The sequence below is a fragment of the Peromyscus eremicus genome, chromosome 5, assembly GCF_949786415.1.
Source record: "Peromyscus eremicus chromosome 5, PerEre_H2_v1, whole genome shotgun sequence".
Lineage (NCBI taxonomy): Eukaryota > Metazoa > Chordata > Mammalia > Rodentia > Cricetidae > Peromyscus > Peromyscus eremicus.
In genome coordinates, this window is record NC_081420.1 from 126730923 (window position 1) to 127256633 (window position 525711).

Sequence of the window (525711 nt, forward strand, 5' to 3'; positions counted from 1 at the left end):
CAATGAACTATTATTTGTCCCAAAACAACACAATCATGTTTGGAGAAAAAGGGAGAGAACTGGAGATCGTGATATTAGGCAAAGAAAGCCAGACTCAAGAAAATAACTAAATACATTTTCTCTTGCTTACAAAACCTAGGGTAAACATTTTCAGTGGAAAGGGAGCTGCCTGGGAGGAAGAAAATCAGAAGGAGGAGGAGAGGGTAACCAGGGCAGATACGATCAAAGCACATCATATAGCTACATCATACACGCTGAAGAAAATGAAACTCAAGACTTCATACAATATACGCTAACAAAAAAGAAAAAAAATCTATGAACTTGAATGCATTTTATGTCAAATACTGAGTCAACACTTATACTAATGGTTAATAAACTACAAAACATTAAAAAAACATAAAATATAGTCTGTCCCAGAACTTAAAAACTCATTCCTTTAATGATTTTGTCTACAGAAATTCCTAAAAACAGTAATCATTGACACACTTGTAAATCATGAAAACATGATGCTTTTTATCAAAACATAGGGAAGAAATTTCAACTGAGGTCAAGGATATTATATTCTCACCAAACATATTTTTCAGTTCTTTGTGCTCCATGTCACATAGCTTCATGTATTTTTTTTTTTTTTAAAGAAACAAGGGCAGCTGGACTCAGAGTTTCAGCCCAATGCTCTGAAACTCCTCAAGTCTCCATGCTAGGGAAGGACCTGGTATCTAGGTGCTCTACTATAAAGCATCCTCCTTCTTAAGAGAGAGCACACTTGCCTCCATCTTTCACTTTTTCTTTTTAAAAAGACCTGAAGCGGCACCCTTTACCTGGCGGCGCCCAGCCACGGCCTTCCTTCCTTTACCGGCTTTCCAGGACACTGGGTGAGTTTTCGCCCTGGCATTTTTGCCCCTTTTGTGTGGCGGCTTCTTTTCTTTGTGCACCTTCATGTGCTGCCTCAGGTGAGAGCTCTGGCTGAAACACTTGTCACACTCCTCGCACTGGTAGGGCTTCTCTCCCGTGTGGGTTCTCTGGTGCTGAACGAGGTGGGAACTCTGGCTGAAGCACCTGCCACACTCATCACAGCAGTAGGGCTTCTCTCCAGTGTGAATCCTCTGGTGCTGAATGAGATTTGAGCTCTGTTTGAACCTTTCTCCACACTCATCACACTTATAGGGCTTTTCCCCAGTATGGATCCGCCGATGCTGAATGAGGTTGGAACTCTGAAAGAAACTTTTCCCACAATCAGCACATTTGTGGGATTTCTTCCCTGTGTGGATCTTCTGGTGCTGAAAAAGAGTGGAGCTCTGACTGAAACTCTTAGAACATCTAGTGCATTTGTAAGGCTTCTCATCCACGTTTCTTCTCCGTCTACTCAAGCCTGAGTCGAATCGAATGGTCATCCCCCATTTCTGCGGTTGGCGGGATGTCTTACGCTTGTTCTCATAGGCTTTGCCTTGGCTTGAGCTTCGAGAAATACCCCCTTTGGGCTTTCCTAACCTCATGGTGAATAGCCAAATGTATTGTCAAGAGATGCTGCTGTCTTCCCGAACTAAGCTCTCATATCCTAGAGGAACACAACTCAAAATTTTCGCGCAGGCCGCCACGGTGCTCGCCTCGCGCCTCGCCCGCCGGAAGTCTCTTTCTTCTTTTTTTAGAATAAAGCAAGTATATTTTGGAGTCTAGGATGGCTCCAAGGTCTAGGACGGCTGCTCTTGCAGAGGACTCAGATTTGGTTCCCAGCCCCCACTTGATGGCTCACAACTGTTTGTAACTCTAATTTCAGGATCTGATGCCCTCTTCTGACCTCCATGGGCACCAGGAATGTACGTGGTTCACATATATACCTGCAGGCAAAACACATAGATACATAAAATAATTGATCTAAAAAATGAAATAGAAGATAGTGTAGTGTTGGTAGTATGAATGACAGATAATAATGAATATTTTATACATTCATATAATAATATTCGTGTATTCTTGCTGGACCGAGCAAAAGGAGGCTGAAGTAGAACATCCTTCTGTTCCGACTTGTGTTTGGTGACAGGTGAGAAGACAGTACCTGGTGTGTTCAAACACAGGCTCCCCTTAGATCATGAAGGTAGAGCACGGATGAGCCACCATTCCTAGTTGTGTGTCATGTCCGTGGGTTCTGAGATCACACATGTGCCTGCCAATGTGGCTCAAGTCTTGGGATTTAAAAACAAATTCCCCAGAGAAGCTGCTGCCATGGAACTTCCAGGAAACTTTCTGTGTCTCTCAAAATAGACCTGAAAATCCCCACCCCAACGCTTGAAAACTCCTAACGGGAGATGGTAAGCTAGCCAGGCGGTTGGTCAGAGGGTAAACATGCCCCTTACCGCTGCTGTTAGCCTGGGAGCAGCCAGGAAAAAAACCGAAGCTGTGGGTGGGGGGTAGGGGTGGTGTGGGAGGGGGTGCCCTGATTATCTGTACAAATCAGTGACCTAACTTTACAGCTAGTAAAAACTGTAAATAATTTCAAATTAGATGTCTCCCACATTAAACGTAGCAAAACTAAAAAACAAAACAAAACAAAAAAACCAAGTAAATAATAGTGCTAACACAAAATCACATGGCAGAGAGCGTGAAATCAAGAGAAGGCCGCAGGTTCACTGGTACTGCCACGGCTGGAAAACGTCTTCACTTGGTTCGCTAGCACACCACCATTATTGCTTGTGTTTATGAACCATTACCACGCAACCACACCACATGAAGCCTTTCTCTTCACAAACGGAAAATTCCTCTCTAGTCAGCCTTGAAGCATTCTGCATTTCTTTGCCAACCTTGTAGCCGAGTATCTTGTTCCAGTTTATTTTGGTGCAGGTAACTGGAAACGGTTGGACAAGGCATAGACAACACAGAAGCCGTTGAATAAAAATCTTTAACACAGACTCAGAGCACTGTCGTGGATTCTCTTCGAGACTTCAAACCTGTTTGCATCGTCAGTCCGTCAGGCTTGGTGGCAAGCCTAACCTTTACCCACTGTGCCATCTCGCTGGCCCATGTACCAGACTGTTTGGAATCGCCAACTGGAAAGAAACACAAGGAGACGAGTCCGGCTCACCCTGCCGCTGCTTCCCCTGCTGCGACAGCTTCTGGTCCAACAAAAGCTTCTTAATTCAGGCTGAGTTGGAAATGAGGCATGGACCAGTCTGGGAAGCAGCCTCAAGGCCAGTGGCACTGGGGCAGCCTAGGAGGCATCCTCTGTGCTGTGCCACAAACTTGATTGTGAAGGCGTCCTGTTCGCTACCCTGTTGCTTAACGGAGCTTTCCAGCAGTGCTGCTTGCCACCAGCACCGGTTCGAGCCCACCCTGGAGGCCATGCCCCTCCGGGATCCGCATGCGCAGTTCCTGGATTGCGGGCTCCCAAGTGTGTTTCCTACAGAGGCAGGTACCCTGAGTCCTCCTGACAACCCAGGGAGCAGCTGGGACAGCAGATCAGAGCGCTCATAGAAGGCCATTAGGATCTAAGGAGGGACCTGCAGGCTCTGGTGGCCCAGAGCGCTGTCCGGTCTTCTGACAGTGTCAGGAATAGGGACTGGGGGCTGAAATACCAAAAGAAGCCACTTTGCAGAGAACGACCACAAGTTTCACCTGGGTTTCACCTAATGAACAGTCTGGGTGAGAAAAGCAGGTGAGAGAGCCAGGCACTATCTATGGTTTTTAGCGGCGCTCTTACCCTTCGAGGAAAAGTCACCAAACACGACAGACTCCACCAACAAGAGTTTTATTCAGACAAGGAGAAAGGGACAGATGTGATCAGGCCTGCTCAAAGGACACGTGTGGGAGAAGGGGGGGAGGTGGGACTGATGGGATTGGAAGCCTCATTTCCCATTAAGTAACCCTGAAAGTACAATTAAGTCTGGTGGGGTGGGTAAGGCTGTCCTCCCTACCCTGAGTAAGTGGCTCTGGTGTCCAGAGGAAGGAAACAGATCGCTTCTGTGCTGCGTTCTGGGTTCCCTGCGAGCGAGCGAGCGAGCCTGTGGCCAAGCCTAGGTCTGCTGGAGGTCTTAGTTTGATGCTCCCCTGCCCCTCGCGGTGCCTGGGTGCAGTCAGCTGACCGGTTGTCTCTCTAGGTGGCACTTTCAGCAAAGCTCAGTTGATGGCCTGGCAGGGCACGCACTAGCCCACGTGGCCTTTCCCCCCCACACACTTAAAACAGGGACCCAGCGGCTTTTGGGAGCCAGCGTGTGCCAGCACTTGGCAATTTTGTTCTCGGGCTTTTTTTCTCTCTCCCCTGGTGTACCTTAAATGCCACAGATGAAACTTCCACCTGTGGGGTCAGGAGCCTTGCTCTCCAGATGCTTACGTTTTAGCCCTAATGTTAGGGAGCTCTGGGAGACAAGAGATGGATTTTATTCCGTGTCTTGAATTTTTTTTTTTTAAATGTCTGCTGGCTTGAGGACAGCTTTAGGAAGACCCACCAGAAGGCAGGGTGTGAACTGATCTCTGGCTAAAGAGCTGTCCTGACTACTGTGATCCCCATGTGGGTCCTGAACTTGTTTGCATGCATCCTAGCCTGCTACAGACCCATCAATGCTTCTCAGGGCAGCTTAAGAATGAGTGGGAGGAGTTAAGGTGAGTTAAGGTGAGAGCCAGGGTTGGGCAGAAGCAGCCTGCCCAATACTGGAGAGTAGAGAGCAAGCACAGCACAGAGCAGAGAACAGATAAGATAAGGTTCTTTGGAGTCAGAGATTCCTTAGGTTTAGGAATGCACGAGGTCAGGAGAGAGAGAGAGAGTCAGAAAGGGAGAGGGACTTCAGAGCTTAGATAAAAGCTTGGGGATAAGGTAACTCTTTTCATTTGCCTGTTCACTGGCAGAAGTTAGATAATTCCCATAAAATATCAGGATCTAAGGAACCACTTGGTGGCCATTTTTTGTTATTTTCTAAGGCATATTTGGGCCATCTCTTAGTACAGAGACAGACAAGCTTAGGAATCTTTAAGCAAGGCATTAAGCTGAGAGGTTTTAAAGCTTCCGGAAGGCATCCTAGGGGAGAGGTAGGACTGATGGGATTGGAAGCCTCATTTCCCATTAAGTAACCCTGAAAGTACAATTAAGTCTGGTGGGGTGGGAGTCACAGCACCAATAAAATGAATGATAAACAGCACTGGTTACAGATGGAAAGGTCACAAGGCACGGCCAAGACTGCCTAGTAGTAGAGAGCTTTATTAGGAGGAAGAGGGGTGTGTGGGGATACAAGAGAACCAGGCCTGGGAAGGAGCAGAGAGAAAAATGGTGGGGGGAGGGGAGAGAGAGCCCAGCAGAGAGAGAGGGTGGGGTCTGCGTCCAGATTTTTAAGGGCTCCCGGTGAAGTGGGCTTACGGAGCCATGCGCACGTAGTTGCCAGTGTACACCGATGATGCAAGACACAAGACCCTTTGCTTAACTCCTGAACTGCCCATATGCCGTCATGTAGCTGGAGTGAGGGCAGAATTCTAACAGCTATGTGAAGGTCCGTCCCAGGACTGGAGAGGGCTCTGCACTGCATGGCCCATGGCTTGTTTTAGGTTCTGAGCTCACTAGCCCACTTGTACTCTTGGGAGTGCTTCAGCTTTTTAGATGAACTCTAATTTTTTAAATGAGTTTTTAACTATCCATATGCAGCAAATATGTTTTTTAAGATTTATTTATTTATTATGCATACAGTGTTCTGTCTGCATGTGTGCCTACAGGCCAGAAGAGGGCACCAGATCTCATTATAGATGGTTGTGAGGCACGATGTGGTTGCTGGGAATTGAACTCAGGACCTTTGGAAGAGCAGCTAGTGCTTTTTTTTTTTTGGTTTTTCGAGACAGGGTTTCTCTGTGTAGCTTTGTGCCTTTCCTGGAACTCGCTTGGGAGACCAGGCTGGCCTCGAACTCACAGAGATCCGCCTGGCTCTGCCTCCCGAGTGCTGGGATTAAAGGCGTGCGCCACCACCGCCCGGCCAGCTAGTGCTCTTAACTGCTGAGCCATCTCTCCAGTCCCTCTATTTCTGTTTTTAACCATGTGTCCCTGATGTGGTCTTTTGTCTTGGGACACAAGAGCCTGAAATTGGTGTCCTCAAGTCAGATCTGCAGCCTGACACTAAGCAGGTTTTTTTTTCTACTTCTTTTCTTTTTATTATCTCTTTTTTTTTTGGGGGGGGTACCAGAAAAAAGCCTAAGCATGCTTTCCCTGACATTCTGGGCTTTCTCACTGTTTCTCCATCCTTTGTACCTAACCTAAAAGGCAAGGCTGTTGCTGCACTGAGGCTTATTCTTTTTCTTTTCTTTTTTTTTTTAGGTAGGGTTTCTCTGTGTAGCATTGGCTGTCCTGGAACTCACTCTGTAGACCAGGCTGGTCTCGAATTTGCAGAGATCTGCCTGCCTCTGCCTCCTGAGTGCTGGGATTAAAGGTGTGCACTACTACCTCCTGGCTGGAAGCTTAATTATAAATGCCCGCCTTAGCTTGGCTTGTTTCTTGCCAGCTTCTCTTAACTTTAAATTATCCCATTTACCTTTTGCCTCTGGGCTTTTTCCTTTTCTTACTTCTGTAATCTTACTTTCACTCTTACTCCCTGGCTAGCTGTCTGGCTGGGTGGCCCCTAGCATCCTCCTCTCCTTGTTCTCTTGCTCTTTCTTATTTTCCTTCCAGATTTTTTCTTCTACTTACTCTCTCTGCCTACCAGCCTCATCTATCCTTTCTCCTGCCTCTCTATTGGCCTTTCAGCTCTTTATTAGACCAATCAGGTATTTTAGACAGGCAAAGTAACACAGCTTCACAGAGTTAAACAAATGCAACATAAAAGAATGCAACACATCCTTGCATCATTAAACAAATGTTCCACAGCATAAACAAATGTAACACATCTTAAACTAATATTCCACAGCATAGAGCTTTTTCTCCATCTCCCTCTTGCTGGTTATTTTCCTCCAACTTTACTAAAATTGCCTCCTTCCAAGTCCATTTCAAAATTATTTTATTAATCAAACAAAGAACCCAAAAAGAAGACCTCAGTTTCCCAGGCAATGGGGCCGAGCTGTGAGCAGTGGGGCCCGGGAAGGGGGGACATAGTTCCACATTGTCACTTGTACCAGACTGGGGTGTTCTTATAGAGCTCTCTACCCAGGTAAAACCAGGATTCTTGACTCATCTGCCACAAATTTCAGGATGGGTCAACATGAAGCTGCTGGAGTGTATTAGGAAGATATTTAACCTTTGTTTAAGCTAATAAAGAGGGACTCAGAAAAAGATAGTATGCACCCAAGTATGGGCCAGGGCTTTTCAAGAGAGTCGTATTTGAGTGGCAGTAGCTGTATATATCATTTCAGTGGCCCTCAAGTTACACTGCAAAGGCTTGCTAGAAACTCTTTTTCTCCTATTTCCTTCTGATTTTTCAATAAGTTAGATTATAGACTGCTTCTGGAAGTGCTTTGGATAACTTTATAACCCGATGAGATAAAGCCATGGGCCACAAAGGCTACTACTACTACACAAGAGGGTGAAGACATGCCTGTTACTGTAAATTATGAGATTTCTAGAAAACTGGGGTTTACAGCTGGGAAAGGAGAATGGCCAAATACCATTAGACCTTAAGCATGACTTACAGTTGTTTCAACATCCTTTTTAAGATTTTATTTTTAGTTTTATTTACATGTGTTAATATTCTGCCTTGCCCCCTTGAAATCCTGCCCCTTGGGGCCGCCCCGCATCCTGATGTAAAAGCCTCTTCTTAAGGAAAAACTCTGCTCCTTTCTCTCTCTCTCTCTCTCTCTCTCTCTCTCTCTCTCTCTCTCTCTCTCTCTCTCTCTCTCTCTCCCCCTCTCCCTCTCCCTCTCCCTCTCCCTCCCTCTCCCTCTCCCTCTCCCTCTCCCTCCCTCTCCCTCTCCCTCCCTCCCCCTACCATGAGGTGTATATACCCCTCAACCTCCCTCTCTTTCCCTCTTTTTTCTCTTCTCTCTCTTTTTCCTATCTTCTCTCCACCTCTCTATTATAATAAACCATTTCTGCTCAGATGTAGCGTCTGGGTTGTGAATGTCCACCCGGCGCCCCACCACCATGCCCACCTGGAGTGGGTTGCCCACCAGCCTGCTGCTGCATCTGCCCAGCATGCCAACATGTTTCCCTGTACTCTTGGGATACCCTCGAGATCCCTGTGTAATATATCATAGCATTGGTGTCATCATCATAACAATATGTATGTGTTTTGCTTGCATGTGTGTTTGTGAAATGCATTTGTGCCTGATGCCTGTGGGAGTCAGGAGAGGGCACCGGATCCCCCTAACTGAAGTTAGAGTGTTGTTAGCCTCCGTGTAGGTGCTGGGAATCTGGATCTGGAACCAGGTCTTCCATAAGAGCAGCAGGAACTCATAACTACCGAGCCACCTCTCCGGCACCTTAATATTATTCCTTGAAATATTTCTTTTTTTTAACATAATTTTATATTGAATCTTTGGTAATTTCACATCATGAACCTCACTCAGTCACACTCATTTTCCAGTTCTTCCATGTCTGCCCTCCACCCTTGTAACCTCTGCCCCAAAATAAAATAAATAAAAATAAGAAAAGAGCTGGGCGGTGGTGGCGCACGCCTTTAATCCCAGCACTCGGGAGGCAGAGGCAGACAGATCTCTGTGAGTTCGAGGCCAGCCTGGACTACCAAGTGAGTCCCAGGAAAGGCGCAAAGCTACACAGAGAAACCCTGTCTCGAAAAACCAAAAAAAAAAAAAAAAAAAGAAAAGAAAAGAAAAAAACCCAACCAACCAACCAAGCAACCAAACTCTCCCCTGCACCCCCCCCCAAAAAAAAAAAAAACCCTCACTGACACCTCTGGGCAACAACTCCTCCATCAGTCACAGCCTTTTGTGCATGGACAACTCCTCCCTCTTGCCTGCCTCTCCACCATGTTTGTTTGTAGGAGCAGTGGGAGCTGTGGAGTGTCACACAGTCTATCTTTTTGCCCAAACAACTTTACTTTCAAGTGTTCATTGCAATGAATCATTAGTCTAGTTCAAGGCCTCTGGCTTCTGCTACACCATCGATACTGGATCGTCATTGAGGTTCTCAGATCCTGCTGTTGCCCCGGAGATCCTGTGGCTATGGATCCCAGGACCGGCCCTTTCATCACTTCCTAGACGGTGAAGATGTTGGGGTGGGCCAACTCAAAGCCCTGGATCTGGGGTGGGTGGGAGCCGAGTTGGTCATCCATGCTATCAGGGCCAGCTCTCCTTCACCCATGTCACTGCTGGTGCCACCATGTGGCTGGTGAGGGGCAGAGACAGCTCAGTGCAGCCCTCTGACATCAACATGGCTTCAGGCTGAAGTACAGACAATGGACAACCACACAGCCTTTCGTGGTAACACAGGCCACGGACATCGACAGAGACCCTGATGTGGTAGGGCCATGGACCCAGACATGGCCCTCGGCAGCTGCACAGACCCAGACATCACCATGGCCTCAGGAGGTAGCACAGGCCACTCACGTCAGGCTGTTCCTCACTGCCGTCGTATCTCCAGTTCCACCTCTCTTCATAGTGCACAAACCACTCTGCTTCACTCTCTCATCTCTCCACCACAGATTTGCTCACTTCTAAGTGCCCTCCTTGAAATATTTCTATAATAAGAGCATTGTCTTTATGTAGACAACTTTCACAGCAAACAATAATCGTGCTAGAATTCTCTTTGAATCTTTTAAACTTTATTATTACTACATGTGTGTGTCTGTGTATATATGTGTATGTGGTGTGCTTGTTTCTGCTTTCAATAAAATTTGATGAGTCCCAAGACCTCCTTCCTTTTATTCTTGAAATCAGTCAAGAAAAAGAACCTATTCCTGATACCCTAGCTGACCTCACACCTCCTTATGGGTCTCCGGGACAGGGAAGATCTCAAGCCCCACTCAGGCTGTCATTGATTCTCAGGCAGCAGAGGAAAAGGAGGGCATTCTGAGGAAGTACCACATACTGCATCACTAGGTCCTGGAAACCTCACACAGGAAGGCTGGGCTCAGGTGGGGTGTGGGCACTCTGATGTAGGGTACCAACTATGCAACAACCTGGACCCTCAGCATGTTTTATGTACAGCCTGGGGGAGGGGTAGCTGGTCCCTGCAGGAGGTGTCTGCAGGTGAGCACCCTCAGACTGTAAACATCAAGGAGGAGGAAGCTGCAGTTGCTGGCTTTTGAACACATTGCCAATGTTCACACTTTGTCTACACGGACACTTAGACTAGAGGAAGGCTTTGCCAATCCTCTAAGCCTCACTCTGGGGTAAAGTTCTGCAGTCCCTACGGGTCTGGGGCATTGGGTTCTTGACATGGCAATACCCACTTAACAATACACACTCACTCAGGACATTATTGGCTTTTGTCTTGGGGTTTCTATTGCTGCAATCAAACACCGTGATCAAAAAGCAAGTTGGGGAGGAAAGGATTTATTTGGCTTACACTTCCATATTGCTGTTCATTAGTGAAGGAAATCAGGACAGGAAGTCAAACAGGGCAGGATCCTGGAGGCAGGAGCTGATGCAGAGGACATGGAGGATGCTGCTTACTGGCTTGCTTCCCATGACTTGCTCAGTGTGCTTTCTTATAGAACCCAGGACCACCAGTCCAGGATGGCACCACCATGGGCTGGGCCCTCCCCACCGATCACTATTTGAGAAAATGCCTTACAGATGGATCTCATGGAGGCATTTCCTCAGCTGAGGCTCCTTTCTCTCTAGCTTCTGTCAAGTTGACACAAAACCAGCTGTACAGCGCTTTACACATTTCACTCAAAGCTGCTTCTGCTCCCCATGGGGAAGGAATGCAATACTGAGGGTGTGGGGAAGTGAGGCAGAGGGGCATATCTAGTTAGGTGTACCCATTATACTGGCAGGGGATGTGCCATAGCCCTCTGATGCTACTACGTCTGGCGTCTTGAGGCCTGTAAGCTTCCTTGAGGAAGTGAGAATGGGCCCAGCTCCCGGAATCTGGACACCTGGGGAGTAGACTCCTAGATAGGCTCTCATGGAGGGGTCTTCTCCCTGTGGCAGCAGGGAGTCCAGGATCAGCTGTGAGGTTAGACAGGGAGGGCTGCTGATGGGCAGCAGCTGGTCTAGGATTCTGATAACTAGCAGGTGTTACATTATTAAAACAGCTGTAGACAGAAGTCGGAAAGATAGGCTTGGGCTGACCTGAGGTGGGACCATGTTTATCCATGGCAAGGGGATATTTTTGTCACCCACGTGTGTGGATGGCTAAGATGCCTACAGAAAAAGACGGGATTTGGCCCTTTATAAGGGCAGAACCACTCCGTGGTCCCTCCCTTCCAGAACTGCTTGGTCTGGCAGTAAGGGAAGATGGGAAGTGTAGTCTTTTAGCAGGAAACTATTATTCCTAAATGTAAGAGGTTATAAAAGTGCAGGGCAGGGGCATTATAGCTGTTTTTTTGCTGAGGAGGTCTTTTTCAGAGGGGTTAGTTCTGGGTCCATTAAGGAGGGGGTCCTCTGGTCATGTGTGTGTGTGGGGGGGAGAGTCTAAACCTTATTAGCCGCAATGGATCATGTGATTACTGTCCTGTGTTTCTGAAGAGAATTGGAAAATAATTATTAGACAACCATAAGCAGAGGGTTTGGTTTACAGCGTAAAACAGAGATTTTTCTGGGAAGGTTGAGGGATAGGGAGGAATGGAGGCAGGAAAGTGGAGTGGGCCCGTGGGAGGAAGTGGGCATAAAGCTTATTCAAGGCGACAGTGACTGGTCCCACTGCCAGGACTGTTGTACAGATGAGCCAGCAGACGTGGCAGGGAGGACAGGGCATCAAAGCGGGGGACAGGAGAGAAGAGCGGACTGACGGAAAGGACTGTGTCTGGCCTGGGGTGAAAGGGAGGAAGCCCCTTTAGCCGGTTTCTCCACAGCATCCAAAAGGTCTGTTGCAGGTGCATCAGGAACGAATGGAGCTGATGCAGGGTAAATGCTGTCGGGAGAGCTTACGTGGGACATTTTGTCTGGGTCTAGGGTGAAGTTCACGAAGTAAAACATTTAAAAGACAGGGTGAAAAATAGGCATGAGGATAATAAGGAGGACAGAGTGATCCAGGGGAGGAGCCAGAGAGGGAGGGAATCCGAAGTCCATACACAGGAGGCGGCTTGTGGTTGAATTTTTCCGGTCTGTCTGTAGACCCCATTTCAGATAGGATTTGTTGGCCTGGAAGCAGCATGTTCATGGAGGGGAGCAAAAATAACATTCCAGCAGTCCAACCTGATCCTATAACCTTGGAGTCCTGCAGCAGTCACGGAGTCCATTGGTCCCGAAGGGCGTTAAGCTGATCTGAGCCAGTGAGACCGAGAGGGTAATTGAGGCAAGGAGGCCTCAGTCCAGCTGTTTCATTTGAGTCCAAAAGCAATCAGTGTTCAGAGTGGGAAGAACAGGGATGAGTTCTGTGGTCCATGACCCATTAGTCCCCTTTAGAGGTCACCCGAATTGCTTTTAGGGGTTTGGGGACATCAGTCTCGGTAACAGCTTCAGGGTTGATGGAAGGGCGATGAGGAGAGCAGCAGTTTGAGTGCCCCAGAAGAGGCTCTAAAACCTGACAGTTGGCAAAGATCCAGGACACAAGCCAGGAGGTGATAACTGTACAACTCTGTCTCAATTATGACAGAGTTACATGGGGGAAACTTTTTGGCTTTTTTTTTGTGGTTTTTGATTGTTTGTTTATTTTTTGAGATAGGGTTTCTCTGTGTGATTCTAGCTGTCCTGGAACTCACTCTGTAGACCAGGCTGGCCTCGAACTGAGAAATCCACCTGCCTCTGCCTCCCAAGTGCTGGGACTAAAGATGTGCACCACCACCATGCAGCAACATATGGTGAACTTTGTATATTTATTTTAAATATTAGCGATACCAGTTATTATGTAATAAACAAACCAGAATTTCCTTAGTAAAACACAATTTTTTGTGTTTTATTTGATACGGTAAAATTTTAAAATTGGGACTATTACTTTAAATGACTATATTTAGTATTTGAAAACATGACAATGCATATTTTTGTTAAAATCAAATTGTTATAGCTAAGTTCCAAGATTATACACTAAATATATTTTATATTGTCAGGCTACATAAGAAGACAATTTAATTCTAAGTTGTATTACCAAAAAAGAAGTGGTTTTTAACTTTCAATTCAAAAATATGTCCAGAGACAATGATACCTTGCTTTCTCCTCAATGGGCACTTCTTTAGAACACTCCAGAACTACCTTAGTCAGTGACTACCATGCCAAGAGTAAATGCTTTCTTTAACCAAGTTTTTTTTTTAAAATTAACCCTACTAATGGAAGCTTTTAAAATTTCTCTACAACATTTTCATTCCATACATTCACCCAACAGATGAAAAATGACAGCTGTCATGTCAAATCTATGATAAATAATTCCTCATGTTACATGGACTGAAATAGCAAAAAAGGCTAAAGCCAACTGTACTGCCTGGTTTTGTGTGTCGACTAGACACAAGCTGGAGTCATCAGAGAGGGAGGAGCCTCAGCTGAGAAAATGTCTTCAAGAAATCCAGCTGTAGGGCATTTTCTCAATTAGTGATCAATGGGGGAGGACCCAGCCCATTGTGGGTGGTGCCATCCCTGAGCTTGTGGTTCTGGGTTCTATAAGAAAGCAGGCTGAGCAAGCCATGGGGAACAACCCAATAAGCAGTTCCCCTCCACAACCTCTGCATCAGCTCCTGCCTCCAGGATCCTGCCCTGTTTGAGTTCCTGTCCTGATTTCCTTCACTAATGAACAGCAATATGGAAGTGTAACCCAAATAAACCCTTTCCTCCCCAACTTGCTTTTTGATCACGGTGTTTGGTTGCAGCAACAGAAACCCTACCTAAGACACCAACTCTTTATGCCTTCTGAAAATGGACAAATCTCTAGGTCACCATGTATTGACAACAGTAAACATATTTTTAAACATCATTCTATTTAAAAATACATTGGTTGTTTAGAGGCATTATTTGTAAAGCAAGATAACCACATTAAATGAGCTTCAACAAATATTGGCCTTTGGAATTTCTTAGAAAACATCCACAGGCATCACTGCCAAGGCCTGTGTACTCTCTGTCTGGGTAGAGACTAGATTACAGTCTCAAAGCCTCAGGTTCTGAGGATCTCTGCAACAGGAGGCGGAAGGCACTTAGGTACAACACAATTCAGTAGCCAGTGCTGGCTCACACTTCGGGCGTCTGACCCCAGCCGTTTATTTTAGTCCTATTTAAGCACCGCACAATCTGGTGAAAACAACTTTTGCGATGATTATCTCAGTCCCTTGTGCACAACAAAGCATACTTAAATCTCTTTGAGGAACAAAGTAAACTAAATACAGATGGGATGTGACTAGATGGAAACTCTAAAGTACACGTGACGCCTTCCATAAAGATAGTTCTATAGACTGACTGAGAAAAAGGAATTTATGAGAAGGGTCTCGGGGAGGATTTGGTGCTGAAAAGTCTCCTGCCCCATAGATTTTGCAAAGCTCACCAGGCTAGCAAGTGTGTCCATTCCAGCCTTCTCGGCAGAAAACAGGTTTTTAATTCTTTCTCTTGAAGGAACAACCCTGTGTGCTTAATATTCCAGGTTCCTCTAGTGCAGTGATTCTCTTGCGACCCCTTGGAGGGGGGTGTTAAATGACCCTTTCACAGGGGTCATCCAAGACCATCGGAAAACACAGATATTTACATTATGATTCACAACAGGAGCAAAATTACAGTTATGAAGGAACAACAAAGATAATTTTATGGTTGGGGTCACCACAGTATGAAGATCTGTATTAAAGGGTCGCAGCATTAGGAAGGTTGAAAACCACTGCCCAAATGCGTGTCTATGAGCACAAAGACCTTTGTGTCCCCTATAACAGGTTAGCCCAGGTTGGTGGGAAACTCCTTCATCTGAGTCATCTCCTCCTGAAGAGCCTGAGGGCTTGGGACATCACTTAATAGAATCATTTGTTGACTATACAGACACAAAACCTAATGTCAAAGACACCATTTGGATATTCTGAATAACTTTCCAAAGCTGTGAGATTGATGGCAGTATCTGGTGGCATCCTCCTATAATCAGGCAATATGGGTGACTAGGGTATAGACCCTGAATTTAGTTTTTGCTAGGAGGAGGCATTAAATGCCACGGTGAAGTGTTAGCATTTATTGGGGTGGGAGGTAGACCTTGGTGGGTTGGGCCCAAGGTGTGCTGCAAAGAGAGCGAACCATGTAACAGATCTCACATAAAAGGTTTATTTGCTGGGGGTGGGGGATGGGGGCAGCAAAAGGCTATCTCAGGGTGAGGACATGAGAGAGATTGAGACAGACAGACAGAGAGCCCAGGAGACAGAGATTGAGAGAAAGCGATCTGGGGTGGCAGGGCCCTTTTAAAGGGTTGGCATTCATAGTGACGCAGCTGCTGAGTGATTCCTGAGGGCGTGCTGTTGGAGTGCCTGGTTTCTGGCATCCCTCCCTTTTGTTATTGTGAAAGGTGAGGAAATGGGGTGATGGTGAGGCAGGAATGTGGGTGCCACGCTCTTTAGACGGCTTCCTGTTGTCTGGGTGTGTCAACATCTTTGGGGATGTTGGCCAAGACCTGGAAGAGCAGGTGCTTCACTTGCTGTCCAGGCTCTGTGGGACCATCTGGGGCTAGGGAAGTGCAGGCAGCATTGGAGCAGTCTGTGAGGCTGGACCACCTGGGACTAGCCACTTTGGAGCTGTTCTGGATGCAGATTTTGAGGGAACACCTGGACCTGGCAGGATCCTGGGACAGATGTGTATATATATGGGGCAGAACATAAAGTTAAGGAATTTAGGGAGAAATTTCCTCAGGTGTACATTTGAAACTTTTAGGCCCATGGTCCTGGTAGTTGATAGAGGGGAGTCCTAGGACCAGAGAAAGGGGAAGAGATCCTACCCTCAGGAATAAGCAGTAGGTGGGGAAACTTAGGTTGCTGATTGACAGGAGTACTTATTTGGAGTCCATTTGACTCACAAGAGGTATATTCAAGCCGATTCCCTGAAGCTTACAGAATTAGTTTATGGTTTTTTTTTTGAGATGGGTTTTTCTTTGTAACAGCCCTGGCTGTTCTGGAACTTGCTTTGTAGACCAAGCTGGCTTTGAAGCCACAGAGATCTTCCTGCCTCTGCCTCCTGAGTGCTGGTATTAAAGGCATGCACTACCACTGTCCCTCTACCAGAAAAATTTTAAGTTTACAAAAAGAGATTTGTTTAGATATGTTAGCATTCCCACTGTAATCTGGGTTATAGAAAAGACTCACCCCTTTGTGTCACAGTGGAAGCTTGGGAAGCTTGGGTTAAAAGCATGGACACTCGTTATGAGCAGCTCAAAGAGGACAGAAATCTCCCACAGAGCAGAAGGGCAAAAGCCCGCTTGATCTTGATTTTCAGTATGAATACAGGCCATGAAACTGAGGCCTCTTCCCTCTGTCCAGAAGACTGGATGTATATAGATTAGACAGACATTTTTAGCGCAATGAGAAGCACTTTTAAGTCTATACTTAGAAGACAACCAAAGGAATTTGAAATCTTAGGCCTGTGACTATGATAACAGTAGTCAAGGCTTACCAGAGCTAGATTAGTAGCTTATCAGAACTCCATTGATTCATGTTAAAACTCTGAACTTTTGGAGTCTTAATATAGAAATAGCATAGTGAGGGAAAGAAACATATTTCATTTTTATATACTTTAAGTCACTTATCACCACTTATGCTTTCATATCCTTACACCTTACAGACATTTTATACTTTTTCTATCCAATCATTCACCATGAGACACAGGAGGTTGAGGGCAGTCATTGTAAAAATCAAGTTTCTTTCAATAAAGGAATAGTAAAAAGTTACTTTGAAATCTGTTTTGTGAGTTTATTCTGTTCTGAGTCTGGAAGCAAGGTAAACTGTGTCTAGACCTAGTAATAGCTCTAGGAGAGAGAGGCCTGTGGCCTGAATTTTACACACAAAGAGAACCGAGGAGGCATCTGAAGCCTTGGTTGCTGCTGTTAAACTGACAAAGCTATCACCAGCCTAGTGGTCAACACTATCAGAGATCTGAGGATAAATTTCACTGAAGCAAACAGGAAGCACAGACCAAGTAGCTTTCCAATCTATTAAAAATGGCAGAGACTTACTGGCTACCTGGACAATTACATTAGGTTCCTCCATGGTCACTGGGGACAGAAGTCCCAGGGCAGCATCAGTCTTGGCTGCCAGAGCCAGAAGGTCCAACAAACTTTCCCGTGGAGTGGGGAGTTGGGATGGGGTGGGGTGGGATTGGCCTACGTTGTCTAGACAAAGTGGGGCAATCAATTCCTGGTGTCCTGCTTGTCCATAGTTTGGACAGTTTCCTGGCAGTGGGTGGTATGAAGGGCAGTTTTTCAACCAGTGGCCAGCTTTGCCACATTTATACCAAGTTCCAGATGAAGTTTCTTCTGTGCCCATCATCTTCTTTGGAGGAGATTAGGTGTGCTTCCAGGAGCTGGCATGTCTCTCTATCACAAAAAGCTTTTTTAAAATTAAACATTTTAAATGCCATATTTAATTTAAATGCCAGGTCTCTGAAGAGTACCTAATTTAGTTACTTGCTTTAGGCTTAACTTTGAAAACATATACAGGAGGCTAAATAAGGCTTGTTCCTGTAATTAATACACAGTACTTAGCATGACTACAAGTATAGTTCTGAACATATTGAAGAATTTGATCATTTATAAGATGACTGACTATTTATTAACTTGCATGTCTGAATCATCTTTAACAGTTTACAGTAAGTTAGTAGCTTTTATAAGACTAGGATTTTACATTCCATCCCTGTTAGGTTTAGCCTTCAAACTAATGATTTTTGAATTGAAAGTCTTCTAGTGTCAAAATAAGCTACTTGGTCTGTACTTCCTGTTAATGCCAGTGAAACACACACACACACACACACACACACACACACACTCACACACACACACCCCTGCAGATTTTAATTGTAAGCCTTTTGTTACAAGTTTAAAGCCCAATTTTGTTACAGATTATATAGATTTTAAATCATACCTGATGAGCAACTTTTACAAATCCTAAGAGTTTACAGCATAATCTTAAGATTTTTTTTTTGAGAGCAGAGTGAAAAGAAATCATAGAGATTAAAGATTTTTTTGTTTGTTTTTCTTTTTTTCTTTTCTTTTTTTTTTTTTTTTTGGTTTTTTCGAGACAGGGTTTCTCTGTGTAGCTTTGCGCCTTTCCTGGATCTCACTCTGTAGACCAGGCTGGCCTCGAACTCACAGAGATGCGCCTGCCTCTGCCTCCTGAGTGCTGGGATTAAAGGCGTGCGCCACCACCACCCGGCAGATTAAAGATTTTTAAGAGTGGGAAGTAGAACCTTAGAAGTGAGAGACCTTTGGAAGTGTTGAGCACAGCAAGTTTAGATATAAGAGACTTGGGGATCATTTGTTTGTGGCAGCAGCAATTGTTAATGATTTGTGAAAATTTGGAAATCAAGTTTGCTCCCACCCCTTCCTTTCCCATTGATTTGTACTGAGGCCAAGCTGTTGTACTAAAATCTGAGTCTGTGGAGAAGAGAGAGGGAGTCGTAGCTCGGAATACTGTGTGGGTGTGCATGGGAAATAAGACATGCCTGCAGACTTCTGGCATGTCTTATTTCCCATGCATCCTTGTCCTGTAAGGAGACTAGCATGCAACTTACTAATATGCTCCATGCAAGGGAACAACTTGAGTCTGTAGACTTCCTGCCATGTAAGTTTATTGTAAACTTAACCCATTTTATTCAAGCATTCGTTTTTTTTCCATAACCAATTTTTATATACCTGATTTTGAATATTTGCTCTACATTAAACAAACCAAGTGTACATTAAACTTGGTTTGCTTAACATGTTCCGGGTTTAACTTTGACAACATACACAGAAAACTGTAGGAGGCACAGGAATCATGCTGTGTGACTTTACCATCTTGCTTAAGGTAACCACATGGTTTCTTCTTGCTTATCATTGTATCTCATTTTTTAGACTAAGGTGGCAACACCAGGCTTCCAAATGGTTTGTTTTAAAACTGGTCATATAAAAACTGTGATATTTTTGCTATGTTTGTTAAGCTTCAGCTATTTGGTGAAACTGAGTCATATAAAAAACTAGTATTTTATAAAGTTACACTATAAAGAGCCAGTTGGTGTGTGTCTGCGGATGGAAGCAGACAACCTGGAATGCTTTTGCCTCTTAGCTGCTGAAGATACAAGCAGAACTTCCCAGGCCAGGAGAGCCAGAAACACATGTAACCACAAGCATAAGGCTCTCTGAGTTAGGGAAGATGCAAGTTTGGAGCCTAGCAGAAATGGCTGTGGGCATTCCAGCTCTGGTGTAGTTGTAAGCCAGAGCCTTGAGAAAGATTAAAGTGAACTGTGGACTTTATGGGGGATGGGGCCTCGGATCAGACTACCATTCCATTTTAGTCAGTTTAGATATCAGAAATCAAAAGTTCCAAATTGGGGCCAGCAGTGGCTATTTGTCCAATGTATATTGAGGACAGATTTGGACCCAGAGCTGAACAAATGAACTGGATATGAGGTCTCCCAAATGGAGCTTTTTACACTAGCCTGAAGCCAGGCCAAGGGTGCGTACTTTGGGATGGTGCCCAAAATCAAGGTAAAAACAATGATCAATATCCAACTGCTTAGACCGCCCTCTAAGTCTTGACTTTGACCAAATGCACCTGGAAAGGGGATGTCTCCAACTTCTACAATTCCAGCATCAAGAAACCACAGAGCCAGTGGAAGGTTCTCGGAGCTTTTGGCTGATCATCTGGTAGGCCAGGGGAGCATTCCTGGAATTAGAATGCTAAAACTTTCTCACAGCCAGTGGAAGGTCTCTGGTGCCTTCAACCAAGTGGGTCTTAAGACCGACAGAAGAAAGCTCCAGTGAGCCTCTGGACCTAACTATGGCACCTTTGAGCTGTGTCCATCGAATTGTCTTGTCCCAGGGTTTTGTTATGCTTTGTGTGAGTGTTCTGGTTGACTGTAGCGTGGCTTCCTCCTTAGAGTCAGGCTACATCAGGGCAAGAGAGTAAAGTGAGAAGGGGCAGAGACAGGGATCAAAAAGAAAAGGCTGCCTGAGAACAGTCCTGCCTGGCCCTCTCGGCCTGGACCTGGAGAGTGTATGAGAGCCAGGGAAGTTTATCTGTAGGTGGGCTTGAGCCACTAGTGGGCTCAGATTTCCCATCCTGGGATTCCAGCACCACTATGGTAGATTATTAATACATGTGAGGTCATTACGAGCAGACCTATAGGCAGGACCATGTTTATTGGTGGGAACACGGCAAGGGGTCATCTCAGCTCTCACGCATGTGGATCGATGGGCCATATGTCCCATGCCAATAAGAGAAAACCTAACCGCAGGTTTCTCTGTTGTTGGTAGACTGCAGCGTGAGACGGGGCTCTGTAGTGACTGCTTTGGGAAGACAGCCTGAAGAGCTTGTGCCACTAACAGCAGCGGTTGATGGGGAACAGCAGCGGCCTCTGGCTCCTGCATCCCGGTCTGCACGGGGCCAGAAGGGAAGTGGGACCGACTTAGGGCTAAAGCTTGTGCCCCAACAAGACACAGTCCACTGTACACCCTGGGTAAGCCAATCAAAGAGCCAAATGAATAATGAAAAGCAGAAAAAGGAGATTAAAAAATGTGGCCACCCTAGGAGAAGGGACAAAGAGATCCGTGACCACTCCCCACCCCAAGTCCATCTTTGGGGTTCTGACACCGAGTTAGACATAAGTAGGCAATGTAGTCAAGGTGTGGCCCCACCCATCCTTGTCGCCACAAGGCGGTCTGACGAGGTGTTGGTACCGTGTGAACTATTTCAGGAGACAAGCTTCTCTCTGCTGACACCAGTCTTCCTCTTTCCCTTTTCCACGCATGAGGGAAGGTCTAACTCCCTGGGGTGCCTCATTTCACAGTCCAGTGGCAAAAGGAGAGACACAGTGTCTACATCTCTATCCTTGCCAGGCCAGTTATAGGGCGGCCTAGATTTTCAGTTCTTATCTCCAGTTTCTAGTTCATGAGTTTTTTAAATGCAAATAAGATCCTCTGTTTTACTTGGGTATGAAAACAACAATTCCCTTATGAAGACAGTGAATATGCTGGGGTTTCACAGAGTCAAATTACCAGGAGCAAGGAAAATACCAGAAATAGAGAGTGGATGACATGTGTGTTCCTGCATACGTCAATGTGCATTTAAAGAAAGGGTGTCTGGTTCTGTCAGCATTGCAAGATGTGTTTGAAAGCCACCACATTTTTCCATCATTAAAGTCAACCTGAATTTCCAAGGAAGAGGACGAATGAATTGGACCTGCTAGGCCCAGCAGCCCTTGCTTCCTATTTAACCCAGTAATTCCTCCCTGTCGTTAAAATGAAGGTCAAGAGAATCAGATGACACCTTGACTTTAGAGACAGGAGTCTCTCTAGGGGCCCTGGAGACTATGGAGAGACCATGCGTCACTACAGTGTGCCTGGGCCAGTCTTGGGTCCTTCGGTAGCCCATGTGCATTCACAGCCTTCCTTCAGGCTTCCTGGGTAGAATCAACCAGTCCCTCCCTCCCTCCCTCCCTCCCTCCCTGCCTCCCTCCCTCCCTCCCTCCCTCCCCCCTTTCCTCCCCTCCCCCCACCCTCTCTTCTTTGAGACAGGGTCCCATGTACCCTTGAACTGCTTTTAGTTTAGGATAGCCTTGACCTTCTGATTATCCTGCCTCCACTCTCGAGTGCTAAGATCCCAGGCATGTGCTGCTATACCTGCCTCTTCCTGCTTCCTTGTGCTTACAAAGAATGTGCACACACGACCTTCCCTCACAGGCTTATAAAGAATGTGCACACACGACCCTCCCTCACAGGCTTACAAAGAATGTGCACACACGACCCTCCCTCACAGGCTTACAAAGAATGTGCACACACGACCCTCCCTCACAGGCTTACAAAGAATGTGCACACACGACCCTCCCTCACAGGCTTACAAAGAATGTGCACACACGACCCTCCCTCACAGGCTTACAAAGAATGTGCACACACGACCCTCCCTCACAGGCTTATAAAGAATGTGCACACACGACCCTCCCTCACAGGCTTATAAAGAATGTGCACACACGACCCTCCCTCACAGGCTTATAAAGAATGTGCACACACGACCCTCCCTCACAGGCTTACAAAGAATGTGCACACACGACCCTCCCTCACAGGCTTATAAAGAATGTGCACACAGGACCCTCCCTCACAGGCTTATAAAGAATGTGCACACACGACCCTCCCTCACAGGCTTACAAAGAATGTGCACACACGACCCTCCCTCACAGGCTTACAAAGAATGTGCACACACGACCCTCCCTCACAGGCTTACAAAGAATGTGCACACACGACCCTCCCTCACAGGCTTACAAAGAATGTGCACACACGACCCTCCCTCACAGGCTTATAAAGAATGTGCACACACGACCCTCCCTCACAGGCTTATAAAGAATGTGCACACACGACCCTCCCTCACAGGCTTATAAAGAATGTGCACACACGACCCTCCCTCACAGGCTTATAAAGAATGTGCACACACGACCCTCCCTCACAGGCTTACAAAGAATGTGCACACACGACCCTCCCTCACAGGCTTACAAAGAATGTGCACACACGACCCTCCCTCACAGGCTTACAAAGAATGTGCACACACGACCCTCCCTCACAGGCTTATAAAGAATGTGCACACACGACCCTCCCTCACAGGCTTATAAAGAATGTGCACACAGGACCCTCCCTCACAGGCTTATAAAGAATGTGCACACACGACCCTCCCTCACAGGCTTACAAAGAATGTGCACACACGACCCTCCCTCACAGGCTTACAAAGAATGTGCACACACGACCCTCCCTCACAGGCTTATAAAGAATGTGCACACAGGACCCTCCCTCACAGGCTTATAAAGAATGTGCACACACGACCCTCCCTCACAGGCTTATAAAGAATGTGCACACACGACCCTCCCTCACAGGCTTATAAAGAATGTGCACACACGACCCTCCCTCACAGGCTTATAAAGAATGTGCACACACGACCCTCCCTCACAGGCTTATAAAGAATGTGCACACACGACCCTCCCTCACAGGCTTATAAAGAATGTGCACACAGGACCCTCCCTCACAGGCTTACAAAGAATGTGCACACACGACCCTCCCTCACAGGCTTACAAAGAATGTGCACACAGGACCCTCCCTCACAGGCTTATAAAGAATGTGCACACAGGACCCTCCCTCACAGGCTTATAAAGAATGTGCACACACGACCCTCCCTCACAGACTTATAAAGAATGTGCACACACGACCCTCCCTCACAGGCTTATAAAGAATGTGCACACACGACCCTCCCTCACAGGCTTATAAAGAATGTGCACACACGACCCTCCCTCACAGGCTTATAAAGAATGTGCACACACGACCCTCCCTCACAGGCTTATAAAGAATGTGCACACACGACCCTCCCTCACAGGCTTATAAAGAATGTGCACACACGACCCTCCCTCACAGGCTTATAAAGAATGTGCACACACGACCCTCCCTCAAGGCTTATAAAGAATGTGCACACACGACCCTCCCTCACAGGCTTATAAAGAATGTGCACACACGACCCTCCCTCACAGGCTTATAAAGAATGTGCACACACGACCCTCCCTCACAGGCTTATAAAGAATGTGCACACACGACCCTCCCTCACAGGCTTATAAAGAATGTGCACACACGACCCTCCCTCACAGGCTTATAAAGAATGTGCACACACGACCCTCCCTCACAGGCTTATAAAGAATGTGCACACACGACCCTCCCTCACAGGCTTATAAAGAATGTGCACACACGACCCTCCCTCAGAGGCTTATAAAGAATGTGCACACACGACCCTCCCTCACAGGCTTATAAAGAATGTGCACACACGACCCTCCCTCACAGGCTTATAAAGAATGTGCACACACGACCCTCCCTCACAGGCTTATAAAGAATGTGCACACACGACCCTCCCTCACAGGCTTATAAAGAATGTGCACACACGACCCTCCCTCACAGGCTTATAAAGAATGTGCACACACAACCCTCCCTCACAGGCTTATAAAGAATGTGCACACACGACCCTCCCTCACAGGCTTATAAAGAATGTGCACACACGACCCTCCCTCACAGGCTTATAAAGAATGTGCACACACGACCCTCCCTCACAGGCTTATAAAGAATGTGCACACACGACCCTCCCTCACAGGCTTATAAAGAATGTGCACACACGACCCTCCCTCACAGGCTTACAAAGAATGTGCACACACGACCCTCCCTCACAGGCTTACAAAGAATGTGCACACAGGACCCTCCCTCACAGGCTTATAAAGAATGTGCACACACGACCCTCCCTCACAGGCTTATAAAGAATGTGCACACAGGACCCTCCCTCACAGGCTTATAAAGAATGTGCACACACGACCCTCCCTCACAGGCTTATAAAGAATGTGCACACACGACCCTCCCTCACAGGCTTATAAAGAATGTGCACACACGACCCTCCCTCACAGGCTTATAAAGAATGTGCACACACGACCCTCCCTCACAGGCTTATAAAGAATGTGCACACACGACCCTCCCTCACAGGCTTATAAAGAATGTGCACACACGACCCTCCCTCACAGGCTTATAAAGAATGTGCACACACGACCCTCCCTCACAGGCTTATAAAGAATGTGCACACATGACCCTCCCTCACAGGCTTACAAAGAATGTGCACACACGAACCTCCCTCACAGGCTTATAAAGAATGTGCACACACGACCCTCCCTCACAGGCTTACAAAGAATGTGCACACACGAACCTCCCTCACAGGCTTATAAAGAATGTGCACACACGAACCTCCCTCACAGGCTTATAAAGAATGTGCACACACGACCCTCCCTCACAGGCTTATAAAGAATGTGCACACACGACCCTCCCTCACAGGCTTATAAAGAATGTGCACACACGACCCTCCCTCACAGGCTTATAAAGAATGTGCACACACGACCCTCCCTCACAGGCTTTGAGGCTGAGGCCAAGCTCCAGCCAGAGCCTCTGCCAATGGTATTCTGGAACAGCTACATGAGAAGTGGACGAATATGTCGCATTTGTTATTTTGGAAACTTAAACATCTGGCCTGTCAATTATTTTCTTTTTAACTCAGTTATTTTGGCACAGCAAAAGCACAATTTGAGAGATTCTTTTTAAAATATGTATTATCATCATCGTTATTATTTGTTTGTGTGTGTGTGTGTATGACCCTGGGACACATGCTATGGTGTCCATGGGTTCTTTCCTTCCCTGTACATGAATTCTGAGGACTGAACTCAGGTTACCAGAGTTGCAAAGCAAGAGACCACCACCCCAACTGAAGTGTCTGAACAAGGCAAACTTTACCCCTGACCCGAGGGTATGCTCAGAAGAGTGGACACACAGAAGCAGGAAGTGCACTCATTTTTTATTATAACTCAGGTGGTGGCTAGGCCTTTTTCTCATTGGCTGGGTCAGAGCTCACAGTCTTTTCTGATTGGTCAGTCTTCAGAAAAAACATACAAGGTGGGAGAGGTGAAAAGATTTGAATTCCTTCCCTAGATATTAATTTATAGGATTTGATAGAAAAGACTCATACCTAATATTTCTTATGTGCAGTAAGGGCCTTTACCCACGGAGCCATGTCACCTGCTCCAAAGATTATTTTTATTTTTATTGTTTTTAGATTATTACAATCTCGTGGCTTTTTTTTTTTTTTGTCAGGGTCTCACTGTATAGTTCTGGTTGCTTGGAACTCACTATATATACCAGGCTGGCCTTGAACTTACAGATATCTGCTCCCTCCTGAGTGCGGCCAATTTCATGGTTTTTTTTTTTTTTTTTTTTTTTTTTGTCTTGAGTGATAATTGGATATTAAGCATTAGATATGGCACAAATGCCAGCTAAAGCAGCCAGTATGTAGTAGTGGTCAGATGACAGCCCCAACTGTTCTGTTCCCTTCAGGCCTAGGATAAGAGGGACGCTGAGGCAGGACTTTCCAATGGCATGTCCGTTTGTGAACTGATCTGTGAAAAGGCCAAGGGTTGATGGGCACCCACTGGGAATCTGATTCGTGGGGCTGATTCCTACTCCAGAGCAGGCGAGCTGCCCCGCTCATCCTCTGGCTACTCGAGCAGGAGAACACAGATATCAAGACCTTGAATTCCAAGACAGATAATCCATATAATCAAAAATGACAGCCCAAACTGCTTCTAAATGTAAGCCTATTTCAGAACGGTGATGGCACTGATTGTCTCACACAGCTTCATGTCTCACAAGTTTTTCAGCTAAATAAAGAGTCCTGGTGGCCACCAGGGTCCTGCAGTCGCCATAATCATAATGAATAGGATGCAGCATTGCTGGTAGAGACGAGGCCTCAGGAAACAGTGTCAAGAGACCATCACACCAAGGGAATGCACATCGCCTCGCCTTTGGCTCAGGCAGAGGTGGTCCCTTTCCTGTTTGGTGAGTGTGGCATGATAGTGGAGCACTTGCCCCTGGTTTTATCTTCAGCACCAAAACAAAGCAAAAAAAAGGAGAAGGCGGAATGCGATGCTGCTCCAGGAGAAAAGTCAGGAAGCCCCGTGCAGGTAATAAGGCACGGGAGGGCTGCTTGCGGCAGTGGTCAGTGGGTGCTTACTCTGCGTTTAAAGCCAATCTAGGTGCTTTACAACTATGCATCCCTTATAAGGTAGGCTTGGTTATTTCATGCCGCTGAGGCAGAAACTGGACTTTGAGGGAGGCTGCAGACCTGGCCTACTATTACATAGCTTGAAAACGCACAGGCGGGCAAACTCTTCTAGGTTGAGATTTCCCTTCTTTTTTTAAAATTTACTTTTGTTGTGCTGGGATTGAATCCAGGGCTCTGGCATTGTGGTACGTACCCAATCCTTTTATCTATTTGTTTGTTTATAAGACAAAATCTTGCTTTGTAGCCAGGCTGTTCTTGAACTTGCCATCCTCTTGCCTCAGACTTCTGAGCACTGGGATTTTAGGTGTATGCCACTGGAAGGAGACGACTTACCAGCTGGGACAGTTTTATTTCAGGGTAAACCTGAGAGGTGCGCTGCAGAAGAGAGAGAACTTCTCTTACAGGCTGGGCTTTTTACTCAGGGTTAGGGAGGAGAATGGTTGAGGGGCTAAGGTCCCGTTCACTGTTAATAGTTAAGTTAGGACCTGGGGGAATGGCATGGGGAAACTGACTTTGGGAAACTGAAAATGGAGGTCACAGGTCAGGGGCTTCTGGAATGTAGTCACAGGGTGGGAGTGGGGGGTTGGGTATAGTCATAGGAAGAAGGGGACAGTTATCAGACTGGAGTGGGGTGTCCTCTGTGTGGCGTCCTTGTTCCTTCTGTAGTTATTGTATTTTAAAAACAGCGGGAAGGAGTCATACCATATAACAGGGCCCATGTGGGAGATTTGTTGAGGGGAAGGGAGAGAAGGGGCAGAGACTGGTCCCTGGGGATAGAGCGAAGAAAGAGAAGGAGACTGGAGGAGGGTAAGGGCCACCTTTCATAAGGAAACTTAGCGAATGCGCACAGGGGTGCTCTTAGTGGCTGCAGCTGAGGATGTATCCTGTCAGGACCCTAAGGGCAGGCCAGTGCAGATGCCAACAGTTATACTGTCTCTTACATCACTTTGGTTTTGGGAATGAAGGGCCTGAAGAAGGAAGATGGCTCTCGTGGAGTCATGGAGGTCACTCAGGAAATTTCTGGAAGAGGTTAATTAAACAAGAGAGGAAGAGGAGGGGCCAGAGAGAGGGATCAGCAGTTAAGAGCAACCTGTTGCTTTTGCAGAAGACTGGTGTTCGATTCCCAGCATCCACATGGTGGCTCCTAGCCACCCCTTATTCCAGTTCTAGAGGATCCAGTGCCCTCTTCTGACCTCAGTGGGTACCAGACACACACACAGAGCACAAGCAGACGTGATAGCAAAATACTTACAAATAAATCTACAAAAAAAAATGTAAGGGAGAAAGAGGAGCCCCAGTATGACAGGGATGAAAAAAGATAACAGGGAGGCTGGAGGGCTGGCCATGAGTATGACCAGGATGGGAGGAGGAAAGGGGTCTGGAGGGCTGCCCATGAATTGGGGGCCTGCTCAGGGCAATGGCTCTGTCTTTTCATCTTTGTGCCTTTTCTCTTTCCAGAGTTGACTTCTTGGGAAAGATGCAACACTGTTCACCCAGAAGTGCACAGATTACCTCACGGGTAGCCGCCAGGAGTTGGGAATCCAAGCAGTCCTGCAGTGCAGCAGTGGCCAGGGAGCTGATCTGGACTTGGACTGCTAGGGGCCAATCAGGAGACACCTTTTAGGCTTTCTGATAAATGTTCAAGGAAGATGCCGTGAGGCAGTGGTCCTTCCTCAGTAGTCCTCCTGCCAGCTAGTATTGGTATAGCTGCCTAACATCCCTGTCAAGAGCTGAGACCCTAAAATCATTTAAGAGATGTATGCTGAGTCCGTGGGTAGGTTGGGGGGTGAGTCAGCTCTTAGCCACCACACAGCTTCTCTGGCTTCTCTGAAAACCAACTGAACGTTCTTCCCAAGGGGCTTGAACCCTAGAAGCACTTACCTCCTGGTCAGTCAGGCAGGGGCACACCCCATAGCAAGACTGCTGATTGGTGGAAGTTGGGAGAAACCTCCAGGAAGCAGTGGTCTTGGAGGGGACCTTATGGGGGGTTGCTCCTGTGGCTAAGAAGAGCAAGGAAAGAAAGACCTGTCAGAAAAGACTCAGGTGAGCTGTGTCCCTGGGCTGCAGGTAGTGGAACAGTGAAGGGTTTTCCAGATGAACTAACCGTAGTTTCCAACTCTGGTCAGCAGAGGGCAGGCTGGCCTGTGAAATGATCCCCCACCCCCATCACTCAGGCTTCGCTCTAGACAGACGATCCATTAGAACCAAGACGAAGAAAAACCCACTGGGTGAATCTTCACAAAATATTGTGCCTTTGGGGACCAGAGATGTTTGCCGCCAAGCCCCATGCTCAGAGGGCATGTAGAAAGGAGAGGGAGGAAGGAACTGGCTGGGTCAGTTCACAGAGGTGTCATGTTCTAGTGAGGGAACTCTCAGAGGCATTTCCTCCCGAATGTTTTGTACACTGATTTCTAGCTGTGAAGGGGAAGGCGGCAGAGGGCCAGAGTCATGGGAGATAGGAAGAGAGCAGGGTGGTGAAGGTGATGGAGGAAGGCACCGTGGCCTTCAAGTTGGACTGTGTGACCTTGGAGAGATCCCATAACCTCGTTTGAGCCTCCACTTCTGCATCTGTGACGCAGAAGTCCACTTCATCTGCTTCAGCGGTCAAGTGGGAAAATGTGCCTGTGATGACACTCTGTCCGTGAGGGCTGTAATCAGCATGCCGACACTCTGTGCTCTTCTTAAAAAATTCGGGGTTGAGGGGCTGGAGAGATGACTCAGAGGTTTAGAGCACTGGCTGCTCTTCCAGAGGTCCCAAGCTGAATTTCCAGCACCCACATGGCAGCTCCCAGCTGTCTGTAATGGGATCTGATGCCCTCTCCTGGTGGGTAGGCATGCACACAAAGCACCCTTATACATAACATGAATAAATAAATCTTTAAAAAATTAGGGGTTCAGTCAAAGAGTGGGGAGACTGCAGGAAGAGGGAACAGGGAAGACAGGAGTGCTCTTTGGGGGGTTTGATGTCCATCTTCCTCTTGTTAAACATTCTAGAAAACCTGGACTCTTATCATCATCATCATCATCATCATTTTTATTTCTTCAGATGAGGTGATCATTCCTAATTCAGCAACCACTTGTGGATCCTCAGCTTCTGCGGTCCTGGGAGGGACTACTCCAGAAGGCCGCTGTCTTACCTGCTTTGGCATCAGTTACAAAGCACATTTAATGGCAGTTTTCTAATTTGACCTCTAATTTTCTAAATTGGCTGAAATAAGGTTACATATCTATATATATTAATTTCAGAGGTAGGAAGCAAGAGGTTCAGTGGTACCTAGGCTGTGGCAGTGACTTGGCAGTGAGGGGTCAATACTGTCTCCTTCCAAACAAAGCAGCCTTGTTTATTGAATAAGTGAAATAGGAAACCAGGGTCCGTGTCCCCCAGTGGGATGAGAAGGCTCAGCACACTCTGATCTCAAGGCCATATAGGGTGTTTTGTAGTCTGGTTATTAAATCTAGGGCCAGTGTTCTACCTCTGAGCTAAACTCTAGTCCAGTTTATCCATTTTTTGAGATAATAATCATGGCTTTAATTACTTTGGTTCTTCTGTTTATGAGGGGGCTGTGTCAAGCCTTCCACACAGATTCTCACTTAATCCTCACAGCATGAGGGAGGTACTCAGTGGTGACTCACAAGGTCACACAGCTGGAGAGGGTGGATGGGCTCTGTTGTCAGGGCCCTGGAGACTGCTTGTGGGAGGGTGAGCAGATTGTCCAGCCACCAGGCTGTCCACACTGACTTGGTGTCTCTTCAGTGTGGTACAGTCCTCACGCTGCAAGTCTTTGTAGACTTGGTGAGAGAAAGGCTTGGGTGTGGGAGTTTCTGTGTGAGTGAAACACAAATTTCACATTCATTTATATTTTGTTTATGTGTAAAAACAACTCTAAGATGGTAACTAATTTTCAGTGACAACTTCTGTAGGGACCTTCTGACTGACCTGCAGGTTGAGGGTAACTTAAAAACCTACAGTCTTTGAATATCCTGTAACAAGTTGGATATTTTAGAGGCCTTGGAATTGCACTGTTTATTATAGTGAAAATGATAAGTCATTGAAATGTCCCCAGCTAACCCCAGAGATCCTTCCTGACCCATCTGGCTAGGATGCCCTCCCAGCTCAACTTGGGTGGAGGTGTTGAAGGTTCAGATAACATCTGAGAAAGGGAATTGGTCTAGATGCAAGGCAGAGGGAGGCTGGCTGTGGGATGTGGCAGGCTTGTCTTCTCCTCTCTGTCCAGTGGGTTCTGGATCTCTGTGTAGGTAGATGGGAACCCACATAGACATCTGGTTTCTACCTGTTTTCTCCTGGAGGAAGCCTGTTGAGGGCTGGGGAAACAGAAATGCTTCCTGAGGACTGGTACAGCTAAAGCTTTCTCATGGTCTTATCCCTAACCAGACTCCCTGAGGGGAATAGGGTAGGAAAGGAGAATCAGGTTTGTCCTCTTCCTGGGTGACCAATGTTCTAGACTAGCAGGTGTCAACCTGTGGGTCGTAACCCCTTTGGCAAACTTCTATCTCCAAAAATATTTACATTACAATTCATAACAGTAGCAAAATTATAGTTATGAAGTAGCAAAAAGTAATTTTATGGTGGTGGTGGGTCACCACAACAGGAGGAACTGTATTAAAGGGTCACAGCATTAGGAAAGTTGAGAACCACTAATCTAGACAGCCTTGATCCCAGGTTCTTTCCAATCCCGTTTCTCCAGGGGGTGGAAGGCAAGCCTGGACTCTCAATAGCTCTCCCAACCCCCTGACTTTTCCTGGAGTCACTGGGACACATGAATGTTATCTTTTGGAACCCTGATTTGATGGTAAGCATGTTGACAGATGTAGATATGTAGAGAGAAAACTTGTGAGAGGGACCTGTCCAAAATGTTCATGGTGGTCATCTCCAAATGAGGAGACTGTGGCTGAGCTTCGGCTTTATATTATTATTATTATTATTATTATTATTATTATTATTATTATTATTATCATTAAGCATCTTAGCTGGGTGGTGATGAAGGCAGAGGCAGAGGCAGGCGGATATTTGTGAGTTCAAGGCCAGCCTGGTCTACAGAGCAAGTTCCAGGATGTTCAGGGCTACCCAGAGAAATTCTGTCTTGAAAAATAAAACCAACCAACCAACCAACCAAACAAAACAACAATTTCATACTATGTAGTCCAGCCTAGCCTCAAACTCACATGCACCTGCCTTCACTACCTAAACATCTAAATACTGGGATTACAGATGTGTACTGGTCCACCTGGCCCTAATTTGTTTTTTAAAGTTTGTCTATAGCTTCATAGATAAAACCACCAAAAGAGAAAGAAGAAGGGAAGAAAGGGAGGGAGGGAGAGAAAAATAAAGAGAATAAAATAAAACAAGAAAGAGAAGGTATGGGGAGGCAGAGGAGAGACGGACAGGCAACAGGCAGAGAGAATGGGAATGCACCCCAGTTCTAGACTGTGCTCTGGACAGGGCTCCCAGAGCAGGTAGCAGCTTGTATCTCAAAACCGTGTCAACAGGACCAAAGGCCAGGCATGGACTGATTTCACAGCTACTCGGGGGTTCCCTTCAGATGGTATGATACGTCTTCCTAGGACATTGGCATGGCAGAGCTTTGGGAGCAAAGCTGTGTGCAGAGCTGTTACCTGCAGTCTGAACCGTGTATTCCAGGTTCTTGCAACCTTGTTCAGAGAGTCGGAAAAGCCTATATGAATAACAAGGCAGTGAAGGGCTCCTTCCAAAGCAAAGCAAAAGCACAGAGTAGATATTCCGCCAGAGGACAGTAGGCCTGAATAAGGTTTGCTCAAGAGCCCTGGGCTAGTGTATGGGCCTTTCTTTTATGGGTCCCAGAGAAGGAAAGTCGGCAGCCAGGAGGTAGATGCGTGTGGTTTCCTATTTTGATTGACAGGCTTGGGTTATGTAAGTCTTTGTTCATTATGCACACTTTTATTAACGAGAATTTCATATACTGCATTTTGATCATATTTACCCCCATTCTTCTTTCTAACTCCTCCTGGATCTACCCTCATTTCCCTCCCTCTCAACTTTGATTTTTTTTTTTTTTTTTTTTTAGTAATCCATGGACTCCATCAGTGTTGCCCATAAGTGGGCATGGGACCATCCACAGGAGTGTGGTTGATCTACCAGGGGCTACACCCTTAAGGAAAATTGATTCTTCTTCCCACTCTGTGCTGACTGGCTTGATCACGTGCAGGCCTTGTGCAGGCCACCACAGCTGCTGAGTTCATGAGTACAAAGCTCCTGGCACGTCCAGTAGACACCGCTTGCTCTAGTCTTCAACCTCTGACTCCTACAGTCTTTCTGCCTCCCCTGTGGAGGGAGTCCTCTTTGGAGGATGATACAGATGTTCCGTTGTGGCTGAGCACTCCACTGACACTCATTCTCTGCATTGTGACCAGTTGTGACTTCCTGCATTAACCACCATTTACTTCAAATGTTTATTATTTTTAAGTGTGTGCAGGGAGTAAGTGCATTTGAATTTGCTGCCCCCAGATGAGAGAGGTGATGGATCCCCCTCAAGCTGGAGTTACAGGCAGTTGTAAGCCACCTGATGTGGGTCCTCCAACCACCAGGCTATCTCTCCAGTCCCTTCCTAAAAGCTGAATCTGAGGAAACAATTTGCTTTACTGTACATGCTGCCCAAACTAGTCCAGGGTAATCGGCTCACTGTCTCTGGTTCCAGGATATGTTCCAGATGCATTTGAGCATGAAGGGGAGTTGCTAGGGAGTTAAGGGCAGTGGCTGGTCGCTTTGTTTGGAGAAGTGTGTGTACAGCTCAATGCAGGTAGAAGTCCCAGGTTGTGAAGATGCCTCCACAAACTGCTTGTCTCAGTGTCTCACTCTAATCCTAGCACGTGGGAGGCTAAGACAGGAGGATTGCTGAGTTCAAGATGGCCTGGGCTACAGTGTAAAACTATGTTACAAAAGACAAAAATAAAATAAAAAAGGTTCTCCTAATCAGGGACAGGTCTTATCCTGGAGCAGGAGCAGGTGTGCATTCTGCCCAGGATAAGCTCTTTCACTCCTTTGAGAATTGGGTCCTTTGGGGTAGGCTTGCATTGTGAGGCATTCTCTGTGTGACTCAGAAACACAGGAGGAATCTGGTCATACTGTAAGAGGAGGCCTGCAATAGGAATGCTTGTTGGGGAGGGCAGGAAAGATGCCGAAGCTGTATTTGGTGGCTCATAACTGTAACCCCAGCAGTTGGTAGACCAAGGCTGAGTCTCAGGCCAGCCTGTGCTACACAGCAAGACAAGACCCTACCTCAGAGAGGGATAGGGAAAGAGAGACAGGGAGAGGCAGAGATAGAGAGAAACAAGGAGACTAAGAGACAGAGGCAGAAAGAGAGACAGAGAGAGCCTGGGTTGCATGTTTGGGTTAGTGCTGAGCAAAGAAACAACGACAGTCATAGATATGAGAAAATTTGCTGGAAACTCCTACAGGGCAGGAGATATCCCCCAACGTGACAGTTCCCAGGGATTCTTGTCAGTCAGCTTGACAGGAAGGCTAGGCTACATCACAACTTGATAGACCGGGACCACTTGCTTTGTGATCTCTATTATACAGATAAAATAACCTCAGAGAAGCTAAGAGCCAGTTCAAGGCCGTGCAAGAGGCACAGTGGTTTAAGACCTCGCCTAGAAACATCTGGAGAAAGTTTATGTTGTGGAGTAATCTTTTTGTTCACTCTGAAGATGTGTCACTCTGATTGGTTTAATAAAAAGCTGAATGGCCAATAGCTAGGAGGATTTCTGGGCAGAGAGGATGCTGGGAAGAAGAAGGCAGAGAAGCCAGCTAGATGAGGGACAAGTCAGACACATAAAATGTGATAGAGGTAAATGCCATGTGGTAGAATGTAGATTAATAAAAATACAGGTTAATTTAATTTATAAGAGCTAGTTAGGAACATGCCTAAGCTGAATGCCAAGCTTTCATAATTAATAATAACGGTCCCAATGAAAAAGTCCAACTATGTAGTACAGTTCCTGTTTCTTGTGTCCCCAGGATGCCCTGGCGTCTGCCCTCCCAAAGGTGGGGAAAGTTCTATTCACTCACTCTTTCTTTTCATATGTGATCAGTCTGGATCCTTTTCTTTGGCTTCAGTAACCACAGGGAATTTCTTAGCCTGTTACTTAAGTACTCCACTTAAGTGGCGTGTGAATGAGGCATACACTGTATCTGGCCCTGGTCCCCCTGCTGGAGGAGCTCAGAGTCCAGAGGGGATGGTGGGCTCTCAGAAGGAAGCTGATGAAAACATGTGGCGAGATCAAGGAGATATAGAGGCTGTCTGGAACTCAAAATGTATCTTGAGCTTCCCCAGTGACCACTAGTCTCAAAACAGTTAGATGAGGAGGGAAATCTACCTGCTCTGCAAGGAACAGCCGCAATCTAGAAATAGCCACCAGCAACAGAGCGAAGAGAGTGAGCAGGAAAGAGAAGTTATTTGCAGGTTTCTTCTTCCTTCCAAGATAAGAGATTCAGTTCTGTTCAGACTGAGAAAACAAAAACAATTAAAAAAAAAACAAACTACCTTGAATCACTAAATACTCTTTCTGTTATCTTGATGGCCCTTCCTGAAGCTCTCACAGCTGGCCAGCTCTCCTGAGACCATCCTGTTTTTATCTGTGTCCGGTGCCTGCAATCGGTTGGTCTTGCTGATGATGGTGCACCTGCCTCTGCAGGGGGACTGCTTTGTCCTGAGGTAATTTCATAGTTCAGCTTTCAGAAGGAAACCTCCTTCCTTGTTCTGAAGTTGAAAAGCATCCTGTTTCCTCCCAGCAGCCCCCCCCCCCACCTGTACAAAAGAACACAGAGAAAAATAACACATGGGCTCTGCCTTCTTCACAGCTGGATGATGGGCCATGATTTTGGATAGTGAACTCTACTTCTAAGGTCTCCCCTTTACCTTGAAGATTATTTAGTTCAGGAATGCAGACTTGCAAAGAAAGCAAACAGGATCAGGAGGACTCCTGTAAACTGGATCAGGAGGACTCCTGTAAACTGGATCAGGAAGACTCCTGTAAACTGGATCAGGAGGACTCCTGTAAACTGGATCAGGAGGACTCCTGTAAACTGGATCAGGAGGACTCCTGTAAACGCCGGCGATGTTTCTGGGAGTCAGCACTGTGACATCCTGGTGAGCAGCAGCCTTTGGGCTCATTCAGGGCTCCAACAACCTTCTCCTCATTTCTCATTCTCAGTGTCCTTGCTGAGGTCCAGGATTTTGTGGCTTATCCAGACAGCGTGGATCCAATTTGTTTTCAGTTCTTCCTCTGGCCTGTGCTCAGCACGGCGGTCTTAAGGCTGGGAATGGCTTTGCTGGGTTAGTAAAGGCATGGATTCTAACAGCACAAGTTCACCAGAGGTCACTTGTCTAGGTCCTGGTAAGAGCTTCCAGAATCTTAGCAAGAATCTTTCTACCCTTGCGTCGGCCTCCAGTCACCCTGTCTGACCCTGGTATCTCTTCCTTCGTCTGAAAAATGGCAAATACCAGAATGCATTTTTCAGTTACGGCACAGATCTTAGAACCAGGCCGAGTGCTCAAGAAGCAAGACCCCTTCTCAGGGAATGTGGTCTGCTGGAGGCTGAACCCAGACCTCCTGAATGCAAGCACGCATCCTCCTACTGAGCCCCAGCCACACTAGCTCTTCTTAGTCCTAGTTGTCTCTCTGAGCTGACTGCTTAAGGGACATCCATCTCCCTCTACTTTTCTTACTTCCCACCCCTCCCACTCTCCATGGAGACACACTATTGCTTCCTTCCAGAAAAGTGCACACAAAGGGCTTTGGGCACTTCTCCTTGAGGCGCTGTGGTTGGCTTGGGTGGGATGCTCCTGCCCACTCCCCTTCCTATCTGGTCATCTGAAATCGCCACCTCTTAAGTCTGTTCAAGAAAATTGTTCTCAATCACTAGTTCTCAGGATGCTGCCATAATTGCACTGTGGCTTCTGAGAAGGTAATGGTGGTGGTGGTGGTGGTGGTGTGTGTGTGTGTGTGTGCGCCAGAGGTTACACTTTATTTGTGAGGCAGGATCTCCCCCAAGCCCCATCCTAAACCTAGAACTCACTGATTTGGCTAGCCTAGCTAGACAGGTTGGCCCAGGGTCCTGTCTTCACCCTGAGTGCTGAGATAATAGTCGGGCAGCCATGCCCACCTGGGACTTGTGTGGACATTGGAAATCCAAACTCAGTTATGCTGGCCTGGCAGGTGCTGTATCCATGGAGCTAGCTCCCCAGCCCTTCCCTGCTCCTCACTTTACCAGTTACAAGTTACGGTCCGTGATCCTCACTTTACCAGTTACAAGTCACGGTCCACGACTCCTCACATTTTATCACTCACTAGAATGGCTTACAGAGCTCAGGGGTACATATACTGATTTCCTGTAAAGGAGACTGTAGTGGAGCCAGGTGTGGTGGTACACTTGAGGCAGAGGCAGGAGGATCTCTGTGAGTTTGAGGCCAGCCTGTGCTGCATAGTGAGTTCCAGAGAAGTCCGGTCTACATGGGGAGACCCTGTTAAAAAAAATTACAGTGGATAGTTGATGAAGCAGATGACGAGGTGAGGCCTGGAAGGGTCCTGACTATAGGAGCTTCTGATTGCATGGAGTGGGGTCAGCCACTCTTCTGGCATGAAAACAGTTCACTAATCTGGAAACTCTCCAAACTCCGTGCAGGGATCTGTAGGAAATGTCTTCATGTAGGCACAATTGATATTTACAGCCCTTCTTTGCTCCCATGGGATGCCCCAAGCTTTCTTACAGCTTGGCCTTTCTGCTGACCTGCCCTGTCCAGGAGCCACCACAGGGCACCTTGTTATAACTAAAGATGCTCTGTCACCCAGGAAAGTCTAAGAGACTGGGAGCTGTACCAGGAACTGGGGATAACAACTAAAACACATGTCTCTCACTACATCAGATTATCATAGCCCGTGAGGGCCTGTGACTAGCTGATGAACTAGCTGCGCTTTAATGAAGACCATGGAACAACTGGTACAAAATCATTCATGTTGCATTTCACTCCAAGTCATCCCAGAGCTTACCAGTGGCTGCCACTGTTTGGCACAGTGTGAGTTCCAGAAGAGGAAGGAGTGAGTGTGCACACATTCACATCAGCTCTCAGAGCTGGTGGAAACTGGTCCTGTGCCGGGTACATGAACAGTGCTCTGGGTGACACCATGTGGACAAAGAGCATGGCCTTATTCAAATATGGGCTCAAAAACCTGTGTCTTACTGTCTGTGCAGCTCGAGGAAGTGGATCTGTCTCCCAGTCTGCAATGGGAACACCATTTACCCCACAATGGTGCTAGGAGACTCACAGAAAAGTCTTAGTAGGTGGTAGTGTCCCACCTTTCTCTCCTGATACTTGAGTAACCAGCATGCACTCAGTTCTTAGTGAGGTGATCTGCTTCTTACTTTTACAGAGGCATGTGACACTTTTCCTGGAGAGATGTGAACAAATGTTTACTCACCCCAGACAGGAAGCAGACCAGAGTATGAATACTGCCAAAGTCCAACTTGCTGAGCCAATGAGTGTTACTGTGCCTGCCTACCAAAGCAGAATTCATTGAGAGACAGCTGTATTGCCAAAAGCCCACCCCAGCATGGCTGACAGCTTGAGATGTGACAGCAGGCACATGGACAGGTTGGAGAGTGCCTTTTTTAGGTGGCTCTATTGGTTTGAGCCTCTTCCAGGCAGCTTGGCTGGTCTGGGAGGGTCCCTCAGCGGTATTGCTTCTATATGCCTGAGCAGGAAGAAACAGTAAATATGGTCAGTTTCAGAGACTTCCTGAAGCTATTGAGTTGTTTACTTCCTGAGCTAAAGAGCTTCCTTATAGGATGGACTGTTTTACTTCCCCCAGAACATTTTGAGTCTGTCTCAGTCAGGGGTTCTATTGATATGAAGAGACACCCTGGCCACAGCAACTCTTTTGAAAGAAAACAATTAATTGGGGCTGGTTTACAGTTCAGAGGTTTAGTCCATTATTGTCATGGCAGGAAGCATGGCAGTGTGTAGACAGACATGGTGCTGGAGAAGAAGCTGAGAGTTCTGCATCCAGATTGCCAGGCAGCAGGAAGTGAGCTTCTGAGACCTAGTGACACACTTCCTCCAACAAAGTCACACCTACTCTGACAAGGCCACACCTCCTAACGGTGCCACTCCTTATGAGTCTATGGGGGCCATTCGTATTCAAACCACCACAGAGTCTTAACAAGCTTCTCTCCAGGATGGACGGTGTTATTCTCAGGAGTTGGCTGTGCAACAAGAAGAGTTTGCCCTGCATCTCAAGGATGTAGCGCTCTTCTTGTACTAAAGTAGCTGATAGGCACTAAAGCCAAGCAGGTAGCAGCCTCTGCTGGGTACTAAAGCCTTGGTTCTCACGCAAGGGACTGTGGCTCTCGTTGCCTAAAAGGCCTGAGTTAAAACGGAAAGTGCCTACCTCTCCATTCCTCCTGGGTCTGGGCAGGCTGAACAGTCTGCCAAGAAGTGGAATTGACTGGAGGAAGACAATAGGGAGTGTTGGTGCTTTGGGCAAACTAGGATAGGATTAACACTTTCAAGCACATATTTGCCTGCATACATACGTCTGTGCATCACTTGTGTGCAGTATCCATGGATGCCAGAGAGGGCATTAGATGCCCTGGATCTGGAGTTACAGACAGCTGTGAGCTACCACATGGGTTCTGGGAATGGATCCTGGGTCTTCTGGAAGAACAGGCAGTGCTCTTAACCACTAAACCATTGCTCCAGCTCCAAGAACTTTAAATTTAGAAAAGACTAACAGCACAATTGTGCCACTTTAACTATCATTTAATGTGTTTAAATTTAGTGTACCCATTGTTTTAATAGTTTTAAAACGTTCTCTAAGGTAACATGAATATTACCACATTGAGCATTACAAAATACCAAAAATGTACAGATATTGTGTGTGTGTGTGTGTGTGTGTGTGTGTGTGTGTGTGTGTCTATGTGTGTATGGTACAGAAATGGGTTTTCTTCCACCATGTGGGTCCTGGGATTTGAACTAAGGTCCTCAGCCTTGGCAGCAAGTATCTTTATTCACTTATGCCTTTTTTTTTTCTTTCTTTGTTTTGGTGTATGTCAGAGTCTCACTATGTATATCCAGCTGGCCTTAAAACTCTGTGTAGACCAGGCTGGCTCCAATTTCACATAGATCTGCCTGTCTTTGCTTCTCAAGTGCTGGGATTAAAGGCATGACTACCACTCCTGTTATGGCCTTATTTTATGAGACAAGTCTTTCACTGACCCTCAAACTCACTGATTTGGTGAGGATGGCTGTCGAGTGAGTACCAAAGTTGTGGCCCAGGCCTGGAGGACAATTCCTCTCAGCAAGATCACTTCCTCCACCTGCTGCCCCAGCCTCAAACAGATGTGCACTGGCCTGGGAAAGACTGATTGATGTACAGCAGGAAGAGGTGAGGCCAGGTACAGCACCCAATGAGACCCAGCTGGGCACCTCAGCCTCAACTACGCGTTGTCTTTAGTTTCTACCTGTGTGGTGTGGAGGAAATGTATATTAAAACTGTTCAATTATATCTAATCCATTTATTGTGTGCATATGCCCTGTAGAGGTCAGGGGTCAGTTTTCTCTTTCTAGCAGGCCAGACTGAGGTCAAGCTCAGTGGCAAACACCTTTACCGCTGAGCCGTCTCACCAGCCTGAGTTATTTTTGAAATTGATCCCTTCCCTCCCTTCTTGGCACTGTGCTGCTGCCACCAGCTCTGACAGTTCGTGGTGGGGTCCAAGTTCAAGTTACGCTTCTCTGCAGCTCTCTCATCTCCATCCTCGTGGCCGATTCTGGGGCCCTTGCTCCTACCGGGAGAGACAGACACCCACACACTGCACCACATCTTCACTGGTCTCTAAGTCCATTAACAGAGTCCAGAGACATCAAAAGATCTCAGCATTCTGGAGGCAGAGGCAGGAGGATCTTGGTGAGTTCGAGGCCAGCCTGGTCTACAGAGTGAGTTCTAGGACAGCCAGGGCTGTTACACAGAGAAACCCTGTCTGGAAAGAAACAAAACAAGACTATGCAAATGCATCCACCTCCATAACTCATTTGGAAACTTCCCTCATGGGGACGCTCTCCCTTGTCTGCTCCCTGGGAATCAGAGATAGCCTGGCTCAGGCTCATGCTGTGAGACCTTCCTTTGAGTCCTTTAAGAGATCCCCACTTTGCCTCAAGACCCTAAACTTACCTCAGAGGCCCTGCCAAGCATCTGTCTGTCCGTGGCCTTAATGACTCTTCTAATAAACTTACCTAAAAGGGCAGTCACCTCAATGTCCCAGTTGAACCCCACACTGGAGACCCTTCACTTTTGTAAGCTTAAAAACAAACAAACAAACAAACAAGCGACCCCCCCTTGTCACGGTGCTTTCAGTCTGGGGAAGTTTCCAGCAGTACTCAGAGGGAACCCCTGCCCTTCAAGGGTGTCTGGTCTCTTCACATCGCTATGACACTGTCACTTACAATGGGTGGGGTTGCATTCACAGCTATCTTTGGACACATTCAGCCTGTGGGCTGCAGGTTCAACATGCCTGGACACGATCCCGGTGAGTGGCCCAGGCCAGCAGGAGGCTCAAGCGTCTTTGAGGGAGTGTAGGATGCCACGTGCCTAGTGAGAAGGCCTCATGGAGGCCCAGGGCAGGACCACATTGGAAAAACTGTTGAAGGAACCAAGGGCAGCACTGGGGAGGCAGAGGCCGGCGGGTCTCTGGGTTCAAGGCCGGCCAGGGCTACGCGGTGAGACCCTGTTTCACTCTCCCCACTATGGTACCTGGTTCTCGAAACCCCAGAGACCGCCAAGGAACCAGTTTCCGATGCAAGCACAGAAGGGCCCTTTTATTGTCAGGTTCAACCTGGGCCACCGCACCGCAGATGGAAGGAAATGTGGCGGCCATGAACCCAGGTGTAGAGAGTTTTTTATAGGGAAAAACCGCAAGCCAGGAATTGGCAACTTGGGATTAGGTAGAAGGGGTATGGGGCAAGGTGATTTTTTGAAACTACTGGTCTTGACTTTGGGTGCAAAACCACATTTGAAACCATTGGGTTAGACTTTTGGTGGGGAACCACAACCTGCTGAACAGGATTATCTGGGCTGCTCAGCAGGATTATCTAGATATCTTCAAGGGCTGTAAACTGCAGACAGGATGTCTGCAGGAGGATAGCTCTCTGTATCTGTTTGAGTTGCCATGGCACATTCCTGAGGTCCTTCCTGGAACTGAGTACAGCAGGTGGTCTGAGATGGTGGCCCTTTCCCTAAGATGGAGCCTCTAAAGTCAAGTCTAGACCTTCACATCACCCACCATAAGAAAAGGACCAGGAGAGTAGAGAGTCTGGCTGTATTAAGAGAGACAAAGGCTGAACAGAACAGAGGTGGTAGACAGTGACACTGATGGCCAGGCCAGGGAAGGGATGGAAGTGGCTGAGGTCATGAGGCCTTCCACCTTCTTCTCTTCTCATCCTTCCCTTTGGCCTAGAGCTGCTTGAGGCGGGCATGTCTCTTGTTCAGCCCACTCAGGTAAGAACACCTATCACAGATGAGGCCTGTCAGTAATCACCTGTCTCCTTATGCTTGCTCAGCAAGGCGTTGGGGTGACAATTTCTCTGCCAGCTCTTAACGTAGCTGCTGCTGTCTATGGTCTGCTCTTGGTGAACAGCTGATCCTCGAATCTCTTTAGCTGGCTTGGGACACTCTGGATGGCAAACCTGGGTGTGTCTGTTTTCTATTCAGGTTGAACATAGCAAGGATGGGACCTGTTAAGTCTGTGCTGGGATCCCATGCAGTCCAAAGCCTAGGACAGCTACTTGGGTATGTCCAAGCCCTGTGTGCTCCATGCATTTAACTTGGAACCAAATGTGTGTCCTCCAAACTAACCTGCTTAAGGAGACCCCCTAGCACCAGGCTGAGGGGAGGGTCTAGCCACATGCCTCAGTGGTTATCAATTTTTTTTATAAATTTCCATTTTTTTATGTGCATGACAACTTGAGGGTATAGGGGTGTGTGTGTGTGTGTGTGTGTGTGTGTGTGTGTGTGTGTACATATGTATGTATCAGAGGGCAGTGGTGGTGCTTTCCACCTGTTGACACAGGGTTTTCAAGATGGCCCAGAACTTAGTCATATAGGGTAGGCTAGTTGGCCAACAGCCTCTACTCTCAACCATCACTGGTATCACAGGTATGTGCTACTGGTTCTTATTGGGTTCTGGAGATATGGTGGTTTGAATGAAAATGGCTCCCATAAGCTCAGAGGGAGTGGCACTATTAGGAGGTGTGGCCTTGATGGAGGAAGTATGCCACTGGGGGTTTGAGGTTTCAGAAGCCCAAGCCAGGCCCAGTGTCACTATCTCTTCCTGCTTCTGGTGAATCCAGATGTAGAACTCTCAGCTCCTTCTCCAGCACTACGTTTTTCCTGCATGCCACCATGCTTCCCAACATGACCATAATGGAATAAACCTCTGAACTCTAAGCTATCCCCAGTTAAATGTTTTCCTTTATAAGGTTTGTGTGTCATGTCTCTTCACAGCAATAGAAATACTACCTAAGGCAGGGATCTGAACCCAGGCCCTTGTGATTGCAAGGCAAGCACTCTACTGACTGAGCCATCTCTCCAACCCCAGTTTGTCTTCCGCCTCAGCACCCTTTATTCGAGATCTAGGAATACATCCCAGACTGGCTTGGGTCTTGTGACTGTCTTGTGCTGGACTATAAGTGTACACTACTATACAGCCTTCATATTTACTTTATTACTATTATTTTTAGGATAAGGTCTTAAGTGTATAGCCCTGGCCAGGCTGGAATTGGCTTTGTAGACTAGGAAGGCCTTAAACTCACAGAGATCTGCCTGTCTCTCCCTCCTGAGTGTTGCGATTAAAGGTGTGTGCCCCCATGCCTGGCTCTAATTGCTTAATTGCTGCGGTTTGGGTGCTTTTTGTCCTCTGAAGATTCTAGCTTTGGGAGCCTGGTCCTGTGTGATGCTGGAGGTAAGCTCTTCATAGGGTAGGGCGCAGTGGGAGTTGAGTAAGCGGGGTGTGCCCTTGCAAGGACCGAACTGGCCTCAGTTTCTCTCTGGCTCGTTCCAAGCTGTGACTTCTTCTTCTGTGTGTGCTTCTGCCTTTTGCCATGAGGTCCTCCAAGACGATCTGGATTATGCCTCCAATCTTTGCAGCTGTGAGCTAAATAAACCTCTTTATAAAAAGGTTAAAACCAGGTGTGGTGACACACATTTGTAATTCCAGCACACTGGAGATGGAGGCAGGAGGATTAGGAGTCCAAGAGTTTGAGGCCAGTCCAGGATGCATAACTTTCTCAAAACCTTTTTTTTCTTTTTAGCCTATCTCAGACCTTCTTCTTCTTCTTTTTTTAAACAGTAATAACAGACTACTACAGCATATAAATGGATGTGAACAGGATCCAGTCCACCTTGTACAGCATGGGATCTTCAATGTACATGTACAGCATGGCAGTTGTGATGCTCAATAAATACTTGTGGAATATATTGGGCATCAAGGCTCAGGACTCTAACCTCTAATGCCAGCTACTTGGGAGGCTGAGGCAGGATGAGTACACGTCCACAGCCTGCCAAAGCTACAAAGTGAGTTCAAGGACAAGCTCTGTAACTTATTGAGACTCATCTCAAAATAAAAACAGGCTGGAGAGATGTCCCAGCAGTTAATGGCACTGGCTGCTCTTCCAGAGGGCCATGTTTCAGTTTTCACATGGCAGGTCACAGCCATCAGGAACTACAGTTCTGAGAGACTCATTACCCTCTCCTGACCTCCAAGGATAACAGTCACGATCATGGAGCAAAGACATATCTGCAGGCAAAATATCTATACACATTAAAAATTAATTAATTAACTAACTAATTAAGAAAGGTAAAAAGACGTTTTGGGATGCAGCTCAGTGGTGGAGAGTTCACAAGGTCCTGGGTTCGACCTCAGTGCCACAAAACAAAACAAGCCCTGAATATTTGTGGAATGAATGGCAGAATGAGCATTCTGGTCCAAGTGGAGTCTGAATCAATTCAGAAGAGCAGCAACCTAAGGCACAGGTCTGAGCCGTAAGCCAGAGGATGAACGAGGGAAGGGAGGCAGTCCTCTCTAGGTGTGGAGGCAGCATCAGACAGCTGTCGTCAGAGCACTGCTGGGGATGTCTTTCTGTTTGCTGTGAATGTGTTGCTCTGATTGATTGATAAATAAAATGCTGATTGGCCAGTAGCCAGGCAGGAAGTATAGTATAGGCAGGATAAGCAGAGAGGAGAATGCTGGGAAGTGGAAGGCTGAGTCAGGAGATGCTGACTCAGTACCGGTAAGCCACAAGCCACGTGGCAACTTATAGATTAATAGAAATGGGTTAATTTAAGATATAAGAACTAGATAGAAAGAATCCTGCCGTGGCCATATAGTTTATTAGTAATATAAGTCTCTGTGTGTTTACTTGGGTCTGAGTGGCTGTGGGCCCTGGTGGGACTGGAGAAATCTCCAGCTACAGAGCACCCTAGACAAATACTGAATTCTGAGACCTGGGATGGCTACTGAGAAGACTCCTTCCAGTCCTAGCCTCCCTATCATCAGTCATCCAGGCACTCAGCTGTTACATCAGGAAGGTCTGATGTGTGAGAGAAATCATGGATGCTGCACCTGGATTTTCTCTCTTGCATGGAAGTGCTTGGCACAGATAATGGGACTCAGCAGGACTCCATAAATGATTATTGAGCTTACAATCTAAAGAACTAAGTGACATTATTCAGCCAGAGAAAGAGCACAGTAGTTATCAGGGTTCTCTGGTTGCAGCAAAACCGCCTCGGCTGATGTAATTAAGTGCTTAACTAGACACACAAGGGAAGCAGCAGTTCCCAGAATTCAGGCTCCTGAAAGAGTGAAGGAAGGTTTGTTCAGGCCCCTGGGGAAGAATCTGTCATCTGCCATAAGTGCTCTGGCGCTTTTCCTAGGAGGGAGAGGCCTTCTGACTGACGGTCCCACGTAACAAGCAAGGCGGGATTGTTCAAAGGGAGGTGTGCAGATATTGGGTGGGTGAAGTCTAGATGCCAATGGTTTCGGGATCTGTACTGACAGCATGGGAGTCTCCTGGCAGACCACCCTTGCAGGGTTCCTGTCCTTTCATGTATGGGGCAAGATGTCAGGAGCTTTCTGGCTTCCTGGACCACTGGGATCTGACTCTCTGGTTTGGCCTTTCCACTCTGTGTCATGACACTGGTCCCTGTGTTTGCCTGGGCTGGCAGGTCAGACAAGGAGCCCAGGGAACCAGTTGTGAGCATCATGTCAGTGACCTAGGATATAGAGACTAAGGACAGAAGAAACTTGTTTAGGAAGCCAAGAGTGGACTAAGGGCCATCACACATTATATTTATCAACTGAAATGACTAAACATATTCAAACAAATTTGTCTTTAAAATTTTTTTCATGAGCAGGATTCTAAAACACATGTGAAAGTAAAAAGTAGAAAGTCTTCACCCAAATAAACACACCACTTACAGCTTAAAGCCAAGTCTCTGGTAAGGAGTTCAGAGGCAAGTGATGCAGCAACTCTCTCAGAGGCCTGGCTCTGGAGCCCTGTGCCAGGTAGGAGGTGGGTGAGACCTCACCGAAGCAACACTTGTCATCTGTGAAGAGGTGTTGTGTAGCAAGCTCTGACCTGGTGGTAAGAACGCTCAGTGTCTCATCATTGTCTCCCGTCTCTATGAGGCCTGCTGTCTGTCCCAATTCGTTCTCTGAATTCCTTAGACAGATCCAATGGACTGAATTTTTAGAGTATTATATGTTATTTTCAGGGGTAATTTTTTTAAAAAGACTTTCTTTACTTTTTTATTTCACATGTATTGGTGTTCTGTCTGAATGTCTGTCTGTGTAAGAGTGTTGTATCCCCTGGAACTGTCTGTCTGGAGTTACAGATGGTTGTGAGCTGCTATGTGGATGCTGGGAATTGAATTTGGGTCCTCTGAAAGAGCAGCCAATGTTCTTAACTGCTAAGCCATCTCTCCAGCCCCAGGGGTAACTTTTATCTAGTCCATTCTCTAAAAGCAGAGCTTGGGTCTAGGAGATTGTACTGAACAAGGTGAGTAGAAGTATGGGAAGGATAAAGGACTCTCAAAGCCGATGAGGGCCAGCAAGATGGCTTAGTGGGTGAAGACAGCTGTCACCAAGCCTGAAAGTCTGAGTTTGGTTCCCAGGACCCACATAGTGAAAGGAGAGAACTGCTTCCCACAAGTATCCTCTGACCTCCACAGGGATGCCATGGCGGCCACTTGGGCACATACACGTACAAATCAACAAATACACAAAATTTCTCCAATTTAGAGAGAGAACATGACAGCCAAATAAAAGGCATTTAGGACCAAATAAACACGAGCAGGGAAGAACCTCACCACACAACAATACTAATTTCTTTTAGAAACATTTATTTTTGTGCACAGGGAGTGTGTGTCTTCATGCAGACACCTCACAACATGCATGTGGAGGCAGTGGGAGTTGGATTCCACCATGTTGGTTTTGGGTGTCAAACTCAGGTCCGCCAGGTTGGCAGCAAGTTCCCAAACCTGCTGAGCCATCCCACTAGCCTAGTACTACCTTTTAAAGCAGGGTTCTGTGTATGGGGGTGCTCACTGCTCTTTATATTTATCATGTTGAACTAATACAAAAAAGAATGCAACATCATTGGTGTTTTTCATTTTTTTTTTTAAATCCTCAAGTCTTCCTATAGCAGTAGCGTTTCTCAACTAGGCTCTATTTTTGTCTCCCATCTTCCAGCAGGGGACATTGTCTACTTTCAGTGGTTACCACTGGAGGCACAGGGGTTGGGGGGCAGCTGCTGCTGACATCTAGTCAGGGAGGCTACCCAGTCTTACAATGCACACAGTGGTCTCCTCACTGCCAACAATCACTGGGACCACATCAGGCATAGTGATGAGTTTGAGAAACTGTCTTTTAGTGTAAGAAAGCAAGCTTTTCAAAAATTGGATTTTCTTCTCTTATTTAAAAAGATATGGAACAGAACTACTATCACTTGGCAACTTGTTCACAGTATTTCTTATGTACATAAGCTTCTTCCTAAAGTAAAAATGCTTGACCAAAGCCACTCGGAAAACACCACAGCACGCAGGAAGCACATTTTAAAGCATCAAACATTATCTTCTGCATCAGCACTGCGGTGCAAACCTCTAACCTCAGTGTAACATAGTAGTGCACACCTATAGCCTCAGCTTAGTGCTAAGCACTTGCCTAGCATGCCTAGGGACCCACACCTGACTCTCAGCACCGCACTAAACAAGTCTGGATAATTTTGCTAAAAGTAACACACACAGCCCAAATTGCTGAGTTGCTTCTGGTTGGAATCTCCTGTGAGGTGAAGGCCTATGGACAGCAAGAAGGTTCCAGTCTCCCCCTCTTTAGGGAAAGGATGAAAGGGCAAGTGAGAAAAACAGCTTGTGCTTTCTGGCTGCAGCACATTGGTGTTCCATAGTGGACTAAATTCTGCTGCTGTTACTGCGACGTCTTGATTAAGTTCCCATCTTACACACTTAGAATGTTAATTACAGTCCAATAAATCAGTGCTCTCGAATTTTAGTTTATGTAAACCTTCAATTTAAACACCTAATTTGGGAGCAAAGAGCACAAGCTATTTCTTTTCTAAGGATGAAGAGGTGAGGATGGAGCTTAAAATAGAAGCATTCTTTGGCACACTCTTTAAGAGGTGGCTTTTGGTAAAGCTAATTTCTCTATCTGGCCTCAGCCTACTGCTGACAGGCCCAATCCATTAGTTCCTTCCTTCTCATGACTGGCCTGTTCTTCAGAGAACCTGGTTTGTGTGACTTTTTTTAGTAGTGAAAGAAAAAGAAACCAAAGCAGATTTTCCAGACAGGAAGTTCTGAGAGCTGGATAGGAAGGATTTAACAGAGGCACATTCTGATTTAAAAGTTACAGGGCACTCAGGAGGCCTTCTTCCAGCTCTGTATAAGACAAACTGAAGGACTTCAGGAACACAGCCACGGAGGTGTGTAACTTCAGCACAGTGGAGGCTCAGGTAGTATTGCTGGGAGTTTGAGGCCACAAAACAAATCATGGTGTGCTGGATTTATGTCAACTTGACACAAGCTAGACATCTGAAAGGAGGGAACCTTAATTGAGAAATGCCTCCATAAGACCTGGCTGTAGGGCATTTTCTTAATTAGTGGCTGATGGGTGAGGACCCAGCCCACTGTGGATGGTACCATCCCTGGGCTGGTGATTCTGGGCTCTGTAAGAAAACTGGCTGTGGTGGTTTGCATAGGAATGGGCCCTATAGGGCCCAGTTAAATGTTTTCCTTTATAAGAGTTGTGTGGTCATGGTGTCTCTTCACAGTGATAGACAACCTAACTGAGATACTGTTGAGCAAGCCATGAGCAAGCCAGTGAGCAGCATTCAGAGGCCAGAAGAGGGTGTCAGATCTTCTGGAACTGGATTACAGGTTGTTGTAAGCTGCCACCAGGGTGCTAGAAACTGAACCTGGGTTCTCAGCAAGAGCAGCAAGTGTTCTTAACCCATTCATTGAGTTTGAATGCTTGGCCCATAGGGAGTGGCACTAATAGGAGGTGTGTTCTTATTGGAGTAGGTGTGGCCTTGTTAGAGGAAGTATGTCACTGTGGGGTGGGCTTTGAGGTCTCATATGCTCAAGCTACCCCCAGTGTAGGACAGTTTACTTTCTATTGCCTTTGCATTAAGATGTAGAATTCTCAGCTCCTTCTCCAGTACCATGTCTGTCTGAATGCTGCTATGTTTCTTGCCATGACAATAATAGACTCTCTGAAACGGTAAGCCAGACCCAATTAAATGTTTTCCTTTATAAGAGTTGTGTGGTCATGGTGTCTCTTCACAGCGATAGACACCCTAACTGAGATACTGTTGAGAAAGCTGTGAGCAAGCCAGTGAGCAGCATTCTTCCATGGCCTCTGCATTAGCTTTTGCCTCCAGATTCCTGCCTGTGTTCTTGTCCTGATCTCCTTTTCATGATGGACTATAATGTGGAAGTGTAAGCCAAATAAATCCTTTCCTCCCCAACTGGCTTTTGGTCATGGTGTTTCATCACAGCAATAGAAACCATAACCAGGACACATGGCTATTGACTGCCTTCTAGAAACTGAAAATGTCAGGATAGGCACTGAGGGTATAGATCAGTGGTGTATTTCATGGTTCCACCCTGGGTTCCACTTCCAGTACATCAAAGGGGTGGGATGGAGTAAAATGGGGTCAGGAGTTACAGATGGTTGTGAACCATTTGTGTGTGCTGGGTCCTCTGGAAGTGCAACAGCTGCTCTTAACTACTGAGCCATCTCTCCTGCACCCCCCTCCTTTTAAGGATTTTTATTTTATGTGTTTGCATGTGTGTGCACCACATGTGTGCCTGCAGAGGCCAGAAGAGGGTGTCAGATCTTCTGGAACTGGATTACAGGTTGTTGTGAGCTACCACCAGGGTGCTAGAAATTGAACCTGGGTTCTCAGTAAGAGCAGCAAGTGTTCTTAACCACTGGGTCATCTCTTTTGACTTTGCCTTCCCTTTTTAGTTTTATATTGGTTAGATATGGCTGCATAACAAATTCATTTCCAAATCTAGTAGCCGTTTTAAACTGCAAACACCATTGGTTTTATTTATTTATTTATTTTTGTTGTTGTTTTTTGAGTCAGTAACCTAGGTGACTCATAAACCTGCAAGTAAGGTATCAGCTGCAGCCACTCCATGGTTCCAGATGCTGCTGCTGCTCCTGCTGCTCCTCCTCTTGAAACAGGGTCTCACTATGCAGCCTTGGCTAGCCTGGAACTTGATATACAGACCAGGCTGGTCTAGAACTCATAGAGATCTGCCTGCCTCTGCCTCCCTGAGTGCTAAAGTGGTGGGCCACAAAGCCAGGCTACAGATTCCACTCTTTACAGGGTGTGGCAGTGAGGGCCTCAGTTCCACTTAGCTGCTGGATAGAAATGTCCATTTATCACACAGGCCTCTCTCACAACATTGCAACTGCTTTCCTCAAGCAGGAAGCCCAACAGTAAGTCTGCACAAAGCAGCTAGAGGTTGGTCTGTCACCTTACCTCTGAAAGGACACCTGTGGCTAGGTCCTGCTGAAGGACAGAAAACCACAGAAGAGCTGAATACCAGCAGACAGGTCATCATCATCATAGAAGATTGTCTCATCTTAGAAGTTTCTAACTCCAAGTGTTTTTGTACATTAAAAGCTAACGACTAAGGAATTCCTTAACTGAATTTAAAAGACGTTGGTTTTAGAGCTGGGCCAGTTGACTATCTTGTGTTCAGAGCTAATTATCTTTTGAGGTGTGCACATAACAGAGTGCCAGCTCCAGGGGCCAAGAACTCCCCTCCTCTTTTTCAAAATGTGATAATAGTTCTTGGAAAAACCACTTAATACAACACCACAATGTTATTGATGAAGAATAGAAGATATGAAAAGAAAGCATGGTTCAATACCTAGATTTCTGATGAAAATTCCTTCCAGCAATCAGCATCCAGTCTCAAAAATGAAAAAAGAAATGTTTCAATGATATACTTGCTGGCTGAGGAGACCGATAGCATGGATGCTGTAGACAAGAGGATGACAAAAGGTTAGAAGATGAGAACACTGTGGAGGCCCACAAAGGTTTCCTAGTGAGATCTGAGCTTGCTTTACTTGGCAGAGCTGTATTAGAGGATTGTTTGACCATGTGCATGGCTCCTAGGTGACTGAAAGGGTCTACCCTTGGCTGAGATGGGGGAGGTCTTTGCTTCACTCCTTGGCATTCCTACAAATAGCCCTTTAGAAGAGACAGAAGGGGCTGGTGGATAAGGATCTAGGCCCTCCTGAGGCTATCCTGTGTTTCTGTTTTTCTCCCCTCTATCCTTCTATCTAAATCTCTTATCCCTCTCTCCTCAAGAGCACCCTGGGATAAAATGTGGGAGCCCATCTCCCAGCTGGGCTCCTACAGATGGTGCCAGGAACAGGGACCAGAGACTTGGCAAAGAGAGTGTCAGGGGTGTCTCGGGTATAAGGAGGCATGACTGATAAGGAATTAAAAATGAAGGCGATGGTACTTTATTCTTGGGAATGAGTGAGGCTGAAACATATATTTCTCTCTATCTAGGTTTCTTTCTTTTTCTCTCTCTTAATTTCTATCTCTAAAAATTAAGAAAAAAATGTAAGGTAGATTATAGGAATATAGTGTAAGAAGAAATTTAGGAATAAGAGTAGAATTAGAAATATTGGGTAAAAAGAAACTCAGGGAAAGGTAGAATAAAATAAGCAACAAGACAGAGGAACTATGTCCTTGATTTCCAACTGTGGTACTATGAATGCAAACTCCTGAGAAGAATCAGAGTCATGAAAAAATACTATGAAACTTAAAAAACAGCTTTAAAAAATTAAGAAGAGGGAAATTGTACTCTCAGAAGCTTGCTGGCTGCCTGAGTTTAGTATGATGTGTGGAACAGAGGAATGTCAGCTCCAATGACGCTCCTCCAGAAGAACTGGAGTAACTTTCAGAATGATATTAAAGCTGACCATGAACTCAGAACTTTTAGAAATAAAGCAGTGTTGAGTTCACTTATAATTTTTACTATGGTAACTCATGATTTGCACACTCTGCCTTGTTGAAAGAAAGAAAGTTAGTTCTGTTAAGAGATTCTTTGAAATGATTTGAAATGACTGCACATATGTGGTATATAGACATACACACATGCAGAACATCCATACATATAAAAATACAGGTTATTTTTTTAAAAAGATTCACTTTTATTTTTATTTATGTCTATTTGTGAAGGTATACTACATGTGTGGGTGCCCTCAGAGGCCTGAAGAGAGCATGAGCTCTCCTGATGCTGGAGTTACATGTGGCAGGGAACCAAACTTTAGTTCTTTAGAAGAGCAGCAAGAGCTCTTACCTGCACTGCTGAGTCAGCCCTCCAGTCTATAACATTTTTTTTAAAGATTCAGAGAATCTTTAAAATGTGTTTTTATTTTATATATTTTTACTTTTTTGATATTTTAATTATATCATCCCCTTTCCTTTCCTCCCTCCAACCCCGCCCATGTACCCTCTCTTGCTCTCATTTAAATTCACAGCCCTCTTTTCTTTAATAGTTATGTGTGTTGTCTGTCTCCCTAAGTTTATCTGTCTGTCTGTCTGTCTGTCTGTCTCCTACTGACTTACTTACCTACCTATCTCCCTAAATATATAAATACAACTTGCTCAATCTGTATAATGTTACTTGGATGTTTGCTTTCAGGGCTGACCATGCCATACTGGATAACCAACCAATTGCTGTGCTCTTCCCTGGGGAAGACTATTTCTCCAGTTCTCAGCATTCATTAGCTGCCCGTGGTTCTTTGCCTATAGTTGAAGTCTCATAAGCTTCCCCTTCCATGCAAGTATGTCTACTGATGCCATCCTTGTCAGGTCATGTTTGTTAGCTATGTTGGTGAGACTTCCTCGATATAGCTTTTCTGACATTTCAAGGAGACACAGTCTCACAGCAAACTCTTGGTATCTGGCTCTTATAATTTTCTACCCTCTCTCAAACAGACTTCTAAGCCTTAGGTACAGGAGTTGTGTTGTAGATGTATCAGTTGGGATTGGCTTCCACAACTCTGTAATTTGATCAGTTGTGGTTTCTGTAATGGTCTCCTATTGTAAAGAGAAATTTTCTTGATGAGGATTGGGAACTCACTTATCTGTGGGTATAAGAATAAATATTTAGAGTGTAATTAGAGATTGTGTTGGTTCAGTAAATGGGCAGTTGTAAGTTCTTCTCCAAGGTCCACGACTTCACTAGCCCTGGGTAGTTGGCTGGGTTTGCAGAACCAGGCATGATCTCCCTCTTGTTGAGTGGGCCTTAAGTCCAATTAGAGAGCTATTAGTTACAAATATTATTTTATGTATATGAGTGTTTTGCCTGTATGTCTGTCTGTGTACAGCATGCATGCCTGGAACCCACAGAGGCCAGAAGAGGGAACTAGAGTCCCTGGAACTGGAGTTACAGTGGTTGTGAGCTGCCATGTAGGTGCTGGGAATTGAACCCTGATCTTCTGGAAGTGCAGTAAGTGTTCTTTACTGCTAAGCTATCTCTTCAGGTCCCCATCCTGTAACTTTATTTTTTTAAGCTCATCTTCTCTTAATTTGAAAGTAAAAAATGGTTCTTAAATTTAATAATCATCCAAAGTTACCTTAACAAATAAATCTCAACTATGACTATTTTATCTGGGAAGTAGTAAAAATAGGACATGCCTACTCTGTCCTAGGAAGGGCATGTAAATGCTGATGCCCAAAGCCCTAAATGTTCTGTTTATACACTTTAGAAATTGAGGCAAGCAAGAAAATCAAAACAGGAGTTTTTATTTGCAGTTCAAGGGTTAAATACTTTAAAGTGCCAAATCTGGATTAAGCACATGAGAATCTTACATGATTTGGAAGTTGATCTCTAATAAAAATCTACTGCTTAAAAAAACAAGTTTAGGTAGTATTCACTAAACGTGCACCCTCATCATTAGCTTGCTGGGCTTTTTAAGCCAGTAAACCAATCTCAGAAATATAATCAAAGGTATATTAAAAAGCTTAGTAAAGAAGAGTATATAACTAGTAGAGGTATATAAAACAGGTAATTGATGGTGCAGGAAGCTAAAAAGATATCCCAGGTCAGCTTGTTTTCTTATTGTGGTTCAGACTCAAATAATTCTCAAAACTCAAGATACGGTATCCCAATATTTATAATTTCTGTAATGTACATCATTTCTTTTAACTTAAAAAAAACATTATAAAAGTGAAAGCAAAGATGCTTTTTCTCTGGCATTACCCTGTGTGCTGCTAATCAGCATTGTTTATTAAGAATTCACAGTAATTACATATTTTGCAGGTGCCAACAAAGCCTGGTAACAAAACAAAAACAAAAACAAAAACAAAAACAAAAACGGTAGGATAGTAGTTTTATATAAATTAAAAAAGGAGGGGTGGAAACCATAATGTAAACAAAATGATAGCATTACATTTTAGGTAAGAACAACAAACAAGCTTTGCATGGAACATCTAGGCTGATGTTTAAGACTGTGATTTTTAAAAGCTAAGCAGGGAGGGAACAAGCCAAGGATGAACACTGGGCTAGGAGTTCGGAGACATGGGGTGCCACTTCATCTTTAGAGTTTAGTCTTCTCATTAACAAAACTAGACTAGATTATCTCTCTTGGATCTTTAAAAAGAGCAAAACCTAAAGTTCCTTCTGTCCATAATCAATGCGAGTCAGGCATATTTCTTTTAGTATTTGCAATAAAGAGACATGGACATACACCAGACATTATTTTGCAACGAAGTGTAATCTCTGACTGTAATTATTCCTGGAATGACAACCAGGCTTTTCTCATCTTCTCTCAGCAGCTGACATACTCTGGAAACAAGCAAGCACCCTCATTAGGTAGTAACAGAACCGCAGACTGCGGCTCCTCAATGCTTAGTGATTACACAAAACACAACTGGCAGAGTGACAAAGGCTCTATTAAATCAAAGCTAAAGGAACCAGTTAGAGCTCTGTGATGTGAAACGTGAATATCCTTTGTTTTTGTGAAATATTTATATTGAATATCCCTCCTCTGCAAAAGGAATAGCACAGTTTCTTCCTGTGTCTTAGAGATAGTGGATGAGTAAGATATATCTGTGGCCACTGGGGCTGACAGCTATGCTAAGCTTGGGATGGAAGATAGCAATGCTGACATCATACAGCTGGTCCGTAGCGTTCTCTGGCACTGCAGAGTTTTACCACCTTCCTGCTTTACATTGTCTGTCAGAGGGCTTGTTTAGCACTGGGCACTCTGTAGGGTGTAATAACTCACATAAGATAACTAAATTTCATGTCTGTCATTATTAAATTTATGGCTTTCACTTTAGCCTCTGAATATAAGTGTTTTCTACTGTGAAAAGGAACAACTTTCAGGTTAGCGGTCAGGGAACTTAGAATCAAATGACCATCCAAGCTTCTCTTGCTGAGTTGCATGAGATCATGCAAATCTACACTGTTGTAAAGTCTAGTGTTTTCTACAAACACCTGTGTTTTATAGGTCTTTTCAAATTACTTTCAAATAGGATACAGTGTTAAAAATCAAAATATAGCTACAAGTGATAATGATGTACAAAATCATACTATAAACTCTATAATCTAAAAATTATGGATGAGTATGACAACTATTTTTACAATGGATATAATTTTTCACAGGAAATATGTTAATTTTTCTTTCATGAGAAAGAACTTCATGAGATCACAGCTGTCAAATTAAGTATTTACTATGCTGTTGGGTCATTCACTCACCTAAGTCACCTAATAAAATGCCTACTTAATAAATAGTTAACGAAAGAACATAGTTATCTAATCTTTCTCTGGATAGTTAGTTCAGTGATTACTACGTTTTGAAATTCCTTTTACTTTTCCAAGTTCTATTTTTAAGAAGCAGGAATGTTTACTGACTTAAAAAAGTTAAATAATGATTGTGCTAAGTGCAAGTTTTCCTATCTTCTTGATATCATTTCCTTTTTAAAAATAGAAGTGTCATACAGAGAACACTTTGGGCAGAAAGTACATCACATTGAAGGTCACAGTTTTTAGCAATCTCAGAGATCAGATTTACGTAGTACTTAAAAGAATTAATGAAATCTAGTGAAACCAGAACTTTTCATTTCATTGAAAATTTAGTTCGATACAGAAAATGAGAATTTACCTCTTTAAAATGAAATTATTCATATTATTTATCATTAAATATATGGATTCTTCCCCATTCCATCTTATCCAAAGTATTCCTGATATAAATAATATAATTGAAGGATTATGTAACAATGTATACTTTAATATAAGATTTCTGTTGTGATTTGGAACAATAAATACCACACAGTGAAAAACTTATCAGCAACTAAATACAGCAGCAAAAGAAAGAAAAAGCTTATGTACACATCACCATGACCAAGGTCTTTATAAAGTCTATAGTACAGTCCCATCACAGCATATTTCTACACAAAGCCTCTAATGTGAACACTCAAAGAAATCTGTCTTGTATGTCTTAAATCTTGGTTTAATAAAGTTTGTACAGTATCAAATAATATCAAAAGTCTAAAAAAACACAATGAGTTTTGATATCATGTTTATAAATTATTGTTTTATATAATTTACAAAACATAAGGTCAAAAGTGCTTTTAAAAAAAGTTGAAGCTGCTATTCTTGATGATAATGGCTAGAAAAATGCACTGTTCCAAGCAGAAGCTATGTAAAGGCTCACACAGTTTCTTAGAGAATTTCTTTAAGTTTCCACTAACCATGGTTACCATGTGTCAAAGACAAACCAATACCAAGAGAACAAATAAATCTTTTTGAAAGATGATAGGGAACATAGATCTGACAAGAAGCTCTGCATGGAGCCATAATTAAAGGCCTGCCCACAAAAGAGTTCTAGGATCCTGATTACTGGGATGAACGTCTGTCACTGAATGAGACCCAACAACTGCAGAGGTTGCTACACATTTTTAATCTTTCTCAAATTTCCACTCCTGACTAACTGGTAATAAAACACCCCAGGATTATTACTTTTCTAGTATAACTAAGACGAAGCATGATTTAAAGGTGATAAGTCATGTCATCTATGACTTCCCACAGAAAAACAGGACTAAAGATGCAGTTATTAAAGACAATAGTATAGGAATGATTCAGGGAGAAATGAAATATGACTATGTCTTAAACTGCCATTCATCATAGCACTAGCCATATTCTACACATAAGAGCAAATACATGCCCATGCTGAATTAAGCGATACATTATCCCCTTAATGAAGGAAATCAAAATGGTAAAACTATAGTCAAATAAAATATATTAGAGAAAAGAAAGACAAAAGGAATATGAAAAAAATCTTACTTTTAAATTTACTGTGGGATCAAACTGATGGGGCTGTGTGAATAAGAACAGTATCCTGATATCAACACTTCCAGGCTGCTGAGCCTGGCTCAACATGACCACTCACTCCTCAACTGCTATTGAACCATTGGTATTTTGTAGATAAGATGCCAAGCAACAGATGATGACTTTTTCCACTGAATACATTAAGTTCCTTGGTTGGTTTCACATATATAGATTGCCTGAGATAATAAAATCATCAGCATTATGATAATTATGAAGGTCTTTCTAATTTGACAGAACAAGATTGGCTGCTGAGACAGAATGGGTGTTGGTATAGGCTGCATACACATACTTAATAATTAATGCCTTTAGTTGACAATTAGAAGTCGATGGATATGGATGCTTGGGCAGAATCATCTCGCCCTCTGACATAAATCTCACAGGGGATCTCTTCCATCACTCTGTCCTCTAGAGCCTGTTCAGGGCACTCATGCGCTTGTTTGAAAGTGTAGCTGCTTTTTTTGAAGGTGCTATTAAATGTTTTCATTGGCTGTGGTTGTGCAAAATCATTTCGGAAGGGAAGTTCCATGGAACTGAGGTTGGTCCTGCTTTGTTTGACACTGGATGCTTGAGATCCACAGTGGTGGTCATGAATGCACCGGGAGGCCGTGGAGGAGCGCCGCATCTTCTGGTAGTTGTCAAGTTCTTCTGACAAATCTGCCAGGTCTGCAGAAATCTCTTTCTCTCTTAGTGAAAATAGTTCATAATGAGGAGGATCAAATACTTCTTGGAACCCAGTTTTATTAAATGCAGTTTTGCAAGCCATAACCTTTTTCCGGGGCTGTTTCACTTGTACTAAAATAGAAATAATGAGAAGAACCAAGACAATCCCTGATGTAATGCCAATGATTGTCCCATGAGTTTTAGTGATCTGTTCAAATAGTCCAGCTTTCTTCTTCTCTGTAACAAAGCAATGTTGAGGTTTTCACAATTCATTAATAAGAGTTCCAGTACAGATTGACTAGATATTTTTAGGTAAAACAGGATATTTGGTTCAAATATATCAGAGATAATGAAACTGAAGAATTGGTTTTTAAAACCAATAGAAAATACTATTATGATTTTTGAGTCAAGTAACAAATCATGATATAGCTAGCTAGAAACAGAAAAACTAAAGTGCTTGTTCCTTACTCAAAAGGTTCACAAGCGCCTATAATCTAATCTAATCTATATAATATAACCTATATAATATAATCTTCAAATTATATTAATATAGAAAATGTCAAAAACAAATACTCCTGATGTATCAAGTTTAGTTTTTTGCTATAAGGCAGATTCAACTGCTATGTTGATTCCTATCTGCAGGATCAGACTAACAATCCAGGTGTACCACCATGGTCTACTGTTTTGGAATGATAGATAAGTGCATGCCAAGTAGTTAGTGTTGCCCTCAGATTACATCAGCTTCCTATAGTAAGATATTTATGTGTTCAACTCTTAGGAAGTTGAAAGACAGATACGTTTTATTTTTCCAACTGATGTGACAACCAAGTTTCAGTATCTAACACCTCTCATTATCATATTTGCCTTTCAGAGTATATGTTAGAAATAGAAGTAACTTGATGAAGAGAAAAAAAAAAGAAGCAGCATTCTATAATGCGTTGCTTTTACATCACTGTGATAACCTATGAGTTGGTCTTATTAGTTCTTCCATTCTCAAGTCTATCCTCTAAATTATCTAACTACATAGTTCAACAATAATGTAATACAGGGTATAAAAAGCAAAGACACACTTCTGAATAACTTGACAATATACTCTACAAACAAAGAAAGGCTTTTGTTGAATATTCCTTTTATAACATCCCAGAAGTCAATTATCCTTTAAAAATGTTATTATGACAGGTGGTGGTGGTGCATGCCCTTAATCTCAGCACTCTAGAGGGAGAGGCAGGCAGATTTGTGAGTTTGAGGCCAGATTGGTCTACAGAGTGAGTTCCAGGACAGTTAGGGATACACAGAGAAACCCTTCTTTGGAAAAAAAAAGAATGTTATTATGTGGCTAGCTCTGCTAAACAACTATGCTAAGCACACCAGTAGAAAAAGACATTTTAGTTCCTTTCTTATGAAAGGAACCCCGACTCCTCATAGAAATGCTGGCATTTACATCAGACTTACCTTTACAGTGATTCTCATCCCAAGGGTATGCACAGTTTTGAACACCATTACAGACCAAAGAATTGTTGATGCACATGTTGCTATGGCAAAAGAAAGTGCTGCTTGTACAGGGAGCTGTAGAAAGAAAGAAAACTAGTGTTGCTAAGAACAGAGACATACAGACTACAAACCCATCTTCGTTTACTTTGACTTAAGAATTTAACTTTAGCCTGGTGTGGAGGTGCATGTCTTTAATTCCAGCACTCAGGAGGCAGAAGCAGGAGGATCTCTGTGAGTTTAAGGCCAGCCTGGCAGGAGGATCTCTGTGAGTTTAAGGCCAGCCTGGTCTACAGAGTGAGTTTCAGGACAGCCAGGGTTATGTAGAGACCCTGTCTCAAAATAAATAAATAAATAAATAAATAAATAAATAAATAAATAAATGAATAAATAAATAAATTGACTTTATAAGAGTAATTTCTTAGCTTAGAGACCTTTCCATGAACACACTGTAACACACAACCAGTAAGACAAAGGCCAATATTCTATAATGCTGGCTCATACAACATTTTGAATGCTGGGCACCGAAAGGTTATTTTCAGTGTAATGACAATACAAGTATAGTATATGCCCCATACTTCTCAAGGATTTCTACGCAGGTGAGAAAAAATTTTCAAGATTTTGTAAGACCATGCTGGCACTTGTGGTGACTAATTATGAGCTGATGAGATTAGAACTGCCTAGGAGACAGACCTTTGGACATGTTTGTGAGGATGCTTCTAGAAAGGTCTAACTGAGGTGTCACTGGCTGGAGCCCCTCACTGAATGAAAAGGAGAAGGCAAGTGTGACACCAGTGTTGTTTCTGCTTCCTGACCTTGGACATCACTTGGCCGCTGCCTCTTGTGCCTGCTGTCCTAACTTCCTTACCATGAAGGACTGTCTCCTTAAACCCTGAGCAGGAATAAACCTATACCTTCTGAAGTTACTGTTGTCAGAGCAACAAGAAAAGTCACTAATACAGAGGACATGGAGACGTTAGGAACCTTCTATGTGTTGCAGGTGGAAAATAAGCCATAAGATGTTGTGGAAAACTGGCTCCTTCTCAAAAATGATCTCATGATCTAGAAATGCTACTGCTACCAATAGTACTCTGTAGGAGCCCAAATTGGTATTTGAATACTAGTGGAGGGCAGTATTAATCACTAGTCAACAGGCAGAAGCGACCCCTCTGTCCAGCAATGGCTAAAAGAAACCACGACAATAGAATATTAAGACAAGAAAAGAAATTCCTGCATATATGGCTGAGAGCTGATAACATTATGCTAAGCACAATGAGGCAGCTCTTTCAGTTCCCATAACTAGACAGTAATTATTGTATGACAAATACATATGACTTCATTTATATGAGGTACCTAAGCAAATTCAGAGATCAAAAATAGAACCAAGCTTATCAGGTACTCGGGGATGAAAACAGTATTTAATGGGAAGAGTTTCAGTTTGGAATGATAAAAATGCTTAGGAGGGGCTGCTGAGATGGCACAGTAGGTAAAGGTGCTTGGTGTGCAAGACTAGTGAGTTGAGTCCGATCCCTTGAACCTACAGGTGGAAGAGAAGAACCTATTCCACAAAGGTGTCCTATGCCCTCCAAACACATGCTGTGGTACAAGCTTATCCTCCACACCCATTGTGCTTTGTACATATGTGCGAGTGCAAAGTTCTGGGACTGGGGATGAATATGGCTTAGTGGAAGAGTACCTGCCTAGCACGCATGAGGCCCTGATTTTGGTTCACAGAAAGGAAAACAAACAAACAAACAAACAAACCGTATTTTGTGTTACTAATTTTTTGCCAGGATAAAATCCATTCTTTAGAATTACAAAATAGGGGCCTTTTATTCAAAGACTAATGCACATATAGAGAAGACAGGTCATGTATTTTCATACTCTGTAGGTAGTTCTTTCAAGTGGGAATGTCTCCTTTCCTTAAGGGTTGCTATAATTTTTGCTTTTCAAGATAATCTTTTTTTCTTCTTGGTTTTCTGAATCAGGTTCTCATCCTGTAGCCCAGGCTGACTTCCAAACTGCAATCCCCCTGCCTCAATCTTCCAAGTGCTGGGATTACAGGTGTGAGCCCTAATGCCTAGTTCAAGAAAATCTTTAACGTTTTCCCATATATGAGAAATGCCCTTTATTCTCCTAAATGTCTAGTCCCTTTGGTGTGCTTTTTAAATGTTCCATGCCTTTCTCTGACGCCTTCTCATGTCCAGGTGAACATTTATTATGCTGGGTCATGATGCAATGTGCTTGCTTCTGCTAAGATGCAACTTTAGACTGCAGAAAAAACAGAGCACAACAGACAGTATCATGTGATCCAAAGTAAACACACACACACACACACACACACACACACACACACACACACACACACACATACAAAGTCAAGGAGACAGGCAGCTTATTATTTTCCACCTAGACTGTAGAGGTATTACAAAGCCTGCCAAACTCAACTGTTTTAACTTCTAAAAATTGTAACTTTTCAACTGTATAAAAATGTATATCCCACCTAAGACTATATATTTTCTTTTTAGAAAGTATATTATTTTTCAAGGAAGAACTGAATATTGTGATATATAATACTGACATATATAGATACTTATTTATATTAATATATTAAAAGTTTCTTTTCTTTTCAGTGGGCTTTGGTGGTGCATGCCTTTAATCCCAGCATTCGGGAGTCAGAAGCAGGTGAGTCTCTGAGTTTGAGGCCAGCCTGGTCTACAGAGGGAGTTCCAGGACAGTTAGAGCTACACAGAGAAATCCTGTCTCAAAAAACAAAAACTAAACCAAACCAAACCAATCAGATCCAACAAACAAATAAACAAACAAAGTCCTAAAAGTTTCTTCTCAAGGTGAAAGATCTAAAAATGTACTAGATTAATAAATAAGTTTTCTCTCTAATCACACTGTCTTTTAAAAATAAGTATACAATTATAGAGATCCACAGACATTTCCTAGTGAGGACTTACTCAGGATCCGAGAATCTGGGCTTGCTTAACCCATCAGGGCTGCATAAGGGGATGAATGACCACGGGTGTGGTTACCAGGTGTTTGGAAGGGTCTACACTTGGCTGTGCAGTGTGCTTTGATCTAGCAAGGTGGAGGTCTTTTGCTCTGCCTGTTGGCATTGTTGTAAAAAGCCCTTTTGAAGAGGCAGAAGAGACTGTTGGGTTTTGATCTAGGTCCTCCCAAAGCTGTCCTGTGTTTCTATTTTTCTCCTCTTCGCTATCTTTCTATCTAAAAGTTTCCTATCCCTCTCTCCTCTCCTCATAGGAACCTTTTTAAAAGGTGGAAGTTGGCCTCCCACATACAACAAACTTCATTAAAATATAGCCAGGGCTATATTTTTTTTCCTCTAAAGAGTGTAGTTTTGGGTGATTTTGGAATGTCTGGTCATGGTCTACTCCTGCACAGTACAGTAATATAACTGGCATCTTAGTGCCCACCAGCCACAACTTAATCTTTGCCATGCTAACTCTTAGTATGGGTGGAGAAAAAGGTAATTTTTGGGCTCTCAGAAAACCCCAAACAAAACCTGGAAGTGTAGTTGAATGGAAACTATCCAAATTCTTTGCTATGAAGGCTGACTCCCCTGTAAGGTATCATTCACTAAGATTCCTGTGCAGTTGGTAATTAATCCATGATAATTATCACAAGCTACAGTCTGTTTCAAGAAACAAATAAATAAAAATTGCTGGGCATTATAGAGACAACTGTATTCCCAGCACTTGGGAGGCAGACACAGCATGAATGCAATAAATGTGAAGTCAGTCTGGGCTGTGTAACCTGTTTCCATGAGACCCTGTCTCAAGAATAAACAAAGGCTTGGACAGCATACAAAGCATTCCATAGTTCTTGGTTCTAAGAGCTGATAGAGCAATGAAATCAGCAGTCACAGTAATGTGGATCCTTTTGCTTTTAACAGAAGTGCAAAAAAAGGTACATATCTAATAAGAGATTTACTACACTGCTAACTTGTAAAAACACTATCACTTAAAGCATTACTTAAGCAAGGTTTATGATTATTCATTCATTCGTTCATTTTTGGGTGCTGGAGATTGAACTCAGGGCCTTGTTCATATGAGACCAGTACACAAGCATTCTTGTCACTGAGCCTCTACTCCAGGCTCAAGATTCTATGATTCTTCAAAGTGCTTGGTGGCTTCAAAGCCCATCATGAGATGGGAGGCATTAGTGATATAATCAAGCCACTGGACTGAAGGTTTTCAATGAAAAAGCACAATTGCATTTTATTTACTTTGTAAAATTTGCTAGCGTATTTACTTTAGTTGTGTCATGGATATTATAAAACTGTATCTATGAATGCACTTTAAGTATAAAAAACGGACTAAAGAAACAACAATTTTCACAAGCTGTATCATACACAATATAAATCATATTCTAATTCTACAACCTATCTTCTATAGTTCACAACTAGAGATCCAGAGGAGCTAAGACATTTTTAAAAGACAAGTTGAATGAGTCTATAAACCTCATTATGTCTCTTTGGTATTCTGATTTACTTTAGAACATCATGCAACCACATTTTCATGGCTCTTTCTAACATCAAAGGTGTTGTAAAAGATAGGTTCTCTGCTCTGTATTCCTCATATATTGAACACTTTTAGGGAAATACTTTTAGTTTTTATTATAGATTATTTAATTACATTTTAATTAATGTATGTGGGTATGTATATCACAGCACAGGTGTGAGGTCAGAGAACAACTTGTAGGATCTTGTTCTCTACTTCTACTATATGGATCCTGGGGATCAAATTTAGGTTATCTGACTTGATAGCAAGCACCTTTACCTGCTAAGCCATCTTGCCAGCCCATTAGTACAGGTTTTTCTTTTACAACTCTTCTCTGTATTATTTAAATTAACCAGAAGATTGCACTGATATAGTCAGACTGCTTTGTATAAAATTGTGAGTTACATATTTTTAATTAGTACATACTAATTATATAAAATAACTTGTTTCATTGTGATACTTTCATATGTGCATATAATGTACTTTGATCATATTTACCAGGTTATTTATAATTGCAAATCTGTAACAAGAACTGCTAAATGGTCTTATTAATAAAAAACCCAGAGCCAGATATTGGGGTGAATACTGAAAGATCAGAGAAACAGAACAAGCCACAGCCAACCTGTAGCTAGAGATTTCTCCAGTCCTGCTGGGACCCCACAGTCACTGAGACCCAAGTAAACACACAGCAACTTATATTACTTATAAACTGTATGGCTGTGGCAGGCTTCTTGCTATCTAGTTCTTATATCTTAAATTAACCCATTTCTATTAATCTATAAGTTGCTACATGGCTTGTGGCTTACTGGTACTTTACATCTTACTTCTCATGGCAGCAGTGGCTGGCAGCATCTCCTGACTCAGCCTTCCATTTCCCAGAATTCTCCTCTCTGCTTATCCCACCTATACTATACTTCCTGCCTGGCTACTGGCCAATCAGTGTTTTATTAATCAATCAATCAATTAATCAATCAGAACAACACATTCACAACATACAGAAAGACATCCCCAACACCAACCTCACCTTACCAACCTTCAGAGAGAGCTACTTCCTGTATACTCATGCCTTATATGCCTTTCTGTGCTCTGCCATCTTACTTCCTATCTCTGCTCAGCTTCATCACTTCCTCTTTCTGCCCAGCTCTATCACTTCCTGTCTGTCTGTACAGACCTCCAGACCTCTATGGTTAACTAGTACTGGGATTAAAGGTGTGTGCCACCATGCCTTGCTCTGTTCCCAGTGTGGCCTTGAACTTACAGAGATCCGGATGAATCACTGCCTCCCGAATGCATGTGCTACAACTGCCTGACCTCTGTATTTAATATTTGTATAGTGTCTGGCTTTATCTTCTGATCCCCAGATAAGCTTTATTGGGGTGCACAAATAAAATATTACCACACAAATCTGCTAAGCTTTATGTCTTCTCACTGCCTAAGCACAGATGTTTAAGACTTGGGTTCAGTTCTTAGCCCTGAATAAATTGGGTGTGGCTCAAGCCTGTAGGATCAGGAGTTCAAGGTCATCTTCAGCTATAGGTCAGGCAGGAATACATGAGATCTTGCTTCAAAAAAAGAAAAACAACACTGTCTACATTTTGATCCGCAGGCAGCAAAAGGAGAGACTGTGTACTGGGCGTAGCTTGAGCATATATGAGACCTCAAAGCCTGCCCCGACAGTGACACACTTCCTCCAACAAGGCCACACCAATTCCAACAAGGCCACACCTCCTAATAGTACCACTATGGGCCAAGCATCCAAACACTTGAGTCTATGGGGCCATACTTATTAAAACCCCCACATTCTACTTCCTGGCCCCCATAGGCTTTTAGCCATAACATAATGCAAAATGCATTTAGTCCAACTTCAAAAGTTCTTACAGTCTAGCACAGTCTCAACAATCTTTAAAAGTCCAAAGTTCAAAGTCTTTTTTTGAGATTCATGTAATCTCTTAACTGTAATCCTCTATAAAATCAAAATAAAAAAACCAGATCACATACTTCCAACATATAATTTCACAGGGTATACATTACCATCCCAAAATGGAGGAAAAGGAGCACAGTAAGGAAATACTGGACTAAAGCAAGACCAAAAACCAGTTGGGCAAACTCCAAACTCTGCATCTCCAAGTCTGATGTCAAAATGCTCTTCAGATTTCCAATTCCTTTCAGCTTTGTTGCTTGCAACATATTTCTTTCTCTTGGGCTGGTTTGACTCCTTAGCAGCTTTCCTCAGAAGGTATCCCATGGCTCTGGCATCTCCAACATCTTGGGGTCTCCAAGGCAATCCAGGCTTCACCTTCACAGCTTCAAACAATGGCCTCTCCAGGCCTCCATTCAGGGACACGCCCCACCACATGCCTGGTCTCAGTGGCTTTCCTTAGTTATGGAGGGTGATTCCATAACTCCTTTCTTGTATCTCTGACTCTAAAGCCAGAACCACATGACCAAAGCTGCAAAGTTCTGTTGCTTGCTGGGGCCAGACCATGGCCACCTCGTTCAACTATGTCTTCACCAGCTTTTCTGTTTTCCATGGTTTCCTTCACTGCCTAAGTTTGGCTGTCCTGGAAGCTTGCTCTGTACACCAGGGTGGCCTTGAATTCAGAAATCGGCCTAGTTCTGTTTCTTGAGTGCTTGAATTAAGGGTGTGCATCACTACACCTGGACCCAAGCTGTTCTTTAATTAATTTTCACAAGTTGGAAGATCAGCTGGGTGGGATCTGGTCCTGAGGTCACCACTCCTTTTATTCCATTTAATATCAGGCTTTCCTTTAATCTGTTTATCTCCTTGAACACAGGATTTAGATCCATTCCACTTCCTGTTGCCCCTTTTCCCTCAAATTGTACATTTTGTATTCTTCCTTTCTCAGCTTGATCCTTTTCATTATAGATCTTCATAAGAGTGAATGCTATTAACCATATGTCAGAGTCAATCCTAGGTTGTTTTGAGATTTCCTCTGCCAATGGAATTAATCCAAAACTCTTCACTTTAGCCTCAGATAGACTTTTTGGACAAGGGCAAAAGCAGTCACATTCTTCACCAAAATATCATAAGATTAGTTTCTAGGCCACATACTAACATTCTTCTTCTCTGAAACCTCTTGAGCCAGGCTCTCACAGTTCAAATCACCCTTAGCACCAGAGTCTTTCATGTTTCTTCTAGTACAATCCATTAAGCCCCATTTAAAGTGTTTAACTGTTTTTCTAAACCACAGTTCCAAAGTCCATAATACTACAAATAAAAAACATGGTCCGGCCTATCATAGCAATATTCCAGTCTCTGGTCTTAGTTTGGGTTTCTATTGCAGTGAAGAGACACCATGACTATGGCAACTCTTACAAAGGAAAACATTTAATTGGGGCTGGCTTACAGTTTCAGAGGTTTAGTCCATTATTATCATGGCAGGACATGGTGGCATGCAGCCAGACATGGTGCTGGAGAAGGAGCTGAGAGTTCTACATCTTGATCCATAGGTAGCAGCAGAAAGACTGTGTACTGGGCATAGCTTGAGCATATATGAGACCACAAATCTCAAGCCTGCCCCCACAATCTCACACTTCTTCCAACAAGGCCGCACCTTTTAATAGTACCACTCCCTATGGACCAAGCATTCAAATGTGAATCTATGAGGTCCATACCTATTCAAACCACCACAAACACAGTAAGGGGAGGCCCTGGCCAGCAAAAACACTTTCTTAGATGAATTAGACTGCAAAGTCATAGAGTGAGGTATTCTCATTGGAAATGAAAGATTATCTGAGCAAGGCTGACCTCTTGCTTTTCAGTAGCAATGAAATACTTCCATATCTGAAGAAACTACAAGAAGAAATCAAACTCTGACAGCTGCTGGAGTAAGGCTGTGGGTTTTTTCCATTTTTGCAAGGGCTTTAGGTGGCATGTCCCATGGAATCAGGGAAGTTATTATAGACTCTCCATAAGCCAAAATAAACTCTTTCTTCTACAGTAGCCATTTTCAACCTGTGGGTTTCGATCCCTTTTGGGATCACATATCAAATATCCTGTATATTTTATTTTTAATTCATAACAGTAGCAAAATTACAGTTATGAAGTAGCAACAAAATAATCTAGCTGGGGGTCATCACAACATGAGGAACCATATTAAAGGGTTGTAGCATTAGGAAAGTTGAGAACCACTGTTCCACAGGTTGTCCTGGTTACAGAGTTTTATCACAGCAACAGAAAATTAATATAATGAACAGAATCTATTTTTTACCATAATAAATATGCACTAAAATAAACTACAAGTAAGTTTCACAAAGGTAACGAAAGACTTAGAAACTGCAAACTCTAAAATATTATTAAAATAAATGAAAGATGACAAAAGTATATATTTATGGGAAGACATTCTATGTTCATCGATTGGAAAATGTAGTTTAGATGGCAGTATTACTTGAACTGATCCATACATTTAAAGTGACCCCTATCAAAATCCCAGGAGTATGTTTCTATTTCGTTAGGGGTTATTGGACTCTGGGGTTGAGCTTTGAGCTTTGAGGTTTCAAAAGCCCATGTCAGTCCCAGGCTCTCTCTCTCAGCCTGTGGATCAGAGTGTAGCTCTCAGCTACTGCTCCAGCACCATGTGTGCTGCCATGCTCCCCAGCATGGTTATAATGAACTAACCCTCTGAAACTGTAAGCATGGCCCCAGTTAAATGCCTTCTTTTGTAGAGTTGCTTTGGTCACAATACCTCTTCACAGCAACACAACAGGGACTGAGATAATGGTAATAACTGTATAAGAAGATGAATGTACTTGAATGTACTTGAATGTTAAGCACTACTAATTTGTACACATGAAAATGGTTGATGGTAAGTTTTATGTATATTTTACCATAGTATATAAAAAAAAGAACTGGACACAAATGAGATACTCTATTAGGATGTTCTTCACAGAGATAATGGCTAGCAGTTTTGAAATTATGTGTATGAGTTGAAGAAATCAATCTGTTTTGGACAACTAGACAGGTTTTTCATATTAAGGAAAGAAAGCATGTCTCTAGAAATATGGTTAGTTCTAAAGCTGGAAAACACAATGGGCCTGTTTCACCAAGGAATGCCATTAAATATAGGATTAAAAGGAATGACTGGACACTGAAGGAGATAGGAGGCAAACTCAAAGACTCATGGGGTTGAAGCTGGGATATTATACAACAAACACCAGGATTTTAGAGTGACAATAGTAATATATAATTATGTAATAGAATAAATATCTATAAACTCACTGATGTATATAAATTGCTGTATAGCAATTTCTTCTGGGATAAAACCTCTATCTGAAGGGAAGCTCTTAAAGCCTAGATAGTAAACAACTCAGAGGCTTGAGGAAGTCTTTGGAACTGAGCATACACTCGTCCCTTCCCCCACCAAGGTTACATAAGCAGTAAGGACAGCTGAGAAATTCTCAGACCAGCTGAGTTGCTAAGAAGAGACATTGTCCAACCAGCTGAATTGCCTGCAGGCTGTGCAGTGTGCTTCAGGTTTCCAGCTTTGTGAGCTGTCACCTGTGCTGGAGTGGGCTTTGAGGATCCGCCATCTTTGACTCATTCTTGTTCTTGTACATAACCCTGGAAAAACTCACTGGCTCACAAAGTTGGGTTTTGGTAGCATCTTTACTTTGGTCTGTCACTGATTTTCTATTTGGAGTGAATAGACATTTGTTCATGTCTTCCTAGGAATAGTGTCACACAACAAATGAATACATAATTGAGGGAAAGACTAGACTAGTTTCTCCTCACAAGCAAAATTATAATTAGAATACGCAAAAGGAATGATAGAAATTGAAAGTCATCATTAGGTAAACACTGAACAAATAACTACTGCAAGTTAAAGACAAAAAATTCAATGGATGCTAAAATTAGTTGTGAAAAGATATTTTCACAGTCTCCAAAAGACCAGCAAAGAAAAAAAAAGAGTAATTCTGTAATTAGGGAAAACTGGCATAACATTAGGAAAATGGTAGAGTTAATATGGTAGCCAATCAGCATTAATAAGACAATCAGTATTCCATACCCAACTTCACTGACATGATGAACAGGGAAGGCACTTAGTATTCTAGATGAAATTCATGATCTCAATGACTCATTTGGAAAACATCACATAAACCCAAATTGGTGGCTAGTTTATTGAATCACTAACTACGATACTTCCCATGTCCAGATCACATGTAAAGACTGAGTAGCTGTCAGATGGACAAGACCAAGGACACTGGCAACTGAAAGCATTAAAGAAAGGGGGAAAGCCATTAGGGGGAAATTAGTCATATGAGGTCTATAGATTGGTTAATAGTGTGTCAATGGTAATTTTCATCTTGTTTTTAATGATGTTAACATTAGGAAAGTCTGAAAAAAAGTATGAAGTTTTTACGATTTTTGTAAATCTCTGCAAATTCAAAACTATTTAAGAATAAAAAGTGAAAAAAAATCTGTGCTGACATTTTGAACAAATAAAATTTGCCTTAAGATCAGAGGACAGAACTAGCCACAGAATTAGCCATAGAGGTCAGGCAGTGGTGGAACACACCTTTAATCCTAGCACTGGGAGGCAGAGGCAGAGACCCATCTGCATTTCTGTGAGTTCAAGGCCACACGGTGGTACATGAGATTAATTCAGTCTAAAAGAGAAACAGAGCCAGGTGGTGGTGGCACACACCTTTAATCCCAGCACCAGGAAGGTTGAGACAGGAAGTGTTATGGCTGGGCAGGGAAAGGAATATAAGGCAGGAGGAGACAGGAACTCAGGCTGAGGAGCTGGTGAGGTAAGAGGTGGTGGCTGTGGCTTACTCTGTTTCTCTGATCTTTCAGCTTTCACCCTGATATCCGGCTCTGGGTTTTTATTATAAGACCACTTAGGATTCATGCAACAAAAATCTTCAACGTGGTATCTAAACTTCTGGTGTCCAAGGTCTGCACAGTTTGCAGGAGTCAATAATTACCAACAAAGCTGAATTACTACAACTGATAACTTTTCTTTCTTTTTGAGATGGGGTCTTTCTATTATGCAGCTTGGCCGTCATAGAACTCACTACATAGACCAGGCTGGCTTTGAACTCAGAGAGAGATCTGTTTGCCTCTGCCTCCTGAGTGCTGGGACTAAAGGTGTGCCACACCATGCCTGGCCTGATAACTCTTTTTAAGATAGAAAAATCTTCATAGAAGACCCCACTTCTGAACTCTCTTTTACTGACCCAGTACTGCTATTCACATACCAACACTTTTTTTCCCCTGTAATAGCAGTCAAAATTTTAAGAACAGGCATCATAATTTACTCATTTTGACATGCTTTTGGATACACGGTTTTGTCATATTGATAAATATTACTCTGGGGCTGAAGAGATGGCTCAGTATTTAAGAACACTTGTTCTTGCAGAGGATCCAAGTTCAATTCCCAGCATCCACATGACAGCTCACAACCATCCATAACTCCAGTTTTAACACCCTTTTCTGACCTCTGCAGGCTCCAGGTGTACAGTCATGTGAGCAAAGCACTCATATGCACATAAAATAAAAATATCTAAAAAAATTGAAAATAATTCCTCTGGATAATTCACTTGTTTATAATAAAATTAATGTTGATACTTTAAAAATAAACAAGTTTCACTATATATTTAAAATTAGTGTTTTATGGCATGTAAACTTCTGTTACAGAGTGATTGATTACAATATTGATTGGACTTTGCATAAAGCACCATAATCTGACTCCCACATTCTGCCCTGACCATCTTCACTCTTGTATTAACTCACTGATATGGCATAGGGTTTGCTGTAAGTCAGTGGGAAAAAAATGTTCCTGTTGAGTTAAAAACTGCAGCGTGACAGTTTACAAAATGATGTTATAAAATAAAGTACTTTTTCTGTCAAAACAAAGTAGATATTCAGTAGGCATCTTGTGAATGATTTACTTACGTTCCACAAAGGAAGTGAAGAGCATCCTAAACCTGCTGAGCCGACTTCCTTCATCTGCCCACATCCGTATCACCCCCACTCCTGTTTTCAGCATTACATCATTAGCCACAGTGCTGCAAAACTTGGCCTTCAGATTTTCAATGGCACTGCTTCCATCATAGACCGCCACAAAATTTCTCTTGCATTCATTTGAGTGTTCCATTTGGTAATCTAAGAACCTCAAATAAATCTGTAATATCAAAACACAAGAATTTTAAAAAAATACTGAAAATTGTTCTATTTTAAGATTCATAGTCAATATATTAGACTGAATTGTAACAACTGACTGAAAAACATAAAATAAAAATAATTAAACAAATTAAAAACAATTTCTCTGGATAATTCACTTGTTTATAATAAAATTAATGTTGATGCTTTTAAAATAAACATGTTTTACTACATATTTAAAATTAGTGTTTTATGGCATGTACATTTCTGTTACAGATCAATTGGACTTTGCATAAAGTGCCATAATCTGATGGATTATACCTTAGTAGTTAAAGATCTAAAAATAATAGTCTCATAGGGAACTAAACATTAAGAAATCTAAAATTTATGTTTTATTTACGAAGGTGTTTATATTCTTATATAATCTCATTATAGTGATAATTCCATGAGAAGAAAATAAAAGAATTAAAAGAATTGTTCACAATTTTATTATCCAACAGTCAATGTTATTAGTTGGTGCTTTCAGTTTTTTGTACATTCTATTACTTACTTATCTATTTTCAAGGCAGCATCTCATGTAGCCTAGGCTGACCTTGAACTCAATATCTAGCCAAAGGTGACCTTGGATTTCTGCTCCTCCTCTTTCCTCCACTCGGTGCTGAGATTACAGGCATATACCACCCCACTTGGTCTTACACAATGCTACGAATCAAACCCAGAGCTGCATGCATAGAAGACAAGTGCCTTGGCGGCTGAGTTGCATCTCCAGCCCTTTCTGTATATCTCAAAACCTGAGCTTAACTATAAGATGCACAAGATAAATATACCCTATTTCTGTAATAACACATCACAAGGGTCATCTACAATCTTTATTGCAATCCTCACTCACGTAGAACCCTATCATTTATTTATTCATAATTCCACTGCTATACATTTAAGCATTTTAAAAATTCTAATCTGTAAACAACACTTCCTATTTTTTTCCAGACAAAACATAGGATCTGTATTATAAGGACTATTAGTGTTTGCCTTATTCATTTTATAAAATTGCTATTGAGGACCAACTGATTTATTATTATTTATTACAATTTGGTTTCCTTTTGTCTGAAGATTTTATTTACATTTTTATATTCTCAGCTACAAAGACTAAGCATTAATCTCTAACAGAACCTTATAAAGCAAGTGTTATTTATGGCAAGAGAGATTCAACCTGTTCAGGGTCACACAGAGCAAGAAGGTGAAAAAAAAACATTTATTTTGATTTATGTGTACTTATATGTTTTTGTGTCTGTCATGTGTATGTAGGTACCCACAGAAGCCAGAAGAGGTTACCAGAACCCCTGGAGCTGAACTTACAGTGGTATGAACCACTAACACAGGTGCTGGAAACAGAATTGGGGTCCTCTGGAAGAGCAGTAAGTGCTCTTACCTGCTGAGTTATCTCCCCAGCCCCCAAGGGCAAGGATTTGAACTTAGGTTGATCTGTGTTTAAAGTGTGTGTTCCTTAACTTTAAGAGAGGCCTTACATTCACACACACACACACACACACACACCACAAACACACACACATTCTCACTTTTTGTCTTTACTTGCCTTGATGGCTCTATAATTAAAATTTTCTGGTGTGAAAAGTAGTATTTCCTTGGACTTGTCACTGAACTCAACATTCCAGATGTTACTCAGGAGGCAGTGGTATTTTTTCTAACTTTAAAAGGCTTAATAAATCAAAACCATGGCAAAACAGCATCAAGTTTTGATCTATTAATAACTTTAGCTTATTTGAAATTACCAATTTGGCATTTCCACAAGCATGGTGAGAAATTAGTAATAAGATAGGTTTTGTAATCTGAAAGTACAAAATCTTTGTGCATGTATCTAAACAAAAAAGAGACATTTTTCATGCTGGACATGGTAGCATAGGTCTACAGCCTTAGCTCTTTCTGTTTGTCCTCTGTGTTCTATTTTTTATTCTTTATTTACTTAGATAAGTAAATAAGGAAGCAGTTAGATTAATTGGATGTTTAAGGTTATCCTTTCCTATGCAGCAAATTCCTCACTAGCCTGGACTACATGAGACTCTGTCTCAAAACCCCCCAAACCAATCAAGCAAAACAAGCCTGGCTTCTTAAAATATATACATACATGAAAGAAATCTAAGTGGAATCACCAAATAATGGGGAGATAAAGCCCCAAGTAGACATTTGTTGTCTCCCAATGAAATATCTAGTTCCAGGAATGGGTTATATCTAATTGAGTTGTTGGTAAAAAAGAACCCACGGACACCCCCAAACAACGAGACTATTGATAAAGCTACTGGTTGCTCTCCACAAATTGATAGTAAGGCCCTATTGCTGAAGACAACACCCACATAACTCATTGAACTTGGAGAAGTCAAGCTGGTGCCTACCTAGAGCCTTCCCCCTACTGATCATGGTACTAGCAGGTACTCTGCATGCCACCAGGAAAAAGGTAAACAACAATCGAACTAGGAAACCTCTGATATACAACAGTGACCTAACTGCAAGATACGCTGGTGCAATAGTGACCCAAAGCTTGTGGGAGTAACCAGCCAATATCTGATTAGATTTAAGGCCCACTCCATGAGATGGTACCCATGCCTGACACTGCTGGAGTGGCCTGGAACCTAAGAGAGAACAGGGACCCTGGGAAAATTCAACTACGACTATTCTCCTAAAGGAATGTAATAATAAAATGACTCCTGACATTTAGCTAGACTCATAGATGAGTGCCTTGCTCAGCCATCATCAGAGACACTTCCCAGAGAAGCTACTAGAGTGGATAGGAACAAAAACCAGAGACCCATAACAGAACAAAGTGCAGAGAGTGAGAGCCCTCTGAACACTCAGCTCTAAATGGGATGTCTTCATTAAAATCCTCTCCTCAGAGCTCAAGGAAACTGTGGAAGAGAAGGCAGAAAGATTCTAAGAACCAGTGGTGATGGAGGACACCAAGGAAACAAGGCCTTCTAAACACAGCAGGACTGACACACATATGAATTCACAGAGACTGTGGCAGCATATAATACAGAGCCTGCACGGATCTGTGCCAGATGGGGGCCCAGTGCTGAAAGAAGTGGATGCAGGATGCCAGCCTGAACCCAGACACTATCTCAAATTAATAACACCTTGTAAATGAAAAATTAGTTTTCTCCAATGAAATCTAACGGGTATACAGTCTACACTTAAGGGTAGGCCCCATGCCCAGCAGTAGATGGTCAACACAAACTGAACTCAACAGCATTCTTTGAAATTCCTTGTTTCATAATGTTTTGTCTGGACATTCTTTTCTTTATAGATTATTTGTATATATATTATGGTTTCTGGTGTTGTGTTTTTATGGGACTTTCATGTATGCAAATATGTTTCCTGTGCTTTTCTTTGGAACCTTTTCTCCTGGTAGTTTGTTTGCATCATCCTATTCTGTTTTTTTTTTTAAATCTTATTTTATTATTACTTTTTAGATGCCTGCTTGTACTCTAATGAGAGTGAAAAAAAGGCTGTGGATTTGGGTAGGTGGGGAGGATCTGGGAGGAGTGAAAACTATAGTCAGAATATAGTATATAAAATATATTTTTCAATTAAAGAATTTTTTTCTCCAGTACTTACAAGATTTTGATCTACTAGCTGTGCATTTCATGACTTCTGAAGAGACACATGCAAATTTATTAAAATAATCACTCCCTTATACAAAAAGCATGATTTCCTGATAGATATTGGGAGCTCAATCATTGGTTTAAATAATTTGAATATGATGTGTGTAGCTTTCTTTTGTTTGTTTATCCAATTTAGAATTCACTCAGGTTTTTTTTTTCTTGAGATAGGGTTTCTCTGTGTAGCCCTGGCTGTTCTAGAACTAGCTCTGTAGATCAAGCTGACCTCAAAAACTCTCAGAGATCTGCCTTCCTCTGCCTTCTGAGTGCTGGGATTAAAGGTGTGTGCCGCCATGCCCAGCTCACAGTGAATTTAAGTCTGTAAGTTTTATACATTTCACCAAACTTGAGATTGCAAAAGCAAGTATTTCTTCTAATATTTATTATGCACTAAGCTTTCTCTTCATAGATTAAATGATACAAATGTGAGACCTTTTGAAATTGTCCCACAGTTGCCAGAGGATCTATTAACTTGTTTTGAATTCTTTTTTTGTAATTTAGGTTAGATAATTTCTATCAATTCATGTTTGATGTTATTGACTTTCTATCATTTCCATTCTTACAGACATTATATTCAGCAATTCTGTAAACTTCAGACATTTCTTTGGGCTGATCTTTAAATTTCAGTTTCCCTGCTGAGTCCTATCACCCCTCACTCCCCTCCCCAGTTTTGGTTACATTGATGATTTTAAGTTTTGACAATTTGATGTTTGGATCCCATTAAGGTGGGGGAACTGCTGCAATCTAATTTCAGAATTAATACCATTTTTTTGGTTGTTTGTATGCCATTAAATTTTTTTTTTATTCTAGACCTTTTCTGTGTTAAGACAGACTCTTAATACGAGGCTCTAGCTGGCCTGAGCTTACAGTCATCCTTCTGTCTCAGCATCCAAAGTGCTGGGAATAGAGCATGAGCTAACGTACTTGCCACTCCTAGACACTTTGAATATTGTTATAAGACGGAAATATCCTGGAGATCACTGAATTTGGTTCTTTCTATTGCTTTGGCAGGCAATCACTGCTGTTTCCACTCCAAGCTCAACCTCACTTTGTGTGATGGATGGTGGTTCCAAATTAGGGTATTTAAAGCCTTCGCTGTACTGGGTAAGTTTATCCAGGTAGTGATCCACTCAGGGACTGAGAGGGTGGCTTATTCTGTAATTTGCCATTTTGTGGATCTGTTGTCTGCACATGCAGCTGAGGAGCAGAGAATCAGTGCTGTCCCCTCTACTCCTTTTTAGCATCTCTTCTCTAGCTGACTTGACAGTGTTCCTCCTTCCCCGTTTCATTGGCAAGAATGAGACAATTTCCTCAGTTTTAGTTTCCTAAGACGTTGTGAGGAGAAAGATATAGGATAGAAAGGGAGGCACAGAGAGGGAAATGGGGAGATTCTATTCTCCATATATCACAATTTAGACTACTTATCAACCTATTAATAAAGTTTTCCCCCTGATATTCTTGTGATAATCTAAAAACTCTCAACTGGAAAACTTTAAACATTGTAAAGCAGACAAAATATACAATATACCCACAAACCATCCCCTCAACTTCACTAACAATCAACTCAGTTCTGTTTTATCTTTGTCTTTCATTACTTCTGCCCCTATTACAGATGCCAGACACTAATTTCATTTGTAAGTAGTTCTCTATGTACCACTTTGGAAACAAATGTGGAGAGATGCCTCAGTCAATAAAGTATGTGCTTGACTTTTCACCACAGTGGGGAGCTAGGCATGGTGGGCTTACAGGACCAGCACTGGGCGGTGGATTATGTAGATCTCCAGAGTTGCTGGAGCCAGCTTGCCCAGCCTAATTGGTGATCCCTACAGCCAGTGAGAGACCCTATCTTCAAAAACAAAGTGGATGGCTTCTAAGGAACCACACCCGAGGCTGACCTCTGGCCCCACATGCAGATACACACATGTGTACACACACAAATCCTATCCCATGCTACAGTCAAAATAAGCAAGCAAACTGCTAATATCAAATACATCATTTCTAATCATCTTTTAATATCAGGAATCTTTTCCTTTTATAATTTAATTCTATGAGTTCACTCGATTTAATATCTCAATCCAATGCTTCTCTCTGTTTTGTGTCTGCTGTTTATCTGGTATACTTTATGGTTGATTTGTCTTACAATAAATAAATCTTTATTTAGGAGACTGCAGAGAGATAGCTAAATAGTTAAGGACACTGGCTGCTCTTCCAGAAGACTCAGGTTTGGTTCCCAAAAGTCACATGGAGGCTCACAATTGTCTGTAACTCCAGTTCCAGGGGATCTGATGCCCTCTTCTGACTTCTGAGGGCACTAGATATGCATGTGGTATACACTTATATACATGCAGACAAATATATGTACACATTAAATTAAAAACTTTACTTATATTTAATTTTTATTGAATTTTTTAAAAATAGGATTTTACTATGCAGTCTCAGGTGGCTTAAATTTGCTGAAGCTGGCCATGGACTTGTCATCTTCTTGCCACTATCTCCTGCATTTTGCAATTACAGGCATGTGATACCACCACACCCAGCTTATTCTTATTATTTATTTCTTTTTCCCCCCTTTTTGAGACTCTGTGTGTGTGTGTGTGTGTGTGTGTGTGTGTGTGTGTGTAGCCTTGGCTGTCCTGGAACTAAAGAGAGTGTGCCACCACTGCCTGGCTCATTTTTATTTTTAATAGACACATAGTAATTGTTCAATACAAACTACACTATGCAATGATTAAAGATGATAAGCATGTAGCTATTACTTTAAACATTTACCATTGCGTTAGAAATATAAAAACATCCTCTTTATTACCTTTGTTGTAATACAGAGAATTGTCAACTAATTATCCCACAGGACCCCCGTACCTGTTAGTCATTCTTTCCCTTCCTCTTCCCTGCTTTCCAGCCTGTGCTCATCACTATTCTACTCTCTAATGAGATCAGCTGTTTTTAGCTTCCACATTTTAAGTGAGAGCATGTAACACCTGTATCTGACTAACTTAACATAATCTCCTCTAGATTCAGAATGACTGTTCTTCATTTTCATAGTAGAATAATAGCCTACTGTGTATATATAACCTTATTTTGTCCATTTATAAATCTGTTGGTTTCATAGCTTGGCTACTGTGAACAGCACTGAAATAAACACCGGAGTGCAATTCTCTATTTGAACACTGATTTGTTTTCCATTTGGCTGTATCTGGTCACAGAGGAGCTAAGTCACATGGCAGTGCTAGTTCTGAGGAAGTCCTACACTGCTTACCACAGGGCTACAACTAATATACATTTCCATAAACAAGGTAGAGCAGTTCCCCTTTCTTCAGCCTCCTCAGTATTTGCTACTGAATTTTAGGTAACAGCGTTCTAATTGGTCAAATTTTAATTTGTGTTTTGGTGATTAATAGTGATGCTTAGCTGTTTTCAAATCTATTGGCTATTTATATGCTTTATTTTTATTTAAAAAACTCAAAGTATGTTATTTATCAATAATGATACAGTTTAGAATTATAACATATATTGAAAAGAACAAATATCTAGCATGGTACTCTTTGAGATTCAGGGACAATAAATCAGTATTCTCAGCGCTTTCAAAAGTAAATTATTTTAAACATACCTAATAACCTTTATAATTTGAATAGCTAAAATTCTTGTTTAAAGAATAAAATACACAACTAAACATAGTACTTACAAAGAACTACATTTTATAGGAATATTCAAATAAAACCATGATTTAAAGTTTAGGTTTCCCAGTAACAAACAGCCCCTCATGGAATCACATATGGACACTGCTCATTAAAAGACTTATTTTGCACTGAAAATGACTTATACCTTGAGATGGAATTAAAAGGGCTTACAGAAAGTATACTATATGAGTGAACTCAGCAGTAAGCCTTTTTCTTTTTATAACCACATGTAATTTGTTTACTTACATAGTATATACATTATAGTTTAGGATCTGCATATGAGGCAGATCACAAGGACTTTTTCTGAGATTGGGTGATACTGATTAAGATTATACGTTCTAAGCCTATCTGTTTTCCTTCAAATTTTTTGATTTCATTTTTATTTTAGGCTGAATATTCCATTTTAAATATATACCATATTTTCATTATCCATTCATCTGTTGCTGGGAACTAGGTTAGTTCTACTTCCTTGTTATAGTCAAGAGAGCAGCAATAAACATGGGGATGCAAACATCTCTATGATAGGTATGGAGTTCTCTGGGTCTATGTCCCAGAGCAGAATAGCTGGGTCAGATGGTAGTCCCATTTTTAGTTTTTTTTTTCTCCAGGAATCTCCAAATTGATTTCCATAATGACTATATTAATTTGCATTACTATGAACTATGAAAAGAGTTCTTCTTTCTCCACATTTTCCCACATTTGTCAAATTATCGATGGTATCTATACCCAGTTAGGTCCTAACTGGGGAGAGGTGGTATCTTAAAAATAGTTTTAAATTACACTTATCTGATGACTAGGGAGGCTGAGCATCTTAGAAAGTAGTTATTGGTCATCTGTATTTCTTGAAAACTGTCTATTCCATTCATTAGCCCATTTGCTGATAGACAGTTTTATTACTTGGTATTTAATTTCTGCAGGTTTTTTTTTTTTTTTTTTTTTGGCAAATGAGCTCCTTATCTGCGGTAAAGATTCTCTCCCTTTCTGTAGGCTGTGTGCTCTACTGACAGTCTCCTTTGCTGGGCAGCAACCCTTTTCATGTAGATCCACCTGTTTATTGACACTCGGTGTTACTTCCTGCACTGTTGAAGTTCTTTTTGGAAAGTTCCTGTGCCTACTGCAGGGTCGTGAAGAAGATTCCCTATGGTTTCATCTGCAAGTTTTTAAATTGATTTTTGTACAACGTGGATGACATAAATTTAATTTCATTCCTCAGCAGGTAGATGTCCAGTATTACCAGCACCATTTATTGAATAGCCCCCCCGCCCCATGGTGAATGTTTCTGCCTCCTTTGTCAGTTAGGTGGGCAGAACTTTGTTGGTTTACTTCTGGGTTCTCTATTCTGCTTCACTGACTGATCTGTCTGTACTAGCACAGGCTGTCTTCATCACTGTAGCTATAGTAGAGTCTGAAGCAGGTATTGTAATACCTCCAGCTGTATTTTACTTCTTTGGTTATTTGAAGTCTTTTGTGGTTTCATATGGATTTTTGGATTATTTTTATTGTTATATTCTATGGAATATAACAACGAAATTTTGGTAGGTTTTGCACTAAATCTGGGATTAATTTTGGTAGTGTAGCCATTTCACATTAATTGTGCCAACCAGGAATATGGAAGCACTTTCCACTGTCTTGTCTTTTCTGATTTCCCTTTTCAGTTTTTCTCTTCTTTAGTTAGGTATATATATTCCTGGGTGCTTAAATTTTTTGGAACTATTTTGAATTGTGCATGTTTTCCTTGTTGGTATATATGAAAGCTACTGTTTAAAAAACATTGATTTTGTATGCTCCAATTTTACTGTATTTATTAAATCTGAGAGTTTTCTAGAAGATTCTATAGGACATTTTAAGTATAGAATCATGTCACTGGCAAATAGGGATAGTTTGACTTCATTTCCTATTTTTATTGCCTTTATACCTATCTCTTGCTATAGCTCAAACTTCAAGCACTATATCAAATAAGAAAGGGGAGAAGGGGCATCCTTGTCTCATTCTTGATTTTAGAGGAAATGCTCATATCTGTCTCTATAATACAAGGTTGACTACAGGTTTGTTGTATACAGCCTTTCTCATTTTGAAGTATGTTCCACCTATTCCTAACATCTCCATTATTTTATCATGGAGGTATGTTGAACTTTGTTGAATGCTTCTGTGAGATCAATCAAGATGATTACATAGATTGTGTCCTTAAGTTGGTTAATATGGGACATTACATTTATTGATTTTCATATGTTGAACCAACCTTGCCTTTTGGGGATAAAGCTCACCTGGTCAAAATACCATGTGTTCTTGAATTCGGTTTCCAAGTATTTTGTTGAGAAGTTCTGAATCTTTATTTATCAAAGAATTGGTTTCTAGTTTTCTTGTTGTCTTTACCTGGTTTTTGAATCAAAAATAATAATGGTTTCATAGAATGAATATGGCAGTGTTCCTTTACTTTGTATTCTGTGGAGCAAGTTAAGAAGAATTGGTATGAGATTTTCCTTGAAAGTTTGATAGAATTCAGTGGTGAATCTGTCTTGTCCTGGGCTTTTCTTTGAGAGGATATTTTTTTGATTATAGCTTCCAATTTTATTGCTTGGAATGGGTCTGTGAAAGTTATATGTATCTTCCTGCTTTAATTTTGGTTGATATGCATTTATATGCTTTCTTTTGAGAAATCTCTATTGATGCCACTAGCCTATAGTGTACACATGTATATAAGTAAGCAAATATATATAAGTATAGTGTGACATTTAGAAAGTACAACAAAAGGTAAAAAAGTTAAAAAAAAAAAGATGCATGCATGCATGTCCTTGCCAGAAGTTGGCATTGGATGTTTTTCTAATCACTCTCCACATTATTTTTGAGGCAGGGTTTGCCATTGAATCTTGCCAATTTAGTTAGACTGGCTGGTTAGCAAATCCCAAGGATTCTCCTGTCTTTTCCTCCCCAGTGCTGGGATTACTGGTGTGTACTGCTGCAGCAGCTTTTGTGGGCGATGGCAATTACACTCAGGTTCTCACCCTTGTGCAGCAAGCACTTTAGTGCCTGAATCATCTCCCCAGACAACTTGTTTTTTGAGATAACATTTCTCATTAGAACTTGGAATTTGCACAGTGCGTTAGGCTGGCTGGCTGGGAAGCCTCAGGCTTCTAACAGTTAATTGTGTGTTTACTTTTACTAATTTAGTTCCTTCCAATAAGAGTTTTTAAATTTTGCTTTACTTGACTTATGCCATTTTCTATGTCTAATATTATCTGGGAGCCTTCCCATGTCAACCTAGCTAGAGTCAGCTTTGGGTCAGATTTTTTTCTTTTGAAGCCTCCTAGGCTGGCCTCAAACTCTAGCTCATCCTGCTTCAGATTCCTGAGTAGCTGGAATTACAGGCCTTTGTCACCCATGACTGTTCCTGGGTGTCTTAGTTTCTGTTGCTGTAATCCAACACTGAACAAAAGCAACTTGGGAGAAAAGGGTTTATTTGGCTTACATTTCTAGTTCATACTCCATCAGAGTGGGAACTTAGCCAGGAATTGAAAACAGAACCCACAGAGAAATGCTGCTTATAGGCTCATTCTCTGGCTAGCTTGCATGCTCATGCTTACTTTTTTTTAAAGTTCTTTTTTTTATTATTTTTATAATCTGCGTATGAGCATTTTGCCTGCTTGAATATCTATGTACCACATGAGTGCCTGGTGCTCAGGGAGGCCAGAGGAGCATACCAGATGCCCTGGAACTGGAATTACAGATGGCTCTGAGCCCCATGTGGGTGCTGGGAATTGAACCTGGGTCCTCTGAAATAGCAGTGAGTGCTATCAAGCCCTGAGCCATCTCTCTTGGCTCTCTCTCTCTCTCTCTCTCTCTCTCTCTCTCTCTCTCTCTCTCTCTCTCTCTCTCTCAATACTGTTCAGTACCAACTCCCTGAGGAATGTTGTCACACACAGTGGGCTGGGCTCTCCTACATCATTAAAAATCAAGACCTTCTTTCACAGACATGCCTATAGACGACTTTGATGTCAGCAATTCCTCAACCAACGCTTCTTCTCTCAGATGACTCTAGGCTGTGTCAGGTTGACAATTATGGCTAACCAGGACATTAGGTTTTACCTTATTTCTGTTTTTAAAATTATCTTTTATTTTCCTTAAATTTGTCATTTTTATTTTTCGAGATGAATATTAGCTCATTAAATTCAAACTTTTTTCCCCAAAGGAAGCATGTATGGTCATAGATACTCTCAAAGTATTGTTTTAAATGTATCCCACAATTTTTTGATATGAGTATTTTAATTACTGAGTTTTACATGTATTCAAACTTCCACCCTGATTTCTTCTGTGCTATATGAATTACTAAGTACCACATTGTCCCATTTCCAAACATTTGACCTTGTATGCAGTTTAGTCTAACACAGTGTTCTCAACCTTCCTAATGCTGTGACCTTTTAACAGTTCCTTATGTCGTGGTGACTTTCAATAATAATTTTTTTCATTGATACTTCATAAATGCAATTTTGCTACTGTTATGAATTGTAATGTAAATATCTGTTTTTCTGATGGTCTTAGGTGACCCTTGTGAAAGGGTCATTCTATCCCAAAGGGGTTGCAGCCCACAGGTTGAGAACTGCTGGTCTGGTCTAATCCATGCATCAATTTTGTAAGTCTATGCTTAGGAAGAACACACTCTCTAAATGTTGTCATCAAGATACCACATGTTGTTTAAATCCTAATAGCCTTATGATATTTTTTTAACCTTTGGTATATTAATTATTGAGGTGAAATTACTGTAAATGGAATTTTTGATTTTTAGTTTATGCTTTGTATACTTTGAGGTCATAATCTGTAAGATTTTAAATTATGTTTTTCTTGTGAATTAGTGAGTCTGGATTCCTATTTTAATAGGTAATATCTACTTTCTTTTGGTATTTGCTGACATTTCTTACTATTTATTTATTGTGTGTGATGCATACATTCATATGTGTGCAGGTATGCTCACTTGTGTGTGGATGTTTAGAGGGTATCTTCCTCTCACTCTGCATCTTACTGTCTGAGGCAGGGTCTCTTTCTAAATCTGGGCTCACAATTTCAGCTAGAGTGACTGTCTACTGGGATCTGCCTGTTGCTGTCCTGCCCCACCCCCTTCCATCCCAGTGCTTAGGTTATAGAAATGCCCAGTCCTGCCTAGCTGCCCTATATGGGTGCAAGGAATCTAAACTCAGTTTCCTAATGCTTACACAGAGAGCAATTTATTCACTGAGTCAACTTCCAGCCACATTTCTTACTTTCCTATCTTCAAATTTTTAGTTATCCTATAAACAGGACTTATTTGGATTTTAAATGTTGCACCTAATTCATTTATTATTTTTACTCAGGAATCACTTAGCTTTGCCTTAATTCTTAAATTAGTTCAGACACAGAAAATGTAGGCTACCAGCTATTATTTTCCTTACTTTCAAGACACAACTATGTCCTTGAGCTTCTATTTTACTATGGAGGGTTTCTAGGGCAAACTGAAATAGCATCAGGCCAGCAAGATGGCTCAGTGGGTAAGGACATCCACTGTGAAGGCTGCAAACCTGAGTTTGACTCCTGGGTCCCAAGAGGAGAAATGAGAGAACTGACTCTAGCATGTTGTCCTCTGTCCTCCACATGTGTGCCAAGGTATGCATGTATCCCCTCACATATGAAATCAATAAACACATGGTTTCAATAAACGACTAAATATCCCTTTGGAGGCAATCTTCCTATTCTCGGGTTTAAATTTTTTTCTGTCTGTGGGCTCAATCTATACAACATTTAATCATATTTTCTTTTAGGGAGCCACCATGTTATGCCTTTCATCAATTCTTGAAAATGTCTTAAGATACTGTTACACCTTCCTATTATAGATTTCCTCAGCTTTTAAAATAACCATTCCTTTTGTTATTGATGTTTTATATATGTAGTCCTTTAAAAAATCTACCTGGTCATTTTTCTTTCTCATCTTTCTGTTCCTTCTTGTAGGATATAGTTCTTGGAAATCTAAAACCTAGGAGACTAAGCTTCTTTCTCTTTGTTTTGTCTACTCTCACCTCATGATGGACTGTGAGCAGAAGGGTTATTACCTAATGTGGGATTGGGAGCTGACCTTCAGCGGCATTTTATGGGTGCAAGCTCCATAGTATGTTTGGCTATTTTAGATTAATTAATTGCCTTAAAGTTGTGAGCTCAGGACTAGACTCTCTTGTTAATTTTTGTGAGTTGTACTTCCTGGACTGACCAGGGAATATCAATTCATATCCCAGACATGAAGGTTACTTTTTAGGTAGGAAATCACAGGAGAATGCCAGGCATGGTGGGGTACACATTTAATCCCAGCACTTGGGAGGCAGAGGCAGGTGGACGGATCTCTGTGAGATTGAGGCCAACATGGTCTACAAAGCAAGTTCTAGGACAGTCAGGGCTGTTAACACAGAGAAATCCTGTCTAGAAAAACAAAACAAAACAAAAAAGGACCTCCCCTCACCAGAGAACAAGCCCCTGCTGTAACATGTTTCCTTGTTTCTCCTTTAGTTCAGTCATCTCCCTCTAAGAGTTCTGGATTGTAAGGGGCCTCACAATGTGGTGTTGAAACCAAATTCATGGTATGTCCACCGTTGACCCCTGAGGAGTAATGAGTAACTGAAATCCCCATAGGCATTTGTAACATCAGTTTTATTTTACTGTACTAATATACAGTTGTGTGTTTTCATAAGAATCACTGGTTTTATTTTAAAATTATATTTTCTTTTTGAGGAATACCTGGTAAGTTTTGTCCAATATTTCCAAGTGTTTTGACCTGTTTTAAAACATTTTCAGGTTATCTACCATTTTCCATAAACATATATCTCATTTTTCATGCTTTTTTGTGGGAGGGTCAGATCTCACTTATGTAGCCCAGGTTGGTCCCCAAATCATGATATGTTCTTATAGTTCTCTTTCTTTCTTTTCCCTTTTCTACAAACGCATAAATTAAATCTAATTTTATCTCTGTTGATATTCCTAGCAGTATAACTTAAAAATAAAAAGCACAAGTAGTCAACAATCAATCTCAGAGTTATTTAAAGGCATTCTTTTTTTGCAGCACTGTCCATAACAGGTTGACATGATTACCGAGAGCAGAACAGTGGGAACACAGACCTGAGTAAGAGTCAGTGTTTGTATTTCACACTGATATGACCAATCCTTTAAGATATTTAACTTCTTCCAGCCTAATATTCCTTACCAGAAAAAGGATTTCTTCTGAAGACATATGTGTGTCATGTGTGTACACATGTATCTTCTTCTCTTGCTATCCATCTAATTAGTTTTTGAGACAGGGTTTCTCACTGAATCTTGAGCTCCCCATTTCAGCTAGACTGGGTGAGGAGCAAGCTTCTGGGGTCCGCCTATGTCCCCTCCCTCCTTCTGCTAGTGTTAGAGATGCGCACTACCACAAAGGTGCCTGGCTGTGTGTGGGTGCTGGGATCTGCACTCAGGTCCTCATGTTGCAGAGCAAGCCCTTGACTCATCCAGCCGTCTTCCCAGGACCCTAAAGCACTTAAACAAAGTGAAACAAAACAAAACAAACAAAAACCCAGCAAGTATTTCATCAATACTTGCATTCAGCAGTCAGGACTCTGTAGATTTTTAAAAACCACAGTCTTTCAAGATGACGAGTCTTAATGTGGGGTTGATGAGATGGTTCAGCAGGTAAAAGACTTGCTGTGTGATCCCAATGACTGAACTTAACTCCCAGAACCCACATGGAGGTGGAAGGAGAAAAATCAACTCCATGAAGCTGTCCTCTGACTTCCACAGCTGTGCTGTGCCATGTGTCTTTGTGCACACACACACACTTAAAAATTAAACAAGAACCTTAATATATGTATAATATCTAACTATTTCTATCTCAGTTTATTTAACTGCGAAAACACTGTGGTCCTAGTAGGTGCCCAATAGAGTAAATGAAACAAAAAAATTAGTTACAAATATTTACATGAATCAAACAATACATTATAGAAATCATACATTCTTATGTTCGTCTCTGAAGTAAGTCAATATATAACAAACAATACCTTGGCTTTTGGGGTAGCTTTAATTGTCCATATGCAATCAACTGCTTGGCCAGGCTTTGTTTTTTCTTCTTGTTCTACCTGGCTAGAACGTATTATTCCATCAGCTCCTGAGAGCTCAAACTGGCAATCTAGAAAAAAAAAAAGATATTCAAAGAAAAATAAAACTAATAAAAAATGTCATAGGAAGAAAGAGGTAATATACTAAACCTGGGATGGGATTTAAAATACCTCCAAGGTAAGTAAAGTCTGGATCTGTAACAGAAAAGAAAAGAAAGTCACTGGTACTGAGCTTCCTTCGGACCTAACTCATGTCCAAAGCTTCACTACACAGCAACGTAAGAGACATTTTCATCGACAGATACTGCAGATCACTAGTCATTTGTGAGAAAGCTCATGGTGTTGATATTTAATGAAAATTTGTACACTTTTGATTTCATTATGTGTGCTTTATGCTACTGAAAATATTGTCAAATGTAATAGTCCACTAACATATGGACACATAAATAAAATATGGTCTATTTAATACAATGGAATACTATTTAGCCTTAAAAGGAATACACTTCCTTGTGTTGAGCTATAGTAAATGTTTTCTAAAACGTTTGCTTCAATGGGTAGTGGTGATAATTTCAAAATAAGATAAATATACCCAATGCTAATGACTTATAAATAGTTCCTATTTAATCAGTCAAATGTTCTTTTTATATATATTACATATATGCCTCAACAATTATTTCTAAGTTAAAAGAGGAACCACAAATAAAAGACTGTATATGTACTCTGGAAAATCTAATTTACATACATGGTTAAATCCAAGTAAGAGGATACTCAATTTTTATTAACACTGTCTTTAATTGAAGATACTTTAGAAAATTACCAAATTACATATTGGAAAGTGGAGAAATAAACTATTAGCTTAATTTCAAATACATTTCAGTGATTGTTCTTTTTAAACTAAAACTAAATTTATCCTCATTTAAAGAGTCAACTAGTGGACACCAGCTCTTCTGCAAAAAGTATCAAAGCAGAATTAAAATCTTAAACTGTACTAGGAAAAAGCTATAAGAACTTTTTGGAAAATTAATCAGAATTATTTTTCATTTCTTTCTTTTTAAAAAATTTTATTTATTTATTTATTTATTTATTTATTTATTTATTTATTTATTTATTTATTTAAGACAGAGTCTCTCTTCATAGCCCTGTCTGTCCTGGAACTCACTATGTAGACCAGGCTGGCCTTGAACTCACAAGAGATATACCTTGCTACTATAGTGTATATAGGCTGGCCTTACTATGTAGTGTGCAACTGGAAATATGCCTGTAAATAACATCAAAATAAACACAGCTGTATTTCAGTCCATTATGTATCCCACATTTATTGTTATGAGTTTGTTTTCGAAGTTTAGAGATAAAAATTGGGAAATTCCTGTCTACAGTAAAAAGGAAATATGACACAATAGAAAAAATAACCTAGGAAACTCAATATAGTCCTGAATTTGCTACTGTATAGAAAAGTACTTAATTCCTAAGCTTTCTCATCTATAAAACAGGATATTATGTAATGCTGATGATATTTCCATTAGTGTAAAATTTAATATAATGAAGGTAGCACCACAAGCCCTGTAAAGTACAAAGATAAAATATTCCAGAAATTCCAAGCATTTTTACCTATAAACTGTAAAAAAAGAACAAAACAAAACTACTTTTGTTCAAAGTGAGTGTCTTTACATATAAAGTTGGCTGACTTAGTGTGTGTGTGTGTGTGTGTGTGTGTGTGTGTGTGTGTGTGTACAACTTGCAGAAATCAGTTCTCTCCTGCCACCTGGTGGGAGTCTGGGGATTACATTCAGGTTGCTGGGCCTATGTGCAAATGCTTCTTTCTACCTGCTGAGCTATCTTTCCAGCCCTAAATTTGGTTATTTAAAAAATATTTTTTAAAAAAGAATATTAAAAATTGTGTATGTATGTAGAGGCCAGATGTCCACTTGGGTATCTTCCTCTATCATGCTCCACCTTTTTGTTTTGTTTTAGTTAAAAACAGGATCTCTCATTGAACTCAACGATTCCCTCATAGAACCTAGAGTCTGAAGTTTTTGGCAGGACCAACCAGTGGATCCACTAGGTCTCTGCCTCCCAGTGCTGTGGTTACAGGTGTGTGCCACCACACACCGTCTTTCATTTTTACATAGTTTCTTTTACATGGGAGTGCATGTATACAGCAAGCAGTTTAACCACTGACACATCTTTCCAGATCCTGACAAGTATGTTTTATTGTCGATTTTTTTGTTTCAAAACTCTAAACTTGTAAAGATGTGACTCATATATAAGATTTTGTAGTAACATTTTATGACACTAAAGGGGTTACTTCAGTTAATTTAGGCTGTAAACATTAAATACATGACCTATGTAAACAAATAGCTTATTTTGTTACAAATAACTGGTTCTCAAGCTTCTGTGAACAAGTTTATAGGGCAGAATATCCTGTGAATCACCTCCTCAGTTATCCTTTTTAACTTCTTACATTTTGAGAAAAACAAGTTACTACATTTCAGTTGTAGTAAATTCCAAACAAAACATAGCACATTAACTATGGTTTTGAGACAACGTCTTGTGTACAGCCCAGGCTGTCCTCAAATGTGCTCTCTTTCTTTCTCAACCTCCTGAGTAGCAGGGATCCTAAGTGTGTGGCACCATTCTAGGCATGCCAACCATTTTTTGTGTGTGTGTGTGTGTGTGTGTGTGTGTGTGTGTGTGTGTGTGTGCATAGTTTAGTGATTTTAGTGCATAGACACAGTTGTTCAACAATCACCACTTTTTTATTTTCAGAAATAGTTTTCATCATCAAAAAAGGAGTCTCTGCTCACTAAAGTGCTAATTTTCTACTATCTATTTCCATGAATTTACCTTCTTGATGTCAGAACACAGTCCAAGAATGGAGTTGTGTGAGAATTCTGAGTGCTTGTGAGAAACTCCAAGGAAATAAGATAAGAGTTGTGACCTCAGTTTCTTTAAAACACAGAATTGTTCTTGGAATGTGTTTTTGTGCTCTTCACAGGTGTAGCAGATAGGAGTGAGCTTACTTCAGCTGTTGTTATTCATGTGCCTCTATGGAAAAGCATGTTTTTCCATGTGTTACTTGTCCTTGTGATTGAAGACCTTATTCAGGTGACTCTTCTTAACCCTCAGAGTATAAATTGTCTGATGCTCTGAGTAAAGTTGGCTATTGCACGAGACTTTAGTATACCTCATTTTTAGGAACCTGCTTTCCCAGGTTCATGCCACCAACTAGAGCGGTAAACAACTTTAGATAATTTATACAATTGGGCAGATACAACATATGCCTTTTGTTTCTAAATAATTTTCCTTAGCACATATCACAATTCACCTTGGAGCCTACATGACAGAGAAAACTGATTCCTACAAGTTGTCTACTAATCTCTTTGTACCGTGACAAACATATACACAATAAAGGTGACACACACACACACACACACACACACACACACACACACACACAATCACCTATTAAGCGATGGAAAAACGTCATGTTCACATAGTTAAGTGAAAGAAGTCAACCTGAAGAGTCAATGTACTGCATGATCCCAACCATACATGACATGGAAATGAGAAACCAATAGAGAGGCCAGTGGTTGCCAGCAGTTTAGGAGGAAGGATGTGCAGTGAGTGGAGCATAGAAAATTTTTAGGCAGTGAAACTGCTCTGTGTAACAGTGGATATATGCTATTTACCAAACTCATTGGACATATAATATCAAGGGTGAACTATACTCTAAGCTAAAGACTTTGGGAAATTATGATGTGCCCATGTTGGTTTACTGATTGTACAAATATACCACTCTTTTGGCAAGATGTGGATTTAGAGGAGTGGAGGGGCACATCTGATAACTACTTCCTGCTAAGTTTTGCTGTGATCCTAAAACTGTTATTAAAGTCCATTAGATGAGTTTTACTATTTGAAAATATTGTCCTTTCAGTATGAGATAGATGATACTGATGCAAAAAACTTCTATAATGCTTATTGATTCAGATAGAAAGTGGTTTAATTTTTAAGGGAAAAAAATCTGGAAATAGAGCTGTATGCATAGCATGACCAGTTTTGTAAATGCACACTGAATAAAGAAATCCATCTTAAGAGGTAACTACCAAATTGTTATCAATGATTTAAACATAAAGTGACAGGATTATAATTAGTCTCATTTGTGTATTTTTCAATTAAATTTCCCCCATAAAAAACAAATAGAAAAGATTATACACTTGCTGCACTAGGTTGTCATTTCATTCTGTCACGTTTGTAAACTCCTTGGGCACAATAACATACCGATTTCTGAGTTTCCACATTAGAGTGTATGTACTTTTCATGGATAGCATTTGATTAGTGTTCTTACCTACAAGGTATGGGTAAGACCATGCAGTAGGCTGACAGTGGAGTAGTGCCCAGATAGATCCACATCCAAATCCCCGTGAATTTTACTTTAAATGGTTATAAAAAGAGTATTATATTACAACATAAGATACATCAATAAGAACTTTAAGAAGACTGGGTCTGAAGAGACAGATTATCGATTAAGAGCACTTGCTGCTGTTTGCAGGAAGAACTGGAGTTCTGTTCCCAGAATTCAGAGGGAATTCACAACCACCTGTAACTAGGTTCAGGGGACATGATGTCATCTTCTGGCCTCTGCGGGTATAAGTGCATGCAGACAGAGACAGAGACAGAGGACAGACAGACACACACACACACACAAAATAAAAAATGCACAGATAACTAAAAAAGCAAAAGAATTTTAAGAAAAACTGTGAAGTCAGAAGTTAGAGCACTATGTCACAAATGCAGAAATGCCAGGATAGTCTTCCAGACAATGGAAGAGATAACAACAGATCTAACTGTGAGTGATGGTGCACACCTTTAATCTCGGCAGAGGCAGACAGAATTGGAGGCTGGCATGATCTACACAGAGTTTAAGGACAGCTTAGGGCTACATAGGGAGACTGTCTCAACTTCCCACCTGCACCCCCAAACAAAATAAGATTCAGTTCCTAGAGGGAGTAAGGCTTTACTGGATTTTGGAATTTTTGGCTTCCAGAACTACAACAACTCGTATTTCTCTTTCCTTAATTAAGTCAGCAAATTTATGTTATGTCAGTCCCAGGAAATGAATCCAGAAGGTATTACTATTTTACTATTGCAAAGTCTCAGGCACAACTTTATGGTAGAGAAAAGACTCAAACCCAGATCTAGCCCTCTTAAATGCAGGTGCAGTATTGATTATATTAAGTAGTTTCTAAAGTATTTATGCATGGTTAATAAGTGCAATTAAAAATATCTGCTTTTTTGGGAATTGTGAAAAGACAATGGATTGAATTATTTAAAAATATTATTTATTTTGATGTTGTTGGTCTTAGATGTGTGCCCTAAAAGATATTAAGAAGAAAATGCAATGCTGCCTGGCCTATCACAGAATTGGACTGGGATGTGTGGTCTATTGCTCCCTATTTTAAACAGTTTTTACTTGTTCCTAGACTGATTTTCTTTTGACTTCGACAATTTCTTTAGTCTTATCTAATTACCTTGATCAAATTATCCTTTTCTAACCTTAAGATTCTAAAATTAGTGATATATTCAAATATTGAAAGGTAACTTATTTTTTAAGGACACTTAATTTGTTACCTGGGATGAATGAGTATTTTGCTCGAAATCCTAGTCCTTCAAGTTCTTCATCAGAACTAAATTTAATCCACATGAATCTTCCTGTTGACCTAATTAATGCAGGGCTTTTCATGCCACAGTAACGGTCTATAAGAGGAGAGAAGCCAAACGGTCCATCTCGAACTTCCAAGTGATCAAACCGACATTCAAATGATGGCTCTATATAATAGCGTTCGTCAAAGGTCAGCTCTATTCGTTGACGAGGAGCAGCTATAAAGTAAGAGTAAGCAAACAGGGCAGCATGAATAAGACATACAAGAATGGACCCAGATGAGACAAGCAAATCAATGACTTTAGTGCTTCACATCTGAGAATCTCACTGAGAACTATGTATACAAAAGCCATAAGAAAAACTCACAGCAATAATAATGCCATATTCTAGAATTATAGTAACATAGTAACATTTCCCTGTGGTATATGTCATTTATTAAATTAGTTAAGATACTTGGTTGACTAAAATGAGAGGAGGTGGAAGGCTAATTCTTGCTTACTTCATAAAAAGTAAGTGTATCATATGTGATACAGAGAAAAACAAAGGAACTCAACATGAACTTGCCAGTGAACTTACATTCCTTATCAGGGAAGTTTCTCATATAGTGATGCACTTAATCGAACTATACTTTAAACAATTATGAATTCCCATTAAAATTTAACTATCATTTTGTTAATGTATTCGATATTTACAATATTTATCTTTATTGTAATTCAAACACATTTAAATTTTGTTCAAACTGGTTTAAGCAGGGCATTTAGCTAATGCCCTCAGTTTTACAGTGAAGTAAAAGTTTATGTAAGAAAAGACAGAGATTTGTCAAATACCTTCCAAAATATAGATACACTCCTTGTTTGGCGGATATGAGTCAGGATAATTTGGTGAAGCAAAATGACCTCCATTGCTGGTTCGAACCCAAATGCCACACTGGGTTGCAGGAATGTGCTTGATCCCAATATTTTGTCCATCTTGAACAGAATTTTAAATATCATTACAGCAAAACTTAACAAGCATTATGTTCTTTCCCGCAACACCCTAAACAACTGTCTACCCTGCTGCATATATGACTTCGTAAGAACCACTGCCAAATGTGGTATGACAGCTGAATACAGCAGAGGTGCAAGGAGGCTTTTATATATAATATACATCATATACATGTAATATATGCACATATTTTGAAAGCTTGACAGAAGAGGATAAGTTTGCCATAACAGGCACCTGCCACCAAGCCTGACAACCGGAGTTTGATTCTCGGAAGCCATATAGTGGAAGGAGAGGACCTGCAAGCTGTCCTCTGACCTCCACACCCAGGAGCAGTGGCACATTTCTTTGATGAAGGTAAAGCAGGATTAATGGACTGGGGACAACCAGGTGCAGCTGAGGGTGAAAATAGCAACTTGAAAATTGAGAAGCTGGTGAATGTTAACGAATTCAATGACAGTCCCAGGTTTCTCCCACTTGACTCTTGAAGTAACAGAGACTCTGACAGGAAACAGAGATTTATTTTTTGGGAATTCAATCTCTAAGAAAGGGTTAACAATACAGCTCAGAGAGTCCCAGATGTCAGTTCAAATCCAAGATGAGAGCCACGGCAAACACATCCTACCCAAACCTCCAGAAAACCCATGATCAGCATTTTAGTGTACCTGTTAAAGTATTAAGTACATATGCAAGGACAACCAGGAATTTGAAGAAAGCTTCTAGTATGAAAAATGGGTTGGAACACATGGAATAAAGCAACTCTGAGTAAATAAAGCCTATGCAAAAAAAAAAAAATGAAAATAAATAATAAACCCAAGTTATCAACCAACCAGTAACAACAGGGTTTCATGCAATTTCCTCAGAGACAGAAAAGCAAATATATTCATAAAAGAAAAAGAAACACTTTCTAAAAAAAAAACCAAAAACCAAAAAACAACAACAACAAAACATCAACAAAAAAAAAACAGAAGCAAGCTCCACCAAACAAAGAAAATCAGAGTGAGAAAGTTTAGAGCAGAGGTCCGACGCCTGGAGGCGTGTGTTAAGTTTTCCTGGATCATATCAATACCTTTTAATCGCTCATTTTGGTTGCTTTCACACAACAAAAGAACTGGGTCACAGTTTCAGGGATAGGCTGATAGAGGCCTAAATATTTATTGGCTCTTTGCACAAAGTTTTGTAATTCTTATTTTATGAAATAAAAATTGAGGAAGTCTCCTCAGATTAAAACAAAAATGTGTGAAAATATACAGAAATTAAATTTATATTTAATTCATTATATTGAATTTCATAATAAATCCACCACTTTGTATGTTAACTTAAAAAAACAGTAATAAAAACCCAAGAAAGCTGTAAGTAAACAATAGGGACTCCGAAAAAAAAAAACCTAGAGAAAATGAAGGAATTTTTTATTATTAATTAATTATTTTCTCTGCTCGATCAGTTCCCCTCCCTCTTTCCTTCTCCTTCCAGTCCCTCCCCCCAACCTCCCCACCATCCACTCCCTCTCCCTTCCTGAAGGAGGAAATTTTAAAAATTGAACGAAAAAATATTCCTAAACCTAAAAACAAAATTTGTATTGAAAAACTTTGATGAGTGGTTTAAATCGTGAGTGCTGATTTTTGCATTAATTAATTAATTAATTAATTAATTAATTTTGTGAGACAGGTATTGAAAAGTTGTTCAGGCCAGATCAGGTCAGCTTTGAATTTGTGATCCTCCTGCCTCAACCTCACAAGTGGCTTGGATTAAAGGCTTGGACCACAGCCTGGTTCTGAATGTTGATTTGACCAGAACTGTGATGCAATTATATCTACAAAGATGGTTCAACAGGAAAGAAAGCGAATGCTTACAATGTGTAAAGGAGTGAACAGTAGGTATATAAATGAACTAAACTCTCATGTTTATTTCATGGTGAGAAATCAGATGTTGTTGGAAATTGAAATGACCAAAAAGCAGCAGCTATTTAAATTATGCTAATTAAAGATTCTGAAAATTTTAAAAAAAAAGAAGTAGCTATTTTTGGTATAAGATGATTTAGAGCAGTGGTTCTCAATCTTCCTAATGCTTTAATCCTTTAATACAATTCCTTGTGTTATGATAACCCTTAACCATAAAATTCTTTTCTTTTCTTCTCTTCTCTTTTCTGGAACTCACTTGGTAGCTCAGGCTGGCCTCCAACTCGGAGATCCATCTGCCTCTGCCTCCTGAGTGCTAGGATTATAGGAGTTCACCACCACCACCCGGCCATAAAATTACTTTCACTGCTACTTCATAACTGTAATTTTGCTAGTTATGAATCATAATGTAAATATCTTTTGGAGATACAGGCTTGTCAAAGGGGTCTCGACCCACAGGTTGAGAAAAACTGGTTTAGAGCATTAAATGCTCATGCTTTGCAAGACGATAGCATGATTTGCATCTCCATAACTCAGGGAGTGGTAGGAGAGAACCCACTTCCCAAAGCTGTCCTGCCCTACAGATGTGCACTGTAGCATATTTGTCTATCTTTCCCCAGACAAAATAAAAACAAAGTTTAAAATAGTAGTGGTTTTCATTAAGCAGGAAATAGGAAGAATAGAATGAAAAGTGATTTTTCCCAATTGTTTAGTATATTTTGATTTTTTTTTTATCATGTGAACGTATAACTTTGATGAAAATAAAAAAAAGTTGTATAGAACATGTACTAAACTTTGACATGGAAATTTGCTAATAGAAAAAAAAAATCACATTAGCTAATCTTCTTCAAAGCCAGACAATACAATAGGACCAAAGGGCTTTGAAGACTGTACTGAAAGACTCTGCTTGTTCACACTAGAAAAGACACTTTATTTTTCTTAGTGATAAAACTGTAAATTTCATTTAAATTTTGGATATAATTAACAGTGTATTAAAAGCTATGAGTGATGCTGGCTTTTGAAAAGTTGATCAGGGCAAGCTGTGTAGCTGATTCTGGTTAAGTTGAGGTCTATAGGCTGATAGAAAGCTTTAGGTCATTACAATAATCAAGAGGAATGTGTTGGTTAGCATTTTTTGTCAACTAAGCTAGGGTCATCTAAGAGGGCACCTCAGTTGAAAAAAATGCCCCTAGAAGGTTGGCCTAAGGGCAAGTCTGTGGGAGTTTTCTTGACTAATGATTGATGTGGGATGGTCCAGCCCACTGTGGGTAGGGCCACCGTGGGCAGCTGGTCCTGGGTGCTGTAAGAAAGCAGGTTGATCAAGAGTAAACAGCACTCCTCCAGAGCCTCTGCTTCAGTTCTTGCCTCCAAGATCCTGCCCTGGCTCCTGCTCTGACTTCCCTTGATGATGAACTGTGATGTAAAATCATAAGCCAAATAAATCCTTTCCTCTCCCAAGCTGTTTTTTGTCATGGTATTTTTTTTTTTTATCACAGTAATAGAGAGCAAATTAAGACAAAGGATTATGAAATAGCACTCAAGTTATAATTCTTTCAAACTGCCTGAACATACCATGTACCTGTCCATACTTTACCTTGGGTCTTTTGGGCCACAGCAATCCCTTCCACTACAAGTACTGTTACTAGTAACACTAGAGAAAGAACAGAAAAGAATAGTTAAAAAGTTGAATTTATATTACATTTTACTAAGTCTATAAGGAAAATCTGATGACAATAAAAGATTAATAACTAAAATCACTTTTTTTAGATGGGTATTGTTATGGAGGCCAAGCTGGCTTTGAACTCAAAATCTGCCTTCCTTTATCTCCCAAGTGCTAGGATTATAAGCATGAGCCACTACATTTGGCTTAAAATCACCATTTCTTACCCAATATTCACTACTGAGTCTTTGAAATCCTAAATGTTATATCCTTGGGCTGGCGAGCGAGCTGGCTCATTGGATAAAGGTGCTTGCCACTGAGCCTGATAACCTGAGTTTGATGTCCGGAATTTATATGGTGGAAGGATGACTCCTGAAAGTTGTCCTCTGACCTCCCATGAGTACCATGGTGGGAATGTGTAAAAGCTTGAACATGCACACACATATTTACAATGTAGATAAACAAATGCTATATTCTGATTTACTATCTGACCCTTAAAACAACCAAAGAAAAGATGTGACTGATTTTGTATTTCTTTATATAAGAACTAATAAATACCATGTGGCATTTAAAACATTTTTTTTTCAATATGAAAACAAGCCCACATATATGTGTTGTGCAGGATTTTGCTAAGCCTCACTACTCCACTGACTCCACCTGAAGTGTGTTTATGCATTTGGTCAGCTGTGTAGTGTTTTACGCCAAAGCTCAACCGGATCACCTGACTTCTAGAAGTCAACTGAAACAGCTACTGTGCATCACTATGCTGCGGTTTTGCTGTAAACAGGAAGCTATATTTACACACTAAAGCTATTTCACTCTTCACACCTAATATTTGAGACCCAACCAACAATATATTCTTTTTTTGTGTGTTCTGGAGATTTCAAAGACATTTTTTATGAATGGTGGCTTCTTTCATTCAGTGGAAAACGTACTACTAGCCTACCCCAAACTACTGTGTGACTGAAGTAGGTATTCATATAGTCAATAGCAAGTATCTCCTTCTGTTGAAGGCAAAGGTATGGCTAGAGAATTCAGCAAAGTGCCTAAGAGTATGGACTTCAGGAAATACAGGAGTTTAAGTTTTTGCTTATACCACTGTACTAGTTGTGAGGCCTTTTTAAACTTATTTTACTTATTTGCAAAATCAGGAAGATGTACTAATATCATGGGACCAGTCTCAATGGTGTGCATATCATATCATATGTACTAAGCATTCTGCTAAATAAATGGTAGATATTAGGACAATTAGCATCTTCCTAAAGTCAACTGTCAAAGACTACCTGTAATACAGGTGAAAACAGAGGTTTACAGACTGCCTAATGGAAACATGGAGAGGGAACTGATATTCATTCTTCTGGAGATAAAAGAGCAGAATGAGAAAAACATCTGTAAGTGAGGTATATTCTGACAGACCTAATTGGACTTGAACCTTTGAGGAAGAAATATGGTGGCTTAGCAGGTTAGGAAAAAGGCAGGATAAGTCTGGAGAGTAAAAACTCTTAAATACCATGTTGATGGACTTGGACTTTCAATTACAATAAAAAAATCACTGTAGACTTCTGTTTGTTTGTTTATTGTAGTGTTAGGGAATGAACCCACAGCCTTGTGCATGCTAGCCAAGCGCAGATACATTTCTAGGTCCTCACTATAGGTTTTTATTTATTTTTAATTTAATTTGTTTGTTTGTTTTGTAGACAAGATTTTACTACATAGCCTTGGCTGGCCTGGAACTGCTAGGTAGACCACGCTGGCCTAGAATTCAGAGCTCTGTTTGCCTCCGAATTCAGAGATCTGCTGGAATTAAAGGTATGCACCACCATACCTGGTCTCTCACTATTGGTTTTTAAACTAAGAGAGTGTATAACTGCTTCTAAGTTTCAGACCAACACTCCTAATGGTTGTGTGGAGGCTAAACTTATAAAAAGATCATTTAAGAAGTAAAGTAATGACGATGTATTGAAGCAGAGATGTGACTGTGGAATTGCAAGGGAGAGAGACTAATGACATGATCAAGACACAGAATGAACTGCAATTTATAGCTTACAAGATGTTAGGGGAGAAGGAAATAGAGTGATTGAAGACTGTGCCAATGAGAGTGAGAGAGAGAGAGAGAGAGAGAGAGAGAGAGAGAGAGAGAGAGAGAGAGAGCGAGAGCGCGCACAGGTTTATTTAATAGCATGCCTTCAGTATCTATTAACAAGGCCATCAATGTTACAAAGATATAGTTCTTGTCAGTTAGTTTACATCTTAAAATCTAAGTATTTGATCTCTTCATCTTTGTTTTCTTGAATCCTTATTAACCTTTGTCTCCTTTCAACTATATTAATTGCCTTTCCCTTTTCAAGGACATTTTTTATGAATGGTGCTTTCTTCCATTCAGTGGAAAACGTACTACCAGCCTGCCCCAAACTACTGTGTAACTTGGAATAAGTATTGGACTTAAAATTAGAGAAACAAAACAAAAAAACCACTGTAGGCTTTTGTTTGTTTGATTAAAGATCCCATGTCAGAATGAACACTCTTTTTTTTTTTCCTTTTAAATTTCCATTTTAGGTGTTGTGGGGCATGTCTTTAATCCCAGAACTCAAGAGGCAGAGAGGGTCTCAGTGAGTTCTAGGACAGTCATGGCTACATCGTGAGATCCTATCTTAAAATAAAATAAAACACTTCTCATCTTTATATTGGAATTGAATCAGAGGAACAAAGCCTGGAACTTAAAAGCAACCACAAAAAAAAATTAGAAGATTTTGATTAAAAAACAAAACAAACCCACAGTCCCCAAACATTAGGAATTTGAAATCCAGCAAATAAAACATCAATTTATGTGAGCTATCCTATCACAGGAAGCTATCTCCCATGGTGCATCATCCAGATGACACACAACTGTTCAAGAAATTTTTTGTTCACGATCCTTTCCTTCCAGAATTATAGGTATAACTATTTATCAGTTTTCAAATTTATAACTTACAGCTTTAAAGCAAGTGCCACAAAGCCTGCAGACAGGGTAAGAAATCAGCAAACAGGGCTGCAGAGGTAGCTCAGGGGTTAACAGCTCATAATGCTCTTGCAGAGGACCTGGGTTAAGTTCCCAGCACGCACATGGGGGCTCAAAATGATCTGTAACTCCAGTTCCAGTGGATCGGATGCCCTTTTCTGGCCTTCAAGGGGACCAGGCACACATGTGATACACATACATACATGCAGGTAAAACATTCACACATATAAAATAAAAATAAATAATCTTAAAAAAAAGAAAATCAACAAACAGAAGCAGGACACCAATAGTACAACTATGATTAAAAAAAAAGTGTGTCAGAAAATTAAAAAAATTAGTAGGTAATAAACACTCATACATATAAAATAAAATTTAAAAACAAATGGTTCTGGGATTGTATATTAATCACAGAAATAGCTGGGCAGCAGTGGTGGCACATGCCTTTAATCTCAACATTCAGGAGGCAGAAGCAAGCATATCTCTGTGAGTTTCAGGCCAGTCTGGTCTACCAGAGTGAGTTAGTTCCAGGACAGCCAGGGCTACACAGAGAAACCCTGTTTTGAAAAACAAAAACAAAACCCCCAAAACCAAACCAAACCAAAAATTAAACCCCAGATTTGTGTGTGTGTATGTGTGTGAATTTTAATAAAGACAGAAACAAATGTTTTTATTTTGCACATTTTATTAAAATATATAATATACATATTTATTTTATATATACATGGGGAAAATGGTTATACCATCAGCAATATGTACCAAAATGTAAAACCAAAAAATTCAGCTTCATTAATATTAAACAATGTAGATTTGGGGTTGTAGTGATGGCTCAGTGGTTAAGAGCAGTCACTGTTCTTCCAGAAGACCCAATATTGCAGCATTCAAAGCCAATGACTCAAAACTGCCTATAACTACAACACTAGGAGATCCCACATCTTTTTATAGCTTCCTCGGACATATGCACACATGTGGCATACATTCTCTCTCTGTCTCTCTCATAACACTCACTCTAATAAATATTTAAATAAAAATACAGTTCTTAATGAAAACAAAAAAATATTGCAAGAAAAAATTTTAAGGCAAAAAGAGAGACTTTCATCACAGTTTGCAAACTGGGGAGAGAGCCATGGGCATAAACTGTTAGTGTGATCCAAAGGAACAAAGAAGGATTGGTTTAAATAAAGTTCCTGTCCAAGTTCTCATGCTGGCCGAAGTGTTCAGTACTGTCTGTTGATATCTAAAGTTTAAGGCTAAGTGTGGTGGTGAACACGTGGTGGTGTACACCTTATGGTAGTTTGAATGTACCTGGCTCCCATAAACTCATAGGGAGTGGTACTATTAAGAGGCATGGCTTTGTTGGAGTAGGTATGGCCTTGGTGGAGGAAGTATGTCACTATGGAAGTGGGTTTTGAGGTCTCATATATGCTCAAGCCATGCCCAGTGAGACAGACCACTTCCTGCCACCTGTAAGTCAAGATGTAAAAAAATCTCAGCTCCTTCTCTAGCATCATGTCTGCCTGCATGTTGCCTTGCTTCTTGCCATGATGATAATGGACTAAACTTCTGAACTGTAAGCCAGCCCCAATTAAATGTTTTCCTTTATAAGAGTTGCTGTGGTCATAGTGTCTTGTCACAGTAATTGAAACCCTAAGACACATCTGTAACCAAGTACTCAAGAGGCAAAGACAGGATTTTTCTGAGTTCCATGCCAGCCTGGTCTACATAGTGAGTTCTACACCATCTAGGGCTAGAGCGAGACTCTCTTAAAACCAAACCACCAAACCAAACCAAATATAGTTTACTGTAGGTCACATGGCTTATTAGTTAGGTCTGTTTACCTTGACAGCTGAAATAGGAATATGACTAGGCATGGGACCTATAAAGTTTAGTTTGTCATTTCTCCATGAAAAAAGTACATATGTGACACCAACCCACCCCTCCATCAGCAAATTGTTACCAGACTTCATTTTTGTTATAGCCAGTCACCTGGCCCTCTTCTTGGAGCCAGCTGCTAGTGAGGGCATCTAGAAACCTGTTAGATCTCCAAAATCTCTTGGGTTCTGGTATCTTATTGGGATGAATCCAAAGTCTTAAAGGTTTTAACATTACCCTGAGTCTGGTGAGTTTCTCTTTGTAGTAGCTGTTAAAACAGGTTTTGTTCCTCTTAAAGAGAAGTCAAATGTCATTCCTAGTATGAAGAGAATCATTGAAAGTGGTGGGGCAGAACACAAGAGGTAATCAGTGCCAATTAAGACACTTTTAGAGATTTAGCCAACTTTAAGAGTCTGAAATTTTCCAATTCAATCTGCCCCAAAGTATCCAGGTACAATTTGAGGTACATAGAACAGAAATGACACTGCCCCATGCAAAAAGGACTATTATTTAGGAGTATATGAGCACAGGAGTCCAAAGAGCTCTGGTGGGGCCTACTGGTCTTCGACAGTGGACTAGTGACTGTGTTAACAGCACAGGAGGGGCCAGTGTGATGACTGGGTCAAAGCACTTTCCAAATGAGGCTAAATTCAATCCCCAGGACAGATTCCTTAGAGTTGTCCTCTGATCTCCATTCGTATGTTGTATGCATGTACAACACACACCCAGTAATAAAAATTAAAAAACCCAGAATAGTAAAAGTTTCCAATTACGTATTCATTCTAGGAGGTACCAATTCCTAGCAAAGATCCTAGTATTCTTCCATTTCTAGTCCAACCATAAGGATAATTCCTCCCAATAAATCATACCCTTAGGAATGCCCACAGATGTTATCCTTATAATGAAGGGTTGGCATCAGGGTAATTACCTCTAAAATAATTTTTAAAAGCCTCTCTCTACAGCATGTTATTTGGGCTTGGAATAACAGTCTATGTGTAAGGTGCTAAAAGGCATAGCCAGATATCCAAGAGGTAGGTACAGCCAATCTCTCTCAAGACCTGTTCTCATAGCACAATGAAAATAATTCCAGCAGGGGCACAAATGAGCTCTGACATATTTTTTAGGTTAAGATGACTTTCAGTGGATAGGGAGGTAAGAAGAAAGGAACATCAAGTCAGTGAGGAAGACACCCAGGCAGTAGTTCATTTGGCTTGTGGCTTGTAATAGGAGGGGGTAGGTTTTCCAGATGACCAGTCCAAGTGAGAAGGTACTTGTTGGTAACAATGGAGTTTAGCTTTGTAAGCAGCTTTTTTTCAGATCTGCTCAAGATACAAAGTTAAATCTCGAGGCAGGTAAAAAGTTAAGGAAGAGACTTCACAGATCTTAGTAAGCAGATTTATTCCTGAAAGGCTTCAGGACATGACACTGTAGAACAAGCCTTGGTGAAGTTGACACAACAGAGAATTATTAGGCTACTCATACCAAAGGCTTCAGTAGAGGTGTGATGGCATATCCAATATTCCATTAAGTTTCTGCTCATGACCAAGACCTGAGAGGGTAGATGATGGTGATCTGTGCAGGGCAGGAGGAATGGCTAGGATAGCCATAGCAATAACAAAAATCAATATTGTATTTCAATGTCAAAGAAGCTGAGTGGGGAAAACGTAAGGATCAGGGAGATGCTAGAGCAGTGGTTCTCAACCTTCTTAGTGCTGCAATCCTTTAACATATGTTGTGGTAACCCCCCCAACCATAAAATTATTTTGTTGCTACTTCAAAATTGTAATTTTACTGCTGTTATGAATTATATGAATCTGATATGCTGGATATCTAATGTGCAACCCACAGAGGGTTGTGACCCACAGGTTAAGAACCACTATGCTAGAGGTTGTTTATGATTTCCTGTCATGGTGGATCAAACTAGCCTAGGTAGTGAAGACCTTTAGAGAAGAGTGTTAGCAAAAGGGTTAAAGAACTGGAATGGATGTAAGTCAAAGTGATAAACAAAGAGACGTTGGTGTTATAGGACTATGAAGAAAGAAAATAGTATCTCATGGGGAAATAGTGTAATGAAAATCCACAAGTTTTCAGCTAGATGCAAATTCATTTGGAAAATGTACTGTTCTTGTCCTGGTTCTTGGGAGAAGCTCCTTTCTCAGATGTTATCTTATTTCTTTTGGAATGTAAGCTTCTTTTTAAACTTGATTTTGATACTAGTGGCAGGAGCTGAGGTCCATTAGCTGAAAGTGGAAGGTCAGGAAATCTTTGTAAATGGTACAACCCTAGAAAACGAACCCCTATGCCTATACCCCTTAATTTAGCTGTATACAGGTTGGAAAAAAGCTTCTATAGAGGGAAAGATAAAGGTTAGTTAATAGTACTTGAAGGAGTCCCTTCAGTAGGACTAGAAGGAACCTAAACTAGTATCATTTCTAATACACTCTCTAGGCTTTAGGATGTAAGAGTAAGCTTTGTATACCAAGGGCATGCAGTTGAAGGAATCTTTAACAAAGGTAAGCAGTACACTGTAGGATGTTAAGCAACCCTTCGCAGCAATGCACATATCCTCTAATGAGCACAGGTTGTGAAATACTTTGTCTAGCACTTAGACACTAAGTGCATTGGATAGCCAGTAATGATCTCAAAAGAAGATAAAAATGGCTTCCTGTGGGAGTGAAGGGTTGAGGGGAGCTAATGGAAGGACCTTGGATAATGGCAGACTAAATATCTCACAAATTTTTACCAACTAGGTGTTTATTTCTTCATTGGTCTTGCAATATATCTAGACAACTGGGGATATTAAATACAATGGAGATATAGATAGGCTGATTCTACAATTTGAATAACTTGTCTAGTATAATGAATTCTTTCATCACTACAAAGTTCTTAAGGGATCCTCCTGGTGAATAATATTTTCCATGGTTCTAGACTAGTGGTAAGGGAAAGCTTCAACTCAAGATGAAAACATGCCAGCCATAACCAACACACACTAGTATCCTGTGAAGTGGTACAGTGAATAAACCTTTTTAGACTTTGAATGGACCATTAGCCAGTTGGAGATGATCTTGGAAGCATGATTTGGCTTTCCAGGGTTATACCAGGGACATATTTACAGAGTCAATATACCTCATAAGCAGTGATGAGTGAGGGCTTCCAATAATATTGATTTTCCTATTTGACCACTTAGCCAATATTCTAGGAAGTCAAGACACAAAGGATAAAAATTAATTGTGCAGGATAGGATGCCAATTTATACCCACCCAAAGATGTGTCTTTAAATCAAATGATGCTCCTGTTTGTCCCCATCCCCAACCATTTCCCACTCCTGGCCATGCAGAAAACAGCTTGATCCTTTATTAGTTGGTGGCATAAACCTAGGGTTGAGGAGGACACAGGGTAGCTTATAAAGGCAATGACATTAATATGCTTGCTCTTGAAAGACAGCCATTTAAAGTTCATGTACTTTATTTTGTTTAAACTCTTGGAACCTGAGTGACATGAGTGGCCAAGGACATGGTCCTTACTTTCACCTGTTGTCCTAAGGAAGTAAAACTCTTCTGGGCTTCCAGAGCACACCTAGCACACATGTGACCCCCAACGTGTATCTACTGTTTATATAAAGGTTTCTATAGCCAGTGGATGGAGCTCTAGCCTTAGAAAAGGGTCTCAATTCTATAATCTTGTCAAAGGAAACTATAGCAAAAACTGATTTGATAGTGACTACTGGATCATCTGAGACAAAATCTTTTACAAACTAATTGTTGTAGTATCTACTCCACAAAGGAGTTTCTTGTTCATCTAGTCAGAGGGAAGTTGATTAGTTAGGATAAAAACGTCAGGAGGGGCATGTAGCTGGAGAGCTTCTCTCTGGGTCCTGCCAAGCCCCCGCAGTCCCGAATCCCACTTATAAAATAAACACAGACACTTATATTATTTAAACTGTTTGGCCTAATGGCTCAGGCTTCTAGCTAGCTGTTCTTATATCTTAAATTAACCCATTTCTATTAATCTATAAGTTGTCATGTGGCTTGTGGCTTACCGGTATCTTAACATCTTCTCATGGCGGTGCTGGCAGCGTCTCTCTGCCTCAGCCTTCCACTTCCCAGGCCTCTCCTCTCTCTTTGTCCTGCCTATACTTCCTGTCTGGCTACTGGCCAATCAGCGTTTTATTTATCAACCAATCATCCACAGCAGGGACATGGCAGTCTGGGAGAGGAAGCAGACCAGCAGAACCTAACCCGTCCTAACAAGTGACAGAAGATGAGGTGAAGAGGAAAAGACTTTCACAGGTGGGCTGCTAGCGGAGGCATTAGTATAGTGAGAGCTGAAAACAGCTTCAAGAGAGGGAGGGGCACAGATGAAAGACGATCCCGTGATAACTGTTCAGTGAGGCAGTAACCTCATAGAGACAGGAACATGGTCTTTAGGCCAGTAGGTCTAGCTGCTGTCTGTACTGACCCCAGTGGTCTGTTTTACCTTCCTAGAGCTGAGGTAGGATTCTTGGTGTCTTCCGTTCCCATATATAAATATGTGAAAAGGGAGAATGTAACTGGGGTGTCTCAAAGTGGGAGTTAATGTCAATTGCTTCCTGATATCCTCGAAGAACCGTTTTCCATTGTAGAACCACTAAATATGGTAAGGACAGGAATTTTTCAGTAAATTGTACAGAGATTAGAACACCAAAGAAAAGTTTAGTGGCCAGTTCTGGAAGTAACTAAATAAGTCCTAAAAATCCCCAGAGTTGTGTTTTAGTGCAGGGAAGAAGAGAAGCTAAATGTTTTGAGGGCTGTAAAATAAGATCCAGATCTTTAGGCATCAAGAGCGAACTTCCAAATGTGATAGAGGTTTGACAGAATTGGAGTCCTTATACCTTCTGGAGGACAGGCTATGACAGAATTGGAGGCTTTCAGTACAGGCTTCTTGGGATGAGGCATGTAAAAATAGATTATCCTAATATTGAAGAAAAATGGAACCATATTAGAAGGATATATTAGCTAAGACATACTGAATTATCGAAAAGAATTAGGTGGGACTTTCAGTATAGCTTCCCAGGTAGACTGCTGGTCCTTCTGTGTTAAAGCAGAGAGGTACTGGCTATGAGGATGTACTGAAAAAAGCACCACAGAAGCCAATGGCTTCTCAGGGAAACACTGAACAACAAAGTACGAAGGCAAGCAATCACTGGCTGTTAAGGAAAAACTATTTTGTTAACAGCTATTAGATATCGAAGAAATCTCCATCCTTTTCCATTAGGCTAGTGGACAGGTAGCCTATGTGTGAAATCATCCACTATGAGTTGTATGCTAACAAAGACCTAATGACTATTTAACACTGGTGAGAAATTTTTTAGGATCCACCTGGATTTTAACCGGAGATGCTGAATGGATATGATCAACATTAGTACTTGAATGAGTCCAGAGGTTCTTGGTCAATCTACTGGAATGTAGGTAGGCGTGGCAGTATTAGAACCTGGCTTTCTGGTAGGATTAATTATATTACTGTTTCTCCCTTTGGGAAGAAAGAGCTTGATTTTGTGTCCACAAAATTTCTCCCTAAAATCTACACAGGGGTTGTACCAATCAGTAAGCAGTATAGCAACTTTCTAGTATAGGAGAGAGCATTATTAGAAAGAAAAGGGTTGAGATTTGGAAACTGTCAAAGATTGGGTAACAATCTCAACCATCTGAGGGAACTTGGAACTCTGGGGAAGAGACAGGAGGGTGTCAAGGTTAATAAGGAACAGATTATCCCATGTGTTGTGGTTTGAATGAGAATGGCCCTCACAGGCTCACATATTTGAATGTTTGGTTTCCAGTTGGTGGTCTGTTTGGGACGTGGGGCCTTATTAGTAGAGTTATGTCACTGGAGGTGGGCTGTGAGATTTCAAAACCCATACCAGGCTCAGTCTTCCTCTCTCTCTTGCCTGAAGCTTGTGGATCAGAATGTACTGCATTAGCACCAGGCCTGCCACCACACTCCCTACCACAATGATCACATGCTAACCTTCTGGAACTGTTAAGGAGGTCCCTGATTCAATGCTTCCTTCCATAAGTTGCCTTGGTCACTGTCTTTTCACAGTAGAACAGTAACTAAAACACCATGTCCAAAAGTGATCTGATTAGCTGCTGTGGTCAGTTTTATTTGTAACCATGACAAATACCTGAGAAACAGAGTAAGATTTATTCTGGCTCACGGTTTCAATAGTTTTAGTCCTAGGTAGCCTGCTCCACTGCATTTGGACTGAGGGTGCATGTAATGGTAGAGAGGGTGTGATAGAGTAGAATTGCTCATCTCATAGCAGCCAGGAAGCAGACAGAGCAGAGGAAGGGGCTCAGACAAGATATATCCCTCAAAGGCAAACCCCAGTAGCCTCCTTCCTCCAACCAGGCACTATTTTGTCAATAGCCCTTTCAGAATAAGCACATCAAACAATTAACTTGTTGATAAAGTAAAATATACTTTATTTGTGTGTGTACATGTGTAAGCTAGAGGAGTTGATGTCAGGTGTCTTCCTCAATCACTCTCTACTACTACTACTACTACTCCTCCTCCTCTTCCTCCTTCTCACACACACACACACACATACACACACACACACACACACACACACAATTCTTTGATAATTTCATATATGCATAAACTGAATTTTGAGTCATTTTAAAACCCCCCATTACTCCCTTAAACACTCACATATAATCCATTGCTGAAATCTGAAATCCTGGTTCTCTCAATAAGCCTCCTCCTACTGTGATGTCTTTTATTTTGACCCACTGAGGTTAATTATTGTTGTTTGTAAAAGCAGGAGTAGGGAGTTACTGTGTTAAACTGCCTTCTAAATACTTACATTTATACCCATAGCTTAGTGCTGCTCTAAGCCTTTACTAGAGAAGCTTCATTTTGAAGTGAGTGAATGGTCAAGAATGAAGCAACTCATTAATGCAGTGGTTCACAACTGGTCAAACTAGAAAATAAGCAACTGGAATGTTTGCATCTAAACAGGGCATCTACAACATCCCCTCCAAGGCTTAGGGACCATCATGGAAAAGGAGGTACAAAGAATAGACGAGCCTGAGGTCAGGAAAGAGTACTGTGAAACAGTGTCGTCTGGACATGACATGGCCACTGTACTCATGAACTCACCACAGCTGTGGTTATCTGCACAAGACTGAGCCCATCACCACTTCATGATGACCCACCTCTTACTAAGGGACTCTGGGCAGTTACTGGTGCTGAGTGGGGGAACAACATTTTCTTCAGTGGTATAGCTTATCAGTAGATAAGTTGTTTACCTCACTTTTTGAGAAAAGGTTTCTCAATGAATTTGGAGCCGATCAATTTAATTAGAGTGGCTGGCTAGCACTTTCCAGAGCCAGGATTACAGGTATACTCCACTGTGCCTTATATTGCAAGCACAGTACTCTCTGAACTATCCCATCAGCCCCTGAGTTTATATCCAAACCACAGCACTGGTTTATCTTCAATTTTAGTATTTAATTTGCCTAGTTGGTTGTAACAAAAATGACCATGGAACCTCCCTAGTTTTGCTTGAAGGTTAGGAGTGAAGTAGTTTTATCATGGTTTAACTGACTGTATTTGAAGCAACTGCTTGCAAAACAGTCAGTTTACAGAACCCAAACAGAAAATCAAAACCAGTTCTTTTGACTGAGCTGTGGAGGCCATTGGTAGTTTTTAACTGGAGTTTTTAATTTGTTTTCTCCTAGAAAAGGCTTGAGTGGTTTTATGCCTATCCTTTTCAATAGAGTTTTGGTTAGCTAAAAGAGGGTGTTTCATGGGGGTGCCGTGCTGCTCTATTGAAATCCTGTTGTTTGACCACGGTGTTGAAGGCTTCTGAATCTAGCTAAAGATTAAGTCAAATAAGTTTACGGTCTCTTCACAATTCCGTAACTTCTAAGTTTTGACAAAAAGTGTGTTCCAATACATTAAAGTGATTAAGGGTACAGGGCTGGCTTTCTGGGAATGTCTTATATTAAGAATGACTTTTAGCTGCTGCTGCTGCTGCTGGTGGTGGTGGTGGTGGTGGTGGTGGTGGTGGTGGTGGTGGTGGTGGTGATGGTGGTGGTGATGGTGGTGGTGGTGGTGGTGGTGTGTGTGTGTGTGTGTGTGTGTGTGTGTGTGAATTATCAAATCTTCAAGGGACTCTGCCATTAGGCAACTAGCTTCCATTCCTGAACCTGTCCATTTCCTACAAACATGAGGTGATAAAATGTATTTGGAATTCAGGACGATCAGTTTGGAGGACTAAGTAATTTTTGAGAATTGCTGAACATCCCAGCAATTAGTATAAAGAGTGTCAGCAATATACATCTAGCTCTAGTTATTTGGATATTAAAGGGTGCAATTAAAAAAAGAGTCAATGACTGGACAAAGAAGTAGGGAAATTAGGGACGGAAAATTAAGGGAAGCCTGGAGAATAGGGGGACGTGTGAAGAGGGGAGTGGAAAGTAGAGAGTAGATGGCTGGGAAAGTAGAAACAATGGTGGCTATATTTGCATTAGTAGCACTGATGATTTTAACTTTGTTGGTAAGTGTTTAGTTTCTTAGTTAAACTTGCTAAGTTTTGGTTTAAAATTATTCTGAGACAAGCAACAGTGAAATCTTAGACTTGTTTATAAGCTTTGAAACACCAATTAAAAAATACTTCCCAATGCTTTGGCCAAGTTTAGTATTTTTTTATTTGTTGTTTTGAGACAGGGTTTCTTTGTGTAGCCCTCATTATCCTGGAACTCACTCGGTAGACCAGGCTGGCCTCAAACTCACAGAGATTCACCTGCCTCTGTCTCCTGAGTTCTGGGATTAAGGTTATGTGCCACCTGTCCAGCTAAGTTTAGTATTTTATCTGTTTTAACTGGGCAAGCAAATAGACAAGTTTTAGCTCACTGTGGGTTATCTAGGTCCAAAGAACTAATCAACCACTTTTCTGGATATAACTGAGTCATGAAAAAAGCTGGAGTGGCAGAAGGTAACTATCAGCAGAGAGCCTAAACTTTGGCTTACGCCTTTTGTGTGCACCTAATGAAGAAGTCTCTTCGCACAACTCAAGACTTCTACATGAATCAGAAGGGGTATGAAAGAAAGGGATTTTACCCAGTGTGCTTGGTACAGCCAAGGAGACAACTGAACCTAGGTGCCTTTTTTTGTTGTGTGTGTGTTGGTTCAGAATACCATATGAAAACTGGAGGAGCCCTTTGGATTTCAATTCTGATACCACTAAATGTCAATACAAATTTGTTAAAGATTTTAAGCCTATAAGCAGGTTGTATTTCAATATTTTGCAAACTAAAGAAACAACAGCCTTTGGTACAAAATCCAAGTGTGATTTAAAAGAACAAAGAGAGCTGGCTGGTAAAGACAAAGCTTTGGCTTAGTCCTATACAAATGAGGAATGGCATCATGAAGAAAGTGCTAGGTTTGACTGGCTGACAGTTAAACTTGTGTTCAGTCACAGCTAACTGGTGAGTCTTGGTAAGCAAAGCTGAGACTTATTTGGGGTTATCTTTTTTAATATTTATTTTATATGTGTTTTGCATGTATGTGTATCCGTGTGTGCTTGGTGTTCTCATCAGATCCCTTAGAAGTAGAGTTACAGATGTTTGTGAGCTACCATATTGGTACTGGGAACTGAACCCAAGTCCTCTGCAAAAACAAGTGCTTTTAACCACTGAGCCATCTCTCCAGCCCTGGAGTTATTTATCTTGACCGTTGGAATAGGAACATACTCAGGTAAGAACCAAACATTCAGTTTGTAGTTCTTAGAATAAAATGAGCACCCTATACTTGCCAGCAAATGGCTTACCAGACCCTTGTTGAATTTAAGTCCAATTAGCCTACTAACTAGAACAATTGGGATCCTTCCAGAATAATTAGCTTTTTAGTAAGTTCACCCAAGTGTTGCTAAGGCTATTAGAAAGGATGTGTTCACATTCTGCCATTGGATTGTAAGGTTGCACACCTTTTTGGATGTTACATCTGGTAATGTACTATGGTTTAAAAAAAGGTGCTGGTCCTACCTTGCCATTCTAATTCAGGTTTGAGAAAGGAATTAAGAGAGTATTTTTCAAAGTTCAATGTACATCAGTCACCTCCAGGGTTATCGGATCAGACAGTGGTGGGTGAATAAAATTTACTTTTAGCTATCTAGAGGTCTAGAGCAGGACTCAAGAATCTGTATTTTTAATTGATGCTGGTGCTGCTGGACCCGGGGTCGTACTATGAGGACCACTGCAATAGGATGATCACACAAAAGAAACAGAAAAGTTGCTTTTTTTTTTTCATCTTTGATACTGACAGAGACAAGTTTGTGCCAATAACAGATGGGACAGGAGGTGGGCTGATTGGTTCTTGTAATGTTGATCAGGTGAATTGCTTTACTGTTTTCTTAAGGCTCTGCAAATATTTCTCATTGTTTCTGCCTATCCACGTTTGCTACGAATCTTTCTGCATCTAGAAAAATCACCTCTACAATGTTTAAAACCTCTTCCCTCTAAGAACTTCTTCCAGGTTAACTTTACTTGACAGAACCCCACTTTCATTTCTGTGACTATTTACTAGCTCTCTACTAATCTGAGTTTGTTACCTTTCAATTTGTGCATTCATACATTAGCATTAGGACTGGAATATGTATCAGAAAAACCATAATGAACAGTTTAAGCAGGATACTGTCATACTTCTGACATGAACAATTAGAGATAACCAGTCAAAGCAAAGTGAAGGTTGTTATTAGAGAGCCAAGACCATTCTGTCTTATTCAGTTAGGTTTTCTATTCCCAAAGTCATCTCAAGACTCAATGTGGCTATCAGGTTGCCAGCCATCACAACTTTCCATATTTACCATGCCTGCATCATACTCAACGTGCAGGAAGACGTGGCATAGACTATTCCTTTTCCATTAAAACAAACAAACAAACAAACAAACACAAAACTTGCCCAGACTCTAAAATTATCTTAAAACAAAAAGTTTATTATAAATAACAAAGTAACAATTTCCTTAAGATGTACGTATCATTTTATACTTATATATACCACCGAAACAAAATCACATGACCATACCTAAGAGAGTCTGGGACTGAAGAAGAGTAATGGCTATTTGGTGACAATCCAAAGTTGTGCTACAGACCTCTGTGGACTACTGTGCCAACAGCAACCAGTTATCTTTTCAAAGTATAATTCAGATCACATCATAGCCTTTCAAAATCTTACAAAAGACTCCCATTACATGTAAAATAAACCCACCAGCCGCACTCTTTTGAGGTCCAGTGGAACCTGGCACCTGATCACTTCTCTTGATTGTTCTCTGTAGGTCCACAGACCCATTACTTCAATGTCTTGTCTTAGGAACTAACCCATGTTATATGTTTAGAATTAGTCTCTGCATGGCTGATTCCTTCATTCTTTCGGATTTGTTGAAGCTTCTCTAATTTCTAAATAAATTCTGGTTTTTAAAATCATCTTACTCTACTGTCACTAGTATTTATAACATCTGATTTTTGTCGTGTGTATGTGTGCTTATTTAGTTTCTTCTTATTAAAAAGAGGGGCCATGTTTGTCTGGTTCACTGACATATCTTCACTGCTTAGAAGATTGGCCTGGCCCATAGTAGTACTCCATACAAATTAGATGAATACATGAGTGACTAAGCAGGAATCTGACCGCACATAGTACTGAAAGAGCTGTACTAACTGACAAACCCACACCTCACTTAAAAGTGGCATGTGCACAGCCTAGCTTTTTATTTGAGCATAAATCAGGTAGGATACGAAAAGAACAGACTTTTTTTTTTTTTTTTTTTAATTTGGCTACCAGACACTACTCTTGTTTATCAACATGGCTCAACTTACCTTTTCTAGCAATTAAAATGTCTCTTTCCAGGTACTCCTGTTTTGAGCATCTAAGCAGTAAATGTAAGGTTTGTTAAATCTAACACAAGAGACAGAATGATGGCTTTTTTTTTTTGACCAACTAGATTTCAAAGCACAAAACATACTCACACTTAAATATCATATATTATTGGTGGAGAATGAGGATGCTGGGTAAACATTTGATCACTGCAGCCTATAGATGCTGATCATCCTGCCAGGCACATTTATAAGAAAGTGACTGTGCAGCAGAAGTGCTTTTTCCTTCCTTCACAACGGGGCAATCCCGTTAGTGAGTGCTCTGAGGGCAGGTCTGTATGCTACACCTTGATTAAAGGAGTCGACTTTCCACATCCACAGAAACTGTCATCAAATTTTCATGTGATCAAGCCACATCTGAAAGAATAATTGCTATATTCTAGTGCTGTAATTTCTAATATATTACTCTATGTATATTTGATCCAACCAACTTTAACCAGAACAAAATTAAACTTTCTGATTAGTATATGGTACTCTGTCATTTTGTAAGAAATATGCTAACATGTTGAAAAGCAGTGGTTTCCCATGAAATGCTCTTCTTAAGTGTTGTTCTGGCTTTTGTTGTTAGAATGCCTCTGAAGGGCTTCTGCCATTAAGGAGAGCTTAGGAATGAATCCCTGGTTAAATCACCTCTCAAGAGCCTCCTTTCTAACTTACTCTTAACCTTAAAGTATTCCAGAAACACATTTCAAATATCCATAATTATTCCGAAGAATACATAGGAAGAAGAGAGATTATGCTGAACAGGTAAAGCCTCTAAAATTTGAAATATTGTTTGAAAAATAGTCATGGAATTTAGAGTCTATCATTTTCCTATTGTATTCCCAAAGGACTGAGAGTGGCTTTGATTTAAACTTGCCTTGTAATGCACACATTCTTCCCCCTTAAGAAACACTGGTTTAAAAATGTAAATTGGCCTCTAATTCAAGATTTAGTATAATAAAATCATTGCTTAATAAGAAATTTCAATTGGTAAACAATTTATTCCAAACTGTCTCTGTGCACGTAGGTGGTGGGCAAGTTTTAAGAAGGCTGTATTGAGAAGCTTTACTGTTAAAGGGATAGTGCCCCCTGTATCTTTCCTGGATGAGGTTTAAGACTAAAGAACAGAAGGTAATACTCAGTTCAGACAAGACTTTCAAATACACAGGGCTAAGGACTAGTAAGCTCCATTATGTCATAAACTTAACCTCAGATTATATAGCTTTGCATAGCAATGGCTTTAACAGGATTTTTTTTTCTGAAGCAAATGCACAGTATTTGAGAAGAAACAATTGGTTCATAATCTCAATAGAAGATTCATAGGATTATAATGCCTAGATACTATAGAGAAAAGGTTGACTCAAATTCTGTAATACCTGAAGTGGTTAATAACAGAAGTGAAGTATTCACTTTCACTGATATTGGAAAGGCTCAAATAACCTAACAGAATTACTCTTTTGTTATAACTGCTGCAAAATAGAAAAAGAATAGTAGCATCTTTGAAAAATAAAATTAGTGGCTGGCAAGATGTCTTACTTGGCAAAAGCACTTGCTGCCAAACCTGACAATCTGAGTTCAATCCCCAAGACCAACCTCCCACATGTTCTGACCTCCACATGTACGCTGTCATATGTGCATGCACACACACACACACACACTACTGTAATTTAATAAATCACTTTCTACTCATAACTTCACGCTCGTTTCTGATATTTAACTGGAAGCTGACTATTATATTCCAAAACAAGTATTTGAGTAAGTAGCATCTATAATTATACAAGTGTTAAATGGCTACTTCAGAGAAGAGCCTCTTGATGTGGATAAAATTCACTTATAAGACACTTAAGGGATGCTTTTTCATGCCTCAGGACACAAAGTAAATAGTAGCACTGGAAAAGAGTAGTTGTCTTAAAGTACATTTTTAATATCATTATTTTATATAGGAAATACATGCATTTGATTTAAAAAGCATATGATTCAATATGTGCAGTAAAGCCTAAACCCTCCCTTTTTCTTTCCGCCTCCAGATTGCCTTCTCAGGTTCAAATTTTGTTAACATATTTTTTTTTAGTCTTTCCAAACCGCATTCTAATGTTTACAAAGCATAGTATAGAAGAATTAAAAATAGCTTGCTCTCTCTCTAGTTAAGCCCACAACAGCACAATTATCTGGAGCTGTAAAAATACTTTTGCTATGTAAAAATAATTCAGGTTGAATAATATTTGAAAAAAAATAATAAAAGCCAGATACTACACTGTTTTCACTGGAGCTCAGCCATCATCACAGACTGTTTTCCGGATAGGCGCAACAATTCGCGTTGGCCAGAGAGGGCAGTGTGTACCCACTGAAAAGGCACAGGCAAGCTGCAATTCCTTGAGTACCTATGGAGATTGCCCAATCCACTTCAGTTTTGTCCCGTTCTGCAGGTAAAGCTGTGTAACAGATCCAAGGGATTTCTTGCGGAAGGCTACTCAGATGGACTTGTCATTATGGTGTTGGCAACACTAACATGGTGGCTTCACAATCAGAATGAAAACAATTCCCCTAAAGCAGCAGAAATCCAGTTGTGCATGTGGGTTCATTTATTATCAATGAGTGAAACAAAACGTTAATTTCCAAGGGAATGACTGCAGAAATCAGGAGTTACAAGCAACTACAGAATTTTGGATTTGTTTTTTTTTTCTACTAAAGGAATCACTAAGAATTTATGGATTAACTGAAATATTCACTGGCTACAAGGTTATTGATTATCTTGGCACAAGTATTGATGCGTATAGCTGGGTTGGTAAATATTGAAATTCAATGGTGGTAACGTCAACTACGAATTTATTAATATTTGTCCAATAATGAAGTTTGTCTAAAACGTCATTAGTTCAAGAATGATGAAAAGTAAAGTTCTATTGAACTTTCTAATAAAACAAAATTTGAAAATACAGTGGTAACACGGACCAGGGAAACATTAACATCTGTAATTGTGCAAATATTCAGCTTCAGTGCTAAAACTATACATGCCAATATTATCACTGCCTTAACGTTTCTCTCAATACGAAAAGAGGATTTTTCAAAAAACATTCAGATATTCCATTTGCCATTAAAACATTAGGGGAAAAGGAAGTCAGTTAGTGAATGGCTGTGCTTTTCCCTGAGATTTATAAAAGGATCAATCCAGGACGAGTTCCGGAATAAACTTTGCCTTCAATGTAAACGATCTAGAAATATTTATCTGACATAACACCTCGGGTTAAGAGGCAGCTGCCAAGTGGCTTTCCGAGCTCCGTGCTGTCGGCCGGCCGGCCGCTGATGACCGGGTTCATCCTCCGCACAAGACCGGGCAGCGGGATCCTGCGATCCCGGGAAGGCAGGCGGCGCGGGGTGTGCGGGTGGCGGGCAGGGCGGCCGTGCGGAGCCCGGAGCCCGCAGTGGTGTCGCAGCCTCCCGGCCGCAGCAGGTGGGACCCGCTGGAGGCGCGGGCGTCGCGGGGCTTCTCGGAAGCCGCTCCAGCGCGTCCGAGTTGGGGCTTTTGTGGTCTGCGCGCAACGACTTTCTGCGGTGGCAACCGGGGACCGCCGGCCTTCGCCTCACACACTTTGCGAAGCGCGGCGTGGAATTCTCGGAGGCGCGAGCGCAGTCGCCGGCGTCCCCCGGCCTCCGCTCCCCCTAGAGCTGGCTCGCAGCGGCGGCGGCGGGCGGCCTGGGCCAGACAAAGGGCGCGAAGGCGGCGGCGGCGGAGCGGAGCGGAGCGCGGCCTGACCCGCAGGGGGCGCCGTCCGCGCCCGCGCTTACCTTTGAGGACCGCGCAGAGCTGCTCCAGGGCCATGTTCCTCAGCGTCGGCGCTCCGAGAGCGCCCGAGGCGGCGGCGCGGCGGTCACGGCCCGGCGCGGTGGCTCCGCTCGGTCCCCATCGCCGGACGCCGCCGCCTCCCTGCAGCGGGCGCAGCGCCTCAGCCCGCCGCGCCGGGTCCCCGACGGCCGCCGCCTCCCGCCGCGCCGAGGACAGCTGGCGGCGCCCGCTCCCGCGGCGGGCTCCCTTGAAGTGGCGCGCGCCGGGAGCCCCGGCTCATTTAAGCAGCGAGCGCAGCGCCGCGTGCCGGCCGCGCGGACACTGCGCACGCGCAGCCCCGCCCGCCCGCGTGCCCCGCCCGCCCCCCCTCGCCTCCCGGGCCTCGCGCGCGGCCGACCCCTCCCTGCCGGTGGCTCCTCGAGGCCTCTCCTTGCTGATCTCGGTGGAGGGCAGACCAGAGTTGGGGTCCTGGACGTGCCCGGGTGAGTTCAGGGGACCAGCAGTAACGTTGTTGCAGTTACTGATACTTCCACGGCAGTTCTTGAACCGTCGTCACCAGGCTGCCGGGCACCGTGCCGCTTCTGGGAGCATCACTCCTAGTCCTCACCACAGTGGGCTGGAAGCTCTACACCAGCTAGGGAGATGAAACTTTTTGTCCTAGCTGAAGTGAAGACGGGAGGCAAGACTGAATCCAGAGGGTGGGCCACCCCAAGGCCACCCCTTAACCATGGCCATACAGGTGGACTGCTGAGTGCCCCTGGGAGAAAAGTCCACATCTGTTAACAACTGTATAGTCTGGACATTATTACGTTTTCTTCCAGCACTTGTGCTTTGAAATTGCCTTGATGGTAGAGCTATCTCCATTCCATTAACATAGAAACTACTTGAATGTAGGCATGCTACAGCCGTTATTTCACACATCACATATTTATCGGTATGAGTTATGTGCATATGTAACAATGACTGCTGTTGGGGAGGCAACTAGTATTAAGCCCTACCGTAATAGATCTGACATATAAATGTTTATCTAGCAAATTATAGCTAAGTTAGACTATCCAGCAACCGAACAAAATATTCCAAGGGTGTCAAGTTCTTTCTTTTCTTGGATGTCTCTAAGAAAGGCACAAAAGTGTAAGTAATTCACAAGCTTATAAATAAAACAAATTAACACCAATTAACTTAAAGTTGTTTAGTCCTTTGCTGTGTGCTTCCGTGGTTATGAAAGATGTGTGATTTGGGGCTTCTAAGGCAATTGCTTGCAGTTAAAATTAAAACTGCACCCAAGAATCAACCTATAAGGCATTTCAGAACCTTTCCCACAAATAATGATAAACAGGCATAGTAAGTAATAATTCAGTCTATGTCCTGAGCAACGGGGGATAAAGAAATTGAGAAGCCCATTGAGTTTCTGGATCAATATGCATGGATGACTGAAGAAAAAAAAATCAGCCTGTGTGATGTCATGAGAGAATGCTCTCTGAAAGAGAGAAAAGAAGAATGGAAAAGTTTTGGATGGCGGGTGAAGATGAGAGAGGTAGGAGAGATTGTCAAGTGTCGGGTAAGGAGCAAGTGTGAGCACTGAATTTGGGACGAGTGTTATTTTCTGGAACTAAAATTAAAGATCAAGTGAACCTTGAATATGGAGATACAGCTATTCTCAGTATCCTGGGAACACTGGTTTTAGGACACCTGTCCCTAACCTCAGTTGGCACATGTCAAGTCCTTCAGAGGGAATGGTGATCATGGAAGCTACACATATCTTCCCTCAGGCTTCCAATCATTTCTAGATTAATTATAATACTGAGCACAGTGTAGATGATATGTAAATAGTAATTATACTCTATTCGCTAGAGAGGGACAAGAGGGGAAAATCTGCACATGCTCAATACAGACACTTAGAAAAAGATGCTTGTTCCAGTATTGGTTGAACCCTTGGGTTATGATGCCTTAGAATTTGGAGGGTTGACTGGACTTGCTTGAATGTTAAGCATAGCAGTCTGTACTTTGGTTTATAGGCCAGGGGGATCATTTTTATCAGTGGAGTCATGGAGTTCTGTGAAGGTTAATCTGGTGGCTAAATTGAGGGGGTAAAAGGGATAGAGAAACCGTGGTAATTAAAAAAGTAGGCGCCTCATACTTAACTTTGTAGCTTTTACTGATAGTATCACGTTGATAGACTCTAGAAAGACTTCTCCAGTCTGATGGTTTGGGAGCAGACTTCAGTTGAGAATGCTAATTTAGTGGTCCACCTTAAGACACCCGTCTTTTAGATGTACTGTGGTAAAAATTTCAAGAAATGTAACAGCATAGATCATAGATGAGACTACCATGTAGTCATGTGTAAGCTAAATCAAAAGGAAAGCTGTTTGCCTTCTCTGTACCTGAATTATTATTATTTTCTGCAAAGGCCACTCAGTAGCACCCATTCTGTTCCCACATTGCCTGCCAGTTTGGGGTTGACAGAGGACTCTGTTTTTGTAGTATTCATGGCCAGTCTTTTAGGCATATAGTCTCTTCTGATTCGCATAGGATCATTCCTGTAGTTTAGATTTGGTTTTCTTCTACCAAGTCATTTGTAACATTTTAATAGTATTGTCTGTGCTGGGCATGGTGGCACACACCTTTAATCCCAGCAGAAGCAGGTGGATTTCTATGAGTTTGAGATCAGTCTGATCTACATAGTGAGTTCCAGGTCAGCTAAGGCTACATAGACCCTGTCTTAAAAAAAAAAAAAAAAAAGAAAGAAAAAAGGGCCATATGTCATTGACATCATTAAAAAATTAATAGGCATGATGGAACATGACTGTAATCCCAGCACTTGGAAGGCTGAGGCAGGAGGTTTCATAATGAAAGTAGCAGCATTTTATCTGAATGTTTGTATAGGTAGTGGATTTTGTTGTTTCTCTTGAGTAGTTTGGGAGCTCTAACAGTTTATTAAAAGATGGTCTGTAAAGGCGAGTTGCTATGGTTAGAGACTGTTAGGGAAAAAATGCTAATGTTCCCTAAGACACTCCTAAGTTAAAACCCTTAGGAAGTGTGGATTGTATTTTGAGACGGAGCCTTGATAAATACTGAAGGTTGATTGAGGTTGTAAAGGCAGAGCTCTGAACTGATAAAACTAGTGTCCCTGTAAGAGCAAAGAAAGCTTGTTCTCACCACACTGTCACCAAGGAAAGGCCATGTGAGGATGAGATAGTCATTTGCAAGCCAGAAAGAGAATCCTCGTAAGAAGCTGAATTGGCTGGTGCCTTGATGTGGGACTCCAGCCTCCAGCTCTGTGAGAAAATACAGGCCACTGTTTAAGCCACTTAGCTACAATATTTTGTGGCAGCCCAAGCTGATTAATTCAGAAACACAACTAAGGAAGACAAAGGGATTTATAACTTACCAAACTCTGATCCACAGAAAATCTATTTTATTAAAAAATAATATGTATCTCCAACTGCCTTACATTAGTGTGCAAGTATGGCTACAATAATATGAAATTTAGTGAAAAACCAAAATCATATAGGATCTCAGTGAGTGAAGATCTCATTATTATATAGCTGTGCTGGGGGCAGATTTAGGGAAGGAAAGGGTAAAATTACGAATGTTTTGGGTAGATTAGGATCCTATGCCATGAGTGTCCGGGAGGCTGGTAGACTGAGAGAGAGGTGCCAACAAGCTCGACTTTTGTTGCAGGCTCTTTCCTGCCTCGAAGACCACCACTCGCCTTCTACACGTGGTTTTTACTCCATATTCCTGCCGCTTCTTCCACTTGTTATAAGGACCCCAGTTGATTAGCTAAGAAACCAACAGTATGGCCTTGTTTAATATTAATTATCTCTTTAGAGACCCTGTCTTCGAATGCAGCCACATAGATGTTAGGGCTGTACTAATTGCATAAGATGTTAGGTTATACTAATTTGCAATATAGTTAGTGGCATGCAATTCAGACTATAAGATACATGAATCCAGCTGTTAATGACACCAAAGAACATCCAGGGAATCAAAAATAGGTCTTTGGTAAAACTATCAGCAAAACTTGTTTCCAAATTTTTGTTTAATAAAACTGCAAATTGCCGGGCGGTGGTGGCGCACGCCTTTAATCCCAGCACTCGGGAGGCAGAGCCAGGCGGATCTCTGTGAGTTCAAGGCCAGCCTGGGCTACCAAGTGAGTTCCAGGAAAAGGCGCAAAGCTACACAGAGAAACCCTGTCTCGAAAAACCAAAAAAAAAAAAAAAAAAAAAAAAAAAAAAAAAAAAAAAAAAAAACAAAAAAACAAAAAAAAAACCCTGCAAATTAGGAAAGTTTTAAGAAATATGACCTCCTTATAATAGTAGTTTTTTAAATTTTACTTTATCAGGAAAATTTCAAATTATCAGAAGATTTCTGGTCACCAATTACTTTCACTTCACTGTGAAAGACAAAGACTCAAGTAATCCTTATTAGAATAAAATTGCTAACATAAATGGTATCTTTGTCTTCAAAGCTAAAATCCCATTTTGAAATGTCTGTTTACTTCCTATTTAAAGCTATTGTTAGCTGATACAAACCTCATTTATCCGTGTAGTATGAAACTAAGTTTTTTCTTCTTTTTTTCCATTTTGCTTTGTTTCCCTTCTCCCCTTGCCCTCTTCTCCCCTTCCTCCCCCTTCTTTCTTTTGTGGTTCTGGGAATTGAATCGGGACCCTGAGCGTGCCAGGCAAGGGTTCTGTCGGCCACTAACCCTCACTCTCGGTTTTGCAACTATAGCATTAAAATAAAAAAAAAAAAAATTGAGACAGCGTCTTGCTGTGTAGCCTTGGATGGTGTAGCCCAGGCTAGCCTCAAACTTGTCACCTCCCTCTGGCTCAGCCTCCCTCTGAAGTGCTGGGATTATAGGCATGTATCACCACACTACACCTGACTTTAAGTATTTTCTCTTTCTTCTCTCTTCTCCTTGGGCCCGTGCTGACACCTTCTGTGGTGAGGATCTAACCCAGGGGCACCTGAGTGCCAGGAAAGCACTGTTCACTTCACTGTTTTTGAGCCATAAAGCATAACTTAAAAAAAAAGATACATTCACTTTCATGGATATGAGTGTTTTGTATGCATGGAAGTACATGCACCACATGTGTGCCTGGTACAGTAGGGGGCCTGGATTCTCTGGAATGAGTGACAGACAGTTGTGAGCCATCATGTAGGTGTTTGTAAACAAACCCGGGTCCTCTGACCGAGCAGGAAGTACTCTTAGCTGCCGAGCTACCTGCCCCTCTAGCACCAAGTGTTGGTAAGGCAATAGTAATTTATTGGAAACTCAGTTTAAGGACTTGATGAACTAGGAACATCTGTACTGGTGGAAATGCATATTTTATTTAATAATAATATAATAACTATAACTAGTGATTTATACAACTCATCATATCTATCTATCCCTTCCATATATATGGTATATAAAGTTATACTTAACCCAAATTTCTAAAACTACTTTGTTCTATAAAATATATAACCTAGGATTTGTAAAGAAGCTCACTGCTAGATATATTTATCTAAAAAGAGGTCTTTGAGAAAATTTGATATTTTTAGGGCTGTGACTGTAGCTCAGTAGATAGAAGCATTTGCCTGGATTATTTGGCTTCAGTGCCCCAAACTGCAGAGGGCAGGGGAATGAAGCATGTTCTGTGCCCCAGAGTTCATCTCTTTGGAGGAGGATAGAGATGTGAATTTACAGGAAATGTTTAACAAAAGGAAATGCAGCATTGTTTACAAAGCTCTCTGAGAGCCTAAGACTCATGCTCCACGCCCACCCAGCATTTCACTGTTGGCAGCTGTAAGACTGTCAATCTTTTTGCTCAATTTTTTAATGTTACATACTTTCCTTTAAAAACCATTCTAGTCCAGTTTCTGTATGTTGGGTCCTCAACAGTTGTATGCATTTTGTGTGGTCATCCTTTTTATAAAGTGCTTGTGATGTACAGGGGTGTTAATGCTAGTGCATTCCAGTGTGTTAGTGTCTTACTGATCAGTGCTTTTCTTGTTTTGGTTGCTGCCTGGCTGTGCAGCTCAGACATGCCCTTAGCTTTGGCTCCTCCTGTCACAGCCTCCCACTCTTCTTGGGTGATTACTGGTAAGCCAGATTCTCCCAGATCATGAAGTTACTTATATTAAGCTATAATTAGCTGAGCTTGGTAATACCTACAAAAGATCAAGAGTTCAAAGCAAGCCTGGCTGCTTAAGACTGTTTCAAAAACCAAACCAATTTCAAACAAAAAACCCAACCACAGCAACCCCAACCCCCAAAGATCTAGAAGCTTATAAATTTACATGTCACACTTACTCTTAGTACTCTTGGGATTGGTTTTTCTGAGAGATAAGGGTGTTATTTTTTAGTCTTCATGTAACTTGTTTCAGCCTTATTTACTTTTAAAACTTTCTTCTTGTTCTGTTTACCAGTGTGATGGTTAACATAACATTTAGAGTATGCTTCAGAGGAAAAAGAAAAAAAAGACTCTTTAATGTGTAAGTCCCTAACTTGTATAGGCTGTACTCTAGCAGGCCACTTTCCACCCCCATATGTTGAAGACTATTTTTAAATCTGTTGATCTTATAAAACTTGTTGTTTAGCAGGCCATAAGACTTTTATTTTTGTTTCTGTAATCAAACTTGTTTACTCTGTTTAAAAGATGACTAGGGCAACTATAAGATATATATGTTAAAATTAGAGCCTGATTACATGTAGACAGAATATATGTAATCTTGTGGTTTTTGCCTTTATAAACTTCGGGCTGATGTGGCTAGGGGCTGCATCTTGGGAGCATTCTTGGGCATCAGTACCTAAATAAAAAGCTTCTGTTTATTAAAGTTTATTTATGGTCATGGTGAACTTCTGAGAGACCCTAGACCCATAACACCAGCTCCATACTTTATTAATCACTATAATTTTATATATGGCAGGACAAGTCCTTGTTCTTTTTCAGAGTTATCTTTGTTATATTTGGCTCTTTGTATTTCTGAGTACATTTTAGAAACAGCAGGTCCCACCCAGTATGGTGGCACACACCTTTAATTTCAGCACTTGGGGGGGCAGAATCAGGTGGTAGATCTCCAAATTCGAGGCCAGCATGGTCTACATAGAGAGTCCCTATTTAAAAAACAAAACAAAACAAGAAACAGCTTATCAATTTCAGGAGTAGCAACAATAATGTTAGTGGCTACAACCCCCACTTGGAGTACTGAGTGGAGTTGGGAAGGATTTGGTATCTATAATTTTGATTCTTATAACTAGGGTATGTATTTATTTAAGATTTTTTAGTATCTATCCATAAAGTTTTATAAATTACTCCACAGAGATATGGTGCACATTGTGTTAGAACCTTGATTAATATTATTTTTGTGTGTGCTTGATTTTTTTTTACATGCCTGTAATCTTAGCATTTGGGAGGCTGAGGCAGTATTGAAAAGTTAAAGGCCAGGCTGGTAGGCTACTGTCTTAGTTAGGCTTTCTATTGCTGTGATAAACACCAGTGACCAAAAGCAACTTGAGGAGGACAGGGTTCCCTTATTCCTACAGCTTGCAGTCGATCATCCAGGGGAAGTCAATGTAGGAACTCAAGGCAGGAGTCTGGGGCAGTAACTGATATAGACACCATGGAGGGATGCAGAGGCAAACGAGGGATGCAGCTTACTGGCTAGTTCCCCTTGCTTGCTCAGTTTGGACCACCTGCCCAGAGGTGGGCTCCTTGTTGGCTGGACCCTCCCACATCTGTCATTAAGAAAATGCCCCATAGCGGCATTTTTCTCAGTTGAAGTTCCCTTTTCCCAGATGACCCTAACTTGTGTCATGTTGACAAAAAAAAAAAAAAAAAAAAAAGTCAGCATGGCTGTATAGAGTATTCCAGACTAGTCTAAGCTATTTAATATTTTAAAGGTACCTTGACTTCAAAATTTGGATATAAGGATATGTTGCTTTGGAAAGGAGATTCTGCTTTTATTCCCACAGAAAGCCAGAGGCTATAAATTTGTTCCAGATTAAGATGCATCAGGTTTGAGCAGCCAAGACCCCCTGAAAGGTCTCCGATGACACCATGGCCCAGATGATCCAACATCCAGAATGGTTTGAAGGCAACTGGCTCAGACAATACAGCCTCATGGACTATTCCATAATCCTAAAATTTTCTTTGTGTTCCCATAAGATACAGCGCCCCCCTCCAGCAGGAAGTAGTAAGAGAAGTTACGCCCAAATTCCCAAATTATATGTAATTTTACTTTGTTAAGGTTAAAACCTTCCTTTTTGAAAAAAAAAAAAAAAAGAAAGAAAAGGGGAAGTGCTGTGGGATGGTCTGTATGTCAAGTGTGTTGCTGATTGGTCAATAAATAAATCACTGATTGGCCAGTGGCCAGGCAGGAAGTATAGGCGGGACAAGGAGGAGAATAAAGCTGGGAAGTGGAAGGCTGAGTCAGAGACACTGCCAGCTGCCACAATGAGAAACAGCATGTGAAGATGCTGGTAAGCCACGAGCCACGTGGCAAGGTATAGATTTATAGAAATGGATTAATTTAAGCTGTAAGAAAAGTTAGCAAGAAGCCTGCCACAGCCATACAGTTTGTAAGCAATATAAGTCTCTGTGTTTACTTGGTCGGGTCTGAGCGGCTGTGGGACTGGCAGGTGAGAGAGATTTGTCCTGACTGTGGGCCAGGCAGGAAAACTCAAGCTACAAATACAAGTAAACAAAATCTCCCAACGATCCCCCTACCCAAACTCTTTTCTAGTCTTTGTGTATGTGATCAGTCACACGTGTATGCTTTATTGTGGGGTGCATGTACAAGAGTGCTCATGCACATCATGTAGAAGCCAGAGCAGGGCACTGAGTATTGTCCTCTATTGTTCTGTCTTATTGCTTTGAGACGCTCTCCTACTGAAACCAGAAGCTGGAAACTGGATGTTTTGGCTAGGATGGATGGCCAGGGAGCTTTCGGGATATGTCTGTCTCTGCCCTCCACTTCTGGGGTTATAGGCATGCACAGCCATGCCTGGCCATATTTTAAAAATTTTATTTTAAAATGTTTTATCATTATTTTATGTGTATGGATGTCTTGCCTGCATGTATGTCATGTGTGTTCAGTGACTATGAAGACCAGAAAAGGTCATGGGATCCTATGGATTGGAGTCATGGACATTTGTGAGCTACCATGTAAGTTCTGGGAATTGAACCCTAGTCCCCTGGAAGGGAAGCCTGTACTCTTAACTGCAGCCATTTCTCTAGACCCCCCACCCCAAAATTTAGAATTGTATTTATTTGTGTGTCCATGTGTGCTTGTGTGTGAATGTCACAGTATGCATGTGGAGATCAGAGAACAACTTGTATGAATATGTTTTCTCTTTTTTCCTGGTGATCAAACTAGGGGCTCCTGCCTTTGTTACTGAGCCATTCTGATGGTCCTGTTTGTGTCTTTTTGTGTGGGTACTTGGAATCTGAAGTCACTGCCATGGCCCTAGTCCCTTAGTTGCTGCAAAGTTTGTATTATGAAAAGTTTTATTTGTCTATGTGTGTAGAGTATGTATGTATTTGTGTTGTATATGTGTGCATATGTGCGTTCCTTTGAGGCAGGGCCTCTGAGTTTTGGTGTCTGGAGCCCCCTGTTTTACATGGATGCTAGGATCCAAACCCCAGTCCTAATGTTTGTGAAGCAAGCACCCTTAGCTGCTGAGACATCTCTTAAGCGTCCAAGAAAGGGCATTGATATAGATTTACATAGAGTTTCATGTAGAACGGTACGGAAAGACAGCTATATACATGAAGAATGGTGAGTATGAGTCTCTTAAGGCAGTCATTCTTCCTTATTCTTAAACTGAGTTATGTTTGTATTGTTGAGATTTCTACATTCTTAGATACTAGTCAACTGTTAGAATTATAATTTGCAAATATTTTATTTGCCTATTTATCTTGTCTGTCCATTCTCTTGAAAGGATCTTTGTTAAAGTAAATATTTTAAATTTTGGTGAAATAAAATTTGTCATTATTTTCTTTTGTGGATCATATTTTTAATATTATTTCTCTGTTCCCTCCCTCTCTCCACATATGTATGATGTGTGTATGTGTTTGTGCATATCTGAGATCAAACTGAGGACCTCACACATGCTAGGCAAATGCTCTATTGCTAAACTACATCCCCACCAAGACATTTTTACTCCTTCCATTACAATGGAATATAATTACAATTTGTGTTTTTCCCTCAGCTAATTAACACTGGTCAAGACTTGCAATGTTATTTTGAAAATAATGAGGAGACATTCTTACTTTGTTCCTAATCTTAGTGAGAGGAGAACATTGTTTCTTATATTGTTTTAGCTGAAGATTTTTAAATGCATGTTTTTATTATTAAGGGAATTCTTTAGATTATAATAAAAATTAGGAATGGCTTTCTTCATTGAAAGGAGTTTAAAAATTTTTGTTAATATGATGAATCAACTGCTTCTGTTTTCCAAATACTGAATCAGTGTTACATTTCTAGGATGAGACCTTGGTTATGAACTATCTTTTAATCTATTTCTGGATACTTTTTTCTATTTATTGAATATTTTTGTTTGTATGTGTGTCTGTGTGATGACAGATAATAACCAGACATTTTATTTCCTTGTAGTATCTGTACTGGTTTTCATATTGAGGATTACTGGCCTCTTATAAGGAGTTTTCAAGTATCCCTTCCTTTCCTAGTTCTAACGAAGGAATGGATAAAATAGTACTTCTTTCTTAAATGTTTTCCAATTAGGTAATTCGCCCTTAGTTTCCTTTGTAAAGTTTTCTTTCTTTTAATTCTAAAATCACAATTAGAAAGTATTGATTTCTTTTGGATGACGTTAGTAACTTGCTATTGTTCAAAGAACCCGCTAAGTAAAGTTACTGGTGGCTGCCTGGGCATCGATTTGTTCCCAGGACTCCCTCGTTACCTCTACTGTCTCTAGGACTAGCATGATGTTTTCTATTTCTTTCATTATTAAGTTAATTCATCCCCATTGTCTTTTCCTGACTAGCTTGACCATAATATTTTTTAATTTATTCACTTTTAAAGAATGATTCACCTTTGTATTTCATTGATTTCTGTTCTAATCACATTTCCTTTGTTGGGTAGAATATTATTTAAGTATCTATTAGTTTGACTGTTTTTCAGGTCATTTCTAAACTGTTAAAAAAAGTATTATTGTGTGCATGTGCCATGGCACACATGTGGAGACCAGAGGATGAGTGTGTGGAGCCAGATCTCTCCATCTACCTTCATTCATGTGGGCTCCTGGCATTGAACTCCAGTTTGCAGGTTGGGTGGGAAGTACCCTTACCATTGAGGCTACCCAGCTTTCATGTATTTTTTACTGTTTTTATCAGTAACTACAGAGAAATGTTGATGCTATTGACTTAAATGGTACAGTCATCTACTTTTCCTTATACATCTGTCAGTTTTTACTTTACATATTTAGTTTATGCACATTTAGGATTCTTGACAGTTTTATACATGAATATAATATATTCTGATCATATTCATACCCTATAACTCTCTCTTGTTCCTCTCCCTGGTTAGGCCCTCTTCCATTTTCATGTCTTTTTCCTGTTTTGGTAACATTTTTAATTAGGATTGTATATGTCAGCATGGTGAGGGTTATTTACAGAAACACTGCATGTTCGCAGTGACTGAACCCCAAAGAAAGGATCACCCCTCCTCCAGCACCCACTTACTGCCAGTAGTCCCTTGGGAGGGACTGAACCTCTTCAGCCCCATCCTGTAAACAATCAGGAAGTGATCAGTAATCTTGCCCATCTTGCCCCGGACTTCCCTTCTGGAACACAGGTGAGTCCCCCAGCTTGCCCCTGAACCCCATCCCTGGGCACCAGCCACTCCGGGGAAGACCTGCCCAACTTGGCCCCAGATTCTGGCCACTGGGCAGGTTCCCTTCTAGCCCCACCGGGAAGGATCCCCTTCTCCAAGACCCCTGGCAGACCCTGCAGTCTCCACGCCCTGCCCCCACGCCCATCCGCCTGAGCCCCAAGCCTCTTCCTGAGACTTAGTGGCCGGCCCCCAGCCCCCAGCTCCCATCTTGCCCCGGACGAGAGAGAGAGAGAGAGAGAGAGAGACAGAGAGAGAGAGAGACAGAGAGAGACAAAGAGAGACAAAGAGACAGAGACAGAGAGCTCCCATCCTGCCCCGGACTTCCAATTTGGACAAGAGAGCTCCCATCTGGACAAGAGAGAGAGACTTCCTGAATCTGTCAGCTCTGTCTGAACCAAGTGTGCGGATAAGGCCAAGAAAGAACCACAAGGAGATGGGCAGACATCAAGGCAGAAACACATACAACAAAATGAATAGCAATACAGCATCACCAGGCCCTAGCCCTCCTCCAACACCTAGACCTGAACATCAGAAATTGGAAGAAGCAGAAGAAAATAGCCTTATGAATGACATCAGGAAGTGATCAGTAATCTTGGGTGAGTGTGCTCTCTTTAGATGAGGCTGAGAGCAAAATACTGTGGCACTTTCAGCCATCCAAATTATAAGTTCTGTGCTTTTAAAAATTTGCAAGGTAGCAAAGTATTGGACTCCATTATGGCATCTTGGTGTGTTTTGTGTGAGTGATTACACTCTGTTCTTATTCAGCACCTCTTCACCCCAGCTGTCCGCCTCAGTCCACTTGCCTCTGCTCTTGCTGGTCTTCCTTTTCTAGTCTCCTGCATTTCATTATCCTTTTTACTACCGTCTCATTTCCTATAAATCTGTGACTCTGGGCAGAAAGCCTCGATACGACATCACAGTATCAACTAGAGGAGAATTCCCTATTTTTCTTTTGGAGTCCATTTTGGTGATACTTTCCTAAGAATCAATCAATTTTGTATACACTTCTATATTAATTGGTATAAGATTATCCTTTTACAAACAGTTTTAAAACTTGCAGTTTCTATTGTGCTATCTTTTGCAGTTCACAATGTTTCATATTTGTCTTGCTCATTATTTTTCTTGGTAGATGTTTCTAAGCTGATGACTTGAGGGTAAAATCCAGCCTCTTGCCTTGTTGTGGACAGGTCAGGAGAGAGGATGCCATCTCTTCTTGGAGTGCTCTCTGTTCAGGACACAACATCCCTCCATTTACGTTCTGTCCCAGCTTCATTCCTTTCCTTTTGGGCACAGCTGTTGATCATGAGCGTCTCCTTTCCTGTTACCTATTTTGTTAACTTCAAAAGCAACCAGGAAGTGGAAAGTCAGGCTTCAAGTCATTTACAAGGACTGGTTTACCACCAAGGTCTCTGGGGCATAATTTAATTTTTGAATTTCCTTTGAAGTGACTTTTAGGTATTTGTAAGAATAATAGGAAATGTAAGGTGCTAATCCAAATCAACAGTGCTTTGGCAATGTGTTTTTTAAGTGACCGTTAAGTCTCTTTCAGATTTATTTATTTTTTGTATACGAGTGTTTTGCTCACATGCATGTTTATGCGCCACATTTGTACCTGGTGCCTGTGGAGGTCAGAAGAGGGTGTAGGAATCCCCTGGCACTAGAATTGTAGATGGTTATCAGCCTTCATGTGGGTGCTGGAAATTGAACCTGGAAGAGCAGCCAGCGTCCTTAACCACTGAGCCATCTCTCCAGACTGATCTTCAGTCTTAACCACTTGTTCCTCAGGGGACCACTGAAATACAACAGTCAGAGAACACCAGGCAGGAAGTGATGGCTGGTTACTGTGGCGGGGGTCAGAGGGGAAGAAAAGAAGCTGCATGTTCCCAGCGCACACCTTCTGTATATACATTGCCATTCTTGGACTCTAGAGACATGTTCCCAGCGCACACCTTCTGTATATACATTGCCATTCTTGGACGCTAAGAGAATGTTCTTCATGGCAGGTGTTTCTCGTTAGCCTTGTCGGACTGATGAAGAAACCACAGCTTGACATGATGTGACTAATTAGAAGTCTAATTAGGGTGGGCTCTGAGTCCAGTTCTGTCTGCCCCCTCCAACAGAACATGTAAAATTAACACAAGGATCTTTGTTGATCTCAGTGTAAGGACACTTTTTTTTTTCAGTTTTTCAAGACAGGGTTTCTCTGTATAGCCCTGGCTGTCTTGGTGAGTACAAATATTATTGTCACCAAATATATTTTAATTGTCACTAACATTTTATCTATAACATTATTCCTTATAGATTCTGATTCCAAGTGAGTTTTAGAATTCATATTTTACCAACTGCCTGATGCTAAGCTTAATTATCTTTGTAAAGGATGAGCTGATCTGTTCCGTGACCTTGAGTCCTGTCTGTGACTCACAGGTAATGGGCAAGTCACTCCATTGCCGTTCTCATCCACAGCGATTTATACTTGTTATCCCCTAAAGCTTGGAAACAATGATTCAAATGCTCACCATAGTACTGTCATTCAGTAAGGAATATTTATTTAGAAGATATAGTAACATGCTTAGATAGAAAAATGAACACATGCCCTTTAGTGAACTGTAATGAAGAAAACAACATGAACAAAACTGTCTCCGAGGAATTTTATATTTTACAGCCATAGCATGTCTTAATAATCAGAATATTGTTAGCTGTGATAATAATTTTATAACCTCTCTTCTGAGCTCTAGATTTAAATAATTTTAAAGTAAATTTTGGCACTGCAAAGTTCACAACATAAAATCTGAGGTGTGAATAGAAATGAGACAGACTTTCCAAACTTTTGAGAACAAAAATATGATGGTGCAGGTACACCTCCAGATTCTGCCTAAATCAGCTTTCTTTCAAGAGACCAAATGCTTTTCATTATTGCACAGGGATTAGTATTTAAATACTAATTTTTAGGACACATTTACTTTTAGAGAGTATTATAATCAGTTGAACAACTTATTTTTTATAAAATATGTATCACTCAGAATTTAAGTTTTCCAAAGAATATGTCCTTATGTCTAAGATAACTATCAATTCTATATGTTTGGTAACTACCTTTAGCCGTAAAATAAAATCACCAAATCACTAAAATAGCAATAATGATGGCTGCTGCTTCATGAACACTTAGGCACTGAGCTAAGCACATCCTGTACATCATACAGTTTAATGTTCATGATAACTCAAGTAGGCAGGCAAGTTAACCATCATATAAACAAAACAGGCTTAGAGAAAAACTAAGCAACAGCCAAATTCAAATCACTTTTAAGTTGTAGAGCCAGGTGTCTAGGCAATCTGTCCTACTATGATCCAAAGCCAAGGTAATTAGTCTCATTCTGCGCCATTCATGAGAACTTTGATCTGCTGTGATAAATGTTAGTTTAATAACTTTGCCATATATTTATGAAAGTATAGTTCAAATTTTTTTAAGATAAGGAGCAAGATCAATTCAGGTGGAACAATGCCTCTGCACCAGCTCATTTAAATATTTTTTATTTACATGTCTTTCTACCATCATTATTCTAATAAAATTATAAATGCAAATATACCAGAGTACATGCAACATATTCCACAAAGGAACAAAAATGTTCAGTACTACTGAATAAAGAACCCCAATATTACATACAAAGTGCTTAAAAAAGACCTTATGAGATATCCAGGCCATATTTATTTTAGTATTTTCCAATAATTGACAAGGAAGGCATAATTTATAAATATCTCAAATCCATTATTTTTTACTATGAGTCAATCAAGTGAGTTCCATTATGGATACTTAAAGCAAAGTCACATGGCATCAAAATGGAACCGATGGGCTTCTTGTCGCTTTTCTCTGTCGTCTGCTTTCTGAAAGACAAATGTAGAGTAATTTAAGTACTCAGAAAATAGTAAGATTCATTCCTGAAACATAATTTTTTAAAAGATCAAAGAAATTTAGAACATAACAGGTAGGATTTTTATAATGCAGTAATATAAAATATTTTTTAAGCTCTAGTAGCTATTTTATAATTAAGAATATATTACTTGAATTTAAAAATCAAGAAGAAATGTTCCATATACTTATATTGTCATCACTTATTATCTACTTGATAGTGAGAGTAAACATTAGGTGCTAGAAGAACACAATCACTGTTAACACTAATGTTAACAAACCAATCTAAACTAATTATATTAAGATGATTATTGGTTAGTTAACCTATTGATTTAGCAGATATTTATTGATCATCTTCTCCTAGTAAGAAGGATTAAAAAAAAGTTTTGTATTTTGTTCTTCAAGCACTTGAAGCCTAGAAAGGATAAAAACAAAACTTGCTATGTATCAGATCGACCCTAATTGTATTACTTTGGGTTTGAGTGAGGAAAGGGCAAGCTTTGCAAATACTGTTTATGGAAATGGGAAGGGGCATTCATTTCAAGCTGAGAGTTCAGCATGATGAGGCCTGGCAGGTGTGGAAGGTGGAATATAGGAAAGGATTGGAAGACACAGGAGAGCAGGGTATGTTGTGGAGCGACAGAGAAGGAGTGTGAGGGTCTGGGTGAGGAACACTAACATATGTTGGACAGTGATGAGTGTCTAGTGCAGGAGAGACGGGGGAAGGTGAAGTCAGAGAGACCAGCCTGGATCTAAGGAAGTGGCAGAAGGAGGCAGATGTGGAATCAGCTACAGAGATCCTCAGGAAGGTGGCTGATTAACACTGAAGATGAGTAAGAAAGGGGAGAGAGGAAGCCTCAGAATATTGGCTTTGAGGGGAGTAATCCTGGTAGAGGTCATTGTAACAACTGGAAATGGACAAAGAAACTCTGAGAAAGAGATGGAGAGAGAACGTTTTGAGATATAACAGTTGACTTTAAATGAAATCGGCTGGAAAGTGGAGAAAGAAGAGGGCTGTGGGGGCAAGTGTGTAGAAAAGTTGTCCTGGGAGAATGGGAAATAGCAGCAGAGGCGAGAGGTGGAAAACTGGCTAAAGAAACAGAAGACCAGTCCCAGGTGATACAGTGTGTCCATGGTGACGCAGTCACTTCAGCTGCTGCATCACAGCTGTTGGAATCCCACGTTTATACCACAGTCAGACCTCCTGATAAAATAAGGAACTTAGTTTCCTTATTAAGGTCACCAGATATATTTTCGATTATGTTGCTTTTAGACAAAGTATAGAGTCCTTCTACAATCTTAAAGTTAATTGAATATATAATTGTTAGTTATTATTTCTGATACACAAGTGATCGTTCTTTGGAGTGACTAATCTATGAATATTATCAGAATAATCAACATGTTTTCCTTTTCATAAGTTATAAGAACAGCGATAAAATAGTAATTTTAGTTAGCAAAACATGATTCTGGTAGCATGACAGTCCAAAGGAAAAAAAACCTCTCCTTTGTGAGAGGAGCCTTTTTGGGGGATATTGCTGGCAACTATTGGCTGAGTATCTGATATTACTTTCTTCTCCTCTTTGTGTGGTACTAGGGAATGAGCTTATGCCCTTGACCACTGAGTTATATGCCAGCTCTTCAGTTCTGAAGAGCACCATGCTACCATAATAAACTAACCAGAGTTACACTGAGAAACAAACCTTTTCCTGCCAGTGTAAAATAGCAATTATGGCCAAGATGAAAATGCAGACACCAATGAGAGCTACTGCAGTCAGCAGGACGATGTTACTCGGTGTAAGATACAATTTGGCACTCCAGCTGGAGATAAACACAGAACAATTAAAATTGTAAACTTTAACATAATAAGGTTAAATTGAGATCAGAAAGCAAAGCAGCTTATTAATTAATGAAATTTCATTGGTTAAATCATTCGCTCATCTAGCAAAAGCAATTAAATTTAGATAATTTGAAGAATACTGATGATCCTCAAGCGTTCATTATTTTCTTAGAATTGAACTAGAATTTTCTTTTTCACATATGTTTTTGGGGATTAAACCCAGGGCCTCATGTGTGCAGGGCCAACACTTTATTACTGAAGTATACACCCATCTCCCTGAAGTAGAATTGTTGATGAGATATTTAATATTCATGTATTACTAAGTTTGATCTTCAGAATTATTAAGTAAACTTACCAATAGTACTTTAGACAATTAAAGATGTCTTTTGAAAAGGAGATTTTGATCTGTTGAATTTGAAATTTTTAACTCTAGGGCTCTGTAAGTCATCTGATTTCACAAAGCCTATAGCATCTTACTTTCTGACGTCCCTGCCCACACATGTAGTACAAGTAACACAATCATATGTCTGAGTGGGTGTTTAATTGATGGCTGTGTAAAACTGGCTTCATTTCTGTGTTATGTTGAACATTTTAAATTATTACAGTAACTTTTATGTTGAGGCTTATAAAGTCACTTAGCTTTTCTGTTAATGTCAATACATCAGCATAAACATAATTAGGTCTGCTCTCTTAAAACACTATACATAATGCAGCACCTGTAAACACTGCAAATCCTGAAACTGGGGTCTTTATGACTAACTCTGTGGGCAGTTATGCACACAGAGCTTCTTGTTCTCCCTGGAAACAGGAAATGACTGTGTTCTCATTTTAAAAGAGTAATAAGGGCAAGATCATTCTAATGAACAGCAAGTAGCTATTGATTTATTTTGACATAATTAAAATTTATTGATCTGTAATTTAGTCTTTAGTCAGTAAATCTCAGAATACACCTCAAACAAAAATCAATTAGGGTTTTTATTATGTACATAAATTTGAAAAGGACATTTCTTTGGAAAGAGCAAGAGAAACATGAGAAATGTTCTGATTATGGAAGAAAGCTATGGCAGGATTTTTCAGAAACTCAGAAAATTGAGTATTGTTGAGTACCTTACAATAGAAAACCAAACTGTTGTTTTTCTGAGACAGGGTCTTGCTATCTAGCCCAATATATTCCTGAAGCTGACACCATCCTGCCTCAGCCTCCTGGTATTGGGGTTATAGATGTGAGCTACTACGCTCAGAAAAAAAATGGTTTTCAATAAATCATTACATTTTTAAAAATTCTTTTTATTTTGTGTGCGTGCCTGTGTGTGTGCATGATGGCTATGGAGGCCAGAAGAGGGACTCGGGTCTCCTGGAGCTGGAGTTACATGTGGTTGTGAGACAACTGATGTGGGTGTGGGAACTGAACTCAAGTCTTCTGAGGGAACAGCAATCACTCTGTCACTGAGCTATCTCTTTAGCTCTAAAACTGATTTTTTTTTTCCATCTTGAGTTTTTTTAGTTCTATTTTTTAAATAGACTTTTCCCTCCAAAAGATGAAGACATTTGTCAGTTTGGTTAAAAGAGAAACAAAAGGTCAATCTTCAGTTGCCTACTCAGGAGATTTCTTGTATAGTTTGTCAGAGATATACAAATATGATCATGTATGTACAGACATCTTCTTTTAAAATCACAACATATATTTCTCCATTTTGCTTGTTTTCTTTTTCTCCCTCCCTATCACATACTGTTCTGTGTCCATGGCAGTAAACATAAATGAGTCACTACAGTGTACTCTTCTCAGTACTACATTTTCTATAGATTCCCTGCTCCTTATTCAGATTTTATAGTTTGTTATCAACTTCATGTGGAGAAAGATACCACAAATATACAGCACTGGATTATTAAAACAAAACAGAATGAAACAAAAACAAACAAACAAACAAACAAACAGACAAACAAACAAATAGGCACCAGGGTCAGGCATGGTAGTTCCAGGTACTCAGGAGGCTGATGTGGGAGGGTTGTGGAGCCCCAGAGTTTCAGATCAGCCTAGGCAACATGGTGATTTTTATCTTAAAAACAAAACAAAACCTCATTCTACTCCATCTCTGAACCAGACAAATAGCTATATCTATTAATGTTATCTTATATATACAGTGATGTGCTGGCCAGTTAGTTGTCTAGCAGGGTAGGTAACTCTGGTTTATGACATTTCTTAGTTTTCATGGGGTAAATTCTCTCACAGTAAAAGACTTTAATGAATAAAGATAGAAAAAGATGGACACAGTGAACTCATGAGATGGCACGCACTGGTTCTAGTGTACCACTGAATATACTCATGTAAAATTTTAATGAAGACTGGAGCTAAGAGAGTAGCTCACTGGTAGAATGCTTGCTTGGCATGCACAAGGCATTGGGTTCAACTCCCAGGACTGCAAAACAAACAAACAAACAAATCAAACTAGTATTTACAAGTAGTGAAAATTAAATATATGCAATATGTTTAAGCTTCATTTTGTCCTAATAGGAATGAGTTTACTCCTTATAAAACACCAGGGTAGGTATGTTAAATAATTTGAAAGTGACTAAGTAAATTAAGTGTTGGGCACTCAGGGAAACAGAGTAGGCAATAAATATGATAGTTTATAAAAACACGCCACTGGATATTTTCCAAATTGAGGTCAATCAAGGAAGGATATTACCTTCGAGGGACATTGTGAGGATATGGAATGACAATCAGCTGGGAATTTGGAATGATTGCTGTCCACTCTTGTTTTCTTATAGACTGAAAAGAGAATTTAAAAACACTTAATATCCAATTAGTCTAAATATGAAAAAAAAACCCAACCAAACAAACAAACAAAAAAAGCAAACCCTCAAGTATTTTGAGAATTTGAAATCCAGATATAGAGGATTATATTTGTGTGTTATGAATTCAGTCATTCAAGAAATACTGATTGTTCAGTTTTAGCAGGCATTATTCAAAGTGCTCCGTGTAAGTGCTGATTGGAGCTAAAATTCACATCAGGAAATGGACAAATGACACTATTTTATGTATCCTTTGTATATATGTGTAAGTACAATAATGCTACTTTTATGTTAACAGATACTACTTATGCTGTAAATGATAAAATATTATGAAGAAATAGCAGGTAAAATGGATAAGAAGTCACAAAGTTTAATGGGGAAGAAACAGAAAAAACTATATAATAACAAATCATGGTATGCTCTAAGATAAGCTTAGACAAGTCACTATGAATCATTTTTTAATTATTTAAAGGCAATAAAATATCTGAAATCAAATTATTGGATTTAAATGTTTAAGTTAAGTATTAAAACAGATTGTCAATCAACTAAATGTTTACTTGCCTTCTCTCCAGATGGACGGGGAATACCAACATAAAGATGGTCCAGGAAATTGGCACTTCGGCCTAAACCAAGTACATTGTAAGGTAGTTGGAGAGCTAAGTGTGCTGACTGGCTGAGCTGTCCAGCTAGATTTATGAAGAAAAAAAAAACACCAAAAAACCAAATAAACAAAAACACCTCTGAAAACACTGCACTCATCAAGTCTTGAAGTCTTTAATATTTTAGTTAAATCCAGGTATAAAATGTCAGATGAATGTTTAGTTAATTAGTATTAACGATTCATAAAAATATGCTTTGTTTGAGATACAATTCCCATACTATAAATAATGTCCACTTATAAAATATAGTAAAATGGCTTTGAGACTATCCTAAGGGTTCACCTGAGTGAGCACAATGTAATTTTAAGATGCTTTAATTACTTGAAAAAATCGATACCCAAGGCTGGTACTCTTGTCAGCAATATTATACTTCCTGCTGTAGGCATTCTCTCTAACTGGCCTATTCTGAGGACTTTATAAACAGTCATACAATAGATGGACTTTGTAACTGGCTTCTTTCATTTGGCATGTTCTCAAGGTTCATGATAAAGCATGTTTCAGTACTTCATTAACTGCCATCTAGCATGATACATACTACATTTTGTTTCATTAATTAATTTCATTAATAGGCTTTTGGGTAATTTCCACTTTGGGTTATCATTAAATAATACTGCTCTGAACATTAATATACAATTTTTTGTATTTACTAGATTATATACCTAAGAATATGGATGATAATTAATTGCCTATTCCAAAATAGGCACCAGAGATAATCTCTGGTGTTCCCAACACAAAGCAATCATAAATGTTTGAGGTGTTAGATTTGCCAGTTACCCTGATCTAATTATTATACATAATATACATGTATTGAAATGTCACATTGTATCCCATAAATATGCACAATTATGATGTATTAATTAAATGTAGCATATATATATGTAAAGATAAAAGGTACCTGTCCCATTTCATACTCATACAAGCAACTGTATGAAGGTCCAAAATTTTCCATATCCTAGTGAACACTTATTATCACCATATGATGGCTGGGAAACAACATCTCTGATATCAGAGTTTAACCTGAACTCCCTATTACCAAATGATGTTGAACTTCTTTCAAGTGCTTGCTGTTCATTTGTGTTATCTTCTTATTTTTGTGAACTTAGTTCAAACTGAATTTTTGTCTTTTTTTCCTGATCAGTATAAGTGAAGTCTTGCTAGTTTTTAAATATAGTCTCAAAGTATCCTTTGGTTTGCTGTTTCTCTCTATTCTCTACTTCATTTAGTTCCTTTTTATGTTTCCAGTTTCTCAAGGTGAAAGATGGCAATACTCATTCCAGACAGTTATTTCTACAGGGTCTCTAGCTCAGGCTGGTCTAGAGCTCCCTATGTTTCAAGGATTATCTCGAACTTCTGCACCTCCTGCTTCTACCTCCAGAGTTCTGGGATTATAGGCATGAGCTTCAGAAACAGGTTTGAGAGGTACTGGGGATCAACTCCAGGCCCCTGCATGGCATATTACTGTTCTCCCAGCTGAACTATATATCCCTACCCTGGTTCTTATTTTTTTAATATAGGCATTTGGAGCAATCCGTTTTCCTGTAAGAAAGATTTTAGCTGCATTCTATGGATTTTAATATGTTGCATTTTTTTGGTTCACATTTACTTCCTTGTATTTTCTAATTTTTCAATCCATTATTTTAGAGTGTGTTGATTGATTTTCATGTATTTACAGATTTCAAAAATGTTCTTGATTTTTTAAAAAAGATTTACTTATTTTATGAATATGTGCATGTGCCTGAGTGTACATATGTACACCACATGCATACAGATGTTTTCAGAGGCCCAAAATGAGTATCAGATCCCCCAGAACTGAGGTAACAGGTGGTTGTTAGCCACCTAATGTGGGTGCTGGGAACCAAACCCTTGTATCTGCAGAAGCATCAAGTACTCTTAAATGCTGAGCATACTTTAAGCTTCTTCTTACTGATTTTTAATATGTGGTCAGAGAACACACTTGTTAAGATTTCAGTCCTTTAAGATTTATTGAGTTTTATTTTATGACACAGTATGTAGCCTATATGGGAAAATGTTCTATGTGAACTTGAAAAACAATCATTTTCTAGGTGCCGTGTTCTACACATTTCTGTTAGGAAAATGTTCTATGTGTCCTTGAAAAACAATCATTTTCTAGGTGCCGTGTTCTACACACTTCTGTTAGGTATTCACATCTTTAATTGATTAGCTGCTTAGTTGTGTGTCCTATTTTGAAAGAGAGGTATTAAAGTCCTTACCAGTCAATCATCAATCAACAATTATTGATTAATCAGTGTGTCTCAATATGTTGAACTTCAGGGCTCACATGATCCTTCTACCTTAGCTCTGGAGTGGGTGGGACCACAGGAAAGAGTGACATGTGACTGTGTCTGGCTCCAGTTATTTATTGTTGAGTTACCCACCCCTTACTTCCATTCTTCATTAATTTTGTGGCTCTGATGTTAAGTGCACATATATGTGTTGAGTTGTTGCACCTTCTTATGGACTCACATTGAAAACTATTATTATTAGTGTATGTGTGTAAATGCCTGTCACGGCAGATGTGTGGCGTTCAAGGACCACCTGCAGGAGTCAGTTGTCTCCTTCTACTATGTGGGTCCTGGGGATTGTGGTGGTTGGGCTTGGCAGCAAGCCCCTTTACTCACTGACCCATCTCACCAGACCAGGGACTCACCTTTCACCGTTCTAGTAACAGTTTTGTCTTTAATGTCTAGAGAATCTCCTATAGACACAACAATTTTGTTATCAGTTCTGACACAATCTTTTGATGGAGTGCTTCTTTCATTTACTTTTAAAATAATTACTGATAACAGAATTTATGTCTGTGCCCACACAGGTCAGAAGAAAGCATCAGATCTCTGGGCACTGCATTTACAGACATTTTTAGCAGCCCTGAGGGTACAAGAACAAGTGTTCTTAATCACTGAGCCATCTCTCTAGTACCTCAGTGTTTTAATATATTTTGAGTATCACTATCCTAGTGGTTGCCCTGGGGATTTCAATTAACAGAACAGAAAAAAAAAATCTAGTTCAGATTAATACTAATCTAATTCAAAGTTCATATAAAAATTTGCTGCAGTATAACTGTTGATCTGATTTGTATGGATTTAAATCGCTGTCTATATCAGTCTTAAAGGGGATTTTTTTAGTGTTGGAGAGTTCTGCCAGTGTGATTAATGCTGTTTTGGTTTCTCTGAGCATATCTAGGGTACTTCATATTTGAAGGATACTTTTGTCTATCTTTGATTAATAATTCCCCTTTCTGCATATATAATGTATTATCTACTGCCTTCTTGCATACAGATGATGTGATAAGTTACGTTTTTTGTTGCTTTCAAGAATATTTTTTGAGAGTTGATATGACTGAGTATGGGTCTTTGGGTTTATCCTATTTGGGGTTTGCAGATCTTCTCAGATGTGTGTATTAACATTTGTCATAAAATTTGGGTGGTTTTAGCAACGACTTACGTATTATTTCTGCTTTTCTTTCCCTGTTTTTTTCATCCTACAATTTCTATTACCAATATGTTGGTATGCTTGATGGTGCCTCCACAGGTCCCTGAGACTGAGACTGTCAACTGATATATATTCAAATGTTCATATTATTTCCTAGCTCAACATCACAGAACCTTCTACTAATATTTTCAAATATTGTACTTTCCAACTACAGAATTCCTACTTGATTTTTTGGTAGGTCTGAGGCTTGAACTGAAGGACTCAAGCATGCTGGAGTTAACTATTACTGGGATGCCTTCCTACCTCTCTTCCCTGTTATTCAATAAAGTGCTGGAAGTCTTAGGGTAATATGACAAGAGAAAGAAACAAGAGGGCTACAAACAGTAGTCAATTTATTTCTTTTGCAGATGTTATGATCTTGTACTTCAAAGGCCCACTTGAAAGCCCTTAGACTTGTAAACATAGCAAAGTAGCAGAATACAAAAGCAACATATATTAAGTCTCTATAAATGATAAACTTGTTGAGGAAGAAATCAAGGTTCACAAAAGCTTTTAAAAAATATCCAGGATAATTCCAAGGATGCAAATGACTTCTACAAAGGAAACTTTTAAGACACTGAAAAAAATGAAAGGCACAGGAAGATGAAAATGCCTCTAACACTCATGGATTTTCAAAATTAGTGTTGTGACAATGGCTATATTATCAAAAGTGATACAGATTCAATGTAGTGCCCATCAAAATCCCCATGGCATTCTTCACAGTACTACAAAAGCAACCCTAAATTTCATAGAGCAGCAGATAAGATTCCAAACAGCCAAGACCATCCTTAGCTGAAAGAACAGTCAATACTAGAGATATCTTAGATTACCTGATCTCAAATTAGAGAGCTACAGTAATAGAATCAGCATGGAACTGGCACAAAAACAGACTTGGTGACCAAGAGAATAGAAAGAAACTCACATACCTAGAGCCACAAAGGTGTCAAAATCACTCAGCTGGGTATATGTGTTAGCTCATCCCTACAATCACAAGCACTAGTGAGGCTGGGGTGTGAAGACTGCCATGAATTTCAGGTCATCTGAGTATACAGATTAAAGACTTTGATGTAAGACTTGAAACTAAAAGGAGAAAACCTTTTAAGATTAATGAGCACAGGCCAGGATCTTCTGAAAAGAACTTCAGGGCATAGGAACAGTCTGAAGAACTGCAAAGTGGTGATACACGAAACTAAAGCTTTTGCTCAGCAAAGGAGACAGCTACAGAATGAGGAAAAAAGCTTTTCCAACTTTATGTCAAGCACAGAAATAATATTGAGGATCTATAAAAGACTGCAAAAATTAAATACTAAAACCTCAAATCATCTAATCAATAAATGGGCTAATGAACTGAATAAGCTTCTCATAGAATTACAAATGGCTAATAAAAACTCAAAGTAGTGTTCCAACATTCTCAGCCATCAGAGAAATGCAAATTAAAACTACTTTGAGATTCTACCCCAACTCTGGTCAGAATGGCTATTATAAAGAAATAGGACATCTGCTGTGAGACTGTGTCTTCTATGTAGGTCAGGAAAGTTGTACCCATAAAATCTCAGCAATACAGTAGCTTAAACAAGACCTGGACAGTGGCAACACCAGCTGACATGTCAACATGGATGAAGGAAATATCACAAGGCTCCAATTCTAGATGAAGAACTATAGGCAATTAATGACTGCTGAGAGACAGGGATGGGCCCCTAATTGACTATCCAATATCAAGGAGACAGTCCTAAAAACATATACATGAACTCAGCAGGTTGTGTGTATGTATCATATACATATGTATGTATAGATTTAACAATAATAAAAGAAAAAATGATAACTACTGTGAGATATCTGGTCAAAGAACAACTCTTATTCACTGCTAGTGAGAATGTAAACTTGGGTAGCCACTATGGAAATCATTATAAAGCATTCTCCAACAACAAAAAACCAAACCCAAAACTGAAAAGAGAACTGCCATATGGCCCATCTATAACACTGTGGGATGATGTGTGTGTGTGTATGTACACACACACACACACACACACACACACACACACGCACGCATGAGATGGCAAGTCATCATACCACAGAGATACTTGCACATCTATTTATATTGCTGTACTATACAGCTAAGAAACTGAATCAGACTCGATGCCCATCAACAGATCAGTAGATGAAGAAAATGTTGTATATACACATGATGCAATTTTATGCTACTATAAATAAAAATGAAATCATCATGATATTTTTAGGTAAAATAGAAACCATTCTTTAAGTCAAATAAGCCAGATCCAGAAAGGCAAATACTGCATGCTTTTGCTCTCATATGTGGAATCTAGATTTAAACATGTGTGGTGGGGAGGGAAGGGAGAAATCTGAAGGGGAGGTGAGAAAATGGAATGGAATATATTTAGCATGAAAGAAGAAAGAACTATGTGGGGAAGGAAGGAAATCTTCTATAGGGGACAGGGCAGTAGTGGGGAGGAGGAGGGATTAGAACAGTATAACATGTGCACCACAATGTTATAAGGAAATGCATCACTTTGTATGGTAACCTAAAAAATAAAAAGGAACATGGTAAGACTTGGGATACAAAGGCTAATGATGCAAGTTGAACAAAATGTTTTCTATGGGACCTTGGAGCATATGGGACCTTAGAAACACCACCATATTTTAGAGGATCTTTAGTTTTAACTAAGTTGTGGTTACACACATTGAGGCAAAATTTACCACCTTAGCTATCTTTACCAGTGCAGGTACAGAGCACCAAGCTGTACAACCATCACTTCTTGTCTCCAGAGCTCCTAATTAAAACTCATTGCACTTCAGCCCTATCTCCTTGCAACCACAGTTGTACTTTCTATATATGGATTCTGCAATGAGGGTATCTCATATAAACACAATCATACAGTATTTATCTTTTTGTGACTGGATTAATGCAGGAAATCCACAGATTACTGAGAAAAGGACTACTTGTTAGTGGATTATATAGGGGAACAAATTACTGATACAGGATAAGGTAAATTCAGTCTCAGAGTCCCTGGAAGGCTGAGAATTGGTTCCACACTGCTTTATGCCACCTGACTTACGGTCTTTACTATCCAAGAATGTGAGAGAGAAGGGGCACCGTGTATGGGCTCCCCAGATCTTAGGCTAGCCAAGAGGCCACGCCCTAGGGGCTGGTACCCCCAGGCCATAGGTGGAACGAATACCCACTCCATTGGATTATTTTACTTAGTACAATGTTCTGTTAGTTCATCTGTGTTGTAGCATGTGTCAACATTCTCTGTAAGTCTGAATACTATTTCTTCATGTGTATATTCTACATTTTGTTTATCTACTCATCTATACATGGATACTTTTGACCCTGTCTCATTAAACTAAAACAACAAGAACAACAACAAAGAAACCTTGGTTATACAAATCTCTCTCAGCAAAACTGCTTTTAGTTCCTTTGCATGTTATCTCCAGCAGTGGATTTGCTTCAAGACATGGTGATTCTGTTCACTTCTGAGGCACCAACACACTGTTTTCCACAGAAGCTCATAGTTATTTTTTTCTTCTCCTTAGTCTACACCTGTTAACTTTGTGTGTGTGTGTGTGTGTGTGTGTGTGTGTGTGTGTGTATGTGCGCGCGTGCTCAGGAGAGAGGGTGGGTGTGGGTGTGGGTGGTGATAATGTGTGGTGTGTGTAGTACTTGTATGTGAATATTCAGGTGTATGTACATACACACTGTTTTCCACAGAATCTCATAGTTATTTTTTTCTTCTCCTTAGTCTACACCTGTTAACTTTGTGTGTGTGTGTGTGTGTGTGTGTGTGTGTGTGTGTGTGTGTGTATGTGCGTGCGTGCTCAGGAGAGAGGGTGGGTGTGGGTGTGGGTGGTGATAATGTGTGGTGTGTGTAGTACTTGCATGTGAATATTCAGGTGTATGTACATGCAGAAGCCAGAGCAGGACACTAGGTCCGTTCTTGTTCTCTTACTGCCTAGAGATGAGGTCTCTCATTGAACCCGAAGCTTGCTGTTTTGGCTAAGATAGCTAGTAATTTAGCTCTTGGAATCTGCCTGTCTCCAACCCAACCCCCAATGCTGGGGTTACAGACTCTATACACTCTTTATGTAGGGGCTGGGGATTTGAACTCAGATCCTCATGTCTGCAGAACAAGCACTCCTACCCAATGAACTATTTCCCCAACCTCAAATGCTGATTAGCAGCAATTATTCTGTGGACAAGAAGTAAAATCTTTTATTTACATTTTCCTAATAATTAATGAGGTTGAGTATCTTTTCATGTGCTTTTTTGGCCACCTAGATTTGTCTTCTTTGGGGAACCGTCTATTCAAAACCTATGCCCATTTAAATATTTTATTGTTGTTATTGTTGAATACCTCTGCATGTTTTAGGATCTTTTTTGGAGGTAATACCTATTTGTATCCTTATGCTTAATTTTAAAGTAGTTATAATTGCACAGAGCCTGTGAATACTCACAAGTGAGAGTATGAGGGGAAAAAAATCAGTGCTATGAAAAGGAGTGGCAGACATTTCAAAATTAATTCAAGGTTTAAAAGTTCCATTCAATCATTTTGTTTCAAATATCTAGTTCTCTAAACTGAAAACAAAGCTGAACTTGCTAGTATTGGGGCATAATTTCATTTTAATAGTAACAAGAGACCATTATTGTCTACTTTTCTTACTATTTTACTGGTATCTACTTAGGTGAATGACAAGTAAGTTGCCTCATAATAATGAATATCTATGCTACTTCATGTCTGTTTCAGATGTAACTAAAATTATAAAATGTTTATTGTTTATACAACAATGCTGATTACTTAATGAACATAAAAGAATAGCATAGGCAATAGTAGGTAGTAAGAACTACATGAATCCTAGTGTCCATCTTCATGTTTACACATTGTCATAGTTAGGATCTATTGCTGTAAAGAGACACCATGACCCTGGCAATTCTTATAAAGGAAAGCATTTAATTGAGACTGGCTTTCAGTTTCAGAGGTTTATTTCAATATTATCATGGCAGGAAGCATGGCAGCATGCAGGTAGACATGGTGCTGGAGAAGGAGCTGAGAGTTCTACATCTGGATCCTCTGGGCCTGGCTTGGGCTTTTGAAACCTCAAAGCTGACACCCAGTGACACACTTCCTCCAAGAAAGCCACACCTACTCTAACAAGGCCACACTTCCTAATCCTTTCAAATAGTGCCACTCCCTGATGACTAAGCATCAAATATATGAGCCTCTGGCGGCCATTCTTTTTCAAACCACCACATACATTTTTCCAACACTGAGAGAGCACTGTGCCCTACTGAAAAGTCTTTAAAAACTGTACTCAACAAACTCTTGGGTATCATTGAATGGATAAGAATCTTTATGACAAATTAAGATTTAGAGCCAGTCCTCAATGAGGATTCATGGGAGGTTAAGATGGAGAACTACTAAGTGATATAGGGCCTCTCTCTACCCTATGGCAGACATCACAGAAAGGTACAACATAAAGTTCTGTTGACACTTGGTGGAGTGAGTTTAGCTATTATGGTCAGACTTAAAAGTGTTGAGGTGCTGGGCAGTGGTGGCGCACGCCTTTAATCCCGGGAGTCGGGAGGCAAGAGGCAGGTGGATCTCTGTGAGTTCGAGGCCAGCCTGGTCTACAGAGCGAGATCCAGGAAAGGCGCAAAGCTACACAGAGAAACCCTGTCTCTCAAAAAACCAAAATAAATAAATAAATAAATAAATAAATAAATAAATAAATAAATAAATAAATAGAAAGATGAAAAAGGGCCGGGGACATGGAGATGGATTAGATATACCAGAAATCAAGTTGGACATGTATAACACACATAAAGGGAACATAAGTGAATACGATGGTAAGAAGTTCAGGGTTCACTTCTCAGTGAGGGAGAAGGCACTTGGATTGAAACTAAGCTTTGCATTAGAAAGATTAATTTCTACAACAAAGCTTCTATGTTATTTCAATGTACTGCATGTTAATTTCTGATACTAGAGATGAAATGGGAACTTTTCTAGTGAACTAGGTCAGAGGTTGTGGGAACAGGAGAAAATTACAGACCCATGCTGTGGTCAGTATATAGGTGAGGACGGGAGCTGTGGGCACTATTCTATGTAGGCACAGTGAATAAGTCTGTACTATGGTGTTTGTTTTTGCCTCTGATTCTGTTGTTTGCATTGATTTGTATGTTTACTGTCAAGTTTGTAGTGAACAGTGCATACAGAAGTAAAATACAGAATCTGCTTCAGGGTAGAGCCAGATTGAAATCTCAGATCCCTACTAGTCAGATGACAAACAATACAATTCAACTAGTAACTTCCCCTTATTTTATGTTTTAAAATTTAGTTCACTACCTCATTTATCTATAGTACTATGCTTCTAATAAACTTAAGATAAAGGTTAAAAATTAATAAAGGTGATGGATGCCTATTATTTTGTACATATATTACCCTATTCTACTTCATTTTTAAGCTCACTTTATAGGAAATGATTCTTTATATTGCGTTACTTATAGTTAACTACAGTAAAGAATAGTCTCATGCTACTTGTGCTGAGTGTTTCCTATGCTTCAGACAGTTCTATACATCATCACGTCTTTTCAACCTTTACTGTAGCACACAGCTGCTTTACATGGTATATTGACAATAGCCAAGTCCTGAACTACTACAACAAGAAGGAACATACCAGTAGTGTTACTGAGCAATGTGAGATGTAATCAGATTCTTTCATTCTAAACACACTTACACAGTAGAGGAATTATTTCAACAGAGTGTAGATAATAACACATTGCTAGCAGAGACGGCAGAACAGATAAATAATATTCCTTTTCTCACTTCCTATTCCCAAAGCTCTCATGTGACAGTTGTTCTTTCAGTATTAGGCTCTATACTGACTAAATTAGTCTGGAGTTATTTTGGAAAATGGCAGATACAAGCAGGCATAGTCTGCTGGAATCTTCAGGGAGAACACTGGGGAAAGTCGGACAACAGCCATAGAAAGGTGAGTAATGCCCCCAAATCTAGTTTCATAGCAAAGTAAAATAGGAAAAGTTACAAAAGCAGAACATTGAAAAAAGCTAGTGTCCAACAGAGGGACTGATATGTTTGGGGAGCTACTCCTGCCTATGACTATGGAGGAGACACTCTTGAGTTTGCTCTGCACACCATGTTCAGCAAGGTAGAAACCTGGGTGAAGCTAGAGTCTGTATGGCAATACAGGTTCCAAGTGGCACTCCTGGTATCTTGAAGGACTTCCCAGGGTGGGTACAATATTCATAACTAGACCAGTGGTATGACCAGCCTTTATGACCTGGCATGTAAAAAGCTGTCCACTAACGGGATCAACATCATGATGTCTTTACAAAGAACTGCTCAGGCATGTGACAGGCATTATGGAGACAGAAAAGGAATGCTCAGAGTCAAGACTTGACCACAAAGCAGGCAAGAACCTTAAGGTAAAAGGGTTGAACATTTACACAATGGCAAAGATAAACTATGAATAGAATACTCAAGATCTATGGGAAACTGTAAATGATCAAATCTATGACTCACAGACATAGAAAGAGAATTTCATGCTAATGGCATGAAAAACATCTTCAAGTTATAGCCATTCTACTCTCTAAACCTTGTTAAATTTTTATGGGAGAAACTATTTTTCAATAAAACAATAGCAGATTTCCCAAATCTTGGGAAAGAGATGTCCATCCAGGTACAGGAAGAATTTAGACTACCAAAGAAACACCACCAGAGAAAAACCTCTCTACATCACAGCCAAAACACTAAATATACAAAACAAAGGACATGTCCCGACTGAAAGCTGCAGGAGAAATAAGTAATATATAAAGGCAATTTCATTGAGTAACAGCAAATTTCACAAAAAAACCTTAGCTGAAGCAGAAAATAACAAATGCACTGGTGAGGATGTGGACAAAGGGGACACTTAGTCTGCTCGTGGGAATGTAACAAGTTCAGCCGCTTTGGAGATCAGTATGGAGGTCCCTCAAGACACTACAACTACAACTACCACAGAGCCCAGGTCTAGTACTCCTGTGCATTTATTTATCCAAAGAATTTCACACCAATACATCATAGAGATCCTTATTATGCATTATAAATTCATTATGCATATGCATGTTTATTACAGATCTATTCACAAGAGTTAAACTATGGAACCAACCAAAATGTCCAACAACAGAGGTAATGGATAAAGAAAATATACTATTTATACACAATGGACTTTCTTCCAGCAATGGAGTTATGCTGTTAGAGTGGAAACAAGTGGAGATAACCATATTACATGAATTAAGCCTATTTGAGAAAGACAAATATTTCATATTTTCTCTCATTTTGTGCTTCTTTGATTTTATACAATATTGTATGTATATAGGTCATGAAAGTAGAAGCAACCCTGTCTAGGGGAAACATGGAGGGAGTGGTGGGGAGTACAATATGGGTATGCTCAATGTATATTTGTGCTTATATGAGAATATCCTTACTGTAACACAGTATTATGTACAATGAAAATATACAATGAAAAGAGTCCTGATTTGAGCTCTACTATGGTACTTTCTGGGCAGCACCACCAAGAATTCTCTCATTATGGCAGTGCTTCTAGTTGTTAGTGTTTAAATATTTCATTTTGAAAGTGAGTAGAGCCTCAGATGGCGCTCATGCGTGTACTTGTAACAGTACCAACTTGCTAGTGCATTTCTACCAACTGGACACTACATTCATATGCCCTTATTTTCTTCTATGTCTAGCCCATTGTTGTATGTGCTCTCCCCTGTGCTCCCAACAGATGTTTATTGTTGCACTGTCTTAATGTAATAAAGAGGCAAATACAGTAGAAGGCTGACCAGCATAGCTACTGTATCTCCTTAACAAAAAGCCCAGAAGAAATCAGGACTTCCTATGAATAGGCATATAAAAACATATATGGCATATAATTTTAAGAAAAAAGTATGATAATACAGGACTGTAAGATATTGGTGTATAGCTGTGACAAGTAAGAGATTTTCTCATTTTAAAATTAATAACACAGTCCTGAGACAATCACTTTTTTGATGGTGTGAAATAAGTAGTTTTTGAAGTATAAGTAGATTTAAGTTGCTAATGTGTAGATATGAGTTTCACTGAGAATTCACCAGTGGAAGTAAGGTTTGGATTTGGAGTGTGCTAATTTGCTTGAGTTTACCAGCATTGTGAAATAAAAATGAGTCTCACAACATCTCACTTAGCAGTGAAATTATTTGCACATTAAGAAAGAATTAGCAAACAATAAAAATATAATATGTATAGGAATTAAAAATTTAAATGACTTCTTTGTTGTAGTGATATATCAAAATATTTGATTGTAATAGTCTTATCAGAATTTTCCTTAATTTTTGCTTGCAGAATGCTTCTATGCTGAAGCAGCAATATGATGAATTCTTTTTTTTTTTCTTTCTTTTCCTTTCCTTTTTTTTGATACAGGGTTTCTCTACATGGCCCTGGCTGTCTAGTTTACTACACAGACCACGCTAGCCTGGAACACAAAGAGATGCCTCTGCCTGCCCCTGCCTCCTGAATACTGAGATTAAAGGGAGTATGCCCCACACCCACACAATGAATTCTTAAATGTTTATAATTAGCTACAAAATAAACTCATTATAGTACATTTAATTTATGTAAGGCAATTATATAATACAAAATTGGCCACTAACACATTCTTTCTAGTTATTATATTAAGCTTGTTTATATTTCTTCATGGACAAAATTCTAGGATTCTCAAGAAATCATCTACTGTTGGGATTTTAGTCTTTATGCAGGTAGTTGGATTTACCGTAATTTGATGCAGACATCTTTCCGTCTGTTTCCTTTTTTTCTGGACGGAATTTCTCCACAGTGTTTGTTGCAATGGATAAGTAAGCTGTGCTTTTACAAAATGATATCTAAAACATCTCTCTAAATTTTAGACTTCTTATTCCACATTTGAAAATGTAGGATTAATTTAAATTGTAGTATTATTTGGATTTCTAGCTTTTACTTTTCTTAAAATGAGTTAATTTATATGATTTATCATTTCAATCTTTAAGATAAGTCAAGTTACCTCTCCTCTTCTGTTATTTCAGCTGAGAAATAAGGAGAAGGGTTTGGTTCATCACAGTAATAATAAATGAAGGAATACATGTTGACATTTTTGTCCTGAATAGCTCTTAAAATTTGTTTATGTATATACAGAAAAAGTGCAATGAAATAAAATTGTATTCAGGGTTGTGACACATAATTGTGACAGCAGCTGGCCTCACCAATACACTGAAAGAAGATGCCTTGCGTGTTGTAGGCATCCCACACGCCTTACCTGAAAGAAGATGCCTTGCGTGTTGTAGGCATCCTGCCCACACGGCATCCCACACGCCTTACCTGAGCCATTCTTCAGATAGCCATTTGCATCAACTGTTGTGTACATGATGTACGGTCCAGGCTGATTCACTCCAAAGGGCTGCATAAGAAAGGGAATGGTTGGTCTTGGAAAGTAAGGGAATGATTTGAATTTTAGGAAAATTTATTATATAGTAAAAAAAAAAAAAAACCCCAAAAAAACAAAAAAACCAAAATGAAGAATATTTATTCTTAGAAATTTTCATACATTTATAAACTGTATCTTGATCATACTCAACCTGGCTCTCAAATTCCTAGCTCCAAAGACCCAAGACCTCACCCCACTTTTGTGTTCTCCTCTTTTGAAAGAGCCCAATGAGCCTAAAACTTCAGTGCTGCATGCTTATGCATGTGCATATGTGGGGAGGGGCATCTACTAGAACACAGACAATCCACCAGCAGCCACAAACCAATTCTTCATTTTTCTCTCATAAATTAACATCCCAACTTCAGTTTTCCCTCCCTTCTCTCCTCCAAGTCTCCCATCTCCAACCCCAGATCCACTCCTCCTCCTTTCTCTTCAGAAAAGGGAAGGCCTCCCAGGGATATCAACCAAACATGGCCTATCAAATTAAAATAAAACTAGGCACATTCCCTCATATTAAAGCTGGACGAGGCAACCCAGTAGGAGGAAAAGGGTCCCCAAAGCAGGAAAAAGCGTCAAAGACAGCCCCTGCCCCCACTGTTAGTAGTACCACAGGAACCTCAAGCTACACAATCATAACATATATGCAGAGGATGTAGGCCAGACCCACACAGGCTCCCTGATTGTTGGCTCAGTCTCTGTGAGCCCCTAGGTACCCTGGTTAGCTGATTCTGTCGGCTGTTTTCTTGTGGTGTCTTGATACCTCTGGCTCCTGTAATCCTTCCTTTCTCTCTTCTACAGGATTCCCAGAGCTCTGCCTAATGATTTGCTGTGGATCTCTGCATCTGCTCCCATCGGTTGCTTGGTAAAGCTTCTCTGATGACAATTATGCTAGACACCAGTCTGGTTACATAAGATGGCTGGTTTGGGTACCATATTCCCTATTACCAGGAGACTTTGCTAGGGTCACCATTGTAGATTCCTGAGAGTTTTAACTGAGTATTTTAAAGACCTAATGTTTCTACTTTATAAGGGTAAATATTTTAAGCAAACTTTTCTTTATTATTCTGGTTTCATAGGGAACAAAACTACAAGAGTTTTGGAGTGAAGGATGCAGATTGTGGTAGAGAGTACCTGAAATACTCTTGAGTTTGACTACCAGTACTGAGAAAACCTCAAACCTGAAAACAGTTTTATCATTACATTTCTTCTTCTTTTTCCTCCTCTTCTCTGTCCTCCTCCTCATCTTCTTCCTCCTCCCCTCTCTTCTTTTTTCCTCTTCTTTTAGTTTTTTGACACAAAGTCTTCCTACATAGCCCTGGAACGCTGTAGACCAGGCTGGCCTTGTACTCAGATCTACCTGCCTTTGCTTTTCAAGAGCTGGGATTAAAGGCATGCACCATCACACTCATCGTGTTATATTTATACTGAATTGGACATATGCTACAATTTCTTACTAATGTACAAAAATGTCAAATTCTATTTATAATTGAGTGAAAATATTGACTTTTAGTTCTGTCACATTTAATCTTTTACACATTTAGAGAATATTACTTTCCAGGTTTTCCTGAGAAACTCAGAGCCTAATGGGATTGGCAGTTTATCTCAACTTGTATACCATTTCCTATTTATAGAACTGTCTTTAAACTTTACATAAAATGATAGATTTCCTCTCTTCGAAATCAACTCTAATCAAAAAGGGTATAAAATGTAGCTTGTAATGAACATCCTATTAAAAGTTAACAAATGCTTGAGAAATTTTTGTTTGAAAATTTATGACAAAAATAAAATGTTAGTGATCTTAGCAAAACTGACTTTCAAACCGAAGGAGAAAGCTTGAGCTGGGCTGTAGCTCAGCTGGTAGAATGCTTGCCCAGCATGTATAAGGTCCTGGGTTTGATTCTAGCATCACACAAAGTGCATGGTGGGGTACCTATAATCCTGAACACAGACAGTGGAGATCAGGCTCAAGGCCAGCCTGAGTACATGAGACCCTATTGAGTGGGGTGGGGGCGGGGGAAGAGGAGGGGGAGAAGGAGAGTGAGGAGCGAGAGAGAGAGAGAGAGAGAGAGAGAGAGAGAGAGAGAGAGAGAGAGAGAGAGAGAGAGAGAGAGAGAGACTTCTGTGTTTTAATCCCTATCGTCTTCTTTGCATTTTTATGAATGTAGGTTCTACTGATGACAAACCAAAAATTTTTCAAGCATTTGTCATCTAGTTTTATCAGACTTGCTTCAGATGACATCTTTTCTCCTTAACTCCCTCAACTGTGCTGGAATACAGCAGTAGCAACTACTCTAATAGATGCAGCTTCTTCATTAATCTACCTTTAAAGTTGAAACCTACTGTTGATTCTGCATCCACCCTTAGCTTATAGAAAATGCCTTGGTGTTGTAGAGGATGTAGTGATGCTTCATTTTGGCCCTGTGTGCCAGGACAAAGACACTCACTTCCTGGATTCTGCTGCTAGCTCACAGCTGGATTCGACTTGACCAACTCTTCTCAGCTCAGGGAGCTGTGTCACACATCTGAGTGCACTATCTGATTACTGTAGGAGTTGAGAGGCCCTTGCCCTCTGCCTCAGTCGAGGCTGTCTGAAGAATCACCTCAGTTTTAGGGCTCTCCATGCATTGTAAACCAACCTCTTTCTTCCTGCCAACCCTGCTTTCCTCACTACTTTAGTTATCGTTCCCAAGTACAGTCAAGATGTCTCGACTAGTTTCTCAACTATATATACATGAAAGTATTGGAATTGTAGTGCTTTAAATGGATTGTAAGGATTTGAGACTATAATCAAAACATCTAGCTTTGTGTTGAAATTTCTGACTTGACTCCAAGACTTAGGAAACTTTAATTTTTCTGAGACTCTGTGTGTGTGTGTGTGTGTGTGTGTGTGTGTGTGTGTGTGTGTGTGTGTGTATGGTGGTTAATAATTTTTGAGGCCTGAGAGATTGCTCAGTGGGTGAAAGCCTTGCAAGCCTTAAGAGCTGAGTTCAGACTCCTGTGAAAGCTGGATCCAGTGATTACTGTCTATGATGCCAACACTCCTTTGATAAGATGGGAGGCAGAGCCAAGAGAATCCCTTGAAGCATGTGGGCCAGTTAGCCTGGAGTATGCAGCACAGTGGCAAAAACAAGAGAGACCAGCTCTCCAACAAGATGGAAAGGTGAGGACAAACTCTGGAGGCTGTCTGCAGACTTCCACGTGTGCCTGCCCTATCAACACACACACACACACACACACACACACACACACACACACACACTGTTTAGAATGTGCATGATTCTGTGCTCTCTATCAGCTATGCAAAGGTGAATAATAAGGTTCTTTAGGGTTGCATTCTCCTGTAGATAGGCATCTCATGTTAAACAAATGGGAAGGCAGCAATGGGAGGGCCTCATAAAACACTCGGTAAAGGCAATGATCCTTACACAGACATTTGTTTTTAGTTTCGTCTTGTTTTAAGATACAGTTTCCTGGATCACAGGCTGGCCTCAAATTTGCTATATAGTTGAAGATGATCTTGAACTTCTCATTTCCCCTGGCTTCACCCACTGTGTACTGGGATTATAGACATGTACCACCATGCCTGGTTTTATGCAATACTGAAGATCAAACTCAAGGCTGTGCTAGCTAGCAAGCCTTCTACTAATTGAGCTACAACCTCAGTTGTATAGTGATAACTTTTTATGGAAAGGTACCAAAATTCTAGCATTTCCTTGAGTAATAATGGATACTGCTGTGGGATGGTCTGTATGTCAAGTGTGTTGCTGATTGGTCAGTAAATAAATCACTGATTGGCCATTGGCTAGGCAGGAAGTATAGGCGGGACAAGAAAAAGAATTCTGGGAAGTGGAAGGCTGAATGGGGGAGACACGGCGAGCCGCCATCAGGACAAGGAAGATGTAAGGTACCAGTAAGCCATGAGCCATGTGGCAAAGTAAAGATTAATAGAAATGGGCTAAATATAAGAGTAAGAGCTAGACAATAACAGGCCTGAGCTAATGGCCAAGCAGTTTAAATAATGTAAGAGTCTGTGTGTTTATTTTATAAGTGGGCTCTGAGACTGGCGGGACTTGGTGGTGGGAGTTGGAGAGAAATTCTCCAGCAACAAATGGCGCCCAACGTGGGGCAAGAGTTTCCACCTAAAAACTTAGAAAAAAGATTCTAAAACGGACCTAAAAACAGCTTCCTAATTGTCTCTCTCAAATGAGCGGCAGCTGCCGGTTTGAGCTACTGGCGGGTTCCTGGCGTGCATGCTCGACCTGCAGTATGGCGGGAATGAGGCCTCTGCAAGTAGCACATTAAACTGTGTGGTGGATTTAGCCTTTGCTAGTACAAAACAAAAAAAGAGGTTTCTGGGCTACACGCTACTTTGGTAAAAGTGTAGACCCACTATTTCTGAGAGTTATGGCTCCCAGAGCTGGCGGAAAGCGGACCGCCACCATGTTGGGAAGCTGAAGTGGGCGGAGCCAGCAGCCACTGCGCCGTTTCAGGCTTAGAAGGCTGCACTTTAAAGCAATAGGCTCAAGCTAATATAAAAAAAAAGCCACGTAAAGATGACTACCACACAGAGAATCTGGATTATGTTCTCTTTGATATTCGTAACTGCAGAAAAACATTTGATTGTAAAAGCTGTTGAGTTATGCCAAAATGTATATTTTAAAGGTACCTTGACTTCAAAATTTGGATATAAGGATATGTTGCTTTGGAAAAGAGTCTCTGCTCTTGTTTCCACAGAAAGCCAGAGACTATGGATTTGTTCCAGATTAAGATACATCAGGTTTGACCAGCCAAGACCCCCTGAAAGGTCTCCAGTGACACCATGGCCCAGATGATTCAACATCCAAAATGGTTTCAAGGCAACTGGCTCAGACGATACAGCCTCATGGACTACTCCATGATCCTAAAATTTTCTTTCTGTCCCCATAAGATACAGCGCCCCCCTCCAGCAGGAAGTAGTAAGAGAAGCTACGCCCAAATTCCCAAATATACCAAGCTGGCTTTAGAGATGGAATTGGCTCACTCCCCCTCTAAACCCAGACATATTGCTCAAAAAAAAAAAAAAAAAATGGTTAAGAGATTCTTGTGTCCCAAATCAGAAGAGCCCTCTGGTGTGGGACAGAGAAAAAACAATATTTTTATTTAAATCAGGTTGATTATAAATACAATCTCTTTCTAAAACAAAAAGGGGGGTAGTTTAGATATGATAGGATAAAAGTAGATTAATGAACCTACTTTTAAAGAGTAACAACTTGTTTAAAATGTTTTACATTGCTATAGATTTTAGTTTATTGATACAAATTTAAACTTAATTTTGTTATACTGTATATATATTTCTATTCTTGTTTGAGGTATTATGTTTATGTAACTCATTTAAAATTATAATGGATAATTAAAAAATAGATTAATAATTAGTCATCTATGATAATCATATTTGTAGCCATGTTAGTTAAGTCTTCTAGGTATACATAGTTATATTTCAGATAGATAGATAGTCTTCAAACACTTCAAAGACCTACAGAATATGGCATTTAAAATGTTTTAAAAATTTAGACTTTCTAGACAATGAGACATGTCTGCTCCTGACAGCACCGATTTACTTCAGAGAGGAGGATGGGCATCAAAGACACTCCATACGGAGTTTATCTTCACCTTGACAAAAATAGCCATTTGGGCAAGAAACTGTTCTTGCCTGGACTGCCTGATCAACTGGACATGCAGGACCCATACAAAGGTGACCACTGAACTTTGCTTGACAAAATGGTCCTTCAGGTTCCTGCTTTGCAGAGAAAACTGCCAGACATTCTACAGGACACAGAGAAAAGTGAATAAGAGACTCTAGGCCTATGGGCTGAAGACAGATGCCCCAACTTTACAAGAGAACTTTGAATGACTGTCCAAGCTGCCAGCTGTCTCTGTCTACCCTACAAGACTCCTAAAAGTTGCTTATATCCTTCTCCATTTCTCAGGTAGTAGTATATCCTTCTGAGGTCTTTGATGTGGTTAAAGACTAGATACTTACAATTTTCCTTAGTTATAATAAAAGATAAGTTAGATATAAAACCTTAAACTTACAAATATAAGATAGATAGGATCTCTTCTTTAATATTGTAACTATAATTCTTGCTTGATAATTGTTTTGTTATATGTAATTTTACTATGTTAAAGTTAAAACCTTCCTTTTTAAGAAAAGTAAAGGGGAAGTGCTGTGGGATGGTCTGTATGTCAAGTGTGTTGCTGATTGGTCAGTAAATAAATCACTGATTGGCCATTGGCTAGGCAGGAAGTATAGGCGGGACAAGAAAAAGAATTCTGGGAAGTGGAAGGCTGAATGGGGGAGACACGGCGAGCCGCCATCAGGACAAGGAAGATGTAAGGTACCAGTAAGCCATGAGCCATGTGGCAAAGTAAAGATTAATAGAAATGGGCTAAATATAAGAGTAAGAGCTAGACAATAACAGGCCTGAGCTAATGGCCAAGCAGTTTAAATAATGTAAGAGTCTGTGTGTTTATTTTATAAGTGGGCTCTGAGACTGGCGGGACTTGGTGGTGGGAGTTGGAGAGAAATTCTCCAGCAACAGGATACTTTGATAACTACCAAATACAAATATCAACTTTGATTGTAACTTAGGACTATTTTGCGTATATTTACTTATCCTGAAGATAATTTAAAAAAGATTATTTATATACTGATTTTATGTGTATGAGTGTTTGCCCGCACGTATGTATGTACTCCATGTGTATACAGTACCCGAGAAGCCCTCAAGAGGGTGTCAGATCCCTAGAAGAAGAGTACAGATAGCTGTTAGCCTCTGTGTGGGTGCTGAAAACTGAACCTGGGGCCTCCACAAGAGCAGCAAATGCTCTTAACCACTGAGCCACCTCTCTAGGCCCCTGAAGAAAACTTCATAGAAATATCTGTGATGAAGAATCAAGTTTACTTACTGTGATCTTACGAGGACAGTCATTAGAACATAGACCACTAAGAACTGTGGAAAGATAAAGAACAGCCTATTACTACCGTCATAAGCTTACATTAAAAATACAATCTAATTTCCCCCCAAAGTCTATTAATACATTCACTGACTTATGACCACAGATAAGAACCAGCTCAATTTCTGAGAAAATTAAATTTCACTTTATACCTATATGTCTTTAAAAATTAATTTAAAAAACTTAAAAAATCTGTTCACTTTATACATATGTCTTTAAAAATTAATTAAAAAATTTGAAATCTTTGTGTATGTTCCTGTGTTGGGGTGTCGATGTCTACATGACACAGTGTATGTGTGGAGTTCAGAGGTCAACTCTAATAGTGTTAAAAAGAGCTATCCTCAGCACTAATTCCTCTCAGTCAATGCGAAAGGAAGTGAACCTTTAAAATATGACCTAAGGAGAAGTCCTTGGACAGCTAATATGCCTAATGAGGAAACGTGATGCTCATGAGGGAAAGGTGGCAAAGATGTCCACTCTTATTCTTTCTAGCTAGCACAGTAAGACATAAAAGGCATGGAGATTAGAGAAAGAAATTTGTTCCTTTTTGAAAATGGCTATCTATAAAGAAAAATTCTCCCAAAAACTATTTTATAAAATACCTTCCCAGAATCAGTGAGTCCAATGAGGCTACATTGAAGTATTTATTTCTACATACTAAAAATGAACATGTAAAAACCAAATTAAAACACACAGCCATATTTAAAGTCTTTGCAAAGAGTGCAGGCATACACATAGTAAATACATAAGCCTTTATGAGCACAGACACCACTGGGACAGGAACTTGTTACAGAAAAGAAACATCGCAGGGAAATGAGAAGCCAAATTCTCACTGCTACAGAGGATGTATATAGAGAGACTGCAAAGAACTTGGAAGTACTGTGTGGGTTAAAAATGTAAGTAGTGGCAGGAATCCACAGTTTTATCATACATGTGACCAGATGTGTATAAATGTGAAGCCTGACTTCAGTTTTCCTACTTTTGTCCCAAAGGAACCTGGAAGAAATGACAAAACACTAACATGTACACCAAGCATCCAGAGCCTGGGTTTACATGTGATTTAAGGCACAGGGCCAGTGCTGGACAAAAGGAATATCTGAATGCCAGCCAATTATGTGGAAGGATGGGGCTGTGGATAGAGCTCAGCAGTTAAGAGCTCTTGCAGAGGACCCGGGTTTGGTTCCCAGAACCCACATGGTGGCTTACAACTCTTCTTTTTTTTTTTTTTTTTTTTTTTTCCGAGACAGGGTTTCTCTTGTGTAGCTTTGCGCCTTTCCTGGAACTCGCTTTGGAGACCAGGCTGGCCTCGAACTCACAGAGATCCGCCTGGCTCTGCCTCCCGAGTGCTGGGATTAAAGGCGTGCGCCACCACCGCCCGGCTTGGCTTACAACTCTTAACGCCAGTTCCTGAAACCCTCTTAGGACCTCTGAGGGTTCCTGCATGCATGTGGAACAGATACACACACTCAGGCAGCCACACACAATCTAATAAATAAATGTAAAAAAAAAAATGTAGAAAGAATGATGGCAAAGCAGGATCATTATTTGACAAAAGTTGAGGCAGGAGCTATCAATAGACTCCAATGGTAGCAGGTAAAAGTTTGATATAAAAAGGATACAAGTAATATCAGAATGCCTGTCTGTAGGATTAGGGAAGGGAAAAACAGTGAATGCAGGAGAGAGAAAACTGGTCATCTTGGGGCTGGACAGATGGCTTTGCAGTTAAAAGTACTAGCTGCTCTTCTGACTTGAGTTCAATTCCCAGCACCCACATGGCAGCTCACAACTGTCTATAATTTCACTTCCAGGGGACCTGACACCATCACACAGACATACATGCAGGAAAAACACCAATGCACATAAAATAAAAATAAGTAAATTAAAAACCAAACAAACAAACAACTGGTCATCTCAGGGGTAAAGAGACTGCTCAGTGGTTAGGAGCACTTGTTCTCACAGAGGACCAGGATTCTGTTTCTAACACCAAAATGTGGTTCACAACAGTCTGTAACTTCAGTTCAAGGAGATCCAATCCCCTCTTCTGACCTCTGAGGGCTTACAGGCACACATAAGGTACACAATACGTACATGCAGGCAAAACACTCATACACATATAAAAAAACCAAACTGTTCATCTCTATGAGCAGGTGAGCAGTGTGCACCATGTGCCTCCTGGTCCAATGATCTGGAAGTGCAGAACCCCTGCTCTGCAATTCCTTGCTGTGGAGTTTTGCCAAAAAGGGGTAACTGGAGTTAGATAGTGAGGAAACAGGATTATCTAACAATAAAAATTTTGAATTCTTTAAAACCAATGGAGATAAAAATAGAAAATGACTGAAAAAGTGTCCTAGATTGAGGAAGCCTGGAAAGATGTGAAAAATTCAACATATCCTGGGCAGAATACTAAACCAGAAGAGGAAGAGAGTCATTGTTGGGACAGCTGGTATATCTGAATGGGGCCTATGTATAGCTAGCATGATGTTCTGCTGAAGTTCATTTCCTGGTCTAGAGGTTGTACATGCATTACACAGGAGTGTGCACTTGTACCAGAAAATGAGTAGAAGGGAAGAGAGAGAGGAAAGGGAAGGAAGGAGGAAAACAAGATGAATGGTAACATCTAAAATACTCACCAATGACTTTAACAAAATAAGCATCTGCTTCAAAGTTATTTTTGAGTGTATGAATGGCGACATCATTCTTGGTGTATCCTTTACTGAGTACTATAATGTCCAAAATTCCCTGAAAAAACAAAAATTGTACTACTAGGTGAAAGAAAAAGACCACTGTGTGACTTGTGCTATAGATTGAATAATTGCTACACCAAAGGCTCCTTGGCAGCCTGCGGGAGGTGGTGGGATCTTTTGGGAGGTAAGGCCTGTGCATGGGTATGTTCCTGATGTCCCTGAAGGGGTATTGTGACTTCAGCTTCTCCTATCTCTCTCTGCTGTTAGGCCATCACAGGCGAGCTGGCCTCCTCTGCCATGTGCTCCTGCCATGGTGTACTGTGTGCTACACTGGCCAAGAGACAGCATCTAGTGACTGTGGACTGAAACCCTTCGTCCTTGGAAGTTAATTTTCTCAGGGAGTTTGTCATTTGTACAACCTTAGTAGGTTGATGTTTGAAATAAGTTTACTGAAAATATATGCACACAATTTAAATAGGAAATAAAAAGAAAATAGTCCTGGAATTAATTGTTAACATTTTGTTATATTTCCTTCTGGTCATATGTACATGCACAGTGAATTTTTTTTTTTTTTTTTTTTAAAGACAGAGTCTCACTATGTAGCCTTGGCTGGCCTGAAACTGGCTAGCCAAGTTTGTAGATCAGGTTGGACTCAGATTTACAAAAATCCACCTGCCTCTGCTTCAAAAGTACTGGAATTAAAGGTGTGTGTCACCACACTTAGCCCTAAAATTTCATTTTTAGATTCATTACTGTGTGTGTGAGGGGGTGTGGGGGATAGGGAGTGTAATGTGGAAGTCAGGGACAACTTTCAGGAACTCGTTCTCTTTTTTCACAGTAGGTTTTGGGGATCCAACTCAGGTTTCCAGACATTTGCAGCATATGCTTTTTACATGTAGTAGAAGCTCATTACTTTGTGCAGGAATTTTCAGCTCCTCTGCAAACGTGGCCAAGTTCCCTGTTGCGGGGCCTGCGGCACTGGTACCACCTTTCCCTCCCTCTTTAACACGTAGAAATTCAGTTCATTTTATTGTAGAAAAAACAAACATTAATTTAAAGTTGACACTCTTCTGCATCTCATGATGTTACTCATTTTCATTTTATAAATTTTTGCAGCGTATTTTTTCCTGTAAATTGACTATATTTTTCTAGAGAATTTTTGGTGACATCAGTTTCTATGAATACTTTTATATTAAGGATATTAATTATTTCACTCATTTGTAGCATTTCTATTTTCCATATTTAAAAATAATTAAAAATTTCATTTATTATATTTTTTGATGTATAGAAATTAAAAATTGATTTGTAGGCAATTTTGTTGATTTTTTTTCTCTTGTAATATTTCTACCAATTACTTTTATGCTTGGAAACTGCTAATGAAAAATGAAATGAAATGAGATTTGGCAGCAGGAAAAGCAGAAGGAAATGTGGGTATCAATAATTCATCATTGAGTATAAGCCTCTTAAACCCAAAGCAAAATAGAACAACAAAATAGAAAGGTTAATGAAGACATAAATGTTCTGATGGGCTTTTACTTTCTACAGTAAACTATCTGCAAGGATATATGTGGGTAAGTTAACTTTATATTCTTTAAAAGCTTTTTTTCTTCCTCTAAGTAGGAAACTAGCTCTCTCTTTAGCTCACTTGGCAACTGTGACAGAGCCCTAGAAGTGGCAGCAGAGATGCCTTGTTTCACTTAATAAGTGTGGTGGATGCACTCTTCTGCTGTCTGTGTGGGTACCTGTTGGTTCTGCTTTTGGTCAGCTGATGAACATGTATATCTGCTAGTCTTAAAGCACAATTTTGCAGCAGTTTATTCCAAATAAGCACAGGAAGAGCAAACATTTTTTCTTTTTTCTTTTTTTTTTTATCAATGGAATTCTGATAAGCTTTTAAGATTTATTTATTTATTATGTATACAGTGTTCTGTGCTACATGTATGCCAGATCTCATTACAGATGGTTGTGAGCCACCATGTGGTTGCTGGGAATTGAACTCAGGACCTCTGGAAGAGCAATCAGTGCTCTTAACCTCTGAGCCATCTCTCCAGCCCGAGCAAACATTTTCATATTCAACTACAGAGATCAACTATTCCTAACATTAGTCAGCCCCCACCCCTATTTAACATTAAAAGAGGTTTTCTTTAATGAATCATTCTCATTCCATTTGCTCGTATATGAAGCTACAGTGAAATGACCTAGATAGCAATTAAACTCTAAGCACACATGACAGTTCTGAACTCACATCTTCATAGATATCAAAAAAGGTGGCAACCACGGCATCTTTGATTAGATTTAGGCCTGCTAGGTCCCAGTAGACTTTAAACATCCGATGCACTTCCTCACAGCTCGCATTATTGCACGGGACGTTCTCCAGTAAGAAGGCTTGCTGAGTGCTGTGTGACAGACAAGAGATAGGTATTCAGTTAAAATCAGTGCTGTGAAGCAGCAGCTGTCCTTTATCTTCCAGACGGTCCATGTAAAATTCTGGGGTTACTGGACTGGGATGAGAAATGCTCTGTCCTCTTTAATGTGGAGTTTCTACATCCATCCCTCCTTCATGTTTCCACTTGCAGTTTAAGTTCCTGGGGTAACATTTTAGATGTGCTGCTTTCCTTTACAAAGCTCAGGAGGATCGTGAAGGTTATAGAAGGACAAAGAAGAAAAGAACAAAGAACATGCTAGGGAGATGAGACCGTCTGCAGGGGTCTAGTGCCGGGCTCATGTGGAATCGCTCCACATGGGGAGTGGGTCATTGGCGCTGGAGCTGCATTTGGAGCTGCATTTGAGGCACCCATGTCCCAGTCAGCTACCCTACTCACCTCTGACCCTCTACAGAACCTCAATAAGCTCACTGTTTCACCGAGACAGATGTGTTTCTTTGGTCTGATCAGAGCTCTTTCTAGAATGAACAGATCTTTGCTCTCATCTCTTTAAGTCCGACACAGATGTGTATTAATGACCAATGAATATCTGAATTTGAATTAGGACTCTTGATTTCCCAGTCTTGTAAATCATGGTGTTCACAATTTCCAGTGTAAAGTAATAGTTTACAACAGAAACTTTTAGCGAAGTCACACAATTTAAAACACCATTCTTACTATTAATTTGTGTCTCGTATAGGGAGAGTCAGCATCTTATTTTTAAAAGTAAAATTTCATTTAAGCCTCACAGAGAAAAATTATGACCATTTGTTTCTGAAACCTTGGGGAAAATGGTCTTGATTCAGTTTTTCTGTATTTTTGACAATTATATATAATGCGCCATTTAAAAAATTGTTTTATTTCCAAAATGGTTATAGGAACTATTATAAAATTCAGGCAACAGGAACATTTAAAAAGTAAAAAATAATTTCTTTTCACAGATAACCACTGTAAATACATTGGTATGCATCTTTCTAAGACTGCTAGGCACATACAAGTATGAAAATACATTGAGAATACTACAGCAATAAATGTGGATGTGCAAATATCTCTATCTCCCTTAACTCAAAAACACCAAACCTAGTTAGGTTCTGTTCACATATTCTAAGGCTTTTTTTCTTTACGTAATATAGTATACTCACAGAGAAAATGTGTATAATCTGATGGAAGACACAGATTTGACACACTGAAAACCCCCTCTCTAGACATTGCATCCTGTTTCTCTCTTCCTCCTGGCCGGTCACTTTTCAACTCCACTATACCAGTAAGCTGTCATTCACTTTAACATTTAACTCCCAGAGCTAGTGAGGTTATGTGTCTCAGAGGAGAACTTACTGCCCCACTTCACTAGACCAGTATAATTCCCAACTGCTTTTTAAAATTTAACCTTGTCCTCACAGGGAAGTACAGTTCTCACAGAGCCCATTACAGAAAACCACAAGGGTTATAATCAGCTGATCTGGGGAAGTCCATCCCAGCGATCAATCTACAGCACAACTGTACACCTAAGACTCGGGGAGCATTGAGGAAGAGGGGTGAAAAGAGTGCAAGAGCCAGAGGACCAGGAAGTCTGCTATGAGACCGTCTTAGAAATGACAAGGAAGCTACACCCACAATATTTCAACAAAATGGCTGCCTAATGAAAATCTCAACAACAACACCAACAGACATACTTATGTGGGGAAATCTCCCAGGGGCTCCCACCCACAGACAAAGGTCAACAGGCAACTATTGACTTCTAAGAGAGAATGAATTAAGTTTTTCCCAGGGATGAGCCCCCTAAATGGTTTTTCAATACAAAATGGTCAGCCCTGAAATCACACGAGAAACACCAAATGGACTTAGCAGGTTTTATTTATATAATTGCATCTCATCCTTCTTCTCCCTCTCTCCCTCTCCTCTCCTCTTCCCTCCTCTTCTCTTCTCTTCTCTTCTCTTCTCTTCTCTTCTCTTCTCTCTCTCTCTCTCTCTCTCTCTCTCTCTCTCTCTCTCTCTCCTTCTCCGTGTGTGTGTGTGTATGTGTGTTAATGATAATGATCAAAGAAAAAGAGGCCATCAAAATGAAGGGGTCATGGAAAGGATTGGAGGGAGGAAAGGGAAGGGGAGAAGCGATGTAATTAGATTTTAATTAAAAATCTAAAAATGTAGAAAATATTTACTTTCCTGTGTGTATGTGTATTCACTCATGCATGTGCACACACATGCTCGTGCAAGAACTGGAACTGGAGTTAGAGGCAGTTATGAGCCCCTGAGGTGGGTGCTGGGAACCAGGCTGGTCCTGTGGAAGAGTAGCAAGCATTTGTAACCACTGAACAGTCTCTCCAGCTCCTGTATTCCTTTTCTTGAGAACAGACTATTCAGCTCATCAGCCTATTTATTGATTGGGTGATTAGGAATGCGAAGGTTTAGTTTTTGTTGTTCTTTATATATTTTAGATAATAATACTCTGATGTATAGTTGGCAAAGATTTATTTTCATCCTATAGGCTGTCTTTTTCACTCTGGTGAATATTTCCTTTGCTGCAAAGCAGCTTTATAACTTCATAATTCCATTTCTCAATTCTTGGGATTACTTACTGTGCTACTGGAGTTTTTTCAGAATATTTATTGTTGTGACTTTGATATTTTGTTAGCACTTTTTCCCATCCTTAAAAAATTTTTGTGTCCAATGTCTTTCACCAAGAGTTTTATACATATTTATAAAGTCATCTGTCCATATTTTTATGGCATCTTAATTAATATTAAAGGGCATCTATCAGGCTGACTAAAGACAATAGCCAATAACAACCCAGATCTATACAAGGCATTAGAGAGCAATGGGTGCAGAGAAAGTCAAGTGTGCAGGCAGATAGGAAATGCCTAAGTGAATGACATCTCTTCACAGGACAGTATTAATAACACCAGCGGAGAAACGGTGCAAAGCTGGAAGAGGCCAGACACACAATCAGTGACATGTAGTATTACTAAAGACAAAATTTAAAGGTGGGCTAAAAAAAAAAAACTAAGACATCCACTAAAGCAGTATTTACAGTAGGTCAACAAAAAGGACAAATTAAAGCATAAAAACAATATTTAAATTAAAATCACAGTAGAAAGGGAAAATAAAGAAAAAAATAAAATGGTAAACTTTAACCAAATCAACATTGGTATGAAATACAAAAAGCTTAAACCCAGATTGGTTTAAACAACTAAGACTCAAATAGTTTTTTTTTAATAAGAAATATAAAGTAGGCAATATTAAATATAAAAATAGGTTAAAAAATCAAAATCATGATAAAACTTCCATGATCAAAAAACCCACCAAGCAATAAAATGGCAGGCAACCCTGGTAAATTGTTCCTTATTAGAGAGTTGAATTTATACCATCATCCTTTTTCAGTCTGCAGGCTGGCCAGAGCCTCCCACCTTGCCAATCCTCCCTACTTGGTCCCTCCTGGGGTGGCCAATGCTCTAGCTCTGGAGAGGAGGAAGTGGCGACACTGACCTATACAGGTACGTATCCGTCTTTCCACTTTCAACGTTCACTATTGGTCACCCTGCTGGAGAGGTCAGTGTCAGTGTCAACTGATGGAGCTTCTGAGTTTGGACTCTATAGTGGATAAGAGGTTGCAAAGGCTGAGCCAATCAATCACCTAAGGCTTGGCTGTATCAAACTCCAGGTTATTTTATTCTCTTTAACATCTGGTCCTAGGAACCAAGATGGTGGCTACCTTTCTTATGTACAATACTAACTGCCTGGGCCAAGTCTCCTGCAGCCATCCCTTAAAGGGGTCACTAGGGAAAGGAAGTGGACCATTAATTAAAAAGGGGAAACATGAGGCTGGGAAGGGTAAGTTGAGAAAACAGATAGTAAGAACAAGATCTGTATGAAAAAGCCCAAGGAAATCCATTGCTTCATATAGTATCTTTAAAAATTAATAAAAGAATATAAATACCTAACCAAATTTAAGATTCAATATTACATTCTTGGGAAAAGCCTCAAAACTTGCTGAGTTAAGCTAATTATGTATTCCTTAAGGGGATTAGCATACCAATGAAAATGCATTAAAATAAGATTAAACCAGGAATGTATAGAATCACCTATTAAATCTTTTATTAAGTGGAGGACAAAGCATTTAGATAATTGACTAAAACTTGGGTTGAAAGAAGAAACAAATGTAATGGAATTAGTTCTTCTGAAATCCTAAAGACTTTCCCTCAGCCAGTTTCTTGGCTGTAGGTCAGTCACTTCAGGTGACCACCAAGCCAAGTTACATTTCACCATTACTCAGAAATGAGCTGAAAAAAAAAAAAAGATCATGATCGCTTTAAAACTGTCAAGTAATAACACGCACCAGTGAAACGTGACTTCTGTGTTAGTAAATTCATGCTAACAAATAAGTTGTTGAAATACAGAAATGTACAACTATTGTGTGAGAAAGGCTGTAGGCTTAATTTATGTTCTGGAGAAAAGTAAGTCTTTTTAATGCTGTCGCTTTCCAGCCAGCGCCATGATTCCTCCTTTAGTCTTTCTAAGAAGACTGACTATAAATTAGCATACAAAGTATTAGACTTTACTATGACATTTTCAAACAACATTCACTTTCCTCCCTCACCTTCCCCCATCTCCTGCCCAGAGCTGCCTTCCCACTCTTCTGTCCCTTTGCCCTCAGTACTCTCTTCTTTGTGGGTACCTTGTAAGTTTCATAGCCTACACACATTTACATACACCTACTTCTACACAAGCCAGAGGAGACACACACACACACACACACACACACACACACACACACACACACACACACACGCTAGGACCTGCAATGCATATGCTCAAAAACAGATTTTCTGTCTGATTCTACCACACTCTTCACTGCATTTCAAACTCCATTCTGTGAAAAACATCTGATGCTCTTCTTACTTTCATCTTCTACTTGACTTCAATATGCACGAAGAGAAGAGAATTTTTTCTGCTTGGATTTATATTTCTAAATATTTTGCTAAGTTCTTGAGCATGTATGAACTGTAGTTTTCATATCTTCAGTTGACACTGTCTATAGAGTCCTGAAAGGATGCAGAATCAATAGTAGTACATTCTATCAGAACGTGAGAATCCTAGTCTCCCCCACATTGTTATAACATTTCTTCACCTGATATTCTGTAGTACAAACTACTTCTACCTTGATTTTAAAATGCTAATTATGGGCCTAAACAAAAATGACAGTACATAAACACACAATAGTAGGTATTTATAAAGTATAGTTAAATAAAATAGAGTATATTTTAATACAAGTTTACATCTTATGCAAGCAAAGGTTTTCAAATCAGTGTGGTAAAAATCATGTAAGTACTGGATTTCTTTCATATCTGAATCCAACTAATATATAATGCTTTGTACATTGTAAGAGATCAATGTATAACTTGTAGTTATTAACAGCAGAGGATAGATGATTTTATTTCATATGCACTCTTCTTTATGGGATGTCACAAAGGAGGGATGATTACACAAACACACTTGTATACCTCAACTCGTAAAGGCATGAATAGATTTTTACAAGTAATTTTGATGCTTTAAATTATAAAATCTAATTTGTATTTCTCTTATGCACCAAAATGAAAACAGTGATCAACTCTGAGTGACTATGGAGAATTTTAGTTTATTTCCATGACTTGTATTAGAAAAACATTTAATAAATACTGTAGAAGATAAAGGTATATCAGTAGCACAATGCATTTTCAACATGCTTGAACCCCCAGGTTCAGTCTTTGGCACTACAAATTATTATAATATATCTAATAGTTCTATTTAATATGTACTAGTTCTTTTATTTACTAAAATATGAATTCCAGATCCAAGGAATCTGACATCATCTTCTGACCTCTGCTGGCACAGACACACACACACACACACACACACACACACACACACACGTAGCACAGACACACACATACACACACACACACAAACATGAATAATGAAATAAATAGAATAAATCTTTAAAACCCCACTAGTTTGTAAGCTAATTAAAATAAAAATTTTAAAGAAGGAAATGCTGGAGAGCTGGCTCAGTGGTTAAGAGCACTTGTTGCTTTTGTAGAGAACCTGGGTTTGGTTCCCAGCACCTATATTGTAGCTCACAACCATCTCTAACTCCAATTCCAGAGGATCTGATGCCCTCTTCTGGCTTCCATGAGCAATTTGTGCATGTGGTGGAAATACACACACCAAGGCAAATACTCATACACATAAAATAAAACTAAATATTTAAAAAAAAACCCGTTTTAATCATTTGTTTGTGCTAATCAGGCCAGCCCTTACAAAGCTTTAGAGTAGTGGTTGGTTATCAGGACATCCAAGCCTACATTGGAGGGTGAGAACTTTTGGTAATGCTCCGTAATCTTCAGGAAAGGTAGAGCAGCAGGAGCTGGAGTCTAGTTACAACAAATGTCATTTAATCATTTATGCCTATGTAATGAAGCCTCCCTAAAATCTACATGACTAGCTTCAGACAACTTCTGAGTTGTTATATGTGCACCTGTGAAGGTGGGATATTCCAAATCCATTAGATAAAGTCTCTCTGAGATACCATCTCACCCACTTGTCACTTGGTCGACTATTTGTAACCTTTGCACAGAAATTCAGGGCAGCATGAGAGCTAGGACCTGTGACAGTAGTCTGACATGAGAGTGGTCTTAGAACTGAACCCATGACAAATGCAGAGTCTGACACTAACTCTAGGTGGTTAGTCTCGAAGTAGGACTGAATTGTTATGAAGAAAATTAGTGCTGGAGAATCAGATACATGCAGATTGCTAATACTTTGTTGGGTAATTTTGCATTTATGTTTAAGAAAGAAACTAGAAAGTGGCCTTTAGTTTCTCTTTGGTTATAAAATGACTCCAGCTGAATTCCTTGGGCATTATAAGGTATCTGGGGAAGCTTAACTAAACATGCTTTGGCAACTGTTCAAACCACATCTAGTACTGAACATATAACTGCTATTATCCAAATGTGATATGCTGTTTCCATGCCTTATAACAGATATAAAAATGATTAACATTTATACCTTTATTACACCCCTTTATGGAAACTTGGAAATTCAAAGACATCCCTTCCCTCTGAGGACAGCGGATTAGCTTGTGTGGTGATATATTGTGTACCCTAATAAAATTTGCCTGAAGATGAGAGAACAGAAAAAGCCACTAGATCAAACATAGATACCAGGCAGTGGTCGCACACACTTTTAATCCCAGGAAGTGATGGCTGGGCGGAGAAAGGTATATAAGGTGTGAGGAGACGGGAACTAAAGGCTTTTTGGTAAAAGTGTCTCTTTCAGCTAGAGGCTTTTATGGCTGCAGCCTTTTGGGTGAGGATTCAGAGGATTTCGTGGAGTTGGTGAGATGAGATGTGGCAGTGGCTTGTTCCTTTGTTTCTCTGATCTTTCAGCATTTACCCCAATATCTGGTACAAGGTTTTTATTAAAAGACCATTTAGAGATTTGTGTTACAAGCTTGTTCCTTGCTGGGGGCAGGAATGGAAATGGAATTAGCAAAGACTAGATTTCAAACCATTAACCAGTGGTCCAAGCATCAGAGACAAAGAAAGAGAAACAAAACTGTGGTCTAATACTTGAAGGACTCCCTGGAAAGATTTAGATTTTATTTTTCCATGAAGATTAAATATGGTGCCTGGCATCTTGCACATTCTTCTGTAGGGATTAGCCAGGGAAGCCTGCATGCTCCTCCCATCCATGCACCTTTCCCAACCCCCAAGATCTAGACTAGGCCACACATACAGTGCCCCAGCACAGTCTGGTCATTCCTGTATGTGTCTCTATCAATCTTCCGCCATGACCCTCCCTCCATCCCTCCAACTCACAGGCCCCTCTAATGCCATATCCAATCCCTAGACCTTACAAGATCTATCCCCTGTACTTCAGCTTGGACCAGGACACATATCCTGCACACCATCCCAGTCCCTTGTATCTATCAGACTTTATTTCACCCAAGTCATATCCAATCTCTAGGCCCAACTTGACATACACATCCTCTACTTTGCCTCAACCCAGTCTTTCCTAATCAGACACAGAACTAACAAAAGAAGCCCATATGCCCAGATCTCACTGCAAAAATACAGACAATATGAAAGATGAAGACAGTATCTCCTCCCTCAAACCCACCACCAGTCCCATAGAAATATTTGATGATGAGAATTACCTTAATGAGCCCCTGGACACAGAATTTAAATGAACAATCATAAACTTCATCAAAAAATTCAGAGTTTAAAGAAGACACAAAGAAATAGTTCAATGAAATTTAAGAGAAAGCTTAGGGAGAATAAACACTCAAGAGATACCCAAGAAAATACAAACAAAAGGCTGATGGAAATGATCAAGACAGTCCAGGACTTAAGAAGAGAATTCAATAAAGAGAAGAGGAGTCATTTGTAATGAAGATGGAATTGAAAACCCCAGTATAATGCAAAGGAAGATGAATCAAGCAGGAGACAGAATACCAAAGCTTGAAAAAAAGTTGAGGAGCTAGACAAAATAAACAACAGAAATGAAAAATTTAAAGACACAGAGGAAAGGAACATACAGGAAATGTGGTAAAAGACTAAACCTTTGAATTACAGGGATTGATAAGGGAGAAGAATCCCAAGTCAAAGGCATAGACCAGATCTTCAACAAGGTCATAGAAGAAAACTTCCCCCCCAAACTAAGGAAAGACACAAGTATACATATACAAGAAGCACACAGAGCACCACATAGACAAGACCAGAAGAGAAATCCCCACAGCATATAAAAGTTAACAGTAAGCATACATAACAAAGAAAGTGTACTTAAAGCTTGAATAGAAAAACAGAAGTCACATACAAAGGAAAACCCATTAGAATAACAGCTGATTTCTCAATGGAAACTTTGAAAGCCAGAAGATGCTGGAGCAATGGATTCCAAATCTAAAAAGACTATGACAATCAATTAAAATAATATACCCAGGAAAAATTATATGCTTTAGTTGAAGGAGAAAGAAAACTTTCCACAATATAAACAGCCTAAAAAACTTATATTCAACAAACCAAACCCAAAGAGAATACAGGAAGCAACATTTCTGGCTGAAGAGAGGAATGAGCACAGCCAAGACTGTGGAAAGAAATATGAAGCCATAATTACTAAACACAAAGAACACAAAAACTCAACAATATAATGACTGTAATCAGTACATGTTTCAATAATAACTTGAATTATTAACAGCTTCAACTCTCTAATCAAAAGAAACAGGCTAACTGTTGTCTACAAGAAAGGCATCTTGCTTTAAAGATAGGCACTGCCTTAGAGATGGACAAGAGTGCCTCAATCAAATGAGATCAAGAAACAAGCAGGTGTCACTATTTTAATGTCTGACAAAATAGACTTAAACGAAAACTAATCAGAAGAGAGAAGGGGTACACTTCATTCTAATCAGGGAAACAAGATGTAACTATCCTAAATATAAATTCACCAAACTTATCAGTGCAAATTTCATAAAAAATGTACTACTGGAATTAAAGACAGATTAACAACAACCCAATAATAGTAGGTGATTTCAGTACCATACTTTCTCCAATACACAGGTCATCTGCTCCCCACCCCACAAAAAGCAGAAAAACACCAGAATTAAATGACATCATACATCAGATGGACTTAGGTATCAACAAGACATTCCACCCAAACACCAAAGCATCATATTGAAGCTTCACTAAAACAGAACCCACACTGGGACATAAAACAAAACTTTCCAAACTCAGAAAGATTCAAGTAACTCTTGAGTATCCTACTTGACCATAAAACAGTAAAACTTAAAACCAATAGCAAACAAATGTCTAATAAAAACACAAATTCATGTGGATTGAACATCTTACTACTGAATGGTGAATGGGCCAATGAAGAAATCACAAAAGAAATTAAAAAAAATTTCCTGAACTAAATCAAAATGAAAACACAACACAATAAAAACTCTGGAACACATTGAAAGCAGTCCTTTGAGAGAAACTTATAGTTTTAAGTACCTAGATTAAAAAAATCAGAAAGAGCACAAATAAATTACTTAATGACTACAACTCAAACAACTGAAAAACAAGAACAAACTAAATTCAAATCCAATAATAATAAAAATCAGAGCAGAAATTAATGAAACAGAAACAAAGAAAACAATACGATGAACAACAACTCCAAGACCCGGTTTTTTGAACAAAACTCATAGACCTTTGGACTACCTAAGCAAAGAAAAAAAGATATGATTCAAACTAACAAGACTGGAAACCAACAGGAAAAACTTTACAACAAACATTAAAAAAATTTTAAGGTGATACTATCTGTACTCTGTTAATTTGGAAAACCTAAAAGAAATGAACAAAGTTCTAGATTCAGCCAAACCACCAAAATTAAACTAATAAGAGATGAATAACCCAAACAGACATATACCAAATGAAGAGACTGAAAAAGTAATAAAAACCCTTCCAACCACAAAAAGTCCAGAGTTAGATGGATTCATAGCATAATTTGATCAAAGATCTTCAGCCAATCTTCCTTAAACTATTAAAAAAAAAAATAGAAACAGAAAGAACAATCTCAAACTCCATAAAAGGAGTATCACTTTAATACCCAAACAAGGTAAAGACACAACAATAAAAAGAAAACTACAGGCCAATTTCCCTGATGAACATAGATTTCAAAATGCTCAAAGAAACACTTGCAAACTGAATACTTGCAAACTGAATACATACAAAAAAGATTATCCATCACAATCAATTTGCCTTTACCCTTGAAATGCAGGGATGGTTCTACATAAGCAAGTCAATAAATGTAATAAGTTACATAAACAGATATAAAGACAAAAGTTACACAGTGATTCCCTATGACCAGGGCAAGCTTGGCCTGGTGTAGTAGTTTGAATGTAATTGGCCACCATACACTCATAGAGAGTGGCACTATTAGGATGTGTGGCTTTGTTGGAGTAGGTGTGGCCTTGTTGTTGGAAGTATATCACTGTGGGGGCGGGCTTTGAGGTTTCTTATGCTCAAGATACCATCCAGTGGCTGAGTCCAATTTTTGTTGCCTTCTGATCAAGATGTAGCCAGCACCATGTCTGCCTGCATGCCGCCATGTTCCCTGCTATGATGATAATGGATTGAACCTCTGAACTGTAAATGAGTCGCCACCTCAATTAAATGTTTTCTTTTATAAGAGTTGCTGTGGTCATGCTGTCTCTTCACAGCAATAGAAACCCTAAATAAGACAATGTAAAACTGTAACTGTAACTAAGACCATTAAATTATACATTTTCAAAGCCTACATTTTATGGGATGTGTATTTACATCAAAAATGTGTCAGACAATATTAGAAAACATTAATAAAGTAGATGAAAATTATTAAAAAAATCACAGTATAGAGAACACCATATATTAAATTATGAATATATGTAGCTTACCTAAGCAGATAGTGTGTTATTACATAGAAACCTTACAAAATACTTTCTTCACACTCAAAAATGCTTTAATACAGACAGATAAAATTCAGCTTCTCTGATGTCACTTGCAGTTGCAATGTCTAGTGTAGTGCAGTGTGGTGATATTCCAGGCAGCTGGCTGTTTCTGTCAACTCACATTTTTCTGGAAGTTGACTGTTTGCACTTCCTGTTTTACTAGGTAATATTATTTCCTTCTCGGGTCTCTGAGGGAGTTGAAGATTAGATAGTTGTAGTAACAATTTTCCTTGTTAAGAAATTCAGAAAAGAAACTCACTAAGGAGGTGTAAAGTGTTTAAGTTTGAAAGACATTATAAAATAGTTACCTGTTGGTAATACAAGATTGGATATAAAGTGAATTAGGTACATTTTGAACTCAGCAAAATAGATAACGGAATATTTTCTCTGAATTTGTCAATGCAAACAGACTAGACACTGTTGATGTATTTACTGCTTGTATATATTGTATATAGTTATTGTACTTATTGTATATAGTTTTTCTTATATTAGTTATAACTTTTTAAAATTTTTATTAATCAAAAAAGGAGGAAATGTGGTGATATCTTATTTGTGCTTTAATAAATAATGCTTGCCAGGAGATCAAGGGGAAAAGGCCAGCCATTTTAAGTAAACAAAATCAGGTAGCACACGCCCTTAGTCCTTTAGCAGGCAGGATCTCTGTGTGTTCAAAGCCACACTAGGGAACACAGCCAAGTGTGGTGACACATGCCTTTAATCCTAGTACCAACCATGAAGACCTGGAGGTCTTTACAGACAGACAGAAGTGATAGAGCTGCGTAGGAAGAGGAAGTGAGGTAGCTGGGCTAAGATAGCCAATGAGAGGGCAGAACAGCAAGGCAATAAAGGCATGGGTAGACAGGAAGTAAGGGGCATTTGGAAGCTGCAGAGTTGGTGAGGTAAGGTTGGCTGGTGGCTTTCTCTGATCTCTCTAAGGCTTTAACCCCAATTTCTGGCTCTGTGTTTATTTAATAAGACCATTTAGAAATTTGTCTAGAGTATAGCCATTGCTTAAACAGAGAAATGTTCCCGTAATAATAGTGCCATAAAAGTAGCCAATGTCCCAGTAAGTATTTCAGTGAATTCTTCAACTACCTGTCATATTAATTCCTAAGTCAACTATGCTTGCCTTCCCCAGAGCCAACTTCATGACAACTCTGCTCCCTAGAGACTCAAGAGAGGAATGAGCATGCTATTTTTGATACATTTTTGAAAACACCACGTGCTTGACATAATTCATGGAAGGATAATTGTTTCTGAAACTACATAGTGATTTTAATATCTCATCAACATACAAAATACCCTCAAGTGAAGTATTCCTCAATTGATGGGAAAGGTGATTTCACTGAAGTATTCTTAAATCTGGAGATGGACACCCAAGATTCTAAGATTTTTCTTGAATCATACGTATATTTTAAAAATTTTTCAGTGAAGTATTTATCCTAGAGAAGTGAAATTATTGAAAATTGTCAAAACTATATGTGACAGGAGCTTAATTAGAACCAAAGTTAAAAGTAATCTGAAAGGTCAAGTATTATCACTCTCATATTACAAAAGAACATAAAAAAATTGGCAACATTTTGCCGAATTTCGGACCTGTCATACATACTACTTCTTATAATTTTCTTTATGTCCATTCTGCCAGACAATCTGTCTGGGCCTTGGTAAATGCTGTTCTCCCTCTGTAGTACAGCCATATTTTGTATTCAAAGGTAAGTTATATCTTTTCCTTCTTTTTTCTTTTGAGACAGGGTCTCAAATATGCTATGTAGCTGAGCATGACCTTGATCTCCTGACCCTCTGTCTCCCAAATACTAGTAAGATGAAAGAAATGTGCCACCATATTCAATAAGTTATTTCTAATTCCTCTAGATCCCATTTACATGACAGTTTGTCTCAAGTCTTTCTAGGTCGTTGCCTCCACAGTGCTGGTCAGAGGAGGAAGGGCAACCATATCATGCCACTTGAGTGTGCGTCTTACGCATTTAGAACGGTGCTCAGGGAGGCTAGTACTAATCTAGTGATTGCTGCATGCTTGACTTCCAAGGGAGGAGGACAGGGATGGACCACTGTCTTTGAGGAAGACAAGGAATCAGGGTAGTTAGAGGGAGCATTCTGAATATAGTAAAGTCTTAACAGAGGCTTTAGCTATTCTGCAGGGGCTCTTTAATTGGGTGGCTCTTCAGAGTCCCAGAGGGTTTAAGATCCTACACTGACTAGGTGCAGAAGGGAAGTATATCACTGGACTAGATATCCCAGACAGTGCTAGCACATTCGTGCTGCCAGACAGGCAGGCACTTTCCCACGGGTTCTGAGACTATGTGCTGAGTAGCACATCACTCAGTAGACTGCTTATGTACTATTTGCTGGGTACAGAACGAGGATACCTTGTTTAGTTTGATCCTTACTATCTTATGAGGTACAAAATATTACCCCTACTGTACCTGTTGTGCTTATAAGGCTATGGCTGAGTGGCGTTAAAATTTTCCACAAATAATGTGGCTGGCTTTCAACATCTATGCTTTTTCTATTATCTTTAAATTTTATATAGTTTGCCTTTAGTGAATGTTTACCAAGTATACACAGTTATTCAAAGGTTTAGGCCTAGAAGATTGTAGGGGCCAGTGTGGATGGAGGACACCAAGGAAACAAGAGCTTCCAGACACAGCAGGACTGACGCGCACATGAACTTGCAGAGACTGTGGCAGCACACCCAGGGCCTGCACGGATCTAAGACAGATAGGGTTCATCTTGAGAGAGGAAGAGGACATCAGCACCCATCCCTAGCCTAGATGCCATCTCTAATTGATAACAGCTCACCAAAGAACAGTTAGTTTTCTCCATAGAGTCTCAATGGAGACAAACTAGACCTAAGTGCAGGCTATATCCATCAGCAGATGGTAAACACAAAATGAACTCAAGGTATTTTTGGAGTTTTTTTTTTTTTTTTTTTTTAAGTCTCACAGTGCTTTATTTGGGCATCTTTCCTTCCCCCTTTCCCCCCTTCCCTCCCCCCCCCCTCTCTCCTCTCTCTTCCTCTCTCTCTCTCTCTCTCTCCCCTACCTTCACAAATCTTTTGCTTACATTTATGGTTTCCAATTTTGTTTTTATATTTTTTGGGTTTTTTTTTTTTTTGCTTTTTTGGTGTGTGTAATGTGAATGTGTGTGTCTCAACTTCTGTATGTGTTTCTTGTGCTTTTTTTCTTTGGCTTTCTTTTTTCCTGTTTGTTGGTTTTGTCCTTTTTTGGTTTATTTTTTTGATTTTATCACCATTGATATTTTAGATCCCTATTAGTATTCTAATGAGAGAGAGAAAAAAGAATGTGGATTTGGGTGGGTGTGGAAATGGAACGCTGGGAGGAGTTGGGGGAGGGGAAACTGTAATAAGAATATATTGTATAAAAAAATCTATTAAAAAGTTAAAATGTTTGGCCCAGTTCTAGTTTCACTTTTGTTGCTGTGATAAAATCCCCTAACAAAAGGTAACTTAGGCAAGCAAAGGGTTTACTGGGTTTATAACTCCAGGCGATAGTCCATCATTACGGGGAGTTAAGGCAGAACTCAAGCCATTAGTGACCCCACATCCCAGAAGAGCAGAGAGAAACACATACATCCATGCTGTCAGCTTTCTTTCGCCTCACTGTTCTCACTCTTATTTAGGCAGGGATCCTTTACCCAGGGAATGGCACAGTCCTCCTGATCAATCCCCCCCACAAGATGTGCCCAAAGACCAACTTGACCTAGATAATTCCTCAACTGAGGGCCTCTTTTCAGATGACTCAAGGTTGTGGGAGTCGACATTTTAAAAATTAATCATCACAGGTCCACTGAGGCACACAAAACCACACTAACTGCTGCCCCTATTTTATTAAGTTCAAGTTTGACAGAATGCAACAAATCAAGAGTACTTGGTTAAGAAGTGATGCTATGAATTGGGAATGAAATTTAGTAGTAGAGTGATTTTGTAGGGTTGATCCTCAGCACAGACCAAAAAAGAGAGGGGTGTGCAGGCTTGGGAGGAGGAGGAGGAGGGTAGGAAAGGTGGAAGGAGGGTAAGACACTGACACATCAGAGGGTTTTGTTCAGTATATACAAGAGAATAAATCTCAGTTCGGTCTTATTTACTTTTGTAACAAAACAGTTACTCAGTTGAGCAAAGACTTTTCTAGAACACAGTGAAAAAGAAAAAGGGCAAACAATGTCAAAGGGTAGGGGCAGAAAAAAGCAGAATAGATCAAGACGCCCTTCTAATGAAAGCTTAAAGAAAAATTAACCAGAAGACATTAAAAAAAGGATATTTACATTGAGATGTAATTGGACCCACCACAGTAACCCTGACAACACTTGGGTGAAGCGCCAGTCCAGGATCTTAGACAGAAGAGCACAGGTGATCTGCACCAGAGTAATAGATTACATAAGGTTTTATAGCAGAAAAAAGTGAGTGTTAAGATTTAATGGTAAATTAACTTTAAAGAAAATAAAACGACTTTTAAGACTGGGAAAATCTCAGAGAATGGAGATTTTTCTACGGAGCTACTTGAGAATCCACCCAGAAAAATGACATTTTTTTTAAAAGATTTATTTTATTGTATGTGTATGAATATTTTGCCTGAATGTATGTATGTATATGCATCATATGCCTAGTGCCCATTGAGGCCAGAAGAGAGCATTGGTTCCTTGGAATCAGAGTTATAGGTAGTTATGAGCCACCATGTGGGTCTCCAGAACCAAACCAGGTTCTCTGTAAGAACAGCAAGTGCTCTTAGCTGCTCAGCCATCTTTCCAGTCCTCCTTTTCCAAAAAAAATTACATAAATTTAAGAAAGAATGAAAGACAATTTATAATGCTAACCCAATAAACTATCAAATCTTGAAATTATATGTAAATAAATGTAGAAACAAAGTGGGAAAATCAGTCAGTAAGTGAAATGCCATCATTAGGAGTGACTCATGGATAGAGAATTAGGAGTATGTCAAAATTCTTGACTCAGGTTGTAATTTCAATAGTTCCTTAAAAATAACTTTTTGTTGCATGCTTCAAAAATATGACCACTGTAACAAAGATCCAATAATGTAGGCTATGATATTAAAAATAGCCTATTCTTTTTTAATAACATTTGAACAGTTGGAAACACTAATGTGGTATGTGACATAGCAAACCACAATTAATTTTGTCAAACAACCAGCAAACATTCCCAGGAAGTATATGCATGAGATACTTATTGTGTAATCGTTGCAGTTAGGAAGCTTGTACATTTCTTTAAACAGAAACTCTGAGTTATTTGGGTTACTATGCTTGCTTTGGAAATTAGGAGTTTTTTTTTTTTTACTGTAAATTCAGTGTGTGTCATTTGATTAGTTGTGGATATTATCATTACAAGCCAAAAGTTAAAGAATTCAGGTTAAATATTTTGAAAGCTTAAAAGAGAAAAATTGACAAATAAATTTTAAAGGAAAAATAGAAATTATTTGGATGATCTTCTAAGGATGAGAAATCAGGCTTAAAGAATTTAAGTTGTATTATTTTTGTGACTACAGCTGATGCTCCATAAAAAAGCAATTTTATGTTCCTTCGTTTTTGTGAGACTTTATGTTTTTGTTCTTCTCTTCAAAAAGGACAGGTCTTGCTACACAGTCCAGGCTGTCCTGGAATCTGTGATCTTGTAGCAACACCTTCCAGGTAGCACGTTGCCAGCCACTGTATTGTTAAAAAAGAGTGATGCTCATGGTTCATTTGTCCATACACATAGAATAGAGAGCACACAAACATTAGCACAGCATGAAGACTGTGCCTGAAAAAGGTTCTGTAAAACTAACTTCAAATTAAGGGTCTTAGATGAATTTAAGTTCAGATTACTTACAATTTTTCTAAAAGTATTTTAGAGGTACTCACTCATGGTGTTTTGAGGTAAACAATGAAATAATGTTTAGATGAACTATGGGTAAGTAGTACAGGAAAGATTACCTCTCAAGGAATACAACTAGTTGTAAGATGAACAAAACAAGAGGAACTTAGAGGTAGCTGCATTCTTGGAAACTGGCAATACTGGGCTAATTATGAATTTCAGCTTATCTTCTAGTATTTTTTAAAAGAAAAAACTTGCCACAGTGTCCAAATCACTGGTTATATTATGAACATAGTTACATACCTCATATATATATCAATAATCATGTTGGTAATTCTGGTGCTTTTAGAAAACAAGTAATAATAAGGTAATATTTACTTAAATAGCATTGATATGTACAGAGTATCTTTCTAAATGGCTTGTCCATTTATTTTTACCTCACTTATGCCAGAGGTATAATTATTACTCTCATTTCATACTTCATGAGTTTAGGTGATCTGTCCAAGGTCATATAGACAGTGCTGGGCTGAAATTGAAGTCTAGCATCAGTTCTTAACCAACAATCTTCAGTCTCAAAATGTACTGTCATTCATCTTTAGAAGAAAAAAAAAAAAAAAGAAAAAACAAAATTTGAACTTTCAAAGATCAAGTTTTGCTGAATGAAAAATAACTTTTCATTTTACAGTGAATGTTCATTTTTTTCTCTATAGTAAAATGAATCTGTAAAAAGGAATTTTTTCTAAGTCATGAGATGAGTTCATGGATCACACAAGGAACCATGAGCTGAGCCCATCAAATCCTCCTTGGAGAGACTGTACTAGATTAAGTGCTGTCAGTCACAAGTTGCTGTGGTAAAGATCTTTTACAAGTGTCTGTCATGCAACTTACTGTCCATACCTCCCAGATGTATTCTTTAATATCGCCAGAGCATCTGGGTAGCCATCCATGTTGTAGTCTCCAACATGAAGGGTGAGTGGAATTGGGATTGATGTTGGTTGTTCTTCATGTGAAAATGGCACAAAGCCCCAGAGTGTACCCTTGTTGCTAAAATCCTGAAGCACAGGTACCCACTAAGGATAAAGAGGAAAAAGATTAATCACAATCACTTTAGGAAACAGTCATTATTTGCAAAAGGAATGATTTATTAAAATGCTGAAGACAGCCATCATTTTACTTCTTCATCTTTACACAAGGATAGGCTATTACAATTTACTGTGATCCTTTGATGTACGTGTAAGACACTGGGAGAACTGGTCTTCCATAGGCTTTGTCATGAGCATCTTTGCTTGAACAGCACACAGAGCCACAGGTCCCTCATAACATGCATTCAACCTTGGGAATGAAAAGCTCCATCCTCACCTGACAGGCACTGCACAGACAAGGAGGATGAGCTATGACAACCAAAGAGCTAGAAGCAAAGGTTTCGTAATGCTTCTTATTTCTATAGGACCACAATGAAAAGAACAGGTTGCCTTTAAAGTGAGCTTCCTCTCTCCTCTTCTGACTGCACAGCTCTTTTCAACCTTTGATAAATTAACATAACATTAAGATCTGAAGAGTAGAAATCATGGCACTAACATTACAGATGTGCCCATGTTCCCTTTAGAGTCACTGAACCTGAACATGTCGTAAGTGGAAGCAGGTACAACTGACTTCACATGGCAGGTGGCCAAACATGCCTATACATGCATTTTTCCCCTCACAAGCAGCTGATCGATTTTTATTGTTGCAAACTAAACTATATTAAAAACGGCTTCTTTAAAAAAAAGGATGGTCTAGCAAAAACAAAAACAAAAAACAAACAAACAAAATTATCACCAACATTTTATAAGTTTTCCTAAGAAAGTGTAATTTGCCATGGGAAGAGGGAAGACCCTTAATGATAAAGACATTGGATACATTCATTTAAGGAGAAAGCATTACTTTATATTTTGTGAACATTAAAAGATAAACATTTAAGTAATTTCACCTGATTTTGAAAAAAAACAAAACTCTTACATTTTGCAAAAAAGCTAGAAATTTCTTTTAAATTGTTACAAATTTCTGAAGCAGGGACCAGTGTGGGGTTGTATGCCTTTCATCCTAGTGCTCAGGAGGCAGAGGCAACTGGATCTCCATGAGTTCATGGTCAGCCTGTTCTACATAGTGAGTTTCAGGACAGCCAGAACAACACAAGGAGATCCTGTCTCAAAAAACAAAACAAAACAAAAACAAAACAAAACCCAAACCAAAACCAACAATTAAATAAGCCACAACAACAAAACCCAACAATAAATCAGAACCAACCCCCGTCCCCCCACCCCAAATTTCTGAAGCAGTCTATGGTTTATGAAAGAAGGGTAAATACATGGTAGATAAAGTGTTTCTGTTAAGATAACTGTATTAAAACACTTTTCACTCAATGGGCATCTATAACACCTATCAAAGAACTGTGACGTTTGTCTTACATAGGTAACTATATAATTTTCTTTCTTCCTCTTTTTCTCCCCCATTTTTCAAGATAGGTTTTCTTTGTATAGCCCTGGATGTTCTGGAACTCACTCTGTAGACCAGGCTGGCCTCAAACTCAGAGATCTGCCTGTCTCTGCTACCTAATTGCTGGGATTAAAAGTATGCGCCACCGTTCCCAACTAACTATATAATTTTCAAAAGTTCTTATTATACATTTTTATATCTATGAACCAATGATGTATATTTTTATACCTATAAACCAGTGATGGGAAGTTTCTTGAGCTAGTGCTTTAAATGATTCACAACTATCCAAATAAAGTCAAAGATAATAAAATAATTCAATGATTTTTAAAATGCTGAATATATAAAGATGTGTTTATTAAGTTGTTGAATATAAAATGTGATGTTTCCTACTCAAAAGGGCTATAAAAGTCAGCATGATATCCTATGATTTATTAGTCCCCCAAGAAAATAAAGCTGCCTAACTCTAAAAGTGTCAGGACCTATTATTTCCACATCAATCCTCCACTGTGACTCTCATGATTCTAAACTATGAGGCAATGGGCAAAAAGTCAGCATGAGAAATGGAATGGATCCGCACATGGAAACAAAAACGGAATTATCTTCCTCATAAGTTTTTATTATAATGTGCTTTCTATATTGCTGGCATCTAAAATGCTACATTTAATTTAACTACAGGATCTAGAACGGCGTTTCCTCACCAAAAGTCAACACAGCAGCATTTTCTACCCCAATGAAAGAACAAAAAGATTTAAATGTATTTTACTTAGGTAAAGCGAAGAATTCTATAACGTAATTTTGGATTTTATCCTGTTCTACTTCTTTAGACGTATTTTCTAATGTTCAAGATTTTTCAAGCATAAACATCGTTTATAGCATCCCCAAAGCTGACATACCTGCCCTGTTCCGGATCTCATTAAGTATATGGCACTCTTCTGACAGTCTTTATCTTCACAGCCTGGTAGCAGGTGATCCATGTGTCCATCTCCATCTGTCAAAAGGAACTTCAGGAGTCCATTAACAGTCCAGAATAAGGTCTTCATGTGTGATAGTTAAAGCTCCTATTTGTTAAATGATTCCCCCAATCCAGACAAAACCACCAACTTGACACATGGCTTTATAATGAAGGGGAACCATTAAAAAACAACACTCTGGTCCTTGTCACTTATTATCTAGACTGTATCTTACTTGTTTTAAATTGCAAAATTCTTTGTGGTTAGATGTTATTATACATAATTATTGAGGTTAATACTGATTTAAAATCATTTTAAAACTTATTCAGAATTATTACTATTAATTACTATTTTGGTTTGGGGACTGAACTCAGGTGCTTACACATATTAGGTAAGTGCTTTTACCCCCGAACATAATCAACTTTTTAAGAGGTAGTTTTTGATTCTGTTATATAATTATCTATATTGAGACAGAAGAAACACATGTTTGCACACAGTAACTGTATTATACAGCCAATTTTAAATACGGAGGATGTATATGTAGCTTTAAGTGCCTTTTAGCCAGCATGAACTTCAACTCATGAGTTACAGAGTTTTCTGTTCTTTGGCTTCTCAAAGCATCCATGTATTTTCATCAATAAAGATACAAATGAAAGGAATACACTCACTGCTATGTCCAACTCCCATGTACACTGGATAGCTATGAATGTTGTCTAAAACATAACTGTTAACTAATTAAAATATTTAGAGACATTTTGAAAAAAAAAGAATTTGATCACATAGTTCTTGAGTGTGAACTTCAGAGATAACATCAGGCTGCCTGGCACGGCTTCTTTACATCTGACTGGATTTTTGGCCAGAGTGCTACTATATACCTTCTGAGACAGATACACCAAAGGCCCTGAAATCACCTCTTTTGATGCTCCCTCATACATGCAGACCCCACTGTCTGAGGTTTAGAAAGCTTGAGGGCCTAGAGCTAAAGCCTTCTGCGACTGGAGTAGTAATTTAACCTCTAAATTTGGGGCATCTTTTGAGCTCCTTTAACCACTAATTTACTTGCTATGAGTTACTCTGTCATTTCACTTGGGCTCAATGTAGTATTTACGGTTGGCTGGAAATCAACAGATTATCAATACAGATATAGCCTTCATTGTATAGAGATATATGAAGAGACGTATATAACTAAAACAAGCTTAAAGCACCTCAAGATTTCATTTGAAAAAGAAAAGAAGTTAGGCTGCATGGGATGAAGTTCTAGCCAATGGAGCTGGACCTTAATAAAAAGTACGTTTTTTTTTTTTTTTAAGATCACTTCCAGTATTTTAAAGCCATTCGAGGGGTAGTAAGTATTGGAAGGCTCTTCTCTGTTGTCTTCTACAGGGTCAGTCAATGTATTAGTTTCCTGCATATCTGTATATAAATACATAGAGCATGTGCTTTGCAGTATATTCTATACGGTTTGGCTACCTTGAAAATTTGATAAACCATGTCTACTTTTTAAAAATGTTTAAAAATTTAAATATTATGTGTATGTGCATGTAAATGCAGGTACCCATGGAGGCCAGAAAGAGGGTGTCACATCACCCTGGAGCTACAGGCATTTGTAACTGTCTTAGGTAGGTGCTGAGAACGGAACTTGGGTCCTCTGTAAGAGCAATACACAACTGTAGACTGCTGAGCCATTTCTCCAGTCCCAATTTACTGTATCTTTGAGAGAGCTTGGTATTGTTAAATTTATATCTGGCTCATGCATAGCATCTGTTACACTGTATGGAAAAATACCTCAATATACTTTGTTCTTACCTGATGTCCTAACACTGAGCTGTGACAAGTCCAAATAATCCAACAATAACTAACTTAGTATAATCATATTATTATTTATTGTGTAAATGACATAAATGGAAAACTACTGCTTCAATCATTACATGATATTAAATTTTTTGTCTAATTTCCATAAAAGGGTTCTTTTTATATTTAAAACTCAGGATACTACACTCTTACTGTCAGGTCATTCTGATAGAAAATAAACAGAGAAATAACTGAATTAAATGATATCAGACCAAATGGACTTAACAGATATTTATAGAGCACTCATCCAAACACTGTAGATTACACATTATAAACCTAATGTTTTTGTAAAATTAATGTATTTCTCTCTTGATTTTTTTTTTCAGTGATCTACTTTTTCAGTTGTCCATTGTTATTTCAGGAGTCTGTGTACAGGCTCAGGTTGTTATCTTCAGGAGTCTGTGTACACTCTCAGGTTTCTCTTGCTGCTGATTTATAGTCTTATCCCATTGTAATTGGATAGAATACAACCAATTATTTCAGTATTCTTATATTCAATATTTTGTGCCCTGCTATTTTAGAGACATTAGAAATAAAATCAGTTTTAACAATAATTAATGGTACATGTAAAGGCCTCAGGAAAAAAAAAAAAAAAAACAAAAAAAAACAAACCAAACCCCAAATCACAGAAAGTTCACAATTCACAGAAAGAAATCATTAAGACCAGGACAAATATTCAAGAAATGAAAAACAAACAACAATAAAACCACACAGAAAATCAACAAAATGGTTGGTTCTTTGAGAAACACTTAGCCAAGTAACCAAATGAAAAAAAAGATAAATTAATAAAATTAATGAATAAAAAGGCAACCATTGAAGCATATACCAATGAAATATAGAAAATCATTAGGTCTTATTTTAAAAAGACATAGTCAACTAAATTGGAAAGATCTAAAAAAAATGATGAATTGATGCATATAGCCTACCAAAATTAAACCAAGATGAGATAATTCAATGAAATTGAAGCAGTAATTAAAACTCTCTCACCTAAAAAAGTCCAGGCCCAGATGGATTCACTGGTGAATTTTTCTAGACCTTAAAAGAATACTAATGTTTCTTAAACTATTTCATAAAACAGGAAAGGGAGGAGTATGTCCAAGCTCTTTATGAAACTAATATTACCCTTTTACCAAAACCAGACACAGATGCAACAGAAAGAGAAAATTACAAAGCAATTTCTCCAATGAATACACATGCAAATATTCTCAACAAAATATGTGTAAATCAAATTCAAGAACATACCCAGAAGATCAGTATTCATTATTCTAATAAAGTTGGCTGTATTATAGAGATGCAGGAATAATTCAACATATAAATCAATAAATGCTATAAACTGGACTCAAGGACAGAAATACCATGGTCATCTCGATACACTCAGAAAAGACTTTTGACAAAATCTAATACCTCTTCTTGATAAAAGTCCTGAAGAAACTCTGAATGAAAGAAACATACCTCAGTTATATAAAGGCTATATCCAACAAACCTATATATAATATTATATTAAAGTTGGAAAAATTTAAATCACATCCAACAAAGTCAGAAACAAAGTAAGACTGTCTCCTCTCTCCACTTTTATCAAACATAATACTGAATACTAGGTAGGACAAGAAGATGTGGGAAGTAAAGGACATAACAAGGGAAGGAGGAGATAAAAGCAGCTCTATTTGCAGATGGGATGATTCTATAAGCAAGAGACTCCAAAGGCTTTAGGAGAAAAAAATCTTAACGAGTTGCTAAATAGTTCAGCAAAGTGTCAGGAAGATTAACATACAAAAAGACAAACAAACAAACTTGATAGTTGTTCTAGTTTGAGTTTCTTCCTGAGAAAACATTGACCCAAAACAACCTGGAAAGAAAAGGACTTATTTCAGCTTACAGGTAACAGTGCATCAATGAAGGAAGTCAGGGCAGGAGTTCAAGCTGGAACTAAAGAAGAAGCCATGGAGGATTCTGCTGTGTAATAGTCCTTCTGTACACTGTGTGAATATATGTCTCTATGATTGCTTTAATAAACAAGCTCACTGGCCAACAGCTGAACAGGATAAAGTTAGGCAGGAAAATCAAACTAAGAATAATGGGATGAGGAAGGGCGGAGTCAGAAGAGATGGCAGCCAGAAATGGAGGAAGCAGGATATGTAGAAAATGAGGTAACAAGCCATGAGTCACTTGGCAAAGCATAGATAAGAAATAGGGTTAATTCAAATGGAAGAGCTAGTAACAAGCCTGATCTATTGGCTGAGCATTTCAAATTATATGTCTTTGTGTGGTAATTTGGAAGTGGCTGCTGGGACAGGAAAACACCTACAGGACTCTGCTTGCTGGCCCATACTTAGCTAGCTTTCTCACACTCAGGCTTCACCTATGGCTGTTTCCAACTCAACACAAATGTTCAAAACACTGTGCCTTAGCACAGTGGCAGCCTGAAAGGCAGAAAATTTGGTTGTTGGTAGTTGGTTTTTATTTACATTTCTGTTTATTTTAATCCTTGATATTCAAGAAAATCTCCACCAAAACATTATATATATTATATCTATATCTATATATATAAAATATATATATATATATAATGAAGAAACAAAGATCAGTGACTTTACATGACAAGAACACTGTAAAAACACTTAAGAAAATTACTAAATAAACAGATTATTACAAATAATCGAAAAAGCAACAAACCCTGGAGAAGACGAGAATCGGTTACCACCATTTCTAGAGGTAATACTGAAATGTTCACTTTGTAAACAAGAATGGCAGCAACAAAAGCACAGGGCACACAGAGAACAAGAGAAACAGTCTCTTCAGTGAAGCAAAATGAAATCACAGAGGACACCTTGGTGGAAGCCTTACCACTACATTTACCAGATTAAAAATATAAAAACATGATCTGTAACAAGTTCAAAAGCAAAGGAAATATGACCATGAACTGGCCGCTATTAAGAAAACAACATATGAACAAGATGGTATCAAAACAGAGATTGTAAAACAAATATTCTGGAGCTGATACAGTACAACACATGAAACAAGAAGCTCAACAGATGGTCAATGGTGGAGAGGAGTAGTCACGACAAACAACTGGTAAACCTGAAGACAGCACAACTGATATTAAGTGGGATGGAGTCAGGTAAGCAGACATGAAATGTCCTGTGAGTCACTATTAAGTGAATCAATATCTGTCTGGTGACAGAGAGAAGCAGCTTAGCATGAGCAAGGACCACTTAATAAACTACTGATTGTCATCAGAAACCCAAGGGACAGAAGATGGCCACAAAACAGAACAAAACACAGGATGAGAAGACGGTTTTGTTAGTCAGGGCTTGCTATAAACGCATGAGGACTAGAGTTCAATCCCCAGTACTAATTCAAAAGCTGGGTATGGTGGCACAGAACATTTGATTGACAGAAGGCAGAGCTAACAGTAGATACTTCACATAAAGACTCTTAAATCAAAGGAGAAAAACAGGGTTACTGTGAAGAAAAACTTTCTTGATAAGATACAAACTAGGAGAAGACAAAGAGAAATTTTGTGTATTTATTATTTAATGTTTAGGAAAGAGTGTATTCAGATATACTTAGTTCCTGGTCCCAAACAATGAACAATAATTTAGAAGTGAGCTATAGCTAAAAATCTGCCTGAATTCAAAGGGAAATTAAGGAATTTCTTTCTAGGAGCCTACAATATATAGTAGAAACTTAATAATGGGATGAATTTACACTGATGAGAAAATAATATTTGATAATAAAATCTTTCAAAACGGCAATCTCATCCCAAGACAAATCAACACTCAGTGAATTCTGTAACAGAATCACTTCTGCTTGGTGTTTCCCCACCCCCAGAATCAATAAACTAATAAATACATCAAGAACTGTATGTGTATCATGTTTCTGAAATGAGTAACTTCAGAGAATTTGGTCATATAGTATAAATCTTTTCTAAGATTAAGGCCATTAAAGGTATAAGAAGCAGAAGGAAACATTATAAAAGAAACCATGGTTTTAAACCCTTCAGATCTTATATAGCTGAAGCTCACTGTTGGCTGCCCTCACTGAGGATGATCAGGCACACATCTTAGGATCCAGTAAAGAAGAAGGAGAGCACATGATACATGAAAACACAGCTGATACAGAACTAAGTATCCTTTCCCATCTCTGCCACTTTCATCCTAGCCCTTGAGCGTGCTTTTTCACCTCTGAATCTCAATTGTTCAGTGGAATAAATAATATTTCTCACTCCAGAGAGGTTTGGAAAAATCCCTTGAATTACATATACAACACTCCCTCACATTCCTAGAGATGGGTTTGCTCTGTTTTGTCTAGGTTGGTTTTGAACTTGGCTCAAGTGTTCTTCCTGACTCAGTCTCCCATGTAGGTTGGTTTATAGCATTGATCACTATGCCTGGCTTATAAAAAATTTCTTATAAAATAGTTCTTGATATAAAAGTATTATTAATATGAAAGAGAATAAATAATTGCATATCCTAAATTCTAGATCCTTTCCATGTTACCGATAAAAAAAGCTTGAAAACTTCCTCTTAATTAAGTTGTGACTATTAGTACTATGGGGCAATGTGATGACAGGCCATAGCAGATTAAATACATATAACATCCATTTGTCTCTATGCATGCTACTGTGGAAAGGAATAGGAATATGGACTGTCTTTGTGGAAGCTGCTAATGGAATAGAATGCTCTGGGCAAAAGGAAAGTGACAAAGGACATTTTCACCCATCCACCTACTCTGTCACCGTTAATCCAACTCACCTACCTATCCAATCTTCTCTTCAGTGGGTGAAAGTTAAGCAGAGGACTTATGTACCCACCTACATCCAAGAAACAACACAGCTCTGATCTTCCTAATTATTGGATGAGGCATTTATACAGAATGAAAACTGCAGAGTTGTAAAACGAAGAAAAAGGGTAATCACAAACAGCCAAACTTGTTTGAAAATAGCACAGGACATTTAGTTCCTTCATAGCATTCAGACTTCTATATTCCTCTGACTGAGAGCAGGGAATTCCTCTCGGGTATAATTTGCCAGAGAGAAATACATTTCACCATCTTCTTAGATGTATGAATCTATTAGGTCTAAGAATAGACAAGGTGTCTTCAGTAGTCACTATTACAGTGCTGTAGAAATCAAAGAATGAAGAGATTGTGAAATTCACAGGGCACTGAAATGGGTTGTTATACTAATCAGAGTGGAATTATAGTGATACATGTTCAATTAAGTGGTGTTATATTACAAAATATTGAAGATATCCATTAAATTATGAAATATGTGCAAGAGTGTAAAAGACATCGTTATTCTGTAGAAATTTTATATTCAAAGGGATAATTTTGCATTCACACTAATAGGCATCACTAAAACCAGTTAAATGTGCAGTAGTTTGAGACTGTGTAATTAAGTCTGAGGTATGGCTTTATAAAAAACTCATTCATAAGTCAAGAATTTATCATATAAAAACCTACACATAGGTTTCAGGGACACTGGGGTTCCAGCTTTTCCCTAAAAATATCTAACTCAGCTTTAAATGGTGAGTAAGTATAAAAAATTCAAGAATCTAAAGTAGTAATTTTATAATTCTTACATAAATTTCTCTTAGTGTCTTTTCTTGTCGCTACGATTAAACACCTAGATAAAAGCAACTGAAGAGATAAAGGGTTCATTTCAGCTCACAGTTCCAGGTTCCAGTCCATCAGAGTATGGATGTCACACCAGCAGGAGCTTGAGGAAGCTGGTCATATCGCATCATATTCAGAACAGAGCAATGAAGGCATGCATGCCAGCACTCAGCTGGCTCCCCCCCCCCTTTTATCAGTTCAGGATTCCCTGCCTTAATTAATACAGGTCATCCCACATTAATTAACAAAATCAAGACAACCCTTCCCAAGCATTCTCAGAGACTCAGTTCCCAGATGATTCTAGACTTTTTCAAGTTGACAATTAACACCAGCCATCACAATTACCATTTCCAATAAAAACATTCAAAGTATTTATCAGACCCACAGCTGGCATCTAAGACTTATCATAATAGATGTCTTGTGAAACTTTGTGCTACAAAGTAGAAAGAAATTCTGGGACTAATCATGCCTGCTATGGGAGTGAGGCTGTAATCTGCAGTGACATGGAATGGAAATACTGATGAATTACATTTAGTATTTGTTTCAAGACTTCTCTAAGAATACTTCTTAATACTTCTCTAAGAAAAACTTCTCTGAGCACTTCATTTGCCACATGTCAATGTATATAAATGTAATGGTTACTAAAAATTTATAATAGTATTATTACCTTTCTTTGGAGTGATAGAGGGAGAAATGTCTGAAAACAAAATTGTCAGTATAAAGATATAAAAGGATATTAAGAAGCTGTATAAACATTATTTTCTATTAAAATGTTAGTAAGTGCTGAAGGTAACATGCTTTTCAGTGGTCAGAACTCAAGAATTAGAAAAATGAAAATATGAAGACTGGCTTTTCCTAATCTCTTCTTCAGATCACTAGTTACGTGCTACTCACCTCTCCATTGCTCCCCCACGCCCCACAATGCTCCCTGTTTACTTTCCTGGTTTCTACAGTTACTCTAGGTTATGAATCATATCTGAAGACTTAAGAGCTAAGAGGCTCACATGAGAGGGAAGATAACATGTTATGTTTGTATTTCTGGATCACCTCAACCAATATGATTTCTAGTTCTATCCATTTACCTAGCTAGACCCTGGAGAAGGGTGTGTTCTAAATAGTTTTGATGAATTATTTTAAGCAAATGAAAAAGTTCCAATGATGAATTAATTTATTTTTAAGAGTCAAGCTCAAATTTAGTACCTAAACTCTTCAAATAACATTCTAAGGATCCCTGATGCCAAAATGCTAAGGGATCTTTCCAGAAGGGGGGGGGGCAAAAATTTTGTAAGAGCCAGAAGAACAGTGAGTTTGTGGTGGAATTGTGTCTCCAAGGAATATCAGAGAATCTATTCCCATAATGTTTGTGATGTTGATTCTTCATAATAAACTTGACTACATCTGGAATTAACTAAAATCCAAATGGAGGGCACATCTATGAGGAATTTTTGTTTAATTTGAAGTAGGAAGAGCTACTTCTAATACAGATCTTGAGGTGGAAGACATACCTTTAGTCTAGATCATTTAAATTGGAAAAACCCACCTCTAATCTGGGTCACACCTTCTGCTGCTGGAAGCCTGTATAAGGACATGGAAGAAGAAAGCTTTGCCTGCCATTCCTTCACTGGCATAAGAGCCTATTTCTTTGGCAATCCAGTATATACCGAAGACCAGCTGAGATATCGAGACTCATGAGATTGAGCAACTACTGGATTCTTGGATTTTCTGTTCATAGCTAGACATTGTTGGATTAGCTGAACTGCAACTCATAAGTCATAAATACCCACCTCTCTCTATATATATATAAAATGCATATCTATGTTATATATATATATATATAACATAGATATGCATTTTATAAGTTATTACTGTAGAGAACCCTGACTAATACAAAGTCTAACCAACATAATCATGAGCTGAACAAGAACAATAACAGATATACTAATGTGGATGGGAAAGCCTAGGAGGGTTCAAGCCTGCCCAAAGTAATGTGGAGTGGGAGAAATAGTCTTTCTCAGGGAAGAACACACCATTTGTTTATACAATCCTAAATGATCAGCCCTGAAAATATACATATAAGTAGCATTATACAGGCTAAGCAGGTAATATTTATGTATTTATGAATATATACACACATACATCATCAATTAACTAAAAATGAGGCATGATTTGAAAGAGAGGAAGGGGCAGTATATAGGAGGTCTTAGAGAGAAGGAAGATAAGGGGAATATGACGTAATTATAATCTCTAAAATATTATTTATAAGCAGCATTGATCCAGACTTGACAGAAACAGTAAAAAGTAAACCACACCAATAGAGCACAGTTTTGTGGGTTCAACAGGTGGGATGTATAGCACGTTAGATAGAGAGACTAGGTAAGGAAAATAGGGTCCACAGTGTTGGGCATATGGCTTTCAATTTTGAACACAGTGGTCAAGGAAGGCCTCCAGGAAATGGGAACATTTCAGTGAAATCAGAAGGTAGTAACATAGTAAACAAAGAGGAGATCTAGAGGAAGAGGATTTTATAAAGAAGGATGAGAAAGGGCAAATGGGTCAAGAAGGGACTACTTGAAAAACATCATGAGGCCAGGTAGCTGGAGAAAGTTATAATAATAGTTTTGGTGAGGCAAGATGCTATGGACATAGGCTCCTTCAATGACCTACTACCTACTGTCCACCTTATAAAAGGTGATGAAACAAGGCTTTGCTAGTAGTTAAACCTAGTGGGTCTCCAGAGCTTGTATCTTGTTTGTATTACATTTGAGTACTTAGCAGACAATTTTACTGTCTAAAATACTATGTATAAAATTTGTCAAAAGCACACATCTACTTGAATGGTACTGCTATGTAGATAGCTGTTCCAGCTAAATAACAGAAGTCATTTTTTATTTTAATTTGATTTCACATCTAGTCCTTCAGTATGTGTTACCAACTTTGTCTCCAATATACCAAATGTGAACATTTCTTTCTACTTCCTAGAATTGTGCTGGTTCCACTTCATCCATAGTCCTTGAATGGTTTACCACAGGTTCTTCTTTCTTTAAGAAATTCTTTTTTATTTATTTTATATATCAATCAAAGATCCCCCTCTTCCTTCCTCCAACTTCCTCCAGTCTTCCCCTCCCAACCCACCCCCTATTCCCTCCTACAAGAAGGTAAGACCTCCCATGGCAAGGTACATTTTAAGTAGAGGCAGGTCGAAGCCCCTCCTCCTGCCTCAAGGCTGTGCAAGGTGTCCCATCATAGACAGTGGACTCCAAAAAGCCTGTTCATGCACCAGGGATGGATTCTGATCCTACTGCCATGAGGTCCCTTAAGCAGATCAAGCTACACAATTGTCTCGCTATGCAGAGGGCCTAGTCCAGTCCCATGCAGGCTCCACAGCTGTTGATCTAAATTTCATGAGTTCCCACTAGTTTGGTTTGGTTGTCTCTGTAGATTTCCCCATCATGATTTTGATGCCCTTGCTCATAGAATCCTTCTCTCTCTTCAACGGGACTCCTGGAGCTCTGCCTTTACCACAGGTTCTTTTAACTAATCTGGAAATTTTCAAACTCCTTACCATAGTCCATAAACCCATATAAGTTCTTGCTAAGAGACAGTCTTCTTTTTTGCTCTTTGAACAGCAAACTCATTTAGCCAAGTCTTGCTCAAATGCAATCTCCAAGCAGTTACTTAAAGTACCCTTTATCAACTTCTCATTTCAGTACCCTGTTTTAGTTCCTCACAGCTCTTTCCCTACCTTTCAAATATTTTTACTTTGTTTAGATCTCTTCTTCAATAGAATTTAAATTTCATGAGCATATGTTTCATTCATGGCCAAATGTCAAATATGTGAAATAGATTTAATCCACATGACAGGCACTCAAAGACAATTTTTTGAATATATTAATTAACATCTTATATGTAGTATAAACTTTTCATTACAAAATGAGAAAGAAGCTAAATGGAAGAAAAATCGGAACATGATTCTAAAGAACATATTGAATTATTTGAACCAATGCCCATACAATTCATCCAAAGAAAATAAAAGGTAATCAGATTCTTTGGCCCCATCACTTGATAAGTTTGTCCATATTATACTTATTAAAGTAACTCTGTATTTTCTTGAAAAGTTATGACTAGTGATTAAAGTGATATAGCAATAAATTTAAAAATTAATATCTAAGATCTCCAAGATTTTTCTGATTTTGATGATCCTCACTGGAGTTCATTACTTTTATTTTTTTTAACAATAACAGAAAATAACGAAGCTACTTAACAAGAACAACCAAATTTCAACTATAAGAATTAGACAAATAAAAACAGTATAACTTGAAAATTTGTAATTACAGGTATCCTTAAATGAGTCACATAACTGTACCCAGAACATCCCTTTTACAACTGCATTTAAGATACAGTTATTGCTTGTCTACTGATTGTATTTGATTTTTAAAATTCTGTTGTAAGAGAGAATAAGAACATTCAGGTGCTAATTAACATATATATTAAATATAAAATTTAAATCTCTATACATGGTTTATCTGACTTCTTATTTCCCATCAAGCAACAACAAGAAAATTTAATTTATAAGACTGTTACTAAATGACCTGTCTGTAAACCGAGGGGACGTGAGTGCTCTAAGTGTTGTTTTGATATAATCCTTTCTGGTCTACCATGGTTAACCAGAAATGAGAAGAAAATTTTTACCAGGCATTATATAGATTTCCTAAGAGAACCTTACGGTGACAGTTTCCTAATACTTCTTAATTATCTAGTATGGTAGGTACAACAGTATCAGATTTGGTGCTAACAATAAACAGCGCTATGTTTACATTGGTTGGTATTTTCCACTGTGTTAATAACCTCATGGATAATAAAGTTTTCTGTTTTACTAGACCCTTTAGATAAGATGCCTGGAGACTAAGACAACAACATGGATGCTTCAAAGTCATGTCTAGTTCTTGTTAAAGAGCTAGGTATCAGATACTATGATGATCTGATACATGAAAATATCAGATATGGATATATAATATATATTGAGTTTTGAAGTGATTCCATATTTAGAAAATATCAATATCCTACATAAGGTTTTGTTTTTCCTTCAGCTATGTAGCCATGTGTTTGTTTGTTTTTTGAGACAGGGTCTTGTCTTAGTCAGTGTCTATTGCTGTGAAGAGACACCATAACCAAAGCAATCCTTAAAAGAGAAAGCATATAATTGGGGACTTGCTTACAGTTTCCGAGGGTCAGTCCATTATCATAATGGCAGGGAGCATGGTGGCATGCATGGCACTGGAGCTGTGGCCGAGAGCTACCTCCTGACCCACTGGCAGTAAGACAGAGAGTTAATGGCCTTGTCATGGGTTTGTGAAACTTCAAAGCCCCACCCCTAGTGACATACTTTCTCCAACAAGGCCATAATCCTAAACCTTCTAATCCTTTCAAATAGTGCCATTCCCTGGGCCTCTGGGGGTCATTCTTATTCAAACCACCAGAGGTCTCATGTGGACCAGGGTGGCCTCAAATTTACTAGCTATATAGCTGTGGACGACCTTTACTTTTGTATCCCCTGCTTCCACTTATCAAGTGCAAGGATTGTGGGTGTGCACCAATATGCCTGCTTTTTGTGGTGCTAGTGACTAAACCAGGCCTTTATGCATATCAGGAAGCCATGCTACCAACTGAGCTAAACTCTCAGCCCAGCTATACAGCTTTTCCTTGATTTTTCACATTAGATCTGGCATTACATACATACAAAATTAATACATTTTTCTCTAAATCTAGCCTTAAGTAATTTTTTTGTTGTTGGAAAAATGTACCTTATTTCTACCAAGTATTTGTTTTATATAAGTTAATAAAGAGAGACTTATTTGAAATTCTATAATTTGATATTCTGAGACTATGTAGGAAGAGACAAAACTAACATTAGCATGTAAAGGGGAGATACAGATGAAATATAACATGCCTTCCAGAGCTGAGCACAGCAGTACACACCTGCAATCAGAACACTTGGAAGGCAGAGACAGGAGGATTATGGAACTCTGAGGCCATATACAGCAAGTTCATGCCAGCCAGGGCCACACAATGAGATCTAGTCACAAAACAAACTAGAACAACAAAGCACCTTCTAGAAGACATACTTTCCACAATGACTGCCCACTAACAGAGGCTAAGACACAGCACTTTCCCCAGAGCCCACTGGCGGCTGTCATTTACTACATGATTTCTACAGCTCAGTAAGGGCCCTGAATTCTACAAATGGTAACCTTGGTAAACATAACACGCCACTAAACTCTAAATCCTCCTCTTGCCATCCCCTGACATCACATTTTCCGTCTGCCAGTGATTCTGGACCACCTTGAGCTCTCCTGCCATCATTTGTCCTCTGTCAGTTTTTGTTTTATGCCTTCCTTAGAGGGTTCATTTAACTCCTGATCTTTGGGCTCTGGGAGGATTCTCTAACTTTCTTTGGTTTTATTTCTCTGCTTAGACTTACTAAATGTTCCAGCTTTGTTTCTATACATTTTATTAATGTGATAGGGTTAAAGCACCTAAGTATGCAATCTACCTTTAATTTTTACATGCCTTTACGCTTTGTACCATTATTATTCTTTAAGTCTTCCAGAATAAATTTATTTTACTTTTTAAGATGGCTGGGGAGTTGCCTCCGTGGTTAGCAATGCTTGTTGCTCCTGCAAAGAACTTGGGCTCCATTCCCAGCACCCACATGGAGGCCTACAATGCTTTTGATCTCCAGGTTAGGCAATCTGGCGCCACCCTCTGACTGCCACAGGCACCAGGCATACACGTACTACACACACATACATGAAAGCAAAACAATCATGTACATAAAACTAACAACCCCAAAGACAAATGAAACATAATTTTACTTTTTATCTATTCTAGTGTCCGAACAACTAGCTGACTTCCTGGTGCTTCCTTTGTAGGTTCCTGCACCTGTCTCTTCGTTTACTCATGTGGCTGTAACTCCATCCCTGACTGCTTTCCATAGATAGAAGTTAAGTGTCCTAAAACTGCTTCCAGCTGCCTCTCTTTGGACAGAAAACTCGAGGCACCTCATAGACTCCAACAGTCTCCCCAAGGCCTGAGAAGCATTTACTTAAGTACATTCCACTAGATCAAGGCTTTGTTCAACTTTATTTCTAGAAGTCAATATCTAAATGTGGTTTTAACCAATTCTTCAAAACTGTTCTATGTGCCACAAATTATACAGGACAAAACTAGTCTTTGCTTAACTGTAATCATTTCGATAACCCAAAGTGCTTAGCCAATCTGTATGTTTCTACATTTTTACAGAAACTCTCTATTCAAGCCAAACTGGTATGTTTACTGGTCACTAACCATACCATTTACATGCTACCACAGACTTTTAGATGAACCTGATAGGTACTTCCAAGTCCAGTCCAAGTTCCCATTGACCAGCCATGTGCTGGTTTTCACTTTTCCTGTGGTATCAACTCCATACTCAGAAAAGAACTATAGTCTCTTTCCCCTCTTATATGTAGTAATTGTTTTCATTGTTCTTGTATTTATTTTTGGGATATTTATCTTTGGTCTTCTCACTTATACTGTATTTGTTTAAAGGCAAGGCTCTTACTTTCAAAACTTCAGCTTTATTACATTGTTTTTAGTATATCAATTTAAGTATAAAAGAGGTCTAAGTTTTGCATTTAATTTGTAAGAGTTAACAATCCTTTAAAATTATATGACTTTTCTAATGGAGTTGCTCATGTAACTGAAGATAGAATCAATTTTACACAAACTAAGAAATTCTCCAGCAAAAATTCTCACAACTATTTTGTTAAAAAAAAAAACTTTACTGGGTAATAAATTCTTAACTTAGTTTTTTCTTTATCATTCTGTAAGTTGTTCACTCCTACTTTAACTACATAAGCACATAAGAGAAAGCAGGGAAGGCAGAAGTGAGATAACCTGTTATTTTGAGCATTTCTAGCCTTGGTTGCTGTGTTTTGAAACTGGAAACGTGGGGGCACTGACAGGCAAAAGCAGTCTTACCGAAGTCTGCAAATGCTGACTGTCCAACCACCACCAGGTTTTTAGGTTTTTCAAAGACACTACTGATAGAGAAGTTTCCATCCTGTAAAACAAAACAAACAAACAAACAAAAAAAACTATCAATTAGGCCATCAAAATGCATTCATCTGTCAAGTGAAAAACTCAAGAGAAAAATACTTTAATCCTCTTGTTCTTTCTCTAAAAGCATCCCAATCTCCTATCCAGCTTTATTATCACAGGAGTCACAGTGAGCCACAGAAGACACTTGTGGTTTGCTTGTTCTTTGTGACTGTCCCATGATGCTTATCACCCCTGTACTCCAGTTCTACACCTCTAATCAATTCTGTGAATGACTCTTCTAAATTATGGTTCTTCCCACTCCATATTAGCTATTTCCTTTGCCCTTTCTATTTCTGTGGTGGAAACACAGCACAAGTTACCATGACACTAATATATATCCTACCTTCTCATAGCTACCTTTTTTTTTTTTATCCATTTCCAACATGTTATTCAAGTAACTCACCTTTCCCTAAGTTACTGTGAATCTTGCTCACATTACTGTACCACTTCCAGGTATTCTCTATCAAACTATCTGATATGGAGTAGTAGCCACAGTAACTGGGATAACAAAAGCTCCATTCATCTTCCTCTCAGTCTGAAACCATTTGATAGCTTCTTAATAGATTAACAAAGAGCTAATTACTTAGAGTAGAAGTCAAGACCATGCTAATCTTGTCTAAACAGTTTTTCTAATCTTACTTTTCAATATTTCAAATCATCTCTCTTCTACTCTCTGAATGCATTTGGTGATTTCTGTACAAATCACTTTTTGCCTGTCTCCTCCTCTGACTTCCCCACTAAAACCCTACTAGGCATTTCAAAAGCTGACTCTTTCTTAAAGCCTTCACTGCTAATCCTAGGTGGGGCAGAGAGAGGCAACTGCTCCTCATATTTTGGCTTCTGTAATGTAAGGTTCATCTCTCTCATCACATCTCCTGGTGAGGAGGCGTCATTGGCATATCAGTCTTGGCTGTCCTGGACCACACATCTGGATTTCTCAGAGTGTGATCAGTGAGCTGAGCATGTATATGCTCTAGAAAAGTCTTGCTGTTGTAGCTTCAGTGTTCTACTAGTTAATGTGGTTTTATATATTTGAGGTTGTATTTGGTCAATTGATAAATTACTGCAAAGTACTTGACCAGTCTTTTACTAAAACTGGCCAGCTATGTAGCATGAATCTTAAAAGGTCTTATTATTAAGAATGAACCTCAAGCTAGGTATTGGGGTGAATGCTGGAAGATCAGAGAAGCAGAACAAGCCACAGCTTCCTCGCCTCGCCAATTCCTCAGCCTGGAAGCCTCTGAGTCCTCATCCAAATAGATCTCAGCTGAACTGTTGCTAAAAGTGTAAAAGCTTAACCAGCCTAGTTCCTTGTTCTCATGCCTTAAATACCTTTTTGCTTTCTGCCATCACTTCCTGGAATTAAAGGCTCTTGTTACCACGCCTGGCTGTTTCCAGTGTGGCCTTGAACTCACAGAGATCCAGGCAGATCTCTGCCTCTGTAATGCTAGGATTAAAGGCGTGTATGCCACCATTTTCTGGCCGCTGTATCTAGTGGCTGTTCCATTCTCTGACCCCAGATAAGTTTATTAGGGTGCACAATATTTTGGGGAACATATCACCACACAGCTATTTTATGAATACTGTTATCTGATTGAGTTAATTTTCAATATATATTTCCCTTCATTTATATTAGTGATATACTTAGTGAGTACTGACACAAGGTCTCTCTTTGTATAACTTCTGTTAGGCTCTTTTAAGAATTCTACTTAGCTCAAACCTGGCCTTTCATCTCCATCCTTATAGAATTACAAAAAATGCAACTAAGTTAGGTTGGCCAGAACCCCTACTTCCTTCAGTTAACTAATACCTCTGGCCTGCCTTGAGCTAGGATCCTGCTAAGTGAGTTCAGACAAAGATCATTCTTTCCTCTTAGTAACGTTATTCTTTTGTTCCTTGGCTATAAAAATTTCACTTTTTTTTTTTTGTATTTGTAGTTGAGCCCAATACTCTCGTCCCCATATCAAAGCCCCATTGTAAGTAGTCTCCTTAAATCAAACCCATCTTTCCATCCTTAGCAAATGTTTAATTAAAAAGATTTTGTGTTTTTAAAAACATTTTAATTTTTATTTTATACGTATGGGTGTTCTGCCTGCATTTATGTCTGTACATCACATGCATGCAGTGCTTGTGGAGGCCAGAAGGTAGCATTGGATCACTTAGGACTGGAGTTGTGATCCACCATGTGGGTGCTGAGATTTGAACTCAAACCCAGGGTCTTTGAAAGAGTAGCTGGTGCTCATAACAACTGAGTGGTCTCTCCAGCCCCCTGGCTATTTTGTTTGTTTTATTTTTGATTTTTGCTTGAGACAGGGTCTCATTATATAGCCTTGCCTGGCCTGGAATGTGCCATGTAGAGCAGGCTGGCCTCAACTCACAGAGATCTGTGTGCCTCAACCTCTCAAGTGCTGGGATTAAAGTCATGTATCACCATGACTAGCTTTTTATCCAAGTGTTTGGATAATTTTTACTTTAATGGTTACTCATTGACCCTGCCACTTTATTAAAACAACTTAGTTTACGTTAATAAAAATATTTGTTTTCTTTAAAGGAAAAAATTTTAAACAAAAATTATCTCAATCAAGAATCTGTATTCTTCATGAACCTTGTTTTGCTATGCTTGATCACCTGTAAATCAGTCTATAATGAGAGGGTCCTGTGCATGTAAAAGTGTTTCATAATCTCATATACAAATTCTACTTATTTGTATCAAGGCTTGCCCGTACATCCCCAGTATAAATTAATCAAATAGGTCTTGTGTGCTCTAAGCTCGAGATTTACTTGAGGTAGGAATGAAAGGCCATCTTCAAGCAAGTGTTCATTAGCAGTGCCAGTCTTAGTGTCAACTATAAGAAATACACTAACAAGATTTCTGTCATCAGACACAGAAATGCAGTTACATTTTAAACCCAGGACACTGACCAAGGTTACTGTGTATTCCACCATTTTTCTCACCTTTCCCTGCCCTGTTAAAAACCAACTGAGTGAGTCATCTAGAGGCAGTCAGAGGCTCTGATCCCGCTTAAACAGTAATCATAGCAACATCATTGGCCCGGTGATAAGAAACGACTTTCCTTTGGGGGTGGGGGTGGGGGAAGACAACTAAAGGGAAAAAAGGCCGGGCACTGGTGGCACATGCCTTCAATCCCAGTGCTTGGGAGGCAGAGGCAGGCGGATCTCTGTGAGTTCAAGACCAGCCTGGTCTACAGAGTAAGATCCAGGACAGCAAGGGCTACACAGAGAAACCCTGTCTTGAAAAACAAACAAACAAATAAAAAAAAAAACAAAACAAAAAACCAAGAAATGACTTCCCAGCAACCTCTTCCCATGAGTTTGTGCTGTGCATTTGCTAGAACTGATTATTTACTACCAGAATTATCATAAAATCTAGGGAATGGTTTTAATTTGGACTAAATAAAAGACAACCAGATAATCAGGAGTAATTAGGTGGGAAATCAAAAAGTCTAAAACTAAACTTTGATGCCTACTCTGCACCCATGTGCTTTCTTCGCAAATATTCTACTGAGCAGACTATTAGCCCATTTTCCATGAGGAATGAGACTTTCATACTTGACTAATATGTGACAAATGTCACTGAGTTGGCCATTTTTACTGGCCTTGAATTCTACTTTCCATTATGCAGCTTGAAATTGAGCTTTGATATTTCTGGTGGTTTGCTCTTTGTTAATTTATCTTTCATATGACCTATATTAAGCTAAAAATCAAAGCATGAAACTGCCTTGAAAACTTATTTTATTAACTAGTAACACCTATGGGGAAAGACTCCTTAATCTCAGCCAACCTGGCAGTAAATTGTCATTTGTTTTTAATTATTCTTCTAAAAATTAATTTTGTTTTTTTGACACATTCATATGGTTGTATAATGTATTTTGATTATGCCATCCCATCTTCTCTTATCTCTCCCAATTATTTAGTTCTCCATGTAATTATGTAAGCCTAAAGGTGAGGAGAAAAAAAAATTACTTTTTAAAAAAAAGTTCACAAATCATCAAGCTGAAAAATTAAATGTCAGTATCCTCTTTCAACAGCTGTCAGGCCAGCAGGGGTGCTGTTAACATCCCCATTAGAGCAGGCTTATTGCTTTAATTGGCAGTCATGCCTAAAGACCTGCAGAACCTGATGCTTAAGCAACCACTTCCTTCAGTATTCAGTAGTCTGAGTGCAGCAATGCAAGCAAGGGCCCTTAATGCTCTTCTGTGATTGCTGCAACCAACCACGTGATCACAGTCACCTCCTTTTATAAGACTGTGGGCCTTTATGCAAAGCGAGAATTTAAAAATGCTTCAGAGAAATGATTTCTTACCAGATTTTCCCATATCTCAAACTGGAAGGTATTAGAGGCAGACAATGTTGTGAGGAATAAATCTAGAAGGAAAACAAACAGCGATGTAAATTTTTGTAGTCATACTGATGTATATACATTCAAAAGCAGGAAGAAGTGCCATACATAGAATGTTTATTAATATATTTCTACCTTAACATAAATTGTTTGATTACATTTTAGCAAATTTAATCACATTTTTAAAAAACGCAGATGACCTTGAATAGAACAATTAAGGAAAATGTACTCTTCATTGTTAAGAGCACATTTGCTATGAGACCTCCAAATGCAATCTGTATTTTCAGGGACAATTATTTCCAGCTTTTTCTTTTTGTTCTTTTTTTGTAGAGATGGGGATAGAACTCAGGTTTATACATGTCAATAAACCACTATCTTTCACCTATGAGCCTGGTCCTAGTTTTTAAATTTTTATTTTATTTTTGAGAAAGTCTCTCTATGTAGCCCTAGCTGTCTTGGAACTCCCTCTGTAGACCAGGGTGGTCTCAAACACATAGAGAGCCACCTGCCTCTGACTCCCAGAGCTGGGATTAAAGGCATGCTCCAACACACCTGGCTCTTCCATCTTCTTTTATTTCAAGGTACACTATTTCGATCACAATCAGTTTACATTTTTACCCTTAAAGCTGCCTCTGTCTATCACAGGATGGTCTAGCACCATGTTCAATCTCAGCACCCAAAATCTTAGAGCTCACATTAAGTGGGCAGTAAGTCAGGCTTACTATTCTGAGTAACAAAAGGTTTGTCCTCATAAACTAACACTACAGGAAGTGACTGCAAAGTGCACGGGTAAAATGTCTTTAGGAAACAATAGGTTGACAGTGAAATCAAACACCCTCTTAATGCCAAGGTCAGGCAAATGAGCATTTATTTGAGGAATAATTTATTTATTTATTTTATTTTTTTATTTTTTTGTTTTTTTTTGTTTTTTGAGACAGGGTTTCTCTGTGTAGCTTTGCGCCTTTTCCTGGAACTCACTTGGTAGCCCAGGCTGGCCTCAAACTCACAGAGATCCGCCTGGCTCTTCCTCCTGAGTGCTGGGATTAAAGGCGTGCGCCACCACCACCCTGCTATTTATTTTTTTTATAACAGCAATTTTACCTAGTGACTATTAAAGGTCTGAAGCCTAGTAGGTGACTCTTGGAATTTTAAAGTGTTTTTACTCTCATATGCTCTAAAATTGCTATTATTCATTATGACTCCAGACCACGAATATTTTAAAGAAATGCTTTTCCCCAACATGATGTTTAGGAAACTAGCAGTCACATTTTATTACTTTGTGTCAAACTTTATACAAGTTTATGAAGGTGGTGTATGTAATTATTATAGCTTGGTTCAAAGAACTTGAACTAATTTGCTCACTCTTATAATTAGCTGAACTCAGACTCCTGGCTCCAGGGAGAATAATTTTTATGTCCACACATCAAATGCCTCAGCATTTGCTACAATCAGTCTGAAGACACTCTGCCTCTAGACAGAGAATTGTAGCATTTGATGAAGATGACTGATACCTTTATTGTCACAGGCATACTCTGGCTGAGGTATTCACTTTCACATTTATCTAGCAGTATTTGGGATTTTGGTGATGACAAACCTACCAGCAATCTCCTCTTATTTGGCTACACATTCTCCACTTACAACAATTAACCAAAGGCAAAGTTGTTTTCATTCCTTTTATTCTGATTGTAGAACACATCTTTCATCTTCCATGGGAAAGCCTTACTACCTGTTTCTCTGCTCCTTCCCTACTACTCACACAGGTACACTCTAACAGAGCAGTTGCCATCGGATTTTACCATACTCTCTCCATCTACTTGTGTACTCCATCTGCACTTGCCCTTTGTGCTGGCTAGTTTTATGTCAACTTGACACAGGTTATAGGAACCTGAGAGGAGGGAACTGCAATAGAGAAAATGCCTTCATAAGATTGGGATGTAGCCTGTAGAACACTTTCTTAAATAGTGATTGATGTGGGAGGACCCAGCCCATTGTGGGTGGTACCATCTTGGGCTTGTGACCTCGGTGCTATAAGAAAGCAGACTGAGCAAGCTATGAAGAGTGAGCCCATAAGTAGCACTGCTCCACAGCCTCTGTATCAGCTTCTGCCCAGTTTCACTCCTGCCTTGGCTTTCCTCAGTGGACTGTGACTTAGGATGGGTAAGCCAAATAATCCCTTTCCTCCCCAAGTTGCTTTTGGTCATGATGTTTCATCACGTCAGTAAAAACCCTAAGATACTCTTATACTTCAGAATCACCTTGTAAATGAATTCTTCAAAATTGGCTCAAATTTCTCCCTTTCCTTCCAGATCTTTCCTTGAGGCACAGTATTTTCCCCATTGTTACTCCATGGTGACATTCTGAATTCACACATGTCTTTGGAGTTTCTTGGGTGTGGGAGTCTTGCTTAATTGATTATCTCTGTGGTTTCTATGTACTTGGAAAGAGTATGTGTTCAAATTATTATTGAGCAATTAAATGTGATTGGCTGTGAAGCTATTTTTGGTTGTAAACTTGAGTATATCTGAAATTAACTAAACACCAAAATGGATGGGCATACATGTGAGTGATTTTTTGCTTAATTAAATCATTTGAAGTGAGAAGATCCACTTCTAATCCAGATCTTTGAGGTGGGAACATCCACTTCTAATCCTGGCTACACCTTCTGCTGGAAGTCTATATAAAGGGCATGGAAGAAGGAAGCTTCTGCTTCTGCTTCTTCTTCCTTCTTCCTCTTCCTCTTCTTTTTTCTTCTTCCTCTTCTTCTTCTTTTCCTGCTTACTCTTGCTCTCACTAGCAAGTTCATTCCTTCACCGGCATTAGAATCTACTTCTTTGGGATTCTGGCATATACTAAAGCCCAGCTGAGACAGCCTTGTGGATGGAATAACCATTGTATTCTTGGACCTTCTATTCATACACCTCCATTTTTGGACTAGTTGGGCCACAGTAAGTCATTCTAATAAATCCCATTATATATACTTTCTATAAATTCTGTTATTCTACAAAACTCTGACTAATACACTGGTCATGGTGACTACTAAGAAGAATGTACACGATAATGCTTTTAAATGATTTGAAAAGGTAGCAATAGCTGGGCAGTGGTGGCACATGCCTTTAATTCCAGCACTTGGGAGACAGAGGCATGTGGATCTCTGAGTTTGAGGCTAGCCTGGTCTACAGCTCAAGTTCCAGGACAGCCAGGAATGCATAGAGAAACCTTGTCTTAAAAAACAAAACAACAACAAAAAACCCCCCAAACAAACAAACAAAAAAAGAAAGAATAGAAAAGAAAAGGGAGCAATCAGCATATTAAAGTGATTTGGGATTAATAAGGATTATTACTCACAGAGGAATCAGAATCACTAAAGAAACATTTGATATAAATCCTGAGATCCTTGAAAGCAGTAAAGGAAGAAGAGAGGCACCCATGCCTCTACTACAGGACAACTGGGCACAGGTCAGAGTTCTTCAGACTAAATGGCACATGTCGCTAAAACAGGGCTTGTTCAGTGGTAAAGGAGCTAAAATCTTCTGGACAAAGATTCAAAGGCTCAGTGTAGATCTTCAGGGGCCTGGAGCTACTCTGTTACCACACATAGTAGACAGCAGCCAGCAATTTATTGCCACTCTTAGAAGACAATTCCTTTTTCCTGGTGGTGCTGTATGAGTCTTAGCATAGTGATCACATAAAATGTGGTAAATTATTAACTTCTTGCTTTGTGCATATTTGAAAAATTTAAGAACTATAACATACAGTGCTACTATTTTTATAGTTTCACTAGCTGCTTGTTAAAACTGTGTAAAGCACTAAAGCTACATGAGGAAGTGTAGTAAAGCTATACTTGAAGTGCCTTGTAGATAGCTTTAAAAAAAATCTCATTTCGGTTTTGAATTATGTAAAGAGGTTATAGAAAAATGTTTACTACTTGGAGAAATAAAATAGAAATGATTAATTATTGATAACTCATTATAAAGAATCAATCATATTTCCGAGTGAATAAAATAACTATTAGAAAAAAAATCTTTAGGACATCAGCTATGAGACAGTGTCTTCTACGTATGATGGGGAAGCTGCATCCATGAAACTGCAGCAATAACCTGAACAATGACAACACCAGGTGACATGCCAAGGTGGCCTCTCAAAAGGCCATATCCCTAAATGAAGAACTAAGGCAACTGATGTGTACTCAGAGAGAGAGAATCAGGCTTTTTCAGCAACAAGTCTGATAACCCTGATAGTCAGAAGCACCCCTGTAGTCAGCCCTAAACACATATTCATATGAACAATATTCATTGGACTCAGAAGGTTTTATCTATATATACGTATGTGTCTGTGTGTACATGTGCATACATAAATATTAGAATCAGTTTTCTCCAGGGACAAGCCTGATAACCCTGATAGGTCATAGGTCAACCCTGTAGTCAGCCCTAAACAACACCAGAGGGACTCAAAAGGTTGTATTCATATACACATACATATATACATATACATATAAATAAATAATAGGTCATGCATTTGAGAGATAGTGAAAGAGACATGAGAAAAGTTGAAAAAGGGAGAGGAAGGGCTGGAAATGATGTAAATTTAGTTCTTATGTATGAAATTCTGAAAGATAAATAAAACAACATTAGAGACCTACACGATGGCTCAGTGGCTAAAGATGATTGCCACCAAGACTGATAACCTGAGTTTGATTTGAAGGTCACACATGGCAGAAGCAGCTAATTGACTAGTAAATTGTTCTTTGCCCTCCACAGGGGTGTACCCTCACCCCCACTTCATCACACATACAATAAATAAATGTAATAAAAAAGAAAAAAGTTTAGTCAAGAAAGCAACAAAGCCTCTGTCTCTCTGATGGTAAGAGTAAGTTACACAATAGAATGAAAGAAAATACACCCAAGATAATGCTAATGGATACTCCCAGATCACCTCTCAGGAGTGAAGGATTTACCTGATGAGCTGTGGATAGTTCTGCTCTTAGGCAGCCCTAAGTAGTCAGTATTTGGAAGAGGTTTTGAGAAACCCACATTCAATAACCTGTCAGTTCACTGGCAAGAGCATGGATCCACAAAGAATTCAGGGTAACCCTGTGTGGTCACTGCCTCCATGTTCACAGCTCGCATATAGTTATAGTCAGTTGAGATTTTAAGTGACATTAGATCAAAATACAACTCTGGTTCCTTTTCTTCTCATCCATTACTAGAATATTTCCTAAAATGAAACTTCCCATATAGGAGCTTCTCAGAGTGTTTCCCAGGGAACCAAACCGATAGCAATTGCTACCTAAAGTGACTGAAAAAAGCAGACAAAAATGTAGAGTTGGGCCATCTAATGTGATGAACCAGCAAAGATCTCTCTCCCTGTCTTGAGATAGTATTCTGGTATCTAATATTTCAGGCTTTTACATGAATATGGGCTAAATTCTAACTATAAGGACAGTGCATTCGACAGCTATGGCCATGCCAATTGACAATGTGACAAAAAAGTCATGATGGCTAAACACGACTAGTTAGAAATGAAATACTAAGTGTGGATGATTCCATCATGGCTAAAAAGAGGTGGTTAGTGGTCAGCTCTTTCAGCAGAGCTGAAACAACTGAACAGCAGCATTTCAAGGTGAGTGGCTGAAGGAAGACACTAGTTCTCAACGAGGGAGACTCAGAAACCATGTTAAGACCCAGAAATCTGAGCTGGCAACATAGAAAGAGGAACAAAGTACTGGAAATTTCCATTCAGGCTCTCTGTCTGGGAAGACTCACTAATAGTGGGAAGGGTAAATGAGACAGCCTAGCAGATGCTATTGGTGAGGAGGCTATCAATTTTAGCTTCAGGAGAACCATGGAGCTCTCCCAGTTAGAAGACTTGCCTAGAGTTGGCACAGTATGCTTTAAACAAAGAACTTGGATTGTTTCCAGTGCCCAGGTCCACACTGTTGCAGCATGGTCCCATCTTGAAAACCAAACCATTGTTAGAATTAATACTACCCTAGAGGGTAGACTTACACACACACACACACACACACACACACACACACACACACACACACACACACACACATATCTTTGGAGGAAGCCCAAACACATATCAAACTACTTGTACAAAAAAGGCTGTAAACTCCCAAACCCAATTAGACTCAGCAGTGCAATTATGACCCTAGTATCCAAGCTTATGCAGTGTCTTACACTATAGAAAACATGTTGTTTAGCTTAGCAGGGGTCAATGACCCAGCTCTGAAAACCAAGGAACTTGGCTCTGCCCTCTTACTACCTGCTGCTGTTGTATGCTACCATCAGGCTTAAGAATAACACAGCAGTCTCTAACCCCAACTTCCTCTATGCCTGGCCATAGTATGTTATCCCTGTGTAGTTCACTCCTAAGAATGAACCTCCTGTGTTGTATGGCTCCTGTTATTGATGCTGGCTACTATCATGCTGTGTTATCAGGAAAACCGAGGATGTGTGTCTCCCTGGTCCTTGCTTCCAGATGGTTCTATCATGAGCCATACAGCAGCACCACTCCTAGAACCACCCAAAGACCCACACTGTCAATGGAGTTTGTTCAAGCAGGACTTAAGAACTCATCTATTAAGGATAACAATACCGGAGACACTACTGATTGCTAGAAGCCCTTGTATTGGTAGTGTTCAGCCCTGGGTCCTGGGTACATACCTCACACTCTCAACGGCCCTGGATTGACTGAGGTGGAATCGCCCGCCGCACAGAGGGTCCATTCCACTGCTGTGTGCACTATTTCTGTCTCTGCTACGAAAGTGCTTCCAACCCCATTTGTCCAAGTTATCTTCCTTGACCCAAACCATCGATCACTGCTCAAAAAGACTCTACTACAGTGCCTAACTGGAAGCCAAGCCTAACAAATCAACCCCAAAGACAACTAAGAAATCAACACCAAACTCATTCTCAGAAGAACGTGGTCTACCATGAAAGGGATTTTATAAAAATTGGTAAGAACAACTAATTTCAATAGATGGGCAAATTATCAGTGATGTAAAACAGCAATTATTAAAATACAAGGCAACACGATGCTTCCAAAAAACGCAGTATTTCTAAGAGCACAAATAAAATGTTACCAAAAAGAGCATGATAAAGACTTTGAAGTGATGATTCCAAGGAAATTCAACTAGTTTTACAAGAGAATACAGATAAGTAATTCTATCAATATAGGAAAAAAAAATGCGAAACAAATGAGGAATTTGGAAAAATATTACAAAATATTAAAAGGAAATCTTGAAACTGAAGAAACAGTGAAATAAAAGCATGGCCGAAGTTTCAATGACAAACAAGATAAAGCAGAACTTCTGAATAGAAAGTCATGTCTCACAACATGTCTGCATCATGTGATGTCACCAGGTCACAGACTAGAGGAGCCTGTTGTGCTTCCCTTCACAACAGAGGACCAGAGGGAAAAATAAGACCTATTTCATTAGACTGTTTGGGGCAGGGCATTGGCCACAGTGGATATGTGGCAGAGACAGAGTTTGGAGAGAAGTAAACAACTTTATTAGGGGTTAATAAAGCACATAGAACAACAGGGCTCATGTTCAGCAAAGTAAGGCCTAGTCCACAAATACAGACACTGCCAAGGCTAGTAATAGCTGAAAATGTTACATGGACCTACATTAAAGCAAATATCTGGAATGGAAGCTTACAACCTGATACCTTAGGTGATATTACAAAGAGAAAGGTTTTTACTTTGAAAGTTATCCCATAAAATTGGTAGAGGTAAATAATCATCAAATGCACACAAGCAATACTAACAAACAAACAAATAAGCTCAACAAACCAACTAGGTTAACATGTCATCTCTAAAGAAACATGATAACCACAAAGAAAAGACTGGCCAATTTCTCAAGAATTAAAATATATGAAAAGAGAGGCAGCAAGATGTGGCTAAAAAAACAGTTATAAGCCTGATGACCAGATTTTGATCCCCAAGACCCAGATGATAGATAGAGAGAACTGACTCCCCCAAGTTGTCCTTCGACTTCCACAGGTGCACTATAGCATGTGTGTGAGTGCAAACACACACACACACACACACACACACACACACACACACACACACACACACACACACACGTAAATGTAATAAAAAGTTATACGTTCTTTAAAGAATATGAAAACATAGTAAAATACAAGAGAATACAGTCAGTCAATTCAGAGAAACTGGTAAGACAGGCTGTGGTGTGAATGAGAAATCCAGCAAGGGGAATTAAAACGAATCGGAGAATTTGTAGTAAAGGAGTCAATAAACTAAAAAAAAACAAACCAAACCAACAAGAACAAACCCCCAAAACAATGCAATGCCTGAGCAGAAAAACTATTAGACAAAAGTAAGATTACTGATCATGAAGACCAAGTTCTTGAAATAACCCAGACAGATGAAGAATTATTTAAAAAGCATCTTTGACACTTATGGGAGATCATGAACCAAGGAAGCATGTGTATTTTAGTTGCCTATGAACCAAAAGGAGAAGGAAAGGAAAGAAGGGGTATAGAAAAGTTAATGAACTTATTTTTTTATTTTTTTATTTTTTGGTTTTTCGAGACAGGGTTTATCTGTGTAGTTTTGGCGCCTTTCCTGGATCTCACTCTGTAGACCAGGCTGGCCTCGAACTCACAGAGATCCGCCTGCCTCTGCCTCCCGAGTGCTGGGATTAAAGGCGTGCGCCATCACCACCCGGCAATGAACTTATTTTTGAAAATTTTATAAATCTTGTATCTTCAGGAAAAGGACATTTATAGGACTCAAATATATTAAATAATAATAATAATAATAATAATAATAATAATAATAATAGTAATGATAATAATAGCAGCCCTCTCAGAGGCATATCATAGTCAAAACTGTCAAAAATCTAAGACAAAGACAGAAATCTAAATATAAAACAATTATTTATAAGGGATTCTCTTTACACTAATAGCAGATTTACTATGCATAAATGTTACAGGCCAGGAGAGAATGGAATGATATGTTTAAAGTCCTTAAAGAAAGAAAGAAAAAATACCACTGTATTTTGGTGTGTATAGTATACACACCAAAAATTTCCTTCAGATAACAAGGAAAAGTAGATTTTTTTTCTTAAGACAAGCAAAAAACAAGAGAACCTAAGGCTGAAGAGATTTGTTAAGAGCATGGCTTCTTTTGCAGAGAACCTGGGTTCGATTCCTAGCACCAGATGGCTGACAACCATTTGTAACTCCAATTCTAGGTGAAGGCACATATATGGTACACAAAAAATGTAGGCAAACACCCATACATATAAAATAAAAATTAGAAAAAAGACAAAACAACTTACCACTACCATAACAGCTCTATAAGAAATACTTAAGAAACTCCTACAGTAGAAGCAAAAGATGGAAACTACCACTATGAAGTTATGCAGACACACAAGTATCACCAGCAAGGCAGATATACACAGAAAAAGAATCAAATCCTATCAATAGAAAAACAACCAAGTGAAAAGGATGAACAAGAAAGGAACAAAAGATCTACAGAACAACCAGAAAATAGCCCAAAAGGATGCCAAGGGCATATCTTTATTTAGCAGTAAGGAATTTCAATATAAATGGATTGAATTTCCCAGTTAAAAGATACAGACTTCCTGAAAGGGTAAAAATTAGACCCAATGAATGATACTCTGATTGCAAGAAGCTGACTTCATTTGAAGGACATACATAAAATGAAAATGAAGGGGTGAGAGAAGGTGTAAATTCAAAATGGAAAACAAAACAGCGGTAGGTATACATAAATAAAATGGACTTTAGGTGACAAATTGTAAAAAGACACAGAAGGCCACTGTACAATGATTAAGAGATCATCAGGAAGAAGTAAACTGCAAACTGATATGCTCCTAACACTCTTACTTAGTTATATACAGCAAACAATCGATCTAAAGGGGGAAACTCATATATAACCACAAAGGAGGATGAACAGCCAAAACAACCAATAACCACGAGTAACAGGAACAAAGCTGAGGCATCACAATCCCAGTCTCAAGACAAACTACCAGACAGCATGGTACTGACAATATCACACACAAAACAGTGGGAGAAAACGGAAATTCCATCAGAGACCCACAGATTACCAACAATGGCATCAAAATAGTTAACTAGAGGAAATATAGCCTCTTCAACAAATGTGGGGGTACAGGTTACTGACTTAAAATGCTTCAAAAATGAAAATATAAGATCTGAAACTACAAAGCTATAATACCAGAAGGGAACACAGGGCAAACAGTTACAGGTGATGTTTTTGGATATGACCCCAGAGGCATAAAAATGAAAAGCAACAATAAGCCGGGCGGTGGTGGCGCACGCCTTTAATCCCAGCACTCGGGAGGCAGAGGCAGGCGGATCTCTGTGAGTTCGAGGCCAGCCTGGTCTCCAAAGCGAGTTCCAGGAAAGGCGCAAAGCTACACAGAGAAACCCTGTCTCGAAAAACCCAAAAAAAAAAAAAAAAAAAAAGAAAAGCAACAATAAACAAATAGCAAAGGAAACATTAAGATCAAAGAACAAAATACTGGCTGTATTTATCTGACAATGGCTGTACATCTGGATATAGAAAAGGCACAAAAATACAACACGAAGCAAATAGTACAACTTAAAAACAGGCAAATGATCTGGTACACATTCTCAAAAGAAACAATTGTACATGACCAGTAAATAAAGAAATAATGCTCGATGTCATCAGTCATCAGAGAACTACAAATCAAAAACACAATGAGATGTCTCTCCACAGTTAGAATAACTATTATCAGAAAGAACAAAAATGTTGGGAGAACATGCAGAAAATAGGGAATTTTTCTATATTGTTTTGGAGTGTAAATCATTATAGCTATTATGGAGAACAGTGTGGAAGGTTCACAAAAAAAACACAAGAAAGAAAGAAAGAAAGAAAGAAAGAAAGAAAGAAAGAAAGAGAGAGAGAGAGAGAGAGAGAGAGAGAGAGAGAGAGAGAGAGAGAGAGAGAATATTATTCAAGTCTCCAATTTTGGGAATATAACCAAAAGCAATGAAACCAACATATAGGAGACATCTGCACTCATAGCAGTGGTACTCACAAGAGCCAACAACTGATGATTGCTTTGGTGGTGGATAAGCACATAAATATATATTTGATAGTGAAAGTGTAAAACACAACATGAAACAGAATAGCTGTTCTAACTGCACTAAAGTTCACTGACACATACAGACTTTGACTCTAGTTAATCTCACCATGTAACTTTTTTATTTGCAAGTTCTTCACTATGAAATTTTAACTATTAAAAATAAAGTAAAATCAACTGAAAGTTACACATTTTAATCAAGAAGAAGAATGCTCTAAAATTTATGAGTAGAGGGCTAGGGAGAGGGCTCAGAGGATAAAGCCTGCTGTCAAGCCTGAGTACCTCAGTTCAATTCCTGGGACTGATGGTGGAAGGAGAGAACTGACTCCTTCTAGTCATCCTGTGACCTCCACGCACATGCTATGGTACTCAAGTACCACCCCACCTCCACCCCCAGCCCAATAATAATAAATAGTTAAAATATTTGTGAGTAGAGGCTGTTGGTCTCTGTAATAATTGTTAGATCAGAATAAACTATAAAACACAACACAACAGATTTATTAAGGATAACCATTTATTTTTGTAAATCCACAGAAAGCATAGTTAGATACAAAATAAGTTTTTGTTGTTGCAATTTATTGTTTTTATGAGACATAGTTTCATGCAGCACAGGTTGGCCTTGAACCCAAAATGTAGCTAAGGATGAGCCAGCAGACCTCTAGCTAGTTCTCACCTAGTCCAGAAATTCCTCTTCTTTTCTTATCTGTTCACAGTTCCCTGTGTACACACTACCAAGGAACTTTCTACATGACAGAATGACAGTGATGTTAAGGGAACATGGTGTTTCACAGTTTCCAGACAGCATGTGTGCTGAACTTAAAAGTAGTATGATAAAATATTTGCAATGTGATAAATCCGGGGGACTTGGAGAAAGTAAGGCAAAGTGTGAGCCATCCTGAGGTTCCTCTCCAGCTGAGAAATGATGTATTTACAGTAAATGATCTTTTCTTTTCTTCTTTTCTTTCTTTTTTGCACATCATATCCACTCATCTATCCAACATCTTCAAGAAGCTTCCATATGCTTAGCACTCAAACAGGTATCACAGATATGGATGATGAATGTCTCTTGTGTTTGAGGAACTCTTTGTCCTTAGAGGAGACAGATGTACAAACTGACAAATATTATGTAGCACTGGCTGTGCCAGAATTTAACAGATCCTATTCAAATAGGCACACTATCTGCTTGGGTAAATTTGGGGAAGGCATCAAGAAGTGACATGTATGCTGGGCAGAAATATGTCCTTCTTCTGCACTTGTACATGTGCACATGTATCTGAGTGCTCACATGCATGGATGCATTTGAAGGTCAGAGGCTGAAGTTTGAATGCCTTCTTCAATTGCTTCATCATCTAATTTCAAAACTTATCTTACATTCTTTGACAATTTCATAGATGCACAAGTGAATATTGGTCATTTTCACTCCCCACACAGCTTCTCATTTCCTTCCCTTTAATGTTGAAACTTTTCAAGGAGCACCTCTTTGTTTTACACCGGGTGTCTTCCTCTATCCTTTCTAACTTATGTTTGAGACTGCTACAAGCCGCAGAAATATGAAGTAGGAATTCAGTTGATTATGACAGAGCAATTACCTGGAAGAGTCAAGGACTTTTTCCAGAGGAAGCAAGACTCAAGAAGTATTGGTGCTATTGGCTTTTGAATATATCAGCTATCTCCTGCAATGAATTTCATGTGTGCTATTATAGCTTTCCCATTTGATTCTTCTAACAGTGTGATTGATAATTCTTTAGGCACAAGAATCACACAGGCAAGACTTCCTTCTTCTAGGCTTTTGCTTCACCTTTTTTAACATTAGAATCAGATGTCTGCCTTCTGTAATCATCTCCTTTTAGCAAGTATCCAAGGCCAGGGCCATCTCCGGACAAAAGCATTTTATCTGAGATACCTTTCAAACATCCAAGGACAGACAGCAGACAAAATAAGCATTCCAGACCACCTTCTAGTCTCCTGAATTGAGGTAAATATCCATATGGAGACAATCGCCAAGGTCAGGCTGATGTTAGGTACACAACTTTGTTTCTTGTGCAAGTTAAGCTTAGACCCTCCTTTCTTCAATAGCCCAAGTGGTATTCTCTAGACTTCCCCTCTAACAATTAACTCAGAACAAAAGGGCCTTTTCATACCAGGTATATCAAATGTGATACAAGCTGCCTAGCTACCCCTGCCCTGCCCGAAAACAGCACAGCTGAATTAAACTGACAGACACAGATAAGGCTTCAAAGGAAAGAAAAGGCAGTTTTATTTTACTCATGAATTATTAGTGACATACAACTCCTAACATTTAACCTAACCACTTCTAGGAATGTAGTTTGAGCACATAAATTCCCTTTTTCTGATTTGTTAACCTATTTTAGCCCTTAGTTGACCCCACCTCTTTTAACCATTCCTCTTTTGGGTTGTAATGGCTGACAATCACTGTTCCTGGTATGGACCCTTTCAGGATGCTGAAAACCTCAAAATGCCGGACTGCTTGTAAATGCACATAAACCAGTACCCCCACTACATGGGTGAATTTTAACTTACAAGAATAAAGTGAATAGACTAAAGAGCTTGGTGTACTTAGATTCATTCGAGTATCCCTCAGATTTTCACCATTGGTAGTGTCTCTTTTGGAACCCTGGGAAAAGGCTATTTAGGGGCTGGACCCCAATAGTCTTTGGTATGAGACAAGGTCTCTCACTGAACCCGGAGCTCACCATTTCAGCAAGGCTGGCTGGCCACAAGGCTGGATGGGGTTTGCTTATCCTGGAGTGGCCACAAGCACAAGCTGCTACGTCAGGTTTTTATTAGGGTCCTGGAATCTGAATTGAGATTCTCATGCTTACATATAAAGTATTTTACCCACTTACCTATCTCCCTAGTACCAGAAATGTACTACTTTTTATCAATGACATGCTTACATTATCAATACATGATATTTTATAGCTTGAAGTTTTTTTAATATACACAAATTAAAATCAAATAATCAAAAATCAAGAAACTGTGAATTAAAACATTTCTGAAAAAAATGAGATCAATATCTTCTACCTGGGCCACAAACAAAACCATAGAACTGAGCTTTATTGTGTTAATGTAGTAGACATGCTATGAACACTTAATATTTATAAAACTGTGTATTTCAGCTTTGAAATCTGAAGTCGGTAATTATGAAAAGTTAGCAACTTATTCAGCATGATGGCTTTTGACTTATATAGTCCCTAATTTTCTCATTTGAAAATGTAGATATTTATCTTAAATAAAAACAAGGATAACACTGGTAAAGAATGGAATGTTAGGGCTGGTGAGAGGATTTAGCAAGTGAAACTGCTTGCTGCATAAGCCTGAGTTCTATCCCTGGAAATCAAGTTAAAAAAACAGGATACAGTAGTGTGCAACTTAATCTTAACACTCCTAGGGCAAAATGGGTAACCTAACACTTTAATGATGAGATGGGAGGGGGAGACAAGAAAAATTCCTTGAGCTGACCAGGCAGCTGGCCTGGAGCACAGGTCATGGCAGAAACAACATAGAGACTCTACCTCAATAAAGTAGAAGTCAGTAAAAAATAAATAAATAAATAAATAAATAAATAAATAAATAAATAAATAAATAAATAAATAAATAAAGTAGAAGTCAGTAATTGACTCCTGAAGGTTTTATTTTGATTTATACATACATACATATATACATACATACACACACACACACCATGCACATGCACTAATGTCCACATATGCATCTCTGTGCACACATACACATATACACATCTAACCACCCACAGCCCCCAAATGCACACACACAGGCACACAAGTAACAAAGAAATATTTAAACTGTTTTTTTTTTAAATTCAACTCGATTAGCTATGCTAAATAATTTAAATAACAATCCTAATTTAAAGACACATTTGCACAGGGCGGTGATGGCACATGCCTTTAATCCTAGCACTCCTGAGGCAGAGGCAGGTGAATCTCTGTGAGTTCAAGGCCAGCCTGGTCTACAGAGCAAGTTCCAAAATAGGCTCCAAAGCTACACAGAGAAACACTGTCTCAAAAAATCCCCCCCCCCAAAAAAAAGACACATTTTTAGATTTTTAGAGTAAGTAAAAACTTCTCACTTGAATCCATTTGTTTGGACTGCCACAATAAGTACCCAAAACTAAGTGCCTTCAACAACAGAAACATATTCTCCCAGTGCCAAGGACTATGTCAGAAGTGAAGGTGTTGGTAAATGGCTGGTTCCTTCTGCAGACCTGCTCAGTTCCCCCTGACTTCTACTGGCTGTCTTCATGCTCACCTGACGTTCTTCCCATGTGTCTGAATCTGAGCTTCCCCTTCTGTAAGCACTCACCCTAGAGTAGGGGCTCACTCCATTCATCCTAACTAATCACATCTGCAATGACCCTATTTCCAAATAAGGTCACATTCTGCGGTAATATGGGTTAGAACTTCAATAGATGAAGAAGGATAAGTTAGACAAATTCCACCCCTAATAGGACTCAGTTCAAATTAGCTTTAAGTCTACTGTTTGAACACTGGTTTCCTCTATCCAGATACCAAAAGCTTATGAAAATGAAATAAAGGCATATGTAAATTAAAAAAAGACACATTTTCAAATTGTAAACCTTATAGTTACTTATCAATCTTAAATTCTCTGCCTATTTAACAGCAAAATGTTACTTATACATTAGTATAAGAGTATTCATTTCAGTATAAAACATTTTTAAATGACAAAGGGTCTTAAATGAGAACTAGAATTCTTAGCATCTCAAACTGAAAACTATAATTAAAACACTATACCAAAAATAAGGAATAGTTTATCAAGCCAGACAAGGAAGTTCTAATGCTGCTTTGTTTATTTCTCATATTAAAATTTATAGAATGAATAACATGACAGAATAACTCTATTTAGCATCCATCATAAAATCCTCATCCTCAATGCAACCAAAACTAGCTAGTGTGACATTAGGATTGACAACTTTTAGGTAGGCAAATGCCTACTAGATGCAAAAGTTCCCTTCTAAGCCAGGCGGTGGTGGTGCATGCCTTTAATCCCAGCCCTCAGGAGGCAGAGCCAGGCGGATTTCTGTGAGCCTGATCTACAGAGTGAGATCCGGGACAGACTCCAAAACTACACACAGAAACCCAGTCTAGGGGAAAAAAAATCCCTTCTAGAATGAGAGGCAATGATCAGAAGCACCAGTATCATTCTGTAGTGTGTCTGTTGTAGAATACTGTCTTCAGGATGACATGGCCGTCTTGAAACTTGAGCAGCTGTGGTTACCAACAAGCACAAGATTCAGCTTGTTTTTAACATTCTCCCATGCATGGAGTTGGGAGACTCCAGCTGCTCACCCGATCTTGTATCCTAGCTACATGTAGTCCTGCATGTGAACTCTGGTAGTGCTGTAGCATATAAAACGTGGAAGTCTGAGAAGGGGATTCCATCTGCAGCATTTGGGAAGGTTGTCACTGTCACTGGGGTGTAACTTGTCAGTGACATAGCTGTTTGGGAGTTAACATTGCTCCTGTAAGTAATTCCTCCCCCACGCTCTTGTAAGCCAAATGAACTCATTGTTCCCTAAGCTGGACTTGGATGGGACTGTATCCTTGTTCATTGGTGCCTAATCTGGGATGAATAGGCATTTATTCATTTCTCTTCAGAATAAGGAATACGGCCACTTTTCTGTAAAACAGTGGTGTCATTCAGAAGGGCATCTTCATGGCTCAAGATTATGCCCTGGAGGAAAGGCAAGCTGCAACACAGACAACTACAAAGCTGAGCTTTAAGAAAAGCTCACTTGATCCAAAAGAGCATGTGGAGAAGTTCAAACTTAAGTGTGTGCTCACAATAAATAGAGATTTGGTGGAAACAAGAAGAGAGTATCAGTTTACTTAGGCAATAGCCCAGCTACTTTACTAGGAAATAACCATACAAAGAACTATTAAGAACCTTCATGGAGTATGAGTAAACCTCTAACACTGACCCCCCCCCAAAAAAAAACCAGAAAAAAAAAACTTGCAAAGGAATTCACACACAATTATTAAACTATGGAGCAATGTACATATATACCTGATTGTGGTGATATTTTATTTGTACTTTAATAAATAAAGCTTGCCTGGAGATCAGAGGGAAAAGCCAGCCACAACACATAAGTCATGCAATGTTAGCACACACCTTTAATCCTATCATTGGCAGGCAGGATCTTTGTGTGTTCAAGGTCACACTGGAAACAGAGCCAGGTGTGGTGGTACACACCTTAAATTCCAACACTAGTTAACCAAGGAGGTCTGGAGGTCTGTACAGATAGACAAGAAAGTAACAGAGCTGGGCAGGAAGAGGAAGTGATGTAGCTGAACAAAGAGAGCAAATCAGATGTCTGAACAGCAAGGCATATAGGTGTGGGTAGATAGGAAGTAACTCGCATTTGGAAGCTGCAGAGTTGGTCAGGTAAGGTTGGCTGGTGGCTTTCCCTATATTCCTGATCTCTCTAAGGCTTTCACCCCTATATCTGGCTCTGTGTTTTTTATTTAATAAGACCATTTACAAATTCATCTACACCTAATGCATTATCAGAAACAACAGAATAATCAGTTGGCAACTAATGGAGCCTAAGAGCTGAGTCGAACAGGAGAGACAGAGGCCTGTTAAAAGAATGGACATCCCAGAATACTGGACAGACATTGGAAGCTACAGCCTCTGTGGAACAGTATCAGAAGTTTTACACCATAGTGAAAACATGCCAAAGATAGCCCAACATGTGGAAAGAGCAAACAATACCAAGCTTTAGGAATGAGGCTATATTCAGAGACTTTGTTTTACAGTAAAAAGGAGCTGACTCCGTTCTTTGATGTTTAACTGCTGACAGCTTTTAAACTCCATTCCTCTTCCTCTGGTGCCTCATATCTGTGCAAGCTGATACAAAAAGTCTAGGTCCCATAGGTCAAGTGTCAGTAGTAAGCTCACAATATGCCACTTAGTGTGGAGGCCCCCAAAGGTTCCTAGTGAGATCTGAGCTTGCTTTACCCAGCAGAGCTGCATTAGAGGATTGCTTGACCACGTGTGTGGTTACCAGGTGTTTGGAAAGGTCTGCACTTGGATGTCCGGTGTACTTTGATCTAGCAAGGGGAGGTCTTTGGCATTCCTTTAAAAAGCCCTTTAGAAGAGACTGAAAAGGCTGGTGCATAAGGATCCAGGCCCCCCTGAGCTATCCTGTATTTCTATCTGTCTCTTTCCCCTCTATACTTCTATCTAAATATTTCTCACTTCTTCCCCTTCAAGAGTACCTTGGGGTAAAAGTGGGAGGGGGTCTCCCACAACCTAGGCCTCGCCTCCAAACCAATATACAAGCTCTCTAAGGCTGCCCTATTAAATGTTTCTGACCAGATAGGAAGGTCCATCATGCTAAGCAAAGTGTTTAATTAGTTGACTTATGAACTGTTTCAGGCCCTTATGACATATACTTTCAACTTCTGGACCAAAGTTTGAAGAGCATGTATCAATAATTCTTTTGCAGGATGGTAACAATGATTAAAACATCTAATTTCCAAAAAAGGACATTCATTTCTAGGTAATCGAAAACTCAGAGAATTTATCAAAGCTGACTTGGCTTTTATGAAATACCAATGAAGCCTGGTGTGGTGGCTTACATCTGAAACCCCAAAACTTGGGAGCCGAGGCAGGAGCTTTGTTGCAAGTTCCAAGCCAGCCTGGGCTACATTGTGAGACTCAGTTTCAGAACAAAAAACAAATACTAATAAAACTTGTTCAGAACAAAAACAAGTAACTTTGGATTCAAACCCACTTGCAAACACAGTAATATAGCTATAGAATTAGAAAAGATAGATAATAGAAAAGAAGATGGCACAGCAGATAAAGCGTTTGCCATGCAAGTGTGATATCCGAGTTCCAATCTTCAGATCCTGTGCAAAGCAGGAACAGTGTTTCTATGTTAAGATGGGACAATCCCTGAAGCCTGTGGCTCAAACAAAGTGGAAGAGAGACTGAGTACTTTAGCTTATCGTCTGATCTCCACAAATGCACCATGGCATGTACGTACCTGCACATAAAAGCACACTCATGTGCATGTACACACACACAATTTAAAAAAGAAAAAGAGCAAAGCAGTACTTTTTCTTTCCCTTTCTGGTGGTTTTGGGGATCACACCTAGGGCCTCATACATGCTAGGCATATGTCCTACCACTATGACCCTAGCCCCAAATGTAAAGACATACATACCCCTGGTCCTTTTCAAAAAATATAACTGTGTAAAACCATATGTTTACGACTACATTAGTTACTTTTCTAGTTGCTGTGACCTAATACCTAACTACAGCAATTTAAGGAAGGAAAGATTTCTTTTGGCTCACAGCTGAGAATATATGGCATTATAGTGTGCAAAGCTTGGTAGTGAGAGAAGGTCTGGGTCCTAATGATGGGAGCCACTGAGGTGAGTGCTTGTTATGTGGTAACACCCAGGAGACAGAGAGAGAGAGAGAGAGAGAGAGAGAGAGACAGAGAGAGAGAGACAGAGAGACCGAGAGACAGAGAGGAGAGATAGAAAGATAGAGAGAGGGAGAGAGAGAGCACAAGCGCTGGAATTGGGGCCGGGCTTTAGTCCTCAGAGCCCATTCCTTAGCACTCATATCCTCTAGCCAGGTATTGCTTCTTAAATGTTCTATGGTCTCCTAGTAGCTGGGAACCAAATGTTCAAATAAAGACCTTTAGCTATATTTTGGAGAATACTTTATATTCAACTAATTCTATAATATATAGAAACGTAAAATATTGGCATGATACACCCCCAAGAAGAGTAAATAATATTAAGCCTCTGAATGATTATTTTTATAAGCGGCTGCGGGCCTGAGGGCCAGGTGGGACCAGAGAAACCTTCGGGCTACATTTGGTGCCCAACGTGGGGCATAAACCCATGACCCTGAGATTAGATTAGAGTCTCATGCTCTACTGACTGAGGCAAGATGCCAGCAGACCTTAGGTAATGCCATGGCCACATGGCATTTTATAGATTAATAAAAATGTTTTAAGTTATAAGAGCTAGCTAGCAAGAAGCCTGCAATAGACCATGCAATTGGTAATTAATATTAAGCCTCTGAATTATTATTTTATAAGTTGCTGAGGGACTGTGGGGCCACAGGGCTGACTAGGACCAGAGAAAACCTTCGACTACAGTCATGGGACTGTCTTCTGTCAACTCTGGCAGTCTCATTTGGGAATCAGCACTGAGCACTAATATCCTTGGAGTTGTTTCAATACAAACATGTATATTTGTACATATTGATCCATCTTTTCATTTTTCAAGAACTATTCACTGAGTGCGTAAATTTTTAATTAAAATTATTGTTTTTGAGATAGTCTCACTAAGTAGCCCAGGTTGGCCATAACTTAGTGATCTCCTGAGCATTATGAACAACCAAACCTAGCTGCGTGCATAAACATTTGCTCCTGTGTTTTTACATATAAAGAGGGAAAACATGACACGTGAAGGAGAAAAGCAAAGCAGAGAGATTGGATACAAAGGGTCAGCTGGGTGGGTGTGTTTAGAACTTTATAAGGCTCACTTAGAAAAATGCCACTGAAGAAGAATTTAAAGAGGAAAGGGGCATGGGCTGCATGGATATCTACTTGGAGAATGTTCTGCAAAAGCTTTAGCAGTGTCAAAGTAGATGTGAAGGTGTGCCCATAGGAAAAATGCTACCTAGGTGTGTGTGGCTGGGTCAAAGTAAAGTAGCACAGAGATCAGGGGTCACCCTGCTGGCCACACTAGGGACTCAACTTCACACAATGGAGTTGGAAGTGCAAAAAACACACAAGTTTTGAGATGTAAAAGTCTGCACTGCCAGTTATTAGCTGTATGATCTACTGGCCTCTGCTCTATACTCAGTTAATTTGTCAATTTGTTTCCACTAAATTGATTTTTGGTCTAACAGCAAAGACAGAAATGAGTTATTTACATGGAGTGTTTAACAGTGCTCTACATCAAGGTGTTGCTTAAGCCTTTGTCTCCTTGAGGTATTGCACCCAATTCAACCAGAAACTATTCAACAACTTGAATATAGGAGGAAGTTTGTGGGCTAGTTGGCCTGGATTATGCAGCATGGCTTTGCTTTTCTCTTCATGTGGCATGTTTTCCTTCTTTATATGTAAAACTGCAGGAGCAAATGTTTAAGCACTCAGCCAGGTGTGGTGGTTCATAGTGCTCAGGAGGCTAGGGCAGAAGAATCAAGAATTGATGGTCAAACTGAGCTATTCAGTGAGATTGTCTCAAAAACAATGGATTTAATTAAAACCACTGAGACTCTACTTCGAAAAGGTGGAAGACTACACATACACACATAGAAAATTAACATTTTAAAGGTTAAAATTAAGGCATTAACACAAACCTGTCAATTATGAGTGAAAACAAGAATCATAGAAGAGCCAGGAAAGGCACTAAAACAACATAGAGAAACCCTGTGAAGAGAGCTGAGCATGGCGGTGCACACCTTTAATCCCACACTCACGGGGCAGAGGTAGGCGGATTTCTGTGAGTTCTATGCCAGCCTGTCTATAGAGCAAGTTCCAGGACTGACATGGCAACACAGAAAAACCCTGTCCTGGGGAATTTAAACAAACAAACAAACAAACAAACAAAATCACAGGGGAAACCATTGTGTTGCAGTAGTAAAATGTGTTATTCTATTTACTATGCTAAAAGAGGAGAGTTTCTTATTTCTATATCTAAGGATACCAAACAGTATTTTAAAATGTAAATTTCTTTTTTGGAGTTGAATTATCAATGAAAATAGTCAACTCTGAAATGTCAAAAAAGCTGCTTCAAAAGCTTATGTGTTGTCAACAGTATGCATCCTAGATATCAGATGAAGAAATACCAAACCATGCAATACAATATACTACTAAATGTATCAGTCTCTTGGTAAAGAGAGACTGACTAATGTTTTAGTATCTGATGACTCAGCTACCCAAAGAATATTCACGTTTATTTAGCAGCAGCAGCAAAGGCTCAATTGTCACTTTTCATTCTCTTAAGTATTTTGGGTTGGGAGCAGGAAGAGGGAGGAAAGGCTACATTTGCCTCTGCAGCTCCCCAGAGCACAGGCATTGCTAACTGCCCAAACAAGGTAAGTACAGCTATTAGCTGTTGTCCTAAGTGCAACTGCTACCTTCCCCAAGGGCACCACCAAGGTGGAAGGAAGCAGGGGAGGTGGGGCTGGGGCGGCAAAGGAGGCAAGATTAAAAGGCAGTCCCATATCTGGAGGAGATAGAAGACTCAAATTCAAACTGTGACTGAAGTGAAGGAAAAGTTCAGTGACTGTAAGAAAATAAATGAAGGGCTTTATAGTATAATGAGGGATGGCTTCCCAACAGAGGTTATAATTGTTTTTCTTGGGGACAGACTATAGTTGGCTGGATATTCCTAGGATTAGAGTGTTTGCATCTAGGAACATCAGGTAAGATAAGTGTATTTGTAAGAATGCTTCTAGAATGGACAGAAGAAATGAAGACAGGAGGAGGAAGGGTGATAATAAAGCAGTAAGAAAAGTTAGTGAATCAGAGAGCCCAATGAGGTCCAAAAAGTGTAGCAAGCAAGACACATTAGCAGACAGTCATTGGAGTAGTGGTTTGGGGGATATTAAGTTTTCTAGTACCCACAAGGCACAGGGAATGAACTCAGATAGCTGAGGTGGGAGGTAACAGTGTTGGGCGGGGGCATCTCTGTGGATTCTGAAATAAGTTGAAATAACACAACAGTTACATAGTTATGTAGGAAGTTAAGTCTCCAGAGAACTAGCAAATTTATAGATATGAGAAATGAAAGAAGACAGTTGTATAGCTAGAAGGCAGAAGATTGCAAGGAAATTTGTACAATCAGTGCTAAGAATTCAAGATGTTTCAGAATATGAGTTGTGGCCTATTCTATTTGACCCAGAAGGATGCTTTCTTTAATTGTGAAGAAAACACTGTAGAAAGAAGAAAGAATGCAGCTGAGAATGTTGATCACTGGCCTGCAAGTGATAAGACAGAGCGGAAGTACAGAAGAGAGAGCAGGGATGAGTGAGGGTAAAATGGGGAATTGACAGAACTCCCTGCATCAGGGAACAAGTCAGGAGCCAAGGAAGCAAAGAGAAAACAGGAACAAATCGGACACAAACAACATCTCAGATGAAGCTTGATAGTTCACCTGACAGTACTAGCTCTCAGCGGGCCTCTTTTGCCTTCTATGGGATCCTGGGAAATGTCTAAAGATATTTTTGGTTGCTACTGGTTTAAAGGGTAGAAGTAGAGTTGGCAACTGCTGCCAAACCCAATGACCTGAGTTCGGTCCCTGGGATCCACACGATAGAAGGAAAGAAATGACCTCTACAAGTTGTCCTCTGACTTCACAGCTCCCTCCACACAAAATACATACATGAATCAAACATTTTGAAAAAGAAAGTAAAAGATAAGGATGCTGCCAAACATCTTCCAATGCACAGGCAGCATCATATGCTAATGACCTACTCAAACTGTCAACAGTGCCATATTAGAGATCAAGGCAGAGGAAGGAGCAAGGACAGAACGAGGAAAACTAGAGAGTATTCAAGAAAAAATGGAGTCTGGTTCTGTGGACACATTTGATACTAGCAGAGAACAAGAGACAAAACTTGACAGATAGCCAGGGAATAAGAAAAGATGCTGGTAAAGGAACTAGAGCCTCTTAGGACACTGAAAGGAGTCACTCATGTTTTTGAGCAAATGAATGTTATAAAACCACTGAGCGGAAAGGCTTTACAGATAACTGGAGAGTTGATAATCTGATCTTTTCTGTTTATAAGTACTTTTAAACATAATTTTAATCAGCCTTTAATGATCAATTGAAGTCTCATTTCCTTAACTGAATTGTAAGGCCATGTGATAGACAGTGGACCAGGTATACACAGTAGTCAGGCATCAAATTCAGATTTTAAGATAGATCTCTTTAAAACAATTGTGTACATTTGAGAATACAATATGATACCAATCATAAATAATGATAAGATGGTTATAGTGAAACCCGTTGATGTCTATCTCAATAAGTTTCCCATTTCTTTGTGGCAAAGACCTCTATAATGTACTCATTTCTAGCTGTGGTCTCTATGTCATGTGATAATCATGCAGCTTCCACAAAACTGCTACTCTGTACCCTCTGACTTGTGCCTCCATATTTCTTTCCTCCTACCTTACCTGTGGTAAATATTTTAATCTCTCTCTCTCTCTCTCTCTCTCTCTCTCTCTCTCTCTCTCTCTCTCTCTCTCTCTCTCTCCATGTGTGCATGTATGTGTGTACATATAAAAGACATTTTCACATTGTACTGGTTAGCTTTAATTGTCAACTTGGCACATCTTAGAATCATTAGAGAAGAGAATCCTAACCGAGGGATTACTTAGATGAGACTGGTGGACAAGCATGTCTTCGGGTGACTATCTGACGGTTAACTGATATAAAAAGACCCACTCTGATATGGGCTGTACCATTTCATGTGGAGGAGCAAAGAAAGTCAGCTGAGCTAAGGGTGAGCCAACAGGTACAGCAGGCTCTAGCAGGTCTCTGCTCTGGACTGTGGATGTGATGTGACTTGAAGCTTAGCAGAGTTCATACCTTGACTTCCCTTAATGATGGACTGTAACCTGCAATTGTAAGCCAAACAAATCCATTCTCCCCAACTTGCTTTCTGTCAGAGTATTTTACCATAGAACACACAGACAAACACACACAGACAAACACACTTACATACTCACTCATGCACAGGTATATACACACACACCCGTCAGGTTAAATATTTTACTTTAAAACTATTTCTCATATAAGTCAGATTAAAAAAATTATTTTCTGTATCTGGTTTACTAAATTAGTATGGTGTCTTTAAGCCCATCTGTGTTATGCCAAATGACCAGATCTCCCTTTTTTAAAGTCTGAAAAACATTCCACTACATGGGTGCACACTCACTCTACACACACAACCCTCCTAATTCACAGTATCTTTCTCTACTCATGTGTTGATGGACATCTCCAGTCAGTTCCATATCCTGCCTGTTATAACTGATATTACAATGAAATTAACAGTACAGATATCTTTTTGACATGGTGATTTCATCCTAGAGATGACTAGGTTATGCAACAATTCTATTTTTACTGTTACAATAAATTTCCATACTTTTTAAAAAATTATGACTATACCAATCTACATTCCTATCAACAGCATAAATTCTCTATGTCTTTGATGATTAGTCATACTGATGGCCTTGTCTTATACCTGTTGGCTATTTTATATTGTATTTTCATGTTATATTCTTTTGCAAATATTTCCAAATATTCTCCCAATCCACAAACTGTTTTTTATTTAAATAACTTATCATGTAACCTTTCAAATTCTGAAAACAGAGAAAATATGGAAAAGTCTAATTTCCCCTCTCATTCCCAGTGTTTATGAAGAAATACAAGAATGATATGGTAAGAAGCATGAGATAGAAAATGCAAAGGAAGAAAGAGGGTCTGAACTGATGAAAGAGATATCCAAGTTGCTCCTGAAATACTGAGCATGCACTATGCTGCTAGCCATTGGAAATGTTCATACAAGTCAAGCCTGAGGCACTGCCCTTCTGCAGTCTCTTTAAGCCTTCTTCAGGAACAGCTCAGGCTTAGCCAGCACCAGTGTTTAGTTGTTCTGTAAGCTGGCTTGGCTCACTTCAGTTAGCAGTTACTTTCTGTAATGATGGAGATTTATAAAAGCCTAAACATAATTGAGGCAATCTGCTTCTAAGAAGAGAATATTAAGTTGCCTTTTCTGTTCTGCTCCCTGAAAATAAATGAAGCCAGGAGATAAGACCACAAAGGCAGTAACATCCCCAGATGAATCAGATCCTTTCTGACAGCGGAAGAATTTGATCTGCTGGCAGGATTCCATTTGGAATGATAACCACAATGGCAAAGTGTCATTTATTCTTCTTCCAGGGTACCAAATGGAGCCCTGGTGACATTAGAGAGCTAATACAACTTCAACATTCCTATTTATGCTCAGGTAAAGCTTATTCATCAGATAATGCTCCAGTGAACATTTATCAAAGAGAGAAGGCCAGCTCTCCACATTACATGCACGGATTAGGCTCATATAACCCACAATGGCAAACATTTTCTATCTGGGAGGAACTAGGCAGAGCTCTTGTTGCACATCCACATCTGAGAGCAAGGAGTTTCCAGTGGACTGCAGAGAGTCAAAGAACTGCTACCAAGACACAGATAAATCAACTGATACCGCCGGTTAATGGGTAATAAATTCAGTGAAAATGAGATAAAAGTACAAATGAAGAAATACTTTTAGATGAATTTTAGCCAGGTGTGATGGCTCATGTTATAATCCCAGCATCTAAAAAGCTGAGGTAGTTGGATAGGTACAAGTCCAGGGCCACCTAAGATAGTATGAAATACTGCTTCAACAAACAAAAAATTTAAAGAACCTGAGAAGGCCAGGCAAATACCAGGACAGGCTCTTAATAACCCAGTTGAGAACTAGGCCTCAGTTTGTGCCTCTTGAAACTGGACAAGCAGTTTCTGAGGAAGCCACAAGCAAAGGACAATCAATAGCCAATGCCCCCCTCCACCCCCATCCCCTGTCAGCAATGACATGGGGAGGCCTAAGCGAGTCCCCGTCGTAGCTCAAGGTAATAACTAAATAAGGACAGAGCCTGGGACTTGTCCAAGCTTGCCCCCAAATGAAAAAACTGTTGCCTTAACCAGCTCTTGCTAGTCCTAACCAATGAGGAACATACTAATATGACTGCTACTCATGTAAGCAAATCATAGATAGAAATGACTTAATTGCCTTAGAATTCCTTTAGTTGTATATAAAAGGAGCCTGTGAGCTTCTCTCGGAGTTAGGGTGGGGAGGGGTGGGTTTGGGTGAGGAGGGGTGGGTTTGGATGGGGGAGTCGGGGGGGGGGGATTTTGCCATTTTGCCTTTGTGTCGGATGTGTGGCCCCAGCATGCTGGTACCTTTATTCTTGAGATAATAAATGCTGTTGTTAATTGCATATGTGGATGGTGGTCTTTTCTGGGACTTCTCTAGGACCCTAACAAACCCTAAAACTATAAAATAGAATTTCAGAGAACAATTTTTAAATTTCCTTCTTTAATAATGCTTAATGAGCAGCTGGACAGATGGATCAGTGGTTAAAAGGACTTGCTGCTCTTGAAGAGAATCCAGCTTCAGTTCCCAGCATCACATGTAAGTTCACAACTGTTACTCAAGTTCCAGAAGATCTGGCACCCTACTCTTTGGTCCCTGCATGCACTGCATACACATGATGAACATACAAACACACATGCACATAAAATAAAAATAAGGAAACTAGAGAAATGGCTCAGTGATTAAGAGTGCTTGCTGCTTTTTCAAAGGACCTGAGTTCAGTTCCCAGCACCCATATCGGATGGCTCACAACTACCATAAATCCAAAATCAGGGGATAGGACACCCTCTTCTGGCTTCCACAGGCACCATCCACACAAATAAAAATAAACTTAAACAGAATAATTAAAAAAAAAAAAGAACACTTTCATGGTGGGGTACAGCTCAGTGGTAGAGTGCTTGCTTGGGATGTATGAGGCCCTGAGTTGATCCCAGCATTAAACACCACCACCATCACCAACACCACCACCAAATAAAAACAAAAGGAAGGAAGGAAGCAAAGTGTGTAGCCCACACTGGAATTATCATCCCTCAGATGGCTGAGGCAGGAGGATCATTAATTAAAGATGGCTGAGGCAGGAGGATCAATTGAAGGCCACCCTAGGATACATGGCAAGACCCTGTCCCAAACCAGGCCTTATATTCTTGAAAAGAAAAAAGAAAAAAAAAATACTCAAGCATACCTTTAGAGTAAGTAGTTTCCATGAGGGAAAATTCAGAAATTGAATATTATTTTCTGTCTGTTATTCACTACAATACACTCTTCATATCATGCAGCATACATGATTTATAAGTTGCATTTTAAATAAATTATAGCTAGTTTTGTGGTTTCCTTTAGTAAGTAAAGACTTTGTTTCATGTCATATGGTAATTATATTTTTGTCCAACTGGGAATTCATGGGTTCCCATATTTTATTATTACTCAATAGTAGCCAGGAAGTCTCTATTGGTAGAACTACATATACTTCTCGAAGTTTGCATGCTTTCACTGACAAAGCAAGCACAGTAAAACCAGCATGACTTTCTGGTTCTATCTACCCCATACACTTCTGATATAGTTGGTAATATGGAGGACACTGGGTATGTTTATCCTTCAAGTTCAACACTGTTAACATTCCCACCCACTCATTTATTTATTGATTCACTTATTCATTCATTCATTCACTCATTCATTTACTTCATTCATTCAATTATTTATTTATTTATTTACTTACTTACTTACTTATGGTTTTTTGAGACAGGGTTTCTCTGTGTAGTTCTAGCACTCCAGGAATTCCCTTTGTAGACCAGAGTGGCCTGGTCTCATCTGGTTCCTTATCCTTCAAGGTAAGCACCATTAACACTCCCACTTCTCACTCACTCACTCACTCACTCACTCACTCACTCATTTATTCATTCATTTATCCATCCATTCATCTATCTATGTTTTTTCGAGACAGGGTTTCTCTGTGTAGCCCTAGTTCTCCTGGAACTTGATTTGTAGACCAGACTGGCCTGGAACTCACAGAGATCTGCCTGCCTCTGCCTCTTGAGTGCTGGAATTAAAGACATGTGTAATCACTATCCAGCTATCACTCCCACTTTACAAGATGAATTTGCACATGAATGTATTATTAGCCCTCTTCTGACCTTAAGCATCAGACATGCATATGGTGCACATACATATACTCTTACACAATACATATAAAATAAATAAATATTTAAAAAGACATATTGTAATTGAGCATTTGAGTAGAAAGCCAAGGCATGCCTATGAAGAAAGATTCTTGACATCTTTAAGTTGGCTTCACAATGTGAACAAAAGAATTTAATTATAAAAACTTATTCCATATATAAGGATTAAGTAAGTAACGCACATAAAATGATAGGGTCATCATGCTTTTCTGAATGCCAAAATCATGATGGTTAATACTATTTAGTCCTGACTGTATTTGTTTTATTCACTGTTCTATTGTTGTGAAGAGATGCCATTACCAAGGCAACTCTGATAAGAGAAAGCAGTTAATTGGGGGCTTGCTTACATTTTCAGAGGTGTAGTCCATTATTATCATAGTGGGGAGCCTGGCATAGTGGGCATGCAAGCAGACATGATGCTGGAGCAGTAGCTACATCTGGATTTGTAGACACACACACACACACACACACACACACACACACACGGGGTAGGGGTGGGACAGAGGAAGAGCAGAGGCAGACAGGTTACCATTGTAGATCAAAGGGTTTGTAGCTGGGTTGGTGTTTACTTTTCTCCTCTGGTAGCACGTACCTTCTAATACCATAAACAAGAGTACTTTCTAATACCATGAACACATGAGAGGGAGAGGGGGAAAGAAAGACTGGAAGACTGGGTTTGGCATAGGCTTTTGAAACCTTAAAGCCCATCACCACTGACACACCTACTCCAGAAAGACCACACCTCCTAATTCTTCTCAAATAGTACAACTCCCTGGTGAATAAGAAGTCAAACATATGGGGTCTATCTTTTTCAAACCACCAAAGTATTTAAGGGAAAGACTAAAAAGACACTAATAAATTAAATGCTTTGGTAGACCTTTATTTCTAGACAAATTAGTCACTATAATACTGCTACAAAGTTAGCTGTTACATCTTTAAATAGCAGGTTATAATCCATATAACCTCAAAGGTTAAGTATAGAATAAGAGACTAGTGTGGAGGGATGGATTTCCCTAGGAAAGGGAACTAGAATAGATAGTTATGGATGGATGGGGGTTGCTGGGGGACTAGAACAAAAAGATTAAACAGGGAGGGGGAAGGAAGAGGAAGTAAGGAAAGGAATACGGGGAGGGACAGCTAAAATTAAGAGCCATTAGAGGGCTTGTATGGAAACCAAATACAGTAGAAGCTTCTTAAAATACACAGATACATGAGAGAAATTGAAATGGAATCACCAAATAATGGGGGAGACAAAGCCTTAACTAGACATCTCTCATCACTAAATGAAATCTCCAGTTCCGGGAATAGGTTATATGTAGTCGAGTTGTTGGCCAAAGGGCTCCATGGACAACCCTAAACAATGTGGCATTGCACCAAGGCTATTGATTGCTCTCCACAAACTGATGATAAGACTCTATTGCTGAAGACAACACCTGTATCACTCAGTAAACATGGAGAAGTCAAGCTGGTGCCTACCTAGACTTGTGTTCCTGGTATTAGAAGGCACTCTGTATGCTACCAGAGAAGAAAGGTGAACACCAACCCATCTACAAACCCTTTGACCTACAATGGTAACCAACCTGCAAGATACACTGGTGCAATAGCAGCACATAAGTTGTGAATAATTGGCCAATAGCTGGTTAGATTTAAGAACCATTTCATGAGATGGAACCCATGCCCAACACTGCTGGAGTGGCCAAGAACCTGAGACTAGATAGGTCAGGAACCACAGGGAACTCCAACTATAGTTCTGTTTAAGGAACAGAGCAATACAATGATTCCTAATGGCAGACTGCTACATTCATACATCAGTGCCTTGCTCAACCATCATCACAGAAGTTTCTTCCTGCAGTCAATGGAAACAAATTCAGGGAACCATAATGGAACAAGTGCAGAGAGCGAGAGACCTTGGAACACTCAGTCCTAAATGGGATGTTCCCATCAAATCCCTCTCCTTAGGACTCAGGGAACTAGTCACAAGAGGAGGTAGAAAGATCCTTAGTGTAGAGGAACTTAAGACCACCAAGGAAACAAGGCCTTCTAAACACCTCAGGATTGACACGCCTGACTCGAGAGACAGCACGCAGCTTCCCTGCATGCGCCTGAGCCCGATGCCTGAGTCAGCACTGAGAGGGCAAGCGTTTCTTGAGCTCCTTCTTTGGCTCTTTTTCTCCTGGTAGCTGGTTGCCTTCATCTTATTCCGGTCTGTTTGTTTTTATTTTATCTTATTTTATTGTTATTTTTAGATGCCTGTATGTATTCTAATGAGAGAGAGAGGAGGGAGAGAGAGAGAGAGAGAGAGAGAGAGAGAGAGAGAGAGAGAGAGAGAAGAGAGAGAAGAGAGAAGAGAGAGAAGAGAGAAGAGAGAGAAAGGGTGTGGTTTGGGGTGTGTGGAGGGTCAGGGAAGATCTGGGAGGAGTTGGGGGAGGTGAAAACCATTATCAAAATATTTTCAATAAAAAAAACTGCCACAAAGAAATAATATCTCGAAAGAATTTCTCCCTAACATGTTTAGTAAAAAACATCTGTAGGCATTAGGAATGTCCTAACATACCTGTAATAAAGCATCCTCTATTTCTTTGTTTCCCTGGTGTCCCATCTTTACCAAAGAACATAAGTAATAATAACAGAAACAACAGAAGCTGTTAGTAAACAGGTCTCTTCATTTTTGCTGATAAAGATCACCTATTATTTAGAACAGAATTGGAGTCATTTCAAACAATGTATTTCACAGTGGATCAGATGGGTCACCTTGTCAGAGAAGCTTAATATGTATAAAAAAAGAATAACAGTAAGAAAAAAGATCCTCATCATTTTTAATATCTGCTTAAGTAAGACTAACATAGTCAAACTTTCTAAGCTTTTCTTACATTTTTCTGAGAAATCCTTTGTGAATGTTTAACCTGGTACAGTGATGCACACCTGTGGTCCAGCATGAGGGAAGGCAGGAGCATCTTTACAATATGAAGGCCAGGCTAGGGAACAACGAGACCCTATCTCAAAATACCACACCACACAGCACACCACAACACAGCATATCATACCACACCCAAACCAAAAACCACACAAAACTTAACCCGACCAAAACCAAACAATAACAACAAAAAGCAATATTTGGACTTCTGCAAATACGTAGAAATTTTTATCAAAAATTCCCTTTGTTATCTTTTAAATCTGCAGGTTAACGATGTCTCTCAGTTCCGAATAGACTGGGCAGTTGAAAATGTAATATGCTAGCCCTGTTTAGGTACCATCTGCTGCCAAAGTCTGACCATTCACTCAACAGATACCCATTGAGTCCCCATTTGGTGCTATGATCTGCTCTAGCCACCTGAGAAGTGACATAGAACAGGACACCAAAAATCTGCCTTCATCAAGTTTAATCTTCTAGTATGGAATGACACAGCAAAGACCATGAATACATGACATTTTAGCAGGTGACAGGACTCTGGAGAAAAAAGTATACGGAACACAGGCCAAGGAGAGTACTCAAAGAGGGATTCTGAATACAGCAGGAATAACTGAAATTTAACACAATCTCAATAAAGTATTAGGGAGATAAATTTGGAGAAGTAACTGAAACTGCGCAACTCACTGAACACTTGTCTCAAGTGTGTGTGTGTGTGTGTGTGTGTGTCTGTGTGTGTGTCTGTGTGTGCGTTTGGGCAGGGTACAGCTCAGTTGACAGTGTGTCTGACCTTCAATCACAAGTCTGGGCAAGGGCAATGGGGGAAGGAGGGCAGGGTAAAGGGAGAGGGACCGAAGACAGCAAGTTAGGGACAGACATGGCCAGTTCAACCATGAGGCAATACAGGCCAGGAGACAATTTACATGAACTTTTTATATGAACATTTAGAGAACTTTCCTAGTTCTTGAAATGATGTGGAGTCCCTGGAAGATTTTGAAAAGAGTGCCATGACTTGATTCATACTTCTAATTGGAGTGCAGTCATTTGTGAAAAACAGCCATAGAAGGGTGGGGGGGAGGAATGAGTATCTGTTACTGGGATAAATCAGAGGAGAAAGATGGGGCCTTGGGCCTGGCTGGGTACCATGGAGGCAGTTAGTAGGGACCAGATTGTATAACTTTAAATGTAGAATGAACAGAATTTCCTAACAGTCTTAGTATTAGGTTTATAAAAAAAGGCAGCTAACATGACTTCAATGTTCTGTCACAGAAGGTAGAACTACAGAGCTGCTGTTAATGAGATGGGAAAGTTAGGGCATGCAGGTTTAGGAGGAAAGATCAGGGATGGAATTTGAGAAACAGAGCCTGCAGTGTATATCAGACACACACAGGTAGAGGTGGCTCACAGGTAGATGTAGATGAGGTTTGAACCCATAGAATTTGGAGATTTATCAGTTTCTTATCCTGGCATGGAATGATTAATATGTAGATGATGTTTAAAGCATGGGAACATCAAGTATGTAAAAGGAAAGAATAAAGAGATTGTATGCTTGGGCCAGAAATGCTGTTGCATTTTAAAATATCTGAGCTATAAATTAGCACATTAAAAGTGTCAAGTTTAAGTTTCTGAAGATAGAGTAAGTGGAGTGGTACCTTATGACAATAAGCTGTTTCTCAAGCTATATGGCCAAACTGATAATGCATGCTTGCTTGTATGTATATACATCCATTGCCTCAAAGATTTTCATTGTAAAATCAAACTCCTAAATCAAGATTATAATGAAAGGTCCATGCAGTCAAGGGCCTAGATTCTAATACTGCTCTTCTGTTTTGAAGGCAGGAGCTAAGCAGATGGCACGCTGATTTCTTTTGCTTGAATAATGTGATGTAATAGGGTCCAGGCAAATGATAGCCAGTTCTGCTATGCATGGAGGGATAGGCCACGAGACTAGAAGCTGGACTTGATTTTCTTGAGAAATCTTATTTTATCTTATTGAAGTAGATGGAATGATCAGAATGACAAGATCAGATTATAACATACAATGATTCAGTATTTTAAATCATTCAAATTCATGAGTCTATTTAGGAAACTATAGTAGACATGAATCAGAATTGTCAGTGGTTACCAATTAAGTTCCTTATATTAACAGAATAATGGAACTTTAAAGAGATTATGAAAAGTGAGCAGCCTATAAGGAAAAACAGCAATCTATACAGGAAGTCACAGAAATTGTTAATTCACTTAGGGAAAAAATCTATTTCAATGATGATGATAATCTGAGATATGCATGTCAAAATCATGATAAAATAATCTATTTTTATCTACCAAATTGGCAATAATTCAACAAAGGTAACAGCAATAGCAAAGGTGGGAACCTGAATTCACGTGAGTTTTGCTGCAGGGCAACATGGCAGCATTTGCCTACTCGGAAATGCTCAGACTTGTTTACCATGCATTTCATTTTCAGGACCTCGTATTGAGGAACATGTGAGAAGTGTGGACAAAGTAAGGCACTAGAGCAATATGCAATCAATACATAGCCACAAGTTGGAAACAGTTGTTCTGAAAAGGATTAGTTAGGTAAACATGCTATAATAATACAGTGGATAAGAGTCTTAAAAACAAAATATTTTCTGGTAATTTTTTAATAAACAAATAAAAATGATTAAAAAGAAAATCTATTATTTATTATTGAGAATTCATTTCCCATATTTCATGCCTTGTCTACCACAGAAGTTCAGTTTACATACGAAAAATTTCAAGAATGTACTCCTTGTAAAGATGTTATACCTTATAGAATGAGGGTACTACAGACAAGGAGACTATATATCCTACCATTTTAAGACTGTTCATAGACTCTTAGACTCACTGTGAACTGCTACTATCCCCCTTTATTACACAATACTTTGTAATCAATATGCATTTATTTCATTCACCATTCATTAAACTAGACTTACGAGCTTTTCCCAATAAACTAAAACTTTAATGGCTGAAAGTACTTTGTACCATCACTGCATCTCCTATAGGCTTCATAAGGAAAAGGTACCAATATATGTTTGCTAAAGTACTTCATGAGCAGAAATAGTTTTTGAATAAAATATAACACTAATAATTATGAGTTTTACACTTTCTCATTCATTTTAACTTCCAAAAGATGACTCATTAACAAACATTGCCTTAGTTAGTATAGGGAAAAGGGGCTGGCTAAAGAAACCCTCCCTGACCCTGGAGCCCAGAATTAGGGAAAGATGGCTCAGATAAGGTCAATGAAAGAAACACAGTTTGGCTCAAATCAGAGCCATCTCTGGCCCTGGCCAACTGACTTGTGAAACCAACCAATCACAGAGCAGGACAGTAGGATCCTGGCCCTAGGGCCCAGGACCAGTGAAAGAAACACAGCCTGTGTTTGGGACCTGAGCCAGAGAAAATGAAACATGTCCTGACTCTGAAACCAGTACCAAAGAAACACTCTTGGCCCCTAGAATCAGAGTCACTGAATGAAATGTGCCCTGGCCTTAGAGGTAGTGTCAAAAAGCCAAGAAAGGCCAGTAAAGAAACACAGTTTGGCCCTGAAATCAGGGCCATCTCTGCCCCTTGCCCACAAAACTGGCCAATCCCTGGGCAGAAAAAAACTAACCAATCATGGATTGACTCCCTCCACAGGACATCCTATATAAACTGCCCTGCCTGGTCAGTTGTGAGCTGTTTTCTCCACCCTGGTAGAGGCAGCTACTCTCCTGGACTCCTCCTTCCCAAATAAATCTCTTTCTCACTGGTGCACAGAAGAACCTTGCTGGGACATCCCATAGTGCATTGAGCAAGTGGGGAGCTGAACAGAAGAACCTTGCTAAGACATCCCATAGTGGATTAAGCAAAGGGGAGCTGAACAGAAGAACCTTGCTAAGACATCTCATAGTGGACTGAGCAAGAGAGAGCTGGTAACACTGAGCCAGAGGAGATTATGGCTCTCCAGGAGAGGAGCAAGATTGCTACATCCTGTGGGGAGACCATCCCCCATCACACCAGGTATACCTTGACTTTCCCGAAGAGTCAGGATACCCTTCCCTACTGAAGCAATTCCAGCCGTCAGAGCTGTGCTAAACAGCTCCCGGTGTCTGGGACACCTTCAGGGCAGAGCTGTTCTGAGCAGCTCGAGGTGTCCGGGATACCTCGCCCTCCAGGGCTTAACTGTCTCCTTGCAGTTCAGCCATCAGAGCTGTCCTAAGCAGCTCAAGGTGTTGCCTGACTCCCCAGGTAGTCAGGACACCAAACCCACAGAGCTGCAAAACTCACCTTTTGCAACCAATTTACCTATAGTTAGGGTTTCTATTGCTGGATTTAAACACCACAACCTAAAGCAACTTAGGGAGGAAAGGCTTTATTTTGCTTATAATTCTAGTAACAGTTCATCATTGAGGACAGTGAGGGCAGTAACCTCCTGACAGAATATGGAGGCAGGAGCTGATGCAAAGGCTATGGAGTATGGAGGCAGGAGCTGATGTGGAGGCCATGAGGGGTGCTGCTTACTGACTTGCTCCCCATGGCTTGCTCACCCTGCTTTCTTATGAGCACCAGGACCACTAGCCCAGGGTGTCACCATCCACCACAGGCTGGGCCCTCCCCAGTTACCAATGAAGAAAATGCCTTATAGGCTCTTGCCTATAGCCCCATTTTATGGAAGCATTTTCTCAATTGTGATTCCCTTCTCTGAGATGACCCTACCTTGTTTCAAGTTGACATACATAGCACAGTTTTTACATTTCATACAAAATATTTTCACCCTCTCCTAGTGCTGAGGATTTAACTCAGTGCTTCCTCATATTTGTAAAGCCACTGCACCATTCCCTAGCCCACTGTGGTGGTCTGAATAAAAATGGCCACCATAGGCCCATAGGGAGTGGCACTTTCAGGAGGTGTAGCCTTGTTGGAGTGGATGTGGCTTTGTTGGAAGAGACGTGTCACTAGGGGTGGGTTTGAGGTCTCAGATGCTCAAGCGAGACCCAGTGTGGCATTCACTTCCAGGCCTGCAGATCCAGATGTAGAACTCTTAGCTATCTCTCCAGCACCTTGTCTTCCTGCACCCTGTCATGCTTCCTGCTATGACAATAATGGACTAAACCTCTGAACTGTAAGTCAGCCCCAGTTAAATGTTTTCCTTTATAAAAGTTGCCGTGGTCATGGTGTTTCTTCACAGCAATAGAAACTCTTAACTAAACTCTAACTAAGACATCCATCAACAGAATTATTTAATTCAAAAATCTAATTCCTATGAATCATTTCATAATGAAATTTACATGGCATATTTTGCTGCTTGTATAAAAATTCCCAACAAATTTTAAGAACTCATTTCAATGTAAAATCAATATTATTTAAGGAAATCTAATACTACTTTGCAAGACAAGCCTTTCCTCACAAAGAAATTGTGAGAAAAGAGAGGGACTGTGAGAAAAAATGATAGCAAGTAAGCCTGTAACTAAAGGATTTCCTTTTTTTTTTTAAAAAAAAAAAAAAAAAAAAGAGTGTTTAAGACTGACTTTCATTACAGTCCACTCAGAATCTTTCCTGGAAGTTTTGTAAGATTTAGCAAACCAGAGAAGCTACACTAGAAAATTTGCTGTTTCACCAATGCCTTGTTTTTTGATCCAAATGTGCATTCAAGGACCCAGCAAGTTAGAACCATAAAACGCTTAGCAGAACAGGAACCTTTTTTCTTTATTTTAAAGTGGTAAGATGCAGAGTGTACTTACTTGGGTGCTACACTTTTCTTAACATTTGCAAATTATATGTTAACAATGAAAATGTACTAGAAGAATTCAGTCAACAACTAACAAAAGGTTATGAAATCTTATTTCCTGCCTCAAAAAAAGTGTTTCATCATAGAATACTTTTTTTGTAAACATTATTGCTTCTATTTTGTGTGTGTGTTGCATGTGCCATGGCGAACATGGGGAGGTCAAAGGGGAATCGGCAGGAGTCAGTTCTCTTCCTCTCTCACATGGGTCCCTGGGATTGAACTCAGATCATCAGGCTTGGCTGCAGGTGCCTTTAATTACTTTGTTTTCTTGCCAGCCATGGAATACTTTTGGTTTTTGAGACAGTCTGTGTAGCCCAGGCTAGCCTGGAATTTGTTATCTTCCTGCCTTGGCTGAGTGCTAGGGTTATAAGCAAACATTAGCACATCTGGCTACATGATACTTTTAAAAGGAGATATATACTGTTAGCAGCGACCAGGCCTGATTTAATAAGTTGCAATTAGTTTCCGATTTGCAATGTTATTGAAAATTTGGATTATGAGTCTCTGACTGCCCAAAGTTGATGGGATGAGAGAATAAACATCTTTAATCACTTATTTTGCCTGTCTTAACTGTACTTCAGGTGACTAAAGAGATGATAGCAGGAGTTCTTTTTATTAACAGACAATTCCAGCTAATTCTTATATAGAGGTGTGAAAGACATTGTGCCACTCCAACTGAAACAAGGGCTCTGACAATGACTGCCATGCTGCCTAGAACCATGAGGGGATTATACTGATCTGTGCTCAGTAGCTTGAAAAGACTATTTAGTTTTAGCACTAGCATTGTAACACAGAAAAAAATTACGCATTTTCTTAATGAAGTGAAACACAGACTAAGGTCAAGACTCTAAATCTAACCACTGAAACAAAAGGACAGAGTAACACAGTAACACTATGGGGACACACATCTTTTTTTTGTTTTTGTTTTTGTTTTTTGTTTTGTTTTCGAGACAGGGTTTCTCTGTGCATCTTTGCGCCTTTCCTGGAACTCGCTTTGTACACCAGGCTGGCCTCGAACTCACAGAGATCCGCCTGCCTCTGCCTCCTGAGTGCTGGGATTAAAGGCGTGCGCCACCACCACCTGGCGGGGACACATGTCTTAGTTTGGGTTTCTATTGCTATGAAGAGAAACCATGACTACAGCAACTCTTATAAAGGAAAACATTTAATTGGGTGGCTTACAATTCAGGGGTTCAGTCTATCATCATCATGGTGAGACATGGTGGCATAAAGGTAGACATGGTGCTGGAGAGGTGGCTGAGAGTTCTCCATCTTGTGCAAGCAACAGAAAGTGAACTCAGATACGGGGAGTGGCTTGACCATATATGAAACCTCAAAGTCCACCTCCATAGTGACACACTTCCTCCAACAAGGCCATACTTACTCCAACAAAGCCACATCTCCTAATAGTGCCACTCCCTTCGGCGCCATTTTCTTTCAAACCACAACAGACTCAGAAAAGAGAAGCCGGGCGGTGGTGGCGCATGCCTTTAATCCCAGCACTCGGGAGGCAGAGCCAGGCGGATCTCTGTGAGTTCGAGGCCAGCCTGGGCTACCAAGTGAGTTCCATTTGCATGATATTCTCTTTAGGTCCAGATTTTATTTACAAAAATTTAGGAGTATATAGGGTTATTCTGAATAATGGCTGAATATTTACTATTAAATTATTAGTATAAAACATTTTGGTTTCAGAATAATCTACTAATGGAGATAAAGGAAACTTTTTCTTGGGTTATGAGAGATGGCTCAGTTGGTCAAGAGCACTTGCTGCTCTTTCAGAGGATCATGGTTAAGTTTCAGGACCCAACATGGTGGTTTACAATCATTTGAACTCCAGGATCCAGTGCCCTTTTTTGGCCTCATTGGGTACTAGCATGCATGTGGTGCATGACGTACATGTAGGTAAAACTCTTATACACACTAAATAAAAATAAATAAACCTTTAAAATACTTATATTCTTATTTAGAAGTACATATTGAAGTATTCACAAGTGAAATGATAAGTTTGTGATTTTCTTTGAAGTTTTCTGGGGTGAAGGGACATGTAGGTAGTATATAGATAAAAATTATCTACATATATGTAGCATTTATAATTCTTAAAGCTAGGTAATGGGTAAATGTGTACATATCACAGTATTATATGTTTAAAATCTCCCACAATAAAGAATTTTCAGGCCCAAAGAAGTAGCTCCGTGGTAAATTAGCCAGCAAGTGCAGCACCACAGTCAACAACAGTTCTTAAATGCCCCTTTTCAGTAAACAAGAGAAATAATTTTCAGCCATTAATTTTATGGTATTTATTAGTAAAAAATTTAAATGTAAAGGGAAAGAAATATTGAGCAACAATGTCCAAATTATCAAAAATTCCTAAACAGTGAAGAATTCAAATTACCAGGTGGTTAACATGCAACAAAAGCTGTAAGAAGTAAGGTCATATTTATCACACTAAATACTTCCTCTTATTTCCAGGATATTAACCTTAGGCTACTTATTTTACATTGTAACTTTTTAAAGGTTTGATCATAGCATAGTGGAATTAAGAAATGATTTTTAATGTGATATAAAATCCCATCATTCTTAGGCAGATCAAAACAAATGTTTCATTTCTGTACAACTCACCTGCTGTAAAGTCTTCAGTCAGATCAATAAATGCATGAGAGTGTGGATTCCTCATTTTACTTTTAGTAGTCAAGGCAGGATGCCAAGATAAATTTCTAAAATATAAAAAAAAATTTTTCTTAGGGAAAGTACCAAGTAAGTACTGTACTAAAGTATAAAAATATTGGCATATGATCAATTAAAATATTTTTCATAATAATTAAAAATTATTTCATATACTATAAAATTGACATTTTTAATATTTACAGTGTAAAGTCCTTGCTTCTCGCAAAGTCCAAAACATTTTCATTTGAAAAAGAAATTTCGGATGCATTAGTCACTACCCATTTCTTTCCTTTGGCAACCACTAATTTGGACCTTAATATTTCCCAACCCAGGCCGCTGCACATAAATGTACACACAACAGATGGCACTTTATGTGCAGCTTCACTAAATTTCAAGTTCATTCACACTGCATTCATCAGAACTGCATTCTTAATCTGGGTGTGGTGGCATCTGAGAGGCAGTGGCAGGCAGATTTCTGTGAGTTTAAGCCCAGCCTGCTCTACATAGTGAGTACCAAGCAAGTCAGAGCTATTCACTTGGACTGTTTCAAAAAACCAAAACAATAAATCCTTCTTGTTTAAAACACAAACAACAACAACAAAAACAAGGTTTCTCTGTGTAGCACTAGCTGTCCTGGAACTCACTCTGTAGACCAGGCTGGCCTCAAACCCAGAGATCTGCCTGCCTCTGCCCTTTGAGTGCTGGGATTAAAGGTATGCAATACCACTGCCCGGCAAACCCTGAATTATCTTTCAGCGGACTTAACATTCTGCTGTATGGGTTTACAGTTTGTTTACTCAGTCATCTGGTGAGGGACATCCGGTTGCTTCTACTTTTGCTTGTTCATTTTTAAGATTTTTTGTTGGATGAAATGTTTTGGAGTACAATTGCTGGGTTATAATGTTTACTTTTTGAGGAACTATGCAAACTATTTCCCAAGGTGATTTTACTATCTTGTATTACTATCCTGTAGCAGAGAAGGAATGTTTTTTTACTGCTGAATCTTTGAAAATTTGCCCACCAACCCAGAAGAGTTGCTTTGTGTTTTACTCATGGCTAATGAGCTCAAGCATATTCATGTGTTTCTTGACCATTAATAACTGTTCATATCCTCTGCTGATATATCAATTGTGTCTTTCTTTGCTTGGTTACTGATTCATTAGAGTTCTTTTGATATTAGATGTTAGACATCACTGTTTTCCAATCTCAGGGTGTCTTTCAATTTCTTGATGGTGATCTTAGAAATAAGTTTTTAGTTTTGATGAATCCCACTCCATCTACTTGTCTTTTTGTTACTTATTCTTTTGGTACTATATAATGTAATGAAGACTTATGTGTTCTTCTAAAAGATTTATGGTTTTAGCTCATATTGGCCTTTGATTCTTTTGTAAAATAAGAAAGCAAATAATTTTATTACATAAAAGTTGTTTAAAGAATGATGATTATTTAGAGCATGATAGAGAATGGATTTGAAGTCTATTTCACAATATATGCAAAATATTAAGTCAAAATATACCCAAAAGGTAAAACTATACAATTCCTAGAAGTAAATGCAAAGAAGATACTAATGTCTTTGGATATGGCAAGGAAAATTATTTGTCCTGAGACAGAGTCTCATTATGTATCCAAGACACCTAGAACTCACAGAGATCTACTTGCCTCTGCCTCTCTAGTGCAGGGATTAAAGATATGTAACATCATGCCCTTGGCAAGGAATTCATAAATCCTGTCTCCCTCACCATCACCACCCAACAAAAGCAAACAGATGAGGGCTGGAGAGACGGCTTAGTGGTTAAGAACAGTTACTCTTGCAGAGGACTGGGGTTTGATTCCCAGCACGCACTTGGCAGCTCACAGCCATTCCTAATTACATTTCTAGGGATTTGAAGCCCTTTTCTGACTTCCTCACGTACTAGGCATGTATGTGGTGCACAGACATACACTCAAACACTAAATAAAATAAATACATCTTTAAAAGCAAATAGATAAACTATACCATTAGAAATATAAATAACTGTATGCATCAAAGGAAGGTGAAAGGACTATGTACTTTTATGTCAACTTGACACAGGCTAGAATTGTAAGGTAAAAACCACAATTGAAAATGCCCCATTACATAGGCCTACGGGCATTTTCTTGATTTGTGATTGATGTGGAAGAGCCCTGTGGCACTGTGGGTGGTGCCACTCCCAGGCTGGTGTCCTGGGAACTATAAGAAAGCAGGCTGAGCAAGTCATGAAGGATCAAGCTAGTAAGCATGTTCCTTCATGGTTTCTGCTTCAGTTCCTGCCCTGACTTCCCTGAATGATGGATTACAAGCTGTAAAATGAAATAATCCCTTTCCTCCTCAAGTTGCTCTTGGTCACAGTGTTTATCACAACAATAGAAAAGTAATTAAGACAGAAGATTATTACTAGGAGTGGGGTATTGCTATGATAGACCTGACCATGTTTTGGGGATGATTACAGAAAGACTCTGAGCCAGAAAAGACACTGAGTGTTTAGAACTTAATGAGCTGTTGTGGGAATGTAGAATAATTCTGAGAGAAGTACAGATAATAAAGACCTGGCCTGTCAAGTTTCAAAATCCCACCAATACTCTATCATGGTGGCTCATGCGGTACTTTGAATTCAGAACCCACTAAAATTAAACCTTTGCTTTCCTGGGATAACTGATACTGGTCAGTTGGGGCTGAAGAATTCGCTGTGACTAAGAAGATAGCAGCATCATTGAGGCAAAATCTTCTGGGAATGTTTCCTCAGGGTCAGTACAAAGAAGCTATGATCCAGAAGGGGCCAAGACTATACCACATGTTGGCAGTAAAGCCTGGTAATACGTAAGAGTTTCCCAGGTGGTACTGGTCATGAAGGCTTGAAGGGATCAAGTACAGCAGCAGAGGCTTGCACTGTGAGCGACTAGGAAAGGCCACTGGTGAAGAAACAGCCTTAGTTGAAGTGGAAGCCCTGGGACTGAAGAGGACATGGAGAGAAGCTGAGGCTAAGGACCATATGGCAGAGTCAAAGTCCCAGAAGAGTCCAGGAGAGGCTATTGGTGAAGGTGCATCCCAGCTACATTGAAGACCTCAGCATTTGGAGATGCCAGTACCATGGCACAACTACCAAGAATAGCAGCAGTTATAGAGTGGAGTTGGCCTGAGCCTTTGACGTAAGCTATGACAAGGCTTTGAAGCCTAGAAGATTGTGAGTCTCAGAAGTTTGACACTGAGCTTTATAATGCTGTGTAAATTTTTGGTTTGAATGTAACTGTGCCTGGTTCTTTGTCTTTGAGTAAATAGTATTTAACTTAGTTTTGATTTTGCAGGAGCCCACAGTTAGAGACTTTGGAAGTTTTGAGAGGCTTTGGGTGTTTTAAAGAGACTGAACTTTTAATGTACTTGAATTTTTAAAGACTGGGAGTTTGGAAGTTATTTTCGTGTTTTATATTGTAATGTTGTTATTAATATGAGGCCTTGGAGATGGACAATAAAGGAAAGGTTATAGTTGAATAGTGATGTGTTTGTATGTCAAGTTGACAAGGAGTCAATTGTGCTGCCTGGTGTTTATGTCAACTTGGTACATGCTAGTGTATATGCATGCATGTGTAAGTGCATGTGGAGGCCCAAGGTTAACAGTGGGAGTTGTCTTTGATAACTTTCCACCTTAAACATCGAGCAGTGTCTATAGATGAACCCAGAACTAAATGTCTGGTTTAGCCTGGCTCGCCTGGAAATTCTATCTCCCACTTGCTGGGATCATAGGAGGCCACTATGCCCAACCAGGCTTTTGTATGAAATCTAGGGATCTATTGTCTTTAGGCTCCCATGGCATATGCTTTACCCAGTGAACCACTACTCATCCTACAATCTATTTTTAAAATGGGCAAAGGACTAAAAACTTCCCCAAAGACATAGAACTGTTGGGTATGGTGATGAATGCCTCTAATTCAAGCATTCCGCAGACTAAGGCAGAGGTTAATAAATTTGATGCCAGCCTGGGTAACATGAGTTCCTGGTCAGCCTAGGCCAGCTGAGACCTTGTCTCAAAAACCCAAACTAAACAAAAACAAAACACTCCCATCAAAACCCAAATCAACAACAATAAAATAGAAACTAAGCCAAGGGGCTGGAGATATGACTCAGTGGTTAACAGAGCGTACTGCTCCTGCAGAGGACCCTAGTTCAGTTCCCAGCACCTACACCAGGCAACTCACAACTGCTCATAACTCCACCTCCAGGAAATCCTATGCCTTTAGCCTCTGTGGACACCTGCAATCACAGGCACAATATAAACACATATATAACTTAAAATAATAAAAATAATAAATCTTAAAATAATAAACAAGGAAAACAAAAGAACTGGCTACTCCATACATTGAAGATGCACATCATAATTGATCATTAGGGAAATGCTAATTAGAGCCACCATAAGAAATCACTTTACCATCACCAGAATGGTGATTGTAAGCTGCTTTGGGTATTAATTAGGGAAGCTTCTCTTTACAATGGATGGCAGTGAATGAATACAGAGACTTGGTTGCTCAAGGTGCTAAAAATAATGCTGTCCACACAAGACTGAATTTGCCAACAGCCAGTCATAGATGGAGGAGGGGCTCTTGGGGTCCACCTCCCTGCTGAACTACTGGATGCTAATGGATTCTGGGAGAGAGAGAGTCATTGTCTTCAGATCTGTATCTACTGGTAACTCCACCAGGAACCAAGGTTTCTATTTGTGGCTGATTTTGGTATTTTTGGAAAGCAAAAAGATAGAACAAAGTAATTTGTTCTTAGAAGGCTGAATGTGGGAAAAGAATAAGTACTTGTCCAGTAAAAACTTTCTCTCCCTAAAGCAAGAAACAGCAGCCTCTTCTTTAGAATCTTTGTTTACATTCAATTTAGCACACACATAATCTTTTAAGTTAGACTAGAGAGTAAAATCAAAACCAAATAGCATACAAATTAGCTTCAATTGAATTAAAAGCAGGTTTTCTGACACTGACCTCAATGAGACTGATCATGTAACTATGCTTCAAGAAGCTACAGGTCTCATTCCCATAGTCTCTAGTTTATTTGAAGGAAGTTATAGCTTATATATTTCAACAATTCCATTTGTGACATTTTGTCCTGGGGCTTACTTAACTAACTGTATATTTATACTTCCTATTAACAGTAAAGAAAAGGTCACAGAGTGACAGACTTTGACTGAAATTCAGCACAAATATGTGTTTGACCCACAGTTCCTCAAACGTCTTGAGTTTTCACTGCTGTAATAAACAATAAAACTACCCAAGCCCTCAACTTATCAGATGTCACACCAACATCTAGATTTCTACCATCTTTTGGAATATAAGGAGGTCAGATGGCCAGTGGATTTTTTAGACTGAGCTGCAGTTTGACGCAGCCAGAAACTGACAAAATGATCAAATCCTGACAAACCAATCACTTCCTCTGCTTCCTTCTGAGTCCCTCTTGATATCCGAACAGGAAACTCCTAAAAAGTACTCATTATACTCTAGCTTTCTTTAATGTTTCAATTTCTTCACAGTGCTTTAAGTTTTCTATTTGTCAATGCTCTACTGTTTTTACATGGGCATCACTTAAAAGGTAGTAACTAACTAACCCTTAGAGTTTAATTTATATGCAATGTCCATTTACCATTCTGAGAGCTGATGAAGAACGGGAGACAGGGAAGAGCTGTTGTTTATTTTGGCAGTGCATTTTAGGATGGTCCAATCATAAGTAAATTACTTAAAATCTATAGTTGATAATAAAATTTACTTCTCTCATCTTTGAAATTGCCCTATGTGCACATCACAGTCTTCTAGAAATAAGAAGCAGGCAGCATATTTTGCAGGCAAGTGAACAAATACAAACTGTAATCTCATGTAAATGTTCAGCTGCTCTTGAAGTTTACTGTCACACACTGCTGCTGATTAAAACAGAAGGAAGGCTAGAGATGAAAATAAAATGGAGAGTTCCAAGCCAATATTAAGTTTACTCACTAACACTTCTTGACCTTTATAGATTTCAATTAACTTCCCCCCACAGAAAACATAATTATGTCAAATGTTCTAATTTGTGGGCATCATCACCTTTTATCTCAAAGAATAGCATTTATCAAAGGATGAATTTACATGTAATTAATGCCAAGGTAGCTTTTGGTTGCCTATGGTAACAGCTATTTGAAATGACTTCTAATCTACCCACTTATCAAAGATCACCTCATCACTGAATGCGAACTATTTAAGAAATTCTAGTCACAGCAGATAATAAGAGATAGGGTTTGGCACAAAAATGAATATCCAGAAGGCTTCAGATATCCCCCCCCCCTTTTTTTTTGCAATACAATGTAATAATTCATTTAACAAGTATAATGAAAGACATAGTGGTCCTTCAGTAAATGTATGTTCACTGAGGCCTAGTGTCTTTCTTTCAGAGTACAATAATTAAATGAGTATAAAAATCAGAAATAATAGCATTTTCTCATTTCATTAAACATAAAACTTATGACATTAATAAAAGGAATGGATATACTATGAAAAGTTGTTCAAAACTTGAAAACAATGAATTTCTTAATGATCTTGACAAACAATAAATAAAAATCCCCTCTAGTTATTCTCGGTGCTTTATCTTTAGAGTAGGTACATCATAACAGGAAAGTGGCCTTTCATCCCAAAGGATGATGACAAAGACTTCCAGAGGTAATCAGAATGCCCCCTTATACTTTCAAACCCACAGATCAAACTTTATATCTTTCCTTTCATATTTAATGAGCTCCCCTCCTCTTTTAAGACAGTGACTCACGCTGGCCTGAAGTTTCCTGTGATCTTCCTGTTTCTGCCTCCAGGTACTGGGGTTACAGGTGTGAAGTACCATGCCCAACAATGGGCATTGTTTTTAGAGTTGGTGGCAAGTGCTCTTACCTGCAGAGTCATAGCACAGGCTACTACTGATGTTTAGAGACCGGTCTCACTCTGTTGTCCAGGCTGGCTGGGGACTCACTACAAAGCCCAGGATCTTGGCAACTCTCCTGCCTCAGCAGACCAAGTACTAGCTAGTATTAGTGGCATGAGCAACCATGCCTAGTCTACCATAACACTTTTCACGATAACCAGTTACTAATTTCATGGTGAAATGTTACTATCAAATTTCACTGGACAAAACCTATAAAACTATGCTTTTCTGAAAAGATGATAATTTTTCTGAATGACTGCTACAAATACACTTCTAAAGTTGGGGTGTGAGGCAAAGGGAGGTGGAGAATCTTCAGAGCACCTTAAACCATCCACTCAGATTCACACAGATCCTAAAACAAAGCACTGTGAAGAATCTCAGAGAATCTTAGGTTGATCCAATTGATCCCTCCAAATTGTATGGTAGGACTGTAGGAGACAAAATCAGATGTTTATAGGACTATAGCATAACCCTTGAAATGCAGAATAAAAATAGTAAGTCATTTATTAAAACGTTTCATTATTTGTATGGATTAATTTTATAAATACAAGATTTTGGAGAAATGATTTATTTTTAATAGTAAATTTTTTTAGGAATAAAGAAATAATGTCATATTTTCATGGAAATGTTGATAAAAATCTGCTTTATCCAATTCTTAGAAATTCTTTTTAATAATGTTATAAAATATCAGTGACATGTACACATGAGAAGGGGTAAGGCTGTCAATCCTAAGAAAATATGAGTTATCTCACAGCTGCTTTTACAAAAAGATTCTGCACGCTAAAGTTGATTATAAAGTTAAAGACGCTATAGAGTTATTTGATTTGATTTATGTTGTACGTCTCATAGTTTTTATATTCTTTCACATGACAGAATCAAGTGATACAATATATTAGTTCACTAAGAAATATTTGTAATAGTTTGTACAGTGCATCACCATATAAAACCAGTACTAAAAATGAAGGATGATTTAAGAAGCCAATCATGGGTTATAATATGAAAGACATGAAAAGTTAAATAGAAAATTAGAGATTTATTGTTTTTGGACTGATAACAGAACTATATTTAAATGGAGGACAGAGTTATTTCTGATAGTGGAAGGAAAAAGTCATTTGCACAACTAACAGTAAAACCGGCAAAAAGTAAGTAAGAAGGAAGAGTTGGAGATATGGCACAGCAGTTAAAGAGTGCACAGTGCTCTTTCAGAGGACAGGAGTTCAGTTCCCAGCACCCACATCAGGTCACTTACACCTACTTGTAACTCTAGTTCCAGGAAATCTGACACACTATTCGGGACTCCCAGGCACCTGCACTCACATGCACATACCAATACATCCCTATCCATGATGAAAAATAAAACAAATTTTAAAAAATAATTGGAAAACAATTTTGAATGGTGGTAACAGAAACAAATGATAAATGTTTGAGGCTTGACAAGATGGTTTAACGGCTAAAGTTGCTTGACAACAAGCCTGATGACCTGAGTTTGATCCTTGGATGCTACAAGATGAAAGGAAAGAACATTTGTCATTTGTCTTCTGACCTCTACTTGCATATCACGGCAAGTGTAAGTACATGTGTGTTAGCACACATGTGCACACATACACACTCACACACATACTCAATGAATAAATAAAATGTAATAAATTTAAAAAGATAGCTTCCACCAGGACCCATCCAGACACACAGGTCCCTCCCACACCACATCCAACCTCTACACCCAGCCCGATCCTACACAACATCCTTTTCCAAGGACTAACCCAGTGAGTCAGCCCGACCCTCCCTACACCCACCATACCTAGCCACAGTCCCACATCCAGTGCTCTATCCTAGTCTGGCCACCTGTCACTGTTCAGCAACCAATATCCAGGACTCTACCAGGACTAATACTTCATGTTCTGACCCACAAGCCCCTCCTACACTATGTCTAACCCCTCTACCCAGCCAGATCCTATATAATCTTTTCCAGGGTATAACAAAATGAGTCAAGTCTGACCCTGTCCAGCCCCCAAGATCTACAGCAGGTCCTATATGCAGTGCCCCAGTCTAGTCTGGCACCCATGTCTGCTGAGCAGCTAACTTCTAAGATTCTGCCAGGAACTGTCCTTCCAGGCCTGATATACAGGCCTCTTAACAGCACACCCAACCTGTCCATCCAAGCAGATCCTGCACATCCTTTTCCATGCTGTATCCCAGAGAGTCTGCCTGTCCCTTTCCCACATGTGTCTAGCCCAAATACCATATACTCACTATCTCGGCCTAGTCTGGCCAACCCTATCTGCACCAATCACGAGGCTTCTGCCAGGATCAGCCCTGCCTGCCTCAGACCCACTGGACCTCCACACCACATGCAATCTCTACACCCAGTCAGATCTAGCCCAAAATTCTAGATGTGGTCTGGAAGAAAATGGCCCCCAAAGGGAGTGGAACTATTGAGAGGTGTGGCCTTGTTGGAGGATGTGTGTCACTGTGGAGACAGGCTTTGAGGTCTCATATATGCTCAAGTCACTCACCGTGAGACAGACCACTTCCTGCCAGTCAAGATGTAGGACTCTTAGCTATTTCTCCAGCACTATGTCTGCTGGCATGCCACCATGTCTCACCATGATGATAATAGACCAAACCACTGAAAATGTAAGCCACCCAATTAAATGTTTTCCTTTATAAGAGTTGCTGTGGTCATGGTGTCTCTTCACAGCAACAGAAGCCCTAACAAAGACACTAAGCTTGGACCAGAATGAACATCCTGCACATCAGCCCAGTCCTCTTTATCTACCTGACTTCATTCTACCTAAGCATATCAGACATTTAGGCCTAACCCACATGGACATCCATCTTGTCTTCTGACCCAGCCTACTCTGTCTGTATCTCATACAGAGCTAACATGCTCAGATTCCAAAACAAAAATACAAAAAACAACAAAAGAAACAAACCCCAAAACACAAAGGTTCAAGCCAGTATTACCAATCCTGTAGAAATGCCTGTCAATGAGAATTGCCTAGATGAACTCTAGAACACAGAGGTTAAAAGAACAATCATAAACTTCATCAAAGAATTTAAGGAATAAAGAAGATACAAAGAAAGAGCCCACTGAAATTAAAAAGAAAGAACCTGAGGAGATTAAATGCCCAAGTGATGCCCAAGAAAACACAAACATAAGGCTGCTGATGAAGACAATCCAGGATGTGAAAATGGAAATTTAATAAAAAGAAAGACTGAAGAGGATTCTGTTGTGGACTATCATTTTAAGATGGGTTAAATTTGTTTATGCTGTGGAACAATTGTTTAATGATGCAAAGATGTGTTGCATTCTTTTATGCTGCATTTGTTTAACTCTGTGAAGCTGTATTACTTTTCCTGCTGAAAACACCTGATTGGTCTAATTTAGAGCTGAATGTCCAATAGCAAGGCAGCATAAAGGATAGGTGGGGCTGGCAGGCAGAGAGAGTAAATAGAAGGAGAAAAAAGAGAGAAAAAAGGAGACAGGAGCAAGACAACAAAGAAAGGAGGATGTTAGGGGCCAGGCACCCAGCCACGCTGTCAGCCATGGAGTAAGAAGTAAAGTAAGATTTACAGAAGCAAGAGAAAGATGAAAGTCCAGAGGCAAAAGGTAGATGGGATAATTTAAGTTAAGAGAAGCTGGCTAGAAATAAGCCAAACTAAGGCCAGGCATGTATAAGAAATAGTAAGTCTCCATGTGGATTTATTTGGGAGCTGGGTGGCAGGCCTCCAAAAGAACAAAGAGTAAAAAGGGTAAAAAAGCAGCCAACAACAGGATTCAAGCTGAAATGAAGATGGAATTGAAAATCTCAATGAATCAACTAGAAACTCAAACAAGAACCTTACAAGTAGATTGAAACAAGCCAAAGATAGAATATTAGGACTTGAAGATAAAATAGAGGATATAGTCAAAGTAAGCAAAGAACGTACAGGAAATGTGGGACACCATGAAAAGACGAAACCTTTGAATTATAATCACAAATGAGTGAGAAGAATCCCAGGTCAAAGGCACAGACCCAATCTTCAACAAGATCATTGAAGGAAACTTCTCCAAACTAAAGAAAGATAAGCACACATATACAAGAAGCACACAGAGCACCATATAGACAAGACCAGAAAAGAAAATCCCCACAGCATATAAAAGTTAAAACAGTAAGCATACATAGCAAAGAAAGAGTATTGAAAAACACAAGTCATATACAAAGGAAAACCCACAGAATAACAGCTGATTTCTCATTGGAAACTCTGAAAGCCAGAAGAGGCTGGAACAATGCATTCCAAGTCTGAAAAGACCATGACAGTCAGCCTAAAATAATACACCCAGCAAAACTATTAACCATAGTTGGAGAAAGAAAAACTTTCCACAATGTAAACAGCTCCCTCAAATTTATACTCAACCAAACAAACCTAAAGAAAGTATAGAAGGCTAAAAAGAGGAAGCGGATAGCCAAGAGATGGTGGAAAGAAATGAAAATACTTCAACCAAATAAGACCAGGAAGCAAGTAGATGTCATTATCATAATATCTAATAAAATAGACTTCAACCTAAAACTAATTAGAAGAGCAAAAGGGTAAACTTCATTCTAATCAAGGGAATAGTTAACAAAGATGACATTCCTAGCCTAAGCATATATGTACCAAACTCTATTGCAACCAATATCATAAAAAAATGTACTGATGGAATTAAAGACAGAGATTAATCCAATAATAGGTAATTTTAATACTCCAGTTTCTTCAATAGACAGTTTATATGAAAACGAAAGGTAGAGAAACATCAGAATTTAAATGACATCATACATCAAATGAACTTAACAGATATCAACAGAATATCCTACCCAAACACCAAAGAATATACACTTGGCTAAGAGCATATTAAAGCATCACTAAAATAGATCACACCCTGGAACACAAAACAAATCTTTACATATCCAGAAATACTGAAGTAACTTACTATATCCTATCTGTCCACTATGTAATAAAATAGACAGCAAACAAATCTCTAGTAAATACACAAATTCATCTGGATTGAACAACTCATTACTGAATGATAAATAGGTCAAAGAAGAAATCAAGAAAGAAATAAAAAAATTCCTTAACTAAATGAAAATAAAAACACAACACAATAAAAACTCTAGGACACACTGAAAGTAGATTTATGAGAGAAATTTATAGTTCTAAGTACTTAGATTAAAAAAAACAAAAAGAGCACAAATAAATGACAGAATGAATGCAACTCAAACAACTGCAAAAACAAACAAACAAAACAAAAACCAAAGGCAAACCAAATAATAATAATAAAAATCAGAGCAGATATTAATGAAATAGAAACAACAAAATAATACAAAGAACCAACAAATCTAAGACCTGGTTCTTCAAGAATATAAACAAGACTCACAGACCTTTGACCCAACTAAACAAAAGAAAAATGAACGGGGAAACATTACAACAGACACATACACACACACACAGAAAAGAAATTATTATGAGGAAATACTTTAAAAACCTGTACTCATTAATTTGTAAAACCTAACAGAAATGGACAAATTCAGCCATTCTAGATTCAGCCAAACAACCAAAGTTTAATATCCAAATGAACTTCTAGAAATGATCAACAGACAGGTAACAAATGTGGAAATAGAAATACTAACAAATCCTTTCAATTAAAAAGTTCAGGGGGCCGGGCGGTGGTGGCGCACGCCTTTAATCCCAGCACTCAGGAGGCAGAGCCAGGTGGATCTCTGTGAGTTCGAGGCCAGCCTGGTCTCCAAAGCGAGTTCCAGGAAAGGCGCAAAGCTACACAAGAGAAACCCTGTCTCGAAAAACACACACACACACAAAAAAAAAGTTCAGGGGTTAGATGGATTCACAACAGTTACAGAATTTCAAAAAAGATCTACAGCCAGTCCTTTTTTAAACTATTTTTTTTTTTTTTTTTTTTTTTTGGAGTTTCTTTTTTTTTTTTTTTTTTTTTTTTAATTTTTATTTTGCAATACAATTCAGTTCTACATATCAGCCACAGATTCCCTTGTTCTCCCCCCTCCCGCCCCCCTCACCTTCCCCCCAGCCCGCCCCCCATTCCAATCTCCTCCAGGGCAAAGCCTTCCCCACAGACTGAGATCAACCTGGTGGACTCAGTCCAGGTAGGTCCAGTCCCCTCCTCCCATGCTGAGCCAAGGGACCCTGCATAGGCCCCAGGTTTCAAACAGCCAACTCATGCAATGAGCACAGGACCCGGTCCCACTGCCTGGATGCCTCCCAAACAGATCAGGCCAATCAACTGTCTCACCCACTCAGAGGGCCTGATCCAGTTGGTGACCCCTCAGCCATTGGTTCATATTTCATGTGTTTAAACTATTTAAAAAAAATAGAAAAAAAAAAGAACACCTCCAAACTCCTTTTAGAAGCCTAGTATCACTTTAAAACCAAAACCAGGGAAATATACAAGAAAAAAAAAAACAAAACTACAGGCTAGTATTCCTGATGAACATAGATTAAAAAATGCTCAATAAAATACCTGAAAACTAAATACGGACATACATAAAAAATATTTTCAACCATAATCAAGTCGGCTTTATCCCTGAAATGCAGAGATGGTTCAATATATGCAAGTCAATAAATGTAATAAACCATAAATGGACATAAAGACAAAAATCATATGATGATCTCAACAGATTCAGCAAAAGCCTTGACAAAACCCAATATGCTTTAATGATAAAAGTTGTAAAGAATACAGGACTAGAGGGAACATACCTCAACACAATAAAAGCTATATACAGGAAACTCACAGCTAACATTATCCTAAATAGAGAAAAACTTGAAGCCATCTCACTGAAGTCAGGAAGTAGTCAAGACCCTCAGCTATCCCTACTCCTTTTCAGTATTATACTTGAAGCACTGGTTGGAGGACTGAGACAAGAGAGGAAATTGAAGGTATACAAATAGGGAAAGAAGAAATCCAACTATCCTTATTTATAGATGACACAATATTATACATAAGAGATTCTAAAAATTCTATCAGAAACTTCTAGAAATGATCAACAAATTTATCAATGTAGCTGTATAAAGAATCAACTTGCACAAGTCAAGAGTTTTTCTACAGATCAACAAACATACAGAAAAGAGATCATGGACACCCATTCACAATAGTCTCAAAGGAAAAAAAAAATCTAGAAATAAACCTAACCAAGGAAATGAAGGACCTCTATAGTGAAAACTAAACCTCTGAAGAAAGAGATAGAGAATGACATTAGAAAACGGAAAGAGATCCCATGCTTATGGACTGGTATATTTAATGTTGTGAAAATGGCTATTTTTTGAAAAGCTATGTACAGATTCAATACAATCCCAATCAAAATCTCCAAATCTTTCTCCACAAATGAAAAAACTACCCTAAAATTGATATGGAACCACAAAAGACTGCAGACAGCAAAAACATTCCTGAGCAAAGAGAACAATGCTGGAGGGTTTGCAATTCCAGATCTTAAGATACATTACAGAGCTATAGTAATAAAAACAATATGGCACCAGTACTAAAACAGACATGTGGACCAATGGAACAAAACTGAAGACCGAAACGTGAGTACAGAATTATAGCCATTAAATAATTGACAAAGCAGCCAAAAACATAACCTGGATGAAATAAAGCATGTTTATCAAATGTTGCTGGGAAAACTAGATGTCCACATGCAGAAGAATGAAATTAGACCTGTATCCACCATGTTGCACAGAAACTAGTCTCCAAAGGATCAAAGACCTAAAAATGAAACCTGAAACATGGAAACGCCTAGAAGAAAACACAGGCAGTACTCAACATGATATAGATAGAGTAAAGGACTTTCTGGATAGGACTCCATGTACCTAAGAATTAAGGTCAGCAATTGACATGTGGGCTCTTATAAAACTAGACGATGCCTGTACAGCCAAAGAGACAATCAATCAGGTGAAGAAGAAGCGCATAGAGTGGGAGAGAATCTTTGCTGGCTATACATATGATAAAGGATTAATATCTAGAACATATAAGAAATAAAGAACCTGAAAAACAACAAAACTAAATGACCCATTTAAAAATTGGACCTGGAACCTGAACAGAGAGTTCTCAAGAACGCGCGTGCACACACACACACACACACACACACACACACACACACACAAACAAATATCTCAAAAAAATGTTCATTGTCTCTGGTAATTAGACAAGTACAAATCAAAACAACTTTGAGATTTCATCTTAATTCAGTCAGAATGGCAAAGACCAACAAAGAAACTGACAAAAAATGCTCAGGGGGGTCTGGCAAAAAGGAAACCCTCATTCACTGTTGATGGGATTGCAAACTCATGCAGACATTATGTAAATCAGTGCAGAGAACTCCCCAAAAGCTAAAATTAAATCTAACATATGATCTAGCTATACCACTCCTTGGCATATGCCTGAAGTGCCTGGCATCCTACTTTACAGATACTTGCTCAGCTATACTACTCATTCAGTGTTTATTGCTATACTATTCACAATAGCTAGGAAATGGAATCAACTTAAATGTCTTTCAACTAATGAATGGATAAAGCAATGTGGAACATATATACTATGGAATACTATTCAGATAAATGAAATCATGTACTTTGCAGGTAAAAAGGATGGAACTAGGAAAGAACATATTGAGTGAGGTAATCCAGACCCAGAAAGACAAATGTCAAATGTTCTCTCTCATCTGAGGCTTCTAGCTCTAGCTCTTCAAATGTGAGTACATATACTGACGTAACTGAAGAAACCAGGAAAGTAAAAAGGAACCATTCTTGGAGTGGGGGAGTAGGAGTTGTCTTAGTTACTTTTAAATTGCTATAATAAGATACCACGGCCAAGGCAACTTAAAGGAGAAAGAATTTACTGGGGGCTTATAGTTTCAGAAAGTTAAGAGTCCATGACCATCATTGTGGGGAGCATGGCAGCAAGTAGGCACAAAAAATACTAGAGCAGTAGCTAAGAGCTCATATCTTGAGACTACAACCAGAAGTCAGAGAGAGCTAACTGGTAATGTCCTGGGCTTTTGAAATCTCAAAGCTTGCTCTCAGTGACACACCTTTCCCAACAAGACCACACTTCTTAATCCTTCCCAAATAATTCCACCAATGGAGTCCAAGTATTCAAACATCTGAGTCTATGGGGGCAATAATGAAGAGAATAGTAGGGTACAAGTGATCTAATGGGGTAAATGTGAAAACCAGGGGGCTCCAGTTAGAGAAGGAGGAGAAAGATAATAGAGAAGAAGGAGGTAGGAAGGTACAATAACAGTGAGAACGTCTGAAAAAGTCACAAGGAATTATACTATTAATTATCTACCTAAATAACTATAATACACATAAGTAGGTGTATAAGCATACATGTATAGTTTAAATAATTTTCTCACCTGGGCTGACAATGCTCTAGCCAAGGGCCAAAGGCCATTTAGCAAAACCCCCTCATGAGGCAAGAGAAGCCCTCTTTTGAGTTGTTGGTCAGGGTTGTCCACGAAATTCCCAAAATAGTACACACTATTGCTATGTTCCCATGGTTACCCACAGGCAAGTCCCTATAGGTGAAACTCATCGGAATGTCTTCTCCTGAGGACTAGCTTTAATGATAATAGAGGCTGCACTGCAAACTTCCAAAAGAGGAAAGCAACCAACAGTCCTGCCCAGCTAGACTGCCATGAACCACACCACCAAACAGCATGGCACAAGGGTGTAATAGTGGCACCCATACCTTGGTGGTAACAATAGCTCTTTAATTGAACCTAAGACTCTCTTAATAATATCCGGTACTGAAAACCTAGTGAACTACTAAGGGTTGTGAAGTCATGGATCCTGGAGAACCTACCAACCTCCACTTCACTAAACCAGTACAATCCTTATTACATTCTCAATATTTGTCCTTATATCCATAGATAAATATAGTATTCACCCCTCATCAAGGAAACCTCTCTCTGCAATAGATAGAGACCATTACAGAGAATAACAACCAATTAAAATGCAAAGTTCTGGAGCCAGTCTCAACAGATACATCTACAACCCGACTCCTGAATATAAGGCTCAGGGATCATTGCACAAGAGGGGACAGAAAGACTGGGAAGGCCAGAGGACCAGGCTCTCACAGTTTGCTGTGAGATTGCGTCTCCTGAAAATGTCAAGTGAAGTCTCACCAACCTGACTACCTAAACGTGAGCCAAACAAGGACAACAATAGACATGCTGAAGTGGACGGGGAAAGCCCGGGGAGACCTCAACTTTATACAAAGAACTATAGGTAACTAAGGAAGGCTGAGAGTGGGAGAAATAGTCTCCTCCAGGGACGAGTAAACCAATTGTTTACCCAGTATCAAATGGTCAGCCCTGAAAACATGTACATACAAGTAACACTATATTGACTGAGCAGATTATATTTTTGCATTTAGGAATAACCATATTCATATACGTATATAATAATAATTAGTGGACAAAAGAAGGCAATAGAGGAGGTATATATGGGAGGGTTTTGGTGGAGGAAAGGGAAGGAGAAAATTATGTAATTATAATCTCAAAAAAAGAAATAATGATAAAAAATGTTTGAGGTAATGGACATAATAAATATTCTTATGTAATCATTGCATATTATATTGCACTGAAATATCACATTACCACCATTAATATGTACAATCATTATGCATCCATTTAAAATTTTACAATACTTTTAAAAGTTTTATACACATATGGTTGCTTTAATACTACTCTTTGAAGTAAACAGAACACGGTAAAGTATATATTTATTACATAGTTCCATTAATATTATGAAGTTATAAAACTTGGGTTTGACTGAAAAATGTGTCTGAATCCAGTCTCTGATCCAGAGAAATCTGGAACATAAAACCTTATTTTTACCCTTGATTAACATTACAGACACAAATGTTTTCATTTCAGTACTAAGTTATTCTGAAAGCTTATGCAACATCAGTTTCAAATATCCTTTTATAGAAAATGCTTATTAATGATCAGCTCACATAACTATGGAACATGTTCTAACACTTCACAGCCAGATGTTATTTCTAAGCAATGTAATACATTATTATATGGTTTCAAGCCAGTATAAAGTGAACTTGAGGCACAAACTGAAGCTTCACATTTGACCATTTGACATAATACAATTATGCTCTCCATCTTCTTAGCTTTATTATCACCTTGTTAGATAACCTCCACTAGATCAACAACATGGGACTCACCACCTACTTAAACTGACCACAATCACTGTAACTACAGCCAAAGTGATTCTGTTTTTTTTTTTTTTTTTTTTTTTTTTTTTTTTTTTTTTACTGTGGGCAGTCGCCTATTTCTAAGCAGATGTTAGGCCAGGTTATAGCCCTGGGATTTCCAGCACAATCTTAAAGTATTTGGCACCCTATGTAAAAAAAATCATCCCATAGTTTACATAGTTTCTGTAAAACTATGTTGCTAGCCTAATTTAAGTAAATACACTCAGGAGTGGCATATTCATAATGCATAGCAGTTGAGTTGCAAAAGTTAGATTTGCAACTGATTAATTAATCAGTGGTATGAGTGTGTCTGTGTGCATGCAGAGAGAGAGAGAGAGAGAGACAGAGACAGAGACAGACAGAGACGGGGAGGGGGCGGATTAGCAGTCTGCATTGCTAATCAAAGTCTAAATAGAGCAGAATTTCTTTTGCTGGTGCTTTTTTCACCTGTACATATGTGCTGTGTTTTTCACCTGTGCTTATACACTTGCACACATGTGGTGGTTTGGATGAAGTATGTCTCCTACAGGTTCACATAGTTAACGCTTCATCCTCCATTTGAAGCACTCTTTGGGGAGCTTATGGAAACTTTGGGATGTGGACCCTTACTGGAGGAAGCCCAATACACTAATGTTTGGTCTCACAGGGATACGCTCAGCTTCATCTTATCGACAATCATCTCATAATGGTACTGACAGAAAGCCGGTGTGTCTGTGTGTGTGCACATACATCCTTGTGTGGGGAGAATTGACCCAGGATTTTTTGCACGCAATTATATTTCTTAGAAATAAACTATACTTCCAACCACAAGAGAAATTTTTGTGTGTGTGAATTAAAAAAATTGTTTGGGGCTAGAGAGATGAATTATAGGTTTAGAGTAAATATTGCTCTTGCAAAGGACCCAATTTCAATTCCCACCATCCATGCCAGGCAGGCTCACAACTGCCTGTAACTCCAACTCTAGGGAATTGAACAACATTGGTATAATGGGTACCCAATTCTCCGCCCCCTCCCCGTCTCTGTCTGTCTCTGTCTCTGTCTCTGTCTCTCTCTCTCTCTGCATGCACACAGACACACTCATACCACACACACACAAAATAATCTTTAAAATATTCATTAGGTTGGCCTCAGGATAAATCACTTAGAGAAAATTTGGCTACTACTTTTTAATCTGTGACTGACATTTGAATGAGAGATGTCATATAACAACAGACTATTAGTTTAATCTACTGCATATAAAAATATAGTTTAGGGTTGGGGATTTAGCTCAGTGGTAGAGCGCTTGCCTAGCAAGCGCAAGACCCTGGGTTCGATCCTCAGCTTAAAAAAAATACACACACACATATATATATATATATATATATATATATATATATATATATAGTTTATAAGAAACAAAAAGTAACATATTTTTAGGCAGAATAACTAAAAGCTATACTATTTAAAGAAGTATTAGAGAAAAATCTAACAAAGAAGTTAAACTAAATAAGCCATGACACTTTCATATGATACTCTCAAGAGGTTTCTGATGGATTTAATAAAGTCCTTGGAGACATTGGAATTTTACTTTTTGAACTATTATTTTGGCTGTTTTATAGATTTCAATTTGAAATGTCAAATGAAATGAAGTGATAGGTGTTTCAATGATGGCAGACTGACCGGGCCTGCAGAAACAGGTTCACAGGGTGGGTCCTACTGGGTTGAGAGATGGTGGGCTAGCGTTGGCTCTGGCAGAAGCGCAGTGTGCAAACCTGAAGCTGGGATTCTCCACAAACACCTGTACTGACTAGTCTGAGGAACAGAGGGAAGGCTGCACCCACTGTAGCCTCGGAGAGTCACAACACAGGAATGTGAGAAGCATGTGGAATCAGAAACAGTCTCCCAGTGCATACAGGTCTTTTCAAACACAAACTGTGGCTAGGATGGAGGCCGGTAGAAAACATCAGTGGCAAAGGTAAAACCAAGCATGGGCTTATAACTCAGAGTCCATAAAATCCCACAAGGTAACGTGATCCCCAGAACACCAGAAAGAATTAAGAAGCACCTCTAGAAAGAAAAGTTAGAAAGGCTGACACATAGATTCCGTTTGGCATTGAAATACAGATCTAACTGGTCTGAGTTACGGAGATTAGAATCCCTACTCTCCAGAGCCAGCCACAAAGTCAGAACCAAAGAGCTGGGGAAAACCATCCTAATTAGGAAGAAATACCGACCGATAATAAATAGTTCTTATTTCATTTCTTATCTTTATATTTATTTTTAAAATTTATACTTCTGTATTCCATTTTTTGGTTTTGTTTAAGCTTTTATCTTAGCTAACAGATTTTCTATAACTGTTCACTTATAATTTATACATATATTTACTTATTTTGGGAGGGTTTGCATGCCATAGCATGTTTGTGGAGCTCAGAGGACAACTTGGGGGAGTTGGTTCTCTCCTGCTACCAGTACGAGTCCTGGAGATAGAGCCATGTCTCCCTCAGACACGGTGGCAAGCATTTACATTCACTGGGCCACTTTGCTGGCCTTCTTTCTTTTCATGCACCTTCTCTATAACATTTTCTCTATTATTTCTCATAGTTCTAACCCATATGCTTTCCCTTCCATTCATAGATTACTCCCTCTTTCCTCCTTTGCTTTGCCTTTTACTAATAGCACCCTTAGCTCTGAAAATATACACATTGCATTTCCCAACAGTGCTAGTGCTTCTGCCTCTGAGCCTTACTAGACACATACAGGAAGTGAATGGTATTTTTACTGTGTGTTTACATTTGGACTGCTGTCAAATCACTATTCCATTCCTATAGTTGGCTTTCCCTCTAACTTAGCAATAGGAAACAAACCCCCAAAGACAACTCATCAGGAAAACATAAACAGATGGGAAAATAACAATTAATCTTCAGTGTCTAACAAAAAGACACATCCATCTCAATTAATGTATGAAACACAACAAAAAAATGAAAAAGTGTGAGAAACAAGCCAGTATGATACCACCACAACCTACTGAGCTCTTACTTAGTGTTGGAAACTAAAGAACAGGAAATAGCTGAAAAATTTTAGAGTCTTACTTTCCAAAAGAAGCAGTGATCACAGAGGATAATTCAAGTAAGAAAATCAATTCAGGACTAGACAAGAAAGTAACACAGCATATGAAGATGTGAGTAATATACCCAACAGTTTCAACAGCATAGTGGAAGAGTTCAGCAAGAAAACTGAGGATCTGTAAAAGGATCAAACAGAAATGCTGCAAATAAAATTATCTGTCAGATACAAAACTACAGTGATGATATTCCAATGACGTAGGCCAAGATGGAGATGCCATGAAATAACTAGGCAGAGGCTACCAGCACAATCTTAGTCACGAGCGAGCCTGACTTTGAGAAGCCTGAACTTCCTGAGGAGTCCCGACCTTCTGGGGCGGGGACAGTAAGTGCATGACTTTCTTCCACTTATACTGTTCCTTTTAGAAATGGTCCTAAACCAAATAAAGATCTGCTTCAAGTTATCTCTAGAGTATGACTGGTTTCAGATATTTTGTAGTTTGGAGGAATCATTCAAGATTCACAACAATTTTTTAAAAGTTCATTATGATAAGTGTCCAAACATTTATATTCTTTATAAAAAACCTTTAGAAAAGGCGATAGGAAATCTGAGAATTTCTCCACAAGACACCTTAAATATAATTTACTCATGTCCACCTATAAATGACATTAGAAAACATAATCATAAAAATATATTATGCATCAAAAACACAGAAATTTGTTGGAGCTCCAAATAATTGTTGGAAGACATACTGACAAGGGTGATTCTCTGTACTTCCTCAAAGGCCAAGCAAACAAACAAATATGCTCTCTATACAGGGACAAAAATTTGCCTTGCCAGATGCAGAAAAAAATGAAATCTCAGAAAACAGACTGAAGGCCCCTCATGTAAAGCACCCTGCCATCACTAGTCCCGAGTTAGGAGGAGGAAAGTTGTATTGGAATCCAGAGGAATTGAGGTATAGACCTTTGAACTGCATCCATAAACAACATGAAAACCTTCATGTATACATACTGGTTAATGACAAAGTTCACACTGAAAAGTTTCCAGAACTAAAGGGGGTGCTTAAATTTTTAGGCAATTATTCATTTACTTTTTTATTTTACAAATGAAATAAAGAAGTAAAGCTTATGAACTTAAGTATAGGAGCTAAGAGAACAATGATGGCCCTAGCAGACTACAGTTATTCATCTTATTTAAATTCCAGCAACACCTAATGAACTGCTATTTACATGGTGATCTGTAAAGCCTGTATAGCTACTTGCAGAAAGGACTAAGGCAGGTCTACATACAAAATGGTTACAGATCAAATCCAAACTCTTTGAGAAAGCTTCCATGTTAACCAAATACTCTCAAAAACATTTTTTTTTAAACAAGCATTTCCAGTAAGTTGGTTTTTCTTCAAAGATTAAAGCAAATGTTCACACACAGCCCTGGCAGCAGCAAGAATACATATGATTAATTACACAGCTATACTCCTAGTTACTCACCCTCCTAACAGTATCTGTGGCTGGCTGGATTCATTTGTGATACCAAATACATCAGGAATTAGATCACCATTGAAGCTGAAAAGAGAATAGTTTAAAAATTAGGCAGCTGTTTTATTAAAGTGCCACTTTTAACTTAGCTTTCAGGAATGTGGAGCATTACCATACTCAACAGGCTCTATTTGTGGCCAAGGAAGCAGAAATGACAGTTGCTCCTTCCAGACCAAAGTCTTTTAGTTTTGCTAATGAACCCACCAGAATAAACCTGTTGCAGCAACTGTAAGACTTAGATTTGCATTATAAGGAATCATACCATTACCTATCTACCTAAAAATGCGTACAAGTTAAGTTCGTGAATAAATATACTTAACTCAAATAAAACTTAAATGAAAATTCTCACCCATGACAATGCTTCCTCCAAGGGTCAAAGACCATTTAAGAAAAACCCCAACACCACGAATGCAAGTTCTCTTTTGAGTTGTTGATCAGAGCTGTACAAGAGACAACCCAAATATTACATGCTATTGCTACTTCATTTGTTTTCCCCCAGGAGGTAGAAGTTGAGTGCCTAGTGCTGAAGACATGCTCTTCAGACACACGACCAAGAGGTCCCTGAGCTAGAACTCACCTAAATATATTTTCCCCGAGGACAAGCTTTCATGGTAACAGAGGCTGCAATACAAACTTCCAAAGGATGAAAGCAACCAACAGTCCTACCCAGCTAGACGCCTATGAACCACACCAACAAACAGCATGGCACAATAACCCTAAGGATGCAGTAGTGGCACCCAGATTGGAGTAATAACCAACAGCTCTTGGAATGAGAACTAAGACCCTCTCAACAACAGTGGAATCATATCTGGTACTCAAAACCTAGTCAACTCCCCAAGGCAGTGAAGTCATGGATCTTGGAGGAGAACCTACCAACCTCCACTTTACTAAACCAGCACCATCCTTATTACATTCTCAGTATTTGTCCTCATCCTCACAGATAAGTATAGTCCCCACACCTCATCAAGGAAACTTCTCTTTTCATTCTCTTTTCAACAGATGGAGACCATTCATTCCCAATTGATACATCTACAACACAACTCTTGGAACCTAAGGCTCAGGGATCATTGCAGAAGAGGGCACAGAAAGACTGGGAAGGCTAGAGGAACAGGCTCTCACAGTTTGCTGTGAGATTGCGTCTCCTGAAAATGTCATAGATGCTCTATCTATGAAGGGTTCACCAACACGACTGCCTAAACATGAGCTGAACAAAGACAACAATAGAAGACATGCTAAAAGTGCACACAAAAAACTATAGGGATGAGTATACCAATTGTTTATCTAGTATCAAATGGTCAGCCCTCTAAACATACACACAAGTAACATCATAGAGACTGAGCAGGTTATATTTAGGAATACATACGTACATACACACATGCATGTAACAACAATTAAGAAAATAGAGGCCATTAATTTGAAAGAAAGCAAGAAAGGATATGTGGGAGAGTTTCGATGGAGGAAAGGGAAAGAGAATATGATGTAATTATAATATAACTTCAAAAAAAAAAAAGGAAAGAAAAAAAGAACTGTATTTGCATGAGCTACCTTTGGAGACAGAGGGTTTCTGACAGCTCAACTTTCTAAGCAGTAGCATAAAAAAAAACCCAAAAACCAAAAACCTCTTGCTAACCCATATTGGACGCATCTTAGAGCAGGAATTAATGTTAGTTTTGTGACCTTTTGGGTTTATCTCTGAGCTTTGTGTAATATGGGGCTTGGCTTCTTAAAGGATGGGTTGTGACCTCAAATGGGATTCCATAACTGATGTAGGAGTTGCAACTATTTGGGAACAGTAAAAAGGTTTTGAATTTTAAACAACCAAAAATTAATTTAAATCCAAACATATGATGAATCTGAGGTATTTTTGCATTATATAACTGTACTGCAGCTTTGGTTATAAACACAAAACAAGTACTAGGCACCACCCAATGGCAACCAATGCTCTGCTGCCTGAAACTCCTTGCTCACATCAGTACTACTGCATGGTATGAACTGCAGTGCTCTGAGTATACAGTTTGTGCTGTTATGGAAACATAATGGTTTAATTACACAGAGAAAAAAGGCATGTAAGTACCAAATTAGCAACTATTTGAATTGTATTGTTAGCATGTTTGATTTTTAAAATTAATTAAGTTGTTCACTTAATTTCATGAAAAAAATCATTCAATAATGGCTTGGTATTAAGCAGACTTTCCAACAATTTCTGAAATGACCCTAAACAAACATCTGCCATTTAAAAAAAATTATATATTTATTATATATATTTCTCAGCATTAATGTTTAGAAAATGAAAATATCTGATGTTTAGAAGATGAAACTATTGATCATCTTGGAAAACAACGAAAAAGGTCTAGATCCTGCACTATGGAATGTTCAACCAAGATTTGATTCCTATGTAAAGGTAAAAAAGAACACCCTCATTTTTGTAGGTAAATTTAACTAATTTTAAATTAACAATAAAATTATAAGTATAAAAAGCAATTATTTTAAAATAAAGCTTTTAATGACTCATAGTCAGTGAGTGTTTGACTTGCATACCTCTACTATATAGCAGAGTCATATAGAGAGGGTGGAAAGGGGTCATAAGAAGGACAGCATTAAGGTCCTGCTCTTGTCTCTCGATGACAGTGAATGAAACATTAGACTTAAAATAACCCATAAAAGAATCCCTAGCTGCTATAAAAGTTCATACTTGTCACTAATCATTATAATAACAATGAAAAAACACACAAGTATAAAAGAAATCAAACGAAGCACTCTTCAGAAGTTCACTCTATGGGTTTCTAGTTCAGACTTCTTATCACCATTGACCCATGATGTGGGAATGATTTTACTAACTGTAAATGGTATGACTTGGGAACCAGAATGTGACCATATTTTATGTCCCAAGAATGATCTTTACCTCATTATCTATATTATCTTGTTCAAAATTTAGATTGAGTCATCTCATTTATTTTGAGTAAATAAATAACATAAAGGAAGATTTATTTTAAAGGATTACATTTTCATCTTAATGTGGAAATCTTTCCCCATTTCTGGAGGGAACACTATAGTCTTCATATTTGTCAATAAACATTTTAACTCAAAAATTGCTATCTTACTTAAAGAATGATACATGACTACATATCACTATGCCACAAGGAACAAATATGAAGTCATCGAAATAAAAAAAAATCCGTATCTTCCTTTTTGCAGGATAATCAATTTTTTCTTTCATTTGTGCCTTTACTTCACCACAGCAAACAAATTACATATACAGGTTCCTATAAGCTTCAAGAAGTGAATTTAGTGTCAGTCTTACTTAAGAAAGTAATTTCCTACATAAAAGATTTTATTTTATGTTTCTAAGTTTTAAACTGTTCAAAAGCAAGCACATACTTACTCCATAATCAGTGGTTGGTCTTGAAAAGTCCTATTGAGTATGGTCATGTTCTTAGAATCTGTAAAAAAAAGGATATATATGTGTATATACACACATACACATATATACATACAATACATACAAATATAAAGTGCTAGGCATTTAACATTATTTTTCTTATCTACAAAGTGTTCTTTCATTCTTTACAAGATTCATCTCTAACTTCCTGCAGCAGTTACTACTAAGTAGACATCAAAAGCTTCATTTAATGGTAAGCCATACAAGAGTTCAAGTTATAGTGAAGATTCAATCGACAATTTCATTTGAAGTTCCCATCTACATATCTTTTAGTTGAATTATTTTTCTGTACAATTTAGTAATCAACAAGATTTCAATGTAAACAAATAAAATGGCGTCTGTAAACCTATTCCACTCTGCCATGTCCATGTTTTTGTTTTTTGTTTTTTTATAAGCAGCACTTGCATATGGTACTCTTGTAAATTAAAGGATGATTGGATGCATTAAGATTATTGTCTGTATTCCCAAATGTTGACAAAAAGCACACCTAAATTTACCCTTTTTGAATAAAGCTGTCTACTTCTGATTTATCAATTGGCTTTTCAGATAGGCTTTCAAGATTCATGGATGGATATAGCAGACTGACTCACAACCTATAACTTTTAGTACTTTTCTGTACTGGAAAACTAGAAAGCAAAAAGAAGGGTTTGCCAGATATCCTATCATTGCGATGCTAAAATAATGTAAGCCTTGTTGTGGTGATTTGAATAGTGTGGCTCCCACAGACTCACGTGTTTCAATGGTTGGCCCATAGGGAGTGGTACTACTAGGAAGTGTGGCCCTGTTGGAGAAAGTGTGCCACTGTGAGGGTGGGCCTGAAGTCTCAGGTGCCTAAGATAGGCCTACTGTTGCATTCACTTCTACTGCCTGTGGAGCAAGATGTAGAACTCTCAACTGCCTCTGCAGCATCATGTCTGCCTGCACTCCACCATGCTTCCCACCATGATGAAAATGGACTAAAGGTCTGAACTACAAGCCAGCCCTAATTAAATGTTTTCCTTTACAAGAGTTGCTGCGGTCACAGCGTCTCTTCACAGCAATAAAACCCTAACTAAGACACTTGCTAACCAGACAGACTGTGATTTTTACAAGCATGTGTGGTAAGGGAACGTCTACAATTCTACTACCCCCATCTTTGTGTTTGCACACTGAATTTGGCAGTATTAAGAGGCCAAGTGCACCATTCATTTTGCTGACGAGACTATTAGCAGAACTGGCATCACCTGAGCAGCTGTTGTGCACCTGGCCACTTCTCATAGCTAAAGGACACAGTACCTTCCTTAATGTCCTTAGGATTGTTCCCTCAAAGCTCTTAAGTTTGTTTTTTTTGCCTCGAGACAAAGTCTCACATTTAGCTCTGACAGGCATGGAAATCTGAGATCTACCTGTCTCTGCCTCCCAAGTGCTGAGATAAAGTTGTGCATCATACTAGGCCTGAAGTGAATTCCTTAGTTACTCCAACAACACTAAAAAGCTAATAGGATCTCTTCTTGAAGCAATCAAGAGTAGATTTTGCTCTCTAGAATGGACTAGGTTAGTTTGCAAAAGAAGTTTTTTTTTTTTTTTTTGCTTTAAGAAGTTTTTACTAGAACATGAGAACAGAATATTCCATTGTTTTGAGAACAACAACTGTTACATTTTCATTAAGAATATCAGGTATGTTTTCAAAATTTACCCTTTCCAGTCAATAATAAATAGTAAAAAATTTAAAACTCACTTAATGTTTGATTTTGTCCCCAGAAGATAACAGCTCCTAATTCATTGTTGCTATGATTTTGGGGAAAATATGTGAGCAGGACATCCATTTGTGAATCCCCATCATAATCACCAGGGACTACACTTGTTACTAATGCACTGTGACTCCTAAAGGAAATAAGAATTTTAAAAATATCAAAAATTTATAGCAGAAAAGGACATCTATATATTTACTATGCAAAATATTTTCAATTCAAAATTCAAGATTTAATAGAAATAATTAAATTTATTGTTTCTTTTGTATCTTATGCCCCCTTGAGTGTATAGATCCTTCTGGTCTACAGAAGAATTCATAATGAATGGAACATAGAACAGTTTCTATATACTACCGTAAATCTGAAGTACATCAGTATGTTCAAGCACTGGCTCAGTGGTAGTGTTTGTACAGTACAGATGAGGCTCTGAGTTTGACTTCCATTGTTACTAAGCATAAGCAAAATGAATACAAGGGGCTGGAGAGATGGCTCAGCAGTTAAGAGCACTTGCTGTTCTTGCAGAGGACATGAGTTAGGGTCCTAGCACCAACAAGGTGGCTCAGAACTATAGCTTCAGTTCCAGGGGGATCCAATGCCCTTTTCTGACTTCTGAGGGCTCTTGTATGCACATGGCGCACTTATAGACACTCAGGTATATACATACATATAAAAATCAATATTTAAGAAAAACAAAAACAAAACCACAGCACAAAAATTTATTTGAAAACATGGAAATAAACACTAAAGGTTAAAAATGGTTGCATCTGAGAAGAACAATAGAGTGCAGGAATAAAAAGACAATTATTTTTACTTTCAAAAATATTCTAAATGCTAATTAAAACAAAAGGCTGAAGAATGCTGGACAGCGGTGGCGCACGGCTTTAATTCCAGCACTAAGGAGGCAGAGGCAGGCAGATCTCTTTGAGTTCAAGGTCAGCCTGGTCTACACAGAAAGATCCAGGACAGGCTCCAAAACTACACAGAGAAACCAAACTCTGTCTCGAAAAAACCAAAAACCCAAAACCAAAAAACAAAAACAAAAAAAAAAAGGCTGAAGAGATGGTTCAGTGGTTAAGAAAATGTCCTGTTCTTGCAAAGGACAGGAGTTTGGTTCCCAGCACCAGGAAGGAAGGGCAGCTCACAAACAGAAGCCCACTCTGGCCTCTGAAGGCACTTGCACTCATTCACATGCCCATGAACAGACATACAGATAGAGACAGACAAATCTTAATCTTCAAAAAATTAAAATAGCAATTTCTAAAATTTAAGAATATAATATTGTATTAATTAAAAGCAAAATTTGTGGTTTTGTTTAAAGTTAATAAAACTAGCCGGGTGGTGGTGGAAAGGCCTTTAATCCCAGAATTCTGGAGGCAGAGACGTGTGGATGGATCTCCGTGAGTTTGAGGCCAGCCTGGTCTACAGAGCTTTTCAGGACAGGCGCTAAAGCTACAGAGAAACCCTGTCTTAAAACCACAACAAAACAAAATAAAAAAATAAAATCCAAGCCCTTTATATCTTATGTATTTCCTTGGCTTATAATTCTCAAAGGAAAAAACACCTCACTTTCAGGTGTTTAGTTCATTTCTTATATTTATCCATTTCTGTTTTTCTTACTCCAAATACTCATGGCATCAATTACTCCAAAAATATTTCTGAGAATAAATTCTTTTTCATTCATTTATAAATTTCCTCCCAATGTTCTGTATTTAAGGCCAATGTTTGACAGCATTCTGTGATTAAATACTGTTGGATTTGAGCACTAGAGAGCCCCACAGGGATGTGAATACACAGAGATGGTAGTGCATGCCTTCCTCAGTTGCTTGCCACGTTATCTTTTGAGACTGGGTCTCTCACTGAATTGGAGGGATCTGTCTGTCAATCTTGTCCCCTCTATCCCAGAGGGGAATGCAAATTCAGTTCCTCCTGTTTGTGAAGCAGGTAATTTACAGAGCCATCTTCCTATCTCCTCTGCAGTAATTAAAAAATACATTACTTAGTCTATAATCCCAACTCATACTTTATGTAAATAACAGGTAAACCAATATAAGTACATTTTTCATAATGTGTCTTTTGTACAACATATACTGACTCCTCTTTTCTCACAGAATTGAATTCAAACATTTACAGTATTCAGGAAGGATGCTAGTCTGCTCTGACTTCCTTTTCCCAGACTATTATTCTCCCAAGAGTCTCTAACTTTTCTGTCAATAAATCTTCTCACTCATTTGCAAAATGCTGTTTTCACTTCCATCTTTTGTAAATGCTATGTACTCAAACTTAAATACTATCAAATAAATGTTATTCAAGCTATGTTGTTAAGCTTAAATCTCATGACTGTCTGGAAGCTGTAGCTTTGGTTTACACTGACCTATCTCTTTCTCTATTAGCTGAGAGAGAGCATCCAACTTGCTTCCTAGAGTTCCCACAACATGTTGGCTCACTATCATTGGGATCAATGTTTCATCATAGTCAACCATGAAAAAGGAACGACAAGAACTATTATTTAAATCACATTTTAAAAATTAAGATAATTTCAAAAGCTTGATCTCAGTTCTGTCAAAATCAGTATTAAAAATTCACCATTAGATCAAAAGGAAAAAATAAAAACAAAACAAAACAGGACAGGTCATTGACCTTTCTTCCACATGCAAAATATTTTTAAGATGGTGAGACTTTAGTGAGGGATCTGCTTCTGCGGGAACTATCATGAGATACAGTTCATTGAAGAAAGCATATTAATTTGCAAGGGAATGAAGGAAGTTTATACAGAACAGACCTGGATCCACCAACAAAACTTATTTTTGTAAAGATAGATTATTTTTAAATTTTATTTTCAATTATTTATATGTATTTCTCTCTCTCTCTCTCTCTCTCTCTCTCTCTCTCTCTGTGTGTGTGTGTGTGTGTGTGTGTGTGTGTATGTTGACACCACAGTGTATAAGTAGAGCTCAGAGGACAATTTACAGCAGTCAGTTTTCTTCTTCCACCATATGGATCCTGGGTATCAAACTTAGGTGATCAGATTTAGTAGTGAAGTGTCATCTCCCCAATCTTTATCATGTCTATTTTATTTATTCATTTTGAACAAACTGCTCACTACTCAGACTCCAGAACTAGGAACTTTGTGTCACAATACCACAGCTGAGCAGAACTGATTTCAGATACAACCCAAGCTACAGCATATTCATACTATAAGGACTAATATTTCCCAAAATAAGCATTTGTACTTACTTCAAGGATACCTTTACCTTGGGTTTAAAATAGGGTGCACTCTGATCTGCTAAAAAGACGATTAAGTCATTTCCTAAAAGAAGCAAATAAATAATTTTAGAAAAAAAGGTCTTTGGTAAATCATCCAGTCAGTGCTTAAAAATTTCTAGGTACTGTTTCTATAAGAAGACTTTTATTCTAATCTAGTCAGAGAGCACTGTCAAGGATACTCACACTAATGGAATGTAGGAAAGGGAAGTATGGAAAAGCATACTTGTTCAAGGCAAAGCAAAGCCATGGGATTCCATCAAGAGGCTGGTGGGCTAAATTAAAAGAACCATCAATATAAAGAAGACATCTTAAACTATCCTCTTCTACACCGAGTATGAGATCCTGGTTTGATCTGCAGCAATGCAGAAAACACACACACACACACACACACACACACACTCTACCACCACCACCACCACCAAAACCCTTATTCTTTACTGTGTTTTACAGTAGTAAAGCCTTACTTTACTATAGTTAAGCCTTTGTGTTTTCCACATCCATTCAGATCTCCCTTATAGGAGGCTCTTTATTTCATTACACAAATTCATCATGCCAATGATTCAGGAATTCCTACTACATATTCTTCTCACAAGTAATAAGGAGACAATTCAACACATAAGCAGAAAAAGCAGAGCCCCCCAAACTTTTCTCCTTTGCTTGCTGTGGAACTACCTTCTGCATGGATGGGTCCATGGAACTCAATGCTCACTGGGCCAGACTTTCAGAAATACTTAATCAAACATAGGATATCTTTAAAGTTAAGGAGAGTCTCTGGATCCAGTTTGGCCGGATTACCTATATAGGTTTGCACCATTCTTACAATACGGGTAATTATTCAAATACAGGGAAAACAAGTCTATAAGAGGTTCTTCCGTGCTGGAAAGAGCCCTCAAAAGTCCGTTTGGGATCCTGCCACTCAGCTCTGTATCAACTTTTAACTTTATTCATGGCCTTAGTCTTTAACCAGCACCTACTAATGAATGTACTTTGTTAGCATCAAATTTTAACTTTCTGAGAAAGTTATTGAACTTTCAAGAATGGCAAGTTGGCCAAAAGTGATGTGCAAGCCTACAGTGATGAAGTGTTGAAGACTACAGTAATAACCAAGGTGAGGAAGGGTCAGATGTACTCTAAAAGACCAGGCAGATCATGCTGGAGAAGTCTGCGTTTATCAGCAGTTAACAAAAAAACGCTTGTGTGAGTTGTGGAGTGTTTGGTGCCTTTGGAAGGCACAGTGCCTTCAAAGAAACGTGGATCTTAACAAAAGGAAGGGCAGATGAACTGAGTAGTAGTAGAGGCAGTACATTTCTCATAAGAAACTGTCAAGTTACATCTTTTCTGACCAAAGAGGGCGGAACACTGGACAAAAGAAGGGAAAGCAGAGGCCAGATACTAAGGTTCTCAGGAATCAGGAAGGACTTTGTCAGGCAGGTGAATATTCACCAGGGGAAGGCTGTAGGCTGGCTGAAGGGAGGCAGGCTGGTGTGTACCTAAGCTTCAGGAACTGATGGTAAAAACGCGCGGTGATTGGGTCAACCCGGGGTTGATAAAAATTGGGGACAGGGAAAGCTGTCAAGGATGATGAAGATAAAAGGGAGAGCCACGAGGCTGGGAAATGCAAGAGGGAGGGTAACCGGAACAAGGGGGCGTGGGTACACGGGAGGGGCGAACAGAGGGAGGGCCGGCAAGCACTGACTTTCCCGCAGCACGAAGAGGTCCGTCTGCTTGTCGGAGTTGAGGTCCCCGAAGGCCGCCAGGGTGCCCCAGGCCTCCGCCCCAAAGAGCTCGGCCGTGACGTTGTGCAGAGCCCGCGCCGGGGCAGGCCCAACGCCCAGCAGCGCGAGCCCCAAGAGCAGCGGCGCCAGCAGCACCCCGGCGCTAGGCAGCAGGCCTGCCGCCATGGCGCCCTCGGCCCGGCCGGCCTCCGCCGCGCTTGACGGCAGCCGCAAAGCACCGTGCGATCGGCCGACCGAGAAAAGATTCAGGGTGCGGGCTCACGGGCTGCCCGTCTCTGCACTCTCACGCTCGCCTAGGGCTGTCCCTCCGACGACCAAGAGGCCAAGGAACCAGGGCGACGTCTGGCTGGCAGCTCACTTCCGGCCGGCGTGCCTCCCGACAGTGTCGCGCGCGGGGGCGGGGCCGGGCGGGCGGTGCTGACTGGCAGCCCGGGCGGTGGGCACTGCGCGATGGCGGGGGCGGAGGGACTCATGGCCGAAGTAAGCTGGAAGGTCTTGGAGCGACGAGCCCGGGCTAAGCGCTCAGGTTTGGCTGCCTGTGACAACAACCTTGCCCCTGAGGGGTACAGTGGGTGGTGCTCTTCCTTAAGTCCCCTGGAGGGAGGCAGATGGGCTCGATCATGGGGAATCAACTTGTGTCCCTAAGTTGTCTTCGGAAAGCAATAGGTAGCCCTGGCTGTGCCCCGATCTTGTTCCCCCCTGTCCTCCACTCTCTATGCCTCGCACTTCTCGCATTTAGAAAACTTCCGTGTTTCTTCCCCCAAGTTATTTCCTCTTCAAAATTAGCGGCAAGCTGACTTCTCCAGGAAAATTGCCCCAGTGACAAGTTCTTGGGAAAAGAAGGGCGCCCTACCACCACTCCTCCTCTGAAAAAGTAGACCTTCATTTTTAGTGAGATCCTAAAGAGCGGGCGACTATTCTTGTGTTATTTCTTATGTCCCCTTCACATTCCTCAGTAATTTTGAGCCGCACACAGTTCTGTGTGTCAGGAGTTGAGGAAAACAGGGTTTGGGCCACAAAGTAAGTTAGTGTACAGTTAGGGTTCAGAATGTAATTGGCCACTTCCAGAGCCAAGTGATCCCAGCACCTGTAGTTACCAGTTGTGGTTCCCAACCACGGAGGTCAGAAGATGCCAACAGTCCAAGTGTCCTGAACTGACTTGTTCAAATTGCAAAGTCACTGGCGATTTAAGTTAGTACTCCTGGTTAATAACTCCTCGGAGAGCCAAGTTTGAAACTGCTCCCATTTAAAAATGGATAGAATCTTGAGCAAAAACTGTGTCCTTAAACACAAGAGATGGTGGAATGACATCTTCAGTCAAGAACCTTTCCCTTTTAAGAGAGTGAGGAAAGACTGTGGAAAGTACCAATTTCATTCTGGTTTAAATCTTAAAATCCTTGTGTTTATTTACTTAGGGCTGTAGTGGAACAACCACATGAAAAGTTGAGAGAATTTCTCAAAAAGTAGTTGACTTCAGTTTAGAGTCAGAACACTTGAAACAGTCATGGAATATTTGTTTCCTACTTTTTCTTAAAATTTTTTATGTCATAGGAATATTGACTTGATTACTAACTGTGTGGCTGTGGGAGTATAAATAGTGTTACGGGGTTGTCCTTCCTGGGCAAAGAGAATAACTAGTCTTCCAGGGAGGTGAACAACGCCCCCAACACGTATTTTTTGCAACATAATTCCTTTTAGTAAGCATATAGAGTCTATTTTCTCTTCAAGTCTTTGTTTTACTCAAAAGCATGTCACAGCAGTAAACTTTACTTTGAAAACCTTACTTTTCTTAATAGGGTAAATTTTGTTTAATTTTGCTATTGTTGAATGCAGTTTCTTAAACCAAGTCCCATGTACAAGTAGTTACCTGTATAGTATCATTTTCAAATGTTCCTGTATGTTTAATTTATAAGAGTAAAATTTAGATAGAAGTAAAAAAAAGTTAGCAATTGAAACAAATCTTTAAAATTAGTTTGTAGTTTCTGATTTTCAGACTCTGACAAACATAAACAAAAAAAAAACCCTCTTGAACCACATTATTTACTCTCTGCTTATTACAAAGAATTAACTTGATTCTGTTTACAACCTTTAGGAGCATATATAAATAGCCTTGTTTGAAACATAAATTAACCTGTTGCTGGGATAGACTCCTCTTTGGAGTTCTAAGCATTGTTACATAGTAGCACAACAACTTTATTATACAATAAAGGATGCTACTCATGAAATGTTTCTTAGTAAGTGGATATTATGTTTCTGTCTGTTCGTGTAAGCAAACTTAATTTACCAAATAAAGGAAATCAAATTTTCAAGTCCTAAAAGATGAACTAAAGTTATTTAATGCTCTTCAGTTGTCTTGTGCACATTGCATCATGCTAATAACTGCTCATACTGCTTTCAATTAATCTAATGCTGACTGCTTCTAACCTTCACTAAACAGCTTTAAAATTGGTGTAGTTTAGCCTGCCACGCTTATGATAAGAGTCAAGTTGAAATGGCCCACTCACCTGATGCAGCCTTCTCTTCACCTGCCTTGTTAAGGTCTGGTAAGTGTACAGACCCCAAAAGGGTCAACTGATCATTTTATATGTCGTCGTTTCCGAAGGCTGATGTCACTATATGGTATCTTTTATTTGTTTTATTTCTCTTTTGGTGGACCCAACTTTGAGTACCATTTCAATTCATGTTGGGCTTATGTTTCCATTGTGTTTCGAATGTGTCTTGTGGTATACAAGGAAGACAAAGGGTGGAGGCCCCGTCCTGACAATTGCAAGATATTTGACCAAAGGAGGTTTCTTAGTGCCTGGGAACTTCAGTTGTCAAATGATTAAACGATTTTTGTCCATTTTCTAGGTATTGTAGTGCACATGGATTCAAGTGTCTCTGTAGTGTGGTATAAATTCCTCTGGGTACATGCCCAGATGGTAGATTTATTTTTAGGTTTTTTTAGAATCCTTCAGCCTTATTTCCAAAGTCGCTGCATTAGTTTATACCCCCACTAGCAATTTATAACAGTCCTGTTTATTAACATTGATGGCAGCATTTTTTTTTTTTCCATTTGTGATCTTGATGATGGCCCTTTTGACTGGGGTGAAATAGAATCTCAGAGTAATTTTAATCTGCATTTCTCTTATGTCCAAGGATGTTGACTTTTAAAAGGATTTCTTAGACATTTATAATTCTTCTTTTGAGAGCTCTATTCTTGTTTTGGTTCCATAGCCTGTGTTTTAATTGGGTTGTTTTTTGGAGTTAAGTTTTGGGGTTGTTGGTTTGTTTGTCTGTTTGTTTGAGACAAGGTTTCTCTGTGTATCCCCTGGCTGTCCTGGAACATGTTCTGTAGACCAGGCTGGCCTGGAACTGAGTGATCCATCTGCTTCTGCCTCCCAAGTGCTGGGATTAAAGGCATGCACCACTACCGCCCAGCTAGAGTTTAGTTTTTTAAGTTCCTTGTATATTCTAGTTACTAATTCTCTTCACTCAATTAACTGTTTCTTTTGTTGGGCAGAAAGCCTTTTAATTTCACGAGAGCCTGTTTGACCATTGTTGGTCTTATTTCCTATGCTATTCTGAAAACTTTTACCTATCTGTTAAAGTATACTTGTTGCTGTTTCATCTAGCAGTTTCGGGATATCAGGTCTTATATTGAAATCTTTTATAGATTCGGAATGTAGTTTCATGCAGAGTGAGATTTAGGGATCTAGTTTCATTCTTCTACAAGATGATGTCCAAGTTTTCCAACCATCATTTGCCAAGACAATCTTTTTTGTCTAATATAGGTTTTTGGCTTTTAGTGGAAAGTCAGGTTGCTTTATTTGTGAGAACTTGTATCTGGGATCCTCTATTCTACTCCACTGATTTATATATTTGTGCCAGTACCATTCTGTTTTTATTACTGTGGCTCTCTGGATTAACTTGAACTCAGGAATGGTGATAACTCCTATATCAGTATTGCTTTGGCTGTCCTTGGTGTTTTGTTTCCCTATAAATTTTAAGATTGTGTTTTCACTGTCTGTGAAGATAGTCCTCAAAATCTTGATTGTGATTGCATTGAATTTACAGGTTACCTTTGGTGGGATGGTGACTTTCATAATATTGTTTCTTTCAGGCCATGAACATGGAAAACCATACCATGTTCTAGTGTCTTTCTTAATTTTTTCTTCTGTGTCTTACAGTTTTCATTATAAAGGTTTTTTTTTTTTCATTACCTTAGTAGGGTTTATTTCCATTCATTTTATTTTTTGGTGGCTATTGTAAATGAAATTGTTTCACTGGTTTTTCTTTTAGTATGTTTGTCATTGATATATAGGAAGCCTATTGATTTTTGTGTGGTCATTTTGTAATCTGTCCGTTTGCTGAGTATCAAGCTCTATTGTTGGAATTAGTGTCTCATGTGTAAGATTGTACTGTTGGCAAAGAGTGATATTTTGACTAATATTTTAAGCCTTTACTTGCCTCTTAACTTCTTTCTCTTGTCTTGTTCTAGTTAAAACTTCAGTTACTATAGTAAATACAGTGGAGATACTGGACATCCTTGTCTTGTTCCTCATCGTAGTGGGACTGCTTTGAGTTTTTCTTTATTTACTATGATGTTTGCTGTAAGTTTGTAGTATATAGCCTTTATCTTGTTGGGATATGCTCTCTCCATCTATAACCTGTTCATATCATGTATCATGAAGCAATGTTGGATTTTCTTGAAAGCCTTTTCTGTGTCAGAGGTCAGAGAGGGTATTGGATCCCTTGGAAACAGAATTGCGGATGGTGATGATGCTGGGAATTGAACCCAGGTCCTCTGGAAGATCAACCATTGTACTTAGCTGCTGAACATCTCACCAGCCCTGATTGCAAGTATTTTATTGAGTTTTTTTGCATCTATATTTATCTGGGAGATTGGTTTGTAATATTTTGTTTTGAGCAGGGTAATACTGGCTTCATAAAAAGAGTTTGGAGGCATTCTTACCTTTTCTATGTTGTTCATTATTTTTTCTCTTTTCCCTCTTAGACAGGGTCTCACTATGTATTCCTGGCTGGCCTGCAACTCACTATGTATACCATACTAGCTTGAATTCACAGAGATCTGCCTGCCTCTACCCCCTTTACTGCTGGGATTAAAGGCTTCACCACCATATTCAGTTCCTTTCATTGAGTCTGTATCTTCTCTCATTAATTTCCACTCTCATCTTAATTATTTCTTCCCATCTACTGCTTTTGGGTTTGGCCTTTTCTTATTTTTTTTCTAAGGCCTTACAGTGCATTATTAAGTTATTTATTTGAGAGCGCTTGTATTTTGATGTTGGTATTTCAGGCTACAAACTTTCTGTATAGATCTGTACTTATTATGTTGCATACTTTTTGAAATATCATGTTTTCAAGTTTATTTCATTTAAAAAAGATATTTTTAAAATTTTTTGCTTGATTTCTTCAGTGACCAAATTATCATTCAATAGTGTGTTTTTTAATATCTCTATGTTTGTATACTTTGTACATGTTCCCTAGCTTTTGATTATTGACTTAATTCACTGTGATCATATTAAATAAGGTTGTTATTTCACTTTTCCTATATTTGTTTAAGTTTACTTTGTATCCTGAATTCCATTTGCTTGGAATATCATCTTTTTCCTGTCATTTTATTCCAAGGTAGTTCTCTATCATTGGAGGAAAGATGTGTTTCTTGGATCTATGAAAAGATCTTTTAGTCTGTGTCTTTTTAAGAAGGAATTGAGACCATTAATATTTAGTTGTTTTTGAAAGATGTGTGTTTTTGTCATATTGATACTTTTCTCTAGTCCTTCTTTGATTACCTGCCCTGATACTGTTTATTTTTCCTTGTGGCCTCTATGTGTGGTTATCTTTCTTTTGTCTGACGTACACCTTCCAGTTTCCTCTGTAGAGCTGGCTTAGTGGTCACAAATTCTTTGTTTTTATCATGGAAAAGTTTTTATTGCTATATCACTTATAAAAGATAGCCTTGCTGAGTATAATATTCTAGATTGGTAGTTGTGGTCTTTCAGAACTTGAAACATATCTTTCCCAGCCCTCTGGCTTTAAGACTGTCTAACAAGTATCCAGATGTTCCTCCAATGGGCCTGCCTTTTCATGTGACGTGGCCCTTGTCTCCTGAGCTTTCAGGATCTTTTCTTCATTTTGTTTTTAGTGTCTTAATATGATATGTCATGGGGAATCTCTTTTCTGTTCCTATGTATTATTGCTTTGTGGGCCTCTTGTTTGTAAGGCATCTCTTTTTCTAGAGTTAGGAAATTTTCTTTTATGATTTTATTGAAAATATTTTCTATGCCTTTGTCTTCCAGTTTTTCTCCTTTTATGCCCAAATTTGTAGGTTTAGTCCTTTTATGGTGTCCCAAAACATGTCCCATTCATAGAGCTAAAAAATGTGATCATTTTCTGTGAATGAATGATTGAGTTCCTCTACCTTATTTTCTAGTCCTTGTGTTCTATCTGGTTCATTCTGTCAGTAATGCTTTCCACTGAACTTTTTATTTAAGTAATTGAAAACTTTCATTTTACTTTGTGTTTTTTTTTTCAGTAATTCTCTTATCTATTGAATTCAGTTTTCATATCCTTAATTGTCTTCCTTATTTTATTTACCTATTTATATTTCCTTGGACTTCAGTCAGTTTTCTCCTATTCTCTCTTAATTTGTTCAGATGTTAGTGCCTCTTTAAATTCTTTGAACTGTTTGTAATTGTTCTTTTAAATTCAGTGTGTTTGATTTCATCAAGTTGTCCTCTTAGGGGACCATTACTATGGTATTGGTGCTTTTTGTGGGCAGCATACTATCTTGGTTTTTTGTGTTGCTTGTGTTTTTCTGACGAGTCATGCTTCTGGAGTAACATTGTCTGTTGTGTCTTTTGCTATTTGTATTTAGCCCACTGAGTCAGACCTTGATATGAGAGGCTGGAGGAGGGTAGGGCGGCTGGACTGGGTAAGGGTGCTGTCTTACTGGGTCTTGCCTGGGCTGTTTTGGAGTGTCAACTGAGGAGGCTCTAGAGGTGGAAGAGGAAGTTAGAGTAGAGAGAATGCTTTGCAGATCCATGCTTAGGCCGTGTCTTCTGTAGTGGCTGGGTAGGAGGGGACTGTGGGGCAGATGAGAGGTCACAGAGGTCAGGGTAAAGGGTTACCTGCCTAGTTCTTCACTAGGTCTGACCACATTTGGTGATTCAACTGGAGCAGGCTCCTGGGGCAGGAAGAGGGTCACAGTTATAGAAACTGTCTTATCTGATTTGTGCTGGGCCAGTTTTCATATGTGGTGCTTATGCTAGAGCAGGCCCTCAGGGGTGGGGAGAGGTCATAGGTTGTCAGGATGTGGGCCTTCCTGTCTAGGTCCTCCCTAGCCTGGACCATGTGTAGTGGCTGGTTGGAGCAGGCTCCCAGCTCAGAGAGGGATAGCATTTGGTAGGAGTGGAAAGACTGCCCTTTTTTCTTTCACTTACCAATTTTTTATAGATTTATTTTTACGTGTGTGTGTGTGTGTGTGTGTGTGTGTGTGTGTGTGTACACGTGTATGTACACGCTTGGGTCACCTGCAAGAGTGGTGTACACTAACTGCTGAGCCACCCTGTCTAGCCCAGGGCGTGCAAGACTACAGCTATGTGGACTCTACTTTGCCTTCACCCTTCCCAGGTTTCTGGGGCTGAGCATAGATTGACAGGCTTGCACAGCAAGTGCCTTTGTCCACCGCACCCTCTCCTTGACCCCTGGTTTTTTGTTTGTTTGTTTGTTTTTGTTTTTTGGTTAGTTGGTTGGGGTTTGTTTGTTTTAATTTTTAAGCAACAGGCTCTGTTGTTTATCTTGGCTTTCTTACTAAAGAGTGAAATTTTTTAACTACTGAATTTACTCATTACTCCAGGGGAAATAGAATGCTCAAGAAAGTAGAATTATATTTTAACATTACACAAAGTGTTTGAAGATAGCAGACCGGAAACTTATTAAATCAAATGCATCAAAAAGCAAAGTAGAAAAATACCAAACTTCAGTATTATCCATTTTACAGACTAATTCCTTGGCTAATGCTTTGAATGTTTGCATTTTGATGAGATTCATTTCACCAAAATTTACAAGGCTATAAAGAAGTGTATAGACATTTATTTGTTAAAATAATATCTCAGTTAATTTGCATCTATAATTTACTCATTTAGAAGTTGCATTTGTGTTGGAAATTGGGTGTTTTACATTATTATATTTCCATGGACATTGTCTTTGCAAGAGAATTCTTTATTGCATGTTTACATTAATAACCTATTTGAAGCATGACCTAAGGAGAGAAAATAGCAAATTCTGTCTAGCATCTATGGCTTGTGTTAGAATCATCTGGACTCCAAGGGGTTCAGCAGCCCTGCCCTGTTCTGTTGTATCTAACACACATAACCACTCTCCTGGGCTGGCTCCTCTCCATTCTGGCAGTTTTTCATAGGAGATGTCCCATGGTCCTGGCTTGGGGACAGAAACATAGTTCCATGCTGTCACCTTCAGAAACTTAGGAGTTTCCCTAATCTTTTAGGGACTTTGGTCAAGTCAGACAAAACAAAAATTCATGGCATTGATTAAAGGAAAGAATCTCAGACCTTGGGAGTTTAATGCAATAGTTGGAGATTTTATTAAAGGCAATTTAATGCAGACTTTAAGCATGAAGGTAAGGAGAAAAGAGATGGGCTGGAGGAAGGCAAGAAGCACATCTGAGAGCATGGATGTGGGCTTCTGGGAGTGGGGGTGGGAGGTTAGCTCAGAGGCAGAGGCAGAAGTAAGGCATATCCAAATGTAGGGGTGCCCTCCTCTAGGGGGAGTCACAAAGAATCACAACTCAACTGTAGGTAGGACTCCTGAAGCGAGTGTTGCAGAGAGGAAGACCTACTAAAGTGTGGGTAGGTTTCATTATGAGAAAGTCAGAGAGCAGGACATATCCAGATTTAGGGGTGGGCTTCTCAAGGGAGAGTTGAAATTAATTGCCTTGGCATTTAGCCACATATACCACTTTTGGTGGTTCTCAAGTTATGTGTCAGCAAGTTTCTGAGAAACATTTTTCCTTTTTCTCTGTTGGTAGGCAAAATTATGCTGCAAGCAGCAGGAAAATGTGATAGAATTCAGCTACTATCACAAAAGCTACTACTTGGAAAAGTCAAGGACTTTTTTGAAGGTCAAGCTATGGCTTAAGAAGTCTTGGTGATATTTTAGCTTTTGTATCTATAAAGTTGGTTATATATTATATATAGTTAGTTAATACAGTGATTTTCTTGTAAATGCTGTGTGTGCTTCCAAGAACTCCTAACAGTGTATTTACCTAAAATATCTATCAAGCATCTAAGGCCAAATGAAACAACACTTGTCTCTTAAGTCAGGCGGATAGCTTTATTTCTTGTACGATTTAGAGTGAAACCCTCCTTCTTATACAGCCTTACTAATAGACCCCTAACTTCTTACCTAACCATTTCTAGGAATGTAGACTGCTCACATAGATCCCCTTCTTGATATACTAACTGATTGTTAGCTCTCTATTGACCTCCTCCTTTACCACTCCCATTTTGGGTTGTAAAAGAGAGCCTCATGGTCACTGCCTGAGGAAAATTCTTACCTACCTTTGTGACCCAGTAAGAATTCAAGCCTGGCGACCTTGCTGACAAGAGGATTGCTATTGCTTGAGTTTATAATTGGATTCCTGAGAGACTTGGGGAGAACTGAGAGAATAAGGAGACAGAGAGGAGGAGAGAGAGAGGAACAAAGAGAATGGAAGAACTAGATGGGGTAAGAATTGGAGAGGAATGAACTAAGTAAGATGGGGAAGAATTAGATTGAAGGGCTAAAAGAGAGTACTAGAGGAACAAGATGGAAGATGAAGGAGAGCCAGATGGGAAAGAACAAGATGAGAAAGAAGGAGATGAGAGAAGGGCTAAAATGGGAAAGAACAAAACGGATGAGAACCTAGATGGGCAGAACTAATATGAGAGAATTAAGATAGAACTTAGGACAGCAGATAAACATAGAGAGAAATCAGGCAAGAAAGGAGCTAGGCACGAGAGCAGAATAGAAGCTTGTAGAGAGAGAACTGATTCAGAATAATAAAGTGTGTGGACTAAGGAGTTTCGTGTGTATAGATTCATTTCCTAACATCAAATATTAATATTCAGCTGGTTGTAGATTCTTCCCAGAACCTGGGAGGGGACTATCGAGGGGCTGGACCCCCATAGTCCTCGTTAAGATTATAAGATAGCTCTAAAGATGTCTTAGATAGTATCTCAGTTTGCTTTATATTGCTGTCGTAAGGACTGAACACAACTTGGGGAGCAAAGATTTATTTCATCTTATATGTCATTGAGAGAAGTCAGGGTAGGAACTGAAGCAGAGGCTTGGAGAAATGGTGCTGACTCATCTACTCCCTGTGACTTACTCAGCCTGTTTTCTTATACAATCCAGGACCACCCACCAAGGAGTGTCACTGCCCAGAGTGGGCTGGGCCTCCTACATCAAGAAAATGCTTGTCAAGCTGGCCAATGAGAATTAGGATGAATTGAAACTCCTCTTCCTGGGTGACTATCAGTTGAACAAAAAACTAGCCAGCACTGTAAATGGAAGTTTCAGTACCACCAACAACTCCCAAATACCTGGCAGGCCTTCCCAAATTATCACACAGAGACTTATATTAATTACACATGCTCGACCAGTAGCTCAGGCTTATTACTAACTAGCTCTTACACTTAAATTAACCCATAATTCTTATCTATATTTAGCCATGTAGCTTAGTACCTTTTCTCAGTGCAGATTCTCATCTTGCTTCCTCTGGATCTGGCTGGTAACTCCTGACTCCGCCCTTCCTCTTCCCAACGTTCTTTGGTTGCCTGCCTATACTTCCTGCCTGGCTGCTGGCCAATCCGCATTTTATTAAACTGATTGGAGTGACAAATATTTACAGTGTATAAGAGGATTATTCCACAGCACAGCACAGACAGAATTATAATGTTAAGGTAAAGCAAGGAGTCACTAAAGGTATTCAAAAGGTCTATTACATGTCCTTTCCCTGTAAATAGACTCTGCAGTGAGATAACTAGAAAATCATAGGTTTATTGGCTAGAAAGGTAAAGGCTTACACAGTTGTTGATTATGCTGGATCAGTTCCTGTTTTACTGCTGGTGAAAGTTTCCAACTAGACTCCAAAATGAGAGGTTCCTTCTCATGTATCCACATTTTCCTATTTTTCTGATTTATTGGCTTCTATGACATCTTAGGGTCTCCATGGTAACTTTGACTTCACCTTCATGGGTTTTTGCAGTGGCCTGTCAGGGCCTCTTTGCAATTTTACAATTTTACAAGTGGCTTTTGCAGTAGAAGACTTTCTTTGAAATGCCTTAGGTAGAGTATTAGGTATCAGTTACACTAGGTTCAGATCCTAGTAGATGTGTATGTAGGTTCTTCAGCTGTAACCAAAGTTGGCAATGCCTGTAGATGTCTGTCTTAGTAGTCTACACTGCAGAGGTTTGTGGGATTTTCCTGCTAGTTAGGATGTAGCTCTTTAGGTGAAGGGGGTTTGTTGGAGTCTCTTAATGCTTCCTGTCTAGCTGGCAAGCATCTCATCAGTTCTGTACATGTCAGATCTACTTAGTAGGACCAGGTAAGCAAGGCTCATTTGTTGTCACACTGGAGGCAGGATTTCTATCAGTTTAGAGGACTATATAGGGGTGAAGCCACAATAACAGGCCAGTAGCAATGACACAGTGTTCCTTTCATGGTTTGAGGGACAGGTGGGGACTACACTGTGCTGGTGGATCCCAGTCGAAGTCTAATCAGTATGTAATGGCTTGTGGTACCTTTGCATGGTCTCATGGCCAAGCTTCTCAGGAAAGAACATCCAACCGCTCTGGTACTTTGGGTATTGGAGGTGGGGTAGGGGGAGGCATCTAGTTACTTCTTGGAGACTTGAGAGGCTAATGTACTTCTTATGAGTGTCCTGGATGCTTCTCAAGCCACAGTAGAGTTTGTGAACTGCTTGGCAGGTTTTGAAGACTGAATAACTACTTCTTCAAATATCAGCAGGCACCAGCAGGCTGCTTGGGTGCAAGTGGGGACTTCAGGAAGGTGGGTATCTTTCTAGCTGCTTTTTCAGATGAATAATTGTGGCAACTAACCCTTGTCACTTCTGAAAATCACAGTATCTTTCTAAATGTATAATTGAAACACCCCATTTTAAAATAATCCCATTTTCAATTTTTCAAAAATATACATCATTGGTCTTTAACTTAGTAGAAGCTTTTTCCCCCTGTCATTAATAACTTCATACAATATTCACAGTCATCCTTTTTGGCCTTTAACAATTCAAGTCTTAGCTCAGGAATGAATTTTGCAAATACATAGAGCTTGGTTGTAGAGCTTAACATCCATACTGTTATTTGGATTATATATCAAGACTTATCACTCAAGCTGAGAGTTGAGACTGTAATAGGTAGCTGATCTTTATCATAAATTTTGTAGCTTCTTGGTATATATTGAAAACATATTCCTCCCAAATGGTTATGTTTCTTACTATATTTCTTCCTGTTTTGTTTTAGTAATTGAATCACTAAAGAACTTTATATGAATTTTGATATAGTCTTCTGGCAGTTAGACTATAATGTTGATTAGTTCTAAATAACTGATTGTATATTGTATTGGTAAATTGCATGGTCTGTTTGTGTTCATTAAGAGGCTGGCTCTGCATATGGTGTTACCCTCCTCCTTCCTCATTTCAGATGCAAGCATGTTTTTCTCCAAGTGTCCTCTAAGACCCCTTCTCCAGGGGACAGGCTGGCTTCTGGCTCCTTAGTAGGGAAAGAGAAGAACTTAATAACACCCCAATATTAAAAATACTACATTATTGAGAATAGCAAGATATAGACTGTTTCCAAGAAGTTACAATTGTTTTTATTCTCACAGTATAAAAATGCCTGTGTTGCAAAAGAGAAGGAGAAGCTAATCCATGGAGAAAAAGTTCTGTGGGGAACTCTGGCTGACTGCCTCAACTTCCCCAGCTGATTACTACAACTTGTTAAGACCCTGATTTGAGGATGCTACCTTTGTCTCTGTGGCAGTTTGAATAAGAATGGCTCACATATTTGAATGCTTAGTCACTAGGGAGTGGCACCTTTTAAAAGGATTAGAAAGATTAGGAGGTGTGGCCTTGTTGGAGGAAGTATGTCACTGGGGTTAGACTTTGAGGTTTCAAAAACCCATGCCAGGCCTAGGCTCTCTTCCCTGCTGCCTGTGGATCAGGATGTAGAACTCTCAGCTACTTCTCCAGCACCATGTCTGCCTGTGTGCTGCCAGGCTCCTGCCATGATCATAATGGATTAACCCTCTGAAAGTGTAAACAAGGCCCCAATTAAATATTTTCTTTTACAATGGTTGTACTGGTCCTGATGTCTCTTCACAACAATAGAACAGTGACTAAGCTAGCCAATTGGGTTACCCCAATCATGTCTGGATATTGTAAAACCCTAATTTGGGGATATTTTGCTCTTTATTAGTTTCCATCTGCTACATGCTGTTTGTTCTTTTAGTTCTGCTTACTGTACCCTTAAACTCAGCCATTCAAAACTGAAAACACTGATGTCTCAGTAGGCAGAGAACACTGAAGGTTTAGTTGCAGCTCATAAGCCCATCAAAAAGCATGAACCTAGCTTGCTGCTTTCAATTCCCTTCTACAGAGTGTTTTTAAATTAGGTTTAGCTTTCAGGCCAATTAATTATTTTTGCAATTCACATCTGAAGTTTTAATGGCCTCTGATTTAGAATGATTTTAGTCTAATTTTTCTGTGCTGTGTGACTGTCTTGTTCATGAGTTTTCATCTGAATAAATGAGTGGCAGTTTTGACACTTCAACTGTTAAGGAGTCTCCAGAATAGCTCAGTGGGTATAGCTGCTTGCCACACAAGCTTGGAGACCTGACTTCTGTCCTTGGAACCATGTAAAAGTGGAAGGAGAGAACTAACTCTGTAGAACTGTCTTCTGACCTCCACACACTTGCTATGGCACTTGTGTACATACATATTATGCATACATAACATACATACATACATACATACATACATACATAATATGTTTTTAAAAAACAAGGACAAGAGACTGCATCTCTAAATTTAATGCAATTGTTGATTTCAGATGTTTTGATGTGTTTATTGATATATTTTAAGGATAGAAATTTTGCCATATCTCAAGTAGTAGTCTTTGCCTGTCTTTCTTATAACAAGTGACTTTATTGTTTACTTTCTTCTTGTCCTTGTGATTGTGAGCCTAGCCTTTTATGGTGAGCCCTCTGTCCAGCCCCGTTTACTTCCTTCTTAAACAAAAGTATTGTGTGAGCATCTGAGCATCCTGTTGCTAGATGGTTCTAAGAGTGCTAAGTAACACTGTTGGACTTCAGCCAGTTGAGGGCTATAGCTTTTATTAGGCATCATCTGGAGAACCATTGTAAGAAAGCCCGGGTTCTACAGAAAATCTACTCTGTATCATGAGGTTTGGTGACTATAGGAAATATATGTATGCCTTGTGGACTGACATTTCTCTTAACCCTGCAAACATTCATGTTTTCTTATAGTTCTTTAAAATGTATCTTACTTTGAATTTTATTTAAAATCCTACTTATATATAATTTTGTTTGGTAATCTGGAAAGTATTGATAGAGATTGTCTTAGTTAGGGTTTTCTATTGCTGCAATGAAACAACATGATCAAAAAGCTGATTGGGGAGGAAAAGGTTTACTAGGTTTACACTTCCAAATTGCTGTTCATTATTGAGGGAAGTCAGGATAGGAACTCAAACAGGGCAGGAACCTGGAGGCAGGAGCTGATGCAGAAGCCATGGAGGGGAGCTGCTTACTGGCTTGCTGCTCATCATGGCTTGCTTGGCCTGCTTTCTTATAGAACCCAGGCCCACCTGCCCAGGGATGGTACCACCCGCCATGAGCTGGTCCTCCCCATTGATCACTAAATGAGAAAATGCCTTACAGTTGGATCTCATGGAGGCATTTCCTCAGCAGAGGCTCCTTCCTCAGCTTGTGTCAAGTTGACACATCAAAGCAGCACAGAGATCTTCAGTTGTTATTGCTGCCACAGGAGTTTTTAAATTCAAATCTGGCCCTTTTAAACATGGCTTAAGTATGTTAACTTTTAAATGTGAAGGCCTTTATCTTTTATTTGTATTAAAGTGCTTTTAAGGGGTTCATTGATAGCAATTTTTTTTCATGTTAAACATTATTAATATAGAGATATTTAAAGTTTGAACTTATTTTCCTAGTTTGCTTTGTGGACTCTTTTTATGAGAGTTTTTAATCTGCTTTTCGTATCTATTCAGGGAATATTCTCTGGTTACATAGTTTATTTTCATGAAAATATATGGTGAGGCCTGATTAATTACCTACTTGATTCTAATTTTCAGTAGACTTTCAGCTCTGATAATAGTTGTATGTTGAGTGACTACCAAGTTAGAAAAATCCTAGCAGAGTGTAAGGTTAATTACTATAATTTGAAGGAATAAAAAGCTACTTAAGGTTTAGAATTTAATAAATGGTCTATCCTGTTCTTATTTTACTGTAATATATTAGAAAAACATTGCCCCTACCATCCAGATGTAATATAAGAATCCCTTGTTTTCTTTTTTAAAGAAACTTTACCTTTTAAATATATATATTTACATTTTTTCCTTTGCTTTGCATATCTGATGTCATTGTCTTAATTCAAGATTATTTTGACTAGAGATGGACCTTTATTCCTAGGGTTCAGTTTTTCCTGTTGTCTTTTAATGCTAACAGGCCTCTTTATAAAATGTGGCTCATTCGACCCACTGGCTCTCTGTTAGCTAAAGGACAACATGTAAATGTATTACCTGCTGCTTAGCGTCTTTGGGTCTTAGACTTCTGGATGCTTTCCCAGTGTCTTCTCCATATATTCTCCTTTGACTTCTATACCTTTATCGTGAGTTTCCTTGTGTATTAAGGAACGTTCCTCTATAAGTTTGGTGCATACCATATCTTTTTTTTCTGCTCTGTGATTTCTTGTCTTATGTGTTTCTTGATAACACCTCTGTACCCTGGCTTTCCATTTCTACTTGTTTCCATGACAGTTTTTCTATGATTCTTTTATTTTTATTGTCACTACATTGCTGTTAGATAGTGACTTACATGTTTTCTTTACTAGGCTGTGAAACCCTTCAGGGTTAGGGCATAGATCTATAATACTTTTGTATCAAGAGTGGCTGGTATAGGGTGTGATGCAAGGGAGTCTCAAGTGGGATAGAAATGAAAGTTAAATGAGTTAATGAAGCATGCTGAAAATTTAATGTGATTTTTCTACAAAATGAGCCTTCTTGCTGTGTTGCCTAATCATTTAACTTTTCCTATTTGTTGAATTTATTTTCTTTAGTTTTTGAGTAGGAAAATGTATTCTAAGTAAAAATATATTTTTTCTGCTAGTGATTAATGCTCAAAAAAGTGCAAAGGTCAGGTTTAAAAAAAGAAATGTAGGGGGCTAGGGGATAGGTTAGTTGGTAAAGTGTGTGCTTTACAAACGTAAAGGATCTAAGTCTGGATCCCCAGTATCCACATAAAAGCTGAGGTCAGTGGTGCTCCTCTGTAACCCCAGTGCTGATCAAAAGGAGACAACTGGAACCTTGGAGCTCACTAGCTAGCCATTCTATGATGTTCCAGAGGACCTGGGTTCAATTCCCAGGCTGTCTGGAGTCCAATCAGAGAGGAGAGAGGGGTCATGTGTTTCCTTCTTCCTTTTATTTGTTTATTTTTTATACTGGCATGGTCAGATACCAGTGTTGCTCTGATTGGTTGATAAATAAAGCTAAGCTGCATTGGCCTATGGCAGGGCAGGATAGGGTTGGGCAATACATTCGAACTGAAGACTAGATTGAAGAAGGGTGGAGTCGGGGGAGATGTCAGCCTGCCGCCCAAGGAGCAGCAAAATGCCAGCAGACCAGTAATGCCACAGCTATGTGGCAACTACAGATTAGTAGGAACAGGTTGAATTAAGTTGAAAGAGCTAGCTAATATAAGCTGACTCATAGGCCATACAGTTTGTAAAGAATATAAGCCTCTGTGTGTTTACTTGGGACCAAGCAGCCCAAGTGAGACATGGATGAAGTGGGAGAGATTCATCCTGACCACAATGCAGGGCAGGATGGAGAAACTTCTGCTTAAGATCCTAGCTGAATTCATGAAGTCCACATTCAGTGAGAAACCCTGTCTGGAAAAATAAGACAGAGAGCAATTGAGGAAAACACCCCCGATGTCCATCTCTGGCTTCTCATACATGTGCCGGCACATATGCATGTGCATTCATGAAAACTCAGCTACCCACTCACCTGAACACATATTATCATACACACGAATGTCCTCCCCAAAATAGAAAAGTAAAAAGTAAATGCAGTGAAGGCATTCCTAGCCTAAACTATATAACTCTCATGTCTTTTACCCCTTTCTTAAAACATGAAACAGTCACATGTGTTTGGTTTTGTTTTCCTAAAAGGGAAAGTGGGAGAAATCTCTTAGATTAGTTATTAACATTGTTATCAAAACTTAAGTCACTAGTAGCATTTTTATTTCATAAAGAGGTCAGAACTATTTGAAAGGCCTTATCTATTACAGGGCAGACTTCCCTTCAAGTAACCAAGAATTTAAACATGGCATTTAAATATAAGGAGTCTGTTAGTGGAAGAAATGAACTGATACTCTTAAGTGAAGTGGGGAAAACTAGCACCCCCAAATCTTGCGATCTAGATAGCTTCATCTCACCACATTCCCAAATATGCTGCTATACATGAAATTTGGTTCTAGAAAAGCCTTAAGCACAATGTTAAACAATCCACTAGAGAAGAGCTGTTTTTATGGTAGACTTCTTCAAATCTGAGGTTAGAATACTTTTATAATTAACTTCTGAAAGGCAGGTCTTTTATTTTTGTGCATTGCAGTTGTCTTAATTTTTCTAAAGTAGAAATAAGATGAACTAAAATCTAGTTAAAGGGGAGGCCCATCAAATAAAATAACTGAAACAACCTATTTTTGCTTTCAGGGCAGAAAAAGTACAATAGTAAATATCAGAATTGTTTTAGAGCATACTCCACTATTTGGGGATAATTGTAAGAGCAGTGTTGCCTTGGAAGCAGGCTATATTATTGCTATTGTTAGAAAAGAAAATTCCCAGTGTTGAAAGAAACACAGGCACAATGCAAAAGTAACCCAGCAATCCCCTCTTTTTGTTGTTCTTGTAAAAGAGGTGCCCTTTGATCCAAACCCAGGGAGCAAAGCAAGCACACCCAGGTAGGACAGTGCTTAGTATTTATTCTGATTTAGGCAGTGACTGTGTCTCACTCCAGTAATGGGAGCTCAACCTCACAATCTGACACAGTTGGCTGATTCATATTGGCATGAAGGGGAAGGGTCTGAAGGTGAAGTGCCAGGATGCCCAGGGTTGTAAGCAGGCATGTACATGAGAGTTACATACAATGGAGAAGTTTATGAAATGTTGGCTCTTGGCAGGCTAGCCATCTTTGACAGAAAAAAAAAAGTTTCCTACACTGTGAATCTATTGTTTTTATGATTAGAAATAAGACTTTCACAAACCTGAAATGATAACTCTGTTCAGCTCTTTTTTCTTTTCTTTCTTTACTGGAAACAGAGAAATAAGCCATGTTCCTATGTTTAAGTTGTAGCTGCTCTACCTGCTAGCAGTGTGACTTTGAAAAATTCAAAAAACCTTCACTTTCGGTCTTTAAAATGGAAATAATAGTATTTACTCATTAGGATTATAGGAGGATCAAATGAAATCAAAATTACAAAGCTCTTAATACAATATTTTACTTGTGGTAAATGCTTAAGTAATGTTAGTTACTTTTTTATGATACATACTATCATAGTAATGAGGCTGAATAAAAAAGATGGAAAATTAAGGGGACATGGGGAGATAAAGGAGCCCTCCACCCTAGAGTACAGCTTGTCTGTCCTGTTCATGGAGTCACAGAACTAAGAAGCTTCAAACACCTCAGAGAGGAAAATTGCGCACAGTATCTGTCTCCTGAGCACTCTATGCTAACTCGGGGCCAGAAAGCCTTATGACCTTTAAGGTTTACCAGTGATCTCAGCTTCTGAAAGCCATCTGTGTGCACTTAGGGCCAGAATGACTTATGACCTTTCAGCTGTAAGACTCTTCTCAGATTCCTAAAGCCATTTGTGCCTCCCTCTGCCCAGAATGGTGAATTTTGACACTGCTCTGTCATCTATCACTTTTGGCAACACCCTAGTAACCTTTTGATCTTTAAAGTTTACTTTTAAAATACATTCTTTGAGAAATATATTTTAAAAAGCAGGAGGTAGGGGTTCTTAAAAACTTTCAGAGATGTCACTTGGGAGCCACCAAAATTCTATTTATGCTCATTGTAAAAACATGTATGAGCCACTTGGCTTTTAGAAGTCCATGTACCCACTTGAGTGTCTTAACCTTTTTCTTTCTTTCTATTAACCTCCATGCTTTAAATCTTTGTAAAAATCTTTAATAAATTCTAACTCTACTGCCTATTGGCTTGTTCTGAAATTCTTTTCTGTAGTGAACAATCCAGTTTTGTTGGAGGAGCAACTGAACTCCTTGCTGTAAATGGCCACGTGTAGCTGTGCCTTTGTCCTTGAAGCCACTGACAATAATGCTATTATTATATTATTTTTTGCCCTTTTTTAGCATTTTGAATAAAATTTTAATTGTGTTGTACTCTGTCTAGAGTGTTTAATATTGATAAGCATGGTGTTTTGAGTGTATTGGTAGTTAGAGTAAAATCTTTGTCCAGGACAAAGAGTCTAAAATAATAAACATATTCAAAAAACTATATCAAACTCATGAATAGGGAACCTGGAGCTCTTATTTCTGGTATTGGGTCTGCCCTTCACTAGCTCTACATTCTTGAGTAAAAGGTGAATTTATTCTATAAAACAAGGGCTTTAGACACCTTTTGCCTTAGCATATAGCACTCAGTGCTTGACTGTCAGGGAGTCAAGGAAGAGTGCTGACTGGGCTTTTAGAGCCTCAGTTGGGTTACTTTTAAGGTTCACAAGACAGAAAAGGTTGAGACTGTCCTGAGCTGCTTTGGTAAGGTTGTAGAACCAGATCTGTTAGCATAAGTATGCAATATCCTTGAAGCACACTTTCATCAAAGCATGTCAATCTTGGTATGTAAGCTGTTTGCTTGGTTCATGGCTGGATTTTCCTGGGAAAACTGAGTTGCTGTTTAATTTTGCTGTTTGGCTCCTTCGACTACCACCCATCCTGAAAGATAAAGAGCCAAATTAATTGTGAAAAGCAAGAAAGGGTTTATTTAATGTGGCCACATTGGGAACAACGACAAAGAGTTATAGTGCCCACCCTCAACATTCTGGGTCATGACTGAGGTTTAAATCTAAGTAGATGGGTAGAGGTATGCATGCCTAAGCAGTTCTAGTCAAGCCTGTCACTAGCTAGCTCCAGTCTTCTCTGCAAGGTACTCCAACTAGTCATCAGCACTGTGTTACTATTTCTAGGAGACAAATTTCCCTCTGGCTGGCTTCAACCTTTTCCCAACTTGATTCCTAGGGCAATGCCAATTTCTTGAAGCACAATGGTCTGATAGCCAAAGGGAGCTATTTGAAATTCTAAAGAGAATAGCCTCATGGTCTGCACTTTGAGGAGCAAAGGTCTGTTGTGATCCATATTTGCTAAGCAGAAGTCTTTCCTAATAGCCTCATCTCTTCTGTTTCTTATACTTTGGAGTATAGATCTTGGATCCTCAAAAGATCACCTTTGTGTTCCTAATCTTGAACTTAGTCTGTGATAAATATGTCATCTTCTGTATTCTTCTCCACTGGACACAACCCTACTGCTATTGGGTATGACTGGTACATTCTGTAGCTACTTTTCATTGTTTCTGTTGGTTTCTTGGTCTCCTGTGGACCTCAATTTCTGGCGTGAATTTACCTGATCTGGATCTGAGGCAAGATAGACAGGGAAATTATAGTGACATGGGAAGAAAAACACAGATAAGAGACAAGACTCTTCATCTTGGGTTCATCTGGGTTGATAAAGGCAAAAACCTCAGCCACCAAATTTCCCATGAAGACAATATAGATTTCCCAAAAGACATGTTGTCAAAGCAAGTGAATTATACTTCCTCATGGCCTAAGTGATCTATTATGAGTTCCTAGCCCTCTCCTCTCATTCCTAAGTCTAAACAATTGCTCCTCGTAAGTCCTCCTCACAACTTTGTTTAAAAAGAGACTTCTTTAACCCTATAAACTAAACTCTCTGAGCAGTACTCTTTTACAAAGAAGGCTTCGTGTGGCGATGTAATGTGAGAACCACCGAAAACATATGCTCCTCATCCTTGGATATGTCTTATCTTTTCCAGAGTGTCTTAGTTTCTCTTAACCCTTATGCTTAAGATTTGTCCTACAAATGTCTTCATAGTCTCCAACTCTGCTTCATATTGGCACACTGTTGTTTGACTTCTTTTGGGAAGACACAATACATTTATGTATCACCCTAGATAGAAGACCAGTGATGGAGCAAAGGAACAGTTCCACCAGCTTGCAACTTGCTGAACTGTGAGCTCATTGGGTTGCTTACAGAGGTCTGGGTCCAGGGTTCCTTATAGGAGCATGGACAACTAAGAAGTTAAAGGCTGATTTCCATTCAAATTTGAAGGTACAGAAATAGCTCAGTTTCATTCATAGTAGTGTACACTGTATACTTAAAATATCTGTTGTCTAGACTCCTGTTTTCATTTCAGTTTTGGCCACCATAAACCTCCTATAATTGAATTTTAATGCAAATTTTAATAGCCTTAGTGTTCATCAGAGTCACATTCTTTATTTTTCTTTTATTGAAAATAGATTATTTTCTCATACAATATATCCTGACTATAGTTTCCCCTCCCTCTATTCCTCCCAATTCTTCTCCACTTCCCTTTCCCTCTGGATCCACTTCCTTTCTGTCTATCATTAGTAAAGAACAGACTTTTAAGAGATAACAACCAAACATGACAAAATAAAATATAAGATGAAGCAAAAACTTTCATTATTGAAGTTAGACATGGTAACCCAATAGAAGGAAAAAAGTCCCAAGAGCAGGCCAAAGAGTCAGAGACTCACTCATTCTCACAGTCAGGAGTCCCATAAAAACACTAAGCTAATAGTTATAATGTATACACAGAGGCCGTGGGATAGACCCATGTAGACCTGTGCTTGCTGCTCAGGGTCTGTGAGCTAATTTCACCCTGCTTAGTTGAATCAGAGATCCATGTTTTCCTGGTGTCCTCTATTCCCTCTGACAGAGTCATAGTCTTTCAGTTTTATATCGTATAAAAGTAAAAACAAAATACCTATATAGTCTAATATGTATATATAAACTATGATATGCTTAGAATGGACATGAAAAATTTTAAGCCAAAGTATAGGTTGAGTAATGTATAATGAATTAGAACTTCACGAACCCCTAGTTTAGTACTCTAGTTCTATAATTTTAGATGTATGTATTAAAAATACACTAATTTATATTTTAATACCTTCCTTTAAAAGTCTTAATATATATATTATGATAATTTGATATGTGTGTATTATATAATGTTTAAATAAGGTTATTGGTATTTCTATCTCCTTAAAATTTAATAATTTAATTATTACGTGTGTTTGTGTGTTGCAAGCACAGATATGTGTGTGCCATGGCATCGGTATGGAGATCAGAGGACCCCTTGCAGGAGACTATTCTCTCCTAACACATAGATCCACAGATTAAACTCAGGTCACATCAGGCTTAGGGACAAGTGTTTTTATTTGCTGAGATTTCTTACTATTCCTAATTTTTAAATCTTTAAGTTTTAACAGGAGATACTTGGTGTGGTCCCAGCTTTACTCCTTCTTGTGGATGTTTTCAGTCCTTCCTTCATCCCACTCCCATTCCTTTGTGTCAGCTGCTTAGACCTAGAAACCCTTTCTCCCTTGGAGCCCCAGTGAGCACATGGAGCTGGCCCACAAGTAGGCAACTCTCACTGTCCTTCCTGTCCTCCATTACAGTCTTTCCCTTCTCACCCTCAGCCCTGTAATAACTTGCTTGCAGATGTCCCTTCTCCCACCTCAACTCCGTTCACTGGAGACTCCAACTCATGGGACTGACTCAGGGTCCTACTAGCCCTTTCATTCCTGTCTCTCCAGATTGTTCTCTCTTTTGCCACAACCTACTTTCCATGGAAAATGTTTAGATTGAACATTTTCTTTGACTGAGGTATATGTTTCTTCTATCTTGTCTTCCACACCTGATATTCTCTCTTCCAGTGTCTTGAACTCCTCCCACCAAACCTCTGATTCCTGGGGACCCTGCCTCTTGGTGTAGACAGGGTCCCCTTACCTCTTTCCATAGCCCCTCTCAGCCATTTCTCCTAACCCATCTCCATTCCTCTCTGCCACCCACTGACCTGCAGAAGTGTTCATTGTCAGGAACCCACAGGACTACACTGTCCTGTGATCTAGAGAGGGCAACAGAAACCAAGGGACAGAACACTCACCCAACAAAGACAAGACCAGATGTCAACTACAGGTGCCAGACCAGACTACTATACTCTGCAAAACTATCAGTAACAATAGATGGAGAAAGAAAATATTCCATGTTAAAACCAAATTAAGCAGTATCCCTTTATAAATCCAGCTCTACAGAACACATTAGAAAGAAAACTTCAGTCTGAGGAGGTCCACTGCCTATCAGAAAAAACAAGGATGAAATAATCTCAGACCAGCAAATTAAAAGAGGGAGAATAAAACACACACCACAACAAGAAAATAACAGGAATCATTAAGCACAACTCGTTGAAAACTCATTATCAATCTCAACATTAAGCCTCAGTTCTCTAATAAAAAGACACAGACTAACAGAGTGGATTAGAAAACAGGATATATCCTTGCTGCATTCAAAAACACTCCTAGTATCAAAGGATAGAAATCACCTCGGGGTAAAAGAATGGAAAAAGTATTCCAAGGAAATGAACCCAAGAAGCAGGTATAGGTGTTTTAATATCTGACAAAATGGACTTCAAAGTAAAACTAATCAAAAGAGATAGAAAAGGATACTACATATTCATCGAAGGAAAATCCGACAAAAGGATATTGCAAAATCCTAAACATTTATGCACCAATCAGAACGGCATATAAGTTCATATAAGAATCACCACTACACCTAAAAATCACATATTGACACTCACACATCAATAGTAAGTGACTTCAGTACTCCACTCTTGCCAGTAGATGGGTCATCCAGACACAAACCAAGCAGTAAGAAAATGCTGTAGTTAAATAATATCATAAATCAAATGGACCTGGCAGATAGTTACAGAAGAGTTCACTCAAACACAAAAGAATATACCTTCTTCTTAGTAGCTCCTATAACTTTTTCCAGAAGTAATCACATACTTGGACACAAAGTATGTCTCAACAGATATAAGAAAATTGGTAATTCCTTGCATCCTATCTGATCGTCATGGATTAAAGCTGGATATCAATAATAATGAAGTATACAAACTCATGGAAACTGAACAGCTCACTAATGAATGAAAAATGTTTCAAGACAGAAATTAAGAAAGAAATTTAAAATATTTTATGAATGAAAATGAAAATGTAACATACCCAAACCTAGAGGACACATGTAGGCAGTTCTAAGAGGCAAGTTCATAGCACTAAGTGCCTAGGACAAAATGAAGAACTAACACCCCAAAAGAGTAGGTGGCAAGAAATAAACTCAGGGCTGAAGTCAACAAAATACAGACAAGACAAGACAAAGAATCAGTGAAACAGAGGTTTTTTCTTTTTGTGATGATCAGTAAGACTGATAAATGCTTATCCAAATTAAAAGAGAGAATATCTAAATTAACAAAATTAGAGTTGAAAAGGGGGATATCATAACAGACTCCAAGAAAATCGGAGAACCAAAAGGTTTGAGGCCAGCCTGGTCTACAGAGTGAGTTTCAGGATAGCTAGGGCTACACAGAGAAACCCTGTCTTGGAAAACAAAACAAAATAGCAATAACAATAAAAATAAAAAAGATACGGGGGGGGGCATACTTTAACAATCTGTACTCCACCAAAAAGAAATGGATACTTTTCTTGACATATACCACCTAACAAAGTTAAATTAAGATCAGGTAAGCACTTTAAACAGACCCCGTTTAAATACCCTGTTGTGTAATAGAAGCATTCATGAAAAGTCTCTGATTGATTTTGCATTGCTTTCTACTAGAGCATGACAGATTAATTAACACCAATATCCCTCACATTATTCCATAAAATAAAAACTAAAGAAATATTTCCTATTTTCGTGAGACCCCAAATTACTCTAACACCTAAGCTACACAGAGACACAACAAAGAGAAGTACAGACCAATATCCCTTATGAACATAGATGCAAAAATTCTCCATAAAATACTTGCACACAAAATCCAAGAACACATCAAAAAGTTCATCTATTATGACCAAGTAGGCTTTGTCCCAGGGATGGTTCAACATAAGTAAACCAATAAATATAATCCACCATGTAAACAGACCGAAAGACAAACCCCCCACGATCATCTCATTAGATTTAGAAAAGACCTTTGACAAAAATCAAATATCTTCTCATGATAAAAGTCCTGGAAAGACTACACATTCAAGGGACTTACTGCAACGTAATAAAGGCAATTTACCACGAGCCCACAGCCAGCATCAAATTAAATGAAGAGAAACTTCTTACATTTCCATTAAAATCAGAAACAAGACAGGGATGTCTACTCCATACCTATTCAGTATAGTACTTGAGGTCTTAGCTAGAGCAATAAGACAACTGAAGAAGATCCAGAGGACATAAATTGGAAAGGAAGAAGTCAAAGTATCTTTATTTGAGATGATATGATAGTAATCATAAATAATCCTAAAAACTCCACTAGGAAACTTCTATAGCTGATAAACACTTTCAGCAAGTTAGCGGGATACAAAGTTAACACACAAAAATCAGTAGCCTTCCTATAAACCAATGCCAAACAGACTGAGAAAGAAATCATGGAAACAATACCCTTCATAATAGCTTCAAAAATACATCTTGGGATAATGCTAACTAAATTGGAAAACTTTTATGTTTAAAGATTTTTAAGACACTGAAGAAAAATTGAAGAAAACATCAGAAGATGGAAAGATATCCTATGCTCATATATCAGTAGGATTAATATATTGAAAATGACCATCCCAAAGCAATCAACAATTCAATGCAATCCCCATCAAAATTCCAACACAGTTTTTTGGAGAAATTGAAAGAACAATTTCCAGCTTCATGTGAAAAAGAAAAACTCCAAACAGTTAAAACAATCCTGAATAGTAAAACAACTGGTAGAAGTATCACCATGCATGATTTCCAGTTGTACCACAGAAGTATAGTAATAAAAGCAGTATAGTATTGACCTAAAAACAAATACATGGATGAAAAGATCTTATTTGAAGACCCAGTTATAAGTTCACACACTTATAGACACCTGGTTTTTGACAAAAGAAAAATACACACTAGAGAAAAGACAACATCTTCAACACATGGTGCTGGTTAGATTAGATGACTGCATGTGGAAGATTGCATATAGACTCCTATTTATCACCCTGGACAAAATTCAACTTAAAATGGATCATGCCTCTCAACATAAGACCTTACACTCTGAATCTGATAGAGGGGAAAGTGGAGGATGGATAAGTTTGAACTTACCAGGACAGGAGAAGATTTTTTTAAATATAATACCAGTACCACAGGCAGTAAGACCAACTGTAGAGAGCCGTGCACGGCCGCGCCACAAGGATGGCATGGGCATCCGGGTTCTGCCTTCCCGATGGCAGGTGCTCCTTATTTGGCTAAGGCTAGGCTCTGGCTTGCTTCCGCGCACCTGGACCTAATCTGGCTTGCTTGCGTATGTCTGACCCTATCGGCATTGTCCACGTGGCACCACGGGGTTGATTGCCCAGTGGCTATAAAGAGCGTGGGCTGGCTTTCCCAGTAGAGAGAATGAGTATGAGTGAGTGAGAGTGAGAGAGAGAGTGAGAGAGAGAGAGAGAGTGAGAGAGAAGAAGAAAATGACTTTCCCCAGGGTCAGAAGATTGTTCAAGGTTCCTGAATAAACTGCTTGGAGAAGAGCCTGGCGTCGCGTCTTCCTTGCTGGTCGAGGCGGACGCGACAACCAACAATTAATAAATGGTACCTCATGAACTGAAAAACTTCTCTATGGCATAGGACATCATTCATACAAAGCAGCAGCCTAATGAATGGGAAAAGATCTTTACCAATTGTACATATGATGTAGGGTTAGTATCTAAAATATGTAAAGTACTAAAACAAACAAAAAACCCCAAACAACAAAGAAACCCAAATGTAAGTGCTTATTTACCAGGCCAAGGTCACCTGATATGGCCATGAGAAATGAAACCAGGCCAGTTGGAGGGTCCACAGCAAAAGTTTAAGCTGTGGTAATTTTATTGAGAGCAATCAGAGTTTGTATACCTTTATCAGAAACAGACTATAATGGCAGTTGCCAGGATTAATGCAGTTGTAGTTGCCAAGATACAGTGACATTTGCAAGCCATACAAGGTACACAAGATTAATGTCTAAGATCAATTGTCCAGTCAAGCTTTCATGCTTTCTTAACTACTAAGGGAACATACAGAGAAACACAATGTGGCCTGAGTGCTTCACTGCCTGAGGGAGTGCGTCTGTCTCTCAGGAACATGAAGGCACACTGTGCCCCAGGAGCCATGGACTCTTAACCTGAAAAACCTATGGCACGTGCCTCTCAAGGCAGCTAGGCCAGGCAAACTCCATGGTTCCCTGCAAACAAATAACATAATTTTAAAAAGCAGTATAGAAATAGAGAGTTCTCAAAGGTGAAACACAAATGGTTGAGAAACACTTAGAGAAGTGTTCAGCATCCTTAGCCATCAGGGAAATGCAAATCAAAACTACTTTGAAATTTCATCTTACACCAGTAAGAATGGCTAAGATGAATAAAACAAGTCACAGCTCATGCTGGCAGCACTCATCCATTGCTGGTGGGAGTATAAGCTTGTACAGCCTCTGTGGAAATCAGTGTGGGTTCCTCAGGAAGCTGGGGATAGATCGACCTCAAGATCAGCTATACTGCTCTTGGGCATATACCCAAAGAACTAGGCATCCTTGTTCATCCATGTTCATCCATGTTCATCCATGTTCATAGCTCCTTTGTTTATAATTGCTAGGAGGTGGAAACAGACTAGATGTCCATCAGTGGATGAATGGATAATGAAAATGTGGTTCATTTATACAACACAATGTATTCAACTGTTAAAATTTACAATCATGTATGAAGATTTTTTTCAAGAAAATAATTTTAACTGGCATATAAAACCATAAAAATTATGTGTTTTTAAACTGTTTTACACATTTTGTTTCTTTGTTTGGTTTGATTTTGTCTTTTTGATATAGGCTGTCATAGTGCAGCCAGCCTTGTACTTATGTCATTCTATATTTAAATTAACAAAAAATCACATTTCCTCATTCTCTTCCTCCCCCCTCCCCCTCTGTGTGCGTGTGTACAAACACACACACACACACACACACACACACACACACACACACACACATGTCAGAGGACTACTTACAGGAGTCCCTTCTTTCTTTCCACCATATAGGTCTCGGGGAGTGAACTCATATTGCCTGGCTTGATGGCAAGTGTCTTTATGCCCTGAGCCATCTTGCTGACCCCTTTCTACACTTTAATTTCTCTCTCCAAATTCTTTAAGTTTAATTTGTTTCTCACAGAGAGATGTACTTTTCTGGGGTACTTGACAGTTGGCTATAGCTAAGTATGCAGGAAAATAGTGATATGTTAGTGAAATTAAGTTTAGCTCTTAGGAGTCATGCTATGGAAGTGGTTTATTTTAGTCATAAATTCTTGCATGATGACCTCTAGCATCCCTATGTATAGCATGGGATCATACTTTAGTGCATCTTGTTTCCTTTCCTAGGTGCAATGGTTACTGAATGCGGTTACTATGGATTTCCATAGTCCTGCACATAGGTACTACATTGCCTGTAACAAAACAAGGCTGCCTCAATGCCAGATTTGTTTCACCCAACTATCCTTTCCTGTTTCTTAAAAATCATGGATAATTTAATTTGCAAATTAAAAAAAACTACTGTGTGGAATATCCATCCTAATATTGATGAAAAAAATTGTATTAACTACTTTTGGATCAGTAATTCTTTGATTTCCCATTTTGTGCTCAATTCCTCCCTAACTGCCCAAGAACATAAGAAAATTCATGATGGGCAAATGAAGAAAATTAAGGTTCTTTTTTATGGTTTATTCTGGTAGGTTTACTTAAAATATTTCATTTCTCTTTCATGGCCATTACATAATTTCCCCCACTTTTCCAATGAGAAGGTCTAGTTCAGAGATATTGCAGATCCTGGAAGTTGCAAGAAGATTTAGTAGTGATTACAGCTCAGTTTTCTGTTTTAAAGCCCACTTTATTGTCTCAGGTATTCAAGACAATTTTTCTCTAAGACTTGTTAGTCATTTCTGGGGACCACCATGAGAAGTGGGTTAGGTGGCTTCCGTTTTCCTCTCCTGAACTTCAGGTTTAATCACACTCACTTCAGAGTGAAAACTGGCTCCTGAAAGATGTGGCTTGTATTACATACAAGGAAGTTTGATCCGTTAATGACTATATTCTTTGCAAAAGTCAGTTCCTCTTCATTGATCTTCAGCAAATTGCTAGTGTAAAGATGATATACAGACAGTTTAGGAAAGATCAATACCATCTCTGCCCTGATATAGATAATATTCTAAACTTAACGGTTATTTTATGGGAAAAAAGTTGACTAGTATTCATTACTTGGTGTTATAGTTGGGATCTGCAGTGTCCTCCAAAGACCCATATGTTAAAGGCTTGGTCACTAGTCTCTGGTGCTTCTGGGAGGTTGTAGAATCGTTGAGAGGTGGGGCCTACCAGGAAGAAGTTATTGTTTTTGAGACAGGGTCTCATATATCCCTGGCTGTCCTGGAACTCTCTATGTAGACCAGGCTGTCCTTTAACTCATAGAGATGTGCCTGCCTCTGCCTCCCAAACGCTGGAATTAAAGGCATGTGCCACCATGCCTGACTTGCTACCAGGAAGAAGTTGAATGATTGTGCTCTTGAAAGTGATATTGGAATGCTGTTGTCTTCCTCAATGCTGGAATAAGAGCATAATTTCAATCTTAGATATTTGGAATTTAAATTTAAATTTGAAGTATCTTATAGTGGTTCTGGGTTTTTCTTGAGAAGTCATCTATGTTCAGGTTTAGTACTATCCTTTCTGGAATGATCCACTTAAAAGGCTGCATGCATAGTCTAGTGATTGCGCACATGATTTTTAATCATCACTCATGGTTTTATTCACACCCATCTTTATAAGAACAGAAAGACCTAGAGACCATAACTGAGTGAGTTGAGTTACTCTTTGGTCACAGACTACGTGGTGGTTATGTGAATCACCCTTAAGTTCATCTGCCCCACTTCATTTATTACATCTGATTCTAAGTGGCCTTTGGCAAAGTGAAGACATCAGAGGACTATGATCCCATTGCTTACTAAGTATTTATAAGTACTATCGTATGCCAGACTGTATTGGCACTAGGATTACTACAATGAATGTAAGTAATCAGTAGCACATTTCATATGTTATACTTGTAAGGTTCCTAGCACCAACATGGTGGCTCACAAACACCTGTAACTCCAGTTCCAGGGGATCCAACACCCATTTCACCAGGTATGCATGTGAATTGCACATAAGTAAATGTGGCAAACACACTTATATACTAAAAAATGTAAAAAATATTTTTAAAAATATTAAGAATATTAAACTTGTTTGAATCAGCTCTGACCTTGCAGAAATTACATGATAATATTATGAAATTATCATGAGTCTTTTGGGCAAGGTACTCTAGTACTGGACTATAAATACAAAGAAAAAATGGACTCACTAACTGAATGATTGGTATTCTTAAGGTCACATATGAAATGCCAGTCGTATTTAGTGTCCTTAAATGGATTTTATGGGCCTTTCTTCTTCTCTAAAGGGCACTGGAAGGACTTAGTATCTTTTTATTAAAAATAAAAGGTGAATGGCACACGGCCTTCACATCTTTGAACTAGGTGTAGAAGCAAATTTGACTTCCTTCTTATTCAATCATGTTGCTCATTTGCTAGCTTGTATTTTGTTTCAGATGTTTCTTACCCAGCTTGAGCTTTACTATGGTAACACATACATCATGGAGTTCAAATGATCTTCAGTAATAGCTAAGTGTATATACATACACAAACAGTTCAGGGCAGTCTGCTATACAAAGCAGGAAATGAAATCAAGGATTAAGGATCAGACTTCTCAGTAAAATGTTGTTTCACGAGACTGTAAGGACAAGAGAACATACACAGGTTTGTCTCCAGAGAGCCCTGTGTTCAAATTTACGCCATCATTCATACATTCCTTGTGTCTCGGTTTAATATCCTCCTCATAGCTTTGCCATGACTTTGAGACTGCATGGTGTATGTGAACTCTGTATGATGTGTTTTGGTTAGGCAGTCAAATTTCCTTTTTCCATTTTGGAAAATTACAGAAGTGGTAAACAAATGACTTCTCACATGGTATTTAGATAATCAGAGCTTTGTGGAATAAAAGTATACTAGTCTCCTTAGTGGTCATCTTTTAAGCATTTGTTGTGTTGTGTCTTTCTAGACTTTTGGAAGTATTCAGTTACCTGTATGTGCACATGCAGTTGGAGACATTACATACTTAGTTTTTAATCTTATTTTGCTACAGTTAGTGTCAAGCTGCCCATGGAATATCTTACTATGTATCATTAAAATTTTCAGATTTTTCTTATTTCAAACATTTTATTGTTCTGTGAGTGTAAATGCAAGTGTAATATATTAGCGATTTGTATTTTGAAACTTAATAACAGCTATTTTTATTACATCTAGAGTAAAAATATAAAATACTACTATTTATCTGAATTGTATTTCCCTAAATTTTCATTGTGAACACAAAATTTAACAATTTTTTTACAGACATATCTATCATTTAACATGCATCATATCTTTAGTAAATATATCATATGTAATACATATTAAAAGAATTCCTGAAGAAGAAATCCATAATAATTTTTCTAATAAGAGGATTTTAATGCATGTTACTTAGAAGTATTTGCCGTGTATGTGTGTGGGTATGTTTGTATACATCCATGGTTGCACATGTGAGTATGTGCCAAGCTATGAGTGTGGTCAGAGGACACCTTGGGCATTGTTTCTGGCCTTCTACTTTGTTTGAAGTGTGCTCTCTAGATGTTCAAAGTTGCATATGTTAAGCTGGCTGGCCCAGGATCTGGGAGGGATTCTCCTGTCTCTGCCTCATGTCTCTCTGTAGGAGCATTGGGGCTGCAGATGCTCTGTGTACCTAGCTGCGTTCTGAAGATCCAGACGCAAGTCGTCACACTTGGATGACACCAAGCCATCTCTCCCGCAAACTCAGAGATAGTTTGATTAACATAAAGCATTTTATATAATTTCCCTGTTATCTTTGATTTTAAAAAGAGATTTAGAATTATTTCTTTCAGAATCTCTTTTAAGGAAATCATTACTAAAGCCCACATATCCAGTGTAAAATTTCATAGTTTAGCAATGCTTTAATGACTCATTTGAATGTTATTCTTTATAAACAAGTAGTATTTTAAGGTTTTATGAAACATTTAATAGAGCTCCAAACACCACTTCAATAGGTTTTAAGAAAATAATAGTTTTTAAGTTTATGAATATATGTTTACTAGGCCTTTTCATATATCTCTCAGTAACTAGCAGTCACATCTATACACACATTGTTAAATTAAGCATGCCAAGAAATAAAAAAGATTAAAAAGTAAAAATAACAACAGCACAAAATAAAAATTATTTATAAAAAATTGGATCACCCAAAGGTTTTGTTAGTTATTTGGGGCAATTTTAGGGGCATATTCAGTTTTATTCTGTTCTGTCTTAACAGAGAATATCAGACAAACAGCCACATGAAAACAGTTGTAAACACACAGAGCACAGTTGCATTAACAACATATAAAGTTGTGTCTGTCTTTGGAGGGAGCAGGCTAAGTGTTGGGTCATCTTTAGTGCTGCCTTTGGTTTTTCTGCCAGCCTGTTCCATTAGATATTTCCATCCTGTAATGGAAGGTGGCCTTGCCAGTGCTCCTTTCCTTCAGTTCTTAATTGTCCTGGAGGAGGGACAATGGGCCAGTGCCTCTGACCAGGAAGTCCTTCTGTGACAGGTTCCTGAGGGAGAGGACTGGGGATGGGAAAATAAAGACAATAGGAAGGCTGCTACCAGGAGGTCTTTCACACCTGGTGGCTGTGTTGAGCAAGTTTGTTAAGACATAGGGCATCTTATATGTGGTTTTCAGTGGGGAGTGGGCCAAGGTCAGCAGAGAGCTCAGTCAGTGTTGGCAAGAGAATGCAAGGTATCTTAGACACAGCTGCCTTAGGACTGATAACCACAGCCCTTCATTGGGGAAAGCCAGGCTCCCAGGAACCAAAACTTTGAGGCCCTGGCCCTAGCCCCAGACTGGTCCTTGCCAAGCCTGTCTCTGGGCAAGGATGCAGAACTTTTTTTCCCTTTGTGTTTTCATCAGGGCCTCTGGGAAAGCCTTGGGTCTGCCTGGATCACAAAGATCAGGGTGTCCTTTCCATCTTCTGAGCCTCCAGTGTTGTTAGGCACATCTGAGCATGACCACAGAGGCACTGAAACGCTAGTCTAGGCTTACCATTCCCTTGCAGAGGTTTCAACCAACAGCCTGCATTGTCTCTTGAGCATCTTTGAAGCTATGTGTTTTACCTTTGTGGGATTAGGCTGTCTCATTGGGAGGTCTGCAGTGGTCTTTGATTAGCTAATTGTTTTACTGTACTGTTAAGCTGCTAAGTTCAGAGAAAAGATTTCCATTCTTGAATGTCTTAGGCTTTTGTTGTATCAAGTCACCATTCAGGTGAAAAGTTCAAATGGTTGCGATTTTTCCTTTGGACCTAATGCTCAAGGGGCATTTTTTTTTTTTAACCCAGGGAATTATTTCTGTGCTCTTGCAAATAGTATTGCTTACAGTAGATGGAAAGGGAGGAGGTGAGGGCAATTAGGCTATAAAGAAGAAGTAAATAAATCATAGTAGTAGAAAATATAGACCAAAGTTAACTAGGAAACAGTGAGCATTAGGACCCTACAGGCGACAGAGCTGGGCTTGCAGTGGCAGCTAACAGTGGAGCTTCATCTGATTCTGCCATTCCAGTCCATCCTGGCAGGTGTCTGGGAACCTGGAAGGAAGATTGGACACAAACACATGCCAGTGATGTGGGAAATACTAGTAAGATGGTGGTGCTTTGAGGGCCCAACAGAATTGGACAATCACTTGGGCACTGCCATCTTTCCTTGTCCTTACCTGTGTTCAGTGGACAGGTCTTTGAGAGCATTGGCATATTTACAGCAGGGCATAAAATCCCAGGCGAGATTTGTGCTGCTCACAGATAAAATGTAGATCCTAAATGGCAACTGTTTGCCAATCTTAAGTCCAGTATTTATTACCATTACCAGTGCATGTACTTTTTGCTCCAACATAAATTCAGCTAGTGCCCTGTAGAACAGGGGACAGAGTCCATGCACATCCTCTATCCCAGCCATAGAAACTGCACACAGAACATTGAGAAGGGGAGAGGTGCCCTATGCTATAATCCCATTCCCTGCAGGAGCCTAGTCACAGTTTCCAAGTGCTAGGGGAAGGAGGGAATTAGCTGTATATTGCATTCCCTTGTTTAAGGGAAGGTTGAAATGTTCAAAAGAATTTTGTGCCCACCTCTTTCAGGCTGTACTCTGATTTTATAGACAAATTTCATAATTTAGAGGGTACCCATTGAAGATTCTTGTGTTCCAGGACAAAGAATTGCAGAGGGACACATACTAAGGTAATAGAAATAGAGGCAGTTTATTAAGAAGCTGGGGGAATACATATGCTGAAAAGCACTGGGCCAAAGGTTCAGGAAGCTAAAAGTCATTTGTATAGCACCGACTTATCCCATGTTTGTATATCCTAGGCTGCTCTTGCATAGAATCCAGGTCTCAAGGATTTCCAGTCCTCTGTCAACTCCTTTCTTTCATATATTTAAATTAAAATATATATTTATTTTATTTCTAATTATGTGTGCATATGTGTGCACATGTGTGTATATGCATTTGAGCATGCATGCAGATGCCTGCAGAGAGACTTTAGATGCTCCATTGCCAGAGTTACAGGCAGTTGTGAACTACACATTGTGGATGCTGGGTTGTTGCTGGATCCTAATGGCTCTCTCGGGGGAGGGGGTGAGAAGGCACGGCACAGAAACTGGGAGTCAGTTGAAGATAAGCAACAAACTGGTTTATTCAATAACAGGGAAGACCTTGTATACCTTCCTCCCATCACCCAAACTATGTCCCAATCTGGTAGCATTGCATGGTCATCCCTCATTGGCTGGGCACAATCAGGAACTCTGACAGTGACTGGGAACTCTGACAGTGCCTGTTGCTAGGCCCTCAGGCAGACTTCAGGTTGACTCATAAGGAAGTACGTTATGCGCATGCCTTGGCAACTGATTTGAGCCAATTTCCTCGACCCTATTGGCCTGTCCTACTACACTGGGTGAAACCCTGTTTCAAAAGTAAAATAAAAAAAAAAATGTTACTATTGATTACTTTTTCTTTGACTTCAGATTTTTGGCACTCTTTGGCATGAATTGTGTGAAGCATCTTTGCATTATTTTGCTAGTTAGTAAAGATGCAACATAATTTTGATCATTAAAATGGTCATCAATCATATCAAGGTGTTTTTAAGATCATGGACTATCTTAGCTGGGGTTTCTACTGCTGTGATTAAAAAAAAATCACTAAAAGGAACTCAAGGAGAAAGACTTTATTTCATCTTACACTTTGGGGTAATAGTCTGTCGTTGAGGGAAATCGGGGTAGGAACTCAAACAGGGCAAGACCCTGGAGGCAGGAACTGAAGCCGACACCATGGAGGAATGCTGTTTAGTGGCTTGCTCCTTGTAGCTTGCTTACCTTGCTGTTTATAGTGCCCAGGACCACCAGCCTGGAGGCGGCATCACTCACAATGGTCTGGGTCCTACCACATCAATCATAATTAAGGAAATCCACCAAAGGCTTGTCTGCAGGCCAATCTTATGGAGGCATTTTTTTCTCAGTTGAGGTTTCCTCCTCCTAAATGATTTTCGCTTGTGTCAACTTGACATAAATCTAACCAGCACAATTGGCCCCCTGTCAACTTGACACACAAATACATCACTATTCAACTATAATGTTTTTCTCATTTGTCCTCGAGATGACACATTAATATGACAAAATAGATCATTCTAACTTTTAAAAGTCCCAGTCTTTAAAATTTCAAACACCTTAAAAGTCCAGTGTCTTAAAAATTTTCAAAATATTTAAAATATTCAGTCTCTCTAAAGCCCCCCAATCTCTGTAAAACTCCAGTCTCTGAAGGGGACCCCTGAACCATGGGGGACCCTACCCTGGATTAGGCACAAGCCACACCCAAACACCTGCTTTCACAGAGAGATCCGTTATTAAGCAGGGAAGAAAAGTTAAAGTGACCGCTCTCTGACTCAGGCAGAAAACAGTGCAAATGACCTTGCCGGTGTAATCTTTAAGAGGAGAAGAAGGGAGAGGTCTGTGTTAGAATGGGCTAGGATGTGGTGGTAAAGAACATAGGGGATGGGGAGAAGGGGAGGGGACAAGGGAAAGAGGGCAGGGGTATTTGTCTTACAGGGACAAAGGACTGCCTCTGGATAGAGGGGAGACAGACCTGGCCCATAGGCAAATGGCAGTTTATAAAGGTAAAGGAGGAAACCCCATGTTAGGATGAGGTATTTAATGTTTTGTGGTTTTGTTTTGTTTTGTTTTGTTTTTGAGACAGGGTTTCTCTGTGTAGTTTTGGTGCCTGTCCTGGATCTCGCTCTGTAGACCAGGCTGGCCTCAAACTCACAGAGATCCGCCTGGCTCTGCCTCCTGAGTGCTGGGATTAAAAGTATGCACCACCACCGCCCAGCTGAGGTGTTTAATTTTAATGGGGCTTGTTAATTAGGTGAACCAAAGGGGGCTTCTGATCGCTGGACCTTGGTAGTCAGCCTCAGGAGGAAGAAATGGCCAAATGAGGGTCTAGACCTTAGTGGCTAGCTTTAGGAATGTAGTCTTAACAGTTTCTAGCAAGGCGGAAGAAATCAGAAGAAGGGCAAGGCCTGCCAGAGTCACATGCTCGAGTGGGCTAGGGTCCCTTCGGTCTCTAAAAGTTCAGTTTCTTAACCTCAGGCTCCTGTAAAATAAAAGAGAAGTTGCATCCTTGCTTACTTCTGGAAGGAAGAATTAAGGCACATTCACAATCAAACAAAGCAAAACTGAACTCCAACAGTATAAATAATTTAGTATCCACTGTCTGTGACTCACTCATCATCCTTAGGCCTCCAGAGGACTGTCACACCCCTGGCTTTGCCGTTCACAACACATGCACAGCTTGTCTTGTAGTCTCAAGCCTACTGTACGCCTCAGTGCTGCTTTGCTTGGCACTGCTACTGGAATCTCCAAAGTGCCATGGTCTCCTGCTGCAACTAGGCTGTATTTTCACCAATAGCCACTTCTGGGCTCTCTTCAGGGGCTTTGGTGCCAAGCTTCAACTTTGCTCTATGACCCTCTCAATCCTGGGCCTTTCACTGCAACTGAGGCTGCACCTTCACCAGTGGCCTGTCCCAGCCCATCTTCAGGGACTCCAGCCTTACCACACAGGGCCAAGCCTTAGCTGCTCTCTATGAACCCCTTGATGCCTTCAAAACTAACACCATCCTGGTGACTCTTTTTTTTTTTTTGGTTTTTTTCGAGACAGGGTTTCTCTGTGTAGCTTTGCGCCTTTCCTGGAACTCACTTTAGAGACCAGGCTGGCCTCGAACTCACAGAGATCTGCCTGCCACTGCCTCCCAAGTGCTGGGATTAAAGGCGTGCGCCACCACCGCCCAGCTATCAACCTGGTGACTCTTAATACTACCAAGTTCTGCTGCCAGCATGAGATGGAGTGGAGGCCACAGTTTCTGTGTGCTGACCCCGAGGATATGCTCCCAGATTTCCGCTCAATAATACTGGTCTCTTCTCATCACAGCTGATTATCTAGCCCCAGCTGACCAGCATCCATTGTTCCTGTAAAGCAAAGGTTACACTTCAGTGGTGCTGGCCTCTTGTTAACACACTGATTCTTCAGCCCCAGCTGATTGAAACTTTAGATCCTTAATTCAAAGTATCTCATAAATGGCCCCCAGTCTTTAAGGGGCTCTTAAACTTCCATTTGGAATTTTCCGTGTCAGGCCTTCATTGCCTGTTTTTTCAACATTCTCATCTTCCAAGCTCCCACTTTCAGAGCAGCCACTGAGGCTTGAGAACTCAATAGCTTTTCGAGCCCAAAGTTCACCTGCTACCACAATCCTCCAAAAAACTCCTAGACAGGTCTGTCACAGCAATAACTCCCTGCTCTTATCATTGTTTTTTTCTAGTTAGGGTTTCTATTTCTGTGATAAAACATCAAGGCCAGAAGCAACATGGGGAAGTAAAGGTTTATTTTTCCTTACACTTTGAGGTGCCAGTCCATCAGTGATGGAAGTCGGGCAGGAACTCAAGAAGTGCAGGGACCTAGAGGCAGGTACTGAAGCAGAAACCATGGAAGAATCCTTCTTATCATCTTGCTCCTCATGGCTTGCTCAGTCTTCTTTCTTTATAGCACCCAGGGCCACCATCCCAGGGATGGCACCTCTCACAATGGGCTAATTAAGAAAGTGCTTGCCGGGCTGTGGTGGCGCACGCCTTTAATCCCAGCACTTGGGAGGCAGAGGCAGGTGGATCTCTATGAGTTCAAGGCCAGCCTGGGCTACAGAGTGAGTTCTAGGAAAGGTGCAAAGCTACACAGAGAAACCCTGTCTCAAAAAAAAAAAAAAAACCAAAAAAAAACAAAAAAAAAAAAACAAAAAAAAGAAAGTGCTTACCCATGGGTCAATCTGATCTAGGCTTTTTTTTTTTTTTAATTGTTCCCAAATAACTCTAGTTGTGTCAGGGTGCTTATACACAGGCAGACTTCCTTTGAAAATTAGGAATTTTCAATGAAATAATGATACTGTGATAATCTTAGAAAGGAAGGAAGGAAAGAAGGAAGGAAGATGATTAGACTTTTCTGCTTTGTTTTGAGCAGCCTTTCTTTACTTCCTCTCCTCTTCCTCCCTCATTTCCTCTATCTTCTCTTACTCCCTTCTATCCTCTTCCTCTCTCTTTCTCTCCCTCCTTCCCTGTGTCTCTTTTTCCCCCTCCACTGCCCTAGGGACTGAACTGAGAACCTTGTGTTTGCCAAATGTTTTACCTTTTACTAAATAAGTATTTTTTAAAGAATCCTTTCTTTTTGTTTGTTTGCATGATAATAAAAAGTAAATGGAAAACCCCCTTCATTGATGCTTTTTTTGTAAAGAAAAGTATATAACAGTAATTTTAGTCTGTAGTATTAAATACAGTGACATTTAAAGAATAATATTTTAGTCTGAAACCATAATTACTCAATACTCTCTTTGAAGTAACCTGCCACTGGTTTCAGTTTTGCATATTCAATTTCTACCCATGTGCACTTACATCCCATCCGACCCAAGTGTAATGGAAGTACAGATTCATTTTTTTGTGGGTCTATATGTTTTGTATATGTTTGTATGTGTTTGTGTGTGTTCAATGTGCATGCAGGTGTGCACATGTGCATGTGACAGCCAGAGGTTACATCAGATGTCTTCTTTGGTCATTTTTTCACCTTAGTTTTTGAGACGGATTCTCTCATTGAACTTGGAGCTCATGAATCTGGCTAGATTGTGTGGCCTTGAGCTCTGAGGATCTGCCTGTCACTGCCTCACCAGCACTGGGATTACATATGTACAGACACTGCCACACCCGTCTTTTTACCTGGGTTCATGAGGATCCCATGCCAGGTCCTCATGTTTATGTGGCAACTACTTTACCAACTGAGACTTTTCCCCAGATCTCTATATATTCAAATTTTGATAATTTTATTTTTCACATGTAATGAAAAATATTATCTTTACTAGTAGAGAAGATACAAGGAAAAACAAAAATATTATTTGTTCATAATCTTTTCCCCTAGGCAACACTGTCTTCAGGCTACACATTCATTCTTAAAAGTTGTGATCATTTGCATCTGCTGTTTCTCTCTTAGTATATGAACTTTCACTGGGAATGTATATTTCCCCAAATTTTAATACCTCACTAATTAGCAGTGGTCTCATTTTTCTATCCCAACTGACAAGCTTTCCATACATTTGTATATATCCTCAGCTATGGCAGTGAACATAACTAGGCGTTTGTTTCCTGTGTCGCTGGAGGAAAGTTGTTCTGGTGATCAGTGTGTGTTTGCAAAGATCTTTACTATGGAGCCATTTCAGTTGGTACTGTTACTAAGACCCTTTAGAAAATGTCTTAACTCAGAGCATATTATTTCAAATTTCTATTTGTTTGTTTAAGGGGAGTGGCAGGCATGCCACACCACCTCATGTGGAGGTCAGAGGACAGCTAATAGGTTTTTCCTTCCACTATTCCATAGATCAAACTCAGGTTGTTAAGCTTAACAGCAAGCACTCTTACCTGCTGTGACATCTCTGAGCCCTAGTCTGGCTTTAAATTAACATACTGGACATAGTAATTTTATGATAATAAATTATTTAATTTTATTTAAAAAGTCTTTTAATCTATGTCAACATGATTTATCTAACCTTGGTAAATGGTAAGTTAACTTTTGTACTTTTTTTTTTAAACTATGTGGCACATATTATCTGAATCTAGAGATGAGTTAATTATGACTGAGATGATATGATTTCTGAGTGCTTTTAGCAAGAATGGAGTTAGTGCTCAGTCTGATGGCTGATGGTTCGGGTGTCTTCCTTTCACATAGTAGCTGAGAAAGTGCATAGTCAAGTGCGCGCAATTTTCTGTACTCACTTTGTGGCAAATCATCGTGATTATTGTGTATTCTGTAGCTTTTGAGCAGCATGCTCTGCTGATGCCTTAGAATAGTTTCCATAACTGAGAAACATAAGTGAGTTTTGCTTGTAGTCAAGATAGTAATGCAAGAGAACATGAAAATTTAAAAATCCCAGTATGAAACATAGCTGAATGTAGGGCAGATGTCTCTGGGGTGTGAGAGCTACTGAAATATAATTGAATATTCGTAGAATGGGTGGCTTTGGGATGTGTGCACGTTCTCTTTATTGTTGAGATTTTTGAAGTGGGATCATTCCATAGATGTTGTGTACTGAGTATTAGCATAGCTCATGTGGTCTGGAGTTAGATCTATTTCTCACTGATAGAAATCACTGAGCTTGTGACCACTCCATAAGTGTTAGGGGCACGGGGTTGTTAGGCCTGGTGTACACACCGTATTGTTGGATGGAATGGTTTCTTTGAGGGCAGAACAGCATTTAGGGCTTTTCTATGATCTTCTCTTACTGAAATTTTTTTTACCAGAAATGAATAGGGCAATTCAGAAATTAACTGGAAATTATATTGTTGGTTATTGAATCATCATTTGTTTAGAAAATTTCATCATTTATCTGGGTGAAAATTACCTAATTTGATGAGTTTTCATTTTTCTTTTAGGCTCAGTTTATGAACCTCTTAAAAGCATTAATCTTCCAAGACCTGGTAATGAAACACTATGGGATAAATTGGATCATTATTACAGAATTGGTAAGCACCACCTGAGGAAATCATAGTAGCTATGATTAGTATTCACTATTCAATAGTTATATTTCAGATATTATGTTGAAATATTATTCTGTAATTTGGAAATGGGGTAGTTTCACTGCTTAAGTAGCTATATTTTCCAGTTGTGTATCTATAATGGATTGTAAAAGGGAATCCACAGCCAATGAATAATTTTATGTTACCAATATCCTTTGTTTGTTTTAACCTTCCTAAGTATTAATAGATTTTATTTTAGTATTTTGAGACAACATCTCTATATAGTCCTGGCTGTCCTAGAACTCTTTATGTAGACCAGGCTGATCTCAAACTGACAGATTTACCTGTCTCTGCTTCCTGAGTGCTGGGATTAAAGGTGTGTACCACCATGCCAACCTTAATACATTTTAGAACTTGAGTATGTTTTACTTTTTGTTAATAAACAAATGTTTCATATGAGTGTTAAGTTGACCATTTATGTACATGTAGTTAGTTTGTAACTAACCAAGTAAAAGATGCAGTCTCAATAATTGTTCCATTAATAGTATCAGGTCCTCTGGAGGTTTTAGTTGTTGGTTTGTTTGATTTGAAGTTTTGTTTGTCCAAGATCAATGTGGCAAACTTGTTTTTCAATGTGAATAAGCAGTTTTGAGATATTTATAAATGGAATCCTTGTTTGTTTATCAGATCATAATTGGAATGTCTATTTTTTCTTTTTTTTTTTTTTTCAACCTTGCTTGTTGTGATATTTATTGTTCTCTTATGGTAAGGAGTAAAAAATTCTATTCATCGCCTAAAACATGGTTTTCTTTTTTTGTCAGTTTCAACCTCATATAAGCTTTATTTGAGCTTATTTTCCATCAAGATTCTGACATGCATTCTTATATTGCCCTTTTTTGTTATCTTTAAAGCAATAACAATCTAAATAGTACTAATTGTAGTTTTAAAAGAAATAGCCAGTATTTACTTTTTCACTATGGGGACCAGTTCTTTACCATGAGAAAGACAATCAATGTTCTGGGAAAGATTTGTTTAGTCTGAGACAACAATACTGAGTATGGTGGCCCAACGTGAACTCAGCATCCAGGAAATGGAGATAGGAGGATTTTGAATTCCAAATTAGCTGCATAGTAAGACCTTGTCTTAAGAAACAAATAAACAACAACCAAAACAATGAAGTGTTAACATGTCAGAGCTGGAGAAAGGGAGCTGTATAGAAAACTTTCTTCTGAGCTCAACATGACTGTTGCATTCTTGAACTTAAAAGATCTATGTAAGATTGGGCCTAATAACACCCTGTCATGGAGTAGCAGGGCCTTATGGGATCTCACCCTTGCCTGACGATTTATACTCGGTTGATAGGGGAAGGAGAGACATTTTCTTCACTCATATATCCACTGATAAGGTGCCAAGGCTCCTGTAAGCATTCTTTACTATTGTAAGCAACTTTAATGAAACTCATTGGACTACCAAAGGACTGAGGGAGGCATTAAATAGGAGGCAGCTAGCTGGTAAAAGGTAATGGTGAATATGATCAAAATTCAGTATCTGTATATATCAAAATGTCATAATAAACCCATTATACATAACTAATATATGCTGTTACATTTTTAAATGAAAAGAGATAGAAAAAGAGAAAGTTGTTATATCTTAATGTAGGTTACATTGATTTAGTGTATTTTGAGAAAAGCAGTGTTTGTTTATACAGAAAACTGTTTAGACAGAAATAAAGTTTCCTTTAGGAGGTATGAAAATGTCATGTAAGGGTATCTGCTCTCCTAGTTTGGGACCCCGTCAGGGAGAGGAAAGCACTGATTTCAGACCCTTGCTATGTCCACACTCACTTCCCTGTTGCTGTCTTGCTATATAAAAATGGGATTTTACTTGAGAATTTTAAACAGATCCCCAACCTGTACAGTTCAGTAAGTGAATGAACACCTTGGTAAACACCAGTCATCAGTGAAATGCAGGTCTCTGGCCTGTTTTGTGGTCTTCCTTCTTCCTCCCTGAATTGCGGACCATTTAATTTTCAGAATGCGATAGAATTGACCTTATGACTTAGGAAGTCAATGATATCATGTATTGTACATTGCTTTAAGTATTGCTTTAAGTTTTCTCACTTAATTGAGTTTGACAAAAATATTATAGTCATATTTTTTTGGTCAGTCTTTTTTCCCCTGTGTCTGACGTTAGTTTAATAAGATTTGTATCATTTATTAATGTTAACCAGCATAATTACAAACTTTTAATGCTCTAATTAGTTGAGCACTTTCTTTACAACTATAAAGACATCTTCGTGCAGTGTGGATTTCCATTTGGCCAGGGTGAGATGAAGTGGCTTAACATCTTCGAAAGTTTTATGCTAAAGCTAAGTTTAGAAACAACAAAACTGTCAAAAATAGGATGAAGAAACCAAGAGAATGGGCTGATTGTACATTCATTCTTTGTCTTTATCTTTTTTTTTTTATAGTCAAGTCAACAATGCTGATGTATCAAAGTCCAACTACAGGTCTCTTTCCTACTAAAACATGTGGTGGAGATCAGAAGTCCAAAGTCCATGAGAGCCTGTACTGTGCTGCGGGCGCCTGGGCTTTGGCTCTAGCATACAGGTGAGCTGTGTGTGTTCTCCTAGTAGTTCCCAGTAAGACATTAAAAGAGTACTTATAAAGCACATTTTGGAGATCATTGATAAATTTTAGTATAGACTGTGGATTATATAATACAGCATCAACTCTTAAGTGTCTTGAGTGTAATTTATGGTTATGTAAGAGAATGCCCTTTTTTTTTTCCTCTCTAGAGATACTTGTAATGATGTTTGTAGCTTTCAAATAGTAAAGAAAAATTACACTGAGATATGGAATATAAGACAAGATACTGTGAATAGCTGGTGACTCTAGATAAAGAATAAGTGGTTTATTTATTGTAGTAGTGTTTTAACATTTTGCACATTTGAAAGTTTTGAAACAACACAGGAGCAGAAATTGCTTTAAGAGAGTAAATGCTGCAGAGGGGCTAAAGTCAGACCGCAGCCTGTCCCAGAGACCTCTGAAGAGAATTGAGTCTTACTTTGCTGGGCACACTATCCATGCAGAATTGGTGGGTGGTGCTGCTTGCCCATCTGTGTCTGATATCAGGGAGAAAGAGGATACAGGACAAATGCATGCTATGCTTACTTTAATGCCCACATTCAATAGGCTCAAAGATGTGCCAATTGTTTACGTTTCTGACATTCAGCCCCCTCTATATTTGAGAGCTACAGAAACAGAATTTAGTATACTTTATTTAAAGAGGCATGGATAGTTTTTATCAAGTGGCAGTGATCCGCAGATATTTAAGTGAAACAAAGAGTGTGTCATTCTTTTTTTTTTAGCATTGGTTATTTCTTCTACCTTTTAAGGTCATTCATAATTAAAGACATTTTTTTTTGTCCAGAAAGAACATTTTAATCTAGTTTAATGATTAGATTTTGGCTGTTATTTTTTTTTAAAGCAAGAGAAGTTAAAAAAAAGATCAGTTGATTTTTAAACTAAAACTGAAACTTGATGCCAGAATAAACCATAAGATGTGTGTTTAGTTGAGGCCTCTTTAAGGACTGATATGCTCCCTGGGGCACAGGAAAGAAAGCTTATGCCTACCTTAATTTCTGCTTCTTTGAATCCAATCGGGAATTACATATCATAAAGAGATAGCTTGTCTGCATTTTGTAACAGTGAATTTCAAATAATTGTGGGTGATTTTTTTCTAGTGTAGCTAGGTCATTGTAGAAAATTCCCTTTTAAAAAGAATTGACTCACCCTTGTGAAGCAAGGAAAAGCTGCACAAGTTTTACCATGAGTGGTTTTTTTTTTTAATTTTTTAATTTTTTTTTAGTTTTGCCTAAATCTGTTGGGAAGATGAAACTTCCCTGGCAGAATTAGTAGATGTCACCAGAACACAGGATTAGTCAGTAGTTAAATACTTAATTATCAAAAGCTCTACTCTCTTTTCAAATGCAATTCCAATTTGTTTCCTGAGTTATCTCTCTCACCCAGGCGCATTGACGATGACAAGGGAAGGACCCATGAGCTGGAGCATTCTGCTATAAAGTGTATGAGAGGAATTCTCTACTGCTATATGCGGCAGGCTGATAAGGTAAAGCATGTGACTGAAATTCTCATATCGTTCTAAAGGATTAATTTAACCAGTACTGCTACAACATCTTTGAAAAAGGGAAAGCCACGTCTTAGGACAGGCCATGGAGTTTAAATCAGCCTCTCCCTTCCCAGCCCAAGCCTTTGAAATCCTGAAACTGAAGTAGCACCTTCAGTGAGAGATGATTGAAAATTATTGTTTAGACTTGAATTTGTGTTCCTGATTTGTTTTTTGTATGATAAAGATCCAGATTCTCAGGAAGCTATCAAATACGAATAATTCTAAACAACTTATTATTTAAAGACTATCTTTTTCAACATTAATTTTGGATATGTGAATTGCTGTGGCAAAGGGGAATTTTTTTTTAAAGTATAATGTCTCATTCATTTGCATGCAAAGAGGCCAGGAATTACAGCTTTAGGAAACAGAACCTTAGAATGTTATATGGAAATGAAAGGAACAATACACCTAGCATGTTTGTCTAAACTGTAAAGTTCTAGACAAATATAATACACTGTTCTCTTTACTTACCTATTATGTTGAGTCCCTAACTCCTAACACCATGTCCACATATATACTTTGATGTGTCATGGGTTGCTAAGATGACATCAGCTGTAATGATTCTCACAGCACTCATCAAAGTCATAGTTTGTGGTTCATTATAGCAAAAAGAGACAGAGCATGATTGAACAAGGAGGCACCTAGCAGTATGTAGGAAACAAGGTACCAGCTTCCCAGAGCAGCACATGTAAGATGCTGTATGCCAAAGTAGCTCATTCGAGCTCTTCCTCCTCCTCAAGATTTTTATTAGTGTATGTACCCTCTGCCTACACCTTAATTCCAGACTCCCAAGAGAAAATTTGGTGTAGCCTAAACCACATTAATTTAGATATGCAGGCCACTGTTAGGAGAGAATAGTGGAATCCCTTCCAAAATACAAGTTAGCACATGGGGGCCAATGGTTACACTTGTGAACGTTCTTTTCTGAGGTTGTCAGGTGCAGGCTTACTGTGCCAGCTCTTTTCAGGACAATTGACAAGTTAATACACTGGCTTCTAATCTTACCAGATGTGTCAATTTAGATACGTTAACTTCCACATGTTTCTGTTTTGTTGTTGTTGTTTATCTGTAAAGTATGAATCACAGTAATACCTGCTTCATACTGTGAGAAGAATGAAACAGAGTATAAAAAGTACTTGGTACTGGTCCTCCAAGTATTAATGTTTACCCTCTCCCTTTAGAATGTGCCCTTCAGATGAGTTTCCAGCTTCTTGAGCAAATATGTTCAGCAGTGATCTCTTAGTGTTGTGTATTTCGTGACCATATGAATATATTGGGTTGTTTGTTTTTTTGAGACAAGGTCTCTCTGTGTAGCTTTGTGCCTTTCCTGGAACTTGCTTTGGAGACCAGGCTGGCCTTGAACTCACAGAGATCCACCTGCCTCTGTCTCCCGAGTGCTGGGATTAAAGGCGTGCGCCACTTCTACAAATGTGATAGCAGATTGACTTTCTGAGATCTATCTTTGAAGTCACAACTTTAAATAGTACTATATTTTTCCAACAGAATACAGCAGCAGCATTAGTTGGCAGAAAAAGTGTACTTAGTACTAGCTGAAAGGGAGGCATCCAACAAAGGCATCTCTTGTCTACTGAGATCTGATTTTGCAGATAATTGTTGCAAAGATTGTTTAGATGTTAAAAGAAAGTTGTATGTTGTACTTTGGTTGCTGGAATTAATCTAGTATGGCACACATTAAATTGATGTAATTATGGTTAACTTTTTTTAAGTGTAATAGTACTGTTCACTTCCCAAGTATCCCTCCATGAATGCCAAGTAGTTTTATAAGGCCAACATTTCTCTTTAGGAAGTGTTATAAGAGCCATGAATTTCATGTGCTTGCTTGCTAAACAAGCTGATAGACATAAACTGAAATTATTTATCAAATGAAATGTAGTGATATAATGGCATAAAGCTCTCTCCCCAACTCTGTGGTATGATTAGCCAGTGTGTAATGGCCCTTTCTAAATATTATTCACTTTTACCAAGTAGTTACCATAATTATGTTTTCTTTTAAGTAGAGCTTGAGTTTAACTTAAACTATTTGAAATCCCTCAAATTATAAAGAATTAATATTGCTTTCCATAGGTATTATTAATGTAGACCATTAAAATAAATGGTGAGTTGAATCATTTTGAGTTTTTATCTTGCTAAAATTACTTCCCTAAAGGAGGCATAAACAATGCCCACACCTCTCTCTAGAGTGCTAATGACAAACTGAACCATTTCACTGAAGTTTACTCTAGAGAATCAGTGGGTTTATTAGGATGACTTACAGTGCATGGGTGAGGGGTTATGGGCAGGAGTATGTGTGGCCCTCAAAGCAGCTGCACTGAAAGGTCTGCACCCAGCATGGATGGTGACTCTCCCATGGCTATATAGATGGAACCTCTCCTATGTAGATGGAACCTCTCCCTAGTCCTCGCTAGCCTATATAGTCTAGCTCCTTTCTGAGTCCATCCACAATCAGGGTAGAAGACATAGAACTAGCTGGTAGGGCAGGAGTTAGATGTTTGGGTGATGAACCATGACTCTCCTTGTACCTACTGTCAATAGTCAGCAAGCCCAGCGGTGATGATCTTTTCAGCTAAACTCATGAAGATGGTGGCAGAGGTGACTCAGAGAATCGTCCTGTACAGCACTGTCTATACCACATGTATGTCAGGGTTTCAAGTATTTTTATTGTCTTAACCTTTCTTGAGCCCTATGTCTTTTTCAAGTAGGGAATTGGACTATATTACTGTAATGCACATGGGGTGTGAGGGATGATTCAGAGCTTGGATGTTAGACCTAGATGAATGTAGGTCACCATGTTTTGTATGAACTCTTGCTGGGGAGATGGGAACAAACATCTACTCAGAAAGGATATAAACAACAGAACAAAGTCCAATGTGGCAAACCTATGAGTTTCTTTTGCTTGCCTACATGGATGAAGGGTTACTTATACAGCATAGATGACTCAAAGCAGCCATAACACCAAAGAAAACATCACTTCAGCATGGATGACAACTTACCCATGGCTGCAGAGATGCGATCTCCTTTTCAGTTAACCTTCCACACTATATACTCTACCATCATTCTAGGCCACAGACTGCATAGAGATAGGTCACACTTAAAAACAACTGTGATGGAGATATAGGAGGGAGAGAAAGAGCCCTCAGTTGAGGGTTGACGTCAACCCTCAGTTGAGATTAACAAGTCAGATCTATTTATTTATTTGTTCGTTTGTTTGTTTGTTTGCTTGCTTGCTTGCTTATGTGTTTGTTTTTCAAGGCAGGGTCTCTTTGTAACCCTGTGTGGAATATTTGTTTAACTAGGCAAAGATGTGTCACCTTTATTTATGTTGCATTTGTTTAACTATGTAAAGGTGTGTTACATTTTTTTATGCTGCATTTGTTTAACAATGTAAAAATGTTTTGCTTTGCCTGCCTAAGGCACCTGATTGGTCTAATAAAAAGCTGATGGCCAAAAGCTTGGCAGTAGAGGGATAGGTGGGGCTGGTGGGCAAAGAGAATAATAGGAGGAGGAATCTAGGCTCGAGAAAAGGAGAGGAGAGAGAACAAGGGAGAAAAAAGAGGGAGACACCCAGGCCGCAGGCCAGCCAGACACAGAGGAAGCAGGAAAATAGGACATGCAGAAGGAAAGAAAGGTAAAAAGCCCCGAGGTAAAATGCAGATGAGAAGAAACAAGTTAATTTAAGTTACAAGAGCTAGTGGGGCAAACATAAGATAAGGCTGAGCATTCATAGCTAATAATAAGCCTCTGTTTCATTATTTGGGAGCTGGTGGTTGAGAAAGCCTGCTACATAGCTCTAGTTGTTCTGGAACTCACTCTGTAGACCAGATCACAGAGATCTGCCTACATCTGCCTCTGGAGTGCTGGGATTAAAGGTGTGCCCTTGCATACCATGCCTAGCCACAGGCTGGATCTTAAGGGTCTATTCTAGATAGCACAGCAGCTCTGATGAAGGGAGTTTGTTTCAGTTTTGTATATGTTTCTGTGATAAAATATCCTGACAAAAAGCCACTTGGGAGAGAAAAGGGTTCATTTGGCTGTCAATTCCAATTACAGTCCATTATTTTGGGACTGCCAAGGCAAGAAGTCACCCAACAAATCACATCCCACCCACAGTCTAGAGCATAAAGAATAAGCACATGCTCTCTTGCCTGTTCCCACACAGCTAGCATTCATTCCCTCTTGTGCTGTTCAGGCCATCCCCACCTAGACTGTGGTGCTGCCCACAAGGTGCTGAGTATTCCTACTGCAATTAGACATCAAGGCACGCCCCTGCAGATATTCCCACAGGTCAGCCTGATCTAGATAATACTTCAAAAGGACTGCACAAAGATTTCTTGTTTTTGTTTGTTTGTTTGTCTGGTTGTTTGTTTGTTTGTTTGTTTCGGTTTGAAACCAGCACAATGGTAACAGTAGGAGAAAAATAATCTCAATATCATGCCTTTTATTGCTTCTCCCCTTCTGGATGAGTCATTTTCTTCATGAATCTATGGCAATAGACATTTGAAAGGAGTGAGTTCTCACTTTCCCCCATAATTCAGGGCCAGACTTGGTGGCAAGCTCATTTCTAGGTCTTTAAAGAGTAAAAGTATCTTTTCAGCTTTTCTTACAAGTAAAGCAGGCACATTTGTGTGATTACGCTGTTTGGCCTCAAGCCTTATATTCTTTCTCTTCTGAAATCACTTCAGAATCTAGAAAGTTTGAGCTTCTTTTCTTTGAGTGAGTGAGTGAGTGAGTGAGTCTGTCTGTCTGTCTCTCTCTCTCTCTCTCTCTCTCTGTGTGTGTGTGTGTGTGTGTGTGTGTGTGTGTGTGTGGTGTACTCCCTGACATTTTTGTAAAAACATTAGTTAGAAGATACTTTACATTTGTTAGACAGTTGAGATGAGTACATGGCATTGTTCTTCATTTGTAGGATATGAACAGAATCATTTTGTGTTTTATTATCATGTCTGGGCTATTGTTTATTAATGTCTTACTTCCTAATATTCTGTTTGCTCTTGTCCTGTCTGGTTTTCTGTCAGCTTGCCACAAGCTAGAGTCCTTTGGGAAGAGGAACCACAGTTGAGAAAGTGCCCCTACTATATCAGCCTGTAGGCAAGTCTGTGGTGCATTTTCATAATAGGTGACTGATGTGGGAGGACTTAACCCATGTGGGCAGTGCCACCCCTGGGCTGGTGGTCCTGGGTTCTATAAGAAAGGAGGCCAAGCAAGCCACCAGCAGCAAGTGAGTCAGTAAGCAGCACTTCTCCACGGCCTCTGCATTAGCTCCTGCCCCCAGGTTCCTACCCTGACTTCCCTTTGGCTGTGATGTGGAGTGTAAATGAAATAACCCTCTCCTTCCCAAGCTGGTTTTGGTCATGGTGTTTCAGAAACCCCAACTGAGACAGCTCTTTTCTTATCTTCCTGTGGAGAACACACAGAGCTCTCATGGCTGACGTGCAGTTGGCCTGGAGAGAGGGCTTTCTGTGATTGTGCCTTGTGCTTAACTTCATCCAAAATGCTGCTGAGTAGTTCTAACCAAGGAGAAATCCTGAAATTTTGTAAACTTTGTTCTTCCAGAACACTTAGAAAGATGGGATGATTATTTTCCTCTAACTGTGTGTTTTAAGGCTATAATTTAAGAATGGATGACAAACTAACCATCCCAAATAAGCTATTTACTCACAAACGAAAAAGTTTTCAGGAAAAATTTAAAATACAAGTAAAATAAAACTCTGATATAGTTTAGAAAAATTTGCTCTAATCGTTTTCTTGATCTTTACTTGGCAAATGCTAGGAAGCCTATAAAATACTAATTAATGTGTTTTGTTTCTTGACTGTTTTCAAGAGTACATTTTGTTTGAAGTTGACATACAGCATACCCCATTAATTTTCAAAGCTTACAGAATTAGATTTTTTTCTGAAATCTTAAATTACTTGTCTTTTAGCAGCTTTGAAATTCAAAGCCTTTATATAACTCCCCATGTGAGCATCTTTAATCATTTAGCAGTTAGTTTTCCCCTGACACACTGGTTAGAAATAAAGTCTCCCACTGGCTTCTTGCATGTCTTGAAGACAAGTGACAAGCATCCTCTTGTCAGCTGCAGCTGTGACCTCATTGACCTGACAGGACCTCATCCTGTGGATCCCTATTCAGTGGGTGCACTGTTAGCTGTCAGCTTGACACATGTGGACCTGGAAGGAGCAACCTCAATTGAGGAATGGAATCACCTCCATCAGATTGGCCTGTGCCTGTGATTAATGTGGTAGTGCCCAGCCCACTGTGGGCAGTGTCACCCCTGGGCATGTCTTTGACTATATAAGAAAGCAAGCTGAGCAAGTTGTGGAAAGCCAGCTGGTAAGCAGTACTTCCTTCATGGTCTTGCTTCCTTTTTGCCTCTTGTTTCCTGCTTGAGTTCCTGTCCTGCCTTCCTTCAGTGTTGGACTGTAACCTGTAAGCTAAATGTCAGTCGATGTTTTATCGCAGTAACAGAAGAGCAAGCTAGGACAGAAGTTAGGTACTAGACAGTGGGGTTATTGATGTGATGGACCTGACCATGTTTTGTGGGGAGGATTGTGGAAGTGCTTGGAGCTTTTGGCTGGGAAGGCATTGAGTTTAATAGGCTGTTCTTTGAGGGGTTGGAGATAAAAGTATTGAGAGAAATTCAGGCTATGGAAGCTTGACTTGGGAAATCTCAGGGAAGTTTGAGTGTTCCTTGAGGACTCTATTGGGGCTGTTCCTGTGATATATGTGAATGAAGAATATGTGGAAATGAAACATGGTATGCTTTACTAGGGCAGTAGATGCTGGCTGCTGGGGCTGAAAACTCAGTTGTGGTTAATAGAAGACTAGCATCATTGAGGGAAGTGTTTCCTCAGGGTCAGGAACACAGCAAACTAGGACAAGAGGGAACATGAATCTTATTTCAGTTCAGCTATATTTTAATTAGGAGTCTAGGATAATGTTCATTTCTTTGAGATAATAATCATGGCAGTAAGAAAGGAGTGACTTTTGCTTATGCAGTTCCAGGCTGGCTTATGTTCTTATATGGAAACAGAATGTCTGTCTTCTCTGAGTCCCTCAGTTACTTTATACATGGAAAATATACATCCCCAATTGTCTCCTCATTTGTTGTTTTCTTAACCGACTATTTTTTTATACTTTGACAATTTTGTACATATAATGTGTTCTGATCATATCCACCCCCACAGTTCACCCTCACTTCATGTCTTCTACTTAAAAAAAAATCATTTATTTACTTATTTATTTTATGTTTATGTACCATATGTGTGCCTAGGGCTCTTGGAGGCTAGAAGAGAGTGTTGGATAACCTGGGCTTGGAGTTACAGATGGCTGTAAGCCACATGTATGTGCTGGGGATTGAAGCCAGTGCTCCTAACTACTCAGCCATCTCTCCAGCCCCTTCTACCTTTTCTCCTCCCTATTTATTTATTTATTTATTTATTTATTTATTTATTTATTTATTTATTAAACCTTTGAGCCCAGTTAGTGCTGCCTGTTAGAATTTTGACTGCCTTGTTGGCTTGCTCTTATATGGGTAATTGTAGCTGCAGTGAGTCCATAAGTGCAGTGACCATGTCATGACCAGAAGACTGCATTTGATAGCAAATCGCCTTGTATTCTCAGTCCTGATATCTTGCTCACAGACCCTGACTTTGGTTTTGTTGATGTTAGTCATATTTGTTTGTGCAGAGCCATGGGTGTTGTGGAATATTATTTTAAGATGTGTTACATTTGTTTATGCTGTGGAACATTTGTTTAATATGTAAACGTGTTGAATTCTTTCATGTTGCTCATGTGCCCATCTGCAACACCTGATTGGTCTAATAAAGAGCTGAACAGCTAGCCAAGAGCAAGGCGAAGAGAAAGGATAGGCAGGGATGTCAGGCAGAGAGAATAAATAGGAGAAATCTGGGAAGAGGAGATGAAGAAACATGAAAAGGAGGAGAGGAGGAAGCTATGGGCCAGCCACCCAGTTACACAGCCAGCCATGAAGTAAGAGTGAAAGTAAGATGTACAGAAGTAAGAAAAGGAAAAAGCCCAGAAGCAAAAAGTAGACGGGATAATTTAAGTTAAGAAAAGCTGGCTGGAAACAAGCCAAACTAGGGCCGGGCATTCATAAGTTATAATAAGTCTCTGTATATGATTTATATGGGAGCTGGGAGGTGGGCCCCCAAAAGAGTAAAGAGCACAAAGAGTAAAAACAACCAACTACAATGAGGCCAGGTGTCTCAGTCCTAGAATAAAACTTTTTGTCATGATGGAAATGCTCTGTGTCCATATTGAGCATATACAGTTCCCCTATGTGGCTATGGAGAAATTGAAATATGGCCTGAAATCTACATACTATTTCCTGGAATGTACATCTCTTAACTGACTCAATTTTAATTAATTATAATTTGATTAGTCACTTGTAAAAAGTGGCTACCATTTTGGACAAGGTAGTTTCTAGGGTCATATCAGAGTGAACAAAGGAGAACCTTTCTTTATTCACATTACTTCTAATATCTACTGTATGGATGTTTAACACGAAGCAAATCTTCATTCTGAGACATCCAGCATTCTGCTGTTTCATTTAGTTCTACCAGCAACTACCTGGACTCAGTGGAGATTCTGGAGGCTGAAGGCTCAGTATTCTAAAACTGTTGCTGACTTCAGAGACCACTAGCAAGTAGTGGGCCCCCAGGTTACCTACATCTGACTTCACTATGAATTTGAGTTCCCATGAGTTTTCCTTAGGGTCAGTAGTTCATTTTAACAGTTCATGGAATGAACATTGGCATCAGTAAATGTAATTCAATTGAGCATGCCCTGAAAAGGGATGGATGTTTCTGTCTTTGGAGTTATCTCTTAGATTGTTTAGAATTCATACTTTGTAATCTACAGCGATTAAGGGAGGAGCATTGGTCCATAGTCTCAGCTACTCCGAGAAGTAGATAGATCCCCTCAGCTTGTTATTTGAGACCAGATTGGCCAACATAGCAAGAGATAGCAAACTGGGGAGAAAAAAAAAGCAAATTATATGTGATTAGTAAATAAAAATGTGTTCTATATCTTCATAGAATTGTTATCTTGGTAATTATGTCTGGGTGACAAATGAAAATGTATTTGCTATACCATAGTGAAAATGTATTATCCTTAGAGAAAGAAGTCAAATCTGAAGTTTGGAAACTTAGCTGCATTAAAATATAGTCTAAAGTACTTTTCCATTTGACTGTCATGTTAAGCGTTTCCAGGTAACTGTGTAGTTGAGTACCATCACAGGGACCTTATTTTACATAAGAAGTACATACTTTACTCAAAATCAAATAAGATTAGCTGGCAAAGTAGCTCAGCAGGTAAAGGTGCCTGCCACCAAACTTGATGACCTGAGTTCATTTCTCAGGTCTCACATGATGGAAAGAGAGAACTGACTCCCACAGTTGTCTTCTAACTTTCAATAGCATGTGTGGCACATGTATGCACACTGACTTAGAGTTTCTATTGCTGTGAAGAGACACCATGACTACGGCAACTCTTACAAAGGAAAACATTTCTTTTAGGTGGCTTACAGTTCAGAGGTTCATTTCATTATCATCATGGTGGGAAGCAAGGCAGCATGCAAGCAGACATGGTGCTGGAGAAGGAGCTGAGACTTCTTACATATTGACCTGCAGGCAACAGGAAGTTGTCTGAGATACTGGGCATGGCTTAAGCACATATGAGACCTCAAAGCCCACCCCCACAGTGACACACTCCAACAAGTCTATACCTACCCCAACAAAGCCACACCTCCTAATAGTGCCACTCCCTATGAGCTTATGGGGGCCAATGACATTCAAACCAACACACACACACACACACACACACACACACACACACACAAACACAATGTACTCACATACTATAAATAAAATGTAAAAACTCAATCAAGTAATATGTAAAATATTGCAACAAACTGTTACTGTCATGTTCACGTCGTACTCCCTACTCCATTCGAATTCCGTGCTGTGAATACCATCACTTGACAATTACGTTCACTCTAATAAGTTAGTCATTATGAACTTTGTCTATCACAGTTGCTTAGAAAGGGTGATATTTCTACTTAGTTCATTCCCCAACCTATAAGCTTTAGCTTTCCTTATAAAAAACTGCTTGAAAATAAGTAGCATTCTTAATTTTAAATGAGTACGTGAATGAGCATCATTCATATTTTATATTTGATTGTAGGTCCAGCAATTTAAGCAAGATCCACGGCCCACAACGTGTCTTCATTCCATCTTCAGTGTGCACACAGGAGACGAGTTGCTCACCTATGAAGAATATGGCCATCTTCAGGTAAAAGAAAAATTAAAGATTTATTTCTCTACCATTTGCATTCCATATCATGGCATGTTTGAGGCTGCTTACACTTTTTCAAAGTAAATTTCATAGCTTGAAAATAGTAAAGTAAATGAACCCTGAAATGGAAAAGAAATTTCATTGGTAACTGACAAGGCTGAAGGAAATGCTGTCATGGAATACTAAAACATACCAAGTTCATGGAGTGATCAGATGGGTTATTTCTCTTTGGAAGGTGCATGCCTACTTTTTCTTCAGTAAGTGAAGCTTAATTATATATTTAAAAGAATCTCTACACTTGAAAATAAAAGGCATCGACAGGGGTGTTGTAGCCCACTAGGTTTCCTAGTGGCTGTACTTAGCAGGACTGCATAAGAGGATGATTGGACCATGGGCCTGGGGACCAGGTGACTGTAACTAGCAAGGGGGAGGTCTTTTGCTCCACCCCTTGGCATTGTTATAAATAGACCTTTGGAATAAAGCTCTGGGCTGGTGGATAAGCATCTAGGACCACCCGAGTCTATCCTGTGTTTTCTCTCTGTTTCTCTCCTCTCTGTTTCTAACTAAGTCTCTTATTCCTCATTCCTCAAGAGTTCCTGGGGTAAATAAGTGTGGGGGCTGGTCTCCCACACAGGGGTGTAACAATTATTTAGAAGTTTTTGTTGGACCACCAATCATTTTTAGTATATCAACCCCCAGTAAGGCTAAACACTTCTATGGGAATATCACAGACATTTTTGAGACCTATTAGCTTTGTGTTTTGTTAAATTCTATACCTATGCTAACAGTATATCATAGAATTTTTTGCTTTGTTTTCACTACCACCCCCATATCTCTGTATTTTAAGATGGATATCTTGTGGCTTGTTTGTAAGATATAAATATTATATATACTACTTATCCTTAACAGATTTTCTTTTGGGTTACCTGTGTGTTGTTATTTTGGAATAAGGTACTTATTAATCATATATTCCTTACTAAAAATAAGAGTTTTTCTTGTGTGTGCACATACATTTACAGGTGTGCATGCACATATATCTATATATAGTACGTTATTGCCATACAGAGGCCAGGGACAACCTCCAGTGTAATTACCTGGGCACTACCCAACTTGAGATAGGGTCTGCCATTGCTTTAGTGCTCACTGATTCGGCTGGGTGGGCTAGCTACTGAGCCCCAGGGATCTGTCTATTTTTTGCCTCCCAGCACTAGGATTACAAGCGGGTTCTACCATGTCCAGCATGGGTTCTGGAGATCACTATGTCCTCATACATGGCAGGCACATTACCAGCTGAACTATCTCTCCAACTGAAGTTTCTCTTTTCTATAGTTTCCCCACCCTGTTTTAAATATCTTATTAAATTAGTGAATCAGTTTAGTGGATTGTATTGTTATTTCTACTTAGAAGATGGAAACTTACCTTCAGAAATGAAAGCTTGTTTATAAATTTGGAAGAATTCCAAACTTTCATATGCTGTCTCCAAACACAGAAAATGCTGTACCCATTTCTTTTCTTTCTTTCTTTCTTTCTTTCTTTCTTTCTTTCTTTCTTTCTTTCTTTCTTTCTTTCTTTCTTTCTTTCTTTATTTATTTATTTATTTTTTGGTTTTTCGAGACAGGGTTTCTCTGTGTAACTTTGGTGCCTGTCCTAGATCTCACTCTGTAGACCAGGCTGACCTTGAACTCATAGAGATCCTCCTGGCTCTGCCTCCTGAGTGCTGGGATCAAAGGCGTGTGCCACCACCACTCGGCTTGCTGTACCCATTTCTATGTAGCAGGAACTTTGGTTTGTTTGTTTTTAATAATGATGAAGTTAAATGTATTTTCTAAAATCTTTGCTATAGATTAGTAAAATCAAAATAAAAAGTGTGTAACATTAACTTTCCTTTAAACAAATAAGCTTTGGGTTAGAGAGATGGCTTAGTATGTAAAGGTACCTGCCACCCAACCTAATGACCTGGGAAGGAGAGAACCAACTCTGAAAATCTGATCTCTGACCTCACACATGTACTGTGTATGTATACATGCACATAGACAAAGAGCTAAAATGTAGTAGAGTTTAAATCCTAAGGATTACTAAATTTATAAGAAGGCTTTAACAGCCTACGTCAAAAAAGAGTAGTCCTCGCAAAAGAGTAGAATTGATATTTTTTGTTGTTGTTGTTGCTGTTTACATTTACCATTTTAATTCTTTGGGGAAATAAGTATAATGAAAAATATTTTTTAATTGGTAAACACTGTATATTCATGGGATCCTGTATGTAATTTCAATAAATAGATACAATGATCAGATCAAGATAATTGGCATATCAATTATTTCAGACACTTAAAATTTCTTGGTGTGGCAGACATTCAAAGTCTTTCTTAATAGTTATTTTCAAATACCACTCATTTTTTGTCAACAGTAGCTAACCTGCTATGTTAAGAACATTTAAAGTTATTCTTCCTGTTCAATTACACCAACATGCCAGCTAGCAGTCCTCTCTTTACCCCCATTTCCACAGCTTTCTGAGGTCTCTGGTAACCACTACTCCAGGCTCTGCTTTGAGATGGCCTAGTTAGCATCCATATATGAGAACAGGCATCAGTTGTCATTCTGTCTCTGGCTTCACATATGTCCTCTAGTCCACTCATGTTGCACAAATGACAGAATTTCACTTTCTCATGGCTGAGTAATACTGAATTGTGTGTATATATCCCACTTTTTCTTTGCCCGTCCATCAACAGCCCAAGTTTTGTGTCTTGACAGTTGTGAATAGTGCTATAATGAGCTTCTGAGTTTAGATGTCACTTTGGTGTGTTGATTTCTGTCTTTTTAATATACACATAAGAATATATTTCTAGGTTTTTGTTGTTGCTGCTGTTGTTTTTAGGAGCCCCATAGTATTTTCTATGAAGGCTACACTGTTTTACATTCTCCCAGTATGAGAGTTCCCCTCTCTTCACATTCATCTTTTGTCTTTTTGATAGTAGTCATTCTAACTGGGATAAGATAGTATCTAATTATCATTTTGATTTACCTTTTCCTATTATTGCTTGTATTTATTGTTCATTTTTATGTTCTTTTTGAGTATTGCCTATTTAAGTTATTGTTAAATTGTATTATTTTGTTATTGTTGCATTGTTTTCCTTATATATCCTAGAAATTAATCCCTTATTTTGGTAAATAGTTCAGATTCTCTCATTCTGTAGTTTCTCTTTACTGTTGGTTTGCTGCTTGTGCTTTGGAGTCAATAGCTAACCTCCCCCTCTTACCCGACGCGCGCGCGCGCGCGCGCACACACACACACACACACACACACACACACACGCACGTGCAAAAGCCTTTGCCTAGACCAATGTGTAACATTTCCCTGTGTTTCCTTTCAGTGATTTTGTAGTTCTGTGCTTTACATTTAACTCATTGTTCTGTTGGGAATTAACTGTGCACATGAAGAGTGAGGGGTCAGATTTCTTCCTCCGGCACGTGAGCTTCTACTTTTCTCAGTGCTGGTTATTACAGAAACTTCCTTTTTAGTATATTACCATTACCTTTGTCAAAAAAATCAGTTGGTTGTAAAAATGTTTGCAGTCAGTTAAGGTCCATTGGTCTGTCCATTTTTAATCTGCTTCAATGTATTTATTTTCTTTCTTTTTGTTTTTGTTGTTTGTTTTGTTTGTTTGTTTATGTTTTAAGAGATGGGGTCTTTTTTAGTGCACTGACTAGTGGTAAACTCCTGGGACCAAAGATGCTCCCTGCCTCAGCCTCTCAGGTAGCTGGGACTCAGCTTCATCTGTTTTATTTTGTAATCCAGAATTTAAACTTGGTGCCTCTTACATTGTGGGCATTAAACTAAATCCTGCCATAGTGTCCTAGTTATTGGCATTTCCTTACATATATATCCTAAAAGTGCAAGCATAAAATTCTCTGCTGCTTCTAAGTGCTCCTGTAACTCTGTCCACAGGAATGGAATTTCTTTGAAGTCATTCCAGGCAGGCTGTTCTCAGTGCTAGGAGATTTCTGGATGAGCTTCCCAGCAGGGAAAACTCTTCTCTGGCATGTGCTGAGGAAGGATGTTCACAAACTTATGCTGATCGACAAGGCCCAAACCTAGCTACTCTATCTTCCTGGATGGTACTTTGACAAGCTTGCCTTCTGGGGTGCCAGGAGCTATGGAGACCTCCGAAATAGGCCTGGGTTCTGTGAGGGCCAGCAGCAGTGTCTCAGTGGCACAAGGCTACTTTGTCCAAGGCTTGGAAAGGCACCAGGAATTTTCCGCCCCAGCTTCCTGTTGTAACTCAGTGAAAATTAGAGAAACGTTAGGGGAAAGCAAACCAGCAGCACAGTTAGGGAATGGAAATCTTTTACATATAAACGCAAGCTACACCTCGCTTACTTGTTCTTTTTAACTCGTTTACAGTATCCTGACATAGTTTTGCTTTAATCTTATTTATTTAATAACAACTTAATTGAGATATAATTTGTATGCCATATAGTTTACCTATTTGAGGTGTACCATCTGTGTTTTTAGTATATTCTAAGTTATACAACAACTACCACACTCAAATTTAGAACATTTCTTCACTCTCAAACTCAAAGCAAAATCTGCTACTCTCCATTTTCCCTGAAGTGCCCTAAGCAACCTGTAGTTCACTTTATGCCTCTACAGACTGCCTATTCTTCATATTCCAAATTTAAATGCAATCATATAAGATAGGATGTTGGAGAAACTTTGGTTTGATTCAAGATATATTACCGAATGCGCTCCAGAGTCAAGGAGCCAAGAGGGATGGAGGAAAGGATAGACTTGCATATATACTTGAGGTCAGGTATGTTCAGACTTGTGTGTCTGTAGGTAATATTTGGGAAATGGCTCATATAAATTTTTATTAATTTCTTTTAAGAAATAAGATCTCACTATTATTCACACTAGCTGTGTAGCTGAACTTAGCCATCCAAATGGTGGAATTACAGGCATGCACCATCACACCTTGCTGTTTATGTGATTATTGATGCTAAGTCCTACAACAGCCTATCTACAAGGAATACCAAAGATTCAAGTGGTGAACCTCATTCCATGTCTGAAAGTGTGGTTCTCAAGTTAGAGGCCAAAGGACCAAAAGCTGGGAAAGGACATATGATGTGTGAGCCCTAGAACCACAAAAGTAGAGAACCTAGAGTTTAACATTGAAGCCAGAAGAGTATCCTAGCCCTGGCAAAGAAAGCAAGAATTTGCCCTCCTCTGCCTTTTTGTTCCCCATCTGGAGGCAGTGTTTTCGTAGCTACCCAGGTGTCCTTGTGTCTAGTCAAGTTGACATTGAAATTTAATTGTCACTCAAGATGTGTCCATATTGGAGACTGTACTTTCCTGCTTCATATATTCTACTATGAATGCTTTATGGTTAAATTAGGAAGCATTGTTTATTGTTTAGATCAAATAAAGCATGCATTTAATACACTAATAGTTTCATGTGTTCTTAACATTTTTCATGAGCAGTTGTAAATTATATAGCATACCAATAATTAAAGGTAGCACATTCTTTTGTTGCCATAAATTCTGTTTCCTAATGAGACTGTTTTCAAGATGCACTCCTCATTGTTTACAGTGTCTTGGTGGAGGTGTGATGTCTTGTTTTGCAAATAGCTTTTTCATTTGCATATATTTCAAATGGATGGTATTATATTAGTTCCTCTGGGGCACAACTATTCCAAAAAGAAGAACTTTAGACTCAGAATTTGAAAGTTGAAGGAAACAGATGTTACAGAAACCATGCTAAGAATTCTTCATCCAGCCTTCTCAGACCAGCCATGTGGTTGTTAACCAGCACTGTGAATTTGGGATTTTAGCATGCCATTTATAACGCTGGTTTTCTTGTTCTATATTGGGTTCATAGCTTTAATTTAGTGATAGGAAAAAATTATTTTTGTCTGGCACTATTGGGGAAAATGACAGCATATGTATTTAATTTCATATCATCATGTTTTCATTCTTTCCTTTACTAACTGTTGCTGTTTGTTTTCAGATAAATGCAGTATCTCTCTTTCTCCTTTACCTGGTGGAAATGATTTCTTCAGGTCTCCAGATAATCTATAACACGGATGAGGTATGATTTCCCCAAAGTTTCTGTTATTGAACTTCATGTAGAGGATATCTGATTTTTCCTTTCTTAAAAATTTACTTTTAGTTTGATTAAAAATGCATTTAAAATTTCATATAGTTAGATATTAGATTTTAGATGAAATCTAAAATTATCTTTTTACTAAAATTACTTTTCCGTTAATTTTTTAGTGTATGAATAATGGGTTTCATTATAACATATACATACATAAATATAGTATTATTGTACTTCCCTCATATTACCTCAATCCTTATCCCTCCTCCTTGCTTCCTATCTTTCTTCCTCTTAGTCTCTATTTCCTCTCTCTCTTCCTTTAGACTTCCTCCCTCTTTGTAGTCCATCTGTTACTTTCATGTGTCATGCATACACATGTACACATGTGCATGTGTGCACACACACATACACAAAACTAACTTCCACATATGTCTTAGTTAGGATTACTCTTGTTGTAACAAAACACTATGACCAAAAAGCAAGTTGGGAAGGAAAAGGTTTATTTGGCTTACACTTCCATAGCACTGTTTGTCATCAAAGGATGTCAGGACAGGGCAGGACCCTAGAGGCAGGAGCTGAATCAGAGGCCATGGAGGGGTACTGCTTACTGACTTGCTCCATATGGCTTATTCAGCCTGCTTTCTTATAGAACCCAGCACCAATAGCCCAGGGATGACCCTACCCATGATGGGCTGGGCCCTCCCCCATCAATAACTAATTAAGAAAATGCCTTACAGCTGGATCTTATGGAGGCATTTTCTCTATTAAGAGTACTCTTTTCAGATAACTAGTTTGTGTGTCAAGCTGACATAAAACCGACCCTCACAACATATGAGAGAAATTTTGTGATGTTCATCTTTCTGAGTCTGGTGTATTTGGTTTGATATACTGATCTCCAGTTCATCCATTTTTTCTACAAATGATACAAGCAATTTAACAGCAAGCATAGTATAAAGCAGGTGGCAGAACTCCAGTGAATACTCAGTAGAATGTAACTTTCAGAAAGTTTTGGTAACAATGAAAATGAAATCGCTGTTAGAAATTTTCTCAGGTTTATTTTTCCACACACATTCCTTTTTACAAGTCATCTTTTTGAAAGTCAAACAACAGATAAACCTTTTATCTATCTTGTTACTTTTACTTCTAGGACCTTAATGCTTCATTTTTCTTTTCCTCAAAACAAAAATGTTCTTATTCTCATTAGGAAAACTGTGAAGGATTGATACTTCAGAGCTGTGAACGTTTACTCTGAAAGACATCCATATGAGAGTAAACACACTGACACTCCTGTTGACACACTCAGAGGTGCACACTCAGCCCATCCTCTTGTTTTCTTCATTTCCTGGTCCTGCCTCTTTCCTAGTAAACTCTTCCCACATTGACATCTTTCTGTCTGTGTGATTTTGACTTTGACCAGTGCCATCTGTGTGGCCATAGGGTTGGGTTTATCAGTTGGAGCTTTGTGTGTGTCTCATGGCTGCACATCTGAAGATGATGGCTTGTTTCAAGAGCCAGTAGTTTAATGTGAAGGGGCAAAGTCCCATAAGCTCCTCCCAACCATGACTGACTGTTGAAATGGCTGATCTTGTGTAGGTATGCCACAAGAAACATTGGTTGTGCTGTGCCAAGGGGATGGGGTTTCTCTACCCAGCTCCCTATCTTTCAGCTCTTAAATTCTTTCCATTGCCTTTTCCACAGTGTTTCCAAGCCTTTGACAGGGGAGTACGAATGGCTTGATTATGAATGAGCTCTTATTTGTCCCCTATTCTCAGTATCTTTAGCAGCTATGAGTTTTTGAATTAACTACTGTTCACTGTAAAGAGAAGATTGATGTTATTTCTACTTATCTAAAGACCAGAACTAATAGGGTCTCAAAGGGCCTACCTATGACTGTCTGAGAAATAGATTTTTGATTAGGTTTACAATACTAGGAATGATTTCCCTTCTATGGAGTAGGTCTGAAATCTAATAAAAAAAATTGGTTTCCCCCATAACAGTTATGGTACTATTATGCATGTGGATATGTCATGTCTGGCAGGTTGATGCTGTAGTTCATAGAGTTCATGCCTGGGTTAGATCCTTGATATCTTTTCTACCCTGGAAGCCTGCATAGTACCTTCCAACACTTTGATAGCTCGCCATCCGTGAGGAGTTTTCCAGCTCAGTTCCAGTTTGATTTCTCTGTATCCTGCAACTAAGGTATATGGAGTCTTCAACAATAGGGTCTTATATAGTTCTGGCAGGCAACCAAGAAAAGCAAGAGCCTGTATTGTAGTGGGAATCTCTGAAGCCTCCCCAACCTACAAAGTGTCCCATACTGCCTTCTGGGGGTTTTGTTTAGTGTCTCACTGCTTCTAGGAGTAGATTATCTAATAATGCAAGGTATCTCATTATGAAGTATTGTCATATTTTTAAAATTGGTTTAGGAAATATTAGGTTTCCATATGGTTTTTTTCAAATCCTTCATTTTGGTTAACCCTCTCCCTTCATGCCTTTATTTTCCCTATCCTCCTAATCCCATTCCCTGTTTAACCCTTTCCACCCCCAATATTACCTGCCTCTCCTTTGATGTTACCTATGTTCTGCTGACCCCACAGACCTCTTCCTAACTATCTTGTTTCACCAGGCAGCCCATGTCAGACACATAGAACTAAGGAGCCCAGCATCTGCATATGAGAGAGCACATTCAGTACCTGGCTTTCTGGACACACAGTTTTATTTCTTCAACTTTCTTTCATTTACCTGAAATTGCATCAGTTCATTTTTCTTTATAGCCATATAGCATTTCATTGTGCGTATGTACCACATTTTCATTATCCATTAATCAATTAATAGATACCTAGGCTGATTCCGTGTCTTAGCTATTGTGAATAGGGCAGTATTGAACATTGTTATGCAGGTGTCATAGTAGGATATGGAATTGTTTTCCTGCATAGCTAGGAGTGGTATAGATAGTAGTTTTACATCTTTTTTTTTTAAAGAAATCTTGAGATGTATTTCCAAAATGGACTCACTAGCTTATACCTTCACCAACAGTCTACAAGGATAGCCTTTCCTCACTGCTACATGAATAACTTGTTCTGAGTTGTATTCTTGATGATACCCATTTAGACTGAGGTGAGATAGAACACTACATGGCTTTAATCTACATGTCCCTGATGGCTAAGCATGGTGAGCCCCTTTTAAAATGTTTCCTAGCTATTCATATTTTTTCTTTTAAGAAATAACTGTGTTTAATTCCATAGTCTACTTTTTAATTGAGTTGTTTTCTTGACATTTTTCTGAATGCTAATCCTCTGTCAGAAGTGGAATAGACAAAGATTTTCTCCCACTTTGTAGGCTACCACCTCTTCACTCAAACAGTGGTTTCCTTTGCCATAGTCTTTATAGTTTCATGATATCCAATCTATCAGTTGCTATTACCTTTGGTACCAGACTCCTATCCAAAAAGTTCTTATCCACATGCATATGTTGATATGTTTTCTATATTGTTTCCTCCAGCAGTTTCAGGTTACCAGGTCTTATGTTGAGTTCCTCAATCCATTCAAAGTTGAGTTTTGTGCATGATGAGTGATAAGAATCCAATTTCATTCTTCTACATGTATGTGTATGGTTTCCTCAGTGTCATTTGTTGAAGAGGCTGTATTTTCTCCAGTGTGTATTTTTGGTAAAACTCAAATCTCTATAATTATTTAGACTTTTTATTTAGATCTCTGTTCTGTTACAGTAGTCTATATGTCTGTTTTGTGACAGTGCCATTTTATCTTTATTACTATGGTTCTGTAAGTAAGGCATGCTAACACCCCTAGAGGATTTTTTGTTGTTGTTGTTCAAGATTGTTTTGGCTATCTAGAGTCTCTTTATTACCAAATGATTTTCCTATTGTTTCGCAAAGTCATGGAACTTAATTGGGGTTGCATTGAATATACAGGTTTCTACTGTGTGATAATGCTCTTGTACACTGTAAAGATTTGTTACTTGAATTGGTTTAATAAAATGCTGATTGGCCAGTAGCCAGGTAGGAAGTATAGGCAGGGTGACTAGATTAGGAGAATTCTGGGAAGAGGAAGGGCAGATTCAGGAGTTGCCAGCCAGAAGCAGAGGAAGCAAGATGAGAATGCCACACTGAGAAAAGTTACCAAGCCATGTGGCTAAACATAGATAAGAATTATGGGTTAAGTGTAAAATATAGTTAGTAATAAGTCTGAGCTACCTCTGGCTACAGGTTGCTTTTGGTGTGATTGTAATTTTTACAATATTACTTCTTCTAATTAATGATTAAAGGTTTCTTTGCATTTCTCAGTGTCTTCTTCAATTTCTTTCATCAGTGTTTTAAAGGTTTTCATTGTAAAGATTGTTCAGACCTTGGTTAGGTTTGTTCTAAGGTTTTTTTTTTTTTTTAACATATCATGAAGATTTTAATATACATCAATTTGTAGAACAATAGAATAAGGCAGCACACAGGTCTTATGAGTATTGAGCAATAGCAAGAAAATCCACCAGAATTCATTTCCTTTTCTTTTTTTTATTTAATTTTTTAAATTTTTATTTTGCAATACAATTCAGTTCTACATATCAGCCACGGATTCCCTTGTTCTCCCCCCTCTCGCCCCCCTCACCTTCTCCCCAGCCCACCCCTCATTCCCACCTCTTCCAGGGCAAAGCCTTCCCCGCGGACTGAGATCAACCTGGTAGACTCAGTCCAGGTAGGTCCAGTCCCCTCCTCCCAGGCCGAGCCAAGCCATCCTGCATAGGCCCCAGGTTTCAAACAGCTGACTCATGCAATGAGCACAGGACCCGGTCCCACTGCCTGGATGCCTCCCAAACAGATCAAGCCAATCAACTGTCTCACCCATTCAGAGGGCCTGATCCAGTTGGTGACCCCTCAGCCATTGGTTCATAGTTCATGTGTTTCCATTCGTTTGGCTATTTGTCCCTGTGCTTTATCCAACCTTGGTCTCAACAATTCTCGCTCATATAAACCCTCCTCATTCTCGCTAATTGGACTCCCAGAGATCCACCCGGGGCCTAGCCATGGATCTCTGCATCCAGATCCCTCAGTAGTTGGATGAGGTTTCTAGCACGACAATTAGGGTGTTTGGCCATCCCATCACCAGAGTAGGTCAGTTCGGGCTATATCTCGACCATTGCCAGCAGTCTGTTGTGGGGGTATCTTTGTGGATTTCTGTGGGCCTCTCTAGCACTTTGCTTTCTTGAGTTCCTTATATATTCTGGATATCAGTCCTCTGTCAGTTGTGGGGTTGGTGAAGATCTTTTCCCATTCTGTAGGCTGTCGCTTTGCCTTGTTGACCGTATCCTTTGCTCTACAAAAGCTTCTCAGTTTCAAGAGGTCCCATTGATTGATTGTTTCTCTCAGTGTCTGTGCTACTGGTGTTCTATTTAGGAAGTGGTCTCCTATGCCAATGCGTTCAAGACTACTTCCTACTTTCTCTTCTAGCAGGTTCAGAGTAGCTGGATTTATGTTGAGGTCCTTGATCCACTTGGACTTAAGTTTTGTGCACGGTGATAGATATGGATCTATTTGCAGCCTTCTACATGTTGATATCCAGTTATGCCAGCATCATTTGTTGAAGATGCTTTCTTTTTTCCATTGTGCACTTTTGGCTTCTTTGTCAAAAATTATATGTTCATAGGTGTGTGGATTAATGTCAGGGTCTTCAATTCGATTCCATTGGTCCACATGTCGGTTTTTATGCCAGTACCAAGCTGTTTTTATTACTGTAGCTCTATAGTACAGCTTGAAGTCAGGGATCGTGATGCCTCCAGAGGTTGTGTTATTGTACAGGATTCTTTTGGCTGTCCTGGGTTTTTTGTTTTTCCATATGAAGTTGAGTATTATTCTTTCCAGGTCTGTGAAGAATTGTGTTGGTATTTTGATGGGGATTGCATTGAATCTGTAGATTGCTTTTGGTAAGATTGCCATTTTTACTATGTTAGTCCTGCCTATCCATAAGCATGGGAGATCTTTCCATTTTCTGACATCTTCTTCAATTTCTTTTTTCAGGAACTTAAAGTTCTTGTCATATAGGTCCTTCACTTGCTTGGTTAGTGTTACCCCAAGGTATTTTATGTCATTTGTGGCTATAGTAAAGGGTGATGTATCTCTGATTTCCTTCTCCGCTTCTTTGTCTATTGTATATAGGAGGGTTACTGATTTTTTTGAGTTGAGGGAGGCTATGTTGCTGAAGGTGTTTATAAGCTGTATCAGTTCCTTGTTCTAAGGTTTGATGGCTTGTTTGTTTACTTATTTTTAGGCTATTGTGAGTGGAATTGTTTGATTTCTTTTTCAGTATGTTTGTCATTGATCAAGCTACTGATTTTTTTGTGTAAATTTGTAAATTACCACTTTGATGAAAGTGCTTATCAGCTCTAAGAATTTTTTAGTAACACCTTTAATGTCTCTTATATAGGATCATATTATGCAAATAAGGAAAGTCTGATTTCTTCTTTTCTTATATGCACCTCCTTTCTCCCTTCTCTTGTCTTATTGCTCTAGCTAAGTCTTCAACTGCTACATTGAATAGAGAGTGGACATTCTTATGTTCTTTCCCATGTTAGTAGAAATGCCTTGAGTTTTTCTCCATTTATTGTGGTGTTAGCTACAGGTTTGTAGTATGTAGTTTATTATGTTGAAGTATCCTTTTTCCACCCTTAGCCTTCATGTTTTTTTTTAATCATGAAAGAGTATTGAATTTTGTAAATGGCCTTTTCTGTATGTATTGAGGTGGTTATGTAATTTCTGTCTTCAAATCCATTTATATGGTGACTTACATTGATTTATTGGCTTATTTAACCAAACCTGTGTTGGGAAATGATGCCAACTTGGTTATGATGAATGATTATTTTGATATGATTTTGAATTTGTTTTCTAAATACTTTATTGAGAATTTTTACATCAATGTTCATCATGGAAATACATCTGTCATTTTCTATTTTGTGTTTGTCTTATGTTTTAATATTGGCTTTGTTTTCTGGAATAATTTAAATAGTGTTTGTGTTAGTTCTTCTTTTACAGTCTGGTAGAGCTCTATAGTGAATCTATCTAGTCGTGGTTGGGGTTTTTTCTTTCCTTGGAGTGGGGGCACTTTTAATTCAGTTTTACTGTGGTTATAGATTTTTAAAATTATTTTATCTTTGTCTAATTTTTATTATTATAGATATCAAAACATTCATCCATTTATTTTTGTGTTTCAGTTTGGTGAATACTAGTTTTTAAGTTATGTCATTTTTAAAATTTCAATGATATCTCTAGTAATATCCCCATTTTTATCTTTTATTTTATTTTATTGATTTGAGTCTTCTTTTTCCATTCATTAATTTGGCTATGAGTTTATTAATCTTATCCTTTCAAATAACCAACTCTTCATTTCACTGATTATTTTGTTTTTGTTTGTTTGTTTCTATTTCATTAATTTCTGCCCTGCTCTTAATTATTTCCCCATCTACTGCTTTTATGATTGGCTTGGTTTTCATTTCCCCAAAACCTTAAAGTAGATTGGTAGATATTTTGTTTAGTACTTTCTGACTTTTGATGTTACATTTAGTGCTATATATCTTCCTTGTATGACTGCCTTCATTGTATCCCTTAGATTTGGCATGTTATGTTTTCATTCTCATTCATTTGTAGCAATATTTTCTATTTCCTTGATTTTTTATTGATTCATTTTTAACGTTCTTAGTGTATGGTTCAATTTCCATGAGTTTTTATACTTTCTGCATTTTGTCTTGTTGATGCCTAGCTTTATTCCATTGTATTCAGATAGAATACAAGATGTAATTACAGCTTTCCTATATTTGTTGAGGCTTAATTTGTGTGTTAATATGTGACCTGTTTTGCAGAAAGCTCCATGTTCTGCTGACTAATAATATATATTTGCTAGTATTGAGTGAAATATTCTATACATGTCTCTTGGGTCCATTTGATTAATAGTATCATGTTGCTTCCTTTAGCATCTACCGTGAAAACGTATGTGGAAGTTATCTACCAAGCTGACTTTTTAAAGACTTGTTGCAGAAGTTTTATTTGAGGCCAATCATACATCCTATGCTTAGTTATATTCTAATCTCAAAGTCCCAGAAGGAAATAAGTTGTTTATCTTAACACCTATTTATGCAAAAATATTGTTTGCATAAGCAGTTTAGGAACATTAAACACAACTGTGGCTTAATAAATTATGCCTTAGTCTTCTTTGTGAAAGAATATCATATATTAGTCATCTTAATTACAGGGTTTTTATAGCTTATGTACATAGAGATAAAACATTTTTGTATCATTCTCTGAGCCTTTGAAATAGGCTAATCAGCAAATAGTAGGTTCCCTAACAAGAGTCAGTATTAGCACTTTTTGTCTGTTCTAATCCCAAAGGGAAAATTATATGATAACCCCTTATGTGTGAGAAACTCTAGGAATTTAAGAGTGTAACAGTGTTCTTAATCATCAATATCCAATGAGAAATGGTGTCATTTTACTGTGAAATTATTTAGTTTTTTCAAGTTTTTTTTTTTTTTTTTTTTTTTTTTTTTTTTTTTTTTTTTACATTTCTTCAGGAATTTAATACATCTGAGTTGTCTGGCATCTTGGGGTCTTTAAAGGTTTTATTCAATTGCAGGGATATTATCTTGCTTAATTTTATTCATATGAAAATAAATAACTGTAAGTTTGTAGCTGGAGAGATGGCTCAGTGGTTAAGAGCACTTGTTGCTCTTACAGAAGACCCAGGTTCTTTTCCCAGCTCCCACATGGTGGCTCACAATTGTCTATAACCCCAGTTCTAGGGGATCTGGCCTTCTCTTCTGCCCTTCATAGTTGTTTCGTGCACATGGTGCCATACATGCAGGCAAATACTTAAACACATAAAATAAAAAGAAATCTTTAAAAAACTATAAATTCATCAACCATATCTCTTTCTTTTCTGACCTGTATGAACCATTAAGTCACAGCTTATGGCTTATGTGCAGAATACAAACTTCCAGATTTAAGTAAAGGTCCATTTTCCTCATCCCAACTCCTGTTTACTGAGCTGACTCATTGTGCTCTTTTTGTTAGATTTGGGGGGTTCACATTTTACAAGGAGAGTTCTCTTCTACTCTTAAGCCTCAACTATTTATCGTACAATTCTCCAGAATATTCCTTATCATTTTACACTCATGGGTTCTCTAATGGCTCCCCCTCTTCATTCTTGAACCTAATAATTTGTGGCATCTATGACTTTTCATGCCCAGTCTTGCTTATGGCTTTTCAGGGTTTGTTTTGTTTGTTTATTTGTTTGTTTTTGTTTTTGTTTTTGTAGTTTGATTCCAATGAGACAAAGTCTCAATCGTGACCTGGATCTGCATTTTAAATTAAAAAAAATAATAACGTGACAATTTCACTAATATATTCAATCATCTCAAGGTGTCAGGTCTTCTTCTCACACACATGCTGGTGCTGATGTCTGTGTTTATGGTGCTGTTTGTTTGTATCTTCCCTGAGTTTTCCCTTTTTTCTCTGCATTCTGTGTTGTTTGTCATATGTGGCCTCTGATGGTTTTGCTTTGTTAATTTATACTTACTTAATGACTGAACATGTGCTTAAATGAGTTGTCTGTGTTTAGGGGATCCAGGCTCAGGAGGCACACCTAACCGCTGTTATCCTCAGCAGCCTGATGAGATCTACAGTTTTAATTACTTTGACTCAGGCCAAATTCAGGTATAGCCCATTGATGAAGCAGAGTTGGAGATTTTATTGAGAGCTAGGAGAGAAGTGGCATGGGCACTCAGAAGAAAGTAAGGCATACCTAAAAGTAGGCAAGGCCTCTTTGAGTGAGATTTGTAGCTAGTGTTTTTACAGCAGCTAGATGTGGAGTCTTGGTGGATTTTGAAGTTACTGTTTTATCACTGAGTGATTCCTAAGGGGCACTTTGGAAGATTGAAATTGATAAGGTCTTACAGGGATACTGTAAGGTGGGATGTCCTTAATATCCACAGTTTTGTTAGAATTCTTAGGCAATGTCTGGGAAAAGGAGTGAGGCTCTACTCAAGGTCTTATGCATTCAGATTTTAAGCCTAGGTCATTGCTACTTTATCATAAAATATCTACATACAAAATAGTAACTTTGGGTACAATTATTTCATATTTATGAGGACAGCATGTGTATGCCTTGCCTATAGAGGTCAAAGGACAACTTGTTAGGTTCTCTTCTAACACTCTGTGGGGTTCAGGGACCAAGCTAAGGTTTTTAGGCTTGGCAGCAAACACTTTTACTTGCTGCCATCTTGCTAGCCCCCAGAGGTTATAATTGTGCTGGAATTCTTGTTGGATGATGGGCTGCTTCCCTCTTGTCATCATAATTTCCCTGTCTTCCTACTCATCCTTCTCCCCATCCCCTACACATCTCCTACTGGTCTATCTCCCTCCAGTCCATCCCCTACCCATTCATCTCCTACCTGTCTGTCTCCTACCCATCCATCCCCTACATCTCCATCTCCTACCTATCTCTATCCTATCCATCCGTCTCCTATCCATCTGTTTCCTGGCCTTTGCAACAGTCGTCTCATCTGCATGTGCTTTGGGGCATAATTTGGAAGCTCTCACAGTTAACACATGACTCTATTAGTTTTCACTAAGTACGTTAATGACTAGCTAATACTGTCCCACGTGTCAGAATTTTGCGAACAAATGTCTACTGTGTAGTAACCTGCAAGCATTCAGTGACTATGTATGTGCCAGCCCTTTGCTGGAACTCTTTAGCTTCCTATGAGGGTACAAATATATATTAATGCTGTTATTAGTAATCTTCTGCTGAATATTCCTTTTTGAGTGGGACACTTAAATTTTTAAATGCTCTTACCTTATCTTGAGGTTGCTATCATTGCATTGATTTCATTGAACAGGCAATGAATTTATGATTAGTCCAAATCAGTATCTTTGATTTAAAAAAAAAATTCAGTATTTTCTGGAGGCCCACAAAGTTTTCCTAGTGAGATCTGAGCTTGCTTTACCCAGCAGGGCTGCATTAGAGGATTGCTTGACCATGTGCATGGTTACTAGGTGTTGGAAGAGTCTCCACTTGGCTGAGCTAGAGGGAGGTCTTTGCTCCACCCCTTGGCATTCCTATAAATAGCCCTTTAGAAGAGGTAGAAGGGGGTGGTGAATAAGGATCCAGGCCCTCCCGAGGCTATCCTGTGTTTCTGTTTCTCTCTCCTCTATCCTTCTATCTAAATATTTCTTACTTCTCCCTCCTCAAGAGTACCCTGGTGGTGAAATGGGACCTGGTCTCCTATAGACTTTAAAATATTACTTTTGTAATTTTTGTTGGATGTATGGTAGTTTTATCATATTTTAAAAAGCCTATTTATGGGCGGGCTGGGGGGAAGGTGAGGGGGGCGGGAGGGGCGAGAACAAGGGAATCTGTGCCTGTATGTAGAACTTAATTGTATTGCAAAATAAAAATTTAAAAAAAAAAAGCCTATTTATAATTTGCATTTTAAACTAGCTCTTAAATTACATTTATTCATATAATTCTGGGTTAACGCATCTTTTTCATTTGACTTCTGTGTCTTAAATAAACAAGTACTTATTTTTGTCATATAATAAGACGGTTAAGGATAGCAGGCAGCTTGATTTGTTTTTCTTTATCCCAAGCTGCTTTAAAAAAAAGAGAGTGACGGGCTGGAGAGATGGCTCAGAGGTTAAGAGCACTGGTTGCTCTTCTAGAGTTCAATTCCCAGCAACCACATGGTGGCTCACAGCCATCTATAATGCGATCTGGTGCCCTCTTCTGGTGTTCAGGTACATGCAAGCAAGCAAAACACTATGTATAGATAATAAATAAATAAATCTTAAAAAAAAAAAAAAGAATGACAAGAAGCTGAAAGGTTAATTAAAGCAGAGAGGGATATTAGCTTCTTTCTGTCAAATGTAGTCATTTTTTTTTCCCCAGAAATATCAAAAGTCCCCAACATACTGCTATTCATGCCAGGACTGTTTTGAGTGGCTATTAGATGAGCAAGGAGGCTGAGAATCATTTTCTTTCTATAGAGAGAAACCACGAACCACATAGGTAATTTACAATTTACTAGTGACAACATGAAAATGGCAGATAAAATCACTTTGATACTATGTTGATAAATATGGAGTCTATTGTGATATTTTGGTGTATAATTCATTTATAAGATTAAAGAGACATTTTGTATTTCTTTATTTGAGGCCCTTTAAAATCTGTTTTGTATTTTTTACTGGAAACCTTTTTACAATTCTAGTTCCAGGGCAAGCACTACAAACGCACATAGAGTCTGTGTACGGTCACAGTCGCTTACTTGCTTTACCTGCCATCTACGCAATAGTGAATGTTCCTGATGCAATAGGTAGGAATCTGAATTTGTTTTCACTTAGTTTTTTTTCCATTTCTCTTCTGCCATAAATCCTAATGCATGTATGGCCTTATTGGAGGAGGTGTGTCACTGGGGGTGGGCTTTGAAAAGCCCATGCCAGGCCCAGTCTGGTTCTCTCTCTCCATCTGCAACTTGTGAATCAGATGTAAGCTCTTAGCTATTGCTCTAGTCCCATGCTTGCCTGCCTGCCTGCCTGCCACATGCTCCCCACCATGATGACAATGGACTAAACCTCTAAAAGTATAAGCATACCCCAATTAGATGCTTTATTTTATAAGTTGTCCTGGTCATGGTGTCTCTTCACAACAGTAGAACAGTAACTAAGATGTGATTTAAAGAAGTAAAACTAGAAATTGAGAAGTACTGTGGAATGACAATAAAGTGATATATTAATACTTATGAAAAGTGGTATTAGGGTCAATCCAAGGTACTCAGGAAGTTGCAACAGGATTGTAAACCCAAAGCTTATCTGGATTATGGAGTGAGTTCAAGGCCAATCTGGACAATTTAGTGCGACCATGTCAAAAACAAAAAGTAAGAAGAGGCTGGGAGTGTAATTCTATGATAGAGTCTCATGTGACATTCTTCAGCCTTTGGTTCATTCCCTAATACTGAAGAAAAAAAAAAAAGAAAGAAAGAAAAAGAAAGAAAGCCTTAGGAAGCACAAAAGATGTAGAAGGAAGAAAGTGCTCAAGATTAAAAATAAGAATATGTTTCAAAATACAATTCCCAGCAAAACCAACAGCTTTTTTTAAAAACATGACATCAGATATTAAAAGGAGAATATAAGTATAAACAGAGATTTTAAACAGCCAAAATACTGCAAGAAGTTATTTTTAAAACACCAAAGTGTGACGTTTTCTAGCCAAACCATGTTATAGTCCTAATTGTTTGTTGTGCCTCACCCCCATCAATTTCCATGTTGAAGCCCTAACCTTAGTCCATCAAAATATCTTATTGATGCAGTCTTTTGTGCCTTCAAAGAGATAAATGAAAAGGTGTGTCTGAGATGAACCTTTGTGACCAATGTCCTTATAAGAGGAATAAATGTGAGTAGAAATCGTCACCAAATGGGATGTATGACGACAAAGGCCAATTCTGTGAGGACGAAGCAACGCTAAGATGGCCAGCTGCAAGCCTCAGAGTTAGGCGATACAAGGAAGGACACTGTCTGTTAACCTTGGTATTGGAGTTCAGGCCTTCATATCACAGAGAAGTAATTTCTCTCCTTTAAGCCACCTGCTTTGTGGAATTTTACAAGACAGCAAACTCGACACAAAGTAGGGTCGTTTGGAAGGGAGAACCGTAATTGGCCTCCACAGATTGGCCTGGTGGGCAGTGCCTTCCTTGTGCAGGTGTCCTGGGAGGTAGAAGAAAGGTACCTGAACTTGGAGTGCAAGCCAATGAGTAATTCTCCCATGGTTCTGCCGCAGTTCCTGCCATCATTTCCCTCAGTGATGGATTGTGATCAGGACATGTAGCCAAACAATCCTCCCTACACTGGTTTTGGTCAGTATTTTTATCACAGCAACAAAAACCAAACAAGACACAGTCCATGCATACTAATACATTTACTACAACTGAATTCAGTAAAATTTAAAAATAATGTATGAATTGACTTTTAATGGTGTTTCTATAGCATTATAGCCCCTGAGGAAGAGAAATTTTTTTAAAACAATTCTTCATATTAGAAATCAATTACTCAGGAATAAGATTTTTCAATTAAGATATGCTTTGGTGGGCTCTACATTATCGTAGTATCAATGGGCCCCATCTAGTTTTAGCCCCTGAGAAGTACATATAACTAGTCTTTATCAAATATAAATCAAGAGTCGAAATCTTCCCCTTTCACTTGATCTTTTTAGAGGAGAGGAGAAACAGTGGCAGCATGAAAACATGAAATTGTAGACTAAGCAGGAGTCCATTCTCTTTTCCATTCCTCATATGCTCCTTTGATCATTAACTACTCTGTAACAAGCTTATTGGTCTCTGCCAGTGGAAGCTGTTCTCCATAAAGAATGATGAAAACAAAGATCATAATTTAGATGGGCAAGTTAGCAAAAAGCCAGCTTTCTAAACAGACAAACAATTCAGTGCTTCCAGTTCAATCAACATGGTGTGATAGAGAATGAAAAGTGCATTGCTTTGATTGGATAGGAAAGTTAAGATCCTGAATTATGTGCAAACCAACTCCAAGGGACAGTAAGAAGAGGAGGAGATGCTGGGGAATGGCAGTGAGTCAAGTCAGTATCCACTAAAGTTGTGCTCAGCTTCTATTTAACAATAGTCCCACCAGTTAGTATCAGTTTTATTTCATCCACCAGTAATTCTGCATGTAGACCATCTAGACCATCTTGGGCCGATGTATGCTATTGAGAATGTAAAATACTTTTTACTTTGTTTGGTACCATTATTGACACCATTTGTCTAAACATTATAGCTTCTGGATATCATGTCTGCATTGGTAAATAAGAATTGAGAAAGAAGTGTTTTGTTTTGTTTTTTAAAAAAAGTTTTTCAGGCCACTGAGATGGCTCAACACATAAAAACTCTTTCATCACAGCCCTGATGACCTGAGCTCCATCCCCAGAATCCATGGTAGAAATAGAACCAACTAACAGAAGTCAGCCACTGACTTCCACCCGTGGTCCACCCATGGTCAAGTGCACATCTTGCCGTCTTGATGATAGTCATTCTAACTGTGGTGAGAGTAAATCTAAAAGTTATTTTAATCCACATTTTCCCAATAGCTAAGGAGGTTGGACATTTAAAAAAATATTTATTAGCCATTTATGTTTCTTTTTTTGAGTTCTTTTTCTCATTGTTTTTATTGTAGTGTTTATTTCCACATTTATTTGTAGTTATTAATCCTCTGTCAGGTCTAGAGCTAGCAGATTTTCTCCCATTCTTTAAGCTGTCTTTTCACTCCATTTACTATTTACTTTGCTATAGCAAAGCTCTTTTAATTTCTTGAGGTTCTGTTTATTGTTTTCCGTATTTCCTCAGCAACATGGAGTCCTAGTCATAAAGTCATGATGCATGCCTTCATCTTGAATTATTTTCTGTACTTTTTACTCTATCAATTTCAGAGAGTCTGGTCATTGTTAAGGTCTTGATCAATATGGAGTTGGTTTTCATGCAGGGTAAGAAGTAAGGATCTATTTTTGTTCTTCTGCATGTAGATACACAGTTTTCCCAGCCGTATTTGTTGAAGAGGCTGTTTGTTCTCCAGTGTGTATTTTTTTTTGTCAGAAATAAAGTTGTTGTAGCTATGGATACTTATATCTGGGTCCTTTTTTTATTCCATTAATCTACATGTCTAGTTTTGTGTCAGTACCGTACTGCTCTGTTGAAACTGAGTGTGGTGATATCTCCAGCATTACTTTTTCCTCAGGATTACTTTGGCTATTCAGGATCTTTTTGTTTTTGTATGAATTTTTAGATTGTTTTCTGTAGTCCTCTGAAGCATGGTGTGGAATGTTGAAGGGGATTGAGTTATATCTGTAGACTGCTTTGGCAGTACGTCCATTTCACAATAGTCATTCTGATCTATGATCATGAGGGTCTTTCCATCTTCTTGCGTCTTCCTTGGGTGTCTTCTTGGGCATTTTAAAGGTTTCACTGTATAGGTCTTCATTTCCTTGGTAAAGTTTATTTCAACTTTTTTGTTAAATGGTTTTTATTTTTATTTTTCAAAGCTAGTGAACAGGACTTCTTTTTTGATTGCTTTTTCAGCATCTTTGTCATGGGGACATCGGAAGGCTATGGATTTTTATATGTTAAGTTTGCATTCTGACACATTGCCGAAAGTGTTTATGAGCTCTTGGTTTTCTAGTGGAGTCTTCAGTGTTTTGATTACAGAATCATATTATCGGCAGATCAAGATGCTTTGATTTCCTCCTTCTGCCTTTTTTCCTTTTCTTTCCTTCTCTTGTCTGTGAGTTCCTTCTGGGTCCTGGTTAGAATTATGGACTTGCCCAGTGTGCAGTTCTTCAGTGTCTCCTGGGGAAGACTCTGTGAACGTTACCCTGCAAACTTTGATCCCACAGCTTTTCAGCTCACTGAATGCTGTGCACATCTGATTCCAGGTTTCTTTTGTGCACTCTCGAAGTATTCTGTCTGTCAGGTTTCAGCATAAAGTCTGTCCCAGTTAGAGTTTGCTTTTAATGTGCCTCCCAGAGGGTCTCAGTTTGCTGAGCCACCTGGGGCAACCAAAGTTTTGAAATGGAGTTTTGTTTCCCTGGGCTGGCTACCATTACTGAGTACTCAAAGAAGTCGTCTCCTGGCTCCTGCCATTTCTGCTGCTGCCTTGGAATGGCCATTCCCCAGCTGTTGGACATGTCTTTTTCTCTGACAGTTGCTTTTCAGATTTTCAAATATTATTCCCTGGAGACTGGCTTATATAGGATTATCCACCAGCTTAGATTTCATATCTTCATTTCTGGACATTTTGAGAATTCCTGAGATTTTTGTTACTTGTTGTTTTGTGTTAAAAAGGGAAGAGGGGTTTGTTTTGTTTTATTTGTAATGATACTGAAAACCAAACCTAGGAACTCATGCTTTTTTTTTTTTTTTTAAATAAACACTTTTTGAAACAGTAGGGAAAGATATCATGAAATATTTCTAGCAAAGATAAACAGTAAGTAGAAATATAGCACTCTATTTTACCAATTAAACATATGCTAGTCAGAGTTCTCTAGAGAAACAGAACTGATAGAATAAATCTATATATAGATATAGAATGAGGATTTATTAGAGTGGCTTACAGGCAGTGGTCCAGCTAGTCCAACAATGACTGTCTCCCAATGGAAGGTCCAAGAATCCAAAAGTCATTCGTTCAGTCTATGAGGCTGAATGTCTCAGCTGGTCTTCTGTGTAGCTAGAATTTTCCTGCCTGGCCCACAGTCAGGACAAATCTCTCTCACCCGCCTGTCCCACAGCTGCTCAGACCCAACCAAGTAAACACAGAGACTTATATTGCTTACAAACTGTATGGCCGTGGCAGGCTTCTTGCTAACTGTTCTTATATCTTAAATTAATCCATTTCTATAAATCTATATCTTGCCACGTGGCTCATGGCTTACCGGCATCTTCACATGCTACTAGTCATGGCGGTGGCTGGCAGTGTCTCTGACTCAGCCTTCCACTTCCCAGAATTATTCTCCTCCTTGTCCCGCCTATACTTCCTCCTGCCTGACTACTGGCCAATCAGTGTTTTATTTACTAACCAATCAGAACAACACATTTGCCATACAGAACATCCCACAGCACTTCTGTATATATCAGAATCCTGAAATGGGCTCTAACACCAGTGAAGGAATGATCTTGCCAGTGAGAGTAAAGGCAAGCAGGCAAAAAATTAAAAGCTTCCTTCTACTATTGTGCCCAGGTCGCAAGACCCCCAAGGAAGACCACCACAGAGCCATTATCTGATGCAAGCACACAGAGGTTTTTATTAACAAAACAAGCAAGCTTGGTCCACCATCCAGAATCTGACACAGCAGGTGGAGGAGAACGGCCCGAGCACTCACTTGAAGGGGTTTATATAGGAAAGGTTTACATGCAGCTTGGGATTGATGAGGGGGCTAGGGGTGAGGTAAGCATAAGGTTACTAATTGCTAACAGGATTCAGGGTATCTATAGAGACATAAATTCTTATTCCCTATGTCCTGCTTTTGTTGACACATTCAGATTTATTGTTTCAGTCCTACTCTCCTCTAAGGTCAACTTCTGGTCAGTTAAGCCCATTACTCCCCATATCTTGTTTTGTCAAGTCCAGAATACATAGATTCATTACCCCAGCCTTATAAGTTCAATTTCTGATCACTTCTAAAACGGCTGGTCAGCAAATACCTTTGGAGGAGGGGAGGGGGAAGCGTCTCTCAAGATGGCTACTGATTTTTCCCTTTCACTACCATGCCCTTTATTTGGGTTGCCACCAGAAGGTGTGGCCTAGATTTAGAGTAGGTCTTCAGACTTCAACTAATCTGTATTTAAGGTGGCTCTTCCTACCTCACATGTTCCAATCAAGAAAAATTCTTCACAGGTGTGCCCAGCTGCTTGGGTTTTAGTTAATTCCAGATCTAGTCAAATGGACAACCAAAAATAGCCATCACAATGTACAATAAGCATATTAAAACTTGGCTTTTATTATTGGGTCTGACTTTTTATTTATGTGCATATGTGTGCATTAGATTGTTATATGCGCACATGTAGATGCGGGTGAGAGTGCTTATATGTGTGGAGGGCAGAGAAGGTATCAGGTGTCTGGCTCTATCCTCCACTTTACTCCATTGACTCAGAGTCTCTCACTGAACCTAGAGCCAGGCTGGCAACCAGCAAGCCCCAGCTAGCCTCCTGTTTCTGCCCGTGCTCACCAACACTAGAGTTTTTACCTAGTGTTGGGGATTTGAACTTAGGTCCTCATCCTTGCTCAGCGAGTTCTTTCCCATTGATTTTCTTCCCTAGGCCTTGAATTATTTTATTTTGATGAATTTTATTTAAGATATTTTTAATGACTTTGTTGGGTCATTTGTAACTTCAGTCCTCATCTAATTTCTTCATTTAATTTTTTTATTTTTAATTATTAATATTTTAAATTATGTAGGGGGGTAGTGTGCAGTTGCAGTTAATTCTGAGCTGTCTAATGTGGGTGCTGGGAACCAATTCCATCTTCTGCCAGAGCAATAAATTTTCTTAACTGCCATCTCTTCAAGCCCTAATTTCTTCACTCTTACTCAGAAATTGCCCTATAAATTATATGTGAACATTAAAAGTTTACTTGACATAATATATATTTAAGGTGTATAGTGTGATGTTTTGATTCAAGATGTATATTGTCTCAAATTAGGATAGGTAATTTAGCATATTAGTCACATTTTTTTTCCAGTCACATTTCTTTGTGTTGTGAACATTCAAAATAATTTCTTCTATAGCTTTTGGAAATATACAATAACTGCTAACCATAGTCACTTAACTAGTTCTAGGGCTAAGGAACCATAGAATTTATTCTTAATGGAATTTTGTGAACATTAACCATTGTTGTGAGGAATTATGATACATGCTGATTAATTTGACTTATTATAGTGAATGTTTTATATACATGCACACATGTGTAATGCTTTTAGAGTTAATAGCAAACAAATTATAAAATCGTTAATTCACTCTGAGGTCCTCTTAATATTAAATTTAGCAGTTTATTATCATCGTATACCTTAAATTTTATAAAGCCTTCTAAGATTTTGCTTTTTAGCACGTTAGCCACAGTTAAACTTTATCCTAAAATGTTATTATTTTATTTGCACTCTATTGTCAAACCATTTCAAATGTTTGCATTATTTTTTAAAGATATTCAGAAAATATCATAACCATGATTTGGAGGCGAATACTGAAGGAGTTTTATATTACAAATGTTTCCTATGGACTTCTTCCAAAACTAGATTTCAATGATACATACCTTCAAAGCAAGTTAACATGCATCAGAAATTGGTATGAAGATGGAAGGGGGCAAATAGCATTGGACACTGTCCCGGTTGGTCTTAATTGTCAACTTGACACAACCTAGATAAAAGCCTCAGTTGGGGAACTGGCTGGATCAGGCTGGTCTATGGGCATATCTGTGAGGCCTTGTCTTGTTTATTAATTGACTTAGGAGGGCCAGCCCACTGGGCTGTAAAACAAAAAACTAGCTAAGCATTAGTGAGCCTTCCCAGAGGGCAAGCCAGCAAGTAGAGTTCTTCCATGGTTCCTGCCTCCAGACTTCTGCTCTGAGTTCCTACCCCTTTCCCTGAATGATATACTGTACCCTGGAAGTATAACCCCCCCCCCAAAAAAAAAAAAGTTTTCCTTCCCAGGCTGCTTTTGGTCACAGGGGTTTTTATTTTGTTTTTTGTTTGTTTGTCTGTTTTGTTTTTTTTATCACAGCAGCAGAATGAAACTCACACAGATATATAGAATCAGTATTGAAGTTAATACAAAGAATACCTAGGAAATGGTTATGATCTTTGCGTTCATGTTTGTGCAACCTCTTGTCTCCTTGGGTACCCAGTTCTCTGTCTTTAAACAATGATGAGTTACAGCAGGTGTTCTCATACATCCAAATCATGTGTTTGTACCTGGTTCATCCCTGTTATCCTCTCCTTTCCTCCTTCCCATCCCACTGGTCTTCCTCCTCATCCTAAATATTCCCTCTGCTGTCAATTCCCTTTTAAGGAAAAACATGCACTATTTTGTCTCCGTGGGCCTAAAATAACATTTCACTTTTCATGAAGAGCTTGAGTTTCATCCATTTTCCTGGGAATTATGTAATTTTGTTTTTCTTAATTGTTGGATAGTATTCTGTTTGTCTAGATCATATTTTCTCTATCCACTCAGTTTATTGTAACTTGAGAGCCTGGATTCTCATCCGTTTTTTCTGCTGATATATTCATTTGAAAACCATAAGAAATTTATATTTCTGGTCAGGAGAGTTATGCAGGTCTTTAGCTCCTTATTTGCAGAATCCTTTGCAATTAGGTGTGTTTCAGATCTCAAGGTCATTTTTATTTAAAAGGGGTAATACATAATGGTATAACGATGTATGCCTGTTGTCCCACCTCCTTACAAGGCTGATGCAAAGAGTGCTGCAGTCCAAGAGGTCTGAGGTAGTTTGCAGTTTGCATAATGCAGCAGGATTCTGTGTCTTTAAAGGGGTAGAGGTGTAGTAAGATGTCTCAGTTTGTAAAGGTACATGCCACCTTGCCTAAAGGCTTGAATCGGATCCCTGGCACTCACATAGTGGAATATGATTTTCTATTCCCACAGTTGTCCTCTGCCCTCCACATGCATGCTTGTTACACACACACACTCACACACATGCACATATACTCACTCATACATACATACTCATGCATACACACATATGCACAAAATAAATGAATGTAACTTTAAAAGCAATACTGTTCAGATATACAATAATTCCAGCAAGGCTTAAGAGAGAACTCCATAGTCATCACATTAATATTTTTTTTCTAATAAAACATATGAATAGTCACATAAAATGGAATACAAAGGCAGAAGTCTCATCTCAGTTTCTGATTTTGCTGAAGAATGAGTTAAGGAGAAAGAAAATGGTTCAGAGCTTGTGGTATTTTATAGCTGCAAACAGGAGGAGCAGACCTGTATACTAATGAGAGGTGGTGGGAGGGCAACATGTAAAACAAAAATATAACGAGCTATGCTTGTGGCTTTAAGAACAATGAGGATTATTAGCTATTTCATCCTTTTGAATTGAGATTGAAGGAAAATTCACTTTTTGAAAAAATGTTTCAGTTGGAAATGAGCAAGACTAACATGATTGAACCACTTGGATCCCAAGGCACCAGTCAGAGGGCAGTTTTAATACATAGAGCCATGTGAGGAGAGTGGGTAGATTAAGAAGGGCATGAATGTCCACTGTGAAAATCATGACACTGTCAAGATTCATAAAACATTTTTCCCAAATGTTGTGAAAAATGGCTGACCTCTAATTGCTTTCATTAGTGATTTGGAAATTGGAGAATATCACCTCTAAAGATTTTGAAAAGACCACTCAGGACCCTGCAGAAGAAATTGGCTTTATTTGTCAGAAAAGGATTGAAGGAAACAGAAGTAGAACAGAAATCAGATTGACTGTCCACAGTTGCTCTCTTTATAAGATCGAAGTGGAGAAGGCTTAGCATGCTGCCAGAGTGGCTTTCTTTATGTTAATCTCACTGTGGCTCTCTCCAGTCTCCATTGTCCTGCACAGCTTCCAACTGTGGGCTGTGTTTATAATCAGGATCTATAGTTACAGAAAGGACAGGAAGGAAAATTACTTTCCAGAAGCATGGACTGAAAACTCCAGGTTGATCAACATGGAACCAGAATTTTGCAGAAAAGAAAATTCCTTTTTACTTTTTAAAAGGTTATTCTTTTAATCTTTAAAACTTTACAGTTAATATATATGTGTGTAAATTTCATACAGATACTTTAGTTTCTAAATATTAGCCAGTATAAAATACTGTTCATTTTACTTAGTTCTAATGACGTGTAGCCTTTATTACCTCATTGAAGAATTATAGTTGGAACATTGAAAGAATTTAAATTTTATTTCTACACTATACAAAACTAATTAGGTTCTCACCAAAAGTAAGCATTATATTTGAAAAACTAATATAGCAGAGGACTCATAATTATGTAATAATCATAAGAATTCAATGTGTTAAAAAAGTACTTCAGAGTACTTAGTTGGTAGAGTGATTGCTTAGTGTGCACAAAGCCCTGAGCTTGATATCCAGCACCCCCAAACTAGGCACATGACTGTAATCACAGCACTCAGGAGGTGGAAGCAGGAGGATGAGATGTCCAAGGTCATACTTGGTTACCGAAAGTTAGAGGTTAGCCTGGAGTACGTGGGGCCATGTCTTAGGAAAAAGAAGGGAAGACAATAATATACTTTGGGAGATAAGTTCATACTTGGATTTCAGGTGTTATGTAATTGTTCTCAGTGTTGCCTGTGTTCTTACATTCATTTCTTTTCCTTTCTTTTAGGTCTCTTTTATTCAAAACCTTGTATTTTGTGTAGAAAGAGTTTACCGTGTTCCTGACTTTGGTGTCTGGGAAAGAGGAAGCAAATACAATAATGGCAGCACGGAACTACACTCGAGGTATTTGCCCAGTTTTGAGGACGGTTTTAGTGTTGTTTAAATGTGTGGATTTAAATATGAAACTAAAACTTCAAAGCATTAGATTGGATCTGTTGTCTTTGTGTTAATTCCGGTACAGCTTGTTTTCCTGTCTGTAATCCAAATAGGATTCACTTACAATAAAAGCAATGTTCTCGGCATCACAGACAGATGTCTGAAAGGAGCAAAATCTGTCTCCCATCCTCACCCACAGTTCAGCCCTCTCTTTAACCCACAGCTTGGCCTTTCTGGTAAACCATGCTGTATCTTTTCCTCTGCAATTGCATTATTTGAAATATCAAATATATTAAAATGTCCAAACATCAGCAGTACATGCAATGCATGTGAGATTCCTTTTCACGTTACAGAGATCATTTCTACCCGGACCCGAACCACAGGCTCTCATACTTCTCAATAAACTTAGCTTTCTTCCGTATGAGTGCCATCACATGTTGAACTGTAACTTGTGTTCAAATAAAGGAACTGTTATGCCCAGATTGTGGGGACCCTCAAAAGACCACCAGGGGGACTGAATCCCATATGTAAAAGCAAAGAACCTTTATTTTAAAGCTCAGAGCTTGGACTCTCTGTCCTATGTAGCAGTGAGAGCAGAGAGCCCAGAACCCAGGCAGGGTGGGGTTTTTATCATAGCAGAGATTGGGGGAGGGGATTTCCAGGGTTCAGGGTCCTGATTGGCTGACATTTGTCTATGGGTATAGGGAATGTTTGGAATGTCAGGTATTTCCTGTTAGATGCAGGCCCTACTGGATGGGGTCAGCTTATGGTTTTTCCTGGGTCCAGGTATTGCCTGCCAGAAGCTGTATCTGGGCCTCTAAGCCTGTCATGGCAGCTGTGTGGTCAAGCTATTTTGGGGCCCCCCCACAGAACAATAGCTGATGATTGAGGCTGGTAATTTATAAATTCTCTGTATGTATTGTTGTTGAAGAAATAGTTTTAATAACTGAAGACATCTTTTATTTATCCTAACTTAATGTCCCAGGAGTTATCTTTTGACTGATTAAATACAGTACAAGTCCATAGGCTCTGCTCTTTTTCTGAGAGGTGGTGCACTAAAGAATTTAAGCAAAAGTTATCACTAGCTGGCAGTTTGAACTGTTGAGACTTAGATGAAGAATATAAACAAGTCCAGAAAATACTGGTTTAGCATCTACATCTTTGGGGCTGGAAAGATGACTTAGCAGTTAAGAGTATGTACTGGTCTTATAGAGAGGACCTGAGTCTCATTCTCAGTCATTGTCTGGTGGCTCAACCCCCACTGTAATTCCAGCTACAGGTGATCTGATACCCTCTGAAGGCATCTCATGTGCACATGCCCCCCAAACAGGCACACATATACACGTAATTAAAAATAATAAAATTACTGATTTAAAAAAGAATCTACAACTAGGTATGTTTTGATCAATGATTAATCTACAACACATTAAATTAATGTAACATACTTATTTTAAAACTACCTCCAGATCCTATCTGTGTAAACTTGAGTAAGTTATATAATCATTGTATGGCTCTATTTCATCTTTAAAATGAAGCTAATGATAGTTACTTTATAGGGTTGCTACTGTTGTACCCGGTTTTTGAAAACCCCAGAGACCACCAAGGAGCCCGTTTCCCATGCAAGCACATAAAGGTCCTTTTTATTGTCAGGTTTGAACCTGGGCCACCGCATGGTAGATGGAGGGAAATACTGCAGTGGCGGTGGGCCCAGGCGTAGAGAGTTTTTATAGGGAAAAACCGCAAGCTGGGAATTACATGCTTTGGCAACTTGGGATGGGGTAGGAGGGATATGGGGTAAGGTGATTTTTGGAAACTATTGCTCTAGACTTTCAGCACGAAACCACATTTGAAGCCATTGGGTTGGACTTTTGGGCAGGGAACCACAACTTGCTCAGCAGGATTATCTAGATATTTTCAAGGGCCATAAACTGCAAATAGAATGACTGCAGGAAGATACTGTCTTGTATCTGTTCAAGTTGTTATGGCACATTCCTGAGGTTCTTCCTGGAACTGGGTACAGCAGGTGGTCTAAGATGGTGGACCTCCCTTAAGATGGAGTCTATATTGCCTTCACAGCTACAATAATTTAAATACACTATATATTTTGAATGCTTGGCATTAGTGATATCTAGAATACTGATTTATCACTTATTTAAGAACATTTCAGTACAAAAGACTGAAATAAAAAGGACAGTCAGATTAATCCTGATAAGCTAGTATATAGATCATTCTATATAGATCTTTATCACATGAAACCTTTTTACATGTAGAGCAGAACAGCAGCAATCATTGAGTTTAATGAAGTAGAGAAATTTTGTGGGAATGCTCAGTTTAGACATTGTCTGACAAATATTAAAAATTTCTAATGTGTTTTATTTCTGCTATCTGCTATCTCCTAAATTTAGTCTTAACATTCAGACAACAGGTAAATTACATGAGGAAAATGGATCTGCACAAACTGTTTTTTAATTTTTTTCTTTTTAGTGTTTATGTCCCTTCCTTGCTCTTTAGTAATCATTTAATTGTATGCTAGTCTGATTCCATTGTATTATTTTCCTCCTAAAATATTTGAACAAATTTTTTTTTTCCATTTACAGAAGCTATCATAAACTTAGGAAGAGCTCTAAATGAAAACCCCTACTAAAACATCTTAGTCAGGCATGGTGGTACACACCTTTAATCCCAGCACTTGAAAGGCAGGGGCAGACAGATCTCTGTTGCACAGAGAAACCCTGTCTCAAAAACCAAACTAATAATAATAATAATAATAATAATAATAATAATAATAATGAAATACAAAATAAAAATAATAAAAACAAAAGTGAACACCTTGAGATGTCACTAGTGAACACACAGAGACTTCCAGTGGTTTTCTTATAACTTGGTACCAGATTTTAATTCAAGAATTAGAAAATCTTCCTGTGGTTTTTGTTTTGTTTTGTTTTGGTTTTGTTTTTGTTTTGCTATTCTTTCATGAAAAATTAATTTTAACTGTAGCAGGGCAGTTTTATTCAACTGGATAGGTAATGAGGTTTGCCATTTGAGTTTGGATGATAGGTTTCATAGTTTAACATTACCCTTATTATTCATTGTGTAAGAATTTATAATCTCCCCAGAGAATTTTATTTTCCCTTACACACCCTCTTACAGCCCTCTGCGTTGGTTCTGAACTGTTATCCACATATGCCTGTTTTAAGTGTGTCATCTCTGATGCTAAAACAGTATATTTTGAAACAGTAAGGCAACTGTGGTCCATGGTGTTCATGGGAACCAGTCCCTTTCCATACTGTCTAGTAGAATATAAAGCTGATTCCAGCTAGGGATCAAGTCATGACCTTCCATTGATTTCTCTAACAGGAGACCTCCATATTATGTGGGCCTACTTGGATTTGTTCACTATCACTGAATTCACTAGCTTTGCTATATCCTTAAGTTTTTTCGTAATTTCAGATTACTTTGAATTAATCTATATAGATGCTCTTCTAAATGGATAAGCCTAACATAGATTAAACAAGCCATAAGTAGAAAATATGCTTAATATATTTACCCTACCAAATATCATAGTTTTGCCTTATATTGTACATCATGGATTATCAGCTGTTTGTCCTCATAATGACATAATGGCTGACTGGGAGCTGTTCAGTATCACAGTAGTATAATTGTACCACATATTTCTAACCTGAGAAAAGGTAAAAATTTAAAGTATGTTTTCTACTGAGTTGTTATTTCTTTTACATCACTGTAAAATAAAAAAACTAGTGTTTTAGTCAATGTTAAATTGCTGTGAAGAGACACCATGGCCAAGGCAATTCTCATAAAAGAAAGCATTTAATTGGGGATTTGCTTACAGTTTCAGAGGGTCAGTCCATTTTCATTATGGCAGGAAGCAGAAAGGCATGGCTCTGGAGCAGTAGCTGAGAGCATTATATCCTGATCCGCAGGCAGCAGGCAGGGGGAGGGGGATGCTGGCTTAGCCTTTTGAAACCTCAAAGCTGAAACCCAGTGACACACCTCTTCCAACCAGGCCATATCTCATAAGCCTTCCCAAACCGTATCACTCCCTGGTGACTAAGCATTCAAATATATGAGCCTATGGGTGCCATTCTTATTCAAAACACCACAACTAGTTGAGTCTAACAGAACTCTTCTGTCATTTATATGAATCCCATTGCAACAGCGTCCTTACATTTTCTAGGGTAGGGATTCAATATCAAGATCTATTGCTGGATTTGGGAAGATGGCTCATTTGGTAAAGTGCTTGCCTTAAAATTATGAGAACCTGTTTTGATAACCAGGTCTCATGTTAAAATTCAGGGTGTGGTGGTACACTGGGAAGGCAGAGACATGTAGATCGTTTGGACTTGCTGGTCAATCAGCCTAGCCAACTTGGCAAGGCCCAGGCCAGTGAGTGAGCCTGTCTCTGGAAAAAAATCTATTGCTCTAAACTCATGGTCACTGTGATTCTCTGGAATCAGCATCTGTCTGTGTGTAGTAATGCTTGTGGTGAGTATTTATACTCTCCTCACTTTTTGGAGTCTGCCATTCCCTGTGTCTGTGCTTTGCAGTTCTCTGTAGCAGAAGGAGTGGAGGATGGGGGATCTGACTGTTGCCTTAGTTTTGGCTCTTCCTTCTCCTGGCACACTGAGTAATGCCCTTCTAAGCTGTACTTGGTATGCAGGAAGGCATCTGTCTCTGCGCCACTAAAACACTAATTTCTGTTGTTCTGAGACTAATACAGACCTCTTCTTTGACACCTATGCTTATCAGTCCTTTAAAAATTGCAGTCTGTGGTACTGCAGAGTTATAGACTATGTATATTTCAATCATATAGAGAGCATCAGCCCCTTTTAAGAGGGAAAAAATAAAGTTTGGAGGAGGGTATAATGTTGTCCCCTTAAATTATACACAGTAAATTAGAATCAGAACTGGATTCCAGGGCAAGAACATTAGGGTGAAAAATAAAATAAACCCACTACACTGTGGTTTCAGTCCTTCGCATTCAGCTATATCGTCTAAACTTACCTAATATTTCTTAGATAAGCCCCAGATTGTTATTGTTTAACCATACTCTTCATCTTTTATCTGAATTCCATGGAGCACAGCCTCACCCTTCCCCTGGCTTCAGTAGAAGCTCTGTGAATTGCTCCAAATTTACCACTTCTCTCAAATGTTTCCTGAGCAACCTCATTTGCTGGACTCTGCTTTCTCTGCTGATTGGGTTTTTTCTTTAGTGTCTCCCAGGACAGCCGGGATGATACCAGACCATGTTCCTTCTTTCTCTGCTGTTCATTCTCTAAGGCCTGTAATAAATGATCAAATGGCACTTTGGTCACTATTTATAGCAGCGTCAGTTCACAACTCCTGGTTCATATCCAGTATCTCACATTACCTCTGGGGCTGCATTTAAACCTATTCTCCTTTGTTTTGGTGAAGACTCAATTTTACTTACAAAGTATCCATTGAATCCTAAGCCCTAACCTAAGGAAAAGTTTTCTAAGCATTAACTCCTAGGTAGACTCTTACATTCAGCCAAATCATCCCTTCTTTGTCAGTAAGTCTTGTATTTGAGATTAAAGATGACATTAGAAGTAAAAGAATTAAAATCCAATTTTAAGTCTTAAAAGTTTTATATTCTGTTCTCCTTGTTTTCTAGTAAAGAAAAAAATTGGATTAGTAGCAGTTTGATTCCTGTGGTATTCATTATTTAAGACAACTACTTAGTGTTTTTTTCTTTGTTTTTGTTATGTTTTGTTTTTTTGAGACAGAATCTCACTGAGTAGCTCTGGCCTTAAACTCACAAAGATCCACTGGCAGCTGCCTCCCAAGTGTACCACCATGCCTGGACTAAATAATACTTAAATATTTTGTTTTCTAATTTGGCTATTATAGAAGCGTCTCTATCCTTTCTGCTTCATTTTGTGCATTTTTCATACTGAACTGTTTGTGAACATCAGTTACATTTGCAGTACTGAAAGGTCCTTGTCTTGTAAATGTGATTGAGCAGCTCAGGGAGCTAAGGCCAAACTTTTCAGCAGAAGTTTGTGAGCTCGATTTCTGCCTGGCAGTGTGTAGGTTTCCTCATACCTTATAAATTATCTAGCTCAGATCTTATCATCTTCTCTAGAAATGATTTCATTTTTATAACAAATCATTTTACTACAAACTTTTTGAAGTAAATATTGCTATATATTAGCTTTCTTAAATGAATGCTAGAAGAAAATGTGATATCACCTTGCAGTTATCAGCATATGTTTTATTGAACAGTTACCTAATATCATCAACAACTAGTAATAGAATCATGAATAACTTGTCCATTAAAGTATTTCTTAATTCTTTCAACAATACTTATTAGTTGCCAGTAAAATGTAAGATCAGAGTAGAAATAAGTTGCTACTGCCAGAGATTTAAATAACTAGTGAATAACAAATTAGTGTGTTTGTCAATTTATAGCATGTCTAATTACTTAATTAATTATATTTGGAAAGAAGATTAAAATATAAATAAGCAGTAAATGTGTATTTTTATTAAGTGCAGTGTTTACTTCTTTTGTAAAACCATTTTCAGATTCGTTCTGTAGCCATTTAGTTGCCCCTCCTCTCCACCTCCACTGCCTTTTGAGATGTTGCCTTTACTATGTTTACAAATGGTTCCAGCCTCTAGACTTATATGATGCCCGATTCTGCCTCCTGAGTATTTGGGACCCACACTAAGCAAAACAAAACTGATGTTTATATTACTAGCACTTGGAAGGTGGAAACAGGCAGAAGGATTAGCAGTTCAAGTAGCTACATAGTAAATTTGAGGCTGGTTTGGACTATATAAGACTTTGACTCAAAACATAAAAAGATAAACTATCCCCCTCTCCACCAAAACAAGATTTATTACAAAGCTACAGTAATTTAAGATTACATTATTTGTCAATACAAATAGACATAGAGATCAATAGAATTAACAGTTCAGAAGTAAATCTGTTTATATGTGGTCAATTCATTTTGATAGTATAATAACCCAATTAAGAATAGTCCTTTCAGTATGGAATCATGGAACAAATGGCTAGCCACATGCAAACCAATAGATAGATACAGATCTTACTTCACACCATGTACAGAATAAATAAACTTGATGTAGCTCAAAGACTGTATATAATAGGAAAAACTATACATGGCCAAGAAGAAACTAAGAAAAGCAGTTTTGATCTAGGATTAGGCAGTGGTTTCTTCGATCTGATGCCTGATGCACAAGCATCACAAAAGGAAACAATGTTCCATACAGGTTTTTGTGTGAAGTGCAACTTTTCTAGGCTCAATGCATAGTACTGGTTATTGTATACATAGTTATTATGTGCATATTGTAGTTACATGGTTAGTTTTCGAAGTTCTGAAAAATTTCCAAACTTTTCTAGAATACATGTATAAACTTGCATTTCCAACAACAGTAATGATGTAGTTTGTGTCTATCTTGGTATCGTCAGTAGTTTTTATTTTAGCCACTGTAGCTAGCTTATAATGATGCCTAATTCTGATTTTATCTGGCTTTCCCATTGGTTGATAATGTTGAACATCTTTTCATGTATTTATTCGTGGTCTATATATCCTTTTTGATAAAAATGTTTCTTTATATTTTTGTCAATGTTCTAGTTGGACTTTTTTGCTGATTTTTGAGAGTTCTTTTTATATTCTATATACCAGTCTTTATTTATTTATTTACTTATTTATTGTTTGTTTGTTTGTTTGTTGGGGTAGTGGGAATTTAACCTAGGACCTCATGCACATTGGGTAAGTGCTCTGCCACTGAGTTATAGCCACAGCTCTCATTCTATCTTTAAAATAATTTTAAATGATTTTATGTGTATGCGTGTGTGCCTGAATATGTGTCTGTGTACCACATGCTTACAGAGCCTTCAGAGGACCCCTGGGACTGGAGTTACAGATGTCTGGCACTGCCATGTTTGTGCTGGGAACTGGACTCACTGTCAGAGCAGCAAGTGCTGCTAACTGCTGAGTCCTCTCTCCACCCAGCTCATCCAAATATTAATACAGACTTTTGTAACGGGAAAGTTTTTAATTCCTATGAAGTCCAGTTCAGCAATTCTTTATTTTATGGTTTATGCTTTTGATGTGGTTTTGATAGCTCCTTGCATTGTCTTTGATCCTGAAGATTTTCTCCATCCCCCACACACAAAGTTTCATAGTTTTACATCTTACATTTACATTCATGATCCGTTTTCAGGTAATTTGGTATAAAGTGTGAGACTTACGTTGCGATTTGGAGGGTTTGTTTTTCTTTATTTGCCTGTCTGGATATCGAGCTCCCAGCACCATTTGTTATAGACTGTCCCCATTGAAACGCTTTTCTCCTTAAAAATAAAATGGCGTGGTGTAGCTCAGTAGGTCACTTACCTACCTAGCTCAAGGCCTGGAGTTTGAACACTAGCATGAGACAATAAATTTGATTAATTAGTTGGCTGATTCCATGGGCATAGACCTGGCAAGATGATACAGCAAGTAAACGTGCTTGCCATGCTACCTGAGGGCCTCAGTTCAAATTCTGGAACCTACAGTACAAAGAAAGAACTGACTGATAAGTTGTTCTCTCCCCAGCCCACATGTGCCATGACACACAGTACATACGTCCACATGCATGTATACACACAATACACATATAACCAATAACTTTATTATAATAATAACTTTTAAATGGACATATGTATCATATCTCTATATTGCTGAGTTGTGTATCTGTGTCTACCAGTACCACATGGACTTCAATACAATTAGACAGCAGTATAATTAAATTTTGAAATGGAATAAACTGATTCCTCCACTTTCTTCTTTGTTTCTGCAATTATTTTTAACATTCTCCATATAATGTAGAGTAATCTTGTCTGTAACTACAAAAGTCCTGCTGGGATTTTGACAAATTTGACATCTCTTTTAATGGATTTCTTACATACATAGACAATCATGCCATTTGGAAATTGAAGATTAGCTGTGGGATTTCTGTAGATCAGATTTCATTTTTAGCTATTGAGAACTTTTCTCACGAACAGACACTGACTTTTTCTAATGCCCTTTATCCATTGGTTGATATAACCATATAGTTTTAGAGTGTTGATAGGATAGATTATATTGATTGACCTTTTTACTGTTAAACCAGGCTGTATCCCTGGAATAAATCCCACTTAGTTATAATGAGAGTTCATGTTCCACCTTGTTGAATGATGTTGAGGATTTTAATGGATATGCTCAGAAGAGGTGTATAGGTCATAGGGGTCTATAGATTCGTTTTGTATCTTATGTATATCTTTTGGTGTCAAGGTAATGTTTCCTTCATAACATGAATTCTACATGGGAGAATTGTGTTCAGTTATTCATTTTAAATATTTGGTATAAATCTAGTGAAATCCTACAATCATCATGATTTTGTCTTGACTATTTTTTCCTCTAATCAAAATATGATTACATCATTTTACACCCTCCCTCCAACACCTTCCATGCCATCCATTCTCTTTCAAATTTGTGGCCTCTTCTTGAATTACTGTTATTACATATATAAGTGAATACACACATATATACACAACCTGCTGGGTCAGTTCAGTGTTGCTTGTATGTATATTATTTTAGGGCTGACTACTTGGTATAGTAACCACTTAGGGGCTCATCCCTGGGGAAGATCAATTCTTCTCCCAGCAGTTGTTAATTGCCTGTCACTCCTCATTTAAGGGTGGGGTTCTATGAGATTTCCCCTGTGTTGACATGGCAACTGGCATTGTCATTGTTCAGACTTTGTTTCAGCAGCCCTATTGTTAAGATTTCATGGGTGTAGCTTTCCTGTCGTGTCTGTAAGATACAGTCCACAGCAGACTTCTTGGTCCTCTGGTTCTTCCGATATTTCTTCTCCCTTTTCCTCGACGTTCCCTGAGTCTTTGGTGTAGGAGTTCTGTTGTAGATGTATTAACAGGACACCCCATTGTCAGTTGCTATCTGTATTTTGACTGTTTGTGGCATTCTGTTATGGTCTCCATCTGCTGGAAAAAGAAGTTTCTTTGATGAAGGGTGAGACCTATATTTACCTGTGGGTATAAGGATACCTATGTGGAATGCTGTTAGCAAGGCAGTAAATTCTCTTAAGATCCATGACCTTATGAGTTTGGCTAGATTTGCAGTTCCAGGCATGATTTCTTTCCTGTTGATCAGGCTTTACGTCCCATTAGATAGCTGTTGGTTACCCCCAAAATGTAAATGCCACTATTGTACCTTTAAGGATATCTTGCCCTGTCACCTGACATAGGTGTCACAGTGGGGCAGGACGATTGATTGCTTTCTTCTGTTGGCAGCTTGCATAGCACCTCCTGATGCTATGAAAGCTTGACCTCAAACGGGAGCTCTTGGAGCAGATCAAGCTTGAATCCTTCAAGTCCTGTGTCCAAAGTTGGTGACGTCTTTAGCAACAGGGTCTTACCTTCAGTTTCTGGAAGGCAACCAAGGGCAACAGCAGTAGCCCACATTGTTACTGTTTGGGGAGTCTCTTGGAGCCCCCTGGTCAGCTCTAAAGGAGGTTTCTCATGATTGGTGCTGGGATTTTTGATAGTCTATGGCTCTTGGGGGAGATGTTATCTTCCCAAATGGCATAACCATAACTTCATTCATATCATATATATATATATATATATATATATATATATATATATATATATATATGATATATATATATCATATAAACTTAGACATATTTTATGTAATTTTAGGTTAATATAAAATAATGTAATTCCCTATGGCTATCTCAGTCATCCTTAGTGTTCTTTATTTCTCCTCCTTCTCCTTCATATTGTCTCTCTCTCACCTCCCATTATAGAGCTATCCTATTTGTTAATTCCATATTAAAAAAATAGTGGTAGTTTGTGTTTTCTTGCTTATCTGGGAACTGGGGAGTTTCTAAGTGGCAAATTTATACATGTAGAATTGTTTGGAGTTTTTTTTTAAATTATCTATTTGATGTCTCTAGTGTTTGATACTGGTCACTGTGACTTTCATTTTCTTTCTTTACAAGTCTTTCTAGATATTTGTCAATTTTAGTTAGTGATACTTTCTTAAAAATCAGTTCATTATTTCATAACTTTTCTGTTTCTTTCTTTTTTTCTTTCTTTTTTTTTTTTTTTTTTTTACCTTGAATAGGTTTAATTTGCTCTTTTTCTGGTGAAAGTTTAACTAAGGTGAAGGCTTAAATAATTGATTTGCATCTTTTCTAAATACATGCTATAAAATTTCTCTCCCAGTTTTACTTTAGCCTTTCCATATACATTTTGACATGTCATATTTACTATGTCCATTTTCTCCTTCATTTTACGGGAGATGTCCTCTGTGAGCCCGATGAGTATTAGAAGGGTGTGCCTTGTTTAGAACTGCTATGAGAGAACAGTCAATTCCTGTTATTCTTCTGCTACCAATTTCACTTTCATTCCATTGTAAACATAGAACACAGCATAACTTAAATTAGTTTATATTTTTGAGGTTTCTGTTCATGGCCAGTGTATGGTCTGTATTGGTGTATTTTAGCATGTGCTTTTAAAGGATGTATTGTGCGGCGATGTGATGATTCAATGGGTGAAAAGCTTACTTTGAAAGCCTGACAACCTGAATTTGATCCCTAGAACCCACATAAGGATATGTAGAGAAAAACAGCTTGAACAACTTGTCCTCTGGCCTCCACACATGCACCATGGTACATGTACCAGCATGTGCACATGCACACACACATGCACACATTATATACACGTGCAAACAACAATAATAAAATAGAATAGAATGAAATAAAACTTTAAAATATTTGTGTGTTTTGCCTTGTTGTATAGATTATTCTAAAAGCCAGTTCCCATTGGTAGTGCATTAAGTCCTCTTCTATCCCAGTTCCCATTGTTAGTGGCATTAAGTCCTCCTATATCTCAGTTCCCATTGGTAGTGGCATTAAGTCCTTCTATATGTCAGTTCCCATTGGTAGTGGCATTAAGTCCTCCTATATCTCAGTTCCCATTGGTAGTGGCATTAAGTCCCCTATATCTCAGTTCCCATTGGTAGTGGCATTAAGTCCTCCTACATCCTTGCTGATTGATCCCCTTGTTCCACCAACTGTTTAAAGACCATTGACATCTCCAGTGTGACTATCCTTTGATTTTTCTCAGTTCTCTCACTTTGACTTCACATACCTTGAAGCCTTATGGTTGGTCCATATATACTTAGCACTACTATCTCTTCTTGTTACACCTATCTCTTTTATCATATAATGTCTCTCTGGTAATTTTCTTGGCTCTTCATGAAGTTCACTTCATGTATTATTACTATATTCATCCTTGCTTTCTTTTGATTAGTGTTTACATGACATATACCTTTTACTATTCTTTTACTTTCATTCTACCTATACTGTTACATTTGAAATGAGATCCTTATTAGCAGTATGTAGTTGAATTGTGGTTTAACTCTGCATTCTCTTTTAATTATTTTTTTTAAAGATTTATGTAGCTAGAGTTTTCCTGCCTGGCCCACAGTCAGGACAAACCTCTCTCACCTGCCAGTCCCACAGCCGCTCAGACCCAACCAAGTAAACACAGAGACTTATATTGCTTACAAACTGTATGGCCATGGCAGGCTTTTTGCTAACTGTTCTTACAGCTTAAATTAATCCATTTCCATTAATCTATACCTTGCCACATGGCTCGTGGCTTACCGGCATCTTCACATGATGCTGCTTGTCCTGGCGGCGGCTGGCAGTGTCTCTCTGACTCAGCCTTCCACTTCCCAGCTTTATTCTCCTCCTTGTCCCGTCTATACTTCCTGCCTAGCCACTGGCCAATCAATGATTTATTTACTGACCAATCAGCAACACACTTGACAAACAGACCATCCCACAGCAGATTTATTTCTTAGTTTTCATTTATTTGTGTGTTTGTGTGCACATGTGTACAGATGCCCCCAGAGGCCAGAAGAGGGCACTGAATCCTCTAGAGCTGTAGTTACATGCACTTGTGAGTCACCCAGTGAGGGTACTAGGAACTGAACTCAAGTCCTCAGGATGAGCAGCAGGTGCTCTTAACTGCCTGCCTCCCCACTAGGTCACTTCTGACACCATCTTAATAGGAAAGAAACATTCCTTTCTTTAATCATTGAGGTACTGAAAGTCCAGAGTCTCTGTTGATACCATGATTAATTGGAAGGGGCTTCTCTTACCATCCATCTTCAGCAGCAGCGTTAGCTTTCTCTCATTACTTGCTTAGCATCACAGAGGCTGAGCATGCTGAGACATAGCATGCACTGGACTGGATAGGACATCATCACAGTTTTATCTGAGTGGGCTGGCCATTGTCTAAATGATTGCGTTTCCTGGTCCTTAGTATTAGATAGAGCAGACCTTTTGTGTGTGTGTGTGTGTGTGTGTGTGTGTGTGTGTGTGTGAGAGAGAGAGAGAGAGAGAGAGAGAGAGAGAGAGAGAGAGAGAGAGAGAGAGAGAGAGAGAGAGAGCGAGCATGTGCATGTGTTTGGAAGTGGTGTGAGGGTCATAGCACACCTCCCTGCACAGCCAGTCTCCCGTGCACCTCATTCTTGCCTCCGCGACTGCACTGTGGACTCCAGAGTAGTTAGCCATGAGCCTGTTTGTCAATGCTTTTTTGGAATGTCTCCCTACATTTTCAGTTTATCTGTGGCTGTCATTCTATAAGGCAAAGAAGGAACCCAGGGAAATCACTGCATTGTTATTTCTAAAGTTCTGAAGATGGTGGCCTGTCTGCCTTCTTCTCTTTGTCTTTTTGAGCAGTAATATGTTTGTTTTCTTTGTAATGTCTGGGATTTTTAGTTATACGTAATGAGAACAAGGAATATCATCCTCATTTCACTCTCCCATCCACATAGATTTTAAAGTGTTTAATCACTTTTTTATCTTAAAATAAATTGCTTAAGGACAGTTTATATAAACATCTTAAATGTTGATAAAGCAGTAATAAATAGCTTAGTGTGATAGTTCTAATTTATTCATTCATTTCCCTAAAGGAGTCTAAGGCCTTAAGTAGGAACATTCTACCACTGAGCCTGCTGGATTAACTTTTCTTCGGAGAGATGTGAGTGAACATCTCTTTACCCCAGACAGGGCCCTAACAACAGAACAAAGAACACCTGCATCCATGTTCAACTTGGTGAACCATGACTTCACTGTACTTACAAGAACAAGGTTCTGGGTACTTCAAAGAACACGGTGAGCAGAGTACTGCATCACCAGAGTACCCCACCCCAGCATGACGTCAAAGCTGCATGGTTCTTCTGACCCCCACTTCAGTTCAGCTTCTACACTGTACTTGAACACCCCTGGAAGCTACATGCATCTGACCAGAATTAAATATGCTGGGGGGATGCCAGATCAGAAGAGTGCTGGGATTTCAGATGAGGGTGAATGCCCCTCCCCATCCATTGTGGGTAGTCACACATGCTCTGATTAAGATAGAACTTCTATGTTGTACCCTGAGGTACACACTGGGCCAATCCTTCTGAAATTTGACATACATGCAAACACTTGGAGGGCAATAAACATGGTTTAGTAGGACCTCCCCCAAGTGAAGAGTGAAAAACTGGCATTCCTAACACCTTCCTAGGTGCTGCTGCTCCTGCTGCTTGGGAACTACACTAGAGAAATACTGACTTGATGACAGGTTGTTGATTTTCAATGATGTGAGCTATATATGCAGTTGGGTCTGAGTAAAACATACAAATGTACAGTGAGTAAAATAAACTGGACATGAGAACTTCAGTTATGCCAGGAACAGGCATGATCTAAGCAAGGACAAAAACTCACTCTGATTGGAACACTCGTATAGAACATTGTATTTTTAATGGAGTAAGTCATTTTCAGCACTGTTATATGTAGCATCTGAGAGGCCAAAGGAGTGAGACACTGAGAGAAATAACACTCACTTTATTACAGAGAATATAGTCCAAAATGAGAGATAGAGTAGTGATCAGTAATTCTGTGAACATAAAGTAATGCCGATTTTATTGGATCCTAGAAAGTGCATATTTGAGTGGCTATGCTAAATCACATTCTGTAACAAGTATATGACACACAAAATTCCTTTTTAAGGCTCAGAGTTGACACCAAAAGAGCCTGTTTCATTGATCTGAGTAATGATGTCCAGCCAGGCGGTGACTGCACAGGGCGCACCCCCAAGTTCACCATTCTTTGTTGAGTTCATGAATGGAAATGAAACTGCTCCATTCAGTGGTAGAGTCTAAAAATAGTTTCCACGGGTGATTAGTATAAAAAATAAAATTAAAATAATGAAGTGTGGGACTGGTGTTTTTCCCCCATGGAGGTTGTGATGACTGTTCGTAAAGAGATTTGCCATGGTATGTCAGTAATAATGTCTTTTCTTCTCTGTAGCTCGGTTGGTTTAGCAAAAGCAGCCTTAGAAGCGATTAATGGATTTAACCTTTTTGGAAACCAGGTACAAAATTTTTTAAAATTATTTGATTGTTTAAGTAATTTTATTATCTGTTGTCAAAGTCATTTCCTTAAAACCTGTGATCACCTGAAATGTATGTGGCAGCCCATGCTTGAACACCTTTGCTTTGAAATAATTGGTCACTTAAAGTTTAGCTTTCATTTTGTGGTGGTGGTATCCTTTTTTGTATTTATTTATTTGTTTTTACATCCTGACCACAATTCCCCCTCCCCTCCGGTCCACTCCTCCTCCATTTCTCCTCAGAAAAGGGCAGGCCTCCCATGGACATCAACCAGTCAAGGTATATCAAGTTGCAGTGAGACTAGACACCTCCTCTCCTATTAAGGCTGGACAAGGCAACCTGGTAGGAGGAAAGGGTCTCAAAAGCAGGTAACAGAGGCTGAGACAGATCCTGCCCCACTGTTAGAAGTCCCACAAGATCAAGTTACACAACTGTAACATATATACAAAGGGCCCAGATCAGCCCCAAGCAGGCTCCCTGGTTGTTGGTTTAGTCCCTGTGAGTCCCTATGAGTCCAGGTTAGTTGATTCTGTGAGTTTTCTTGTGATGTCCTTGACCTCTCTGGCTCCTACAATTCTGCTTCCGCCTCTTCTGCAGGATTCACTGAGCTCCGCCTAATGTTTGGCTGTAAGCCTCTGCACCTGTTTCCATCAGTTGCTGGATGAAGCCTGAAGCCTCTCTGATGACAGTTAGGCTAGGCAATGATCTATGAGTAGAGCAGAGTATCATTAGGAATCATTTCATTGACTTTTGTTTTCCAGGCATGTTCTGTTCTATCCTAGGTGTCTGGGCTATCCTGCATCTGGGTCCTGGCCCTCCAGGCAGTGTCAGGAGTAAGCTCTCTCTCTTGGTGTGGGTTTCAAGCTGGATTAATCACCAGTTGGCCATTCCCACAATTTCTGAGCCGCCTTTACCCCAGCACATCTTGTAGGCAGGGCAAATTGCTGGTCAAAGGTTTTGTAGCTGAGTTGGTGTCCCAATCCCACAACTGGAAGTTTGCCTGGTTACAAGAGATGGCTGGTTCAAGCTCTGTATCTTCTGCTGCTAGGAGTCTTAGCTAGGGTCACCCTCATAGATTCTTGGGAGTTTCTATTGCACTAGGTCTCCAGCTTTTCCCAGACATGCCCCAATCCCAGTCATCTTTCCCAGTACTCATTTCCTCCATCCTACCCCGCACCTGATCCCTCCTGTTCCATCCACACCTCGTCAGTCAAAATACGCCCCCAGTCCATGAGCAATTTCTATTATTTTACCCTCCACAGTGAGATTCATGCTTCTGTTCTTGAACCCTCCTTGTTACTTAGCTTCTCTGAGTCCACAAATTGTAGCAAGGTTATCCTTTACGTTATGGTGAGTATCCACTAGTGAGTACATACCATGTTTGGCTTTCTGGATCTGAATTACTTCACTCAGGGTGATCTTTTCTAGTTTGGTCCATTTGCCTTCAAATTTCATGATGTCATTGTTTTAACAGCTGAGTAACACTCCATTGTGTAAATGTACCTTTTTATTTTTTTAATCCATTCTTCAGTTGAGGGCCATCTAGGTTTTTTTTCCCAGTTTCTGGCTATTATAAATAAAGCTATGAACATAGTTGAGCAAGTGTCCTTGTGGTATGGTAGAGCATCCTTTGAGTATATACCCAAGAGTCGTATAGTTGGGTCTTGAGATAGATTGATTTCCAAATTTCTGAGAAACTGCCATATTGATTTTGAAAGTGGCTGTACAAGTTTGTATTCCCACCAGCAATGGAGGAGTGTTCCCCTTGCTCCACATCCTCTCCAGCATGAGCTGTCACTTGTGTTATTGGTCTTAGCCATTCTGACAGGTGTAAGATAGAATCTCAAAGTCATTTTGATTTGCATTTCCCTGATGGCTAAGGATGTTGAACGTTTCTTTAAGTACTTCTTGGCCATTTGAGATTCCTCTGTTGAGAATTCTCTGTTTAGATCTATATGCCATTTTTAATTAGATTATTTGGTTTTTTGATGGCTAGTTTCTTAAGTTCTTTATATACTTTGGATATCAGCCCTCTGACTTGATAAATCTAACTTTTGTTGTTGGATAACCTTTCCATTCTCTGAGTTGTTTCTGAAGAGTTTCACATTGTTGACATATCCCTGGCATTATGTACCATATAGTGTTTATGTCAGTTCTCATGTTGGTTTCAACTTAATGAATTTCAATGTATGTGTCATGCAGAGGGGGAGTTTTTGTAATGTCTGCAGTGAGGATGGGAAGTTGTGGGCCCAACAACTTCCTGTAATCATATGTCTGAAATCATCTCTCTCTCTCTCTCTCTCTCTCTCTCTCTCTCTCTCTCTCTCTCTGTGTGTGTGTGTGTGTGTGTGTGTGTGTGTATTTGTATGTGTATATAGAGCAGAGCCCAGAAAATCATCTTAGATTTTCATGAGCTCTTTAAGCAGATATTGCACTTACAGAATCTAATGGCTGACAGTGGATTCTGTTGTTGCTGAAAGAGAATAAATAAGAGAAAGCTCACTATTCTGAGTCAAGAACTAGACTAATTTTCTTCAGGAATGTTTGTAGATTCCTGAAATGACAAAGCAATGTGACTGTAATTAGCAGCTAGCTCCTGGGGTTCTTAGTAACAAAGGGATAGTGCAGAGGCGGTGGGATCCTCTAAAATGATAAAAAAAAAAAAAAAAAAAAAAAAGAAGCCCGATAAAGAAATTAACAAACTGGGATGGACCAAGAATTCGCTAGCATTTCACAAGGCATCCTGGATTAAAGTAGAGGGGTTTAACATAACAGCAGTTTGGAAAGGTCAGACCTTCCTAGGCTGCCAAAGAGAAACTGAGTGGGGCTGAGTGTCCAGGTTGGCTGTGGCCTGATAGTGATTGGCTTGGTGTAGCTTTGCTGAAGTACCATGCTGTACACCATACCCCCTCTTCTCCAAGCTCTTTTCATACAGTCACCGTGCTTTATCAAGACGTTTTCTGGAACATCTGACTTGCCTAATCAGGCATTTTGAGTCTTAGCTATAAATGTTCTGCCAATATTGTTTCTTAGTGTGCTTTTTAATCTTGTGTGCACATTAGAAGCATTACAGGAATTCAAAAGGCAGTTATGACACCCTGGCTTCCTCCTGACCTGCTGTAAAGAAGGCTGTAGTTTTAATGCTCAGGTATTCTAAATTGCAGGCAAGAACATAGCTATTTTTAAATAACTGTGTGCTAAATGTTACTAAATGAGCTATTCATTTATTATTTCAGGTAGAAATAGAAGCAAATTAGGTCTTTTTCCTTTAGCCACACAAGTAGTAATGGGAATAGATACAGAAAAAGGACAGTCATAAAAGCCTATTCAGATGAGACCCAACCTAAAACCAACCAGCCAGCCAGTTGACATACCAAAGTGTACATGAAAAAGTAAAACATGAAACAAACTATCAGATCAACTAGTATTTCAACTAGTCTCAGAAGTGTTTGTTCTGGTCATGAGGCTTAAGGGGAGAGGAGAGCCCTTCCATACTACTACAGCTCATGTCCTCATGTAGCTGGAAGCTTTCCTGTGTCCTGCCCAGTCCTGCAGCCACTCAGACCCAAATAAACACACAGAGGCTTATATCAATTACAAATTGCATGGCCATGGCCTATGACTCAGTTTTCTTGCTATCTAGCTCTTGTAACTAAACTCAGCCCATTTCTATTAATCTATATGTCGCCACGTATTCCATAACTTTACCTGTGTGCCATTATGTGCTGCTTCCTCGACTTTGGGATGGCATCTCTCTGCCTCTCCTTTCTCTTCTTCCTATCTTTCCTGGATTTTCCTGCCTGGCTCCATGCTGCCCTACCATAGGCCAATGCAGCTTTATATCAACCAATCAGAGTAACACACCTTCACAGCATACAAAAAGACATCCCATAGCATCCTCATATGATGGTCAAGTTCAGTCGTCTTGTGCATTAATTGGAGGAAGCAATGACAGATACTAACTTGGACAGAGAGACTGAGCTGTTAGTTGTAAAGAGGCTCTGGGTACAGTCAGCATACTATGCAGAGTTGTGGTTTTAGGAAGTAGAGGATAAAAATCAACCAGGAGACTGGAGAGATGGCTCAGTGGTTAAGAGCTCTATCAGAGGTCCTGTGTAGTTGGAGTTTTCCTGTGTCCACCTGGCTCCTGCAGCCACTCAGACCCAAGTAAACACAGAGAGACTTATATTACTTATAAACTGTATGGCCATGGTAGGTTTCTTGCTAGCTAGTTCTTATATCTTAAATTAAACCATTTTTATTAATCTATAAGTTGCCATGTGGCTTGTGGCTTACTGGTACTTTACATCTTGCTTCTCCTGGTGGTGGCTGGCAGCATCTCCTGACTCGGCCTTCCACTTCTCAGAATTCTCCTCTCTGTTTATCCTGCCTATACTATACTTCCTGCCTGGCTACTGGCCAATCAGCATTTTATTTATTAATTAATCAGAGCAACACATCCACAGTATATAGAGTGATATCCACTGCAGTCCTGGATTCTATTCCCAGCACCCAAATGGCAGCTCACAACCATCTATAACTCCAGTCCTAGGGGATTTGACAACCCATCTGGTTTCTGTGGGTACCTGGCACACATGCGAAGCACAAACGTACTTGCAAGCAAAACACTTATACACATAAAATAAATATCAAATAGCCAAAGTTAAGAGTTTCTCTCAAATAATTCCTGTAACACATCTTTTCCTGTTCTTGCCTTTATTTGTGGGAGGCAAGAGACTGACAGATGCACTGAGGTCAGACTGTAATTGGTGATGACAGATTGCTCATGTTCTGCCGTGTTCAAAACAGGAGACATCTGCATTCCTTTGAAATCTGCAGGTGATAATTCCCCAGTGACTTTAAAGACTTGCTTCTAAATGGGAAATAGCTGTCTATGCCCTTGTGTGGTTTGGAGTTTTGTTTTTTGTATTTTCCCCTCCTAGAAATCCGAGCCATGATGCCTTTAGTGTGGTATATATTTTTATACAAATGGTAGGGTTTTCTGGTAGTCTATCTCAGTGTTAGCAGGTGGTGACCCTATCAGATTATATTCCCATAGACATATATCTTAAAGGCTGGCAGATGAAAATTGGGATTTCAACAAATACTTGATGAATTTAAGTAACTAATGTACTTATTTGTGGCCAGAAAATAGTAGTTTACTATTTATTTTATCACATAATAGAGAGATTTACCAAATCTGCCTTTTTAGTTTCAAATTATTCTTTTCTAGATTATATATTTTAAAGGTCTAATTTCAGACAGATGTTATTGGCCTACAGACACATTATATCTCCAGTTGTTTTGTGTATTCACAGGCCCCTAACTCACTCATATTCTTCTAAGTGTCTGCTTGCTGCTGCTTCTGCCAAAATTCAGGCCCTGGCTTAGGACCTCACTTCTCCTGCTGACCCGGGAACTTAGTGCTACTTTTCCATCTAAGCCAGCTGTGAGGTTCTCATGTGAAGTTCTCACCATGTGCCTCAAATCTGGATCAGTTGTGTGTTCTGGAGCAGTATTCAAATTCATTCTTGTTTATGTCTCATTGAATATGTTGTACTCTTACAGCAGCTACTCCAGGATGCTTTCTGAAGCCAGTAGAAATGTAGGGAGCCCAGAACTCTGTTCTGCTGCAGAATAGCTATTGAGAGAGCCTCACTCATCCATTATCAAATCACTTGCCAGAATTAAAGACTTGTTGAAGATGGTGTTCTGAATGAAGAATCATTCTGTTTTGCAAAATAATGTTCACAGAGAATACGAATTAACAGGAAGCATATGTAACTAGTTAGTCTGACACTTGGATCTCCTGTCTGGTCCTCCTAGGCTTGAAATTTCAGTCAGGTGATTGAGTCCAGGTATTAGAGTTTCAAGGTGTGTGAGTCTTTGATGTTTGGTAGAATTGGGGTGAAATTTAGAATGTGATTTTAAAACTACATAAAATAAGATGCCTGTTTTTTTTTTCATTTATTTATTTATTTTGATTTTTTGAGACAGGGTTTTTCCATGTAGTTTTGGTACCTGTCCTGGATCTCACTCTGTAGACCAGGCTGGCCTTGAACTCACAGAGATCCACCTGGCTCTGCCTCCCGAGTGCTGGGATTAAAGGCATGTGCCACCACCGCCCAGCTTCCCCATTTATTTTTTTAAGGGTTTTTTTTTTTTTTTGTAATGGAAGCAGTTTTTCTAGTTCTCTATTATTATGTGTTTTAAAATATTTAGCTTCCCATTAAAGTTATGTTCATTTACACTGTACTGTTAAATATGAAATGTACTATTGTCTAAATGGCAAAAATTTTCTTAAAGTTGTTGCAGACCAATTGACATTTTTATTATATATGTCTTTTTATTCAAATTTCTTGTTCTTTCTTCAAAGGTTTTTTTTTTGTTTTTTGTTTTTTTTTTTTTTTTAGTGTAGGGAAGGTTATATAACCTAATGCTTCATTGAATGGGTTCCTGTGGCAGACTGGATTTTATCTCTTTGCCTGGTTGAGCTAGGATTTGTCATCTTCAACTGGAGGGATAGCCCTAGATACATGTAGCCTTTTCATGAAGCCAGCAGTGAGAGGTATGAGAGGAGCTGCTAGTGTTGATACTTAAGATTTTCTTACTGTCTCTTTGCACCTTCACATATTGTTATATACGTAATTCTATATTGTTAGCTAAACTTGTTTAGTTTGATCATCAAATCAAAATTATTTAGGTGTTCACAACACAGATTTATAAATCAAAATTATTTGATTTATCTCATATCATACTAGCTAAACTATTTCTTCATTAAAATGAATGTAATTTATTAGACAATTTATAAAATCAAAACACGATTTATAAGAGGAAACTATTAAAATATCTAATGATATATGATTGTTTCAGAAAATATTGAAAACATGAAAAAAGAAAATAAAGGGCTAGAGAGATGGCTCAGGAGCACTGGGTGCTCTTCCAGAGGACTCAAGTCCAGTTCCCAGCAGCCACATAGAGGCTGACAACTGTCTGTAACTTAACTCTGGGCCCAGTGGCTCTGATGCCCTCTTCTGGCCTTCATGGGCACCAGGCATGCATGTGGAGCACAAACATGAATGCAGGCAAAGAAAGCATCCTTTATACATACAATAACTAAATTAATGAAAATTAAGGTCTTTAATAATTCCTTATGCAATTGCATTCAGTGATAGAAAGTTCTTGAATTGCCTTTTCTCACAGAAAGAATACCACATGGTTTACAATTCTTTGAAATGTGTTTCTTTTTCAATTTCCAGGGCTGTTCTTGGTCAGTTATATTTGTGGATCTCGACGCTCACAATCGCAACAGGCAGACATTGTGCTCACTGTTACCCAGAGAATCACGCTCTCATGTGAGATGATGTACAGTGAACTAAAATGAATTCTCGTTTACAGTTTTTATTCTGTGTTATCTACCTCTCAAAAAAGCATAGTACAGTTCTTGCTGGATGAGGAGATGTGATGCAGATGTATCTACTTTCTCTAGCCTCTGAGGCTAGTCAGGAAGTAAACAGTGTTAGGCAAAGCTGCCCAGTCCTTTGAGTCTTCTGTTAGACCACAGAAAAATAGACATTATCTTTCTATTTTTAACAAAGGATTCATTGTTTTTATAATGGGAGATAAAAAAAATTTATTTCAGCATGGCACAGTTGCAGACCATGTTTGACTCCTTGTCTGATGAACTTCTGTATACTTCTTGTACCTGACTGTACATTTTCCCAGGCATTCTTTATGGTTTTCTCCTTCAAAAACTACCCTAAATAGAATAGTTAACTATTTTATATGAGTAATGCCAGATTATAATGAAAACAAAACCAATAAAGAAGCATTATCTGTTTATTTAATGATGTTCTGTCCATTTATTCTACCATTTAAATAGTCTTTGACGGCATTTTGATACATTTCCATGTATTTTTAGTGAGCATAACTTTTTGCTTTAAGAAATTAGAATAGTATTTTTTATGAGTTATTTTTCATTCAATAAACAAATTTCTATAATATAAATCTAATTGCTTCTGCCATATAAATTCTAATGGGTACTAATTTACTTAGTTATTTGTTGGTCCTTCTGTTTATTTTCTACTTTTCATAGTTATGGGCAAATTGCTGTGTTAACTTAATTATGGTAATAAGTATTAATTTTTTTACATTCTGTTTAGTTACAATTTTTAAGTTGCAGCCTAATACTGAAATTGGAAAATTCTTTCTGTTGATGAATAAAGTGTTATCTCTTCTATCAGGTTTACAGAAACATGTTGTAGAAACGTCTGTCTGTCTTAAGCTCATTGTCACTTGATAAGCTTTTTGACTTAACTTTGACATGATTCATCTTGGACTGTGTTGGTCATGTCACTGCAGACACTTAACAGTCTCTTTATCTTAATGTCCCTAGAATACAGACGCAGCCCTGCTCCCATGCATCAGTTACCCTGCATTTGCCTTGGATGATGAAGTTCTGTTCAGCCAGACACTTGATAAAGTGATCAGAAAATTAAAAGGAAAATATGGATTTAAGCGTTTCTTGAGAGATGGATATAGAACATCATTGGAAGATCCCAACAGACGCTATTACAAACCGGCTGAAATTAAGGTACCACCAGCACATGCAAGTGTTCGAAAGCATGGATCCAAGAGAGTGACTATTGATTTGAGATCCTGCTCCATCTGGCTGTGTTGAACATTATTTATTTCTAAAAATAATACCACCTATACCATGAATTTTTTCTGGGATTGAGTGCTTTTATATATTAATGCTTAGAATTGTGCTTGATACATAGTAACTGATCAAATAGTATTAACTCTTTTTACCATATGGGTCACATGGATTCATTGATTAAATAATATTTTTAGCATTTTCAGTCTTTTGCCTATTTCTCTTACATGGTTTTGTTTCTCTCTGTGATCTGCTTTTATGTTATCAAGCAAATGATTTCATTAAAGCTAATACTCTGAGCCAGGCATTGTGGTTCATGTGTTTAATGCCAGCACTTAGGGGGCAGGGGCAGGGGCAGGGGCAGGGGCAGGGGCAGGATCTCTGTGAGTTTTAAGTCAATCTGGTCTACATAGTGAGTTCCAGGCTAGCTAGGGCTACACGGAGAGACCCTGTCACAAAACAAAACAAAATACCTAGTACTCCTCCACCTGCTGGATACAGCTAAAGAAAGCCACAGACTGTGAGTAGGGGCCATCCCAAATCCAGTAGACCCATGTTGACTCAGTCCTTGTAACTACTTTCGCTTCTTGCCAGTTCTGCTCTGTGATCTTATAGGAACTTCCCTTGGGGTTGGAGATTTAGCTCAGTGGTAGGGCAGGCCCTGGGTTCGGTGCTCAGCTCTGGAAAAAAAAAAAATACAAAATTAAAAAACAAACAAGCCTTGGACACAAGCTCTCAATTCTTTGCCTTATTCCTGCAGGTAATCCTTTGTTTCTGTGTGGCATCCTTCCCTTCATCAACACTTACCCTCTGTGTCTTACCTCATGGAAGATGTTGTCTCTCTTTCTCGAGGTATTCCATATGGAGAAATACACAGACACACACACACACACACACACACACACACACACACACACACACACATTTCTTTGTGCATGTACTTTCTATTTTTTTTTTAACTCCTTTTCTTAAGAATCCCACTGAGCATTTTCTTACCTGTTGGGATATATGACTCTGTTCCTCATCTTTCCCACTTCTACCTTCCCCCCATTCTGCTTCTCTCAACTTACTTTTTCCTTTGGCATAAACATATTAATGCCCGTTACTAGAGATATGAGCAAACTCCTCTCTCAATGTTAATTCTTGTCTGTCTCCTGCCTTCTATCTGTAGCCATGATCTTGAAAAGCATGGTTTGTATTATGTGTATAGACCTAGTATATTAGTTACTTTTCTGGCTTACAGAACTAGAGACAGAAAGAATTTATGTGATGAAAGAGTAATTCTGACTCATAGTCCAGGGAAAACAGTCCACCAAGGCAGGGAAGGCATGTCTTTATGGGTGGCAAACAGCTCTGGTAGTATGAGCTATGTGTACTTCCTGGATAGTCAAGCTGGAAGCAGAATCTATCTGAATTATGACTCTCAGAACCTATCCCTAGTGCCTTGCTCTGTTGGCTGCCAGCCCAAACTTACCTCAAAAAGTTCTGGAAAGCTGCCAGAACAGCAGCACTAACTGGGGACTCCTTGATTGCCTCCTAGCTCTTGGCTGATTCCAGGCAGTTTCAGTGGCTGGGTCAGAGAGATTATTGTTTCTCTCACTTATTTTGCTGAATCTCTTGGTGTCTGTATATTTTAACTGTATTCTCTCTTTTGTAGTATTGTGATTGCTGTGGCCACATTTCCACCTCCATCCCTACCTACTTTCTCTGTCAGTCTCCATCATCTTCTACCTCTGTCTTCCATTTAACCATTTCATTGCCGGGCGTTGGTGGCGCACGCCTTTAATCCCAGCACTCGGGAGGCAGAGCCAGGCAGATCTCTGTGAGTTTGAGGCCAGCCTGGGCTACCAAGTGAGTTCCAGGAAAAGGTGCAAAGCTACACAGAGAAACCCTGTCTCGAAAAACAAAAACAAAAACAAAAAACAAAAAACCATTTCATTGTGCTTTTCTTCCTACCAAGCTCTCACAGCTATTGTTGGTAATAATGTACTCTATCCCCGACTGATAGTGTGTCTTAAAGTGTCCTCCCTACATGTGGACTTGCTGTTTAGACATACCTCTTCACTTAGATGTCCTACAGTTAGCTCCTGTTCCTCTGCCTAGCCCCATATCTGAGTCACTCTAAGCATCTCCTTATCACTTAAACACATTTTTTAAATTAAACATTTTACTGAGTGATGTATCTGTGTGTTTGTGTGTGTGTATGCACACACACATGCATGTGCCCATATGTATAAGAATGCTACAGTGAGCATATGGAGATCAGAGGAATAGCTTCCTGGGAGTTAGTTCTCTTCTTCCGCCATGTGGATCCTGGAGATGGAACTAAGGTCCTTGGGCTTGACAGCAGATGTCAATCTTTCCCATTAAACCATCTTACCAGCCCCAAACCACTTAACCAATTTTATCATTCACAAAATGTGACTGAGTTATCCTCTTTAGAAATCCTAATTTTTCTCCCTTTTTCTGTATTACTCTGTGGCTTAAACCAGTAGTTCATAACTCTGAACAATTTTGTCACCAAACTAGACACTGGACAGGAACTGTAGATTTTTTTATTATCTCTTGAGTTGGCATCAGATTATTGGAGGCTATGAATTATAGTTGCCTGGGGGACCAGCCTCCAACAGCACAGGGCTCAAAGGGAATCCACAGAGTCGGCTTGTACTATGACTTTTTTTACCTGAGGGGGTTAAGGGGAAAGAAACTCACATTCTCTCTTGATGATTTTCTTCATTATTGTTCTGTATTCTTCTCTGTTCTATATTCTCTTTTTTTAATCTTTATCTAGAAATGTTCCTTCTATCTCTCTTGATATTTTCCTTCTCTCTTAATGTTTTCCTCCTAATTCTCTCATTCTTGATGTTTTCCTTCCAACTAATTTTAACTCTATCTTTATTCTTTCCCTTACAGCTTATATATCTCAGCAAAATCTTTCAGGCAATATAAATATTACAATGTGATTACATTTTTTTCAAGTGAATGATTACAATGAATACAAGTAAAAAACAGTATGTTTTCCATATCCCTTACATGATTAAACATTTTACATAGTACAAGTGAAAAACAAATTATCCCAAGAGCCCACATACATTCATACCCAAGCAACTTGTTGTAGATTAACAGAGTGTAAGTAAACAAGGTATTCTTTTTTTGGCAGGCTGTATTCTGTGGTTACAAAGAAAGGGTCAATCACTTTATTAGATATCTCAAAAGGTAATCTTATAAGAAATCTTAAAGGAATCATAAACTTAAACTTTTATACATGAAAAACAATCAGTCAACTCTACTTAAAATCTCTAGGGTGCATACCCACTCATCAATAGTTTTTTGTTTGTTTGTTTGTTTATATCAGGAGATTGAGGGCAGAAATGGATACAAGGAATTAATCATCACCTTTGGTCCTCAACCAATCCTACCAAGAAAGGCACATCAGCTAATGATAATTGGGCTGCTCTGTTCTTGTTTCCTGACCTTAAAGAGTTCTTCATTCAACTATGTGCCTTTCCAAATCTTTAGATTACCTTCTAGGGTTTTCCACCTCAAATCTATTTATCAAAAACATCTAAGTTATTTTCAAAGCTTTGTTTCAGGTATGACGTACTGTGAAACTCATGAGCACATCTCCCAACATTAAGGTTAAAATAATTTAAGCTAGCTGGGCTACTGGGACTCAATTATTTTTCTTTTTTTTTTTTTTTTTTTTTTTTTTTTTTGGTTTTTCGAGACAGGGTTTCTCTGTGTAGCTTTGCGCCTTTCCTGGAACTCACTTGGTAGCCCAGGCTGGCCTCCAACTCACAGAGATCCGCCTGGCTCTGCCTCCCGAGTGCTGGGATTAAAGGTCAATTATTTTTCTTAATCATTAACCTAAAATGTAATCTATGCAGCTCCTCAGTAGAAACTCATGTGTTTTAGCTGTATGACACTTCGTTGTTTTATTTTTAATCATCAAAACTCTATTTAAATTAACATTATTATTATCAGTTAGACAGTACAGCTTAGGAAGAAATCGTCTTCATAATAATCCACAAGTAAAAATGCCCAGTCTACTGGGATGTTTCCATGAGTTAAACATACTACATCACAGGCAGTGGGGATCTCCCCACACCCATTCACACACTATGCCAGATACCAGAGGAAGATGGCAGCGGCAAACATGTAAAGGCACAGCAGGAGCAAAAGACAGTCTGGAGTCTGTGGTCATGGGGCCTTTTCTATCTGAGATTCACCCTCAGGGATTTGCTCCTGGTGGGGTGACACCTGAACTTCAATTGCCACCCGCTGCTCCTCTGACATGGCCACCAGCAGGAAAAGATACAGAATATCCCATGTTGCACATGAGTTATTTGTCCAAAATGTCCGTGGTACTAACTTCGAGACAAGCAGGGCTGGGTGTCATCTTTTCTCTTTAATTATATTTATGACTTTGAGTTGATTTTCTTGTTTCCTGTTCCACAAGTCGTAAGTACTGCCAGCTGCCCAGCATGGAAACAAGTGTAAGAAAGACTTTAGACAGTTCTCAGTGTTCACCACTGGTTCCACTACCTCCAAGTCAGCCTGTCTTTGAGCAGTGTGAGTCCTGATTTGGCTTCCTACCCATCTACTGGGCTTCCACTTTTACTGCTTACACCTGTATATTCTTCAATTAGTGAATTGTGATAGTTTCTTTAACATGTTTTGTCTCCCCTTAAGTCTGTAGTTTCTACTGTTTGCTCTGTGCATCACGTTTTAGCTGATTTCTTGCCATACAACCCTTCTCTGATGCTCAAGACAGACTCAGATGTTTCTTAATCTATGCTGCTAATGTCCTGTGTATGGACAGTGTATACTGAGCTGTAGTTATTTATTTATTCATTTGCCAGCCTCCCTACTGTGCTGTGAGCCTCTGAGGGCACAGTGTCTAACTATTGTCTCCAGGCCTCTGTCTAGTTCAACTGTTTTCAACCTGTGGGTCAACCCCTTGGAGGTTTCACATCAGATATCCCACATATCAGATGTTTACATTACAGTTAATAACAGTAGCAAAATTACAGTTATGAAATAGTAATGAAATAATTTTATGGCTGGGGTCACCTCAGCATGAGGAACTGTATAAAGGGTCGCAGCATTAGGAAGGTTGAAAATCACTGTCTAGTTAGTGCTGGGTGTTAGTGAGTACTTAATACATATTTATTTCATGACTGATATTTAATGAGCTTTTGAATAAAAGTTCTGAAAAATTTTTAAAGAACAATTGATCTCAACCTGAATTTATTACTATAGATAAGTCCCTTACATATAACCTAAAATGTAGTAGTTCTAGTTTATTAATGAAAATCTTAATGTTTGATTTTCTCTTTTAGCTGTTTGATGGCATTGAATGTGAATTTCCCATATTTTTCCTTTACATGATGATTGATGGTACGTGAACTTTTTCCTGAAATTTAAGATGTAGAACAAGTGGCTTAAATAGCTGAGGGTTGGGCAGATGACCTAGCTAGTAAAGTGCTTGCCATGAAGGCCTGAGTCTGATCTCCGACACCTGCCTGAAAAGCACGTGGCTGTAATTTCAGCTCCCGGAGACCGACATAGGTGGATCTTTGAAGCTGTTGGCCAGCCAGATTAACCAAATGGGTGAGCTACAGGTTCAGTTCAGGTACCCATCTCATAGAATTGGAGAGGGACTATGGAAGACTTCCAGTATCAGTCTCTGACATGCTCACCGTACTCATGTACTCATAATCATGGGCCTGAAAACACATACATAAGCCACACTCAAACACACAGAGTTAAAATAATAAAAATCTTAAAAGCCTAGCTGAAATGAGTGATTCCTTTCATGTATCAGTAGATTAGACTTAAGTGATGGTAGCAACTGCATTTTTATGTTGTTCTGCTTTCTAAGTGAATTCAAATCTTTGAAGAATTTTTAAACATCTGTGTGTGTGTGTGTGTGTGTGTGTGTATACATGAATTCTTGTACAGGTGCATGCATGCCATAGCACAAGATTAGAAGTCAGCAGACAACCTTAGATTTCAGTCCCCTCTTCCACATGCTTAAAGAATTTTTAAAACCGCTTTGAAGTCTTCAATATTGACGCCAGTATCTTGTTCATAATTATAAAGGAAAGCTTATCATAGAAGTCATGAATACTATGATCATGATATTGAACATCTATAACATTTATGTTTAAGCATAGTGAAATTTCAGTTAATTCAATATTTAATTCTAAATACTAACATGACTTTCTGAAATCAATTTCTATAAAAATGTCATATCTATTTACATTTCTCTTCAGTTTTATGTTTTCATTTATATAAAATTTGGCACAATAATTTTAAAAGGGCTTAGAAGTTTCTATAAGGCAAATTCTTTATATGGTTATTGAGCACAGCTAGTATTGGATTTTTTTATTTTCTTTTTAGGTGTTTTTAGAGGCAACGTCCAACAAGTCAAGGAATATCAGGACCTTTTGACTCCTTTGCTTCATCAGACCACAGAAGGTAGAGTTCTTTTATCAAGAATTCTTTCTACCAGCATTTCCTGTTCATGTAAAATGTGTGCATCATTCCTTTATAAAACACAATTATCTATATTATATTGAAAAATAAATGAGACCTCAACTGAACTTAGAAAACTCTCTATGAATTTAGTTTAACAAATATGTTTTACAAAGCAGTTCATTAGGCATGACAGGGATGGACATGAATGCAGCTGTCATGGCTGATGCCGAGGTGGTTTGCACACACACAGAGTTGTATGACATTTATGGTATAGTTCCTTTACTCTGTGTAGTGTTACATGCTATAAAGCACCTAGTTTTTGTCCAAGTCCTCAAAGATTATATGGCTGCATGAGTGCTACCCTCCAGCCCTACCCTAGGAGGGCTTCCTGGAAAGACTGCTTTGGCTAAAGGCAGGAGTATGGCATAGGCATTCTGAACTCTCCTTTGGAGATGCTTCTGGGGCTTTCAGCATTATATTTTGAATGCTTGCCCTTGTACCAAGATGCCATTCTTTGAAGATGGATTCAATGTTTTAGAAATAGTCAGAATGCCAAATCTTAGGAGTAAGGACGTGTTGGTTTCCATGAAACACTAGCAGGGCCCATCAAAAAGCTTAATTGGAAAATTCCCAAGGAATTCAAGGGCAGTATTCTAGACAGCTTTGGTTTGGAAATACTAACAGAACTATAGTCTCATGAGAACAGCTTTGAAAATTTGTATGTAAGTTAAAATTTGTGGAGTTTTGATGTGCTAGTCAAAACGAATCCGTCGTCTTGTGGACATAAAGCATGAAGTGTCAGTCACAGCACTGGCCCCCATCCCTGCTGCACATAGAGTTTGTGACTAGGTGAGGGGGAGCAAGGTTCCAGGAATACCTGAATAAAATACCTCGTATTTTGTTTATGCTTTCAATGCTTATAATGTTAAAAGTTGTGAAATGTTGATGGATGATTTTTTCCTTTCCTTTTCTCTCTCTCTCTCTCTCTCTCTCTCTCTCTCTCTCTCTCTCTCTCTCTCTCTCTCTCCCTCTCCCTCTCTCTCTCTCTCTCTCTCTTTCTCTCTCTCTCTCTCTTTCTTTTTGATTTTTTGATACAAGATTTCCGTGTGTAGCTTTGACTGTCCTGGACCAGGCTGGCCTCCAACTCATAAATCACCTGCCTCTACCTCCCCAAGTGCTGGGATTAAAGACATGCACCACCACATGGCAAGCATTTTTTAAATTAAAAACAAATGCTAATTTTAAAAAAGGAGTTATGCTTTCAATATTCACTTATCTTCTTTGGAAAATAGTGCAGTAGTGAAATATTTAAAGTTTCTGCAATCAGGTCTTTTAGTATTCAGGAAGGGATCATTGGTGCATGAAAGTGGTTGTCTAACATACTCTACTTTTTGTCTTCATGTTCAGAGTGATGTGCACAGTATTCCCCATAGATCATAACCCTTTCCTCTGATTTTAGACACACTTGTCACTATCAATTGATGAAGGAGGAAGGCAGCAGAACTTCAAGGCTATTGTTTAATTTTATTACAAAAATTAAGTTTACTGTAGATTGCTGTTACAAAATATCATCTGCTGTACCTACAAGGATCATATATAATATCCTTTAAATAATAATTTTGTTTTCTGAAAGGTATATCTTTAAAAGATATGTTTTAATAAAAGGTTGGTTTTTCTTTTCCTCAGTAACACTGAATGGTAGAAGACAGGCTTAATATTTAAATAGGGGTTTGCTTGCAGTAACCAATGGCTCAGAAATATAATTAACTAAAGATTAAATAGTATCTCATACAATGCTTCTATAGACTGATTTTATTTAAAATAACTTCTCTTATGGCTCTGAATATCTGTATACTATATATATATGTATATATGTATATATACATATATTTACTGAGATATGTATGCATGTGAATATACATATATGCACACATATATGTATACATATATATATTGACTTAAAAGTGTTTGCTGTTAAAGGAGATACATATACATCACTGTCTATTGGATTAGTTCTAAAGTTAAGAGATTTTTTTTTCCCATGTATTTCTCTAGCAGTATCTGAAAGGACCAGTGTCACCCTTCCTGTAGCTAACTGCATCAGCTCCTGAGCAGCCCACCACTGTCCATGCTGTTCTATCCCCACAGGTTCTTCAGAGGGAACTCTGAGGAGAACACTGTTTTGTTGTATTTTAACATGTTTGCTTCTAAATTAAACTAAATTTTATTTTATTTTACTCTGTAGGATATCCTGTTGTACCAAAGTACTATTATGTGCCGGCTGACTTTGTAGAATATGAAAAGAGAAACCCTGGTAGTCAGAAACGGTTTCCTAGTAACTGTGGCCGTGATGGGAAATTGTTTCTTTGGGGACAAGCTCTTTATATCATCGCGAAACTCCTAGGTAAGTGGAGAAGATTGGGAGGCTATTTTCTTTCCCTGTTATCAGGTTGTTAGCAATAAATAGATCTCGGTGATGTTCTTCCTTTGGGTGGAATTGGATTTGGGTGGATTTCACCCTGTTCTTTGGGGAGTCTCTAGACTGTAAAGGTAACAGTGGTGTCCAGCAGTTCCTGAAAGGAAAGTGCAGTGGGTGAGGGTGTACTGTGACTGTGCCTGGCTGTGTCTGCTCCCTACTGGGGGCTTCTGGCAGAAGATGTGGAAACTTAGGAGAGCATTTCTGACTTACTCTAACTAACATGTTTGAGCATTGCTTTTGTAAACTACTTGGTCATCTTTGAAAGTTGTCTTTTCTCTAGTAAATATATGTTGGTAATTTTCATTCCTACCTAGTGGCTTAATGAGACTATATGTAATTATTTGAAAAATTATTTTTTTAGCTATTTCTACAACTGAATCAGAGTAGCCATGAGCAAATTTGACAGAGACAAAAGACTATGCATCTTTCAATCCTATACTTCTGTAAAATTTCTAGTATTACTAGCATTCTTATCAAAAAGACTGTCATTTTAGAGTCAGAATCCATGTATGACAGATTATGAAACAAGCTGACTAAAAACCAAAAACAGTACTTCTCACTGTATGATATACTATTGCTGTCATTGTTTGAGAGTATATATATCAATATTTGTTTGTACTGGAAGAATGATCATCTTTGGCTTGTTTTCATCTTCAGTGAGGAGAGATTTCAGAGGCCAGATTCCCAGGGTTCCGTTTGAGCTTTTCATGTATGTTACACAAAAGCAAATAAAACCAGGCAGAGAACTGAAGCTGATGCTCTTTTCAGTTCGCGTCTTTTCTGTGTCTGTTTTCTCAGTCTGGGTGAACATTTAACCCTAATTAAGAGCATGTAGGAAAGTTTTCTCTCTTTAAAGAGGGAAAGGGTTTTGTTTTGTCTCAGCAAATATTATTTATACAGGTGTTGCTTTTGGGTTCATAGAAAAGACACAAAGACTATTACTAGCTAGAATGCTTATGCTCATCTCATTCCTGCGAATAGAAAGGTTTTTGAGACTCAAAGCTAAACGAAACACATTTTTAGCCGAGGGGCAGTTAGCCGAGGTATACTTGAAGAATGTAAAGGACGTGATAAAATTTTTTTCTGTGATTCTGGGTCTGAAAACTGACTCCTAGACCTGGGACTTGCAGTTGTAAACCTTTTTCTTTCTGATGTTTGGTAAATCTCCAGCCTGGAGTTGCTGCAGTTGGAAAGAGTGATAGCCTGGGGAAGCCCCTGGGGAAAGCTGAGGAATGAGGAAGCAGAATCGGCTGCACTCTCCACGGGCAAACTGACCTTTAAAATCAGGTTGTTAGAACACTTTCCCTCAGCAGAAAGCACTGGCCTGTTCTCCCTGCAAACCAAAGTGTCAGATATGTGCAGGTCTTCAATGTAGGCCGCATTTTCTTGTGAACTAGAATGTACAAGTTATGCTCCATGGCAGATATGAGCAAGAATGCTTCCAAACTGTCTGAAAAAGAAGGCTCTCTTTCCCTATGAAAGTTCTGAAAGGCATTAGAGAGCATGCAGGGGGCATATTTCATGAAATCATGTGCTGATTTCCATCTGGGAAAAGAAAAATCCGTGCTGTACCCCACCACGCTTGCCTAGCTGCATCCTCTGGTCACGTGTGCTGGTTCAGGTCAGCGTTTAGGAGACTGGGTTATTTAGCTGCTGCTCTGAATTCTTGAGCATCTCATAACCCATCAAACTTCCATGGATGATCATTAAGATTCTGGACACAGTATTTACTAACTAAGTTGTATTTATTCATTAAAGGAACCTTAGTTTGATATCCTCAAAATGAAAACAAAAAGACAGTTAACTAGAGTTACTATTTTTACATGAGAATCATATAAAAGTGAATGCAAAGTGAATCTTTATAAATACTCTGACTTTCACTAATTCAGGTCAGTTTTTATCCTACTGAAATCTAGTGAGGATGCTATGCTATGTGTATGCCTTAGTGAATTTTATACAACAAAACTGTGTGCCTTTTATTCTAGCGATCAAGAAAGATATGTATCCTGTTTTTGCAATGCGCACTGTTTTCAGAAAATGATTCATTTTTTAAAATCTATCCTTTTTCTTAGAAAATCAACTTCTAGAAAGTCAGGGTTTCTATTTAATAAGTAAATTATAAACGTTTATTTTAAATCATATGATATATTTTAAGACCTATTTGACTTGTCTTGAACCCATCATCTGTAATGCTTTCAACTCTTGTTTAGCTTGAAAACTTCAAGACCAATCACAAGATTGGTCTATAGAACGTAGAGTACCTTTTTGGTGTTTTCACAAAAATAAATAACCTTAAAACTGTGATCTTTGGGCTAAAATATTTTTGTGGGAGTACAGAAGGTAGCTCTGGTCAAACTCTTTTTAAGTATTAGCTAATGACATAGTGGGTTTCTGTACAGCTTTTTCATACCTCCTTAGTTTTAGTTAAACCTTCCCCTGATATTTTTAATTTTTATTTATTCTTTGACAATTTCATACAATATATAATATACTTTGATCACATTCACTCCCATTACCTTCTAGTCTTCCTTCCCACACTATCTAGAGCTCTTCTTCCCAGCAAATCCACCTACTTTCATGGCTTCATTCTCTATGATCCAATGCATTTAATCAGGGTAATTGGCATGAGCATGGGCAGAGGCTCATTTACTGATGCACAGGCAACTTAGCAGTATTGATATCATCACTGAAGAAAAATGACTCCCCCTCCCCTATGACCATTAATTGCCAGTAGCCTAGAACTGGCTATATAGACCAGGCTGGCTTGGAGCTCAAAGATCCTGCCTCTGTCTCGAGTGCTGGGTTAAAGGTTTGTGCTACCATGTCCAGCTCCAAATTGATTTTTAATCTAAGTTTAGTAGCATGGGATCATGTCCAGTTATCTTCACAAACAGGAGAAAGTCTTCAGGACTCAATCCCACAGTTGCAGCATTAGTCATTGTACACACTTTCATGTCTACCCTCCAGGAAAGCTGAATCCAAAATAAATTTAATATCACCATCATCACAGAAGATTCGCCAAAGGTGTGACACAGCCTTAACCAACTTTTGGTATTTCATCAGCAAACTACGGATTTCCACCCCTAATACCTGCTTGCCAAATCATCTATATTAACTTTTCTCTCATGAGGAACTGTCATCACTCAATAGCTTTTCCTTTTGTCTTTAAAAAATAAGTTCTTACTATGTGCTCCTTTCACATGTTGACTCTGTGATATCATTTCTTCAACTGTAAACACCTTGGGGTGCCTCATGACCTCAGTGCAAACGGCCTGGGGGCTGAGATTCTTTCTGTTCTAATGCTGCTCGAAGTTTCGTGTCCACAATTCCTACACCACATGGGCTGCCTGAAGGATGCCCCAGTCATGGGCTCTTGACCAGGTTTACACCACTAAGTGTGAATTCTGTCTTATATTCAGATACTTCGGGCCTCAGATTAAGCCTGCCAGCCATTTGTTACCCATTGTAGTCATGACACTATTGTACTAAATGCATCTTGCCTGGCAGGTTGGTAGTATAAAACACAGGTGGCATTGGGTAAACCTGATGGTGACTTTTGGCCTCCGTTGGCCTGGTATAGCACCTTTCAGTACTGCCAATGCTTGTCAGAAGTTAGGGCATTTTCAGGTCAGTTCCAACTTGTTTTCTCTGTTAACTTTGGTTAACAGTGGTGTCTTTAGTAGTAGAGTACAAATTTCCCGTTCTAGTGGGTACCAACAGCAATGCCAGTGGCCTGTGGGAGCCTCAGGGACTGTACTGACCAACAACTCACAAAATGGTATCCCTCTGGCACTGGGAATTTTGTTTAATAACCTATGGCTTCTGGGAACAGGATTACCCACCCATGCAGATTACCCATCCATGAAAAGGTTTCCTTATTTTTATTTGTTAGTTTGGTGTGGCTTGGATGTCACGTTGTAGCTTTGGCTTGCTTGGAACTTGCTATGTAGATCAGGCTGACCTCAAACTCACAGAGAACTGCCTGCCTCTGCCTCTCGGGTGCCATTGTTAAAGGTGTGGGCCACCACACCCAGCCTCAATTTTTTTAAAATTTTTTTTATACAGCTCATGAAGTAGATAGGTTTCCAAAAAGCTTTTCCATATCTTCTTAGTTTGGATTAAGCCTTCCTCTTACCCCCATCTTGGCTTAAACCTTTCGCCCTCTGTATTTCTTCCCTACATTCTGATCATATATGTTCTATCGCTTACCCTCCTAAAGGTCTCTTCCCCTTCATCCTCTCTTGGGCCTTTCTGACTTCATGGCCTCTATAGACACTCCAAATTAGACACACAAATATGAAAATTCAAAGCTAGAATCGGCATATGAGAGAGAACATGCTTGCAGTGTTTGTCTTTCTGAGCCTGGATTACTCACTCAATGCATTTTCCAGTTCTATCCATTTCCTGCAAATTCATTTTTTATCGTTGAATAAAATTTCATCATATATATGTACGACATTTTCATTATTCATTTATCAGTTGATGGACATCTAGGTTGATTCTATTTCTAAGCTATTGTAAATAAACAGCATAAAATATGGGTGAGCAAACATCTCTGTAGTGGTATAGAGTCCTTGAGATATATGCCCAGGAGTGGTATAGATGTCATATGGTAGCTCTTTTTTTTTTTCTTTTCACTTTTTGAGAAACCCCCACACTGATTTCCATAGTGGTTGCTCCAGTTTACACTCTCACCAACAGTGTATAGGATTGCCCTTCCCCCCATCCTGGCCAGCATTTGTTGTCATTTGTTTTATTAATGGTAGCCTTTCTAACTGTGGCATCCAGGGGACTGCAGTGTACAGCAGGTATTGTAAGCATGTTGAGAACGTTTAGATTGTTGTACAGATGGGTGGTTTTCTTAAAAGAAAAACATTTTATTTAATTGCTACTAGGGCTAGAAAATTTTCATAAAAATTGTGCCAACATCCTCTTATTGATTATTTTGCTAATTTCTGTGACCAAATACCTTACAAGAAGCAGCTGATGGGAGGAGAGAGTCATTTTGGCTCATGGCATTGTCCAGTGTGGTAGAATAGCATAGCAGCAGGGTTGACTTGATGCTGTGGTTGAGGAGCTACTTGCTCACATGGCAGTGGACCAGGAGGCAGAAAGAGCTGAGTGCTGTGCTCAGCTGGCTTTCCCCCTTCCCCCTGTGTTATTCAGTACAGGACTACTGCCTATGGGGTAGAGTTGGTCTTCCTCCTTATTAATCTCCCCTGGAAATGCCCTCCCAGTCAAAAGTGTACCTCAGTGTCCTCAGTTAAGTGGACAAATAAAATTAACTATTGCAAATCTCAAATGTATTAGTAAGTTTAAATGTGGAAGCCATGCTGCCTTGAGCCTGGGTATGTGCTTCCTATTTATTGCCACACTTTGTCCCACAAAAGCTAGTGCTATCCCTGCCTTAAAATCTACCCAATCTGTCTGTGCTCTGCATTTCACATTTATTATCCTGTGTAATCCTTGTTGCCTCTCTGGAACAGCAATTTACCCAGAGTGACAGGGCTTACAGCTGAGGGTGTATTCCCAAATCTGCAGAGTGCTTCTGCCGTCTGTAACCTTTGTGGGCTTTTATTCTGAAAATGAACATTCTGTGCATGTAGTAAGGCTACTTACTGTCTTGTTTTCACTTATATGGAGCTGGAGTTACAGATGACTGTAAGCTGCCTCACATGGGTGCTGAAAACCAAACTCTTGTCCTTTGCACCAGCTTTCAGCTGCTGGGCCATCTCTAGCTACTCTCCACCAATCTAGTTAAAAATAGATTTAAAAAAATGGATTGGGGGGGGGGGTATAATAGTGTTGCTAAGGAAATTAGGATCCCTTTCTGGGTTCTTGTCTCATCAATAAAAGAATTGAAGAACTTACTCAGAAGGAAGCATGAGGACAATTTTATTAGGATTTAAAAAAAAAAAAAGCAAAAACAAAACAGCAGGGCAGTAGAAGGGGTTGGAGAAGAGAGAAGGCCTTGTGTGTAGAGTTGCTGTTATGTTCAGCAATGGAGGCTCGGCAAGCAGCCACATAGCAGATTATCAACTGAATGGCAAGGATGAGGGGTGCTTGAGAGAGAGAGAGAGAGAGAGAGAGAGAGAGAGAGAGAGAGAGAGAGAGAGAGAGAGAAGCCCAAAGTATTGGAGAAAGCATGCCTAGGCGTTGGCCAGTATCAGAAAGAACGAGATAAGAAGAAGGAAAGGAAAAGATACACTTCTGAGTCAGGATTCAGACATTGGGCTGACTTAACAGAGCTACATGCATGTTTTCCGGTGAACTGCACTGAGGCCAAGGATTCAAGGAAACAAACAGATATTATGTCATTAAAGGGATAATTAACCCCACCCTACCCCTTATCTTTAGCAGGGCTTTAAGTGACTCATTCTTCCTAAGGTTGTCCCTTGGCCAAGTGATTTTGACCAGGTGATTGAAAGGCTCAGCTTAATTAAGGAAGTGATAGTTATACTCCATGGCTTCACCAAGGGCCAGAAGCAGATTCTATCCTTTTGACCAGGAATGGGCTTGTTAGAATTAAGTTTTGGGAGGAGGAGGCAAAGAAAGAGACCACCACTTCAGTGGGTGCATTGCTCACCAAAGCAGAACTGTGCAGGGGGGGCAGGAAATATAGTGATAACTGTGTCTTCTCCCCATTGGCTGAGGTCCCCTCATGGTCTTTTTTGATTGGCTAGTCTTAAAAGAATCATTGGACATGAAGAGGGAAGGGGTCAGCCACTTTAATCTGAGAATGCATGGGGTTGGGGTAGGGTGGCAGTGACTTTGTATAGACAAAGGTTTTATGAGGTGGCAGGAGAGAAACACTTACATAAAAGTTACAAGGTAATAAAAAATTGAATTCCTTGTCTTAAGCACAAGCTTTATATTATTTGATAGAAAAGACTTGGTGTTTAATGCTTCTTAGAGGCCTCAGGACAATTGTAGGGGAGCATGTGGAGACCAGAGGAGCCCTCTACTTTTGTTTTTTGTTTGTTTTTGTTTTGTTTTGAGATATTGTCTCTCAAGGCCTAGTGCGTGTGAATCAGACTAGAATGGCTAGCTGACAAGCTGCAGGTATCTACCTGTCCCTGCCTCACCAGCATTGGGATTACAAGCACATGCCACTATGCCTGGCTTTTTTAATGTTAATACTTCTAGGGATCAAACCTAGGTCCTCGTACATACACCAGATGCTCTTTACTAAGTTATCTCCCCAGCCACTACTGTATATCTTCTTATTAGTTTGTTTTTTGGTTTTGAGTTTGCTTGCTTGCTTTGATACTCAAAACTAATTGAGGTAATGCCAAGGTGTATTTTGTAAACTTTTATTGATTACAAAATGCAAGCAATAGGTTACCTATTGTGTTTTAAGGAGTTGAAAGGTGGTTATCCTTGTTAGGTCCAAAGCAAGCCGTAAGTATGACAGTGCCATGTCATAAATGACAGTGTGGGCTCAGCTCAGCCTGGACTCTGACAGGGTAAATGAAACTCAGCATTCCTCAGCAGTCTTATGAAGTGGGTTTCTGTTTGTCAGGAAAAGCTATTAGTTCCCTTACCCACCCACTACACCAAACCATTTCTGGCAACGGGCATCTAGTTTCTAATTATCCAGAACAAGCCTATTCCAGGTAAAAGTCCCCATTCTAGCTCCCAGACTGTACTGGTCCATATCCCACCTCTCACTGCTCTTCATCCCTCGCTGCCCTGGCTCAGGCACACCACCCTTCACTACCATACCACCACCACCACCACCACCACCATCACCATCACCATAAAACTGACAATACTTTTCCACCAGTTGCTATTCTCTACCTCCACCCCACCCCTAGATGGCCACAGCAGTTTGATTACCAAATAAACTTTCTTTCTACCCACCTAGTGGTCTAGTTCTGGTGGTTTGACTGTCTTCTCTTACAATCCTGTCCTGGAAATACTTGGTTACCGTTGAGGTTGGGCATTGTGATGTTAATGTAGAAAGCCATTCTTCTTTTGTCCATGGTTTTTTGTATGTTAAATATTCCATCTGTGGCCATTTACATTCTGTTCATGTTTATCTCTCCATATGAAAACCACATGCCATTGAACTGGCACCATGAGGACCTGTACCTGTCTCCTGAATGACAGAATCATGGTGGATTGGGGGTGCTGGGTGTGTGGGGGGGGGGTTGTGTGTGGAGGAGTGGGTGTGTGTGGGGGACTGGGGGTGATATGTGGTAGTGGGGGTGGTGTGTGTATGCTATGGGGTGTGTGTGGTGTGTGTGCATGTGTGGTGTGTGTGTGTGGTGTGGTGTGTGTGTGTGTGTGTGTGTGTGTGTGTGTGTGTGTGTGTCTGTGTCCTGTGTCATTGATCCTTTAAGGATATTTGTCACTTTAACCACTATGGAAATTAATGCAATGACAAGGACAATTAGTGTTTCAATGCTTGCTAATACCACCAATTTCTTTTGATTAGTGAGTCAATCTCGGGAGGTTCCACTGTGTGTGAGCCTGTACCAGGTACTGGGGATTTAGAAGGAGGAAAAGCACACAGCCTGTGGTGTTCAATATACATGGCATAAATGGAATGTGCAGATACACATAGAAGCAGTGCCCAAAGAAATACAGAAGAAATGCAAATAATCTGTCCAAGGACTTGCTAACCAGATGATTTATTATCTATTTTAGTAGATTAGCATTTAAGCTTCCTAAGGAGAATTTTTTTCTTAATTGATCTGTCATCACTTACAAGTGAAAAAAAAAATAAAAATAAAAGAATTTCATTTCTGTAGGATAACAGTGAAACATTATAAACTACTTGACAATTGTGAGAATTTTTTTCACATTTTAGTGATGATACAAATGAACTGGGGGAATAATTTGCTCTTTTAGAATATCAGTATACAAATCAACCCTTTATCATGAGCTAAACTGAATTCAATAAATTGTTGCAGGTAGATATCTGCTCAGTGAAGCCTGTGTTTATTTGGTTTCCATTTTGGAAAAAAGTTTTTTCTTCCAAATAAAAGTACATCTGCTATATGCTAGCTATGAACAATTTGCTTAAGCATTTTGTGTGAATTTTGTGATCTGTAAAATGAACAGACTGTTATATTTAATACATGCTCAGTGCTAAACAATAGTAAGACCTTAGTAAGCACCTTTTAAGGGTGCCTGCCCTTGCTGTTTTTTCTGCTGTTAGGAGTGTTTTCATATTATTAATGAGAACTTCCAGGAGTTACCAAAATACTCTTTGGTGATTTTGTTTCTTGGACAACATTGCAGACATGCATGTAAGTTACCCCCAAATAGAACTATAATAGAAACATATTCCCAAAGCTGCAAAGAATTTTACAATCATTACCTCCCTGGTCTGTTTTTCAGAAGTAGTCATTACCTAAAAGCATTGTGGAAAATGAACTGTCCTTTTTAAAAAATAAAAATAAAAAATAAAGGATCTGTGAATAGAAACACATTTGTACCAAACTCAGCATGGTTGTTTTTATTTGATCACTGTATAACTAAAGATGAGGAATGAAATAAGCCTGCTCTATAGTTTAATTGTTATAAAATACAGGGGTGTACCAATGCATTTTAGTAGAAGTTAATTTAATTTTTTAACGTTAGCTCTACTCATCTACAGGTGTGTGGACATAACTAAGATAATGTGCAAATGTAAACGTGTCTAGGTTGGACATTGTGCTCACTGCAAATTTGCACAGTCTCTTCCAACCTGAATTCCAAGAAGTTCTGTAGACTCTCATTTCAGGGGTGTTTACCTCATGCCACCTCTCCCCAGCACAATGCCTCCACGCCCATGCAGAAACCTAGCTACTGTGTGCCCCAGGTGCTGCTGACCTTCACCCAGGTGTGGTCTACAAAGCACCAGAGAAATACTGATGTAGGGCCCTCTTCCCACCTGCCTGACCCCAACCTCCCATCTGGATCTTGGCTTGCTTGCTCTCTACTTGGATTCTATCAAAAGTTGCCACATGGAACTGTGCTGGAAAGGGCTTCCCTGTGCACTGCATTTGAGGTTGGTGACACCTGCCCATCAATGCTCCTTGGAAATGCCCTTCGTTAACAGTGTTCTGAAGTTCAGCATCTGGAAAATGTCTGCGACAGTGTGCTTCTTCCCGTGGTAACCTGAACATGTTTTAGAACACCTTTATTGGGGTGTAGTTCTTGTTTACCCTTTTATCTGTTCAAAAGTTTGTGAGTAATTGATTTTAATTTTTTTTAACTGTTTGGTTTAACATAACCAATGAAACCATCTTACGCTAGTTGTGTGTGTGTGTGTGTGTGTGTGTGTGTGTGTGTGTGTGTGTGTGTGTGGTATGTGTATATGGAGGAGCATGTGTATGAAGATGTGTGTGTATTTACAGTCTGAATCACTTTATTTTTGCAAATCTGTTCAATTCTTGTGTGTGTGCCCGCCTAGCATGTGGCCATACGTTTTGTCTTTGCATTCCTACTTCAGTGTTTGAATATTTTCTCTCTTCATTCTTGTTTGCTTTGGGGAGGGTCAGGTTGGCCATTTCTCAATATATTGTCTTAGCTTTTTATGCACCTGGTTTTAATTTGATTTTCTCTATTGTTTTTCTGCATCTGTTTCATTAATTGCAACTTCTATCATTTCCACTCTTTGGCTTTTGATTTAGTTTTCTCTTTTCACCAACCATGTGAAGATAGGAAGTTAATGTATGGGTTTTATATTTTAATTCTATTTAATAGGTACATAAATGGTGATAATATCTCAATGAGCAGCACTTTTTCTACATCGCCTAAATTTTGATGTGTTTACCTTCATTCATCTCATCAAAAGTATACTAGAGGAGGTTTTCCTCCTCCTCCTCCTCCTCCTCCTCCTCCTCCTCCTCCTCCTCCTCCTCCTCCTCCTCCTCCTCCTCCTCCTCCTGTTTAGGCATGAGGAATATTGGGAATAGGACCATGTACATGCTAGCAAGTGCTCTATAACCTGGCCCTGATTTCCTTTGATTTTTCATTTGACCATTGGTTACTTATGAGGGTTTTGCTGAATTTCCATATATTTGTGAATTTCACTAGCTTCTTATTTCATTGCATTGTAGTGAGAGAATATACTTTCTGCTGTTTCAATCCTTGCATTTATTTTATGAACTAACACATCTTGTCTCTCAGATAATGGCTCTGAGAAAACTGGATATTCTCTTGTTGAGTGAAATTTCTTGTAATTGTCTCTTTTGGCTCCCGGTGTTATGCATTTGGTGTTTTGTACTTTGTTTAGAATGTCACTTGCTTTCTTTTTTTCAGCTGATGAATTAATCAGTCCTAAAGACATTGACCCTGTCCAGCGCTTTGTCCCACTCCAGAATCAACGTAATGTGAGCATGAGGTACTCCAACCAGGTAAAGAGATGTTTTAATTCTTAATTTAGATTTATCCAAAGACATTTAAATGCTCATTAGAGAGACAATTTTATTTGAAATGTGTTTTTCTTGCTCCTTCTGTGGGAAAGGTGTCTTTTTATTTAAGTGGAGAAAGCTATTTGTTGATAAGGAAGTAGAATAAAGTGTCCTTCAGATAAACATTTCCAGATTGAGATCATTCCAGATGACTGGATGGGTGTATGTGTTTGCAGGAGGACAGACAACTTGCTGTGGAAGGGAGTAGGAGGCCGTGGAAGAGGGAGGGGCCTGTGCTTGGTGTCTCCTACTGTGTCTCCCTGACAGGACTGTGGAACTGGAGAGAGGTGCTCCTAGCACACAGTGCCCTATTCCGGGGAGGGATGGCTTTTAAATTCTTCTGGTTGCCAGCTATGGATTTCAGCTGTGTTGTGTCAACACACTCTAAAGTGTTTGCAGTATCAGCAAGATTGATGTTGACTTGAGCAAACCCTCAACTATTAAATGATACCAGTAATGAGGACTGTTAAAATGAAAATGTTGTAGGTTGTGGAAACTGCCTGAGGAGAAAGGAAATGAACCTGAGTGTGTGCCTGGGTTTCCAAGCAGTTAGCATGCATTTAATAAAAGTGGCATCAGCACTTGCAGTTGATATGCTTACAAATCCAAATGCTTGTTTTAAAAGATGCACATATGCACACGATTGTGTACACACACACAAAATGAATGAATGAATGTTAATTTTTTTTACAAGAACATAAAAGCTTTGTGTTAATATGAAACAAGAAATTTTCAGTGACCTGCTATCCTTTGTAAGGTAAGGATTGGCCTTTATCTTATGCCATTATGTCATGTGAGTGTACAACCTGTACCATGTGAGGTATTCAGGTTTACTTAAGTGTAAAATGAAGAGTCCATCTAACTATATTATCCAGTGCCAGGACTCTGCCATTTTCAGACTGTGTGTGCATTCAGATTGTCATTTGCACAGTATTTCATATGCTTGACCTAGTTCTCTAGGGTGATAACTGTATTAAACCTTTTCTTAGATTGAGGCATAGAAGACAGAACTACAAAGCATGTTATAGGTATGTGGCTAGCAAAATTACTCATTTCTTTGTGCTTGACATATGTAAGGCAGGTTGTAGGCTATCTGTGAATTATAGAACACAATATACTTATAATTCTTTCTCTCCTATTCAAGAAAGTTTATTCGGAGCACAGGACAGTAAGAATAAACTGTAGAGAGAGTTTACTGCTAACTATTTATAATTGTCAGAATTGTTTTTTAATATTGCCAGATGGCTATGCATGGCTAGCCTTCTAGATGCAGCCACTTCTTAGCTAAGAGAAGTTCTCTGGGGTGAAGACTGGGGTTCCTATCCTGCAGAGTGTATCTGTGTAGCACGAAACCGAGTTTCTGAGAGGAAGGGTAAGGATCCCCAACAGAAAACTGCTGGGAACTAGGATTGTCCTCTCCATTAGCAGCCTGGCTGTAAAATAAGGTTCTCTTGTGCTGCTTCCTAACTATATTAAACATGCTTGACATGCCTATAGCCATTGCCAGTACAGAGTACATGAGATATAGGGGTTAGATATAGCACCAAATATGGAGCCCTCTCTTTGGTTGAACTGTTTGTTTTGTGGCTAGGTTGTGACTGGCCATGTTGAAATCTGTGAGTAAAGGGTCTCTTGGGATTGACCAAGTGCTTTATGCTCTGCCAGATTTTGTAAAAGCAAATAGAGTGGTGAAATACAGATGAAAGGAGAAATCTTCCATCAAAGGAAGGTGTGTCAGAAAGTCTCAGCTCTACCTCTGGCCTTCACAAGTCACTAGAGGCCACAGAACTTGGAAACTTAGTAGACATGCAGAGAAAGCATACTGAATAAGACCATTAAAGGGACATGCCTTGGGCACTTTCTGTGGAAACCAAGCTGAGCATCTTTTCCTGTGGCGCCACAGAGATGTGCTTAGTAACCCAGCCATGTACAGCAGTGCCACACAAGAAGGATGCTCAAGTATGCTTGCCCGTGACTCCTACTGAGTGTCAGTCATGCATGCATGCACTGGTGCACTGTGAGCCAAGGCCCCAGTGCAGGTAAACTCTCCTCCCTTCTCCTGACACATGCACTGGTGCACTGTGAGCCAAGGCCCCAGTGCAGGTAAACTCTCCTCCCTTCTCCTGACACATGCACTGGTGCACTGTGAGCCAAGGCCCCAGTGCAGGTAAACTCTCCTTCCTTCTCCTGACACATGCACTGGTGCACTGTGAGCCAAGGCCCCAGTGCAGGTAAACTCTCCTCCCTTCTCCTGACACATGCACTGGTGCACTGTGAGCCAAGGCCCCAGTGCAGGTAAACTCTCCTTCCTTCTCCTGACACATGCACTGGTGCACTGTGAGCCAAGGCCCCAGTGCGGGTAAACTCTCCTCCTTTCTCCTGACACATGCACTGGTGCACTGTGAGCCAAGGCCCCAGTGCGGGTAAACTCTCCTCCCTTCTCCTGTAAGTCTTTCACATTCTCACAAGTATTTTTCATTATTAATAAATTTGATTAAAATTAGAAGTTTAGTTATTTGTCGTAGAGTATGTTCTTGCTATACTATATTGCTGTTTTCAGTATTCTTCACCTTTTTGCTCCAAGTCTTCTGTTGACCTCTTTCAGTCATACTTTAATTTCTACTAGTTCGTTCTTACTAGTTCATTCTTACTAGTTCGTTCTTACTAGTTCATTCTTGACATAGTTTTCTTGATACTTTTATAATTTTTTTATTGTCAAAATACTTTTAAATATAAATAGTCAAAAATTTTAGCTATTAATTGAATAAAAAATTAACTCTTTAGTTTGAAAGAAATAAAAAGCCCCAGGAAGTTTCAGAGAAAGTTCCTAGGAATCTTCCCTCAACCTCCCACAAGAACTGGCAGAGAGCACAGAGTTCCCAGGAACCCGCCCTCAACCTGCTGCCGTGCCAACAGCCTGCACACTGTTATTAAACAGCGTGAAACACAGAAAGCTAGCCTTGGTGCAAGCTTTCCTTTTACCGGGGCTCTCACACGTATCTGTAGTGCTACATCTGCTGCATCACGTGAGCTCGGTGTCACGGCACTGCCACCGTGTCACCACAGACTTCCATCCTAGAACCACGCTCGCTTCTTTTCCACAGGGTAGCCCCAGGTAACCGCCAATATGCTCTCTCTTATGACTTAGAATCTTTTTCACTTCAAGAATGTTAAATAATTAGATATAGCTAGCGTTTTGAAGACTGTCTTTTCTCACTAAATGAATAACTTAACGCTCCTGTAAGACCAGCCAGTTGTTAAATGTTTACTCCTTTTCATGTCTGAGCTGTACCCCCACGAGATGACTGTACCATAGTTTATTTTACCATTGCCTTGTAAAGGACATGCTGTGAAGATTGAACTATTTCCCTTCTGGTCATTGAACAAGTCCGATTGTTAAACTCTGTATTCAACTACAAATCTGATTAAAGAAATGCATTTAAGTGGAAGATGCTGCACTGTGCTTGTCTCACCATCTACCTTCTGCTGTTTCAAGAACTTCCTTACGTTATCTACGGATAATGTAAAGCAGCTAGCTTCATAGTTTTTGTTTGTCAGAGAACATTGTTAGGATGCCTTTGGTCCTGAAGTGTAGGCTGCGTGTGTTTGCTTGAGTATAGGACTCCTGGTTGATGGCATCCACAGTTTCAGATGAGAAATTCTGTCAGTTCACGTTTGTGTGAACCCTTGTCTATGTGCTCAGTCTCTTTGTGTCATTAGGCCCAACTGATAGATGAATCTACCTCCTTTGTGGCTCTCAACTCCCTGGAGCAAGGGTTGAGTAGGTTAGCAACTCTGAAGCCACTGTGGGTGCTTTGAACTACCTCAGACATCAGGTGGTGCAGAACTGTGGGGGCCAACTGGTACCTCAGTTGAGAAGCTGGGCCTGCACTCTGCATGGTGGGCTCTGTTGTGCTTCCATGTCCTGCTCCTAGAGTGAGAAAGATTGCTTTCTTTTGCTTTCTTCTCTGTGTCTGTCTGTTGCTTTAGGCTACCACCCTCTCCAGGGCTGAGCCAGGGAGTGCAGGGTCTCAGAATCCCACTTTGCTGCCATTATTCAGACTCTGAGATGTCTGGGGCTTCCAGCCTGCTGCCATACCTGTTCTCAGAGTCTTTTAGAGCCATTTGTCTAGGGCACCTTGTTCCTCCTACCAGGACTTTTTAAATGGATAATTTATGTCTTCTGATGACTAAAGAAGGGTTTTGTGTCCTTGACCTTTCTTCAAAATTATTTTTCAAAACACTAATAATATCATTTTAAAGTATTTTTAACAGCTTAGTGTATAATTTGTACTTCATACACCTCACTAATTTAAAGTGTGCAATCAATGGTTTTTACACTGTACTTGCTAAAATCAGTTTTACTTTTTTATTGCTCCAAAAAGAAATCCTGCCCTTTTAGTCATTCTCCTGTCTCAGTGCTCTCCCCTCTCTGCCCTCAACAATTTTGTTTGTACGGTTTTGCCCTATTTGTATAATCTGTAGTATTTTGAGACTGGCATTTTTCTCAGCATAACATTTTTAAGTTTTATACCTGTGACAGCACTTAATAACACTTCATTCTTTTTATTGTAGATCAACATGCCATTTTAAGTATATGGTATGTATTGTCTATGAACATGTGAGTTGTTTCTGAGCTTCGGCCATTATGAACAATGCTGCTGCCAGTCTCCAAATGCAGTCACTGTGTTTCGTGTGTCTTCATTTTTCTTGGGTATATATCTAAGAATGAAATTGCTGGATCATATACTACTCAGGTGAACTCTTGGGGAATTGCCAGACTTTCTTCCATGTGACTACACTATTTTGCATTTCCTCTAGTGTATAACAAAGGTTTCCATTTTTCTGCATCTGTACTAATACTTATTTCCTAGACTTTAGGGTAGTGTGGTGGTAAACTTGTATCTAAATGTTTTGATTCACATTCCCCCAGCTACAAAAATTAATCATATTTTCATATGTTGCTGGCAATTGAGTGACAAAACCTCTTTCTGTGTCCTAGATGATTCCTTTATGAAACTGCAAGCATTTTCTCCCATTTGGTAAACTATCATTCCACTTTCTCATTGTCATTCAGAGCACATACATTTTAAATTTTGAAGAAGCCTAGTTTTTCTACAGTTACTTTTGCTTTTAGTGTCAGGTCTAAAAGCCATTGCCTAGTCCAAAATTATAAGCTTGTGGCTTATGCCTACCTTTTCTTGTAATAATTCTGAAGTATTAGCCCTTAAATCTAGGTGTGTTGTCCATTTTTACTTAGTTTTGTATCTGATATAAGGTAGGAGTCCAGCTCCTTTCTCTGCATGTTTATCTCCAGTCGTCATCATCTGTTGAATCTTAACAGTCATTTCTAACACACGTTTCTACGTAGAATAAATATATACAAAGCTCATCATTTTAACCATTCATAAAGCAAAAAATATATTGGCTTTAAATATGTTGATGATATTTTATAGCCGTCTCCACTGTCCATATAAAAACTTTACAATAATCTCCATCTCCCACAAAAATGAAACCCATTTAATGACTGCTCCCTCCTTCCTCCACCCCTGGTAAACCCTGGCATACTTTCTGTCTCTGAATTTGCCTATTATAGGCAATAATGGAGGCAGAATCACACGTAGTCATTCTTCTGTTTCTTGATCATTTCACTAAGCATAATTTTCAGAATAATTTTGTACTTTTCGTTAATGTGGTGTTCCCATCTCTTCCTGGTAGTTATTTTGCTTTGTGCCTGGAGTGATTCATTATCTGATTGTTTATAGTACAATAAATGTGCTGATTATTCTCAGACATTAAGTAGTCTCCTCCCCAATAAGAAGTATAGAGTATAATTGGGAGGTTTTTCCTGGCTAGCCTCATTCGTGAGCCAAGTGTCTGCTAGGAAGCAATCCAGACCCACATCACTCTGCCTTTGACAAATGCTGGAATATGAAGGATGCTCTTTGCTGGAGCATCTAGCTGGACTGGAGGTAGTACACACTTGTTTGCTTAATGTTGTTTTGTTTTGTTTTTAATTTATTTATTTTTATTTTATGTGCATTGGTGTTTTGCCTATGTGTATATCTGTGTGAGGGTGTCAGATACCCTGGAACTGGGGTTACAGACAGTTGTGAGCTGCCATGTGGGTGCTGGAAATTGAACCCGGATTCTCTGGAAGAGCAGTCAGTGCTCTTAACTGCTGAGTCATCTCTCTTGCCCCTTCTGTTTGTTTAATGTAATGGAGGAAATCCTTCCAGCACTTGTGTCGCTGTCTTCTATGGTCTAGGTTTTCAGTAAACTTTGAGCAGTTTTTGTGAAGGTAGTTTATAGAGTGTTAAGGAGCAGTCACATGGCCAGAAGGCCGTCTGTGCAGAAAGTTGAGTTTGCTGCCTAGCAAAAAAAGGTTATATGGCCTCATCATTTAGTATACAAATTATATAACACTTCTCCAACGGAATGTACAACTCTTACTTACCCTTCTTAGAGTCTTCTGTCAAGTCTGTTCAGTTTTAAAAGGTTTATTAATCTTGGATGATTTAGCAATATTTGCATATGACTCAACTTTATTTGGATTGGTTCATCAATATGGCCTCAAATAGTTAACCAGTTTTAGACATAATTTTTCCTTCCAAGAAACAAAACAAGCCGGGCGGTGGTGGCGCACGCCTTTAATCCCAGCACTCGGGAGGCAGAGCCAGGCGGATCTCTGCGAGTTCGAGGCCAGCCTGGGCTACCAAGTGAGTTCCAGGAAAGGCACAAAGCTACACAGAGAAACCCTGTCTCGAAAAACCAAAAAAAAAAAAGAAAGAAACAAAACAAATTAATTCTGTTAGCTTGGCAAGAAGTAAGGTGTTCCAGTGGGACCAAAAAGCTAAATTTATTTACCTATATGTGTAGGAGTAAAGATTAATAGAGCATAGAAATTCTTACGATTATCATAATAAAATAGACTAAAATAGTCAAGGCATCCACAATGTTTCTGAAAACTCAGGCTGGCTAGGCCACAGCCATGCAAGGGTTAGCCTCAGGTAATTCTCTGTATTCTCAAAGGAAATGTGACTCTCTTATCAACACTATTTGTACTAGAGCCTATTAAAAGCTAAATACCTTGATTAAAAACTTCAGAACTAAGAAAGTTGAATTGCATGTTTAAAGAGAGTTTCTAATAACATCATTCTAATTAACCTACTGAACTTACTAAAACTAAGTCTCCATAATAAGCATGATATATAATAAAATCATCTGTAAGATGGAGATTTCCTTTAGTCGTGGATGAAATATAAAAGTGGAAATAGATCCAACTAAGGAAATAAGATTTATGGTCTAAAATAAAGATACACAGTGAGCAGTGGGGCCTGGCACTGTTTTAATGGTCATTGCTGACATCTTACTCTGGGGAACAGAAACTGTGAATGTCCTCATGAATACATGTATTAGCTTTACCTGGAACTTTCCTCTCCCTCCTTTACTTTTGCCTTGTCTTTCTTTTCTTTCTCATGTAGCTCAGGCTGCCCCTACACTGGTTATGTAGCAGGAGATGACTTTGAACTCCTCTTCCTCTTGCTGCTATATCCCAGATTCCTAAATGCTACAACTATTGGCATGTGGCACCAAACCCTGCTTTCTCTTTACTTTTTTTAACATAATATTTTTATTGTTTATTTGGGAATTTCACATAGTGCACCCCTTCACCCTTACTTCCCAGTCCTCCTAGGTCCACCCCCTAAAAGAGATTTTAGAAAGTCCAGTTTATATTTGTCCATATTGTCACTGCAGCATGGTCAAACTCTCTGTTGATCATCCCCTTAAAGAAAATTGAGTCCTTCTCTGTCCTCACCCCATTGTTCAGTTAGAAGCACCGCTTCCACCTCATCTCCCCCCCACCCTCCATTCCAAACCCTGCCCTTCTCAGAAAGCCTGCCAAGCAGTGACTCCTTCCCCAGAAATGCTCAAGACCACACCTACAAGGTATTTAAGCTCCGGTCCTTTGACTTGCCTCCTCCCTCCCTCGCCTCACTTCTGGGGGGCTTGAGAGTCACCCAAGAGTGCTTGGCTCATTAAACCTGGACTTTTAATTGGATTTGATCTGGCTTATTGTGTTGGCTGAGAAGCCTACTACTGGGGATTCACAAGTGCCTATCACTTGACAGTAGCCATCTATTTCAGAGAGCTACACTTCGGCATCCTTATCACAATTTTTTTTTTTTTTTTTTTTTTTTTTTGGTTTTTCGAGACAGGGTTTCTCTGTGTAGCTTTGCGCCTTTCCTGGAACTCACTTGGTAGCCCAGGCTGGCCTCGAACTCACAGAGATCCGCCTGGCTCTGCCTCCCGAGTGCTGGGATTCTCTTTGATGGCTTCCTGTCTAGGTTGTTACTTTTGGGGGGTTGGCAATCACAGAACCCTTCTATGTCCCTTTCTCAACTGTGAGTCTGGAGTCGATACCACTCCAGAAGAAGCTTCCTTGTCATTTGTAGTTGGCAGAAACATGAATTATGGACTTCCACATAGTATCTGGCGACAGTACAAACTATGGACATCAACATGGCCTCCAGCATCAGCACATGCTGTGGACTTCAGGCACAGGGAAGTCACATCTACATGGCCCCCAGTGGCATCCAAGCCCACAGACATAACATGGCCTCAGGCATCAGGACGTGCCACAGACATCACATGGTTTCAGGTGACAGCATAAACCATGGACATCTGTATGGCCTTCGGTAGTAACACAAGCCATGGACATCAACACAGCCCCCAGCTACAGCAGGACCAAGGACCCAGACATACTCGCCCCCCTTCCCCACCACAGCAGCACAGACACAGACATCTGCATAGCCTTTGCTGGTAACATGGGCCATGGACAGACACTGCCACAGGACTGCAGACCCAGACATGGACCCCAGCAACAGCATGCATCACAGACATCAGCATGGCCTTGGGGGCAGTGTAGGCCAAGCACACCAACATGTCCTGCAGGCTGTATCTTAGGCCTCAGCTTCGACATGGTTCAGTCTCCCTCCACCACACAGGCACTGCTCCGTTCCACCATCCTTCTCACCCTTCCACCGCAAATTCATTCATCGCAGTGGCATTGGAAACTGCAGAGCGTCACTTGGTATATTTTTTGCCCACACAACTCTACATGCAAATAGTTACTGCCACAAGTCATTGGTCTAGCTCAAGGTCTCTGCTCTCTGAAGCGCCATAAATACTGGACCATGGCCAAGACTTCTTTGATCACAACCATGCTTCAGATTTTCATCTTCTGTGGCAATGATGTGCCCCCGGGTCTGGTTCTGCAGCACACCGGCCTCTCCTTGCAGTACCACAGCTCATAGATGGAGTATGTGTTGGGGTTGACCAATTCGAAGTACTAGATCTGGGCCCAGATAGCAGCCAAGTTTGTCAGGCTGCCCCCATGCAGTAGGCCTTTCCCAGAAGCCACCCCATGAGGTGGATTTTCTATTTACTTTATTTAATTGTACACATTATGTATGGAGTCCAGAGAATCGGGAGCATCTGCTTCTCTGAGCAGTGACTTTTCCCTTATAAGGCCGTTGGGATTCAAGGTGTTTGGGCCGCTATTTTGGTGAATACAATTTATTTCTGATGAGTTCTTTGAGCCAGTATTTCATCGCTATAGCATAGTCACGGTGGAGCAGATATTGTGTGCTAAGAGACACTTGAGAGAATTCCATTTTTCATACTGTGCCGCCCCAGCTCTCAATCTGAGAGGTGGATTAGCACATTTAAAATGACAAGTAAAGGGAGCAGATCTGTTCTGATGATCTTCTGAAAAAGGCCAGTGCTCAGAGAATGTGGTTTAGTCATACGAGCTTTTTTCCCCAAGTTTTAAATGCATGATTTGGGGTGGGGTGTGGGGGTCAGTAACATACTTAACTACATCACACACATATTTACATAGGTCTAGGCTAAAAATACATACTTGTTGCTTTTCATATTCATAAGGCAGGAGAGGGATTATTTCTGCTTTGTTTCCTTAAAATATAAATACATAAAATTCTGTATGAGGCCAAGCATGGAGGTGCATTCCTTTAATCACAGCAGAGGCAGAGACAGGCAGAGCTCAGTGAGTTCAAAGCAACCCTAGTCTACCTATTGAGTTCCAGGCCAGCCAGGGATACACAGTGAGACCTTATGTGGTGAGGCAACATTATAAAAATATCTCTTCCTTTCTAAGAGACTGGAACTTTTACTTGACATCAAAGCCAGAGCTAATAATACATCTTGGGATCACTTAAGATTTAAGGCTGAGATCCTACTGTGTACTCAACCTGGATTTTGTTTTGTTTTGTTTGTTTGTTTGTTTGAGATAGGATATATATATATATAGCCTTGACTGTCCTAGAACTCACTATGTAGACCAGGCTGGCCTCAAACTCACAGAGATCCACCTGCCTCTGCCTCCTGAGTGCTGGAATTAAAGGTGTGCACCACTGTGCTCAGCCTCAACATATTTGTTTAATTTGTCTTAAGAGAACAGTGTAACAGTCAGCCTGACTTGTCTTGGATTTCCCTTGTCATTAGCTCTTACAACCTAAGCTAATGCACAGCTCTAATCTTAAATTATATCCTCTTCCATGCCCCTGACCCAAGGTGATGAATGTGTATCATTTGCTGAAAGCAGCAAATACAGAAGATAAAAGCAGCCTTCCGCCGGGCGGTGGTGGTGCACACCTTTAATCCCAGCACTTGGGAGGCAGAGCCAGGCGGATCTCTGTGAGTTCGAGGCCAGCTTGGGCTACCAAGTGAGTTCCAGGAAAGGCGCAAAGCTACACAGAGAAACCCTGTCTCAAAAAAAACCAAAAAAAAAAAAAAAAAAAAAAAGCAGCCTTCCAAAATGAATGAATACCTTAATAAACAATGATGTTTATAATATTGTTTGTTATCTGTGTCCTTTGGAATCAATGAGTTTATCCCTTGTAAAACTCTGTTAAATATTTCTATAAAATATTCCAATCTCCCCCCCCCCCATGTGATGCTTTCTGTGCTGTTCATAAAGATAGGGTGAAGCCTTTCGTTAGTGACACACACACAGGGAAACCCTTTGTTAGGGACACAGTCATGCACAGACACGGGTTCACCAGACAGCCTTGAGGCAGGCACAGATTCAGACTCAGACAGCAGCCAAAGGCTGGAAGACACATGGAGCATGAAGTTGAGAACTCAGATCTGGACTCGCTCTTGGTTAAGTGATGCCAAAGGAATTGTTTTTTCTTGTTCTTTTTTTAATCCTTTTGGAGTTAATCACTGGTACGTTCAAACTGACCAAAATCTTGTCTCAAAAAAGAAAAATAAATTCTCTATGATTTATCTTCCTGAAGATTAAGCACCAAGCATGTGAGTGTGTGTGTGTGTGTGTGTGTGTGTGTGTGTGTGTGTGTATGTGTGTGTGTGTGTATGCAAATGCATGTGAGTACACATTTGAGGAAATGATGCAATATGTTCTTTATATCCTTTAAACCTAGCCTGTCTCTTCCATTTTTAACTATGGCCTTGAACAATTTAATCTCTCTAACCCTTTGTCTGTTGTATAGAAATAATAACTCCTGACTAAAGTGTCATAAATGGCAATGTATATACACTTAAGAAAATGTGTGATGCATTGTAAGAGCTAAATAAGTATTATTTTTAATTTTATTTCAAATTGCATATGTAAGAAATGAAAAAATCTTGATAAGTCTGGGAGAAATTGTTGTATTTACAAATATGTGGATATATGTAAACTTTCTTACTTTGTGGTTATAGCCTTATTAGATAGTCTGTTTTATAATCATTAACACATTTAATACTCAATTACTATTTTTTTTGTATATTACTTTAAATGTCTGTGTAATGCTTCGTCATTTGACTCCATAGCAAGTGCATTAGTAACTTTTTGTGTTTATATGGCAAAATAACAGACAAGAGCAGCTTTAGGGGGGAAATGTTCATCTTGGCTCACGGTTTGGGGTACCAAGGGAGATGTGGCAGTGAGGCTACTCTAGCTTGGTGGCATCGTGTTAGATATCTGCTCACATTTCATTCATTCATGAAAGGGAAACAGATGAAGGCTAACTTCAGCTTTCTCCATTTTTGTTCTTATCTAGTCCTGCACTCCAGCCCATCTAACGGTGCTAACCACACAGGGTGGATCTTCCTTCCCTAGCTAATCCTCTCTGGAAACACCTTCAGCATGCCCAGGAGTGTCTCCTAGGTGATTTCAAATCAGGCCAAGTTAACAATGAAGATTAACCATCATATCAAGATTTCCTTTACCAGATAACCGTTAATCATTTCTACTCTACAAATTGGTCCTAATAGGAACCAACCACAGTCTGATGTTTATTGCTGTAAAAAAAATACTGCTATAGCATTTTAAAACTATTGATGTGACTTGCTTTTCATTAGATGATTTCTATTTACTCAATACCCCAATACTCCTAAATAAAATACTTTATACTATATAGCTCCTAAAAACAAGGCAAGAGATTATAAAACAATTTAGATGTATAGTTTTATAAAAAATGAAAGCCACTGTCAGTAAACTTCCCTAAAATGTATTGTTGCAGACCTAGAATTGAAGATGGGTTTTGGCTTGGTTTTTCTCTCTCTTTTTAAATACCTATATAAGCCATTGAGCTACTCATCTCTGGAACAGAAAGGGAATTATTTTTCTCCTTCCATTAAGAAAATTCAGAATCATGTGCAATATCCTTAGGCTCATTGCCTATATCATATTATAGGCATGATAGACTATTAAGACCTTTGGTAGAGCCTTTCATTTTTTAAGTCGGGAAATTGACATGGAAATTGAAAGAGAAATGCCATCTCTAAGGTCACAAAGGTAGCAGATACAGGCTTATACCCCAGACGTACTAATGTGGGGCCTTTTGAGCTATGGTGGGAAATGTGGATTTGGTATCATTTTCCTGCATTCTCCGTTCCCTCATTACACCTGTGATAAAACCTCCTAAACAGTGTGGTTCACATTGCTGCTTGTCTCACACCAATAACTAACAGTGTTTTTGTAGCGGGAGAGTAAAATACTCAGTATCAACCAGTAGAAGATAAAACCAACATACTTTCTGTGGTTCAGAACTGGAAAGTGCCTTGTTTACTTTAACTCTCTAAGAACACAGGAAGTTTGCCTGTTACGTCTTATAAGCTGATAATATTTTTGGATTGCATGTTGTTGGCGTCTTTTGTAAATGATGAGTGAAGATTTGAATTGATAAAGAATTTCGAGTAATAGTGAGGAAGCTCCATCCTCATGAAGTGGAGAACATTGTTATTTTAGGGTATGTTAAACTTGATTTATTGTTTTAGCTGTCAGTTTTCTTAAGTCTCTTTGTAATTAAGATTGTACTCATATACATGTGAGCCATTGTTTTAGCTCAGGCAGATTTTTAAACTGTAGTTTTAGTTTCACTAAAATATTAGCTCTGCTAATAAATAATATTTTATTGATAGTTTTGATTTGGTTCAGGTATGGCTTGTTTATTGTCCTTTCTCAGATTACATTATTTTTGTGTATTCTTACTCATAAATATTGGATTATAAATGCCCAAATTTAATGCTTAATAATATTTGTTTTAAAATTGTTTGGAACCTAGAAGGCTGCATATTCATGCAGTTCATATCATTTTCCTATGAATTTAGGAGTCTTCCTGAATTTTCAGCAAATATTTATATTTTATGTATTTTGGTTTTGGCCATCATGTTTCCCAGCCTTACTTACAAAGGTCTTCTATTGTGGGAGCCTGTGATTATTTATAAATATGAGCTGGAAGGGACAGTGAATGCTGGGCATGACCCTTCTCATCATACTGTCTACTGGGGACTGAAAAGCTATGAAGTCACCCCAAGAATATGAAGTACATGTTGCAAATCTGAGCCCTTCTTTATACTTCTTAAGTTAAAATTACTAAAAGTGAAAGGCAGACCTTTACGTTCTCAGAAAGGTTTATAAAATAAAATTCAAAGCAGATACTAAATCCTAGTGTGCACTGAGGCCCTGCCTCTAGTTATGACTGCAGGGTTCTTTGAGTTCTTCAAGGTTAGGAAAGCCCCTCACTAGGCATTAACTTGCCCTTCTTCTTTCATCCAACTTTCAAACTTCTTAAACTACATTCATTTCTTGCAAGAGGGCGCATGTACCATGGTGCTCACATGGAGGTTAGAGGACAACTTGTGAGACTGTGTTCACACTCTTTCCACCATGTGGGTCCTGTGGGGCCAACTCAGGTCATCATTTGGCAGTAAGCACCTCATTGGCCCTTTTCCTCCAGCTTTAAACTGTTCCATTTTTTTTATTTTGTTTTATTACATTTTATTTTGTAATGACAGTGTTTCTCTGTGTAGCCCTGACTGTCCTGAAAGTCACTCTGTAACCCAGGCTGGCCTTGAACTCACAGAGATCCACCTGCCTCTGCCTTCTGAGTGCTGGGATTAAAGATATACACTACCATCCTTGTCTAGCTCTTCTGTTCTTCGGATTTCTAGCTCTCTTCAGTTTACAGATTTACCTGATTCTGCAGCTGTGTTTGAGTGTCTTTTCCCCTAAAAACAAAATGTTCCCCAAACTCTTTTTTCCTTTCTCACCTCTCGCACAGAATTCTCTCACCTCTTCCACTGTGCTAGGAGAGAAGCCAACATTTTTAATTCAGGCACCAGAGAACTGATCCAGTGAGTATAAGCATGCAGAGGAGAAACCTAAAACAAGCCTGCCTGCTGTACTTGCTACTTTTTTACCTCATGCTTCTAAGCCTGGCTCCCTTGTCAAACACTAGGGATATTTCTTTGGTTGTCAATCACAACATGGAGTCCTTCTAATGACACAGAAACTCAGGAGGGAGATGACCAGCCTTGGGGACTGGCCCTTCCAGCTGTTTCCCCCTCCATCTCCATTCACAGATGTACCTGAGGCTGGTTTTCCTGTTGTTGTCCTGTTGGTTTCTCAGAATTAGTCCTCCCTTGGATGGGATCAAAGCTGTGAATACCATGGGTTAGGCTTTCCAGCTGGGGCATGTAGCTGCTCTATTGTTGTTTCTAGGAAGGAGGCAAGACCTTTAGTTCTGTCCTTTCTTTAAGATAAGTATATGGAAGCATCCAGTGACAGAAAGTGCTTTTGAAGGAGGTAAAAACTGTTTTAAAAATCAATTTTTTGTGTCAAAGTTCCTGGTGTTCTCCTGTAAGGTAATTGCATTCCCTGGAAGAAGTGTCAGCCTGCTCCATTCATTCAGACATTGGAAACTGTATCTGAGAGCCACCGATACTTTTTAAAATTATTTTTTAACTTTTAAGTGAAATGGTAGAGAATCACTAAGCTAATATATAAATAGATAGGCTCTTCAGGCTATTTCTCCCTGACTAGCTCTACTTTTAAGCCAGTTTTAGCCTTCTAAATATGCTTGACACCGTTATCTCTGATACTTCTATTTACTTTCCTTTTATTTCTATTGGGCATTCCAGGTTGTTGCCTTGACCTACCTGGGAATGTCAGAACAAGACGCCCCTCATCATAGACTGAGTGTGCCTGTTCATTTTGTAGCCTGTTCCTTAGCTCCTTGGAGGCAACACTGTGGTGCAGCATCTCCTTTGGAATTGAGATGGACAAAGTGTCTGCTAGGTTTCTTCAGCTAATGAGGTTTTGCTGAATACTGCACATAATGATGAAATGCGGAATGCTGGCAAGACCTGCTGCTGAGTGCTAATGAGCATAGATGGGTGTCTGTGACCCCAGAGCAGAGGGCAGGGGCTGCAGATGCACTGCCTGGAGACAGATCTGGCCTTGCCTTTATTTGCTGACTCACTTTTTTTCTTCTTCCTCTCTTTCTTCTCTTGCCTTTATTTCAGTAAAAGGCCAATCACCACAGATTATTTCATGCAGCATAGAACATATTAAAAATGAAGTAAATTACATCAAAGTTCAGGGCAGTGTTACAGAAATAAGAATTGTAAGTTTTCCATACTATATAGATTATTTAATAGAACCGATTTTTTATTTAATTGATAAACTTCAAAAAATTATGTTTTCTCAAAAGCAGATTTAGAAAACAGTGTGTGTTTTACAGGCAGTACTTGAAGTTTCTTAAAACCTTACCCCAAGTGGCTGTTGGTGGGACTTGACACCATTCCACCTGTCCCCACCAATGTTACACTTCCCTATAAGCACATAATGGCTAATTTTATATGTCAGTAAGACTAAGACCACAGACTGCCCAGATATTTGGAAAATTATCCTGGGTGTTTTAATGAGGGGTTTGTAGTGGGTAGCCATTCCAGCTTTGATCTGGAAGTTCCAACCCCCATTGAGACTTTAGCAACTGTCACGCCTACAAGGCGGGGCCAAGGGAGGCGCCTGGAGACCTGAGATCTGGATGGGCTGTGCTCTCGCTCAGTTCAGGGACCTTGGACGGTGAAGGTGGGCCAAGCAGAGCTCCAGAGAACACCCACTGGACTGCGATACACCTTCCCCAGACCCCGCGACCTACCTGTCCCTTAATTTGTAAGTTACGCCATTAAATAAATCTCCTTTTAACTTCGTGGAGTGGCCTTAATAATTTCACCAATATCTGGCGCTCACATGGGGCAAATTCCAAAGGCCTGGGTGGCTCCCACCCTCAGCCTCTTCCCCGGCCAGCGGGTACCTAAACCCGCCTGCAAAGTTCCATATAACCAGGGAACGCCTACATGGTTCCATTCCCGAAAAAGGGAGCAGCTAGTCCCATCTCAGTTCCCTAGCTTAGCCTGGCTAGCTCAGTCGGTAGAGCAAGAGACTCTTAATCTCAGGGTTGTGGGTTCATGCTCCACGTTGGGCTACCCACTACAGGGGTTTCTGAATGAAATTAATATTGAAGTCCAAACAGGAAGTCAACCTGACTGCCTCTCCTGTTGTGTCTCGACCACTTCCAGCTGTTGAAGGCCTCACAGAATAAGACCACCCTTTTAAGTAAGGGCAGGGTTCTCCTGGTGGAGATACCTGGGGCATAGGCTGTTTGCTTGCCTTGGGGCTCTTCATGGATAGTAGGTCTTCAGCCTTTGCACTGGGGCTACACCATCACTTTAGATTCCAACTAGAACTATAGATACTGCCTCCTGCGTCCTGCTGTCTTAGTTAGGGTTTCTATTGCTGTGATAAACATCATGACTAAAAGCAACTTGGGAAGGAAAGGATTTACTTACACTTCCACATCTCAGTCCATAGAGGTGAGAGCTTGTAAGAACCCAGAGGCAAGAAACTGATGCAGAAGCTATGGAGGAAGGCTGCTTACTGGATTGCTTCTCATGACTTGCTCAGCCTGCTTTCTTGTACAACCCAGCGCCACCTACCCAGGAGTGGCACCACCAATAGTGAGCTGGGCTCTCCCATATCATTATTCAAGAAAATGCCTGACAGATTTGACTATAGGCCAGCCTTATAGAGGCATTTTTCTCAATTGAGTCTCTGTCTTCCCAAATCACTGTAGCTGTGTCAAGTTGATGAAAACCCATCCAGGACAACAGCTTGTCACCAAACCCTGTACACCTTGGAGTTTATCCCATTTCCTATTGTGCAAGCTACTTCCTTACAATGATTCTCTTCTCCACTTCTATCTCTTACCTTGCCCCTCTCCATATGAATGTGCATGTGTGAGTTCTGAATCTCTGGAGAACTCTGTTTAGTATAAAATACAGTAGCAGCAGCACATGATTTGTGAACTATATACTATGACTTCAGCCCTTGATATATAACTTCAGCCAAGTTCCCTTCTACCAATGAGATGTGTGACTTTGGAAAAATTCCATAGTCTCTCTCTCAGTGCCAGTTTCCTAATTTTTAAAACATTGTCATGAGAACGTACAACAGAATGCTGAGTAACACATGGCATGTAGCAGGCTCTTGAGACATACTAACATTCAAAACATTAACATTCTAAAGCCATAACAGAAGACAAAAATTAGCAGTGAAATAACAAGACACATCTTATCAGAAAGCTGCACTTTCTGTGAATAAATTGCTACTGCACAGCTATAGTGGTATTTTATTTGTACTAAAATGTGATTTGTATGTTAATAAATAAAGTTGCCCGGGAGTCAGAGTTATTACAGCCATAGCAAAAGCTGGGCGGTGGTGGTGCATCATCTTCAGGCTATAGGCTTAGCGTATCTGACAGACTCATTTGTGAAGTAGGATGTACACAAGGTCAACAGTTCAACTTCACATTGGGTGAGAGCAGTCCATGCACCAGAAACACCTGAATTCCATTAATGTCATGTCATGATTCAGGATTTTAAATTCTGGAAATCGTTAATTTTTTTTTAATTCAGCTGTCCATTCTTCTTGGCTGTGTATATGTGGCTTCCTCTCAGCACACAGCTGTGTATCTTCCCATGCCATCATCTTGAAAAAAGGGGCCACATTTCCTCCTCAAAGTTGGGTCTGTTGATCTCTTCTCAGTTTTGTCATGACTCACACACTCCAGTGGTGATGACCAACGCCTTGAATGTGTTAGGTTGAGTGTTTAGCTCTTAAGAGCAAAATTAGCACCTGATGTTTAATGGTACCACTGTGTAAGCACAACTATTCCAGAGAGTTCCGGGCAATAGGTTGGCTTCTCTTAAGTGGTTAAAAATGTGAGAGAGTATTAATCAGCATGGGACAACTATAAAATGGATTACTAAATAAAATGAACATGAAGACATGTTCTATATTCTATGTGGTAACATGAGAAGAAGACCATGAAATATAATCATTAAGTGGAGAAAAGCACCAGGAGTATTCTGTGTTTCTGTATATTCTCACCTGCTTTATAGGCATGGGCTAACTCTAGAAAGAGGTATAAATAATCATTGAAATTCCCTGTTTGTGAGATGATGGTAAACTAGGTAAGTGGAGATGCAATTGTTAGACATTACAGAAAAACTTTTATAATTTAAAATTTTTTGTGTCTTATGGGTGAATTGTCTATAGAAAAGCATTAGATAAATGAATTAATCAGAGAGTGAAAAGTCTGGGACACACTGCATTATGGTTTCTCTGAGCACCCTTGAAACTTTATTATACTGTTTATTTATAGTTCCCAGGTGCATATCTTCCCCTGCTATTACTTTGGCCTGATTTGAGTAATCTAAAAGCTTGAATTTAGACAGATGTACATGCAGTGTCTTAATTAGCATCTCAGATTTTAAGCAAGATGAGTTGCAATTTTAATCTAGGTAGTACCCAGCTGATGGGCAAGGCATTCCATAAATTTTCTTCTATCTACTTAAAAAATGGTTAATATTGTAAATTAATGTTAAATATATTTGTTATCAAGGTGGAAAATGTAAGAACAAGATGCAGCCTGGTTTTATTTACAGACATAAAAATGTTTAACGAATATTTTCAACTATGGGTTAACAGTAATTATCATGATTAACATGGTTGTTTATAGAAATGTATATATATTTAGATATGATTATTTCCTATAGTTAAAATAACCCTTTTTATATTTGCAAACATTTTTATAAGATTTATTTATTTATTTTATGTATGAGTGTTCTGTCTTCATGTATGCCTTTATGCCAGAAAAGGGCATCAGATCCCACTAGAGATGGTTGTGAGCCACCATATGGTTGCTGGGAATTGAACTCAGGACCTCTGGAAGAACAACCAGTGCTCTTAACCTCTGAGACATCTCTCCAGCCCCATATTTGCAAACATTTGCTGTGTATGTTTAGGATTCATATATTGCAATCAGGAATACTAAACGTTTATCTTCCAAGCCATCAAATGGATACCAAGTTATTACATCCATTCCTCGTGTAAAAAAGGGTCCTTCCAGTCTGTCATTATGTAGACCACTCATAAACATTCTATAAGCTGCTAACCCTTCTAGAAATGGCCTAAAGTAGTCTGTGATTAGTGCTCAGTAACTTTCGGAACCTGCTTTTGCTAGCAGAGATGGAAAATAACATGACCACTCTGGTGTTTTTGAGCCGTATTTAGAGGATACTGACTCAAAAGAGTCAGGATGTGAATAGACAGGAGAGAAGTGCAGTCCTAACATGAAGACAGAGGCAGAAACTTGAGATGGGCGAAGGGAACTGTGTTTTCTAGTGAAGTGTTCTAATATAAACAGGGAGGAGAAGGTCGCATCTAGGTTGTAAAAGTCCTTCTGGAGTTTTAGCTTTATTTGAGAGACTGGAGTACAGAGTGGATGTCCTAAAGACTACATAGGAATATCCATTCTTTTACTCATCATTTTTCTCTTCATTCATTCAACAATTGGCTGCCTCCTTCATGCAAGTTAATGATATAAGAAAAAGAACTTGGCTCTAAAGTACAGAAGACTGATAGGGGGCTGCGTGAAGCAAAACACCAAGGAAGCTGTTGGAGTGGCATCAGATGTGTGGTAGAATTAGTGGTCTTGGATTCCAGTGTTAAATGTGTGTATAGTCATCATAATTATATATAGTAGATATTTTGTTTTAGTTTCTCTGTTTTTTTTTTTTTCTTCAGCACTGGAGATTGAGTCTAGGGTCATGTGTTTGCTGAGCAAGTGCTCTACCAATTGGCTTTTTCCCCAATCATGAAGTAGACTTTTATTATTTCCAATTATAGATGAGTAAGTAAAGACTGATTGAGATAAAGGTGACTTCAGGAGTCACATGAAAAACAATAGTATAAATATCATTTGTTTAGTAAATCAAAGTTTGTGAATATTTTACATGATGTCATTTTTAATTTGAACCTCTCCATGTGGTAGACCTAATATTACAGAGGAACACTGAATTGAAGGACTTTCCTGGGCAGTCATTTTTCAAGCACTAGTGGCTATGGAGCAGAGCAGTACACATAAGGTAGCTTCAAGTCCTTGCTCTTAAGGAGTTGCTTTCTGCTGTTGAATAACAATAAATAGTGCAACACAGTTTCTGGGGCTGACAGGACCTTTAAGGTAGACCTAAAGGTAAAGTGGACCAGAGGAGCTGGAGAGTCCTGGGGAAAGTGGGGTTAGCTGTAGAGGAAAGAGAAGACCCTTGCTGTGGGATGGTCTGTATGTCAAATTGCTCTGATTGGTCAATAAATAAATCACTGATTGGCCAGTGGCCAGGCAGGAAGTAGGTGGAACAAGGAGAGGAGAATTCTGAGAAGTGGAAGGCTGAGTGAAGGAGTCTGCCAGCCATCACCATGACAAGCAACATGTAAAGACGCCGGTAAGCCACGAGCCACGTGGCAAGGTATAGATTTATAAAAATGGATTAATTTAAGCTGTAAGAACAGTTAGCAAGAAGCCTGCCACGGCCATACAGTTTATAAGCAATATAAGTCTCTGTGTTTACTTGGTTGGGTCTGAGTGACTGTGGGACTGGCGGGTGACAGAGATTTTCCTGACTGTGGGCAAGGCAGGAAAACTCTAGCTACAGACCCTATGAGGAATCATGGTTGGACCCATGTGATTAGAAGACATTCATCCAATAAGCTGTAGGAAAAGCATTCTAGGTAAGTGCAGCCACTGCAAAAGCCCTGTGATAGGAACCCAGCTGCCATGTTCAAGGGGCAGAGAGACCCCGGTGTTGCTAGAACATGGTGGGACAGAAGAGAGAGAATGAGGTGGGCAGGAACTGGAGCGGGAAGGACCTTAAAGCAGTTTGGTTCTTGTCCGACAGGTGATAGGAAACCATTGGAGAGTTTGTGTGGTATTCATGTGGGGTGGGGTGGGATGCCAATTATAAAGGATGGATTTCCACTTTTTAAATACCTGTCTGTAGGGTGGAGGCTATGAATGGCAGAGTTAAGGTTGAGGTAGATAGACCAGTTAGTTGACCAAGTACAGGATCATGGAGCCTTTGAGTAGGATGCTAGTGACAGTGCAGATGGAGGGCTGTAACTTATTGAGGGTATGTGGGGGTGAAGGAGGATGAGCAGAGCTAGTGGGACTTATTGTTGAGTTAGCAACACATTAGAGATGCACATAGCACACTGTAATGGTCTAAGAAATAGGCTAGACTGGTTTGAATCCCAGCCTTGCCATTTACTGACATTGATTTGGTTGTATAAATATTGTTTTTTTGTGGTGCTTAGATCAAACACTGGGGCCTCATGCATGCATTCAAGACGTGTGCTCTGCCTCTGAGCTATACCCCAAACCCAGGATAAGGTTTTTTAAATATGCTGACAATTTTTTTTTTTTAGTTATTATTGATCATGGGGCTTAAAGATGGAAAAAGGGAACCATATTTTTTTGACCAGAGAGAATTCATAATGTGAGCTTCATAAGAATAAAGAATGCTTTGAGGATACGTGGAATTAAAGTTGGCCATGAATACATCTGGTTTTGTCAGGGTAAGTTTAAGGTTCCTGTTAGATGACTAAGATCATGACTGAAGGTGACAAGCTGGGATTCTGTGAGACTGATTTCTTCAGTCTCCAAATTTGCCCTTTCTGTGTTCCTTGTAAAGACAGGACAAGTGAATGGTTAGGGGCCCAGATTCTGGGGCCAGACTGCTTGGCTCTGAATTCTAGTTTTGATGTTCGCTAACTTTGTGTTCTTGAATATAAGTTGTCTAAGGTTTCTGGGCCTCATTGTTTTCTTATCTTTAAGGTAGGAATAATAGTTTGTTAAGCACTTAAATGGTTCTTATACACAAAGTGGTATTTTAAGTATTAGCTGATGTTATTTTTCAGTTCAGAAAACTGCTGTAGAAATTGGATTTAAAGGGTGAAGTATCAAAGATGACTCTGAGGCACTGAGAGACAGTGACCAATTAAATAATTGTAATAAAAACCTATTTGGAATGAGGGTTGGGTTAATGGAGAGTCAAATTTTAAAACTCACTTTAGAAAGAACCTAGAGAAAAACATCCATAAAACAAGTAAGTTGTGGGAACTGGAACTAAAAAGCACGTTGAAAACTAGAACTCACAGAAAGACCTGCTTAGAGATAATAATTGGAGGCTTCAGAGTGAATGAGGCTTGTGGAGAATGGAAAGGAATAGAATGAATGCTCACAAATTCTAAAGGACCTCAGTATGTGGGCCGTCCGTCCCTGAAGGCAGAGCACAGGCAGGGAACAGAAGAGAATGAGGAAAAGTGTCTCATCTGCTCAGCTGCTGAAAGAGAACACCACGAACTGGGCATCTTATGAACAACATGTTCTCACGGTGCTGGAAGCTGCCGCAGGTCTCAGGGCCCTGATGGGCAGACTTGTATCTAGTGTGGGCTTACTTTTCGGTTAAAGTCTCACTTCAGAGTTAAAATTTCAGCATCTGAATTTGAGGAGGAAAGGAGACAGACATTCATACTATTGTACTAAGGGAGATGGCAATAATCTTTTGAAATACTTTAAAATGTTCTAGGGAAGAACTAGCCATATGTAATATGATAATGGCTGATATACCAGAGTGATGTAGATTTTTTAACTCACCAAAGAGGATCAGCTGTCCTAGGATAGGCGTAAAAATAACTGAGGACAGCTGTAGCAGTAGTGCCCTCTTGGTGACTGTCTTGCACGTCAAGTAAGCTAAGCACTTTGCTTTCTCCCAAAAGCCTTAGCAGTTCTCTGAAGTAAGAACAAATCTTCTGCAGAAGCAAAAAAAAATTAGAAACTACCCATGTGCCTATTAAAGTAAGCATTCCTTAAGTAAAGTATCGTCTGTCTGTATAATGTAATATACCCTGGAGATAGTTTTCCTAACAAGGTAGCTCTACTGTAATAAAATGCCATGAAAGATTGTATGTTATCATAGACATATGTCATAGCTTGCAGTTCTCCAGCTCTCCCAGTGGACTCTGAGCTCCTCACGGAGAGACACAGCTCTATTAGCCGAAATATGGTCTAATGTGGAGCCTTGTGTATTGATATGTGCTTGGTCAAGTAAGTGAATAAATGATGGGAAAGGGAGAATAGTGGTACCACAGGGCTGGCAAGAGAGGAAGGGGAGAGAGAGGAACTTTGGAAGGTGAAAATATTATATTATTAGAGAGAATATCACTCAGGAAGTACTAATTACCTTACCTTCTGATAAGGAAGTTATCAGAGCAAATTTGCAATCTTTAGATAATGATTGGTTTTAAAATATGGTTCTGACTTTGACAGTGAAAGGCAAGGAGTTGTGGTGGGACTACTCCTGTTGAATGCTTTCTGCGGCTGGAGTGGGCTGAGGGGGTGTAGTGCTGGAGTTGCAGACCCCAGCCCCATCTGATAGATGACTGAATCAGAACTCTGTGATAGGCTGGTTTTCTGTACTGTTAAGATTTCTCAGTCATCTAGTGAGCCTAACTAGGTACTTACTCATTTTGATTCAAGGTATAATGGCTGGTTTAGATCTAAACACATACAAGTGGCAACAGTGTGACTCCAAACCCACCTGTGATTCTGAAAGAAGATAGCAGCTGAGCAGTCAGAGGCTGTAACTGCTTCACTGTTGATGTCTGTATTGGAGTGTATTTTTTGACTTACTGTTTACTAAGAAACCCATAAACATCTTTGTTCTGAAGACAAATTAATTACTAGGTCTCATCAGCTTAGTGGTTTTATTTGTTGTTAGAAATAAATAACAATGAGACTCTGAATAATTAACTTTTCTCATTGTTTTGAGAAAGTCATTTGCAAGGTCTTACCAAGTATCAGTTTATAACCTTGTAAGGTGTGTTTGATTTTGCTAGGTTGTTAAGTCATATTTCTCTTATACATTTACTTAAATCAAATGACAGTCTGCCTGTAATGTCATTTTCATGATGATTCTGGGAACTCTCCTATTGATTTTATGATATTTACTGCTAATATAAGTATTCCAATGTTTCTTGCCTGCAGTCCCATAGAAACTGATGGTAAATCAAAGGTTTTACCGCATACTATTAGGACTGCTGGATTTGTTACTGGGAAGTGGTTATAGTCAGAGTGCCCTAATATGGATAATTTATACAGGCTTGAAGTGGGTTCATTTTAGCATATATATTAATTATATATGTATAATATATATCATAGTGATTCTTCCTACAAGACTAGCAAATACCCAATGCTGTCTTTGATTGAAACTACTTAATCCAACAGTTAATATTTAATTAACATAATGGTAATTATATAGACAAATATATAGACAAAACTATATATTAGAAAAAAGTTAATTTGAAATATATAAAAAAATATATAAAGTACCAAAAGAAAATTGGCTAACAGCAAAGGGAATAACCTTATATATGGTTAAGATGTCAAATGAACAGTTTTAATTCACAGTCATTTTTTATGGGGAGCACATAAATTGAGCTTTTTATTTTTAGTTCCTCCTCTTCCCTTCAGAGTTAAATGATGTAAAATTACTCTCAGTCCCCAAACTACTCTTATGCATCATTCAAAAAAGCCCTGACAAGCTAGCCTCTCTAGTAGTGGTGAGATTTATGACTTTCCCTTCCTGGTGTTCTGGTACTCTGTCTACACCATCAAATTGATTAGCAGGCAGTGATGGGCAGGAAAAGAAAGGCAGCTCTTAGACCCAACTGGTGTCCATCACTTTAATGAACTGCTTGGAGGTAGTTAATATTGTCCTTGAGTCTCATTACAGCTGGCCATGACCAAATCTTTTTCAATGTCTCTCCTTCCTCTTTTGTGCCTTGCAGGGTCCACTGGAAAATGACTTGGTGGTTCATGTAGCACTTGTAGCAGAAAGTCAACGGTATGAGGGGCAGATGAGAGGGGAAGGGAGGGGATGGCTGCTTTAGGTTTGTCATATTGAGAATGGTGATGGAACCCAACCTTGGCAGTGTCAAGCATGTCATCAGCGTGACCTTAAGTGCCATACAACATACTTTTCATGTTTAAATGTAAATGTGAACGTGAGAAATTAGTGCCCACACATTACAGATGTTACCAAATCATTGCCTGTCTTCCCGACTGCCCCCAAAGCTCCTGATACTTTGGGGAAGAAGCTGTTGAGGCCTTCGGATTCCAGTGCACATGGTGTATTGCAGATAGTAACAAATTTACCATATGTTCCAAGTTAGCATTGTCTGTTCCCTTTACCTCCTTCATTCACATTTCCTGAACTATAAATGCAGTGTCTAAAAATAGCTCTCTTCCTCCCTCTCCACCTCATCTCTCTGTTCTCTGTTTAGCCTTCAAGTTTTTCTCAATACATATGGCATTCAAACTCAAACTCCTCAGCAGGTGGAACCTATTCAGATCTGGCCTCAGCAGGAGCTTGTAAAAGTAAGTAATTCTGTGTCTTTACTTTCTCCCTTGTGCAGAGGTATTGGAACAAAATTGTTGGACTTAATTCAAAGGCAGGATGCATAGTTAAATTTAAATCCTGATAGAAGATCAGTATCTTAAAGTTGATAATTAAGTTAGCAAGTCCACATTATCATATTTTTACTTAATAAAATCCTTCATTGTGTGTGTTTCTACATTATATTCATGAGTCATGTTGATTTCTTTTCCTGGTGAAATCAGTTACTAGACTTAACTAAGCACTTTAAATAACAAATCAGTATCAATTTTATTTGTCTTGTGTAATATCATCATTTATAGTTTTATTTTCCCTCATATTACTTTAAAACCTCAGTTTTAATTATTTTTTTTTATAATCACTGCCCCCTGCCCATTTCATTCTTACATGTTTGGTTTGTTTCATCTAAAGAAAGTAAATGATAATATCTGGCTTTGACATAGTTACATGCCTATTTGGGGTGTCTGAAGATGGGTACAGAGGGGGCTGTATTTGGGGGTGTGTAGCTGGAGTTTCCCTGGTCCTGCCTGGCCCACAGTCAGGACAAATCTCTCTCACCCACCAGTCCCGCAGCCGCTTAGACCCAACCAATTGAACACACAGACAGATGCTTATATTATTTAAACTGTTTGGCCTAATGGCTCAGGCTTCTAGCTATCTAGTTCTTATATCTTAAACTAACCCATTTCTATAAATCTGTACCTTGCCACATGGCTTGTGGCTTATCAGTATCTTACATGTTGGTACTCATGGCGGCAGCTGGCAGGGTCTCCTGACTCAGCCTTCCTGTTCCCAGAATTCTCTTCTCTGCTTGTCCCACCTATACTTCCTGCCTGGCTACTGGCCAATCAGCATTTAATTTATATAGAGCGATATCCACAGCACTTAATATGGTAATATTTTATTTGTGCTGAAATGTGATTTTATTTGTATGTTAATAAATAAAGTTACCTGGGGGTCAGAGCTAATAGCAAGCCGTAGCAGAAGTCTGGCAGTGGTAGCACACGCCCTTAATCCCGATCCCATGACAGGCAGATCTCTGTGTGTTCAAGGAACCACCAACATGGAGACACACACCTTTAATCTCAATACTAACCATAAAAGACCTGGAGGTCTGTATAGACAGACAGTGACGAGGAGGTCATGTGGTTGAGTTTACAACCAATAAAAAGACAAAACAAAAAGTCAATAAAAAAACAAACACACAAAAAGTAGGTCCTCTTTCTCAGGGGAAGGACAACAGCGGCAGCAAAGGGTAAAAAGGGGTTTTTAGTATCAGCTCTTAGCTACTGCTCTGACCTCTTGGGCTTTTAACTCTGCATTTGGCTCTGTGTTTCTTATTTAATAAGACTGTTACATCTACAGGGTGCTCTTGCTTGTTGGAGATAGGAACTTGTCAACTCCATTTGTTACTTATAAATGCATTTTATTTAGTAATTGGTTTCAAAAATCCAGAAACAAGCTACCCACTGCTTGACAGAAGTGTTTATAATAATACCTCTCAAGTTAATCACGGTTAAATTGATATCAGTGATAGAAGTCGTGGCCTTGACTGTTACTAAAGAATGAAGGCTGAAAGAAGTGAGGTGCATGTTATATGGGACAATGCAGGGGCACATAGTCTGTGCTCATCAGACTTGGCTTGCCAATAATACAGCACAAACGGAAACCTGGGTTTCGAGGCACCAAAAGTACTGCTTCCTAAAGAATCCTTACACTCCTTTAAGCATAGGCCTTTGGCCAGTGAGATGGCTCTGGAGCATAGGAGTACTACCACAGTGCCAGGTCTTGTTTAGATCTCCGGAACCCACATTGAGCAAGGAAAGAACTGACTCCTACAATTTGCCTTCTAATCTTCACACACAAGCTATGGCACATGTGTACCCACACAATAAATAAGTTTAAATGTGTTCTTTTTTTAAATTTACATCCCTTCTTTTTCCATCTACTCACCACACAGTAGAAAGATAAAGTTAAAAAATAAAAGGATTCTTTTGTTTCTTTGTTTAGTATTTTTTTATTTATTTAAAATTTTTTTCATTTTACGTACATACTCCTGTCCCCCCCCCTTCCCTCCCTCCCCTTCTCCCACCTCCCCTCCTCCTCCCCCACTCCCATCCCCTCCTCATAGGGGCTAAGTCCTCCCTTGGGTAGTCAACACAAGCTAGCATACCAAGTTGAAGCATGACCAAGCCCCTCCCCCCCCTGCATCACAGCTGAGTAAAGCATCACACCATAGAGAATGGGCTCTAAAAAGCCAATTCATGTACCTGGGATTAAGTTCTGGTCTCATTGCCAGGGGACCCACAAACACATCAAGCCACGCAACTGTCACCCACATTCAGAGGGCCTAGTGCGGTCTCATGTAGGCTCCCCAGCTGTCAGTCCAGAGTCCATGAGCTCCCACTAGCATGAGTCACCTATCTGTGTGGTTTTTCCCATCATGATCCTGACCCACCTTGCTCCTATAATCAATCCCTCCTCCCTTTCTTCAACTGAACTCCAGGAGCTTGGCCAAGAGCTTGACTGTGGGTCTCTGCATCTGCTTCCATCAGTCACTGGATGTAGGTTCTATGATGACCATTAGGTAGACACCAATCTGAGTACAGGGGTAGGAGAGTAGTTCAAGCACCCTGTCCGCCATTGCTAGGAGTCTTAGCTGGGGATATCCTTTTGAGGTTCTGGGGATTCCCCTAGCTCCAGATTTTTCCCCATCCCCTTAATGGTCCACTCTCTTTCATTGCTCTTCCTCTCCATCCTTCCCCCAACTCAGCCATCTCGAACCCTCATGTTCCCATCTCCCATCCCCTCCCTTCTACTCCTCCCTCCCAGTTTACCCAGGAGACCTTAACTCTTTCCCCTTCCTGGGGTGATCCTCTTAGGGTGACCCTCTTAGGATCCTCCTCTTTACCTAGCTTCTCTGGGGTTGTGGATTGTAGCCTGGTTAGTCCTTGATAAGTATGGCCTCAAAGCAAATTAACCTAAAGCTTGTTCTTCAAGTCTAATTAATATAAGCACATTTTTAATGATAGGTAGATAATTTTCTAACAGATTACATGCAATTCATATGTAAAAGGATAGTCAGCATAGATTTAAAAAATTACTTGAATGTGGCTTTTATCCATTCATCAGCAAACATCTGGAATATGCAAAGCACTGAGTGTCACTTAAATGACCTCTGAGTCTAGTGGTATATATGACATTAAGAAAAAAACAAACCAGTTAATTATAGTTCACATTGATAACAGCTACAATAGGTATTCCTACAAAATGCTATGGGCTCACAGAGGCAGTAGAAGACATTCCATTATACAGTATCTGAAGCATGTCCTCATTTACACTTTATTATTTTAAAATGGTGATAGCAAGGGATTTATACCTTGGTTGTGGGACATGGCTTAAGACAAATTTATGACCAAGAGCCCAGCTTCCCTGTGCTTGTGTCAAGATGGAAGAGTATTTGTTGATTGTGGCTACAACCTGTCTTCCAAACCAGCTGCTCTGTGGGCTTCCTCCTCTAAGATACATTGTTTAACATTATATATACAGTCTTTTTGGTCAAACAAGTCTAAGAAATTATCTTGTAGATACAATTACATACTGTCCAAAGATACTACTTAAAGTGTTTTTTAAATAACAAATAATTGAGAGCTAATTTCATCGGGGGTGGAGTCTACATGGGTAAAGGGGGCCTTCCTGGTTGGATGTTTTTAACTTGTAGCAATTCCAGTGATGGATGTTCTACTGTGGCACCTTCCTGTCCCCTAGTGCCTCTTGTCTGGAACACAGCCATGATAAGCTCAATGACTGTGACATCAAGAAGACTATATATCATAGGAGCCATTTATGTAAATGTGTGCCCATTAATCCATATGTATATTGTGGATATACATTTAACGTGTGTCCTTTAAGAGTCTCTTGATGCTTCTTTGGACTTACACAATAACTTACACACCCCTTTCAAAATATATCAGAGTCAAATAATTGTTGCATAAGGTATGAAAATAAACAAGACCAACATTTTGGGTTGGAGTACTTTGAAATTCATGTAATCAGGAAACAAATCAGTAAAAACGATTCTATTTTCATAAAATGTACTTGAAAGTAGAAACTCGGTAGAAGATGTAAGGCCCTGATTTTTTTTTTTAACTTTAAGCGGATGGATTTATTTTGTTTTTGTAATGACAAGGAGAGCATTTGTCTCTTTTAAATTGCTTTATGAATCAAAACCATGCAGGTTGTACACTTCCACCAATACAATAACAGTGTCATAGTTTAGAATGTTGCTAAGTAAATCTAAAATTTTGCTCTCAAAAACTCAATTACCCAAAAATCCACCATTCTTTGACTAGTTTGTTGATCCTAGATGGTTCTTCGGCAGCATCTTTTACTCTAGAAATATCATTAGTAAGACTTGTATCTTACAGGCTTATTTCCATCTGGGTATCAATGAAAAGCTAGGATTGTCTGGAAGGCCGGATAGACCCATTGGCTGCCTTGGTACATCAAAGGTGAGTATGCGCTTTCCTCATGGAGTAGCTTTGGGTAGTAATTCTGCATGCTGAAGTCATGCTTGGCCTCTGGCCATCCCTTGTCACATTTCATTATGTGCTTGAGGCAGTTATTTGAATTATTTCTGCACATAAATCTTATTGTGTCTCATATTACTGAAGCATTCTGGGAATATATGAACATCTCATTGCATGTTATTTCTAAGCTTTGTAAAACATTTATAATAATATTTACTCAAGCGTAGGGTTTTTCAACCTCATTAGGAATGTTCTACTTTAAGTTTACTGTCATACTGACTCAAGCAAAAAAAAAAACTTTAAAATTAATACTTTATGGATTTTGTAAGCTATTACTTTGCCTATTCAGAAATAAGTATTAGCATTAATTGTTGTTGAGACTTAGGATACTGCACCTTTGTGTTGTGTATCTATTTGCTTTCTATTTCCTCTTGCAGATTTATCGCATTCTAGGAAAGACTGTGGTTTGTTATCCCATCATCTTTGACCTGAGTGATTTCTATATGTCTCAGGACGTTCTGCTGCTGATAGATGACATAAAGGTAGCTCTGAAAAGAGATGATTTTGTTCACACTGATTTGTGTCAAGTATTGTTAAATGGAGAGTTCCTGGGTGTCTGTGACACTGTGCAGCATTGAGTAAAGCAGTGCCTTGGTAGAGTTTGGGATTCTGACCGTGCTAAAATAAAATCATACTTTTCTAGAAATGGAAAAGATATAGTTTAAAACTGAGCTTCTGTGATACTAATAGTACTACATCTCTTTTTGAGCAAAAATTGAATTAGCAGAATAATTTTATTTGTAAAGACTGTCCAGTAGGACTTCGACTAACCTCTAATTGTATGGGTTAAGCTCTGCTCCACTCCACTCTGTATGTAGAGCAGAGAGGCTTAGAACCATAGTCACAACCTGGGCCAGACTGCAGCTGCTGAAGTTTTGACTCGGTTATTAACTGGGCAGGTCACTTAGCTCCTGTGCCCCTCTTGTCTCATCTGCAAAACCAGATAATAAAAGGACTGTTCTGAGGAACTGATGAATTAATACATGTAAAACACTCAAAAAGTGATGAGCATGTGGTGAAAAGTTCTGTGATGGTGATGAGAATACATATTTACTCCAAGCGCTCTCTGCACGAAACTGATGGTTTCCACAGGTCCAGTTCAGTCTCTTCTGTCTCTTGGCACTAATCTGTAGTGAAAGGTAGTGACAGTCTTCTGGAGATAATGTTTTCTCAGTTCATTCATGAGCTGTACCTTTATAGGGAGAGAAAAACATGAAAGGAGGGGGTAAAAAAAAGTGAATAAGTCAGAGCCTCAAAACATAGAATAAAGTGTAACATGAAAATGATTCTGCACTTCTGAGCAGCCTAAATTACCCAGGGTTTGATTATCAACTATTACAAGTGTCATGGGCTCTTTGCCTCCAGTTAATGACCCTGAGTAACCTCAGATATTACTCCATGCCATCCTACCTCCATCTAATTTTTTGATAGAATGCACTACAGTTCATTAAGCAATACTGGAAAATGCACGGACGCCCACTTTTCCTTGTCCTCATCCGGGAAGACAACATAAGGTAGGATGATGGGGAAGTAAAGTGTGGGGCTGGAGAGATGGCTCCGCGGTTAAAAAGCTATACGGTTCTTGCAGGGGACCTGAACTGAGTTCAGTTCCCAGCACTCATGCCAGGTGGTCCTCAACAACCTGTGACTCCAGCTCCAGAGAGTCTTATGCTCTTGTCTGGCCTCTGTGGGTACTGCATTCACACATACACACCCCTACACAGTCACACACATCATATAACTAAAAGTAAAATACCTATGTTTCTAGAAAGTAAGCTTCACTTGCCTTCTGTCTATTAACACAGAACATTTGAAAACAGAGCCTCCTGGTATTTTTGTATTCTTAGCATGTTGCAAGCTCTCGCACATATATAGCAAATATTTGATTGTTAATTTCCTGTTCTATTGTTAATAAACTTGTTTTGTTTATCTGCTTTATTCTAGAGGTAGCAGGTTCAACCCCATATTAGACATGCTGGCAGCCTTTAAAAAGGGAGTAATTGGAGGAGTCAAAGTTCATGTTGATCGTCTACAGGTAACCTTCTAAACATCAGCATGTTGCTGGTTCTGGATAGCTCATCTCCGGGCAGCCATGTTTCTCTCTGTGTTTAACAAGTTTTATTCTGTGCTTCTCTTCCTGCTCTGTTGTCATCACCTCAGTTTACCCAGTTGTACCAGTCAGGTGCTTGAACAGTGGCTGTTTCCCAAGCAGAATTTTAGACTTTGGTAGCTTAACTTCATTTTGGTATTTGAGGAAACAAGTTCATAGGTGGACAAGTGACTGGCTTATTAACCTTGGGCTTTTACAGGAACTTGGGTCACATGCTGTTTTGCTTCCTGAGCTGTAGCATCCAACCAGGAGGAATCATTGTTCCATTCAAACATCACAGCATGCCCTCTCAATTTCTGAGCAGAAGCACGCATTGTTCTCCAGCTTGAGCACTCTTGCCTCCTTTTATGCATCCTCTTCCAGAAAAATCAAGTATTTTTAACTAATTTAATACCCTCTAATACCAAGTGATGTTTTCAATTTGAAACCTATAGAGTATTAATCTATGGAGATTTGGCATTAGCCAGTTAACTTACGGTAAACATTTACTTTATGAACAGAAATATCCAATAAGGATAAGTAGGCTATATAAATATAAAATGTTAAATACAAGTTTCATTTGTGTGCTTTCAATACTGTTATTGGCTTTAAGAATTTGGTAGTTTTTTCAAACCCTACATGATAATCACTTACTAAACCCTGTTGTCTGTACCTTCGGAGTGTATCCAGACTCTAACTCGCTTCTCCTAGTGTTGACACCATGATGCAGAATACCATTGTCCCTCACTAGATTTTTCTGTCATCTCCTGAATTATACTATAGACAACTAGCTTTGTCATACCCACCTATAACTGGCAGTCACATGGGTTGTAAACCTCTGGTGATTTCTTTTCTCACACACACAAAAGTGGAAACCAGAGTCCTGAAGAGGGTTCATGTGATCGGTAAATTCTGCACCTGCATCATGGCCATGGCTTTTTACCAACTTCCCCGCCACTCTATTCAGCCATGCTGTCTTCTTTATTGCTTCTCAAATTCACCGTGCATGTTCCTGCCCTGGGAACTTTGCACTTGATAGTCCTCCTTCAGCCTGAGCGTTGACTACAGTCCTCCTCCCAGTGTCTAGTTTACATGTTATCTTCTTAGAGAAATTTTCCGGGTCATGTACATATAATGGCTAACCTGCCTCCTCAAATTCCTCTGCCCTAGTACCCCATCTTCCAACTGTCCTTACTTCTACTTAGCATTTATTTTTCTGCTTTGCACTAAGTTTATAGTATCCATCTCATAGACATACTCATAAGGTCAGTGGCTTAGTTTGGGTTTTTATTGCTGTGAAGAGACACCATGGCCATGGCTACTCTTATAAAGAAAACGTTTAATCAGAGTGACTCATTCACAGGTTCAGAGGTTCAATCTGTTATCATCATGATGGGGAGATGGTCATGGCAGTGTGCAGGCAGATGTGGTGCTGAAGCTGAAAGTACTACATCTTGCAGGCAACAGGAAGTCAACTGACTGTCACACTGAGGGAAGCTTAAGCAAAAGAGACCTCAAAGCCCGCCCCCACAGTGGTACACTTTCTCCAACAAGGCCACACCTCCTAATAGTGCCACTCCCTTTAGGGGCCATTTTCTTTTGAACCACCACAGTCAGCTTCAAGGGAGCAAAGATTTCATATATTTTTTCATACTAATCCTTAGCACCTAATACAATTCTTGCATATGACCCATTAAAATTTGTCTAACAAATTACTTTACCAAAGAACAAGATGTATAGCTATGAGCTCATGCGTTAAGAAACACCATTCAACAAATCCAGACAAAGACCATGCCCTTAGAAAGTTCATAATCTAAGAGCAGTCTACTTATAGTTGGGCAATGTTGAAATGTACACAGAGGTTGCACATTTGGCTTTCTTATCCTTATCTACAGGAAGATTGGTGTGCCTGTGTTGTATGTCCTTCCTGCATCGTGTGTATTCATGAATATTCCTCTTTCATCATTTCCACTAGAGAAATGATGGGTTAATTTGCCACCAAAAGCAATATCTTCTTCCCACTGCTTTTTCATATTTGAATCAAACTAGGATAAAATGGTATTTGTAAGATGATCTTAATAGGGATACTTAATTAAAAAATACCTTTCAGCTTATTTTCTGACAGTAGTATAGATTATTAAAAGTAATAAGTAATGCTAAAAACCATTATATATAATCATCTATTCATACTACTCACCATGATACATTGATAAGTAAAAAATGTGTTTGAGATTAGACTCATTTAGTTTACCCAACTTATAATTGAGAAGTAATAAAATAGAAAATGACCAAGTATAGGCTGCCACATGCCAGAATTCAGAGATGCAATCACTTAGTTAATCATTACCTTCATGATCCTGTAAAAGGGAGAGTTGATTATTACATCACTGGACGGCCCTGAAATATATTGCAATATCAGAATCCAGGGTATAATTTTCTATTGCCTTTCCCCAAAACAATTTAGTACTTCATTTTCTAAATGTTTAATAAATGCTAAAATATTTTAGAACCTACTTTAAAATAAAGCATATAAAAATGGAGGTTTAAACAGTCAGTGGAGACTCTGGGCTCAATCCCCAGCACTGTAATAAATGAATAAATGCTTAAAATTCAGGTAACAGAGAGACCATCTCGTGGTGGCTTTCCTATTTAATATGACTCATGAACTTTTTTGTTTAGTGTATGCAATCTATTTATAGATGTTTGTGTTCTGTTTTCATTTGTTACATATAGAAATCTCTGAATTTAGGAAATCACTTCAGAATCATGTTTAAGTAAGCTTCAGCATTGCTTATAGAAAAGTATGCGCATAGAGTATAGTTTGACAGATGTAAACATTTTCAATCATCACATTTCAGACACTGATATCTGGAGCTGTGGTAGAGCAGCTTGACTTCCTACGAATTAGTGACACAGAAAAGTAAGTTCCCTAGAGTTACTTGGTTTTTGCATTTCTTGTGATTATAGTAAAAAGTGGAAAATATGAAATGTTTTCTTTTGATTTCCAGACTTCCAGAATTTAAGAGCTTTGAAGAACTAGAATTTCCCAAGCATTCAAAAGTCAAACGACAGAGCAGTACTGTAGATGCTCCTGAGATGAAACAGGAATCGGACATCACCATTACCGAGTGGAGAAACAAACCCACCCATGAAATCCTCCAGAAGCTGAATGTGAGCAAGATATAATCATACCTGCCAGAACAGAACCTCCCAGTCAGGCTGTGTTTCTTTGTGTCCTCTAAGAGAAACAGGTGGCTGGTCTGTACCCAGGGCAAGCAGTGAAAAGTTGTCCTATTGGGCCAGGGTTGGTGTGGATGCATGAAAGAGTGCAGATGAATAGGCTTTCTCAGATTGGAGTTGTTTGAGTCAGTGATGGCAGCCTATGGGTTCTTCATATTCTTCTTTCGACGCTCTTTTCTCTCTCTGCTCCATCCATAGCTCTCCTGCCCCGGAGTCTAGCTCCAATGAGTGCTTTGTCTCTCCTGTCACTGAGGAACATAGTCCTCTTTCTGTACCCACATGAGTGTTTTAGCAATTTATTAATCTCTCTTGAGATTATTCACACTTATAAAAAGAAATGAAACCTTACTGGTAGAGCTGTAAACACTGGGTCTTGTTGGGCCACACAGATTTGAGCATGTAGACTAGATTCTTTCCTTCCAGTCATGGCTAGCTTCTTATTAATCCGTATAAACAAAAATATCCCATAGCAGTCACAAAGAACATACACAGTGTTCTGAAATATAAATATTCTCTATGTGTCCCTTCCTGTCATATGTCTCTCCATACACCATGGTAGTAGTAGCATGGTCTCCCATTTATAAGTAAGTAAAATCAGAAAGAGAGTGACTTGGCCAAGTATCAGATAGTAGTGTATTAATATTTGTACACACTGTAGAATCTGTCCACCAATTGTTTTGTTTACTGGAATATTTGATCACTAAATCCTGCTATATCCAGAACCTGGCTGTGTATCCTCTGCCTTCAAGGCATCTCAGACCAACACGTCTGTAATGTCATCTTATATTTATTATATCAATGACATCTTATCTTTCTTTAGTTCCATATCAGGCTATTCCCTCTCTGCTTCATGTGGTTTTATTATTAGTTAAATCCTATGGTTACTGATACTTATTTCATCCCAGTTCCTTATGCCAATTGATGTTTTCAGGACTGCAGTTGTCTGGCTGGTCAAACCATCCTGCTGGGTATACTGCTCAAAAGAGAGGGCCCTAACTTCATCACAATGGAAGGTAAGAGTAAATGAGCAGGGACATATGTATAAGAGGACCTCTATTTATAAGATAATATAAGAGGAATTTCTAACAAACATGCATAAAAATGCCCACTATTCTAAGTTATTTCCTCTTCCATTAAATCTTCACCCCTTTAAATGGAAGGCATTCCTTCACCCTCTAATGCAGTACACTCAGACATGACTCCCATGTAGTAGCTCGTGTCTGTGCTTGACTGTTCCTAAAGCCTGAATTCTGCCTGTGACTGAGAACTTCTGAGCACCCTATAGTTGCTTATTGACATTGCTGTTTCCCATTTTATTTCCTGCAATTTTTCGAGAATAGTATTGAATAGCTACATTTATGAAAATTGGCTTCTTCATGGTTTGTAACAGCCATTTGGAACAGAATGTGGCACTTAATAGAGTTTTGCTCTTAAGGTAATCAATAGAAAAATAACTCATTTCTAATTGTGTCTGTATCCACTCTGCCCTGAAGAGGAGACACAGTTATCCTTGAAGTCCACATTTGTATGTTAGGTTGCTGCTGTGAGGAATCCTTAAGTTCTATATCGTGATCTGTTTCTGGCATTTTATGGTACAGAATAATATAGGATATGTTGAAAAATGTTTAATTTCTAGTCATGGGATTTTTGGGTTTGTCTCAAAACACTGTTCAGGGGTACATTTTGGTTAATTGGGTAATTTGGTTAAAGTGGAAGGGTCCTGAATGCCACTGTTGCACTAATAGTCACAGTTCTGATAATGAACTAAACTCACTTAGATAAAGCCTCCCTAGTTTCTGCATTATTGTAGCAGTCACAGTTCTCCAGTATTATGAAGCAGATTTCAAACAAAATCTTTTATTTTTTAAGTCTTAATACTAAGTATTAGCAGAATCTTAATTGTGTTAAGGACAGTCATTGACATCCAACCTCTAGTTAAACCAAAAGGAAGTAAGATATTTTTAAGTTAAAATTAAAAAAAGAATTCAACATATTACTAGGAATCTAGAATTTTAAATAATTATTTTAGCAATGTTTAAATCTTTTAAATCATTAAAATATTATACAATAAAATACTGGGAGTTATTTTGGGGTTTTTATTTATTTTTAGTTATTTATTACTGGGAAATATTTTCAAAGAATTTTTTTATAAACTTGAATATAAAAGTCTTTTACTTAGATATTCAAAAGACTTTAGTATTGCTTTTTTATTGTTTTTATTTTGCAGCACTGGGAGTTGAATCTCAGCCTTGTGCATGCTAGACAAGTGCTCTGCACTGAGCTGCATCTCTAGCCCTGTTATTGCTCTTTCCTCTGAGGCGGCCTCACTAGCTTGTGCACACTATCTATCCTTTGACCCTTTCCATGGTCCAGGCAAGCTCTGCACTTGCAGTCCTCCAGCCTCAGCTGAGTGGCTTGGAATACAGCCTGCATCACCAAGCCAGTGTTTGCAGGCATCCGTGGAACCTGGCTATATTTCATCTAATTTAAGACTGTAAAAATAAGTGATAGGAAATTTTAAAGATCTTTTTCCTTATCCATACTAACTTTTGGTGCTCAATTCTGTCACATTGTTTCTTATTGACAAAACCAGTCCATGAAAACACTTATTGTGTTTTCATTTTTGTATTGTTATATTCAGTACCTTAACGATAACAGTTGATTCTTACAAAACCAGAGTGCTGAGCACATGTAAGCCATGGCCAAAGTGTGAGTCCTGGGGGTGTGGGGGCTGACCACATGTGGGTCTTGGTCAAAGTGTGAATCCCAGGGGATGGCCTAAGTGTGCATCTTTGAAGTTTTTGTTGGATGATCACAGCTTCACATACTTAACAGTAACCCTTCACTGAAAAAAATAGGTATAGACCTAGTTGCCTAATTATTTTACTATGTTCTGTTTCTGTAGAAAGTTAAAATAATATTTGTATTTGCTTAAAAGTTTAGATTACATATTAGTTAAGAAAACAACTAAATTTTGAAAGCACTAACAAATCATAAAGGTGCTGGGACCACATGCTTCTTTTTTGGGTTACATATTAAAACCAATTAGTTCAAAACAAAATGAAGATTTAAGAGTTTTTTGTTTATTTAAGGGAAATAAATGTTGTGTGTTTAATTAAAAGCTTTCTTCAATGAAGACTTTTCTTATCCTGTGTCTAGGTACTGTGTCTGATCACATTGAGAGAGTGTATAGAAGAGCTGGCACCAAAAAGCTTTGGTTTGTATTGTTTCCTTGTTGTGTTTTCATTTTTGTATTGGTATATTCAGTACCTTAACGATAACAGTTGATTCTTACAGATGGTGCTTATCTTCATTTTGATGTTTAAGCTCTAAAGTTACAGCACCTTGCCTTCAGCCTTTTGAAGGGTGTTCCTGTGTCACAGGACACTAAAGGAAGATCTCTGGGGATAAGAACCCTGCAGGGATTGAGTCTTCCCTCACTGGGATGGCAGGACCGTGATTCTGCTGTGCTGCACTATCCTGAGGAGGTTCTTTAGGGTCCATCTTAAGTTCAGAAAATCTGTTCTATTGTTTTAGGATAAAAGACCATTTAATCCTAAGCAAAAATAATGAAAGATGATGATCTCATCACTTAAGTTGAAAGAGTCATGAATAAAGCTGTTTAAATTCACAATGAAGAGAGTAGACCTAAATATGCAGCTCTGCATTTTGATGCAATTAAGTCTCAAGTTGTTTCTTATGAAACTCCCTTAATCTTAGTAAACCTCGGCTTTCTATTCTCTGAAATAAGGGGACTGGACAAAATAATTTCTAACTAAGTGCTACATCTCTGCTTTATGGTAACTGCACTCTTCCTACCTAGGGAAATAATAAGCACCCAGCTTAAATATTTCAATTTTCCACTGTAAGTTCTCAGTACAGTAAGACATGCAGTCAGTAGATGTTTTTATAGATCGTGTGTTTCTCATGTACCTATAGTATCATTTGCACTAGGCAAAACCAATTCTTGCTTCTGCATTATACTGTGTCTTTGATAAAACACTAGTTAGCAAACATTTAGAAATGCTGACTGTTGTATTTAAACCATCGAGTTCCAGAAGCTTTATTTATTCTATTCTCCCTTTTATGGCTTTCCACTGCCCCCAGGCTGGCTGTGCGGTACGGGGCTGCATTTACCCAGAAATTTTCCTCCTCTATAGCCCCTCACATTACCACCTTTCTGGTGCATGGGAAACAGGTAACATGCTCAGAATTTGGGAAACTCAAGTTGCTTGATCTGTGTGGGTTTATCTGCATTCCAAGGGTTATATGCGTCTTTTGGTGTTCAAGTATTTGGTGAAAGTGTCTCTCTAGGAATGGGAAGTATGTGTCTCACTAACTTGGTCAGCTATTGGCTTGATTTTCTACTAGTCTATTCATGTTGTAATTAAGAAATAGAAATGCTTGTTATAGGCCAATTTCTGTGGAGATCCTGAAATTAAAAAAAAAATGGTTTTGATTTTACTTTCTCTAAATGTTTAATATAAATTTTACTTTTGAGGGGAAATGTCTTATATTGCATGTGGTGTAATTTGAGGGGTGTAAATCTGTTCTTTCTACATTCTAAGACTTTTTCAGGGATGTAAAAATAGAAGTGTGAATTCCTTCCCCCAACAGTCTGTCTTTATCGAGAGAGAAAGTGAGGTTAATTCATTTCTGAAATTCACTACTGAGTCTCCTAATCCAGGCATCTGATTATCCAGATATCAAAAGAAACACACTTCAAGGCTAGAGAGAGATGGCCCAGTAGTTAAGAGCATATACTGCTCTTCCCGAGGATCCAGGCTTGGTTCCTGATATCTGGCAGCTAATTACCACTGGTAACTGGCTCCAGGGGTTTCAGGCTGCCTGTCTCTGCAGGCACCTGCACGCATATACACATATGTACCCACAGTCAGTCACACTCACACACACACACACACACACACACACACACACACACACACACACACACATGATTTAAAAGAATATTTTAGAAAGAAATGTAGTATAATTGGTATAGGAGTCAGTCACAAGCATCGGTGATGCTTTCATTCATCTGTTTATGCAAAGCAGATGAATTCCTCCCTCTCTCATCCCAATTAAAAGAATAGTTAGGACCTCTTGGTTTTTTCTTTCCCTTTTTTTTTTTTTTTTTGATATTGGTCTTGGTACCAGTGATGCATTTTGCCACAGCTTGGTGGCTGCAGTGAGTGTGAGACTGTCTTTCAAGGGTCAGGTCTAATGACAGTTTGTTTCTTCTCTATCATGTGAGGACCCAACTGTATATATTTTAAGTTTCCCCAAGTCAAGGACACCATTCATTCATCATCTTTTCTGTTTGTGAAGATCTGGCCTGCTTTCTTCTTTGCCCTCAGGTCGGTTGTACGCCGTGCAGCAAGTCTTTTAAGTAAAGTAGTGGACAGCCTGGCCCCATCCATTACTAATGTTTTAGTGCAGGGCAAGCAGGTAAGTATCTGTTTTCCACATCCCACTCCCAACAGTTTCTGCTTAGGACTCTTATGTCTGGCCTACCTTGATGGCACAGACGCTCACAAAGAGATTATCAGTGGCTTGGGAGTTTCTTCAAAAGTCTCTTTTCTCAAGCACAGTCCGAAAGCTGCAGAGCATTTAGTGGGCCATCTCATCTTTGTCCTGCACCTTGGGCTCTCCTTTTCAGCCCCCATGTTTACTTGAGTGCAGATTCTGGTACAGAAATAGAATAGTGTCCCTAGCGGGCACTCAGACAGGTTTATGATGTCCAGAGCAGAAGCCAGGTGCATAGCAAAGCACACATTTTCCTTCCACTCCACCTGATCCCTCCCTTCCCAGTCCTTATAAATTCATGGATGCTCAAGAGAAGGCAGAGTCTACATGCCTGTACTGTTCCTCTCCCCTTAACACTCCAGGCCATGTTATCGCCTACTTCCTTCCTACCCACCAGGGTCAACTCTTTCACTTCTGCTCACAGACCCATCTATAGTTGGCACACTTTCTCTCTTTCCCCCTCCCTCCCTCCCTCTCTCCTCCCTCACCAGGCCTGTGTCTCTTTCCACAACCCTTGATAATAAATGGGTTCCTTGAGCTGTGCATGTGAAGTCTGGTGCCACTGCTCATTTGCTGTAATCTCCGCTCATCTGGCTGATTCATTGTTTGATTAGCATGTAACTCTGTTTGCTTTCTGTCTCCCCTTTGGAAATGCATGTGTTTATTGTGTGTTCCTGACAGCTAATCTAGGGATATAGAAAGCTGTAATAATAATGGAGTTCTTTAACTTTCCTCAATACCATCAACTAATTGCTCATATTTCAGGGCTCTTAATTAAAACTGAAATAATTTCATTCAGAAACCCAGCTTTAGGGATATTGGAATAATGTTATTTACCTTCTCGTATGATGTTGTTCAACAATTAAAAATAATAACACTAATAAGAAATTACTGAGAAAAAGTTACTTTCCATATAGTTTACTCCATGCTCCACATTAGGAGGTAAACTTTAAACCATTGCCGATGATTTGGCAAACCAAGGAATAGAAAGTCACTTACCTAGTACCTTTTATTTTCAGGATCTTTATCTGTCACCTGAGCCTGTGCTCTTGCCCAACACCGTTGCGTCTGTGAAAGAAGTTAGCCAGGCTTTGAGAAACGTGTTTCTGCCTGGTTTAAATCCCCGTAGCACTGAAGTCTACCTAATTCTCCTACCTGTGCTCATGGGTTTTAGAGCTGTTGGCAGTTACTGGCCTGACACTAGAAGGGTGGGTTTGTCTTATCCATTCTGAACAATATCCGTAAGAGGCTGCAGCCTGCCTTCAAGACCCTGCTCCCACATTCCAGAAGCCTCAGAACCTGCCTTCCAGCTATGGCTGGACTATTGTCCACCAGACCAACACATCTCCCAGAGAAATAGTCCCTTACTGCAAAGTGTGAGGCCAGATGCCAACAGCTCAGCCTAATGACCAGATGCAGGCAGTTTCTTCTTCAACTGGTTCTCATCCCTTCATAGACAGAGTAATGGAAATAAAGCAAAGTGTGCATTTGCGCATTTATAAGATCTGCTCCAGCCTGAAGTAGTGTGGTTTCCTCAAATGACTTGTAAATTGTCTCAAGCTTTCTTGGCTAAAAGTAGTTTAGTCTCATTATCTCTAGGAGCCAATAATGTACCTCTGTTTTCTTTACATGATGACATTTTAATCAAAGTAATCATACTCATATTTACTGGTTGGTGTCATTAATGTTTGTTAAATCAGTAGTTCTTAGAGGTTACTTGGTTTAAATATATATATATATATATATATATATATATATATATATATGGATGGATGTATTATCTAAAGCTCAGGCTGGCTCCAGACTCATTATCCTCTTGTCTCAGCTTCCAAGAGAGTTGATTTGAGATGTTTACCACTATACCAAGCCAGTTCTTTCTTTTAGTCCAGTACAACATTGGATCACGAGACCATGTTCTGCTCCTTATCCCTCATCTCTAAAAGCACATGTCTTTGAGATGCTGTTGCTTTTCCTGCCTCGTACAGTTAGGAGCTGTATGCAGAAGAGATGAGTAGTAGTGATGACAAGGAAGCAGGAGCTGCAGAGCCTCTGAGAAGCAGCTGGCCAAGAAAGAAGAGAGTTGCAGGCATTCTCTGCCAGCTCTATCAGCACTTTCTGCTCTGAGTTTTCTTTGTCATTTCCCTCTGAGCTTTTTCCTTTGGCAGGCTTGAGGGCAGCCAATCCCTTCATTCCATAGGTGAGCCATCTAGTACCATGGATCATCACCCTCCATATATACCTCACATTATTCCAGGATCAGTGAAGGCTACACAAAAACAGCATGGCCTTCCTCCTGACTCTGGAAAGGTTGAAATGTTTTTATAGAGCAGAAGGTTCTAGTTGAGAAACCGTAAAAAATAGATCTCCCAAATGCTGAACTATGTAGTAAAATACAACTATCAAATGTATTCTGGTTCCTCTAGGGACTTTCTAGCATTAACACTGCCCTCCCCCCAAATTAATAGTTATTTATATCTACTCAGCCTTCACTCCCCTCAGACCCTCATCTGCCCTTACATTTTAGACTAGACTCTGAACCATCATGGACCTCAGGGAGAGTCATCTTTGAAAGCCATTTTAATAAATATCAGAAACAGTTATCCTTCTAACTCCCTAGCTTGCATAGAGCAATTTCAGCCTGCCAGTCATCCTGAACCTTGAATTTTTTTTTCCTTTTTTTTTTTTTTTTTTTTTTTGTAGCTAGGAATTTGTTAACAGTACAATCTGGCACTTACAGGTAACTTTGGGTGCCTTTGGACATGAAGAGGAGGTCATCTCTAATCCACTGTCTCCAAGAGTGATTAAGAACATCATCTATTATAAATGTAATACCCACGATGAAAGGGAGGCAGTCATTCAGCAAGAACTGGTCATCCATATTGGCTGGATCATCTCCAACAGCCCTGAGTTGTTCAGTGGCATGCTTAAAATACGAATTGGGTGAGTGCTTTGATTTGCATAGAGACTATTCACTGGTCCTCCAGCAGACCAGACTGCACGTGTAAACCAGCATCTATATCTAGAGATACCTGGGACTGTGCCTCTTTCTTCCATCCTGTGAGAGTAGTATCTTGTGGTGTGAAGAAGTGTATTCCAGTGGCCTAAAAGAATCCACATCTGTATTTACTGCCCAAGTAAAACATAGCAGTGCAATCAAACTCCAAGGACTTCAACAGCCATATCACGTAAAAATAAGTAAGTAAACAAATACTTGTCAAAATTCTTAAAAATAAAATGGATGAGCAATGATAAAAAAATGATATTCCAGCAAAACTATGTCAGGAGACATAACCCAGTAAGAAATTGGCATTTCAAGAATGTTCTGTATCTGTTTTCTACCAAAATCTAGTGTTGGATTGTTGCTATTGTAAACTTGGGTAAAAAAACTGAAAGTAAGGCACTGGCGGTTCCAGATGTCCCTAACCTAGAGTTTGTGGGGAAGCATGAGTAGGGTTACAAGCTCTGTGGCCCTGAGAGGGTGCTAGGCCTCCCCAGCCTTGCTCCACATCAGCCTCAGTGTCCCAGGTGAGGAGGAAATGCTTCAAAAGCCATGGCCCATGAAGTGTATTATAAGTGGCATATAAATATGCCCTTATCTAAAACACTCAGATCATATCCAAGCATGTAGAAAAACGAATTGTTGGAAAGAATGTGTAGTCACTATTTGGCGAGTGCAAATGCATGGGTATGTAAGTATGAATAATGACACTGTTTCTGCTCTACTTGACCCTGAATTGTTGATAAAAGTCTTTGCAGTTTCTCATATCAATTTCTCCTTGATTTAAGCAATTTTTTATCTTCACTCATGTGTGTGTGTGTGTGTGTGTGTGTGTGTGTGTGTGTGTGTGTATGTGTGTGTAAGAGAGAGAGAAAAGAAGTCTCCCCATTTCACCATGTAGGTCTCAGGGATTGAGCTGAGGTTGTCAGGCTTGGTGGCAAGTGCCTTTATAATATATCTTCCTTTGTGTCACTTATTGCTTTCCAACTTTTTAATTTTATTTCCAACGTCTACCAAAGTGTAGACAATAATGTGTTAATAACTACTTGTCCATACTGTCTGCAATGCCATGAATACACTGTTAGTATCAGTTCTTTGCCTGTGATTAGGTGGATCACAAGGACCTGTAGCTTACTCCTGCTACCCAGAATCATGGGAAAGTATGATATTGCACATCACTAGTTCAGATAACGATTTCAAGTATGGTTGCCATTAAACTCAGGTTGATTTCACATGATCATGAAGCTATAAAATGAGAAAGTCCAAGGTTTTAAGGAAATACAAAAAAATGAAACTTTACACCTTTACTTATGAGACAAGAAATGCAAATGGTTTGAAACTAATTCTAAGTCCCTTACATACTCCAAGAGATAGAGTAAGGTGGTCTGAAAAGTTGGAGTTCTTAGAGCAAGTTGTTCCCTCTTTGTAATATTGGAAATTACCTCTGGCAAAGGAGAGTTTCATCATGTTAACCACACATAATTAAAACAAAACAAAACAAAAATGTAAAATACAAATCTTTTTACTTGCTGATAGATCCATACTGGCTTAATCACATTAAGAAGAGCTTAAAATGATTTATCTGATCATACTTTCAAGGTCACTATTTGCACTTTGAAGCGGTAGATTTATCTGATCATACTTTCAAGGTCACTATTGGCACTTTGAAGCAGTAGTTTCCTGAAAACCATGCTTTGCCTTTTTCTTTTTGTACATCTAAGGTAGATGCAAATTACTGATTAGTGAATATGCACTAGGCCTGTGGGCCATTTAGTAAGTCCAGCAAGGGGAAAGATGACAGGCTATAAGTGAGTAGAGAGTTGCTGTTCATCTTCCCTAAGGAGCCCTTAGATCACCTGTGGTCAGACCGTTCTTGCCATCTGCTCACCTCTCTATAGCAACTTGTGTCACTTGGGAAGACTTGAGCCTGAATCCGAGTTCTGCAGCCATGTCATGAGACTATCTTGGCCTTGTATGTTTCTCTTCTTGTGCTCAGAGAGAGAGAGAGACATAGTGCCTCCTGGAGCCCACCTTCTGAATCCCTGGGATAAATCATAAGATCCTTTCAAAACCTCTACAGACAAGCCATCAGAAATGAATGAAATTAAGTAATTTGCCCATGGTCATAGAATCAGGATTGGAAACTGGTGTAGATGCCCCGGAGTCACTGCTTTGGCTCACTCTAGAAAAGGGAGTTGAAGATAGTTACAGCATCATAACTGAAATGTTTGATAAGTCGAGCTCCTTGTGACATTTGGAAAACAGGTTCCTCTGGGGAATTCCTTTGAAGCACTACAAATCTCAAGAATCCAAAGGCAAAACATCCCCAACTATAAAACACCCCCGACCACCTCCCCCTCAAACACATTGTAAACACAGACCTCTTGATCTAGCTTTAGAGAAGCCTTGTGCTCTCACTAGAGACAGTCACCCTGGAAGTGGAGTCCTTTTCAGCCTAGAATCCTCCCATAGGGTCTGGTAGAATGACCCCAAAGCATTTCATACAGAAACTCAGAATCCCAACAGGATTATCTGCTTTTATCTGGCATGGTCCAAACTCCCATTTCCTAATTGGATCTCATGAAACATGTCCAATCCTGAAGCCTTCCCCATGCCTGTGCCCAGTGTTCATTCATGACATCCATACAAAGGTTTTAGAATGCTTTTTCTGTAATAGTTATTCAGTCTGTGGACCTTATGAGATGCCCCCTCTCAAGAGTAAAAGACTATATTATGCAGAACAGAGTGCTCAACCTCAAAGTAAATAAGAGTTTATTCTAAGCCAAAATATGAGTGAGTGTCTGTGGTCCAGGAACATGGATTCAGGTTTCCCTGAATAGCACCATGAACAGAGAGAGGTATATTAATTTTCTGTAGAACAAAAGAAAGTCATAAATCAGCATATTTGCCAAATATAATGGTAGGGGCCACCAAGTAGACAGGTGACAACAAAGCTAGGAATACTCTGTTGTGGGTTCCAAGTGACATCTGATAATACTCTTCACTGTGGATTGGTAGAAGGTTAGTTTATCAAGAACGGAGGCTGTTAAAGACTACTGGGGTCCAGCCCCTAATAGTCTTTTTTTACAGGGTCCAGGGAAGAATCTATCAACCAGCTGAGAATCTATTCTTAAGGTTGGCAAATCAATCTATGTACACAAAGCTCGTTAATCCACTTTCTTTATTCCTCTACCAGTCTCTAGCTTTACAATTATATAGGAAAGCAGTCGCAAACCTCCCCCTCCAGCCAGGTCACCAAGCCTGAATTCCTGTAAGGTCATAAAGGCAGGTAAGAATTTTTCTGTGGCAGTGACTGTCAGGCTTTCTTTTACAATCTAAAAAGGGAGTGGTTAAAGGAGGAGGTCAACAGAGAGCTAATGATTCGTTTGTATATTTAAAAGGGAATTTATGTGCTCAATTTACATTCCTAGGAGTGGTTAGGTAAGAAGTTAGGGGTCTATAAAGTTAGTAAGGCTGTAGGAAAGGAGGGTCTGAGCTAAATTGTGACAAGCTATTACTTAAGGTCCACCTGACCTAGGCGGTGTCTCCGTGTGGAATTTACCTTAAATCAGGAGACTAGCATGTGGTGGTTCTGGACTGTTATTTCTGTTTGTCCTTGAAAGTGGCTAAGGGAGATATCTGATTCCAGTACTAAAAAGGGAGAAACAGATGAGCCTGAGGGAGGGAAGCCTTTCCTGAGCTGTTCTCCAAATACCTCGAATGTGTATGTCCAAAGAGTGACCAGTCCACACTGTTAGCAATTCTTAGAGAAAAATCAGTTGGGAAAACTATGAAGGCACACATGATTTTCATAACAGAAGACAGCTGATATATAACAAGCCAAGTAACACCAAATGCTCCTTGGAATTTGGCTTCCTCTGGAGGAATCCCTTGATCCCTCCAGGTAGTGGCTTTGCCATAACCAGCTGAGTTCTTATGATATATTCCTGTAGCCCGTAGTAGGAGGCCAAAGCTGGGTGTGGTGGCACTTGTGGAGGCAAAGGCAGGCAGATCTCTGTGAATTCAAGGCCAGCTAGAGCTACACAGTGAGACCCTGTCTCAGAACAAAAACAATAACAAGAATGAGTTCTAAAGAGGGTGAGAGGAACAGCCATGGACAATGAGTAGCTTTGGATCTGCAAGGTCTCACTGTCCACATCAGGGAGTTCTGCAAGGTCTAACTGTCCACATCAGGGAGTTCTGCAAGGTCTCACTGTCCTCATCAGGAAGTTCTGATCCATGGCCCTGCTGGACTCTTCAGGATGGGTGACGTTTTCCTCCCTAGGACTCCATTTTACATATGTTTGTCTGCTAGAGTCTTCACACAGGTGACATTTTTCTCTCTGGGATTCCAGTTTACATATTTCTCTCTTTACATATTCGTCTTCTATTTACCTCATACTTAGTAAGTTTTTACTAGGATCTCCACTCCTTAAGATCCTGCTGCCCCCTCCCCAGCATGCCTTGAATGGTTGCCTACTGGCAGGAGCAAACACATATTCCATATGTTTTGATATGAAAGGTTATCTTGAATCAGTCCCTGGAACATTTTTAATTGACTAAAAATTGGTGAACAAATTATTCGCACAGTTTTTGAAGGCCAAATTGTTTGTGAATTGTTGAACCTGTAGCTGCTTCTAAGATATTCATTACTGTAATTTTTTTTTTAAGTTGGGAAATTAAAAGAAAGTAGTTTTGATTTTTTTTTTTATTCTTTAGGTGATGACAGCATCTCAGGTGGGCATTCTTGTCTGAATTTTTTCAATTATTATTTTCTTTTAGTGGTAATTATAATTAGACATTAACTGGCCAGATTTTTATATCATATTCTTCTTGAAATGCCGGCATTCACTAGGCTGGACTGAATGCACATGCTTTAATTGTGTTACTTCTTATCCTCAGTTCCCACATGCTGCCTACACTTTTATCTATGCTTCAACCTTGCTGAGTCTTTTTCAAGGTTTCTTGATTTGCATCACACATTGCCCCAGCTGCTCTCTAAACCAGGAGCCCAGTGTTTTCTCCTCTCTCCAAGGCTAATCCTGCCAGTGCAGTGTCTTCAACTTTACTGTGAGCAGAATCAGCCTGCTCACAGCAATGCTACCCCAACCTTATAATGATTTGATTTGCTGTCTCATTATTGATTTGTGTGCCAGCTTTCATGTTGAAATAGATCAAGTTCCTGACAGGCCATTACTGTAAAGACCTGCAATCAACTGCTCTCCACTGTAGGCCTGTCAGTCAGGCTTTAATAGGAGAAACCCCTGGGGATGCGTGCTATCAGGCCTTTCTCAGCTCTGCCTTTCATGTTGCCTTGGTATTCTGTAAGCAACTATGACCCAGATGAATCCTTTCCGATGCCCAAGACAGCCTCTGTAGATCACATATTTGGTGCTCAGAGAAGGCCACTAGTGTCAAAGATACAGACTTCAGCATTCCTGGGGCAATACAGAAGAGAGTTGGTGATTACAGCCCCAAGTTCATTAGCTTCATTTTGATACCTTTGTCTTGAAGGACATTTGATGGGGGATGAGAAAGTGGGGTAACGGCTGTCCCACCTCTGTTCTGTCGATGAGGTTTGGGACAAGGGGGTGAGTCATGGTGTTCCAGTTCTGTAACTGGAGGCTCAGTTGCTTCATCAAACTGTCACACTTCCTGTGTTAGTGTCAGTCAAGCCAAAAGTCCTCCCTTGCAACTTCCCTACTTCCTGTTCCATGGCGTCTTAGACATCTTGGGCTGCCATAGTAAAATCTCACAGGTAAGGTGACTCAAATAGTCAAATTTTATTTTCTCTGGAGTTCGAGGTCCTGATATTAGCTGGTTTGGCTCTGGTGAAGAGACTCCCTGTGGGCGGCTGCTCTCTATTCATGTTGCTTTGATCTCAACTAACCCTAGTACTTTCCAAAGGCCCTGGCTCCACATATGCTCCCACTGGGACCAGGGCTTCAAGACAGGGATTTGGAAGGGATAGTGTTACAGCTTAGTGAATAGCATGGTTCAGGAAGCTGATTATGTGGACAGTCATTCTTTACGTCGTTGAACCACAGATATCAGTCTTTATTCTCTTGAGATAATATGCAAATAATTGCTAAAATTGTTTCTTGACCAGGATCAGGACTATTATTTGTGGCTTGTGTTATCAGAAAGTGTCAGCTGTATATTTTGAGCAGTGTCAATTTCCTGCACTTTTTTCACTGTCATTCCTTGATGAATGCCGTGCTATTAAATAAAATATTGACACATAAAATGGTGTTCTTACCTCACTCACCACAGGAGAGTTTTCAGAGGGTAAACCTGTTATTGGGACAGTTCTGGAGTAGTCCTCCAGCGGTCCTGGGGGAGGACATTGTCATCCTCTAGCCAACTGTGAAATGTCTGAAGGTTGATTAGTCAGTCGTGTATGTCTGCCACTTTCTCATTTGCTTATTGGCAAATTGAACGTGTCTCTGGTTCTTCAGACAGCGGTCCAAGGATAACTATCATTCTCTTGACCTCCCACATTTCTTCCTTTCTTTCCCCCATTTTGGGAATTAAATGCTTTTATTACTGGAATTGCCACATCGTTTGTGACCTTGGCAATGAGAATGAAGGCCAGAAGTAGAGTCACCTGTGGACTTTTTAACTATTACTAGTCCTGAATAAAAATATCTCTTGATTTTCTCCTTGATTATTCCTTTCCCATTGGCATTTGATTGTTATAATGACACTGGGTCACAATTTCCTGATCTTCACAGTGCCACTGCTGAGTAATTTGCTTTCCTTGAGTCTCTGACACCTTCTGTAGTACTTTATATGTAATGTTTTCTGTTTTTATTTTAGTCTTTCCAAAGTTTTAACGATATAAAGAAATTAGCGTTTCCTAACATTTTTGTGATTCTTTAGACTTTCCAAAGACCTTTTTAAATACATATGGCCTTATTTATTCTGCAGTGTAATAAGTTATTTGAGAAATAGTAATATCCCATTTGAAAAGTAACTCAACAGTGAGGCACAGTTGGTAAGTGATGGATTCTGGTTATTGTTTTAGTTTTCATTATGTAACTGGAGTTTTTAATTGGGGCTAGCTTATAGTTCAGAGGTCTAGTCCATTATCGTCATGGTGGGAACCATGGCAGCATGCAAGCAGACATAGTGCTGGAGAAGGAGCTGAGAGTCCTACATTTTGATTCACAGGCAACAGGAAGTGATCTGAGACACATGTCCTCCAACAGTGTCACACCTAACTCAACAAGGACACTCCTCCTAATTGTGCCACTCTCTATGAGTTTATGGGGGCCAATTACATTCAAACTACCACATTCCACTCCCTGGCCTTCATAGGCTTGAAACAGTATCATAATGCAAAATGCATTTAGTCCAATTTCAAAAATCTCCATAGTCTCTCACAGTCACAACAACATTTAAAATTCCAAAATTGCAGGTTTCTCCTGAGATTCATGCAATCTCTTAACTGTAGTGCACTATAAAATCAAAATAAAAAAACGGATAACGTATTTCCAACATATAATGGCACAGTATATACATTACCATTCCAAAACATAGGGAAGGGAGCACAGTGAGGAAATACTGGACCGAAACGGGACTGAAAACCATCTGGACAAACTCCAAACTCTGCATTTCTATGTCTGATGTCAAACACTCTTCAGATCTCCAACTCCTTTCAGCTTTGTTAACTGAAACACACTTCTCTCTCTTGGGCTGTTTCCACTCCCTGCTAGCAGCTTTCCTCAGCAGGTATCCCATAGCTCTGGCATCTCCAACATCTTGAGCTCTCCAAGGCAATCCAGACTTCACCTTCATAGCTTCACACAATGGCCTCTCTAGGCCTCCATTCAGGGACACCCCTAACACATGCCTGGCCTCAGCAGCTTTCCTTAGTCAAGGAGGAATATTCCACAGCCCCTTTCTTCTATCCTAAAAACCAGAACCATGTGGCCAAAGCTACCAAGTTCTGCTGCTTGCTGGGGCTGGAACATGGCCCCTTCATTTAATTATATCTTCATGAGCTTTCTGTTTTTCTTGGTTACTTTCACTGCCTAAGCTTGGCTGTCCTGGAAATCACTCTGTAGACCAGACTGGCCTCAAACTCAGAGATACTCCTGCCTCTGCCTTCTGAGTGCTGGGATTAAAGGTGTGCACTGCCACACCCAGCTCTAAGCTTGTCTTTATTTCCTTTCCATAAGTTGGAAACTTAGCTGAGTGGGATCTTGCCATGAGGTCAGCACTCCCTTTATTCCATTTCTTAATCTGTTTATCTCCTTGAACACAAGACTTAGTTCCATTCCACTTCCTGGTTCTCCTTTTCTCCTCAAATTGTACATTTTGTACTTTTCCTTTCTTAGCTTGCTCCTTTTCATTATAAATCTGTATAAGAGTGACCAGTAATAACCATACAATTGAGTCAATACTAGGCTGTTTTGAGATTTCCTTTGCCAATGGAATTCATCCAAAACTCTTCAATTTAGCCTCAGGCAAATTTTTCAGACAAGGGCAAAAAGTAGCCACATTTTTTTAACCAAAATTTCACTAGGCTGATCTCTAGGCCACATCCTAACATTCTTCCCTGAAACCCTTTAAGCCAGGCCCTCAGAGTTCAAATCACCCTCAGCACCACTGTCTTCCATGCTTCTACTAGGATGGCCCATTAAGCCCTATTTAAAGCATTCAACTGCTTTTCTCTGATTCTTTTTTTTTGTTTTGTTTTGTTTTGTTTTGTTTTGTTTTGTTTTTCGAGATAGGGTTTCTCTGTGTAGCTTTGCACCTTTTCCTGGAACTCACTTGGTAGCCCAGGCTGGCCTTGAAACTCACAGAGATCTGCCTGGCTCTGCCTGCCGAGTGCTGGGATTAAAGGCGTGCGCCACCAACGCCCAGCTCTCAACTGCTTTTCTAATCCACAATCCCACAGTCTATATTTCTCCAAACAAAAACATGGTCCAGCCTGTCACAGCAGTACCCCACTCCCTGGTACCAACTTCTGTCTTAGGGTTTGTATTGCTGTGAAGAGACACCATGACCATGTCAACTCTTATAAAGGAAAACATTTAATTGTAGCTGGCTTACAGTTTCAGAGGTTTAGTCCATTATCATCATGGCTGGATGCATGGCAGCATGCAGGCAGACATTCCAGTAGAGAGATAGCTGAGAGTTCTACATCTTGATCCACAGGCAACAGGAAGTGAACTGAGACACACTTCTTCCAACAATGCCACATCTACTCCAACAAGGCCTCACCTCTTAATAGTGCCATTCCCTGTGAGCATTGGGAGCTAATTATATTCAAACTACCATAGCTCTTGACCAGGTTTATAGTAGCAGATATGACTTAACTCAGGTGAAGCAGGCTTCATATGCAATCCAAAAGTATTTTGCTACCCATTTCCTCAGTAGTCATGCCACAATGCACCAGTGGACACATCTTGCCTGGCAGGTTGGTGTTGTAGCCACGGAATCCACAGCTGTCTGGGATTACTGATGCTGTTTCTTCCCCAGGAGCCTCCATAATACCTCAGGCATCATGAATGCCAGTCAGCAAAGCAGAGACTTGGAGCTCAGTCCCAGCGTGATTTCTCTGTGTCCTGCAACTGAAGTGTGGATCATCTTCAGCAATTGGGTCCTACCATCTAGCTCTGGTGGGCAGCCAGGAGCATGGACAATAGCCTGTATTATTTTGGAAGCCTCTGGGGCATTCTGACCAAAAACTCATAGGGTGTAAAACCACATCCGACACTGGGGTTTTCATTCAGTAACCTGTGGCCTTGGAGAAGAGCAGTATCCATCCATGCAGGATCCTTCTGTTCAAATTTTTTAAACTATATTTTTTAATCAACTTACTCTAAAATAAAAGGTTCACATAGGGCATTTTCATAATGTTCAGTTTTGGTTAATCTTTCCCTTCAGCCTCTCCTCTCCCCTATTTCCATACCCTGTCCGTACTTAAGCCTCTCCATCCCCCAACTACTTTCGTATTCTGTGTGTTCTTCTATGTCTCCCTTCCCCTCTCTGTTGACCCTTTTTTAGCTTCCTGACCTCTAAAGACACTACAAGTTAAACATACTAGTCTTGGAATTCAAATGTAGGCTCTGCAAATGAGAGCAATCATGTTGCATTTGTCTGTCTGGACCTGGGGATACTTCGCTTGGTATATTTCCCAGTAATATCCATTTTCCTTGGAATTTCATTTTTCTTCTCACCTGAATAAAATTTCGTGTGCCACTTACACACGTGAGTGCGGCAGTCATCATATCTGCCATACTGTTATATTCTGTTGTGTTCCAAGCAAGTTCCCAAATGTTTTGACATTCATTCCTGAGTATCTTAGAGAGTAAATGTAATCCTTTTAAAAGGGTCTGTAATCCATCCAAGCACATGGGGAAATGAGACAGGATTACCACAAGTTCAATACCAGCTTTGTCTTTCTCAAACACAAATAAATGAAAAGGAGGGACATTCTGTTTCTGTTGTTGTTGGTTGGTAGTTTGTTTTTTGTTTTGGTTTGATTCATGGTCTTACCATATAGCCCAGACTTGCCTCAAAGTCAAGATCCTCCTGCCTCCACCTCCTAAGACAAGAAGTACTGTGTATACCACTGTTCAACTAGCATGATTTCTTAATCACAGTGGAGTGGTGTTATCATACACCCAATTGCTAGGCTCCCAAAGACATCCTACCTCTTCTTTAAAGGCCACACTTGGCATTTGTAGTACATCTCTGCAGTCACATGGTCTAGAAGAGTACCTTCCATTCCGTGTTTCTTTTTATTCCATTCTTTCTAAGAGACCAGAGTACAGATTTTCCACTGCATGACTCAGTAATGGGCCATTACTCTAGGATACTACAAATATAAAATTTAGCATTAAATGGGAGGGAAATAAAGTAGAATTATAAGTAACTTTAAGTTAAACCTATGTAGACTATAAAAAAGAAAAGCTTCAGTCCCTTGAGAGGTTTTATTGTTGTTGTTGTTTTGTTTTTGAACTGAAGTGTTTATAACAATTTCATAAGGAATTTTAACATCAAAGCATCCAAAATGACTGTGTTCTTGTGACTGTTATCTTTGTATACCATTTTGGCAAATGTAGTCTCTAATACAGGAGGTGAACAAGTCAAGAAATTCTACTTTTTACCAGATAGATAAGCTGAGTTCAGTTTCCAGCCGATTTAAAGAAACACCCAGAGGTTCTGGGAAGATCAAGGAAGATGGGGAAAAAGAGCTGGAGGTGGGAGGCTACTGTGAACTACTGTCATCTGGGTGTGGCCTGGCCATTGCACCCACGATGTCAGTGCAGCTGTGCATGAGCCCTGGACAAGATCGAGCCACCAGAACCTGGTTATCAGTCAACACTGCAAAAGACAGCACTAACTGGGTTCACTAGGTTACCAGGGAAAAACTGGAATGGACATGAGTGGGGATGGGAATGTGTTAAAGATGCCTGGGGGGCAGTTGGCGTGGATACAATCAAATCCTCCAATGATTTTTAATACATTGTTAACATCCTGTCCTTGTGTTGTTAGTGGGTTTTCCCTTACTGAAACAACGCATTTGAGAGAATCAACTTACAAAGACAAAAATTGTTTTGGCTCGCAGTGTTGGAGGTTTCTGTCCATGGTCACTTGTCCCCATTGCTGTTGGGCATGGGGCAAACAGCACAACATAGCAGCAGCGCCTGGCAGAGCAAAATCCTGGCACTCGAGAGAAAGTAAGCAGAAAGGACCTCGTGACCAGAACACCCACCCCAAGACCCTGCTCTTAAAGTTTCTACCACTTCTTAGTAGTACTGAGCATATCAGTTGTGTGTGTGTGGTGATGGGGAGCAGGGGGCTAAGATCCAGATGAGCACTTTGTTTCTCTCAAGCCAAGCATTTTATGGAATGTACTCAAATTCCTGAATCCAGAAAGAACAATAGGAGATAGGAGAACTGAAAATTATCTTCATTTCAGACCAAAGAGATTGAAAGTCACAGACCAGAGGGAGACTCGATCCGGCCTGTGGCCTCGCCCAGCACACAGGGACCTGTGCCTTGTCAGCTTCACCTCTGGCTCACCTGGGTGGTTTAAGGTTTTTCTCCCATCATTTGCACTGAGACCTTCAAGTCTTCCCACAAAGGAGTGTCACCATTGTTTTGCAAACAGCTTTGGCAGAAAGAAGGACTGAGTCCTTTGACTGTATCCTCTAGTTTTCACCTCTATGCACACAGTAGCCAGGTGGATTATTCTTCCAGGGAACAGAGAGTGACAGTCTTCTGTTTAGGGGCAGTGACTCCTCTAACATACTGCTATAGTTAAGTTTCAGTTCAATGCTCCTTCTATTCCAAACACAGCACTTCTCTGTTCCCACCAACTCCAAGTCAATGACTTAGGAGGTTAAAAAAAAAATTGGTATTTTTAGAAATCATCATTATTCTTGTGGTTCCCAGGAAGAGAACTTGTATGTGATAGCATATCTCAGGCCTTTCTTAAGATGGATTGTTTATGTGCCATTTGTTCTTGGCATGTGTCTGTGGCAGCCATTTGCATACATAAACTATTATACGGCAACAGTGAGTCTGACCTGGAAAGACTCTAAGTACTTAGCTTTCCCCATGTCTTATAACTAATTACATGTTCAGAAGCATCCTTAAGATTCTGATCAGGGACACTGGATGGAAGAAGTATCAATGATCCAGGAACTTTAAATGACCTTTGCTTCCTTCTGCTCTGGATGTGTCAGTGCTGTGAAGGGTGCTGTCGAAAGCAGCAGGAGGTGATCTCGTGTGAAGAGTCCTTTGTTCTTGTTCAGGTGGATCATCCATGCCATGGAGTATGAGCTGCAGATCCGTGGTGGCCACAAGCCGGCTGTGGACTTGTATCAGCTCTCACCCAGTGAAGTTAAACAGCTGCTGCTAGACATCCTCCAGCCTCAGCAGAGTGGACGGTGAGTAGAGGCTTCTGTCACCCAGAGATACTCAGACACAGAAACATCTGCATTTTTAGCTGATATGGATGAGAAATTAGTGCAACATTAAAAGGAAAATTTGGAGGTCAGGCGTGGTGGCATACACCGATAACTCTAGCTCTTACGGTGGTGAGACAAAAGGATTGTCTGGCTTTGTAGTGAGTACCAGGCCAGCTGGACCAGGAGGAGGCTCAGCCGAACATGAGGCCACCTTCCCAGCCAGACAGCATAGACACAGATGTACTGAAATGTCTGGATTTAGGATTCTGTGTTGATTTGCACTTTATATTTTTTTCCAGGTATAGTTTATACCACTTTCCCATTTTTGATTATTCTGTGCAATATATAACGTTTTATACAACTTTGATTAATTTTCCTTTCTGGAGCTTTGTAGTACGTGGCATCTCCTCCTAACACTTCAGCAGAAGAGATTGGGTCTGGTAACATTATGTAGATGTACTATCTGATTTTGTCTTCCTATATAGACTATGAGCATCAGAGATAAACCCTTCATATATTTAACTTAGAAGAGAATAAGAACAAAACAAGTATTTGTGGATTGCCTTGAATTTAAGTTGTTTTTTAAAAGTCTAGAATGAACAGTAGTGTAATTATTTAGGCAAGTACTTATTTAGTGTACTTGTGTCTAGCTTCCTCAAGATGACGAAGTTATATGCCTAGAAGATTCTAACTGGCCTATCTACAGCAGAGGTTGTCTATTAAAATGTGTCTGTGTGTGTGTACGTGTGTATGTGTATTTGTTTATTACATACATATATGTATATATATGATTACAGATATATGCCTTGCTGGCTTCTATAACAATGTATTTGAACAAACAAGTGAGTTTCCATGTTATAGACCAGTTAACATTATAGAATGTCAGTTGTGAGTGTAGCAGCATCCCAGTGACATCCCAAGAGCTGTTTGCTGAGCTTCATATGGAAAAATTAACACGAGAGAAGAACTGACAGACATAGAACAGCTTTCTCCCACAGTTTTAAAGCATGTCAATTAGCTTCTGTGACTAAAACAATGTGGTACTAGTGCATAAACAGGCCCACTGGAGAGGAAAGAGGGTCCAGAGATGAACCTTCAATAAATACACATTATGAATTTGCTTCACAAGTCACTGGATCAAGAATGGACTTTTAAAATAAATACTTTCTGCAACTGTATTGCTGTTTACAAAAAGAGTAAAATCAGATACTTGTTGTGACTCACCACAACCAGTTGTAAATAACAGGTTTGCATGTAAAGCATAGGTCAGAGAAGACGACATTGGTGAATTTCTCTTTAATCCTGGAGTGGGGAAGGCCTTAAGTATGATTTAACCTGAGGGTAGGTTAAGAAACAACTAGTAAAGCTTATTAAAATTTAAATAACATTTTCATGGCAAAGATAATGTCAAAAGAAAACCAAAAACCTTGACCCAAACATGCTCTGAAGAGTTAGTATCTAAAAATTCTCCATAACTGACAGTTAACCACCCCAACCATGATGAAAATGGAGAGGACCAGGAACAATATGTGCATTTTATTAAAAATGGCCTTTGACTATTTTAAAAGATGCTCATATTAATATATAATTAGAGCTATGTCTGGGGCATGCCAAGAGACTTCTTACCTGTCTCAGGGCCTAAGTTAGAACATGTAGTGAGCATTTGCCAAGGCTGTGGGGAGAAAGAACTGCTTATGTAACTGGAGCTACAGCCCTTCCTGGTGGAATTTGACATCTAAGAACTCTTTCCTTCAACCCTGGTCTTTTTAGTAATCTACTTTGAAGATGTTTCCAACAACATGAAAATGTGTGTGCATAAGATCATTGAATAAATCATTGCTTATAATTGAAAATTTAATATTTCTATAACCTAAATGTCCATTCACAAGAAATGTTTGGGACAAAATGTGGTATGCCATACAACAGAGTGCTGTGCACCCTTGAAGAACGGAATTCTAAGATATATTGTAAAATGAAACAGCAAAGTGTAAAGGAATGTCAGTTGTTATTTTTAAAAATGTATGTGTTCCTTTGTGTAGAAGAAGTTCAGGAAGAATAAGTCAGAAACTGAGGTGATTAGTGCTATCAGGGAGGTTGAGAGCAGGTGGGACATGGTGAGAGCAGGTGGGACATGGTGAGAGCAGGTGGGACATGGTGAGAGCAGGTGGGACATGGTGAAGCCGATACAGTGGAACAGTTGAGCACCATGTAAGCCTTCCCCCAGCTGATCTCTGCGTGGAACACTTCCTCCTAAGTGGTAGGGGTGTTGCATGCACCCAGAATTAAGTACTGTATTAAGTCAGTCCATGTGTGGAGGAGCCCAGAGTAGAGCGAAAACCACCAAATGGACCAGCTCACACAAATGAGGACTGTTACACTCACTGAGGAGAGTGCAAAGCCAAAATCCGTGTTGAAAGCTTTACTGTACTGGACACTGAAAGGCCAAATAAGCAAAACCACACATAAGTGCTGCCTCCAGTTAAAACATGCTTCTCACCAATGTTTATTCACTACCAATCTGAATGACTGAAAAGGAGATTCTTCACTGTTAATGGCCATTCCTATAAAGGGGGGGAAAGTAGGTTGATTGGATTGATGAACCAATGTGAAGTCATAATTTTATACCAGACAGAAATGAACATGGATCTGTGTTTGTGCGTATACATCCATGTGTTTCTAGTTCTGTCTACTGGGATGCCCCAGGAGCAGTGAAACTACCACAGTAATGAGCAGACCTGAAACAGCTGCATTCTAAACGCCATAAGGAAAAGAATCAGCCCTTCTTGGAGAAATGGTTGATTTCAGAGGGAGACAGAAAAAAATGCAAGGTGAGCCAGGAGTATCTTTGTGCCAGAAAGCAAAAAAAATCTCAAAATTTGAGAGATGTGCAGGTAGACACTTGAGAAACTGGAAGAGGCTCCTGGGACCCAAACTGAGATGAGATTTTGTTTTTTTCCAAATGTGTACCTGCTCATTTGTGTAGAAGAAAAACACAAATAATAGTAATAGATTATAAAGCTGATAGAGATCAGTGAATGGGAGAGAAGGGACTCTCCCTTAAGGCAGAATCTAATTTATAAGAATAGATAGACTGATGAGAACAGAAAATGATCACTGAGAAAATACAGCAGTAGCTGCAGGCAAGAACCATTGTTAGAAGTAATGTGGAGTAAAAACTTGCACAATATCTGAGTATTTCTATTCAATATACAATAGCAAAGGAAAAACAAGTAATTTTATCAACAATCAGACTCCCTTAATCAAAGAATAAAGATTAGCATCACTGGTGATAAGACTTCACTTTTCTGTACCCTCATATGAGGCTTTGAAACTGACCCCAATCTCTTCTGGATATTCTTGCCCAAAATGCATTATTTTATAAGAAACCACCATAGAACCCAAACAGAAGAAAATCCTATGGAACAGCAGATATTACTAAGGTATAAAAGCTTAAAAAATAAATACATAAGTGAAGAACTACCACAGATTCAAGGAGCCCCCAGGACATAGAAACTAATGACACATGCCATCCTGAATTGGAGCCTGACTTGGCAGAATGTCAATAAGGCTCACAGATAAATTTATGTTATTGCATGGCTTTTGATTTCTTGGTGCCAATAATTAAGCTATGATTATGTAAGACGATAGGAGTGGGAGAGAGCTTGACTAAAGTGGCATAAGAAATTTGCATTATGTTTGTGACTTGTGGAAGTATAAAGTTTTTCAAAATAAAATAAGAGTTTTAAAGTAGAGCTGGAGAAACGATTCAGCAGTTTAGAGCACTGGCTGCTCTTACAGATGCCCCGACTTCACTTCCCAGCACCCACATGGTGGCTCACAACCACCTGTAACTCCAGTTCCAGGGAATTCAGTGCCCTCTTCTGGTTTCCACAGGCACCAGGCCTGCACATAATATACAAGCATACATACAGGCAAAACACCTATACAGATTATTATTATTATTATTATTATTATTATTATTATTATTATTATATGCTTTCTAAAATAATTTCCCAGCTCCATTTCGAGTATTCTCATATTCTTTTTATGTTCTAAGCAAATACTGCTTTTTATACTATTAGCCATAACTTTATACAGCTCTGAAATATATTTTTGTTGTTGTTGTCATATTTAAGGAATATGGTTAAAAACCAAATGCAGAGGGTATTCAGTTACCAAAGAAAAACATCACCTTGACCTTCTTGTTACCTTTTAGCAAAACACTGAAAGCAGTAGTGTGATCTACTGATAGAGACCTCGGCCATCCAGAAAAGATTCCTCTTAATCACTGAATTGATCAAATTGCACTGGTCCTCTGCCACAACACCAAGTACTTTAGCTGTTCACTCTGTCCTGCACAACCACTTTTGTACTTAGAAATATTGTCAGTTTGTTGATCCTGACACACCTTGCATGTGATAATTGTGTATTTCAGTCTATCTTTCTTAAGTACCAAGTGTAAACAGACACACACAGGCACATAGACACAGACAGACAGAAATACACACACACACATTCACACACACACACACAAACACACACACACACACACACAATTCTCAGCTTTTGCAAAATTATACTGTGTCATTGTATGTTCTTTAAAAATAAAGGAAGTTCTGTACCTTTGACAATTGTGAATGGTATATTAGGTTAATATCTAGAATGTAAGTTTAGTATTATGGTTCTGGTCATAACTCTGATATGTAAGAATCTCTATCTGGTTGATGTTTTAAGATTTTATGTCTAGTTTTTTGGACTGAGTCTTCAGTCTTATTTAAATTGGCAGCTTTCATAAAATTTAAAATAAGATAATTTCATTTTGTATGTACACATATATACATAGATATGTAGATATGTAGTACTTTTCTGAACATTTGCTTGTTCATTTCTTTTTGTTTGTTTGTTTTTGTTTTTGTTTTGTTTTTCGAGACAGGGTTTCTCTGTGTAGCTTTGCGCCTCTCCTGGAACTCATTTGGTAGCCCAGGCTGGCCTCGAACTCACAGAGATTCGCCTGGCTCTGCCTCCCAAATGCTGGGATTAAAGGCGTGCGCCACCACCGCCCGGCTGCTTGTTCATTTCTTACCAAATATTTATTGAGCCCATCTGGAAAGGATCTATAGGATCAAGCTATATGGTTTCCATGCTTTTCTGGTGCTTGCATTTTAGTAATGTGAGAACAGTATAAAATAACTGTGAAATTGGTTGTGTCCATTTCTGATATGGGAAAGTCATCTGATGATGTAGTAAGCAACTCATAGCTTGCTGGAGAGCATCATTCTGCCTGCTCATGCCTTGAATTGTGACATTTCCCTCTGTTCACTCCTCCCCTGAACATGGCAGATAGGCACCACTGAAGCGTTTGCTCTTGCTCACTCTGTTGGCACACGTAACCCCGTTCTCTCCAAGAACAAACCTGATTTCCAATGCTGAGACTTTTCCTTTGTTCCACAGATGTTGGCTGGACAGGCGTCAGATCGATGGGTCATTGAATAGAACTCCCCCAGGGTTCTATGACCGAGTGTGGCAGATCCTGGAGCGCACGCCCAATGGTATAGTCGTAGCTGGGAAGCATTTGCCACAGGTAAAGTGCACTTAATTCAGGAGAAAGGGCTAACAGGAGGAAAGGGATTCTCTCCTTTCTGCACTACAACAACTTTTCTTCTTTGCAGTGTTCTAAGAATGTTCAAAGTAGAGGTACTCAAGACAGGATAAAATGCCAGAAAATAGGTCATCATTCACATTGGAATTGTTTTTTATGCAGTCCATGTTTCTTTTATTTCCCAGTTTCGGTGTCTGTGTATACAGAAAAAGCTTCACCAAATGTGTAATTGCTGAGCTGTATCTATGTCCTTGTATTGGAGTATTTTGGATGCTCCCAGAACCTTCTCCTTATAGATGACACATGATGAAACCTCTTATTGAGCAAGCTGTCTTTTCTCTGTTCAGTTACTTGTAAATTTAGGGCTTCTCATGGATATTAGTTTGTTTTCTATTGCTGTGATAAACAGCATGACCAAAACCAACTTGTGGAGGGGGCGGGGGGACTTATTTCATCTTCAGGTTATAGTCCACCATGGAGGGAAGTCAGGGCCGGAGCTCAAGACAGGAACTGGAACAGAAACATAGGAATGCTGCTCACTTGCTCCCCCTAGCTTGCTCAGCCTGCTTTCTTTTCTTTTTTTTTTAACTTGCTTTTTATTTATTCTTGGTGTCTTTCACATCATGCATTTCAGTCCCATTCATTTCTCGTCCCTGTGTATCTACCCACTGCCCTTGCAGCCCCACCCCAAATACAATTTAAGAGAAACAAGAAAAAAAAAAGAAAAGAAATCTCATTATGGAAGCTGTAGTGTGACACAGTGAGTCACACAGTATACCCTTTTGTCCATGTATCTTTACTTGCAAGTGTTCATTGCAAAGAGTCATTGGTCTGGTTTGAAGCCTTTGGTTTCTACACTATTGATGCTGGGCCCTCACTGGAACTCCTCTTGGTTATTCTGCTGTTGCCCTGTGTTGTGGAGATCCTACAGCTTTGGGTCTGTACATCAGGTCCCTTCAAGTACTCCAGCAGATCACAGATGGGATGGATATTGGGGTAGGCCAATCCATAACCCTGGCTCTGGGCCTGGGTAGTTGCTGGGTTGGTCAGCCCCCTCAGCTCTTTCTTTTTCTCACCACTCCTTACCACAGGGTGAATTCTCTTGAATTGCCTTGGCTAGTTCACCCTTTGCAGTGATCAGCAAGGGTTGGGGCCAGTTCCCCTGTTTTCATGTGCTCAGGGTCAGATCTCCCACACCTACACCTTCAGGTCCAGCTCTACTGTGTTGTTGCCCAGGCTTAGTGTAGGGGCCACTTTCTCAGGGCCAGCTTTCCTGCTCTTATGACCCCAGGGCCAGCTCTCCCACCTGCCTCAGACATTGATTGGTGGGGGGGGGGCATCTCTCCTCCGACCATGCCACCACATGACAGATGAGTAATGGGGACAGCTCTTCCATGCTCACAACTTCAGGGCTGGTTCACTCACACCTCCACCAACAGGATTGTCTCTATTGTGTTTCCCAAGTGAGGTGCAGGGCCTGCTCTCCTGAGTGTTGCAGTTGATGGTGTGCAGGTTAGCCTGTTTTCTTACATAACTCAAGACCACCAGACTAGGGGTGGCACAGCCCACAGTGAGCTGAGCCCTCCCACATCAATTATTAATAAGGAAAATGCCCCCTATAGACATGCCTACTGGCCAATCTGATAGAGGCAATTTCTCAGTTAGTGTTCCTTCTTCCCAGATTACCCTGACTTGTGCTGAACTGACCGAAGCTAAATTGCACATTATGTTAGCTTTACTTCAAGTAGTGCTATTTCTTCACCACTAAGTGGTGGGCCAGTGTTGGGGCCTCACAAACATAAAACATGCATTGAAAAGCAGAAGTAGCTCCAGCCTCGCAATACAGAGTGGCCTTACAATGTGTGGATTGGGGAAGCACTGCTGAGGCATAGCACTGGGCTGAGATGCACAGTCTTTCAGGTTCCTCGTGGTGTGACTTATTGATGGTGTTGATGAACCGCTCACTCCTCTGTGCATGGATGGTTTTCTTGATTATAGAAATGGCCTGCTTCTTTGATGTGATATCATTTATTTAGTCCTGGTATTTAATTCATTCCACTTATACAGAAGCAGAAATAGAGTACTATATCTGCTTCTAGTATTGAAACTTTAACAACATTAATTTTGAGGCTCTTTATATGAAAAAAAATAGTCTGAGATATACCCATATGTATTTTGCATAAATAAACACAAGAGTGTGGAACAGCTCACAAGAAATTGGTAGTGTTCTTCTCCTCAGGAGTGGGTGTCTAAGGACCTGCTGTGGGTCCTTCATTGAACCCCCTTAGCCATTCAAAGTTTGAATTATGTCACAGGTCTAGTTCTTACTCAGAAACTGAATTCAAAAGTGGGGTGCTCTAGCCTTCTTCAGATGCCTTGTGGCTGCTGCTCTAGTCAGCCTGTCTCCTGACAACATGGCAGCACCTCTGCTTTTAGCCCTGAGGCTTCTTTTCTTTTGTCCTTCCTTCCTTCCTTCCTTCCTTCCTTCCTTCCTTCCTTCCTTCCTTCTTTCCTCCCTTTCTTCCTTCCTTCCTTCCTTCCTTCTTCATTAATTTTTTAAGTTAGGATACAGAATAATGAGTTTCATTATTAGATTTTCATATATATGCAATGGGATAATTCCACAGAGTCTATTTGATGGTCAAAGGAATTTATTCAGGGGTTAACTCACAACAAGAATAAAGGGAGTTGGTCACAGAATCCTGAAGGGGTGGGGCATGGTCCTACATGGTTCTTAGGAGAGTTCTGCCGTGATCCACAGCACTAGCATCCAAGACCACAAGATATCAAAGAGGAGAGAGAGCGCACATACCTACGTGCATCCCAGGTCTTAAGAGTCCCAGTCCAGGCCATGCCCAAGGGGGCAGGTACCTAGCCACTACCTCCTGCCTCACTAGGGGCGGACTTCAGGGTATGGCACAGACAACTACCACTACATCTATGTGTCAATAAACTTTGTTCTCATTCATTTCCCTCCTCCACTGCCCTCTTCCATGCTCCTTGCTCCCTCTGGCTAATTCCCTTCCTTCTCCCAGATAGTCCCTTCTGCTTTTATGTCACTTGTGATCTATTACACCTTCTCTTTCCCTACTTGATTAAGACTCTTTCTCCTCTCTCACGATACACTTTCTAGTCTCATTATGTATGTGTGTACATAATGTGTACACACACACACACACACACACACACACACACACACACACAGAGTATAGTTCACCTGGTCATGAGGTCTGTCCAAGGCAGCCTTACATCTCTTAACATAATGATTTCTGATTTGATCCATTTTCCTGCAACTGTCATGGTTTCATTTTCTGTGTCTTTTTTGTTTTGTTTTAATTATTCTTTAGGTAAATATACAAAGTAATGAGTTTTGTCTTCATGCATGTATTGTCATACTTTGTTCTTAGTTCCTCTCCTCAACTAAGCTTCCCTCTACACTCCCTACCCCCTCAAAGCTGGTTCCCTTTCTTCCCACCTTATGCTTTCTTATTACATGTATTCTATCACCATCTCTACTTCCCCATCTCTTAAGATCTCTTTCTCCCCTCTCATGATCCACTTTTTATTTTTGTGGCACACACACACACACACACACACACACACACACACACACACGAGTTTTAAATCTAGGTTCTCTATATGAGAGAAATTTATTCAGAATTTGTCTTTCTGAGACTAGCTTAACAAAACCTTTTCTAGTTTTATCAATTTTGCTGCAAATGTTATGGCAGTTTTCTTATTTTCACTGTATCTTTATCTAGCATTGTTATGAGGACAGTGCTAGCTTCCTAGAATGAATTTGAAAGTAAGAAAAATCTATTATATGAAATGGTTTGAGAAGCATTGGCATTAGGTCTTATTGAAAGATTTGGGAGAATTTGATGGTGAATCCATCCATTCCTGCACTTTTTATTGGGGGCTTTACTGCTTCAGTCTCATTGATTGTTACAGACCTGAGCTTTTCTATGTAGTGCTTTTTTAGTCTCCATTAATTTCTGCCCTGCTCTGTGTTACTTATTGCCATCTATTGCTTTGGGATTCAGAATGTTCTTTTTTTCTAAGACCTTGTGGTACATCATTAGGTTATTTATTTTAAATCTTTTATTTATTTTAAAATTATTTTTAGCATTTTTAACTATTCACATTGTATTAGTCAGGTTTCTCTAGAGTAACAACTTATAGAATATGTGTGTATATATATGTATGTATGTATGTATGTATGTATGTATGTATGTATGTATATAATGGGGATTTATTAGAATGACTTACAGGCAGCAGTACAGTTAACCCAACAATGACTGACTGTGAACAGAAAGTTCAAAAATCCAGTAGTTGTTCAGTCTACAAGGCTTCATGTCTCAGCTGGTCTTCAGTATATGCTGGGTTCCTGAAGAAGTAGGCTCTAATACCAGTGAAGGAATAGATTTGCTAGCAAGGTGAAAGCAAGCAGGCAAAGAACAAAAGCTTCTTCCTTCCATGTCCTTATAGGCTTCCAGCAGAAGGTGTAGGCCAGATTAGAGGTATGTCTTCCTGCTCAAGACCTACATTAAAGACATGGGTCTTCCCCAGCCTATATACCTCCATCTTTAACAAACCCTAAAAAGGAATAACAGTAAGCAAAAGATCAATCATAAAAAACGTTAGCTCAAGGTGTAGCCTATGAGATGGGAAATAATAGGCTACATTTTCTTAATTAAAACACTCACATTATCCTTTATGAAATTTAAAGGACTAAGGAGGATTTAGTAGTAAATTAAGAATAGAGAGCTTAATTGAATAGAGCAATGAAGTATGCATACATTGCCCATCACCGTCCTCAAATTAGACATATGATCCCTGATTCATAATCACTCATCAGCCAGCCTATGAAAGGAGACAAGTTGGAAAAAGACAAGCATCCTGGAAAGTGTGCTTGGAATAATCACAGCGTAGCTTACCTTACAAAAGCATCTGGTCTACACCCAGAAGAATCCATAACCATTGGACACTTAGAACTAACCCTAGCCCCAACAAACATAAATTAAAATACCTACTTATATAAATTAACACATTGAAATAAATAGAAGTATTAGGAAAGAAACTCACTTTTAGGAGTTATAGAGATAGTACCATAAGGGAAAGATGGAAGACAAATTTAAAGTACCTCCAGACTGAGGATTAAAGATGTGTCTTTCCCAGCTTGAAAGATCTGGATTAAAGGCCTGTGTGGTGAGTATGTGCACATGAGTGCAAGTGCCCAGAGAGACCAAAGGTGTCAGATTGCCCTTGGAGCTGCCTGTGAGCCACTTGACATGGTGCTGGAAGTGGAACTCATTTCCTCTGGAAGAACAATATATGTTCTTAACCACTGAGCCGTCCCTCCAGCCCCTCCCCCTTTAATGTAAGCTATCATATAACCTTTCTTCTTTAGAACTGCCTTAGCTATATCTCAAAGGTTCTGGTAAGTTGTACTTACTTTTTCATTTGATTCTAGAAATTTATAGTTTTCTCCTTGATTTCTTCAATGACCATCTGGTTATTGAGATGTTGTTCATTCTCTACATGTTTATGCAGTTTCTATAGTTTTTCTCGCTGCTGATTTCTAGTTTTATTGCAGTTTGGTCTAATAAGACATGAGAAGTTATTTTTATTCTTTTGTATTTGCTAAGACTTGATTTGTGGCCTAGAATATGATCTATTCTTTTAAAAATTCCAGAAGCTGCTGAGAAAACTATGTATTCTGTCTCTGTTGGGTGGAGTGTTCTGACATGTCTATATTTGATCTCTGTTATGGTTTAATTCTGTCTTGGTTTGGTTTCCTGCTGCTCTGATAAAATTCCCTGACAAAAGCAACTTAATAGAGAGAAGTGTGTTTGACTCACAGTTCCAGATGGTGGCCGTCGTTGGTGGGCAGACAAGTAGCAGGAACTTGAAGCAGATAATCATATTCTGTCCATAGTCAAGAGCAGAGAGCACAGTGAGTCAGTGTGTGCACACTGGTATTCAGTTCCCTTTTCCATTGCATAGACATTCCAGGATCCATAGTCCAGGGAATGGTGTTACCCATAGTGGACAAGTCTTCCCATTAGTCAGGATCATCCCCCACAGACATGCCTATAGGCTGACTTAATCTAGAAAGCCCTTCATTGAGACTCCCAGGTGGTCCTGGACTATGTCAGACTGACAACTAAAACTAGCTATCATGAACTCTGAAGCCCCTTGCACTACTTATCTAAAGATGAGAGTTGAGTGCTGAAGTTGCCCGCTATTATATTAGGACTTGTGTTACCTTTTGTGTCTGTTTGTATTTGTTTATGGAATTGGAAGTCCCAGCATTTGGTGCATATATATTTACAACTGTTACGGTTTTGTGGTGTATTGTCCTCTATATTAATATTACTGTAATGACCTTATTTATCTCCTCTAATTTTGATTTGAGTCTAATTTATCAGCTATCATAATAGTTATATCAGCCCATTTCCAGCCACTGCTCACCTAATAGATTGACTTCCATTCATTGATTCTGAGTTTGTGAGTATCTTTACCAGTGAGGTGTGTTTCTTGGGGACAACAAATAATTAGGTCCAATCATCCATTTTAAAACCAATCATCTATCCAGTTTGTGTCTCTTTATTGGCAAGTTGAGACTATTTACATTGAAGGTTATTATTTACAGTTGTTTACTAATTCTTGTAATTTTATTGGTGTGTTTTCTAGTTGGTAATACTGAGTTAGACATGATCAGCTCTTTCGTAGTGCTTGTTTATTCATCTATTTTTTCCATGAAATTAATTCTTTACTGGGCTGTTATGACTGTGACTGCCCTTCACCAGATCACATAGAGGCAAAGTCTAGCTGTCCATCTTACCCCTACTTCAAGAAAGGTACTTTATTATTCCCATGCAATTCAGGATGAGGAATTCCAAAACAGTGGAATGATTTTCCCCAGGGTCCCACACTCAGTAAGTAACTGACAGCTGATGGGTTGGCTTCTAAGCCTTTACTCTTTACCTCTCTGCTCTCAGTCCTTTCAGAAGAGTGGAAAATAAGGCAAGTTTGATGTCTCTTCTCTATGATTAACTATCATCAGTGCCTAGGAGAGAGGCTGCCTTTCTAATAAAATATATTAAGAAGTTAATATGAAATAAAAAAGAGTCTTTCCTTCCTCCTATGAGCACACTAAGCCTATTGTTAGACATCTAAGCACTCAAAGTAGCCACCTGTCTAGGCAGCCAAGCTTCAGGTTGCCAGGTCGTGTAGTACTTGTAAAAATATGTTGGAGTTTGCTGACTGTGGAATACAGTAGTTGTACTGAATATAGGACTGAGGCATATCACAGCAGACTGAACAATTTTCTGTCACCTATGTCAAGAAGAAGGACTTCCTCAGTCCTGATCTAGGTAACAAATGGATGTCTTTTTTTTTTTTTTTTTTTTTTTTTTTTTTAAGCTGTGGCTAAGTTCCCTGTAAACCACTGAGATAAAGCAAATGGGCCCTGTCCTCCCTACATCTCATGGATAATTCCATTGACCTTCTCTGCTTTCTGGCTCACAAGTCCAACATTAGGACTCTCCTTTCTGTTCTTAAGGGCTCTCTCTATTATATTTACTTTGCTCATCACCAAGTACCTGGCCCAAAGCAACAAAGGGAGAATGGGTCTATTGTAGCTCATGGTTCAGAGGAATGCAGTCCGCCGTGGCAGGGGAAGGGTGACAGTGAGAACAGTTGGATTCAAGGTGGTGACTGAGAAGCAGGAAGTGGGGAATACCAGTGCATAATAGGCTTTTCCCCTTTTAGTCAGACTCTAGCTCATGCTGCCTGCATTTAGGCTGGGTCTTCCTAACTCAATCAAAAGTGTGCCTCATTGATGCTCTGTGTGCTTCTTAATCCAATCAGATGGACAGTCACAGTTGGCCACCATGCTCTCCATGCTCTGATGTGGGTTGGACTGGGTGTCCTCCATGAATAAAAGATGGTTGATTTGTTCCAAACAAAAGGCAAAGGGAAATTTTCTTTTAGTTTTGCCTCCTTTTTCTGTTTCTTGCAATTTCTGCACACAATTTTTTGCTTATTTGTAGCATTTTTCTGCTGGAAGCTTGGAAAAAAACAACAGAAATGATATAAATTCAATAGCAATGACTTACATCCTGAAGTCCAACACCCATAATGTCTCATGTTAATTCTGAATGCAATATGTGCTGTATTCATAGTCTCAGTTTTTAGCTGTTACTTTTATTTATGGAATGGATTTTTAATACAGTTCTTTCCCCTAAAATTATTAACATAATGAAGATGACTACTAAAAGTGGGAGGCTTAATTTATCACAATAGTCAGCTGGCTGGCTTCAGTAGTTTGACATATATAAAATTTAGGCACAGGGGTGAAAATACTCTCTCCGATTTTATAGAAACTGGAAAGACTATTGATTAGAAAATGAAATTCCTCTATTAAATGATACTCAGAGGATAACATTCAGCATGTTAATGTGGAAGTTTTTTTTTTCTTTTTCAGCAACCAACCTTGTCCGATATGACTATGTATGAGATGAATTTTTCTCTCCTTGTTGAAGACATGTTGGGAAACATTGACCAGCCAAAGTACAGACAGATCATTGTAGAGGTTTGTATTTAAAAAAAAAAAGTAGATCATTGAAGGCTTGCTTTCTGTCTGCTCACTGAAGACTAACATAGGAAAACTACCCTCTCCCTCTGACACCAAGAACTCTGTCCATCACCTGTCAGCTCCTCCAAAAGAGTCATCAAGAAGACAGACATCCTTGACCTGGATCAAGTACCGTGTCCTATGGTTCAAGTACCTTAAACTCCCTTAGGTGGAAAAACCAAACTGACCACTCCCCCAGCTGCACTCATCCCCTGCAGCCAGCGCATCAGCAGTGCCGTAACAGCAGAGGGAGAGATCATTTCTTTCCATTTAGTTTTTAGTTTTTCCTACATATAGGAATAATACACTACTATTGTAGAATGTTGCAACAATTCAGAGAATTATGGAGAGCAAGAGGTCATTGCTGCTAGTGTTTTGAAGGCCATCTTTCCAAACATCTGCCTATGAAGAGAAGACATTGTGTAGAGTGCTGAAGTACATGCATCTGTGCACACACATCCACACACTTGCCCTCTGTCGCCATAAAACACTGTACGATGAGTTCCTGGAATGGAGAATTGATTATATGGCCAATTCTCCCACTGCCTCTTTCTCTGACAGCGTCTATCATGTTACATTCTTGTAAGTAAGTCATATGTCTCATTGACATAGAAGCAATCAGTAAGTATTAAAGTAGATTTGGTCCCTGCCTAGTCCATTACTTCTGGAGCTGCTGTCAAACCTGAGTGACATCCAGTCTCCTCTCTGAAGGCTGGGGATATGGAATAGGATTGTCTAGTCATTCAGAGAGCAGGTAGGAGGGGTGATGCAGAGATGGGGGTCCAGAAAGGCAGGGTTGGAAGGGTACTCTCATTGTGCAGTGTCCTTAGCTTTTCATGTCCAGTGTCCAGGGTAGATTGTGGACTTAGAGCTTCTTCTTGGAGCTCTGATGACCTTGGTACCTTTCCTCTGGCTGAAGAAATTTCCCTTAAAACTGCAGCACAAGTCCATATTCTCTGTCTAAAGCCTGCCCCATCCATGGGTCTGCCACATTGTGACCCCTGGATTTTACTGTAGTGTCTTCAGGTTCTGCCTTGCAGCATTTAGATAAGATACACCCAGTAAGATTCCTAAATTTAGAACTAGGAATTCTGTTTCCTGGTTAGTGTACAAAGCATAAGGTTCATCAGAAGGCCCTTACCAATTATCACAAACATGGCTACAGTCTGTACATGGACCTTTGTTGTCTAAACTAGGCATTATAAGCCAGTTGTGGTGGCTCAGACCTTTAATCCTAGCACTTGGGAGGCAGAGGCAGGTGGATCTCTGTGACTTCCAGGCTAGCCTGGTCTACATAGTGAGTTCCAGGATAACCGGAACTGTGTAAAGAGACCGTCTCTCAAAAAAAACCCTGAAAATTAAAAACTAATAATAAAATGAGCATTATAGGTGCTTGGAAAGATGGCTCAGTGGTTAAGAGCACTTACTGCTTTTCCAGAGGACCCAAGTTTGGCCTTCAGGATCCACTTCAAGTAGCTCATAATTGCCTATAACTCCAGCTCCAGGGGATCCAGTGCCCTCTTCTCTTCTGGCCTCTGTGGGCACTCCACTCACATGCACTCACATTCACACACACACACACATACACACACACACACACACTTACACTTAATCAAAAATAAACTCTTAAAATGTGCATTATTACTTTTGGGGATAAATTATAGTGCAGCCAAATAGGTTGATGAAGGCAAGCTCTTGACCAACTGAGCTTTTGCTCCATCCCCAAAATGCCATCTTCAAAAAAACTAGCAATGACTAAAAAGATCTCCCTGTGGCCACAGGGATACTGTGATAAACATGCATGTTCTAAATAGAACACGTGCTGCCAGTTTTCAGTTAGAATTCTATCCATAGGTGCTTCTTAATATACAGAGCACTGCCCATCAGATCCAGTGATGAAACCCTGTGCAGACTGTGTTGCCCGTGGTTCATGTCAGTGGCTTTCCATATCTATCTCTTCTAGTTACTAATGGTCGTGTCCATTGTGCTGGAAAGAAACCCTGAACTAGAATTCCAAGACAAAGTGGATCTAGACAGACTGGTCAAAGAAGCATTTCATGAGTTCCAAAAAGATGAGAGTCGGCTAAAAGAAACAGAAAAACAAGTAAGTGGAGAGGACAGCGTTCTGTAGAGGGTTTCATTGTCTCAGCTGTTGAAATGGTCTCTGATCTTATCATTTCATGCCCCAAACAGATTTAAAGACTACAAAATTAGAATGCTTGAGAGGCAGTCAAACTTACTTGAGGAATTAATATTACTTTTTAGCTAATTACTAGTCGATCGAGCGATGAAGTTCTGACAAAAGAAGAAAAAGAAATCCAAGATGAGATAATTTTTTTATATGGCTGACAATTAAAATATGTTTTGCCAGGGAGGATCCACTGATTTCAGAAGGCTGTAAAATAAATTCAGAGGAAGATGGGAGTGTAGAACGGGCATCACTGGGGCTGTGTACTGTCTAATGTAGTCCCTTCTGGCTCTCTGTTTAATATTGTATGCTCAACTGTGAAAGGGTTCCCTAAGTAAATAAAAATTACTGGCAAAGAGAAGGCTGCTAAAAGTGTCTGCTTTTGTTTTATATGCTGAGAAGATGCCTTGGGAAAATGAAAGCGAAGTTCGGGAAGCTCATAATTTCCATGAGGAAATCTTTCTGCAAATTTATTTCCCTCTTAGGCAGCTGCTGATTTCACCTGTCAGTTCCAAGGACTTGTTTGCTCTCTTCCTTTGTAGGATGACCTGACCTCCTTCTACAACACGCCCCCACTGGGGACGCGGGGGACCTGCAGCTATCTGACGAAGGTTGTGATGAACTTGCTGCTGGAAGGAGAAGTCAAGCCAAGCAATGGGGACTCGTGTCTGGTTAGCTAGCGAGGAGGGTGTGGAAGCGTAGGTGACAGCTTTCCAGCTGTGCCTTTTGTGGTGAAGCTAATCCAGGCAGCCAGTAATGGGTGAACTGATGTGTTAGTGAGATAGATGTTGTGTTCCGTTTGCCATTATTCGACCTTTGCATGCCAGTGGCAGTTGAATGGTAAGCAGTGATTGGAATCAAGTGAAACCCCAGTTTCCATGATTTGTGCCAGCTGCTATAATCTTCACCAAACCACAGAAATAATTTGTGAATTGAAAATTCACTACTGCATGTTTTGTGATCAAATAATTCATCAAAATTCTGCTTCTTTAGACTGAATTTTTCACCTTCTATTAAAACAAACTTGCCAACTGGTGATGAGTGGGACTTACAGGGTATTGTGAGGATGGTGAAGGTTGTGCCCCTGTCGTACTAAAAGAGCAAGATGTGCAATGCAGATCAGAAAAGCAAAGTTAACCCCTGATGCTTAACTTCAGAGGCTGCATTACTAATAATGCTGTACAAAACTCTTAGTTTTTACCTTGTAAACATGGCTATGGTTTGGTATTATGTTAATTGTAAGGATTGGACTAAGATATAATGTATCAAACATTTTCTGAGCATCTGTTAAATATAGGATTACAGAAGTGTGTTAATTGCACTCACATGCACATATCACATGCAGGCACACACACCTACACATAATTACAAATAATAATATAAAAAAATTTAAGTAGTTAAATTTAAGACTATTAATCTTGTAAAAGCAAAGTTGAAAGTCAAAAAATTCTGTTTCTGAACTAACAAATGTATCTGGAAACATTCTTTGTTCAAGTTCACAATACTGAACTTAGTAATCCTGAATGTTTTCATTTAATTGATTTGGACATTGAATTTGCTGCCAAATTTACCTAAGCAAGTATATTAAATATTTAAATCTTACCAATGTATTTCCTTCCTTGATGTCACAATGTGGCCCACTTGCTTGGGCTCTGATCCCATCCAGCAAGCATCATTTTTCTGACCAGTCTTACTGAGTTTCACCTAAGAAGTCAGATTTGTTACATAAAATATGTAGCCCAAGTTAGAATCTGAAAGATTAAGAAGGGACAAGTGGTTTTTCTAGGTTACAAGTCAACTGATTCCAAGTCAACTGAAGTGTGAACACCTGAAGAAAGGCAGCCCAACACAGCTCCAGCCAGATCAAGGTATGACTGGCTCCTAGACCATGTGTGGGACACTGTGTGTCCGTCAGCAAAGCTGGTAATAATGATACAACCCAGCCTTGCAAAGTAGACAAAGAAGAGAAATAGACTACCTATTCAGTGTGTGAAGAGAAGTTATGAGAAGATGGTCCTGAGGAAGTCACTTATAAAACTTAAGGCAGAAAAACATAGTCATGAAGCCCATGGAGACAGTAAGTTCTGATGGCTGATGGGTAGGGAGGAGAAATTAAAGAATGACAGAGAAGAATAACCCTTGAAATATTTAATACTTATTAAAAATTCAGATGAAAGTAAACACGTGTATCCTTAAGAATTAAATTTTTTGATTAGCTGAGCAAAGTTGCAAGAAAACTGCTGTCTTAGTTGAAATAGACATCACTTGCAAATCTGTTTTCTGAATGAGCAGTCAGCTTCCTGTTACATATGCAAAGTTTTGACATTTTCTTCTGCTCTTGAAAGTGTTCAAAATCGGCAACTATGTATCAACTTTTTAAATTATGAAATGCAAAATTTATTGTTCTGCAAGATATTTTTGGATGATCAATAAATCTTGATGTTCCTCTATCAGAAGTGATGTCTGCTTTCTAATTAGAAAAGCAAAATAATCCTAAGAATCAGAACTCAGAACTCATGAAATTTAGAAGTCCCATTTGATCTACAGAGCCCACATGTTTTAACAGCTGCACTAGAGGCTGACTGAAATATTAGCATGTGTATTCAGGCATGACAAGCTCTAAACCTGATTTAAAGCTGCTCTGTCACACTGGCAGATTCTCTGTGTTAAGTTTATTGTACAATCAACGTCTGTTGGAAACTCCTGACTGCATATCAAATCCAACTGCATTTCCAGAGCATTGTTAGAAGCATGATGTTCTCAAGACTTCCTTCCATTTTACTTAAGGCTTAAAAATGATATTTCAGCTTTTAAAAATCAAAATATGAGATCATCTTGATGTCATCTTCGTTAAGCTTGCAATGCTTTATGGGTACCAATAAACATTTGTTGAATATCTGAATACATTCAACTTTTCACCCAAATCCTAAAGGCTATATTTGGGTGCACTGCTAAGCCCTTCGTAAACACGAATATTAAATAGATGCCACATAAAAGTCTAAGAGGCGGCACAGTGTGGAAACAGCCCTAGCAGCGGAGAGGCTGGAAGCAGCATAGTAGCACCCAGCCAGATTGTTAGAGCCCTGTCTCGGAAACTAAATGTGTGACTGAGAAATGAGGGAGACCAGATCCATAAAAAAGCAGCAGCAGCAGCCTTTGCACAAGGGGACAGGCACCACATAAACTTAGGAAAACAGCATAAAAGACAAAAGAGCTGCAGGAATTTGTCTGTGGTCCTCATATTCTGGCCTTTGTGAAGCTGAACAGGTCCATGGGTAAATGATGAAAAGGTCTAATGCATTCGGAGACTCGGATGAGTTTGGCGTCAGCATCAGGAAAGAAGAATGGGAAATGTAGTGAAAGCTCTTCTCCCAGCACATGTTCCACCAACCCATCATATGCTCCAGCAAGACCACTGCCAGCCCTTGGATGAGAAAAGAGCCCTTTCTAGACAACCCAGCCCTATGGGCCCCAAATACGTGGTCCTTGGAACAGGTACAACTCAAGGACATGTGGCTCAGAATGAACTGGATTTCCGCCCCCGTGACTACCACAGTTTTGCTGCCCACGCAAAGGGAAACTACTGAGAGTGGTCATTTTGACATTTCATCTGAGAGGGGGACAGATGAGGAGCAGGGGTGACCGTGATCCCTCCAAAGGTGTTATGTCTACGGTAGACAGTCTGGGAGCTGGTACCTCCCACCTGTGTTTTGTTCCCTGCAAGGGTAAGGCTTATGATAGGATGTGGTTGTATTTGATGACTACACAATCTCTCCTACCCTCATTTGTTTATTTTTTTTCCTGTAATGTCATTTGAAACTGTTGGTTCTGCATTCACTTTGCTTAGTCAAGGGCATAGATCCTGTTTCCATGAGTATAGCATACAGTAGCCTGTTCCTCAGTGGCAGTGTGACTTTGAAATAAGCTTTCTTTGAGTTTTCCCTTACTCACTTGGGTTGGGACCAGACCTAGGAGTTTGTTCATGCCGGGAAAGCACCGTACCCGTGAGCTGCCATTTCATTTTTCTACTGGTGCTGGTTTCTGTTTAAAAAGGTTATCAGTTTAATAAACTGTTGAAAAACTAGGGAAACTTCTAGAGGAATCCTAGAAAGCTCAAATGCCAGTATTGCAGTTTATTGGAAGCAATTTATGCTTCGGTTATTAAACAAAAAGAGCTGAGCCTGTCTAGATGAGAAGCCTGTTAATGGGTCACACTTTGGAGTAACTGTGGGCTCCGTATTTTTCTCTACCTGGGTGACGGTTTGAAAGGGGCTTCACACTCCCTTAAAAATCTCCACATACGTCAGAATAAGACCATTTCTGTTAATGCATTATTATATTATCATCTTCCTTTGCCCAGTTACAAAGCCCAACAAGATTCATAAAGTATTCTGAAAAGTTAACTTGCCCTTTTTGAAGGCAAGTTTGTGGAAATGGCAGGATAGAATCAGAGCCCTTCAGGAACTCCCCACTGACTTTTTTTTTTTTTTTTTTTTTTTTAAGAAACAGAAGAAATGTATCTTATAAAAAAGCCACCTCAATACCAGAGAAGATCAGCTATGAAGGATGCTGAGCCCGGCTTGCTTTGCAGTTGGGGGGCTCGGTTTCCAGCTGCTGTCCTCCATCTCTAGAGCCAGTTCTGTTAACATCCTGACACTAGCCCAGTTCTCATTCCAGGAAAGTCCCCTTGCGTGTGTTTCATCTTCACTCGTATATTTCCGTGCTCTGAAGTTATTTTTTGTCTTTTCTTACTTGATGGAGCCTCACTCTTAGTTTCACCCCAGGTGGTACTGGGTGTGGATGCTGTAGAACTAACAGGATGCTGACTCTCCACGAACTTCCCTTGCTTGTCCTTAGCATATTCCAACAGAGTGTAGTCTGAGCAGTTCCAAGATTAACTTCCACTGCTTCCTGTATGTTGGCGAATTAATGGTGGTTCAGAGTGTGTATCCATACAATTAAAGGTGCTGGGGGATATATTTCTGTCCTGCAAATCTCTACTAAGAGGTTTTTGTGATCTCCATTTTTGTCTATCCCATGTGAAACTGGACTTAATTCCTAGAAACTCTCATGTCTCTCAGGAATAGAGTGTAAAGCATCTAGGTCTATCTCCTGGCCCTTGTTGGCACCCACCGCATGAGAGGTATACACATCCCCCATTCAGGACAGTGCAGAGAGGTGGCAGTAGCCTAGACTCCCATACACACTTCCCATGCCTTGGCTTTGGGGGAAAGGCACCTCTTTGAAAGAGTAGATCAGAGTCACCCATTCCTGGCCTTCAGCAGCACCAAGCCACCATTTTAGATCCTTTCTTCCTGAGGGCTGCATTCTCCTGAACATTCTTAACATGGCTAAGCTGAAGGGGCTGGGCTGGTAGCAGCTAGGACAGAACATGGGTTCAGACAGTGTGGGATGAGCTTCAGAAGGTCACAGCTCCAACTGCTGAAACACCGCATGAACTAAGTCAGCTTGCTGAGCGTCTACCAGACACTGTTCTGCATGGAGATTAAGACAGACAGAGCAGCTCTCTGTGGAGCTTGTGTTCTACCTGGGTCTAACGACTTGATAAGGATTGATAAATTCTATTAAGATAAGGGGAGGGGAGGGTACTGGTCTGAGAAAAACATACCCAAAGCATGGCCCACTGGCGTGCTGAGTATTTTGAGCTACAGTGGACCCATGGTTCGAACGCCCTTCCACCACCCTGACCCTCTTCCTCACTAAGGCCAGAATGGGCCTTTCTCTGAAGCTTCCATTCTACCTAAAGCAGAATCTTTACCAGAGTAACTCAACAGAAGAAAAGCTGCAACTGAGTTCACATCTAAGCCAGGTGAACTTTGCCCCAAGCTGTTGTTTATTCTTCACACTCGCCCTCTCTGAGTCTTTTGCTCCTTCTCGAAAAGTGTCTGTAGCCACATTTCCCTTTCCCCCTAAAGAGAATATTTCCACCAACCTCCTGGGGCTCCACTTTGAGTTCCTGCTTCTTATGACTCCAATTTTTAGGCCAGTTAAGTTTCCTGTCTGTGAGAAGCCTCTGGTAAGGGGCATTTGAGCAGCAAGACAATCACAATTAATGCAGGCAGGAAAGGGTGGAGTAGGGGTGGGCACACTTGGCTCAGCAAAAAAGAAACACAGTGTATAGAGAAAACTGTGAACAACACACACACACGCACACACACACACACACACACACACATACACACAAGTTGAAGATACTATAAGCCTTTACATAAAGAATAAATCTGCTGATAAAAATAATCCAGAATGGGGCTGAGGAGAATGCTCAGCAGTTAAAAGTACTTGTTCCTCTTGCAGAGGACCAGGTTCAGTTCCCAGCACACCCATAATGGCTCACAACCAATATATATATGGGGTATATATATATGGGGAGAGAAAGAGAGAGAGAGATTTATTAGAATGACTTACAGGCTACAGTCTAGCTAATCTAACAATGGCTGGCTATGAACAAAAAGTCCAAGAATCCAGCAGTTGTTTGGTCCATGATGCTGGATATCTCAGCTGGTCTTCAGTAGATTCTGGAATCCCGAAGAAGTAGGCTCTAATGCCAGTGAAGGAATGGACTTGCTAGCAAGGCAAGAGCAAACAGGCAAAGAGCAAAAGCTTCCTGCTTCCATGTCCTTATACAGGCTTCCAGCAGAAGGTGTGGTCTAGATTAGAGGTGGGTTTTTCCAGCTCAAATGATCTGGATTAAAGGGGTGTCTTCATAATTCCAAGATCTAGGTTAGAAGTGGATCTTCCTACTTCAAATTAAGCAAAAACTTCCTCACAGGTGTGTTCTCAATTTTGAGGTTTTAGTCAGGTTGACAACCAAGAAAGCCATCACAGGTCACAGAAGTTCTAACCAGTCATTCTGTATTGTAGCATTGTTGGCAGAGGTGTATGTAGCTGCTTTCTGTGAGCTTGAGTTTCTTTTCACAAAATAGACACAATAAAACAAAGCTATTTAATGAAGCACTCAACTTATCCACTTTAGTTCAGTATTGTGTAGTATGGTGGTTTGAAAGAAAATGGCCCCCAAAAGGAGTGGCACTACTAGGAGGTGTAGGTTTGTTGGAGTAGATATGGCCTTGTTGGAGGAAATGTGTCACTATGGAGGCGGGCTTTGAGGTCTCATATGCTCAAGCCACACCCAGTGAGACAGTTCACTTCCTGTTGTCTGTGAATCAAGATGTAGAACTCTCAGCTATTACTCCAGCACCATGTCTGCCTGTGTGCAGCTATGCTTCTCCTGCCACTGATGACAATAGACTAAACCTCTGAACTGTAAGCCAGCCCCAATTGAATATTTTGCTTTATAAAGGTTGCCATGGTCATGGTGTCTTTTCACAGCAATAAAACCCTAAGACATGCAGTGTAATGCAAAGTTTTTTTTATTAAATCCATTGTAAAGACAGACAACAACAACAAACAAACAAAAAAACCCCTTTTTGTCTTTGAGGGAGGGATCCTAAAAGTCAAAGATAAAAAATTTTAAATACATGAGGACTTAGGAATCATAACTTTGGGCCTTTCTTGAAAATACTTAATTAAATTCAATCAACAAGAGGACCAGGGTAGAGGCTATAGTAATAGAGAAAAGAGAATACTTGTGAACTATGTATGACCATGAGTCCATTGGAATGTATGCTGGAATAAGAACACTAAGCAAAAATGAGATTGTCATAGAAGCAGATGAAAAGATGAAAGACAAACTTGAAACTATTAAGTGAGGTAACTAACGTACTGAAACAAAATTCCTAGCGCTTCTGGCAGCTCAGTGGGGGCTGAGCAGGGATTTCTGTGCTTGGTCTTTCACAAGACACCAATAACCACTTCACTTTATTGTCTAATTTTATTTGGTAAGAAAAAAAGTTTACCGTGTAAAATGTTTTTAAGTATTATCATTTTGTGTGTTTGATTTGGAGCACGAGTGGAAGCCGGAGAATTAGAAATGAGCATGAGGGGGCACACTGGGGGGGGGAGATAGTAGATTATCGAAAAGAGAGAGGTGGAATATTGGGTGGGGGTAAACAGGTAGGAGAGCAGGCATACGGAGAAGAAGGGAGACACTCACCCAAAGGAAGGGCATACGAAAGCCATGTGGAAACCCATTGTCTCACAACTCAATTAAAAAACATAATTAGGGGCCTAAAACAGTGTGAGGTGAAAGCGAAGTGAACACTGGGGTTTAAAGGATTGAGTAGGGGTAGAGGTAGGGTGATGGAGAGAAGTCAGGGGTGAGTTAACTGAAACTAAGGACACATGGAAAAGTCTTGTAGAACCCACTAGTTAGTAAACTAATCCAAGCACTTGGGAAGTAGAGGCAGGAGGATCTCTGTTGGTCTTCATCCTGGTCTACAAATCGAGCTCCAGAACAGCCAGGACTACATAGAGACCCTGTCTCCAAAACAAAACAACAATTTTAAGTAGAGTGGACAATCCTGTTCCCAGACTTGGATTATTAAATGTGTATCACAGTGCAATGCATGGTCTCTATCCATAATTACTGGTCAGGGAGATTTCACAAGTCCCCAGAATAATACAGGATATTGCCATTACCCTTGGTCACCCATCACAGCTATATGGTAAGGTCCCAGTGGTAAAAACATCACATACTGGCTAAAGGCCAAGAGAAACCAATCTTGAAGTGTCCAGGCCTCCCTGCTGGTTAGCTTCCATAGTGCCATAAAGTGCTATGCTGGTTGCTGAAGAAGACATCAGTGGTCTTCCAGCATTGGACCCTCCACTATCATACCAACTTAACCAGGTAAGGTGACCTGCTGGTACAATAATAGCACGACTATTATGGGGTAACTGACAGCGTTCTGATTGGCTTTGAGGTCTGTTCCACAGGAAGGAATCATGTCTGCTACTGTAATCCTGGTCAGAAGCCCTTGGTAGGAGAGGTCCTGGGCCCTAGAGTAGAACCTGCTTTTTTGCTAAATGGTCATGCTATCAAATTGCCTTCTGTCACAGTTTTTGTTGACTTGACACGAACCTAGGCCTGCAGAGGGAATTTCTACTGAGGAGTTGCCTCTATGAGATTAGCCCATGGGTATGTGTATCTGCGGGGCATTGTCATGGTTTCGATTAAGGTTGGAGGGCTGACTCTCTGTGGGTGCTGTCATCTCTGGGCAGGTAGGACTGGACTGTATAAGGAAGGCAGCTGAGTAAGCCATTAAAAAACTTACCTCCATGTCTTTGCTTCAACTCTTGCCCCCAGGTTCCTTCCCTAAGCTCCTGTTCTTCTTCCTTTGACATGGATTGTCACCTATAACCTAAAACAAATCCTTTCCTTCCCCAAATTGTGTTTGGTCATGATGTTTATCATGATGTGTTACTAGTTTTATGTCAACTTGATACAAACTAGAGTCATTTGGAAAGAAGAGACCACAACTGAGGAAATGTGGCCCTCCCAGATTGGCCTGTGAGCAAGCTTGTGGTGCATTTTCTTGGTTACTGATTGTTGTGGGAGGGCAAGGCCATTGTAGGTGATTCCGTACTGGACTGGTGGTCCTGGTGTGTACCAGAAAGCAGGCTTAGCAAGCTTTGAGGAGCCAGCTAGTAAGCAGCACTCCTCCACAGCTTCTGCTTCCGTCTGCCTCCAGGTTCCTGCCCTTGGATGACAACTACAAGTTGTAAGAGGAGATAACCCTTTCCTCCCCAGTTGCTTTTGGTCATCGTGTTTATCACAGCAATAGAAAGGTAACAAAGACACACAGCAACAGAAAAGGCAAAATCAGGCACCTTATGAAGATTCATGTTTACACCCATAGACGGTCACTACTCCCACCTGAGCCAGGGAAGCTTCTTTCTGCAGTTAATGCAGAACTCATCATGGTGTTGAAAGGAAGAGACTGAGTGCTCATTCCTAAATTGGGACATCGTTATTACTCCCCAACACATATGTGTATGCACACTACTACCACCGAAGCTCGCCGGGCGGTGGTGGCGCACGCCTTTAGTCCCAGCACTCGGGAGGCAGAGCCAGGCGGATCTCTGTGAGTTCGAGGCCAGCCTGGACTACCAAGTGAGTTCCAGGAAAGGCGCAAAGCTACACAGAGAAACCCTGTCTCGAAAAACCAAAAAAAAAAAAAAAAAAAAAAAAAAAAGAAGGAAACTACCACCGAAGCTCAGAGAATGTCTCGGTAGGAGATGAGAAGAATATTAGAAGATTTAGGAGGAGTGCTGTGAAATACAGTCTTCTGGACTTGACATGGCCACTGTGCTCATCAGCTTACAGCAGCAATCTTCTCCACAGGACCTGCGAAAGATCAATCCAGCCAAAATTCTAGTGTAGATGCAACCGTCTTGTTAAATAAGAAACACAGAGCCAATGCAGAGATGAAAGCCCAAGAGGTCAGAGCTAAAAACCCTTACCCTTCACTGCTGCTGTTGTCCTCTTCAGCAAGAAACCTACTTCCTGTCTGTTTGTCTTTTTTATAGACTTTCTATTCTGCCTTCTCATTGGTTGTAAACCCAACCACATGACCTCCTCGTCACTGCCTGTCTGTACAGACCTCCAGGTCTTCTATGGCTGGTATTGAGATTAAAGGCGTGTGTCTCCATGCTGGCTGTATCCTTGAATACACAGAGATCCACCTAGCTCTGCCTCCCAAGAGCTGGGATTAAAGGCGTGCACCGCCACCGCCCAGTTTCTGCTATGGCTTGCTATTAGCTCTGACTCCCAGGCAACTTTATTTATTAACATACAAATAAAATCACATTTCAGTACAATTAAAATATCACCATATTCTGGAATTGATGAGAGGTATTCTCCAGGCCTCATCCTTCCTGAGGAGTTAGTGAATGGGGAGGGAGAATCATTCTCTCTTGAATGGTAGAGTTCCCATGCTCCTGTAGAGGGCCCCATACTCATGAGCAGCACTAATTAGATTTAGTGGGTTATCAAAAACAAAAATGTCAATTATAGAGGGAGCTTTGTTGGGAGACTGGATAAATTGAAGGGAAGGGGTAAATATGATCATGTTTCATGGTATATAAGTAAAGTTTCAATACAAAGAAAAGATTATTATTGGAAGTTTTCAATTACCAGGAAAGTATCTGAGGCAGAAGGTTCAAGATAAAAGGAAAATGGCAGCCTCCTAACCGAATGCAATTTGTAGTCCAATATTGGACATTGCACCAAGTTACAGTGCATTCACCTGTTACTAGAATGCACGTGACAGAACAACACTGTAGCAGAAACTACTCACTATACACCAGTATCTACTGCACACCGGGATCATAGCTGGGCATTGACTGCTCAACTAGCCATGCATTCTGAGAAATGGGAACGTAAATCCAAGTGGCCCTCCCAGTCCTGTCTCAACCCTCAATGCTTGCTCCTCCTCCTAAGCCCCATTTAATAGCCCTCTTCAGGGACTGCCAAGTCCCATCAACTTCTCACTTTGTTTAGAATTTGCCAGTTCCCTTTGTTCCCACTGCCAGGACCCATACACATTGTCTTGTCAACTGCCCATTTCTTTTCTGACTTAAGCAGGGAGTCATTTGCCTAATTATACATGTGCTGATGTCATGAATGAGGCACACAAAGAATGCAATGTGGGACTCAGCTGCCAGCCTAGAGAAAGGATGCCTGGTGTTATGGTGTCAACCAGAAGTGTTCCCCACAGTCTCACTCTGTGAGGACTTGTTCCCCAGCTAGTGGCACTATCTGGGGAGATGGTGCTTTGCTGGCAGCAGTGACTTCCTAGGAGCAGGTCTGTGCAGGTTATACCTAGCTCCTGTTTGCTGCCATGCTGTCTGCTTCCTGCTCAGTTCTGATATGAGAACTGTCTCCACTGTGAGCTGAGTTGCTAGATCATGACAGGCTGAAACCATGACCCCAAACAAGTCTTTCTTGTTTCCATGGGGCATCTTGTCACAGTGATGGAGAAGTGGCTTTCCAGGGGTCCTGATCAGAGCCTGGCTATGTACCAGCCTGGGACTCCTGGCCAAGAACATTAAGAGTTTGAGCTACACCTCTGCTAAGCTCTTTGCATAATGTAGCTGGTTAAGACATCGCCAGTTCTGTGAGGAAGGCAGTGTTGTTGCTTCCTTTTTATGAAGCAGTAACTGAGAGGTTCAAGAGACTGGCAGGCCAGGAGCAGAGCTGGTTGGAACCAAGTCTGTAGGATTCTGATCTGGACTCTGAATGTCAGTAACTGGCTTAACCTTTTAAACTGTTTAGTTTGGGTTTATTTTTAAACCATCTGCATCCCTTTTTAAAAATTACAATTATGGCTAGTAGAAAGCAATCATGAAGTAATGATCTGAAGAATAATCCCTGCTGTAGACGTGGAAGAATGGAATCACTTCTCCATTTCTGTCTCCTCAGTTTCTGTTCTATCACATTTGAGACCTCCTCTGCTCTTAGTGGCACTCAGCAGCACAGTTAAGGACAGTCACCTAGGACATTTGGTTGTCTTGCATCTTGGGTGTTGTCTCAGGCTGATTTTCCCCAAAGCCACAGTTCCCAAGGGCATGGTGCATTTGATTGATAGGGATAGCAGGGCTTGTATATATCATTCCCTAGCTAGAAGCTCGTTAATATTTATGGTCTTAACAGGTGCACACCTGTAAACTCAGGAATTAGAGGCAGGAAGGTCATAGTTCAAGGCTAGCCTCGGCTGCATAGAGAATTCCTGGATTTGGTTCAGCCACATGGTTGCATGCCATGGTCAGGAGTAGATATGAAAAGGGGTGTTAGGGTCCTGGAGAAGTCCCACAAAAGACCACCATCCACATATGCAATCAGCAAGAACATTTTTATTCCGGCATGCTGGGGTCTGCCATCATACAACGGCAAAATGGTGAAGACCTCGAGAGGGACATGTAGGCTCCTTTTAAGCACAGCTAAGTTCCTAGGGCAGTTAGGTTACTTTAGATATGATTGCCTTAAGCAAGTGGCAATCATATTATAGTACGTTCTAATTGGCCAGAGCTAGTCAGGGGCTGGTTAAGGCTATAGCTTTCCATTTTGGGGCAGGCCTGGACAAGTCCCAGGCTTTGTCCTTGAGCTGCTGTGGAGATGGCTGGCCTAGTACACGCTGACTGTGTGGGCTGGCTCAGCAGCCCAGGCTTGGTACATCTTATCTCCCTTGTCCTGTTGTCAGGGGCATTCGTGATTAATTGCCCTTTGTTCATAGCCCTCTCAGAAACTACTTGTTCAGTCTCAGAAAGCTGAAATTGAGGCCTGATCTCTGAGAGAAGACTGAGCAGCCTGTTATGGTGTCAGCTTGGTCCTCTCAAGGGATTATCTTAGATTTTTCATTGCTGTGGTAAAGACCATGGCTATAAGTAACCCGGGGAGGGAAGGGTTTATCCCAGCTTAAAATTCTCAGGTCACAGTCCATCCTTAAAGGAAGACAAGAGCATAGAAGCTCTTTTTCTTTGTATTCCTGTGTAACAGTGATTACTAATAGCTAAGCAACAGAGTCACTTTTAGGCTGCCTTGAAATCTCCTCCAGAGAAAATAGTCATTGCTTTCAATTTGGCCTCAGGCAAATTTTTAGGACAAGGAAAGAAAGCAGCTACTTTCTTTGCCCAAATATCCTAAGAATGGTCTTTAACCCAATTGCTAATTTATTTCCTTCTGAAATCTCTTAAGTTGGGTCTCCTCAGTCGGCATAGCTCTCAGCACGACTGTCTTCCAAGCTCTGAATGAACTGGCTCATTAAGTTCTGCTTACATCGTTCAACCACTTTCCTAGTCCAAAGTACCTTTTCACAGTCCTCCCCAAAACGTGGTCACGTCTGTCACAGCAGTACCCATAACCTGGTACCAGTTTCTGTCTTCACTACTTTTCTATTGCTGTGACAAAACAAAATGACTAATAAAAGAAAGCATTTCATTGGGCTTATGGTCTCAGAGTCCATGATGGCCGAGCAAGGGCATGCCAGCAGGATCAACTGAGAGCTCCCACCTGGATCCACAAGCAGGAGGCAGAGAGAGCTAACAAAATAAATATATAAATACACAAGCCTTTTGAAACTGCAAAACTGAACACCAGTGACACACTTCTTTCAGCAAGTCCACACTCCTAATCCTCCACAAAGAGCCACTACTGGAGACCGAGTATTCAAAGATATGACCCTCTGAGGGACATTCTCATTCACACCACAACTGGGACTTTCCACAGCATGTTCTTGCCGTAATCCCAGAGAGAAGGCCCATAGGTCAAAAGCCCTGAGGGTTGAGGGAAGGAGGCAACAGGCAAGGAAGGCAGACCTCGGAGGGACCAATGGTAATGCTTATTCTAAATGGTTCTTTTCAACCCAGAGGTCCAGTGCTGAAGCACATATCTTCCATGGGGAGGGTGCCTTTTATTTTCTGATTAGATATTACACCACTCCCCTGTGCCTACCTTCTCCAGACACCATCAAAAGAAAAGTGATCTAGAGAGGTTGTAAAGACATCCTTTTTTCTGCTATAGAAGAGAAAATGATGTTATCCTGGGGATCCTGGGATCCTGATGTTAATTGTTAATTGTATATAATCAAACTGCCGAATGGCTCCCCTACTGGTACTGCTGCGGATTAATATTCTCTCTCCCCTTTCCTCTCATAGCCTATACTTTTAGGATTCTTTGCTTCTGGGTTCTGCCAGGAAAGTAAGACAAAGACTGAGCAGGTCAATTTTTGTCACTGAGAGGTTATATTCTTCTGCTAAGTGTTTACCTTCTGCCTATCCATGGTTAAGCTCAGGTCTCACTATTTCCTTCCATTCACTGAAGCGAAATGGAATGTCTGTAAACACTTTGTTCAATTTGTAAACAAACCTTCACTGGTCCTTAGTGTCTGTCTGAGTCAGCTCAGGCTAGTCACAATCTTCAAGCTGTGGTTCCTTGTCTCCAATGTGTCACTTGTCCTTGTCTTTTACTGAACAGGTATCTTTAAGTCCTCTTGCCCTCTAGACTCCTGAAGTTCTGTATCTTTCTATCCTGGAATGCCTGAGATGTCGACATTCCATACAATTGTAGACTCAGGGATCCACTAGTCCCTTCATTATTTTATAAAGTCAATTTCCCTTTATATGGCGTGTAAGACTCTGAGGGCAGAACTCAATGACGGTTAAATAAACTGGATATCTGCAGCCAGCACCCCACAGCATATGCTGAATATGCAGCAGAAGCTAAACAAATGTTTGCTGATTGCAGTTTTGAAAGTGACAGAACAATAAATAAAAGGAATGGAGACTTCTCTAAGGGGAGATATGATTGAAAATCACATCAAAAAGTAGGAAAAGGACTAGTGTCTGTTTTCCTAGTCTTATATATGACTGTGAAGTTAGAGGAATTCTGCAAACCTCTATATATTTATCTCATCTAGAAAAAGGGAAAAATGTAAACTTGGCATTTATGAGAACAGCTGATGAATGACTTTAGTCATTTGAAAGCAAAAAGCTGAGGATTCCAACTTTGCTTTGCAAAAATAGCTTTCGAATCACATCTGAAGTTGGGAGGTTTTATTCAAATTAATACCACAGGTGATTTTTCAACTTCTGTAGAATGGGGAAGTAAATGACTAGATCCAGCAGATTCAACAGCAGGGAAGTAGTTCTTTTTTCGTTGTTTAAATTTGTTCTTTGACAATTCCGTGCGTGTATATAGTGCTGTGTACTCTCCCCCCCACACTCTCATCTCCCTCCTACTCACTTTATCCCAGAGCCCTGTCCACATTCATACTGTCCTGCTTTGTTTTAGTTTTGTGACCCTCTGATTTTACCCAAGACAACCCATGTGACCATAGGTTTAGAACAACCCTTAGGAGCCTGGGGGGCTCACATTTGGTACACAGCTGAAGGAAATGACTCCTCTAGAGTCTGTCAGTTGCCAGAAGTTCATTGAGGAGAGGGTAGGGCTCATGCACTCCTCTCTGTCCGTTGACAGGCCAAGTACAGGCAACCATAGCTGCTGTGAGATCATGTGTTCCATGGCTGTACCTTGCCCTAAAGTTTCAAATCTCCCTATCTTCTGGCTCTTACATTCACCCCACCCCTTGCAATCTCTTTTGCAATAACCCTATTAGAAGGGGTAGCATAGATAGTTCTTCTGGCCGCATCAAGTACTGTGCTGTTAAGTTTTCTGTTTGGGATTTGTAGGGTAGTATCAGCACAGTCCATCCTCTCTTGTCCTGTAGCTCCTATAGGAGGTCAGTTGGCAGCCATTTGATGTATACACATAGTACCAGTGAAAAATGCCTTAGATTTATTAACTAAGAAGAAACCGGGGCTTGCAATGAGCCATATTAGTTTGTGTAAGCACCAGCTTGCTTCACTACAAGTTGGAGAAAATACATGTACTCTTCTCTCAAGAGAGACTGCCTTCCTTCCTCAGCAGAGTCTCTGAACAGCAATATGGGGCTAACAAATGAGAAAATGCACCAGAAAGCAGTCCTTCTCTGGGGCAATGTAAACAAGGACAATCCCCTACTCCTAGGGTCCCAACAACAAACTAAAAGTACTTTGAGTCTATCAATGGGGGTGCTAGGCTTACTTACAGAGCGTGGGTAAAGATTTGTGGTGGCAGTATTGATGACCACAAGCTTCACTGAAAAGTCTTCACCCAGCCCAGATATTGGTTTTCCCATTGGTAGAACTCCCTCCATTAATCTTCCCTGCCCCACACACCTTTGCCCCTCCCAAGACTCCTTGAGGTCACCCAGGGCCAGTTAAGGCAGAATTGCTACAAGTGGCTGGGAGAAGCTGCTGGACTCCAGTGAACTTCCCTACCGGCTTCTTCTGAGGCAATGCCAAGAGTCTAGGTGCCTGGTGGTGACCGACTCTTGTAAGCGGGCAAAACTGATCTGATGAAAAGGGAGACTGTCTTGCTCCAGAATTGCACTCCAAAACAACTAGTGGGCAGATTGCCATGTAATTATTGAGCTTTTCTTGGCATCAGATACAAGTTTGCAAAAATGTTACATAGTATATAAAATGAAGTTGTCCACATACACACAAACAAGCATTGTGATGGTGTGAGTGTGAATATGGGAGCCTGAATGTCTGCTATGTTAACAATAGTGACTGTTACCGGGAAACAGGAAACATTGCTCCCAGAACTGTCACTGGAGGGAGACTGAGGGAGAATTGAGTTTATTCACACCTGCGGGCTCATGGAAACAACCTCCAAAAACCCTGAGTGTCAGAGCATTTATAAATAGTACAGCACGGCCTTAGACAGGGTTTCTATTGCTGTGAGGAAACAGATCAAAAAGCAAGTTGGGGAGGAAAGGGTTTATTTGGCTTTCACTTCCATATTGCTGTTCATTTTTTAAGGAAATCAGGACAGGAACTCAAACAGGGCAAGAACCTGGAGGCAGGAGCTGATGCAGAGGCCATGGAGGGGAGCTGCTTACTGGCTCATTCCCCATGGCTTGCTCAGCCTGCTTTCTTATAGAACCCAGGACTACTAGCTCAGGGATGGACCACTCACCATGGGCTGGGCCTCCCCCATCAATAACTAAGAAACTACAGGCCTATGTACAGCTGGATCTTATGGAGATATTTTCTCAATCGAGGTTCCCACCTCTCAGATGACTATAGCCTGTGTCAGTTGACATAAAATTGGCTGCACAATATCTAAGGGTCTTGATCAGGTTTGTTTGATCTGCCAGTTAAAGAATTAAAATGAAGGGGGAAGTTCTAGCAGGGAAAATCTCAAGCACAATAGACAGAACCAGCTGATGAAGTAGCCCTTGTATTAGGGTAGCACTGTTATTATTAGGGCTGAGGAAGCATGCATACAGCAGACACACAGAGAAAAAGACCCCTGCAAAGCAAAGGGGGCACTCAGAAAACCCAAGCTGAGCCCCTGCTTGAGGGCTGGGTCTCTTTAAAGCAGCAGTTCTCAACCTGTGGGTCACGACCCCTCTGAAGGGGTCACCCAAGACCATCAGAAAACACAGATATTTATATTACCATTCATAACAGTAGCAAATTACAATTTATGAAGTAACAACGAAAATAATTTTATGGTTGGGGTCACCACAACATGAGGAACTGTATTAAAGGGTCACAGCATTAGGAAGGTTGAGAACCACTGCTCTAGGGTCTCTGAAAGGTTTCCTCCCTTAATTTAGGTTCGGTCAGTTTGAAGGAAGATGGGATGGCTGATTGGCTCACAACTGTTGTGTAAGCATGTCCTGATCCAGTTTTGAACTTGTCTAGACAGTCCATCAACATGAGCCCTGCCGGTGGAGAGAAAGCCCATCAAGCCACCAGGCTGCCAGGCTTTCGTCTCCAGTCAGGAGTAGGAGGAAGATGCAGCTTTCTTGGAAGTTTGCCGCCTCTATTATGGAGTCATGGCCCCTTTCCCTATCTGTCTGCCTACCAGGGAGTCTATCTAGCTCCTAGTCCCTCATTCCCCACTCTCAGAGGTCGCCCTAACTGTGGTTAGGAGTTTGGGGGTGACCACTCTAGCTTCTATGAGTGTCAAAAGGAGTGATGGAGGGCAGTAGTGAGTGTCTCGAAAGAGGGTCTATCTAAGGTGCCGTGATGTACATTAACGGATTTTGAAGATTCAGAACCTAAGAACCATGTGGTGATGGCGTGGATCCTTGGAGCATGCATGGTATGCATGTGAGGTAGCACCTGTAACACAGAGAGTGAACCTGTTAGTACTGCTATAATTTCTACTGACAGCACTGTTAGGAAAATAGTTGGGGCAGTTTTGCCTTTATTAGAGAACATGTCCATTACAAGATTGTGAATTCTGAAGAAGGCTCAAGAACTCGAGATGGTTTTTACTGGCCAGTGTTAAATTTGGAAAGTCAACCATTGTGTCGACTCTTACAGCCTGTGGAGAACATTAAGAGACAAAGTTAATGAGGAAAGTTCTTTGGCATTATGATTAACACAGGTCCTGTTTAGTAAGGTGAAGCATGATTGTGCAGCTGGCCGGACTGTGTACTAGAACCCTGTAGAGAAATCGTCTTCTTTATATCTAGAGGGATGTAAGTTTTATTCAGCAGATCAAAGTGTAATGGTGCAGCCAGCTGTTTATTACACCAGACTCCTGCCTGAGGAGCAAAGGGCAGGAAAGTGTAAGAGAAGTCAGTTAAAGTAACTGCCCTAGTGCTCTGTCCTCCCAGCAACAGATGCCTCTGTCAGTGTATCAGGTGTAACGCTCAGTGGGAGGGGACACTATGAGCTAAACCTGGATATGTGTGTGTGTGTGTGTGTGTGTGTGTGTGTGTGTGTGTGTGTGTGTGTGTGTGTATGGTTGTCCAGAGACATTCTACTCTTGTATCCTGAATAATTTCCTCAAACCTGTGAGTTTGACAACAGCCTCCTTTAAGTGGGGAACATGGAGGTTAGATGCAGAGGGACACATTATAGCTGTGGGAAGTGCTCTCCCAGAAAGAAACAGTGGTCCACAACTGGTAAAAGTGGTTTCTGGTTTTGTTTTCAGCATTTAAGTAGCTAGGCCTGTTTTTCTCAGCTGCAGATAGACACTGCAGTGCTGAATTAAGCTGAAGCTTGTCCTCTATCTGGGCTACTATCTGTCTGTCTGTCTGTCTATCTATTTACCAATCAATAGATAATCTCAAGAGGAGAATCATTGGTGAGAAATAGTCCAAATAACATCTTGTTTGGTTAAATATAATATCTGAGGACCACAGTCCTTTGGACTGTTGAAACATACTCTGCCTATCAGAGAATCTGTTTAAGTCCTAGTTCATCAACAAGGGAACTTGAGGGGCTACCTGACTAGGTACCATGGTCAGAGGTGGGGACTAGTGACCTCAGGTGTGTGTGTGTGTGTGTGTGTGTGTGTGTGTGTGTGTGTGTGTATGCCCACTAGTGGAGGTGGGGGTAGAGGGGATCCCAGTAGCAAGTATATTTACATAAGCAGAAAATGGGTCAGGCCAGGCCGGTCTTCGACAAGCAGCTGAAACTTAAGCTAAGGCATGGTAGTTTTACTCCCATCCAGCAGTAGTCTTTTCCTGTCACATGACCTCTCAAGTTTAGGCCACCTCATATCTCCCACCAGAAATTTCTCTTCCTATTGGTTAACCCCATCTTCACAATTCTATCAATTCACCACTGTATTAGTCGCCTACTGACATTCTTTTACAGACATTATTCCTTTTTAGCCTCAGAACCCAAAGCACCTGCTCTGGGGCCCAGATTCTCTTTGAGCTAGAGGTGTGGTGTAGTGCCTCAGTCCCCACTTCACATGACTACACTGGAGTGTTGTAGAATATTATTTTGTGTTACTTTGTTTATGTTGTATTTGTTTAACTCTGTTAAGCTGTGTTACTGTGCCTGTCTAAAACACCTGATGGTCTAATAAAAAGCTGAATGGCCAATAGCAAGGCAGGAGAAAGGATAGGCAGGGCTGGCAGGCAGAGAGTATATAGAGGGATAAATCTGGGAGGAGATATCAAGGAATGAGAGAGGAAGGAGGAGGACTTCAGGGGCCAGCCACATAGCCACCCAGCCACCCAGCCACACAGCCACACAGCTACATAGCCAGACACAAAGTAAAAAGTAAAAAAAAAAAGGTATACAGGAATAGAAAAAGATAAAAAGCCCTGAGGTCAAAGATAGATGGGATAATGTAAAGTTAAGAAAAGCTGGCTAGAAACAAGCCAAGCTAAAGCCAGGCATTTATAAATAAGAATAAGCCTCTGTGTGATTTATTTGGGAGCTGGGTGGTGGGCCCCCAAAGAGCAAAAGAAAAAACAGCCAACAACACTGGAGATACATACAAACTGTCATTGCACTTGAACACTGGTCAGGGCTGGGCAACAGTGGACTCAGGGATAAATGGACTCAAGGTGCATGATGGATGAGTTTATGTCTGAGGCTTCCTGAGTCCCACAGAGCAGAATGGGCAGGGAAGCAACTGCTTTCTCCGTCATTCCTATTCTGCCCAGGGTCTATCTTTATTCAGCTGATTATACAGGAAATAGAAACAAAGGCAGTCAATCACTCCAAAAGCCGGTCAGCCAGGTGGTCAGCCTTGGCTCCATGGTGCTCACACTCTTTTTATTCCTCCTGCACTTACAATATAGACTACAAAGGTGCCCCTGCATATGCCCCTCCCCCATCATGATCATCCTGATGTTAAACATAGTAGCAAAGCAATACCAAAGTAAGAGCTGTCGGTCCAGGAGAGGAAGGTGCCTGGTAATTCCCTTCAGAAGCAAATTCACTGGGAGAAAGAGCCGAGAGGACTCAAGTGGGAGGGAGAGACGGAGGACATAGAGGAGCAGCTGTCAACTTGACGTAGTCCAGAGTTACCTGAGGGAGTCTCAACTGGGGAGGGTTGCCCAGGTCAGGTTGGCCTGTGGCTATGTCCGTGAGAAATTGTCTTGACTGATGATTGTTGTGGGTCAAGTGCCATCCCTGAGCAGGTAGTTCTGGGCTGTATGAAAAAAGCCAGCTGAACACAAGCCTGGGAGTTGAGCCAGTGAGCAGCATGCCTCTGTGGGTTCTGCTCCAGGTCCCTGACCTGAATTCCATGAGAGGGATGGTGAGTGGAGGTGAGGGACGAGGACAGAGGAGCCTCTTCAGAGACCTGCCTGATAAGTTTTCTGAGAAGTCCCTAGAGCAAAGCTGGGTTTGTTGTTGTTGTTGTTGTTGTTGTTTTTTAACTTTTATAAGTTTGGGGAGGCTGGTTAGGGTCATAAATTAGGGGCTGTTTTTCAGCCACAGCACTGACATTCTGAACTCTCTGTCCCAAAGAGAAAGCGTGGTTCTCGACCTTCCTGATGCTGTAACCCTTTAATATAGTTCCTCATGTTGTGGTGACCCCCCAACCATAAAATTATTTTGTTGCCACTTCCTAACTGTAATTTTGCTACTGTTATGAATCATGACATTGACATGCAGGCTATCTGAAATGGAACCCCAAAGGGGTCATGACCCACAGGTTGAGAACTGCTGCTATAGGGGGACGTATGGTAAGTATGGACATCTCTGTTAACTTTTTTCTTCTTCTCAGAATGAAGCCCTGCTAGGTCAGAGACCTGGGATAACAGTTAGTCATAGAAGGCTGAACTCCCTGGGAGTCCAGGAGAGGAAGCAGTTACCACCAAGGGAATCCCCTGGGGGATCTTGGTGGAGCAGGGTGGGACTAAGTTTCAACTCAGAACAAAGCTAGGCGGGGTTGGGAGTAAAGACACTTATAAGGAAGCAGGAAAAATAATGAGTCCATCTCTGAGGCCTGTGCTTGCCTCTGACTGACTCCCCTAAACATATGTTTAATGAGACAAATAGACAGACAGACAGACAGACAGACAGATGAAGAGCAAGGCCAAGGGCTCTCAGCCACCGTTAGTGGCATAGGACAAACTGGGGAGAAGTGGGGATCTCTGAGAGTGACAAAGACTTCTCATTTCTGCTGCTAAGAGCTCATGGCCACACACAACTACCACAGAGGAGGTGGCTTCAGTTCTTGTCTCATGAATTCAAAGAATTCCTGTTGGTTATTTGCAGCGCTCTTACCTTGCGAAGAAATGTCACAAAACACGACAGAATCCACTAACAAGAGTTTTGTTAAGATAAGGGAGAGAGACAGATGTGCACAGGCCTGTGAAAAAGACACATGAGTAAAGATGGAGCTGGGAATCATAGCACCAGCTTATAAAGGCTGGGTTGTGCCTGCACACACAGGCCCATGTGGCTATTCCATGCCTGCGTGTAGATCACATGGTTGCACTGCATGCTTTATGCAACCACGCAAAGCCATGGGGGTCCTGGTCACGCCAGACATTTTTACCCCAAAATGACTAGGCAGGAGTGACTAGGTTCCGCCCAGCATGTGCAACCATGCCCAACCGTCGGGGGCATGTTGTGAATCCATATCAATTCCATAATACAGTTTACAAAGAAATTTTATTTTAGGGAGCTTCTGAGAAAGAAACAAAAGAAAAATGTGTGTGTGTATTTGTGTGTGTGTATTTGTGTGTGTGTGTGTGTGTGTGTGTGTGTGTGTGTGTGTGTTAGAGCGAGAGTGAAGAGATAGAGGAGAGAGAGAAGAGGAGAGGAGGAGAGAGAGAGAGAGAGAGAGAGAGAGAGAGAGAGAGAGAGAGAGAGAGAGAGAGAGACTTTTATATAGTGTGAATGGGTCCCAGAAAATGGGAGACACAAGCTGTTAGTTCAGAGGCTTTTCTGGGACTTTTGACAGAACTGGAGTGAGGTATGGAGTGATGGTCGGTCCAGTTAGCCCACCCATGAGGTGTCTAGGTGCCTCCTAGATTTGGTCACATCCTACATAAAGTTTGCAGGTAGGGTTCTTATTTAAGGAAAGTGAGAACTCCCTTCAGCGTGGCCGGCCTCTGGCAAGGACAGTACGGCAAACAGAAACAAGGACATTTGCAGCTTCTCACAAGGAGAGGATTAGAGCTGTTCATCTGGGGTCCCTGCCCTGAAACTGACCGTTTCTGCCTCCTGTCTTTGTCACTTGCCGAAGCTCAGTGAGAGTTCCTGCCTCCAATGTGGCAGAAACAGATTGTAACTGGCCTGACAAAAACCGAGGCTATTGTAAAAGATGCCCTGTCCCTCACTCAGCCATCAGACTAATGAAACAATAGACCCCATGAAACTGGGATTTTCCCAGGAATTTCATGTTGGGAGAAGAAAGGGGCTAAAAGCCTGGTTCAGCTAGCCAGAAGGAAGGATTGTTTCTGGGAAGAGAATTGTGACTTGTCAGAGGACCTTGCAGGGGAGACTGGAGCTAAGGCTTACAGTCAGTGAGGGACCACAGCTCGACCTGGACCCCCCAGCTGTGAGAAGCTCCAGCCTCTACTTACACATATCTCCTGCTGGAGGCCCACATGGGCTTGAGGAGTCACTGAGCTCCTCAAAACTCTTTCCAGTGTGGCCAAACTGAATGAACCTCCCTTTTCTGTTTTTCTCGATTAGTGTGACTTTCAACTGACTTATTAAGGATGAGTGGCTGCTTGATAATCGGTCTTCACAAAGTTTATCTGTGTCAAAGTCCTTTAAATGACTGCTTGTAAATGACTATTTTCAAGTTATTTTAGTACACTGTGTATCTGTAACTAGAAATGTGTATAGCTATGTATCTGAACTTCATATAACATGCAAAGTTTATAGAGGTAAAGTCATAAAAGTTTACTATGTACAAAGTGACCAATAAGTGCTGTTTTCAATATATTCACATCAAAACCCTGCCACTTGGGCAATCTTGTTATTTGAAATACTGTCTATTTGCCCTAAGTGTTTTATCATTGTAATTGTTAAGTATACTTGAATATTATTTGTTTGTAGTAATTATCTTTGTTCCTTTAATCTATAAATATTCTAAAACTTTGATTGTCAATGCTATAGATTCACCCTACTGAACTAAAAGATTTTAAATTTGTTTTATATTTAGAAGCTAAGTTAATACACAAAAGGCTTCTATATAGTTCTATATAATGATGCTAATCACCTTTGGCTCTTTTATATGTGTATATACCTCTAGTATTATAAAAGCCTTCTAAGAATTACTAGGTATTGGACTTTAGCAAATTTGTAGACAAGTACCTAATTTTCAAATTCATTTTCTTTAATTATTTGTTCCTATTAATTGTGTTTGTAAAGCTTAATAACTTGTAAAAAACAAAACTGTCTTAGTTAGGGTTTTATTGCTGTGAAGAGACACCATGACCATGGCAACTCTTATAAAGGAAAACATTTCATTGGTGCTGGCCTACAGTTTCAGAAATTCAGTCCAGTGTCATCATGATGGGAAGCATGGTGGAGTGCAGGCAGGCATGGTGCTGGAGAGGTAGCTGAGAGTTCTACATTTGAATCTGCTGGCAACAGGAAGTAAACTGTCTCACTGGGTGTAGCTTGAGCAAAGGAGACCTCAAAGCTCACCCCCAGTGACACCCTTCCTCCAATAACACCACACCTACTCCAACAAGGTCACATCTCCCAATAGTGCAACTCCCTATGAGCCTTGGGACCATTTTCATTCAAACCACGAAAAGAACAAAACAAAACCACCAAACAAACAAAAGCCCAGCTGGGTTTCACATATACCTTCAATCCCAGAACTTTGGAGGCAGAGACTGAAAAATCTCCGTGAACTTGAGATCATCCTGGTCTGCATAGCAAGTTCCAGGCCAGCCAGAGCTATATAGTGAGACCCCATCTCAAATAACAAAACAAAACAAAAACAGTACTTGTAGAAGTACAACTTCTAACAGAGGAGCCTGAACAAATATTTTTGAAATGCTAGGACATTCTCTACAGGACAAGCACAATGGACTTGAGATATGCCTGACCTAAGAGCCACTCCATCTGTCCCTCTTCATTGCTTAAAATTGTCACTAATCCTTGACACCTATCACTCACCTCCATCTCAGTGTGGGTTCAAGTCAGACCACTGGGACTTCACAGGCACGGTCCTGGAATTAAAAACAACTAGCCTGTGGGATTCTATTATCTGATGCCGCAGGACTACCGCCTCTGCTCTCTGACTCATGCTTTGACCAGAACTGTTCTTATTTGCATGGTCCTGATTTGTCTGGCCCCTATTTGCATAGCAGAGTTTGTACAACTGGAAACTATGTGCACAGTGTCTCGTGCTACACACCAGGACTACACATCAGCCAATCTTGACTGTACACCTTCACATGGCATGAATTACAGGGGCAGGAAAACCCACAAAGAAACTTACGTTAACCATAAAAAGCACCTTTCCCAAACGGAAACCCCTGCAGCCCAGAGTCTTATCCATCCAGTTAGATCTCTACTCTCCAGCCTGTCGTCCCTTTGTGGTGTATTCAATAAGCCATTTTCCTGTTCTGGTCTGAAAAGCAATTTCATTCACCAGCTAGTGAATACCCAGTCCACTGTACTTCTAAGTGCCAGCTGGGAGAACAATGCTGCTGGAGTTTCAGGGATGGCTGTGATTCAAATGCTAGTTCTCTCTGTAGCATAGCCAGTTGGTATAATCCCAAATGCGCTCATCTGATTGCTGCAAGATCTTCAGATTTTTTTTTCTAGAGTTTAAATCATTTGTGACAAGAGTTGAAGAGATTGCTCAGTAGTTAGGAACACTGGTTACTCTTCCAGACGTCCCAAGTTCAATTCCCAGCACCCATATCAAGGGAGCTCACAATTGCCTGTGACTCCATTTCCAGGGGATCTGACAATTTCTGGCCTCACCAGGCACATGGGCAGACATGGTGCACATACACTCATGCGGGCACACATACATAAAAATAAAAAATTCAAAATTATAACAATGAGTCTCTTAACAGACTCATTCATTTCAAAATATCCACTGAGCCCTGTTATAGGTAGGTATAAAGGATCTAGTGGTGGACGAGGCATGGCCTCTCTTCTCAGTGAACTTACAGTCTATTATGAAGAAAGGGCAATAGGTAAATAAAGAAACAAAATGATGACAGAGATGGAAGACAAAAACAACAGCAGCAGACTGATTAGAATATCTGGAGGGACAAGAAATGTTCAGGAAATCTATGAGCAGGGCATATTTGAACTAAGTAGTGGGAAGGACTTAGCCGTGCTCTGAAAACATCCCAATCATTCCAGAAACAGAGGATTTTAATGCAAAGTTCCCCAGGCAGGAACAGATTGGTTGTGTTCATGAACAGAAAGGAGCTGAGCTGAGGGAACTAAAGTGGAGTGGACAAAGAGACTAGAGGTATGTATGCAAAGGGCTAGGCAGGAATTTTGCAGACCTTGGCTGTGGTCTGACTCTTAGCAGAAAGAGCAGGTGGAAGTGTTTGGAGGATTTTAAGTGTGTGGGGGTAGGAGTAAATGCCATAGCGCACAAAAAGAAGTTAGTGGACTAATGCCAGAGCTCTGAAATAGAGGGACAGTTCCTTCCCAGGGTGGGAGTTGGTGCAGCATCTGAACCAAGTTCCAGACTCACTGTTTCTTAGCAAACTGCTCCTTGTGTTCCCAGTTAGATCCTTGACTTTTCTTTTGAGACAAGCTGTAAGAAAAAGTACCCTAAATCCTCCATACTTTCAGTTCTATATTTAGCCAGTGACCTCCACCCTTTCGATTTCAGTACAGCAACTTATATTGGATTTCTGAACTCAGGTTCTATTTCCTTTTAATGAGGACACTCTGGCCTTAATTAAAATTATTTGGTCACATTTGCAGAGTTAGCTTTCTGCCTTTAAAACCACTGCCACCAGACTGTCAGGCTTCCAGAGCTGCCTAGTCTCCTCCAAAAGGCCTCTCCTTCCTGGCTCCCCATCAGGACATAGGCAGGTCCCTAATGGCTTCAGGAGACATTTCCAAATGCCAGGCAAGGCTCTTCTGCAGCACTTGTCAAAGTCCTCAGAGGCAGGGGATTGCCCATTAGCCACATCATCTACTTTGGGAATCTGGTCCAAACACCATTTACCCAAAGTAAACTAAATTATGTTTTGTTTTCTGCTGATTATAGATAAGAAATCAGAACATTTCTAAAATGTATCGCTCTTTTTGCAGGGGAGAAATGAAAAAGTCAACACTAAAAAATAACAGCATCCATCATGCTATTTTCCTGTGATGTGCAGACTCAAACCTTTATGTCCTTCACAAGTAAGGGTCGGTGTCTGGGTCATGGTGCACAAGGGAGGTGCAACTTTATGATGAATCTCAATGCTGCATTATTCTTTGCTTCCTTGTGACTGGCTCCCAGCAGCATCCCTGCCAAGCTGCTAATGAATTATAGCATGCTTTTCTTCAGTAACATTTTGACAGCTAGAGCTAAGGTGATAATAATGGGGGCATGAAGAGGAAATAGATCTTTAAACAGCTCTTATTTTTGTAGTAGGTGGAGAAAGCAGGGCATGGGGTTAGCTTTGAATGAGGCCGATGGCTAGATAATAGGGCTGACAATTTTTAAGTCTATTCTACACATTTATAAAATGTTAATCATAAAGGCTTTCATGATAACCCCATAGGAGCAAGATACCATTCTGCCATCTTTTCAGGGAGCCAGCAAGGTAGCTTTGGAAGCTAACACCTCTGAATTAGGATATTGGCACCAGGAGAAAGCAATAAGAACTTTGATTGATGTAATTGATAAAGGCTCTCTTTGATGATAAGTCTCCCAGCAAAAGAAAGTAAAAGACATCTTTGCTAGGGTTTGAGAGCTTCTAGTACCTCTTTTCCTGGTGTGCTGGTTAGTTCTTTGTCAACCTGACACAAACTGAGGTCATTTGGGAAGAGGGAAACTCAGCTGAGAAAATGTCTACTGGTGGTTGTGGATTATACGAGAAAGCAAACTGAGCCAGCCATAGAGAGCATTCTATTAAGCAGCACTCCTCCATGTCCCTCTTCAGTTCCTGCTTCCGGGTTCCTGCTTCCCGGTTCCTGCCTTGCCTTCCCTTAGCAATGGACTTTAAACTGTAAAATATCGAAATAACCCTTTCCTCCTTAAGTTGCTTTTGGTCATGGTCTCTCTCACAGCTGTAGAGAAGCAAATTAGTACAACCAGAAAGATTTTTGTCCCCTGATACTGGTGTCCATTTTACACTACAGCAGTCTTTTCCTCTGAAGCCATAATCTCTGGCTTTCTGCTAAATCCATGCATACTGCTAATGGTTCCATATATGGAAGAATTGACCATCTAAAGATAGGGCCTGTCCTGGTGTTGCTGTGATAAAATGCCATGAACAAAAGCATCTTTAGGGAGGAGAAGGGGTTTGTTGGGCTTACGGTTTCAGGTTACAGTTGGTCACTGAGGGAAGTGAAGGGAGGGACTGGAAGGCAGGTCTGCTTGCTATTCCACACAGCACCACCTCTTACTGAGGATCTAACTTCACAGCCAAGGAAGCATGGCAGGAACCGTGGAGGATGCTGTTTTCTGGCAGGCAGGCAGGCTTATGTTCAGCTACCATTTTAGATAGTTCAGGACCAATCCTCTAGGGAATAGTGCCACCCACAGTGAGGCCCTTCCACATCAATTAGCAATCAAAGCAATCCCCCACAGACATGTCCACAGGCCAATCTGATCTAGGCAATTCTCAGCTGAGATTCTCTTCCCAGGTAATTCTAGGTTGTAGCGAGTTGACCTGTACAGCTAACCAGGAAAGGCCTGAGGGGTTTTCTCTTCCTCCTTCCACTTTTATCATCTCTCTTCACAAGTTCATCTTCTTGTCAGCCTTTCAAGCCTGAGTCTTCTCTTTCCCCTTAGCTCCAGCATTATAACCATCCTAATTGCTCCTCTTCTTTTTAAAATATTTATTTTATTTTTAATTATGTGTATGTATGTGGGGGTATGTGCACATGAGTGTGGGTGCCTGTGAAGGTCAAAAGTGTTGAATCCCTCTGGCACTGGAGTTATAGGTGGTTTCGAACTGCTCCACATAGATGCTGGGAACTGAACTTGGGTCCTTTGCAAAAAAATGTATATGCAGTTCCTCTTCTGACCAGAAACTTCATTGGCTCCCCATTCTTTACAAAGTGAAGTCTAGACTTCTTAAACTGTGTCTTAAGGAAAGTTGTATTCCGTAACTCGCTGTGTAGAGGTGGATGGGGTGGGGTGAGTCATGTTGTTCATCTAGCTGTGGAAAGGAGGACCTAGGGTGGGGAGGTCATGTTGCCTGTCTGGCTGTGGAGAAGAGGGGGTAGGGTGGGGGTTATGCTGGCTGGCTGTGAAGAGGAGGGGGTAGGGTGGAGGTTATGCTGGCTGGCTGGCCCAGAGGCTGAGCAGAGATGCTTTAGAGACAGAAAGAAAATTTTTCGCATGTGGAGATGATGGACAATACAGATGTAGAGGGTTTGCTTTGTTTTACCATACAACAGCTTAGATTATCGAAACACCCGTTTTAAAGAGCACGTCATACTTTTCATGTGTATTTTAGCTGAATTATGGAAAGGGACAGGAAGCAAATACACAGACACTTTGCACTGGCCCTTTCTTCGACGCTGTCTAGGTATCTCTGTGAAATAGGGAAAGTGGTAGTCACTATCTCACTATGAGGTAATGCTCGTATCTCACAACAGTGGCATTGCCTAATCTGGCCCCCTTTGGCTACCTCATCCCTCTCCTCACCCTTCTGGTGGCATTCTGAAGCCCATGTCTGTCTACCCAGCAGTACCTGTAAGGCTCTCTGCACATTTGAAACTCTTATTTCTCTGATTGAAGCCAAATTGAAATCAAGGTTCAGCCCAACTGGATTCTCCAAGGTCTTGTCTTCCTACCTTCAGTTGTATCTGCCGACCGGGGCCCACCTGGCTAATTTACATTATCCTTTCCAATTTTGGAGACTTGGGTTGGAAGGACTTTGAAAGATTCTTGTGAGCTGTCACAATTGTAAGAAAATCAGTCCTGTTTCCCACAACTTCAGTTTAAAGAAGACACCTGAAACCGGCACACTCCAGCAAGGGACTTCCTGACTGTAAAATTAGTTTTCCTCTAAATCTATGTAGACCCTGGTATTGCAGGATATTTGATCGCAATGTGACATCCCAAGACTTTGTTAATAAAGTTAACTTTGAATCAGGGGGCAGAGCCAGTGGCTAGCTGAGTGGAATTAGCCATAGAGAAGCCAGGAATACAGATGGAGAAGACACAGGAAAGAATAGGGAGGGACTTGGAGATTTCGCAGTCTCTTAGATCTGGGACTTGTGGAGAGAGAGGCGCTTGCTGGTTGCTCCTCTGCCACTTCTTTGATCTGTCAGGTTTCCACTCCAATATCCGACTCCTGAGTCTTTACTGGTAATAGAATATCTAAGATAAAAACAACATCCTGTTTTAATAGAATGGACTGGAAATCAGCTAACCTTCCTAAGCCGTGGTGGTCTCTCTTATAAAACAATAGAAAGAGAGGATGAGAGGGTCCCAAATCTCACTTTCCAGGCTTGAGGTTGTTTGTTCCTCTGTTCATGCTGTCATGAAGATGGCCAGCACACCACCAATGTCCTTCAGCAATGGCCCCAGATGACAGCCTCAGAACACTTCTTGGGGCGGGATGACTGCAGTGTTGTGGCTGACAGATGGAAACGAGTTTAAGGCCCGTGGATGGTTAAGCATTCACTAACCTGGCACCCAGAGCTTGGGGCAGCTGTAGCCAACATCACTGTCTTTCTCTGAGCATCTGGTGGTCCTGTTTTTGATGGTTTTGATTTTTTTTTTAATCTACGTCAATAGTATAGAATGTAGAACAGCACACTGAGAAAGCACCCCCTTTTCAGAACATGCCAGTCTCTCCCCGAACCCCACTTGTCCCATTGTGCTTCCAGATAAAACAGAAGGTTTTGCCTCTCCTGGTCTAATGATCTGCATCCCATGGAGGCTTTCATATCTGGTACCCGTTTCGTTCCACACTGGCTGTGTCACGCCGGAGACAGACTGGCAACCTCTTGGCAACAAACTTGTGTTTAAGTCATTTTGTGTACTCCTAGCTGCTCCTCATATACATATATATTGAAAACTGTGCACACTTCCTCTAGTTTGGGAAACCTTGACAACACAGAGATGTACCATACCAACAGGATAACGATTTCTTTTATGCACTTTGCTGTGGAATGCTGTCTTTACTGAAGGCACATCTCTCCCACTTTTGTGGCCCTGCCTGTCTCTACTCCATAAACATAGAATCGTCTATCTGTAAATAGCCGGCTGGTCTGCCATCTTCTGATTTCTTAGGAACAGAGGAGTTACACTAGCAATTGAATTTCATCTCTACTCCCCAGTCAGATGTGGCAGATGGCTGGCTCTGGAAGCCAGCAGATTGAAACAGGGTCTTTTGCAACACACCCCATGTTCAAGGTTCATCTTGTTCTGAAAGACCCCCGGAGGAGATCTTCCCTCAGGAGAGACCCCAAGTCCAAGGAACATATCGAAATCACGGATCAGATGCAAACAGCAAGAGGGTTTATTCAGATATATAGGTACCTGGGGCGACAAAGTCTCTCGGAGGATTTGCGCGCCTTCCTAGGGTAAGGGGGACTTTTTATAGGATCCCAGGGGCAGAGGCGCGGTTACAGAAGTGAGAAGCATAGTTACAGGGTTCCCATTGGTTGATTCGAATAAGGCCAGGGTGAACTTGGGAACATATTTTTAATTCTCGAAAATTTGATGTGTGTGGCTGACTTGGCCTTGTGGGTGTTTTCCCAACCCAACTGTTTATTCCCCAAGGCCAGGTGGCCAACCATAGATATCTTATTTTGACTCAACAGTTTCTCTCCCAAGGCCGGGTGGCTGACCACAGTTATGAACTCCTGTTTTTCTGGTACTTGCCTTGCAGAATGGCGTTTCTTAGGCTAAGTAAAAGCCGGCTATAAGCGGGGTCTTTCATTCCCCCATTTTCTTATGGTCCCAAAATGGAATCTTTCATTTTAGGATGGAGAATAAGGGGTCATCTCCATCTCCGACTGTTTTAGCCTCTGATATTGTTGGGTCAGGACCAAAGCCTGGACAACAGAAACCCTGTCCTTGACGAATTGTATCAATCTATTGAAGATGCATGGCCCAAACATTAAAATGAGCAGGAGGCTGATTAGGGGGCCCATAATGGTGGAGACAAGGGTGGTGAACCAGGGTGATCTTTGGAACCATCCTTCAAACCATCCCTGTTGCGACTCGAATAGTTGTTGTCTCTGTTTCAATCTCTCTCTCAATTTAGCCATGTTATCCCTGACTACTCCAGTATGATCTGCATAGAAGCAACATTCTTCTTTAAGGGCCGCACATAGGCCATCTTCTTGTAGGAAGAGGATGTCTAACCCTCTCCTGTTTTGTAAAACAACCTCAGATAGAGATGTAAGGGCTTTTTCTAGGGCACTTATAGATTCCTTTAGGGCCTGGATATCAGTATGCATGGCTGCTTGAAGTTGTCTAAATTGACTGGTCTCCATGAGGGCTGCAGTCCCCGTACCTACCCCCGCAGCGATTCCCCCCATGGTGATCCCTCCCAACAACAGGGCTAGAGTTAGGGAAACAGGCTCTTTTTTAAATCGGGTGTTTCTCATTTCAAAGTGACTATAAATATATTCAGGTTCATGATAAGTAACCTTGGGCCATAATTCTATCAGTACACAATAATCAGAGGTCTGGTTCATCATTGTGGCAGAAACGCAGGGAGTGAGTCCCGTGTTACATGCCCAATATGTCCCGTTAGGGGCTGCAAGATAATAAGTTCCCGATGGAAGGGTCTGGATGGATTTGCAAAGATTCTGATGGGAGGGGGGAACGACCCCTAAGCAGAGCCCTTGTCCAGAGACCTCGGAGAGAGTTAGCTTGTGCTGGGGGCGGAGATACAGCTCGCGGGAGGAGAAGTCTGGTTAGTATAGTTGCCAGTCATTGCTATCCCTTCATAGTAAGGTGGAATGGAGATTAGGCACAGCCAGCATTCCTGGGTTTTATCTGGGTCGGTAAAGTTTAAAGCTAGGAAAGCACCCTTGACCAAATTGAGCAGCCTATCTCCAGGTCCTGGGTAGGGGGAAATCTCTGTGGCGGGGGCCTGTGAGGGTGGAGGGGAAGTGGTCGCTTCGCCAGCATTATTATCGGGGCCAGGAGAGGGGGTGATCAGGGGTCTAGCTTGGGCAGGTCTTAGAGCAGGCAATGAGGGAGGTTTCTGGTCCGGGAGGACCCGACTGGGTCCAATGGGTGTGGCGTGGGTATTTTCTATTTTTAATCGTATTTTGAATGTAACCCCTGCATCCCAGCCGTCTAAATACCAGCGAAGGCCCCATGTCCTTCCCGCGGGCCAGCCTGTGAAGCCCTTGCCTTTTGGAGTGAATGAAATGTTTAATGGTAAGGACTTGCCGTACTGTGGTTGTAGTTCCTTTTGGGTAGCATAGCATTGGCCCCTTTTTACATAGCCCCGGGAAACCATTATAAGGTCCCATGAGGAGGAAGGCTTCCAGTAAGCTGCCCCAGTAGTCTCGCAGGACCAGGCTTTGCAAAAAAAATTCTTCATATCCCCCATATCTTGCCGCTAGGGCACGACTTCTGCCGTCTTTAGGGCAAACATAAAAATCATATAAGGACAGTAAACAGCGAGCGGCAGGGGTGGCATATCCGGGTCCTCGAGTGGGGGGGTTTCCAAAAGCGGGTTTAGGGGCTGGGCCAACAAGAGTATGTTCGGCTTCAGGTATATCCCAGGTGTCAAGTCCAGCTGCAAGCTCGCAAAAATCAGGGGTAAGGGATGGCCACCAAGTATTAGGAGCATGGTCGGCAGTTGTTTGCCAAACTGTCTCCCCTGTCTGCGAGATAACCTGCCAAGTGAGAGTTTTTACAAGATGGGGGCTACTCTCTGCTGGCCCCTGCTCCATGACTAGGAGTATCCATACCAGGATTAGGGTCCCTCCCCTCTGATAAGTCTTATCTTTAGTGGGTTTGGAGAGCGTTGAACCTTCCATGTAGACGTCTCGGTGTTCTCCGCTTCGTCGGGTTCTTTGGCGGCCTTCATATGCGACGCGTGGGCCCAAGTCGCTATCCCGTCAACCTTGAGTGCGGTGGGAGTTGTTAACAAGACGGTGTACGGTCCTTTCCATCTCGGCTCTAGGTTCTTGGATTGATGGCGTCGAACCCAGACAGAGTCCCCAATCTTGAATGGGTGAGGCACCATCGGGCGGTTCAGTTGCTCCCGGTAGGCATCGGCCAGGGGTTTCCATACCGTCTTCTGTACCAGTTGGAGGGCTTGGAGGTGCGCCTCCAGGGTAGGGCTAGTGGCAAAAGAGGAGATATCAGGGTGAAGGAAATTTACAATTGGTGGGGGAGCCCCATATAGAATCTCAAATGGGGTTAGGCCGTGAGGCCCAGGAGTATTCTGGGCTCGGTAAAGGGCTAATGGGAGTAGGAGCACCCAATCTCTAGTGCCAGTTGCAAGCGTTAATTTGGTTAAAGTCTCCTTAATGGTTCTATTTGCGCGTTCTACCTGTCCTGAGCTCTGGGGGCGGTATGCACAATGGAGTTTCCAATCGATCCCCAATAGCCTGGCCATCTTCTGACTTCCCTGGGAGACGAAGGTGGGCCCATTGTCTGACCCCAATATCTGGGGCATTCCATACCTGGGAAAGATGCCATCCAGGAGTTTCTTGGTTATCACGTTAGCGGTCTCCTTCTTGGTAGGGAAAGCCTCTGTCCATCCTGAAAAGGTGTCTACAAAAACCAGAAGGTATCTGTATCCATATAGTCCAGGTTTTACCTCAGTGAAGTCAATTTCCCAATGGATTCCAGGGCGGTGGCCTCGCAGACGGCTCCCTCCGCTCAGACGGGCTTTTCCTGGATTAACTTGAGCATAAGCAGGGCAGCTGGAAGTCATCTGTTGGAGGACCTGTTCTTGATTCAGTAATACAGTGTCCGAAGCCTCATCAGCCAGAAGGGCTTTCATCTTGTTTTTGCTTAAATGGGTTAGCGCGTGAAGGAACTTGACCAAGTATTTGGCGTGGGATGTTGGCATAACTAATTTGCCATCCATGATGTAAGCTTGTCGCTCGGGGCTCCATTCCGCCCCCATTTTCTTTGCTAGTTCCTGGTCCTCCGGGCTGTAGGGCATGGGGTCCCTGCTTGGCTGTTGGTCCTGCAAGACCAACAGCTGGCTGCCCCTGGGGGTAAGGCGACTGTCCGGGCCGTCAGATCGGCCAGCCGATTTCCCCGAGCTATGACAGAGTCATCCTTTTGGTGCCCAGGACAATGTATAATGCTGAGCTGGTGTGGGAGAAACAATGCCCTTAAGAGGTCTAAAATTTCTTTTTTGTTTTTAATTTCCTTGCCCTCCGAGGTCAGGAGGCATCTCCTTCTGTAGATTTCTCCATGAACATGGGTGGTGGCGAAGGCATATCTGCTATCGGTATAGACCGTGAGTCTCTTACCTTCCGCCATCCGGAGGGCCTGGGTCAGCGCAACCAGCTCTGCCTTTTGGGCCGATGTTCCAGGAGGCAGCGGCGAGGCCCAAATTACCTCTGATTCGGTGGTGACGGCTGCTCCGGCCCTCCGTTCTCCTTCTTGGAGGAAGCTGCTCCCATCCGTGAACCAGATGAAATCTGGGTTCGACAGCGGTTGATCTGTTAGGTCGGAGCAGGTGCCATGGGCCTCCGCCAGAATCTGGAGGCAGTTGTGCTCCTCGGATGGGTCTGGCAAGGGCATCAGGGTTGCGGGGTTGAGGGAGACAACTGGTCCGAACATCATTCGGTCTGTGTCTAACAATAGAGCCTGGTAGTGGGTCATCCTGGAATTTGAGAGCCATTTATCTGGGGGCTGCCGGACCAGAGCTTCTATCGCATGGGAGGATAACATAGTTAATGGCTGTCCCAAAGTCAGTTTCCCTGCATCCTTGAGCAAGACAGCAATGACGGCTACCATGCACAGACAAGGGGGCCAACCTGCAGCTACCGGGTCTAATTTCTTGGATAGATAGGCTACAGGTCTCTTCCATGGCCCCAGTCTCTGTACCAGCACCCCTTTTGCAAAGCCTGAGTTCTCGTCCATGAACAGTTCAAAGGGCTTAGTCAGATCTGGTAGACCGAGGGCTGGTGACTCGAGTAAAGTTCTCTTAATTCGTTGAAAGGCCTGTTGTTGTTCCTCTCCCCAGTGGAACAGGACCCCGGGCTTGGTGAGAGGATACAGAGGGGCAGCCATCTCAGCAAAACCCGGGAGCCAGAGGCGGCAGTAGCCGGCTGTACCTAGGAACTCCTGCACCTGGCGGGGGTTCCTTGGAGGGGGTATGGAGATTATGGCCTCCTTCCTTGCTTCCGTGAGCCATCTCTGTCCTCCCTCCAGGGTGTAACCCAGGTAAATGACTCTGCTTTGGCAAATCTGGGCCTTCTTGGCCGAAGCCCAATAGCCCTTCTGTCCCAGTTTAGCCAAAAGGGCCCGAGTGCCTCTTAAACATTCAGCCTGGGTTCTGGCCGCTAGGAGGAGGTCATCCATATATTGAAGCATGATTAAAGCTGGGTGTTCGACCCGGAACTCGGCCAGGTCTGTGTGTAGGGCTTCATCAAAGAGGGTCGGGCTGTTCTTAAACCCCTGGGGGAGCCAAGTCCAGGTCAACTGTCCTGAGAGTCCCATCTCTGGGTCCCTCCATTCAAAAGCAAACAGCAGCTGGCTCTGGGGATGCAATCTCAGACAGAAGAAGGCATCCTTTAAGTCCAGTATCGTATATCAAATGTGGGTTGGTGGAAGAGTGCTGAGGAGGTTGTAAGAGTTTGGCACCGTGGGGTGTATATCTTCAACTCGTTTATTAACCTCCCTCAAGTCTTGAACCGGTCTGTAATCCCCTGTCCCAGGCTTTTTTTACAGGCAGGAGGGGGGTATTCCAAGGGGATCGACAGGGCATAAGTACCCCCTGGTCCAAGAGCCTCCGGATGTGTGGTTTAATGCCCTCGTGGGCTTCCCGGGACATGGGATACTGTTTGATTGAAATGGGAGTGGCGGAGGCTTTTAACTAAATAACAAGTGGGGGTTGGTCGTGAGCCAGCCCCAAGCCGCCAGTCTCGGCCCATGCCGAGGGAAATTCTCTCAACCAGTCCTGCATCTCTTGTGGTGGCCCCTTAGGGGGCTCGGATTCAAACAGGCGGTATTCTTCTTCCAATTTTAGGGCTAGGACTTGTAGGGGGGTCCCTTTGGGTCCCGTAACGGTTGACCCCTTGTCATCAAAATAGATCTGAGCCTTGAGCTTAGTCAACAGGTCTCGGCCCAATAATGGGTGAGGGCAATCAGGTATATGCAAAAAAGAGTGGGTTACCTGTCCAGATGCCAGCTGAACCTTTCTCTCGGTGGTCCATCGATACCTTCTGCTACCCGTGGCCCCCTGGACCAAAGCTGTGCGGTCATTGAGAGAGCCTCCGGTATGAGTCAGGACTGAATGTTGAGCCCCGGTGTCCATTAAGAAGGTTACTGGCTGCCCCCCGATCTTGAGAGTTATCCTAGGCTCGGGGGGGGGGGGCTCCTGGCCTTGACTTCCCTAATCCTCCAGATTGAGGAGGTCCGTGGCCCTTGGCTTAGTTCTCCGAGACCCTTGAGGTTTCCTTGGGCAATCATGAGCCCAATGTCCTCTCTCTTTGCAGTAAGCACACTGGTCTTTGTCAAGCGGTATCCTTCTTTGATCTCCCATCCTAACTCCCTCTCTACCCTGTCCCTGAGATATTACAGCGGCCAGGACTTTATTTATTTCTCTGTGACGTTTCTTATCCCTTTCTTCCTGTTTCTGCCATATCCTCTCCTCCCGCTCTTCGGGAGTTTCTCTCTTATTAAACATTTTCTCTGCCTCTCTCAATAAATCTGACAAACTGAACGAATGCAATCCCTCTAGTCTCTGTAATTTGGCCCTTATATCTGGATTTGACTGATAGATGAAAGACAAGATGACGCCCGGCGCCTGTCCTGGGTCTTCTGGATCGTATGGGGTATACATCCTATAGGCCTCTTTGAGTCTTTCCAAGAATGCTGCTGGCGTCTCATCCTTTCCCTGGATCACATTTCTAACCTGAGCCAAATTGGTAGGGCGTCTAGCAGCCCCCCAGAGACCCGCTAAGAGCAACTGGCGATAGAGACGTAGGTGCTCCCTACCTTCTGGGGTCATGAAGTCCCAGTTCGGGCGGGTGAGGGGAAAGGCTGCATCAATGATATTAGGCAATTGGGTGGGTCTTCCATCGTCTCCAGGAACCTGCTTCCGAGCCTCCAAGAAGACTCGCTGCTTCTCCTCCATTGTCAGGAGGGTCTGCAATAACTGCTGACAATCGTCCCACGTAGGCTGGTGGGTCATTAAAATGGACTCAATCAGGTTAGTCAAGGCAACAGAGTCCTTAGAGAAAGGAGGATTATGTTGCTTCCAGTTGTAAAGATCAGAGGCCGAAAATGGCCAGTATTGGAGCTGGTGATTGGGGCCCTTCCGGAGAGGGAAGGCCCTGGATTCTTTGGCTGGTTTGTCGCACCTTCCTCGGAGGCGACCGGCAATTGGGGAGGGAGCCGGAGCCTCATCCGCAATTGGGGAGGGAGCCGGAGCCTCATCCTCCCGCTCTCTCTGTAGAGGATGTTCGGGGGCCGCCGGTCCCTCTGGCCCCCGATTCCCCGGGTATGGCGGTGGGTCCTCTGTCAGGAGGTCAATAAGAGGTGTATTGGGGTCCGGGGGAAGGACAGGGGTCTTAGGGGGATCCTTTCGTGGGAGAACAGGGTAAAGGGAGGAGGCAGGAGGGGCGAGAGGGGGCAGCGGTGCCGTCGGGGGGCAGGCCTAGGGCGCTGGAGGGGAGAGGAATGGCCTAACCCAGGGGAGGGGTTCAGTCGCCAGGAGTCTCCATATGGTGATGTATGGGACCTGGTCCGGGTGACCATGGGGACTCGGAGCGAAAACTTTTCCCTCCACCTGTGAAATAAGACTGAGGTTAAAGGTTCCCTCGCGAGGCCATCCTACATCCATCATGACCCATTCGGCCTCGCAAAGGGTGATCCATTTATTCTTTTTGACTACAACTCCTTCGTTGTTAGCTTGTGCCTTCACGTCTGACCAGTGGTCAAGCGTGAGGCTCAAGGGGGTGGTGACAGTCTGTCCCATGGCTGTTTCTAGGAGGAGAACGGTTAAACAGAAAACGAAATCGACAGACAAATATAAATAAGACTAACACGCGCTGCGTGGCTTCGGTTCCAAACCGAAAGCAAAAGCTCAGAAGGAGACTGCGAGGGTCTGGACCCCTCGTCTCCGACCAACACCATGTATCCCTTGGATACGTGAGTGGCCCCGAAAAACCGTGCCCCTGAGGGGACTTCAGACACCCGTGGAACATCTTCCAGGGTTACGGTGGGCGAAGTCCGAGCTCGTCAGCTCCTTCAGCCCCCACCGCCACAGACAGATTACCAGATGTGCGCAGACAGACGAACAACACTCAGACAAGACAGGGATGACATATACCGAGGCCGGCCGGCTTACCTCCTGATGGTGGGTCGGTGGTCCCAGGGAGGGGTCTCAAATCTCGGTGGAACCTCCAAATGAAAGACCCCCGGAGATTTCCCTCAGGAGAGACCCCAAGTCCAAGGAACACACCGAAACCACGGATCAGATGCAAACAGCAAGAGGGTTTATTCAGATACACAGGTACCTGGGGCGACAAAGTCTCTCGGAGGACTTGCGCGCCTTCCTAGGGTAAGGGGGACTTTTTATAGGATCCCAGGGGCAGAGGCGCGGTTACAGAAGTGAGAAGCATAGTTACAGGGTTCCCATTGGTTGATTCAAATAAGGCCAGGGTGAACTTGGGGACATATTTTTAATTCTCGAAAATTTGATGTGTGTGGCTGACTTGGCCTTGTGGGTGTTTTCCCAGCCCAACTGTTTATTCCCCAAGGCCAGGTGGCCAACCATAGATATCTTATTTTGACTCAAAAGTTTCTCTCCCAAGGCCGGGTGGCTGACCACAGTTATGAACTCCTGTTTTTCTGGTACTTGCCTTGCAGAATGGTGTTTCTTAGGCTAAGTAAAAGCCTGCTATAAGCGGGGTCTTTCAGTTCAAGGGCACAGTGCAAAGAGCAGCCATAATCAAAATGAAAGCTGTGGCTGATAAGGGTTCCCCACTTCTATCAACTCCACATCCCTTTGCCTCCAGCTCCCGCTTCACCACAGCACAGCTCTTCTTCTATAGACCAGCTTGTCTACCAGATCCCTCCTGTCTGGTGGAGTTTGGGTGCTAATTCCAATTCAATTGATCCTACATCACCACCATGGAAAAATGATCTCAAATTAGTCTGAAATCACTTACCTAACATTCTCAGGATACCTCAATAAGGGACTGAAAGATTAAACTAAGGAAATAGTATAAGAAATGACAGCAAGCACTGGCTGAATACTTTCATTGTGTCTCATACTATCTATGCATTCTTACTGCATCTAATTTGTACCCTAGAGATGAATAAATCACAGCTCAGATGGGTTCAAATAGCTTTGTCAGGGTTACAGAGCTAGAAAGTACCATCATGCTGATCTGTACACACAACCACACCTCACTTGTCTTTTGGAAAGATGTGGATGGAATCTGGATTTCTTAGTCAACCAATCCTTCTTGTGTGTGTGTGTGTGTGTGTGTGTGTGTGTGTGTGTGTGTGTGTGCACATACAGCACAGACTTGACACTCACAAGTGTGAAAATCAAAATACATCTTGGTATTGTATTTGCCTTCACTGGCCTGTGACCTAAGAGATTGTCTTGTTCTGGCCTCCCATCTTGTCATAGGGGCACTGGGACAATAGACATGTGCCACTGGTTCCACTTACATATGGATCCTGGGGATCTGAACTCAGGACTTCATAGTTGCATTCCAAGTGCTCTACTTGCTGAGTCATCTCCACAAGACCCGATTTATTTATTTATTTATTTATTTATTTATTTATTTATTTATTTATTTATTTATTTATTTATTTTGATTCAGGATCTCACTATGTAACCCTTGCCACCTAGAACATGTGTGTAACCCTAGAACATGCTATGTAGACCAAGCTGGCTTTGAATTCATAGGGACCCACCTGGCTTTGTCTCTCAACTGCTGGTATTAAAGTGCATGCCACCATGCCCAGTCCTCTCTTTCTTTTCTTTTTCTTTTTCTTTTTTCTTTCTTTCATTTTTTTTTTTTTTGACAATGTGGAGAAGCTAGCTATTACACAGCAATGCACTGTGGGGAGCAGCATCGCAGCTGAGAAGATGCCGCAGGAGAGTGAGAGCCTTGTTTTGCTGCTCTACTTGTCATGTACCTGAGAGCAAAATGAAGCCTGTTAAGGTTCTAGGGTCTGGTTTCTAGAGAGGCGTGAGAAAGCCT

The 525711-nt window shown here is 40.0% G+C and overlaps 5 protein-coding genes and 1 long non-coding RNA gene across 9 annotated transcripts; 2 read left to right on the forward strand and 4 right to left on the reverse strand.

The window, feature by feature from the left end:
* Positions 1-768: 768 nt before the first annotated feature.
* Positions 769-1618, reverse strand: LOC131910784 (zinc finger protein 22). The gene has a single exon (XM_059262666.1). It carries the CDS (start codon positions 1491-1493, stop codon positions 777-779), a length of 717 nt encoding a protein of 238 aa, XP_059118649.1. The 5' UTR covers positions 1494-1618; the 3' UTR covers positions 769-776.
* A 55001-nt stretch (positions 1619-56619) lies between these two features.
* Neto2 (neuropilin and tolloid like 2) lies at positions 56620-118864 on the reverse strand. Its single transcript, XM_059264495.1, has 9 exons — positions 118735-118864; positions 98125-98181; positions 94479-94619; positions 93621-93869; positions 88143-88187; positions 87936-88063; positions 72336-72564; positions 59853-59966; positions 56620-58637 (listed from the first exon to the last, which is right to left on the reverse strand). Exons 1-9 carry the CDS (start codon positions 118766-118768, stop codon positions 58057-58059), a joined length of 1578 nt encoding a protein of 525 aa, XP_059120478.1. The 5' UTR covers positions 118769-118864; the 3' UTR covers positions 56620-58056.
* A 14230-nt stretch (positions 118865-133094) lies between these two features.
* Itfg1 (integrin alpha FG-GAP repeat containing 1) lies at positions 133095-280252 on the reverse strand. Of its 2 annotated transcripts, none has more exons than XM_059264499.1 (18): positions 279889-280252; positions 278163-278235; positions 274916-275061; positions 273142-273199; positions 269712-269786; positions 246932-247026; positions 206559-206620; positions 202115-202196; positions 186572-186666; positions 184101-184273; positions 165684-165834; positions 163385-163493; positions 160707-160750; positions 153659-153737; positions 139666-139790; positions 138999-139081; positions 136175-136292; positions 133095-134449 (listed from the first exon to the last, which is right to left on the reverse strand). In XM_059264499.1, exons 1-18 carry the CDS (start codon positions 280091-280093, stop codon positions 134390-134392), a joined length of 1833 nt encoding a protein of 610 aa, XP_059120482.1. In that variant the 5' UTR covers positions 280094-280252; the 3' UTR covers positions 133095-134389. The 2 variants fall into 2 exon arrangements, with proteins under 2 accessions (XP_059120482.1, XP_059120483.1); XM_059264500.1 differs by lacking the exon at positions 279889-280252 and adding an exon at positions 276739-276899.
* On the forward strand, positions 154512-156582 carry LOC131912022 (uncharacterized). The gene is made up of 2 exons (XR_009379499.1): positions 154512-154626; positions 155930-156582. It is a non-coding gene; the product is annotated as an uncharacterized LOC131912022 (long non-coding RNA).
* Positions 280250-486485, forward strand: Phkb (phosphorylase kinase regulatory subunit beta). Of its 3 annotated transcripts, none has more exons than XM_059264498.1 (32): positions 280253-280408; positions 282366-282471; positions 321743-321832; positions 324297-324435; positions 325858-325957; positions 336240-336347; positions 342353-342433; positions 365384-365499; positions 380950-381013; positions 388292-388387; positions 389428-389625; positions 395031-395088; positions 396094-396171; positions 398417-398575; positions 409907-410001; positions 435620-435675; positions 436115-436208; positions 440655-440738; positions 441194-441298; positions 442248-442330; positions 442761-442851; positions 445764-445825; positions 445914-446076; positions 447077-447158; positions 449305-449362; positions 451503-451593; positions 454409-454611; positions 467446-467580; positions 473053-473182; positions 481692-481799; positions 483805-483945; positions 484572-486485. In XM_059264498.1, the coding sequence occupies exons 2-32, from the start codon at positions 282420-282422 to the stop codon at positions 484707-484709; spliced, it is 3258 nt and encodes a 1085-aa protein (XP_059120481.1). In that variant the 5' UTR covers positions 280253-280408; positions 282366-282419; the 3' UTR covers positions 484710-486485. The 3 variants fall into 3 exon arrangements, with proteins under 3 accessions (XP_059120479.1, XP_059120481.1, XP_059120480.1); XM_059264497.1 differs by having other exon boundaries at positions 280325-280454; XM_059264496.1 differs by lacking the exon at positions 282366-282471 and having other exon boundaries at positions 280250-280454.
* Positions 486486-522110: 35625 nt separating this feature from the next.
* On the reverse strand, positions 522111-523466 carry LOC131911161 (uncharacterized; the record flags this gene model as incomplete). Its single annotated transcript, XM_059263097.1, is given in 1 exon segment — positions 522111-523466. A coding segment is annotated over 1 exon segment (1356 nt), but the record flags the coding sequence as incomplete, so codon positions are not given.
* Positions 523467-525711: the final 2245 nt, after the last annotated feature.

Excerpts from the sequence above, each read along its gene's own strand:
- LOC131910784 (XM_059262666.1), bottom strand. The coding sequence starts at position 1,493 with ATGAGGTTAGGAAAGCCCAAAGGGGGTATTTCTCGAAGCTCAAGCCAA.
- Neto2 (XM_059264495.1), bottom strand. The coding sequence starts at position 118,768 with ATGGCCCTGGAGCAGCTCTGCGCGGTCCTCAAAG. Across the intron at positions 94,620-98,124 it reads TGTGGCCCAAAAGACCCAAG|ATGGACAAAATATTGGGATC; the intron begins GTAAAGTATGGA and ends ATTCTGTTCAAG. Across the intron at positions 88,188-93,620 it reads AAAATACTCATTCATCCCAG|ATCCAGACTTTACTTACCTT; the intron begins GTAACAAATTAA and ends TTTCTGTTACAG.
- Itfg1 (XM_059264499.1), bottom strand. The coding sequence starts at position 280,093 with ATGGCGGCAGGCCTGCTGCCTAGCGCCGGGGTGCTGCTGGCGCCGCTG. Across the intron at positions 278,236-279,888 it reads CCTCTTCGTGCTGCGGGAAA|GAAATGACTTAATCGTCTTT; the intron begins GTCAGTGCTTGC and ends TGCTTCTTTTAG. Across the intron at positions 136,293-138,998 it reads CCTCACAATGTCCCTCGAAG|CTGGAGTGCCAAATTGTATC; the intron begins GTAATATCCTTC and ends GTTTATCTCCAG.
- Phkb (XM_059264496.1), top strand. The coding sequence starts at position 280,379 with ATGGCGGGGGCGGAGGGACTCATGGCCGAAGTAAGCTGGAAGGTCTTG. Across the intron at positions 446,077-447,076 it reads AAATCCTCCAGAAGCTGAAT|GACTGCAGTTGTCTGGCTGG; the intron begins GTGAGCAAGATA and ends TGATGTTTTCAG. Across the intron at positions 454,612-467,445 it reads ATGCTTAAAATACGAATTGG|GTGGATCATCCATGCCATGG; the intron begins GTGAGTGCTTTG and ends GTTCTTGTTCAG.